At 43.9% G+C, this 576,716-nt stretch overlaps 4 protein-coding genes and 1 pseudogene across 17 annotated transcripts; 2 read left to right on the forward strand and 3 right to left on the reverse strand.

The window, feature by feature from the left end:
- Positions 1 to 19,800: 19,800 nt before the first annotated feature.
- ARID1B (AT-rich interaction domain 1B) lies at positions 19,801 to 470,640 on the forward strand. 9 transcript variants are annotated; one of them, XM_047858467.1, is made up of 22 exons: positions 19,801 to 21,636; positions 72,467 to 72,661; positions 156,535 to 156,684; positions 186,934 to 187,044; positions 290,524 to 290,565; positions 341,866 to 342,109; positions 376,933 to 377,022; positions 397,019 to 397,198; positions 411,550 to 411,877; positions 413,640 to 413,768; positions 429,019 to 429,164; positions 436,649 to 436,758; positions 437,492 to 437,650; positions 443,303 to 443,512; positions 446,292 to 446,496; positions 451,976 to 452,114; positions 452,365 to 452,537; positions 458,659 to 458,806; positions 461,244 to 461,340; positions 462,804 to 463,587; positions 465,823 to 465,953; positions 468,120 to 470,640. In XM_047858467.1, exons 1-22 carry the CDS (start codon positions 19,801 to 19,803, stop codon positions 469,854 to 469,856), a joined length of 7,344 nt encoding a protein of 2,447 aa, XP_047714423.1. In that variant the 3' UTR covers positions 469,857 to 470,640. The 9 variants fall into 9 exon arrangements, with proteins under 9 accessions (XP_047714423.1, XP_047714425.1, XP_047714429.1 ...); XM_047858469.1 differs by having other exon boundaries at positions 436,667 to 436,758; XM_047858473.1 differs by lacking the exon at positions 437,492 to 437,650.
- On the reverse strand, positions 108,895 to 109,461 carry LOC125165481 (60S ribosomal protein L21-like; annotated as a pseudogene).
- Positions 336,811 to 337,172, forward strand: LOC125165482 (MICOS complex subunit MIC10-like). Its single transcript, XM_047858478.1, has one exon. It carries the CDS (start codon positions 336,811 to 336,813, stop codon positions 337,081 to 337,083), a length of 273 nt encoding a protein of 90 aa, XP_047714434.1. The 3' UTR covers positions 337,084 to 337,172.
- Positions 470,641 to 544,962: 74,322 nt separating the features above from the next.
- TMEM242 (transmembrane protein 242) lies at positions 544,963 to 575,113 on the reverse strand. 5 transcript variants are annotated; one of them, XM_047858961.1, is made up of 4 exons: positions 574,995 to 575,086; positions 568,733 to 568,870; positions 550,083 to 550,177; positions 544,963 to 546,084 (listed from the first exon to the last, which is right to left on the reverse strand). In XM_047858961.1, the coding sequence occupies exons 1-4, from the start codon at positions 575,080 to 575,082 to the stop codon at positions 545,986 to 545,988; spliced, it is 420 nt and encodes a 139-aa protein (XP_047714917.1). In that variant the 5' UTR covers positions 575,083 to 575,086; the 3' UTR covers positions 544,963 to 545,985. The 5 variants fall into 5 exon arrangements, with proteins under 5 accessions (XP_047714917.1, XP_047714916.1, XP_047714918.1 ...); XM_047858960.1 differs by lacking the exon at positions 550,083 to 550,177 and adding an exon at positions 573,713 to 573,813 and having other exon boundaries at positions 544,977 to 546,084; positions 574,995 to 575,113; XM_047858962.1 differs by lacking the exons at positions 544,963 to 546,084; positions 550,083 to 550,177 and adding exons at positions 557,467 to 558,474; positions 573,713 to 573,813 and having other exon boundaries at positions 574,995 to 575,113.
- Positions 551,537 to 568,810, reverse strand: LOC125165733 (L-lactate dehydrogenase A-like 6A). 2 transcript variants are annotated; one of them, XM_047858958.1, is made up of 2 exons: positions 568,733 to 568,810; positions 551,537 to 553,202 (listed from the first exon to the last, which is right to left on the reverse strand). In XM_047858958.1, the coding sequence occupies exon 2, from the start codon at positions 553,139 to 553,141 to the stop codon at positions 551,996 to 551,998; it is 1,146 nt and encodes a 381-aa protein (XP_047714914.1). In that variant the 5' UTR covers positions 553,142 to 553,202; positions 568,733 to 568,810; the 3' UTR covers positions 551,537 to 551,995. The 2 variants fall into 2 exon arrangements, with proteins under 2 accessions (XP_047714914.1, XP_047714915.1); XM_047858959.1 differs by lacking the exon at positions 568,733 to 568,810 and adding an exon at positions 561,033 to 563,415 and having other exon boundaries at positions 551,537 to 553,150.
- Positions 575,114 to 576,716: the final 1,603 nt, after the last annotated feature.

The raw sequence follows: 576,716 nt of genomic DNA on the forward strand, positions 1-576,716 counted from the left end.
GAGCCTGACGCGGGGCTCGAACTCGCGAACTGTGAGATCATGACCTGAGCCGAAGTCAGACACTTAACCGACTCAGCCACCCAGGCGCCCCTACTATAAAATAATGTTAATTTTGAAATGAAAAGTGGGTTGTGGTATCATATTACCATACAGTTCAAAAATAATTTTACTCTTAACTATGTTAACCAGGTGGAGAGGTCACACAAAGCTCTAAAATTATTTTAGGGGTGCCTGAGTAGCCCAGTTGATTGGGCATCCAACTTTGGCTTGGGTCATGATCTCACCATTCATGGGTTTGAGCCCTGCATCAGGCTCTGTGCTGACAGCTCAGAGCCTGGAGCCTGCTTTAGATTCTGTCTCCCTCTCTCTCTGCCCCTCTCCTGCTCATGCTCTTTCTCTATCTGTCAAAAGTGAATAAATGTTAAAAAAATTTTTTTTAATTATTTTACATTTGACTTTAGCATGCATTACAATAAAACATCACCAATTCAGATTAAATGAGGAAAATGAATCTAAATTAGTCTAAAGCTTGAATATTTTTAAAATGATTTTATTTGTAACTAAACTCTACATTCAGCATGGGGCTTGAACTCACAACCCCGAGATCAAGAGTCACATGTTCTCCTGACTGAGTCAGCCAGGTGCCCCTAACGCTAGAATATTTTTAATGCTGTTTTATTTCTTCGAGTAAATGCAATAAATGGAACAACAGATGGTGTCAAGAAAGGTCCTGTGTTCTATAATAAATAAATACTAGTTATTTTATGCTTCTGAATAGGAAGATATTTCCCACTCCTGTCTCTACTCCTCAATCCTTGTATTTAATAGTTACTATTAAGTTCAGGTATCCTTGAGATTGTTGGACTGATAATTTTTTAAATGTCTACGTTTCAATTTCCTAATGATATTTATGTATGTCTGTTTCTGGGTATAACTGGGGGTGTGGGATGTGTCTTGGGGCGTGAGGGTGCGTATGTGTATTTGAGGGAGACTGGTGGGGGCGTGATGTGTCTGTGTCTGATGCTTTTTGGTTCTTTTTTACTCTTTCACTGAATACATTTACTTTTAATCTCGTTCCTATTCAAATGATAATTAATTTTAAATTATTGAGGCTTAAATAATGTTTTTCTCTAAATGATTTGCCAATACGAACGTACTGAAATCTTTTTAATTTGAGGGTTTTTAAAAATCTAAATTATTCTCCACAAATGTCACATAAAAAATCACCCAGTATATTATCTGAACATTTTCCTCATGGCCCCTTCTTTCTTCAGAAAGCCTTTCCAGTAAATTTTATTGAAGCAAATTCTGGGGATGCCTGGCTGGCTCAGTTGGTAGAGCATACGACTCTTGATCTCGGGGTTGTGGGTTCGAGCCACGTTGGGTGTAGAGATTACTTAACAATAAAACCTTTTATTAAACAATAAAAATAAAAATAAAAATAACTCTGCATAGAAGATTGCCAGTGGAACAAAACGCGGAAGACAATTTCTCCAAATGGACTTTCAATGGAATATAAACATCTTTTATAAATGTTACAAATTTCTAAAGATGTTAGAAATGTTTTTTTCAACGTTTATTTATTTTTTGGGGGACAGAGAGAGACAGAGCATGAACGGGGGAGGGGCAGAGAGAGAGGGAGACACAGAATCGGAAACAGGCTCCAGGTTCTGAGCCATCAGCCCAGAGCCCGACGCGGGGCTCGAACTCACGGACCACGAGATCGTGACCTGGCTGAAGTCAGACGCTCAACCGACTGCGCCACCCAGGCGCCCCAAAAGACGTTAGAAATGTTTTTTAAGGGGCTCCTGGGTGGCTCAGCTGCTTAAGCGTCCGACTCTAGATTTCAGCTCAGCTCATGATCTCACAATCTGTGCTGACAGTGCAGAGCCTCCTTGGAATCCTCACTCCCCCCCCCCCCCGCCCCCACCCCTACCCCTCTTGCGCTCTCTCTCAAAATAAATAACTTAAAAAAAATTTTTTTTAAAAGAGAAATGTTTTTAAAGTTTTACTTATAAAATGAAAGAACGAAAGAAATGGAGAAAAAAAAAAGAACCTAATAAAGTCTAACCAAATACAAATAATGTTGTGTTTGTTTTTTTTTTTATAAGCCTGGCATTTCCCCTTCCAAATTATTGGTAGTCCTGTGCTGGGAGAAGGAAAGAAATGGCTCCGTCGTTATGGCTTAGGTATGCATGGAAGGGCTAACTGCAGCAAACTAGAACAGCCCGGTGGTGTCCAGCCCTGGAATTTGACCCATCTGTTGAGTTGGGCAGAAGCTACAGAACCCAATTCAGCCTGGGAAACCAGGAGAGGTGCAGCACATCTGGTTCCACACAGGCTCTGGAGAGCATGGCCACCGGTCACGGGCCCTCCCTGACACGTGGACCAGCTAGAGACTTTGGATTTTTACAGTCACTCTAGTACTGCTGGTGGGTGCGAGGTGCTAGGTGTCGGGGGTGTTCAGTAAGAAGGGAGCTCACGTTTGGCAACCCAGACAGGCAGGCAACATGAAATACCAGTGGATACCAAGGCCAGAGCAGTCAGCCAAGAGTTGTGGGACCAGACCCCAGGGCCAAGCGAGGGTGAAGGATAAAACTGAGCACATCGGAGCCCCCAACTCAGAAGGATAGACTAATAGGCGGGATTCAGTGGCCAAGACCCAATCCCAGGAAAACAAGACGAGCATGTGGTGGGCAAAATGCCGACTGATCTCAGCTCCAAGGCCCAACATCGACCTGGAGGACCAGCAGCAAGGGGGAATTGATGGCCGGTCTAAAGCACCGGGCTGTAGCTCTTCGAATCTACCGTACCCACCTACCCCACCCCCGTGAGCTGATGACTGGTCCTTGAGCCAGAGGGAGCCATGCCCGATGAGGAAGATGAATGCAATTTTTTCAGCTTTAGCTTTACTTATTTTTCTTTAGGTTGTTTTTGTTTTTGTTTTTCGTGACAGAGAGTGACAGAGGGAGCATGTGTGAGCAGGGGAGGGGGAGAGAGAAGGAGAGAGAGAATCCCAAACAGGCTCCTTGCTGTCAGCGCAGAGCCCAACACGGGGCTCCATCTCACAAACCATGAGATCGTGACCTGAGCCAAGATCAAGAGTCAGACACTTAATAAGTAGGAGCCACCCAAATGCCCCTACTTATTTTTGGAGGTACATTTTTGATTCAAAAATCAAAACCATATGGACAGGTATACACAGGAATTCTTGTTTCCACGTCATCTCCATTCTTCTTCTTCTGCCCCCTACGGATGACCACCCCCTACAGACAGGTATCCTTTCAGTGTTTGTTTTCACAAATAGAAACAACTACGTATACATATTCTTACTTGGTTGCTCTAACCCTGCTTGTTATACAGAAGAAAGCACACAAAAGAAAGTATACACACACCCATATATAGTTTTCTTAACTTCACAATATGTCTTGTAGATTTCTCTACCCCAAAAGATGGAAATCATTGCCCTTTTTTTTTTAATTTTTTAAAAAATCTTTATTTATTTTTGAGAGACAGAGAGAGACAGAGTGAGAGCAGGGGAGGAACAGAGAGAGAGGGAGACACAGAATCCGAAGCAGGCTCCAGGCTCCGAGCTGTCAGCACAGAGCCCAACATGGGGCTCGAACCCACGAACCGTGAGATCATGACCTGAGCTGAAGTTGGACGCTTAACCGAATGAGCCACCCAGGCACCCCTCGTTGTCCTCTTTTATGGCCGCATGGTACTCTGCTGTGTGGATGCACCGAGTTACTTCGCACAAAGGCCCTATTAGTGCTGAACATTTGGGTTGTTTCTAATAGTTTGCTCTTGGAAACTATGTCACAAGGCCTGATCCTGGACAGATGTGGCCTGTACTTTTACAAGGCATCGATAGCATAGACGCTGAGGAGTGTGGTGGCTGGTCAAAGGGTAAGTTCACTGATGATTTTGTTCATTATCATCAAATCTTTCCAAAAAAACTTCCATTTTTTGCGAACACTAGCGAATATCTGAGAATTCCTGTTCCCCCTCAGCCTCACCAGCAGAGCACGTTGTCAGACTTTTCGATTGTTATCAAGCTGGCAGGGAGGTTATAATTTTGAAGTCGAATGAAAGGTGAATTGTACGTGGTAATGCTTTATTATTTGGAATGTTCCTTCTTCCTTCCTTGTTTTTTCCGTTAAACACCATAGGTCCAAATGTTTCGTGTTTAGTTATATAGGCTTATATATAATATATAAGTTATGTATTCCAAAACCTTAGTTTTGGATTCCAAAACCTGGATCATTCTGGATATAATGGATCCCACTGGCCAGGGTAGGTAAGATGAAGAATTTGGAATCCTGACTGACATCCAGGCTCCAGAGCCCCCTCCAGATTCTGCACACCAACGTGTGCCGGGCTCCGCCTGACATCAGGTCGACCTCCTGGCCTTGACTCAACATCTCCGTGCCCACTCCCTGCCCTCCATTATTACCTGAGGCACGTGGGATGCCACGGAAAGAACTTGAAGGACTTGCATGAAGTACAGCCAGTGGACTAAGAAAAGGAGTAGTCGTGACGCTGTTACCCAGAGGCCCCAGCCAGAGTGCCTCAGGTCGGTGGGAGCGGCTCGGTTGTTTTCAGTAAGTTTTGTTTTCATCAAGTGTTGATAGAGAGGGACACATCTTTTTCATGGGTACTCGGGTCATGAAAAATGGCTTTGAGTAAGCCACTGGAGAAGCGTGAAGTGTTTCTGTGAACACAGAGGACATTCTTGGTGCTCACGACTGTAAGAGATGACAGCACTGTCCTGGGTGCCCGGGACTCCCGTCTCTGTGCTGGAGAGTGTTCCTCTTCCCTGCAAGGTTCCTGCTGCTCAACTTTTAGCTGCTTTCACCGTAGAATTTTCAAATGGAGGTTGCCAGAAGCCAAAGGGACACATTTCTGAGAAGATGAAATGTATCTATTCCAAAATTTTTAACTTTAAAACTTTTCAAAACAAAGACATTAAATTAGATGCTGACAGAATCATACAAGAGTATTACCGCGCACCACGTAATAGTTAGCAACTTGTTCTTGAGTGAAAAAAAATTGAGAGGTTAAAGCAAAGTATCTGGAAAATACATCTCAACTCAGCTATGGTTAGCCTAGTTTTGTGTCAGTCATGCTAATTTTTTTGTTTGTTTGTAGTACAAAGGAATAGTGAGTAACTGTATCTTAATAATCTCAAGTTCTTTGAAAGTCTAGTAAGAAAGATTTTGCAACAGTATATTAAAAATTTTTTTTTAATGTTTATTCATTTTTGAGAGACAGAGACAGAGCATGAGTGGGGGAGGGGCAGAGAGGGGGAGACCCAGAATCCCAAGCAGGCTCCAGGCTCCGAGCTGTCAGCACAGAGCCCGATGTGGGGCTCGAACTCACGAACCGTGAGATCATGACCTGAGCCTGAGTTGGACGCTTAACCGACTGAAACGCTCAACAGTATATTTTTGTTATAGCATCTTTATTTATTTATTTTTTTTTAAATTTTTTTTCAACGTTTTTTATTTATTTTTGGGACAGAGAGAGACAGAGCATGAACGGGGGAGGGGCAGAGAGAGAGGGAGACACAGAATCGGAAACAGGCTCCAGGCTCCGAGCCATCAGCCCAGAGCCTGACGCGGGGCTCAAGCTCACCGACCGCAAGATCATGACCTGGCTGAAGTCGGACGCTTAACCGACTGCGCCACCCAGGCGCCCCATCATCTTTAAAAAGATATAAGGCTAGGGGCGCCTGGGTGCCTCAGCTGGTTGAGCGTCCGACTTCGGCTCAGGTCATGATCCTGCGGTTCGTGTGTTCGAGCCCCGCATGGGGCTCTGTGCTGACAGCTGGGAGCCTGGAGCCTGCTTCAGATTCTGGGTCTCCCTTTCTCTTTGCCCCTCCCCTGCTTGAGCTCTGTCTCTCAAAAATAAATAAATATTGAAAAAAAAATTTAAAAATCCGAAGTCTGTAGGATGGCCACAAAATCTTTTTTCATGCTAGTTTACGATCATATGTATATTCCTCTCCAAAAAAATAATATTTTCCCCCATGCCATTCCAGACATCCCAACACCGATAGCTGAAAATCACTGAAGCATCCATGATGGCTGTGGCCAGGTCTCTGAGTCTTGTTATCGGAGCGGAGGACTTTTGTAACATCTGGAGACAAAATTCCCCATTTGTTAAGTAGGGACCCTGAGGAGGTCATGCTGAGGGGATGGTGTCTTGGCGCCAAGAGCAGCATGTTGCTGCTCTGTCTCGTTACAGGAGGGAGGCTGTCTCACTTCCTCATTTCTGTACGAACCATCACGAAGGGCATTCAGATGAGCAGAGTGGCTCATCTCAGTGGTTCTCTCAGGCGACCTTCTGAAATTGCTGCCTGTGTCCTACCATGAAAAGGATTCTGCTTGATTTCCTCGGAATACTAAGGATACTTCCTTGATTACTCATGCACAGGGACCTTGTGGCAGTTCAGGGAGCGTCAGCAAAGCTCGGATGTATCAGTCTTCTTGGGGAAGGGGATGTTGCCCTATTGTCACTCTGACTGGTGGCAGAGGTCATTCATTCATTCGAGGATCGCTAATGCAGGACCAGGTCTTAGGTCATGCCCTGGATATGCGAAACCGTGGGGTGCCCTCCTGGAGCACTCAGTCTAGGCGTGCAGACGTGAAGGTTCACAAATATTTACAACCTGACAAGGGCTGAAGATGTGAGGTCCACGAGTCGGTTTCATAGCCCAGAGGTGACTATTCCAGGGTGTATTCCAGTACCAAAACTCGGGTCAGGAAGGCTTCGCAAAGGGAGTGACATCGAGCTGCAGTTTGAAAGACCGTAGCTTTTGACGAAGTAGCGGGGGAAAAGCACAGAAAGTAGCAAGTGCAAAGGCAGAGAGGAAGGAGACAGCCTGGTGGGGCGGGTTATTAAAAAAGGAGGGCCAGGGGCGCCTGGGTGGCGCAGTCGGTTAAGCGTCCGACTTCAGCCAGGTCACGATCTCGCAGGTCTGTGAGTTCGAGCCCCGCGTCAGGCTCTGGGCTGATGGCTCAGAGCCTGGAGCCTGTTTCCGATTCTGTGTCTCCCTCTCTCTCTGCCCCTTGCCCGTTCATGCTCTGTCTCTCTCTGTCCCAAAAATAAATAAACGTTGAAAAAAAAATTTAAAAAAAAAAAAAAAAAAGAAAAGAAAAGGAGGGCCAGACGCTGGAGGAGATGGCTCAGCGTTGAAGGCATGGTCACACAAAGGCACAGCGCGGGGGACCAGCGAAAGTGGGTCAGGGCAGAGAGGACACCTTTGTGACCAGGCAGGGCTGTCCCTAGGGTCACCATGATGAGCTGGCTGGCCACAAGAAATGGGCCCCGAAGAAGAGCAGGACCATCCTGGGTGGGGGGTGGGGGGTGGGAGGTGGCTGTTGGTGAGGAGGGAGAAAAACTGGTGAAGGAAAAAGAACATGGAGGAGCTTTGGGCTAGGATGGTCTTAGGGCAGAGGAAGAGAGAGCTCATTTTGAGACCTGAAGAGCCAGCAGAGTAGCCACCAACTAAGTGGTTCACTTGTCTCCTTTTGTAGAGAAGGAAGTTGAAGTCTCTGCCCGCATGTGCTGCTTGGGGGGGGTCAAAGACTCTGTCATGTGTCCGTGAAACTCCCATCCCGCCCCACACCCCTGAGGGCCTTTCATTCCTGCTTGGTACTCAGAAGAGTTTAGATGATCTACATAGGCCTCTCACCCTGGCTTTAATAAATAGGTGTAGAATCAAAATCACAGAACACCATGCTTCAGATTTCTTGGTGAAATTATTTCCAAAAGACTGAAGCGGAGGAAAGCCAAGAAAAAAAACTCATGGGTTTTCCTAGAAGAAAAAAGGTCATCAGAGATCATAGGTGAACTTTTCCAGTGGCCAGGTGACATTAGAAATCAGAACATAGGGGCGCCTGGGTGGCTCGGTCGGTGAAGCGTCCGACTTCGGCTCAGGTCATGATCTCACGGTTTGTGAGTTCCAGCCCCACGTCGGGCTCCGTGCTGACAGCTTGGAGCCTGCTTCGGATTCTGTGTCTTCCCCTCTCTCTGCCCCTCCCCAAGTCATGCGATGCCTCTCTCTCAAAAATAAAATAGATGTTTTTAAAACATTAAAAAAAAAAAAGAAATGAGAATATGGCAGGAATTATGAAATACAGTGGAGGCAGGTGGATCAAGTGTCCAGGGGGTTTGTCCATAGAAAGTCAGCGAGGAAGACTGTTCTCAAGAGTTAACCTTGAACCTAAAATTTTTATGAATTTTCCTTCCATGAATTATCTCATGTTAGTAAGATGGTCTAGCCTAGTTAATGATAAATGTGTCAGAGGATGAATTATAATTTGCAACATTGTTTTTTCCAGACCCAGTGAAGTTTCTAGTAACAGTGTGTCTGGCTCTCTCTAGAAGTTTCCCTACTGTTCTCATCCCTCTTTCCCTTCTGCCACAGTTTCTTTCTTCTTTGTCTTCTCCTCCCCTGCAACCACCCTGGATGGTTGGTTCTCTACCCTGCCTATCCCCCATTCCTTGTTGTTGCAACCAAAGGTTCCCATGGGCCCCACCTGCTGGAGGCCAGCAGCCCCCTTCACTTCTCCCCTCCCTCCAGCCTTAGTACCAACATTCTTCTTAGCCGGTGGAGAGGTTCGCTGTGCTTCCTTACCACCTCCAAAGTAAAAATGCTTCGCGCCATCCACTGCCCTATCTAGCCACAGAATCATGGAATGACTGGGCTGAAAAAGCACCCCCAGCCTGCATGCCCCTCCCCCTTCCGCTCCCCCTCCCAGTCCCCGGCTAGCTTCATCTACCAAAGATCAACTGTAACAGGTTAGCAATGACAAATCCCGGGGTTCCAGCATTTAGGAAGCGGGTTGAGGACCCACAGGCCTGAACTGTCAGGATAGAAAGACAACCTCTTCAACGTGTAGGTGTGTTTTCCTTTCCACACTTTCAGCCGGGGAATAGGTGGGGCTGTTTATGAGTGCAGTGAACAGAATTTATCCCCAGCATCGCAGTGCCCCTATCCACTGCATTCCATCGGGCTTCATTGCATCCTCTCTGGTCCTGCAGCCTCTTTCTCCTCTTCTGCATCCAAGCAGACCTTCAGGAATGGATCCGACATATATTCATAATAAGGTGTGAGTGACTGATAAAAGCTTAAGGTATTACTCAGTAGAAGCACGTTGGTATTTTGATAGGGCTCAGAGCCTTTAAAGAAAGGAACAAATCCATCCGTCTTTAATGGAGAAATTTTAATTAGGTAGCAGGAGAAATGTTTGGGATTGAGTGGAGTATACATGGTTTTCCTGAAATCACATGACAGATGTTTATTCTACTTAGAAATTAAATGCACACCCGTGCACACCCCCGCCCACACCCTACTTATCTATTTAATTCCAGGCAATATGTTAAATACTTTACATATATGTGTTTTTCATTTAATTTTTACTCCAACCACCCCTTCCCCCCCCCCCAAATAGGCAAGGTATTCAGTGTTTCATGTACATTCTGCTACCCAAAAAGTTAAGTAAATTGCCCAAACTTGCACAGCCCATAAACGTGGAACTGGGATGTGAATCCAACTTCTTTCTACAGATCGGGAAGCCGCCAGAGGTAACACTCTTCATGTGGTGGGAAGCAGTTTTCTTGCTTGCCTCCTGGGCTGCTTACTTAAGGAACATACAGAGCTTTAAAAACCTCTTAAGTCATCTTAAAAAGTCCTCTTAATTGTCTGTGTTTTTTCTCTGAACTTCCCAGTTTGTGTATGTCATTCTCGTAACGATGTGCCCCAAATGAAGCATCCTGGCCTGGTCTATTTTCATTTTTCAGCCTATGCAGGATATAAAAAATGAACAGCATATGGTGAAAAGTTAATGAGATTAAAAAAGAAGTTCCCTTAAAATAATCCATGGGCTTTTCTACATGTGTTCTTGGTCTCGTTTCAAACACCACAGGAGTTAAGGGGCACCCGGGTGGCTCAGGCGGTTAAGCGTGCCATTCTTGGTTTCGGCTCAGGTTATGTCTCAATTTCAGGAGTTCAAGCCCCACGTCTGGCTCTGTGCTGACAGCATGGAGCCTGCTTGGGATTCTCTCTCTCTGACCCTTTCCTGCTCACGTGCGGTCTCTGTCTCTCTCGATATAAATAAATAAACTTAAAAAAACACAGAAGTTTTACTATGCTTTAAAAGTGGGGGGGAATATTTGCCTTGTTTCTTTTTTAAAATTTTTTAAATGTTTATTTTGTGTGTGTGTGTGTGTGTGTGACAGAGAGAGAGAGAGAGAGAGAGAGAGAGAGAGAGGGGGAGGAGTAGAGAAAGAGGGAGACACAGAATCTGAAGCAGGCTCCAGGATGCGGGGCTCCAACACACTAAACGTGAGATCATGACCTGAGCCGAAGTCGGACGCTTAACCAACTGAGCCAGCCGAGGGCCCCTATTTGCACTGTTTCTGTTGAGGTCAGTGGGCAACCAATCTCGTAGAATCGGCACGAATAATCACGTTGTTTATAAACAAGTGCCATGCTAACCTAGTACAGACTGAGACTTAACTGTGATGGGGTTGAGCATTAAACGTATTCAAAGCCACCCTCTCCAGTTACAGATCTCATGCTCACACGACACTCCTTTAGCCTGCGAACATAATGAGGTCTTACCTGGAGAGGAGGGTGGGAAATCAGTTTCTCAGAGTGGTAGCTCTCTGAATAGAGGTAACAACCTATAGCAACATACGAGGTTGAGCTGACCTTTTAAGAAAAATTTCTTAACACCTTTGAAGCAAATAAAAAACAAGTTAGGAGCCCTGTCGTTATTGTATCTATTTATATTAAAGTTTATTTATTTATTTTGAGAGAGACAGTGAGGAGGGGACGGCGGGGGGGGGGAGGTGGCGTTGGTGGCAGAGAGAATCCCAAGAGGCCACACGATGTCGGCACAGAGCCCCACGCAGGTGGAGAGACATAAGGGGCTTAATAAAATAAAGAATAACGTCACACCCTTCCCTTGTGCCAGGCGCTGTGCTCAGGGCTTTGCAGGGATTATTTGATTTAACCCTCAGAATCCCGGTGAAGTAGATACTATTGGTTTCTCTGTTTTCTTGGACAAAATCAAGGCTCCTGTGGTTTACTGACCTCTGGAAGTGTTGTGAGAATGATATGAGAAATCATGTGCACTATATCAGCTTTAGATTTTGTTTCTTACTAACAAACAAAGAAGAAGAAGAAAGAGGAAAAACCCAAACCAAGCAAAAAATATCAGTTTTTTGAACAAGATAGAAATTTGTTTTTTCCCACTCATAAACCAGGTCTGCAGGCAGGTAGTAACTGAGCCAGGGCCTTGGTGCCCCTTAAGCACATCGACACGCTTATCTCCAAGGGATCTGGGAAATGTAGACTCTTTTTTTTTTTTTTTTTTTTAATAGGTGGTCATGTGCCCAGTTAAAAATTGGGGCTTCAACTTTTAAGGGGAACCAGAACCAATGTTGGGTTAGGTAACTTGCTTCTCTGCCATATATATGTGAAGTTTGGGGCACAGGATAGACCCCATAAATGTTCAGTAATAATAGCTATAAAACTCAAAGCAGCCTAGGGACACCTGCGTGGCTCAGTTGGCTAAGCATCTGACCAGTTCACATCACGATCTTGCAGTGAGTTCAAGCCCCCCATTGGGCTCTGCATTGGTGGTGGTAAGCCTGATTGGGACTATCTCCCTTTCTCTCTCTCTCTGCCTCTTCCCCACTTGCATTTTCTCTCTCTCTCCCTCCCTCAAAATAAATAAACTTAAAAAAAAAAAACCCTCAAAGCAACCTAGAAATGGCCTGGTTTGTTGATTTAAATACAACTATTTCTGCCTGAAGTTTTCCCTTTTCTAGATCGATGCCCTGTCTCTAGACAGGGGTGTGAGTGAGCAGGGAAGGCATACTAGGTGTTCCAAACGCTGCCCTGACCCCAGGGCTTGCCTCTTCTTTTCTCCTCCGGATATGCGAGGTGGTTTGCCCCAAGGTTGGCGGCTGTCGAAAGGTGGCAGAAAGCCAAATCACAAAGCAAGGATGGTGCCTGGGCCATGGCATTTCCTAAATTAGAATTCTCCTTTCTTCCTATGTCCCCTTTCAGAGACTACAAATGCCAGCCCTGGCCTTTGGCAAATGGGGAGGGATCAGGAGAGCCACACTGCATAATTCCAGGGGACAAGCAGTCATACTGCAGAGAGGCATCCTTTAAATCAATGACACCGAGCGTGGTACCCCCCTGATGCTGTGCAAACAGGGGGCCCGGGGAAGGGGGGCTGATGTCTTGACTCACTTCGTTCATTTGTTTCAGAGTTTTCCATGGATCATCTCGATCTCACAAATTCCTAGATATGAGAGAAGGCTCTGAGGTCACAAGATGTTTGCCCAGGATGGATCTGAGGAGCTTCTTAAAACCTCTCAGCTGTCTTTAGGTCTGAGAGTCTATGACGAGCAAAGTAGTAGGGGGCCGGGGAACCAGTATAGACAAAGCTTGGTAGGATAGATGGACAGGTGGGGTGGACTGGATGGTGGGGACTCGAGCTGGAGTTTCCAGCCGCTTCATACATTGGGCCAGGAAGGGGTGGGGGAGGAAAAATAAGTGAGAGGTAAGGCCTGATCATCCATTGCTTCATGTGCGTATATCTCGTCCATTACCGAGTCTTCTCATGCCATCTTCTCAGCATCTGCCCCATGGAGGGCCCCTGCAAACATGCACCAGGCTTCGTGTAAATTGGAAAAAGACATCCATCCTCCAGTGGGCTCAGTCCCGTGCCAGGGCTCAATGAGCAGTAAGTAAGGCTCTGGCTGGATCGCAGCCCCCACTCATCTCCCTGGCTGGTTGCCCTTGAGCAGTGAACAATCCACACATTCTTAAGTGCGGGACTCTTCGGGGTCAGTTCACTTATCTCCATCCCCATGATGCCTCTTGCCCCCATCCAACTTTACCAACTCTCCTCACTTGGATGATGCTTCATCATAACAGATAATCCAGGGAGCCATTTACAGTCTCTGACTTAGCCTCTAGTGTTGTCAGCAAGTAAGGGTATGCATTTGGTCCCAGAGATACAGTGACTAGATGAAAAGATTTTCAGCATATTGTTTTTTTTTTTTCAACGTTTTTTATTTATTTTTGGGATAGAGAGAGACAGAGCATGAATGGGGGAGGGGCAGAGAGAGAGGGAGACACAGAATCGGAAACAGGCTCCAGGCTCCGAGCCATCAGCCCAGAGCCTGACACGGGGCTCGAACTCCCGGATCGAGAGATCGTGACCTGGCTGAAGTCGGACGCTTAACCGACTGCGCCACCCAGGCGCCCCAAGCATATTGTTTTTAAACTTGTGATCTATTACAGACCACACATCTCTAGGGCACTATGAATTAATTAAAAAGAAGTCCTAGACTTCTTCTAAGTGTGAAAAGCACACCTAGATTGCATTGTATTTTTGAGGCTGAACATATTACATTAAAGAAAAAAATGTAAGCATTGAGGCACCTGGGTGGCTCAGTCCGTTAGGCATCCAACTTTGGCTCAGGTCATGATCTCACGGTTCGGGAACTCGAGCCCTGTATCAGGCTCTCTGTTGTCGGCACAGAGTCTGCTTCGGATCCTCTGACCCACCCCCCACCCCCATCTGTCCTTCCCCGACTCGTTCTCTCTCCAAAAAAATAAACTTAAAAAAAGTGTAAACATTAATATAAACTAAGTTTTAATGGTCCTCTTAGTATTTCTTGGTACCATAATTCAGTGGGAGCCTCCATAACTGAAGGTGGTCAAGTCTCCCTGGCCTGTGAGATGAGCCTGGACCCCCGGGACAGTCCCCCGTTCTACCTCCCATCTGCTCTGGCTCCAGCTCTATCCCAGCAGCCAGTGGGCTGTGTGACAGACAACCCAGATGCGATCGTGTCAGCCCCCTGCTTACAAGCTGCAGCTAGGTAGCATTGCTCTTGGAATATAAGCCCTGATGGAATTGGCTCCTGGAACCAGCCTGGAGGCTCCCACCTCTGCTCCCACCTCTGGCAGGCCTGCCCCACTCTCCCCTCCACCCCACTGGCCTCCTGCTGTCTGGGAGGCCCTTTCCCTTCTCTGGGTGATTTCTCCCACTTTGCAGCTCTCAGCCCAAGCCACCCTCCCCTGCCGATGTCAGTTTCTTCATTTATTGCCCTCCCAGAACCCTGTATTCTTCCTTCAGAGCATGTTGTCTCTGCACAATTATACATTCATTAGTGTGATCATCGGATTGTCTGGCAGGTGCACTCCCAGTGGTAAATCCCGCCTTCCTGTCCCCGCACCCTACCCCATTACCACGGCTGCAGAGTCTAGCACTGGGCCTGTGCAGAGTAGTCAGTCGGCGGTTATTTGCTGAATGAATGGGGCTGAGCCAAGAGGCCACCTTCCCAGCTGCTCCTTGTGGGCTATGCTTTGGGAGGGAAAACTTTTAACACACACACGGTCCTTGCGAAAGCAGGTCACCAGCACCAGAGAGAAGGGGCAGTTTGAGAAGAGACATCTGAGGGTCAGAGAAGATGCCAGGGTTAGCCCACTGCGTTTTAAGGCCTATATAGTGACATACCACAATGTGGAAATTTCCTTAAAGTTAGGTAGAGGGGGAAAAAAAGATTTATGTTTAACAACTTGGATGCTTTTAGAGGGATGCATTGACAAGCAAATTTGTCAAAGAAATTTTCATTTTGTGTAAAAAAGTAGATCACCGAATCCTGTCCCTTACCAGAACAATCAGGCAACTGTCAACAATTTACCTTTAAAGGTGCCCACCGAGTCTCTTGATGGATTAGGGAAAAAGCAATTGAATTTAAGCAGGGCGAAATAGAAATCACACATGCACGACAGTAATAAATTTGGAATTTATTGTACGTGAGGAGTAGTTTCATTTTAGAAGTTTATGTGTACTTTGAAGTAATTAATCACATACAATGAAGACCCAGAAGGCCCTCAGATAAGTCACTAAAATCTTTCCAGAAAATTGAAGTGATTACCCCTCCAAATGACTTACCTTTGTATTCTTGATTATTATACATGACCTCAAGTATATTTACTTCCCAGTTTTTACTTAGGAGGAACTAGAGTGGCGTTATCTGTAGTGCCTTTATCCACACAGCAGATTATCAGTGATAGAAGTCATATACATGATTATATGCCATGATATAATCATAGAAGGAGAGAATATTGAAATGCGCTGGTAAGTGCCCAATAAGATTTTGATGACGGTAACATGAATGAGGACAATACTGGGCATAAAAATGAAAGAAATGCCACCAAACACACACTTGTTAAAGAAAAGTTACAGAAAATTTCTAAAGTAGGCTACAGTGAAAAATGTTTGTGACACACCATTCAAAATGTGGATAATCAAGTAAAAGATAAAAAGTACAATGTTCTAAAATGTAATCAGGTGTTTCTTCCTAGATTTCAGTGATGTTACTATGTTTCTAGGGATCCCGGCAGCGGGGGGGGGGGGGGGGGGGGGTGGGGGGGGGTGGGGAGGGGAATCGTAGGCGCCCAATGGTAAATTTGACTTAAGGTTCTGGAAGTCTAGCCCCAACAGTGGCGGGTTCCCAGCGTCAGGTCCGAGCTGTGCCTGATTGACGATTAGGGTGAGGGGCTTTGGCTGATGGCCGCCAGCAAGCACAGCTGCAGGGAAGGCTGTTGGGTGGGGAAGTCTGAGCTTGCTTCCTTATTGGCCGAATCCTGTATGACGTTTCAGGGCATGTTTTAAGGTAATTGTTTATCTCCCCTATTGAGGACAGAACCAAGATAATGTTTCTCTTTTTAGTCTCAAAGCAAGCTTCAGATACATTTGTTGGATAAATAAGTGTAGTTTATCCCCACCCGGGTTTATTATCCATGCGATAATACTCTAAGTACAATACTGCTCCTGTTTGTCAGGGTCCCCAGATTTCTTTAAATTATTTTTGCCTAGACTTTTTCAAATCCTACCTAGTTGGTTGCCTCCTAAACTTACGGACCACTGTTAATTTGCATAGTTGTTTCAAATGCTATATCCCATATCTTGCATTTACTCAAGTTATTCATTGCTAACGTCTAAATCAGAGAAGTGAAAAGGACAATTGTTTAGTGCTTTTTAAAGTCCCTGCCCAAGATCAGTAGGGAAATCCCATTAGCTCCATTCATCGCATTTCTCATAAATCTAAAAGGAAAGCAAGTATCCAAAGCCTTATTCTTTAATAGTTCTTATTTGTAAAACCTTGACAGGGCTTTATTCTAAATTGCTTCCAAATTACATAAAGAATGCTGAGAAATATGATGGTTAGTGAATCGTGATAGTTTCAGTTATTGAATAAATAACCAGAATGGTAAAAGGGGACTAATCTGAAAGCAAACAGAATGATGGGCTGCGATGAGGCAAAAAGAACAGAGCTGTGGCATTCTTCAACTACCATCTGGCTCAATCCTCTTTAAGTGGGCAAATTGAAGAGTCTTTTATTCAGCGCCTAAAACTTATTCAAAAGGAGCAATATTTTCATAGAGTAAAAACAAAAACCAAAAAACCACCCCACCCCCAACAACAACAACAAAAAACCCCAAACTTTTTTGTAGCGCCAAAGGAATGTTTAAAAAAAAAAAACGATGGGTAATCTTCTGGCTCAACAGGAGGGCACAGGGCGACCTGTGGGTGGGAAGTTCATTGCAGGTACACTGTGGCCACCCGGCAGCTTTCGGGCCGTCACCCCTGGAGCCTTCTGTGGTTCGAGTAACTTATTAAAGTTGTCACTATTGTTTGAAATTGGGCAAGAGGTGTACCAAAATCAGGACTCCATTAGGAAAAATGTACCTGGTGATTTCTAGTACCTTTTTTTCACCAAAAGGAAACAATAATGTGGGGGTGCCATACGGGGTGATTGAGGCAAGTGGTATGATGGGTTACCATCTATAGTTTCAATTGTGCGTTTGTGAAATGTGAACCTGTTTCATCGCTTCCTTACAGACCCCTGACAATTGCTGTTTTGTCTCTTAAGTCATGGATTTTTAAATGAAACTCTAAGAGGCTTTTGTTTTGTTTTCTTGACAAGGTGGGTTTCAAAACTAGAAGTTGAATGGATTAGGAGCCCACCATCATCTTCAGCAAGAATGCTTTAAAAAGGTATTTTAGCATTCTCTGTGGTTTAAAAGACAAAACCAAGTCCTTCTGGCTTTGTGTTGTGCTTCTCTTACAGACTGCAGTGCCTTCTGTCTGCTTCAGGGTGTGGCATCTGCCGTCGGGGAGGAGAAACTGGCATGTGTCGCCTTTTATAGCAGGCTGATTTCATTGTGCTGGGGCCTCTATTTCATAGACTCTTGGTTGCAATCTTCTAGTTGGCTTGCTGAAACAAATAGAATTAAAAGAGATCTTGAATTACATACCATACATTATTATTATTATTATTATTTTTTTTTAGTTCCATGATTTTTCTATATGAAAAAATATTTTAGGAAAAGGGCCAGAGCTGAACTTGGTGACTCATTTTCCCTTTTAGGATTAGTTGTGAAAATAAGCCACAAAACATAGTTACGCTTGTTGACATGGACTTTGACATATTTTATCAGTTTGAAAAATGCACTTTTATGATTACATGTATGTATTTAGTTTGAGTCTCAATGTCTAAGGGCATAAATATGTACTTGATTGTAGAATATATGTATATATGCACACAAAACAGACATACTATTTATATTTGTACATGAAAAACTTTAAAAATTCAGCTTTTGTGGTGTATTGTGTATATTTAGTATGTATTTGAATATATAAAGGGAGAAAATCCAGGAGAAAATGTCAAAAAGGCCCACTAACAAAGATGTAGTATTCTCTTGGCAAAAACTGATGAATGATTTGGCATGAATTCATCTTACAGTTCTGTTATTCTCTCTTACACACAATGATATAACCCCTGTTTTCCAGTTGTTTGCATAGAATTGCAATTTGTTGTTTGTACACTCTATAATGACCTTGGGTGTGCACCTGATTCCCCCCCCATTAGTCACCAGTTTTTCCCACCTATCCTTTTCTACTTAGTCATTAACATATTTGCACTTGCTCAAGCAAATAAAAGTAACTACTGCAGTTGAAATAAACTAAAATAATCTTTGTAAAAAGCTGAAGAATGAAATGATTTTAGAAAGCTATGTTCTACCAAAATCATATACACTATTGCAGCTAGTGTGACCTCTTCAAAGTTCCACTCTCAAATGCTTTCTCTCCATGAAAACGAGGTCCACACTAGTATAAGGGAGGCATGGCTTCAGTTAAGAAGACCTGCCTGAAGATATTCAAAAGGTTACTAAGTGATAAATTAACAAAAATGAAAACATTTAAAACATCATAAAGGGATAAGAGTATTTAAAAAAAAATGAAGTCTGAAACACTTCTGTTCTAGGATTAGGTCTGGCCAACTCATATTTATTAAATATATGTTAATTAATTAAATATATGATCTTATATTTATTAAATGTAATATGCATTTATTTCAGTTTTGTTTCACATTGCTTAGAAATATATTGAAGGTTAACTGTGCACCTTAACCTCTGAAATATGATGAGAGACGTCATATAGATTTATGAAGATACGAGCTAAACTTGAGCTGTCACTATTATGGCACCAATAGTTAAATTTCCATGTGCACGTTGGAGCATAACACACCAGTGTACCTATTTGAAGACTTTCCCTTTAGAGAGAGGACACCCAAGTGCATTACAAGAAAAATGCCCCTTTGGGAATACTTTGAGTTTTCACTGATAAGCCTACATGCATATATATATACACATACATATATATATGTCTGTCTGTATATATATATATATATATATAGTGCCTTAAAAAATAGTTATATAAACATTATCTTCGGGGCAGGTGCAGTCAGTCTCAGCACTTATTGAGTACTTGCTGTGTACAGGGCACAGCGCTCCTTGAATGCGGCCAACCTTCCCTTAAACTCTTCCCTAATTTCGCAGCTTGAAGAAGTTGGTGGGAATTACGCTGATGGCCCCAAATCAAGGCAGCGAGGCTAACGTTCTGAAAAATTACATAACTCCTGGGAGAGGCAGTGCTTTTGCACAGATTGCACAAGTATTTTCCTGCTCCGTCGGCTCCTCCAAACCTTGGAGGCCAACAGACAACTTTGTTCCCCAGCCCTTCTCCCTCTTTTGTCTGCTCGTCAGACTCGTTTTCCACCTTTGTATCGTTCCTTTTAGACGTGAAAACAAACACGCGAACGGCCGGTTGGCAAGGAGACGAGGCACGAGGGGAAAGTGCAGCCTCGCGTCGCCCCACGCCGCCGCGCTCCGGGCGCCTGCGGAGCCGGCCCGAGCCCCGGGCCCGGGGCCGCCGGGTGCCCGCGAGGCTGCGCCCCGGCGGGCGGGCGAGCAGCGGCGGCGGCGGGCGCAGGGACCGGCGGGCGGCGGCGGCCCGCGCAGAGTCCAGTCCGCGTTTTGCGAGTGCACACGAGTAATCAGAGAGAAGTGGATAATAGTTGCTCGGGCTCGCTCGGCTCCCTCTCATGCCGTGCTGGGCCCGATAGGCTCAGTCAGTCGTGTATTTACCCATATCCGGGTTAGAGAGGAAAAGAGAAAAGTTTCATTTAAACCTGAACTAAAAACTTTCACCATGAAATCACACAGCGGGAACAGGCCCAGACCGTAAGGCGTGACTCCCGGTTCGGCTCCGGCGGGGCCTGTGGAGGGGGAGGGGGCTCGCTCGATTCCCGTCGGGGCGTGTGGATGCGCACAGGAGGGGCCGCTGACTAAAAAGTGGGTTTTATTGTCTCCCCCCGCCCCCCGCCCGGCCTCGCCACGCCGCGGCGATCATGGCCGCGCGGGCAGCAGCGGCGGCGGCGGCGGCGGCGCGGGCGCGGGCGGGCAGCGGCGAGCGGCGGGCGCCCCCCGGGCCGCGGCCGGCGCCCGGGGCCCGGGACCTGGAGGCGGGGGCGCGCGGCGCGGCGGCGGCGGCACCGGGACCCATGCTGGGGGGCGGCGGCGACGGCGGCGGCCTGAATAATGTGCACCACCACCCCCTGCACCCCCGTCACGAACTGAACATGGCCCATAACGCGAGCACGGCGGCCGCCGCCGCCAGCACTAACAGCGCCAAGAGCGGCGGCTCCGAGGCGGCTCTCAAGGAGGGTGGAAGCGCCGCCGCGCTGTCCTCCTCCTCCTCCGCGGCGGCGGCGGCGGCGGCGGCGGCGTCCTCCTCTTCCTCCTCGTCGGGCCCGGGCTCGGCCATGGAGACGGGGCTGCTCCCCAACCACAAACTGAAAACCGTTGGCGAAGCCCCCGCCGCACCGCCCCACCAGCAGCACCACCACCACCACCATGCCCACCACCACCACCACCATGCCCACCACCTCCACCACCACCACCACGCACTACAGCAGCAGCTAAACCAGTTCCAGCAGCAGCAGCAGCAGCAGCAGCAACAGCAACAGCAGCAGCAGCAGCAGCAGCAGCAACATCCCATTTCCAACAACAGCCTCGGCGGCGCGGGCGGCGGCGCCGCTCAGCCCGGTCCCGACATGGAGCAGCCGCAACATGGAGGCGCCAAGGACAGTGCCGCGGGCAGCCAGGCCGACCCCCCGGGCCAGCCTCTGCTGAGCAAGCCGGGCGACGAGGACGACGCACCGCCCAAGATGGGGGAGCCGGCGGGCGGCCGGTTCGAGCACCCTGGCCTGGGCGCCCTGGGCGCGCAGCAGCCGCCGGTCGCCGTGCCCGGGGGCGGCGGCGGCGGTGGCGGCGGCGGCGGCGGCCCGGCGGCCGTCTCGGAGTTTAATAATTACTATGGCAGCGCTGCCCCTGCTAGCGGCGGCCCCGGCGGCCGCACTGGGCCTTGCTTTGATCAACATGGCGGACAACAAAGCCCCGGGATGGGGATGATGCACTCCGCCTCAGCCGCCGCCGGAGCCCCCAACAGCATGGACCCCCTGCAGAACTCCCACGAAGGGTACCCCAACAGCCAGTACAACCATTATCCGGGCTACAGCCGGCCCAGCGCGGGCGGCGGCGGCGGCGGCGGCGGCGGCGGTGGAGGAGGAGGAGGAGGAGGAGGAGGAGGAGGAGGCGGCGGCAGCGGAGGAGGAGGAGGAGGAGGAGGAGCAGGAGCGGGAGCTGTGGCGGCGGCGGCCGCGGCGGCGGCGGCAGCAGCAGGAGGCGGCGGCGGCGGCTATGGGGGCTCGTCCTCGGGGTACGGGGTGCTGAGCTCCCCCCGGCAGCAGGGCGGCGGCATGATGATGGGCCCCGGGGGCGGCGGGGCCGCGAGCCTCAGCAAGGCGGCCGCCGGCGCGGCGGCGGGGGGCTTCCAGCGCTTCGCCGGGCAGAACCAGCACCCGTCGGGGGCCACCCCGACCCTCAACCAGCTGCTCACCTCGCCCAGCCCCATGATGAGGAGCTACGGCGGCAGCTACCCCGACTACAGCAGCCCCAGCGCGCCGCCGCCGCCGCCGCCGTCGCAGCCCCAGTCCCAGGCGGCGGCGGCGGCGGCGGCGGCGGGGGCGGCGGCGGGCGGCCAGCAGGCGGCCGCGGGCATGGGCTTGGGCAAGGACATGGGCGCCCAGTACGCCGCTGCCAGCCCGGCCTGGGCGGCCGCGCAACAAAGGAGCCACCCGGCGATGAGCCCCGGCACCCCCGGCCCGACCATGGGCAGATCCCAGGTAACCCCCGCGCCGGCCGGGCCTGCTTCCGCCGCGGCGGCCTCGCCGCGCGCCTCGAGCCCTAGTTTCTTTCTCTCCGCGTACTTTTTCTGCGTCTTCTGCCGGGGGGGAGGCGGGGGCGAGGCGCCCAAAGCCATTTTAACTCGCGGCTGCCTCCCTCGGAGGCTGGGGAGCGCGCGGCGCCCGACTGCGCGGCCCGGGCCCCGGGGGCCTGGGGGAAGAGGGTCTCGCCGAGGGCCGGGACGCGCGCTGCGATGGCCGGCCGCCGAGCACCCCCGCCTCGCCACCCCACCCCGGGCGCGGAGCCGCGCGTCCGGAGCCGGGGACCGCGCGGCGAGGCAGCGGCGTGGGCGCCGGGGACGGCTCGGGCGGCTTTTGTAACAAAATAGGCGCTCCCGGCCGGTACGGTGCGGGGAGGAATATTGACCCCGTCTTCTCGTTTAGCGCCAACAATAAGCTTTAACTGGGAAAAGAATGAGGAACTTTGTCCTACCTCCAGCCACACCGCGTTCCCTCTTAGCCTGCAAGGTGAAGGCAGGAAAAATGGGTTAGCTTTGTGGCAAACCCAGTGTGTTTTTCGTAGTTCTGCCCGGCCATTCAGAGATACTCGATGCGAGCTTTGAGTTTGGATGTTTCGTAGCAAAAAGAATGCCCCAATTTACAACGACGTGGAGGTAAAATATTCTAAAATAAATCGATTCCTTCCTGAGAATAGCCAGGAAATCCATTATTTGGCTTATAGGCTGCTGGAAAGGAGTCACCTTCAACAGATAGGCTACGTTAAAGGGACACATCCCGGTTAAGTTGAACTTATTTTGATCATGGAACAGGCATACATTTTATTCAGCAAGTCCAGGAAAATAGCAGGCCAGTGAAAATTGATCTTTTTGGATCAGATTTATTTGGATTTTCTTTAATTTGCTGTCCCCCAAGTCCTACGGCGTTATTAGGAAGTGTCCTGCACTCTTGCTGTTTCTTGCTCGTAGGCTGAGCCTAAAGACTGACTTGATCTCCTTTGCAAGGTTTGGAATTTGAATTGTGGAGGTAAACTGGCTGTAATAGTCTCCAGACAGCTGCCTCTGAGTTGACATCTAATCTGCCATCTGATTGGCTCCCCTCTCACCATTGGGCATTTAGCACTGCTGATGTAAATAGAAGTGCTGAGCAGTACAGTCACAAAAATTCTTGCCACAAATAATAACTGAGCTCTATTACAAGCAGATGTAAGGTTGAATATTATTTAAAGCTTAAGTTATTATGAATCATAGTTATTAATAAGAGGATTAAATCCTGAAAACATTATGCTGGTGTCCAGTATTGGGCATTTACAAAAATCAGATCTTTGACAGTCTTAATGTGGACACTGCATATATCACGGACTTGAATTGTAGTATGAAGATGTGGCAATTGACATGTAATGAAGCCAAAAATTTTAGCAATTTCTGGATTTGCAAAGCGTTTATTGAAGTGCCCTTTCCAGATTAAACTGTGGGGGGAAAAATGTGAATTGTCAGCACACGTAGTTTAGTGTAAAATTAAAAATGATAACTTAACATTTCAAGATCCTGATATGCAGCGGTCTCTTTTAGGGATATTGAGTTAGCTTTATAACAAGATTAAAGCTGTATTTCTAGTAATTTATGTTGTAACGGTGCTGATCATTTAAAATGTGGATAAGGAGTTTCAATTGAATTGACATAAGCATGAAGTGAGGAAACTATAATTTTGTACACAAGAATTAATCAAAGGGGAAACATGGATAATCTTGTGAAATACTGAAAATTATTTCATTATTTTCTTCTTGATTATTTTGTTGGGTTCGGTGGTGTGACCCTTATTTGAAGTGCTTACACATGTATTAGGGAAACTATCTCATGCAAGCTGTTCTGGGTGTGTTTCTTCCAAATAATCTTTCTTTTGTAGACATCTTAAATGCTGTGAAAGTTTTTAAAATCCTCATTTGTTAGGAAGGAATAACAGCGGTTGTAATCTACTTAGCTTATTTATTTTAGGAAGGCGTATTTTAATAACAGTCATATCTTAGGGGAGAGATTCGTCAGAGTGAACACAGGACTGAATTTAACAGATAATCCTGTGAATCCCTGGCCGAGGACATTAGTGTCCACTGGCTTTCAAATCTTTGGTTACTGGAGTTTAACTTTTAATGAGAATGTATTTTCCTGCTCTTGATAGAAAATTTGTGATTATCAATTTTCATTTTTGATGCACACAAGTGAAAACACAGAGGAGGCTCGTGTAACTAAACCCACGTAATTAATTTTAAAAAGATTTGCTTTGTCAGCTTGCTTTTAAAGGGATAGTTTAAAATTCCCATCTTGGTAAACTAGAACGGAGAGATGATAGAGGCAGATGTAGGTCCTTGTTACTTTAAAGTATTATTTCTTAATGGTACCAATCATTTTAAGTATTTTGTTTTCTTGGAATGAGAGTGAATCCATTATGTCCTCGGTGTGACCCTTGGGAATAGCTTTTTTATTTTTGAGGGGCAAGGAAACTGCTGGGCATATGACCTAGATTCACAGATTTCTCTTAGGTACTTTGCCGTATAATGTGTGGAATGTGTCTTTTTTATGTATTTTCTTTTTGGGAAGCTAGTATTTATTTAGTATTTGTTGTGATCATTATATTAAGGCATAGTTATTTGTCCAAAATATTGAATCACTATGCCACTATAGGCCATAAAGTACTATTAAATCACGTTGTTAAATGATGAAATTTTCTTGTGGCTTTAGCACATTTAGTTTCATTTTTGATTTTAGGAATTGTTTATATTGGGCAGCAAATGTTTTTATAATTGGGAACAAAATATGTCTGTATATTGTATTGGGAAGGTCTTTTTAAAAAGTGAAATAAGCCATTTTATGATACAGTTTGTTGCTGGGTTTTTTTGTGAGATAAAGTATTTCGATAGAGCAGTTCAAAAGGAGTACTGAGGTCTGCTCCTGTAAGTAATATTGTATAATGTCCACATCTGTGCCAAATTCCATTAATGCTATTTTCACTTCAGTTTAACAGAATATAACACAACGTAATAAAAAGAGCCTTATTTATCATTCAAAGAAGTGACTAGCTGGCTTACAAAGCAGGAAGTTACAGACTGGTTCCTGATGACCTTAAAATTTGTATAAGATACATTATAGCATAACATCGTTCCCCACTTCCCCTCCCAGTGATGTTTTACCCTATCTGATGTTTTAAACCTTGTAAAGAAATTGTTGTGCCCTGAATTAATATATTTGCTGAGATATGGCTGGCTGGCTGGCTGCTGTGTCGTCAGAGAATGTGGAATTGGCAGCTGTGGTTCATAGAAAAGGCCTAGCATTTAAAAAACCAAAACAAAATACATAGAAAATATTTACAGTTTTCTGTTTTCCTAGGTTACCTGGGAGGAAAGGGTGCGTGGTTTAAAATTGTTTTCTTTGGATATCCTGATTTCTGTGTGCTTAGTTTTGACCATTTTATTTTGATGATAACTACTCTTTAAGGCAGCTGTCACTTAAATTTACGTTTATATTAGCATAAAATTGATAAGTATGTTCTAGGGAGCATCGTATTCTTGTCTTGGCTCTGTAATGAGAAGCCTTAACTCCCCTTTTTACTTTGGTTGTGCTTTTTATCTGTATTTCGGGATCAATCTTTGGCAGGGCTTTTTCTGCTTGTTCCATTTTCCCCGGCATCATATTGTGTCAGAATATCACAAGCGTGTTGTAGAGATGGAAATAATCCACGTCACTCTTAGACACTTAAACTAATGTACCTTCCCTCTAAATATCATGTTATTCCATTAGAATTGAGAGAATAACATCTTCATGCTGGTGTAAAAATAGTGTTAATTCTGGTTTGAGGACCAATTTTGAAAATGTAAGACAGTGTAGAGGAAGGCTCATAAATTCATTTGGTAGTTTTATTAGACACACGTTTTAAAGAAAACAGGTGTAAGAGAATGGGGTTGAGTTTTCAGTTCTATTTCTTATTAATGGACTTTGTTACTTTATATTTTGGGGCAGAGTACATCTAAAAAAAAAATGGCTTCTGATGTAATAGGAACTTACTTACTTCCATAGGATAAATACCTATATGACAGGCAAACTGAAAAGATGATCATTTCACTTATTTAACTCTTGTTCTCTCCTAGGATGAGAGTGGTTCGATTTAAAATTTGTTGGGGTCTCTGAAATTTTGCTACTTATCTTGAAGACTGATTTGGACATGTAAATTTTGGATGTATTGCACTGGGGACTGACTATATTAGGTTTTTGCCCCGCGTCCTAAATTTAGAGGTTTTTCTCACTATGCTAGACTGACACTGCTCAGTTAATGGATCTGTGTACTTTGATCCATCATTGAGGAAAAGGAACTAATAACTCACTTGTGTCACTTTCATTTTGGCCTGTGTGTAGTTTTGGAAGTTTTGAAGCTTATATTTACATTTGAAAGAACTGTCATGTATCACTTAAACCAACAGATTTATGGAGGCTCAAAAGGAATGTTAATAAAACTCAAATTCCTTTAATTTTTTTCTTGCAATAATTAGATTTTCAGAGTGGATGTTACAAAATTTTTATGACATTTTATAATGCTGTTTATGCTTACGGGCCACTTGCACATCCTAGGCCTTTTTAGAAACAGATACTTGTTGGTCACAGGGTTTTTCTGAGGTGCCCTTTCTTCATCAGGATATTTGTGCAGATTCTCTGTGGATATGTGAAGGAGCACACCTGGCTGTGTATGTGTATGGGAGGCTGAGGGTTCTCTATTTGACTTCTCTGTGTGTGTGTGTGTGTGTGTGTGTGTGTGTGTGTGTGTAGGGAGGGGGAGAAGTACCGGGCACAACTGCTTACCCACTGAGGATGCGCATATCACAGATGTACAACTATCAAACGATACTGCTTTTACAGTTCGGAGGCTATTTATACAAGATTAAGTGGCTCTTTTTGGTTTAATTGGATGATTGAATGATAACTTTGATCTAAAAACTTGGTGTACGTTGGTGACTTTTTCCCCTGAGAATTTTGGTGAAGAGAAAATGATAGAGGTAGCGGTACCCAGGTGTCATTAAGTACACGCTTATTTTGCCTTACGCTAACACTGGAATGAATGGAGTTGTTGCTACATGCATACTGTGGTTTTAACTTAACAATTCACACTAATTGAGTGAGCGAGTGGATTTATCAAACTAAAATGTGTGGCTCCGCAGTAAGTTTTCAGCAAACATGTTCTATTTTCAAAGGCTTTAAGTTGGAATAATTCTGAGAAAACTATTTCCTTAGATTTACGTGTTTGAATAGGATCCAATAGACAGTTTTCAAAAGCCCACTTCTGAATGGATCAGTGCCAAGAATACTAGAAGGCCACTGAGTTTGACAGATGAACTAATGATGAAATTAATTTGTTTCTTGGATGATGCTTATTGGTAGGAAAGAGACCAGAGCTCTAAGATCTTCAGCATATCCGGTTTACCAGTGGACACTCTTATTTTAGGTAGGTGGCAGTAGAATCTGGAACAGATCTGTCATAGCAAGACCGACCTTTTGAATTGAAGTAGATTTGGCCTCTGCTCACCATCTTTTGTAGGATGCACTTCTCAGGGTCTCATTTGGGCCTTGATGAAAGATGAAACTTGAGACTCAGACAGGTCGTTACTTACTAGGTGACTCTGGAAGGGAAGCCATATTTGATGAAAACCGGAAGAAAATCCTGGACCACGCTTTGAAAACTATGGGTTGCTAAAAAAAATTATATCTGTGTATTTTTTTATTGCGGTAAAATAACACAGAACATAAAATTTACCGTTTTACTCATTTTTAGGTGTGCAGTTCAGTGACATTAAGTACGTTCACATTGTTGTGGACCACCATCTGATTTCCAGAACTTTTTGTCTTCCCAAACAGAAATAAAAAAGTACATTTTTTCCTTCCCTTCCTTCATGTCAGACTTTCAAATGGTTAGTTATAATGTGTATTATAAGGAAAATAATCTTTTCATGGCCATTAATCTTGCTGCTTTGTAGTTGATTAGTAAATCCTTCCTCACATGTTCCCTAGCAGTGCTCAAGGGGTGTGTGTGTGTGTGTGTGTGTGCGCGTGCGCGCGTGTGTGTATGTGTGTGTTCGTTCCACTACTTCTGCCCAGCTCTGACTTTGGGGTGATCTTCCCAGGTTTTGTCTGTTCCGAAGTGTGTAAGTGTGTCCTATGTGGGTTCGTTGTTTCATTGTCAGGTCATTAAAAGTTTAAAAGCAGCTTTTTGAAGCCTTTCTGTTGAAAGGTTTGGGATACTTTGTTGAGAGAAGCCTCGTACTTGGTTAGATGATAGGATGTGGAAACGAACTGTTAGCATGATCATTTTTCCCTTTACTTCTCTTATCTTTTGCATGTTTAGCTTCTTTTTTAAATTACTTGTTATATCCTTCTATCGGTCAAAGTCATTTACAATGGTCATTTTTTTTCCAGTTGTGTTTTAGGTTTTGGGCCATCCCAGTCCCCCCCGCCCCTAGCCTGAGCAAACAGCCAGTCCGTGTGATGCTGGGTCTTTTTTCATAGTGTTCTGTGCCCCCAAGTTTGTGCTTCCCCCCTTATGTTTTTAATTTGTAGTCCTTTGTAAAGCTGCAGAAATTCTTTGTATGTGGAAAAATTCCTAAATTAAGATGATTGGTCTTTTAATTAAATTTAGAGGCAGCTGCAAAGGGTTGCTTCTTGAATCCTGGTTAGTCTTCAGAAGAGGCTTTTTTGTGTGTAAAATTTGGAATTGTATTTTCGCTGCCATTGATGCTGATATGTAGTCGCATCTTTAGCCGATCAGTTGTGTATATTAACCATGGATTCCACAGAGGACACAGAGAGTGAACTGTGATTTAAGAGTGTGTGCTTGGAAGCAATAATGATTTTTTAAGGTGTAAACACTTAGCATTTGTGCATGCTGTGACGTGTGTGGTGGACAAGTATCTACTCCAGATGATCGGTTGGCAAATATTTATTAAGCACCCATTTTCCTAATCAGCCCAGTGCCGGACGGTAGCTAGGGTCTGGGGATGGCTGTTGCTTCTGTGTGCAGTTCAGAGAGACAGCGTGCCAAGCCTCTCCCCACTGAACCTGGGCATGGCATTTTTGGCATCGTTGACTTAGAACTGGCTCATTTAAACAGAATGCAAATAGCAACCATGTGGGTCAGCAGTCTGTTGGCCAGCTTTTTTTGGGTGGGGGAGTGGATTTTGGCAAAACAAATAATTGTAGATTGTTGTGATATAGTTGATGTGAGCTAGTGACTCTTTTCCATTTCTACCAATCAATTACTGGCTTTGTGCCGGAACAAAATAAAGATCCCGCTACAAAGAATAATAACTAAGAGAAGGAAAATATAATCAGTTCGAAATTTATATAGAATGGTCCTTTTTCTTTTTCTCAGTTTTCTACATTACATAGGCTCTTGGAAAAAAGTTAAAACAGTCTGCTCAGATTTAGGAAGATACTTGGATTGCTGGAGTATTTTTGGTAACTGTTTAGATAATGTATGCTGGCTGAGGAGTAAATTCAGCTACTGCTTCTGGGTCCTGAAATAAACCTTTCAGAAAGCGAGGCATTGATGATTAGTGGAGGCTGTTCCAGAATTCTTAGTATCTCCTGTTTCTTTTTGTGATGAGCATCTTAGAAGTTAAACCACTCACCGCGCTTCATAACCTTATTTTGAAATGACTGGTAATTTTAAAATTTGTCTAGAGTTTGGCAACTAATTTATGAAAACTTAAGAAGCAAATTTGAAGTTTCCGTGACCATATATATATATATCAAGCTGTAACCCCATTCTAATATCCTTTAAATTTTCTGCTTTCAGCTCATATTTTTTTATAATAAATTCACTTTACCCAATGAATTATAAATGACCTTGGAAATAGAAACGTAAAACATTGCTACTGCTGAGCAAGAGTCTGTCTGAAGAAGCAGACATATTTCTAAGGGAACTGGTATGTTTGTTGTATATTAGTTTATTTCTGTCATTATGAGGATTTATGAGAGAATGCGAATATATTACGAGGCATCCTGATGTAATGGAAAGATCTTGGGCTTGGAGTTGGTCAGACTTTGATTCATTTGTAGGCTTGAGTGCCCATTTTCTCTGAGATATGGCAGAGGCTCAGTTTCCTGATCTGGAATGTTGGCTGCTGGGCGGGGCCGCCGCTGAGGTCATCTCTGTAAATCGGTGGCATTGTTCCGTGGTGTCTCTTTTCTTCCCACCTGCCTTCCCACTGTGTAGTGAGCCCTGAGTTCTTGTTCTCTGCCTGGCCCTGATGCGGTTCAGGGGTGTGGTCGCAGATAAGCCCCTGCCTCCATCAATTAGGTGACCCCAGTCCCTCCCAGCTGCAAAATTCTGTGCTGCTCTGAATTTTAAAAAATATGGTGCCTAATCAGCAATGCACCACTGAACATCTTATTAAACTATACTGGGTCCCAGACATGTTCAGTGAATATAAACTGAGGTCTATGCAAATATACAGATTTTGTGAATACCATGGCAATTTCCCTCACAAAATGTAGTTTTGTACTCATTGGGACTCTTGTGAACAATTGGATGAATTGGTTTTGGTTGATCAATAGAACTGTGATGGATGGCGTCATTGGATCTCAGGTGCTGCCTCACGGTATTCCGTCGTTAATGTTAATTAGTAGATTCTGAGAATTGTTCCTATCTTCTAGGTCTTTGTCCTTTCCACTTTCATGATCTATGAAATTGACTAGCTTTTTTTAGGGGAAGTGTTTTCTGCAAAGGAACAAAGTTTCAAAAAATTAAAACTAGGCTTTTTTGCAATTCTGAATGGTGGACTTTGGTCTCTGATTCATGCTTAAGTAACTTACTTCTGTATCTGTTTCAATTTTACTGACTCTGTGGTTCACATTTGGTCCTTAGCAAGATTATCATTTACTCTGTGTATCACCAAGGGTGGTGCTGCTCTCAAATAGTCAAAGTAGGGAATGTCAAAGCTGAGAATGAATGCCAAGGGCCTGCCTCGGATATGTAGAGAGGAATGGTTTCTCTCTTTCTTTTCTTTCTTTTCTTTCTTTCTTTCTTTCTTTCTTTCTTTCTTTCTTTCTGTTAATGCTGAGATTTATAAAAGTATCAGGGACAAACTTTAATTCTATTATGAACAAATCTTACTGAGCACCACTTGGTGCTTAAGATACAAAGAGTAAATATAACGTATAATCCATAATTTTCCCTGGTGAATTGTCATGGACTCCTGGTGTTTTACAAAGTGGAAATTAAAATGAATGGCTACATTATTCTTCTGCAGAAAGACTATATCCCTCAAAGTGCATCATCTAAGAACTATTTGAATAGTTGATAATGTATCCAAACTGAAAATTTCCTGATGCGTGTATTATACATTTCCAACATCCGTTGCAAGAAAATCTGTTCAGTTACTGCTTCAAGGTTTTATGTGGAGGGTCAGCATACTTGGAGTTTGTTCTTAGGTGCTGTGATATTGATGAGAAACTGATCTTAATTTGGGTTTTTGTTTGGGCATCATAAGGTGAATTTTCAGCTAAAGAGATGACTTTATAGTGTCATTAGCATGAAGGATTTAGAATTCAGTTCATTTACCTTCACCGTATTGAACAATCTCCTGTGTGTCGTCAGGGCTTTGGGACTAGAGATTTGTGTCATCATAGCAAGAGCCAGGGTATCGGGCAGATGTTTGTGGACGACCTGGTATGTGTGCCTGTACTGTACTGGATGGTGGACCTTGGTAAAATGACAACGCAGGGCCTAAGGGCCAGTAACCGTGCTACACAATACAGTGTAAATAGTTTGGTGGGAGAAGTCTTGATGTTGGTGTCTCATCTCACACAGACTGGACTGGGGTCGGGGTAGGGGTAAGAAGGCGCTGCGCTAAATAAGGTCTAATAAGCTGAGAGCTGGTCAGTTAGAAGTTACATTAGTGAAGAGGCTTGGGAATGGAAGCAGGACGGGCAAGGGCAAGAGCCAAAGGTGTGCAGGTTAGAGAACCTGCAAGATTGGACATTCACCACCTGTGTGACCTTGGGCTAGCCTCTTTACTCCCTGGCGTTTGAAGTTCCCTCTGGTCTAAGGAGATGGGAAGGAAGACTTAACCCATGGAATTGTTTTAAGAAGGACACTTGATAAAGTTCTGGTACACTGCCTGGCAAGGAAGGGGATGCTTTCAAAAAGTAACAAAGGATTGTATTTTCTCATGGATAAGGAATTAAAATGAGTTAGCTGTGGTTCGGTATTAGTTAATTTGACAAGTTAATTTAACAGCCTATTAGTCTTTCCTCTCGGAACAAGTAGGTTAGCATTTGAAGCCTATTTCGAATCCAGACAGTTCTTTTTTTATTGCCTCATGTGTCTGTCCCTTGCCATGTGTTTGGGAAGAGTGAGTGCTGGGGCAGTCGATCACATTTCCAAAATGTCTGCTGTAGTTTTCCAGTCTTTTCTTACAGTCCTGGTTTTTTAACTGGTAAGGAAAAATAAATTCAGAAGATCGATAATTGGAGCATTTAATTTCACCATCATCAACAAATATTTAGTGGCCTTGGCGTCGGGACACTGTACCAGATGAAAAGATATCCGGGGAATATTGAAAAATTGTTAAACATCGTGGTGTTCGTTGGTTAGCGTAGAAGAACACGCGTAGGGTATCCTTAGGTTATAAAGTGAATATTGGTGATTAAAATAAAGAAGACGGTTTGTGGAATGTTTTCATCTTACTTCCTATCCCATGTAATTAGAATATGGATTGAATAACTCAGGCCTCATAAGCAGTGTAAATTTTGAATGGAAGGAAATTGGTGGTAGGCAGACAGCTTGCAGATTGGTGAGATGGATCTTTTGCTTTTAATTAATTTTCTCCATGTGCGAAAGAAACAGTTTATTATTGTTAACTGTTGAAAAGTTTAAAAAATTATAGTTCCATTTGTTATGATTTTGCTGGGTTTGAAAGTCTTCCCTTTCCCGACTGTTGGTGCCAGCTCCCTTTCAGTTTCATTTGGCTGAGTAGAGAGAACACTCCAGAAGGTGCCATGCTACAGCAGGCAGAGGCGTGCCTTGTGAAGGTCTTGGTTTCTCCCCTGCTGTCCATTATGTGGGGCGAGACTTTGTTTTTCCTCCTCCATTGAGACATTTGTCAGAAGTATGAACACTTTAAAACAGTAATGGTTTACTTTTATTCAGCAATTAATTAGTGAAGATAGGACGTGAAAAGCAATTTTGTGTTTTGTCTTTTATTGTGCATTAAGTTCCTGTAGTTTTCCGTATTGCTGTATTATTAATGAGGAGGGAGAGAAGAATGGAGGGAGAAGGTGAATTTTATTTAAGACAGTTATATTCGGGTAACTCAAAGGAATGTGCTTTTTTAGTCTAACTACCCTTTCCTGGTGTTTCATGGTTCTTTGAAAAACTAATGTAAAGACATTGTAATCAGCTCTTAAGATTATTTGCGCCAACTGGTTGTTAATATGTGGACGTTTTATTCTTGGTGCGTCTAGAAACTTCATATGAATGTATTTTATGAAGAGGAAGGTGTACTAGCATGGCTAAACTGGGGAGGCGGAAATCTGGGTTTGATTTGCACGCGTGGTATTTTTTAGGGACGCGCAAAGTTTCACACATGAAATAAACTAGGTAGTGTGTGCGGCATCACATGATCAAAATATTTTTCCCCTTACCGCTGCCAGAAGCTATCTATTGCTTTTCAACAATCTTACTTGTTGGGCATCATGCCAAGATGTTTAAGACAACCCCTTACGTGAGCTGTTCCATTCTTAACCTCTTTGACTGAAGTGCCGTGACCTTCACATATGTAGATTAGCCATGTGCTCTGTGAATTGAAACTTGCTGCCTCAGGAAGAAAGGGTTTTTCTTTTTATTCCACTGGGAATTTGACAGCCATTCATCCCTGACCTGGGCAGAGGTAATGCAAGGAAATTGGATTCAAATGGAACGCGGACAGATAACACAGGGAGGCAGACAAGCTTTCTACCTTGTCGAGGATGAAAATATCCCGCGGTATAGATAATGTGCTGATGCGAAGGATCTGAAAAGCAACAGATACAGAGGGAGATAGATAAATGTAGGCACTTTGGAACAGTGGCCTTTAAAAAAGGAAATTGCCATTATGGGCCTTTCTAATTAGTTTTGACTCTACTCTTTCTCTTCCTTTCTAACCTAAGTTTTTGAAGTCTTTTTCGAATTTGTAAAAATTTCTAAACCCTACTTGAGAATTAAATAATACTAATATCGGGGGCGAGCGTGGGCTTAAATATGTTGAAGCTAGATGAGTCTTTCAAAAGTGGAAGTCGTTAGAAAGTTGGAGAGATGAATGTGTCACCTGTATCTAGAAGAATCGGCATGTTTCTTTGTCTCTACGCTCTAAAATTTTGAAATGATACTTAAAGAGATAGTTTTACTCACGTGAGAGTTCTTACTGAGTTTCGTCATGATTAATAAAAATAATGAACAAAAATAACCAAAGAATTTTTGTATTTTCATTAGACAACCAGTTTTAAAGAATGTTCACCTTTGCTTTGTTAGTAAACATACTTGAAATTAAAGTAAAATTCAGTATCAGTAATAGTCCTGACACTTGATTAGGTTGATATGACAGAGGATTGCGAAGGAAAGTTCTCATTATAAGAATAATGGGTCTGAAGTGGTACTCCAACTGGTTTCTTAGCAAAAGGAGGGGATGATTAGGGCAGTCTGAAATTTATGAGTGCTTTGGTATGGCTTTCAGAGCCGAGCCTTCCCTGGGTACGTTAGGGCTTGTGAAATACTATGGGTCAGAGGCTCGCTTGCTGGCTCTGGGGGAGGTGTTGTTGACATCCAGCCCGTTCTATGGGGTGCAGAAAAGGACGTCTGCATGGGTAATGTGCTTACTGGATACAGTGGACGAAGAGGAACACACAGTTATCCCTTGACCTGAAGAAGACTGGTTTCTTTCCATACGAGGACTATTGAGAAAAACAGCGACACGTATCTGGTCGTGATCCTGCAGAGCACGGGGTCTTCCGTGGACTTCTGCTAACATGCAGGCACGAGAGCGATGGTCCACAGATGGCAGGACTCGGGGCTTAACCAGCTTGTTTCTGTGCAGCTGCGAAGATGGTGCAGCGGGGACGATGAATGCCAGGCTGGGGTCGTGGGGGGGGGGCGCGGGGGGCCCCACTGAGAACACAGAAACCGTGGGGACAGGTGCCGAGTGACCCTCCCAGGAGAGCGGGCGCCTGGGTGTGGACGGGACGAGCAGAAAAGATGGTAGTGAATCAGCAGCCACTCCTTGAGGGGTTTTTCTTGTTTCCTTGTAAACAGTGGCCTGTATGAGACTTTTAGGTGCGGACACGGGAAATCTGTCTGTCCTTCTAGTCAGGTGTCATTGGTAAAACTATTACAAACACACTGCTTTCTGTTCTTCTCAAAGAAATGCAGGTTCAGAGAAAAAGTTTTAGAAGAGCCCTGGGTAATAGTGATACAAGAAAGCAGCAACAGTAATAATAGCTCCTGTTACTGAATACTTACCTGTGTAAGTATACTTACACACATTGCACATGTTGATTGTAGACTTTTCAACAGTCTTGCAAGGCAGCCTCCCCATTTGTGAACAAGTAAACTCGTAGAATTAAGAAATTTGTTCAGTCTCCAGGGATGTCCGGTGCTACAGCCTGTATATTCTCTCCACTAAAGGAGTGGTTCTGAAACCTGGCTGTGCATCCGAATCCCCCAGGGAGGCAGACAGGCGTCTAAGTTCTTCCTCCAGCAGTTCTGGTGTTCTCGGGTTGTGGAATGGCCCGCATGCCCACCCTTCTCTTCCCGCAGAGGTTATTGATGGAATTTATTTATTGGTAGAATTTAAGTAGACTTTTTTTTTTATTGTTGTTAAGACTTGTGGCATTACATTCTTATAATTGAGCTTTGAATGTATTTTGGCCCCGTAGTCCTACCGGGCAAAGAGAAGAAAGAATGTGTGCTTCAAGGCTGTGAAGGTGGCTATTGGATTTTTTTCTGATAATATTACTGGACATTAATGTACATCCGACTGTGAGAAGAAACTCTATGCTAGGATCTGGGTCATTGCTATGAGTTATCAAGGGAGGCTATGATATAGTCTGTTGATGTTTAAAGAGGAGCACAGGTTCTGTTGTGAGTTATTTACACGTGGCTGTGACTGAAGTTTCTGGGGTGGGGAGGCCATGGACCAGCCTCTAGAACAGTTTTGGGTGGGAGAATGGATGAATGGACTGGACAGCGTCTCAGGGTCACAAGTTAGGCGTGTTTATGAGGCCAGAGATCTTAAATCCAAGAATGTATGAAGGGAGAATGACTATGGGAATGACCATGGAGGGCAGGTGACAGTCAGGGACCAGAAGATTGGAGAGAAGGGAGAATACAGGCAGCTGGAAAAGAGAACTTTAGAGTGAAAAACCAACACACAAATTTAATGCCCTGAGTGAACTACTTCGTGGTGAAATTTGCAGGACCCCCCCCCCCCCCACCAAATTGGCAATCTTAAAATAATCAAGATGCTGATGCATAGTTACGAGAACAAACATAAGGCAGAAAAATCCTCCCAGTTCTTTCGTGAGGTCATTTCATGCCATGCAGTCCTGAGTATTTATGTCTTTGCTGTTGCCACATGGCCATTCTGGAACCAGAGTCCGTGATATTGGGAGAATAGTAAAAGCACTCTATCAATGGACCCAGTCGAATCCCTGTTTCCTTTGTTACTTACTGGCGAACTTCTAGGCTGGCCAGGCCAAAGGGTATTGAGATGTGTCCTGAGACTCTTTCAGTCTTTCTCTCCCTAATTATGTCTAATAGGATGATATAATACTGGGAAGTTTCCCCTGTACGTCCCCAACTATTCCTCTCTTTTGAAACTTGTCAAAAAAAATTAAATCTCACAGCTTTAAAGAAAATGAGTTTGGCCCATAACCTTGTCTTAGACAGTGGTGGAAGTGACATTCCATTTAACCAGTACTCTGCTCAAACATCTGCGCAGGGGGAGAGACCACGGGACTGGCTGTGTTCAGGTTTCCTGGGTCTTCAGCTCGTGTTTTCCTCACCTCCCGATTGCTGCTCAATTTGAGGTTGAGAATATTCTTGAATGACGTGCCTCCAAAGTGCTCTTTTTAGCTTAAAATGAAATGAAGGCTTTCCTGTCTCTTGTTCCCTATTTTCTAATAACATGTGATTTTGTTTCATTATTTGCAGTAATATATGGCTACTAGAGTAATCATGGATGCACAGTGTCTGAAGTTAATGCTGAGGACACCTAAGCCATCTCAAGCAAATGAATTAACGGTCTGTCTTTAAGAACCCGCAGGAAGAAAGCAACCCAAACAAACTGGTAACCTGTGTTTTATTTAGGCCGTTGCTGTTTGTCACTGGCATGTGCTTTTCTCGGAGACCGGACCTTTCATTTTGTTCGGCTCTTCCAGCTTATGCAGGGAATGAGCATCTTCAGTGTGTTGGTCACGTTTCAGTCTCATTTGTTACGATGAGAGATACCTGTCTTTTGCCTAGAAAGCGAACACGTGTCTGCCTGCGTTCGAACTTTCGGGACATGCCTGTAGTGATGTATCATGCGTCCAGTGCTGCGGTTTCCATCAGTGCAATCTTAGCGTTCTGAAACAGCTGAGACAGCCCTAAGAAAATAGCTGTCACAAGGCTCCCGAACCCGACTCCGCCAGACAAGAATAAAGCCATTCCCTCCCTCCCTTTTCAGGCATAGATGATAGTTATTTGGTTCTCCATGGTGACTTCCTTTTTTGCCACATTATCAGTACAGAGTGGAGGAGTTAGGCGAGCAGCTGTGGGCAGCAGGTTAGAAGTGGGGGGCACGTGGAAGCAGGCGCAGGAGATGTGGCAAGTTCTGCCGACCGCAGGGAGGAAACCAGCCGTGCTAGCTTGTCCCTGGTGACCTTCCCAGGGAATCAGGTGAGAAGCAGGGCAAGCCTCACACACCTGGCTGTCTTTGAGAGCCTTGGACACCCGTCCGGTAGGGAAAACACTGAGTGAAAAACCATTTGGGGGGGGGCCCCCGAGGCATTTTGAGGGATATCTTCCATACCCCAAAAAACCTTGGGAAAGCAGAACGGGGAGCCGGGGTCGAGGGTCGGTGGGAGACTTCTGAGTCGACGGCCAGATACTGTGCTACTTCGTGTACATTCTTGACTCACTCGAGAAATAGCTCTTGGGGTCTAGTCTGTTCACCTGCTGTGTGGCAGGTCGTGCTCTAGGTGCTGGGGCCACGGCAGTGAATAAAACGCAGGCCCTGCTTTCATAAGGCTCACCTTCCGGTGAAATTTAATCCTAGAGATTGCAGAAGCACCTGTCCGCATGCGGGTGGCGGCCTTTAGAGTGGGAACGAATAGCAGCACAGGGGGATTCAAGAGAATTGAACACTTTCAAAAACTGCTTATTGATTAATGAGGCAATATTAGGAATATGTCACAAAAACCAACTCGCGAAGGAACTGTCAGGGTTCTATTTCCGTAGTCCCAGAGATGCTCAGCGCGCACCTCTCGTGTCAGAGGACAGCGAGGAAACGTAGCATTTTTACTGGCAGTGAGTGGTTGAAATGGCAGACGGCAGCCCAGCACCACCTTCGTTTCCTCCAGGCCGGGGCAGGAGTGGTGTAAACACAGAGCGCTCGATCTGACTCCCTAGAGAGAAGTCAGATGGTATTGTAACTCTTTGAAGGCGTCCACTTCAGAATCATCCTGTGTGTTTAGTGAGCAGGCGCGGTTTTGGTCATGTTGGGTTTGAGATGTGTTCCAAAGAGCTGACTGGACATGCCCCTAGACAGACAGTGCGGGAGGGTGACTTGGGCCCAGTATATCCATGTGGGCTTTCAGCGCGGTGTGCTGCTGAAATGGGGTTCACCGGATTGCCCGGGGGAGCGTGGGTGCGGAGAAGAGACGGGTGCTGAAGGGGTTTAGGGAGCGCTGACATTGAAGGAGTGGAAAGGGAGGCAGCCAGAGAGCCAGAAAAGGAGACGGAAAGCATGGGGAGAGCTCCACAGAAGCCATGGAGGAACGAGGGTTTTGGAGAGAAGACATGCAAAGCTGTGGCGGGCTCTGAGGAATGGTCGGGTTAAGAGTAGGTAGCCAACGTCTTGCCATTTGGTCACGGAAGACCTTTGGGAGAATAGTCAGGAGGAGCTGAGCTGCAACAGGCTGCACGGCGAATAGGAAGTGAGAAAGAAGCTTCCAGACAGCAGGAGGAGGAGTGGGGTGTTTCTTTGTTTTTGTTTTTAAATTTTTTTTTTAATGTTTATTTATTTTTGAGAGAGAGGGAGAGACAGAGCGTGAGCAGGGGAGGGGCAGAGAGAGAGGGAGACACAGAATCCGAAGCAGGCTCCAGGCTCTGAGCTGTCAGCACAGAGCCCCATGCGGGGCTTGAACCCACAAACTGTGAGATCATGACCTGAGTCGAAGTTGGATGCTTAAGGCACTGAGCCACCCACGTGCGCCTAGAGTCACATTTTATAAAGCTTGTTTAGAAATGTTTCCAGAAAATAAAAATAAGTTTTGTAATATATCAATATATTTTGGGTGCTTTTGATACCTTTAGTCAACTGGATTGTAAACATGAAGTAGTGAGTCAGCTGGTCTCATAAAGACATCTGTGCGTGTCTGGAGAGACTTCTTGAAGCAGAGATGATTGCATTTGGGGAATTACCTTTGGTTATTGCCACTTCTGTGCCAGTAATCTTAGGCTAAGCTAGTGGTCAGTAGGAGTACAAGTTATTGTTACACATTTTTTTTTTTTCAACGTTTATTTATTTTTGGGACAGAGAGAGATAGAGCATGTATGGGGGAGGGGCAGAGAGAGAGGGAGACACAGAATCGGAAACAGGCTCCAGGCTCTGAGCCATCAGCCCAGAGCCCGACGCGGGGCTCGAACTCACGGACCGCGAGATCGTGACCTGGCTGAAGTCGGACGCTTAAACGACTGCGCCACCCAGGCGCCCCTGTTGTTACACATTTTTGCATTATCCTCTCGGAAAACTTCGGTTTGGGAGCTGGTATTCAGAATTAGCCACTAAAAGTTCTGAAACTGTTTGCTCTGTGTGTAAGGTATTCTTTGGTGGTCAACTTGTTAGACATGTATGTATGAAACCCTTTTTTCTTTTTAAAAATTTTTTCATTTTTCATTTTTTTAAATTTAAATCCAAGTTAGTTAACACGTAGTGTAATAATGATTTCAGGAATAGAATTTAGTGATTCATCACTTACATACAACACCCAGGGCTCATCCCACCAAGTGCCTTCCTTAATACCCATCAGCCATTTAGCCCATCCCCCCATCCAACACCCCACCAGCAACCCTCAGTTTGTTTTCTGTGTTTAAGAGTCTCTTATGGTTTGTCTCCCTCTCTGTTTTTATATTTTTGTTTCTGTTCCCTTATGTTCATCTGTTTTGTATCTTAAATTCCACAGATGAGTGAAATCATAGATTTGTCTCTCTGACTTATTTTGCTGAGCATAATACATTCTAGTTCTATCCACGTTGTTGCATATGGCAAGATTTCATTCTTTTTTGATCTCCAAGTAATATTCCATCCATTTTGTGTGTGTGTGTGTGTGTGTGTGTGTGTGTGTGTGTGTGTATATGTGTATGTGTGTATGTGTGTGTGTCCATTTATCTGTCGATGGACACTTGGGCTCTTTCCATACTTTGGCTATTGTCGGTAGCACTTCTGTAAACATTGGGGTGCATGTGCCCCTTTGAATCAGCGCTCCTGTATCCTTTGGATAAATACCTGGTAGTGCATTTGCTGGGTCACAGGATAGTTCTCTTTGTAATTTTTAAAGGAACCTCCATACTGTTTTCCAGAGTGACTGCACCAGTTTGCATTCCCACCAACAGTGCAAAAGGGTTCCTCCTTCTCCGCTTCCTTGCCAAAATCTGTTGTCGCCCGAATTGTTCATGTTAGCCATTCTGACAGGTGTGAGGTGGTATCTCACTGTGGTTTTGATTTGTATTTCCCTGATGAGGAGGGATGTGGAGCATTTTTTCCTGTGTCATGAAACCATTCTTTAATGACAACTTGCTACATGTACCTCGAAGGAAAATCACCTGTTTTTCCACTGTACTGAAATACTAAGTTCTTAGTAATGAGAAGTTTTGAATAATTTATTGAACAGTTACTAGGTGTCAAGCAGCGCTAAGAGCCATGTAACATTACCTGTGAAGTAGGTACTGTGATTATACCCATTTTACAGAGGAGTGAATGAAGGCACAGCCTCGATAAGCCCGAGCGACATAGCTAGGAAGTGGCATAGACTGTGTGTGCACCCAGGCGTTCTGACTCCCCTGCCATCTCAGATATTACGCTGTATTTCCTCTCAACAGTGCCCGGTGTGAGTGGAGTTAGATGAGTGGTCTGCCTTCCCTTTGTGGAAGCTGTCATTGTAATAATGTTGTGTTTTGTTTTTTCTTGCTTGCTTCCATTCACATCATTTGATGTTCTGTGAGGACATTGGAAACGTTGCTGAAGAAAGATGTCCCCTTCCCGTGGCCGGGTTATCATTTGGTTAAGACACGGAAGATAGAGTCTTCCAAGAAGCCACACAGTGTGTGTATACCCGTCAGCCTCCGGTGAGCGGGAGGAAGCGTCCTTTCCTTCTCCTGTCTGTCCTAGGAGATGTGGCCCTAAGGCGAGCACCGGGACTCCCCTTCTCCTCAGGACGCACGTCTCTGTTACACGTGTCCCTTCTGCCCCACCTGTTAGGAAGCCGATTTGAATGAGATGCATTTCTTTTTCGATGGGAACGTGAAGGGGATCTTTGTAGTACTTTCGGTTTACTTTTTATTACTGTTCCACTTTCCTAAAGGGGAAGCTCAGCATCCTGATACATAACGTGACCGAAGAATGTTTTCCCAGCAGAAAGCTTTTTTAGCGTTAAATGACCCTCTGCCCCCGCTCTAGCCAGTGTGGTAGCCGTTCGCCACATGTGGCTAGTTCAGATGAATTGCAGTTAGATAAAATGAAAGATGCACTCGGGCCGTGTACTGGCCACATGTTAAGTGCCCGAAAGCACACATGCGGCCCAGGGTGGAACTTTCCACGGCTCAGAAAGCGTTAGTGGGCAGTGCTGCTCTCGGCACTGGGCGCATCGTGTGGTTTTTAGCACGACCGAGACAGGATTACTGGGCGCTGCCCTCAGCGAGCGCACAGCGGGAGCTGCTGGCGAGTTCGGGTGGCCGCACACAGGCCACGACCTCGATCTGGAAAGTAGTCCGCGTTATCCACAGTGCAGAGGTGTGCCGTACCGATCCCAAATGAAAAGTGCACGGCCAAAGCCAGTAACGGCCTGTCGCGAGAAAGGATTTCTCTCTCCGCTTTGGAGTGTTCTGTCCAGGCTCTTCTGCAGTTGTCACCTGAGGACTGTAGGAGCGGAGGGGGCAGCCGTGTGGCCGGCTGGTTTTCGTAGGTGGGAACCGAGCATGTGGAAGGCTGTCTTCCTTGCTTTTGTCTCATGTCCACCGGAAACGATCGCCAGACTGGGTAGTGGGGGCTTTTTTGTTTTTGTTTTTGTTTGTCCTTCTGAAACATTTGAAGGCAAGTCCTGGATTGCTGTCTGTGCCACAGTTTGAACTTTAACCAGTGGCTTGGTAGTTGGAATAGGTTATGCATTTTGCCGTGGAAAAAAATCGAACTGCTTTCTGAAGGTTGACTAAAATGTTTTAACTCTTCCTAGCAAATGAGGCGTGAAAGAAATTGTCAAAAGGATGGAGACAAAATTATTGCAGCACTGAATGTTTAACTGGCTGGTGATGCTCTACCGAAGGTGTGAGCCGAGCAGATAAATGTGTAAACGGCACCTTTCTCCTTTTCTCCTACCCGATTTTTCACAGCTTGTCTTCACCGGAGGACCTAAATCCATGTCAGAAAAATCGCAGCCCTTCTGAAAGTGTTAGATTATAGTGTCGCTATGAGGAATAATTAAGAAGTACTATAGGCAATGGATTAGGAGAAATAAACTTCCTGTTTGCAAACATCTTACTGCACATCATCATTAGATGAAGCAAAAATAAATTTTTAGTGTTTCTGGAAGCTTGATTATGTGTAAAGTATGTCAGTGGTTCTTTATGCCCACACACTTCTCTGTTCATTTGCTGTGCATCGTTCTACTCAGAGTAATAACCTTTTTAGGATTTAGGACTTCAGGGTTTAGTTGTTTGAATGATAATGGCTTGAACTGAAAGATAATGAAGTGTTTAAATCATGGGCTTTTTACTTCTGAAATAGCAAATGTTGATTGAAGGACCAGCTAGAGATGTACGAGGTGGCACTTTGTATTTTGGGCGACTCCTCCTTCACTTTCATTTTGAGGCTTCTCTTTAGGTTCTTAGCATTTAAGATACAGCAAATAGAAGGTTATTGCTCTCCCAGCCCACTGGGGCTTTTAATTTCAAGCATAGATCATAGAATGGGCAAAAAAGATGTTCCGTAGAGAGTGTGAGGGGAGAAGTATTGAATAAATAGAGAGAAGGATGATGCATGGGCCTTGGTTTTCTGTGGCTAAGTAGAAGTTATTTTTTACATTTGTGAGTATTTTTAGCATCTTACAAGCAAAGGGCTATATGAATACATGTGTATGTGTGTTTATGAGTATGTGTCTCCTGTATATGTGCGTGTACGTATTTAATACAAGGGCAAGTATGGAAAACAGAGAGAAGCATCATCCTGGCCCACTGATGCAGCTGGTAGTACCTTTGCATCTCTCTTTCTCCTTGTTACTTCCAATGGGTATATATGTGATTAGGCCCACTTCTTTCATCCTTATTTTACTTACTACTGTAGTGATAGGTGTATGCACGTAGTACAGTAAATTGATTACACAGCTTCCAAGCAACCATGTATTTTATTGGACTGACGCCAGTATGCAGAGATGATTGAGGGTGTGTGTGTGTGTGTGTGTGTGTGTGTGTGTGTGTGTGTGTGTGAGGTTTTTGTACATTTATTTAAGCCTTTCAATGAAGATTTAAGAGCCAGCATTTTATTTATGGAATGCAGACTACATTTGTAAATTTATGCAATAGAAATGCATGTATATTTCCTGTGAGTTTTCACATATAGAGAGGTAATGGGTCTTGCAAAGATTGTAGTAGATGCCACTTGCCTTTTTAAGAGGGAACCTAAGTATTTTCCTTTCCCCTTCTTTCGATTGGCTCTGATCTTAGAGCCATCTGTCCTGTGTCTGTCTTCCAGCATCTGTTATCTTCATTCCTCTGTGTGCATCTCTGACTCAGACTTACCTAGACTTTGCTTTTGTTTTTGCATTTCTTCATGATTCCCTGCCCCCCCCCCTCAAATGAATTCTCCTTTTCTTTTCATGGTGTAGTTTTTGCTTCCTTTTGTCTTTTTATTCCTTTTCTTTTTCTTGATCCAGTTCTTTCTGTCCCTCCTCAGCTGCTCACATACAACGGATCAGTTTAAGCTTCAGCCTCCACATCCTGCCCTTCGTGGGCCATTCAGACACATTTTTTCTTGCGTGTCTTCATTACCTTTTGCCAGTATGTTTCAAAAATTTGGACTTCATGTCCCTGTTTTTTTCTCTTCCTAAAACTGTAAATTTTAAAGATGAAGCAGGATTACTAATTGCCGGTATTTGTAAAGAGACACGAAATCAGAGCAGGAGTTTAACAAATGCAAACATCTTGCTAAAGTTCTGTCCTTTCCTCATTGACCTTTGCCTGTTTCACTAATACTTGCTGATCATAAGTATGTATTTGTTTGCTTATATTGCTTAGGCTGGAAGAAACCTCCCGCAGCTTACCCTGAGTCTAGATGCTTATTCTGGAATCTGGTCTTGGCTCCTTGGATTTGAATTGTAAGGCAAATTTAGCATAAACACTTAACTTTCACCTGCCTCTTGCTGGGCAGTATGCTAAGTGAGGGAAAGAGTAGACAGAATAATCCAGTGAGTAAGCTAGTCCGTTTGAATCCCCACCTCTGCCACTTACTATTTGTGAGGTGGCAATAATTAAAGTAACGAAGTGCCAGGTTGTTTTGGGGATTAAATGAGAGAGTACACATAAAGCCCATAGAAAGTGTTTTCTAAGTGTTGACTGCTCTCTTAGCATTACCGTTATTGAGGAGACAAGGTTTCCACTTTATTCAAACACAGGTAGGTGTTGGTTTGCCTAGAGGAATACTCTGCTCTTAGAGCTCCTACTAGAAAAAAATGTTTTTTTCATTCAGAGACCAACTTCGCTTTTATTTTCTTCCTTTTCCGCATGTGGATGGAAGAAAAAAATAGGAAGAGTTACGTACAAACTTTGAGACCTTGTGATGTGCTTGTTTTCCAGTGAGAAGGCTCATTTCTAATTTATATTATGGTCACTTTGCCTCTGTCACGTTCTCTAAATTAGGTTTAATGCTGGGCCCGAATATCTTAACCACAAACCTTGTTGAGTTTCTACGTCCTTACCAGTAGAATGGGGATTAAGTGGACTGTCATGAGGATATACTGCCTAGGTCTTCAATAAATGTTAAACTTACGTACAGTGCAGCTAAACAGACCTTGAAAGCATTAAAAAAAAAAAAAGGGCATATTGTTTTCTTTTTTTTTTTTTTCTTTTTTTTTTTCAATGTTTATTTATTTTTGGGACAGAGAGAGACAGAGCATGAACGGGGGAGGGGCAGAGAGAGAGGGAGACACAGAATCGGAAGCAGGCTCCAGGCTCTGAGCCATCAGCCCAGAGCCCGACGCGGGGCTCGAACTCACGGACCGCGAGATCGTGACCTGGCTGAAGTCGGACGCTTAACCGACTGCACCACCCAGGCGCCCCGGGCATATTGTTTTCAAAAAGTGCTTTTAGTTTCTGAAGTTGGGACCCTGTGCCTTAATGTGTCAGTCAGCCAGTTGAAGAACGGGTTCTGGCTTTGACTTTCATAATGTCATCTGCGCTGGCTTGTGGGTGTCCCTGCTCTCTGTTCTTCTAAGAGCACATTTTACAGAAAAATACATTTCACAGGCTTTTTTTGCAACCAGAGTTTAAATGTGGATCATTTGATTTTACTTAGTAATAATAACTTTGCAGATCATTTCATAATTTCCGAAGTGCCTTTCTTACCTGGTTCTCTCCATCTTGCGAGATTTGGTTAATGTCCTGGTTTCGTACCTGCAGAAGCTGAAGCATGGTTCCTCGGTGAAGGGCGCAGCTTGAAATCAAACTGGGTTTTGTTCTCCAAGTCTGAGCGTTTGCACGGCACACCGTCTCTCCGGTGTGTTACGGTAATTCTTCAATTTACAGACATTTTAATTTAAGCATTCAGGTCAGGGATTGGCAGAGTTTTCCTATGAAGGGCCAGGTAGTCAGTGTTTTATGCTTCATGGCCATTGTCTTAGTTTCAGGATCTGGACGCTGCTGGTGTGGCATGATAGGAGCCATGGGTGGTGTGTGAAGAAAGGGGGAGGCGGTGTGTGCCCAGAACACCACGGATGTCAACATTTGAATTTCATGTAATTTTTGTATGTTGTGAAATACCTGCTTCTTTTGATTTTTGCCCTCGACTGTTTAAAAATGTAAAGAGCATTCTTAGCACACTGGTCCTCCAGAAACAGGTGGTGGACTGGATTTGGCCTGTAGGCCGTAGTGGGCCTCCCTCCGGTGTAGATCTTGGTACGGGCGGCATGGACCTTTTTTGTTTCAGGTTCTATCTACATCGTCCACTGTCCCCCCAGTTGGTCGTCTTTATTTACACAGCTCTGTCCTCTGGGATCTTGGTCAAGCAGCAGCCCTTAGCCAGCACAGAGCTGGGAGGATTTCGGCCTTTTAAACGAGGCTGGGGTCCTCATCCCTTGGGAGTGAATGGATCACCCAAGGTTGGCAACCCCATTAGCAAGAGCATGCGCTCATGAAAGCAGGCCTCTGATTCTCTGGTCAGTAGTCTATCTTGTTTGAACTGTTTCTGGCTATGATTTCATTGTGTTTTTTCATATTCCGGGCACTCTATTTAGTTTCCTTATTCCCTTCCCCCCCCCCCCCCCCCAGTTTTGAGTTTTATTCTGAAAAAATTTTTTTTAAATTACAGAAGTGTAGTACATGAATATGTTCTATAAAAAAATGCAAACACTGGCCAAAACATGTATATTGAATATTTAAATTTCTTTTACTGCTTCCACTTCCCAAAAGTATATACTCTTATGTTAAATGCATTTTTTCTAACCTACTTTTCCTTTATTTATTTATTCTTTAACTTTTTTTTTTTTTTTAACATTTATTTATTTTTGAGACAGAGAGAGACAGAGCATGAACGGGGGACGGTCAGAGAGAGAGGCAGACACTGAATCCAAAGCAGGCTCCAGGCTTTGAGCTGTCAGCACAGAGCCCGACGTGGGGCTCGAACTCATGAACTATGAGATCATGACCCGAGCCAAAGTTGGACGCTCAACCGACTGAGCCACCCAGGCGCCCCATAACCTACTTTTCCTTTAAAAATAGTGCATATGGCGCGCCTGGGTGGCTTAGTCGGTTAAGCATCCGACTTTGGCTCAGGTCATGATCTCGTGGTCTGTGAGTTCGAGCCCTGCGTCGGGCTCTATGCTGACAGCTCAGAACCTGGAGCCTGCTTCAGATTCTGTCTCCCTCTCTCTGCCTCTCTCCTGCTCACACACTCTCTCTCTCTCTCTCTCTCTCTCTCTCTCAAAAATAAGCAAAAAAATTTAAAAAAATACACTGCATATGAACACATAAAACTACATAAACGTAAATAATCCATGTATAAGATCATATTATATACATTCAATTGGCCCTTTTACCCCACTGAAGCCTCTTTTGGACATACCCCATTGGTCCTGCTTTTTAACTTGGGGTAATTTTGTGTATGTGGTGGCAGAGACGTTCTCTTATTATTGTCTAAGGAGTCACTGAACAATTGAAAAAACCTCGCATTGTCATTTCTACGGTGCTCTGCTGAATCGTTTTTGGAATGTCATTGTCTTCTGAGGCAGTTGGCCAAGAGTTTGCCTGGAAGGATCATGAGCCCTGCATCACCCCTTTTTCTGACCCCAACAGATACAGTCCTGTGCCTTTTGTGTCCTTGTTTACCTGTGTGCTGTTCATAAAGTTTCTTAAAAGGAGTGTGATATAAAAAGGCTGCCTCTTTGCCAAGATGTGTTACCTTCGAAGCTTTAACCCTGTTGTATCCCAAAGCGGAAGCAGAGGGAGACATTTCAAAGTAATTGAATTCAGTAATTGAAATTTCAGAAGTAACTGAGAGAAGATGAGAGCATTTCTTATTTGGAAGGCGTCTGCTGGATTTTTTTCCTGAAGTTATTTCCATTGTATGTAGTTAGTGTCAGAAATAAGAATGAAGAGAACAGAAAGGAGAACATGCAGTGGGATAATGTAGATTTTTAAATACTTCAAAATTCTCTGGGGCGCCTGGGTGGCTCAGTCGGTTGAGCGTCCGACTTCGGCTCAGGTCACGATCTCGCGGTTCGTGGGTTCGAGCCCCGCGTCGGGCTCTGTGCTGACAGCTCGGAGCCTGGAGCCTGCTTCTGATTCTGTGTCTCGCTCTCTATCTCTCGCAGTCTGTCTCTCTCTCTCTCTCTCAAAAATAAATAAAGAATAAAAAAAAATTAAATACTTCAGAATTCTCATTTATTTTTAGGTATATTACTAAATAGATATCCTTGTCAGAGGGAGGCCATAACTTTGTAATTAAAATCTCTGAGAAAAATGGAACCTTCATCGTGTCTTTTGGCAGTCTGTCATGTGGTGGTCTTGTGAGTGTGGACTCTAGCCAAAATTGACCTTGAACCAGAATGGCCCTGGTGCTGAAGTCAATCATTGTAGTTCTCTTATAGTCCCCATGGTGCAGATTTTCTTAGAGTCATTACCTTTTTCCCTTTCATTCTCTTTTATACTTGTGTTTCTTTTTCAGTTCAGCCGAAAATTAAAAAAAAAAAAAACCCAACTGCTTTAGGTACATGAAGTCTTCATAAACAACTTTTTCTAATCTCTGCAAATATGGAAATTGACAATAAAAACATCTGTTTTGTTTGTAAGAAGGCATTATTCATTAGTTGGACAAATTCTTTATTTGCTGATCTGGTTTTAAAATATAAATGATTGTCCTGCCCTCTTTTGCTCCTGTTTTTGTTTGATGAAAGGAAAGAAACTTAAAAAAAAAACCCCCACACATTTAGAGACACAGAAATCTTTGATTAAAAACAGTTAAGTCGGTGCCTGGGTGGCTCAGTCGGTTAAGCCTCTGACTTCGACTCAGGTGATGATCTCGTGGTGAGTGAGTTGGAGCGCCCCCCACCCCCTCCATTAGGCTCTGCATGGTCAGTGCTTGGGATTCTCTCTCTCTCTCTCTCTCTCTCTCTCTCTCTCTGCCCCTCCCCTGCTTGAGTGCTCTCTCCCTCCCTCCCTCTCTCTCTCTCTCTCTCTCTCTCTCAAAATAACTAAACTTCAAAAAAAATGTTTTGAAAAAAAAAAAGGGGTTAAGGATTTTTGTTTCATCGACTTTGGGGAGAAATCTCTCAGAGTTGTCCATAGGAGTTTTGTTTCATCTGTGTGACTCTAAAATTAATCAGAGTCACATGGCTGAGCAAATCTCTGAAATACTACTTTCTGGAGATTTTTATTGATTGTGTCTGATTTATTCAAGTGATATGCTGTTACTCTATTAAAAGTAAAACACCAGTAACCTAATCTAGTAAAGCGTTACCTGTCTTATTTTTGGCCTCCTTTACACCTCTTATTCTGCGTATCAAGTTTGCCCCTTGAAGGCTCAGTGTGTTTTGGCTGTGGACTGAACAGTGTCATGCCACGCGTGACCTCCTGATGTGAAGAAATGAGCACATGAGACCCACTGTGAGCCTCTGGTCTCTCTTTGCTTCATGTGCTTCGCGAAGGACATGGTTGTTTTACACCCAGGGTGTTATGGTGGGGTATTGGCATTTTAGCGATCCAGAAAACAACTGTGTAAATTTGGCTGCCTCTCTTTTTCAAAAGAAACGTTATAGTTTTAATTTTGAAATCTAGATGAAACGTAATCCCTGGAGTGCCCTTGCACTGTTGCAGTATCATCTTTTCATACGCTACCTGATTTAGTTGGAAACAAATTAGTAACTACGCATGCTTAAAGGAAGCAATTTAATAAACAGGATTTTAGAGAAACCTAATCAGAATTGTAAAATGATACTAGCGAATCAATTGCATTATACAGAATTACTAGGTTAGATGTAGCCTCTAGATAAGTGTGAACAAATCTGAGGCTTCTGCGCCACCATTGCGAAGAGCATTTCCAGATTTGCTTTTCTCACTAAAAAAAAATGGGGAAGGAAACTCCCTTCTCCCTGAAGTTCACTGGCTCATTCACCAGTGATTAGAAAACAGCCCTTTCCCAGCGCTTGGGCCGAAGCCAACCAGAGGAGGAGAGCTGGCTGCAGCTGGGGACATGGTCTCTCAACTGAGGTTCGGCTCGCTGGGCAAGGCCAGCTGTTTGGCGATGGGCGTGTGGTCGGGTGGCATGGAAAAGGCGACGAGACACAGCCCCACACTTGGGGGCTTAAGTGGTCTTCTGGGAGCCCCGTGTGGCCGGCAGCTGAGGAATGGGACTCAGGAGCGCGCCGAGGACCCCGCGTGACCCTGGCCCCATCTCCCAGGCCTCTGGCTGCCCTTCACGTGTGAGGCAGAGGCCCTGGGAAGCCAACAGCTTTCATTGTAAATCACTTTTATCCCACGTGAGCGTACATGCGCTGTTAAACAGTGGCCATGAGTTTTAGTCACTGATTTCACTTCACAATTTTGTACACGTTTTCTTACATTGGTACCATTACTAGTAACTTCTTTCCTTTTTTTTGAGCCCAACTTTAGGTTGGCCTTATGAGCTGACGTTTACTGCCGTATTTATTCGGGGCACATGTATTGTGCGGAAGATGCTAGCCTGCTAGCAAGCAGCATACCGTCTTACGGGGAGGGAATCGAGGCCTAGGGAAGTCGAGAAGTCGCCTCATTTCAGGTCCTCTGGCTGGCGGACTACAGTTGGGACTCCTACTCCTGTGTGTGCGATGACGCGAAGGGTGTTTTCTTTGATCTGTGTGCACTATCTTGCCGTTTAACTTGGCCTGTGCCTTTGAGGAGACAAACAGAAAATTGCTACCAGACTGCCTAAATAATATAATAAGAGTTTTCTTCAAAGGTCTCCGAGGCCACAGAAGAGACGGGTTTTATTCTGCCTGGGCTTTTCAAGACCAACTTGACAGGGAAGGTGATCCTTGAAGGATTAGGGGCGCCTAGGTGGCTCAGTTGGTTAAGCATCCGACTTTGGCTCGGGTCATGATTTCACAGTTTGTGAGTTCGAGCCCCGCATCGGGCTCTGTGCTGATGGCTCAGAGCCTGGAGCCTGCTTCGGATTCTGTGTCTCCCCCTCTTTCTGCCCCTCCCCCACTCGTGCTCTGTGTCTCTCTCTCTTAAAAATAAACAAACAGTTTTTTAAAAACAATGAAGGGTAAGTAGGACTTTGGTCAGAGGTGGGAAAAACGAGAGCTCCCAGTAACTTCTGGGACCGTACGTTGTAAGGTTTCCTGTCAGGGAAGATAGCAGAGCACCAACACCAGTGTTTTTGAGCCGTAGCGGCTCCTGTGGGCGTGAGGAGGAGCCATGTGGGAAGTATTTTTCCTAAGCTGTGAAATAGTTTTTGTTTGTTTGCTTTTGCTGCATAACAACTTGAGTGGCTTATAAACCACACACATTATCTCAAGAGTTTCTGTGGGTCAGGAGTCCACGCATGACTTGCTGGATGCTTTCTGTTCAGGGCATCAGGAGGCTGTGACTAAGGAATCGGCAGGCTGCATTCTCAGCTGGAGGCTTGACCGGGGAAGGTGCCCTCAGACTGTTGGCAGAATTCACTTCCGTGTGGCTATAGCTTCATAGCGGCTTGCTTCTTCAGTGCCACCAACAGAGAGAGAGAGTCTCTGCTGTTGGGAGTCTCTAACTTCTAGAGAGGCTGGACTCAAGAGCCCACATAATTATGTCAGGCCCATCTGGGATATTCTGTTTTCATGAACTCAAAGTCAACTGACTCGGAGTCTCAATTACATTTGTAAAATCCCCTCACCTTCACTATGTTTTCTGGGTCGGGTGCAAGTCACTGTTCTTGCCCAGACGTGTGAGGGGATTGCACAAAGGTGTGGACACCAGGAGGCAGGACTCCAGGGAGCCCTCTTAGAACTCAGGTTGCATGTTATAAATCAGTAAAAATAAAAGTGGTGCATCTTAGTCTGCTCAGGATGTTGTAATAAAATACTGTAGACTGGGGTGGCTTTAACAACAGAAACGTGTTTCTTGCAATTTGGGAGTTCTGACAGGGTTCTAGCAAGGTAGGTTTCATTCTGAGGTCTCTTCCCTTGGCTTGCACACCTTGCTGTGTGCTCACATGACCTCTTCTTGTGTGTGTGTTGGCGGGGGTGGGGGGGGTGGGGGGGGGAAGAATGTGAATGCCCTGGTTACTCATCTTATTATAAGGACATCAGTCTTGTGAGATGAGGGCCCTTACCCTATGACCTCATTTAACCTTTATTACCTGCGTATGGGTCCTGTCTCCAAATACACTCATGCTGGGGATTAGGGCTTCAACATACAGATTTTGGGGGGACACAGTTCAGGTTTACAGTTTGTTCATATCACCGGTTATTTATTTACTTTTAATTTTTTTAAGGTTATTTATTTTCAGAGAGACAGAGATAGTATGAGCAGGGGAGGAGCAGAGAGAGAGGGAGAAAGTGAGAACACCAAGAAGGCTCCTTACTGCCAGCACAGAGCCTGATGTGGGGCTTGAACTCATGAACCGTGAGATCATGACCTGAGCCGAAATCAAAAATCGGACTCTTAACCGACTGAGCCACCCAGGCACCCTCCATATCATGGGTTATTATTATTCTTTTAATGTATGTTTATTTTTGAGAGAGAGAGAGAGAGGGAGAGAGAGAGAATGAGTGTGGGAGGGGCATACAGAGAAGGAGACACAGAATCTGAAGCAGGCTCCAGGCAGGCACTGAGCTGCCAGCACAGAGCCCAACATGGGGCTCGAATTCATGAACCGCGAGATCACGACCTGAGCCGAGGTCGGTCGCTTAACTGACTGAGCCACCCAGGCACCCCCATATCACGGGTTATTAATTGGAGTGGCTTGGAGCAGGGCCTAATGGCTGTTAGAGACTTCTCCAAAGAGCACCAGCCAGACTTGGGGAAATCCTGATTCCATTCTGTTGTAGTGTGACTTTGGGCAGGTTCCCTAAACCTAGGAGATGATTTCCTTCAACTAAAAATAGTGGTGTGTAATATTAAGTACTTTGCAGCATTTTTGTTAGAATTCGTCTCATGCCATTTGTAAAGCACCTAGCATAGGGCTTGGCTCGCAGTAGGCACTCATTAAATGGTGGCTGTTATTATATTTGTGTCTTGATATTTCTGTATATCTTCTTCATCTCTTAGTTTACCCCTTAAATGACATAAATTCCTCATTAATCCTTGCGTTTCTTGCAGCTAGAAGTTATTACCCACCCTTAGCTGAGCACTCACGGGACTTTATTTTCTCTGTCCTGTGGTGTTTACAAGCTTATTTATACCTTGTATTATTTACATACATCTCTTATTTTCTCTGTTATAGTGTACATTCCTTAAAATCAAGGGCCATCTTATACATTTAGTATCTTTCATGGTGCTTTGCACCTTGATATTTGTTCAGTTTATTATTAAAAATATTTTTAAAAATTAAAAATTTTTTGGGGCGCCTGGGTGGCGCAGTCGGTTAAGCGTCCGACTTCAGCCAGGTCACGATCTCGCGGTCCGGGAGTTCGAGCCCCGCGTCGGGCTCTGGGCTGATGGCTCAGAGCCTGGAGCCTGTTTCCGATTCTGTGTCTCCCTCTCTCTGCCCCCTCCCCCGTTCATGCTCTGTCTCTCTCTGTCCCAAAAATAAATAAACGTTGAAAAAAAAAATTTAAAAAAAAAATTAAAAATTTTTTTTAGACGTTTATTTTTTAGAGAGAGAGAGAGAGAGAGACAGAGACAGAGACAGAGACAGAACACAAGCAGGGAAGGGGCAGAGAGAGAGAGGGAGACACAGAATCCGAAGCAGGCTCCAGGCTCTGAGCTGTCAGCACTGAGCTTGATATGGTGGCTCGAACCCAGAAACTACGAGATCATGACCTGAGCCGAAGTCAGACGCTTAACCGACTGAGCCACCCAAACGTCCTTGAATCTTTGTTTCTTAACCTTTTCTAATTCATCCCTCCTTTTGATAAACATAAATTTTTTCATACCTCTTCCCCAGCTTTCAGATATATTATCCCAAAAGACTAAGTCCCCTACTTCCTCACCTCCCTTGAGATGACAGAAGCTAGATTTTGTCTTTAAAACCTCAACAATTGATATTATTTTATCAAGCTGTTTTTAACATGGTATGTTGTAAAAATGATACTTCCTTCCCCCTTTTCCCCAAATAGAAAATTATAACCCAGAATATACATTTTCAACTGCACCGTCATGCCTGCCCCCATTCCTGTTTCTATAGCATTCATCCATTTTCACCTCTTAGAATCCAGATGCTCTGAGCCGTTTCTGCCATAGCGTAGAATCCTGTCCTAGGTGGTGGTGATGCAGGCATTCAGTGTTCATGTAAAATCTTCACTCCCTTTGCACCTGGAGAAGAGATTTCTGTGCCTTCCTTTTTCGGTTCTTTTGTAACGAAAGGTGTTAAATTGATATGCATTTGAATTAGTGAACTCTCTTTGCTGAAACAATTGTGTGTGTAGCTTAAGAAGTGGTCTTAAGCATCTATTATGCTTTTATAAAGCCTTTTTCCACCCCCCAGAACTTAAAGCTCTTTGCAGACATTACCTTATCAACACTTAGCACATCCCTGTGAGCCAAGTGAAAATTAGAGACCATTGCTCTTACTCTGCAGGGGAGTAAAATGTAGTTGAGAGGTCCAGGAGGGGGCTTGCCCTTGTAAGCCGCAGGTGTTTGGGCTGGGGAGACTTGGCCTTTCTGTTCTCTAACCGTGAATTTGTCATGTTAGCCTGCATCGTGGGAGCGGAGGAGTGGGTACAATGTCCCAGTTAGCTCTCTTTACCAAGCCAGCAAACAAACACCTTTGGTCACAGGATAACAGAGCAAATTTATGAAGTGATCTTTCTTTTTAAAGGAAATTTGTGGCTGAACCTATGAATCAAAATTCAGCGTACTGAAAAGAAGGTGAATTACGTCTGGTCTCCCGAGGAGGCCTCTTTTAAATTCAAAGTGACCCCTTTAAAGAGGCCTTACTTGGAATTGGGTTGCATTGCACGGGGATTGTTTTAAATGAGCCCCCTCTGTACTATGAAAGTGATTTTGCACATTTGAAAGTATCTGAAAACAACTTGGCTTTGTGCAGTCTACCTTGACTTTTTGGTATGTTGAGATGGTGGAAATGCAACTGGAGGCTGGGAGGAGGCAAGATTTTAGGGGCTTTTGCAGAATTGGGTGTCCTTTCTGAAAAGGCAAATTCATGGTAAAGAGAAATTGAATCTTTGGCTGGCTTGATGCTTTTGCAGGTTAGTTTGAAAATACGATATTGGTAATGTGATCTTACGTTTAATGATATTCAATAACTTTAAAAAAGTTCCCTCTTTCCTCCCCGTTCTGTACTCGTCTTACCCTTTTCTTTTCCATGAAAAGTAATTTTTAGTCTAATTTTTATTAATTGATTGTGGTGACCGATTTTTAGGTGAAGACCCATCAATTACCAATAGACTGGTAAATAGTGAGCGATAAACTATAAAAAGTGTGTGTATCTAACAGTAATAGACATCGATGTTTCGGGAAGCCTGAGTGAGTGTGCGCTTCTCCGTGATTTGGACTTCCTTAAAATGGATGGATATTTGTCGTAAGCTAAGATTTCTGGTCAAGCTTTTTATTTTTTTATTTTTGTTTTATTTTTTTTTAATTTTTTTAAGCTTTTTATTTTTATTTATTTTTAAAATTTTTTTTATTAGAAAGTGTAGGAAAGGCAGAGTGTTTGTATACCAAGATACATATTTTGTAACACAGGTTAGAATTTACCTCTTGGGTGCTTTTACATTCTAGTTGTTATTTTCCGGTATAAAAATCTTCTATGCCTCAAACCCTAGATTTGTACAGTAGTTAATTTAGCAGATAGGTATTGGTAGAGAGCGTAATTACCATGAGACACTTTCAGGTTTCTCCCAGGCTGAAGGGGGTAATGTGACTTCTTTGGTTTTCCTCCTTTATCCCTTTCTCCCCTCCCCCATTTTTAAAATAGCAGTGCTTTTCATAGTCAGAATTTCATGTTGTGACACCCTACTCAGAAGTTATGACAGCAGGGTAATGACAGCAACTGCCTCCAGAGAATCAATCAGGCAATTAATTTTGTAAATGAAATGCTGATTATACAAAGCTTCACATGAGAGGCCCAGTGATTAAAATCAATTTAACAAATTGTTTCAGGTGGGACTTGATTAATAATTTGCCATAAATGCTGAGGATGTATGACCAGCATACCTTGTTGTTACTCCTGCTATCCAGCTATATATAAAAATACCTTGTTGTCACTCTTACTACCCAGCTCTCTGTAAAAATCCACAGGTAAGCTAAGCACTTTGTCATCCTGTGACACGAACGGGGATAGAAGCCATATGCACACACACACACACACACACACACACACACACACACACTAACTCACATATTTACTCTTTGTGTGTTTGTCTACCTAGATAGACCTAGCTAACAATGAAAATGGAATGCATTATTGCCATTCTGGTTTATGTTTTTCTGTGTTCTACTTAAAAACCAAAAACTTGCCCAGACAGGTTTGGGTACGACCAAGTTTAACAGGTCTTTTTTTCTATGTAGGATGTTCTAGACTTTTATTATGCTAACATATATTCTGAATCTTAAAGAGTGGCATCTGCTTTATAGACATTTTCCATTCTTTTTTTTATAATAGTCATGAAACTTTATGCTCCTAACAACATAGCTTCAAAGTATATAAAGAAAAACTGATTTAAAAAAAAATAGGAAAAAATAGCAAACCCACAATCAAAGTAGATTTTATATACCTCTATCAGGAATGAACAGAATAGGGGCGCCTGGCTGGCTCAGTTGGTAGAGTGTGCGACTCTTGATCTCGGGGTTCTGAGTTTGAGCCCCAGGCTGGGCGTAGAGACTACTTTGTCCCCACGAGGCTGCTGTGTCCCTGGAGGTGTAGGGTCCTGGGTCAGACCCATCTCTGATTCCCCATTCTTAATTACAGGAACAGCTATATAAACATAGTTTGGGAAATGGTGTTGTAAGAATATTAGAAATAGTAACATTCAAGGCTGGAAATAAAAAATGCCAATACGTGGGGCATTATAATCTGAATCCTGGAGAAGTCATACTTGGACTAGGAGACACAGCTGGATGTCCTTCTCACGTTCATACACTAAGCATTCGTTAAGTGCCTGTTAGAAGCCAGACTTGAGATCCGGTGTCATAGTGTTCATTATTTAGAGCTGACGCGTCTAGAAGGCGGTCCAGTATTATTTAGGAGAAGGTGGCCCAGGGAGGGAAGGGTTAAGGTGCACTTGAGTTTCTTTAGTTTTGATTTTTTATTAATGAAGTAACAGGAACAGTGATTGTTCACTGTGTATGAGAAGGTGGGGGCTATGAGGAGAGTTAGGATGAGGAAGACCCCATCTCTGCCCCTAAGGTGCTTGCTGACGAGAGGCTTGCTGACGAGAGAGCATAGTTACAAGTGGTTGTGATAGCCGTTTAGTATCTGTTAAATGAGATAGTGGCAGCATATGGTGGGAGCCCTGAGAATGCAGAATACCTTATCTGGTAGTACTTTTTGGGGTTAGAAAGGGTTTCTAAAGTTTACAGCTGCCATAGGCGTGTGGGGTGCAAGGGCATTCTAGAAAAGGGTGTGCCTTAGTGCATTGGCACAGAGGTGTGTAGAGGGGCTTCATTGTTGAATGAAGGTTCATTGAAGGTTCAGTGTAGGTTCGTTGTTGAAGACTTGGCAGACGGCAGGTGTGGCACCCTAAGGTGAGCCTTGATTCTTTGGGTGTTGAACTTCTGGGTTTTGAGTTCTTTAGACCTCTTTATAGCCCTTTCCCTGCCTTTTTGACTTGTAGAGCAGTTTATTGATAAGATTTCTAGTCAATGAATGAGGCAGAAAGGAGAAATATGTCTAACTGTCCACATTCCTTTTGATTCTCACCATGACAGTTGGAAGTTCTGGCAGGGAGGAGGGATGATTCTAGGATTACAGAATGCTAGAATGGAAGGGGCTGTAAGGGCTCATCTTGCAATCCCTCACTTCACGTGAGGAGTTGTAAGGCTCACAGGGGTGGAATTGCCCAGGAGTAACAAGCTCTCACGCTTAATTGAGCAGTTAGTATGCGCCAGGCACTGTGTTTTGGGTCTGCTGTGTTCTTTCATACTTAAAAGCGTACTACGAGGTGGCTGTATTATGCTAACTTCTCAGAGGAGGAAGCTTAAGTGCAGAGAATTTGGACAATTTGCCTGAGATCACACAGTAAATGGGGACCTGCCATGCAGGCCAGGCAGCCTTAGTTCCAGACTCTGTATTTGACCCCACTCTGCTGTACCAAAGAAGGCCTGATGGCTGGAGAGCTAGAGAGTTAGGCTCCACCTAGCACAGCAAGCACTTCAACCGTTAATTAGGTGGCGGTCTCTGAACCCTCTCCTTCCTCCAACGGAAGCTTTGTCAACCACAGTTTGGGGATAGTTCACTTTTTGTATTTGTACTGAGATTTAAAAAACTGGCAATGTTTTCATTTGGATAGTTGCTTTCCTTATTTTAAACGAGACAATTTGATGGGGGGGGGGGGGGTGGCCCTGCCCTGCCCTGCCCCGCCCCGCCCTGCCCTGCCCTAGGAGGCACTGCTAGAGGACCAGGTCTGTTTACATCCTTTGAGCGGGGAGCAGGGTCCCATGGGGAAGGTGGGGTCTTATGAAAGCACATTTTGAAAGTTACAGAAACAAATAAGGGAGGTTTTCTGGTTAAAGATGGTACATTTACATCTTTAAAGCTGGTTGGAGATCTTTTAAAAAGCATAGTAAGAAACCTGAGGAAGGAGAAAAGCCTTTATTACATCTTGAAGGTTGAGGCTGCTAACTTGGAAATGTAATTTGTGGGGAAGGGTCTCTAGCAGAGCAGGATTTTAACCTGGAAGGTCTTTCTTTCTTTTTTTTTTTTTAAATTGTGTGTGTGTGCGTGTGTGTGTGTGTGTAAGCTTCCTAGGATCATTTTTTTTTTTTTTAAAACCTCCCTTTTTTAGGGGCGCCTGGGCGGCTCAGTTGGTTAAGCCTCCGACTTTAGCTCAGGTCATGATCTCGCGGTTTGTGAGTTCGAGCCCTGCGTCGGGCTCTGTGCTGATAGCTCAGAGCCTGGAGCCTGCTTCGGATTCTGTGTGTCCCTCTCTCTCTGACCCTCCCCTGTTCATGCTCTGTCTCTCTCTGTCTCAAAAATAAATAAACATTAAAAAATTTAAAAAAAACCCAAAACCCTCCTTTTTTTAAAAAAAACCATTATTATTATTTTTTTAGTAATCGCTGCACCCCACGTGGGGCTTGAACGTAACTACCGCAAGATCAAGAGGTGAGTGCTTTTCCGACTGAGCCAGCCAGGCGCTCCTTCCTAGGATTATTTTTTAACAAGTATTTAAAATATATAGTCAGGGGGCTCAGTTGGTTAAGCATTTGACTCTTGATCTCAGCTCAGGTTTTAATCTTGGGGTTGTGAGTTTGGCCCTGTGTTGCTCTCTGTGCTGGGCATGAAGCCTACTTAAAAAAAAGTTAAAATCTGTGTTTTGCCAGTTTTAGTACATTTAGGGAAAGTATTGCAGCCCCATACTCCTCCCCAGTTATATCTCACCACGTACCCTTTTATTCTGTGTGCACGCTTCTGGTGTTTTGACTCTTTTGGTTCTCTATGTTTCTTTCCCCCAACTTTCCTCCTCACAGGGCCCCCTCCCCAGTGGTGCCAGAGGCCCCGGTGACACTGTGTGGTCATTGAGGGCCCTACTTGTAGATAAAAGATACAGTGATTATTCTGGTTTTCGGTTTCTTTTTGCCCCCTTCTTTTAGCTTTATTCTGAAATAATTTCAAATTTACAGGACAGTCTCAAGAATAGTGCAGACAGGTCCCGGATACTTTTTACTTTGATACATCCGTTTTGAACATTTTGCTACATTTACTTTTACCCACCCACCGATCTACCTACAATGTATTTTCTCAGGAGCTTTTGAGAGTAGGTTGCATGTGTCTGCCCCTTTACTCCTTTATAGTGCCAGTGATTTTCCTGGAGTGCATTTCCTGGGAGGAGGTGGTTCTTTTACATACCCCAGGGCCGTTAGCACCTTTGGGATATTTAACTTGGGTGCAGTACTTGAACTACGGTCCCTATTCTGATTTTGTCCGCTGTCCAAATAGCATCTCTATAGCAATCTTCTTCCCTTCAGTGTGGGATCCTGCCTAGGAATTATTATATATGCATTTAATTGCCCTTTTTCAGTGTATACTAAACAAGGGTCATTTATACGTGGAGTTTTTTTTTTTTTTTTTTTTTTTTTTTGATAAATCCAGTACGGGACTGTAAATGTATTTTTTCCTTATGGTTTTTTTTTTAAGTTTATTTATTTTGAGAGAGAGAGAGAGAGAGAGAGAGAGCGCGCGCATCAGCGTGAGTGGGGATGGGCCAGAAGGAGAGGGAAAGAAGGAATCCCAAGCAGGAGCTGGAAGCGGGGCCCGATCCCACAAACCATGAGATCATGACCTGAGCTGAAATCAAGAGTCGGATGCTCGACTGACTGACCCTTCCCCAGGTGCCCTTCTTTATGATTTTCTTCAAAACATTTTCTTTGGTTTACTTTATTGTAAGAATACAGCGTATATATGTAGAACATACAATACATATACGAATACATGTTAATAGACTAAGGTATTGGCAAGGCCTCTGGTCCACGGTAGGCTAATAGTAGTTAAGTTTTTGGAGAGTCCAAAGTTACATGTGGATTTTTGACTCTGTGTGGGGTCAGTGCCCAAACTCCGATGATGTACAGGGGTCAACTGTGTATTAGTCATATTAACTTTTTTTTTCTTTGAACAGTCACATTACACTACAACCAGTATATGCTTTCACTTAATCATGGCTCTGATAAAGTGGGTCTTTTGTGGGGTCGTGCCTCCGGAAAGCATGTTTACACGGGGGGGCTGGCGGTCTGTGTAGGCAGGCACTCTTTGTCTAGAGATTGGTAAGTCAGTTGTTAACCTTCAAATATGTCTATTGGTATTTTCTTTAATGCAATTTTGAAGTCGTTAATTTTAAAACGTTCATGAAATAGTTTCAAAGAGGCAAGATGGCAACCACGGCGATTGCTGGGGAAACCAGGAACTTCTCGGTCTGTGTTTAGGTGCTGCCCTGGCATGTCTTTGGAATTATTTGTGGATGCAAATCACACGCCAGACATCTTTAGAACGGTTGTCTTTTTGAGGGAGGTATTATCTTCACTCGAAAGATGGGAAAACTGTGGCTTAGAGCCCTGGAAGAATTTACCCGACATTTCGTGGCCAGTCAGCAGCAGGAGAGGATTATGAACCCAGGTCTACCCAATGTCAAACGTTATGCTTTTCCCGTTGTGGTAGACACAGCATGTTAGTTTCTGCTTGTTTGCAGAATCTGATAATTGGTAGTGGCTCCCTGCAGCTGTGCAGGGTGGAAGATTCTGAGGCTTACTGGACTTCGGGAGAATGAATACTAGGATTGATTAGCAGTGTTTCTCTCGCCTGCACATTAGTGGAGGGGTGGAGGGTATCCGTGCCTCTTGGTGATTATTCTGATGTTACACTTCCACCTAATAATGATGATAATAAAATCTATCCCTATTAAAAGCCTGTTTTGTGCCAAGGACTTAACTATAGGATCTCCAGTTCTGTAACTCTACAGTGAGAGTGGCAGTGTTCTTGGTGTTTAGATGTGTTAACTGAGATGCAGAGAGGTGAAGTGTGACTTTCTTCAGCATTACACAGCTAAAAGTGATGAAGTCAAAATTTAACATACTCTTACAAAAGCTTCCTTTCTTGATTTAAATCTGTATTTATATGGGAAATATACTGTATGATTTTTCTTTCTTAAATAAGCCTGCTACTAAGTTGTCAGTTGTGACACAATGAATATGAATGATAGTGCATACTTAGAGATGTAAATTTTAGAAATTGTCAAAGCCATGGTAATAGCTGTACAGTTTTTTTTTTTTTTGGGTGCTGAGAATAACAAATCTGCAGGAAAATAGAAATATATACCGTTACTATTTTGATATTCCCTTTAGATCTAATCTAATTTTGAAATAAAAAATACATATATATATGTGTGTGTGTGTATGTATGTATATATACACATATATATTTATACACACATATACATACATACTTGGGTTCATACAATTATTACATTTGCTAAATTAAATTTAAAAGTATGGTGCAGACAGTAATTTACTCACTGAATTGACTTAAGAAGTTGCTGAGCTTGGGGGATTAGGCAAATAATAGGTTTTCCCAGGTTATAAAAATCTGCCCCAAAGTGGGGAACGAAAGCAGTCTTATTTTCTGGACTTGATTCTGTGGAATCTAGATGATCGCTCTAAATGGGTTTAATATTTTTCTTCTCACTTCATCATTCCTGTTCCTGTGGGACAGTCTAGCTGGGGAGACAGACATGTATCAAATAGTCACTCAAATAGATGTTCTTGCAGGCTTTCCTGAGGGCCATGAAGGAAAAGCACTGTGTTTTCTGAGGGGAGTCCTGCCTCACTCTGGTGTTCAGGGAGGGTTTCTCTGAAGACAGGACAGTAGGGCCGAGTTCTCCAGGAGCATAGAGCTCCTTCGTGGAGGGGACAGTACAGTCAAAGGCCCAGTGGTGGGAAAGTAGGTGGTTTTTTAGAGCCCCATGGAGGCCAGTCTGGTCGGAGGGGGCGATTCCCTTTGGCAGCAGTGATGGGTCCAGCTGTGGTGGGACTTGGTGAGGGATGTCTATGGTGGGACAGGAAGGAGTCAGGATGCATCCTGGGATCCTAACCAGTACATCTGAATGGGGAGTGTCTTTCCCTGAGATCAGAAACGGGTGGGGAGGGTACTAGGCATCCGGGCAGGAATGTTGGGTGGCAGTTGGGTGTAGAGCTCTGGGGCTCAGGGAATCAGCCAAGGGAGACACGTTTGGGGGACACAGACATGAAGAAGTAATGGAAGCTGTGGCTTTATCTGAACTTGTGAAAAGTGAAGCTTTGTGTGCAATGATGCTTGATTCTTTACCTCTTGTACTATTGACCATCAAGAAGCCTTCACTCCAGTTAGAGTCCTATTTAACTGGTGATGCGGTGTTGAGAAAGTCATTGCTTCTGTGCAACACATGTTAACTATGCCAGGCATTGTGCTCAGTGCTAGGTATACAAAGATGAATAAAACAAAATTTTTCCCTTTAATTAACAGTGTGCTGGGAGACAAAAAAATAAATAAATTACTGAGTGATTTCACTCTGACTTCCATTTGCTAATTTGTTAAGAGGAAGAGAAAGAAGATTTAGGAAGCTATTGCTATGTGATAAATCCTGTGGTACTTCATTTAATCCCCCAGCAACACAAGAGGTGAACATGACCTACTGTTAGACGGGAACCTAAGTTACACAGCTAGTAAGTTGTATAGGTAGGACTCACACACCAGGTCTGTCGGACTCTAAACTCCCTGCCATTCCCTTATACCTTTTTTGTCTAGAATTCTAAGGGTTTTGTTTTTTTTTTTTAAACCATGGACTGTTTATTTTATATGAAAAAGATGGAGGGATTTGAAACAGGGAAGAGGTGGTCACTCAAGGCAGGTGTTTGTGCTTGCATAGTAAGCACTGTAAGTGAATCAGCAGAGTTCTGTGCATCATTGCAAAGGATTTTCCTAAGGTTTATAATGAGGACCTTCCTCTAAGAATGCTGATGCCTGGCTTTATGTCAGTCTTTAAAAATGGCACTGGTGGTTAGCTGAAGGCTCTGTCTGCTTCCTTGACCTCTTCAATAATTTTGTCAGTGACAGTGGCAAAGACATGGAAATAGCATGCTGATTTAATTGGTGGTTGATGTCAAGATAGGAAATACAGTTAATATGTTAGACGTCAGGCTGGAATGGTGACCAGAAATAAGCAAAATGAAAATAAGCAGAGATACAGACAAACTTGTACCACTAGAGTCAACTAACCAACTTTATAATAGAAGAGGGGAGAAGTGAGGTTTCATTACATCTGATGGGATGGATCATGAGTGTGATGGGGGAGCCCCCGGGTGGCTCAGTCGGTTAAACATCGGACTCTTGGGGCGCCTGGGTGGCGCAGTCGGTTAAGCGTCCGACTTCAGCCAGGTCACGATCTCGCGGTCCGTGAGTTCGAGCCCCGCGTCGGGCTCTGGGCTGATGGCTCAGAGCCTGGAGCCAGTTTCCGATTCTGTGTCTCCCTCTCTCTCTGCCCCTCCCCCATTCATGCTCTGTCTCTCTCTGTCCCAAAAATAAATAAACGTTGAAAAAAAAAAAAAACTTTAAAAAAAAAAAAAAACACATCGGACTCTTGATTTCGATCAGGTCACGATCTTGCATTCATGAGATCGAGCCCCAAGTTGGGTTCCATGCTGGAATTGGAGCCTGCTTAAGATTCTCTCTCTCCCTCTCTCTTTCTGTCCCTCCCCCCTGCCCCCACCCCCCGTCTCTCAAAAAAATTAAAAAAAAAATTTAAAAAAAAAAAAAAAGGTGTGATGGGGCCGCCAAACAAGCACAGAGATCCAAATCCACATTAGTACCAGGATAGGCTCTGGGAAAAAGGAGCAAGTCCCTTTTGTATTAAGGGGACCAAGGTTTGGCATATTTTGCTCAGAAAAAGGAAATAGATATAGCTGTCTTCAAATATTCTGCAAAAGGATCTAAGTAAAACCAATGGATGTAAATCACAAGGAACAGATTTTTGTTATAGAGAAGAAAGGAATTAATAACATTCATGGTTTTAGACACTTAGGGGGGTTCATACATACATCACCTATGAACCAATGAGGTTCTTTTCTGTTCTCAGATGCTTTATTTCATTGCTGAATCCTTTATCCAGAGTATCTTAAGAATTGTGATCAAGTGATCGTGTATTAAAGTACTTTGGAAGTGCATGGTAGATGTTGGTCATTATTTGATAATGGAGGTCAGGAGGATCTTTGGATAGGTTTTTCGAGGATATTTCATTGACCTCTGACATTATAGGCTATATTTGGGATAGACATACATCATAGATGCATTTTTTAAAGTATCCCTAAGTTAAGATTCAGCTTCTTCTGCATGGTACTTTTTTTTGAATGTTACTTTTTATTGGTAGTTTATGGAGTTACTTTATATATATGTAACAGCATATTAATATTTTATGGCTAATCTTAATTCTGGAAAGTGAAAATCCAGTGGTATTTTAAATGTAGGATATAATTAGGAAGAAATATTGTGTCTTCTGCTCCTGTCCTGTGTAATGATAATGTATATGTGACAAACTTCTTTATTTAAAATTACACATCAAAACATGTTTCTTTCAGATAAAAACTGCACAAATAAAAATTTCCTACAGTCCTATTTTTACAATTTTTTCCCTTCATCCCCTTACCCTCTCTCTTCTTTCAAGTTTCACTCTGTGGTTCCACACATATGTATGTTCTATGTAACTTGCCTGAAGGAAACTCAAACCAAAAATACTGACCGTGGTTGTCTCTCCAAGTCCGTATATGAATATTTTGGTGCGTCCCTGCCCCTCTTCCCACATTGCAGATGGCATCATGGTTAGAGGGCACCATGGTTCTTGGAGCCAACAACAAAACAGCCTCTTCTTTTTCTTTTTTAGTCTATTTACTTGTTTTGAGAGAGACAGAGAGATAGAACGAGTGACCAGGAGAGGGGCAGAGAGGGGGGGAGAGAGAGAATCCCAAGCAGGTTCCACACTGTCAGCACAGAGCCTGATGCGGGACTTGAACCCTTGAACTATGGGATCATGACCTGAGCCAAAATCAAATTAGATGGCTAACTGCCGGAGCCAACCAGGCACCCCACAACAGCCTTTTCTGCCATGACTAATGTCTTAGAATTCCACTTCTTGGTCCTTCCCTTACCATTGTAGAACATAGCAAACATTCCTGTATCGACAAGGAGAACTTCCAGTGTGTCGATACTCAGATTCGAAGTTCTGGGTTTTGGTTCAGGTCCTCATACACGTTATTGTCCTGTCATTATTAGTATAAGTAAAAGCACAATGGTGTTAGATGCTGGGGTGCATTTTCCCCTGCTTCAGTCTCATGGCCTATGTGGATGCATGCTGCAGAGGAGGGGACTGTGGGCCTGAGTCAGGACGCTTCTCTCCTGGTCTCCGCTCTGCACGAGTTCCACAACCCCGGGCAGGTCCCCACAACTCCCGGCCCCGATGATGTCATCTGGGATGGAGAGTTTTCTGGGCGGTGGGATTCTGTGGTGGTGGTGGCAGTGGAAACTGAGGGTCTTGGGGTTTTCTGGCCTGAGGAGGAATATGTACATAAATAGGTACATTTATGAGATGAAGGAAAGTCTTTAGTGCCTGGCTCCTCTGTGTTTGATTTAAACTGATGTTAATGCCATTAGAAGAGCTTGAGCAAGAATGTTGCACCGTAAATCATCATTGGCTTCTTACATGTCTTCTGCTTATGTGTACAGAATCAAGGTAGAAATTGGCCAGGGAGTTTGTTGCACTTTATTTTCGAGAACGTTTTACTTTATGCCATCAGCCTTCATTCCGTGGAGTTCCTGAGTCAGCACAATCTAGGTCATTTGTGCGGTGTGCTAAGTGAGACACACATACAGAGCTGCGGAGCATGGGCATTGCCATTCTAGACTACTTGGGAGGTAAGAAGGAACACCTGAGGAATGAAAAACTCGTACACAAGTTCCATAACAGCACGAGGCAACTCAGAAGTCTGTTACCAGCGGCGTAGGAGAGATTTCGGGGTCCGTCCCATAGACAGTGTTTCTGGGGTGTGGTGAAGGGGGACGCTCTGCTGTCCTTGAACCAGGACTTGAGTGAGCCTGGGGCTACACAGAGAGGAGAGCAGGGGCACCCCCCGAATGAGGACCAGCAGCCGTTCCCTGCTGGTGAGTGCCGTGAATGGGAGTGTGGGTGCCGGGACGGGGGAGGGCGAATGCGGATCAGCTGTGTCTCCCACCCACCCCCGCCCTGTGGCAAACCGTAGTCATGTTTGCAGCACGCCTGGGGGGAAAAAAGCATTTTAGAGTTATATTTAGACATTATCACAGAAAAGTAAACATAGATTGCTTCATGATATGACAGCCACTACTTACAGGTCACTGTGGCTGGCTCTGATCCTTATCAGCCGAGTTTTCACATGGCTGTAATTCATGCACATCTCTCTCAAACACTTGACATTGTTTCATATGTCCTTTTCCGTGTCTCTGTTCCGCGGTGCTCATTTGTTGTGGCTCGTTCCCACATCCTAGGATCGTCGTTCGAGTTTTCTTCTTCGGACAGTTGGTGTAAGTGGTTCTGAGAACTGTTACTGGTCTTTCACGTTAATTGTGAGCTCGGTTTTATTTCTTCCATTTAGTGAGTAGAAGACCAAGCAATAAGCAACATATATATTCAGGGTTCTACAGTGGTGGTAATTGGCGGGGGGGGGGGGGGGGGGGATAAGGGTGAGGGTCTGCTCGGCAGCTAAGCCCACCCTCTCTTCCCTGGACCTTGCTGTGTCCCGTCAGTATGAGGAGTCTTGTCTCTGGGACGGATTTGGATAAGTAGCACCCGGCCCCACTTGAGAGAGAGTATTAGAGTTGGAGCAAGACACAGTGTTGAAAGCTTTTGGTTAAAGCTTATTGTCATATGATCTCTCAGAGTAGTGGTAAGAAACCTGTTAGTGGGTACGAAACCTACCAGTACAAACACTCATTTACTCCAATTGGGTTTCATTTTATAGGTAATGGGATGTTACTTCGAAGTTTTCTTAAGTTGCTGGTAATTTAGAACATTTTCCCAAATAATGGTTGAAACGGGAAGAGTTTCTTTCTCTAAGCTGTTACTTAATCCAGATACATAGATACAATTGTAGATCAAAAAAACGCGGATAGTTCTTTCGGTGGGTTTTGCAGTGCCTTTCTTCAATTTGTGAAATATTATATTCAGAAAGAAACTACTAATAAACCATCTCCTTAACTGGATATCCAGTAGTAAACAAATTACATAGATATCTTTATTGTAAGTACATATGTAGGAGTACTCTGGAAGGGGGTAGTGAAGGAGTAAGAGTAAAAAGCACCAAGTGTATCTAAAGTATCCCAAAGGTATAGAAGTGAGTTGTTCTTTAACTTGGGTAATCTTTAAAAGGGTAGTTGGATTCTCAGGCCGGCCTCTGCAAACCTCTGTAACCTAGAATACAGCCCAACTGTGCCACCTGGATTGTCTAGAATTTATATCAACTATAGATTTAAAAACTATACACTGTACTCTTGTGTAGTCGTCCTAGGAATGGAGAACCTTCTGAGGATTTTGGAGGGTGTAGGTAGTTGTGACGGCTTCCCAGAAGATTTAGGAGAGTGTGTGCACGTGCGTGCATGTATGGTAAATATACATACGTATATTTACAAAAACTTATTTGAACAAAGGAGGGGTTATGAGAAAGTCTTATCAAGAAACAAAATTGCATGAGATGTTGAGTTACCAAACCTACACTAGTTGTGTTGAGCTCTTTGAAAGTGGGCAGTACTTACCATAGGCTTCAAAGCTCTTGTCTTAATTTACGGAATCGAAGTTCAGGAACCAGCAGTTGTGGAATGGTATCTGGAGAGGGAAAACCCGTTTGGAGTAACATATTTAGAAAAGTATTTGAGGACTTTTTAAATGTGGACGATGTCTCTGATACAGCAGATGTCTTATATGAGAAATGAAAATACTGATACTCCGGAATAGATCATCTCAAGTGTAGATGATAAAAATGTAAAATTGTTTTGGGTTAGAACTGAATGTGAGAAGTGACCTGGCCTTTATGTTTTTTTGGAAAAGACTTAGATTTGATTTGGTCTTTGGTTTCTTTAAGGAGATAGTAGTAAAAAGCAGGGGTTGAAATATCCCGTTATTTATTTAATGTTAAAAATAGCAAGAATACACAGCAGGATGAATTTGGGGTGTGGATGTGTACTTAACACAAGGCCATAAGGCGAGAAGGTTAAAATTAAATAATTTGCACTGTATAAGTATCTGTTTTCATATCTGAAGTCTCACTGAAAGGTATTAGATGCATTTTGAGAGGTACAGATAATGTGTGTATTTCATGCTTTAGATTTTCAGAAATCTCAGGGTTAAGCTAACATTTTTGACATGGGTGCAAATTAACTGAATTTTAAGCAGGACTGTGAGAGTTTATGGCAGTGATGAGATAGATATTACGAAACAGTTTTAGTCACTGATAAGATGCATTTCCTGCACTGTTATCTGTAGCATTAAAATACAGACATTCCAATCATTTTTCCATTTTAAATTTCTGCTTTAATTAAGCCAGTTTGGGTCGTGCACTATTTAAAGTGAAATAAGTAGACCTTTCCTCTGCCCTGGCTAATCCAGATTGAATGTGGAGATAGGGCTGCCTCAGGGCCCCGTATTAGAAATTTAGCCTGAAATCTGATTTACTCAGCCTCTCTGTTGGCCATTCATTCGCTGTGCGGATTCTGAAATCACCAGCTCAGCCTTGATTTTCACACTTCCATAGAAAGTTTTATTTTATCTTTTCAAAGAAAGTGTGGGAAAGAATTACATTTTGCTTTTTTTAGGCACCCGTTTTAATTTACATGATTCTGGGAAAACTTAATTCTCAATACTCGATTTTAGTTTTGTTACAGTGTGTCAACATACATGTTTGTGTGTTGAATTGTGAAGTCAGCACAGGTGGTGTAACATCAGTGTATTGTTTGAGAAACTTCTGTCATCGCAAGTACAAAATTTCCTTGACGGGTGAGAGTAACACATTTACAAGCCCATGAAATTGTGAATTTCGAGCCGAACTGTTTGGCCTCCCCACGTTTTCGTTCAGGTGAGATCAGTTCCTGGCAGATTCCTACGAATCCCTCAGACCTGAGCTTCCCTACAGGAAGGCTTTGTGACAGCCCATCACAGACCCGCTGAGGATCCGCTGCACGGTCCACTTAGGGTGTCCACTGGGGGCATTGCAGTCTCTATTCAGCCCGCCTGCTTCAGTGGTGCTTCAGTGGATCGCTCATTTCCCCCAGGACAGCTCCTGATGCGTGTGCATTTTCTCCGGGGCCTGGCCCGCTGCACACAGCAGACGTGCAGGAAGGAGGGGAAAGATTGCTTGCGGCCTTGGGCTGGGGTGCGGGTGGGAGGGAAGACCGGCTGTCACGGAGCTTCCCCAGCTTGGGTTTTGGGTCTGTGCTCCCGGCTCACCTCTCTCACCTCCCATTCCTGGCTTAGTTCCTTGTCTTTTGGTTACTGCCCTCACCTCTGTGATGAGGCTGCCCTGGCCAGACTCGGCAGTTACCTTCGAGTCGTCGGGTACAGAGCAGGGTTTTGCCCTCACCTGTTGGACACCTGGGCTGCATTTGGCATGCCTGTCGTGTTTCGAGGCACGACTCCCTTCTTTTCCATGACACCATACTCTAGAGCCTGTATTTTCCGACTGTTCTTTTGGCTTCTTTGTGGGCTCCTTCTTTCCCTTAAATGGTGATATTCTCTAGAATTTTGTCCTCTATGCATTGTTCTTTTGTCCATCTACTCTCCCTAGATAAAGTTCTTGAGGTTTTATATGCTTCCTGTTGATTAACTCATCCAGTAGTCACTGAACATTTTGCTGTGTGCCAGGTGTACTGTTTGACTTACATCCTGGAGATACAGTGGTGAAACAGTGGAGAAACAGAAAAATCACCACCTTTCCAGGAGCATATATCCTCTATATGCTGACTTTCCCCCATTTGTTATTGTAGCTCAGCCCTTACTCCCCAAGCTACAAATGTATTGTGTCCCTTCCTTCTGGATGTTTTCCACTGGATTTCCTGTAGGAAGCTCAGATTTCATACGTAGCATACTGAAGGCTCCCTCTGGCATGGGGGAGACGGTTGATCTGCCTGTGCCTCCACACGTTCCATCTCAGTTGGTGTCTTATCATCTATTAAGCCACCCTGGACTCCTGTCTTCTCCCGTCACTCACTCAGTCTCCAAGTGGTGCCGCATCCCCATCCTGTCACTGGAATCCGGGCTCGCTTTCTCCCACCACTGCTAGCTACCAGTTTAGGACCTCAGCTCGCCTGCCCGCTGCGGCAGCCCACCCTGGTTCCAGCCAGTTGCCTGAGAGCAGTCCTTCCGAAAGCTGGATCCGATTATCATTCTCTCTGTTGAAAGCACCCGGTGGTTCATCCCCCGGATGCAGTCCGAAGCTGACTTGTAAGTCTCACCCTCGTACTGGCTTCCGCCTGCTTCAGCTTCTTTGCAAATTCCTGCTTCATCTGGATCTGAACTGCTTATGTTTCCTTGTCCACACCAGGAAGCTCGGCTCCATTGAGCCTGTGGTTTCTGCTGCGGCTTCTGCCTTATGGCACTCTACGCCCTGTCCCTCCCCACCTTGAGCCTGGCACTTCTTCATTCATTTATTCTGCTAATCTTTGAGCCTTCTGGAGAGTTTTCATATATATTACAGAGTCTGGCATGCAGTAGGAATCAATATATGGTTTTGGAAGGAAGGAAGGAAGGAAGGAAGGAAGGAAGGAAGGAAGGAAGGCAGGCAGGCAGGCAGGCAGGAAGGCAGGCCGCCGGCAGGCGAGAAGGATCGTTGGATGAATGCTGCAGGCCTTTTTAGCCCCTTGGGGAGGGACTTCCCCCACCACTGCATTGCTCCTTTGAAGCACCCAGGGCAAGAAAGCCCCAGCTGAGGCTCTAGTTCTGGCTCTGCTGAATGGCCTTGGCCCTGAGGCTCATGGGCTGACTCACTAAACCAAAAATAAAACTTAGAGTCTAGTTTTGAACTAGTTATGTTTGGTTAAGATACTGACATAGGAAAGGTGGCTTGTGACTCATAGTCTGGGAGCCTATTCATGCACACTAGTAGTCTTTGAAACTTTTTACCCTAGACATTCTGTATTATCTAAAATCTACCCTTTCACTTTCTCACGAGCACTCAGATGCGTTAATGTTTGATCAGGAGTTCCAGACTCAGGTCCAAAACAAAGTCGTTGTTCTAAGAATACTTTGAAGTCAGAAAGCCTTGCGAACCACTCACTATACTTAAAGCTAACAGGAGTTGGGTGAGATTAACTGATCATGCTCATTCCTATATGTATAGCAGGATTTTAGATGTAAATGTTTTCTTTCTTCAGACTCTTTCCTTCTCTGGTTTACATCGGATCCCTCTTAATTGTTAAAATCTCCCTAAAAGTAAAAAAAAAAAAAAAAAAATGTCTTGTAGCCATCTAGGTATTTTTCTTAAATGTTCTTCTGGGTTTTTATTTGCCAGGTTATTATTACTTTTTCTTAATGCAATAATTGACCTACAGCATATTCATCTCAGGTGTTACATACAACATAATGATATGATACTTGTGTGTATTGTATGTTTTTAATATTTTCAAAAGTAAGGATAGTTGTGTTTTTAACATATATGTGAGTGTAACACAGTTTCTGCCTTTGTAATAAATCATGACTTAAATCTGTGTCTGTTTCTTTCTTCATAGGGCAGCCCAATGGATCCTATGGTGATGAAGAGGCCGCAGTTATACGGGATGGGCAGTAACCCTCATTCTCAGCCTCAGCAGAGCAGCCCTTACCCCGGAGGCTCCTACGGTCCCCCAGGGCCACAGCGCTATCCAATCAGCATCCAGGGTCGGACCCCAGGGGCCATGGGAGGAATGCAGTACCCACAGCAGCAGGTTTGTGCTGGTTTTTACCCCACCCCTCTCCGAATGGGTGACCCTCTTGTCTTTGTCTTTTACCGACTACCTAAGATTGGTACTGAGAGAGTTAGGGGGCATTTCACTGATTTTCTGCTCTCTTTTAATTATCATCGTTTCTTCAAGTAATCATGGGTGCAGTTTCCTTTTTTTTTTTCAAGAAGGAAAAGTGAGCTGCTTAGAACAAAGTGGACAGAACATCTGTTTGGTAGAGGGCTGTTACTGTGTTATTGGCTGTATTGGAAAGATAGGCAGTGTCATCATTTTGCAGCAAATTATATAGATCTACCCCCTGTCGTGAACTTGGCTTTCTAACATTTCTGATGGCAGACTGGCAGATTCTGAACTGTGAATAGATTTTTAAAGGTGACATTTTAACTTAAAGAATAAATAACCATGAAAATGGCATCATCTTTGAGAAAAGTTTTGGATTCACCCAAAAAGTTATTTTGCATTTATTCAATAACATATGAATTTCATATAAGAGGATTTGGTATATATCTGTTTTCTTAGCCTTTGATGGGTTTTGTGTTTTTGCTTAAAACAAAAAAGACTTCCTTCCTTTTATCGACTCAGTATTTTTCTCTAGAATCAAATAGTTGGAGTTACCTTAAATACCCATCTACTTTCCAGCAGTAGTAAACCTATAGTCTCTTGGATACTGAGAGTGTATCCTTGTAATGTTGGCCTGAGGAAGCATGATATTAGGAAAAGACTAAATTCAGACTCGTTAGGGTGTTTAATTACTAGAAACCCCAGAGAGCCTTATTTATAAATTCCCACACCGTGTCTTTAATGGGGGGGGGGGGGTGTTGGGGTGGGGGGGGTGCATTAGGAGGATCCATGTGCGTTTTACTGAATTCCCACACCGTGCCTTTAATCGGGGATGGCGGGGGGGGGGGGGGGTGCATTGGGTGAACCCGTGTGCATTTTACCGCCTCCAGGTAGGTGACTCCACAGTGTTGCCAGTAGCCTCTTCCAGGGTTTCATACACTTCCTCTCTGCAGATCCTTCCCTGTGTTTAACCAAAAATGATCTGTGGGGGAAAAAAATTGGCTCAGGCTTCTGCTCTCTGTAAAGTGGATGTGGAGAACGATACACTTTTACGTGCTCCAGAGCTGTGTCCGTTAAGTTGCATGTGAGCCTTTTCCTTTATAGACTGAATATTGTTTTTCCTTTTCATCTTTGCCCCTCCTTCAGTGATATTTTTATTTTACAGTGGTTAGAGGGCAGCTTAGAAGTAGCTCAGCCTTTGAGTCCTAGCTGTTGGTTCCTTAAACAGCCTTTGTTACTGTCACTAGTTCGTCCTGTCCTTTATTAAATTGGCTGCCCGGAATTCTCTCCGTCACTTGCACACTTAATTGCTCTGTTAATTTTTTTCAACATGACTTCTTTCTTCCAGCAATATTTTGCTGCCTGGAGTAAAACATCTTCAGCTGAGGTTGCTAATGGTAAGGGGGAAATAATTTGTACATGATTGAAAAGTAAGATGTGATTTTCTCTTCCTTCTTCAAATTTTAACCTAATTTGCCTTCAGTTGAAGGCAAGAAGGCCCAGGCAGCTAGCTGCCAAAAATCCTAATTCTCCTTTGTAGATGACTTCACGTGGGGGCTGATAGTTCTGTAGGAAAACTCTGGCCACGGGCAGGAGTAGAGGCAGAAGGGAAGAAGTGACCGACCTGGCGGGAAGAAGTGGATACTAACCACTCCTTGTTTTTCTGCATTCTCTTTTTTAAAAAAAAAATTTAAGTTTATTTATTCTCTCTGAGAGAGAGAGAGCGCAAGTTGGGGAGGGGCAGAGAGAGAGAGAGAGGGAGAATCCCAAGCAGGCTCTGCACATCAGCACAAAGCCCGATGTGGGGCTTGAACTCACGAACCATGGGATCATGACCAGACCTTAACCGACTGAGCCACCCAGGCTCTTCTTTCTACCGTATTTTCCTCATGTCAGATTGGAAAGTCATTTCGAAAGGCGGTGTTCATGGCAAGCTCCTGGATGCTCCTTTATCTTTTTCTCTGAATGAGTTCAAGTCTTATCACAGGCTTTCGACATTGGCACGGTTTGCAGTCCCAAAGTGGAAATCCCAACAAATGGAAAGGGTTTGTAAAGAAGGATTACCTACGATTTTTTTTTTTTTCGTTATTTTCTAACCCCACATGTGTAAGGCTACAAGTAGAGGACATATGCTAATACATAGAGTGACTTTACTTTTGTCAGCTTTTTGGGGTTTTTTAAATCCCCGTGGCTTTTACCTAGATTTGAAATAGAGGAACTCTTGGGTTTATTTGAAGGGACAAGTTGATGAAGATAACTCACCGAGTATTTCAGCAAATTTTTAATTAAGATTTTAGATTAGGTATTTTTACTGCAGACCAGAAGAAACATCTAATTCTGATTAAGGACAGATCTTCCTGATAATGAAAGGAAAGTAGTGTATCTGGTAGGAAACTGACTGCCCTGACTGTAGAATGTCAAACTTCCATATTGAGTTCATCATCATCAAAGGTTCTAAGAAATCTGTACTGTTTTTTCACCCTTTCGTTTAGTGATAATATAGCCTTGAAATATAGTATCTTGTTTTGATAACTGGAAGGCTAAAAATAGCTATGAATGCATTTTTGAATGTGTGTAACATTTTCAAGGAGACACAGCTTTTTAATACCAAGTTCAAGCGATCAGGTGTAGGCTAATTAATAGCTTTGAAGTGGAAAAAAAGAGTTAAGGTATTGGCTAAAGGTTATTAGAGCACATTTATTTTGTTAGGTTTAGCCTGTGTTCTTTGGTGAGGAATTCTCATTGAGTTGCATTGTTTGTGAATTTTGGATAATTACAATTTGTCCATGGACAAGGTCCTGGCACAGTGATTGGCTGCTGGTGCTGTTTTCTCCTAGTATTAATGTAATTGGCTCAGCGTTTTTGTAGTCATGGCTGCTCATGTTTTTCAGGGAAAAAGTTGAAAGATAATGATGACATTGAGTTTTTATTGAGTGGACATCACCACCTAGGCATGACTTTGCTTTGGAGAGCCTCCAAAGCTTTCTGTGTTTGGTTTGTGAACCTCTAATGAGCTGAATCCAGTTCATTTAATATTGCTCGTATATTTCTGCAAAGGATTAAAATGCAGGAATTCAAGTTTGTAAATTGAGTTGCCCACTTACCAGCTGAGTGGTAAGTTGTCTTTGGCTCAGGGGTCACAGTGTGATTCCTGGCTAGCATTCCACTCCTGTGATAGGAATTTTAAATGAGAATTCTGTTAGAAAGAACGGCCATGCTTGTATGAAACTGAACATGGGTGGTATCAGTGCTTGCTTTTTGTTTCTGAGATTAAGGAGGTACTGGCCACTGAGTGTTTGATTTTAGTGTTAACCTGCTGATTCTTGATTTGTATGGTGAGAATTTTATTTTTGAAATATACTCACGACGAGGTCTTTGAGCATGATATGATAATAGTACATCATTTTGGTATTTATTAACTGGAAATAGATTTGTGGTCTTTCACGTGCTGATTCTCCCACATCATCAGGCAAATACATAGCTAAACAGATTAGTTTTGCACAGTGCCCTAAAAACTAGTCTGTTTGAGTTTTTATTGAGCTGAGAGGGGAAATGAATTTTCTATGCCTCTGTGGAGAATGTTCTGCCTCTAGGCTCCTGGAATTCAAACCTGGAGATGGTTAACAGAAGTATACCGGTTGATTTCATCTAACGCAGAGGAAGTATAATCTTTAAGGTTACTAGAATCTGATGCTGAGTTTTTCAGATGTTGTAAAAAACTTAGATACCAAGGTACCCTTTGCCGGATCAGGGATGTGGGTGAGCAAATGTTTTGTTTTACTTCTCTTGTCCTTTGTGATCATAAATGTATACATAGGTCTGTGCCAACTTGGTTTAAAAAAGATTTTCGTATAAAAGAAATAGCACCCAGGAAAAATAGGCCACAGAAGTGCGGGTATATTTATTTATGTCAAGCACATTTCACTTACGGCATGTAGTCTGAGATTTTTCCTGAGTTATCAAAGGTTAGTGGGTTGATATTTTAACTCTCCTTATCTTGTTGCAGAAGTTTGTATAATCTAATGCCGGTTGGCATTATAAAACCAGGAAAAGGGAAAGAGGGCAAAGTGAGAGATTTATGTTTATGAGTGCTTTTATAATGGAAAACGACAACTTTTTTAGTTTTAAAAACACATCTGTGTTGCGAAAACCTTTACAACAATAAGAACATGGAATTGTTTTGAAAGATATTCTGGCAAAATTAAATAGAGATTAGTGATCCATCTGATCTTACCACTTTAAATCTAAATAAAAACCTAATTAAAATTGAGTTTCTTTTGAAAAAGGTGTTAGAAATCAATAGGTATTCTCATTTGTGTCTTCAGTTTATCTTCTGCAGTCCTTGGATGTCTATTTTGCTGTGTGTTTTTTGAGTAAAATATTTATTTCAGAACATAAGCATTTTATTTGGTACCATCTTAACAGCCAAAACACTTCTTCCAATGCAAATGTTTATTTTGGCAGCAGATGTTTCTAAAAGGAGACAAACATTACAATTGTTTGGCTAAAATAAATGTTTTCTTTGGGGTTATTGAGGCAGCCAAGCAAGTTCTAGGATTCCCACCTGTGTTACTTTATATTGTTGGTATCTTCTGGTAAAAAAGATTTACTTTTAAAAATACAGTTAAAATTATGTTTTGAGGGGTGCTTGGGTGGCTCAGTCTGTTGAGCATCTGACTCTTGATTTCAGCTCAGGTCATGGTCTCGTGGTTTGTGAGTTTGAGCCCCCTATCGGGCTCTGCGCTGACTGCGTGGAGCCTGCTTGAGACTCTCTCTTCGTCTCTCTCTGCCTCTACCCTGCTTAGGTACGCATTCCTCACCCCCCACCTCCTTTCTCTTTCTATCAATAAATAAACTTAAAAAATTTTTTTTAAAATTATGTTTGGTTCCGGTTTGAACAATGTCTCTAAAAAGTTGGGATTAATGGGGTGGGGAGGCTTGGTTAAAGATGTAACAATTCTGGAGTTTTTTTTGACATGAAATGTTTGCTTGGACTCAGTCTCTGAATCCTAAATGTGAATCCAGTGACCAGGGCTTAATTTTGGGTTTGCCTAAAAAGAGCTGAGAGTTCCTATTTTTAAGGAGCATAATGGGGTGTGATAGGATAAGAAAGGAAGGCTTGACTTAACATAATGGAGAAGAATGGGTCCTAGTGGCTGTTTTACCCTTAATTTTTTGATAGTTTGCACTCACTGAAAGACACCCCCACCTGCACCTGTGTGTGCACGGGCTTGCTTGCACACACATAGAACAGAACATCTGTGTGACAGTGGGACCTTAGTGCAACGAAATGTATCTGCGTATGCATATTCAGTATATTAAACATGTATTTTATGTGCACACAGATATACGTACGTATATGAGCAAACAGGTGCGTAAAGTGAAGGTAAACGTTTTGGCCAGTAAAACAGTGAATGCAGAGAGATCCCTTTCACAGTGCTGTTTACAGCATTTGTGAATAGCGTGTTCTGTGCTAAAAGACTTGGAGCCTAGCTGCACCTGCTCGTACACCTGAAACGTGTGGAGTCCTTTCAGCAGCTTGCAGATTTGTATCAATAATGGCCTTTTGTTGGCCACATTCTGTCTTGATTTCCTCAGTTCTTCATCAGTGAACATGAAGGTATTTAAGGTTTACCGACAAAATACATTCACACCTCCTATTTCTGCTTCCAAGTAGATAGCAGATGCTACTATCTTTGATGCCAAAGTTCCGTGTAGATGGATGTTTGTACCAAGAGGATATTTTTGAAAAGATTTGTAGGTACGGTAATTTTTATTTGCTCCTTAAAATGTAAAAGTCTGGAATACGTAACTGGTTCTATTTACTTTTTATATTGTACTTGAATTTAAGCATATTTTGAAGCATTCAGTGTGACATTCTTAGAGGAGGAGGATTAGAAGAGATCACATTTCAAGTTAAATCGAAATTTTAGGATTCTTAGCCTTTTTCCCTAAAAATGAGCAAAGACCAGCTTTTATACTTGAATGTGTGATGAAAAAATGAGATGATTTATTTTAGTTAGGATAGCTACTTTTATATTAGAAAGTCTATGCTGATATATTTTTTTTATCTGAACATTCACATTGTGCTAGATATTCTAAAGATTATATGTGGTGTATTGTGCCTGTTCTCTGCTTGTAGCCTATACTGTTTTCTCACTCACATCTGAATTCTAGGTATTTTACATTCATGGACTTTCAACTAAAATATCTCTTAAGCTTCTCTGTTACGTTTTCATTTTTGAGATGTGAATTTTAAGCATATGTTTAGGTAACATTAGAATTGCTCGAGTATATTTTAAATAAATTTGGTTTATTTGTTTTTTTACCAAAGAAACATTGAATGTGATGTTTATGTTAAAATTGTCTTTTAAGTTTTATGTATTTAAGTAATCTCCACACCTGACTTGGGGCTCGAACTTCTGACTCTGAGGTCAAGAGTCACCTGCTCCTTCGACTGAGCCAGCCAGGTGCCCTGATATTTATGTTAAAATTTAAACAATTCAAATAAAGTTAACGGTTGATACCAGTAAAGTCAACCAATCACATTACTTCAGTGCTCCTTGAGACACAAGCAGCCACGGAAGTCGCTAATTACAATGACTAAGTGGCATAAGTGGCATATTTTAGGCCAGTAGTTCTCAAGCTTTGCTGAATGTTAGAGTCTCGGAGGGTCCTTTAAAAACAGCAGGTTTGGGGGCCCCTAGGTGGCTCAATTTGGCATCTGACTCTTGATTTTGCCTCAAGTCATGATCTCACAGTTTATGGGATTGTGCCCCACGTCGGGCGCCTTGCTGAGCATGGAACCTACTTAGGATTCTCCCTCTGTGTCTGCCCCTTCCCTGCTTGTGCACACACACACACACTCACTCAAAATACATAAATGTTTAAAAAACAAAACAAAACAACTCCAGGCTTGGATGCTTATATCAAAGACTTCCAAGTGTTAAGGCCTCCCTCTTTTTTTGAGTGTGCCACACGTGCTTCCTTGTGCAGCTGGCATTAACAGGTGTCAGAGATAGACCAGTAAGTAAGGGCCCCAGAGCAGGTTTGGGGCCAGCGGCATTGCCCTGCTTTGGGCGCTTATTCTCGGGCCCTGCCCAGTGAGTCGGGAGTTGACCACTACCGTAAAGGGATGAAATGTGCCCAGATTCAGGAGTTGGGACAGTGTAGTCCTTTCTGATTAATGCTTAATCTGTGTGTGGTATCGGGAAAACCCGGACCTGGCTGTGCCCATCCACCAAATGAGGGAGTTTGACCGCAAGATCTCCCAGCTTGGATACTCCTTTTAAAATAATAGTAGATTAATGTCTTTTCATTTTAGTTTTGGATTTTAGGGTCTTGTCATTTCCAGTACAGTCTTCTGAAATTTATGGGTTGATGCTTGATGGGTTGTATTAATATAACTACTAACCCTCTTTAAAATTCTTTCTAAAGAGGAAAGAGCTGTTTGTTCCTCAGAGGTTAGCAGATTGTTGCAATCAGTGCAATAAGGTATTTTCTTTAAATTTTCTTTGCAAAGTGAAAATTTTCTCTGATAACCTCTCCCTCCTGGATACTAGTTGTGTACTAGGTATGTAGAATGTTGTCTGTCCTGTGTAACGTAGAAAATCATAAGATTGAGTTGCTAACTTTATTTGGGCTCACAAAAGGAAGCAGAGAGAGACCCAGTAATTACTTATTTAATACATTATTACTTTCTAAGTAGTTCTGAAAATAAGCATATACTGGATACAATTAGGATAAACTGTGTACAGTGAATTCAGAATAGAAATAAGAACTTTTCACATATTCTGTTCTGTTGCTTTCACCCTTGTCTAAATCCCATGAAGAGCGATTTAGGTGTCTATATTTTTCTACCTTAAAACGTGTTTTTTCCAAGGGTAAAAGAAGTTTTTTCTTTCATGTTAGGTAAAAGTTCAATTTTTAAAATTAAAAAAAATTTTTTTTTTAATGTACATTTATTTTTGAGAGAGAGAGACTGAGGGTGAGCAGGGCAGGGGAGGGCAGGCTCCAGGCTCTGAGCTGTCAGCACAGAGCTTGATGCAGGGCTTGAACTCAAAAGCTGTGAGATCATGACCTGAGCCAAAGTTGGACGCTTAACTGACTGAGCCACCCAGGCACCCCTAAATTTTTTTAATGTTTATTTATTTTTGAGAGAGAGAGACAGAGCATGAGTGTGGGAGGGGCAGAGAGGGGTAGACACAGAATCTAAAACAAAGCAGGCCCCAAGCTCTGAGCTGTCAGCACAGAGCCCGACTTGGGGCTGGAACTCATGAACTGCAAGAACACGATCTGAGCCGAAGTCTGACGCTCAACAGACTGAGCCACCCAGCTGCACCTATATGTTCATATCTTTATGGTAAAAAGTTTTTTATGACAGTCTGGTTTTTTTTGTAGGCAGTAAATTTATGAAGATCATTTGCCCATTTCATTTTGGAAAATAACTTTGAAACTTAAGTCTGTAGTTGTGAATGAAATCGCTTCTCTCAGAGTGGCTGTGCGGATGCCTCCCAATGCTGGGGAGCTGACTCGGTCCAGGTTTCGCAGCCTCAGGAGGGACTCCCCATGTGGGATCAGGTGTTAGGAATTTCCTGGAAATTCTGGAGCTGAGACCTGCGTGTGGTCAGAGTGTATGTATAAGGCGAATATCCCTGCCCTGCTAACATAGCCCCAGACCAAAACTTAGCAACTGTCTGTGACAGCAGGAGTTATGCAGCTTCCCATTTCCTGTGAAGAAGTGTGTTTAACTGAGAAAATGGACTGTATTCCAAAGAAGTCACCAAATTAGTCTCTCTTTATTGGTATTGAATCGTTAAGAGCATACTTTTTTTTTTTTTCCTTTTTAATAACTACCAAACACACCAGTGGAATTGGCCCTTCAGGGTTAGTCAAAGGCAAGGATCCAGGTCAATTTCTATAAAACATCAAACACTCAGGAACAAAGAGTGGGCCTAATATATATAGCAAAAACTGAAAGTATTGAATTAAGATGCAAAAAGACCATTGCTGAGATCATTGAATTTCACTTGTGGATTTCACTTCATGGATTCCACTTCATGGACTGAGATTTCACTTCACTTCTCCAGACTGAGAAAAACCAGCTTTCCCAGGTAGTTGTAGATGGGCCCACAGAGGGCTACGAAGAAATGTCTGATGGGAAGGGAACTCCAATCTGAGATGAACCACAGAAAAGACAGCCAAGCGGGGACAGTTTCCTAATATGGCACATAAGGATTATGTGTCCCTTTATAATTGATGTCATCGTTATCATTATTTGCAGGGAAAGTTGGGGAAGAGGAAAGTGTCAGAATAATTGTTGGCCGATGGGCCGTATGACCTCAGAATACTTCTTTAAACAAGTCAGCCAAAAAAGGAGACTTCCTTTCATTTAACTAGTCTATTACCTTGAAATTTCTAAGATTTTTGTGATCGCCCAATAATCTAGATATTTTATGCATTTTACGTCCTCACAGGTTTTCCTCAGTGTTTTGGGCTTCTGGAGAAGGAAAATCTTCTCTATTTCCTACTTGTGGGTCCTATGTCCTTAATCAGAGGTCTTGGAGATGAGAAGATTTTATTCCCAGGTAGTTGGCCAAAGTTTGATACCTGGGAGGGGGAAAAGTTCCTTTCAAGTCCACTGGGCTGCCAGGGAGAGCTCTCTTCCTTCTCGTTGGTTTCTCTGGCTGAGTTCTTCCCTATTCTTCCTTGGTAGTTTCAAAACTAAAGGGTAGAAAGAGTGATAACCTGGTGATATCATTGGCCCTAAGTCTTCATGTGTCAAGGCAAGCTTGGAGCAATCCCCCGGAGGGCAGTTCGGCGATTTACCACATGTACGCGCGAAGTCATGAGAGCCGTAAAGTACGGAACAGAGAGTGAGGCACAGGGTTCCGGGAAGGACTCCAGTTCTCACCAGAAATTGGCATTAAGCAACATGCCGTGTGCTGACTTCGACACCAGAGTCAGCTGTGGTTGGTGTGCCTGAAAGAATTTAAGTCATCTGACTGCATGGGAAGCTACGAACCTGAGTTCTGAATTCTCAGTTGGGGGAGGCAGAGTGTTTTGGATACCCAGTCTTTGTAGAGAACGCAGAGTTACTCCTGAAGGAGTTTGTCTTGTGTAAAAATTTCCCTCCTCAGTCCTCCTGCTCCAGTAAATGGCAGCTCCATCCTTCCGCTTGCCCAGGTCAGCACCTCCTCTTTCTCACAACCTTTCAGTCTGCTCGAGAGTCCCGTTGCTTCTTCCTTTACAATATATCGGAAACAGCATACTTCTCACCACCTCAGTGGCTACCACCCTGGGCTTAAGCCTCACCATCTCCCACGTGAACTCCTGGCTTCTGCTGCCCCACAGTCTGTTCTTAGCAGAGCAACCAGAATGATCCTTTTATTTTTTTTATTTTTATTATTATTAGTTTTTAAGTCGAGAGAGAGAGGGAGACACAGAAATCTGAAGCAGGCTCCAGCCTGCTCCAGACGGTCCAGAGCCCAATGCGGGGCTCGAACTCGCGAACTGTGAGGTCACGACCCAAGCTGGAGTTGGACGCTTAACCGACTGAGCCCCCCGGGCGCCCCCAGGATGGTGTGAGGCAAGCTGTGACACGGCTCCTGTGACTCCTCACTTCCCTCAGAGTCCCCGAGGCTCCCCCTAGGCCTACCCCTTCCTCTGTGCCTTTTGTATTTCCTCTTCCTTCTGCCTCGAAGGCTCTTGGCCGGGTCTTTGTAGGGCTTGCCTTCTTACTTCTCTTAAGTTTCTGCTCAAATGTTTATTTGACTTGCTCAGACTTACTTGAGTAAAACTGCACACTCCTCCCGTCCCTTGCCCCGTCTTACTTCCTTCGTGTCACTTACCACCTGAGGCGCGTCGTTGGCGTGCTACGGTTCCAGTTAGGACATAAGCTGTAGACAGCAGGGACTTGGTTTAGCCCTGCCGTGGCCCCTCGTCTGCAGCAGTCCACGGCACCGCACAGCAAGCGAAGGCGAGAATTTGCAGACCTGTAGACTCCAGCCAGGGAAAGCTGGGAGGCCCGACACTGAAAGGTCTCCTCCATGGCTTGCTTTGTTTCCGGCTGAACTCTTAGTGCCCAGCTCCGTGCTGACAGTACTGGGCCGTGCTTGTGGCCCTGCCGTTACGTCGCGAGGAATCTCCGGTACCCGAGAAGTCGGTGCAGCACAGTGGTTCTCTGAGGTTGCCTACTTCAGTGTGTGTGGTGTTGGGGGCCCGTAGTCCTCGCGCTGGTACTAACCCCACTGGGCAAATTGGAGACAGCTGCTCCTTTACGTCATGGCTGGTATCGTTCTTCTGAATTCTCTTGTGTGGAGTGTAATACTTAGTAGCAGGGGGAGGCGAGCAAAGATTTCCAGATCGCAGCCGAATCGGATTTGGCGTAAGTGTGATAACAGGCTCAAATCTTGGTCCTGACACTGGTCATTTGACAGTGCTTATGGAGGAAAAGCCCCTAAATAGTTAGGATGCCGTTTATGGAAAACAGACATTTTTCCCGCAGGGATTTACTGCTGGAGGAAAAGAATTCCTTCCCCGTGGAGGCAGAGCTGTGCCATGAATGGTGGGAATGCGGAGGCTGCCAGGGGGGCATCCGTCGCGGGGGAGCAGTTTACATCCAAGCTTGTACTGGAATTGTATAAAAACCAGTGATTTATGGGGAAAAGACTTTTAATGTGATGCTGCAGTTCTCCATAAGTGTCACTGGTCAGTTGAACCCGCTACTCTTGACAGACATTGTTTTCACGTGCTTGATGGAGTCAGAGCACTTCTGTAAAGCTCAGCTTTTAGAAAAGGTATGTTACACAAAAATAAATTCAAAAAGGATGAGAGACCTCAATGTGAGACAGGAAGCCATCAAAATCCTAGAGGACACCACAGGCAGCAACCTCTTTGACCTCGGCCGGAGCAACTTCTTATTAGACACGTCGCCGGAGGCAAGGGAGACCAAAGCAAACATGAACTATTGGGACCTCATCAAGATAAAAAGCTTCTGCACAGCAAAGGAAACAATCAACAAAACCAAAAGGCAGCCTACGGAATGGGAGAAGATACTTACAAATGACATAACTGATAAAGGGTTAGTGTCCAAAATGTGTAAAGAACCTGTCAAACTCTCAACACCCAAAAACCAAATATTCCAGTTAAGATATGGGCAGAAGACATGACTAGATATTTTTCCAAGGAAGACATACAGATGGCTAACAGGCACGTGAAAAGTTGCTCAACATCACTCATCATCAGGGAAATACAAATCAAAACCATGATGAGATACGACCTCACACCTGTCAGAATGGCTAACATTAACAACCCAGGAAACAACAGATGTTGGCGAGGATATGGAGAAAGGGGAACCCTTTTGCGCTGCTGGTGGGAATGCAAACATCCACTCTGGAAAACGTTTTGGAAGTTCCTCAAAAAATTACAAATAGAACTACCCTACGATCTAGCAATTGCACTATAAGGTATTTACCCAAAGGATACAAAAATACAGATTCTAAGGGGTACCTGCACCCTGATGTTTATAGCAGAATTATCGACAATAGCCAAACTATGGAAAGAGCTCAAATGTTCATCAACTCATGAATGGATAAAGAAGATGTGGTGTGTGTGTGTGTGTGTGTGTGTGTGTGTGTGTGTGTGTGTGTGTGTAATGGAATATTACTCAGCTGTCAAAAAGAATGAAATCTTGCCATTTGCAACTAAGTAAAATAAGTCAGTCAAGAGAAAGACAAATACTTTATGACTTTTCTCATATGTGGAATTTAAGAAACACAGCAGATGAACATACGGGAAGGGGGGAAAAGAAATAGGGGAAACAAACCGTAAGAGACTCTTTTTTTTTTTTTTTTAATTTTTTTTTTCAACGTTTATTTATTTTTGGGACAGAGAGAGACAGAGCATGAACGGGGGAGGGGCAGAGAGAGAGGGAGACACAGAATCGGAAACAGGCTCCAGGCTCTGAGCCATCAGCCCAGAGCCCGACGCGGGGCTCAAACTCACGGACCGCGAGATCGTGACCTGGCTGAAGTCGGACGCTCAACCGACTGTGCCACCCAGGCGCCCCAAGAGACTCTTAACTATGAAGAACAAACGGAGGGTTGATAGAGGGATCTGGGAGCAGGGGATGGGCTAAATGGGTGATTTAGGAGTGTTAAGGAGGGCACTTGTGATGAGCACTGGGTGTTGTATGTAAGTGATGAATCATTAAATTTTACTCCTGAAACCATTATTACACTATATGTTAACTAACTAGAATTTAAATAAAGATTTCAAAAGAAAAAGACAAAGGAAAGGTGTGGTATAGACCAAGATTTGGAACTGTTGCCTTACGCCTGCCTACATTGCACTGTTGCTTGTTTGCAGAAGCAAGAGGTTATGACCACCCCTAGAATGAAAGTTACACCTACCAGTGAAGAAACGTAATTTAGATTGAATTTTTAAAAATTATCCCTGTGTGCTTTATTTCAGTTGACGATGTAGGATAAATAATTCACTCTTAAGGAAGTACAGGGATTTAGTGCCTCAGTATAGATACGGTCTCATTGTCCCCTTCCTCCTCATCATGATCATCATTATCTTCCTAGGCTCGGTTTTCTATTTGTAACATACGAGAGATTGTCACCAGATGCCGAAAATACCAGTGGTCGCCATGCCTGGTGATCACACTAGGTACATTTACGTGGATGCTCTCATGTGATCCTTGCCATGTTTGTTTATCTCCGCTTCATGAATAATAATAAGGGGTAACGTTCATTAAGGGCTTACTCTGTGTCAGGCACTGTTTTACTGCTTTAAGTGGATTAACATAGTCCTCATGATGGCCTCCTGGGGCAGGTGTTATAATCTTCAGTTTATAGATGAGGAAACTGAGGCAGGGAGGTTAATTAGGTTGTTCGAATTTATGTGCTCACTCAGTGGCAAAGTGAGAATTTCAGATCCTTGACATTTTGGGGCCACGCTAGCATAAATTTTATGATTCTGGCAAAACTGGAATGCTTTGCATCACTGAGACTAGAATTCATTTGGATTTTTGAATAGTAAGATTGACTGTAGTGAAGGTAGCCTAATTTTGACATTGAACATTAGTTTTATGGAAAGTCCTTTGTGACTTTTACCAAGTTGAAAATGGAATGTTACCTACTATGTCTATCACACACAGAGTCAGGAAGTTTTTTATTTTTTAATTTTTTGAAGTAGGCTTCATGCCCAGTGCAGAGCCCAGTGCTGGGCTTGGACTCAACCATCATGAGATCAAGACCTGAGCTGACATCAAAAGTCAGATGCTTAACCAACTGAGCCACCCACATGCCCCAGGGATTTTCTTTATTGAGGTGAAATTCACATAGCAGAAAGTTAACCATTTTAACGTGTTCAGTTCAGTGGCATTTACTATATTTCACAGAATTGTGCAATCACCATTTTTATCTAGTTCGACAACATCATCTTCACCCCCACGTGACGCTCTGGTCCCTGTTAAACACTCATTTCCTGTTTCCTCCTCCTCTAACCTCTGCCAATCACTAGTTTGCTTTGCGTCTCTATGTATTTACCTATTTTGGATATTTCATATAAACTGAATCCTATAATATGTGACCTCCTGTGTCTAGCTTCTCTTACTTCCTCTCTGTGGTAGCATATGTCAGTGCTTCATTCCTTTTTACGACTGTACGTTATTCCATTGTATGGATATAGCGTATTTTATTTCTCCATCTGTTGATGGACATGTGGATTTCCACTCGTGAGCTACTGTGAATGGTGCTATTTTCCTTTCTTTTTTTAAAGTTTATTTATTTTGAGAGACAGAGTGAGAACGAGAGAGCACAACCAGGGGAGGGGCAGAGAGAAGGAGGCAGAATCCCAAGCAGGCTCTGCACCATCAGCGCAGAGCCTGACGCGGGGCTCAGAGCCACCAACTGTGAGACTGTGACCTGAGATCAGGAGTCGGACGCTTAACCCACCGAGCAACCCAGGTGCCCCTGAATAGTGCTACTTCCCACATTTGTGTACAAGTATGTATTTGAATACCTTTTTTAACTGCTTTTGGGTGCGTACCTAGAAGTAGAATCGCTAAGTTGTGTGGTAATTCTATGTTTAACTCTTTAAGGAACTGCCGAGTGTAGAGGCTGTACCATCTTACGATAGAATAATAGGATTTTAACATTGGTCTGGTGTTGATTGGGACCGTCCTGAGTGCCCGGGCATCTGACCAAACAAACGCTTCGCGTATATCACCTCGTAGCATCCTTACCAAAGCTGTCAGGTAGGTAGCTGCTTGGCCAGTGTGGAGACGCAGTGCGTGGGTAGCTTGCTTGAGGTCATAGTGCAGCCTTAAAGACCATCGAGCCCAGGGCTTTTCGGCGGATGCCGCATGTTCCGCTGATGTTACACAAGATCATTTGGGATGGCACGGAGACACAGTACTAGGGAGCACTGAATCATCTAGGAGAAAAGTTATTTTCTTACACATGTTGTCTTTCTTAGGAATGGAAGTCTGCTCTAATTCCATTCTAGCTCTTCACAGCCCCTCCTACCATCTTTGCATTTTCTGAAGATCAGGCCTCAGTCCAGGAGCCTCGGGCGGGCATCAGCATCCAGTTAGAATGTAATCGTATCGAGTTGTGTTCAGAGCATGCATTTTGTGGTTATCTTCTATTTGTGGCAGGTAATACGGGTTTTCTATTTATGGTAGTAAATTGAAAGTTTTCTTTAAAGTGAAATGATTTGCATTAAAAAGGTGATTCCCTTCAAAGAAAAACAGCTCATATTGTACGTGGGGTTTACTCCCTTCCACTTTAACCCAGCACACATGCACTGAGCGTGTCCTGTGTGTTCTATATCGTACACGCGCTGGGGAATGTAAAAATGGTGGTAACCAGGTCTTTGCCCCCAGGATGCTTCGCACGGAAAGAAGTTGAGCCGTATGTAGTGAGTTCGAGTATCCGTGCGCGTTCAGGTATCCATGCCTGGTGCTGTGGCATCACAGAGCTGGGCCGTGGGGGGGGGGGGGGGGTGGGGGAGTCGGAGGGATGGGGGGGCGGGGCAGGCACTCCCCTGGGTGGAGCTAGGAAGGGAGAGAGTGTTAGACTATATGTCTGGATACAGACTGATTCTAATTATACCAGCTCCCTAATGAATTTTGAAAGTTGATATTTTGGGTTCAGATTAAAATGATCATCTCCTGCATCCATTTGGCTTGCTGTTATTTTTGTTTTATTGAATTAAGAGAATATTATTAAGGTCTTCAGTGGCTTGTTCACCTAATTGTCATGAGACATTTGTTGATATCTGTAGAGGAGCTCCGAGTGCACTCACGGAAGGACACGGATGCAGGTCTTTAGCAGGCCGTGTGCCGAGTGCTGTAGTTCAGATTTGGAGATCATGCACCTTGTGCTGGGCACATCTGAAGCTGCATGGAATGGGTGACCTAAGACCTTGATTTTCGAGTAGGAGTTTGCTGGGTTTGGGAGAGGAATGTGGGGGGTGCTTTTCAGTTCGAATAGGGTTTAAAGGGGTCTTTGTGAATGTGACAGAATTTTTTACATTTTAAGTTTGCACAAGCGGAGGATCTAACTTTTCTTCTTCTGGTGCCTTCAATTTTTCCTTTCATCTTTGCCCATATTAGTGCTTTGATGGATCTGTTCAGAAAGCAACAGGGTTCCTGTTTGAAGACTGACTGGATCTTGTTTGATTTCTTTTTTTTTTTTTAAGCCATACTTAGGCTTCCAGAATGGAGACAATTACTAATCTATTCATGTATCAAGAGGGAGCAGAAATGTGACGTGTGTATAAACCTTGTTTTAATAAGTAGGCCTTTTAAAAATGGCCGGGGCGCCTGGGTGGCTCAGTCGGTTGAGCGTCCGACTCAGGCTCAGGTTGTGATCTCACAGCTTCTGAGTTCAAGCCCCGTGTCGGACTCTGTGCTGACAGCTTGGAGCCTGGAGCCCGCTTCGGATTCTGTGCCTTCCTCTCTCTCTGTCCCGACCCACTCGCGTTCTGTCTCTGTCCCTCTCAAAAATAAATAAACATTAAAAAAAAAGTAAAAATAAAAATGGCCTACGATTCTGTTAATGTTATTTTCTTTTACCTCAGAGGTTATGCAAAACTGTGCCTGCATCATACAATTACAACGCCTCTGTGGCAGGCAAGTTTATACCCGTTGGATCTTATTGTCCGTGGTGCTCATGAATTCTGCTTAGAGAAATAGGAACCTGCCGAAACTCCAGAGTAATATTTAGACAGTACAGTCAATACTGGGAACATTTATTCTAGTGTGTTTAACTAGGGTGAATGATGATATGGAAATATATAAAGAAGCTAAGTTCTGAATAAAATCTTAAACATTGTGTATTTTTCCCCTTAACTGAGCTTACTAGTTGACTTTTACATTTCAGTCTCCGACCTCTGCTTTTATGAACAGGAATGCAAAAAAATGCACCTTTCCTCGGTTTTTCTGAAAATTGCCAGTTTTATTTGTTATTATTGGCCCTGATAACTTAGGGCATCTTTCTTTTCTTGTAATACAAAGTTTCATACATTTACTGTACATCTTTTCATATTAAGAAGGAAAAGGTAATAGAATGCTTGTTCATTTCTGTCAATCAGATCTATATAATTCACTATAATGAATAAGATTTTTATTCCTTTATCAAGTTTTTTCCCTTCTGTTATTTTTTTAAAAGTGTTGAGAGAGTGTGAGCAGGGGAGGGGCAGAGAGAGAGAGAGGGAGAGAGAGAATTCTAAGCAGCCTGATGCAGGGCTCAATCTCATGATTGTGAGATCACGACCTGGGCCGGTATAAAGAGTCAGACATTCAGCCGACTGAGTCACCCACGCGCCCCTCCATTATTTTTTTGAAGCATTTTTACTTATTACATTGTTCTTACATTAATGGCAAGATGTAAGACTTGCATTATATGATTATTAAAAATTAGTCACTTGGAAGTCCAGAGCCACACATGACTCGAGTCAAATGATTTCTTTTAAAGGTAAAGACATGGGGCGCCAGGGTGGCTCAGTCAGTTCAGCGCTGACTCTGTGTCACCATCTTAGGGTTTGTGAGTTCGAGCTCTGCGTTGTGCTCAGTGCTGGCAGTGTGGAGCCTGCTTGAGATTCTCTTTCTCTCCCTCGCTCTCTGCCCCTCCCCAACTTGGGCTGTCTGTCTCTCAAAATAAATAAATAAAGCTTTAAGGAAAAAAAAAAAAGAAATCCTTAAAAAAAAAAAGGGGTAAAGAGGGTGAGGGACGGCTTGTTTTATGTTGATTACCTTATCCTAATTCTAATATGAGAAAGGAAGATGATAAATCCTAGTGGCCCTAGTGGCTCACCTGCCACTTGGAAAACTGAATTTGACTTACATTTTGATTGTTTTGTTAAACATGCCTCCTTTAAACACCCCTACAGACTGTGGTTGTAATATCCAGCGGATGAATTATAATGATTATATTAGAAAGGACATCATTGAGGCTCCTGGGTGGCTCAGTGGCTTAAGCGTCCGACTTCGGCTCAGGTCATGATCTCACAGTTTGTGGGTTCGAGCCCCGCATCGGGCTCTGTGCTGACAGCTTAGAGCCTGGAGCCTGCTTCAGATTCTGTGTCTCCCTCTCTCTACCCCTTCCCTGCTCATGCTCTGTCTCTCTCTGTCTCTCAAAAATGAATAAGCGTTAAAAATTGTTTTTTAAAAAGAAAGGACATCATTGTCAGCATTAGCAAGTTATCCCTTGTTGGCATTGCTCTTATATTTGCTTGCTTTGGTTTTTGTGCCTGGACCATAGGTTCAGCCTGATTGGGTGTGGAATGCAGCAGCTGAACAAAACAGTTTCTTAGAAGTGAATTGTTATCTGCTCTGAAGGATTTGTCCTCTTTCTATTTAAAAAAGAGGATATACTGTAAGAAGTAATATCACATGGTGTTTAACGTTAGTTGAACATTTAGCCACAGATGACCCATGTTAAGGAAGGTCTGTGGTATGTCCCTCATAAAGGACATGCCATTGAGAGGCTCACAGTCTAGTGGAGGAAACACATTGAAAAGTTCTTTTAAAAGTTTCCTTAATAACATGTATACCCAGTTTAAAAAATAGTATTACAACGTTTCTTGTGAAAAACATCAGTTCCCATTCCATCACTCCTTGCCCACGACTTCTAGTCCCTGGAGGCTTCCATTTTCAACTCTTAATGGTTTTTTCTGGTATTTAAGCCCATATTTCTAAATGACATGATTATGTTGCTATTTTTCCATTTTTCATATTTAGACTGTATCTATTAACTCCACTATGTAAAAGTTAACTCTTTGATACTGCCCTGCCTTATAATTCATTTCCCTCTCTCATCTCATTATATCTTAAGTGAAAGTTAAAGCAACATTCACTGTTTACGTTAATAGGACTATATAACTGTCTGTATTTGAGACATGAACTGTTAATATATTTTCTTAATATGCAACTTTTGGTTATCCGGGAGTTGATAATTGCCTCATTGTTTTACTTTTAAAAATGTATATATCAACAATTTTTCTTTATCCTCTGATAGAACTATATAGTTTCTCTCAGTAAGGTGGAACCCAACACTTAATCAATTTGAGTGAATGTTTTTCATGTTTATGGATGGATGCTCATCATCTTTTGAATAGCCTTTCTGGTTTGGTGAAATGCTTACATTTAAAAGGTCTGCTCCCACAATTCAGAATTCAGAACTCAAATCCTTAGCCTCTCTTGCAGCTAGGAAGCAGTCAGATGACTTAAATTCTTTCATTCAGACTGATCAGAGCAGATTTTGATCCGGAATGAAACATGTTGCTTGTTTCAAATTTCTGTGGTATGGCAGTAGTAGTTGAGTCCCTGGTCATAACTGGAATCCCTCTGACTTGTTCTCTATTCTGTACGTCATTACTCTCATGACTTGCTTGCGTACATGAGTAAAACTTCCTTGAACCATCATTCTTGGAATTACTTTGGTCTCAAACTCAACTTTCTGAATCCATGTCTTCTGTCTTTATGGTTGTTTTGTTTGTTTGTTTGTTTTTGTTTCTTTGTTTGTTTATTTGTTTTCTTGGTTTTTTGTTTGTTTTTTTTGGTGGTACACATTCTCCAGTAGCTTTTTAGGAGGGTGCAGGAGAGGTAAGTCTTCCTGGATATCAGAAAGGTGCTGTTTCTACCATCACACTTGATTGGTGGTTTTGACTGAGTATAGAATTCTAGATTGAAAATAATTTTCCCTCAAAAGCTATTGTTCTGTCATCCTGTAAGCTTCCAGTATTTCTGTTAAGTCCAGTAAATCATCCTTCATATGTCATCTATTTTTTTCATGTCTGGTGACTTTAGAAACTTTTTATTTTTCTGATTTCTAAAATATATTTAAAAAAAATTTTTTTAATGTTTTTATTTTTAAATTTTTTTTTTTTCAACGTTTATTTATTTTTGGGACAGAGAGAGACAGAGCATGAACGGGGGAGGGGCAGAGAGAGAGGGAGACACAGAATCGGAAACAGGCTCCAGGCTCTGAGCCATCAGCCCAGAGCCTGACGCGGGGCTCGAACTCACGGACCGCGAGATCATGACCTGGCTGAAGTCGGACACTTAACCGACTGCGCCACCCAGGCGCCCCTAAATGTTTTTATTTTTGAAGGAGAGAGAGAGCGCGAGCGTGAGCATGAGCGGGGGAGGAGCAGAGAGAGAGGGAGACACAGAATTCGAAGCAGTCTTTAGGCTCTGAGCTGTCTGCACAGAGCCTGATGTGGGGCTCGAACTCATGAACTGTGAGCCGAAGTCAGACGCTTAACTGACTGAGCCACCCAGGCACCCTCTCATTTCTAAAATATTGACAAGTCTTGGAGTTGGTATTTTTCTGTTAATCTTGCTGGACCCATCCAGTGTGAAACTCGATTTCGGAAATTTTTTGGTAATTTCCTTATTTTGATTTCTCTGCTCTTACTATTTGGAAATCTTAGTAGTTGGATGATAGAAATCCTGGATTAATCCTTTATTTTTTTACACCATTTCCTTTGTCCTGTTTCATGTGTTTTGTTTTAATTGGTAATTTGTTCTAATTGGTAATTCCTGGTAGATAGTCTAAATTTGTTTTCCAGCTGTTCTGGTGAATCTTTTATTTCTGTTTTCTTAGTCTCACTTTCTGTGAACTTGTTTTTTGTTCACTAAATTTTCTTTTTTTTTTTTATTAAAAAAAATTTTTTTTTTTAACGTTTATTTATTTTTGAGACAGAGACAGAGCATGAGCGGGGGAGGGGCAGAGAGAGGGAGACACAGAATCTGAAACAGGCTCCAGGCTCTAAGCTGTCAGCACAGAGCCCGACTCGGGGCTCGAACTCACGGACCGTGAGATCATGACCTGAGCCGAAGCCGGCTGCTCAACCGACTGAGCCACCCAGGCGCCCCTAAATTTTCTTTTTTTATATCATCTTATTCTTATTTCATGAATGCAATAGTTTATTTCACTGAAGATCATTTTAGGATCTTTGGTTTTGAAGACTTGCTTTGTAGTTTCCTTTGAGACTTAGTCTTCACTCTCTTTCCTGTTGGATGTTCTTGAAATGTTTGGTGATCATTGGCTTTCTGTTCATATGTCACTGTTAGATGCAGAACAACAGAAAGCTAAGAACCGGCAGAAAGCTTTGTGCACTTGAACAGGTGTGTCCACTGGTGGCCCTAGATGATGGGTGGCGGGGATCAAGCCATGTTGTTTGAGGACCTTCATTCAGTGTTCTCTCTCTTGTTATTCCTCGTCCCCCCCCCCCCCCCCCCCGCCCAATCCAGAGAGGAAATCAGGACATCTGGAGTTGAGTGTGTGTGTGTGTGTGTGTGTGTGTGTGTTATACATACACACTTCCATTTAATCCTTTCTTTTGCACGGACTCCTGTCTGTTGCCAACCTCTCCAGATGGTAATCCTCTTGACTTCTGACAGGATTGGGGTGAAGATTAGGAAGGAGGGTGCCCTGAACTACTCATTACAGACATTTCACCCAGCCTGCTGCCACCCTCTGATTCGTGAGTCATTGGGGTTCTGAGTTTTAATTAGCTTGCTTCTTGTCCTCTCACCTAGAACAAATTAAAATTTTAATTATCACTTGTCTATCTGCTTTTCTCCTTCCAAAATTTTTTTGACCTCTTATCTGCTATCATCTGAAGTTTTCCTTTTCCTTGTGGGTTTTTGTTTTAATGGGGTTCTGGGAGGGAGTAGAGATGAACGTATTTAGTCTGACATGTTTACTAGAACTTTCTACAAAGACATTTTTAATCAGTTTTTTTCTTACCAACCTGTTGTCCACTTACGAGGTTCTCACAGCATGTGCTCCCGGGTAGTGTGCTAGGACTTTTCAGTGGCACAAGGCATTTGTACACTAAGAATAAACCTATGAATAAATGAATTGAACAGCTCAACTGGAGTGTCCTCTCCTTGGCTGGGAGCCTGGCCTGAGGAGGCTGTGTGAGGCGGGGGTGGTGGCCTTTGTTTAGATGAGCCGGAAAAGCCTCATGGAACTCAGGAAGTGCTGCTCAGGGGAAAATGATCTCCCCAGCTGTGTTTAGGACAGAGCGAAGGGGAGGTCGGAAGTAGGAAAGCCAGTCAGGCTCTCTTACCATCCAGAGGAGAAATCAGTGCCCCTGTCTGGATAAAAATTCCCTAGCGAAGGGGAACTAAGAGGAGGGTCTAGTGGAAAGAGATAATATGAAGGGGAAAAACATTTGGAGGTGAATTAATTGTACGTGAGAGCAGACATTTAAAAAAAAATTTTTTTTAAACATTTATTTATTTTTGAGACAGAGAGAGACAGAGCATGAACAGGGGAGGGTCAGAGAGAGAGGGAGACACAGAATCTGAAACAGGCTCCAGGCTCTGAACTGTCAGCACAGAGCTTGACGCGGGGCTCGAACCCACGGACCGCAAGATCGTGACCTGAGCCGAAGTTGGACGCTTAACCGACTGAGCCACCCAGGCACCCCTGAGAGCAGACATTTTAATGACACTTAGGTCAAGATGATTCTGGTGTTTTACATTTTAAGGACACACCGAATGTAGTGGATACATTCTGTAATAAAATTATTAAAGCAAGTCTACAAGTAGGTAACATTTTTCTGGTTGCCCTTTGCTTAATTTAGGGGTAAAAAGGGACAAATCAAGTAAAACACTTTAAGCTTATGTTAGTAAGAAAAATTTCTGACCGTAGACCTGGGTTTAGAAAAATTGTATGCGCTCCCTGCCCCATTTTCCGAATGCGGAGAGCAGCGCATGCTCCCTGGGAGCCCCCTCAGGATCCGGAAAGTCCAAGGGCAAGTCTAACGGCAAGTGCTACGGTTAAGTCCAACAGAGAAGCAGCGGCGCCCGAAGCCCCACCTGCCTGCCTCCACCTGTCCTGTCAAATGTCCTGACGATTCCCTTTTCAAAACTGATCATAAGAATCATGACAAAGACTTTGGAGAACCTTCAGTACTCCTAGAAAGTGGAAATGGCGTTCATTTAAGGCAGGAGACTTTACTCTCATGTCTGTGTTACGTGTAATTTTTAACAATAAGGGGTGAAAGTAAAAGTGCTTTCTGATTAATATTTCGCTACCCAGAAAATGACATCAAGCGTAGTAGTGCGACCCTCGAGCACTTAAGCGTTCAGCTGCGATCTTGCTGTATTGGAGTGTTTAACTGAGGGAATAGCTTCCTGGTATCTGTGTGTGTGGCCCAGTGCCAAGACCAGTGTGAAGCTAAGAGCAACAACAGCAAACTGTTGGAGTAATTATAACAAAAGTCAAGTGCGTAAGTCTTATGTGTCAGGAATAAAAAGTAAGAGTCCAATTTATTTGGCCAGTGTTTTGTGCTCACGTTGCTGTTTATGTCGTGATACATATGGTCTTTCAAAGCGATCCTGCGCTCTCGCTATCAAGTATCTGCCCGCTTCTATCAGCGTCCACAAATGTTACCGTTTTTATGTCTCCATCACTATTAAAACACCGATTGGTAATTAAGATACCTCAGGAAGGGATCTCACGTGTAGTCCACCATCCTGGCCAGAGGTTGTTTTTCTTCCCTGGGCATTCTGGTGCCCTGGTGTTGGCCTCCTCCTCCTCAAGCCCCCTTCAGTTAAAAATACCCGGTGTGTGGTCTTGCCAGCTGGCCAGAGGCCAGGATTTTTATAGCCTCGTCTGGCCTGGGAATGGAGCTTAGCACCAGGGGGAGGTGCAGGAGTGGCCCGGGGTGGGGTGGGGGGGGGGGTGGTAGGGTCTTCTCTGGCTTGGGAGGCCCTGCCCCCATCGTGTCTTAGCTCTGTCCTCATAGACAAAATAGAAGAGTAATCTGATGCCAACCGCCTCTCTGATATCTTTGGGTAACGTGTTTGTTAAACCAACTAAGGAGATAACTTGAAATACATTTTCCCGTTATTTTTAAAGCCTGTTGTACCATCTGCTAGGGAGAAACTTCACTGCCTGAGCACATATACTTTAACTAATTAATTGAGCACCAGCTTCCTAGAGAAACATGTTTATTAAATGTCAACAAATTTGGGACATTGAGTCTTCATTTCTGGTCTTCTGTGTCCAGTGGCATTTTTCCTAAATTATGTCCAGAATTTCCTTGGGGTTATGCGTGCTATTTTTTATTCAAATTGTTGCGTAGCTTCTTCTGAAGGTTTCATTTGTTTTTATAGTTCTTCCCGAACAGTACCTAGAAAATAATTTTAATCTCCTTTTCTCTCTACTGTCTTTCCTGGATACTATTTCGTACTCTAAAACCGTAGGGTTGGGGAGTCTGGATGGCTCAGTCAGTTAAGCGTCTGACTTCAGCTCGGGTCATGATCTCGAGGTTTGTGGGTTCGAGCCCCACATCGGGCTGTGTGCTGACAGCCCTGAGCCTGGAGCCTGCTTTGTTTGGATTCTGTGTCTCCCTCTCTCTCAGCCCCTCTCCTACTCATTCTCTCTCTCTCTCTCTCTCTCTCTCTCTCTCTCTCTCTCTCTCTCTCAAAAATAAATAAACTTTGAAAAAAACCCCGTAGGGTTAAAGTAATAAATGTCATTGACACATTGCTTTGTTTTGTTATTAAACACTGGTAAGGAATTTGGTGAACTGAGGAATAATGTTATAGAATTTTCATTAAAAATAATTTTCAGGGGCATCTGGGTGGCTCGGTTGGGCTGTGGACTTCGGTTCAGGTCATGATCTCACGGTCCGGTCCGTGAGTTTGAGCCCCGTGTCCGGCTCTGGGCTGACAGCTTGGGGCCTGGAGCCTGCTTCAGATTCTGTGTCTCCCTCGCTCTCTGCCCCTCTCCTGATCGCGCTCTCTCTCTCTCTCTCTCACTCAAAAATAAACAAACATTAAAAAAAATAAAATAAAAAAATAAAAAAAACCAATTTTCAGGTCATACCCTTCAGTCAGTCATAATGTGTGATCTTGTGCGAAGACTTAAAAATATTAAATAGCAGAATGTTAACTTATAGAAGCTTCTGTATATACGCAGTTCCGAAGAGTCAAAATTTAAACACTGCTTTGTGTGAACTCTTAACTGTCTTTGTATGTTTTTCTGACCTGAGGAGCAGACAGTCACATTAATTTTTTCCTTCCTCTCTTATTACTTGATGGAAGGGGAAAGAGAAGAAAAAGACAAATATCTGTGTGGGTTAGGGAGGGGAGGTGTTCCGTTTTGTTTTGTTTTGTTAAAGCCTTTAAGGAGCGTGTAGATGGTAAGCCAATTGTAACAGTTCCTGTGGACCCCGAGGAAGGCAGGGAAGCCGTGTCATTGGCCCTGACACTGATGATTGAAGGACAATTGCTGGCTTTCTCTGGCGAATTAAAAATGCAAGAGGGCACCTTTTTGACACCGGGTTTGCTGAAACGTCACTGCTGTCCTTTTTGTGACACTCCTGTGGCTGTTTCTGGCCAAAGTGTCACAACTCGAAGTATCCTTGCACGGCTGTCTTTGAGCAGGTGGTGCTGGACCAGTTCTAGCACACAGCTCCTCAACACAGGGCTGCCGATCCCCGGGAGAGAACGTTTTACCTACGTGCATCAAAGATGGTGTGCAGGGAAGGACCTGTGCCAGTCTATGTGCCAGTCTGCATGCCGCACTGTGCGTAACTACCGCCCTCCCACTTCGAAGCCTCACTTTTTCTGAAAATAGAGAAGGTGGGGACACAGTGCTGGGAAATCTTGAGGGTGCCAGAGAAGTTTATGGTTAGATTGGAGATCCTCTGTTGCTGGCCAGTATGAACTTCCGTATTGTTATCGTGGCAGCTCGGGTGATCCCGGACCCTAGCATTCTTACTCAGGACGGAATTCTCAAGAGAAACCGCGTACGTAGTTTTCTCTCGGAGGAACTGTCTCTGACACGTAAGTGGCTTTTGTAAATTCATATCGTGGATTCCTTAGTTTGTAGGCCGGGAAATCCGTAGAAACAATCCCGTTTTTAATGTCTTTTATATTCGTAACTTCAAGGGGGTTAGGAGGCTGAACGAGCAGGGACCGCTTCCAAATCTTGTTGCACGTGGTGTTTTTTAATAAATTAGGTGCACACAACTACAAGTGTTTCTGCTGTGTTTCCAGGAAACTGCTGAACGTCACATTTTGGGGGGAAGGAGGGGAATAAGTTCTATTCTCTCTCCACCCCCCCCCCCCATCATAAAGTACTACTTGTCAGAGATTAAACACTTTCTGGAAATGCTTAATGCAGAAATTATAAAAGGCTAAAAATTCTCTGAAACCTCTCTTCAGAGATAGTGAGTCTTCTGTATGTACTTCTAAATAAAGTTTTAAAACGGTATAATGTTACACATATTCTCCTTTAACTTGCTTTCCGCACTTAATGTATCTCAGACGTGTTCTTTTGTGTTTGCGCTGTCCCTATCTAGAGAATGTCGCGCCGTATTCCTTTGTGTGGCTATATCGTCATTTATTTAACCAGATTTCCGACTGAGGGATATTTGGGCTGATGCCAGTATTTTACTGTGACATATGATGTTGCAAAGAGTGCTCTCTTACCGTGAATCCTTGTGAAAGTATTTCTTCAAGATAAATTTCCTAGAAGTGAAAGGGGAGGGTCAGCGGGTCAGGGTTTATTTTCCTGTAACAGGAGGAAGACATTCAAAACCCCAGAACTCAACTTTGCCTGGTTTTCTGCTTTTTAAAAAGTATCCTTTTACTGTATTAGCAAATATAAGACTCTAGGTATACTGCAGTTTGGAGGGGTAGGGGGAGAATCTTTCAGGATTTGTTTTTGTTTGGCAATGGATGTTTGCGTCATTTGACTTTCTCATTTGGTTTCTAATCTGCAGTTGAAAAGCTTTACCTGAAATAGGTTTTAAAATTTAAAACTTTTGCTTGTATTTTATAATAGCTGATTAATAAATGGAGAAATATGGTCTGTTTAGTGTGAACATTAGTTCCTTCCGTATGGTGATCTGTACTGTACCCTATAATGTTAGGAAACTTCTTTGAATTCTTTGCTTTTGAGTTCTTTTTGATGTTGTAGTCCAACAATAGCTAAATTAAAGTCTAGAAAGTGGACAGTGCCCATTGGTCAGTAATCTGGTGAACACTATTCTGTGTAAAGGGCTCCACAAAGTATGACTGAGTTTCTGACCCTAGGTCGTTGGGGATTTGATTGGCATTCTAAGCCGTAAGTGCCTGCAAGTGTGCAAAATCATATGAGGTAGAGTAGGGTGAACGGAAGAACTGTTAACAATCCCTCACCCTAAACGTAAAGTCTAGTCGTTTTTAATAATCACAGAGTACCTTCTCGTAATTAGTACAGTTCCGCAATTACATATTTAACACCAGAACTTAAAGTATTTTTTTCTTCCTGAAAGTTAAAGCTATACCTAATATTTCAGAATTTCTGCTGAGTAAAAACTGTTCGTTTTTTAAGTTTATGTCTTTGAGAGAGAGAGAGAGAGGCAGGGAGAGAGAATCCCAAGCAGGCTCCACACTTTTCAGCACCGAGTCCAGCGTGGAGCTTGATCCCCTGAACTGTGAGATCATGACCTGAGCCAAGATCAAAAGTCAGATGTTTAACCAACTGAGCCACCCAGGCGCCCCAAGTAGAAAGAATTGCATACTCACTGTTATTCATTTAAGGCACGTGTCTGTCCAGTAACTGGTTCTGCTGTGGTCATTACAACTGTTCTGTGGTTTTTTTGTTTTGTTCCGTTTTATTTTTTGTTTGTTTGGTGTTTTTTTTTTTTTTTTTTTTTTTTTTTTTTGTAAGTGGTCTGGAGCTCAGAGGGCATATTTGAAAGAACGCCACTGACCTGGTTGAAGATGCTAAACTTATCCCTTCTTTAAAGCCACGTTGAATTAAAAAATGGAAAAAAGGAAAATCGGCTTAATTTTTTTTTTTTTTTCCTGACAGGAGAAATGATTGGTGTTTTCTGTAAAGTATCCAGATAATGTAACAAGTATAGACATAAAAACCCCTCCATAATCCTTCTACCCAGATATTAAAAACTGGCTAACAGGGTTTTGTATGAATCTCTAGAACTTTGCATACACGTTCAACAAATTTTTATTAACAGCCCAGGGCACTGTTTAGCACACATTCTGTGTGGGTATGTTATTTTTACCATGTTGCAATGCACGAGCTCTGGTTCCTTGAGTGTTCCTATTACATACGGAAAGAATCAGATACTTGGCTTCTCTGTGTATACCAGAGCCCCCTCCAGCAGCAGGGACTGTTCCTCGGTCTTCAGAAGCCTGGAATGGGGACCCAGAACTTCTGACTTTGAAGAGGAAACATACACCCTCTTTGTTCTCCAAACACCATCCGACCATTAAGGGTTCGGCTCGTTCCTTGTTATTTTGCAGCTTCTGTTTTCTGGTTTGCTTTTGACGTTCCCATATTTAATTGTATACTTAAGAAGTAAAAATAAAGAGTGTATTTTTTAAAGAAGAGTGTTCTTTGGAAAGGATTTTTTTCTCTCTTTGCGACAGTGGATTAGACTTCTGAAGGCTGTGGGTCTAGGTTATTGCAGGGTTTGCTTTCTGTAAGCTGGAACTGTCCAACTGTTATGCTATTTCCGACCTGGCCTGTCTTTCCCTTTCAGGCTCCAGAGATAATTTATAGCTGTAGGGTGTCAGGAGTGGGTTTGAATTGGACCTGTACAATGTAACATGGAATTTTGCAAAGATTGTTAGTTGAGATTACTACTTCATTCGCATGACTAAGTGCAGTAAACTTCTTACCCAGTTAATTTATTTGAATATTTATCGATTGAGTCCTTCATGTAGAATACTGAAATATGCCCAGCACATGTTCAGAGCTGATTTGTCTTTTCAGAAAATCTGAGGCTTAAATGTAGTTAGCTAAATGACTTTAGCCAGATTGGCAGGAAATGCTTCTTCTCTAGGTATTACAGAGGCGTTGTTACCTCGAATTGTTACATTTAAGTTGGGTTAGTCTAGAAAAGAGACACTTCCAGTGTAAATACTTGCTATTTACATATTTTCTTCCAAATTGGAGGAAGTTCTGTTTCTACTCTTTATCTCGGCATTAGCATGGGGGGACTTTGAGAATGTTTCCTTTGTTCAATTTGCAGTAGCCTTCATATATTTAGTTTGTTTCTTCTTTTTTTAATGTTTATTTATATTTGAGAGAGAGAGAGAGCAAGCGAGTGAGCACGCAAGTGGTGGAGTGGCAGAGAGAGAGGGAGACCCAGAATCCGAAGCAGGATCTGGGCTCCGAGCTGTCGGCACAGAGCCCGACGTGGGGCTCAAACCCACGAACTGCGAGATCATGACCTGTGCCGAAGTCAGATGCTTAACCAACTGAGCCACCCAGGCACCTCACATTTAGTTTGTTTCTGTGTTTAAGTCTCTCTTCACTTAAAAAATTTAGGAGCCAGTGATTGGACTTCATTGATACAATGTTTTTATTAAAATTAGACCCCTAAGCCTATGGTTCTTTTCTAGCTAGAAGGATGTCATTTTTTTCTCTCTGAACCAAACATTGTACCATTAGCAGTTGTTTTTCCAAAACTGACCACAAGGAAACATGTCAAGACTAAATCAGAATTACGCAGAAGGTTAAACTGTGATTTAATTATAACAATTGACTCTCTGGCTCTATTAATAGCTAATGACTTATATTTTCCTCTGCCTGTGAGCCATGCTTTACTGTGTTTTAGAGCTTTCAGATATAATCATTAGTGTTCCCAGAGACAAGACTTTCCTGGAGACTAGATTCTCGCTTTTCATTTATAGTTTAGTTTTTATACTCCCTGTTTCTTCCTCCCCCACATAATTGGGAGAACAGAGGAAGAGAGGGTTACCAAACAGATTTAGGCTTGAAAACTGAAACGTTCCTTATGCCTTTCTGAGCTTGCTGTAAAATGCAGGAGGGTCTTGTTACAATGCCCATAGGAGGGGTAATGCCTAGAAACATTTAATGTTACTTTGAGGGATGTGCTGTATGCATCATTTGCACATAGGCAATCTGTTTGACTGATGGAGTAAGCAGGACCGTGGCATAGGGTGGTACTTTATAATCTTCTAGAGCTCGAGGACTGGATTAGAGATTAGAACTTCAGAATTCCAGGTTTAGATCCTAACACATTGGAATTATAGCGCTTCAATCAGCCTGTATCCTAATGTGTTGTGAGACTAGATCAAAGTCTATATGAGAGTGATTTGAAATACTTTGATATATTCTTTAAGACGGTCTTGACGCTTTTTTCAGAGTCCCAACATCGTCCTAAGGATGACTTTTCTTTCCACTCAGGGCATGATAATGAGTCCTAATGGTGGATCCCAAAGTTGGTCATTCTGGGGCCTGCTGTTCCTTTCCAAGGAGGCCTTGGTTTTACCTTCAGGTCACCCTGTGGGTTGGGATAGGGTGCAGCTGGAGCCTGTTGGAAACTGCTGCTTTCTTCTTCCACGGAGGCATTTTGTGGTAGGACAAAGGTCTGATTTCTTTTGACTTGCTGGGACAGTTGCTCTTGTCTTATCTTGTGTCACCCTCATGACACAGGCACTTCTTGTTTGCTTTTGAGCTCTCAAGCTCTGTCTTAACCTGAGAGATGGTTCCTCCTTCTGTGAGATGAGTTTGATATTTATTATTGCCTGCCTCCATAGGTTTTTATGAGGGTTAAATGAGGTGATAGTTGTAAAGAATTTACCAGTAGAACTCACTGGAAACCACCCCCTCCCCCACACACACATTTGTGTGTGTGTGTGTGTGTGTGTGTGTGTGTGTGTGTGTGTGTGTGTGAAAATGTTATTATGAATGTTTTCACAAAACATACGGTTCTTCAGCGAGTTGTGAATTATGGCATTAACAGTTTACTTTGTGAACCAGAGCTAGTTAGCTAACTAGTACCCCCTTTCCCAGTTTTCTTTTCTTTTCTTTTCTTTCCTTTTCTTTTCTTTTCTTTTCTTCTCTTCTCTTCTCTTTTCTTTTCTTTTCTTTTCTCTCCTTTCTTTTCTTTCGTTAACAATTGAACACAATTGCCATGATGAGCTAGAATGAACTTGAAATGGCTATTTTCTTTGGGCTTGAGTGAGTGTTAATTTTTATTTGTGGATTTTCTATGGAAATCCTTACCACCCATACCTGAGGCAGTTTAGAGGCACTTTGTGGGGGGGGGGCATTGGGAGGCAGGGGTTAGGGACGATGGGAGTAGCAGACCCTGCTGAAGTTTTGAGTGGTTCATTTTTTCAGGCTTATTAAGTAGCCTCTTCAGACCCAAGGCAGACGGTGTGGGTAGATCTCAGAATTGACAGAATTGTTTCAGGACTGAGGAAATCTAGACTATTCTATTCCCTGTGCTTTGGATCTTACTGATGTAAATGACTGAGGACTCAACTCCCCTCTCCACCCTCCAAATGATCCCGTTAACGTAGAATTGGTTCAGACTCTGGAAGTCAACTAACACGATGCCATCTAGTTGTTGTGTTTGAGTGTGTTGGACGCAGATGAAACAGTGAAAGATTTGGGAAGGTTTTATGATATTGAGAGTTCATTTCTTTTGCGAAAATGTCACAGCACATTAACTGCCATAATTACCACAAATAATTAAAACAAAAACAGGATCATCAGAATAAATTAACAAAACGTGTTTGGTGGTAACATTGGCTTTTGTTTCTTTCATTGCTTTGTCCTGTTCACTTCCAGTTAGCTACTAGACCCTTTTTTTGGTCATTTTGTGCCATTTGACAAGGCTTTTATTGATAAACTGCTAGCTCAGGGCTGTTGGGAGTGGGATAGGTGCTTCTCCTATGGAATGGAACATGTGTGAAAGGTAAAATCAAGCTATGATAACGTTTTCAGGGTCAGCTCACTTTAACATGGAGGGATAAATGAACATGGGTCAGGGAGATTAAAGAATAATATCTAGTTTTGGAAAGAATAATACCTAAATTATTATTCAGAATTAGCAGTAAGCTTTCAGGAAGTGTGGATGGCACTTTAAAAAGTTAATAAGCAAATTGCTCTTTCATTTTCAAAAGCTGGGAATTTAAGCCTGAATTGACATTGCGAGTGAACTTCGGCTACAAAAATATTGCTATATACAAGTGCATACAGGTTTCCATTCTGTAGAATACAAGCTGTTTCATTTGTGGAACACGTATGTTAAAAGAGAAGCGTGTGATTACGGTAAACAGTACACAGACCTGTTTCTTTTGTGCGTTTCACGTGTTGTCCTGGTTTAACTGGTATTTATTTCACCAATGAGTAGTTGCTTGGTTAAACTGTATGGTTATTTTTATTTTTAGTTCTCTGTTTTGACAAAATATCACCTATTGTAGGCAGTGTTTCTGATAAAAGTTGTAAAATAGTCATTTTATAATTCCTGTTAAGGTGAAATGTTAATAATCAAGTCAAGCACTAAGTTAGCTATATGAGTATTGGTTAAAACCATGAAACCTTAAGTTCATCAAAAGAGTCTATCCTTTCAAATGGAGCCCTAAATCTGATATGTGAGTGTGCATGAGTGTATTTATCTGTTTGAAATCCGACAGTTGGAAATGGGAATATATAATCCATTGATTTATATCTGAGCAGTTGGCTTTGGAATATAGGAACCAGCTGGCTACTCTCTCTTGGATCCTTAGAGATGCTATGATATTTTTATAAACAAGACAATTTGTGAAAATAATATGAAAATAAAGACTACAATGGTTTTCTTACCAGATTTATAGGGAAAAAATTTGGTTATATAATCTGTGTTCATGTATTGTGATTGTAACTGTGGCCATGTAAACTGATTATAGATAGTGAGTAAGATAGTGGGTCTGGGGTCTTTCTGGAGCTTAGTCTCTTTGCTGGCTTATTATGAGGATTAATCGTGTTCATATGTATTGACGTCCTAGAACAGTGCCCGGCACAGAGCAAACACTCAGCTTATGTTGCTTAATGTTAACCTAAATGAATTTATTGCAGATTCCACATGGAAAGATGTGTGTATGCTTACACAAGTACATTCAGCTATGTGAATGTGTAGAACACATCGTATATGTGTATATGATGATCATATGATCTATACTTTTCAGGATGCACTAAATGACGGTATAAACACAACACCCCACTGTGTGCCACATGCCTGTTTTAGTATTTTGCATATATTAACTCATTCAACCTCACAGCGGTTCCTTGAGGTATATACTGCTATCTCATTATATACAGATGATGAAACTAAGGCACAGAGAGATTAAGTAACATTGCCCAGTACTCGCAGTGAATAAGGTGGAATTGAATTCAATTAGTGCTGCTTCAGACTCTTGGCCACTTTGTCAAGCCATCTCCCCAGCATTACACGTTGGGTCCTGTTCTTAAGACGATGCTCCTGGTTGGCTTTCTTATAGCCATATATATAGCCCATTTATTGCATTGTAGGTGTGTGTATATGTGTATATTCTCATGATGTCAAGCAAATGATGTCAGCTTTTAAAATGCTTAGATCGGGGCGCCTGGGTGGCGCAGTCGGTTGAGCGTCCGACTTCAGCCAGGTCACGATCTCGCGGTCCGTGAGTTCGAGCCCCACGTCGGGCTCTGGGCTGATGGCTCAGAGCCTGGAGCCTGTTTCCGATTCTGTGTCTCCCTCTCTCTTTGCCCCTCCCCCGTTCATGCTCTGTCTGTCTCTGTCCCAAAAATAAATAAACGTTGAAAAAAAAAAATTTTAAAATGCTTAGATCTAGGGACCCCTATTGCTTAAAAAAAACTCATTGGTTTGCTTCATAAAATGTGTCAGTCGTATTTTGTTGAAACTATAGCATAAAATGTAAGGGGAAGAAACTTGGGGGGGGGGATTAGAAAAAATGATTGATGCAGTTATCTAAACTGAATAGCCAAGAGATAGAAATTTGGGGTCTCTGACTTCTAATTTACTCCAAAGTTGTAATGGCCCAGAAAAGCCAATGGTTGAATCTGTGGGAGTCCTGCGGAGGGCCACTGTGATGGAGGGAAACTTCTGTTTCCTGCCCTGGGCTTGCTTGAAGTATTAGAACAACTAGAAGGTCGCCTTAGTAAGATTAGTGCCATTTGCTAAGGGCTTTTACATCTGTAATCTCACTTGAACCTCGTCACAGGCCTGCTGCATAGTGCCGGAGGTATTCCCGTTTTCCCGATGAGGAGGTTGAGGTGTAGGTTAAGTAGCATTCCCAAGGTTATACAGTTTCGAAGTGTCAAAAGCTGAACCTGGGTTTTCTGACCACAAACCCAGCTGCTCTCTTTCCATCCCCCACGATTTCAGGAGTGTTTAGAACCCTAGTCTCCTCCCCATGTAGAGGCAGTATGTAACTCCTGGGAAGCTTAAATGCCAGGCATAAGCCACTTGAAATTAAAGGACAGGTGGCCCAGTGGGTAGAAGCAGAGGCCCTGGTGTGGCCTTGGCCTGGGTCCAAACTTCTGGTGTGGGGGTTCCGCCAGGCCCTCCTGCTCACGAGCGTTGTTACTTGTTTGCCTCCCTAGGCTGTCGTGCGAAGGAGGGCTTTTTTCCTGAACTTTCTCTTTGAACTGGAAATTCAAGGTGGAGCTATAGTTGGGAGAGGGGCCCTAACAAAGGTGCTGGTCACCTGTTCTGGAACTGCTTTCATTTTCTTTCTTAGTGTGGTTTGAAGAGAAGAAGAGGCAGAGAGCTTTCTGTCCCTTAACCAGTACAGGAGTCAGTCTTGCATTTGTAATGAAAATGAGTTAAAAATGTGTAATTTATTTCTTTTCTGTTGTCCTTTAAACTTTTGGCCTTAAACCTGATGTGCCATCATGCTGGAGAGCAGTACTGGTATTGATGCCAATGGCATTGTCACCCATTGCCTTGGTTTTTGGCCATGACGAGACTGAGAGCAGGGAAGAGTGAGTATGCCTTGTTTAGTGACTTATATAATATTTAGATTTGACTTTCGGGTGCCCCCCCCCCCCCCACCTTAAACATTCCAGTATTTACTGGCATACTATAGTGCAAATGTGAAAAGGAAACTGTTAAAAATTTATTTTGTAATTTATACACCAGCATTTTTTATATGGAACTGTGCGTATGGCAGCTTTTCCGTTTGTGTGAACCGATTCTAAAGCTTTTCTAGATTAAAAACTGTAGGTTGCAAAACATGTGGGTCGTCCCCCCCCCCCCCCCCCCCCCCGCCCCCCTTCCCCTTTGCAGTTACTTCTTTATCACTGAGTTGTCCTTCCAAGCCTGGTCTAAATGTGCTTGAAAATTACCATCTGCTCCCTGCAGTTTGGAGAGGGCACGGCAAGACTAAGGTGGAAAGCTGTCACTTCGAATATTTTCATTCAAACTTTCACACCCTTCTTGTCTAGTTACATAACTGCATACAGCAGGACTGGTTTCAGCCATTTGGTCTTATCCTAATTTTTAAAGGGGGGGGCATAGGAAGAGATTGTTTAATTTTAAGAGCTGGGGCACAATACTGCTGCAAATTTGAGAATCTGATAAACCGTGAAAGCATTCAGCATTTAACCTTCCTGCTCATTAAGTCTCTAGCCACGTCTATGGCATAAGTGAGATGAATGAATAAAAACACTCATACTTATGGATACATTTTCTTATGCAGAATTTGCTTTTTTACAAGTTTTTAATGCTATATTCACAAATTTCATTTTCTGAAGTTGGTATAGCATAGATTTAATGATTTCATAGTTCTTTATAATCTTATTTGATGTTCAAAATTTGTTATAGATCATATCGGAAGGATTTTGGATTGCTTGTGTAATTTATATTTTTTTCTGTCTTTTTTTTTTAACAGTCTTGAAGTCTTTTATTTTTTTACATTTATCATGCCATGAATTCATAGGGAATGGGTTCCAACAGCTCAGGCTCCTTTCCAGTGGTTCTCACAAAGTGTGCTTCTCTGGGTGGGGCAGGCTGGCGCTTCGGTTGAACCCAAGTACCTTTCTCCTTGGCTTCCTTCTTTTCTGATCACTTTCCTTCACACGCTTCAGGAAGCTATCTCAGCTCTTGGAGTGCTTAATGTGCTCAACACGTACATTAGTTCTCTTAGCAAGAATCTTGCCCTTCACTTGTTTGTTTACGACAATGCCAATAGCATGATGGGTAACACTGTAGACTCTTCCGGTTTTGCCACGGTGACATTTGTGGGGCATTCCTTTTTGAACAGTGCCCATTCCCTTGATGTCCACAATATCACCTTTCTTGTAGATTCGCATGTATGTTGCCAAAGGAACAACTCCATGTTTTCTAAAAGGCCCAGAGAACATATAGCGAGTACCTCTCCTCTTTCCCTTTGTGTTGGTCATTTTGGCAAATTACTGGAAGATGGCGGTTCCGGCCGAAAGGAAGCGTAATTTATATTTTTAATGTCCCTCCTTTTTTAATCTCAAAAATTGATCTATTTTGGTTTTGATTGGAATGAACAGCCACAGTAGGATTTGGAGATGAAACATGACGGAAGCCTGTTAGTGTAAACTGCCCATAATGTCTAATAGGAACAAGAAGACCATTAGAAAATGGGACTTATGCCAATAAAAAGGTAGTAAGATAAAATGATAGTCTTCCTGTAGTCCACGGCTGTAAATTTTGATTTTCCTGCAAGTTTATTATCTACCGTCCATCCCAAGCCGAAGACCATGGTTTCTACCCTTTTATTTACTTGGGGATGACTGTAAGAGAAGTAAAGAATTTCAGTCTTCAGTTGGAAAAATTCTGGTTCTGACTTCCATTTAATGGAGTATTCAGTAATTCCCGCAAAAGATGGTTAGTTAACTTGTCAGTGATTGATTTTTTGAGGAACAGCATTCTCTGCTTTTCATAATTAAAACAGTGGGCTGAAAGCAGATATTTTCCCTTTCTCTCTCTCTTTGGTATTTCCTAGCCTGTGATAATCTGTCTCTTCAGAAAAAAGCGTTGTCTGTCTGAGCGCCCTGTCTGTGCCAGGGTATTTGCCTGTGGTTCAGCCACATTTTATAATTTCTCTAATGTCACAAAAACTTGCTTTGGAAAAAAGACGTATGTTCTAGGCCTCTGAGAACAAATGGAGAGCCAGAGAGCAGCTGTGTCAATAATCTTACATGGTGTGGTCATGAGTGTGATAGAGGTTTATATATAGAAGAGCGGGGGGGATATAGGGATTTTATGGAGGCCGAAGTGGGTAGGCCTGACAGGAAGGTAGGTCACATTTAAACTGACTTTTAGTGAGAGAATAATAGGAGTGTGTGTCTGCGTGCGCGCGAGTGTATCATACTCTTTTTTTTTTTTTAAAGTTTATTTATGTATTTGATATATAGAGAGAATGAGCAGGAGAGGAGCAGAGAGAGGGGGGGAGAGAGAGAAAATCGCGAGCAGGCTCCGCACTGTCAGCGTGGAGCCCGTGTGGGGCTCGAACTCCCGAACCCTTGAGGTCATGACCTGAACTGAAATCAAGTGTCGGACGCTTCACCGACCGAGCCACCCAGACACCCCTGTGTGGGTCACACTCTCCACAGTGGAAACAGTATATCTGGTGTTTTATGATCCGACACTTATATGCTGTGTTGAAGAGCAGTGTGATTCTCCTAGGGCTAAAGACGTTGGAGAAGGTGATACAAGTTTGGATTGGGAAGGAAGAGGAGAGAAAGATGGTGAATGGGAATGGTCTTATGTACCATTCTAAGGAATTTGAACTTCACCCTATCTAAATAGGAGCTCTTTGTGGGGCACCTGGGTGTCTCAGCCTGTTGAGCGTCCAGCTCTTGATTTCGGCTCGGGTCGTGATCCTGGGGTCGTGGGATCCAGCCCTGCGTCGGGCTCCACACTGAGCATGGAGCCTGCTTGAGATTCTCTCTCCCTGCCCCTCTCTGCTGCATGCGCGCTCTCTCTCTTGCTCCCTGTCTCAATTTAAAATAAATAGCAGCACTTTCTGTTATTGTGGGAAGTTTTAAGCTGGGAAGGAATGAGGAGATCTGTATGTCAGGAGACCCGTAAGTCAGAGGGTGTGGAAGGTGGAAGAAGGGGGAATGATAAGTGCGACCCTACTAGAGCTGGAGGGGTAGCGCTTGGCCCAGGGTGCGTTTAATAGGTTGAATACACGGATCTTAGTTACCAGTATCAGGCAAGGCAAGGGAGGGCCTTGGGGCACCTGGTGAGATGTCGCTACAGAGATGCAGGAATCCAGGAGGGGCAGCAGATCTGAGAGGAGGTAGTGACTTTGGTTTTATGGTGGGAGCCTGCAGGAAGCGGAAGTGGTCAATGGGCAGGTGGAAAGAGGGTCAGGGGAGTTGTGGATGCTGAGAGAGAAATGTGAGGTTCCGTTCTGGGGTTGCTGTGTGGCTCAGTGGTTCTAGTCGTGGCATCTCTTCAGAATCCATTGGGAAACTTTAACATAAATTGTACATGGTGAGCCCATCCCCAGCAGGTTTATTTTACTTTGTCTTGGGTGGGTCCTTGACCCTGTGTAACCTGGGGTTGAGAATCACGATGGTGGGTTTATAGTAGAAGCCCCAGGAAAGGATGTGCATTGCCTAAGGAGAATAAAAGAGGAGGGACGAACCTGGTTACCCAGGTACTTAAGGGGTGAATGGCAAAACAGGAGATAGTGAGCAAGCCTGGTAAAGAAGGCAGAGCAATGGGACGAACACCGGAGAGTTGTGCCGTGAGAGAGATGGGGGTGGGGCCGGTACAGAGGAGTGTAGATGGCCAGCGACGTCCAGTGCCGTGGAAGGGTCAAGAAGAAAGAAGGATTAAGAAGTGGCCAGAGATTTTTTTGGTTTTTTTGGCTGTGATTTGATAGAGCTAAATCACAGTGGTTTGAGGAGTGAACGAAGAAAGGCAGGGAGGCGGTGAATGTAGACTGTTCGTTGAGCTGCACGTCTTGTCCCGTGAGGTCCTGGTTGCTTCTGCGTTGTCGAATGCCTGCTCTGTGCCCACCTGGGTGCTGGGGCCCAGCAGTTTCAGTTTTGACTAAGCGACTTCCTTACCCCGGGAGGTTTATGGTCTTGTGAGGAGGCAGGTGAAGAGGGGACGACTTAGTTCAAGATGATGAGTTGAGTTTCATAAGATGAATAAGTCACTTAAAAGGTGGGCCTTGTGTCTCAAAAGGTGGGCCTTGTGTCTCAGGTGGAAAGGGTAGCACCAGGGGGCAGGGTCGGGGGGCCAGGCAGTCTTGCTTGTTAGAGGGACCTGCCCTGAGTTGCATGCGAGTAGCTCACTTGAGGTGATACTGGAAGATGGGCTTGGGTCCCAGAGAACTCCGAATGCCAAGCTGGGAGGCCTGACTTGATCCTGTAAGCAATATGGAGCCTTTCGAGTTCAAGGGGGGAGGAGGGGTGAACCTTGAAATTAGCATTTTAGGTAGATCATTTTCTGCCCACTGCCTGATGAGGAAGAAGGACAGAAATGGAGAGAACCTGGAGATGGGGAACAACCTGTTCCGAGCAGAGTAAAGTAGGACCCCGGTGGATTTGTATGGTAGGGACAATAAGGGGTGAGACTGAATATTTGTGTCCCCACAAAATTCATATGTTGGATCCTAAACCCCAGTGCGGTGGTATTAGGAGGAGGGGTCTTGGGGTGTGGTCCTGAGGACACAGCCCTCGAGAATGGGATTAGTGTTCTGTAGAGCTGCCCGGAGAGCTCCCTGGCCCCTTCTACCATGCGAGGACACCGTGAGAAGGTGGCTGCCTTTGCACCAGACACTGACTCTGCCGGTGACTTGATTTTGGACTTTCCAGCCTCCCAAACTGTGAGAAATAAATTTCTGTTGTTTATAAGCCACTGGATTTATGAGAATTCTGTTATAGTCTGAAGGGGCCAAGACAGGTTGCTGTAAATCTGTGTAGAAGGGAGACCGGGCGGGAGGCACAGAGGCTGATCGTATTGGGGTAAGAAGGTGCAGGGTGCTAGGGGACGAGTGTCGGATGACTCCACATTCCCGCTTGGGTCGGAAGAGAAGAGTTTGGCTCCAAGCCAAGAAGAGCCTGAATACAAAAGGAGAGGCAAATTCTGTGGGTGATGGTGATGACTGATGATGGATTTGAGTTTGGAAATACTGAGTTTGACTTGGTTGCAGTTAGTTGTGTATCAGAGGATAGTGGAGAGAGTATTTTGTATCCTTTAAGAATCTTAAAGAAACGTATCCGCTCCGTTCTCCTAAACCTCCCTGTGAGATAGATCCAGGGTAGTCGTTTTCTTTATTTTACAGATGGGGGAGCTGAAGCAACTAAAATACTAAGTGACTGACCAAAAGCGTGAACAGCAAATGGAACGTAGGTTAACGAATACCCACCCCAGTTCTGTATTCGTGTAGTGTGGACAGTTCTGTGTGCATATAGTAATTGCCAAAAATGTGTTTTCAGTTGTTGAATGGATGACAAGTGAACTGTCGTGACCTCCGTGATGCTGCACACGGCTCCTGGGCGTTTTGGTTGGGCACGGCACCTCTCTGAGCCTCCGGTTCTTCATCTGCAAAATTGGGTGCGTGGGGCCTGCAGAAGGGAGAAGGAAGAGACCCTTCCTGGTTTGAACATTCCGTGTTTCTAGACTTTCAGTGCCATCATCTTGAGATTGTTCTCTAAAGTAACTAAAAAATAACGTGCAACCCCTAACAGATGATTTATCTTCTACCCTTTTTTTCTTCAAGTAGAGAATGGAAAAATTATGTCTGTAGAACACAGTGAGCTAGAAATGGCTTGTGAGAACTAGTTCTGTATTTTCTTAAAATTAATCTTCTCCCTCATAGCAAAGCCTCATGTACTTAAAGTAATTGAATGGGCTGCAGGGTATACTGGGAATTGTAGTTTTCCACTTCTTTGTGTTCTGAAGATTAATAATCTTGCAACCCTCTGAGGGAGATAAGGAGAGGACGCTCTCTGACAAATTGTTATCTTGTCTTTCAGAAGTGTGCTTTGAGCAGTGAATATACCCTCAATGCCTCCCTTGGGCTTTTAGCTCGATTCTAAGTAATGGTAATATATAAAGTATGGCTTTAAAATTTTTTTTTGGCTTATGATACTGTACTTTTCTAGTGGTGTCTTTAATCTTTTCTTTTGGCCTAGTTTTAAGAAAGTTTTTATTTGTATCAAGGTTACAGATGTAAATGGTTTACGAAGACCGTGGTTTTACAAGATCTACTGTAGAAAAGCAGTAGTCCCCGCCCTCCTTCCCCCATTTCACTTCCCCAGAGGCAACCACTTGGAACTCTTTCAGTTAGCGGATTTTTCGAGGATGCCTCCATATTTTTCAATAACGCTTACTTGTGTTGCTGCCTTCAGTTTCTCACTCTGTCCTCATCATAAGCATGGATCCTTCATGCCCGCTCGTTCTCCCTGTGTAGCTTTTTCGCGACTTTGGTTTTTTGCTCACTGTTGTATTGACATTATTGAGACTGGGGAAACTTATTCAGAAATGAGCCATATAGTAAACTTTTCTCCTTTCCTGCTCAGCTCTTTGTTTTTCTCGGAGTTCAGAGTTGGTTTTTGCTTACTTTTCTACATGTACTTACCACTCACTCCACTTAGGATTTTTAATTAGTTACAACCGCCCGCCTTTTGTTGTAAGATGTTCAGTTCCAACAGGTACGTTATCAGTTTCATCTTGTAGAGGCGTCTCTGGTGGGTTCTCTGGCTGGCTGGGCCCTCCCTGGGTTACCTCTGTGTCAAGTGCACACTTCCGGGATCTCCCCTTACTTACTTTCATCTTGGAATTTCCTTCCACCTCTCTTCCTGTGTTGCATCTCTGGTTTCCTGGATTCTGTGTGTTTCTTCTTTTGGTGCAGCCCATCCTCCAGTAGCTTTCTCAGGAATGTTGTGGGGAAGTAAAATGTTCAGATCTTGCATGTCTGAAGATGTCTTCATTTTACCCTCATACGTGACTTACCGCTTGACTGGGAATAGGGGTTTGGAAATGATTTTCCTTTAGAATTTGGAAGCAGGTGCTTGACTGTCATTTAGCCCCTGGTGTTGCCGTGAGGAGACCTGAAGCTGTTCGTCTTGCTTCCTGGTTCTTTGCGTGGGGCCTTTCTAGATGCTGCCTGTCCACACTCCCTGACCGATGTAGCACCTCCTTTTCCCCAGTGTCCTTCAGTTTCACCTAGATCCCTTTTTACCCACTGTCCTGTGTACTCTTTCAGCCTTGGGGTCATGTCTTGAATTACTTCTTTTATCTCCCTTACTCCTTGATTTTCCCTCTTCTCTCATTCTAGGACTTTTGTCACCTGATACTGGACTTACCAGACTTTCTACTATTTTGTATGTCATTGTCTTTTTATTCCCGGTTCTGGAAGGGTTCCTTGTGCTATTGCATTTTTAATTTGCAAGGCTCTTTCTAGGCCTCTCCGAGCCCCTCCCCCACCCCTGCCCTCCTTCCTCCCTGCTTCTCCTCCCTCTTTTTTCCTTTTCTTGGTTCTTTTTTATTTTGTTTTAATAGAATCCTATTCTTGTTTCACGATTATTTTTTATATTATGGAGACGTTAATGATTGTAGTGTGTTTTGCATCATTTCATTGCCTTCTAATTTGCCTCCCTCCCCCGCAGCCTCCCGGTTTATTTTGGTCTCTGTTTTCCTGTTGAAGGCTTTCCTCAGCTACCAATGATTCTTGCTTGTCCAAATGCCATAGGAGGGCTTGCTGACCATAAGATCTACTGGCGAGGTACCTGGGTGGGCTGTTGAGGGGAATTTAGGACGCCCCCACTCCTATTCCAGTATATATTTAGAGTTTTCCTGTTGGACTGGCCTCAGATTGACCATGGGAAGAGGGCAGTTGGTAGGGTTGTATGAAGGTATCTCCGTATTCAGTAGATATTGATCAACCACAGCACTCCTATAGCAGTGGTTCTGCAGAACCGCTGTGTTTCCCCTCCTCTGGGAATGAATCTCTGGGTTTCTGCCAGGTTGAGGGAGATGCTGAGCTTAGTGGGAGAGACACCCCACCCCCACCTCCCCAGCAACCCACTCTGGGCCCAGAGGTATCTGGTACCACCGATTTCCGAGCCTTTCGAAGATTCTCCCTCATCAACTGTGTTGGCTGAGTTAGTTCCTAATTGTCCATCTGTTTCTTGCATCCAAAATTTTGTTGCTGTTGTTGTTCCTGTTCTTGTGGGAAGCAAACAAACAAACAAAATGAATGAAAAGGCAAACCGTACTGTCATTTTTGTTTGGGGGAGGGAATGATAACTAGATGTAAGTGTTGAATCTGCGATGTTTATCCAGTGTCTTTCTAGGGTATAAATAGTACATTTACATTTGTGGGTCTGACCTGTGTGTGCTACTTTATAAATTCCTTTGTAATTTATGTGACTATGTACTTAACTGTGAGTTACAGTCTGTCCAATACATAAACAGAATTGTCACAGACATTAAAATGTAATTAACAGCTCAAGAACTGTCTACACTCTGTGATCTCTTTTGAGTGGCTTATACTGTTCACAAGTTGAAAACGTGGTTGATTTTGCAAGCATCATGGAAATTATTTCATTTAAATGTGCCTTAGTGCATCTTATTTTCTGTGTAGACATCTGAAAATGACTTGTGACCACAGTCTTTCCCTGTACATGAATACCCTGTGCAGCATGGCTTAGTGCAGTGCTGACTTGTTAAAATGGTATTTGTTTCAGAAATTTTATTTCCCGTTGAAGACATGTATGTATACATGTCAGTGTGGGTGCGTGCACATGCGAATAATCCGTCATGTCACTCCTGCCGTGTCTTCCGTGCTTCAAGGGTATGGCATGCTCTCGGCCTGGGAGTGGGAGCGTGTCAGGCCGCATTCTCAGCCAGCAGGCCCCCCCACACTGTCCTGAAAATGCTCTCAGCCACCTTGCGATGACATGGTCCGCGGCTTGCACGCTAGAGTCTTCTGGGGCCTCTCTGCCCCTTATTACACCCTCTGATGGACAGCTTTGATCTCTGATGACCAACAGAAGGTGTACAAATGACATTTCTGGACCTACTAAAGAGGAACAAAGGAGATTATCTTGCTGGATATTAAAATACAAGTTTGATGGTAGTGTGAGGCGCCTTCGTGGAAAAATTTGTGGACGTCCAGTTAGAGCCTGGTGGAAGTCCTTGGCCACGCCAGCAAGCTCTGGTGTCCTGGGGGCTTGGCCAGCAGATGCAGGAAAGCCAGCTGGAAGCAAAGAGCTGCAGAGGCCTCACTGCTTGAGGGGACCGGAAGAGTATGGAAGACTGTTTGCTGGCCTCCTTTTCCATGGGCATAGCTGCTAAGAACAGAAGTTTCCCCACCTCGATGGTGTAAGAGGTATGAACAAACCGCTTCCTGGGGAAAGCTGATGTAGCGATTTTATGGGAATATTTGGGTCTTCAACCGAATGTGCTAAAGAGCTCCTGGATGGTGTCATTATCAGAAATACTTTTATATACTGGGGCACCTGGGTGGCGCCTGACTCTTGATCTCAGCTCAGATCTTTTAAAACAAAAATTTTTTTTTTTTTAACATTCATTCATTTTTTGAGAGAGAAAGAGCACAAGCAGGGGAAGGGCAGAGAGAGGGGGAAGACACAGAATCTGAAGCAGGCTCCAGGCTCTGAGCTGTCAGCACGGAGCCCGATGCGGGGCTTGAACTCATTAAACGCGAGATCCTGACCTGAGCCGAAGTCAGACACTCAACCGACTGAGCCACCCAGGCGCCCCTCAGCTCAGATCTTAATCTCGGGATTGTGGGTTCAAGCCCGTGTTAGGCTCCGCTCCGGGTGTGAAGCCTATTTAAAAAAAAAAATAAGTACAATATAGTATAATATAATGTAATATAATGTAATATAATATAATATGAATATTATATTATATAATATATATAATTTTTTTCACTTTGGTTATATGTGAAAAGTATCTGAACATATTATTTTGAAGTTTTAAAATAATGCTTTGGAATACTTTTATTTTTTTCATTTAGGCTTTCTAAATGTCTGTCTTTACAGATTAAGAATAAGAATGAGAATCTACTTGCAATGTGACTTTTTAAAAATAGTATTTCATTTCAGAAGTGGAGCAGCAGGTCTCGAACTGTTCTCTTCACACGCCCTCCCCTTAAATCTCACTCCGCGCATTTGGGTGCAAAATACAAGTGCTCTATGGACAAAATAATCTTTCATAAAAAGACAGATGGAAAACCCCCCACAGACGTTTGTTTCAGGAATTAACTGAACATTCGGGATGGGTTGCTGTGCTGTTAGTGATCGGGTCTTCTTCGTCTTCTTCACTTTATCTTCGCGCTCCTGCTGCACTTGCCACTCCTCCCGGCGCTCTGTACACATTCCCGCCCTTCCTGCGGGTCCGTCCATGCTGAGCAGCCGCTTCATCCTGCATCTCTGAGGCAGGAAACTCGTAGCAAGCTGCCAGATGAATGCTTGTGTCAGTGCCGAACCAGGAATGGATATCTGATTTGTTCCTTTGGATCAGTCTTCCTCATGGCCCTTACTATTTGTTGGGTGGTTCGGAGAAAGTGTAACTTTTTTTTTTTTAATGTTTATTTATATTTGAGAGAGAAAGAGAGAGGGACAGAGCATGGGTAGGGGAGGGGCAGGGAGAGAGAGAGAGAGAGAGAGAGAGAGAGAGAGAGAGAGAGAAAGAGAAAGAGAGAAAGATGCATAGAATCCGAAGCAGGCTCCAGACTCCGAGCTGTCAGCACAGAGCCCCACATGGGGCTGGAACCCACGAACCGTGAGATCATGACCTGAGCTGAAGTCAGACAGTTAAGTGACTGAGCCACCCAGGTGCCCTCAGTGTAACTTTTCAAAAAATGAGCTCAGTTACTTCTAATCTTCCTTCCTAGAGAAAATGGTGTTTCTTTAGTTTTTGTGACTGACGGACTTAGATGCCCCATCGTTATCATTGCAACATTACAATAAATATTAATGATCTAAACAAAATATGGTGAAGAACTGACCTTAGAAAATAAAAATTCTGAAAGCCTTTCAGACCAAACACAACCAAATAACATATTCAGTATTCAAACACAAAACTGTTCAGGACAGTAGATGATGCTACTTAGAAACAGGATTTAGAAGGGGTTTTTTGGGGCGCCTGGGTGGCGCAGTCGGTTGAGCGTCCGACTTCAGCCAGGTCACGATCTCGCGGTCCGGGAGTTCGAGCCCCGCGTCAGGCTCTGGGCTGATGGCTCAGAGCCTGGAGCCTGTTTCCGATTCTGTGTCTCCCTCTCTCTCTGCCCCTCCCCCCATTCATGCTCTGTCTCTCTCTGTCCCAAAAAAAATAAAATAAACGTTGAAAAAAAAAAAAAATTAGAAGGGGTTTTTTAATTGTCCCTTTTTAAATATGGTATTTTTTATCAATGTGAAATTGAAAGATTTTGAAGAGGAATTCATCAAAATTATTACAAAACAGAAGAGGTGACAGACTAGTGAAGAATAGTGGTTATTGGGGTATCTGATTTTAAGTGATTGAAGAAAGAAAAGAGGCACTGGATGGTTTATAAAACTTTTCTGATTAAAAAAATGAATTTAGTTTTTCTCTTCAGTGCATTAAATCTGTCTTATCAGTTGAATCTTTCTATTTAATTTTAATAGGTGTACTGTATATATGTTTTTCAAAAAGAATTTGAAAATCTGGAAATCTGTATTCAAATTTGTGTCAGAAGTGGCTAAATTCTCAGACTGAGTAATTCTAGCTGTTTTTCCTAATGGTAATTCTTACAAAGAGACTAAACAAAAACTTTCTGTATCTCTCTCAGATCATTTTTTTTTTTTAATAGTTCATTCATCTTCCACTGGCTCAGCATCTGGCTGTAAAAAGTGAATAATAGTATTTATTTGATAGAAATTCATTTTACATTTTTGGATGAAAAGTATCATTTGAAGATAAACATTGAAGATTACAACCATCTTATAAATATTGACTAAATTTATGTTCAAATTAATGAATTTTTAAGCTGCTAGTCTGCATAAATTTGATTTATCTGAAAATAGAACTAAAGAAGAAGAGTGTCAGTGATGTATATTAATTACTCTGAGGGGTTGGGACAGATAAAGACTTCATCTTATGCTGTTTTTTTTTGGTCACGCCGATTTAGTAGGCTTACAGGCATGTGTGTGGAAGCCACCAAGAGTTAATATGCGTGTCAGGTAACAGTGAAGGAATGGATTTGTCCAAAGTGAGCTGTAAAGTGAATTTCCTTACATCAGATTTCATGTGCCCATTGAGATTCCTTAAAGAAGTAAGAAATACTAAATAAAGTGATGCGTTCCTATGGGGGGAAATTGGTTTTGAAAACCAGTAGTGAAATCACACTCAACTTCAGACATCTGTTGAAGATGCCTATTTAAATATCTTTTCCAATAATGTTTTAATACTCATAGTAACAAGACAGAGTAGTTGATAATTACAGATATTACTGATTGCCCTGGTGAATGTTCCCTACCATCAGGGAGCGAGGGGAGTCGGACAGGGGGAGGGCAGCCAGTCCGGATGTTGTCTGCCTTTTCCAGGACCGTCTTCACCCTGAGGACTGCTTGGGTCAGACTCTGCTTCTGTCGTCATTCCTACTTGTCCTTTTCATTCCAGAGGGTCCCAGCTCTGTAACACCCTGGATCACGGGGTCTTTGAAGAAGTTGGAAAGCCAGTGGCTGAAATACCCACTCCCTAGCCTCTCCTTGTTAATGGACATGATCATGCTGCATTCTGTTGGGTGACAGTGGGAGAGGCCGGAGAGAGCTCCCTGTTTCACTGGGAATTTCCATCAGTCTCCCTTCTTTCTCCCAGCTAGATGCATATATGGTAGGGTAGCAAGTCCCAGTTCTGAGGCCCAGTCCTGGCTTGTGCTAAGCGATGGGACTCTGGCAGGGAGCTCCAGCCTACATTCTGATGGCTGTTTATAGCTAGACCCTGCCTGACCCTGAGTACAGTGCATCCCGCCTGGTGCCCGAGGCCAAGGACACGTGGAAGTGTCCTAACTTCAGGGCTCAGGATAACATGGAGCAGATCTATTTGCCATCTAACAGATTCACTAGGTTGGTTTCATTCATTGTCCTTTACACATCTGTAGTTTCAAAAGCATCTTTTGCTTTGGTGGCTATGTATTGAGGACCTTGCTTTGAAGTAGGTCCCGTCAGAGACTGAGTCTGTGTGGTAGCTTAGAACTACTGGTGGAAAAACGTGGATTCTGGATTTTGCTGGGAGAATAAAAATACGTTAAGCAGTACTTGAAATGGTAGTGTATATCCCCGTACATAGGAAAAAGAACCGCTAGGTATATTGTATTTGAACGTTACGTGTATGTTTAAAGTTCCAAAAAATTGTATGACATTGGACTCTAGACCTATAGCTAATATTTTGTTAAACCTATCTGTAACAGTATTTAGCGATGAGTCTGTATTCAAAAATTCTCTAATAACATCTAACAGACAACAGTCATCATGTCTGAACCAATTTCATATTTGTGATTTTCATTCTTGTTCTGTGATTCTAGAATTTTTGGATTTCCTAGTATTATGCTTGAGGGGGCTTTAGTGTGTATCTCAGTAAGCTTTGTAACTAGAATTGAAGGGTTTTTTTTCTCCCTTGTCATTAATATGGAAAAGGAAAGACTACCCATTGATGGCGATATACAAACAAGTTAGAAACTATGACGACTTTCACAGTTTCTTCTTTATCGCACAGCCTGTGTTCCTTATGTGTACCCATATGAACTACAGTCTGTGGGATAGAAAAGTCAAACTTCTGGAGAGCAGGGCTTATTCATGTCTTGTGTGCAGGCACCTCGCTGGCCTAGTTCCTGACAAGTAGGGGGTGCTAAATAATTTGTTAAATGAAGGTAGTAACAGAACATTGAGGGAAGCCCACTGAATGGTCTTGTTGACTTATGCAACGGACAGTGGAAAAAAGGTCTTTGATAGAATGAAGATCTTTCCTCTAGATGCTCTCACTTGCTCATAGTCTTTGGGACTGTGTGACTGCAGGGACAGCCTGCATGTCCTTGTTGCGCCGCCTCTGTGACATGGTTACGGGAGCATCACCATGCAGGTGTAGTGTTGTGTATGTATGTATGTCCTGTGTCCTAGAATGCTAGTACCTTCCAGGGCCAGTTGGTACTTGGTTCATTAGGAGTTACAGAAGCTGTTACTTCTTTTTTTATTTCTTTAAAAAAAAATTTTTTTTTAACGTTTATTTATTTTTGAGACAGAGAGAGACAGAGCGTGAGTGGGGGAGGGTCAGAGAGAGAGAGGGAGACACAGAATCTGAAACAGGCTCCAGGCTCTGTACTGTCAGCACAGAGCCCGACGCGGGGCTCGAACTCACGGACCATGAGATCATGACCTGAGCCGAATTCAGATGTTTAACTGACTGAGCCACCAGGCACCCCTTCTTTTTTTCTTTCTTGAGGAACAACAATGTGCTTTTTTTCTGATGGCTTATTGGTGTTAGAATGGCTTATGTATACTTGAACACTTAAGTTTTTGCTTTCTGTTTTTCTCCATGTTCTTAGATTCAAAAAATAATAAATATATGCTTATATAATGTGGCATGAAGACAAACGATATATGACCTTGAAGTACCGTATGACAGGGAGGGTGGAGTAGAGTCTATGCTGAGTAGAATAGACGTGGATATAAGCATCAGCTGCTTCTTAAGGTGAGTGATCTTGAGGAAGCTGCTTAACCAGTCTATATTACAATTTCCTCCTTATTAAAAGATAGCTGTAATTACTAAATGAGATCTCGTGTGTGGAAGCAGGTAGCCTAGGACCTGGCATTAAATGCTTAGTAAAGGCTCTTTCCCCTCATTTCATCCTTTCTTGGAATCCTGGCTGATCTCATTAGCCCATCAGTTCCTTGTCTGTCTTGTTTTAGGACTTGATAAACATTTATCGATAGTTTCCATTCAGCAAGACAGAGCCTTCTAGGGACAGGTTAAGGGGGAGGTAGGCATTTCGGAAATAATAACACCACACAAACTTCTCTCCCCAGCTGCTCCTGCCACGCTGTTGATGTTCCACAAACCTGCTGGTGTGGTTATCCTTACACTTTCTGTTTTTTGGCTCCTTGTTTTTCTACAAGCTCTTTCTTGCCTAGAGCTCCCAGGCATCTACCCATCCATATGGTACAATGGCCAGCCTCCTCCTTCCGGGACTCTCCCTTTCTCCTTCCACCACTCTTTGCATCACTGTATGCTCAGCTCCAGTGAGGCAGTGATCACACTGGACAGTTAATGATTTTTCCCCCCTCTCTCTGTAGTACATTATTACTCCCCCCCCCAAGTTTATTGAGGAATAATTGACAAATATAATTGCATATATTTAAAGTGTTCCATGTAGTGGTTTGGTATACACACACACACACATTGTGGAATGATTCCCAAAATCAAGATAATTCACACATCCATCACCTCATCTGGTTAACTCGTGTGTGTGTGTGTGTGAGTGTGTGTTTGTGGTGAGAATGATTAAGATCTACTCTTAGCGGGGCGCCTGGGTGGCGCAGTCGGTTAAGCGTCCGACTTCAGCCAGGTCACGATCTCACGGTCCGTGAGTTCGAGCCCCGCGTCGGGCTCTGGGCTGATGGCTCGGAGCCTGGAGCCTGTTTCCGATTCTGTGTCTCCCTCTCTCTCTGCCCCTCCCCCATTCATGCTCTGTCTCTCTCTGTCCCAAAAATAAATAAAAACGTTGAAGATCTACTCTTAGCAACGTTCAACTGTACTATATTGTATTATTAAGTATAGTCACCATGCTGTACATTAGATGCTCAGAACTACTACTTATAACTGAAAATTTACACCCTTGGTACGTTTCCTCCTTCCCCAGCCTCTGGTAATCACCATTCTATTCTCTGTTTCTATGAAATTGGCTTTTCTTTGTTCTTTTTCTTTAGATATCACATATAAGTGACACTCTACAGTTTTTATCTTACTCTGTCTTGGCCTGTTTCACTTCCACATTAATTCATGTTGTTGTGAATTGCAGGATTTTTTTTTAATGGCTGAATAATATTCCATTGTATGTGTATCATTTTCTGTATCCATTCATCCATCAATGGATATTTAGGCTGTTGCCATATCTTGGTCATTGTGAATAAAGCTATAGTAAACACGGGGGGTGCAGGTATGCCTTTCACATCCTGCTTTCGTTTCCTCTGGATATATACCCAGGAGTGGGATTGCAGGATCATAATGGTAGTTCTATTTTTAATTTTTTGAGGAACTGCCACACTGTTTTCCACAGTGGCTGTACCAATTTACATTCCCACCAACAGCGCACAGGGGTTCCCTTTTCTTCACATCCTTGCCAATGCTGTTATTTCCTATCTTTCTGATAATGACCATTCTAACAGGTGTAGAGTGATGTCTCATTGTGGTTTTGGTTTGCATTTCCCTGATTCTTAGTAATGTTGAGCACTTTTTCATTTATCTGTTGGCCATTTTTATGTCTTTGGAAAAATGTCTATTCAGGTCCTTTGCCCATTTTTTATTGGATTATTTGGGGGTTTTTTTGCTATTGAGTTGTAGGAGTTCTTTATATATTTTGGATATTAACCCCTTATCAGATACACGGTTTGCAAATGTTTTCTCCCACTGTGTAGGTTGCCTTTTCAATTTATTATTTCCGTTGCTGAGCAGATGTAGTCCCACCTGTTTACTTTTGCTTTGTTGCCTTTGCTTTTGGTCTCTTATCTAAGAAATAATTGCCAAGACCAATGCCAACGGGCCTTTTCCCTGTATTTTCTTCTAGGAGTTTCATGGGATCAAGTCTTAACATATAAGTCTTCAATCTTTCTCTAGTTAATTTTTGTGCATGGTGTGTATGTGTTCACTTTTATTCTTTTGCCTGTGGATATTCAGTTTCCCCAACACCATTTACTGATGAGGCTATCTTCTCCCCATTGTGTGTTCTTGATGCCCTTGTCAAAAATTGAGGGTGTGTGCGTACATTTATTTCAGGGCTGTGTATTAGGTTCTGTTGGTCTGTGTGCCTGTTTTTATTCCAGTTACCATTGTGTTTTGATTACTGTAGCTTTGTACTATAGTTTGAAATCAGGAAGTGTGATGCCCCAGCTTTGTTCTTCTTTCTCAAGGTTGGTTTGACTAGTTCTGGCCTTTTTTGGTTTCGTGCAGATTTTAGGATAGATTTTTCTATTTCTCTGAAAAATGCCATTGGAATTTTCTTCACCTGTTGGTCTCTGAGTGAATTGGCAGCCAGGGATCATGGATTTTCAAATCTTTGTTCCTGACACCCCATGCAATGCCTGACACATAGGACGCCCCTAGGGAACATGTGTTGAATAAATGGGACCTGGGCACAAATTTTGGTATCCATGTAAGACCAACCTATAGGTTTAACAGTTGGAAAATTCTGAGTTAGGCCACTTGTGTAGAATTTCCTGTCACTCTGATTGCACAGTAATTCAGTTTAAGTTACAGATACATTTTGTAAGTAAGTAGTTTTTTGTTTTTTGTTTTTTTAATTTTTAAATGTTTATTTATTTATCTAGAGAGAGAGAGACAGAGAGACAGAGTGTGAGTTGAGGAGGAGCAGAGAGAGAGGGAGACACAGAATTCTAAGCAGACTCCAGTCTCCCAGCTGTCAGCACAGAGCCCAACGCGGGGCTCTAACTCATGAACCGCAAGATCATGACCTGAACCTAAGTCTGAGGCCTAACTGACTGAGCCACCCAGGTGCCCCTGTAGTTTCTTTTTTCTTAGAAAACATCCTTCTAGTGAAGCAGTGATCATACTCTGAGTAGAGGACAACTCATACTAATGTATTTTTCTTACTGTAACCTTAAAAAAAATTTAGACAAGAATATTTTTGTGAACTCTGGTATAAAAATTAGAGACTGATCGTTTTTAAAGGGAGAAGGAGTGATTTGTGAGAGAAGTGAAAATATGAATATATGTCCGTGAAGACCCACAGCAGTACATTTGCTGTCTGCAAACTGTGTGCCATTTTCCGCTGCCTCGCAAAGAGTTTCTCAGGCCTCCTCAGAAACAGCGACTCTTCCATCTGCTCTCCTGTCTCTCCTCCCAAAGCTGTGGTGTCCTCAGCCTCATGGGGCCATGCCAAAGAGTCATGTTTGAGGTTGCCTTGGTTTCAGTATTGGTTAACTTCTCGGGTTTAGTTTATTTTAGGGTAGGAGCCCCGGCTTCAGGTGTACCAGATTTCCCGTCTGACGTGTTTATTAGGCGTGTGATGTGGCTAGTACTCACCTGCCCGGCTGTGGGCGCCTCATCTATGAAGTGAGAGGATGATGTCCTCTACCTTACCAGGTTGGCAGGGGAGTGAAACACCACGGCACAAGGCCTAGTGTATAGGTCTAGTGCCCGTCGTATAGTAGACCTGAGGACTGGAATGCCACCTCCCCCTCCCGTCTCTGGATAGATGATTCTCCGAGGCCTTGGGTACCATTTTCATTGCCTTCTCTTCTTGCACAGGACCTCTCTATGCTGGCCTGCCCCTCCCCTCCTTCTGTCCTTGTCTCTTGTTCCTCCCCTTAGACAAAATCTGTCTTCTTAAATATATCCTGCATTTTTTGTGCTGCTGTTTTTGATTTGAAAGTCCTGTTCTCCTTACTTACATATCTCTGTCTGCCGGGGTCTCTCCTCAAAGCTCAACTCCATTTCCTTCATGGAGCTTGTCTGTGTCTCCAGAATGTGCCTAAAGTGTATTTCATCTCGGTCACAGTGTGTTGGGTAATTTGAGTACTGGTCCTTTGATCCTTGAGGGTCCTTGAGAGCAGGAGCCATATCTTGACTTCATTGTTGTGTCATCCAGCAGAGTAGCCTGCCGTAGTAACTGATCAGTTAAAGATTTGACTTTAGTTGGCATATAATATCTCCTTTTTTACCTGCTAAAATTTACAGTGTACTTTGAAAGATCGTCTTTAACTTGCCACTTTGAGTACAGCCATACTTTGTTTTATCTCACTTTGCTTTATGGCACTTCACAGATATTGTATTTTTTTTTTTTTTTAACAAATTAAAGGTTTGTGGCAACCCTGTGATTAACAAGTTTGTCGGTGCCGTTTTTTTCCGACAGCATTTGCTCACTGCACGTCTCTGCCTCATTTTGCTAAATCTTGCAGATTTCAAACTTTTTCATTATTAGTATCATCATTTGTTAAGGTGACCTATGATCAGTGATCACAGCTCACCGAATGCCCAGTTGATGATTAGCATTTTTTTTAACAATGAAGAATTTGTAAATTAAGGTGCGTACGTTGGTTTTTAGACCTACCGCTGTTGCGCACTTACTAGACTGTGTAAGTGTGAACGTAACTTTAATGTGCACGGCGACACCGTAGGGTTCATTTGACCTTGCTTTCGTGCAGTCTTCGCTTTATTGTACTAATAGGGAACCACAGCACAGTGTCTCTGACGTGTGCCTGTATACAGCTCAAGAGTGGTACCTAGATGAACATTTGAGACTGATAACCACTTATTCATTGTTCCCTCATTCCTTCATTAAATTGACCTTAAGTGCCATTGTATCGTAGTGTGTGATATAGCAGAAAACCCATTAGTTAGAAGTAAAGAATTCTTCAGTCTCATAGGAAATGATTGTATGGACTAGAAGATCAGATTTCAGAGCTTTACAAATTGTTGAGAACCATAAGCTTTCTTCATATCTGTGTTCATCTTTCAATTCAGTTAGTGAAATCTGTATTTTATTCTCTAGGAAAGTATAGAGTCATTTGCCATTTATTTAAATTAATTGCATTTATAGTACTCCGTGGTGAAAGTTGAGTGAGGTGAAAAAGAGATGTAAGGCAAGGTGAATTATATTCTGGAATAATGTTTTTGTTATTTTCATTCCATACTTTGCATTTCGGCGTGAGAATAATAGAACCTTGAAATTACTATAGTCTTTCTCCTGCCAGCTCACCCTCACAAAGTAAAGATGCCAGACTCGGCCCAAATTGAAAAGTATCATGTTTTTGCCAGTGTGCTATTGTTGAAAATGAATTCTTTAGGGGAAAAAAGTCACAAAGAAAGCTGTACTTATGGAGAATGTTTTCTTTGTTTTCTTTTTCTTAATAGAAGGATGGCTTACTGCCATGTTTTGTTGTTGTTTAATATTATAGAGGTTTTATTGCGGCTCTGTTGGTGATTACAAGAGTGCTGCATTTTGGCTACAAACGTAGTAAATGTGATGAAAATCCCCTATGTTGTACATTGTCTGAATAACATGTTTATGTAACACGGCTAAATACTTCTGTTGGAAGAATTGCTTTCTTGAAAGGAGGTTGGAAGTTCCTTCTCGATTTTTAGTGTTACTGGAGTATATACTGTTGAATATTCCAAATTACATGGGTATTTTAAAAACATCCTTAAAAATTTTTATTTGCGCACACAATCATTTTTGAAGTCAGAGTTCTGAAAAGATTGAGAATTGTATCTCTGGATAGTACTGTTGATTTTCTTGTAACCTACTGGCCAGTGAACGGAGTTATTTAAAGAAATGTGTCCAGGGTCTGTATTTTTTTTAGAGTAGATCACACTCATGTCACATGCACAGACTAGTCCATTTGTATTTCTGTTTATAAAATGATATTGTGGTTATGTATGTCCTGACCCTGAACCCATGGCCGTGGTAGCCTCATCTCTTTCCGGCCTGTGGACTCATGTTGAGTCCTGGCTTCCCCTTGTGATCTTGGCCTAGCTCTTGTCTTCTAGACCCTGTCATGTCTAGCTGTCTCCTGTAGCCTCTGCTGTTCCGTGTTGGTCCAATGATTCTGCCCAGTGCTATAGCTTATTCAGTTTGAGATTCCAGTTTCTAATTGTTAGAGGGGCCTCTCCACCTGTGTGTGTCTCTCGCAGCTCAGTTCTGAGTATCTCACTGGCTTCTTCTTCTTCTTTTTTCTTTTTTTGTTTTAAATTTTTTTTATGCTTATTTATTATTGAGAAACAGAGACAGAACACGAGCAGGGGGTGGGGAAGAGAGAAGGGGAGACACAGAATCCGAAGCCAGCTCCAGGCTCTGAGCTGTCAGTGCAGAGCCTGATATGGGGCTTGAACTCACAAACCACGAGATCATGACCTGAGCCGCAGTCGGACGCTTAACCAACTGAGCCACCCAGGCGCCCTTATCTCATTGGCTTCTTACCGGGGTCCGTCACTAGCCCCATAAAGTCCTGGCACTGCCCAGTCACTGGAGTCAGCCACCTGCAAACCCTGCCTGGTGATCCCCGCACTGCCCACATCCCGCTAATGGCTAATCCCTGCAGATTTTTTCAGACCTCTTCTGTCTCCCCCTGTCCCCCCAGCTCCACACCCCCTTCTCTGTAAGTTGAGTTCTTTGCCATCACTGGTGTGGGCAGTTGTTTTAGCTTTCCAAACAGTGACTTTGTCTCTTTCCTGCTTCTAGATCATTATTATTTTGAGGTCCACGGACCCCAGATTGTTCATAGATGGACTGCAGGAAGCTGTGAACCATTGGGAGCTAAATATTAAAATTTTCTGTATGTGGGTGGGTGCATTTTTCTGGCCATGATGTTTGCAAAGCATCTATGAATCTCAGGTGGTTGAGAACCAGGTTTTGTTTAGTTCTTCCTTCATACGGAGTCATCACAGTAATCTTGCTCAGATGTACATCTGATGTGTTAGTCTCCTGCTTGCATTTCTTTAGTGAATTCCTGTTAACAGTAAAATCCAAACTTGTCAACCTGGTGGCATGGCCCTTATGATCTGATGCCTGTCTTGCTTTGCAGTCTTAGCTCCTACTGGCCCCTTGCCCTAGACTTTGGATCAGTTTCCTGAAATACCTGCATTTGGAGATTACACCATGTATGGTTTCATCCGTGCTTTGTTACACCCTTCCCTCCGTCAGAGAGGATCTGTACCTTCTTCCCCTTCTCTCCTTGCTTCTCATGTCTCTCTCTCTGTGAGATCTCCCTTGTCCACTGGCCCCACTTTAGTGATACTTCTCTGTGTTGAAATTCCTGGTTGGTATTTCGAGGTGTCTACTTCTGAACTTGTGATCTTCACTTAACACATTAGAACTGCCTGTCCCTGGAGTACCTGGGTGGCTCAGTCAGTTAAGCGTCTGACTTGAGCTCAGGTCATGATCTCATAGCTCGTGGGTTCTAGCCCCACGTCGGGCTCTGTGCTGACAGCTCAGATCCTGGAGCCTGCTTTGGAGTCTGTGTCTCCTTCCCTCTCTGACCCTCCCTAGCTCATTCTCCTTCATTCTCTCTCTCTCTCAAAACAAAGAGGAACTGTCTGTCCCTCAAGTCTCATTGCCAGTTACCTGTGGGCCTTCTCACGTAACTGTATTAATTCTTGACTTTTGATTAGTTGCCTCTTCAAATATTTTGAAGAGCTTGGTTCTTTTCTTGCTCCTGCCCTATGGTCTTGATCAAGCAACTGCCCTTCGTCATTTGTATCATGACAGCTAGGTATCACGTTCTGCCTTCTGTTTTTGCTGTGCAGTGCTACTCATTTGGAAGTGCTCATGTGGTCTCTCTATTTATCTTTCCTACCATTTCAGAAACGGCTTGTATCAGCCAGCATCCTTAGTTATACGCAGTGAACACCGAGCCTGGCCATTCCAAGCAGGAAAGGAAGTGTAGACTGGTTACTGGGAAGCCTACAGAATCTCCAGGAAGGCTGAAGAACTTTGCCAGCAGGAAGGGCGGGCACAAGGGAGACTGATGCTAAAACTAGGACACAAGGACAGAAGTATCCACTGTCACTTAGCATGATGCCTAACATCATGACCCACAGTTTGTCCATCATTGCCCCTACTGGTGTCCTGGTGACACTTGTGACACACAGTCTGAAATTGTGTGCTGCTGGGTGTACTGCCAGGAAGAATGCTTCCTGACCTTGTTTCATTGTGTTACCGGCTGAGTTAAAGATCAGGGCATGTGCATCTGATTGGCCGATCCTGGGTCACGTGCCAATACCCAGCTGCCGGGGAGTTTGGGAAAGTAAGTGTGTACTTTCTTCGGCCTCTCTTTTGGGAGGCTGAGTCAGCCTCTACAATTCCGCCACCAGTTGCAATGTGGTTTTCTCCCCACTTGCCACCAAGTAATTCTCAGACACCACCTACCTGGAGAAAGCATCAGATCCCACAGGTTAAGGGCTCAGTCCTGCAAGTCAGGTCTCCCACCCCGACTTCAGGTGATACTGTCTCTTTGTCACCTGTGCTCCTGATAGACTGGTTATAGATCCAGAGGTTCCAGTGACTCCCTGCTTGAGCTTAATTAACTTCTAGAGCGGCTCACAGAACTCAGAGAAGCATTTTTACTTGCTATACTTCTGGTTGATAGTAAAATAGTGGAACTTAGGAGCAGCCAGATGGAAGAGACGCACAGGGCAAGGTGCGTAGGAAGGGTCGTGGAGCCGCCGTGCCCTCCGAACACAGCGCTCTTCCTGAATGTCCACGTGTTCACCAACCTGGAAGTTCGCTGGAACCCATCCTCTGGGTTATTATGTAGGTATGATGGATAAATCAGTGGCCGTGGGTGATTGATTTCATCTCCACTCCCTGGGGTGATTGATTTCATCCTCCACCCGCTCCCCTCCCTTCCCGGGAAGTCAGGGGGTGGGCCCTCTAGTCACGTGGTGGTTCTCCTGGCAACCAGTCCCCACCCTCAGATGAGTTTTGTCTGCCGCCTCATTAACGTAACAAAAGGCGCCTTTTATGGCTCTCATCACTTAGGAAATTTCCAAGAGTTTTAGGAGCTTGGTGCCAGAAATGGGAATAAAGACCAAATATGTATTTCTTATTACAAAACACCATATCACGTCCTCCTGTCAGACCCGTGAGGTGAGAAATTGTCCACCATGTCTTCCACGTGAAGAGCGCGCATGGCCCGGGCAGTCGAGGGGACAAGCAGGTGGTCACCACACTGCAGCTCTGCCACGTGGATTGGCTAGGCTTTAGGAAGTTGGGTTTTTTTTTTTTTTTAATGTTTATTTATTTTTGAGAGAGCGAGAGAGACAGAGCGTGAGTGGGGGAGGGGCAGAGAGAGCGAGAACGGGAGAGAAACACACAGAATCCGAAGCAGGCTCTGAGCTTGTCCGCACAGAGCCTGACCCGCTGGGCTGGAACCCACAGACCTTGAGATCATGACCTGAGCCGAAGTCGGAAGCTTAACTGACTGAGCCGCCCAGGCGCCCCAGGAAGTTTTTATTATGAGACCAGTGTTATTACTTACATAGTAGTTGATCATTTAGCAAGTTTTCACATCGGCATCTCATTCAGTGAGACGCAGGGAGGATTTTAATGCCATTTTTTAAGGAGGGAGTTAGGGAAACTGGTGGGCAAAGAGGCAGTGCAGTCTAGCATAGGACACGGAACTGGTAAGGGTGGAACTGGAGCTTGCCCCCTTGCTTCTGGCCCCAGGGCCCATGCGGGCTGTTCGTGTTGTACTGGCCTGCAAGACACTGTGCCCAGGTGCGCGGCCGTGAGGGCTCAGAGCGCTGTGGCCACAAAATATACACTCACACGCAGCCTCTTCCAAGTTCAGAGCTGTGCGCTAGCCTCTCTGGTTCTGCGAGGCCTAATTTGGCATTTTGTATTCTCGTTCGGTCCTCTTGTGTTGTTTAGTGTTGTAACATCTCTCTGGTTGACTGAAGCCATATGTCATTCAAATGGAACCTGTACTTTGGCATTGGCCTGACGGTCACTCAGCTGTGTCGTACAGCAATAAAAATTATGAAAACTGTATCTGTTCATTAGGCCACTGGAGTTGACAGGCGCTTTTGCGGCCGTGCCCCACAACTTTGCACTCCGGCGAATGGGAATGCAGTAGATTAAGCCTTGGTAGTGTTTCCCTCTGTGAATTAATTGTATGTTGTTTCACAGTTTGCGTACTGTGAGCGGAGCCACACGGACGAGCACTTTAAAAGATTATGACAATAGGGAATGTGTCTGGGGAATGAACTGTCTCAAAACAAGTGGTATAAGAGGTGTTCTGGATTTTTTTTTTCCATGTCACATTAAAACTTCTGCAAACTCTTAAGAATTTTAAGGGTGTGAAGTAGTTTTTCTGTCATAGGGACAGAGAGTTTCTATCTTACTATTTTTATAAACTATCACATAGTTCTTATTGTGAATTAAGATAAACGTGAAGGAGGCATGCATATACACGCAGAGTGGTGTGTGAGTGCGTGTGTGAAGCTCAGCGTCCCTGTGTTTCAGAGTAGTGAGCTCTCACATCTCACTGGAAAACTGAGAGTCAACTCTTCCATAATGGTAGGAGGAAAAGAAAGCAAAAAACAGCAGGAGCAAAAATCTCACACTCTGTCTGTAGCAGCAGATGGCACACTGTCACCGGAGGAGGAGACCCCTTCCACGTTAGATTTTGTTTTATTTTATTTTATTACTTTTAAGTACACTTCACGCCCAACGTGGGGCTCGAACTCATGACTCCTACATCAGGAGTCATATGCTCTCTACTGACTGAGCCAGCCAGGCACCCTGGGTTAAAAGATTTTAGAAGTCCCTTCTGCAGGAGGTGTAGGGCTGGGGAGAGCCTGGATGCCCCGGATGGTGCATTGAACTGGGAGGTGGGGGTTCAAATGTCCTGGAGAGGACAGGGCTGGGAGTTACGAGAGACACAGAAGGAGATGTGTTTTGAGGGAAGGGAGACATCAGAGTGAAGAGTGACCCTGTTACAAGTAGAGAGTCAGAGGGAAAGAGGAGAAAGAGAGTCCTAGGGGGAATGTGGTAGAATTGTGTGAGAGACAGGCTCACTCCAGAGTATTTTGTAAGGTAGTTGATAAGTTGGTGTAGTGTTTGAAGTGTCAAACATGATGCTTTATATCGGTTAAGAAATTTGCATAATGATTTAAAAGGGTAAGAAAGTGTTAAGTGTCTCTTTGAAAAGCGTACTGTGTATTTGTACAAGAAAAAAAATTGATGGATTTTGGTGGATGGTAGTCATTAACGTTTATTATTTTAGAAAATACTTGATAATTTTGTATAACAGACAAATTTTACATTGACAACAGTTTGTGTGTCATTTTCTCCTATTTCTAATGTAGAGAAAAGGGCTAAAGAGGGGTTTGGGAGCTGTACTGTCTTGAGGCTTGATGGGGGTTAGAAGGGATTTAAAATGCCTGTTGTCTCTGTGGCCACAGTGTCACCCTGGATTGCCTTGAGCCTGCAGGACTTTGCACGGCTCTGCCAGGCGACTTGTGACTTGGCCTGAGTCAGCTGCCCCCCAGCCAGCCCACCCCACCTGTGGGGTCTGGAACAGCCTCTCTGTGGTCCTTGCTTCTCCCCTCAGCAGGCTGATGTCTGTTATTTCACCAGGACAGCCTTCCCATTGCTTACCTGGACCCAGACTGAGGTCTAGTATGTGCTATTTGAAAGTTTGGATACACCAGATTTGAAATTCCGACATAGTGCACCAGAAGAAATCGGAAGAAATTGGATAATTTCAGTACTAAGTTTTGTTTTTCAAAGAAGCACATATGTGTGCACACATATGCACACACACACACACACGCGTGTGTGCCTAATATACAAACTGTCACCCGCAACATAGTCAGGTTCTTAATGCCTGCACGTGTGGTGTATTGTCTTCTGTTCTGCGTCGCTCCCTTTTAGGGAGTCTGAGGTCTGACTGCCTGGGTTCTGTCCCTCAATCCTTGAGGTTCTTTTGTCACCATTGTTGGAATTTAGTCTCAGTGGTACACATTGGGGTATGTTGATTAAAGAAGAGAAATTATGGCAATAATTCTAAACGGTAGGTATTCCTTAAGAATTACTGCATGGTTTTGGAATGCAATACTTGATTTCAGAGCGCAGAAAACTTACTTCCGTCCAATTATGACATATTTGGGTTAATAGGAAGAAGATACATTCCTCTCTGGCACTGTAAGGAGACATCCTGAAGGTGTGTGTGGTAAGGGGGAAAGCCCTAATGGACCGAAAGTTTTTCCCTGGACAATCCACAGTGGACATTTAAGGATTCATCATAACTCATTAACTTGGGGTGGTAACTCATATGTTTGTGTTTTAAAATAAAAAATGTACTAATTTATTACAGAGTCAGCTCTTCATACAGCCAGTATGTTTTTTTTAAGCATCTGCTGTATGCATAGCGTGGCCTTGGGAATTAATCAAAATTCTTCCCTATCATTACCTCATACTGTACCGAGCTATTTATTCCTCTGTCCTTAATGTGTTCCTGTCTTCCCCAACTGGGTTTCTGTTACTCAACAGAGATTCCTCGTCTTCTTTTTTCTGCCAGTTGAAAGTTGAGTCCTCCCTCCAGGCCTAGGTCTGGTCTGAACGGCATTTCCTAGTGTTCTAGCCCTAGTATCCCCAGCTTTTCCAGTGGAAATTGCCTGCTCCCTTCTCTGCCTTCCTGCTCTATTACTGCTCAGAATCTCCCTGTTGGGGCGCCTGGGTGGCTTGGTCTCAAGGTTAAGTAAGCATCTGACTTCGGCTCAGGCCATGATCTCGTGGTTCGTGGGTTCGAGCCCCGCGTTGGGCTCTGTGCCCACAGCTTGGAGCCCGGAGCCTGCTTTGGATTCTGTGTCTCCCTCTCTCTCTGCCCCTGCCCTGCTCACAGTCTGTCTCTTTCTCTCTCTTTCTCTCTCTCAAAAATAAACACAAATTAAAAAAGAAAATTAAGAATCTCCCTGCTTATTCTGAGTTGTAAACATGTATCATGTCTCTCTGCTTGCAGGCTGCTTTTTTGCAGGGGTTTTGTCGTCTTCCTGTTTGTATCTTCTATGGGGCCTAGGACGATGCTGTTGACACTTTTATTGCTTATAAAATACTGGATCGATACGTGTGATACAATGGACAATATAGAGAAGTTTGAAATGCATTTGGGACAACAAAGCATAGATACAGCGCTGTCTGCAAGGAGCCGTGCTGTTGCTTCGTCCTTCAGTGCCGTGGTCTGGCTGGATCAGAAGCCCAGAAATCTAGCGCTGATCCTGCCGCCAGTCAGCCACATGCTCTTAGACATTTTAAGGTTCTTCTCTGGGAAAGGAGACTAATTCTTACCCGTTACCCATTTCAACAGTATTCATGGATCCTCTTGAATGAAATCTTCTATGTGAAAGCAGTTTTAAAAGTTTAAAAGCATTGGGTAAATATGATGTATTTGTGTTGTCGTAAATACCGTCAGTGAAAAAACATTTTTCTGAGAGAGAGCAAGCTGAGTGGGGGCGGGGGAGAGAGAGAGAGAGAGAGAGAGAGAGAGAGAGAGAGAGAGAGAGAGAGAATATCCCAGGCAGGCTCCAGGCCCAGCATGGAGCCCGACTCAGGGCTTGATCTCACAACCGACTGTGAGGTCACGATCTGAGCCGATATCGAGAGTCGGTCGGTTAACCGACTGAGCCACCCAGGCGCCCTTCGATGAAGAAATTTTATGAGGTGTGTCTCCTAGTTACTACAGTCAGTTGTTTTGGAGAGAAGAGTCCGGGCTGATTTGTGCTCTGGGGGCTGTCACACTGAGGCCCCAGGGTAGGGCACAAAGTCAGGCTACCATAAAGGAATACGAGGGGAACCTGAGCAGAGGGGAGAGTTCAGCAGCTTAATTTCTGTATTTTCTAAGGGTGTAAACTCAATTAGCAGAACTGCCTTTAGTTTTTCCTGTCCCCTTGTGTTGTTGGTCAGGGAGCGTGTGACAGGAGCCTCGGGCTCTCCGTCCCTGCAGCAGCTTACCCAGCGCCCCTCTGCCTGCTTCATTCTTTCTCCTAAGTGTTAATGTGTGCACTGTTTTTATTCTTAGTCGCATTATTGCAAGTTTCAGGTAGTAGTTGTAATAATTTTTTGCCAAGTATTTCTCCCAGAGAGAGGATTAGCCTGAATATTAATACAAACCTGGCAAAGAGCTCACTGTTAGGGAACTTGAGAATTACCCCAGGGACATGGTGATCAGGATTCCACCCTGAGGGTCCCCCATGCCCACCCCCCCCCCACCCCTGGGTAAACAGATGACCTTATTCCCGGGCTGCTTTACTTCTTCTGTGACCTATGTAGAAAGCCGAAAGAAGGCCCAGCCCTTCCTCCTTCATTCTATTTTATTTTAAAATTTACTCCCATCTTGTCTGCCTTGCTTTGCCTCCTCTGGAACTCAGTTCATTCCATAGTCTCAAATTCATTTCTTTTCCTTGCCTGTAAGTTTGATGCACACCGTCTCTGACGCTTGCTCCTTGCTCCACGGCATGACCTCATTCTCCTGATTCTCCACTCAGAAGCGTTACCTGGCTGACCCCAGCTTTGACTGTGGTCTTCACTCTTGCTTTGATTCCTGATCGCTTCCAGGAGTTACTGTCTCCCTTCCGTCTGAGTCACCCTGCTCTGTGGCCGTTGGCCGGCTCTCCGGCTCGCCAGTTGTGTCCTGTTGAACTGCTCTAGCCGTTTACCCTGTGCACACCAGCGGTGGTCTGTGTCTGTCCAGCAGTGGCGTGGTATGTCAGCAGCAGCTGTAGGTCTGGGGACAGGAAATGCAGGGGCCAGTATTTGTGGACGCAGATTTCTTGCAGTATCACTTGCAACGGTTTTCCCAGAGATTTTCTGAAAATATCATCCTCAAAAGCAGTCTTTTTTAAAGCTGCTCATTGTGATCCATTTATGGGAACAGGAAAACAATGTATTAGGCTGCAACTAGAAATTTTTTTTTTTAAGGGGAAGAATTGGAATATAAGCAGTAGAAGACATGAATGTATCACGTGTAGTAAGGGTAGCATATATATCCATGGTTGTGATATCAAACATATTTCCCCTTTTGAGTTGGACTTACAACATTTGAAATCCATTGTTCTGGTTAACCTTCGATATTTTAAAGCTCCTTTGGTTCCCCAACCCCTTCTCCTTTAATGGAGATTTAAGAAAATGTTTTATTTATTTGTTTGTTTGTGGTTGGGATTAAGTAGAATTGGAATAGGGTTTATTTGCGGGGCAACCCAAAGGAAAGTCACACTTGCAGTGAAGTGGTTTACTTGTTGCACAGCAGGTGTCCTACATTCCGTCAGGGCATGGCCACCCTAGAAGCTCGGGATCTAAGGCTCCAGAAGGAGCCTACAACAAGAGTAGCCAGCTGGATGGAGATTCCTCTGTAGATGGGGAGTTCTCTGTAGGGGCATTAGCACCTGTAAAGGTGGGGCACCCCAACCCCAGCAGTTGATTTGTCCTGGACGAATGAGGTGATCACAGGCTGCTAAGGTGATAGCGGGGATTTCTGGGTTGATTAGGCTACCGCAGGTACAGGGAGCGGAGTATACTGGAAAGAGGTCCTGAGTTTCAGGAACCACCAAATGACCAGATAGTAGAGTTGCTGATTGTTTTCTATGGCAGTAAGAAATAACTATGTTTTAAGTGATTGTGAGTGATTATTGAACATAGCATCTCTGCTTAGAAAATATGACCATTCTTCACTAATTCCACACACCTTACCTCGAATCAGAGAGAGTCTGACCTTGGCGTTGCCTCGTCTTACTGTCTTCCGTAGGTCCCATAAGTAACATTCTTGAAAGGCGATGGAATACATCAAATGAATAGTTGGATTCCCCCACATTGTATCTATGGTGCATCTTTTAAATTTAAAGATTTATTAAGGTGAAATTGTGGTGGGACACTGTTTAAAGCCTAGCCTTTTCCTCCTAACGGTAATGGAAGAAAGATTTTTCTTAATTAAAATAAAGTGGAATTAGAATATGGTTTAATTTTAGGAGTAATAAGGAATTTTTTGGCCCAGTTATCCTTATTTGTCATTGGACTGGAGGGCTATGTCTTTTTTTTTTTTTTCAACGTTTATTTATTTTTGGGACAGAGAGAGACAGAGCATGAATGGGGGAGGGGCAGAGAGAGAGGGAGACACAGAATCGGAACCAGGCTCCAGGCTCTGAGCCATCAGCCCAGAGCCTGACGCGGGGCTCGAACTCCCGGACCGCGAGATCGTGACCTGGCTGAAGTCGGACGCTTAACCGACTGCGCCACCCAGGCGCCCCAGGAGGGCTATGTCTTAAGATAATTATTTTATACCCCTTAATGTTTTAGTCAAACAGTTAAATGGCTTCTGTGTTTCCCTAAAGTCTACTGATTTACCTGCAGAGGTGCTTAGAATGGACAGTCTGGGATTGTGTCTGTGTTGAGATATAGTTTTGAGGGAGATAATTATGATTTTATGATTATTTATTGATTTTCAGAATGAACAGGTGAGACTAATTTTAATGATCTGTTAATATACACAGAGGAGGTAGTAGAAAGAAGCAAAACATTTAATTTGTTGAAAATTCTATATTGAGTAAATCCTCCTCCATCCGCCCACAGGTGTCTTTCTGTTAATGATTTTAAAATGTCAACATCCTCTTTTTTTATTTTTATTTTTATTTTTATTTTCATTTTCATTTTTATTTTTATTTTCATTTTATTTTTTTATTTTTTTTGTGACCAGTCTTTGGAGAATATTTGGCACATGTTGTTCTAGCTGATGAAATAAAAAAAATTGCAGATCTTCTTTCTCAAGGGAAATAATTATATTATTTTCTTTTTATATAAACATTTGCTTTGAAATGTATTTATGTTTCAAGAGTTTTGGTATTTTTATCCAAAGCATCATTTCCTCCTACCGCCTCAACGTCAGAATGGAACTCCTCTTTAAACTATTACCCAACATCACAGGGTTGTCACGTAAGTTATGTTTATGTGCTAAATGACTCAAAAAGAAGAGCCCCTGCCCCCTCCCCACTTTGTCTTGAGTGCATGCTGTCTGTGTTGGTAGAAATTTTATATCCCAGTACCTTCTGAATTCATCTAAACCACCCAGATTTTTTAAAATTCAGTTTTTAAAACTTAAAATTGTGCATTTCTCATTTGTGGCCATTGCCCTTTTACTTACCTGTCTCTTTTTTCCACGACCTCTTCCCGTTTGTATGTTCTTTGGGTACCCTGGTACTCCTGTCTGTTCACACTACCTTCTTCAAGAATAGAGCGAGGTCTCCCAAATGTCCTGTGCTCGTCCTGTTCGAGCCCGAGTGACCGTTTACAGCTTGTCCTCCCTATTTCACTTGCATGTTATTCCCCAGTCTGCTGTTCCATGATTGAGGGTCATGGGAGAGTGACACGAGCATGGAGGGTGGCAGTGGCTGGGTGGGCGCGGGGAGAGAGAGTTGAGTTCTGTTTGTTACTCCATTTAGGTGAAATTGTGCAGGTTTCCTAACCCTTGATCTAGCTTCTTGACCTAGCTTCGTTGACCTTGACCTGGGAGAGGGTTGAACCAGTGACGTCTGAAATCTCTATCCGTTCTGATAGTGCATGATAAAGTAATTCACAATAAAATGTCATTAGGCTTAGCCTTCTGAGAATGGGGGAACGCACGTGTATTTTTAGTTTAAAACAATAGCTTATTGGTCCAGATATGTGTGCTGTGTGTTGGATATGTTTTCGAGCATCTTCCGCTCCCTTCTCTCCCCACCCCCAGCTCAGACTATGATCCAGTGAATAAAATGCATGAAGTCAGTTTTTCAGCCACTGATGTGCATACTGTTTCCTTTAGTCTCACCTTTGTCTATGGGGTTCAGGGAAAAAAAATCACTGCTTTATGAGAGAGGGTCGGTTAGTAGTAGAGAAACATCTTCTAATGCAAAAAGACTCTTCTATTGGGGCACCTGGGTGGCTCAGTTGGTAACACATCCAACTCTTGATTTCATCTCAGGTCATGATCTCACAGTTTCGTGAGTTCAAGCCCCACCTCGGGCTCTGTGCCGACCCTGCAGAGCCTGCTTGGGATTCTCTGTCTCTCTCTCTCCCTCTCCCTCTCCCTCTCCCTCTCCCTCTCCCTCTCCCTCTCCCTCCCTCCCCCTCCCGTGCTCAACTTCTGTCTCTCTCAAAATTAATTAATAAACTTAATAATAAAAAAAAGAGAGTCCTTTATAAACTCACTCCTCTTTATTTGTTATGGGTTCATTCTGAAAGTTGGGACCAAAAGTGAAATGACTGAGGGGCGCCTGGGTGACTCAGTCTAGGTTAAGCGTCCGACTCTTGGTTTTGGCTGAGATCGTGCTTTCACGGTTTGTGAGTTTGAGCCCTGTGTCAGGCTCTATGCAGAGAGCACAGAGCCTGCTTGGGATTCTCTCTCTTCCTCTCTCTCTGGCCCTCTGCTACTCTCTCTCTGTCTCTGTCTAAATAAATAAAGTTAAAAAAAATAAAACGACCGGCTAGTTCTGCTCATTGGGAGCCTGTTCTGTCCCTGGGAAGCACAGGACAAAGCCTACAACCTCGCTACCCTCTGAGTCAGTGTCAGTGCCTCCACTCCGGGAGGATGCCAGTGATGGTCCCCACACTCCTTCTTCCCTTGGGACTTCCTATTCTTAGATTCTGCAGCCTACTGAATTCTCAGAGTCTCAGAGGAAGACTTTAATAGCCAGATTTGGGTCTTGGCCATGGTATGTAGGGAAGGCTGACCCTTTTGCATTACCAGTGCTGTTATTTTTCTCCATTCATACATTTTTCACCATATGTGTCATTTGAAGTTTGGGATAGATAGATTAATGAGTACATGTTTCTCCCTTAAAAAAAAAAATCTCATGGAACAGTTAGACTGTATGTTTTTTTAAATATTTTTTTTAACATTTATTTTTGAGAGACAGAGAGAGAGCATGAGTGTATGGGGGGGGGGGGGGGGAAGAGAGACAGAGGGAGACACAGAACCCGAAGCAGGCCTCAGGCTCTGAGCTGTCAGCACAGAGCCCGATGCGGGGCTCAAACCCATGGACTGTGAGATCATGACCTGAGCCGAAGTCGGACGCTCAACCGACTGAGCCACCCAGACGCCCCTAGACTGTATATTTAAAAAAAAAATTTTTTTTAATGTTTATTTATTTTTGAGAGAGAAAGAGCACACTAGAGCGAGCGGGGGAGGGGCAGAGAAAGAGGGAGACATAGAACCTGAAGCAGGCTCCAGGCTCTGAGCTGTCAGCATAGAGCCCGATGCAGGGCTCGAACTCACGAGCTGTGAGATCATGATCTGAGCCAAAGGCAGACACTTAACCGACTGAACCACCCGGGCACCCCTAGATTGTATATTTTTAAAGGATCATGTTTTAATACAATATAGTTTTTAAAATTCTTTTTTTTTTGGGCAGGATAGAAAAACAGATATAGAAAGGCTATAGAAGCAGCTAGCACCCTAGTGCTAGTTAGTAACAGTATAATCACATAGCATTCCACTCATCTTTCATTTAAAGCAGAAATTCGGTGGGGGGCGCTTGGGTGGCTCAGTCGGTTGAGCGTCCGACTTCGGCTCGGGTCATGATCTCGTGGTCTGTGAGTTCGAGCCCCGCGTCGGGCTCTGTGCTGACAGCTCAGAGCCTGGAGCCTGCTTCGGATTCTGTGTCTCCCTCTCTCTCTGGCCCTCCCCCGTTCATGCTCTGTCTCTCTCTGTCTCAAAAGTAAATAAACGTTAAAAAAAAAAACAAATTAGGAAAAACTTAAAAGTTGTATTAAAAAAAAACAGCGCGCGCGCACACACACACACACACACACACACACACACACACACCCCAAGTCATTTATACGCATGGTGTGAAATCTCCAAGCTAGAAAGAGTCTGCAGTGCACAGTTTTCTCCTCCTGTCCCTCCACCGTTGACTTCTCCTCCACAGAAGATACCAGTTACTTGTCTCTCCGTTGGCTGTTTGAACATTCCAGTCGTGCTTTGGTGAAGGCCTGTTGTCCCTGTTTCCCCCTCTCCGTGGTTCTCTCGCGCAGACCGGTCTTCACAATCTGGCATTCTCTGCACATGTTCCAGCCATGCGGTTCCAAAGTTGACATTGCAGCCTCGGCAAAGGTCATCTCTTTAAAATTCTCTGAAATTCCCCTTTGGCACATCCGTGTTGGCAGCTGGGTTTATATAGGAAAGTGGTAAAGCTCTTGGCTCCTCTTTTTGTGCTTTACAAAAATAGAAATCTCTGGCCAGCAGGGCAGCTGGGCAAGCAGCTCCTTGGTCAGTTCCCATCAGCTGCCCTCGCTGAGTGTTTTCCCCCTTACCTGCTGGCGGTGGCGACCTCACCCGGACACGGGGCCCGAGTGGGTGGGTTTTAAAAACATGAGCAGACTGTAGCCCGACACATATTTTAAAGTCTTATTAGAAAACCCTGCTGTTCTGACATGTGTGAGAGGTACCGTTGTACTGTTTTGACTTCTGATCCTGTCATCGTCTTGTATTTTTGAACGACTCGAAGATGATATTCACTGATCCAAAACTACCTGTTGCCTTTTGGGCAGTAGTATAACAAGAAAGATGGAAACTCCGAATGGCTTTCCAGTGAGGTGAATTCCTTACGAACTAAATGACATAACGCGCCTGTTTTCTTGGGAACGTGCTGCTCTCTTGGATGGAGACGATGGACTCCCTGTGAGGCAGCACAAGCCTTTTTCTTTTCAAGTAGCTTTTTCTAGGAAAATGTTGCTTCTCTTAGCCGAATTGACCTATTTATGACTATAGATTGCCTTCAGAGACCTTCACTGCTTTCTGTGTGCACCGTGGCCTCCCCAGAAGTAGAGCTGTGTGCTAGTCACCCCAGCATATTTCCAGTTGTGATTCTCTAATTTAAAAATGACTGCATATGTTGGGTGTGGAAAAGACGTATTTTTGATTTTGTGTTAAATGCAAACTCTGGAAACCTTGATGTCGCAGGCTTCCGTGTTAGAAACGAGCATTGTCCTTTTATTGTTAATTTTTTTGCTGCTTGTATTATTGAAATAAGATATGTAGACTCCTAGATGGATTTTTCTCCCCTGTGATAGTTTATGGAAGATTTTAGATCACTTGTTTTTGTGCGTTGCTTCTGTTTTCTTCAAGAAGAGATGTTGTGTAGTATGTCTTTTGCTCTTAGCACACCCTTCCTTTCCCTCCCCCAATACCAAGTTTATGTACGTTGGATATATGCTATCTTTTTCAGCCCAAAGTTTTGGAATGAGATTTATCATGTTGTGCATTACACGCAGACTTTTTCTCTGAAGCTGCAATTTTTTTCCCGTTATGCTTGTTTTATCAAAAAGCATACTGTAGCCTTTATAGATCTGTGATATCGAATGCCCTCGATGGATCCTTGGGAAGAAAGTGTTTTAAAGTGCATAATTAGGGTACTTGAGCATAAAACTACAATTATACACTTGTGTGTTAATTTTGTGTACAGTAAGACTTTAGTTCAACACTGGTTGTAAATGAGAGAGGAAGCATTTTACTGCCAGTGAATGCCTGCATTTTATGAATACTTAAAATCTCCTCTAATTGGCTGACCTGGAAGAAAAGGTGAAAACATCTGTAGTTAGGAGGTAGAGGAGAGAATACAAAATGTGTAAAAAAAAAAAAAAAAAAAAAGTAACCAGAAAAGTAATCTTAACTCTTGTGTGAGCCATACTCACTGTGCCTTTGGAAGCATTCATGCTATTTTAGTTGCTATTCCACAATAAAGACTAGCTGACTTACAAGCATTTTGATGAGCCAGCGAAATTAATCAAGGGACAGAGTGGGAGAGATAGTTGACAAGGAATCTTTGATCTGATAGAATAAAGGCTTCGGCTTGCACTGGTCGACCACACGTTTGTTACTCAGATTCTGCGTGCAAGCATTAGGGGGCACTCCTTGAAGCTCGGAGTTAATTTTATGAAAAAGGATGTACCACTTTATGAAATGGATAATAATGTTCCAGAAGTAGTTACCCTCAAGAGGTAGCATGGGCTAGAAATATAAATTAATTTAAGAAGGGTATAAATAAATTCATGGATAATAGAATGATAATGATTATAAAGCGGAAATAAAGGCTGTTCAGGACATATCCCTGACTTTTGGAAATTGAGGTCATGAGAGGCACTACCATTTAGTTCCCACAGCCATACAGAATATTCACTCTGCAGAACATTGTCTGACCTAGTATTCGCTGAAGCTGTGATTTGCTAAATATAGAGCAGTTAGACTTAGAATTAAGCAGTGAAATTTTGTAGGCAATTGATAATTGTAAAAAAGTCTAAGGGAGGTTGTATGTATATTATTTTCACTGTGCTTATGTTTATAACCTTAATATTGTATGTGCACCTGTCAAGAGGTTTTAGAAAACACATTTTTCATGTAAAAAGACTTCTACACTGGCGACCAATGAGAACTTTCCAGCTTTGTGACATGAATCAAAAAGCAATTTGTTCTCCACTGTAGAGAACAAACTAAACTGATGGTTACCTGAGGGGAGTTGGGGGTGGTGGTGAGTGAAATAGGGGAGGGGATTAAGAGGATACTTGTGATGAACACTGAGAATGTATAGAATTGTTGACTCACTGTACTGTGCATGTGAAACTAATACTGTGTATTAACTTCACTGGAATTAAAATACAAGAAAAAAAGAAAATGTGGAAAACCCAAAAAGCTCAGAATAGAAAGTGAAAAATCACCATATTCTATTCATCCAAAGAAATCCGCTGTTAGTAATTGTCACAAGTTTCGGGTCACTGTTGACAAATAATGCTACATATCGATCAGCTTGAAAGTCTCAGTAGTTTATAACAACAGATGTTTATTTTTCCCTCATGGGTCTATGGGTTCGTTGGGCCGATTTTGAGGTGGACTCCGCTGGGTCCAGGCAAGACATCTGGGTTGGGTTCCCTGCATGCGATTTATTTTGGGTTCCCAGATGGGACCGAAGAGCTGCAGGGTGCTAAAATTTTCCAGTGAGATGATATGATGGGATAGATGCTGGGCTGGGGAACAGTGGGTGGGGCTGTAGATGAAATAGCATTGGTCTAAGTTGGTAATTGCTTAAACTGTGGGTTTTAATACTGTTCTTTCCACTCTTGGATGTGTTTAAAATTTTATATAGTGAGTTAAATTGGTGAAAAAAAAAGTATCTTTTGATAGTTTAAAAATAAGCTAAAGGAGAGGGTTAAATCAGCCTAGATAATGTTGGTTATTTTTCAGGCCATAAAACAGCAGTGTTTGCGGCCTGGAAGTTATCTGTTAGGAACAAGGGCATAGACAAAAACGGAAGTGTGCTCCATAGCAACGTGAACTGTGTAACTGGCTTGTTTGTGTGGTTGGTCATCAAGCCTGTTCTGGTGTTTAAGACACTGCTTGACCCCTGAATGCTTTGCCAACTCCTTCTTCAAATCTGGGTACTCTTTTTTTTTTTTCTTAAGGGAAGCTGGACACAATTTGAAGGAACTTAGCTTGAGTGTACTATGCATACAGTAAGCACTCAGTACACATTCGTTGATTGTTTCTTGTTTTTCAAGCATGAAGGAGTAATTTCAGGAAATTGTGGAGGTATGTTGTTTCGTCTCTTTTTCTTAAGACAAGCCTAAGAACAAGATTTATTTTTTCTTTTTAAAATAAAGTAAGAAAAAAAAGGGACCTAAATTGTTTAGAAGTCTCAATTGGGGACTTAGCTTAAGGGATTGTAGATTATGGGGCAGTGGTAGAATCTTGACCTTGTAAACTTTATTTATTACCTTCTAGCACATTCTTTTTGACTGGACATGTTGACATAATAAAATTTCCTCATGCAATTGGTTCAACCACACATCGGCTTAACATCTGAATTCCTTGCTGTAGGGAATTTTCAGTCTGACTCTTATGCATGAAAAACAGTGTTTGATCTTTCTGTGAAATCAGAAGCCGGCAGAATTTGCCACAGTAATGACTAAAAAATGTAACTGTCGTGCACTTATGATTTGTCCTGTACCTTTTCCCTTCCCATTTTGTAGAATTTACCTGGAGGGTCTCAAGCCTATGATGGAAAACAAACAAAAATTAAGGAGCTTTCTGCTGTTAAAGGCAAATTGTTATAAGACACTCTTCTGATAACTCTTAAATAGACCACAATAAATAATCCCAAATCAATTAATTGCATTTTGTTCTAGATTTGTGAAAAACACGGAGTTTGTTTAAGAAATGGTAGATAACATTTTGGCATTTATTCCTTTAAGCTACAAATTCTTTACTCAGAAAACCACACACACACACACAGATTTTTCATATTACAGGATAGCATTTTGTTACATATACTATTTTGTATCCTGCTATCCCTTAAATCCCACCTTAATAATCATTCTTGCTATTAAATACATATTATCTCCAGTGAGGTTCATTAATAAGCTGATATGTTCTGGGTACCTGGGCGGTTCAGTTGGTTAAGCATTGACTTCAGCTCAGGTCATGATCTAATGGCTCATGGGTTCCAGCCCCGTGTCGGGCCTGGAGCCTGCTTTGGATTGTGTGTCTCCCTCTCTCTCTGCCCCTTCCCTGCTCATGTTCTCTCTCTCTCTCTCTCTCTCTCTCTCTCTCTCTCTCTCTCTCTCTCTTTCTCTTTAGCAAAAATAAAAAAACATTAAAAAAAATTATGGGGCGCCTGGGTGGCTCGGTTGAGCGTCCGAGTTTGGCTCAGGTCATGGTCTCGCAGTTTGTGAGTTCGAGCCCCGCGTTGGGCTCTGGGCTGACAGCTCGGAGCCTGGAGCCTGCTTCGGATTCTATGTCTCCCCCTCTCTGCCCCTCCCCTTCTTTCTCTCTCTCTCTCTCTCTCTCTCTGTCTCTGTCTCTCTCTCTTTCTCTCAAAAATAAAAACAAACATTTAAAAAAATTTTAAAAAATCGGCTATGTTCTTGAATCCTGCCCCCACCCCAACCAATCCCTGTTGATGGACATTTAGACATTTAGGCTATTTACATATTTTCAGTGGCAATGCTATCATGGGGGTGCAGTGAGCTTGCTACACATATCTTTGCATACTTGTTTCACATTTTTTCTCAAGGTATATTCTTTTTTTTAAAAAAATTTTTTTTTTCAACGTTTATTTTATTTTTGGGACAGAGAGAGACAGAGCATGAACGGGGGAGGGGCAGAGAGAGAGGGAGACACAGAATCGGAAACAGGCTCCAGGCTCTGAGCCATCAGCCCAGAGCCTGACTCGGGGCTCGAACTCACGGACTCGAACTCGAACTCACGGACCGTGAGATCGTGACCTGGCTGAAGTCGGACGCTTAACCGACTGCGCCACCCAGGCGCCCCTCTCAAGGTATATTCTTAAAAGTAGAATTGTTTCTGTACATATTGTAACTTGCCCTAGATGTTTGAATTTACATACGCACCATGATTATTTCAGTATACCTAATTGCTGTGTACTATTTTGGATTACATAAAGTGAAAATATGAAAACTCCTTGTTAAGTATCTAGGAACGGTCATTGTCAAGTAGGAAATTTACATGTAGGCATAAATAAGGCAGTGATGGTTTAACATAAATATGCTATAAAACATGTGAAGTCAAAACTTTAGACACATTAGTTGTTAAGTATGTATACATGTTCTGCTAGTGGTTTTTAAAGGTATAACTTAACATACACTAAAATGCTTAGATCTTAAGTGTACCATTTGATGAATTTTGACACATAGGTACATCCATTAAACTACCAACCCAGTTAAGATGCAGAATATTTTTGTCACTCCCACAAATTCCTTCATGCCTGATTTTAGCCATTCTCCATATTTCACAACCAATGTTAAGATCTATTCTATTACCATATATTAAGTTTGTGTGATTTTGAATTTCACATAAACAGGTAATACTGTGTTTTGAATGTGTCTATACTTAATATAGTTCTGGAGGGAACTGTAGATACCAAACCAGACTATACTTTTTAGAACAAAAGGATCTGAGGCTGATGTGAAAATTATATTAAGAACAGTAGGTCTTTTCAAAAGAATGAAGTTAGACCCTTAACTTACACTATGTACAAAAAATTAACTCAAAATGGATTCACAGACCTAAACATAAGAGCTAAAATCTATAGAACCCTTTTTTTCCCCCTTAAAGTTTATTTATTTATTTTGAGAAACAGAGAATCCCAAGCAGGCCCTGTGCTGTCAGCACAGAGCCCGACATGAGGTTCCATCTCATGAACCGTGAGATCCTGACCTGAGCCGAAATCAGGAGTTGGATGCCTGACTAAGCCACCCAGGTGCCCCAGAATCTGTAGAACTCTTAGAAGAGGGGTGCCTAGGCTGGCTTAGTCGGTGGAGTGTGTGACTCTTGATCTTGGGATTTTGGGTTCAAGCCCCATGTTGGACGCATAGAGATTACATATATATATATATATATATACTTATATATATACACACACACACACACACACACATACACATACACACACACATATATATATACATATATACACACACATATACATACGTACTTATATACAAACATAAACACACATTTAGGTAATATACATATGTAATATACACCTATATACATATGTAAAAGTATATACATATATAAAAGTATATACATTTATATAAATATATACATATATATATTTAAGAAATAAAATTCTTAGAAGAAAACATAGGGGAAAGCTTCATGACATTAGATATAGCAGTAATTTCTTGAATGTGAAGCCAATGCACAGGCAACAAAGGAAAAGATAGGTAAATTGGACTACATCAAAATTAAAAACTTTGTGCACCAAAAGACACTAATCAAGAGAATGGGGGCACCTGGGTGGCTCAGTCAGTAAAGGGTCTGACTTCGGCTCAGGTCATGATCTCAACAGTTCGTGAGTTTGAGCCCTGCATCTAGCTCTGCTCTGGCAGTGTGGAGCCTGGACCAGAGATTCTCTCTCTTTCTCTCCCTCTCTCTCTACCCCTCTCCCACTTGCGTGTGTGCCCTCTTTCTTTCTCCTTCTCTCTTTCAAAATAAACTTAAAAAAAGACAATGCAAAGGCAACTAATACAATGGAATATTTGCAAATCCTATCCAAAATATTTAATGCACTCCTACAATTCAACAACAGAAAACAATCCAATTAATAAATGGACAAAGGAGATAAATACATTTTTCCAAGTAAGATAAACAAATGGCCGGTAAGCATGTAGAAGGTGCTCAACACCACTGATCATTAGGGAAATGAAAGTCAGACACACAAGGAGTATGATACCACTTCATACCCAGTAGGATGGCTATTACAAAACAAACAAACAAGCAGAAAACAGCAAGTGCTGTCAAGGATGTGGAGAAATTGGAACACTTGTGCACTGCTGGTGGGAATATAAAATGGTACAGCCACCGTGAAAACAGTATGGCGGTTCCTCACAGAATTAAGCATAGAACTACCATGTGATCCAGCAATTCCACTACTGGGTGTTTATCCGTAAATACTTGAACAGATGTTCGTGTGTCCTTTTTCATGGTAGCATTGCTTGTAATGACCCCAAAATAGAAACAACCCAAGGGTCCATGATGGATGACTAGATAAGATGATTTCCCTATATTAACGTGTCTGTGATAAATTTAGGACGATGTAAAGTATTTCTTTTGATCTTAAATTGTTTCCCTCTAAAAGGAAGGACAAAACTGATAATGTAAATAGATTCAGATAATCCAGAGGTGACAGATCTGTAATAGAAACCAAGTGTATTTTAGTAACATAACTTCCTAATCAAGGAGGATTATAATATCTGTTCCCAATGTTTTTGTAAGCTGTTGTGGAGATAGAACATTGGACGGGACGATTGTGTAGCCCAAGGCAGAAAGCTCTTACATTTATATGTCGGTGGTGTGTGATTTATAGTATGTGTTTTATATACCTATTCCAGAAGGTTCAGTCAACAAATACTCATTGAGCTCTTACTGCGGGCCAGGCCTTGTGAGTGCAGTGATGAACTAAACTGCCAAGACCCCATTTTCTATGGGATTTACATTCCAGTGGGTGTGATAATATGCTTGTAGTCAGGTACATTTGAGAAATCCCAGATTTAAAGGTGGATGTGTTTCCTAACTTCTTTAATATACTTAACACACCTTTTAATATACTTGTACGTTATGTTTTATATTTTTATGTTTACTTCTCAAATGTTTTCGATTATAGGATTCATTTCTGTGAATTAACTTGCCAGATTAGTGCCCCTTGTAGGTGCCATTAGGTTTCGCTGGCGTAAAGTCCTTCCTGTCAGGGATTTATCAATCTTCAGGAAAGGTAGGAGACCCTCGTGAAGTCTTTGGCTTCATCTTGCCCCTTGTGAAAGGCAAGAGATTAGGGGACCTGACTTAGCAGTCAGGGATGGGTCTCTGGAGCAAAGATCTAGCTGGGCCTCTTTAAATAAAGCAGCTGACCAAGGCATTTTCCTCTCCAGCCCCTTCATGGGGCCTGGCTCCTGCTTTGTGTGGATGCTGGGGTGACGTCTATGCCTCTGCCTTTTTGGGGGAGGGGAGATGTGGGATGGAGGGAGGTGAGCTCTTTATTTCAGAATTTTAAATTATGAAACAATTTACGCATACAGAAAAGTACGGAAACAAATATAACGGACAGTTGTGTAACTACACCAAAATGGTTGGGTGTTAACATTTTGCCACATCTCCATATCTCCGTCTTTTTATAAAGGAAAAAAGGCAGGACTGAGCGCCATCCCATCTCTTCCCCTCTCCCCCTCCAGAGAGTGTCATCTGTTCCCTTTTCAATGCATGGTTTTCAGTGAATACTTTAACTATATATATATATATATATATATATATATATATATATGTATATATATATATAATATAACTATATATATATATAAACCCCCAAACAGTATTTTTTGTGTGTATTAAAAATTCAGACAAATGCTATTATGTTGCATTCTTTTGTTGCTTTTTAAAAAAATTCAGCATTATATTGTTTAGATTTGAGCCATTTTGATCTGTGGGCCTTACTACATCCTTTTTTTTCTTTTTTTTGTAATTGTATAGAATTCCATTGTATGGCTATAGCAAAATATGTTTTCTTTCCATTTATCTACTTGTCAGAGTTCGATTGTGTCCTCTTTCTGGCTTTGTAAATACTATTGCATCGAGTATCCTTCTTGGGACACCTGTGAGTGTTTTCGTATGCATATATTTATAAGGGGAATTGCTGGATTATGGGGTCAGTGCACCTTTAAACTTGGTGAGGAAACTGTTTCCTAAAACTTCTTTAGGACGCAAACTGGAGAGAAGATAAACCTTGATTATTTCTTCAATTTTGAAATATGAGCAAAGGGTTCAGGATAAGGTATAGTGAAAAACGGGGCCCAGAATTTCTGTACATCTAACATGATACAGAGATGTGAAAGTTGATACTCCCATTTTTTATCAGAGTGGTTTCCTAAAATAAATACTTAAAGTAAGTGGATCATTTTTAGCTATACTTTTTCCCTCTTCAGTAATATAGGAAAGTATTCATATCTCTTTGAAAATTGGAATAAATTTTTTATTATGTGTGCTCATGCTCCGCGTAAGATCTTCTTTATTTAGAAATGAGTGAAATAAATTCTTGTTTTTAAAAAACAGAAAAGCTCTGCTCTCAGGCATTTTCTGGAGATTTCCATTTGGTTTAGCTTAGTGATATTTTTATTCAAACTGTGATAAAGGTCCAGAGCGTTGGCTGGGTATATAATGGCCTAGAGGGTAAGCGGTTAATAGCCGAGCACTGTGCCGCTGTTAGCGTGAAGTTCACTGGTCTGCCTGTTAGATGAAGCTGAACGTAGGCGTCTCAAAGAGTTGGGTGGTACAAGTGATTTCAGTTTTATAAGATGTTCCTTCGTTAATTTAATTCTTTATATACTAACTTGATTCAGGAATCCACTGAACAACATCCATTCATTCAGCAAACATTTATTGACTGGCAGGCCCTCTCCCGAGAGACATTCCATGAATGTGGGAGCTTAATGTCTAGTGATGAGGACAAACAGTAAACACAACACCCAATTAAGGGGTTTACTGACTCAGTCAGACCATCTCTGCCGTGTGAAATGGAGTTGGAACTGGCATGAGAAAGATGGTTGGGGCTGTGCTTGTGTAGTTAGGCTGGTCCGGGGAGGGTGGATCTGAGCTACAAGTGCTTCGTGACCCCAGCTCCCGGCACTTGGTCCCTGGTCCTCAGTGAAGTCTTGGTTGCATTTCCCTTGCACCCAACATTCTGGGGATGTCACTTCTCCTGAAGGTGTTTGAGAACCAAGACGTACCCGAGAAGACCCTCAGCAGCCAAAATGGATTTTACAGGATTTGAGGCGGTAACGGCTCCCACGCTCCCCTCATGGACGAGTCCCCTGGGCCTTCGTGTTTTTAACCAGTGCCACGGGCTCCTCAGTCCTCAGCAGATTCTGTTGAGGATGGAGGTCAGTGGTGAGCGATGGCCGGGTGCCTGGGTGGCACGTAAGGCAGGCGGCAGAGCGAGACCATAGTTACCCAGTGGGGTTTGTGCAGACGGCTTTCGGCAGGAGGCTCTGGGGCCTTTAGTGTATCCTGGCTCAACCTGCTGATTTATGTTTTATGATGGTGATTGTTTGGCTTAAGATTTTAGAAAAGTATATGATAGATCTTTGAAAGCCATGCCTCTGAATTGATTAAAGTAAGAGCAGTGTTGATGATTAAAGAACGTAGACTTTAGTTCTAGACAACTGAGGCGTTAGATTTAGAAATTGAGTTTTGAAAGAAAAACTTAGGAAATACTTAATATTTTAGAGAGAGCACTGCAACTTGTAGTTTGTTGTTTTTTTTTTTAATTTTTTTTTTTCAACGTTTATTTATTTTTGGGACAGAGAGGGACAGAGCATGAACGGGCAAGGGGCAGAGAGAGACAGGGAGACACAGAATCGGAAACAGGCTCCAGGCTCTGAGCCATCAGCCCAGAGCCCGACGCGGGGCTCGAACTCACGGACCGCGAGATCGTGACCTGGCTGAAGTCGGACGCTTAACCGACTGCGCCACCCAGGTGCCCCATGCAACTTGTAGTTTAAGAAGTAATGGCATCTGTGTAGAATTCCAGGTAGGATTATTATATTGCTGGTTATAATAGGAACATGAGTTAATAGAGAAAATAGGCCCTATCTTGTAGATAGGGGTGTGAGACAGATACGGTTATGTGACTGACCATGTTCACACAAGTGAGGCACAGTAGGACTCAGATTTGGACTTGACACGTTTCTAACCCAAAGACTCTTCAGCTAAACAGAGTTCAGTGATCTCCGCTTCAACGTGGCTGAAATGGAAGGACAGGGGATGGGGTTCAGTTGATGGGCACCAGGACCCAGGTCTCACTGACAGGCTGATTGTCCCGTGTTATCAATCACCTCACCCCCGGCTCTCAGAGGCGGAGCTGCCTGTTAGGTCAGTACCAGGTGAATTAGGCCCATGTATCTAAAAGGAGAGCAACTAGGTTTAATGGTGGAAGACCGCTGTAAAATTTCCCAAGCAGAAGTTTTTGATGGTTTCTCCTCCGAAGTTGGCCGTGTTCTGCGGACTGCGGCCGTGGCTCCGTTGAACGTTTGCTTGTAGTCCCAGCAGCCTACCTGGGCTCCCCTGCACCCTGACTTGCCCCCCGCCGCCTTTGGAGAGCTCGAATAGACCGTGAGGGTCTAACACGTATATGGCTGCTCCAGTGTTAGTCGCTGCCTACAACACACTCTGTTGTTGTCCTTCTTAGAAAGTAGAGCCCCGCTCCCCAAACGGCACATTCATACTGTGTGTAAGGGTTTCTGTAAACCAGAAAGTCAACATATTAAAGTGCAATTCCCAGGGGAGTCGCCGGCTGTGTTGATTGAGCTTTACAGTAGTTTTAACACTGGCAAAAGTGTTATCCTAACTGCTTCAAATCAAACTGCAAAGATGCTTGTGTGAAATCTAGTATTAGATATCAAATCAACATATGGGTGCTGAACGGAAGGATATGTGTTGTGGTAGTATACGATATTCTAGCATGTGGAGTTGTATTTTATGGAAATTCTTTGGCTTGGCTTATGGCAGGGACATACATTCATTATGAGATATCAAGCTGTAAAATAAATAAAAGCAAAGAATTCAACTGTGCAGTTAAATGGTTTTCAGCACAAACTTGTCTGCTCTACTTTGTGCTCTACTAACGTAGGGTCTGCGTGATGAGGCATTTGTGAGCCATTGTGGCCAAACGTTCGTGATTGTTGTCGACAGGCCTTGACGATAATCTAGATCAGGTCAGAAAGAAAATGAACTTTAGCTTTTGGCATTTTTCTCCTTTTTCTTCATTGTATGTCTTAACAAATTACCGTGCTAATTGGTGTTAGAGGCAAAGCGTTGAATATTTTTCTCCCTTTACCATTCCTTCTTTTTCCTCATTTGGTATTTTATAGCGATTGCGTTTAAAAAAATTTTTTTTTTTCAACGTTTATTTATTTTTGGGACAGAGAGAGACAGAGCATGAATGGGGGAGGGGCAGAGAGAGAGGGAGACACAGAATCAGAAACAGGCTCCAGGCTCTGAGCCATCAGCCCAGAGCCCGACGCGGGGCTCGAACTCCCGGACCGCGAGATCGTGACCTGGCTGAAGTCGGACGCTTAACCTACTGCGCCACCCAGGCGCCCCGCGATTGCGTTTTTAAATGTGTGTCTGGAACAGATCACTGAATCCTTGAGTATGTGGGCTCATGGGCTTCTCGTTCTGGGGGTTTTCAGGTGGACCATGTTGTTATTAAGAGTGCCTTGGTCATCCTCGTCTCTGGAGTGCTTTTTGCTATCCTGGTCCCGTTTTCCTTTTCCTCTGTTGTTCTCTCTTCCAATTAGAGGGGAAAAATAAGGTAATAGAGATTTCATTTGAAAAAAAATTTAAAAGTATCATCCGTGGTGTATTACATGAGCAAAGATTATAAGGATGTTTAGGTTCGTGCAAATTAGAGATGGGGGAGGGAAGACTCATCTAGAACCTTTTTGCCTGTGTCTTTGGCGTTTGCAGGGTAGTGCACTCTGCTTTACACCATTACGTGTTTCATCAAGTAGGAAAATACTATCTTACTATTAGATATGAATCCTTCCCTCAAGAACTCATGTTGTTGGTTATATTGTGTTACATGCATAGTACTGTCTTTTAAAAGGGTTTTATTTGATTGTAAAGTGATGTAGTTTCTTTTTAGCAAGAACAGTAAATAGAATTGCTGATGTAACTGGTGTAGTATCTGCTGCTATGCAGTTGGGGCTTTTTGACCTTCGTTGAAACAAAAATACGCCCTATACAGGTACCCAAGCCTCAAGCATCCTACAAAATAGTAGTAAGTGCGCTCGGACTGTTGGAGTTCATTTTCATTTTGAGCTTGGCACGAGAATGGATTAACATAATGCTCTTTTGACTTTCTTAGAGGCTAATTGTTTTTTTTTCTTAACATAACAGCATTTGATTAGTTTCACGTGTACAGTCTACACCTCGCCAACTCAGTAGAGGCCGACGTGTTTTAATGTCAGTATTAGGAAATGCCCCCCCCCCCCCGCTGGATTTTTATGAGGTTATCAATATTTGATATCTGTTGAAATATTATTTTTTTAAACAAATTTTCTTTTTACTTCGTTGATAATATGTGTCCAGAAGACAGTATGGCGATTTATGTAATGGAGGGAAGATTAAAAATACTGAATTCAATTGCTTAGCCGAGAGCCCCCGCACGTTGATGAATCGAAACCGTATTTGACCGCCCTGGATTGCACATTTTGACTCTTCTCGCTTGTGTTTTGCTCGTCTTGTCGACAGATGCCGCCTCAGTATGGACAGCAAGGCGTGAGTGGTTACTGCCAGCAGGGCCAGCAGCCTTACTACAACCAGCAGCCGCAGCCCCCGCACCTCACCCCGCAGGCGCAGTATCTGCCGCCCCAGCCCCAGCAGCGGTACCAGCCCCAGCAGGTGAGCGCAGCCGCTGGGCCCCGCCCCCGGCCCGGCCCTCCAGGTCTGTGTCCCAAGGCCAGACTGGGCTCTGACGCGTCTTCCCGTCCCGCCTGAAAGAGTCTGTTTACAGTGGTGGGGGGGGGGGGGGGAGGGGGGGATGTAATATTGAGAAAATGCCGAAGTACATCAGATCTGAACTGCTCGTTTGTTTACGGATGGATGTTCGAAATTGTAGAGTGGGAAGAATACACTTACTCGGAAAAAATGGTTTTATCGACCATTTCATCTTGCTAGTTGGCACCTACGTGGTATTCCCATGTTGAGCTTTTTGGGGGTTTTTGTTTTAATGGTAAGTGCTACTCTATCAAACACCGTTGCCTGTGCAACTCTTCTTAAGCTACCTCATGAACTGATAATTGCTTCAAAATACTAGAGGGAATCATGTACTTTAAGGATATTGAGCAGTGTGTAGTTTAAATTAGCCTCATTAAATACTCTTTTATGTTATCGGGCTGTGTATTTCAGCTCCCGTGATCGGTAGAAAAATCGTACATATGCACGTGGTGAAATGATTCAGTCTCCTCTTGTTTTTTAGAGGTTGACACGGAGTGATAGGAAAGGGCTCTGTGAGCTCGGGACTCTTACTCTGAATCCAGATACACGTTTAATAGCACTTCCAGTGATACGCGTCAAAATGTAACTTTCCATTTCATATTTTCCTTCTTTCTCTTTTCATGGGGTGGAGAGGGAAGGCAGTGACATTGATGATTCAGTTTTCAAAGTGCTTGCACATGTTGAAGAGATCGTTGATGCTAAACAGGGTGAAAAAAAATATATGAAGTTTGGGGTGCCTGGGTGGCTCAGTCGTTAAGCGGCCAACTCTTGGTTTCGGCTCAGGTCATGATCTCACGCTTTGTGATGTTGGGCCCCCGAGTTTGGCTCTGCGCTGACAGCACGGAGCCTGTGTGGGATTCTCTGTCTCTCCCCCTTCCCCTCTCGTGCTTTCATGTTCTCTCTTTCTCTAAAAATAAAATAAAGTTAAAAAAATAAATATGTGAAGCTTAATTTAATTTATTTTTATTTTTTTAAGTTTATTTTGTTTATTTTGAGAGAGAGCACGTGTTGCATGTGCTCAGGGGAGGGGCAGAGAGAGGGTGAGAGAGAATCCCAAGCAGGCTCTGCGTCAGCCAGCGAGGGACTGGAACTCACGAACCTTGAGATCATAACCTAAGCCTAAGTCAAGAGTCAGATGCTTAATTGACTGAGCCACCCATGCGCCCTTGAAGCTTAATTTTAATTCAGCTGATTTCGTAAGTATTTTCTTGGGTTCTTTGGAATCTTTTCCCCTGTGACTTCTATTTAAGAGTTTTAAAGAGTTTATGACTTTAAACATGTTAAAACAGCAGAGATTGAAATCCTGTAGAATCTTGTGGGGTTTTTTTGTAAATGTTTTCAAAATTCTGAAACTAGATGAAGGAATTTATGGAGGTAGGAATGTATATTTCAGTTATATGGTCTAGTCTTGTAGTAAGATGTGGGAGAATTAAACAATCTTCCAATATCGTTTTTTTAAGTGAGAGAAACTAGTGTCTGAGTTTATGATATAGAAAGTTCTAGGCTTTTTCAAGGGCTTTCAGCACCTGATTGAACTTCTTGGTAGACACAGGACGTTTTCTCATGCCATCAAAATTTAAGAAGGACTGAATAGAGAGATTACGTTAGTATTTTACTTTGGTGTGCTAAAATAAATCTCTGATTGTAAAACCAATCTGATTAAGGATTCTGAGCGCCTGGCATTTCCTTGGAGACCAAGCTCAAATTTACTTCCTTTATGAAGCATTCACTGATGTCTTCTATCACGTGGCAGTTAGTTATTTAATAGCCTTCACATTTAAATATTTAAAGCATACTGCAGGTGAAATCTTATTTTAATGAATACTATTTTAATGTGCTTGGTTTAGGACTATTTTATGCTTTGCTACTACCATTATTTTATTGATTTGAGTGTGGCAGATTATATGGTAGGAAATACTATATGTAGAACCATGGCTGTCTAATGTAATTATTGTCATTCCTGTATGTTCTGAGAGAGACAAACATTTTTTGAACTCTATGAGAAAGGTTTTCTTGTTTTCATATTCCCCACCTGTAGAATGTTTTTTAACTTTCGGTAAGTTCATTATGGGACAAAGAGGTGGAGATCAGAGACATTTATGTGGCTGAATCAGAGGGTCTTGTTTGACAGGAAGAACTTCGGTATTTAGGGAGTTAGACGTTCAGATAGATTTGGGAAGTTTGCCTAGGAAATTAGAGTTAGCATTTTGGATATGGTTAGCACCTCCCAAAACAACGTAACAATAACCAACAGGATATTTTCAAAATCAAGCTGAATTTTACTAAGAATTTGTAATTCTGAATTCACATACATTTAAAAACCACAGGAAGCTCAACTGTATTTAATGTAGTGAGCCAGTATTTCCTAACAGACAAAACATTCTTTTCTGTACACTTTCTTGTTTCCAAACAGCGTAACGTGGTCTATTGATTTTTATATTAGGGAATCAGTCAGCAAATAATACTTTGTGTCTTTTGTTAATAGGATTGATACAAAAAGTGATTTTCGGGTTCCACGAAGACACCTCACTCTGTGTCTTTAACATTTGTCAACGTGTTATGTTTGGAATAATCAATACATTCGTATATTTCAAAAAGTATGAGGAAAGGATACAGATAAGCTTCCCAGCACAGTCCTCCTGAGTAGTTCAGCCCCACCTCACCCTTTGCCAGATAACCACGTGAGTAGGTTATCTTGCATCTTTCTGGAGTATGTTTATACAGAAGAGCAAGATACCATATTTTAGTATTAAATTATTAAATGTTTGTTTAGTTTTGAGATAGAGAGAGGACATGTGTGTGTGCAAGCAGAGGAGGTACAGAAAGAGAGGGAGGGAGAGAGAGAATCCCAGGCAGGCTCCGTGCTGTCAGCACAGAGCCCGACACGATCCACAAACCACAGGATCGTGACCAAAACCCAGAGTCAGATGCTTAACTGACTGAACCACCCAGGTGCCAAGATTCCATATTTAAATTTTTACTCCACTTTCCCACAAATGGTGGCATACTGTAACATGCACACTTTTCTGTTCTTTGTTGTCCTCCTCTCCCACCCACTTAAGGGTAGTTTCTGTCGAACTTGCCAAAGGAGCACGTTAAAGTAACCCTTCATTCTTTTTCATAGCTTCCTTTCATTTTATGGACACACCGCGATATATTTAACCAGTTCCCTTTTGATGGTCATTTAGATTAGTTCAAATTATTTGCACTTCAAACGAGACTGCCAAGATAAACTTTGTATATGTATCATTTTGTAAATGTGCGAGTCTGTCTGTAGGATAAATTCCCGGAAGTGGGACTAGTGTGTCAATGGGTGTATGCAGTTACAGTTTTGGTAAATATTGCCAGATCGTTCCTTTGAGGGGTCGTACCAATGTATACTCACACTATGAGTGTGTGAGAGTACCGGTTTCCCTACACTCGTGCCAGTAGCATGGTTTTTACTCAGCTTCTGGATTTTTGCCAGTCTGATAATGTAATTTTAATTTGCATTTATCTTGTTTTGAGTTCTGTTGAATGTTTTATATACTTAAAAGCATTTGCATTTCTTTTTTTTTTATTGTGAATTCACACCTTTTTATCTTGAATTTTTCTATTCAATTGTTGGTCTTTTAAAAGTTGATTTAATAAAAACCTATATATATTAGGAAGACTGGATCTTTGCCTGTGATATGAGTTACCAACCACCCTCCCTCACCTTGTCATTCATCTTTTGACGTTAATTATGGTTTATTTGTTTGTTTGATCTTGCAGAGGGGCTTTTTAAATTTTAAAAGGTATGTATGTAGTCAAAATTATCACTCTTTTAAGATCTCTGGATTTTTTTTTTTTTTAAGTGTGAGTTTGAGCCTTCCACACTCCAGAGTTTACAAAGGAACTCTCCCATGTTATTTTGGGAGTATTTTCATGGATTCGGTTTTACATTTCACTTACCCTAATCCAGCTTAACTGGGTTTTTTTTGTTTTTTGTTTTTGCCAGATCTTTAAGTGCCTTCTCTTGTGTAAGCTATTGTGTTAGGGCTCTACAGAGAAACAGAATGTGTGTGTGTGTGTGTGTGTGTGTGTGTGTGTGTGTACATATTCACATATCCTATTTGGTTAGGATAAAGAGATTTGTTGTAAGGAATTGGCTTATACAATTATGGAAGCTGGCAAGTCCAGAACCTGCATTGTGAGCCAGCAGGTGGAGATTCAGGAGAGCTGATGGTGGTGATGAAGTCTGAAGGCAGTCTGCTGGACTGCAGTTCCAAGTAATTCCTGGAATTACTTGGAGAGGTTGGTCTTTTTGCTCTATTCATGCTTCAACTGATGGCCTACCCACCTTACCCAAAGTCACTGATTTAAATGTTAATTTCATCCAAGAGCACTTTCCAAGTTGACCCATAGAATTAACCATTACAGTTACCTTTCCCCAATTGATTGGAGATGCCCCTTTTATTATTTGCTTGGATTCCCATAGGTATAATGTTTGGGGTTATTCTGGGGTTTTTGTTCTTTTTCATGGGTCCCTTTTTAAAAAAAGTTTATTTATTTATTTTTGGAGAAAGAGAGTGAGAGAGTGCACACATGGGGACGGACAGAGAGAAAGGGAGAGAGAGAGAGAATCCCAAGCAGGCTCTGTGCCATCAGCGCAGAGCCCGATGTGAGGCTTGAACTAACGAACCATGAGATCAATCATGACCTGAGCTGAGATTAAGAGTTGGAGACTTAATAGACTGAGCCACCTAGGTGCCCCTCTTTGGTCCTTCTGTTAATGTACTCCAGTTCTTCATTGTTTTTAGGTGTTTTTAATTTCCTTTAGAACATTCTTTCAAAAAGAACAGTCGTACTTTTTTGTTAGAATTAGTTGTCTATATTTTATATTTTTGTTGCCACTGTAAATTGTGTCCTTTTCAAAATTCATCTTCTCACTGTTATCAGTGTATATAAATCTAGTGCAGTTTATATGTTAAATTTTTTTTTTGTTTAGCAGCTCTTTAAATTCTTGTTAATTCTAACAACATGTAGGTTCTCTCAGGTTTTCTTAATTTTTAAAACAAAGCTGCTTTTTTTTTTAAAAGAAATCACCCCATTCTCCCTTGTCTTATCTTTTTGCAGACTAGCTTCCCCAAAGCATTGTTGGAGAGGGCTATCCATTCTTGTATTCTCTGAGACTTAAAAGAAGGCTTTCAGCATTTATCATTAAGTATAATGTTTGTTTACTTGTTTATTTAATTTAGTGACTGCCCACTACTAGGTAGCGAAGTACCTTTCTTTTTCTAGTTTGCGAAGGGATTTTATCATGAATGAATGCCAAAATTTATCTTATGTGTTATTTTAATAACTATTGAGATGAACACTTTGTTTTTCTCCTGTAATCTATCGTTGGGGGTATGTTATGTGTGTTTTTGTTTTAAAGTATTAAACCAAACATGCTTTCTGGAATCATCCCAGCTACATGATGTATTAATCTTTTTATACATCACTGAGCTCAGTTTGTGGATCTCTCTTTAGGTTTCTTGACAGTGTTCGTGAATGAGATTGACTTGTAATTATCCTTGTAAGGTTTTGGTGTCTGTATTAGGGAGTTTTATAAAATGAATTGGAGACTAGTCCCTTTGTAAATCTCCTGGAGGAGTTTATGTTAAAGTTTGGAATTATCTGTTTTTGAATGGTAGAAGTTATCTGTAAAACCATAAAGGAATGTATACCTCTTGATTATTAGCTTTTGTCCCTTTCCTGACTTTTGACTTTTGATCTTATTTCCTTTGTGAATATAGGTGTATTCACGTAATCAATTTCTTCTTGAGTCAGCTTTCTGCCTTTATATATACATAGATTATATTTATATGTGTGTATATACGTATACACAACACTTTGTATATCCCTACATATTAGGAATTTATTTCATCCAGTTTTTCAAATTTATTAAGAAGGTTGTTCATATAATAGTCACCATTAATTTTTATGACATTCAGAGTTAAAGGCATTTAATCCATAACATTTTCCTTTTTTTATATTCTTTTCTTTCAAGTTTACTTATCTTGTGTGTGTGAAGAGAGAGCATGTGCATGCATAGGAGAGGCAGAGAGAGAGAGAGAGAGAGAGAGAGAGAGAGAGGATATGAATATCCCAAGCAGGCTTCCTGTTGTCAGCGCAAAGCCTGACATGGGGTTCAATAGGAGATCACGACCGGAGCCGAAATCAAGAGTCCAATGCTTCACGGACTGAGTCACCCAGGCGCCCTGTCCTGCTTTACATTTTACCGATGTTTATTTTGCTGTTCTTTCTTCAAGCAAGTGAATGCTTAGCTTATTCAAAACATGTTTGTCTGATGAAGCAAAATAGAAGACCAAAAAATTTCTTCTTAAGTATTGCTTTGGCTGAATGTCTCCAATTTTGATGTGCATTATTTTTGTTTTCTTTTGGTTCTAAGAATTTTCTTATTTCCCTTCATTTTTTGTTTTTTGGAAGACAGTTTTATCGAGTCCCTGGGTTTATATTCTGTTCCCTAGGAAAGAACGATGTATGTTTTTGCCAGTTGCCTGTGGACGCGAGTCATCTGGAACCACATTTTGAGTTTTACTGTACAAAAATTCTTACTGGGCTGATGAACAGAATGATACAGTGGGGGTCTATGTGCCACCGTAATTCCTCGCACTTACTAGCCTAGTCATGTTCAGATATCCCCAGTTGTTGTCAGAATGCCTTTATAGTATTTTGGGTTTGTTTTTTTTTTTCCCCCAAGCAGAATTCAGAAAGACATGTAATCCATTGATTTGGTCCTTAAGTCTTTTTATCTGGAACGGTTTCTTCTTCCCCATCCCCATTAGAGCCTTTGGCACGTTGGAAAACTGAGTCAACTGCCTTGTGAAATGGCTTGGCCTGGGGTTTTCTCTTGCTGCGGCTTAATGTGTTCACCTAGCCCCTCTAATCCTGTAAGGTCAACGATTTTTTGTGCGTGTGGTTGTGGTAAATCATGTCCCCAAAATGTAGGGCATTGTTTCTGTTCAAATGAGGGGTGTACGACCCTCTCTGTGAGTAAGGAAGCCTCCGAGTGGTTCTAGCCCTGCTTGTCCAATGAGCGAGACCAGCCTTCGCCTTTACACCCGGGTCAGATTCCTTACTGACAAAATTTGTGAGCATAGAACATGCCGGTGGCTTTTTAGGTCACCAAGTTTCAGGCAGTTTGTTACCCATCATTACTGACTAACGTGGTTTGAGTACCTCATAGGTGATGCGGTGAGTGTATTACATCAGGATAAACATCAATGTTTTGTCGTCCCACAGTAGTGGTGTTCAGATTGATCAGTGGGTTCAGGTGGTGATGGCCTTTGGGACCACTTTACATAGAATTATCTTCTTGAGGTTTTTGCAGACCACACCATTAAGTGTTAATTTTGACCAGAAACCCTGATGAAGGTTAGCCTGTGGTTGCTAATTCTCAGTGGAGCCATTTTTAAATTCCTCCTACCTCTGAGTATCAAGTTCAAGACAGGTATTTTTCTGTTCTCTTTAGTGGGTTTTCATATTCTCCAATAATGGGCATAGCCCCTCTTAGTCCCTGACTTATTTGAGATGTACGGTCTCATATTTTACACCCTTTTGGCAGGCCGTAGACTTTTCCTTTTCTCTGTTCCCTGTATAGTCCAGAAATGGAAAGTTAAAATCTATAGCAAGCCAGCTTCTACTGTACCGCTCTTACTTTCTGTGTTCTTGGTTTACTTTCTGTTTGTTTTTGGTTTTAATCGCATTCATGCCAAGTCTGTGATCCGTTTAAAAGGCATTTTTTTTAGTATTTTAGATATTTAAATCAATAGACATTTAGAATATCTAATCTGCCATATGGCTGGAACTGGTTCTCTTCCATTTTTCTAGTTCTTTTTTGGATATCCTTAACACAGTTTGAAATGATAATAAGCATGTAATATAGTAGTTTATAACATACAGAGAGTACATTCCCATTTTGTAATGAAATTTTTCTAACGTCTCCTTTATTCTTTGGAAATTTCATAGTTAATATGTTAGCTACATAAAATTTGTAGATAATACGTTACCTACACAAAATTTGAAGCAAGGCAGAATGATGTACTAACTATGTGAATAAACTATCATATTAATTAAATGCTTAGGCATGATTACACATAGGCACTTACATGTGTCTGTGGGGTCACTGAACTTGGCAGCTACGAGAATGTTGCATTAGCAGCTCTGATGTCTTTTTTTTTAATATATATATAATTTTTTTTTTTTTTGAGAGAGAGAGCAAGCATGTCAGTGAGCACAAGTGGAGGAGGGGCAGAGGGAGAGAGAGAGAATTTAAGCAGGCTCCACTCTCAGTGTGGAGCCCGACAAAGGGCTTGATCTCATGACCCTGAGATCATGTCCTAAGCTGAAATCAAGAGTCCGATTGTGACCACCAGGCGTCCTGGCAGCTCCAGTATCTTCATCAGGGTTGTCAGCAGTGATTCATCTTTTAAGATGGCGAGCAACTCTTGGTCAAAATCTGAACAAAACAAAGTATAATCTTCCCTTAATATATAGAGTAGTTTTAGTCTTGGAAATTTCAGTATGTAATAAAATTATTATTTTTTAATGATTATTTATTTTAGAGAGAGAGCGTGTGTGTGTGCACGCTAAGTTGGCGGGGGGGCAGAGAGAGGGGCACAGAGAATCCCAGGTAGGCTCCACGTTGTCAACACAGAGCCCAACGCAGGGCTCGAACCCACGAACTGTGAGATCATGACCTGAGCTGAAATTGAAGTCAGATGTTTAACCGCCGGAGCCACGCCAGTGCCCTGTAATAAAATTATTTTAAGAATAGTTTGTTTTTATATGCAAAATGGAGTTCAGTTTTAAGCTCCAACAAATAATTAGCTTTTTGTGTGATTTTGTTTAAATCTAGATGAAAGGCGGACTTTTGAAAGTAGTGTGGAACATCTTGTCATGTTGTAGGATAACCTCACATTCCTGCCCTCCACCCACTACATTTCACTGGAGTTTCTTAAACTTGTGACAACTGTCTTGAAATCTTGTCAACACATATAACTCCAATGCTTCCTAATTTTTTCTGAAATAAAATTCATATGTAATATGAGGTGCCTCTTAATAAAATCTCAGACATCAGTCTGATGTCCCAAATGTAATGGGAAGGGTGGAGAGTAGTTCATAGTAAACTACTGTGTTTCCTAAGTAAACACACAGACATGTCCATGTGAGCAGACTTGTCAGAGACAGTCAGAGGCCAGCACCTGTGTGTGTAGTAACCGTCCGTGAACTCTGCTGAGCAAATGAGGCCTTACAGGTACATTGCATGGACAACTCGAAATCATGAGCAGGGTTCAAATCCATGAGATTTATTACCACACAACAGCAATTATATAAAATGAAAGTATAGAACATTTTAGTAACATGTTCACAGAGCTGTTTGATAAAAAGGGAAGTTACCGCCAAGTGAGGCAACGTATCCTAAACTTGAAAATGAAGTACACATACACAGTGCAAATCAGTAAGAATGCTATCTATGCCGTTGAAGCTTTTCTTTTGACCCTATGTGTATCTTTTAAATGATCTACAGTAAACCTGTAATGTGTATAATATTTTAAAATATTGCGTAAAAGATGCTACATTAATGACAAAACAAAAGGAATTACCAGTTTCAGCCGTGGAGCAGATTAGATATTCTGAGTGTCTCTAGGGTGGCTCAGCTTGGTGAGACACACAGTCAGTGGCTCTTTCGTTTTCACTGTTTCCCACAGCTCTCGTGCCATCCTCCTTGCCCAGCAAAAATTCCAAGTCTGTCACCGTCCTTACTCTTCTGTGTCTACTCTTAATTACATTATGCCGTCCCCTCCCTTCCCGGTCTTACAAACCTGCTTAAGCAACCCTGGTGAAACCCATCTCCTTGCCTCCTCCAGGGGCATGGGGTAGGGAAGGACACAGGGAAGACTCTTACTGCTTTAAGTTCATGACTGCTGATGTCAGCTAACACGTGTCCTGTATCTCCACTTGCCCCAGGGCTGTTGCACGTTCCCCTCGGTCTTCGGCTCTCCGCGTTTTGAGCTGGTGATGTTGTTTCCTTCTTCGTTGAAGAAATACAAGCAATCAGGAGAACTTAATGTACCAACCAACCTGTGTCTGCACATACCCTGTGCCTTCTGGTGTATTCTGCTTGAAATCTCACGTTCTGTGTGCATAGCTTTCCCATGTCCCTTCTCTAACACCACCATCACTTTCCCTTTCGGTCACTCCCATCAGAATTCAACCATGCCATGCACGCGTTCAGCCTTGCGTGGTTGAACACCTATAATAGGAGTGACCAAAAAAACCCACCTTTCTTGACCCGAACCAGTAACAGTTCTCTCTTCAGTCACCGTTGCCATTTACTGCTTATTCTTTGAATTGACTCCGGACAGGCTTTTATTTTGACCACTCTGCTGACACAGCTCTTTTCAAAGCTGCCCATGTTTTTACCTGTTGTGCAGTCCAGCCGGCAATTGTCTTGCTTCCCGATGTCACCTGTCAGGAGCATTTGATGCAGGTGATGGCATTTTCCTTCTTGGAGCACCTTTCTTGCTTGTTTCCTGGAATGCCACTCTCTCCTGCCTTTCCTTTTACCTTGCTGGCCACTCTGTGCTCTCCTTTGCTGGCTTTTCTTTGTCTCCCTGACCTTCAAATGTTGGCCTGTTGTCAGGGCTCAGTGTTGGAGCCTCTTCTCTTTTGTCTTTACACACCTTACCTGTGCCATCTCATTTAGCCTTCTGGCTTTGGAGTGCCGTCCAGAGGCTATGATTTTTAAATCTATTTCTGCAACTTGGACCTCTCTCCTCCATTCTGTAACTGTGTGCCCAGCTCCTACTTGGCATCTCCAAATGAATGTCTTCTGAAACTCTGAAACAGGCTTCTGAAACTCGTATATCCAAAGCAATACTCAGGACTCTTATTTCTTCCTCCACAAACCTGCTCTTCTGTATTTTCCCTCTATCTCAGATTTTCTGTAACACTTTGGACAGAAACTTTGAACTCCTTAATCTCTTTCTTTCTTTCTTTCATTCTTTCTTGTTAAGATTTTTTTTAATGTTTATTTATTTTGAGAGCGAGAGACAGAGCATGAGTGGAGGAGGGGGCAGAGCGAGAGGGAGACACAGACTACAAAGCAGGCTCTAGGCTCTGAGTTGTCAGCACAGAGCCCCATGTGGGGCTCGAACTCACAAGACGTAAGATCATGACCTGAGCCGAAGTCAGATGCATAACCAACTGAGCCCCCTGGGCGCCTCATAATTTCTTTCTTTCAAACCCATTCTACCTCCAAAACAGAGTCAGTATCTAAGTAGTTCTCACTGGTTTTATTGCTACCATATTGGGCCGAGGCATCATGATGTCTTTACTTGAAGTGTTCCAGTAGCTCCTAACTGGTCCCCACCTTCTAGTGCCCTTATTCACTATAGAATACAGCAGCCAGATAGATGCTTTATGGTGCCTGGTGCCACCGGGTTGTGCACCCTCCCCGTCCCCTCCTGGCCATCTTGCTGCGCTCATCTCGAGGCATTTTTACTTATTGTTCACTCTGTCTGGAAGGCTCTTCTTCCAGATGGCCACAGGGCTTTTCCTTGGAAGTCTTCCAAGGAAGACTTACTTCTTCCAGGCCTTTGCTCATCAGATGATAGCTCATCAGGCAAGCCTCCTTCCCTGACCACTGTGTGTACAACAAAGCAACCCTCTTTCTCCTTTTCACTTGACCATGCTTTCCTTTTCTCCATGGCCCCGATCACTATGTGGCATATTACATATTTCCCCTGTTTTCTTCTGTGGTTCCCCCATTAGAATATAAGCCTTATGAGGGAAAGGACTTTGTTTTGTCCTCACCGTGTCCCCAGTACTGAGCACAAAGTAGAAACACAGGATTTACATGTTGACCTAATCATTCAGTTTATTTGCTTATTTTTTGAGAGAGAGAGAAAGAGATGGAGAGAGAGAAAGAGAGCGAGCATGAGCTGGGGAAGGGCAGAGAGAGAGAGAGAGAGAGAGAGAGAGAGAGAGGGAGGGAGGGAGGGAGAGGGAGACACAGAATCTGAAGCAGGCTCCAGGCTCTGAGCTGTCAGCACAGAGCCCGATGCGGGACTCCAACCCACGAGCTGTGAGATCACAACCTGAGCGAGCCAAAGTCAGATGTCCAACCGATTGAGCCACTCAGGCATCCTTTGACTTAATTGTTCAAAAATACATACTTTTTTAAATTTACTAGTACATAGTAAGTGGACTTTACAGTGTTGAAGAAGATAAACATTTACTGCCAAGTATTTAGACCTGGAAAATTCTTTTGATATTGCAGACAGTGCTTTATTGGACATTTTTATACTTGATTCCATTATGCCCTGTGTGTGCATGTATGTGTGTGCCCACATGCATATATTTTTACCTCCTGTAAACTTCCCCAGTGGTATTTCTGGGTAAAAGAACATTTTAAAGACATGGTGTTTTACCAGATTCCTCTCCAGAAGTTTTTAAGAAATGATATCCCCAGCCAGCTCACTTATATACATTTTAATATTTATTATTCCAATAATACTTACATTATTTTTAGTAAGGATTCTACATAGTTGTTTTTTGAGCCCCAGCAGTGTTAAAGAGACTTCACAGAATTTTGAACTAGATATAGAACCTGCCTGATGTGTTATTGTGGTCATAGACTGAATAGATAATAGAAATTTGATTGCATCAACAAGAAGTACACAGCTGGACATGTATAATTTTTTGATTTACCTTCAACTCAGAGGCTCCTAAATTATCCCAGATTCTTATTGTTTGCTTCCATTACCATTTGTTTCTTTTTCTCTGCTCATTTTAGGGGGGCAGAACTAGAACTACAATGTAAGAACAGGCCTGCTTGATTCTTCCTGTCATAGACTGAGGGAATAACTAGTGAACAGTGAAGTGGACTCTTCATTTGGCAAACTTTGTATTTACTCAACCCTCTGACATTCCCTTCTCTTTTTAAAAAATTTTTTTAATGTTTATTATTTTGGAGAGAGAGACAGAATGTGAGTGGGGGAGGGGCAGAGAGAGAGGGAGACACAGAATCTGATGCAGGCTCCAGGCTCCAAGCTGTCAGCACAGAGCCTAACGAGGGGCTCGAATCCAAGAACTGTGAGATCATGACCTGAGCCAAAGTCGGATGCTCAATCAACTGAGCCGCCCAGGGCGTCCCTCTGACATTTCCTTCTTAAAGGTATTCATTTTTAAGGCTTTTTTTTTTTTTTTTAAAGAGTTGCTATTTGACGAAGTTGCTTCCATTTTAAAGTGTTTTTGCATCCTTGCTTACTTCCTCAAACTGCTTTAGCTAAGATCTGATATTGTTGTATAGGAGGGAGAACCTCCTTTAATGCCAAAAGTTTTTACTTTTTGTTTTGTTTTGTTTTAAAGTTTCCACTTGCCTTCCATTTCATCAATCTCGGGTCATGAAGTATTATGTCCCGGTTTATTTCCTGGTTCGCTGTCCCCTCCTGGCAAACTCTCATCACCTTTCTTTCTCCTCCTTGTACCTGTAGACTCATAATCTTTTCCTTTTTATCTCGAATTCCTCTTCCTCCCCACTCCAGTGTCGAGAGATGCTAGAGAAGAAAGCGGTCCTGCTGTCTCTTGTGGCACCGGCTTCTCGGGGGCCTTTCACCCAGTGGCTCCTACTGGATGCACCTGTTAGGTGTCAGAGGCAGTGTTCCAAGAATCCGGTAACCTGCAGGGAGCCTCGTGGTGCAGAAACCAGCCTGACTGTCCACCCCCTTTCCTTGGACAGTGGTCTTCTGTTGATTCAGCTCCATCCCTAGGACTGTGACGTTTGGCAGCCAGAACCTTTTCTCTATTTTCGTGGCTCTGAACTACAATGTTGTTTTCATAGCCAGAACAATCTTTTCTTTCCTTAGAGAAGATTTGTAGGAAGTAACTCCATTCAGATAAGTTCCAGTTTATTTAAAGAGAATGTATCAGGATGAATCTTTTTGAAAACCCAAGTATAAAGCAGTGAGAGAATTTCGCACTTTGCCTTTTTAGGTATAGTTTTTCTTCTAGCTGATAGAGCTGTCTGACTCCTGAAAAATACTGAGTATTAGGAATGCATACAAGGTACAACTTTATCTTTTTAATTTTTTTCCCTTTTCTACCTCTGGTTTATTGGGAAAATTGAAGAAGACAAAAAGTAGAACATAAACCATTTACCGAAGGCCTCTGTGACCGAGAATGTTTTATATGTTGGGAATTCAGCGGTTAATCACGTATCTCATCTGAGGGAGCTGCTGGTTTAAGGAAGGGTCGGGTCGGCATGGCCAGAAAATGACAGTACGGTGGGAGACGTGCGTTTTCAAGCTGTGACTGGATGCTGGTAAAAGGTGTCTCAGAGGAAGTTTTGAAGGATGAGTAAGAGTTTGCTGGTGAGAGAAGAGATGATCTTGGGGCAGGACCAACTCTTTGTTAGTGAGAAGAGAGGTAACATCCAACCATGAATGGAACTGAATTAGCCTGGAAGTCTGGTTAAAATAGTCAAGGTCGTTTAGAAGGAACGTGTTAATTGTGCCTGGAACTGGTGACTTAGGCCGCTTTTCCTCACTGATTAAAAATGAAATAAAAGGTGGGGGGGCGCCTGGGTGGCTCAGTCGGTTAAGCGACCGACTTTGGCTCAGGTCATGATCTCGCAGTTTGTGAGTTTGAGCCCCGCGTCGGGCTCCATGCTGACAGCTCAGAGCCTGGAGCCTGCTTCCGATTCTGTGTCTCCCCCTCTCTCTACCCCTCCCCTGCTCATGCTCTTTGTCTCTTGGTCTCTCAATAATAAATAAACATTAAAAAAAATTTTTTTAATGAAATAAAAGGTTATTCAATAATTTCTTTAAACAGAAAATAGTACAAACTGAGCAGTTAACTTTTAACACTGGATTACCAAATATCGAACCACGTGGAACTCTAAGTCTACTTTGGTACTAGCATTTCAATTGTATTTTCTAAAATACCGCTTTATTTAGACATCTTCACGGTCAGCAGTTTTCAAAAGGAGTTACGGTAAACTTGAAAGTATTTGGCAAATGGGCATCATTTTGAAAAGAAGATAGCATTTAAGCATGAGTGTAAAATAGTTTAGAATTAATAACTTGCCACTCAAGTCACTTTTTAAAAGGAGTTCCGAGGTTTCATTACGAATAGTGGCAGTGATCCATTGTGGCAAAAATATCTCTTTATTATTATTGTTATTTAATTATTTAACCTATGTTTCTTCCTACTTCTGTGACACAATGTTAATTTATAAGCTGCTCCTTTTTCAGCTTTTGGGGGGAAATTGCTCGTACGAGCCCTGTGTCAAGTCGCTCTAGTGCTCACCTCATTTGTGGGATTTTGTTACGAAAAAGCAAAGAGAAGGACATCTATAGTTTGTCGCCATTAATTGCCTAGCATTTAGATAGATATTAGCACAGGAGTCTATTAATTAACTTGATAGTAAAAACTATTGGAATGTAGGTTGATACAAATTATTCTGTTTTAAAGGAGAATACTAGTGCAGCCTTGGGTTATGTTTGAATTTTGAATCTCCTCCTTTGGTCTTGCTTACCCTCTCTGCAGTTGTCTTAGGCTTTGAACCATTGCTAGGGGGGATTTCCTTTTAAGTTTAAAGAGCTCGTGAGCACCTAAGGAGAAAACTTTTAAGTTGCTTTGAGGTCTGAGCAAGGCCCAGTCCTAGACTGATTTCTTTTTTTTAAATTTTTTTTATTTTTTATGTTTATTTATTTCTGAGACAGAGACAGAGCATGAGTGGGGGAGGGGCAGAGAGAGAGGGACACAGAATCGGAAGCAGGCTCCAGGCTCCGGGCTGTCAGCACAGAGCTTGATGCGGGGCTTGAACTCATGAACCGTGAGATCATGACCTGAGCCGAAGTCGGATGCTTAACCAACAGCCACCCAGGTGGCCCTAAAAATATTTTTAAAATATTTTTTTCTTTCAGTTACCAGAATCAAAGGAAAATAAAACTGGGACATTAGGGATTATATAGTAGTAACAGTATTTTTTAAAAAGATGTTTATTTATTTTGAGAGAGAAAGAGAGCGGCAGAGAGAGAATCCCTTGCTGTTGGCGTGGAGCCCAAAGCGAGGCTCCATCTCATGAACCGCAAGATCGTGACCTGAGCTTGAGCCACCCAGGTGCCCCAATAATAACAATATTTTTAATACTCACCTTACCTTAGAAAGGTGATGGAAGGTTCCTCCTGAGAAGAACAACCCAGAAAGCAGTTGGCTTGGAGTGTGGGGGTAGCCTGGTCCCGGTTTCAGGCTCGTTCATATGCTGTCAGGCATCTCCTTACCAGACCATGGGGCATGTTTAGAAATGTGCGGAAGATCGAATCAGATGGCCGTGACCGTCTGCAGTACTGAGAGAAGAGGAAAATACTACGTCACTTAAGAGACACTGTATTAAAAGCTGAAGAAAAACTTCAACCACATTAAGAGCAGGATTTAGTCTAAATATCAGGTAATTCCATGCCCTTTCCTGTGTTTCTAACTCATGAACTTTCCAAGTTCCTTTCCTCCCCTTCCTTTCTTTTCCTTCTGTCCTTATCTCCATCAGTTCCTCTAATAGACACGGAGTTACGGGATTGAACTAGATGTCCTGGCCCTTGGCTGCACTGGGGACGTGGTCTCTGGTTCTCTGCCCCAGTCACGCGTTCTCAGCTGGTGGAGGAGGAAGCCTGTCCCTTCATAGACTGGGACATTGTGTAGACCTCTCACATGCACCTGCGTGAGGCCCTTCCCCTTTCTGTCTGATACCCCTCCTCTGTCGGGAGTCAGGGATGAGGTTGAGGATAGAAAAGGATGTGCAACTAAAGTGTTGTCAAGGCTCATTCTATTTTTTACACAGTCATCTTTCCTTGAATTTAATTCTGACGTGAGGGAGACTGGGGAATTTTTCTTTCTTGGGTCTTTTCTATTCTTTCTTTTTCTTTTCTTTTCTTCTTCTTCTTTTTTTTTTTTTTTGGCTACTCTCAGCTGCCTTTTTGTCTATCAGTGCCCATTTCAGTTTGTTAAAGTACAGAGAATAAACTACAACATAACTTATATATGGCATTAAAGTTCTTCCTTCATTAATTTCTTTGATTTAACAAATCTTAGAGTAATAGGCTCTCTGTATATTGTGTTCCAGAAGATGAGTATCTGCAGATGTTTGAAATGATAGGGTTACTTTTACAATTTACTACGGTGGGCAACAACCGCCTTTGTACAGCCACGGTTTTCTACAGTGAAAAACAGGGGATTATCTGCATCAGAATCAACTGGTGGGGCACCTGGGTGGCTCATTCGGTTGAGTGTCTGACTTCGGCTCAGGTCAGGATCTCACAGTTTGTGGGTTCAAGCCCCACACTGGGCTGTTGCTGTCAGCGCACAGCCCACTTCGATCCTCTGTCCCCCCCACTCTCTCTCTGCCCCTCCCCTGCTCTCACGCTCTTGCTCGCTCGCTCTCAAAAATAAGTAAACATTAAAAAAAGTCACCTGGTGTATTGCTCAGTTCTCTCTTTAAAACTGTTCTCGGGGTGCGTGGGTGGGTCAGTTGATTAAGTGTCCGACTTCAGCTCGGGTCACGATCTCAGTTCGTGGGTTCCAGCCCCACGTCGGGCTCTGTGCTGACAGCTCAGAGCCCGGAGCCTGCTTCAGATTCTGTGTCTCCCTCTCTCTCTGCCCCTCCCCTACTTGCGCTCTCTTTTGCTCAATAATGAATAAACATTTTAAAGAACCTGTTGTCTTTGGGGAACCTAGGAATCTGCATTTAACGTTATAGCCTATTCTGATGCATCCTAATGTTTGAGCACCATTGGAGAGCAGAAATACCAGCCACTGCTTTCCAATCTTTTATTTTTGCATGGCCCACGGATATTATTTCATTTTTTATTAACAACCCTGAGAGATCATATAGCAAGCAAGTTTTCCCTGAATGTGGTAGGGCTTGGGTTTGATCTCAATTTGACTTTAATCTAAGGGCTCACTATCTCCTTTACTACTGTTGATATATAATAGAGCTACATTTTGCTCCCCAGGTAGGCTGATATTCATGCCTTAAGGCCATAGGTGTGGGGCATTCCATTTGTTAACCCAGTGTTTTTCAAGTGCATTGTGCATTGGAATGCCCTGGAAGGCTTGTTAAAACACAGGTTGTTGAACCCTACTACCAGAGTTTCTGCTTCTTCAGTCTGGAGTGTGGCCTCATAATTTTCATTTCTGACAAGTTCCCACATGATGCTTCTGTTGCTACTGACCCAGGGACTGTCCTCGGAGAACAACTGTGTAAACTCAGTAGTTCAGAGTTGTTCGGGAATAGTCCCCGGGCCCAGCACATTCAGAGGGTCCTCCCTCTCTTTACTGGGACCCAAGGATTCTCCAGCTCTGTGGTTAATATCCTGCACAGCAGGGGACTCCAAGACCCTGGCCCCCACCATTTTACCACTTGGCAAGTATTTGGAATATCATCTTTGCTTTAGAGCAGTGGTTCTCAACCTTAGCTTCCTCTATAGAAAGGCAGTGGGAGGATTATCCTCAGAATGTCCTTGGGAATTCGAGGTGTTTGTTTTATTTTATTTTTTTAAGATTTTATTTATTTAAGTAATCTCCATGCCCAACATGGGGCTTGAACTTAAAACTCTTGAGATCAGGGGCGCCTGGGTGGCGCAGTCGGTTAAGCGTCCGACTTCAGCCAGGTCACTATCTCATGGTCCGTGAGTTCGAGCCCCGCGTCGGGCTCTGGGCTGATGGCTCAGAGCCTGGAGCCTGCTTCCGATTCTGTGTCTCCCTCTCTCTCTGCCCCTCCCCCGTTCATGCTCTGTCTCTCTCTGTCTCAAAAATAAATAAAACGTTAAAAAAAATGAAAAAAAAAAACAAAAACAAAAAACTCTTGAGATCAAGAGTCATGTGCTCTTCCAACAGAGCCAGCTGGGTGCCCCAAGGTTTGCTTTAATGTAAATGGCTTAAGAAATAAATTTTGCTTTAATAAATTTTACTATAATTTCAATGTAATTGATGGTAATCCTAAATTTCTGCTGTTTTCTTTTTCCTCTTTTTTTCAAAAAAGAAATTTAGTTGACTCTTTAAAGGTAAAATTTTTCCTATAGTCACTAACAATACTTACCTGGAATATATATTTTTAAAATTATCAGGGAACCTCTGAAAAATTCAGATGATTTTGTTATTTCTTAGAGAAGGAGCATATGAATTCTGTTTACTTTTCATTGAAGATTAGTAAAGGTGATAGGAAGGGGACTCTACAAATGACAACTGGAATGGGGGAAGAGAATTAAGTTCATAGACCAAATGAATGATCCATTTTACTTCTTTTTAAAGGTTATTAAAGTAATACATGCTCATGGTAAAAAAAATTCAACAGAATCCTTTTTGCTTCTTGAGTTTTCAAAGTGTTACCGGTACAATGCAAAACAACAGCCACAAAGTCCTCTAGAGCTGACTCTTGTTGTCTTTTGTTATGTTTTTTCTGTTACTTTTTCTTTTTTTTTTAATATGTATTTATTTATTTTTGAGGGAGAGAGATACGGAGGGGCAGAGAGAGAAGCCCAAGCGGGCTCTGCGTGGTCAGCACAGAGCCTGACACAGGGTTCCAACCATGAGATCATGACCTGAGCTGAAGTCAGGAGTCGGATGCTTAGTTGACTGAGCCACCCAGGCACCCCACTTTTTGTTTGTTTTCTAGCCTTCTTTCTTTTTTGCCCTTTGGTAGTTTTAGCTTTTAGTCCAAAGGCATTTCAGGGAGAACTTTTTAAAAGTGATTCCCTGTACAGCTTTAGGGATGAGCTGGCAAGACAGGCATGAGGCAGGATCTTTCTGGCACCTTCCTTTGCTCTTTGGCGAAAACAAACTCTACCTGTTTATACAGCATATGGGTTTCATAAATTCTGTTTCAGCAGGTTGTGATCATGCCGTTTGCGTCCCTCATGCTATTCCTTTAATTAAAGCCTGTGTCTGACAATGCAAGGTGTCCCGATCAGAGAACTTTTTAGACTAGAGGCAACCTAAGGTTTATTGCATATACAATTTGGACACAAACTGTATTTGGGAATTTTTAGTAATTAGGCTTTTATTTCAGTTAACTTAGATAAAGATTGTAGCTACTCTGGTTTTAAATCTTTATGAAATTATGTTCTCATTACTGGCGAGTCCCATTTTTGATATTATTATCCCTCTTAGTTTTTTAGGCTTTAGCTTTTTGGAGGGTCCTTGAGAATCTGGTGAAAGCTAGGGATCCTCTTCCCAGAAAAATACATACACCACACAAAATCCGTCTTAGGGGAGTTTTCAAATCCCTTTCCCTCCAGCTTGATAACTCGGGCCCTAAATGTGAGTTGCAGCCCCGAATGTCCAGGTCTCTGGCTCGTGTGCCTGGAGCGGTCAGCTCTCTGGCCCAGGGAGGAAGGGGTTTGGGATTTGGCAGTAGGAGTCAGCGGTCAGAGAGGATGTGAGGCCCGTGCCAACTCTGCTTCTTTCCAAAGTGGATGGTGACCTTTTTGAGCTGCTCCTGTGGTCACAGTAATAGGACCATTCCTGACAGCAGGATAGGTAAGGGCTGGATAGACTCATGTTCTACCTATTTTCCAACCATCAAGGCATGGTAAACCAGCTCTTGTTAATGACACAGCAAAATTTTCCACCAAGGATACTGCTAGGTGATGGCATAATACTCTAAAACCCACAATGTAGCAATTTCTTAATTATCAAGCTTTAATGAAAATACTACATTGTCTTTAGTCAACAGTTCTTACTTTGCAAGCTAATTTGGGCAGTGCATTAAAGATGGAGATTCCTGAACCCCAGCCTCAGGTTGAGAACTAGCAGCTATGGGGTGGCGTCCAGAAAATAGCCCTTGTGGGAGGAGCAGGGTGGGAGTGCAGTTAAATGTGAGGACTCTGGGGAAGGAATATGTTGGTTCCCAACCCACTTCTACCGCTTGCTAACTGATTGACCGTAGGCATGTTCCTCAAGCTCTGTGCCTCAGTTTCTTCCTCTCTAAAATAGTACTTCTTTCATGAGGTTTATGTCAGACGGAAAGACCCTTTTTTTTCGATGAATGAAGCACTTAGTGTCTGGCAAATAGTAAATCTCGAATAATTGTTACTGCTGTTGTCCTCATCACCATCAGTGCGATTGTCACAAAGTAAAGCCCCCGCGGTTCCATGAAAACTTTGCTTCTCCTTCTTCAGTGTGGTTTTAAAGAATATAAATAACAATGGCTAACGTTTATTGAGCCTTAAATGTACCAGGCACAGTGCTAATTGCTTAAAGGTAGCCTCTCCTTTAATTGTTAATACAGCTCTTGGAGGTAAGTCCTCGTGTCTTGGTTTTGTGGATAAGGAAGGTAATTCTTTAGGTAATAAGTTAAAGAGCTCGAGTTCTCTTTTAATCCTTGCGCGCGCGTGTGTGTGTGTGTGTGTGTGTGTGTAACAAAAAGCATGACTGGACGTTCACTGTGTCTCCTTTGGCTTTGTGATTTTTTAAAATATATTAGTCTATTAAAAATCTTAATTATTTTAGTCCGTAGCTGTTGAGTATCTTCCTATTTCTCTTTGGTATTTTAGGAAATGCCATTTTAGCCACATTCCCCTTTGCATTCTGGGTCCCCTGTTAGTTTAGAAAGAAGTTCTGGCGAAAACCGAGAGAAGGCCAGAAGTTCTCCCAAAGTCTTACATGCCAGAGGACATGGCCTCCAGGATTCCGGCTTAAGTAGAGTAGGGAGGCAGCTGCTCTTATTGGCCATGTTCCCTCTGTTCTCCAGTCCATTCAGAGCTCCCCTTTCCTGCAAGCCCAGGGGCTACCCCAGCCTCAGGTACACGGGGGTCTTGTGCCAGGCGGCGTCCTCCTCAACAGCAGGCTACAACGGTGGTGTTGATGCTGCTGTCAGTGATGATGAGACACATCAGTAAGAAAATATAAAGTCGCTTGTATAGGCCTGTCCTTTTCCCAGAATGGTTTAAAGTTTCGGAAATAGTTATGCCTTTGAATTGGTAGAAAACGCGCAGCATTCTGAATCTAGCCGGATCTATACTCAATCAGTGTGTGTGGCACATTCCAGGTTATGTGGCTTTACTTACCTGAAGTTGAGAATCTGCCTACGGAATCAGTAGCAGTCAAAAACCATGTGAGCTTTGGTCATGTGATTTTTAAATCTGCTATCAAAGATTTTTGGAGCAAGGGTTAAAGGTCGATGCAGGGGAAAGTACTGGTATGGACTTAAGAGAATTAACGTGACTTACCAGTATCCTAAACAGATACCAATTGTCACGGGTGTGAAACGTCCTCTCAGCCCTTAGTCCCAGAGCACTGCACAGCTCGTGTACATGAGCCCGGTGTCAAGGGCACGTTGTACCCTTAGCCTTCCCAGGTTAGCTCAATCCAATATTGATGTTTCTAGAATGGGAAACTGAACCGAAAAATTTGTTCAGGGTCACACAGCTAGTGAATAGTCTAGAAGTTGGAATTTGATCTTGGGTTTCTTTGACTTGAAGGTTCATGATCTTTGGAGGGGTTTGTGGCTGGAAAAGTCGTGTTGGAGGCTGGACCAAAATAAGGGTCAGAGTGTCAGTTTGGGGCCAGGGGTGCAGCTGGAGCTGAGATCAGGACAGCTTGATCAAGGGATGAAACTGAGAAAGGCTCACCAAGTCAGCAATCTGGGCAGGTTTGACCTTGGAGAGCTAGGGAAGACGAAACTGGTGAGGTTAATTTGGTTAAGATTATGGAGGGATTAAAAGATAGCTAAGGGTTAGGATTAAGTGGTACAGCAAACAGGTTAAAATGGAGGGGGGTTAAGAAAGAGTAAATGATCTATGTTTGATGGGTTTTCTTGGGAGAAGTTCTTGTAGTCTTGAAGGTGGATGCCCCACAGATGGTCTTTAATGCCATTCACTCTATTTTCATTTAAATGGAAAATATAAACATAAACAGGAGTAGACAGGAGCACTGTGCACCCATTGCTCAGGTTTTAAGAGTTGTACGTCCAGTCTCTTTGTACCTGTACTCTCTTCCCTCACCTCCCAACCCCCACCCTCAGTGTTATTTTGAAGTAAGTCCCAGATAGTGTGTTGTTTAATCTGTAAATATTTCAGTATGTATCTCTGAAAGATAAAGGCCTTTAAAAAGGAAACATCAACATAATACAGTTATCACATTTAAAATGCAAATTTTCATACCAATTATCCAGTTTTCCTGTAGCCTCACAAATGGAATAAAGGTTTAATTTACGTTGTAGGATAGTTTGAATAAAGATCTAAGGTCCAGTCTTAGAGTTGGTTGATATAGTCTCATCTCTAGGATTTTCCTCCGTCTCCATCTCTCTTCCCCTCTCTCCTTGTAACTATTGCAACTCATTTGTTGAAGAAAGTAGGTCATATGTCTAGTAGAGGTTCCTACAGTTTGAGATTTGCTGATTGATTCGCTATGGTTTAGCATGTTCTTTGGTCCTTTTTATTTCCTATAAATTGGTGGTTAGATAGGCTTTATCAAACTCATTATCATTTTTTTTTTTTGGCAAGAATATTTCATTACTGGTTTGTTCATTAAGGAAGTATAGAATGTCTTGATTTTTCTTTCTTTTTTGATGGCACCACTGATGCTTACCATAGTTTTTTTCCTCTCTCTCTCTCAATTGTTATTATTATTGTTTTTACTGCATTCAAGACTGCCAGTGACAAACAACAAAATGTGTTTTGTAGCACATTCTACCAGGCAGTGTAGCTGTTACCATGATAAATATTCTTGGGCATGAGCCCAAGTTTTGTTCGGTTTTAGGTATTTGTCCTCCTAGATTTATTTTTGTATTGCTGTGTCTAATTCTAAGCGTAAGCTTGTCAGAGCCGTTCAGTCAATCATTCATTCACCAGCCCCTTCCTGAGTACCTGTCTGCACGTGGCACTGGGAACCCAGGAGGAAGTAAGAGGGCAGTTCACGAGATACACAAACAAATGGTTAAAATGAAGCATTGTAAATTCTTCAGGAGGAGTACATCTGAAGAGGGTCGTTGTTTGGGGGCATGCTGGAGTTCATTTTTAGCAGGCTCTTGAGGACAGCCAGATGCTTTGCAGATCCAGAAAGAAAGGCACCCCTCCGGGACCAGGACGGACTGAAGAGCTGCACGTGCAGACACGTGGCATCCTGAGAGCTCGGGAACAGTCGAGGGGGTGAGGGGGTGAGGTGCGGGCTTGCCGGGGGAAGACCCAGCTGAAGCTGGGTGCCAGCTGGAGGGTGTTTGCCGAACTCTCCTGTGCCAGACCAAAGACCGCGGGCTTCGTTCTGTAGGCACTGAGGCCTTTTCCAAGCAATAGGGTGCCACGAGCATTTGAATTTTAGCCAAGTCAGTTCTGGTGGCGTAGTCGGCCACAGGCCATCATATAAAGCGGCTCAAGTACAGGGCCTGGCAGTCGGTGGGGGAAGACTAAGACTGTGGCCTTGACAGTGACTCGATGGGTCTGAAGCTTTCGGATAGTGAAAGATATGAAAAGGTATGTGGGATGGCTCTGAGAAGTCCCCTGTAGATGGGGCGGTGACCGGACAGAGGACCATCAGGTTGGAGGACGAAGAGGAGAGTCCTTTCCCGACGTGATGTGTGGAAGGGACTTTACCCTCAAGTAGAGATATTCATAGTGCAGTTAAAATATGTGGGACTTGAAGTAGAGGAATTGTCACCCCAAGGGATCAGCGTGGAGTAGCTGGGGTAAAGATCCGAGCGACGCCAGTTTTCGGAGGGGCCGAACTGGCCGAGGAGCTTTACGCGAACATAATGCGAGAAGGCGGCATGGGTCTCTTTCTGTCTTTCCTGTCGACCTGTGGACTTTATTCCATGGTCATGGTAGAGAGAATAAGTAGTCTTAGATTCAAATTTGCGGAAGTTTTAAATTTTAATATTTATTCACAGTATTGTAATTGAGTATTTTGGAAGTATCCCACATATAAAATTTGCAAGGTTCATAATTTTTGAAAGGGGAGTTTAGGAGAATATATGGAATACCTTAAAAAAGTTAAAATTATATTAAATACTTAGTATGTGATAGCGTGTGAGGTTTCCAGTGGCCTCCGGAGGACGCTTAGGAAAGAAATGATTTGTCCATGACATGGAGACACTATCCAGTGCTTAGATGTTAGCTGTGCAAGTCACTTAAGGTTTTGTTTCCTCCTGGTAAAAACAAGATGGTGGAAGGGACTATCTCGGGGGTTTATTGTAAAGGTGGGCAGCACACAGAACCTGTCACAGAGCCCTGCCTGCAAATGTCAGCTGTCTTTGTACTTCCTTCAGCGTGTTCCTGGGTTGGCGGAGGGGGTGATCGTGAACACCCATTATGAAGTGGGTGTTTTATAGCCTTATATTGCTTTCTTTTGGGAAAGGATATGTTAAATTTTTTTACCTATACGCTAAAACTTAGGGAGGTCAATGGCATGCTAAGTTTCTTGATCCGAGTCGTGATTTCGTGTGACTGGTAACCCTGTGTGGCCATCAGACGTGCACCCTGTGGAGGAGCCCCAGTCCTTCTTCCCTCCCATGACAGTGTCTTATATGCCATTTCTTTTCCCCGTTAGCAGTTGGAATTGATGGTGGCAGTTCCAAAAGCAGGGAGAAAAAAGGAGCAGGAAACTTATTCTGACCTAGATGTTGCAGGACGTTACGATACCATTCAAATCCTGTCATCTCACTCTGGATTATTGCAGTAGTAGTAAGTGGCCATCTTTGTTCTTGGTAACACACCTGGACTTCATGCGATTATTGGAGAAATCTTCCTTAAGTCTCCCAAAGTCACCATGGTTTCTAGACCGGTTTCCACTGGCTCCTGGCCTCATCCTCCCCCACCCTGTATACCATTTGTCGGTGTGTGTAGGACCCTTCACCCCGTCTACTTCTCCATCTTCCTTTGGTTTCTATTCTACATGCTCTTGGGTTTTTGTTCTCCTTTGTGTTACTGTCTCCCAGTCCTCCTACCACTCCCCCTGCCCCTGCTCTCCTGCTTTTTATAATGGCTTTAGGCATATCGAGAGTTAAGATCAACATTTTTAGTGAAGCTTCATTCTGTTCCAAAACGATGGCCTTGAATGTAGACCGAGAGTCCCTTTGTTAAGAGCACTTTGTTAGATTCTGTCAAAAATTTAAAGGTACCAACCGTCTGGCAGAAATGCTCCTCGTGCAGATTTATGCCACAGAAATACTTCACACGAAGATGAACGCACATGGATTTTATCATTGTGTTGTATGAGGTGGGGAAAGATTGGGAGCAACCTAACTGTCCATCGGTAGGGGACTGCTTAAATAAGTCACAGTTCTGACAAATAATGCGGTACTCTGTAGCAGGACACAAAGAATAGACATTTAGGTGCAGATATGGAATGAGCTGTATGGTCTATTGTTAAGGGACCAAAAACATGCTGTGTATAGGAGAAACAAAGGAGAAAGGATTTAAGTTCACATTTACACTTGGTAATGCATTGAGTGGTTGTGGAAGGATAACCTTGTGGAGGGCATCCTGTGGAGGAGACAGTCATTCTTTTCATTGTTTATCACCTTGTATCTTTTGAACTCATACCATGGGAATATTTTCCCTTTTTTATTTTTTTAAAGAGTCCTTGACATTTTATTCTACATTTTCTTTCAAGTCTTGTGTTGCCATTAGTACTTAATTCATTTCATCATAAAAGAAGACAGGAGCACTTGGGCTCTTGGCCTCTACGGGACACCCACGTGATAGTTGTGATCTTATCCTTCCTTACAATGTAAGTGGGACACGAGTGTTTTGTACCTGCTCGTGCTTCACACTGTAAGATGTTAAGTACCCAGCAAAAGGAGTGTTGTCTCCTGGGCATTCAGCAGACGCCTACCACGTCTGTTAAATACCTAGGTGAACACTTGTGGAACAGATGCGTGCGTGCCCCTACCCGCAAGCTCTTTTCACAAACCTTTGTTGTTTCCTGAGTCAGTCTCCTTTTTACCTTCGACTCTTTGACTCATAACATAAAGAGGGTTAAAACCAGAATCCATCAATGGGTAAAAGTTTGTGGGTGTGACGAAGAAAAATAATATTGATAAAGAACTCTGAAAGGGTAAACCACATTCCGCACATGTGGTTCTTTTGCATTGCAGAATTATTAGAGTGAGATAACTCTTTTAAATGGCCATGGCCTTGCATATGCACGGCAGATGAATGCAGAATAATATGTGTGTAAACTAGCGTGCACGGGTTCAGATTTGTAAATAACCAGAGATGGCAGTGATGTGTTAAAAATGTGGGGCGCCTGGGTGGCTCAGTCGGTTAAGTGTCCGACTTCTGCCCAGGTCATGATCTCACAGTCTGTGGGTTCGAGCCCCGCATCTAGTTCTGTGCTGACAGCTCAGAGCTTGGAGCCTCCTTTGGATTCTGTGTCTCCCTCTCTCTCTGCCCCTCCCCTGCTCGTGCTCTAGTCTCTCTCTCTCAAAAAAAGTAAACATTAAAAAAAGTTTTTTTAAATGTAAGGTTGTATCTTGTCATTTGTTTATAAAATGTAATGCTGAATACATTATTTCCTGATACTGACATTGCCCTCTTATATTGTCTATTAAATTACTCATTACTACTACTCTTCTTGAGGTGAAAATAAGTACATACTAGAAAATAAATATAGCTCTGAAGGGGAAAAAGCTCAGGTTTGTTATGGAATATAGCCTTTCTATCTTTATTAAAGCTGCCAAATGTAGACTTTATAGTCCCAGGCTGATTTATATACAGATGATGATTGTTTTAGGTTAAACCTTGGTACCTTTTCTGGATGTTTCCTCAGTTAAATTAATCCTTATGTTTCAACACAAATTGAGGCAGAACAAGTTCCCATTTCAGCCATTCTCACTAAATTTTGTTTCAGTTTTATTTCCAACTGAATTTAATAATTGAAAGCCTCTTGTGGTTAGGAATAGTGTTTGAGACTTTGGTGGGATCTAATTATTTTGAACTTTTAAAGCCTTAAAAAGTGAAATGCAAGGCCATAGTAAAATTTTCTGATAGCTTTCCTAGTCTATTAGTTCAGTGCTGCTTATTTTAGAGGGGACAGTATCGAAATTGAAATGTGTATTCATTACCGCTGTAATGGTCTCTTTCAACTCTTTTAAAAATCAGTTCATTTAGCTACAAAGAGAAAATAAAAAAAATTTAAAAGGCTAATAAGCATAGGGCATGTGAGCCTGTTCCTGTTTCTTAACTGAAGTTTACTAAAAAAAAAGAAAAAAGTGTCTGAGCACTGCCCATAAAGTGTGTGTGCGCACACGCGTGTATTTGAGGAACTGGGGGGGGGGGGTCTGCTCATTTGTTTGCCCATTGTGAGGCTGTCCAGCACCTTTGTGGGGTTTTTTGTAACAGGGTGAAGGCCCTGAATGGAGGCCTTGTGCCCCACTTGATTTGAAATCCTTGCTGTTCATCTAAAGGCGCCTGCAGGGCACCCAGTGGGATGTCTGTGTGACAAGTGGAGGTCTGGGGTCCGGAAGAGCCGGTGCTGGGGGCAGGGGGGTGGGCAGCGAGAGCGGTAATAATCTTTCAGCCTTGGCTTTTGTCCCCCACAGCCCAATTGTTCCCCTCTGCTGGCAGCCAGATTGAAGAGACCCTTTTGGGTGTCCTGGATGGCATGTGCTCACTGAGGCCTCACCTCACTGTTACCAGATTAAAACCTGGACAACTGGGATTTAACTCTCTTACAAAAGCATAGTACTGACTGGGCATAATGCATTCCTTTTAGAGGTTAGATATTTTGATTAATTGTGTGTGTGTGCGCGTGTGCGTGTGTGTGTGTGCGTGTGTGTGTGTGTGTGTGTGTGTGTGTAGATTTATTTAAAGGACAGAAGGGTTGCTTGGGCAATGCTGTATTGTAGGCATGCTCTTACCACAGAGCCTGTTTAAAACCAGTGCTTGGCTACTTAAATCTGGTTTGTACAGTTTGTATACTTTGTAGTACTAGCTATTGGTCCAAAGTTTCTTGGCTTAAGAAACCATGTAATTTTAAGCGTATACTGTGTGAGAAAGGGGTGGGGCAGCAGAAGCTTTTTATAGGGTTTCAACTAATAAACATTAATTTTTAAAGTAGTATTTTGAGGATTTAACAGGAGAAGTAGAAGTTGTATGTAATGTTTCTTTAATACGAACACTGACAGGGAAAGGGAGAGAATTTTACTTTTAAGTGGTATTTTCCATTCTTTTTTCCCTGTCCCATCAGAAACTGGTTTTTCAGCTTTCAGCGCCAATTAAGACATGCTGTAATAAGTATTTCTCATTCTGTGCTGCTGTTTGCCTTGGGGTGCAAATGGTGGTAGGATGTTTAGTAGCTGAGTAGACATAGTTAAACAGCTCGAGATTGGGTGTACAGTGAGTTTGGTGTGGCGTGGTATTTGGTTTCTACAATAGTATTTCAGTAGAACACTGAAACCATGCTGAATACCTCCTGGAAAAGTGTTCAACAGGATGCCAGAAAGGCCATGTTAATGATAAGTTTCTCAGACCTCAGCAGGTTTTCTGGGTGTGTTTTGTTTCCCTACTGCTGTTTTATTCTTGATGGTGCTTCTCTGGAAACTATGCCACGTGAACATATGGAATTCTGTACATGAGCGTTTATTGGTTTTGTAGAAACCCCAGGATACCGTGAGCTTAATAATGGTGTTGTTTTGTGGGTTATTGAGAGGACGTACTAAAAGTCCGTTGATAATAAAGTGTTCATTAATTATATTAACATTTTCAAGGTAACGCTAAAGGCAGCTCAGCTCAAATCAGAATTAAACAATAACACGAACTTTTGGTTTGCTCTGGTTTAAAGAGAGTTTGGTCGTAGCTTACCTCCTTCTCCATCTTTTACTGACTGTTACCTTCCTGCAAAACTCAAATATGGCGTATGGTCATGATAAATTTAGTTGTGTGTGTATATATACATATATGTATACACACACGTATATGTATCATAGGTGTATATAATGTTTTTTGCTCTTGACGATTCACTGCTTTGTCATTTGCTTTTACTTTTGATAAAGTTACATGATAGCTAGAACATATTTCTGTGTCTGCTTAAATGTAATGTAAATTGATAGTTTGCGATAAGCCTTTGCTTCATTTTGGTTACAACTTCATTGAGATATTTATGAAGTGCTTTATATTTGTGTTTGTTTAGGACATGTCTCAGGAAGGCTATGGAACTAGGTCTCAACCTCCTTTGGCTCCTGGAAAACCTAACCACGAAGACTTGAACTTAATACAACAAGAAAGACCATCAAGTTTACCAGTAAGACATTAATGTGCTGATTTAGAAATGTAATGAGTTAAAGATTTTTAAAAAGACCTGTTACTTTTGCTTGTTCTACTTTATATTAAGACTCAGGGGAGAACTTTCTAGATGTCAGATGTATTTGTGGTTTATTAATTTTTTTAGGGCTTTATTCTGGATAGGTCTCTTTCATCTGGAAGTATCTCTGGGTCCATTTGCAAGGTTTATTACTCAGCTGATGGGTTTTGTGGCAGAAAGGTGTTTCTCTTGTACAGTTGTGCTTTGCCTAGCCTGTTGCTTTCTGTAGTGATACAGAACAGAGGTGTCTGTACAAGAGTTAAACGTGAAGAAATTCCCACTTGGCAAATGATCACAGATGATGAACGAGATAAAGCATCCAGTGGTAGCATCCCAGCTTCTGGGGCTAGATGTAATGAGAAATCACCCAATCCTTTTCTACCCAAAAGAAAGCATTTTAGTTTAAATTTGGAAAAGGCAGACTTTATTTCCACCAGCAAATACAGTATGGGGATGGAGATATATATTGATTAGGGTAGTGGCCAGATTATAGGGAATCGTTGATGCCTGTAAAGAACTTGTTTTTTTGTTTTGTTTTGTTTTGTTTTGTTTTTAATGGACGATAGCCTAATTCAAATGAGGTTTTCCTTATAAACTAAAAGAGTACATCTGTGCAAATCAGTTTTTATATTTCTTTTTTATTAAAATATTTTGATTTGAAGAATTATTATTGCTTCATTTTTGTTAAGTTTCATTTAAGATGGGAGTTCAGGCTAGCCAGGATTTTAATTTGAATTTCCAATGTTTTACATTAAGTAATATTATATTACTTGTAAGCGTTCGAGGACTAGCATTTGTAATCAGCGTTCTACATGACATTTGCCATGCATGCTCTACCCGTCTTTAAGTCATGTGCAGCCTTAGAGAAGAAGGTAAGTGCTGGCCACAGGGTGTAGAGTATCTCTGAAGCCGATGAACATGTTTTTGACGTAATGTCTTAGCTTTTACATCCGTGATGGGAGGTGGGTGAAATCGGTTGTGGTCATCTTCTAGTCGACGCCGGGGTGCTCACTGTCTAGTTACTAGGTTTTCGAAAGAAGGAGAGGTGATGGGTTCTGTGTCTTGCGTTGTAAGCTTTTCTTCTTTAGCGGACGCCTGAGCTTGGTGAGCATGTACGCGTGTGTACGCATGCAGGGGAGCAGCGCTGACAAACGTAATGTTTGCTGGATATTTGGAAATTAGCTTGCGGTTTTCGGAAATTTCAGTGGACTCACGGGAAGCAGATGGACAACGAATTCCACTTTTTTCCCTCCCCCAGCTTTTTATTGTTTTTAGAGAAGCCCAGCTTCGTAGGGGTGCCCCTGGCTGGTGATGTGATGTGTGCTGTGCTGCAGGTTGGAAAGGCTGCTATAAATCGATACAGATTTTTTTTACGTAGTTAGAAGAACAGTTGGTGGCGTGCTGCTTTCTTTGTATCCACTGGAACTTCGGAGTCGTTCACTAGGCTCTGCTGCTTTTTGTGGCTCTGCACGGAAAGGGGGTGTCAACGCTCAGCTGGCTCTGCAGCACCGTTAGGGAGGGAATGAAATGCCGAAGTCCCAGAAAACCCGATGGAAGAGTCGCGCTTTGGGACGGTGCTTTTTAAGCTGAGTGTTGAAAAGGGGGCTGACAGCATTTCGGGAAGTGAACCGATCTGTTCATCAATAGTTCCAAGTTTTTCTGAATTGTTCTATTTGAATACTTTTAATGACTTGCTTTCTTCCTCCATCTTTTCCGTGTCTAATTTGTAAGAGGATTTACAGTTAGTTGTTTATGACACAAATTTTCTTACGTGCTAACAAAAAGAGAGAGAGAGAGAGAGAGAGAGAGAGAGAAAGAAATGCCCCGTTTGGTATTTTCTTTCAGTTTTTGTAACTAACTCACAGGTAAATAAGATGCTGATTGATGCAATAACATTTCACTAAGCTTTTTTTTAGAGAACAAACTTTCCTGGTTTTGTGGCGAGTATATGGAAGTGTCAGTTACTGAATGAAGGACAAACCATAGATCAGCTGGTGTACCTAGCCACCACCCTCCCGCACCTGCTGCCAACCTGTCAAAACGAAAATTGGCTCTATTTAAATGGATTTTAGCATGCCACTTTTCTTTTAACAGGCATCGTTTGTGTAGAAAGTTTGTGTACAGGCTTGACTAACGCGTGTTTAGCTATGTTATACACAATTAAGGTCATCACAGTTTGGGGGCAAGATTTGTTGGTATTCTCCATGGCTCTAATATCATGTATTTTTAGTATTACCTCTTTTAAGTAGTTTAGTTCTCCCACTTGGCTAAGTTGATACTGTAGGTACCATGAAACTATATTGTGATTATATCTGAATTTGCTGTTGGGTAATTTGTAGATTTATGCTGCATTTTTGATTCATGTGTCAGTGATACAAATCTTGTCTTTTAAAGGCAACCCATCGTATGTGTAACCTGTAGCTTATAATTTGGAACTAAGTTGTGGGTCTTCCCTTTACATTTTAAAAAATGTGGTATAGGATTCTACCGTATGATTGTTCAGTCTTCGATTATTATATATGTGACTATTAAGAAGGAACTTCTCCAGTAGTCCTTTCTTAATCTTTCTGATTATATTGGGATAGATTTTGTAATATTTTCTGTACGTGTGATCTTTTCTTTAGCATGTTTGTTATGCAGTTCAGTTTCCAATATGAGAAACCAAGGTATTTCCAGTATCCTTATGCTAGATCTGTAATTTGATATCTCAGTAAGTTGTCCTCCCACCGTTGTTTGAACTGGTATCTGTCTGTATTTGCATGTCATTAAATTCTTGGTGATCTTCAGGAGCTAACGCAGTTATGTTTTCCAGCTGACTTAGATCCTGAGATCATCCACGGTAAAGCAAATACCTCATAAATTAATACTTGTCCTCTTGTTGTCTTGGGGCCATGACCAGTGATATTTACTTATCACTTAATTCCCTCAGCCCTAAGCTCAGAACAAATCTTTCTTAATAATGTCCACTCACTGCTCTCCCTCTTAATCAACAGCTTTCCCCATTGAGTTGCATTAGCTTCCATACCTTGATATTACCATTATTAACAATTCTTAGCATCTAGTAGATATTAAAAGTAGCTTGCAGAACTCTCTCTCCTTGGAATATTATCACTTAAAATTTGAGCACATTGGGTAGTTTTTCCACCTCTAATATTGATATGAAAGGAAGCCAGCATTTAAGCAGAATACACAGTGGAAGGCCAGAAAAATGCTACAACTTACTAACGCTTTATTTTATAAACATTGAGTAGATCTCAATGTCTATTTTAAGATAACCCCTCCAAATATTATTTAATACACTTTTTTTTGTTGTCTTTTGTTACATTTTCATTGCTTGTGCCATTTACTGTTTATCTTTTTATTACACTTATTTTTATAGCTGTCTTGGCTCCCCTGTTAGAATAGGATCTTTTCAGAGTATTTATGATGTTTATTCAGTAGTATTTTCCTAATAAGATTTTAGGTAAAAACTTCCAACCACGTTCTTCCTCCAGTTTCAGAATTTTGTTTTCATTGCTTAAGGGATTTTTTCCAAGGTATCAAATTGATATCAGTAGAGCCTATGTTCTCTGATGCTCCTGAGACTAAAGAATTATAATGAGGTATCTGTATTAGCAGGGTGGGTTTTTCCTTAAAACTGTTTTATTATAAAATGACATTTGACTTGAACCTGGTAGCCTTAAGCTTCTAGAGAAGAAGTGGGCACTTTTGGATAACTGAGCTAAAAATAGTGTGAAAACATTCTTTTCTTAGTAATACAGGTTTTTTAATTGTAAAAATAAATAAATTGATGGGAATGATAATAATTTCAGTAAGTGCGGCACAGATATGTTGTTAATAAAATGTGTATAAACATGGATACAGGGAAGTAAACAAACAAAAGGTTTGATTTTCTCCTTCCAAGTAAACAGCGTTTTCTCCTCCAGGGATCTGAAGAGCTGTCCTTCTCCTTAGGTTGGCAGTCATGATCTGGTTTCTTCTTCGCAGAGGCCTCCCACCAGTTTGTGTTTCAGATAGTAGGCCCATTATTCGGTTTGCCTCAGATGCAGAATAAGATCAGCCCCATTCTAACAGACTTTGAGAAGGCCCATCAGGTCATTAAAAATCTCCTTCTGACCCTTTCTTCTTTAAATAGGAAATATCTAAAGAGGTCGACCTAAAAAGGGATTTTTGTATCTTTCAGAGTTCAGTAAAAAACCCTAAGTGTCGCGTGGAACATTGCTTATGGCACCTTTGTTGAAGCTTGCAATTAGAAGGGAATATCGAGGTTTAGATAAAACATATGTCTTTTGGCCCTTTGTGAAAGGAAGGAGGTAGTAAATGCCGGTTTTTCTTTGAAATGGAGGGTGTTAAACAGGATATTGGAAGCCTGAAAGGGGATGGTTGGAAAACTGTTATTACCAAGAATATTCTTTGGGGGTTAGGTATTAGCAACAGAGCCTACAATGATCTGCCTTCCCTGGAAAAGAATACTCTGTGTGTGTTTGTTTTTTAAATCTTTAATGGCACTTACGTTGGATAGTGGTAAAAGGTCGTGTACTTTGGCAGCATATATGAATATTGATGATATGTTAATAGGGACATTTTAAGTGTTGTAGATTTGATAACACAGTTCCTGTGAACAATCGGAAACTGTTAGAAAAAGCTAGGTGAAGCGTTTTTTAACTGGGTTTTGCTTTTCACTAAGTTTTCAACCCAATTGAAAACACAAATTGTTAAAGTGTTCTTAACCTGTTGGGTGGCAGGTTTTTGCAAAAGTTGAAATCTACCAGGTTAGAATTAGATGTTTGGCTGCTGAATGAACTCTTCCCAAACTTTTTTTACTTGTATCTTGAACTCGATTTAAATGGGTTTCAGTAAAAGGTTAAGAGTATAGCTGCCTTCCGTTGATTGATCCTTCTCAAATCATTCTGAACATTTAAAAAATTGTAAGTTGTTGTCACTTTATTTCAGTATTGAAGCACTGATAATTCCTGTGTGTAGCTGGTGACATCAGCTGTTTGTGAGTGTTTCTAAATGTTAGTAGAGTCCGTGGAGTTGGGGAGTTAGGGAAGAGGTGATAGGTGAGCAGTCATGGAAGGGAGCAGGAATTTCTGTGATGGATGGAGCCTTGTCAGGTAGAGTATCTGAAGATACCCCTTCATCAGTGGCATAGTTTCCAAACTGAAGGTACAGACACATTTTGATGTCTTGGCAAAGTTTTAAGTGGAACACACAATAGTTGGAATTCTTACGTAGGATTTACCATCTTCTCAAATGTAATTTTAGTAACTGGTCTATTCCATATGGAGACCTTAATTCTTTTTGGATTAAGGTTGAGAGAAACACGTGAAGACCTTACTTGAAAGTTCGAATTTAGGAAAAGTGGTAGTGACTTTGACAAACGTTATTTTCCAACATGGCTCATTTCTTTAAGATGTGATGTTCTATAATTTTATCCCTTAGACTACATTTGTGATATTGGCAGTCATTTTGAAAATAGAGGATAATACTTGAACAAGGCAAGAAGTAGTAGGAAGCGGGAAAGTAGGTTTCTCCTTCTTTCAAAACAATCTTCCACTTAAATGTTTGTTCTGTAAATGAATACCCAATAAAACCTCACCAGTTTGGATTTCTTCCAGGTAAAAGCAGGTTAAATATATGGAAAGTTTGAATAAATTAATATTTAAAAAGAACTAGAGTTTGCTTTTAAATAACTGAAGTGTTTGTGTGCAAAGTGTTTCTAAATTGAGATCTTCAGCCCTGTTGAAATAAGTGGATAATTCTAAATTTATTATAGCTGAGATATTTGCTTAGTGGCAATATGTTATTTTAAAAGATTTGTTTAACTTTTAAAAACACTGTAAGCATACCCCCTGCAAACTTGTTCACATAACATTCTAAAGGTTTCCATTTAAAGTATGGGGGAAATGAATTTCAACCCATTTTATGGGACTGTCAGTTCTAAAAAAATTAATGAAAGAGTACTATAAAAAATAGACACTGGACAAAATTGGAGATGAAGAGAGACTGAAACATAACTGATTTGCAGGATATTGGTTTTGATAATAGAAAGATAACTATGATCTATAGTTGATAAATGAGGCTCATTAAGTAAGGGATGAAAAATGCAGATGTTCCTGGCTGATAGAAAAGTCAGCATACAGGATTTGCCCTAACAAATTGGCGACAGGAAGGTTTTGAGCCAGCTTGCTGCTCTTCAGATGACCTGGGGGAGGCTGTGAAGCCTTCTCTGTGGCCCCACAGGCTGGGCGCATGCAACTCCCAGGTGTGTCCACAAAGAGCCACCGAACCACACCTGGACACATGAGCCTCTCCGACAGATGAGCTGTCTCTGTGCACAAGGGGAAGAGCAGTCGTGTTTGTCTTCAGTATAAAGCACAGAAAAACGGCGTGTGGGAAATTCTTGCATGGGGGCTTGGGTAGGACAGGTGGTCAAGCCAAGCCGCACAACAACTTCGGGTTTTAATTTTAGTTTTTATGCCAGGACTGACATGCAAAGGTACCTTTTCTCATTCGAGCCTGCCGAAGGCAGGTGTGTTGAACTAGAAAGCCTCCTTCCTCCTTTCTTCAGGGTGCTGGTACCCAGAGGGGTCAGTGGGCTTCCCCCAGTTCTGCAGCCATGGCCAGCGTAAGGGGTTGAATGCGTTTTACTTTGTGCTAGCCAAGTTAGGTGGGAAATAGATTTTAATTTACAAATTTCCTCTTTGTAGGTAACTGAAGGCATACATGTAGGTTATATAATAAGAGCTCTATAACCAGCAGGAGCTCATAGTAGCGTTTGTGGACTGGTTAATTGCTTTTATTTTTCTTTTCGAATGGAAGTAACTATTTTTGATATTAACCATCAGCTTGGGAGAGGAAATAAATACATGTAGAGAGCAAAATTTTTTATTCTTCCCTCACAATGTAGGGTTTTAGAAGTGTCTCTCTCTTCCTCATCTTTTTCTTTTGCCTTCTTTCTCTAAATCGTTGTAAAATAACTGAATGGTCTTGTTTTCTTTTGTTTGGGTCAAGAAATTTTAGCTGAAAATTGTTACTGTGTGAAAGAAGATTATTGACTCAACAAGCCTTCAATTTTCCGTGAATAACACTCCCACCCCCTAGCTTCAGGAACACGCCGTGCATGCATTCTATTTTAAAATACAGACTGTAATTTAAAACAGGCAGTTTGATGCCCCACTGAACTTTGTTTAAGCCTGGAATAAAAGAGGGGGAAAAAAAAGCTTTAAGCTACAAAAAAGTGACTAAGCTTTCTCGACCACTTTTCTTCATAATGCATTCTATTTAAGAAAAAAAAAAAAGCTGTCAGGTACTATTGTTGTCTCCTTCTACAGGACCTAAATTTTATCCAATGTTAAATTGTGGTGTGTGTGCCTTTTCACTTTATTTCATTATCAAGCTATCGTTTGAATTTTTTAAGTGTTCAGAGCAGTGGTCCTGTGCAGTGGAATCTGCGTGCATACATTTGTGCATTTTGTCCCTGTTCAGTGCATGTGAGAACATTAATTCAAAAATTAAATATATAATTTTTAGCATTCAGTTATTGATAGCTAATTTCCTAGAGTTCTCAGATTTATATAGCACCTGATTATTAGACCAGAAAGATAGTAAATAATATTATGGCTAAATATTTAGATCAGATTATTATAAAAATGATTAGCTGGGAGTCGTTTAAATCATTTGCCCTTTTTTTTCCCTCCCAGAAACAAAATGAGCAGCTTATGATGACTTATATGGTAGGAATGATGACTTTATTTTGATAAAGTAATATATTTTGGCCTGGATACCTGTTCTAATGATGATGGTGAATGGCAAACAGGACTAAATCTTTGTCAAAGTTCTGGCTCGCGTATGCCCTTCAGTAATGACGTCTCCAGCAATGGTTTCCCTCCCATTTTTGGGTACAATTTGCTTTTTTTTTTTTTTTAATGTTTATTCATTTTTTGAGAGAGAGAGACAGACAGACAGACAGAGCTTGAGTGGGGGAGGGGCAGAGAGAGAGAGGGAGACATAGAATCTGAAGCAGGCTCCAGGCTCTTGAGCTGTCAGCGCAGATCCCAACGCGGGGCTCGAACTCAGGAACCATGAGATTGTGACCCAGCCAAAGCTGGACACTTAACCAACTGAGCCACCCCGGCGCCCTGGGTGCCATTTGCTTTTGAACATACTTAGGGATTTGGAGTTGCATGATTGAGTCCATAGCTTTATTATGCAGGTTATGGGAGAGCCACAGGTCTTCTTGTGGAGTCTGTCTCTAACTTCTCCGAGATTGCAGAGGGCTCCCTCTCCCTGCTGTGGGATCAGTTTGGTACTTTGACATATTTGAGTGTAGGGAAGTTTTGGGAGAAGGAGAAAGGTTTATCTTGAAAAGTTGAGAAGTACATATACTGGGTATCTTTATGACCACCTGGTATAAAGTGAGAGGTAGGAAAAAGAAACAAAAAGGAAGCCGCAGGACAATGAAATCTTATCTTTGTAATGCAAAGTCTAATGCCTTTCCCCACTGGATCAATGGGAATCCAGTGGAGACCATTGTCTGAACCAAAACAATCAGCAGTTGGTTTTAATTTCATGCTGGTGTAAGGACGACCCTGATGGCCTGTATCTGAGGACTCCAGTCACTTCTGACACTCAGGTTTACATCTGTGTACTAAAAAGTAACTGAGTAAGCACCCTGTGCTTTTTAAACTGAGATTTATCACTAATGGAAATATTAGCAACCCAGGGACATGAAAACCACCATTTGTTCTTGATGAACCCAAGTCAGTTTAATCAAAAATGTCCCCTGCATTTTGTGCCCCTCCCCCCTTCCTTCCCTCCTTCCCTCCCTCCTTCCCTCCCAGTCTCCCTCCTTCTCTCTGGAGCTCCCTGGTTTGATCTGGGTAGAGTGGTATGTCACAAGTCTTCCTTTTACTTCATATTTTATTACTATCTTTGTCAAAGCAGAGTGGGGTCCCCTGAGACAATAGTACATAAGCTGTGTCTGATCTACAGGTAAATGTCTTCTCTTAAAGTCCAGAATGAGCGAGCACAGCAGTATCCTGCTCCCATCTTAGACTTGTATCCTGATACTGATAATTTTTTTTTCAAAAATTTCTCATGTAAGGTAGGGATCTTTCATCAGTTTTTATTTTCACCATGGGTGTGGGTGGTTGAGAAGTACAGTGATTTAGTTAACACCTTCTAATGACCCCAAAAGTATGTGATTGGTCTGTTGTAATTATCTGTATCTGGAGAAAATTTGGCTTCAAAATAATAATAATTATGTATAACAATTTATTGAGCACCATTTTTAAAAGTCTGGGTTTACATAAATAAAACTTTCAGTTAACTAACACTGGAAACTGCTAGTAAAAGAATAGCTATGCCCAGAGTCAGGGGTCTTAGTGAATATCGTAGGCGTGAGTTACATGTGAGTTACATGAACTTTAAAGACATGCCCTTCTTGACATGTATTTTGTCTTCTCAAAGCCAGATCCCACCCCATCTTCTATTTTTGAAAGTCTGGTACTTTCAGGTTACCTAGACAAGTGAATTGTTCCCTGCCTTTTATTTATGCAAAGCCTTTATTTTCAAAATGCCTTCATTACCACTGGAGGCAGGGAGACAACTTAAGAGGTTAGTGTATTATCTCGCTAATGAGGTTGAGTCAGATTATTAAAAAGTGATGGCAGTGAGAATGCAGAGGAGAAAATTGTTGAAATAAAGGGAGGGATGAATGATAGATGCTTTTAAGGTTTTTAAGCTGAGTGGCCAGGAGATGACAAACACAGGGGTGACGTGGTGGTGGGAGTTGGTTTAGGGAGAAAAGAATAACCCAGAGATTTTATGAATAAATCTGCCGGAATTCTAAAACTCCTAAAAGAAAACATTTCATCTTTGTTACCAAAAACCTTATTTTTTGTATAGGTCTTTTATATAAGAGTTAAAATGTCATAAATAGATTCTGATGTTGAAAGAATGGTAGTGGTGGCTATAACTGTACATTTCACTAAAATTCTCAGAGATGATTTGAAGAGTATTGGAGCAGAGTTTGTGTAAACAACTCAGCAGATTGTACCAGAGCGTTGCTAGCTCTAACATGGAGTAAGACAGAGTGCCATCTCAAAAATAGATGAAACTATATATAATTCAGTTAGGACTCATGGCTGGTCCCACTGCCTTTGTTTTTAGGAGAATCCAGTAAGTTTATATCCTAATATGCTCCTTGGGTGGGGGCAGGTGACTTTATTTGGCTTTGTTTGGCTTACTTTGGAATGATTTAGACTTTGGTTGCATTTCATTCTGGAGGGGGGCATCCCTTAGTTTCATGTATCTCGTTATGATTTCTCCTCTTCTGAAACTTATTTTGAGTATGTGCATTTATGAGTCTACTATACAAATTTCACGTTTTTACTTGTTTGTTTGTTTTTCTTTTTTGAGGCTATGCGACTGTGCGAGGGGGCGGGGGAACCTGGTTTTTCACATGCTATTTTTGAAAGCTGTTCTTTTTTATTGTGTAGTAGCGGTTACTCCTTTGAATACCTTGAGTTTCTGTGATACATTTAAATCCCAGCAGAGGAAATAGGGCCTTAGGGAGATTACCATGAACTCTGAGCAGATTTCTCTTGGTGTTTTAAAATTAAACCCCTCCCTCCCTTTTTTTCTCCCAGTGTTTAAAGCGCTGTCATTTCACTTCCTGCATAAAGAGCAAAGGTTTAATATTAATAAGTTATTAAAATGTGTGTAGTTTTACGTATTTTGCTTCAGAGTTTTTTAAAGCTCTACTTCCCAGATGTGAAAATAAAGACTCCACAATGGCAGGAAACGGGACTCAAAGTCCCGGCAATGGTGGAGTCCCAGTGAACCCATAGTTCATCCCTTTACAGCAGCTTTCTGCGTGCACCTGTCCTAGAACACACCTGAGTGCCCTTCAACTTCAGTTTTCAAACCTAAGACCTTCTCTCTTTTGAAACACTGTTTTGCCAATTTAGATTAAAATTATGAGTGTCCTTGAATAAATACGAATATGTTCAGATTTTCCCAAGTGGTTTTGCTTTTTTGTAGTTACTCTATTTGTCTTTCCTCAGCTAGTGTGCCTAAATGTTGACATCCTCGGTTAATGCAGAAGGTTTCACTTTACCCAGAAAAACTCAATTACGTTTAACAGTCATTTATTGATTGCCTCCTGTGTTTAAGATTTTATGTTAGGTGTAGGAATAACATAAAAATAAAATTTGGATTAGCTTATTAGTGTTCTTTCCTGTAACACACTCAGCAATAAGAAATCCACAAGAAAACAGACCTATATTCAGAATGCCTGTTATTGAAAAGACTATCTTCTCTTTTTATCTTCAGAGAACCATCTATAAAATCTGCAAAATTCATACTTTTAGCAAGTGTAATATCACAGAGATGTTTTGCCATTGTGGAAGTTTGGGATATTTGAAAAGGTAAGAGCACTGACAGCTATATCAAAATGAAGTTAGCCTTTTCTGCAAGGGTGGCATTTAGTCCCATATTAGAAATGCTTGTTATTTTAGGGGAAGAACATTACTGCCACACACTTTTGTCAACATTTGGTGTGGTAAAGTAATGATTCTGCTGGCTTTCTTGAGGGATTTCATGAGGGATCTTATTATTTCTTCTACTTTTCTCCCCTGACTTAACGTTCATTTTTCTGACTTAATTTCTACTTTTATAGGGATGAAAACAAGATATTAAAGTTCTGGCCACCTTTGATGTAATTGTGGCCCTTTCTGCGGGTATCCGATTTTAAAAAGTGTATCTAAATAGGCACATTATGGTTCACAAAGCACATTCACGCGTATGCTCAGTGTAGTTTTATTGCCTAGACGCTTCACCTTTACCCCTGTGGATTACATGCGATAGAACGTATATAAAACTTCTTGTGTGGTACTTGCCTTATGTGTCAGCACTCGTAAACGTCACTTTCTTACATTTGTTTGCCCCTCCTCTTTTGAAACTTACTTAGCTGTCCGTGCCTGATAGGGTTGCCAGTCTACCAGACTTTCCCGAGATTCAGTATTCCCTTCCTCCGGATGAGGAAACCCGGAACAGAGACTTGGTAGAGTCCCGGTGATTGTGGCAGCTGACTGTTGACTAAAACTTTATCTCCTTGACTCCTCGCCCGTTAGACTCCGTTATTGGACCTCCCCGTATGTGGACCTCTTCGGATAGAGTGTGTTGGTGTGAATACCACTGGGATTCTTCCGCATTCGTTTGGATTCTGTGTTGTTCATTTTTATTTACCACATAACAGAAGAACGTGTATATGTGAAAACTACATTAAATACGTTGTAATTGAAAACAATGCTAAGGGGCTCTCCCAGCATTATGGTTAGAGTCGTGTAGGTAACTAAATGGCTTTTCCTTGCTCTTTCCAACTTGTGATATTATCAGGGAGTGGTAGAATCACCTAAAAGAAGATAAAGAAAAGAAAAGGCGTGAGAAAAGGCATGGATAGAAATCTACTCTGGTTTTAGTGAAGTTGGCCTTAGATAGACTCCTTAGATTTTGCAAAAGGTTTTCGGGTTTCTGAGGCAGATAACCATAGGAACCCTAGTGGTTGTCCAGGAATCACCAGCTGTGACTGATAAACACACCTTTAGTGGGAGACTGAAGGTGGGGAATTAGGTAAAACAACTTAAGATATCCTCCTAAGTCAAATGTGTTTCCCTCCCTCTCTATCCCTAATACACATACAGAGAGGAAAGGAGGGGGATCAAGGGGGCATAAATAATTTTATTAATATAGAAAACACACCTTTTGGAATTCTCTGCCTTTTTTCATCCCAGTTGATTAGATGGCATTCAGTAAGTATGTCGTTTTGAGTCAGGTGGTGTTTTGCAAGGGGAACATCCTGGAAGTATCTTACTTTGGATTTTTAGTCCTGCTCTTTGAGACCATGGTATTTATTGATGTTTAAATTTTTTTTCAATGTTTTTATTTACTTTTGAAGGAGAGAGAGACAGAGCATGAGCGGGGGAGGAGCAGAGAGAGAGGGAGACATAGAATTTGAAGCAGGCTCCAGGCTCTAAGCCGTCAGCACAGAGCCTGATGTGGGGCCCGAACCCACGAACTGTGAGATCATGCCCTGAGCCGAAGTCGGGCCCTCAACCGACCTAGCCACCCAGGCACCCCTATTGATGTTTAAACTGTGCATCCCTTGGGATGCCTCAGGCGGCTCAGTCAGTGAAGCCTCCAGCTTTAGCTCAGGTCATGATCTCCCCAGTCAGAGTTCAAGCCCCGCGTCAGGCTCTGTGCTGACAGCTCAGAGCCTGGAGCCTGTTTCGGCTTCTGTGTCTCCCTCTCTCTCTCTGCCCCTCCCCTGCTTGTGCTGTTTTCCTCTCTCTCTCTCTCTCTCTCAAAAATAAGTCAACATTAACAAAAATTAAAAAAAATAAATTGTACATCCCAAATAGGGAACGTTTGCCGATGCTTATTTAATAAATCCAATATATTTAGCCAGCAGTAGTAGCTAGTGAAAAGGTACCTGGACAAATTGTAGAGGAAAGGAGTATTACTTTATAGTGATAAATAGGTCAATATATTTTACTTTTCCCAACATATTTTATGAACTATCTTACCATATCCCTTGTGTGTGATACTCACCATCACCAATTTTACTTTTGAATATATTCATAAACCCAGTTTCTCATCAATACGACAAAATTATATGAAGTTTAATATAATTCATTTTTTAGCCTATCTGAAGCTTTTATACTGTGGTATTCTAATATAAAAAGTATGACCCAGGGGCACCTGGGTGGCTCAGTCGGTTAAGCGGCCGACTTCGGCTCGGGTCATGATCTCGCGGTCCGTGAGTTCGAGCCCCACGTCGGGCTCTGTGCTGACAGCTCAGAGCCTGGAGCCTGTTTCGGATTCTGTGTCTCCCTCTCTCTGACCCTCCCCTGTTCATGCTCTGTCTCTCCCTGTCTCAAAAATAAATAAAACGTTAAAAAAAAAATTAAAAAAAAAAAAAGTATGACCCAGACACTATATAACTTAACGATTGAAATTTAAGACTATAGATTTCTTCATCTACAAAAGTGTTTAAAAACACCTTGGAAGACTCTGTCAAAAATAAGTACACGTAAAAAAAAATTTCTCTCTCTCTCTTTCTCTCTCTCAAAAATAAATAAACATTTAAAAAAAAAGAAAAAAGGAGGGGTGCCTGGGTGGCTCAGTTGGTTAAGCGTCCGGCTTCGGCTCAGGTCGTGATCTCGCCCTTTGTGAGTTTGAGCCCCGCGTTCGGACTGTGTCCTGACATGACAGCTCGGAGCCTGGCGCCCGCTTCGGACTCTGTGTCTCCCTCTCTCTCTCTCTGCCCTTCCCCTCCTCACATACTTGTCTCTCTCAAAAATAAATGAACAGTAAAAAAAATGAAAAAAAGCAGCTTGGAAGAGGTATTCTTCTAACATGTGTCCCTATGAATGTGTAAATAAATTTGTTTATTTTTAAATAAACCAATGGCCACTTTTAACTGAAAGAGTCCTGTTGTGACAGAACATTTTCATTTCCTATGATGTTTTTACATAGAATTTATAACCCATGTGTTTCTAAATAGGAATTGAGCTGACCTGCACTAAAGCATTTCTATAAACTGAGGCTAGTCAAAGTGGAATACAAATTTAAAAAAATGGTTAAAAATGGAGAAGTAAACAAACCATGATAATACAGTTACCACGAATCACTATTAAATTTAAGGCTGTGGGGTGCCTGGCTGGCTCAGTCCATGGAGCCTGTGACTCTTGATCTCAGGGTTGTGAGTTCGAGCCCCACATTGAGTGTAGAAATCACTTAAAAATAAAACCTTAAAAAAAATAAATTTAAGGCTGCATTCCTGACTAGGTAGAAGGGGGAAAAAGTAAGGTTGCGTGATTATTAACATAAACCGAAGGCATCATTTCTTGAAGTGGAATATCACCTTTATACTTTTGTAAGATAGTAAAATCTTTTATTTTGTGAAAGGAAATAGTCTGTAAAGGAACACAAATATTCCTGTGAAAATAGTGAATAACGATGCCAAAATACGGGTTTTCTATTTTTTTTTATAGCGTTAAGTTTTTCATTTTATTTGGGATAATTGTCTAGAACTTAAGTTTGGCATCTTGTTACATAAATAAGTGAACGAATGATTGGCTGTTTCTTCTATAACTTGCTTAACTGTCACAATTACAAATCCAGCAATTCTGTCCAAAGGAGTAGCTTACTGAACCCATTTTCATTTCAGAGTTTTTTTGAAGACAATAATTTTGTAAGCATAAAATATGTAGCAGGATGAAAAGTCTTTTAATAAATAAGTACTTCAGTTGTGAAGTAAACTTTCTTTGTTTTGACGCATAGGTGACAATTTGTAAGTTGGCATTTTTCTGTTGTATGTCTTTATGGGAGAAGATTGTTCATCTCTGAGTTACAAGATTTGGGCTCACGATTAATTGGTTATTCTGGCGAGGGTCTAAATTTTACCATGCAAACATTCCACTAGTGACTTAATAGTTATAACCGTTGCAATATTTATCTTCTGGCAAAGCTTTGGGATTTTTTTTTTTTTTTTGTACGTGTTGACCTGAGTACATCATAAAATTGGAGATGTGTTCCTCAGGACAAAAAGGTGAATCCATAAACTGTCTAGCTCCTTCAGAGTTTTAGTGGAAGGGGTGTGATGCTCGTGTGATTCCTCCACTTCTCCCCCCTAGGACTGGGCCTGGAAGAATCTTTGGTCCAACCATGTGTCGGTTGCTATGCTTTATACTTCAGAAGGAATGGACATGGACAGCAAGCAAGCCAGTGACCCACCCAGTAGGGGACAAGGATCTTGACTCCAGTCTTGATTTGAATCCACAACTATCTTTGGCTCTTGGCCATTCGTCAATCTTTAGGGGGAAGGAGAACAGGGGTCTGTTGGTTGTTAGAAAGGGGCAGCTGTATCGTGCTCCTGTTATTGTGAAGGAATTAGATTTTTTTTGAGACCCCAACCATGTGACAGAACTCAACAAGAAGATAATTTAACATCCTTTTATTCTTAAAAAATAGTAACAATATATATAGGAAAACTACCTCTGTTCATTTGTAGGCCAGTCTTGTTGTTTATAACTCCCTTTAAGTGAAAAAGCTCAAGTATGGTCAACTCCTCCTTATGGAGACTTCAGGAACGTTAATTCTCTCGTATTTCATTACCTCTAGGAAAATTACCTGCTCAAGATTTTGGGCTCCCACTTTTAAAAATTGTACAGCTACAAAATCATGAAATAGCACTGTCAGTGTCCGCTTTATTTATTTATGTGTTTATTTTTTTAAAGACACAAAAAACCCCTGTAAATTGGAAAATTGTTTCCCTTCAGAGGGCTTAAAAAATATCTTGAGTTTGTTGGGATTAGATTGGGTGGCAGTCAGGGTAGCTGCTCTTGTGTAGCTGAAGTGCACAAATCGATTTTGCTCCCTTAGCTGCCTGCTTGTGCCTAAAACAATTTTTGACAAATGCCAGAGTTTCACAAATGTAGGAGTCGCAGTTATAGAGGTGGTTTTGCGAGTCCCTTGGAACAGCCATGCACATCTTCAGTCACTCTTAATTTGAATGAGAAAGGGGATGGGAGAAGCTATTTTTATTTTCTCCTGGGAGCAAGAGAAAAGGAGGCGGAACTCTGTACCATGTAATTTTAAAAGAGAAAAAAATCAGAGTCCATTGAGATCCTTTCTTGTTTACTTTTTGTTTTACTCTTGCTGTCTCCCAGTGTGTTTGACTAATATAAGTCTTCCCCCAGGAATATGAGAATATGTGGTACAGTCCGCCTCATAACCTTCCTGGATATTTTTATAATTTATCATCAGCTGACACCGCCTGGGTAGAATATTCTTACCACTCCCTCTGGCTGCTGGAAGTCTGAAATTACATCTTTGTCTTTGAAGTCAGGCATACTGTTAGCGTTGCTATGGTGACAGGGTGGGTAATGGCGTCCGCAGACTGGAGATTGGTATTTAGCGTTCAGACACTGCTGTACACAAGGCCCTGATTTTTAGAGTGGTTACTGGACTATTCCCTTTGAGTAAATGTTTAAAAACTACACTTTTACATGGTCTTACTAGATTAATAGTCATGGTTTATTTCATTTTAACTGCAAGGATAAAAGCATTATTCCATTAAATGGGTAGCTTTTTTTCTCTCTTGGTTTATGCATTATTAACACAGGCTTTCCTGTTTTGCTTGTAACATTTTATAGGCTTTTTCAAACATGCAGTCAGATTTGCTCGGTCGCTCTTTTAGTTTTTGGTCTTAACCCATTATCTGCTTGGTCTTGCGTGATTTCAGAGGAGACAAAGTTCTAAGGAACTAAGCTTTTAAAATATTAAAAATGAAGAGAGAGAGAGAGAGAACACGCACGTGTGTGTGTGTGTGTGTGTGTGTGTGTGTGTGTGTGTGTGTTACTCTGTATATGGCATTGTTGATTGACCAGTCTTTGCCCATGAATTGCAGCAGTAACTTTCTTTTTAAATGGTTTTGTTTCAGGTTTCTCTCTAGCCCCTCTCCTGTACTATACCCTCACAAAGGAGGTCAAAGGAAAGATTGTGTATGGTTTGGGGAACTGCAGGACATTTTGAAAAGGTTTTAGTTAATGTAACTTTTAAAGTAATAGTCTCCCAAGTCTGTCTGGTCTGAGACCAGTTACTTATATTACATATGATTTGTTGATTCTTAATTATTTTGTCATTAGAATAATGGTGGCTCTTAAAAGTTCACATAGTATATGCTTCTAAAATATCTTTTTGAATGCCTCAGCATTTGGAGCTTACCACGTCATAAGATAATTTATTTCTGGTAATTTAAATTGTTAGGAAATTCTTGAATTTGGGTTTGCTTCTGTCCTTTTGAACCACATGAGAGAAATCTAAATCCCTTGTCTCAGTCATGGCTGTTCACATATTTGAAGGTAGTTTTCATTTTACCTGGGTTTTCACTAGGCTAATTAGTTCCTTTATTTTCCGCCTTGTGTGGCTTCAAGTCTGTCACCCTTCTCTGAATTCTTTGGTAAACTTCGTTTTCTGTAAGTGCCTCCAAATAGGAATCCACAGCCAGGCTGAATACTCCAAAAGTATGGCTGGTGTGGAGCCAGCCTGCCACCAGCTTTGTCCTGGACTGTCATGAGGCTGGGGGCTGGCTTTCTTAGCGGCCACATCCCGCTCTGGCCCTGGGATGGGAAGTGCTTGTACTTGAACCTAAGTACAGCCTTCGCGTTTACCCTTACCGAGTCCTGTCTTAGCTGCTTTGGGCCATTGGTCAAGCCTGCTAAGATGTATTTAGATCCTGAATCTAGTATCTGTTGTATTTAATATAATTTCTACGTTTGTGTCATGTGTAAATTTCTCTCTCACTACAACACAATATAAAAAATAAAATAGACTGAATGCAGAACTTTTTGACATTTTGGTTGTTGCCATTCACCCAGGAATAATAAATCTAGAACGTCTGTGTGTTCTAGGCCATACCTTACATATCCATAACACCGTCCTAAGAAGACTTAGAAGCTGGGTGGGAATCCAGAACATTTGGGACTATAGTCCTGTTATACATACAAAGGCTCTGTAATATTGAAAGTTACATATAATTTGTTAATGAGTTAATTTTGTCTTCATCAAACCTGTCTTCTGCATGATAGAAGAAAGTTGACTTTGTAAGCCAGGTCTGTTGCCACATCAAGTGACACATGCTGGCTTCTTCCCTGTAACCGGGAGGAATAGGCAAGATAGACATCAAGAGAAGGTAGAAGAGCCTGTGTCCGTCCCCAGAGGGGCCCTAGAAACAGAGCCTGAATGTCATGGGGCCACGGCAGATCATACTTCCCCCTGGTCTTGGGATCTTTGAAATGAAGGCGTCCCATTTGAGGGGCCTAAAATTTCAGTGAATGAGACTGTTGGTCACATGAGCCCATGGCTTATCCCTTCAGGATGGTTAGTGCAGACAGAAGGTAGTGTGTGTCTGGGGGCGGGGGGTGGGGTCTCCTTTATTTCTGCCTTATTTCTCTGTATTCATCCACGTATCTGACACATGCCCCCGCTTTCCTTTGCATTACAAACCATCCAGGACTGAGGGGGCACTGGATACTAGGGAAGTTAAATGGGTGTAGTCTTTTCTAGGGACAGGCTAGTTCCCCCAGGGGGAAGACGTGCACTGAGTGCCTGGTATCCGGGAAGAGAGCAGGCCACCTGCTTCTGCAGAACGTGGTGGCTTTGCCTCCTTGCCCACCACTGCCTGCCGGGGAGGAGGGAAGGGTGAGCCTAGTGAGTCATTCAGACAAAAAGACATCCTTTTTTGACTGGGTCCCAGGTCTTTTCATGTAGGCAAGGAGAGTAGGCACGCAGGTTTTGCTACAATAAGCTCCTCCTTCCCCCCCTCCCCCGACCTTGCTCCCACCCCTACATCTCTGTCTGCAGAATCCAGGGCTCCGTTTCTGGGCATAGGTACTTGGGAGACGGGGCACTTACAGATTAAGAATTTGACAATGAGTTTTAGAGATTGGAAAAAGAATGCTTTAGAGCAGTGTGGTTCGTGGAGTGACAGGTGGGAAAGACTCCTCTAGAGACTCTCTCTAGGGACAGTATTCCTTTCCTTCCTCATTTGTAGGCCCTGTATGACTGATGGCCATGTAAGCTTCTGCAGTTGGCAGCAGTTTTGGCTTGAATTGGGGTGAGGGATGGGCATGCTCTCACTCGACTGAAACTCTTAATGAGTTTCAGTGACTTCTGCATCTCCCCACAAAAAGACAAATACATGAGTGAATTTGGCTGCTGAATCTTGCCCTGTTGATTCTATATCTGTGTCATTTAATATGTTAGCCACTTGCCATATGTTGCTATATAGCACTTGAAATATGACTAGTGTAAGGAACTGAATATTGAATTTGAATTAAGTTTAAAATAGCCACATGAGGCTAATGGCTTCCATTTTGGACAGTGCATTTGTAGCTTATGGATCCCATGTAGGCTTGTTTTTACTACAGAGTGAATTTTGGTAGAATAACAGTGTGCTCGTTCACATTCAGGCTTTCAGTGCATTCTGAACTAGCATTTAAACCTAATCCATTCATACGTGTGTACAGGAGATGGCAGGCACAAAAATAATTTAGGTGTAGAGTTTATCTTTTACGGGCTTTTGGCGCATAGATTGAAAAGCAAGATTTCAGGAGTGAGGGTAATTGCACCTTCAGTGGATGATTGCTGTGTGCTCGAGTGCTGTTTCAAAAGTTAGAAAGCTGAAGTACTTCCCTGTCTCTCTACTTACCTGTTTATCTGTGCTTTCAATTATCTCTATTTACTGGAAATAGTGATTACAGGGGTGGTTACCTTAAGGATGTCTTCTGGATACACCCATCTCCCTTCCACGTGCATGCCAATATCAAGGTCAGGTTCTGCCGTGAGGTCCAAGCCCCTGGGCCCAGACTGTAGGTCAGTCAGCAGTGTGACCCACGGGGAGCAGAGCGTATCTCGTGGAGCTCCGGATTCTGCTCCCCTGTGCCGCTGCGCATGGTTAAGCTGCCGCCTTTGGATGTGAAGCGTAAAGTGTCGTAAGGTCTGTGGTTTGGCATCTTTCTCAGAACTCAGGTATCACATCTGAGAAGCAGCCTGGGGTTCAGCCGATGGTGTTGAAAATAGTTTCCCGTGAATGTGTCCAGATGATGTCTGCTGATATTTAGGATGTTTTTCCTTCTGTCTAATTGTAAAGGGCATCAGGACGTGTGTTCTCTTACAAGCCTCAGATAGTTTCATGTTTACAGCCTGAGCATAGGTGGCAATTTCAGGGCAGCGTAGGAACTTTCCAACTCTGACTCTTTTTAGGGCTGAAGTCCTCATTTGCCAGGTGAGGAGGGGTCTCGGTGATGGAGCGTGAGGATGGAGGGGTCCCCTGGTATGGAGTCCGTCCTGCTGCCCCCCATGTCCCCATGTCTCCCAGACAACTAGATTTCTGTGTTGCGTCAGGGGATTTGTATGTGGCCCTGCCTTCCCCTTAGATTTAAGAGTGGTGGCCACTTCTCTATTTTAGTGCTCTGCGTGTTTAGAATTTTCGTAAGGACTATATTTTACACTTAATGTAGTTGGTAGTTTGAATAATGTGTTTCAGGATTTTTTTTTTTTTAAGTGAAAGTCGCTTTTTAAAAATAAATGTATTTTAGAGAAAACATGAGCAGGGGAGAGGGGGCAGAGGAAGAGAGAGAGAGAGTCTTAAGCAGCCTCCACGTTCAGCATGGAGCCTGACACAGGGCCGGAGCCCGACACGGGGCTTGATCCCACGACCCTGGGATCATGACCTGAGCTGAAATCAAGAGTCGGATGTTCTACCGACTGGGCCACCCAGGCACCCCGACGTCCCAGGATTTCTGATTCCTTTGTCACCCCCTTCAAAACTCAGCTTTTGCTTGTTGTCTGCATTCACGTCCCTGAACACTGCACTTAACAGCTGAGGTAAGAGGTACAGCTCGTGTGTGAGATCTGTTTCCTGATAGCAAACGGTTAAAGACCGACTCTTTTTTCAGGGTCATTATCCCACACCTAGGAACATCTTTGAGATTTTAAACCCCACCCCACGGCACTTAAAGAGGAGGAAAAACACCAGGAATGAGTAATAATGATTTTCTCGATATTTGTTTGATCCGATGGCAGTAACGTACACTTCAGCATCAAAAGTAGACGGATGGGCTGTTGTCGCCTGCTGCTCCTGCTTATTCAGTCTATAAACCTAATTTGTCTTATTTATGATGGGAGAAGGGGAATATATGAATTCATCTTACTAAGCAGTTCTTGAGTTCGTGTAGGGTGCTGTTATGACGGATACATTCTTGGTTTGAGGAAAGAGGAAGAAATACAGAATCCCTGAGATTATGAAGCGCTTTTCAGCAAATATATTTTGTCGCGGTATGTATTTACCCATCTTGTTGGGGGATATTTAAATACTCTCCAAAGGTCTAAAGTATTTCTTTTGAATAATAATTGTTTTTAATTCAAGTCTGGATTTCTCTTTCTTCTTTTGGGAAACAATAGTCCTCCCTCCCTGTCCCTCTTTTGGGAAAAGTCAGTAATCTGGGTAATTTCTATTAAAAAAGCCCTATTAAAACCGAGGAGTGATTGTAGTCCACTTAATGAAGCAAAGCACAAAAGATGATGAGGACAGGAGTGAGAGAGAGGTAGTTCACTAATGAAGCCACTTACTTTTAAAAGGTAAGGAAAAATAAAGCAGCCCTCTTCCCTTGCTTCCAACCTGGTTGTTATCTGGAATTTTCAGTTAAGTAGAATCGTTAACTCCTTATATGTGCTTCAGACTAAACACAAAACCCCAAAGACTATTTAATTATCACACTTTTGTTAATAAGATTATGGGACTTGTATAGAAAAGATACTGTGCAAAATGGAGTTCTCTCTTGCGTTGGTGAAAATACTTGGTTTGTGTTCTGTTTAACGGTTGGCTCTAATATTCTGCTTTTTAGTCAATGAAGGGTAAAAGCAAGAAAACGAGCATCATTTCGTGCTCTTGGAAAGGTCTTGCCTAATTTGAATTGTTTGTTGTTACAGCGTGTAGGGTTTTGTTCTTAAAACCTCTCAAAAAGATGGATGTAATGTCTTATTTTTCAGGATATTTTCAATAAAATTTTAGCAGTTTACTAAAGTTTTACGAGAAGTCTTTAGAAGAAGAGTGTAACAGTTGCCGAGTTGAGTCGACTCCGTTCCTTCTTTTGAAATATATTCTCTGTTTAAAAAATACAAATTCACCGCCCTCACCCCCACCCCTGGTAAATAAATAAATAATATTTAAAGCTTTAGATTTCTCCCACTAGAGTTTTCTTTGTGTATGGTTTAGTGGGTGATGTCTGCAGGAGCAGTGTTAAAAGTGGGAAGTGATTTAACACACCTTTGAGGCATTTGGCCATAAAGATTTTGTTTCTGCTGAGAAAGCACCTACCTATGAACTTGCTGTGGGGGGGGGGGGGTGGGGGGAGTGGGCTGGGGGTGGCGTGAGCACCAGTCTCCGCTCTGCTCCCAGTAGCTCTTTGTTCGGTCACTTTGGGTTGTTCTCAGATCAGGACGGGAAGAGTCTACTTTCCGAATGAGTGAAGTCCAAGTGACTTTCCTGCCCCCCTCCCCCCATGCCCTTCATCAGTCCATTTCTGGCAGTTGTCAGGTTTGCACATCATGTGTCTTTCTCTGGTTTGCTCTGTGGCCGCCCAAGTTCACTGCTTACATTTTCATTCAGGATTGTCTTTGAAGATTGTCCACGTCTTGATTTAAGTGAGAACATTATGTTCATCCCAAACTGCTTTTGTGATTTTTTTTAAAAGCAGTATTTCATTTTCCTTTACAATCCCTAAATCTCTTTGCTTAAAAAATTAAAAAAAAAGGACATTTCTGTTTTCTGATGGGGAATTGGGCTTTGTACATGTGTGATGTGGCATCTGTTTGCATGACAGATGTCCTTTATTGACTCATAGTAAGTTCCCCTGTGTATTAATATAATGGAATTATTGTTCTTAAAATAATTTATCCTAATTTATAGTAAACTAAAATTATATTTTCATTTTGTAATTATATTAGTGCAACCAGTAAGAAATAATGTGCATAAACTTTGTTTTATTGACAAAGTATTGCCCTTAAATGTACTATTTTTGTTTATGAGCAAATGTATTTCGTTTATATGGGTTTGGGTGTGCTTTCCTTCAAGCTTGTTTCCATAGTGCAGCTATTTACTATGGCCTGAAAAATTAAAGCAACAATTTCACTTCTCGTCTCTGCATTTATTACAGGGCAGTTGTCAAATGGGGGTGAAACTAAATTATGCTCTCAGAAGGGGAAAAAAAAAATTAGCCTGGTAAACTAGAATAGAATTTGGATTTCCCAAAGTTACAGGGTTTTAGACTCATAGGCTCACAACAGTTTCCTGTATTTTTTAAGGCTTGAATTTATAGAGGGGATTTTGTCCAGTGAAGAAGCAGAATTATTCCCTAAACACTGTATGAAACCAAGCGCCGGGGTAGAGAGCAGAGCTCACGGGATTTACCTGGGTAGTTCAGGGGGCCACTTTGAAAAACACCATTGCATAATGGGCAGCCTTTTGTTGTTGTTGAAAAGGAACAAATAATTGTAAAATGGAATGTTGGTTTCTGAATTTGAAGTTTTATATGTTCTTGAGGAAAAGGAAAGAAATCACTCCTAGAAAACAGAGACAGAAAGAAACTCCAAACTTCTCAGCTCTTGCCAAGACCTCTCTTGCTCCATACTAAGAGGTCGGAGCCCCTTGTGCTTGAAACGGGCAGAATGTGCGTGCTCTGTGGCCCAGTGCCTGCTGTGTGGGGCTCCTGAGTAGAAACCAAGTACTAAGGTAGTTTTTACATTCAATCAACTGTCTGTCACTGTCACATTCCAAGCCAAAAACTACATTGAAAAATGTGGTGCTGTTCATACAACCTAAGGGGCGTATATTGGAGAGTGGAATGGAAGAAATCACTGGCGAGGACCTTGGGGGGGCGTGGGGGGGCGAAATGCTGACTTAAACAGAATTGTGACCTTGGCCCTTCCGTGTGTTCTCAGAGCTGAGGTGACTTCCTGTGCATGGCATTGGGCCCTGCCTTCCGCTGCTTGCTGGCTGATGCCCATGGGCAATTACTGCCCCTCAGAGCCTGTGCCCACGTGTGGCTCGCCCTGGGTGACGGGGCGTGGAGCTGTCCCATCGGCACACGCGCCTTGCCCTGCACCTGCTCTTGGTCCATATCTCAGGGTGACCACTTAAATGACCTCTTGATAGAAGCCTGGTGGTGATCGGCAGCGTTACTGGGAATACCTGAAATTCGGGACGAAGGGCAAGATCATGCATAACTTTTGTCTCCTGTTGAACGTGAAGTTGATACATGGGTCGTATTTGCTGGGGTTTCTTGAACTGGAAATACATGGGCCCACGAGGCTAAGGAACAACTCTGTCTGATCTTATAGGAGTGAGATTGTGTTTTCTGAGGAATGTATTTCTGAAAAGAAAAATATCCCATACTAAAGTAAGAAATACCATGTGGTGGGAGCAGCCTGCCAGTTCTTCCTTCTTATAAAAATACGTCAACTCCACTATGCCGCTCACCCTGTTTTTACTAGAAAGGATGGATATACTGATTTATTTCATAGATAATTTTGTATGTAATGTATATAGTTTCACATACACCTACATTCTTTAAAAATACTCTAAAAGGGTAAATGACATTCAGTAAATTCAGATTTCCTTTTTTGCCTTGTCTTTAAGCAGTTATTTTAAAATTTCAAAATAAAATGAGAGTGAAATGCATCTCAGCGCTTCTCAGTTTTGTTTTTTAGTTTTTAGTTTTAGAAAGGTTTACAGAAATGCGTACCTATGTCCATTGCTTTAGAAGCATTATGTAGTGGGGCACCTGGGTGGCTCAGTCGGTTAAGTGTCTGACTTATCCTGACGGTTCAGGTCATGATCTCACAGTCTGTGAGTTCAAGCCCTGCATCAGGTTCTGTGCCGACAGCTCGGAGCCTGGAGCCTGTTTCAGATTCTGTGTCTCCCTCTCTCTACCTCCCCCCTACTTGCACTCTGCCTCTCTCTCTCTCAAAAATGAAATAAAAACATAAAAAAAATTTAAAAAAAAAGAAGCATTATGCAGTTACCATAACTTATTTGGCCAGGTTCTGGTTTTTTAGTGGCTTTACTTGATTGAACTGTGTTGTATTCTTGCATCAGGTAAGGAATGTAGAGTTAGACTGGAAAGAAAAGAAAGAGACTTAGTGCTTCTTGTTCTCTGTTTAGAGAGAGCTTCACTGGTTATTATAACCACACAGGTAATATGTTTTCATTATGAAGTTGAGTTATTATTTTTTGTATCTTAGATTTTCCTTCTCCATATATTCATAGATAATTCATTTCTTTTAGAAAATCAGAGTCCTATCTCTGTACTGTTTTATAATCTGCTTAGAAAACTTAATGTAATTTCTTGTCAGAGATCGTTGTATACCGTCATTTTAACTGATTGCATGGATCCATATGGAATGAGCCTGTTTAAGAAAGTATTAAGCCTCAATATACCGTGCAATTGAGTATTGTGGTTTTGAGTTGTCTTCTCTGTTATAATGAGCTTTGGGGTTCAAAATGATACTGAGACCAAAAACAAAACAAAACAAAACACCTCTTCGTATTTACTAAGAACGATCAAATGCTACTTTAAGTCAGAACCATAGAAGAGTTTGTTTTATAAACAAACAAAACTCCTCAACACAAACTTTTCCTCTTGGTGTATTTATGTAAGATTCTCCCTGTTTACAGAAATTGCATTATGTTTATTTTGAAAATGGAAATTTTTTTTTAAATTTTTTTTTCCACGTTTTTAATTTATTTTTGGGACAGAGAGAGACAGAGCATGAACGGGGGAGGGGCAGAGAGAGAGGGAGACACAGAATCTGAAGCAGGCTCCAGGCTCCGAGCCATCAGCCCAGAGCCTGACGCGGGGCTCGAACTCACAGACCGCGAGATCGTGACCTGGCTGAAGTCGGACGCTTAACTGACTGCGCCACCCAGGCGCCCCTAAAATGGAAATTTTTAATGTGCTGATGAGGTAGCGGTCTGAGAGGGGTGACAGATTATCTATAGAGTGAACTAGGCGTGACATAAATCTGGGTTCTGAAACAGTTTTCCTTGTGTTTCTTTAGAATAAATCCATGCTTGCCAAGTATGGAGAGAAGCTCCTTCAGAACGCTTGAATGAGAGACCCTTGCACACCACTCTTTTGTTTCAGTGTCTGAATCTCTGTCACTCTTGGAAGCAGTCACTAAGATTCTGCATTTTGACTCTCACGGTGATGGGGAGTGCTGTCCTCAGCAGCTCTTCTCCTCCAAACCAAAAAAAAAAAAAAAAAAAAAAAAAAAAAAAACCCAAAAAACAAAAACAAAAAGCCTGGCCTTGTCATAGACTCAGATGTATGCCTTATTAACTCATCTTGTGACCTTTAGCTCTTGAGGACTGTGAGCTGTCACAGCTCTCTGTGACATCAGTAGTATGTGACTTGAATGGATATACTGCATGTGCTGAATCAGCTTTTTTTCATTCCCTTCCACATGAAAAAAGCAGGTGCTACGTCTCATTTTGAGAATTTATTGCTATCTGTTGGTGACGCTTTAGAGACCACTCTGCTTATTTGACTAATAGCCAAATGGAAGCTAATAGTCTGTTTTGGCCATTGAAGCCTAAAAATCCCCCTAGTTTCTTCCCTGGCCAAAAACAAAATAAAATAGAATAAAAATAAAATCTCTTCGTGTTGCTGTGTTGGGACTACACACAGGCAAATAGGGAAGGGAAAATTAGGATAGGATTATTTGAGAGAGTTGTGGTTTTAAATTCTTTTATGGTAGCATAGTGTTATGTGTATATCCTGGTCATAGGAAGTTGTGTATATGTGTTTGTGTGTGTGTGTGTAAAATTGTAAATTTGGAGTTACTGATTTTGGGGGGAAAAAAAGCTCCTTTTTAAACAGCTTAACCTCAATTGAAGTATAGATTCTGTTACCTGAAAAGGTTTCTTTTTCATGAATATTTTAGGAAAATTTACTGAAGTTGTATTCATATCTTTTGTATGTGGTCTGTGAAGGTTTTGTTTTAGATATTTGGGGAGAATGATCCTTTGGTTATTTTTATTTTAGTTTGTAGGAAATGAAAAATATCTGAACAGTCCAAATAACGTAGATGAGGTGTTAAATAAATTGTAATAAGCACCAGAGGACATAGAATGTGTTAATCTTAAAGCTGCATGATGATTTTTGTGTTGTGAAAGGTTAGCTTTTCAGTTGCAAGACTTAATTACTTTTCAAATGAATATTTCATAAGTTGTTTTTTCATTGAATATACATCTACGTACGTACTAGAGTCCCTGTGCGGGAGACATCGGTTGGCAGCGGTTTTGAAACTCAGCTGTCTCCCTCCTGCCCTACCTTTGCATCAGGTAGTGTAATCGAGAGTTTCTCATTTTTAAAATGTTGTTTAAAGGTCCGAAGTAATAACACAATCCAGCAGTGTTTTCCCTGCCATTACTTGGTTGATTCTTTTCTTGCACGTGATGGCACAGTTTATTTCTCAATCTTATCCAGGCTTGCCCCTGTTAAGAGTGTGAGGCTGGTGTTTTCCACCTTCACGGAGATACTCTGTCCCTCTAGGTGAGGCTTGTTTTTCTGCAGTAGCTACCTTTCTTGCTCAGTCTTCCTTCTTTGTATCTTAACAGTTTGGAAAGGGTGTGTCGTTTAAGAAAAATTACTGTTGATTATTCTCTGGCTGTTTTGCCCAGCATAGCAGGGGTTAATGGGATAAATGAAATTTGCTCTTCAATTCATGAATATGTATTAATCATGGTTGAACGCTTAGAATAAACTTTTATTAAGTTTAAAATAAAAACTGAGTTTCAATTTAGGGGAAAAGTTATTGTAATACAAATATATAGATAACTTCTAATAGCCTCTTTTTCCAACTGTTTTATATCAGGTAAAGTTAAAAAATTTTGGAGCCTAAGTTAGAGGTATAGTTTGCTAATTCTCTTTGGAGGGAGTTTGTAAACAGTAAAATTATTTTTTGTTAGCTTGGTTATCCAAACGTCATAATTAAATATACATTTCGAGTATTGCGTATCATGCAAAAATGCAGTAATCTTGACTAAGTTCTGAAACTTTCCAGATTATGTACTTTTTTGTGTCTTTAAGATACAGGTGAGATATGCTTTTTTTGTTTTAATTACTGGGTTGTATCCTTTGAATATTAACATGCTTTGCTTTTTTTTTTTTCCTGCTTTGTTTTTATTTTGTTTACTGTCGTGGTACAAGCAGAACTGGATGATACCTAGCCTCAACACAGGTGCCACGACTTAAAGTATCTCTAAGATATTTACGATATGCTGCCCATTTTCTTTCCGGTAAATGGGATGAATCTCCGTGTGTTTGTACTGTTAATTTATCATTCAACAAGACAGACCTTCAGCCAAACAAATGGTAGTTAACCATTTCTTGCTTAACTTGAAAGTCACATTTAGACTTTAGAGTGGGCAAACACTGCTTTACGGGTATATTGCTGTTCATAGCATACCAAGAGTTTAAAAGAAGAGAGGCAACCCGCAAAATGGACTCTTAACTGTAGAGAACATGCTGACGGTTGCTGGTGGGAGAGGTGGGCAGGGGTGGGTGGATGGGGTGAATGGGTGATGGGGATTAAGGAGGGCACTTGCGATGAGCACCTGGTGTCGAGTGATATTAAATGCTACACCTACTATTACACTGTTGGTTAACTGGAATTTAAGTAAGACCTTGAAACCTAAAGCAAAACAAAACAAAACAAAAAGTGGCATATTTGAAAATCTTGTTCATCTTCTTATTTTGATGGTGAAAATGCTTAGAAAGAGTGGTTTCCATTTGGGGAAAAAGTTATCACAATATAACACTGATAACTTTTAATAGCCTCTTTTTCTAGCTCTTTTAATATCTTAGTCTGTTTCCTTTTCTCTGTCTTTACTATTTGCTAGTGTTGATAATATTGTCTTTTTAATTGCCTTGATTAGAGGCTTCATCTCAACCATCATTAGAGAGATACAAACCTAGTCTTTTGAGGGACTTTGAAAGGGTCGCAGCATTCTGTTTTTCAAAATATACCTTTATTTGAACATGTGAAGATATGTTACTGAATACAAATTAGATTTATACATGCATATGTACACACACATATATGCTCTTCAGATAAGAATATTCACAGTACTAAGACAAGAATCACTATAGGAAATGTCATTAAATAGGTATGAAAAAGTCATGAAGATAAATCAGCTGTCAGCCATCAGGTTAATGATTAATTAGGAAATGAGATTTTTTTTTCCTCCTGGTGCTTCCCTCTTTTGACTGATTTGCACTGCTCGGAATGATGAGTAAGAAAGAGAAATAGAGGGAGAAGAGAGAAAATGTGTGTATATCTGTCCATAAAATTTGTTTCAGTGCTTTAAAAATATAGTAATACGAATTTACTTTATTATGTCATTTGAAATAGAAATTTCCAATCCGCTCTTATGAGTTAAAGCGTATGTCCTATTCATTATTGTTAGTGCAGTAAAAATGTAAGCTTTAGACTTTTTAGTGTATTTAGTATTGTTTGAATTGATCAGTGAGCTGAAATGATCCTGTCTTACAACATCAACTTACAACTATATTTGAAATATAAATACTGTATGAATGTGATTGGGGGGAGGGTCTTGTGGCTATTTTGGCAGTGGGGGAAATAAGATTCATGAAGAACTGTGATTTATCCCATAGGAAGCTCAGTTTCATAATTTATTTTTCTTTTCAGTTAAGTCAATCTTTGTAGTAGATGTATGCAAAGTTCAGAATCATGTTGAGTTTCGGGCACTGAACTTGTTTCCTGTTCTTTATGTCCTGGGAAAGGACCGTCCCTGTTTTCACCTTTGGTCACAAAGACCTTTCCCGGTCCCTGTCTGTTCCCAGTCGCTGGGACAGACAGAGTGCAGGAGACTGGTATGCCACAAGGCCGTGCTTTCGCATGTTGTTAGCCAGACAGCGTCTTGTCTGGATGTTACTCATTACCTGGAAACGAGTTGTTTGTTTATTTATTTATTTATTTATTTATTTATTTATTTATTTATTTTTTACAAGATTTTAGTTTCAGGTAATCTCTACATCCAACAGGGGCACAAACCCATGACCACGACCAAGAGTCATATGCTCTATGGACTGATCCAGTCGGGTACCCCTGGAAATGATTATTTTAAGCCACTGTTCCTGGTAATGCTACTTGGTAGCCAGTATTTTAGTTTTAGTACTAAGTGTAAGTTGGCGTGAGCAGTTGAATATTTTGCTCATTTTGCCCTCATTTACAAAAATGAGGGCAAACCTGAGAATTTTTTTTTTTTAAGTAAGCTCTCCACCCAATGTGGGTCTTGAACTCAAGACTCTGAGATCAGGAGTCGCATGCTCTACCCACTGAGCCAGCCAGGTGCTCCAAAGTGGGAAATTGTGAGTGAGCACATTAGTGCTGAGAAATAATGTCTGAAAAATGTAATACAAAGATGTGAAACATTTGGAGAAGATGAACGTAGAAACTCTTTGTCTTAGCTGATTATTCACTGTCCCTTACTAAGAAAATAAATCCTCATTGGAGTTTATGTTTTAGGAGGCAGAGTGCAAATTAAGCCTTCTCCTCCTCCATCATTCTCATCCACATCCTCATGTCTCGTGCGGAACCGTTTTGTGATTAGCTTTTGCTCTTTGGTTTTCTGCGTGTTTTTAGAAATACCCTCTGTGAATGGAGGGCTACCTATGATCTCAACATTCTTAACACTTCCCGTGTTGTCAGGTAGAGTTGTAAGAATGGGGTTGGTTGGATCTGAGTTTGGATCTCTGCACCAGCACTTCTGGCTTGTGACCTGAGCGGTTCGGTCGATGCATCTTTTCACCTGCTTGTTTTGCTGAAAACAGGAGTAAAAATTCCTACTTTATGGGTTATTGCCGGGATTGCTTGAGATCATGCACACTGCGCAGCATCCTAGTGAGGGGTAGCTCGTTCTTGTTGTGCCCGGTTGTTCTGGCTTGCGGCTCTGTGCCGGCCGCTTGGAGTGAGGGGATGGGAGCATCTTGGGACCGCATCTCTTACCATGTGTGAGGAGAGTCCGCACACCTGGAGAGCGGGCCCTCAGCGTGAAGCTGGTGACCTTCGCTCTAGGGGAAGCACTGCTGTAAAGAATAGTCAGCTTCCGGCATCACTGAATCTGTTTATAGGCTGGGAAATGTAATTTCAGTTTAGTATCTTTCCGGAAAATGGACGTCAGGTTCCAAACAACTTGACTTTAGAGATGAACTTGATTAATATAAGTTAATTGTAAATTATTTAAAGAATGGATGGTGAGTGAAATCATACCCCACTATTAATATCTCAGTTGGTTTTATTTGTGTGTTTGTGTGTTAACCGAATTATCCAGAAGATATTTAATATGAATGCAACTCTCTGTTTAGAATAAGTTTGTCGGTCTTGGCTAAAATCACATCCCTTTCCAGCCCAAGAGTGGGTGGTGTTGGAACTATACTGTAGACTGTCCCCGTGAGTGCTGGTACATGTTTTAAGATAACCACCTGGAGAAAGGAATGTAGTCTGAATGAGCTTGGTTTAAGCTGCTGAATTCACATGGTGGGCATGGTGACTTTCCTGCATTTATTGAAAAGAGGTGTCAGGAAGAAAAATGTAAGGCCTCATAAATAATACAATTACTTTATATATAGTAGTTACCCAAAAGCCACGTTGATGAACCCTATTCAGCTTTACTCCACTGACACTAGTTTTATAACTATTAGTCTGTCTTTAGATGCGTGACTTAACGTATGTGAGCTTTATGTGGCCGGGGGAACTTACTCTCTGGAACATTTATTGGAATAGGAGTTTGAAAGCATACTTCAGAGTTATATCCTTGTTTTCTAAAGAAAAGACAATATCCGATAAGTTAGAAGGCTCAGTAATTTCAATTTCGTTTTCTTCTGTCTTGCTCATTTTTTTTTCCGTAATTCCTTTCTTTGTAGACTGGTATCAGACAAACCAATTCTACGTTAAAGCAATTCAAACTTTGTGAAGAAAATTAATGTTTGCCTTCTCGGTGTCGATTAGCAAACTACACAGAATGCAGACATTCTATAGAATTTTGTATTTAATTACTAGGAATAAAAGCTTTAAGTTTTTAGAACATTACTTTTGGTTTAAAAAATGTCTTACATTTTATTCTATAACACATGAAATACACTTTACTATTTCAATCAAGATTGCTTGGTAAGTCTGCTAAGATATTTTAAGTTTTGGAATATTAACAGTATGTTCTAAACTATTTTAATCATATTTCATTAATAGTGCCAAATTTTGGGGATTAGTCACCAACATTAGCTTCCTTGATGGATTTTGCTTTTGTCCCCGTGTCGTGTGACATAGTTATGTCTTGCTTAAGCTGATTGGTTCTCTCTCAGCCTTGTTTTGACCACCGGCTTGCCTACTTCAGAAACTCTAGTGGAATAAAATAATTTTGCCCCCATTTGTATTTTGTGTGAAGGTGTAGATCTCTAATTTTCTCTGGGTCTTGAGGTTTCACTCTGCTGCTGGTTTCCTTAGACAGTGGAGCTCTGATGCTTGTCATACATATAAATGACAGAGTTTACTGACGTATTAGCATCTGTCTTCACACATGCTTAAATTCACTGTTGATGAACTTTAGGAATTTATTTCTTTTTTTTTAATTTAAACAATTTTTGATGGGGTCGGGGAGGGGAGGGAGGGAGGGAGGGAGGGAGAGAGAGAGAGAGAGAGAGAGAGAGAAAGAAAGAATCTTAAGTGCCCCACACCCAGTGTGGAGCCCCACGAGGAGCTCAGTCTCACTACCATGAGATCATGACCTGAGTCAAAATCAAAAGATGCTTAACCAACTGAGCCACCCAGTACCCCTAGATATTTATTTCTAATTAAGAGTAATCATCAGAGAATAAGAACTGAAAGTTGTTGGAATTTTTGAGCTTCAGAATTAAATAGACCCAAATTCAAACATTTCTGTTTCTGCTTTTTTACTTTGTCATCTTGGAAAAATTACGACTTCTTAGGATTTGCTATGTCATCAAATACACACACACACACACACACACACACACACACATATATGTATATATATATGCACACACATATATATTATAGTATATATCTGTAGTACTATATATAGTGTATATGTATATCTGTATCTATATCTATATCTAGTACTATAGATGATTACATGAGCTAATTAATGCAGAGAGCTAATTCATGCCTTACCATAGTCATTTTTTTCCCATGTCATTTAGCTTCAAGTTCCTTATCTTTAAAATGGAGAAATGGAGATAATAAAAAAATAATAAAATAAAATGGGGATAATAATGTATCAGCACGACGTAACAGAGTTGTTGAGAGAACTGTGTCAGTGTCTACGTGTGTTTGTATGTGTGTATCCAGAGGAAATTTCTGAATGAGATACATCAAATAGGAGACCGTGGATGAGCTTGGGAATATGTTAGTTTTCTGTTGCTATGTAATAAATTATAACTAACATAGAGGCTTAAAACAGTCCTCATTTATTATTTCATGGAGCCCGAGGGTCAGAATCTAAGCACAGCATAGCTGAGTCTTCTGCTCTGCATCTCCTAAGATTGATGACAGGTGGCAGTTGAGGCTGGGACCTCATATGAGGCCTGGGACTCATCCGGTTGTTGGCAGAGTTTATTTCCTTGCAGCCCTAGAACTCCTGTCAGCTTATTCTTCAAGGCCAGCTGGAGAGAGTCTCTCTGACCCTTTATTTATTTATTTGTTTATTTAATGTTTGTTTATTTTTTTTTTTAATTTTTTTTTCAACGTTTTTTATTTATTTTTGGGACAGAGAGAGACAGAGCATGAACGGGGGAGGGGCAGAGAGAGAGGGAGACACAGCATCGGAAACAGGCTCCAGGCTCTGAGCCATCAGCCCAGAGCCTGACGCGGGGCTCGAACTCACGGACCGCGAGATCGTGACCTGAGCTGAAGTCGGCCGCTTAACCGACTGCGCCACCCAGGCGCCCCTAATGTTTGTTTATTTTTGAGAGAGAGAGAGAGTGTGAGTGGGGAAGGAGCAGAGAGAGTGAGAGAGAGAGAGAGAGAGAGACAGGATCTGACGTAGACTCTGTGCTGACAGCAGAGAGCCCGATGCAGGGCTGGAAGCCACAAATGAGGAGATTATCACCTGAGTTGAAGTTGGATGCTCAACGGACCAAGCCACCCAGGCGCTTCTCTCTGGCAGGCACTCTCTAAGTAGGCCTCCACTGATTAGATCAGGCCCACCCAGGATAATCATACTTTTGATTAACTCAAAGTAAGCCAGTTAGGGACCTTTGTTTTATCTGCAAAGTCCCTGACCTTAGCCACATAATGTAACTTAATCATGAATGTAATATCCCAACATATTCACAGGCCCTCTCTGCATCATGGGGAGAGGATTGCACAGGATATGCACACCACAAGCTGGGAATCTTGGGTGTCATCTTAGAATTCTACCCAGAGTGGGCTTGGGTTAGGAAAGATTTACATTCCTTGGTTCATATAGTTCTGAAGTTTAAAATTGTTTTAATAGTACCTAAAACGCCTAAAACAATCCTCTTTATTTACTTGATGGGAAAGTTTCTCTCAAATTCCTAAATGAAAATTGTAAGATTGAAATTCTAGAAGGAATGTTAGCTTAGTATCTGTGTAGTTGACAACAGCAGTTCTCAAATGTTTGTTAAAACACTTATGGTGTCTCGGGGACTGACAATCAGAAATAAGAAGTAAATGGGCTAGGCTGGTAGCTTTATTTTGTAGATGGTGGGACAAAGGGTGGGGGTGGCCAGAGGGCCAGGGGAGCCCAGGGTCTGCTCAGTGTTACAGCACCAGTGAGTGAGGGAGGGCTACCCACTTCACGTGGTGCCCTCATGTTTGCCTCTGAGTATAAAATTGTGCAAGTCTACTTTATTAAGAATATTTATTTTGATGATATCATGTAACCTTGATGAAGAATTTTTCCTTAGCTTCCAGTGGAAGATTAACATTATTAATGTTATTAACATTAACATAAACTTGGGCAGCACATTTTGAAATCAGAACTCTAAATGGACATGCTTCTCTTACCCGTTAGTGTTTATTAAAATAGGAGGCTGTCTTTGTTTTGCCTTTCCTGTTGGACACTCACTCTCTCCTTGGATTCAGGTGACTTCTTGAACTACAGAGTCAAGTCACATTCAGTTGGCTCTCAGCCCAAGGAGCCTATAGAAATTAGGAATGGAATTGGTTACAATTCAGAGATGCTTCTCTTAAAGACAGATGCGCTTCCAACAATGTAGCCACCAAAAAGGTTAGCCTAGGAATTCTGGTAAAAAATTCCATTAAAAGGGGCGCCTGGGTGGCTCAGGTGTTTGAGCATCTGACTTCGGCTCAGGTCACGATTTCGTGATTGATGAGTTCGAGCCCCGCATCGGGCTCTGTGTGGACAGCTCAGAGCTTGGAGCCTGCTTCAGTTTCTGTGTCCCCCTCTCTCTGCTCCTCCCCTGCTCATGCTCTGTTTCTCTCTCAAAAATAAATAAATATAAAAAAAAAATTCCATTGAAAAAAAAGGCACTTGAAACTTTCAGGATTTTAAAAAATATTTTGGTTCTTTTAAAGAGACTAAATAGAAAACCATAGAAATAAGTGATACTTTATTTCACTGGCATCCATTACAATTGCATGTTGTAACAGTCTCCCATTCTCTTTTGCAAGTAGAAAAGTTCAGTCTCCCTTGATGCTGTGCAGGGTAGTAGCCAGCTGGTCCCTGTGGCTCTGAGCTCTGGAAGTGGGGTAGTGTGACTGAGGAGCTGAAGTTTACATTTTACCTAATTTTGATGGATTTAAATTTAAGTAGCTACATGTGGTTGGTGGCAGTCTTACTGGACAGCACAGAATATAGACCCTTCTCTTGACCCATCAGGGGCTTTTGAACAGTGCTGGGAAAAGTAAATGTAGTTTGTAAGTTAATGTAATAAAGAGCCAACTAAATGTGCTTTAATATCCTTTCTGGTTCTCAAATTCTGTGCTTTATTGTTTCCTATAAATTATTTTAAAATGAATTTTAATAGGATATGTAAGTTTATTAGTGAATAAGTTGCTCATCTAACTGCATATGTATTTTTATTTTTATGCAGGGAAACCAATTTTTTTATGGTTGATTTAAAAGGAACTCCGTTTTTTAAGCATTGCAAAATTCCCATATTAAATAGAAGCTAGAGGCACATGAAATTAATAAAGAATGTTCCATTTAGTTTACATTTTTTTAATGTTTATTTTTTTGTGAGAGAGAGAGAGAAAGAGTGAGTTGGGGAAGGCAGAGAGAGAGGGAGCCACAGAATCTGAAGCAGGCTCCAGGCTCTGAGCTGTCACTACAGAGCCCAATGCGGGGCTTGAACCCACGAACAGTGAGGTCATGACCTGAGCCGAAGTTGGATACTTAACCGACTGAGCCACCCAGGTGCCCCATTTAGTTCACATTTTTAACTCTTCAGAATCATTCTACTTGTTTGTCTTGAATGAATGCCCCCCCCCAGTCCATTTATTTTTGGTTCAGTTTGATTTACTAGTTTATATCAGTAGTTAAAACATGATATTTTATTTATTTGTTTTTAAGGTTTATTTATTTTGAGAGAGAGAGAGAGAGAGAGAGCGCGCAGGAGTGGGAGAGGGGCAGAGAGAGAGGGAGAGAGGGAATCAATCCCGTGTGTAGAGTGCAGAGCCCCACATGGGGGCTCAGGCTCACGAAGCATGAGATCTTGACCTGAGCTGAAAATCAAGAGTGGCACGCAGAACAGATTGAGCCACTCAGGTGCCCCCATCGTATCTATTTTCAGATTTCCATAGCCACTTAGTGACGTATTTTACCCTTATTACATATAGAAAAGCAGAGGGAATATGTATTTGTGGTTATGATGAAAAGCGTGATGTAGTCTCTGTCTTTTTGTTGTTTTTCCAACCCCCGGGTTTCTTCACTGTCCTGGTTAGTTCTTTTTTGACCAGAACAGAGATTCTGTCTGTATCTCAAAAGTTTTTCCTCATGGAACATTTTTCTACAACATTTTGCTGGGCTAATTTAGATGTGATTTCCCAAAGGGCGCCTGACTTGAGAAAATTATTTTATCCATTCAGGGTTTGACAATGCCCAGGGTTTTAGAAGAACAAAAAGCCCAGAACATGGGGAGGAGTGAAGTAAAACGTGCAGCGGAGTTCTGAGTTTTGAGCTTTTACTGTGGATATATTCTAGTGACATCTGTGTACGTTTTATTTTCTAATCTGAATAAAGATGTGCAGTCTAAATCAGTTCAGATTGACGACAGTTCGGGATTTTAAATCCTGTCAACTCTTCTGGGAGTTTTAGCCTTATAAACCTTGTAATAACAAAGCCATATGAGTTCTAGAATCATTACTCATACTTCTCAGTTTCTCACAAGGGAAGCATTATTGACTCTTTTTTTGCAGCATACTACATTTTAAAGCACACTGAGTTACGGTTATCAAAGAGTTTTCTAGTAAATAATCTTGTTTGGTTACTGTACATGAAAAGCTAATTGTGTGGAGGTGGAGAGGAAAGTGTTGTAATTGTGCTGAAGACCAGAAAGGATAAATGTTAGATCGTTCTTCAGAAACCTCACAACGCTGAACAAAAAACAACCCCAAATACTTTTTTCTGCCATCTTCTTCACACAAGACATAACGTTACTATGTCAGTGAAATTCACGTGGTTAAAAAGCCAAGTGAAAGCACATAGAAAAATCTCTTTGAGCTTACCCTCTGTTAGATACTGGCCAGTATGTTTTATTTTATTTTATTTTTATTTTTATTAAAAAAAAATTTTTTTAACGTTTATTTATTTTTGAGACAGAGAGAGACAGAGCATGAACAGGGGAGGGGCAGAGACAGAGGGAGACACAGAATCCAAAGCAGGCTCTAGGCTCTGAGCGGTCAGCACAGAGCCCGACGCGGGGCTCAAACTCATGGACCGCAAGATCATGAACTGAGCCGAACTCAGACGCTTAACCTACTGAGCCACCCAGGCGCCCCAGGGTCTTGGCCAGTATGTTTTAACTGAGAGAGTGACGTCCCCTGGAACAGTGGCATTTTTTAGTGGCATTTATTAGTATTGGTTGTTGTGTTGTTTTAGGGTTTCAGATCCACATTTCTCCCTTATCACAGCCTGCCTTCAGCTTCCTCTTCTCCCCTCTGGGCCTCTTTGCTATTGTCACGGGTTTAGTTACCCGCTGTACATTTGATTTATCTACCACTTGATGGACATTTGGGTTGTTTCACCTTTTGGTTATTATGACCAGTTCTGCCAGGAATTGTCATTTGTTAGTCTTTCTGTAGACCTATGTTTCCATTTCTTGGTATTTTTTGTTTTGTTTTTTAAGGTTTTATTTTTAAGTAATCTCCACACCCAGCATGGGGCTCGAACTCACAACTCTGAGGTCAAGGGTTGCACACTCCACCCACCGAGCCCAGCCAGGCACCCAATTCGTTTCTTTTGAGTAGTCACCTACTAGTGGAATTTTGCTAGGACATGTGGTACATTTCTTTCTAACAGTTTAAGGACCTGCCGGTTGATTTCCAAAGTGGCTGCACCATTTTACTTTCCTGCCAGAGGTGTTCCTCTCTGCTTCCTCACATCTTCCCGTGTCTTCTGTCCCTTTGTTGTCGCCACCCTTATGGATGTGACTGGGGTTTCAGTTTGCATTTCCCTAAAAGCGGATGACAGGGAGCTGGCTTTCATGTGTACATCGCCCGTTTGTATACCTTCTTGGGTGAGAAGTCCATTCAGATCTTCCGCTCAGTTTAAAATTGGGCGGTTCTGTCTTCTAACTGAATTTTAAGAGTTGTTTTTATATCCTGGATACACGTCTTTGGCAGATATTTTCTCACAGTTTGTGGCTTATCTTTTCCCTTTCTTTACGGTGTCTTCCGAAAGAAACAAAAAATTCTTTAATTTTGAAGTTCGGTTTACCATTTTTTAAATCACTTGGGCTCTTTAATGTGAAATGTATGATAACTTCATTTTTTAAAGATGTTTTCGGTGAATGTACAACTTTAGTTTGACAGTATTTTTCTTTCAGTGCTTTTTAAAGATACTGCTCCACTGTCTTCTGGTTTTCAGTGTTTCTGACAAGAAGTCATTCTTATCTCATTGTTCTTTCTGTAATAGTGGTTTTTTTCTGGTTCCTCTTAAGATTTTCTCTATCATTGGTTTTAGGCAATTTAATTACAGTATGACTGTAGTCATCTGTATGGCTGTAGTTTTCTCTGTGTGGCTTTTGCTTGGAGTTTGTTGGCCACTTTGGATCTGTGGATTTATAGTTCATCGGATTTGGAAAATTTTCAGCCTTTGCTTCTTCACATATTTTTTCTGCCCCTCCACCCCTCTCCCCTCTTGCAGCATTTGAGTCCATATTATTCGATCTCCTGATGGCTTGTTTCTCTGTGGTTTTTTTCCTTTTCCTTTTTTTTTTTTTATGTTTATTTTATTTTTGAGAGAGAGAGGGCACCAGCAGGGGTGGGGCAGAGAGAGAGGGAGACAGGCTCTGAAGTGGGCCCTGCACTGACAGCAGAGCCCAACACGGGGCTCGAACTCACGAAGCTCAAGATCACGACCTGAGCCGAAGTCGGAAGCTTAACCAGCTGAGCCACCCAGGCGCCCTTCTTTGTTTGTTCTCTCTGTGTCATGTCTTCAATTTTAGATTTCTAGTCTTCTGTATTGTTTTAATCTACCATTAAATACATCCAATGTATTTTTGGCATCAGACATTGTAATTTTCATCTCTAGAAGTTCAGTTTGATTATTTCACATAGTTTTCATGTCCATATCTCTACCTAAGATGTACATTTTTGTCGACCTTTTTAAACAGTTGGAATACATTTATAACTGCCCAAATATTCTACCATTTCCATCATCTTTGTCATTTTTATGTGTATTTCAGTTGTTTTTGTTTGTTTTTTTTTTTCCTTTTGTTTTGGGTCACTATTCCTGCTTCTTTTCATTTCTGGTAATTTTCAATTAGGTGCCAGACATTGTAAGCTTTCCCTTGTTGAGTGTTGGGTGTGCGTACATGCATATTTGTATAAACATCCATGAGCTCTGATGCTGGACCAAGTTATGTTACTTGGAAACAGCCTGATCCTTTTGGGCCTTACTTTTAAGCTTTGGTTGTGGGACCCAAGCATTGGTTAGCATTAGTTTTTGTTCCACTTTTGAGGCACATTCCTTCCAAGTGTTACATGCAGTTTTCCCCCTCTGACTGGTTTGAATAGCAGATCTTCTGTGTGAGCTCTGAGAATTATTCCTTCCAGTTCTTTTGTTCTTTCTCCATCTTTAGATTGTTCTTTCACTCACTTGGGGTGAACATTACTCTGCCCAGTGCCCGAGGGGAGACCGCTAGTATCCCGAGCCCTTACTGTGAAGCTTTCTTCTTATCCTTCCCTGAGAACACCACCCTCTTAGCCTCTGTGGACCCCCAGCTCCATTTCCTCAACTTAGGGACAGATGTCCAGACTCTGCCTGCTTTTCTTCACCTGGCACAGTGGCCTGGAAACTCACTCTAGGTAGTAGACTCTGCAGGCACAGGGTTCCCCTTGTTTTTGTCTCTCAGGGACCACTGTCCTTTTTGCCTGGTGTTCAGGGTCTTGAAATTGTGGCGTTACGTGCTTTGTCCACGTTTTCTTGTTTTTTGTTTTTTGTTTGTTTTGTTTTGTTTTGAGCGGAAAGTAAATGCAGTACCCGTGAAAGAAATGAACTTGCAACAATAGGCTCGATAGGGATCTAGGGATCAAGATAGGGAAAATACAGATTTCTTCACAGCTGGTGTTTCTTCCATAAATTTTACTGCCTTTGAGTTTTACTGTATAAACATTTCCTAGACATCATTTTAGGGTAGTCTTTAAATAAAGTAACATGGAAGTCCCAGTATATGGTATAGAATCCATCTCAACACCCAGGAAAACACTTTGTTTTCCTGCGATAAAAATTGTTAGAAACTGTTGTGTGTCGTCATGAAAAAGGGATTTTCGCTGTGCTGTTTTGTTATGTGGACCTTTACTTAAAATCCTACTTAATGCCATGATAGGGGCCTCTTCATTAGTAGAATTCAAAACAGAACGTAATTTTTGGGCTTTGTTAGTCTAAAAGAGAACCATTTCCTTTCCCGAATCACAAGTTCTACCTTCCAGTAGGATATATTTAAATGTGATATATTACTTTCTCTAGCTACATATTTTCTTGGGCTTCCTTGTAATAGAATCAAACTGTTATTCTGTTTGTTCCACATTTCTCCCCGTTTTCCCTCCAGATGGCAGCTGACTCAAGTGTACGTGGTAGTACATTTACATTTTTTAGGTTACAAGCAAGATACTCTTTTTTAATGCTGTTGAATTGCTTAATGAATGAAAGAAGATTTAAATGTCTTCAGTGCTTAAATCTCAGTTTGTAAAGCAAGTGATCCTGAAGGTACTGGTGGTGTTGATGTTACCTGATTATTACTTAAGAGTTTTGCTTTTCTGTTTTGTAGTTCTGTTTCCATATTTGTCTGCTTTACAGAGTCATGTGAAAATTCTCAGCTGACGGGAACCCCAACTTTGCAAAGACAATTCTATCTTGTTATCACATTGCAATAAAAGACCTATCTACAGTAACTGCTGAAATGCCGATTTGGAAACTTTGATGCTTTCTGGGTCAGGTTCCCTCGAATCCTGTTCCCGTTATCCAGAATGTGCTGTGAGGCACACTGACCCTGCTGTAAACTCTCCGTATCCTGCCACGGGTAGAAACGACGTACCCCAGTGACAGGTGTGGGAGGTGGGGAGGACAGGGTGGTCACTTTCTTTGCTGCTGAGGGTATTGGAAATTGCTACTTGCTCCACCTGAATTTCAGCTTGGCAACGAACGGTCCAGGAGCATTAGCGATTTGCATGAAGTACAAACATGGATTATTTTTAGTCGGTTGGTTCTTCCTTTTAAACGTTGATTGCAGTGTGGCCTTTGTTTTCTACCACCTCGGTTAAAAAAGGGTCTAAAGAAAATGCCTGTAAAAGTTGAGTATTTCTCATCAAACCCTCGTCAGAATTTCTTACCATGCTCAGATCCATAATTATGGCATTGTTGTAATTGGATCAGTATATCTGGAAGAGAATTACTGAGATTCTTTGCCAGGGAGGGTGCTGGTTATTATCGGAGATGCGGCGAAGAAATTCACGGCGCTTTCCCCTGAGGAGGAGGAGTCTGGTTGAGGGGTAAAGGTCCTCCATGAAACGGTGCCATGTGACAGATTCTGTGCTGTCAGCCGAGGCCCCATAGGCGACCCAGTGAGCATTGGAGGCAAGGGAAGGCCTTCCGGACGCTAGAGACGCCAACGCCAGACGCGGGGCCAGCAGGTGGAGAAGGGGCGGTGGCTTTCAGTGTACCAGGAGCTGAGGTTTTCGCTTGAGACAACAATGAGCACTCATGATAGAGAGGAATGGTTGGTTGATGCTTTTAGAGAAAACCTCTTTCATTGGTTTAGGGAGGATCTCAAAATTTAAATCGTTTTCATTCCCTGGAAGGAACAACTTCATGGTAAATCTATTCAGTATTTATTTCGATACTTCTATTTCAGTGTAGATCTCTGTCATCCTGGCAGTTGAGTGAAACCACTGTTGTGTTTGCTCAGTTAATGACCTAGCAGAAACCTGAAAGGTTCTAACGGGCGTCGTCCCTTGTTAATCCTGTGTGTGACGCCAGTGCTGTCCTGACTGTTGGAGAGCGCCATTAGTCTCTAAGATCGGCCACAGATTCATATTAGCGGGGCCTGGACAGGGCAGGTGGTTTGTTTTCTGAGGGGCGGTGTAAAGTGAGGAATGGAGGTAATTAATGGCCAGTTAATTGAAACCAAGCAATGAAGAGTCCCTGCCCTTCTTCATGCCAAGTATAGAGAATCAAGCATTAGGAAACAAAAATGAGGTATAGGCACCATATATGTCCCTCTCTCCTAGGATAAATTGTAACCCAGGTAGTCTAAGGTTTCAAAAACAGACCAAATCTAGAAATGTGTAACTATAGGTGATGTCGCAAAATCAAGTGAAAAGTTCTTGTAATATCTGTATTTCTTTTAAGAATGTATAGGTACGTTTATATAATCACCAATATATACTATCTTCTGAATTCTTCAATTTGGAATTATTTAATGACTTGAGAAGATGAGGACGATAGCTGTTGTAAACCGTCTCATTCCTGCTCTTCCCCATTCTCCATGGGTAAACATATTTAACTTTCTGTTAAGACCAGATTACTGTTTTCACTATTACTTCTTTTTAAGTATTGTTCACTACTAAGATAAGTATTGTACTATACAATAATTATATTTCCTTTCTTAGATAACTTTTAGTTTTGCCTGGAGTTCAAGTTTGCCTCATTTTTTTCTCGTGGTTTTGTTTTATTGTTTTTACTATCTATCTATCTTAGGTCTTTCTAGGGTTGTACCCTCCAGCAGCAAAGCTATAACATAGTTTTTCATACTTTCACACCTGCCAGATAATTTTCTTCAATTGTACTTTTTTTCCTAAGAGACATATTTTCTGGATTTTTCAGAGCCTCTTACCCCCATTTGGAGTGATTGTTACCTTAGATGTATATAGCTATCTCCTGGAATGCTCATTCATTATTTTTCTGGCTCTTTGCATTATACATATGGATATTCTGTTTTCTTTTTTAAATTAAAAAAAATTTTTTAACATTTTACTTATTTTTGAGACAGAGAGAGACAGAGCATGAGCAGGGGAGGGTCAGAGAGAGAGGGAGACACAGAATCCGAAACAAGCTCCAGGCTCTGAGCTGTCAGCCCAGAGCCTGACGCGGGGCTTGAACTCACGGACCACGACATCATGACCTGAACCAAAGTTGGATGCCCAACCGACTGAGCCACCCAGGCACCCCAGATGTTTTTTTCATTTTTGAGAGACAGAGATAGAGTGGGAGTGGGGGAGAGGCGGTGGGGGGGTGTGGGGTGGGAAACAGAATCCGAAGCAGGCTCCCAGCTCTGGGCTGTCAGCACAGAGCCCAACACAGGGCTCAAACCCATGAACTGTGAGATCATGACGTGAGCTGAAGTCGGATGGATGCTCAACCGACAGCACCGACGCACCCCTGTTTTTTAATTACTTGTCATTTGATTGTGGACATCCTTCAGTAGCATCATGAGAAAGTGTGCTTGGGATGTAAATTTTTTCGACCTTACAGTTTTAAAAATAGCTTTACTATAGCCTCACATTTAAATAGTTTGATGAGACTAGACAGAGTTATCTAGGATGGAAATCATTTTCTCTAAGAGTTAAAAAATAAATGAAACCTAACTTCTAATATTCCTGCATTTAAATGCTTCATGTAGCTGTTGAGAAATAAGATATCATTTTGATGAGTGGCCCTTCTATTCTATGTGACCTGCTCCCCCTTATTCCCTGGGAGCTATAAGGATTTTCACCCATGTTCTAAAATAATACCATGTGTTTCTGTGGGTCTTCTTCTGTTCATCATTCTGGGCACTAAGTTTGTACTGTTCTTAATTTCTGGGCAATTATCTTGTAATATTTATTTGATAATTCCTTTCTTTCCATTTATTTTTTTTTCTTAATATTTATTTTTCAGAGAGAGAGAGAGAGCAAGCAGGGGTGGGGCAGAGAGAGAAGGGGCCAGAGGATCCGAAGTAGAGTCTGTGCTGACAGCAGCAAGCCGGTCATGGGGCTCGAACTCAGGAGCCATGAGATCATGACCTGAGCCAAAGTTGGACGCTTAACCAGCTGAGCCTCCTAGTTAGTTGCCCATCCCTTTATCCTAATCTCAAAACTCCTGTCAGTTGGATTTGGATATGGGATTGATTCTTTTCTGTCCTCCACTAATTTTTCCATTCCTTTATTGTTTTCCAAGAGGTAACTTGGGCTTTACCTTCCAACCTCTTATTATTTTATTTTTCTCTTCATTTTTTATTTCAAAGTGGGCCTTTTTGGTACCTTGTTCCTTTTTTTTATAACATTCTTTATTTCATGGATGTAACGCCTTTTTTTCCTGCTCTGAAAGTGTTAGTTAACATTTTCTTTCCTATTTCTTGCATTATCTCAGTTTCTTGCATTATCTGTTTCTTCTAAATTACTCTTTTTACCTTTTGTAATCTCTCTTATGCCAGAAGCACTTCTTGTTCCTCAGAAGTGTTCAAAGGGTAAAACACTGCAGTGCTGATTGGAAGCTCTCCTTATGAGCTGGGCTTGTGGACTGGTAGGCACCTCCTTAGGGTCATCATATTTCCAGCCAGCTTTCTCACTGGGGACTTCCTGGGGTCCCTATCTGAAAGTCTTTTCTCTAGGGGTGCCTGAGTGGCTCAGTCAGTTGAGCATCCGTCCGGCCCTTGACTTGGGGTCAGGTCATGATCTCACAGTTCGTGAGTTTGAGCCCCAGGTCGGGCTCTGTGCTGACAGTGAGGAGACTGCTTGGGATTCTCTGTCTCTCTCTGTCTCTCTGTCTCTGTCTCAAAATAAATAAATAAATAAACAAACAAACAAAAACAAAGTAAAAAAAAAAAAAAGAACAGAAAAGAAAAGAAAAGCGAATCTTTTCTCTAGAGTAGTTTATTTTTTCCAGAGAAAGTGCCTGTAGTCTTCTGCTTGCAGAATTGGCGGGTGGTGTTTAATTCTGGCTGCTGAGGTAGTGGAACTGAATTAAAGAAGGAGGCTTAAGAAGTCAGTGTTCAGTACTTACTCTCATGGCGTGTTGCCACCACACGCCCTCCCCACCCTGTGAGCCCTGAGCACTTGAGTTAATTCTGTCGATTTGTCTAGTGATCCCAATTCTTGAGCTTTCCAGGCTATCTTGGTTTGTTCCTTACTGATACCCTATTTCCTATGCCCCTCAGACATTTAGCATAAGCTTTTCTTGTCTCGCTAAGTGTTTGTCATCCGCCATGGGCTTTGCCATCTGCATACATTGTTAGTAATATTGTTTCTGTAACAAACCGCTTAAAACTTCATTTAATTAAAACACTTATTTTATGAGCTCTGCCATTTCTTGTAGGTCAGGAATTGGGGAGGGGTGAGGTTTTGCTAGGCATTTCTCACATGGTTGCAGACAAGACACAGGCTGGAGTTGGGAGGAGGGCTCAGGGCAGCTGGGGATTAGTCGGTCATCTCTTCATGTATCAGGGCAGAAGCTTAGAGACAGGAAAAGGGATAGCATGGTTGTACCTCGAAAGTAGTGTGACCAACCCTCGGAAGTAGGAGTAAGTCATGATAGGCACTATCAGCTTGAGAGTCATTGAAACAAATTCTCTTTCCAACTTCCCCAGGTCTTTTCAAATTTCTCCTTAATTCTCTTTTCAAAATAGAATTCTCAGATCCTTTCTTTTGTTCCACGGTGCTCTTTTAAGGTACTTGAACATCACTCTGTAAGAAAAAACATGCTGGGTGAATGGGAAATGCTCCAAAGTGGTTATTTTCCAAATTGGGGTTTGGATCTCCTTGGACCTGTTAGGTGTGTACTTGCTTTTTAGGAAATTTTTTTGGGGTGGGGCGTGTACTGGAATGACTCCCATGTTACCGGGAAACAAGAGTCGAGTGAGGAGAAGCACCTCCCTTGTGAGTGCTCGGGGGGGGGGGAAGTGGCGGGGCGTGAATGGGTGGGTGGTGCAGGTAGAGGCAGTTGTGGTGAGGCTTCACTGTAGAACTAGAAGGAAATCAGAAAATTTAGCTCAGGCTAAACTGAGTGTATTTCAGGAAGAGACTGGTTTTTTTGTGACTGAAGACTTTTCATTTTCAATAATGGGAGGTTATTATTAAACATTGCTCTGTATTTAAAGTTCTTCTGGAAAGAAATATTCTGTATATTTTAAACATTTTGAAAAATTTTCAGACTGTGGCTCATAAGAGCAGCCCATAGCATATGTTTTATTGATAGTCCTTGAAGAAAAGAGAAGCAAAGAGCAGTGAGAATACGGTGTTGTGGTTTTGTAAAAATTACCCAGATGATTTGAAATGGAGAATACTTGTTGGATTGTCTTATTTCTAAATTGAGTGGAATACCATACCTGCTCGGATAAACTTAATTGGCAAAGTCTTATTTATAGTGTTTGTTTATAGAGTGTAAAGGAAGGGTTTTACGTTCAGAGAAAATGCTCATGTTTGAAAAGACTATATATGAATCTGCAAGAAGTGAAAGAAACCTTTAAACTCGAATTGCAAGGCTGTCTGCTTGTATTTAATTGACACATGTTTAAACATTGGTTGTAATGGATCATTTGCCACTTAACAGACACTCACGTCCTCAGTTAACTCATGTGTTTATATTAACATTGGCTCTTTACTTTTTGTTAATTTACTTCAGTGTTCAGCTTCCTATACCTTAAAAATTTTCCTTTTTCTAGCTGTACAAAACTACCATGTCTTGAGTTGCTCTTCTTCTATTATTAAAACTTTTACACACATATTGTGTTTAATTGCATTTACTTTTTGTAGCCTGAACACATGAACCATATTGATAATAAAAGTTAAACGTCTGCACATTGTTGCAAAACTTCATTCTGCAAGAGAACTCATACTCAAACGTCATGATAGTGTCCAAATCATCGCAGAAATGTGATCGTGTCCTCCCCTTTCGCTTTGGATCAGCCAGTGGGAACTGATAACACTTACTAAAGCAAAGCCAAAACAGAACGTTTCTGACTTTGATTTTGAGATGAGCTGTCCCATTGCACTGAGTAATTTTCTGATATTAGTATTCTTACCTCCTATGATTTTTTTCTGTCAGTTTTTATCATTTTCTGCCAAATTTCCTTTACTAGGAAGCCTTTGTCTTTGATCTAGTCAAGACTCACACTGGTAGGGAAGAGACCAAGGGGGGCTTTCTTGCCCTTACTTTCAGAGTTACACAATTTTCATTTGAATGACGCATCTACCCTAGGAGGTCATGGATTTAGGGTGGGTTTTATCAGTCACCCTGACCCTCCTCTCACCCCCTTACCTAGTTGTGTTTGTAACACCTCTATGGGGTGGTACTGCAGTGTTTTAAATATTTATTTATTTTTGAGAGACAGAGACAGAGCACAAGTGGGGGAGGGGCAGAGACAGAATGAGACACAGAATCCAAGCAGGTTCCAGGCTCTGAGCTGTCAGCACAGAGCCCGACGCAGGGCTCGAACTCACAAACCCTGAGATCATGACTTGAGCCAAAGTTGGACTCTTAACCGACTGAGCCACCCAGGTGCCCCTGCAATCAACTTTTTTCTAAAGGCCAGAGCTACCATTTTCGAAGGGAACAACTCGGCATAACAGTAGAAAAAATGATGATACATGATTAAAACACTGGCTTCCATTCCACAGAGAAAATTACAGCTAATATTTTTATCTATTTCCTCCTTGCCCACTCTAGAAAAGTCTGATCTGTGGAAAATTCAGATTCGTAGAACATGTACTGGGCTGAAGGTAGAGGGATTACTGCCCCAAGCTTTAGCTGTACATCCACTCGTTACAGCCTGGGGACCTGGGAGTGAGAAGGGAGCTTGAGGGAATAGAGTAAAAAACTAACCAGTAACGTCTCAACTACTGTGAATTGTCAGGCCAGTGACTTAATTTGCACGTGCCCAGATTGTGGGGTACCTCACAGGTACCTCTGTTGCACTGAGGACCTCACATCTTGTACTACCTTTGTCCATTCCCGTAGGGCGCTTGTGATGTGCACGCTGTTTGCTCTGCACTCCGCTTATCTTGGGGTTCTCTGGCAATAGCCGTGATGGGGAGGGAGGGGAGGAATGGCCAGAGCACCCGTGGCGTCTCCCTGGGTGTCTCCCGGCCACTCGTTCCCTAGTTTAAATGGGGGCAGCACGTTGTCTTATCTCCACCAAAAGTGAGTGGTTGCATCAGTGAGTAGCCAGGGACTACTAGAGAAGCTTTCTCATCCTCCACTGGGGTGGTTTCATCCCGGGTGTGTCCCCATGCATTTGCAAGCTTAGTGCCTTGTTAATTGCTGCATCCCCGTCACTGGGTTGTCTTTGTTTCTGTAGAACGCCGCCGAAGAGTGCTGTACTCATTTTTAACACACTTCATCTGAGCCATCTAATAGTGAGATGGAGTTTCACTGCTTTATTTCTATGCATTTGGAGCTGGCGTTATCCTTGAGTGACCAGTTCCAGAGCTATAACCCGAGACACCGTGGCCATTTTTAACGACAGGTAGACGTGTACATTATTATACATTCTTACAGTCAGAGAAGTATATCACAGAGGTGGGGAGAATGTCTCTTTTGCTTATGTATATTCTGTTCCAGTAGCTTGGCCCCATGGTCACATAAGGACCGTGTTGTCACAGTAATCTGACATACCTCCGCTGGCTTTTACTGTCCCCTCTCCCTGTCTCCTTTCTCCTATTAGGACATGGAGACCTCTGATTGTGGCAGTGTTGCCCAATTCTTTTAGCTCCCTTTTGGATTTCGCTTCTTGGCCATTGGCTATCATACTTGATCATCATTACTCCTGTCTCTCAGCCCTTACCTGTCTATCCCATTCATTCTGCAAAACCCGTCCCAACTAGGTCAGCACTGCTGTGGGCACAATTGTACAATTATGGCCATTGGTGTTTCTGCTACAGAGACTCATCCTGCATTCAAGGTGAAGTAAAGATTATGTCTTTTTATGGTTATGAAGATCCCAAGCAAGAGAAAAGATAATGATGTATTTTGACAGTCACAAGATCTAATGCATGTTAATCTTTGGTGGTTGGAACTTGGGAAGCTATCCTGCTGTACTGCACAGAGCCAGGGCATAAATTGAAGAGATTTTTTTTTATTTTTAATGTTTATTTATTTTTGAGAGAGAGAGAGACAGAGACAGAGTGTGAGCAGGGGAGGGGCAGAGAGAGAGGGACACACAGAACCGGAAGCAGGCTCCAGGCTCTGAGCCGTCTGTACACAGCCCGACGTGGGGCTTGAACTCACGAACTGTGAGATCGTAACCTGAACCAAAGTCGGACGCTTAACTCACTGAGCCACCCAGGCACCCCAAATTGAAGAGATTTTCGAGTTTTACTCATAACATACTGCCATTTAGTAAGGACTCTGAGGTCACATATTTGGGTTTTAAACACAGTTGGCCCTCTTGATAGCTGTGTGAGACTACGGCCAATTTACTTAACATCTCCTAACCTCCGTTTCCCCATCTGTAAAATGGAGGTGTTAATTAACCACGTCACGGGGCTGCTCTGAGGAGTCAGGGAGGTGGTGTTTGCCATTCACTTATCACGGCACACGCAGAAAAACGCTCAGTCGAGAAGGGTGGTGGTCGTAGCTGTAAAGTAGGAGTGTTGGTGTTTTTATTTCCCATGTGATGGAGACTTGCTGCCTTGTGGGGGAGTGATAAGAAATAGTGATCTAATATTTCATCAGAGACACCTGAGCATGTAGTTCATTCCTTTGGTAGAATTCTTGTCCGTTAATTTGATCTTTGACTTTATAGCGAGTAGTTTAAAATTTCTCGTACAGAAACTATTGAACTCTGAATCAGTCACCGCTCGAGCAACTGCTGTCTTACGAGGCGCTGAGCTTACTGTCTTGGGAGCAGAGACATGAGCAGGATGCGGCCTTGGTGCTTTGAGAACTTCGAGGCCACTGGATCGTAGAGTCAGTGGGCTGGATAGAGAGCAGATTTCCTTAACTTCCTGTTTTATTTTATGCTTTTGCTCTCACTAACCATAATTGCATATCATAAATGGCTTTTCATGGCTAATCATATTTCAAAGCCATGATGATTAATAATTATAACTATAATGGTAACAACAACTAACACTGATTGAGGGTTTACTTATGAGCCAGGCACTTTTGTGTGAGCGTTTTATGTGTATTAACTCATTGCATTTTCGCAGCGTTCCTGTGAGGACTGTCATTAGCCCTATTCTGTCTGTAGGCTCTGAGGAGCAGTAGCTTGGTCACACTCGCACAGATGGCACTGATGGCAGGGACGGACTCCGAGCCCTGGCGGTGTGGCCCCCAGAACCTACGCCGCTGACCTGTCATGATACTCGTTAGAAAATGGGGACTCATAGGGGCGCCTGGGTGGCTCAGTCGGGTAAGCGTCCCACTTCGGCTCAGGTCATGATCTCGCGGTTCGTGGGTTCAAGCCTTGCGTCCAGCTCAGAGCCTGGAGCCTGTTTCAGATTCTGTGTCTCCCTCTCTTTCTGTTCCTCCCCTGCTCACGCTCTGTCTCTGTCTCTGTCTCTGTCTCTTTCAAAAATAAAGACTAAAAAAAATTTTTTTAAAGAAAATGGGGAGCCGTCTGTACAGTCATCTGGCATTGCCCGTGATAGCACACACACCAGTTTAGAAGTAAGAAATGTTTCGGGGGCAAGGTTCATGCATATATATATGCATATATATATATATATATATATTATATATATTATAATATATATGCATATATATATTATATGCATATATATATATATATATATATTATAATACCCCCCTTGAATTTCCAGAATTTCAAGAGCATTTTCATGAATATGTTGTCAGGATACTGACTTTTAATTTATTTTGATGAAGAATAATTGTAACTTACGTTTTCATACACATAAACAGTAATTGTTCTAAATGTCCAGATTTCCGCCCCCCCCCCTTAATGTTTTTGGTACCTCAAAGGTTCTGTTGGAACCAGACATCCAGTATTTGTAAACTGCTCTTATTTTCTACCTTAATTTGCTTCTCAAACACATTTGTTCAAGTATAGATTTTTAAATTCTTAATATTGAAAACTGTCCAAAGGTGCATAACAAAGTTGTAATCCTAATTTAATAACAAATCAGTAGTTTAAAACAACAAAGTTACAAAGTTCTCTCTCCTGTTGTGAATAGTAACCTTGAGCATAGATGCTTAATTTTAACTTTCATTCCACAATAGAAATATTTCCTGTATATATAGTATATATACTATATGTAATAATGTGTATAACATATGATAATAACAACCTTGCAAGATACCACATAAATGGAAATTGCACTAAGCTTACATTTTAGTTTTTGGGTTTCTGATTTCTGCTGTGAAAAGTTTGAATAGTTTCAGATGTGTGGGCACACCCGTGCAAGTGTGTTTGTGTAGTCGTGTGTGTGTGTGCGTGCCCACGTGCGTGTGCGAGCGCGCCTTCATTCGGGAAAGCTCTTTGGTAGGATGGCACTTGCTGTTGCTTCTTTCCAAGTTCATAGGCTCAAGGAGAAAAAACAGACAAAAGGAAAGTGTTATATATGTTATATATTAACATCTCACCATGATTTCAGTGTCCCTTCCAACTTGTTCATAACCATAATAACAAATGAAAAGCCAATTACTTTTGTGTTATTTTCATAAACTTTGATTAGAGAAGGTCATTAGTTTGTTTTCAGTGATTCTCCAGCTTTGTTCCAAATATGTGTTTTTGATTCTGGCGTCTGTGTCTGTGAGTCCCCTGTGTGTTTTCCTTATTGGAAAAGGAGTCCAGTGAGCGGAAGGACAGAAGACCGGCACCAGGGTCTTGCCTTCTGGAGTGCGGGAGGTCTTCAGAATGGGATCCCGTCTGTGGGACCTGTTCAATGATAAGACCTGCAGCGGCGGCCGTGGCCTCCAGACCACGCGTGGCCTGGTACTCCTCAGAGGCCACGGGACCTCGGACATTCGGCCCCGCTGTGGAGGAGCCTGTGCCCGCGGGCCCCCAGGCACCAGGGGGGATGCAGTGCCACAGACGTTAGCAGTCAGGTGGGGGACCTTAGTGAGCCACCAGCCATAAGGATTGTGGAGGGCAGGGACAAAGTGGCAGCCTTAAGGTGGCTAAATTTATGTTTGGGATTAAAAAAAATTAAGCAGGATTCAGAAAAGAGTATTCATTGAATTCAAAGACCTTATTCATAGGTCTGAAATCAAATGCCTTGTACAGAGGGTCGAATCTTTACCCTTTAAGGTTAGCCATTTGAGGTCACAGGTGGTGTTATAAGATCTACTCAGTGGTAGGTATTCGAATTGTAACAAAAGATAGGGGCAGGTTTCTTTTTTATCCACAGGTTTTTAGCAGAATTACTTTTAGATACAGTGTGGTGATTCTGGCACAGAAACATTCCCTATTTTGGGAGATGTTTGTCTTCATTTATATAAATTTGCCGATAGACATGTTGCTTGGATATAACGTATTTTAGACATATATTCTTCAGAGTGGCCACGATAACGTCCTATATCGAAAGACAGTGCCAAACTTAGTACAGCCATCTCAACTTTAAAAATTTTCTGAATGCAGTAGAAATAATATTTATTCCATCGACAAGCATAGGTGGGAGCCATTGCTTTCTTATAAAGGCTGGAAACAATTGTCTTTTTTCCCCCTTAAATAATCACTGACTTTCAAATTTCTGTTGATAAACACATGAACAATATATTCTAAAATTTTTAAAATCAAATGCAAATTCCTCAAGAGCTCTCTTTATAAAATATGTCCTGTATCAAATATTTACTGAATAGCTAATATAATTGTTGATATTTATTCAAATTATAAAATCAATATTTATCGAATGTCCTAGGCTGACAAAAGGCCACTGTACCATGACAACAGGGATTATGTAGGAACATGAAGTTTACCTGGTGTATAGAAATTAAGATGCACATTCTCACTTTGGGTCTGTTTTTTTTTTTTTTTCCCATGGATTTCTGTGTTTGCTTTTTCCAAAGTATTATTTGAGAATATTTGACACAGCGACAGTGGAAGTAGTGAGTTATTCAAATTATTTTTTTTCCTTCATGAGTCAATTGACTTAAAGGGATTCATCTGCCCTTTTGTTTATAGAAATGTCAATATGGAACTCTGTTCATCATATATGTTCGTCCACATTCCCTTTTACGAACAGATCTGACTGTATACAGAGGGGTCAGGTTGTCTTCACGCAGAATCCTCCAGTGGGTTTTAAACCTATGATGTCAGCAAAACATATGATATTAGAGGTTTAGATTCCAAAGAATGCCATTTGCTTGTTTGCAGATCTGCACAGAAGAGTTGCTGAGGTACCTTGGTTGCTTTACTCCCTGCAAAGGAGGAAATCATATTTAACAAACAATGCATTTCCCAAGTAAAAACCCCATCCCCATACTTGGATAATCAAAAGCAGCTTTTTGTTTATGTGTTTTGTTGTATTTGAAAAAGTGATGAAGGGGGCGCCTGGGTGGCGCAGTCGGTTAAGCGTCCGACTTCAGCCAGGTCATGATCTCGCGGTCCGCGAGTTCGAGCCCCGCGTCAGGCTCTGGGCTAATGGCTCGGAGCCTGGAGCCTGTTTCCGATTCTGTGTCTCCCTCTCTCTCTCTGCCCCTCCCCCGTTCATGCTCTGTCTCTCTCTGTCCCAAAAATAAATAAACGTTGAAAAAAAAAATTAAAAAAAAAAAAAAGAAAAAAGTGATGAAGGCCACATGCCCAGGATTTGTAACAGCTCTTAATCATTGTTACCTGCCTTGCACCACCTGTGCTCTATCTGGGATCCTCAGACCAGGATGTCAGACTTCAGTGCAGTTTGGTAACCTGCCCAAGACCACACAGCTAGTGGGAGGCAGAAGGCTGCTTCAGGCCAGGGCTGCCTGGATTTGCTCACCGTTTCCTCTTGTAACAACAAGATTTTGTCCTCTCCCCTCTGTGTCCCAGAGTTTCCTCTCTTTCTCTGTAGTGCTTGCAGACGTTCTTTCCCCCTAAGCCCCAAACCCCCTCCTTGCCCGGCTGTGTCTGGGTGAACCGGGGGCGGAGAAATCCGGGCAGAAGGGCTTTGCACGGAGCCCTCCCTGCGACACCCCTCTGCTGGGTAGGATCGTGAGCAGGCGAGGCTGCTGAACTCCTCAGTGGACCCCCTCGCCCCAGAGAACCCCAGGACCGGAGGAGGTGGGCTGTGCCCTGTTCGAGCAGGCTTAGTGGCCCCAGGGGTGCCTTTGACTAATGGGGTGGTAGGAAGCCCCCGTGTCTCCCTACCCACTGTGTCACCCTCCCTGAGGGTGAGCTCAGATGGTTTACAGACAAGTCCCTGCAGAACTCCTTTTATTTGCCTTTCTCCCTTACTTTCTTCCCCAAAAGAATGCTGATTGCCCCTAAGGTACATAAAGGGCCAAGAAAAAAGAAGAAGTTGTAAATTGCTAACCTGTCCCCTATGTTACAAATTGACCTGTACCGTGTGCTGACTTGGGAACCAGTTGACGAGATGCGTTATGGCCAGAGATTGTCAGAAACGAGTAGCAGACTGCTAGGAACTCTTCCCAATGGGCTACCCCACGAGGATTAAGCACATGTTGGTGAGTAACACATGGTGGTATAGTGTGCCATGTCTGCTTTGTGGTAAGCCCAGGGCGCTGTGCTAGGGACCGAACAACTTGGGACTTGGTCCTCCAACCTGCCAATTAACTAATCGTTCTGAGCGTCAGTTTTCACTTCTGCGGCTATTACAAAGTTCTTGTGAAGATGTGCTCAGTGACAGGGCAGCGGAGGATTACATTATTGTAAATGCTCTACTAGCTACTATTAAGCTGTCACCAGATTCATTAGAGAATCTGCCTGCAACCTGGGAATGTGTTACTGTGTCACTGATGTAGAAGTAAGGTTGCCAGACAAAATATAGGGCACCCAGTGAAATTTGAATTTCAGATAAGCAGTGAATAATTTTGGGGGGTAAGTATGTCCCATATATTGCACGGGACACATTACACAGAATATATTACTAAATCTGGCAACCCTGTTTGGAAGGATCCGCTTTGGCAACGAGTAGAGGCCTCTCCCCCCGTAAGTTGCTGAAAACCTCAGGACCCCACATCAGTTGGAACTCTTCATTCTTAGCTCTTCAAAAGCCAGGACTGTGGGGCGCCTGGGTGGCTCAGTCGGTTGAGCGTCCGACTTCGGCTCAGGTCACGATCTCACGGTCCGTGAGTTCGAGCCCCGCGTCGGGCTCTGTGCTGACAGCTCAGAGCCTGGAGCCTGCTTCGGATTCTGTGTCTCCCTCTCTCTCTGACCCTCCTCCGTTCATGCCCTGTCTCTCTCTGTCTCAAAAAATAAAATAAACGTTAAAAAATAAATACATAAATAAACAAAAGTTGGGACTAAATCCTTTATCCCCGCATCAAATTCAAGGACTGTGTGAATATCTTCTACCCAGACGTCCTAATTGTTTTTGATTTTGTTCAGAAGCTTGGATGACAATGAGGAGGAGTGTGAGCCACAGTCTGGATGCCATCAAGTGTTCCCTGTGAGTGCAACAGAACACCCATCAGGATAATCTCTGCGGGGCCGAGCTCTGTCCTGGGTGTGAATTTCTGCCCCTGCATTGACAGGGTCTAGATGAGACTCTCGGGTGAGAGTCCCCAGAAGGGGCTGGTGTTCTCAGATTTCCTGAGAGCCTCAGAAAGGGAACCTTACAAGCCCCTCACCCATAGCCCCCCACCACCACGGTAAAATGAACGAGGGCCGAACTTAAGGAGCCAAAGCCTGAAGCCTCGCTGTGAGAGCTGACCTAATGAATGGTTCACTGCTGGGTCTCAGTTTGTTCTCTGTAAAATGGGGATAATATCTGCCCTCAAAGGATTGATTGAGGAATCAGAAGTAAATAATAAATCAAAATATAATATTAAAACTGTTTTGTAAATTGTGCTGTGTTTAGAGATAGAAGGTATTAAGGCTGAGTGTTAGGCTGCATGTTGGGTTCTTGGGAAGTTTTATCAAAGAGATTTATTTTTTTCTAGCAGTTGTGAATTTTAAGCCTTATCCGTGCTGCACATTGAACTAGATTTTCGCTGCGTGATTGTTAATAAATTTTGTGAATTGGAATTGTAATTTCACAATGGCATTAGTGTCCAAATCAAATCAGCCTCCTCATTGATTGTTTCTATTTTTAATCTACACTTGTGCCTAAAGTGACCATATTATAGATAACCCTGATAATTTATTACAATAACTTAAAAACCACAGTGAAAATAGGACATATGATGTTGGGAGGGGGAAAAACATGTAATTAATAGACATTAACTTAATTGCAGACGGTTAAGTCAACCCAGTAGACATGATTATTAGTGTTACGTAACACAGATAAATTTTCAATAATCTCACTGTCCAGGGAATTACTTTTGACCGTTGTTTTCACGAACACATGTGAATCGTTGTAGTCCCTGGGAAACAGCAAGATAGGTGTAAAATTGATGTTCTCAAAAGTTGTCATTGACCATGCACATTACACTAGTCATTTGTATAAACATGATTTTTCCCCTCTTTGACAAAATTTAGGGGTTGAATACAAGGAGCACCTCAAAACCCTGGAAATTTATCTTTGTACTACAGATGCCTCTCATGTTCTAAGAAGCCTACAGTCTGTTACAACGCTTTATTTCCTATTCTGTATTGCAATTAGACATTTGACGTGCCTTCCACTTGAAGACCAAGATACAATTCTCTATCGTGGTCACCAGTTTTTACCCTTGCGTAGCGTTTTCTAGTTTTCAGGATGTTTTTCCTTACTTTCTTATGAAATATTTACAATTACCAAGAGGTAAACACGGCAGGCTTTTTCTATATAAGACATAACAGATGTAGGAAATTCTTACTTCTAAAGTTCAGATGGCAGTTGTACAGCTGAGATTTAAACACATGTATTTTCACTTCTTTTTTACAGTTATTTCTGTTGTACCACGCTGCTCTCTGCAAGAATCTCCCTCCCCCCTCCATGATTCCTAGAACTTAACATTTAGGTTTACATAAAGTGATGCATTTTAATATCTAAGCATTTTTGATTGAAAATTGATATGAAGGGAGGCTGGGTGGCTTAGTCGGTTAAGCGTCCAACTCTTGATCTCAGCTCAGGTCTTGATCTCAAGGTTGAGTTCAAGCCCCATGTTGAGCTAAAAAAAGAAAATTGATAGGAAGTTATTTGACTCCAAGTATAGTACTATTCCTAAATGTATTAGAAGCCTCAAAGTATGCAACATAAATGCTAAGCATAAAGATATCATTATGCCAGGAAATCATTTATCTGAAAATGTGAACACTGGCAATGTTTTCATAAATTTTAGTATAATGGGTGTGAATAAATTGATACGAGAAAATATTTGGGGGTATATTCCTACTTTTTTCCCTTTAATGCTTAAAGCAACCCTGTCACTCTGTAGAGTGTCACTTGGGTAATCCTGTTGGTCACAGAACACTAGAGAGTGGATTATAGGTCCGTGCAGTGTGGTAATTCTTCAGACTTTGCTTGTGGGTGGGTGTAGACAGAAAACAGCTTTGAGTATGCTTGTGATGTGACGGGGTTTACCTGGATCCAACCTGCTCTCTGTTCACTCCCTCTCCTGATGGCTTTTTCTTTTGCAAGACGTTGAGAAAAGTTAAGGAAGTGGAGGGAGGATGGGAATGATGGGGTGCCAAGCCGGCCAGACCCCAGAGTCCATGCTTCACCCCGGATGCCACCTCACCCTGACAATAGTCGTGAGGAAAGCAACATTGCACTTGGGAGTTTGGTGCATTTAACAGTGGCCAGGTGAAAAATCAACCAGTGTGTTTCCTGTCTCTGGTCCTCTGTGATAAAATAGTACCTCCAAGTTGTAGTTACTCTGCCTGAAAAGGAGGAAGCATTTCAACTGTCGTGGAAATATGGCTCTTCAGGAAAGACTGCCGTGCAATCTTAGCTAGCTCGAGTGGTGGGAGAATATGTCCCAAGTTATTCGGCAGAGCTGTGGGAAGAAATCGGGGGTGGGAGAAGGACAAATTTTGCTGTGTCCTCTCTTCAGCAGTCCTATGAGCCTCGTGTGGCAGGGCCGCGGAGTTTCTGGGCCAGTAACTTCACAGACAGCAGGCCATGAAAGCAGTGCAAGGGGCCCAAAAGCATGCACTTGTGTGCAAACCAAAGGCATGGTGAACCCTGGGCTCACACGTACTGTGTGCTGTTCACATGTAGGAAGCCGTAATGATTAGGACGTTAGGACTGCGTTTAAAAGCTTCATCGTCTCCATCTATCCTTGGGATATGGTAGTTAAGAGCAGGAAATTTGGGGGCGCCTGGGTGGCTCAGTCAGTTGAGCGTCCGACTTCAGCTCAGGTCATGATCTCACACTCTGTGAGTTCGAGCCCTGCGTCAGGCTCTGTGCTGACAACTTGGAGCCTGCTTCTGATTCTGTGTCTCCCTCTCTCTCTGCCCCTCCTCTGTTCATGCTCTGTCTCTCTCTGTCTCAAAGATAAATAAAAACATTTAAAAAAAATAAAAAAAAGAACAGGAAATTTGGAGTCAGGTAAAGCCCAGCCATGCAACCAACTAGTTATATGACATTGGAGAGGATTCTTGATTTTTCTAAGTGATAATTTACTCCTCTCTGAAACACAGGTGACCAGGTGTGTGTTTAACAGTGCCTCCGTAAAAGTCCGAGGAGCCCATGTCAGAGCCTGGCATACGGGAGCCCAGTAGTTTTGTTACCTGTTGTTCTCCACGTTACTGTTGCCTCGGTCAGCAAATACTAGAGTTGTTCTCCTGTGGGGGGCGGGGGGCGGGGGGAAGGTTCAGGACACTGTCATTCTGTCTTTCATTCCTGCCATTGGCTTCATGCTGATTCTGGAATTGAAGAGCCAAAGGAACCCGCATACACTGGGATATTTGGCTGTGATGTTGGGGTGCTGGCGTGCTTGTGTTTTCCGGGTTTGTGAGCAGATGAGGACCCCCGGGGCGCATCAGAGGCCTGTCTCTTCAGCAGATGTTGAGGACCTGCTTTCAAGCATGGCTCCAGGAACACGGTCATGAAAAGACGGGCACAGCGGCTGCTCTCAGAGGACTTGTGCTCTGGGGGAAGAAGATGGTTCGCTCAACAAAGGAGAAAATGTCAGAAAGTGATGATTGCCATGGATGGGATTAGATACAGCTGTATGAGAGTGAGCGAGCAGGTGGCCAGTTGATGCTGTATGTTCAGGAAGGATCTCTCTGAGGAAATAAGCCTTGAAACTGAGCATCCAAAGATCCAAGGGGCCACATTCCAGGAGAGGGAGTGGCTAAGGAAGATGCCCCAACACTGGAGTACGTGGGGTGTCAAGAGCCAGGTCTTGGGGGGGCCTGGGGGGAGAGAGAGAGAGAGAGAGAGAGAGAGAGAGAGAGAGAGAGAGAGAGAAGGGGGGGAGGGGGAGAGGGAAGAGAGAAGAGAAGAGAGAAGGAAGAGAAGAGGTGGGTGGGGGAGGGGGAGAGGGAGAGATTGAGAGAGAAGGGGGGAGGGGAGAGGGAGAGAAGAGAAGAGAAGGGGAGAGGAGAGGAGAGAGAGAGAGAGAGAGAGAGAGAGAGAGAGAGCGCGCGCGAGAGCGAGAGCGAGAGCCGGAATCTTGTTCTTCAGCTAGTTTTTCTAGAGTGAGTCGCAGTGTGGGGAGTTTCTGTGTTATGTTTCTGAATAGGACTCCAGAAAAATCATTGTGAACCAGATGGAAATGTTGGGCTGCTTTGCCTCTGGGAACTTTTCGTAATTATCAAACGGAGATCTGTTTTGTATCTGTCTGTAATGGGGTTATGAGGATCCTCAAAGTATATGAAAAAGACTCTGCGTACTGTGAACCAGAGACACACTGAAAATGCTATTCAGTGTTATGTTTTTGAGTAATAAGATAATGTTCGATTTTTTTTTGCTGCTAGTTTTGCTTTTGTATATTATTATTTGCTTGCTATTTATGCATTCTGTGTAGCCGAGGAGTGATGTTCTTATGTTTTCCCACCATTGTAAGGCCTATTTTGGAGGGGTGGTTTCTCCAGCAATTATGATGGATTTACACTCTTTCCAAGCACCTATTTCTAATAAGGCATGCCCAGGTCAGGAACGACTGCTATGGGACCATTTCATAGCATTTTAAGTAATGAAGAACACATTTTTATAGCTCTCTTTATGGTCCTTCAGAACTTGATACACATTTAATCTCTAAGGCTATTTTCTTAATGCCATACAATAAGGAAATGGAGGGTGGGGGTTAAAAAACTTGGCTGAGCACTTACTAACTCCAGGTTCTTTTTTAAAGGTCTCATTGGAAAACCCAGCAAAACAGGTGGTTTTCTCTTTTTTACAGGTGAAGAAACTGCTGGTCAGAGGCTAAGGGCCCCTTACATAGTCCAGGGTAGCAGAGGCAGAATTTGGATCAGAGCTCAGGGTCCCTCCCGGTCTACGCGGATAAATGATAGATGCTCTGGGTTTCATCTGAACCATTTTAAACCAACTGCAGATGAAGGTTCTGGATTGTTTTGCACATGTTATCCAAGGTTTCCTATTCCTCCCTGGAAACAAGAAGTCATCTGTAGTGGGGACAGCAGCCTAAGAACTCACTGTGAGAACCAGCCACTGCATGATCCCTGTTTTAAGGTTTTGAAGGCTCAGGAAGAAGGTTACTGAAGTTTGTATTCTTGAGTATTTAACAATTTAATAATCTTGAATGTTAAACAAAGCCAGGAAGCCTTATCTGATATTTTATGCAGTACTGCATCTAAACTATTTGAGTTTTGGGGGCACTTGGGTGGCTCAGTTGGTTGAGTGTCTGACTCTTGATTTTGGTTCAAGTCATGATCCGAGGGTCGTGGGATCAAGCTCTGCATCACGCTCCTCACTGAGCAGTGGACCCTACTTAAGATTGACTCTCTCTCTCTCTCTCTCTCTCTCTCTCTTTCTCCTGCCTCTTCCCTGCTCAATCGTGCTCTCTCTCTCTCTCTCAAAACAAAACAAACCCCAGAAGTATATTTGAGTTCTTATTTAGGTATACACACACACACACACACACACACACGCACACGCACACACACACACACACGGAGAGCAGAGGTATTTGTGTCCTGGGTTTATGAGCCCATGCAGTGCCAGCTGTGAGCAGGGCACTCTCTCTGTCTATCCTTGTCCAGTTGACCCATTACATTAGCTCTTCTGTTCTCACGGGGTGGAGCCTGAGAAAGGTGGTGATGACCAGGGGAGAGGAGTCCTGGCTCCCCAGGTCCCTCAGGAATTCTCCTGGGGGAGGGGGGTGGATTTTTTTGACAGTCTGTCAAGCAGGCTTTACCAGCCGAAGGCAAGCGTCTATCTCTTTGACTATGAGGATGGGGAGGGCGTCTCCACGTCTCTACGTATTTGTGGGGCATTCGCGTGAATGAAAACATGTGCACAGAGCCCCCACGCCGCCAGGCCAGGCTGTTGGCTTGCCTGTCTGTTTCAGAGCGCTTTGTAAATTATGAAGCACTCTGAAATGCTAGCTTTCATTTAGTAACTCCAACTCAGAAAAGTTCCGCTTTAGTTTCTTGATGGCCGAGGCAGAATGAGAAATAGATTTTATAACTGTGACATGCTTAATACCTTGAGGTACATGTTTAACTTGGAAGGGCTAAACATGTGACTTTTTGAAATTTTAGCATTTTATGTTCATTTTGCGTTTTTATACCTTCAGTTTTGAAAAGAACTTCAGCCAAAGGCATCTCTGTTTTTTTGTTCCTTCTACTTATTTTTTTATGTCTAGAGGCCCTTCCTTTAGGCTTAGATTCTAAAAACCCCCTACTAATCTCTAGGAAAGCTAAAAAATCCCATGTGTAATATTTATAGTACAAAGTTGGCTCTTCGAATACACAAACGTGCTCTGCATTTGTAGGAAGGACACAGATGTGACTCAATCCACCGCATTGCCGTCGAACCAGAAGCATTTGCTAGTTCTTAAGATCTTCTCATTCTGGATACTTTTCATGATTGGCTTACGTTTGTCTTTTGGAAGTGCCTTGAGAAACATGAAACGAATGGTTAGGATTGTGAAATAGTGCTGGAGGTTTTAATGTGGCCCGAATGAGCTCTTTCCCTGGACGTTTCATCCAGCCGCTTCAGTTGCTCGTTTGCCGCACGTTGAGAAGCCCCACTGATGAACAGGAAACAGACCTGCCCTCAAGTTACTGTGTAATTTAGTGGGTGAGAACATTTTGCAGGGAAAATACAAATTGGTCAAACGTTGCATTGGGAATAAATATGGGATTACATGAAAGAGAGTATAAATCTTGAGTCCGAGAAGGCATCTAAGGAAGGTGAGACCCGAGGATAAGCAGCCAGGTGGCAGGATGCGAAGAGGACTCGAGGCAGAGGGAAGAGCAGAGACCAGAGACAGGAACTCGGGATAATCCAGGAAGCGCAGGTCAGACAGCATCCTCTGGGGAAGGAAGTGGGTGTGGAACCCTAGAATAGGTATAAAGGTTGGGGAGATAAGCTAGGGCAACCTCAACAAGGGGCTTTTAAATTTTTTTTAATTTAATTTTTTAAAATTTACATCCAAATTAGCCTATAGTGCAAGAGTGATTTCAGGAGTAGCTTCCTTATTGCCCCTTACCCATTTAGTCCATCCCCCCTCCCACACCCCCTCCAGTAACCCTCTGTTTGTTCTCCATATTTAAGAATCTCTTCTGTTTTGTCCCCCTCCCTGTTTTGATATTATTTTTGTTTCCCTTCCCTCATGTTCATCTGTTTTGTCTCTTAAAGTCCTCATATGAGTGAAGTCATATAATTTTTGTCTTTCTCTGACTAATTTCACTTAGCGTAATACCCTCCAGGTCCATCCACGTAGTTGCAAATGGCAAGATTTCATTCTTTTTGATTGCTGAGTAATACTCCATTGTATATATATCCCACATCTTCTTTATCCATTCATCCATCGATGGACATTTGGGCTCTTTCCATACTTTGGCTATTGTTGATAGTGCTGCTATAAACATGGGGGTGCCTGTGTCCCCTCGAAACAGCACACCTGTATCCCATGGATAAATGCCTAGTAGTGCAATTGCTGGGTCGTAGGGTAGTTCTATTTTCAGTTTTTTTTGAGGAACCTCCACACTGTTTTCCAGAGTGGCTGCACCAGCTTGCATTACCAGCTTTTAAATTTTTGTGAAGAGTTTAGCCTTGATCTTTAGATCAATGGTAAACCACTGATGAGAGATTTTATTTTACTCTGCTATATGACCTGCATACACTTGAATTCCAGAAAGATCTTCCCGACTGCAATGTGCAGAATGGATTGGAGGAGACAGTCTTGGCGGGACTTCTGGGTATGGCCATCATGTCCATGCAGGTTTTGTAGTGTTGCAGTTTATTTTATTTATTTTTATTTTTATTATTTATTTATTTATTTAATGGTATTTATTTATTTATTTTTGGCGGTGTTGCAGTTTAGTGAGCATTGCATTAACGTTCCTCCAGTTCATAGTGCACAACCCGGACAACGTTACATGATGGCTCTGCCAGAGGAGAAGTTGGAGGAAGTCAAAATTGAGACTCTAGCGGTCTAGACTCTAGCAGCTGTGGGGTTGGAGAAAAACAAAGTCCAAATGGTTGAGGAAGAAGAGCCACAGGCGTTAGGATGGGCTGGCTGTAAAGGTGAAGGAGGGGGAGGAGTTCAGAAGGTAACTAGCCTTCAGACTTGGCCAGTTGAGAGGATAAGGGGACATGGGAAAAGGCGCAAGTCCATTTATTGTCCCTCCCCCTTTTGACAAAGGAATGGAGTATCCTGTGGTAAAGTGAAAGTGGCAGCTAAATGAAGTCGCCTTATGGCTTCTCCTTCGACTCGACTCTGCCTGTCACCAGGACCACATCTAGCGAAGGGATATTGATTAACATTAGGGCACATCGTATGATGTTTTCCATGGAAATGTCTCAAATTTTGGAAACTGAGTGTATACCAAAAAACAGCTTGAACTCTAAATTGCCTCAAAAGTTATATGTTTGCTAAAAAAAAAAAAAAAAAAAAAGTTATATGTTTGCTAAGTGTTCAGCCGATGTAATCATTATACGGCTCCTCACGTGTCAGGTGAAGCCATTGTGTGTCTCCTGTGAACAAGTATTAGACACAGAGATCTAAGTCCCAAAATACCATCATTTTGCTTGCTTTTATGAAGTGTAATTTCTTGACAATAAAGGGTCAAAGGAACACTGATGACAAGTAAGGAGATTATATGTTTATGTCATCTCAGACTTTGAAACTTGAAAAGATAAGTTGTAATTTAAAAGATAAAATGGTCTCTTTTATAAGCCCACAGAAAAATGCTACTTACCTTAAATTTAGAAATGTATTCAGCTGTGGAATACACGGAGCCTTGTTAGAGGGGTTCTGTATGGTTGAGTACGGAGTGGTCTTTGAGAAAGCACACCCGTTGTACTACGTTGTTTTACTAATTTTGTTAATCTTCAGCGGCCACTAGAAAGAATCTAATTGTTTCTCAGAGTAGGAGAGAAATATCTGTAGTACAGTAAAATCTATCCTTACCTATGTTTTCTGTATGTTTAAAGAATTCATTGGCATTTCTGACACAAAAGATCCATTTTCACAAAAACAGCAATTGAGAAACACTTGATTCACAAGGAGGTCCATTTATGAGTTTCCAGGAACAATCAATAATTAGTTAACTTAAGCTTTCACTGAAGATGAAATCCCAACACCCTATATTTTATGAGCAGATGAAATTTTTTTAAAGTTTATTCATCTTGAGAGAGCGAGAGAGCGAGAGAGAGCACACACACAAGCAGGGAAGGGGTAGAGAGACAGAGGGAGAAAATCCCACGCTGTCAGCACGGGAGCCCGACATGGGGCTCAGTCTCACAAACCCGTGAGATCAGGACCTGAGCCAAAATCAAGAGTCTGATGCTTAAAGGGCTGAGCTACCCAGGCGCCCCACAGATGAATTTAACATAATGTATGTTAAGTTAATAAACTAACAAAATAACTTGAGATCTTTTAAAAACGCCTTTTTAAAATATGGCCTGCCTTTCAACTTTCTTTCCAAATTCTCTCTCCTCTGCTACCTCCTAATCTCAGAACTGAGCTCTGGGCTTGTTGTACATTACCAGTTTTAACTTTGCTTTTTATGCCTTGGAAGTGTGCGCAAAAGCCTTGCTGTTATTTTAAGAGGCTTGCTTATTAAAGTGCTTCCCCTCTAGTCTTCTCCATCCTGTCTTTCCTCCCTTTTGCTTCTGTTCTCCCTGCCCCTTCTGCCTCACCCCTTTCCTCCCCACTCCCGCCTTGCCCTCTCTTTTCCCCTTTAAGAGATCCAAGCTGGGGCACCCGAGTGACTCAATCAGTTAAGTGTCTGACTCTTGATTTTGGCTCATTCTTGAGTTCGAGCCACGAGTTGGGCTCCGCTCTGACAAGCTAGAGCCTGCTTGGGAGTCTCTCTTCCTCTCCCTCTGCCCCTCCCCTGCTTGCTCTGGGACACGCTTCTGTGCTCTCAGAAAACAAAAACAAAAACAAAAACAAAACAAACAAACAAAAACCTTAAAAGAAAAAAAGATCCAAATAAAACTAAATCCTTTGCCTTTGGTATTTTAGAGCACTTACTAGTTCAAAAAAGATTCTTACTGCAGAGACCTCCTTTACAGGCCATTGGGAACCATCTCTGGGTCCTGTCACTGATACCAGTTTTACACTATCAGTTTGCTAATGATGCTGTTCTGGCAGAACCTCCGTGTACGGCACATCAGTTTATGAAGATAAATGCTGGTGGAGACAGTCACTTGATGTGATGCGGCTGATGTGGAGTATTGTCTAATATTCCCTCCTCCGCCCACCCCCAGAATTAAAATTGCCATTCTGAAGAGAAAAAAACGTAAAGAATTGTAGCAGAAGGTCACATTATTTTATTAAAATATTATTGTAGTTAGAGATATTATGTAATTGGAAAGTAGTGCAAATTTCAGTTCTGATCAAGCAGCCGTCCTTTGGATGTGCTTAGGAGAATAACTAAGCTAAGTTACCAATAAATACACTCTTAAAAATTTCGGTTATTGTTAGGAAACATCTCCAATTTTTTTAACATTGGAAAGATATCAACAAAAAGTGTGTAATGAGAATGAAAAATACCTTACCACGTTCAGAATACTCAGGGTAACAGGTAATATTTTTAAGACACAAACGAGTGGCCTGTGCTTTTACCTCTTCCGTGGAGAGGCTTTTAACACAGAGCTGCCATTTCTAGACTGAATGTTTTTATTTCAGAATGGAACACAGACTTGATCCATAAGACAGTCTGCTTACCAGAAGTGAGTGGGGTTTTTTTTAAGTCTTTTTTTATATTTAAATCCTAAATTATTATTGCATTAAAAGAAACGTTATCACTTATCTAAAGAACGGCACTGTGAATTCAGGGGCATGTGTATGTACAACTTACACGGATGCACCAGAGAAATGGTCCTGTCCTTTAGCCTTGTGGTCCCTCTTGTGAGAATCTGTCCTGAAGAAATAATGCAGAATGTTGGGCGCAGGGAGTGCCCCGTGCATAAAGACACGTTTCCTGCTATCCTATTTAGACTAGTGAAAAATGGGAAACAATCTAAAGAGCTCATAGAAGGGGACTTAATTTCATGAATTGCACACACTCCCTCGAATGGAAATCTTATGTGATTAAAGATAATGGTTATTAAAACTTTGAAGAAGTTGGAAAATGTACTTTGGTTTCAAGTTTGAGGCTACAGTAACTTCCCCCAGTTTTCTAAATCTCTGTAGTTGCCCTTATATTACCACTTTCATAATGAAGAAAAAATAATTTCAAAGTATGTTGTTTCTGCTCTTAGATTGTTTTTTAAATATAAATATTGGAGTTTGCTGCCAGACTGCAGCCAACAATTTTAGGGACCCCAAAGCTTGACTTTTCCTTTAAACACATTAATGGTTTCGGTATATTCTGAAAGTGTGCTTAATTTAAAATGTGCCATTTAGTTTCTGTTTAGATTGGTTTTAGAATGAAATGTATATATTTAATTCTAGAGAGGAGCCCCGGAGTTTGGAGTATAAAATAAGAAAGAGAATTTTAAGAAATGAGTAAAAGGGTTATTTTAGAAAGAGAATTACAAAGAAGAATTTCTGGAACATCAATATATCAGAAGTTCCAAGGGACCTTTTGCAGCAATAGTTAAAGGAGGACCCAAGTTGAGAAGTTTTTAAACGTTTAAACCTCGCAAAGAACTCATCTAAACATTTCAATTTGGGAAATAAGTGTTATTAACAAGAGACGCGTTGGTTTCATTTCTTTGCTTCCTCCCTCCCTTCCCCATTTCCTTTCCCACTCACTTTCCTACTCTTTCTTTTTTTATTGTGGTAAAATACACATAACAGAAAATTGACCGGTTTCACCATTTAAAAGTGTTCTGCGGCGTTCTGTGTGTTCCATTGTCCTGCAGCCGTCACCGCCATCCATCTCCGTAGCTGTTTTCATTTGTCTGAACTGAGTAGGGTACGATTCAAGCCAGTCGCCCCCATCCCCCTGCCCCTGCCCCTGCCCCTGGCAGCCATGTCGTATCTTGTAGCCGCAGGTACCTTTATCCATACTATCTCTCCTTTCTTTTTAACCGAGGTGCTAGAAAGGATACCCAGATTCGTTCACTCATCCCACAGTTACTGCCTCTCTGCTGTGCTCGGAGGCTCCAGTGTGGCATACCAATATGAAAAGCAAAGAACCTGTTTAATTTGCAAACTACTTAGTATAAACAAGTCCAGCCCTACACAGGTAGCCACAGTAAGGGATGATAAGCGTTGTTTACAAGGGCAAAATAAAGAATTGTGGTACTTGAGGTACAGGAGTCACCGTCTGGACTAGTGTAGGCGACAGGGAGAAAGTAGCATCCCCTCACCCTGGTGAGATTTGTAGGCCTCAGGAAGATGCCACAGCCCCTGTGTCTCGGTGGGTGGGGGTGGGTGTCACATTTTATTAAGTTTTTGTGGTGGTTATGTGCTTGCTTGCTGTCGTTTGATTTTGTCTTCTGGGTTTTTGGTTTTGGTTTTTTGGTAGCAGTTGATAGGTTGCGCTTAGTCCTCCCTTACACATCTGGTAATAATAAATGCCTTGCTGGCCCTGGGCTGTGGTACAGTTGAGTGGTTGAGGAACATAGCAAATACCCGTGAATCTAGGAGAGTAATCTGGCCTGTTGACTGCTTCAGAGGTTAAAAAGCCTTTGGGCAAACCTGGATTTATAACTTGATCTATTCAACTTAACTGAGAGAAACTTTTCCCGATACAGACACCTAGTGCCCGGGCTAGTGGTTTTGATGACTACATTCCCTGTCCTCAGCTGTAAGGATTTTAGGCAACCATGTTCCTTTTGAGCTGGGTGGGAGATTGAGAGGCCTTTCCCAGCATGGCTCACTTAGCAGTGTTGATGCCCGTTGCTCTGTGTCCTGCCAGCCTCTCCAAGATGGCAACCACTGTGTGTGTCAATCACTGTTCGTTCTTCCAGTGGCTTGCCTAAGGTCTCCCAGTTTGTAAATGGGTGAGGGGCGGGGCAGGGTGGTGGGGGGAGGGGTACTGGGAGCTGACAGGGTTCAGTTTGACTTAGGTACCTCTGTTCCTCCTGAATACTCTTCACACTGCCTCCCATATTAAGATGTTTGGGCTTCCTTTGTTGGGTTTAAGAATAGTTGAGTTGTAGTCTGTCTTGAAGGTCAGTAATTCACTGACTAGTATCCCAATGAGATACAGTTTATTTAGCTTTTAGCCTGATAGGTGAATGCCAGCCACGCTTTTGTACTTTGCCTTGGAGTTAATCTTTGTGCAGGGTTGGTGGGCAGAAAGACCTGCCTGCCATTGAACTCAAGGGGCCATTACGTGCAGAAGCAGTGAGTGGTGTTCACGAGCGTTGGATGTTTACAGGAAACCGTGCAGGATTTCGTTGGAAAACCTCGTGGTTCTGTGAAGACTAGAGGGTACGGCAGGGGGCGTAAGATGCAGGTAAAGGAATAGGTCAGACAGGCGGTGGGGTGCCACTGGGCCTTAGAACAGGTAACACGCGCTGTTACCGAGGCCTGTTAGGTATTAGGACTTCTTGTAATGGAAGCAGAATGGGTGATGAGGGGCAAGGAGGCCAGTCAGGAAAAAGATGGAATAGCTAAAAAATTGGCCCTAAACTAGGCGTGGAATATGGAAAGTGGGTCTCTCTTGGTGAAAGGACTAATTAGAGACCATCATTTCTGGCGTGTTCTATCTGTATAGCTTCATTCAGCAAGTTTTTATTGTATGTCACTACCTTAGATACGGAAGCTTTATCTGATCAGCACCAAAAATCTCACAGACGTCATTGTTGTTTGCAATGAGGTCCAGTGCTCATCACTTCAGACATGTCATTGTTGACTTGCTACCGATATTAATATTAGTTAACATACTTTTCTAAGTGCCTCACGTGCAGTAATTTGTTAGTCCCTCACAGCAGCCCTATGATATAGTTCTTTCTATTGCACCAGTTTGCAGAGGGGTAACCCTTCACTCAGTCCCTGTGGTGTCAGAATTTGAACACAGGCCATCAGCCTACATGGCCTGTGTTTTGGTCCACATCTTGAGCAGAGAATATGATGTAATATGGCCAACCTGTTGATCATAGTTCTACAAAAGATTGTGAGAGGCTATTCTCTGATCATTTATGAGGCAGTCTTTTAGGAATTCTAATCCCTTCTCATATCAAGGATGTTCCCGAATGCCAAAATCCCAGAATAAGAATTTTTTTAAATCTTTTTTAAAGTTTATTTATTTTGAGAGAGAGTGTGAGCGAGCAGGGAAGGGGCCGAGAGAGAGAGAGAGAGAGAGAGAGAGAGAGATTGAGAATCCCAAGCAGACTCCTCACTGCCAGCACAGAGCCCAGTGTGAGGCTCAAACTCACAAACTGTGAGATCATGACCTGAGCTGAAACCAAGAGTTGGGTGCTTAACCGACTGAGCTACCCAGGTGCCGCTCGGAATAAGCATTTCTAAAATGAAGTATAGTGAAATGTTTGGACCTACAGTTATTACATGCACACTGCTAATTCACTGGTTTTAACTCAGAGATTTTCAGTCTCTCTCCCTCCCTCTCTGTCCCCCACCCTCCATCTTCAGGTAACTTTTAATAGACACAGCCATTCTTGGGGCGCCTGGGTGGCTCAGTCGGTTAAGCGTCTGACTTCGGCTCGGGTCATGATCTCGCGGTCTGTGAATTTGAGCCCCGCATCCAGCTCAGAGCCTGAAGCCTGTTTCAGATTCTGTGTCTCCCTCTCTCTCTGACCCTCCCCCATTCATGCTCTGTCTCTCTCTGTCTCAAAAATAAATAAACGTTTAAAAAAAATTAAGAAATAGACGCAGCCATTCCTTACTATCGATCAGTGTAGATTCTAGACTGCTGTCTAGTTCTGTAAACATTCACGAGCTCATTGCCGGTAAAAATAACCGTATCCTAATGCCGCAAGGTTTCCTATCAGTTTAGGCGAAACATCTTGTGTAAATTTATCTAAATGGAGGTTGTGCGTGTTTGGAAGTGAAAAATCTTTTCCCAAGAGTGGTTACCTTTTCACTATAAGGAAGTAGATGTGACCTCTTTTGTTTGTCACTGTGAAATTGCTACTTCATTCTTTTTGCTTGTGTGGGAAATTTGTAGATTATGATAAGTGAAACCACCCACCTAGAGAATGTAATGGTTTAACGTTTTAAGAAAGAAAAAGAAGAAAGAGCATGTGCATGTTTAATTACACCTATTTAGCAACAGCCTGGAGATCCAAAGGCCAGAATATCTCTCAGAGTGTCCTTCTTACCCCTCCCCACCATGATGTGTGTTGTCGGTTTTTAAAACTATTGCTTGGTGGGAGAGGTAGGGAATGGACAAAAGTGAACAGGGAAACCATTCTCAATTTCATTTTTTTTAACTTTTTCATTTCCTTTTGTTTTTAGTGCAGGTACAATAAACTGTCGGTGCCTTAACAAGAATTTTTGTATTCTTCTCATTGAGTACGTGGAGTATTGACATTTAAAGAATTGGAAAAATGAACATAATTGTAAGATCGTTAGGTTGATAATTTGAGCATTTTCCAATTCCTTTGAGCTCTCATGGTGGAAAAAGTATTGTAGTTCTATCATAAACTCCCTTCCATGCAAATTCTCTACCTCTAGTCAGTAGAGACAAGAAGAAGTTATGTAGTAGTTGTGATTTGATTAGTTAAAATGAACTAAGTGGAAAACTGGAAAAGGAAGCTTAATAGGTGTGAAGTGTTGTATTAGTTTATGCTGTGTATGAGGTAGTATAAAATGAAAAGAATATAAATATGCTTTGAAATCTTTGAGGAAAGAACTCTCTGTCGTCACAGAGTTGTTTTTTATGAACTATGGTCCGTCCATGAAAAACCATATCTCAATAGACATAGTCGTCCACAGTTAAATTGTAGATGTGTTGTTATTTATTTTTGTGAGATGTTAATATGGATGTTATCGGAGGATTCGTCTTCTATTATAAGTGAACTTAAATGCCTAAGTACCATAACATTTATTATCATTATCTTTCTAGGAATCCACAGATCTAGGAATCATAGTGCATTCCAAGTTTAAATCAGAAATTTATGTCTACACTTTATCTTAACTGTAAACTATAAAAGACAAATCTTGAAAACAGCCAGAGAAAAGGAGCATGTCACCTGTTAAAAAATGGTGAGAATCTTAACAAATTTCTGTAGTACGGTAGAATCCAGAAGAAGTAGGAAAAATATCGACAGGGTGCAAATGTAGCACAATTATTTTAAGTACTATTCAAGCATTATGATAAAATGGAAACAGCTGAGAGAGTTGATCCCTGCAAGATCTCTGCTTTTCCTCTAGAGGAACTTCTGTAGGATGTAATTCAAGGGAAAGAAAAATTATCCTGGAAGGAATGCCTGAGATGGAGGACAGGATAGTAAGCAGGTGGAAGGCACAAACATAGGTAAAGCCCAACAAACACGGTATAAAAATTGTGTCTATGGGGCGCCTGGATGGCTCAGTCAGTTGAGCGTCCAACTTTGGCTCAGGTCAGGATCTCGCAGTTCAGGAGTTCGAGCCCCATATGGGGCTCGGTGCTGACAGCTCAGAACCTGGAGCCTGCTTCAGATTCTGTGTCTGTCTCCCTCTTTCCCTCCCTCCCTTTCTCAATCTCTCTCTCTCTCTCTCTCTCTCTCTCTCTCTCTCTGCCCCTCCCCCACTCATGTTCTGTCTCCCTCAAAAATAAATAAAACCATTAAAAAAATTTTTTTAATTGTGTCTAAGCAGTGGAATTAAAAAAGTAAAAGAACCACAATGTTGTTCAGTAAGAGAATGTGAGCCTGAAAGAGGGGGTGGCAGCTAAAGTCCTTTCACTGTCCCAAAAGGGAGATTTTTGTTGAGTTAAATATGTATGGTAAAATTTAAGGGAAATCACTGAAAGAATAAAAGAGCAAAAAGAAATTATAAACCAGAAAACAAGAGGCGGAAAGACAATAGGGTCCAACTGGTCCGACAGTGACCTTAAAAAAAACAAAACAAAAATAAATTGTTCTCAATGAGAGCATCTCAGGGTTTTTTAAAAACTCATTAGACTTATTCCTGATTATGAAAGTCTATGAACAATGCAGTCAAGTTTCTAACCTTAAGTAGCTCACATTCTCTTCATTTGTTTACAGTATTGATCAGCTTAGGAAACCGTTATATCAGAGCTCACTCCAAATTCACAGAGGCTGAAGTTACTGAGGCTTTCCTGCTCTCTGTGAGATTTATGACTCCTGAAAGGATTACTGACATTGACGGGATTTGTAGGTGCTTGTATTATGAAATGGGATGGGTATTTAGATGAAAACAGGAACACAAGTAGCTTACATAGCATGGTAGTGTTTAGTAACAGGTGTCACTGCAGATGCGGCTTATGTTTTTTTGTTTGCTTAATCTCTCTGTTCTTGACTTTGAATATTTAATAATCATTCTCATTTATGGGGCACTAGGCTGGGCATTTTGCTGGTTGTTTTACTTATTTATTATTTATAGCCCTCACAGCAACTCTGCAGACAAAGGTATTATTTTGCGCATTTCACACCCTGGAAACCACGTGTCGCAGGAGGCTACGGTGTCCGGGGCTCCGCAGCTGGCCGGTGGCAGAGGGGGGTCCACAGCAGCGCTCGCTTCGCTTCTACACTTAGGTTTCCCCTCAGCTCTTCAAGTATTCTTTATGAAAAGACCAGTAATACTTTCTTTTTGCTGCTTTTTGTTCATCAGAGAGGCGGTTCCTTTGTCAAACAGTGCAGTAGGGGAGGACTGCCTGGAGAGATGGTTAGAGCACACGCATGGGTGCTTATGGTGAAGCCGGATGCCCAGAGCCTGTATTTCACGGCACAAACTCTTCTGGCAGCCGAAGAGTCTGAGAGCTCTGCTCCAGAGCTGGGGAGGCCCTGGCTGGCGGAACCGATGGCAGTTAGGTTCCCCTGCAGTAGAGAAACGTGACCCAGGTATCTTTCAGTTACCGGCACTCGTATTCAGATTCGAAGCATCTGTGAGATGCACTCTCACCTCTGTGTATAGAAAGAAAAGAACCTTGAAGCTGTAGCCTCAGTGCCCGCGTGGGCTGCTGCTGATTGGTCCCCCATCCGAGGCACGAAAACATTGGGGATTTATTTGAGGGAGGATGCTGTTCGGGAGGAAACTGGTCCTCAGAGAGGTGGAATTCAGGGTTGGGGGGAGGCGGTGGCATCTAGAAATTCCTATTATCCAAATCTGCTAACTCTGAGGATAGTGCGGTGTAAGATCCCCAGAGCCTCAAGAGGCTCTTGGTTGACCTCGGAGCTGGTCCCACACTCAGAATGAACTACTTTCTGTACCCAGAGGTTTCTCTTCGTTGCTTTGCATAACAAGTACAAAGCTTTGATTTTGTAAAAGCTCCCAGTCATCATAGGTCTGGTGATACCACATGGGTATGAAAAAATGAATGTAAAATATCTCATTAATATATTGTTTATATTGATTACATGTTGAAAAGATATTATGTATCTATTGATTCAAACAAAATTTATTATTAAAGTTAATTAAAAGATTCTTCTTAATATGGTTACTAGAAATTTTTAAATTATTTACGTGGAACATGTTTGTGGCTTATATTTCTGTTGAATTGTGCAGATCAAGAACATTCCCCAGCCACGTTTCTTTACCCTTGGCAGTGATTTTCAGCCTTAGTTGAGAAACTGGCAGGACCTGGGAGCTTTTAAACTCCTCATACCCAGCTCACATTCCAGATCAGTTATAGCAGAATATCTGGAAATGAGATCCAGACATCCGTAAAGTACATCGTATGACTTTTTAAGGCTTCTGTAAATCTAGGACCACCCCCCTTTAGCTCTTTTAGTTAAATTCATTAATTGAACAACCCTTGCTATTCTTCTCATATTTAACCTATTTTTCTTGTGTTACAGTTTAACCTCACTTCTTCTTGTTGGAGTATTCTATAGAGTTGATGTGTTTGGAAGAGATAAAGAATTTAATTCTAAGACATGAAAGCTGAGAGAGATGAGGGTTTCAAATTATTCTGCATAAAGTAGGTTACAGGGGAAAAGGTCACAAGAGCTGACTGGGCTGGGCTGGAAAGTGGCTAGTTAATTTAGTTTAGAGCTGGCCTCCAGTAACTGTGTCCAGAGGTAAAAGCTTTCAAGAAAGTGGGGGATTCTGTGTTGAGAGGAGGTGTGTACCAGCACCATCTAGGTAGGGCTTGTCCTGGTCATCGGCTGGCGGGGACGTCTTGATTCCCGGAGAGAGTTGGGACAGGCATTTGTGGGAATACTGGAGTGGCAGGGGAAAGCAGATGATGTGGGCTCCAGTCTTAGCAGACAAGTGGAGTAGAAAGTGGGAACAAAGTCTCTTCGCTTGAGACTACACCTAGGGATGTGGGCTCTGCTGTGGTCGATGGAAAGATACATTGAAGGCTGGTGAAGGGCACCCTGTATGGACAGGCTGCTGATGCACGACTGGCCATGGTGGTCATTGGTTGGCTCTAATCTAAAGATTCCTCAGGTTGTAGCTAGTTCTCGACAGATGTAGAGACAGGACATCATTGGAATGGGTACCGTATAGTACAGAGAGCACTGACCTAGGGTCAGGGGATGTGAGTTTTAGTCGGATTTTCTCAAATAACTGTTTGTGGCCTTAGACAACTCATCTAACCTACTGAGCTTCCATTTTTCCTCATCTACGAAATAAGAAGTGTTGTCTTAATGTCCAGTACCATTCCTTCCATGTCTATGAATATCGCTGTAGAATACCAGCAAGAACAACAAGTGTGCCTAAGTAATATGTACAGTGGAAAACCTTAAAAGTCTGTGTTTTTAAATGGGGTGTGAAGTTGTTGAGCTGCTCTTCTCACTGCTCTAACATTGCCTGACGCACACTGTAATCTCCAAGGGGCGACCCCCAAGCTCGATCTTAGTTTAAGCCATTTGTCTTCTGAGATGATCCCAGGAGCTAGCAACAGGGTGCCCTAATGTTTCGAGCCTGTAACGTTCTGAAGGATACTGACTCAGCATTTCTCATTTTATAGAGAGCGTGATGGCAAGAAGAGAGTTCAGTATCAGAACTGCTGTCCCCTGAATGTTCGGGGGTCTCAGTCGAGCCCCATGATACAAATAAATGTCAGGAGCACTGTACTGCTTTACAGCTACTCCGTCTGGTTGGTCAGAAGGCATTTATTTGCCAGATTATGTAACTGTTGCTGAAGATAGGATCTGTCATGAGCTGAGAATTTCAGTGTGTTTTTTGCTCTGAGTCTGGTGTCCAACGCTCATATTAAACACATACCAAGGTTTGGTTGAGAGTGTACTGAAGGTTGATGGGTGCTTGCACACAATCTCATGAACTTATTTTTTTTCTATACTGACTAGAAACTGATCACACTGTAGTCAAAGGAGATGTCAGCACAAAGGGAATTCCGCGACGTCCCTGGACAGAATAGAAGTGACAAGCGAAAATCAATGAAAGGAGCCAGCCACACGGGTATATGCATTACACAGGCCAGCACTGTAGGAATCTTATACTCACTGCCTGGCTTGAGATCAGTGCTTTGACTTTGTATATTGCTAACGCACACACAAAACCTTTGTTCGTCATATTTTTGGTGATGGTATTGAATATTTTTTGGATATTTCTGTTTGTTTTGGATGGCTCAGCATGTAACCTGTTTTCTTTTTGGGGAGGGGGTAGTCCACCCCTTTGCCCCCCAAAGATGAGACTTGGGGAAAAACAACTTTCTGGAATCCAAAGCCGTAGAGATTGGTTGATGAATAGGCACATGACTGAGATGCCAGCAGATATTTGATGGAGGCTTCTGGGAAAGTATCTTCATTATACTCCTGTTTTCATGGAAATTAGATAGGCCTATAAACTCCACAGCTACTGCTGCCATTTTGTAACTACAAGGAATGCAAATTTAGGCTTAAGCAGACACCACACTAGAAGGCAAGAGAAGTTTGGAAGAAAGTAGGTCTTGGGTGACATTGCTGAGCCACTAGCTTCAGACACTATGCCTCTAGGCACAGAGAACTTGAGCAGAGAGGGCAAAGGGTTATCTGTAGGTAGCAAGCCACTCCAAAACTTAGTGGCTTGAAAGAATGGTCATTTATTTTGGTGAGATGCAGCACGGGTAATATAACCCTTCTTTGCGTGGTATCGACTGGGCTGGAGGCGTCACCTCCAAGATGCACTTAGATGACTAGCAAGCTGGTGCTGGCTGTCAGCTGGGGGCTTTGATTTCTCGCCATGGTGCTGCCTTAATGTTCATGTTAGCTCATACTCGGGCTTCCTTGTGTTATGAAGGCTTCCATCCGAAAGGAATTATTACAAAAGACAGGAAGTGGAAGCTGCTAATTTCTTAAGACCTAGTCTTGGATCCTGAAACAATGTTACCTCTACGCTAATCTATTGGTCAAATTGGTTACAGCACCTGCCCAAATCAGAAGGGAGGGGAAATAAATCCCACCCATCAGCAGAAATGACAAAGTGTTTGTGGCCATCTGTATAACAAGGATATATAGGATATAGTCTTTTTATCATAGGGAAATCAGGCTTAAAGGGTAAACAGACATGAAGTAGTTAAGGGCTCCGTTAAAGATAGATAGTGTTATGGAATGAATGGCTTTCCCCAAACCTCATGTGTTTGAGCCCTGACCCCTGACGTGACTGTATTTGGAGATAGGCTCTTTAGGGAGGTAACTGAAATTAAGTGAGGCCATAAAGATGGGGTTCTAACTGGATAGGGCATGCATCTTTATAAGAGAAGAGAACACCAGAGATCTGTTTCTTAGCACGAGCGCAGAGAAGAGGACGTGTGAGGACAGAGGGAGAAGGCAGCCATCTACAAGCTAGGAAGAGAGAATTTAAAGATCTAGAAGCTCTTGAGGGAGCACGTGGCTAAGGATTGGCCAGCCCTAAGCTCTTGCTTGAGAAAACCATATGGAAGTCGGGAGTCTAGCACATACGGGAAAGCATTGTGTGCCAATTATTAGAAGGGCTGAGGGTGACATTCTGAGCAAATTATTTCTTTTTACTCATCTCACTTGTTTCTTCTTTTGCAATCCTGGGTCCTCCACAACCAACTCTGAACTAATCTAATATTCTTTCATGAAATTCCCTCCCAGGCAGGATAAGTTAGCTAAATTCAGTTTCTAGTCTTTCTAAGAACTCTGATGCTATAGTTCATAAATTAGCTACCCTGTGACTTGTAAACTAAGGGGAGGTATGCTCTGAGTCACTGGTAACTTGGATCCTATGAGATTAAGTGACGTAACAGATGGTCTTTCTAAACTTACCAAGGATTAAGACTTATTTGTAATTACGTCGCCATGGGAGTAAACTTTTTTTTTTTTCATTACACCTGTATACCTACTAGGCTTTATCAATGTAAAAACTTCACATGAAAATTTCTGGATTTCTGATGGTTACTCTGTGCAATACGGTGTGGGGGCAATGTTATCAACTCCATTGAATTAAATAGCACTTTGATAGAAGGATGATCATCTGAACTCTAAATTTGAAAAGAGTCGTTTTTACTTAAATATAAACCTTAGATAGCATCACAAGTGGGATAGGTAAGTTTCCTTTGTAAACTGAAGCCTGATACACATTTTATTTATTCAACGGTTTATCGATTACCTCCTGTACACTAAATACTGTGCTATTACACCAGGATAAGAAGGTGAATAGCCAAGCATGTCCTTCTCTGCCTTCTAGGAACTTGCAGGCTACCGTAGAAAACAAAGAGTCAGAACATTAAAATTCAGTATTTTGAGGAGTTGGCTAACCTGAGGTATCAGATTGGGAAAGAGGAGGTAACATTAATTACCACATGCATCTTTAATATCCAGCATATTTCACACAGTGCTTGACACACAGTAGGTACTTAGAAAACATTTGTGGAATGAAGTTTGAGCTGTACGATGAAGAACGAAGGGTTGACAAGAACCTAAATTAAAAAATAATTTTTTTTAACGTTTTACTTACTTTTGAGAGACAGACAGAGACTGAGCTCAAGCAGGAGAGGGGCAGAGAGAGGGAGACACAGAAATTGAAGCAGGCTCCAGGCTCCGAGCTGTCAGCACAGAGCCCATCGCGGGGCTGGAACTCGTAACCGTGAGATCATGACCTGAGCCGAAGTCGGACGCTTAACCGCCCAAGCCACCCAGGCGCCCCACAAGAGCCTAAGTTAAAGTAGAAATGCTGGAGATACAGAGAAAGACAGCGGTATGGTTTCTGATTGGAACAGTATCAGGAGGCGTGGATGCATTCCAAAGTTTCGAGCTCAGGCAGACGGATGGTTTGTCATTAACTGACACAGAAGTTGGTCTGAGATCAGGGGAATGAAAGTTATTTTAGGTTTTGACTTGTTGAGTTCAAGGTTTTTGAGGGAATGTCATTATGAGATTGTTCAGTATGCATTCAGAGAAATCTGGTCAGTTCTGGAGCTCAAGTAGAGGGAATGAAGGTAAAAATTTAGAATTCATGGAAATATTGGACATCCGAAGCCATGGGAGTGAGTGGGATTGCTCAAGAAAAGTGTTAAGAACGTCCATGATAGCTCCACGAAGAAAGTAATGTTAAACTGATGTTTCTGGAGCTGAGGAGATTTATTTCAGAGGCAACCACTCGGTAGGACCAAGCCCCTCAACAGCCTGTTTGTCTGGAAGCAGGGAGGTGTCCTGTTTACAGTTTCGCTAGTAGCGACTCTCACCCGGCATCTGCTGTCATTCTGTCTTCCCTTCGCTGCTTTCGTCGCTGCCCTAAGAGCACAGTTGTAGGAAGGGGCTCTATTGTCGTTGTGCCTGTCACCGCATTCGTCCTGCCCAATCACTACATACCGCCCGCCCTCCTCAGAAAGAAAGGCAAAGTTCCAGTGGGACTGCTGCTTCTTCCCTGCCTCTGAGATAGCAAAAATTATCTCCGAATGATCAGGGCCTCTTGCTATAGCTCTAAGGGACTGTCACCAGAGACTTCTCACAAATGCTAACAATTGCCCGTGTGGCCCAGGGAAGGGTCTATAGAAATGGTTCTTGCACTTCTGTCTCTCAGAAGACGTTTGACTAATTCGTGTGCTTCAGCAGTTGGCTGCAACCTTTTGCATTATGAGAACCATTACAGTGTTAGTCTTCGTAGATCTTTAAATGCTTTGTACTTTACTTTAGTATCAATAATCACTGATACCCTTTATGCAGTGATATCTTTATTTTTTTTTTAACTTTATTTTTGAGAGAGAGACAGAGTGAGCATGGAGGGGCAGAGAGAGAGGGAGAGAAAGTAGGTGAAGCAGGCTCCGTGCTGTCAGCACAGAGCCCGATGCGGGGCTCGAACTCACAAACCAGGATGAAATCGTGACCTGAGCCGAAACCAAGAGTCGGACATTTAACCGACCGAGCCACTCAGGCGCCCCTACGCAATGATATCTTTAATTTAAAAGTCCTCCTCAGTATAAATGTGAACTACATCACCCAGTCTCCACCTAGGGTATCTTGAGCTGTCTGACAAGGCTGTCGAGCACCTGAACTGTGCTTAGTCCGAATTTGACATGTTTTGCAACTATAAAACACACGCTGGATTTTGAAGACACAGCATGAAAAGAGTAAAACATCGCATTGATTTTTATATTAAGTACATGTTGAAATGATAATATTTTGGGTATATCAGGTCTGAGAAAATATATTGTTAAATTCACAATTTCTCTTTTGCTTTTCTTAATGTAGCTCCTAGAAAATTTTAAATTACATATGTGGTTGCATTATGTTTCCGACAGCATTGCTGTAGACTAAGCTACAGCAAATACAACCCCGTCCTCCCCACATAGCCCAGATGAGTTGCCCCTGCTTGTGGATTTGTTCCTGATTGATTGCTCTTGTTTCTAATGTCACTGCCCAGTGCTGAAGCTTAGGGGCTGGCAACAGTTCTGGTGAGTTTTAAAGCCATCTTTGTTGGTTACAGAGAATTTTGCAAAGGGCAGTTGGAGAAATAATTCACATTTGGTGAGCTACTCAAAAGTAATTTTTTTTTTAATGTTTATTTGAGAGAGGAAAAAAAACCCACATGAGCGGGGGAGGGGCAGAGAGAGAAAAGGGGACAGAGAATCTGAAGCAGGCGCAGTGCTGACAGCAGAGAGCCCGATGCGGGGCTCAAACCCACAAAACCTGAGATCATGACCTGAGCCGAAGTCGGATGCTTAACCAACAGAGCCAGCCAGGCACCCCCCAAAAGCAATTCTTGAAAACAGTAAAATATCTATGGGGGACCATGGCAAGATGTTCTTTGTTTGGTTTGGCTATAATTTCCCAAAAAATGACTATTGGATTTTATAAAATACATTTTTACTTCTACCTTGTTCCAAAATGGATTTCAAGCAGCCAATTTAATAAAGTAATTAATTGGTCAGCACCTTTTTAGGAATCCACCAATAGAAAGATGGTATCTGTTATTTTAGGAAATGAGCTTGTCAAAATTCCAGTAAAATAAAATTCACGTTCCTCTAGATGATTGCTTTTTCTCCTTTCTTTGGTCTCTCTCCTGAGACCAGACCTCATTCATCTGAAAACAAAGCTGTATCAGTCTGACCAGGACAATCTGTGAGTAAAGAGGCTCTCACATTTAGAATGCTGTACCTTCTCAGATTGTGCTTTGAAGTTAAAAGTGAACAGAGCCCCGGCTTTGTGCGGTACAAATGTCTAGAGCCTCAACGTCTTCTAACATGGAAACCTACCATTTTAGGAAAAAAATATTCAAAAATAAGTTGTAAATTTAAATAATAACTGCTCACCTCCTTTTGGTGATGATAAAGAAAATTCTCCACTTCCTGGAGATATTTATTCAAATGATTCCCTATACATATTTAATGGTTCCCTATATACATATGAGAAAATGATTCCCTATGTACATATGAGAAAGAGATTCAGGTCTCTGCTTTATTCCTACTTATTAATCTGAAGGCTTGTATTGCTGGAGTGTGAAGAGTGTTGGATTTCCAGCGTTTCTCTTTTTAAATTTCTACAATTTAATACTTATTATGTGAAGCACACTTTCTAGGGGTTTATGTGTGGGATAATACACATGAATACACAATGGATGGACCTTGCCTTCACTGATCTAAGAAGAAACTAGATGTGTATATGGTTACCTATAAAATGATTATATCAATACAGTACTGTACAAAGTGCAGTAAATTCTATTGAAGGGAGGTGATCAAGAAAGTCTTGTTGGAAGAAGCATGGCGATTTCAGAAGGGCAAAATTATAGGGAAAGTGAAGGGCTCAATGTGAATAAGACCTGGGGAAAAAAAAAAAAAGTCGGTTCAGCACAAGTTGCCAAAGAGGGTGATTGAAGTGATGAGTGCAGGGAGGTGAAACCCCAAGGCAGATTAGAAACCTAGTCCCCAGGGCCCTTTACCCCTGGGGCCCTTTACCCCAAGGTAGGGAGTGTGCACCCGGTTCTCTTGATATTCTGAAGGAGTTTGAGCAGAGTACTCAAATCTGTGCTGAAGACAGAGACAAGCACTTTGAAAGATAACGGGTGGGAGAGAGCCAGATGTCAGGGAAGCCAGTTTCACAGAATTCTAGGTTTTAAAAGAGCTAAGGCAGTGGTAACAGGAATAAAGGCTAGAATGGATCTGAAAAACCGGATTTGGTGAGTGATTGGATGATGACGAAAGCAAACCTCAAAAAAAATTTTTTTAAGTTTATTTATTTATTTTGAGAGGGTGGGGGGAGGGAGAAGCAGAGAGAGAATGCCAAGGAGGGTCTGTACCATCAGCACAGAGCCCTACGTGGGGCTCAATCCCATGCACCCTGGGATCATGACCTGAGCCGAAATCAAGAGTCGGATGCTCAACTGACTGAGCCACCCAGGGGCCCGGAAAGCGACCTTTTAGTCATTGCTGTTTAACTCTCTTAACAACCACCTGCTGTCATTACCATCCTCGCTTCATCCCTGAGGAACCTGAGGCACGGGGATGTAAGAAACTTGTCCGAGAATACAGAGCCGTTGCTTGGAGGAGCTAAATTCAGTGCCAGGTAGTCTTGCCTGCTACAGGCTCTCAATTTCTGTTTTCTCCCTGGATATGGAGGAAAAGCGGTTCCGAAGTCCTGACATTTCTAGCCTAGTTGGCTATTGCTTCCATCAAAGGAAAGAGGAACTTTGTCCTTTACATCTCAGTGTGCTCACTGCAGGTTCTGTGTGCGGGTTTATGCTCATCTCATTCTGTATGCTTTTCTATGAAAAGTTCAGGCATCCACTCCAAGGAACTCAACTGTCCTCCTCTCCTTGCCTGGGACTCCACGTTCCGTAGTCTTCAGTACAGGTTCCCCAACCTGGACTTCCTCCTGCCAGCATGGGTATGCCACGAGCATGTCAAAGTAAACAGCCCCAGATGGAACTTACTACTTGCTAGTTGATGACATAACCGTGCCGTTCTGCAGCCCGAGTTGAAAAGTGGCGTCTCCTCTTGACTACTCTCACATACAGCCATTATCTTACTTGAACTGGAACCATCTCAAAATCTCATTAGGTCCCGTAAGTGATTTCCCCCCCCCTGCCTTTTTCTCCTGATGTGAATGCACACATGCATACACACCTACCAACCAAGCAACTGGCATAATTTGGAGGACTACAGAGCAGCAAAAGACCAGAAAATAGCTGCAAGAGGGACGGGAGGGAGAAGAAAGTACGTAATTTCAGGAAAGAGGGGACAGTGCATATACAACACATTTGCTCGTAAATAACTATTTGAGGTTTTAAAAAGCTTTGGAATAAAATTGAAAACTGTTCAGCAAACTATACTGTTACCAAATTAGTAATATTCAGGAAATAAATTGGATGAATCTAAACAAATTTTGAACTTTTCATCACTGACGAATTGACCTAACACGGACGTGAGTAGTTCTCTCTGATCTTGCTTTTTAACCTTCTAAGTAGTATCGTTTTATATACATTTACTCTTTCATAGCCTCGTACTAGTGCAGCAGTTCATAAGAGAGACAATTTAAAAAATAAAGGGTACAGGGGCAAACCTTTTTATTGAGAAATTGTTGTAGGAACATGTAGTAAATTGGTACCTAAAAAATAAGATGTTTAAGATAAAGGTGATAGGCATCTTTTTGTATCAACCCAGACTTTAAAATTTGAATAAGGGTTTGTAAATGCTTGGATTCTTAGTGTATGTGCCACCGTGTTTTTCTGTTACTGATATCGTTGGTACTATAAATAGTAGGTGGGGTTGAATGAGAAATGGTATCATACAAACAACAGTGAAGCCTAATTTTAGCCACTTCTTACTCAACTGGAGATTCAAAGTATGACCCAGTAGTGATTTAAAACTTTTAACAATTTCACAATTTCCCTAAAATTGTTTTTGTCTAATTTTTTTTTTTTAAGTTTTCCTCAAACTGTTAGCTTCTTCCACATAACTTTTGTTGATAACTCAAGAAATTATTTTCTGGGCGCCTGGGTGGTGCAGTCCGTTAAGCAGGGGACTCTCCGGTCATGATCTCGCTCGCTGAGTCGGAGCCCCAGGTGGGGCTCCTCAGTGACAGCACTGAGCCTGTTTAGGATTCTTTCTTTTCCCCTCTCTCTCTCTGCCCCTCCCCCTGCTAGCTCTGCCTCTCTCTCTCTCTCTCAAAAGAAATAAACATTAAAAAATTTATTTTCTCAAATTAGTGTATGTGCATTTACACCGTATGTGCCTTCTTTTAGGGAATGACTTGATTCCTTTATTTTCTCCAAAAAGAAATACTCCGTTTCTCCAAAATGGCATGTGTGGCTATAAATTATATATAACCTTAATGGGTGACAGAATGTTGCTTGTTTGTTGACTTTGGTCATTAAATTAGGTACTTTTTGGAAAACCAAAACTTTAAATGTCTGCCCCCCCAAGACATGCGAACCAGGATCTTTCAGCAGCAGCCAACCTCTGGCTAGTGCTGGGCTTAGTCCCTTCCCTGCATGGCGGCCCCTGGCCTGAGCCCGGTTCTTCTCCCATGACTGTCCTGGGCTCAGGCTCTAGCTTGCTCTCCTACTTCTCTTGCCTTCCCGGTCCGCCTGTTCAGCTTCTCATAGTTTATTAATTACCATCCTCATAGTTGATCTATTTTTATTTGTTGCCACAGACTGGCTTTGTAGAGTAGCGAATGTCTGAAGGACAGAGGACCCCTTTGTAGCCACCAGCCCTAAAATTACTTTTTCTTTTTCTATCCTAATACCACCTTAGCCCCCCATACGTTAAAAAGTGTTCCGCATCTGCTTCTTTCCAAGCTGTGTCCAACAGACTGCACATCCAGGGATTTGATGAGGCACTCAATCAGGAAGAGACAGATGGTTAGGAAGAGAGTATAAAGAAACCTGAAAGGTGAGGGGGAGGGGGGCGGACGCATCAAGCGAGTTCGGAAATTCCCGGTGCCTTGAACCCCGGGAATCAGGAAGGAGCTGCTGCCCCGCGCCTCCTCGGTGGAAAAGCGGCCCGGGCGGCGCGGGGCGAGGTTGTGCAACAAAGCTCTGGCGAGGCGAGCTCCCAGCAGGCACCGCTCCGCGCCGCCCTCCGCCCGCGCTCCAGGTTTCCCGGCAGGCAGCCCTCGCCCCGCCCCCGGCCCCGGCCCCGGCCCGGTTCCTCCCCTTCTCCCTCCCCCGCACGTAGGCTGGCGGCAGGGGGCGGGGTGCCGTGGGGGTGGGGGGGGGTCTCCCAGCTCGTCGGGCCAGCCGGCCCTCGCGTCCGGAGCCACTGCCGCGCGCCTGGGCCCCCGTGGCCATTTTCCCGCAACTGCAAGGCTCCTGGGCCCTTTCTCTCCGGCCTTTGGTGGCGGGCGGGGAGGAGCGCGGGCAGCCGACTGGGCTGCCTTCTGCAAGCCAGAAAACGGGCACCTAGGCAGGCGGTGCCAAATGTACTGTCAAACGTGGTTTTGTAAAGTTTCTGCTGACACAGCCTAACGTTTAAATGAAACACCCCGGCTGGATTGACGAAGGCAAAGAACGTCTTTCCTGTGCCCTTTCTGGCCACGGTTCTATCCCACATTGCTTCCTCTGCCCCCTAACCTCCCGTTTGGCTTGCCAAAATCTGCGTGTTTTTATTTCCCTACTTCCTTTAGCGCATCGCTCTTTTCAGTCCTCTTCCCCTGCCCCCAAAGAAATACCACCACCCAACTTCCAGGGCCGGATGAAGCTGCAACTCTTTTTGCGCAATTACAACAAGTGTCTGGTGGTGGAAAAGCACAGAAAGAGCTGGGCAGGAAGGACGCTGGGTCGGAGCAGAGCCCAGGCCTCTAAGCCTTGGGTGGGGCCCTTGCTTGTGGGCGAGGGGCGGGGCCGTAGAGCCCGGGCGAGGCCAGGCAAGCAGGGGAGGGGTGGGAGCTCAGAGGCCAGGCCACCAAACGGAGTGTGTCACGTGCCAGCTGGTGGGGGGCGGGCCCTGCGGGTGGGGGCGGTGTCGGAGCGGAGCCCAGGCCGAAAACACAGGGTGGGACCCGCGCCTCTAGGCGGGGGGCGGGGCTCGCTGGTCCGGGCGAGGCCCGAGTTCAGAACCCAGTTGACAAAAACAGGGCGGGGTCAGCGAGTGAGAGGCGGAGTTGGAGGGCAGGGGTGGGGTCAGCTCAAAGCCCAGGCTTCAAATTCGGAGCCGGGCGCCACTGGAGAGCGAAGGGTGGGGCCGGCGGGCAGGTGGAGCCTGAGGCTGAGGCCAAGGCCAAGGCCGAGGCCTAGGCCTGCTAGAACTCCGCTGGGCCGGAGGTTCGGGATCACAGGCTGCCAGGAGCCAGGCCGACCAAGGCTGGGGCTGCTTAGACAGGCACGTGTGTAATAATCTGGAGCCAAGTACATGCTCATCAGCCTTCTTTGGTGGGAAAACCTGCTCACAGCACTGCCTCTCTGCTTTTCAGCCTTTCTGTGTCCTGAACACTCAGGGATCATTCATTGGTTATTCTCATTGAAGTTTCAAGTGGAATGTTACAATCTAGATACCTTTGACGACATTCTCAGCTATGCTAGATGATACATAAAACTGCAGTAGATTAATTAAAACGTGTGTAATCTGACTAGTAGTAATCCATTATGACCACTTAGTTTGTAAACTTCTTTTATTCCACTCAGTGGAGTATATAATTCCTAAGGTCTGTTTACTCTGTTGATAGCACTTACAAAAGTAGCTTACTACTTGGTAGTGGGGTTCTGCTTATTCTAGATCACACTCAAAATAACTGAAAATTAATGAAAGGGAGCTTCCTTTAACATGGGATCCAGAGGCTAGTGAGGGAGCTCTCATGCCGCACTACTCCTGATCAACTGCAGACCCGATGAGAAGAAACGTACCTGGCAAAGCCATCCTGCTTTGGCTACTACTACTTCACTATCCTGGTTTGAGGAAGAAGGATTTTCTCCTCCCACAGCAACAGCTCAGCCAATGAGAGACTGTTCCTAGCTCAGTGAAAAGCCCTATATACTTCCAACAGTTTCCTGCATTAGTTTTGTTTATAACAGCCCTCCCAGCTTCCTTCCTGCTTTCCTTTGTAAAAGAATGTTCCTCTCCTTTGTTCTTGGGACTTGGCTGTGGTTTTGCCATAGCTTGCTTGTCCTGAGTTGCAATTCTCTGCTATTCCAGTTAATTTTTGCTGTAAAATAACTGGCAAGTTTTGTTTATTTATTTTGTAATTTTTCTGAATGTTTATTTTTGAGAGAGAGAGAGACAGAGTATGAGCAGGGATGGGGCAGAGAGAGAGAGAGGGAGACAGAGAACTGGAAGCAGGCTCCAGGCTCTGAGCTGTCAGCACAGAGCCCAACGCGGGGCTCAAACTTACGACCTGTGAGATCATGACCTGAGCCGAAGTCCGACGCTCAACCGACTGAGCCACCCAAGCGCCCCTGGCAAGTTTTATTTTTAAGACTAACACAACTTAATTTTGGAACTCTTGAATTTTAGGTTGATGATTTATTATAAGAATATAATTCTGAGTTATATTCTTCCTCTACATCAATATTGATAAACTAAGAAATAAGTCAGAAGAGTATAAGAGAAATGGCTTTGAATAGTTCTGAATATTAATGTTCTTCTATTTGCCTTTGTGTCTTATAAAGTTATAATGTTTATAGTACAGATGGGTAAGCAGAGTATTTTCACCTATGGATGCAAACAAGATTTAATTCAAAAATAGATTGTATCAGGGACATTTCTAACTTTGATCGAGTTGGCGCTCACTTATGACACATGCCAGTTCTGTTTTAAGTTACATTAAATCCAAAATTATTTGAGTGTTTTGTTAAAAAGAGGTGAGTCACATACAAGGATATACTATTGTAATCCCCAGTCACCCTCACATTATAGGAAGTGGGAAGAGCAAATGTAATGTTATGGGACACCCTGATTGGTACCCACCAATAAATAGGCTAAGAATAACAGCTCTTTTTAGGTTTTGAGCTACAATCTTGTGTAATAGTGGTTAAATTGATTTAGGTCTGTGAGTTTGGAGTTGACAACTTTTACCTTCTTAGTTTTGTGAGTATTGAATTAATGGAAAGGCTTAAGTTTTTGTATATCTCAGAGATGCTATGTGTAATTGGAAAAAGAAAACAGGGCAAACTCTTTCACATAATAAGCTGGTGGAATTTGAAAACAGTGCAGTTAACCTGAATCGAAAACAATTTCACCTGTCATCCTCCCATGTATTAATTCATTCTACAGTTAATCGGCACCCTCTTACACACACATTTCATTGGTGAAAATGCATCTGAAATTATAGGTACATCAAGCTTTGCTTAGGAGTTATGTTTCTAATGTTACCTGGAATGTCTTGGATTTTAAAAATCCTAACCCAAGTAAATGTTAGCACAAAAGACATACTTAATTTGGATAGTCATTTATACCCATTCTCCCCAAGAGCAGTTTCTGTTTGCTCTAGGCATCCTGTTTACAGCAAAATTCTAAAGCTTTTCCCACCTACTATCCTGGTGAGTATGAGATTCCTGTACCCACACTCCCCAGGGCTCTCAAAGAGACTCTTGAAAGTAAATAATTTAAGTGAGATTTCAAGCAAATGTCTGATTGGACTGATTTTGCATTCAGATTGTAGGTAGAGCTAAAATACACACATGCAAACATGCCCATGCATGCTTATACACACGTGTTAACAGGAGTTATCTCAGAGGTTATTACTTTTGACTTTCACCCGTTTCCTCTTTTTCTAAATAGTGAATGTGTATTAACCATAATTGGTAACAACTCTCTCATTTAAAAAAAAGTAAAAGATGGCATTGAACTCACATTTCATTTGAGTAGTTTTATTTGCCTGAACTTGAGGGTTCAGTTGTCACGGAAGTTGAGAGCTTCTTCCTGGAGGAAACATTTGTTTTACAGCATTTTATTTAAGCAGTACTTTGCCGTGTGGACCCTTGTTTCTGTAGCCCTTCCACGGTGGACACAGTGATGAGGCAGTTTAACCAACTGTTTCAACACTTGACATAACTTTCAGCCCAGCACTGTTAGTATTCCTGTTAATGAAAAGATTTGAGTAAGGATCTTTCTGTTCTTAGGCTTTTGAATTATTGGTAGCTGGGATTTTCCATGTCTAGACCAGGGTTTGTCAACCTTGGTACTATTGACATTTGGGGCCTGATCATTCATGGTTGTAAAGAGGCTATTCTGTGCATTGTAGTATCTTTTTTTAAGTTTATTTATTTACTTGGAGAGAGACAGTGTGAGTGGGGGAGGGGCAGCAAGGGAGAGAGAGAATCCCAAGCAGGCTTTGTGCTATCAGCACAGAGCCCCAAGCGGAGTTTGAATTCTGGAACTGTGACATCACCACCTGAGCCGGAATCAAGAGTCAGACACTCAACCAACTAAGCCACTGGGCGCATTGTACCCTGTGCATTGTAGAATTTTTACCCACTAGACAGCTGGAGTAACCCCTCCGCTCCCCCAACCCCAGTTGTGATGGCCAAAAACGTCTCTGGATATTGTGAAATGTCCCCTAGATTGGGGCATGAAGGGGCACCCAAAATTGTTTCTGGTTGAGAACCTTTGGCCTGGACAAAACTTGATTGGAAATCTTTGGCCAAAATTGTTCATAAACTTTTGATAAAACAAGACACAGATGAATGAAATGTGACAAGTGAAACAAGTAGCTAGTTTCTTTTCAAGTTTGGTGTGCATTGTTTATTTCGAAAGCCTCATTAAAAAGAAAAGCAGTAAAGAATTTGTATGAACAAAACTCAGTCTCTTTAATAAAAAATAGTAAAAGGACCTACGGAGAACAGACATTTCAAACATTAAAAATCAAGCTTTTCTACCTTGAGGACATATTTCAAGCTTTTGGTACTTTTTTAAGTAGAAAGAAACTTCACGGTAGAAGTTCAGTAACTGAATTTTCTCCTACGTCTTCTAGACTTATTGGGGCTGACTTACCAACTATAAATATGTAGTCCTTTAAGAGTTTTCCAAGATCTGAATTTTAAAAATTGAACTTCAAGATCTCTGAGCTAAGACTGAAAGGATTGTTATGAAGAGGGAAGTATCGTGCTTCACATCTGAAGGTCGTGCAATGTTTTCTTGTCTGAACTTGGACATACGTTAGCTGTAGTGTTGGCTGTGGCTTTGACTCAAAGCTTACATAATATTTTCATGTCTGAACCTGTACATACTACTTTAGCTTTCGTGTTGACTGTAGTTTTGATTTTAAGTTAATTAGCTGGTTTTCATGTGGGAGTTCAAATTATAAGCGATTGTAGTAAATAACCAAATACTTTTATTAGGCACATGATTCCTTTCTAGCTTCAAAAAACAACCTGTAGTTGTTTCTACCTGATTAAAAAATTTCAAATACCTCAAACTCCTCCCCTGCCCCCCGCACACACACACCCTGAAGAAGAATCTGGCAATTCTGAAATTAGGCAGGAATCTGTAGACATTATCAACTGAAAATTTCAATTCTGTGACCTAAAACACTTTACCAAAGCAGAGCAAAACAAACAAAGTATACTGTGCGGTGAAAATTAAAGGCATTTTGAGGATGAGAAACTATGGAATATTACTTTAGTTCTTGCCTGTTTGGAAACGTAACATCTTCTGAGTACCGTGAATACCTACAATGTGAAATGCAAAACAAGATAATACGTAAGAATAGGATTCTCATAGGATCTGTGAGCAGCTGAATAGGACATTTTTGTTACCCTAAAAAGTTTCCTTTTTCCCTTTTTACTCGGGCCCTTTCTCCTTCTTACCCAACAACTCCAGGCAATCATTGGTGTGTTTTCTTTCCCTTTAGATTTGCCCTTCCTAAGATGCTCCAGAAATGAAAGTATACAGTAGGTAACCTTTTGAATCTAACGTCTTTTACTTAGCATAGCATATTTGAGATTCATTCATGTTCAGTTAATTTCTTTTTTGTTGGTGAATAGTTTTCCATTATGTGGATATGTTCCGTAGTTTTGTTTATCCATTCACTGATTGATAGACACCTGGATTGCTTGCACTTTTTGACAATTATGAATAAATCCTCAACAGATATTCTCATACAGGCTTTCATGTGAACATGTTTCCATTTCTCTTGGGTAAAGACCTAGAAGTGGGATTTCCGGATCACGTGGCAACATTACTTTTACCTTATCAGAAATTGCCAAACTCTTTTCCAAAGTGGCCCTATTATTTTGCCGCAATTAGATGATTTTTGGGAGTCAGTTCTCATAGCTGAATCCCATGTTTCTACACAAATTACTTTTTTTTTTTTTTTTTTTTTTTTTTGCCATAAAACACTGCTATCTACGGTACAATCAAAGGATTCTTCCTCAGTAATTTATTCTTCAGGGGAGCATTGCAATCATATGACTAGTATTTTAGAAGGTGACTTTACTGTGTCATGTCAAGACATGCATCTTGATGGGAGGTCGTTACAGATGAGCGTCACAAGTGTGCCACGCTTCCTCTTCAGGCCAGTCTTGCCTCCACAGCTGTGCCCATTCAGGTTTCTGTGGCCGCTTCCAGTCCGACCTTAGTCCCTCGTGTCCTCAGACACCAGGTCTCAAGTGAGCAGATGAGTGTTTGTAATTATCTCCCTGACTTTTCTTCTCTTCTAAAGTGTCCATCTCCTGAATTATCAATATTTTCTGAGTGTCGAAGACTCTAGATTCTTTAGAGAGGAGTCCTTTAGGTTTTTTCTCAAAGATTAATATCGAACCAGTTTGAACTCAAAAAAAAGCACTCCCGTGAACTCCGTGGCAAAACTTTTTCACACAACCAGTACCAATTTTTTGAAGGCTTCCTCTTTTTCTCGTGCAATTTTTTTTTTTTTAGAAGATGTATTTCTTATGGAGAGAGGAAGAGGGGGCTGAGTCCAATAGCGGTATGCTGACAGTTACTTGCCTTGAAAACTTCAGCTCTTTTTTTCTTCGTTTGCCTCTTCCAGAACTTCCAGCACTAGCCTCAGTTTTCTTCACAGACTTAGGCTCTTGGCTTGAAAGTTTTGTTAATGTTGCCCTTGGCAGATAAGACTGTCTTAAACTGCTCCTGCTCGGGAACAAAGGAGGTGACATGATTGGGGGGGTGGGGGGTGCCAGTTTAGGTTAGCTTTTTTGGTCGAATACCACTTAACGGGAACTGTGAAAAGAATTGAAAAGTGGCTGGCTTCCCTAGAGACTTCTTTCTTAGTTTTGCAGTCGCTAATTTACCTAATTACATCTGTAGGTTCTTCAAAATATGTCCCATCTAAAACAAGAATAAGTTGTAAGGTAAAAGGTAAAAAAAAAAAAAAATTAAGTTAAAGGTAAAGGTAAAAAAAAATTGAGTTAAATTTAAGTATAACTAACCTTATGTTCTTTTTTGTTTCTTTTACTGAGTTGTCTTTCTGTTCCAGCTTGATAATCAAGAGGGCCCTAACGATTTAATTTAAATTTTGAAAGGCCTTAAAGATGCATGGCAATAAAAGTGTGATTTTAAGCCCTATTCCAGTATTTTAAAAACCAACGTGTATTTTGGTAGAAGTATTTTAGGATAAAAAAGAAGTTTCTTACACCTGTCATTTTTCTTACACGCAGACCTTGGTGACTGAGTTGGGGTGGGGGGGGGGGGGAGGTGGCAGGGACGTGTGGACAGGGGGAGAGGGCAGCAGAAAAAAGAAACCAGTGACCCATAATCAAATTAATAATGTACAAACAGCTATTTGGGGGCAGTCATGGAAATTTAATTTGTTGATCTAAAAATATTTTTGTTTTTAAAACACCTTTTCATTCTGATCTGATCCCTTTAAGTCCTCTTTGTTGCACCCCTTCCCCTTAGACACGCTGACACTTGCACGTGGCCTTTCCTGTGGGTCCCCACAGCCTGTCCTCAGGACCTCTTCCACGTACTGATTTTATAACAACTTTCAACTTGCTTTTCTGAGATGATCTTAACAGTGGGTAGGACTGAGATAGGGGGTCACCTATGGCCAAATACTACGTTCGCCAAATTCCCAATTTTATTACCTTAGTAGGTTTATCTGGTTGTTTTCAAAATATAAAATTTTCCTCTTTATGAAAGGTAAATAAAATTAGAAAAAAAGAATTTGTGTTTTTGGCTTGTGGTTTGAGAGCACTTGAATGCATCAAATTGTATTATAGTATAAGTACAGTATAGTAAATTTGATAAATTTTTTGTATCAATTTATATATGAATGAGTATATACCTGGGTAAACAGGGAAGTGTTGCTTAAAATGGCATTGAATGTGACAGTTCACAATGAATGTGATACAATGGGAGACGAGATAATAGTACTATCTCAGTTTTTATAAAGTTTAGATAAACTACCACTTGTTCAAAAGTTCTTAACATCTGAACTGCCTGGACACCTGTAGCTTTTGTATTTTCCTTCATCAAACCTCCTAGAAGTTATGAACAAATATAGGAAATCTTACTAAGAAGTAGATGTTAACTTGAAGTATACAGATAAGGCAAGCACATAGAAATGATAACTTAATGAATAGTTAACATTTTACTGTACATGTATTTTCTACTTTAATAAAATATGATTTACAGAGAGATCCAAAGGTGAATATGAAAGCACTGCTTTTATTAAAAGTATGATCATTTTCAAAAGTTTTGTGTACAAATGTGCATTATTTGTATACATGCGTGTTGTATTAGGAAAGCCAGATGAAGTCTTGAATACATACCTATGCATTGATTAAGATGTTCATGACTCCATAGCCCGCATTTCTTGATAAACACTGGCAGTATAGAATTGATTAGCTTTATACACGTGATGTTTTTAGGTATAGCTTTCCGAGTGCCCCCAAATCTACAAATATATTGGTCATATGACTGATGTTACACTTGCACTCTGTGTGAAAGAGTCCTCTCTGGAGTAGGGGTAGTGCTGTGACCAGTGAAACCTGCCAAGTGCCAGTATCCGTCAGTAGAATTGACACCTGGCGGTCTTCTTCACAGTATGACCTGCACTGTGGGTAGAACATTCTTAACCGTCTGCTGTGATTGTGGTCAACCAGCCTAAATGCAAAGCCAAAATTTACTTTTAAAAATTAATCTTGGAAAGTTTGTGAACTGTATGCATTCCTTGTAAAATATTTACTATCGTCATTTCTTAGCCCAGTACAATTCTAAGAGAATCATTATGTTTTAAGTCACGAATAGGGAGAAAAGAGGCTTATCTTTGAGCAACAGCCTTCATTGCCATCAATTTTAAAAAACGGATTTTTGAAAGGAATTTAAAATTTTCTTTCGGCTGGAGAGACAAATGCATCAAAGAAATGCATATGTATCATCATCAAATATAGTAAAACTGGGTATTTAAAATATTTTTAAAAATTTATTTATAAGAGAGAGAGCACAAGCAGGGGAGGAGCAGAGAGAGAGGGAGACACAGAATCCAAAGCGGGCTCCAGGCTCTGAGCCGTCAGCACAGACCCCAGTGCGGGGTTCAAACCCACGGACTGCGAGATCATGACCTGAGCCGAAGTCAGACGCTCAACTTACTGAGCCACCCAGGTGCCCCAGTGTTGTTACAGTTTTTTTAAAAAAAAATAAATGCTTAAATATTTTTTTAAGTTTATTTATATATTTTGGGAGACAGAAAACAGGAGCAGGGGAGGGGCAGAGAGAGGGAGAGAGAGAGAATCCTAAGCAGGCTCCACACTATCGGTGCAGAGCCAGACACGGGGGCTCGAACTCGTGAAGCTGTGGGATCATGACCTGAGCTGAAATCAAGAGTCAGACACTGACCAGATAGAGCCACCCAGGCGCCCCCTTGTGGCGTTCTAGTTTTCAAACCATTCATGTTTATTTACTGGGGAAAAGAAACAGCAGTACTTCTTGAGCTTCTACTCTGTGCCAGGCACTCTCTAGGTAGGAAACATACAGCGGTGAATGAGACAGGACGTCCCTGCTTTTGTGACGTTTACATTAGTAAAGGGATGGGCAATCAAATTTCAGGTGGTAACGCAGGAGAGGAAGAGAGGCTATCTAAGGATGTGACCTTTGAACCAAAGTGGGAGTGTTATGCCGGGGACCAGAGATGGGAAGATCTGATACGGAGTGTTCCAGAAGGAGGGAGCAGCAAGTACAGAGGCCCTGATGTAAGAAACGGTCATTCTTAGGAACAGAAAGGCAGCTGGTGTCGCTGAAACATTGTGCCTGGAGGGACAGAGGTGGGATTGGAGCTCAGTGAGACAAAGCCGGAGCCCTACTGCTCAGCTGCTCGTGGACCACAGGAAAGAATTCAGAGCAAATTTTATGGTCTTGGACAGTTTCAAATTGGGAGCTACATAGATACGTAACAGCTCTCAGAATTGCCTTTACTGTCGTAGCGTTCTTGCCGGGAACTCTGCCAGCAGATGTAGGACACCTAGAGCTCCGTGGTGTAGAGTCCTACAGTGCGCTAGGTAGCTTTTCCTGTGCAACAGACCAACCCCTAACTCAGTGCTTGGAAAGGCCCCCATTTATTTAGCTCACTATCCTACAGTTTGACAAATTGGTCTGAGCCTGAATTGTCCTGGTTTCTGCTGAGCTCGCTCTCCCTTCTTAAGTCAGCTCCTGATCAGCTAAGTGGCTCTGCTCCTTGGAGATGACTGGCTCTTGGCTAGGATGATGTGGTAACAGAACCATTGTGTCCTCCAACAAACTAGTCTGAGCTTGTTCTCATGGTAGCTGGTTGACTTTCAAGAGAGTGATTATAAGTATGCTTTGCCTTTTGAGTCTTAGACTTGGAAGTGGTACAGTATGATTCTGTAGCCACGTTCTGTCGATCCAAGCAAATCACATGCCCAGCCCCGCTTAAAGGAGTGGAGAAATCGATCCCACCTTTCGGTGGAAGGGCCTGTAAAGTCACATTGCATAGTGGTGGCTATTTGTACACACTCTGTTCCACACTCAAGGTCTTTTTCTCTCTGAGCCATTCATGAGTTTGTGATTGCTTTGCAAATCTTAAGTGAAGGTATCCTCACTCAGCGAACCTAATTAGAAAGAGGAGTGTGACCATAATGGTGACAACTTTGGTTTAAGTTTAATAGCCTAGGATACGAAGACACAGCTAACACCCCAGTAGAGAAGATAATGTGAGCATAGCACTTGTAGTCAAAAGCATAATTATATCCAATCCATTGTTTGTCTTGAGATCGTATTACGCTATATTGGGTATAACAGAAATGTTCTTTGGCTGCCCAGATGAAATTTAGCATCGCTATTAATATTTACTGGTTCCCTAACCAGAGATAGGTTTTTAGTTAATTTTGAATACATTCGGAGAATGGTGCTTCTGCTCAGCAGCACTGAGCGGTAGAAGGCGTCATTGTGCGTTCTCTTACCAGCTAACCAAACACTGAGCGGTTTCAGCAAGCCGTGTCCTTGAGCTGTCATGTGGCCTGCACATGCTAATAAGGAGAATGAGGAGAATTAATAAGAGGAGAAGGCTGGCAAGGTTTTGCGTGGTTTTTTTTAAGTGTTCGTTTTTTTCAATGGATTACAAAAAGGTAAGATAATAGTGAAAGTAAAAGTAGGAATAACAAGCAATAATAATAAAGAAAGAAAAAGACAAAAACACCTTCTTTGCTTGCCAAAATAAAAACTTTGCAACCCAGTGTTAGCTGCTATGTATCTGTGAATGTGACGGACAGAGGCGGGCGGAGGGAGGGGCTTGTCCCGTACTTGCAATGGTCATCAGTCTGGGGACATGGTTTTGGAGGGCAGTTTATTTGTTAATGTCTGCTTCTCCTTAATGGTACATTGCTCTTTCTGGCCCAACCGAAGCAGGCACACCATTCTAGGCAAACATTATTTTTTTCAAGAGCATCTGAATTCTTAATGAATTACTTGTGGACAGATACTGTGACTGCAAATTCGATCACGTTCTTGTTGATTATTACCATTCTCCTCCCCTCAACTCCCATCTCCCTTTAGGTTGAATACCTCACAGGTAATTTTGCTCTTCCCATCCCTACCTGGAACCAGAGGCAAAATTTATATCATTTTAGTGTTTAATTATGGTAAAGATATGGTATCTCTGATCACTAGAGAACATAATGGATTATTCTGCACCATAGTTATTCAAATGGAAAATTAAAACTGAGTCACCTCTTCCCCTTGTTATTTCAAAATAAATTATAGATGGATCAAATATTTAAATATAAAAAATGAAAGTCAAACATATTAAAAGAAAACATGAATGAATATGTAAAAAAATCCTGGGGTGGGGAAGACCTTTTCCAGCATGGGCACACATTCTAGAAAGCATGAAGAAAACAAATGGATAGACTTGGATATTTATAATGTCAAATTTCTGTTTTTAATCCTACTTTTAAAATTTAACATGTTATAAGTGTTCTCTTATGTTATAAAATACTTCATGAAAAGTGAGTTTTTTATGAGCATGCAACGGTCTGTCATATGAAATACCACACTTCATTTAACCACCATCCCATATTTTTGTACATTTTCCCCTAATTTCTCATTTTTTTTCAAATAATGGCATAGTACACATACTTTATAAACATTTGGTCACACATGAGACCATAAAGATAGGTTCTCTAGCAAATAAATTATGACATTTACTTACATTTCTGTGATTATTATGGACATTGGACAGTTTTTATGTTATGGGCTTATTCTGTTAACTACTTTTAATTAAACAAGGAACACATGCACGTGGCAAAAAGAATTCTTAACGTTGTAAGACAAACTACAGCAAAAAATGAGTTCTCTCCCTTGAGGTAATCACTGATGTGTTTCTTACATATCCAGAAGGGGTCTAAGTGAATCAAGTGTATAACCCACCCCACTTTAAAAAAAAAAAATACAGATGTTAGCATACTGTGCACACGGTTCTGGTTCTTTTCACTTAATGTCTAATATCATAGAGATCTTACCTGCACACATAGATGTACCTCCTTTTTAATAGCAGTATAGCATTCCATTGCTTGGCAGTGTGATAATTTCAGCTTTTTACTGTTGCAAACAACTCAAATAAACCATTTGGTAAATATTTTTGCACTTGAGTATCAGAACTATTGGTTTAACACTTAATCACATGCATACACATTTTGATGGATACTGTTAAAATGCACTTTATTCCAACATATGTTCTCATAATCAGTGCAAGGCTATGATGTGATTTCCCACACCTTTGTCAGTATTGTAATTAACCAACCTTTTTAATCTTGGTAATCTTTAGTGAGAAAAATGGAATAACGTTAGGAGTTTGGATTTACATCCTTGTGATTATGAATAAGATTCTTTATATACAATTAACAAAGCATCACTGTCTCTTCTTTTTGTGACAGCGTGATCCTGACTTTAGGGAAAAAAGTTTTTATTAAAACGGGACATACGTTTTGCATAGTTTTATTTTAATGGAAACACTGCTGGATTTTTTTATTCTCTGCTTTAGAGGTGAAAGTAGAAGGGACTTCAGAAGTGGTTCAAGAAAGAAGTTGCAACCTGTTTCACTTCCGAATTCATAAATTCACGTTTTCCTGATTTTCTTGATTGAATGACTGGAAACTCAAGTGGTTTGTTTTAATTTTGGTGGAGGTAGGGGGCGCCTGGGTGGCTCAGTCGGTTGAGAGTCCGGCTTTGGCTCAGGTCATGATCTCGAGGTCTGTGAGTTCGAGCCCCGCGTCAGGCTCTGTACTGATGGCTCAGAGCCTGGAGCCTGTTTCAGATTCTGTGTCTCCCTGTCTCTCTGACCCTCCCCCGCTCATGCTGTGTCTCTCTCTGTCTCAAAAATAAATAAACGTTAAAAAAAAATTTAATTTTGGTGGAGGGTAGGGTTCAGTAGGCTACTCAGGGGAGAGAGAAGCCACTGGAAGGTTTTTTTGTGCAGAGTGCTGCAGAGGCATCGCCCTGCTGCCGGTTTCCTGGTGATTTTCAAAGTTTCCTACGGACGGAACCGTTTTAGCCACTGGTGTTAAAAAGAGTTGATTGTAGCATCATTGCAAATAGCATGATTTACTGGAAAGGGCCTTGTCTGGGACTTAGGAAGCCTCTGCTCTGCTAGCTCGCTCCCAGCCTGTCACACCTGGGAGCTCCGGACCCCCTGACAAGTTCTGTGCCCTGGGATGCCAGCTGTGCTTCTCAGCAGGGTCCTCTGTCTTTGCACTTGTTACAGCGTCTGTGCAGAGAAGGAGAACATTGGGGGAATATGTCCTAATTTTACAGTGGGCAAAACCTGTGACCTTTCTTCTGGGCGGTTTTTATAATACTGCCAGTTTAAATTCCCCTCGCCCGGCCCAGACTGAAGTTTAAAAAGAGAAGTGACACCACGGATAATTCCATTTGGTCCTTTCTGTATATGAATTTAGTTTTTAAATGAATGTTTCAATACGTTTCGTTCAGGCATTAAGACCAGAGTAAAATTCGTCCCTTTTTCTCTTTTACAGTAGCACGAAGCACCATGCCTTGCATGCAGCAAATATCCAGAAAGTCTTTGTTAAAGAGTCAGGTGGATGTAAACTGTCAGCACTCTCTCTTCCCAGTACATGATTAAGTCTTTCCACTGAGATGTACTAATTTTTTCTAGTTGTACATTCCTGTTTTAACCTCAAATTGCGACTACTTTATAGCCACATTAAATTTGGTGATAAAGGCTGGTTAGTAATTAAAATCCCATCAGATAAACACAGATCTACTTCTAGTATATGTATAGGAATTATAGGTGTTTGAGGCTTGTGAAATATAAAATACTTATTTTCTGTTTTGAAAAGATTTAAACTGACAAAAGGATAAAAGTCAGCAGGTCTCTGCTGAAAGTGAAGTTTAATGACTACTACCTGAAAATTGTTTGTAAAGGTTGAAATACTCCCTTACTCCCACTAGAGGGGGATTCCTTCCAACTTAGGTAAAAATGCTCTTAGATCCAACAGGAAAACCTTTGTATGACATTGATCTTTCTCTTTTATTAAATGGAAGTTAATTTCATGGCTTTTAAATCAGCTGTTTTTGTGTTGGTATTGAAATATAAAGCCTCTCAGAAACAGAAACAAAATATAAAGGAAAATCTAAAGTACGGCTCAGGAGAGCTGGAGTGCATACGTATTTAAACCACAGTGCTTTTGAATAAAACAAAATACACTTTTTGAGTCGGTTTAATTAAATTGGTCAATACTTAGGAATTGCGAACCTCTTCAGCCCTCCTGGAGATAGAATCTGGGGTGGAGGAGGGGGCTGACCTTTTGAGATCCACCTCCTGGCTCCATACTCCCAAGTTCTGTCTGTGTCTCTGTCTCCCAACAGAGCGCTACCAACAGAGCGGGCTGTTCCTAAATTCCACTTGAGAGCTTTGCTTTGCTGATATCTCAAGTTGTCAAATACATTGAAGCCATAGCTTTAAATAGATTTCTATTTGCTATTGAATTTTCTTGCTACTTTGGCTTTTTATAATATGTTAAGCAAATGCAGAACTCACTTGGGGATTTTTTTTTTTTTTTGTAGATTTAAACTTCTAATACGTTTTGAAAGTAATTGTATGTATATTAAAATATCACATCGAGGGTGACTATACCTAACGTTAATGTATGCAGCTATGATCTATGTATATAATTTAAGAGCAAATGTCATATAATAGCCTTTACAGTAGTTAAGATTCAGCAAATGCATTATTTGTCCTTTGCCTTTAACAAAAGTCTTCACTGTTGATTAGAAGTTTTAATGTAAAAATATTTGAGGTTAGTCATCTCCTGTTGTGAAAGACAGGACTTAGGAAATTCAAACATACGTAAATTGCCAGTAAATTGCCAATAGCCGTTGCTCCCCCCTGCCCCCCATGCCCTTAAACAAAGTCTATAATAAGATCTTGCTTCTAAATCTAACAATCAGCTTTGGAAATCAGAGCGTAAACAGACATGCTGTCAGTGAGTCTTATAATGATTTTGTACTATAGTTGATCCAACATTTCACATTTGGTATCGGCAACATATGGTTTTCGTCGAAATGAGTCTGGTCACCTTCTCACTTCGTCACCGTGTGTTTCTCTTGCTTTGTGCCCCCCTCCCCCCAATCTCTGTCAGGTGCCAGGTGGTGGGAGAGCGTCACTTTCAGCGAAGCAGTTGGAGAATACAATTTGTTCCTCATTTCTTTTTCGACCCCCCTACTGGATGACAATCTTCTTGAAGTGGTCTTCCTCTCTTTCCTTGCCCTCGAGGGACGAATCCAATTTTGTTTGATACAAGAGCCATTGGATAGCCCTGTGTGCCTTCCACTTCAACACCTACCACAAAGGCCTGATTTTAAAGGGTTTAGAACTCACAGCCAACCTGCCAGTCTGGTGCCACCGCTCCCTGCCCCCCCCCCCCCCACTGTCTCCCGAAGACACGTAAAAACATTCGTATCGCCTTCCTTCCTTGCTCTTTTCCATCATATTTTGGTACTTTGTAGTAGTCGAAGTTAAAAGCTTTACACACCAGACTGAATAATTATGTTTAAAAAACAGTAATTATCAATACACGTCTTGTTCCATGCGGCTTTTTAAATTCATGTTAATGAGCTCTGTCTTCTCATGCACAAGACTGACAGGCAATTTTGAAGTTTTGCCATCATTTCCCAACTTGTTGCTTAGACCCGGCCTGCCTTTTCCCGAGTATTGCTCTCGGCAGCCTTGCTCTGCAGCATTCCACAGACTCAGGACTGCCCACTCCGCTGTGAGCAGAGCAAGAAATCACTAGCAGCCTCACAAGCATGGTGAGATTGCACTACGAAGCATAACTTTCCCCTCACTGTCCATAAGAGATCAAAAAGTATATGCAACATCTTGTGATCGAACTGGGAAAGGTGATTCTCCTAACTTCCCCAGATCATTTTGAGAAACTCCTACCACCACGTCAACACGATGGCAAACAGATTAATAGGAGCTCACCCTGTTACAAAACTGGAGCCCAGGGCAGTGACCTGGATTTCGACCCATCCAACTCTTGAAGAGAATCCCAGACCCGTCTTTCTTGACTCCGGGCGTACATTGAACCCCAGTTTTCTCCAAACTCTTGGTTCCAGGCCACGCCCGTGCTCTGGTGTCTGGCTAGACTCAAAGAACGTTTTTCAGAGTGCCTAAATTATGTTTTCCTTATGATTTCAGGTTGAAGTCTTGACCTCGGAGGATACCGCCTTTGGACTCAAGGTGTGTAGTCTGACGTAGCTCACTGTATAGGTCCCGTCAGCTCCCCTACGCGCATAGGAAGGCTGAACGGATAGGACTTGCTTTTATTATCAAATGCGGAGTTTCTAAACTCTCCCACAGTTTAAGAGTTGCCCTCACTTGTGATTACGATTAGACTGTGGTAGTATTTTCTTTACCTTCTTTCTTTGTGGTCTACAGTATAAGAAATAGTACAGGAAACCACGTGTTTCCATTAGTAGCAGTTGACTTTGAAGTTTGAATTCGCCATGGAACAGGATTTACTGAATGGCCCCCAGGTTGGGAGTGCAACCACCACGACCGAAGGTTCTCTGAGTACTGTTTTGGTTTACCACTCTACTTTCATTAATCCATTTATTCATTTTCCCTGCTTCAAATAGTTACTGAACCCCTGTGTTCCAGTCGAAATTAAATCCCCGTTCCTGCCCTTAAGTGGCTCACAGTCAGTTGGTAGGCTTAGGCCTATAAACAGATCAGTTGTCCTGCGGTGTCCTTGTCTCCCTGCTAGAAGTGTTGGGGGGTGGGGTTTGTTGCGGGAGTGGGCGAGGCCGAGTGGGAAGGCATTCTAGGAGTCTGAGCCCTTGAGAGTGGATTATATTTATAGGCAAAGGAGGAGGACAAGAGAAACGAGAACTATTTTCAGGTCAGGACAACCATGAAAAAAACCAGAGGGAACTGAAAGTAGTTAAATTCTGCCTGGGTGGCAAGATCGGAGGTTGAAGAGGTTAAAGATTTGAATTTTATCCTATAGAAAATGCAAAGCTATTAAAAGATTTCAAGCCAAGGAGTGGTTAGATTTGCAATTTAGATGAATTTGGCCACTTTGTGGAGGATGGACTTGCCAGAGACCAGTGAAGGGCAGTTGAGTGGACCAGGTGAAAGACTGTGTGGACTGAGCTAGCCTAGGGAAAGAGTAAAGCTAATCCTTCAGTCTCGGGGACTGGTGATCCTTGGGATATGCAGGGTGAGGAAGGCAGAGGAGCTGAGAATAAGGTAAAGAAAGAGGTGGTGTGTAACAGTGAGAGGGCAGACACAGGAGGGGCGGAAGAATTATAGTCTTCCAGGCCTGTAGTGTTTTCTCAGGTTGACTTGCATTTTGGACGTGTATTTGCTAGGAATTCCTTTTTTTTTTTTTTTAATTTGTTTTTTAACGTTCATTTATTTTTTTGAGACAGAGACAGAGCATGAGCGGGGGAGGGTCAGAGAGAGAGGGAGACACAGAATCCGAAACAGGCTCCAGGCTCTGAGCTGTCAGCACAGAGCCCGACGCGGGGCTCGAACTCACAGACTGCGAGATCACAACCTGAGCCAGAGGCGGACGCTTAACCGACTGAGCCGCCCAGGAGCCCCTCCTTTTTTTTTTTTTTTTTTTTTTTAATTTGTTAGTAATTCTTAAACCATATAAATAAATCGGCAAGAGGCATTATTAGGGGAGTCTGACTTCATTTTCACATAGAGATACAGAAGTACACCATCAATTACTTTGGAAGTTGGAAGTTTAGGAGAATAGTTGGTGGAAAATTTAGAGCAAAGAGAATGGGTAACTACTCTTACCTGACTCCTGTATGTGCTACATCTTTGGCTTAAAACTAAAAATTAGTTACTTGTATTTTTTCCAAATTTTTCTCTACTTAACATTCTGGATGCTTGGCATTTTATTAGTACAGTTTAATAGTTGGGCTGCAGTTGTTGGCGGATGACGTTGTAACACTGCCAAAATCACGGCCGTTCTGAGGTTATAAGCTGAGCGAGGTTTATGTCATAAATGAATACAAATTAAAAGTGAAAAGATAAGTTAAGACTTTATAAATATTTAAATATTCGGTAAACTGACTCAAGTTTACCTCAACGTGTTTTTTCTAGCTCTGTATCTGCCAAAAATTACTAAAGAAAAATTTAATTATCAAGAGAGCCAATTCAGTGCTATTTGCAGTATGTAACATATCGTCATCGTTTGAATTTTTCATTTTTTCTTTAATGCCCAGCGTGCACGGCAGAATATTCATTGCATGTTTAATAAACCTGTAGGGTCAGTTCTTGTGAACTCATCTCCATAACCCTTCATCCTCACTGTGTAGGCGGCGGTACTGTGGGACGGTTTTACACCAGCAGCTCACCCGGTCTGCCCCGCTGTGTAAGGCTTTGCGTTTGTTTTCTGGCGAAACTAGCAGCTTGCTTTTGTAGTCTTAATTCAATTTGTAGAAACCATAGTTGGAAATTGTTCCCCGGTAATTCAGTGATTTTTCAAAGAATTCGAAGCTTTTCACTTTTGCATGTCTGTACCAAAAAGTGTTTATCCGTCTAACTAAAATATGAGAAATTTGATTTTTTTTTTTAACCACTTCATTATCTGCCAGTCAGCAAATACATTTTTATCTTGTTTCTTAAAATGTCTCGGTGTTCAGTATTGGTCAAGTTTCTGAACACTTATTCACAATTGGCCTTTTTTTCCTGTTTTTATGCACTGGGAAAAATAACTCCGATATCTGACTCCCTGCTAGTACATTGTTGGCATCATCTTGGCAAATGAGTAGGATGCCAGAATGTGTGTCTACCCCCATGGAGGTCTCTGATCCTTTTGGTGCTGCTCTTTAATAAGAACCTTTGCTCTTTCTTTACCTCTTTTTTTTTTTTTTAAGTTTATTTATTTTTGAGAGAGAGAGAGAGAACCAGCGTAGCAGGGGTAGAGAGAGAGAGAGGGACAGAGGATACGAAGCAGGCTCCACCCTGACACCCTGACGACAGAGAGAGCCTCGTGCGGGGCTTGAACCCACGAATTGCGAGATCAGGACCTGAGCTGGAGTTGGGCGCTTAACCGAGCCACCCAGGCACCCTGTTTTTTGTTTTTGTCTCGCCACTATCTTTTTGATCACTCCTTGGATGCTTCTCCTTCTTCTAAGTCCAGCTGAAACCTGCAAGCTTCATATTTACTTAACGATTGAAGCCTGCATTTGTCAGTCTCACGGGAAAATAACTTAAACACGCTGGGACCCAGCAGTACAAGCAGCCTATTTTTGGGTGTGATTGTTCCTGCCGCCCAGGAAAACCAACTTTGCATTCATTTCAAACTATCATGACTGTTGGTGCTGTTTTGAGATTAATTTTTTCCAAGCTAATCTAAGGAGAGAGAGCTGTGCTGTTCCTTACACTTCTCAAATCTTAATTTCTCAAATCCTGATTCGTCATTCTATTAGGCTTATCTCAGTCAAAAGTAACTTAGAATTTGAAATGCTAATAACTATATCTCAGTATACACTTCAGCTGTTTTCCAGTGGTTCTAATTTTTTCCTCTGAATTAAGGCAACTTTGATTTTCTGGAGTTTGTTGCTATGTTTAATTAATTTAAAATCCTGTGCACTTATAAAAACAATTGCAGTGAATAGAAGAGGTGCCTCAGAATAAAAAAATGAGAAAATGTATTAGGAAAGGAAAGTTCTACAAACCGTAGACCACTGATCTTGACTTTGGTTCTGATCAAGACTTGAACATATTAAGAAATGTATAATTCTGTAGAATAATAAATCAGGAGTTGCAGGCACAAGCCAACACGGGTTAGTTCTTTTTTACAAGATAAGCGTGCCTTCTGTGTCGTCAATGGACTAAGTAAAGCTGTTAGTAATAATGAGATGATAAATCAGCTAAGGAAATATATATAAAATTATACTATTAAACATAGAAAAGGCTAAAAATTTGCTGCTGATGAGTTCTACAGAGAAATTTATGGCAGAGAAGTAAAAAAGGGGAGTGAGTAAAATATTCCTGGGTCATTAAAAAGATTAAAAAGGGAGACTAGATAATCATAACTTTTCCATGAATTTCTTAAGAGATCTTCTCAAAATCTAAATAAATGACTTTAAAATTTCACAGTCATGAATATCTCTCGCCTTCTCGTTTGTTGTGGACAGCTAAGTCAAGAATCCTAAAGAAGCAAGATTGTTATTTAATCCACTCCCTGTGGGTTAGGGACTGTTGTTATTCTCAGTATTGGGGGAGGAAATAGAAATTGACACGGATAATGAATACCAGAAGTGGGATTGGAAGCTGGGAGATCAGCCCCAAGGCCCGTCCTCTTCCTTGAATGTCCTAAGAACCAGTGAGGTCTCTGCTCCCCTACCTGCCTCCTCGCTGCCCCTCTCCTCTCATCTGTCCCCACCTCTGTCCCCACACTGCCCCTCTTGCTAAGGTCCCCATCGGTCCTCTCGCTTTATTTGCCTGTTTGTGGCAGCTGCCTCAGTTGGCCTCTTCTTCCTTCTTTGGCCCTCTTCCTGTGGTTTCCCCAGTGGCGCTCTGCTGACCCTCCTCCTGTGAGCGGGGCTGCGGTTTCTCTTCTTTCTCCTCCTCCACAGCCGCACGCGTCGCACTCCGCCAGACTTCTGTCCTTGGTTCTCCTCCTTGGAATGTGTAGTGACCACCTCTCCATCCTGCTCCAGGGCTGCTGCCTAAACATCCCGTGGAGTGAGTGGATATGCAGAAAGCCAAGACAGAGATTTAAAAATACCTCCCTTGTTCGGTACAACTTTTCCTGGGGTCAATTCTCAGAGCTTACTTGTTTGGCTATAATAGCATTTGGTTACCAAAATCATGTTTAGCTTTGTTTAACTTTTACTTCCGAAAGGTGGGTGGACAGAAGTGCATAGTATACATTATCAGTTCATGTGGTTTACAGTTCTAAAGAGGCATCAGAGTGCCACAAATCCAAAAATCCGTGGATACACCCCGTTGGCTGGCATGTTCTTTGGAAAAAAAACAAAGCCTGCCTTTAGTGCCCTTTTTTTCCTAGTTTTCGATAGAAACTCTGACCAAAAAAACAGGTATGGGGGAGGTAATTTTAAAACGAATGGTAAGGAAAGTCCAGGGGGAGCACATGTGTTCTGTAACAGAATGGGAAGAAGAAAAATGTAGACTGTAGGTCATCAGAGGAGCGCACCAGTGGCAGAGCCCTCCACTCTGGGTACCCTTCAAGCTGCCACTGTTCTGGGGAGAAGCACGCCGACCTGTTCCCTCCGCCCCCACCTTTTAAACCAAACCCTAAGAGAGGTGTAGACAACTCAGGAAGGCCTTTTCTCCAAAACCCTGTTACAGGACCCGTTCTTCATTTCGTCTCCTCCTTTCTGCATTTTCCCTCTGTCTTTTCCTGGAGCTCTATTGTGCTAGAGTCCCAATATTTTATCCCAGCTGGAGATCCTCCAGATCCTCTGGTCTAGCCTTCCTCCATGTTAGAGATGGGGAGTCAACGGCCAAAGGACCTCTTGTTCCCAGGGTCCTAGCTCAGTACTGGTGAAGGTGAGAGAGAGTAGAATGAAGGACTTCAGTAATCTCGTAATTTTTCCTAACACTTAAATAAAAATTTTTAGTATTTCCTCTTCATACTTAGTATTCCTCACCTTTTAATCCTAGTTTGGCAATATTTTTTTAGTATTTGTTTTAGGCACCTAAAATGTATTACCACTCTAGAGAAAAGTCTACAAGCTTAAAATACCTACAAATCAGATTTAAAAATAAATACTAAATTTGTTTGTTTGCTCTGGTATATTACTTTTTATCCATCTGTTGATTGGTTAAACAGCTTAGAGAAAAAAGACATCAAAGTTCAAACTAGTCTACTAACCCCCAATAACAGAGCCTCATAACTGTATTGAGCTCTTAACTTCCTTCCCTTTGAACCTAACCTTACACCTTGCCTTCCCTTCAAATGAAATCCTGTCCTCATGTTGCATTTCAAATTTCTCCTACCTTCCAGTCTCAGTTCACACCCTTCCTCCTCTGTGATGTCTTCCCTCAGTATTGCAGCCTTCTGAGCTCTCAGGCTTGGAGCTTACACAGCGCTCACTGCCTTTGTAGTTTGCCCTTGAACAACACGGGCTTGAATTGTGTGGGTCCACTTAACACGCGATTCTTTTCCACAAATACAGTGCTGTAAATGTATTTATGGAAATGCTATGGTTTTCTTAATAGGATATTCTTTTCTCTAGCTTACTTCATTGTAAGAATACAATATATAATACACCTACAAAATACGTGTTAATCGACAGTGTGTTTTTGGTAAGGCTTCCGGTCAACAGTAGCCTCTTTAGTAGTTAAGTTTTTGGGGAGTCAGAAGTTATACACAGATTTTTGAGTGTGTAGTTCTAACCCCCGTGTTATTCCAGGGGCAACTGTATTTGGAATTTCTCTTTTGCCAACTTGGTTTTGATCTGTATGTGGGAAACAGCGTGGTATGGCCTGGCCCAGATCCATTATGTGGCATTTTTTTTCCAGCAAGATTGCAAGCTTAAGAGACTTCATTTTGCTCATCTTCTTATATCCATATTGACTTGCACTTGGCTCACGGTACATAGGTGTTGCTGATTATTTAGAGCTCTATTGATGGTTTAACAGTTGTGATTGTTAAGAGCAGAAAACCTGTGATGTTAAATTAATATTACTACTGCCTTTTTTCTGTTCTGAGGTTTTCTCTCTGATTCTCCCATTATCTGGGTTAATGTATTAGCTTGTCATTTCATATTGTAGAGCCCAACTGAAAGCAGATTTCGTTCATGGCCAGTGTTTGTTGAGGCTGTTGAGTGGTTCTGGTTGACACTGAAAACCAGTGGGTTCCAATGTATCTCACTATTAACTTAAATATATGTGTTAATCCAAGTTTTGTGGTTAGGTTCACTGATTCCATTCAAACAAATACCTGTGGCTTATACGTGTTATGTGCGGGGACTGCCATAGTAACAATAAACCCCTGCTTCCGTGGACCTTACATTCTTGACACAATTTTGGGAACCATCTTATGCTGGGAAGAAATTCTAGAAAAGAAGCAAGTTTATTCTCCTTTTGGATACAATTGTCTGCTACCCTGTAGTACCATTGCTTTAATTGAGTGTATTTGTTGTATTCCAAAAGCTGGAGTAGAATTCCAGTGTGACTTATAAAACTTACAAATAACAAAGGGATTCGTCATCTCCAAAAATAATTTCAAATGAAATAAATGTGAAACTTATTTGTGTTTTTAAAACTAAGGTACTTTTAATTATGGAAGATTGTATAGCTGGGGGAGCATATCGGGAGTGACTTCAGTCACTTTTGGACTTATTCCTGTATTTTGACATCTCACCATGATGAAAATCATCTATATTTACCTCCTTTCCTTCTTCATATAAAAGTAAAATGTTAAATAATGCAATTTGTCATAACTATTTGTTATAATGGCTAAGGAGGAATTAGAATAAACCACTGGTAGCCTATCTCAGAATGTGCTCCTTTGGGTAAATAACCAAAGACATGACCTTGGAGAAAAGTGGGAGGATGTTCACCTGAGTTTGCTTTCTTTTCTGACTGGTTCATCTCACAGGTCTGCAGCTTGATCAGGTCTCATTACTTATTTGCTCATCTGGAACTACGCTGTCTGGTTTGGTAGTTACTAGCCATGTGTAGTTATTTAAATTTAGATTAATTAAAATTAAATTAAAAATGCATTTCTTTAGTTGCACTGGCCACATTGCAATAGCTGTGTGTTTTGTTAATGGCTACCATATTGGCACAGTGCGTATGTAGAATATTTCCATCTTTGAAGAAAGTTCATTGGCTGGAGCCAACAAAACTTCCATGTATTCATATGAACAAGACATTTTAACGGAACACATTTTACAATAAGAATAACCAGTTTTTAATTGATAAACCCCCAAGGATTAGAGCACATAAGTAGAAAACAGAAGCAATTTGATGTCTTAGTAAAGTAACATAGACGGGGATGTTCTGTTCAGTTAAAATAATGATAATGATGATGATGATGATAATAATAATAATAATAATAATAATAATAATAGTGTTGGTATGTCCCGCTGGATTTTTCACATAGAAATCTTTTAAACAGGATTATGAAATAAGGCATTCTTTTGGTGACTCTTGCAATGGGCCATTCATTGATATGCTCGGGGTTATGTCTGGGGGCTATTAATATAGTATTCTAGATATAGAATGTTTAGCTTCACATAATAAGAGATTGTCATCTGTTAAAATGTCCTTCCTTTTATTAATGTCACCACCTGAAAGCTGCATTAATCTTCTGTTTAAAAACACATCTAGTTTTTCCTTGTAAAGCTACAGTGACTCAGGTTTTTCTTAGTCGTTTGCATCTCCATACCAGGGTATATGTTTTCTAGTGAATTTACTTGGCTAACTAGCTTCTGTGGGTGTGACTGTAACTCAGGTAAAAATCTATTGAAGGTGAACAGTGTCATTGAGATGAAACCAGCAGAGATTTACTTTTTGAGGTTTATAATCTTCTTAACTCATATTACTTTTCAGCAGATAAAGGATTTGTTTTTTTAACTTCAATTTTTTTATTTATTGAAAATCTACCAGAAATATTTAGAGAAGTAGAGGGCCAAGTTTATTCTTTACTGCGTCAGTCATTGAATCTGAATCAAAATGATAGAATATATGTTGATGAAGCAAGAGAATTTCCTGTGTCTCCGTGAGAGAAAAGACTGGAGAAGGAAAAAAAAACCCATAGCGGTTCTCAAGTCGTGATTTGGGAATCCATGTTGAGTTGCTTGCTCCCTTCTTTTGTTAGAGAATTTCCCAGCCTCTCCTTCTGCCATCTGCTGGTGGTTCATACACTTACATGTTTGATTTTAAAAACAAATCTGCTTTATTCTTATTTAAGAAAGATTTGGGGGAAAACGTTCCATTTATATTCACCTCTACTATTTTGGTGTCGTTTTGCTTGTCATGTTTAATTATCTTTGTAAAGGCTGTTTTAGCTTCTTTTTCAACTCTGCCTCTAGAGGAACGCATGAATATAAAATTGAGAAAAGACTGAAGGCCAAAGCGTATGCCATTAACAAATAGAGAGTCACAGGTCTTCCTGGTTACAGGAATTCAGGGCCGTAAGGGCTTATTTGAGAGTTGTTGAGGTCTTCCCTGATTTCTGAATTTGGATTAAGTACGAAAGAGCATTTCTGTCCTGCTTTTTTTGTAATTAAGATTCCTTAACTGGAAGTGAGCAGACCTATGTTCTATGTGAAGTCTTAGTAACAGGTTGGAAAATTGATTACTTGATCAGGTTGTTTTCAGCCCTGAAAACAATACGAGGTCTCCTTGTATTCACGAAGTCAGACCTTCAACTCTGTCCTCATTTGTTATTCTTCTGTTTCTCCCCTCTACTGTTTACAGCCTAAGCTGTTCCCATCATCTTGGGAAAAACATCAGTATTTTTTGTCTACAAACAAATCCTTCCAGGAAATAAAACTAGGCAAAGGTTTTTTTTTGTTTGTTTTGTTTTGTTTGTTTGTTTTTAAGAGAAAGTATAGGAATTTTATTTCCTGTCACCTTTAATCTCCTCTTCTAATCTTCAGAGCCGCCTTGACTAATTCTAGAACCTTAGATTCCTGGGTCAGTTATTGGTTCATCATTTCTGCAAAGAGGAAAAGTAACCCCAAATATTAATCTCAATTTTTGTCCATAGGGAACAAGGCCGAGGAAGGTAAAGTGACGTATTTTAGGGCCTGTTTAGTGGCAAAGTAGAACAGAAATCTAAGTTTCTGCCTCGCAGGCAAGTGCCCTTTATACAGAATTACAGCAATACTGGGATTCGTCCTTCCAGTACTGGAACTGGATATGAGATTGAATGTTACAGGAATGTCATTTTTACAGCTCAAAAAGAGTCTAATGTTGGCTATTTCATATGGTTCAATTCAGTGTACTAAGGCTCTCCCATATCATTTTAGATCTATATTCAACAATAAAAACACTATTTTTCTTTAAAAGCTGTTTATCCCAATTGGAATGTGTATGTGCACACTGTCTGAAGTATTAGGTGATCACAAGATGTTTGTAGAGTTCAATCGGCATCAAAGTACCCACTAAGCCACATAAGTGTGAAGTTTCCATAATATGCTTTGACATTAGATAAAAAATAAAATACTGTATCATGACCCAGTGTGTTCTTAGTGTGGTAGGACTTCCATCTCTTCTAGACCAAATACTCTGTCAGGTGATGGCAGAGGGCAGACTTGTTAGGTGGATCTCCTGACTGCGTGGCATGGGTCGCCAGATCGAGTAAGTACGTTTGCGCAGAAACGTTCACTCTGATGGTGGTGAATATAGGAAGATGAGCGAAGGGGAGCATAATGCAATACAATTCGTACCTACTTTTGTAAGACTTACTTTGGTGTTTGTGTGTTTTTGGTTTTTTAAAGATGTTAGAAATTAAACATGGCCCTGGGTACTGTGGATTTCGAAAGTGACCTGCTTAAGGCAGGAAGGGGTTAGGCTTGAAAGAAAGCTTATTTACTTATATATTCTGGAGTTTGATTGACTCCATTTTTCTCTGGGGACATTATTTTGGCACTATTTTTTGAGAACTTAATTTTCAAGTAATAATAAAAATGCATTTATTCTCCTCATCCCCACCCTCAAACACCTGTTCATTTGGGACGTGCACAAATAATTAGAGGCGCGTTTCTGGGCTTGCCTATAAAATTCCTTAGCATCGAGTTACTGTGACGATATTGATAATCATCAAGCTGCTTATGATGTTGTTGGGAAGAAACAAAGAAATTATTCCAGGGGAAATGAGAGATGCTTTTGATTGCGTGTGTTTTAAGGTTCTCTCCGATGCCAAATTTTAAAGCCAGTTTTGTTTCTTCAGATGGTGAACACCCTCCTCCTCCCCTCTTCCTGCCTTAAATCTGGCTTTTACCCAAGGCATGTCAATTTTTGCAAGTCAGTTGAGAATGTCAAAGTGACTGGTGTTGAAAGAGCCAATATGTTGGGAGATGCTCAAAGCCAAGTAGAACATTTATGTGAATTAAAGAATATATTAGGAGATGATTTTCAAAAATCAGATTGGGGGGGGGAAACCTGTTGAATTAATACTTGCATACCAGATGTATCACTGATAAATACGTGTAACAGATACTCCCCAATAAGCACTAAAATTACCATTTTACAACTGAAGTAATGTATCCTGTGGGTACATTTGCAAAGATACGCCAACAAAAATACATGCAGAGCTCTTGAAGTAATAATGCAAATAAAACATTTCATATTATAATTTTAAAATAACACGACTGGAAAGCAAGAAAAAGTCTGGGAGACTATTTGTTGTGTCTCAATTCTGCTTTTACTCTGGTCTTTTGACAGTTGGCTTTTGGATACTGGATAATTGTTTTAGTGCCTGTATATGTGTTGAAGGACCGGATTGTCTGACGGAGTCGAGGCTGGAAGTCTCATAAATTCTCGATACTCAAAGTAATAAGTATATCTTGTTTGTTTCGTAGCAAGAGCGGCTCCTTCTCCTACTTTGCTCAATTCTTGTGTCGTGGTTACTCCTGAATCACTGAGCAGGGAGTTTCGCCATGTGTAACGTATCCATTCGTGCACAGCCAGAGCACCCGTGCAGCGCGCAGTGGTTGTGTGCCCTGTGTGTGTGTGTGCGTGCCCCGGCACCAAGCCTTGCTGCCAGTATTCAGTGGCCACTTTGCGCAGTGAGTCTGCTCCACTGGTGACGCTGGCCTCTGGCTGATGTGTCAAGCAGGGGGCGGGGGGAATACCTTCTCTCCAGACCAGAGCACACCTCAAGGGTGGTTTCCTTTGGTCTTATGTGGCCTTGTGGAAAGACGTGAGGAATGTGAGAAAGCAAAAAAGAGTAGAGGGAGCCATAGGACTCATGCACCCTGTGATTGAGACAGAGTAAATTAAATCCTGCAGAAAATTTCATTTTCTTCTAGCTACGCATGGCACTTTAAAGCCCTTAATTGGCTGCTTCCTAAGGAGCCACATACGTTTTTATAAGAAATTCCTCTTAACCTCCCTCCACTCTTCCCAAATTAAATTTTCATTTCAGAATGACTTTTTTGTATCTCATTGAGGAGGGGAGGAGATGAAGAATGAAAGCGAATGAATACATATTATTTAAAATGAGAATTGGATATAGGCCTAAATTGCATATTGCACATTAAATATCAGAGGAAAATTAATAAACTTACAAAAGTATCCTAAAAATATATTCAATATTTTCCCAACATTTCTCGGAATTAAAAAAAAAGTATTTATTGTCTCTTACATTTGTAATTCTAAATTTCTCACGTTATAGTCTTATTTTTGTCTCACTTAATTTCTGGTCCCTTATAAATATGTAAGCTTATTTTTTTTCAATCGTCTTAATGTGTTAAATTATAGTTAATATCATAATTTTTAGAAAATTATATGCTATCGTAGTATAAGGATAACAATAGATGTTCAATTAAAAATTCTTTCCTGTGATAAATGACTAATTTATAAAGAAGCTGGGGAATCCTGATTTTTTTAGAGATGGAAAATACCTTCACCATGGAGACATTTGAAGGGCTTCAGTTTTGACAATAAATGAGTAATCTCTATGAAAAATTTAAGATTCTGTTTTATCTTCATTTGAGCCCCAAATGGAACGTCTAATGACATCATATTCCTGACATGACTTTGTTTACTGATGGACAGAAATTGCCATTATGTGCTATTTAACAGTATGTGCAAACATCTAGAATCACAAGTATTAAGCACATGCATGTGCAAGATGTAAACGGTCCCCACTTGTGTACATGTATGTACACATTCTTTCCTTTTACGTGGGACCTATGGAGAAGTTGACCTCCCCAAAGGAGAAGTTTGAAAGGGAAGGAAATGGAGATCTGCCAGGCTTGTTGGCTAGAGTCATGGACAAGAGCAAGGCCTGTCTGAACTGCCACTCAGTTTTTATTCTGCGAGTTTGCAGGGTTGGTGATTAGAGTGGCTTTCGCCCAATTATGCTGTGATTATTCTGCTGCACTGTAATTGACTGGGGAGATATGCTAATACCTGTCATTTGGGATGATAAAAGATGAGCGGGGGACGCAATGCATTATTTAGCTGGCTGTGTGATAGATGAGGGATGCGCAGAGTGCTTTAATTGCTGAGAAGAGAGGTTAAGCTGAACGAACGGATGAATTAGAAATGAGTTTTTTTATGGCTTGTGGAAAAGTGAAATAAAGGAAAATGTGCCTTAGACTAAAGCGGCAGATAGAAATGAGCACAGCGAAACCAGATCCAGGCAGCTTGCGTTATCAATTTAAATATTAACAAAAAAAAATGTGGTTTAGAGTTCAGTAAATAATAATCGGAAGGAGAGTATACAATAGATTCTCCTATTAAGCAAAAGAAGAATTGCAAAGGAATTGTTTTTATTTGAGATGGCAGTATTTGTGATTTGTAACCTCTCAACTTCATACTGTGTTTTAGATTATGCTAAGATGTAATACGCAACAATTCTGAATTTCATGCTTTGTATCTTCTGACTGTTCGCTTGGAGGTATCTAGATTTCTTGTGCCTGTGTATCTTTCAGTAAATTCAGGCAGAGGAAGTCAAGGAAAAAATGAATATTTATAACACTAGGAGAATGTAATAATATAAATAGTGAGAGAGTGTACAACTAATTCTCGAGGGGCAGGATCTAAGGCAGTCAGTGGTACAGTCTTCATATGCTACGCATTTAGGTATTGGTATTTCTAGGGGAAAATGTAAGGAAAGAGTGGTATTTTCCCTTTCATATGGTTTCCTTTTGTCACACCCATATATAATCTTATGTCTGCTTTTCACAAAAGTACTTAAAAGTACTCCGTCGTAATCTGCTCGGTTATTTATTTGATTTGGCCTTTGTGTTTCACTTTATTTTAGTTTTGTGCATTTAATAGATAATTATTTTGAATATGTAGTCAGAAGAGCAGTTTGCAGAAACAGACTGTTACAAACTGAAGGTTGAGGCCTTGCACACATTGTCGGCTTTCAAGCACATCATACTTTACCGGATAATGATGTAGGAAAGCGTCGTCCCCAACTGTGCTGTTTTGTCTTGTAGATAAAGCAATGGAAATACAGGTTGAATAGCAGAAGTTGTCTTTTTTGTAAAATGAAGGAAGTGACCCTCATATATTGTAGAATTATCTCCAGACAGTCCGGCTTCTCAGAGCCTGTGTGACTCCTCCAGCGTAGCAGAATTTATCAGGGAACGGTTTTCAACCGGGTTATTGAGTGGTAATGGATCTGTCTAGAACAAAGCATGCCTGTTGGAATGGATGTCAACTGTAGACAGATGCTACTCTCTGCTACTCGAATAAGTTTTGTTGGAGCTGAGCACTTCCCTCCAATATAATTGGCACCTCTTTTGCACTTTCCTCCCAAAACAAAGTGGAGTTTCCTTGTGGCTGTTTTTAATCACTGTCCTTCTTGGAATGCCCGAGTAGACTGTTGTAGCTCCCTTATGCTCTCAGATAGATATGATCTAAAAGGGTGCTTCTGTAGAGCATCCTGGAAGGCACAGTAGGAGTTATAAAGGAAAAGATGCAGTTGGTCTCAAAGAACTTGAAATTAAACGGACAAAGGTAGGGCAAATACAGCAACCTGTAAGCAAACAGCAGTACCTAACAAGAGTTTTTACAAACGTCAGTTACACCGATCTGAACTGTCACGTGTCAGTTAATATCCCATTAAGCTAACCCCGTAATGGAAGATGGTGGCAGCACTACAGAGACATGGTGTCTTGAATTTTTTTCTCATCAATAGTATAAAAAGAGTAGTCTACAAACCTCTTTGATTTTGTACATATTTTCTCTTTTTTAATTTTTTTTAAACATCTATTCATTTGCGAGAGACAGAGAGAAACAGAGTGTGAGTGGAGAAGGGGCAGAGAGAGGGAGACACAGACTCTGAAGCAGGCTCCAGGCTCTGAGCTGTCAGCACAGAGCCCGACGCGGGGCTCGAACTCACGAACTGCGAGATCATGACCTGAGCGGGATTTGGACGCTTAACTGACTGAGCCACCCAGGCGCCCCAGTGCATCTTTTTTTCTTAATATGAGTAGCTTATTATTTTTCCTTCCTGGTAGGCATTTATTCAGTCCTGAGACATTGTGCCTAGATCTTGGCTATAAGGATCATCACTTGAATGTAAAAATGGTTCTTTCTTTCAGGTCCTTAGTTTGAAAGGTTGGCTTTGTTTAATATGATCTGAAAGAAAATCATGTTTGTGGCTTTTTGTTGTTTCCTTGACGTACCTGTCTTGCTGTAGATATGATGTGCGATAGTGTGAAGTCATCCTGTTGTACAGTTGGATGCCTGAGAACTATGACGTCACCATTCCTTACCTTGGATGAAGTTCTTCCCCTTGGAAATGCCTTAAAACTGAGGGTTATAATAAGAGGCAGCAGATAACTTTTTTTTAATGTTTATTTATTTTTGAGAGAGAGAGAGAGAGAGCACGCGAGTGAGAGAACACAAGTTGGGAGGGGCAGAGAGGGAGACACAGAACCCGAAGCAGGTTCCAGGCTCTGACCTGTCAGCACAGAGCCCTTTGTGGAACTCGAATTCCCGAACCTTGAGATCATGACCTGAGCTGAAGTCCAACACTCAACCGACTGAGCCACCCAGGAGCCCTAGAACTAACTTCTTAAATCTCCTTAGCCTCTTTATAATATCCCTACCGGCCAGTTGAAGGTTTTTTTTTTTTTTTCTTTTTTTTTAATGGTGATGAATTAATCACATTTTTCAAATAATGTGGTTATATTATTTTAAAATAAAATTTTAAATACGATTATAGAATTATTGCCAAAGGGGACATGGGAAACAGTGTGATCCTTCTCCCTCATGTCCAGGGTAGGAAGTGAGGCTCACGAGAAGACAGCTGTTCCGAATCTGGGGCTGTTTCCTTCTGCCCCCGGGAGGTGGTTCTTATTCAGTGAGCAGGGCCCTGTGGAAGGTGGTTGTGCACCTGACCTGGACGAGGGCCGAGAAGCCCAGTGGAAGCCTGCTTACTGGCTGTCCCTAGTACAAGTGTGAGCGCTCAAGTTGATTCAAACAGAAATCATTAAAAAAAGACATACACGTTACACATTGTATTTCAGCACAGAACACGGAAATGTGCTGCATGTGTCCCGCCTCTGTGTCTGTCCTTTACAGCAGTCTCAGCCCTACCTAATTCTGCAGCGCTGTTTGAGCCACTCATTCGTCTTCAGCAGAGTCGGGGTTTTTCCCCTTTTCACACTGGCTCGTCGCTTGCTTCCATATTTTATTCAGGTTTATAACCGAGGGAACGCGTAGCATAAACGTGCCGAGGAGGAAGAACAGCCAACTCTCGGGAGACAGTACCTCAGCTGGCAGGAGCGGAGAAGTAGAAGGGTTTTCTAGGGAGTGGCCTCCTGCACGCAGCCTTGAGCAGGTGTCCGGAAGGACGGAGGGCTTCCGGGGGGCAGGGGCCACCGGGCAGTTGCTTCAGACGAAGGTCGCGGTTTCCACTGTGTGCACCTGCAGGCATGCTCCCTTGCTTTCCCTTTGCTGTCTTCTTTCAGAACTAGTTCGTTTTCCTAAGAAATCCCAAGTAATGACTTTTCCTTTTGCATCAAGCCAGGGCCTCAATATTGTGCCATTGGAAAAGATACGGGTCATTAATCAGTTACTAGAGAATAATGATTAGTTTACCTATCTCATTTTGTGGTTTTGATTTTCTTGTTGCCAGTAAGGCACTGCTTTTTTTGTGTGTGTTTGTCACGTAAATTAACCCATAGAACTTGCACGGAGTACCCTTGGGAATAACTGCTTGCAATTTTTGCTTTAAAAAGAAAATGTAAATATAAATAGTTAAATTTCAAGCCCTTACTACTCACTGTAGTATCTTTTCGCAAACTTTTCTTCCTTAAATTCAATTGTAACACTCTCAATAAAGATAGAAAAGTAACTTTTAAAAAAGGAAAATTTAAAAATTCGTACAGGGGCCTTCTGGTTAGATTTGAAAGGAAAGGAAAGTGGCTAATATATTAAATTTCTACTGTTGGGTAACAAATTACTACAGATTTGGCAACTTGGAACCACACCCATTAATTACCTCACAGTTTCCATGAGTTAGCACTTAGGTACTGGGTCTTCTGTTCAGGGTCTCACAAGATGGAGAATGGAGTTACTTGTTGGGGTTTTGGTTTCGTCTGAGGTTCTGGCCCTCTTCCAGGCTCATTGGTTGTTGACAGAATTCACTTCCTTGTGGCTGCAGTTCTGAGGTCCCAACTTTCCTGCTGGATATCAGCCATGAGCCACACCCTGTCATGGGGCCCTCTCCATAACGCTGTGCTGGCAGGAGAGTTGCTTCACATCTCTCCCACCCGTCTTAAGGGATCACCTGATTAGGTGAGACCCACCCAGGTTAATCTCCTTTTAGTAATTCCGAGTCGGCTGCTTAGGGACGGTATTTACAGCTGCAGAATCCCTTTGGCCCCATAGTGAGGCATAATCCCGGAAGTATTGGCCGGTATTTGGTTTTACTTACACTCCAGGGAGGGAACGGAGCAGGGTATGTGCAGCAGCAGCTGGGCATCTTGGGGATCATCTTAGAATTCTGCCTCCCACAGTTAGTGATTCACATTTGCTGTCAGATTTCAGGGATGAAAACCTTTTCTCTCCATGTACTCAAAAGTTCCCTTAACTCAAATTTTTACAAAGTGCAGTTCTGGAAAAATGAAAGTGGCATATAATAGGACATATTTGAGTGACAACATTGAAAATAAGTGATAAGCACCTTTAACAGAGCTATCCATCATAGCAGCAGTTTTATTTCTTGTGTTGTTAGCTCCCGAGGCTTTGCTCCAGAGCAAGAGAAGTAATCTCTACCTGTAGGCTCTGACTGTGCAGTTGATGTACTTCTGGGGAAGGTGGAGAACAGTCTGCATTTCTGTTCCCAGTGCTTCTGTTGAAAGGTTTTGATGATCTCAATTTCTACTTCCAGTAGAAATGTTTGGTCATGATCTCGGGAATCTTCACAGGCACGCCAATTACAGAACGTGAAGTCTGGTGATACTGGTTAGTTTTATAGACTTGAGATGCTAAGAAAAAACATTTTCTCTTAATATTTTACAGAGTCACCATTTTGACATTCAGATTTGACTAATCATTTTTGGAGTATATAAGGAGAAATTTTGGCTTATGAAATTCAGTTTGGTTTTAATTTTTAAAGAATTAGATATTTATCTACGCAATCCATACAAATTCTATGGATTAGGCCCAGATAAAATATAATGAATAAAAAACCCAAACTATCTTTTGTCTTTTTAAAAAATCAATCTTCTCTTTTTACAATTATGTACCGACATAAAGATATTTTGAATGTCTTTGCTAATACCTGAGTCCTTTCAGAATTACTTCAGAGGAAAAGTAGTAGGTTTTAAATAGGATTTTTACATACTTCATTTGAATTCTTTTGGTGGAGGAATTCTATTGGCCAAAAGTCTAAGCGGTCAGATGTGAAGCAGATCTAATGATTCGCCTTTAAAGTTAACCTGGATTTTGAAAATGTGACAAATACTTTAGTTTAAAAAAGTGATAACTATAGAGGCACCTGGGTGGCTCAGTCCAGTAAGCGTCCGACTCTTGATTTGGTCTCAAGTCATGACCTCGGTGCAGAGCCTGCTTGGGATTCTCTCTCCTTCCGTCTCTGCCCCTCCCCGACTTGTGCTCTCTCTGTCTCAAATAAATAAGTACATTTTTTTAAAAAAAGTCATAACTATATACTGCACTTAAATCTAGACTCGTTTAGAAGGATTAATTTTAGATCAAGTTGATGTTACCAACAGTCTACTACAGAACTAGAATGGGATTATTTCCTTTTTTTTTTAATATTCAGTTTTGAGAGAGAGACTGTGTGTGTGTGCATGCATGTGAATGGGGGAGGGGCAGAGGAAGAGGGAGACAGAATCTGAAGCAGGCTCCAGACTCCGAGCTGTCGGCCCAGAGCCCAGTGTGGGGTTCGAACTCATGAACTGCGAGATCATGGCCTGAGCTGGAATCAAGAGTCAGAGGCTTAACTGACTGAGCCACCCAGGCGCCCCAAGAATGGGATGATTTTCCAATATGACAGAGGAATTACTAATGTTGCCTTGAAAAGTACTAATTAATTTTGTTTCTTTTGCAGACCTTTATAAGTTTTAATGTAGTATTTTATGGATTCGTACTTTGGGGGAGTATGTGTGACTATAAGATGAACGAACTGTAAAAAAATTTTTTTTAATGTTTTCATTTATTTTTGAAGTAGAGAGAGAGACAGAGCACGAACCAGGGGAGGAGCAGAGAGAGACGGAGACACAGAATTCGAAGCAGGCTCCAGGCTCTAAGATGTCAGCACAGAGCCCGATGCGGGGCTCAGACTCACAAACTGTGAGATCATGACCTGAGCCGAAGTCGGACGCTCAACCGACTGAGCCACCCAGGCGCCCCTAAGATGAACAAACTGTATAGCATTTAAGAAAAGCAGCGACATAGTATGATAAGACAAATACCTACTTATATAGGAGCTCAAGTAGCAAAGCCACTGTTCCATCTGACCCCCTGGCTTCCTCTACCCCAGCACCTTCCCCTTGCCTCTGATAGGGTTAGGAAGTTCAGGTACGCTTCAACACCTACCTGAACGACACCAGGCTTTTCTCCAAAGTCTTTTTTTGCAACTGTTTCTCAAACTCCTTTATGCTGGTCCCTGGGCTTGGTTATTTATTTCCTGCCATTCTGAAGGCCACCCGTTTTTGAAGGCATGGTGTTTAACAGGAGCAGGCCTTGTATTGGCCTCTAGCTGTTGAGCAGAATCTTACCCATTCACCCTGCACCAGGTAGTCAGGAAACGAGCATGAGTGCATCATGGTTTCAACTCTCGTTGAGTGTGTAGCGCAGTTAGAGAAAAGGAGCCGTGAAGCACATGACAGGTGCTGAATGGTCATGATGCAGGCAGGCTCCGTCAGGGGAGAAGTGTAATGTGATCTGGGGTGATGTGGCTTTGAATGGCGTCTGACTTGGTCGCATTGGAGAGTAGCATCACAGACAGGCAGGAAGGTAGGGATGAATTTGGCTGGAGCTAATGTGTTTAGGTTGGAGGGCCTTGAAACACCTTGCCTGGACACAAACGAAGGTGCTACAGCTTGGATGTGGGTTTTTGTTTAAAAAAAGAGATTCATTTGTCAACAGTTGTCTCTTGGCATAAGAAAGACTGGATTTGGAGAGGATATATTGATCAGTTGAGTGTCTTAATCCATTTAGAATGGAATGAGAAAAATGTGAAAGTGCCTAGAAAATAGGAAATTGTTGGATAAATTAAAGTTTTCGTTATCATTTGGAGCAGTTTGTTGTGTAATAGGCTTATGTGGTATCGGGAATAAAAGCAACTGGCAAAATTACTCCATTAGTTAGAAAATGTTTTAGATAAAATAATCAGCCAAACTAAGTCATAGCATTTTCAAGGGACAATTTAAAACTCACACGTTTTGGGGTGCCTGGGTGGCGCAGTCGGTTAAGCGTCCGACTTCAGCCAGGTCACGATCTCGCGGTCCGTGAGTTTGAGCCCCGCGTCAGGCTCTGGGCTAATGGCTCAGAGCCTGGAGCCTGTTTCCGATTCTGTGTCTCCCTCTCTCTCGGCCCCTCCCCCGTTCATGCTCTGTCTCTCTCTGTCCCAAAAATAAATAAACGTTGAAAAAAAAAAAAAATTAAAAAAAAAAAAAAAAACCTCACACGTTTGTTTTTTGCTCTCCTGCCTGGATCCTTCATTGTGTAATGAATTTGTTTGTAAGTATTCGTTAGTATACTGTAAAATTTGAGGTTTATTGAAGATGCGGTTTGGCTAATTTAATGGAAATTGGTCACTTGGTAAGTGAAAGAGGTTTATTCTTGTATTTGACAAAAAGTTTTCCGAGATCAGAGTGCTGACAGATTCTGAGACTAGTCCGTTCACCCCTTATTAATCACTTTCATTGGGCTGGGCCTGTGGAAAGCCTGGGAGATACCGATTAGGACCATCCAAGTGACCTGACTTCCTCGCACCTCGACTCTGCCGCGTGGCTGGACCTGGTGGCCTCGAAGACCCCTTCCCGGCCTGGAGACATTTTGTAGAGAGCAAGCAACCTTTTTGGGGATTAGTGATTCTTCTGTCGCCTACGTGTTTGAGAATTCTCAGAGTGCTTTGCGGGAGCTTAAATGAGATATGGTGCGTTTGGTTTTAGGGAGAACAATGAGGGGAGAAATTTATTTCAGTGCTTGTTGCTTAATCAACATCTACATGCCACTTCACATCAGTGTCTGTCCTTTCCAAGTGAATTAGGTCTGGTGGGCAGCACGTCAAGAGGACGTGTATTGTTCCTGGCAGGGCACTTGAATTTCTAATTACCAGATTCCTGACTTAATTGCAATTACCTGGACACCCAGGCAGAGTGAATTTTTGGAAAAGAATGTAATTAGTGAAACAGGAACTTTGCTGCCAACTCCTTGTCTAGATACTAACACTGAACAGAACATTGATAAGTTCACATCTGTAAAGACAACCCATCAGTTGATAAAAACAGTCCTTAAAGTTAATTATGTATCGTACATCTCAGCTTTAGATTCAGGAATATGTGATGTTAAAGCAGAGAACGTGGGCTTTTTGCTCCATAGTCATGTAGAGTATGCATGCATATCGTATGTCTTTTAAGATTCTTTAATTACCTGGAGTAAAAAGAATTATTTGCCACATACTGTCTTTCCGTATGAACATGTGCACCGCACCCTTGGTTTGATAAATGTACAATCCCAAGGTCTGTGGTCGTGGGAAGAAAAAGGTCATTTCCCATATTCAGTTGCTTCAGTAGTGATTTTTCTTTCTTTTTTTTTTTAAACATTTATTTATTTTTGAGAGAGAGACAGCGAGAGAGCGCATGAGTGGGGGAGGGGCAGAGAGAGAGGGAGACAAAGAATCCAAAGCAGGCTTCAGGCTCCGAGCTGTCGGCACAGAGCCCGATGTGGGGCTTGAACCCACGAACCGCGAGATCATGACCTGAGCCCAAGTCGGACGCTCCGCTGACTGAGCCACCCAGGCGCCCCAAATAGTAATTTTTCTTAAACACTACTTTTCATTAAAAACAAATTCACACACAACCAAAAAGTTTCAACCTGGTTATAAATACAGGGCCAAACTTAACTTTCAAAGCATTTTAATATCCTTAGGGCGCAATCTGAAATACGTATTTTTCTATTTCTCTCATTTTCTCATCACATCCAGTGTCCCTAGCACATATTCACAATCCTGAGATGGTAATAAATATCTACTTAGAGCTTATTTTACAAATTTTGATTCAGTCCTTAACCCCCTGCTAATTTGCGCTTCTCAGCTGCGCTGAGCTCTGTCCTTCCTTTCCATCTCAACAAATCCCTTGTCCACACCAAGGTTAATTTTGTCCATCTATGGTTAGTTAACTCATAAATGATCTTTTACAGCTTCTTCCCCGTGGAGCCGCTGGTCTTTTTCATTTTCAGCCTTCTTAAAAAATGTTCCCCAGCCCCACTCTGAGGAAGCCTCCAGACAGCAGAGGGGTAGGCTTTGTCTCCTCCTTGAAGCTCTTCACTCAGGCTCTCCCCCAACGGAGATCATCTCATTTATTCTGACCATCGTTCAATTTCTTCTAATTCTTTTAACAGTATTAAGAACATCTCCTACTTGTGTATCTTTCTACATACATGTTATCATATTTTTATTTTATGATGGTAACTTGAGAGCATAGACTCTGGTGCCTGGCTGCATTCGAATTGATGCTGTTAACTGTTTGAATAATGAGTAATAGTAACATTTCAAATGAGAACGAGAAGAGCCAACACCTACCAGTTATGAAGACGGACTGGGACCTCGCACATCTACGTGCTGTTTGTTTGTTGCTGCCGCCACTGTATTACTTGAGCCCCGTATCCACCCTGCCCGGTAGCTATGGCGGTATCGTCCCCAATTCATAGAGAGAAACACACAAGTACCAAGGGGATAAATCACCTGCTTGGCATCTCAGAACTGGTGGTAGACCTGGGCATTGAACTCAGGTATTTTAACTCCTACTTACTATGTTTTTCCATTCATCTGTCTGAGGGTTTCCAGATTCAGGGGGGAAAACAATCAGATCACCCAGTTAAGTTTGAATTTCAAAGAAACAGTGAATAAAATTTTAGTATAAGTACATCCCAAGGATTGCATGGCACGTACTTAATGCCAGCAGATTTGTTTATCTGAAATACACATTTAACTAGGTTCCTGTATCTTATCTGATAACTCTAATCCATCCATGCAGAGTGTCTCCTCTGTGCCAATCTTTTTTTTTTTTTTTACATTTATTTATTTTTGATAGACAGCACAGGTGGAAGGGCAGAGAGAGAAGGAGACACAGAATCCAAAGCAGGCTCCAGGCTCCGAGCCGTCAGCACAGGGCCCGACGCGGGGCTCGAACTCACAGACTGTGAGATCATGACCTGAGCCAAAGTCGGACGCTCAACCGACTGAGCCACCCAGGCCCCCCTACTCTGTGCCAATCTTTAAATAGTAGTCCAAAAATTAAAGATAGCTGATTAAACCGTCTGCGCTTTTTTACAACGTATAAAACCCCTTTTTGTTTTTCAGACAACCCAATTAAGGACCATTAAAGTGAAGTGTCTGTGCTAGAGACTTCCCAAGCTCATAACATATTGTAGGTGGAAAAATATTTTTATGAGAGAGACACCATAGTAAATTTTTCCAGCAGCTAATAAACACTGAGTTTGCAGTGGCAAAAGTGAGACGGTAAATATGAAAGGGGCTAAAGATAGCCCATGTGTCCTGTCACTTCTGGGAGATATCCAAATGTTTGACAGAGCAGTCACGATAAGCTGGATCTCTTTTTTCCAAATACATCACTACAACCTGCAGTTCTTCCACTCTCTGTTGCTGTTGTTTTCCTCCATTCCTGTTTTTCTGTCTGTTAATTGTCGTAAGCTGCTGGAGACATGAGTTTGGTTTTAAAGCTCTCTCTGGTATATTCACAGAAAGGACCTGAAGGGTCCATGAGGAACTGATAACAGTGGTCTGATCAGGACTCTCTCTCATCTTACTGTTTTCTGTGATGGTCATTGTGTTGTGGTTTTTTATTTTTTTAATTTTTTTAAAGTTCATATATTTTGGGGCATCTGGGTGGCTCAGTTGGTTGAGTGTCCAACTTCGGCTCAGGTCATGATCTCATGGCTCGTGAGTTCGAGCGCCACGTCGGGCTCTGTGCTGACAGCTCGGAGCCTGGAGCCTGCTTTGGATTCTGTGTCTCCCTCTCTCTCTGCCCCTAACCCACTCGTGCTCTGTCTTTCTCTCAAAAATAAATAAACATTTTTAAAAAATTAAAAAAAAATCATAACCACATAAAGTTCATTTATTTATTTTGAGAGAGAGTGAGCGCAAGTCAGGTAGGGGCGGGCGTGGGGGTGGGGAGAGAATCCCAAGTAGCCGGATGTGGGGCTCGAACTCCTGAGCCGTGAGATGATGACCCAAGCTGAAATCAAGAGTAGGATGTTAACCTACTGAGCCACCCAGGTGCCCCTGTTCGTTGTTTTATACAAAGCATCTGCTAATCTGATAATGTTTCAAAGCAATAAGCTTCATTTCAGAATGAGGATGAATGGGTCCAGTTGGACCATCCTCATTCTGGGGTTTAAAGAATATAGAGAGTGTTTCATATGGCGGCTCGTCCTTTTCTTCACAAAATATTTTTGAACCTTAACAATAACAACACGTGGCCCGGGACAGAAGATCGCCCGGTCCAGGAATGAGCCCTCAATCATCTCTTCAGTTCCAGAATGGAATATTGGGTAAGGATGGAGAATGGGATCTACTTAGCCAAGCATTTCTCCTGTGCTTTGTCTTTTAAAACAACATTACGTTAAGAGGCAGGTGGTATAACTCCCTTTTACAAACGAAGGGCCAGGCTCAGAGGTCAGGTAGCTGGTACTAGAGGACACGTGGCCAGTAACAAAAAGCCAGTGCTTCTTCCACTCTGCCAAGATCCTTCTCATCGGGGCCATTTTGTTCTCTGTGAGAGATTTTCTTTTAGATGGTTGTGCTATTTCATTAGTGATCAGTCTGGACAAAGTGAGTTTAATTCTGCATTGCTGTGAGAATTGAGTCTATGATAGAACAGTATATTAATTTATGAGAAATTAGTGACTTAACAAAATGTGTATAAACTGTAAAACTCTTAGTAAATGTACCTCTCATAAGCCAGAGTTCCCAGTTGTGTTTGTAATGGTTGTTTGTGTATGAAATTAATGCCAGTGGGGAGACCTAATAATCTCTTCCTTATAGAACTTCCCAGTGGCTGGGACGCCGGGGGTGCTCAGTCAGTTGAGCGTCCGACTTCGGCTCAGGTCATGATCTCATGGCTCATGAGTTCAAGCCCCCTGTGAGGCTCACTGCTGTCAGCACAGAGCCCGCTTTCGATCCTCTGCCTCCCTCTCTCTCTGCCCCTCCCCCACTGGCACTCTCTCTGTCTTTCTCTCAAAAAAAAAAAAAAAGTTAAAAAAAAAAAAAGAAGAAGAACTTACAAATGGCCTACATACCACGAAGGAGAATTTTAGTTCTTCCTGATTCACCACAGGGTGACTATACTTGTCCGGGGTTTGAGTCTCTATTCTGTGAGGTTCGGACAGCAATTTTGCCAGGAAGATACCAAGAGATGGATGGGCCGTCTCTGTGGAAAAGACTCACTGACCACCCTGATTGACAAGGCAGTGGTCTTCTGGTGGCAGACCAACCCAGGAACGGGTCGCTTTGGGAGTATGGCATATGTGGGATAGTTCAGTGATTTGAAGGTTTCGCAGTCTTGGGCTGGGATAACCAGACACCTTCGTTTCCACAGCCCGCGTCCCATGCTGGTTTTTCCAGGCGTTAGCATTATGCCGTCACCTGAGATGTTCATTTTTTCCTTCTGCCATTGTTAGTTTTGTCTGGTAGAACCTCTGTGATTCTTTTTCTTTGCTTCTAATGCCGATCAGCCCCTCGTTTGAGTAAATTTTTCTGGCGATAGATCAGTACAACTGGTCTGATTATAGAGAGGCATTGCTAGCCTGGGAGTCGACCGTGCTCTCTAAGGTAATTTTACATACACCTACTGGGCAGCAGTAATTGTTTTCCATGAATTTGTAAATGGTGAGAATCTAGAGCCCATTTCTCCAGAAAGCTCGCTTAGCTGCGTCCATGTGTAATACCAGGGAGCAAAAGCAAACATTGAGAAGCTTTCTTCTGTTTTTCTAATGACGTAGACACTTTCTTCGTAGCATTTCTTTTGTGTTTTGAATATAGCGTTGCTCACAGAGAAGACTTTTATTTGTTTTAATTTTCATTCTTCCAGACCTTCTCATTCATGAGTACTTGTAACCCAATCCAGAGTTTAGTCAAGTGGGAAATGTACATTGCTGGCTGGATTCACAGAAAAGGCTTCCAAAGGCTTCCTCAGATGCTGTTTGCCTGAAGAGTCCCGCTGCCCCAGCCTCCTAACTACGAAGTCTGAGTGAAAGGCCGCGTGGAGGGGGGACCCGGCATCACCGAATCCCGCCTCCCGCCTCCCGCCTGTAAGGCCTCATCTTTCACAGCAGCTGTCTTTCTGCTCTCCCCTCTCCTCTTCCACCCTGAGCTCTCCCTTTCCCTCCCTCTCTTCCCTTTTTTTTTTCTTTTGGTGTCTTCTCCCTTCACTCCTTTTCTGTGCAAATAAACAGTAGAGGGAATTACATACCTTTTGTTCTTTTGTTAAGAACTGAATTTAATTCTAAACAAATGACTCCACCTTCAAGTTCACATAGAGCTTGCGCACCAACTTGAATCTATATTCTACTGTGGCATTTTGTTTAAACTAAGAAAGACATCATTATTTGCAAGTAGTTTTAGTTACGAATGTGAGAGGAGTAAAGTCGTGCTTCAGCACAAAGATCACTAGAGCATCAGGTTCTCCTATTCGGGGAGGAGTCACCTCTCTGAGTCCCCATCTAACCCATCATAACCATGGTATTCAAAGTCCTGAGGAATAGAAGTTAAAAGAAATTCAGGTTAATGACAACTTAAAGGTGAATCTGTGAGACAAATGGAAAATGCTCTCCAGTACAATGCGACTAAAGATAATGAAGTTGTCCCTTTACTAGGACCTAAAACCAGTACTACTTGGGCTTTGGATATTATTGGTTCTGTACTCTGGTCGGGGTAGATCACTCTATATGTGTCTGCCTGTGACTTTGTCAGAATGAATGGTGACAATCTTGTGGTTTATGCTTCCTTTTATTTTAATTCCGAAACCATCTCTAATTGATGAAATGTGCCTTTATGGTACAGTTATTTTCAAATACATCAAGCACTGCTTTTGTCGACCCTTGGCTTCACGGGCATGTTGGTCTTTGACCCAGAACTGGTAAATGAACCCTGCAGGGAAATCATTAGAGAATTGGAACAATTGTGGTAGCGGGATCAGGGGTCAAACCATTACCTACCCATAGGAACTTCCGTTTCAATTGGACTCTTGCTTTTCTGAAAGCAGGTCATATATTCAGGGAGACTACTGAAGGAAGAGTGGAGCACGTGTTAGTGCTAATCTCTCAGGATGACAGAAGGCCGTAAGGATCCCAGAGATGTCTGGTTTGTTTTCCTTCATTTCCTTTTTTCTCCCATGTCGTGACAAATGACTGTGGGGTTATTGTGTAGAAGTCAGTTTCCTTCAATATAAGTGTTGTGGAAGTGTCCCGTAAGTATAAGGGAAGTGCGTGAATTATAAATGTGCCGCTTAGTACATTTCCTCCGGCAAGCGCACCTGTGTCATCAGTTCCCAGTTCAGAAAGCACTACCTGGACCTTGGAAGCCTTCTCACGCCGTCTTTGCATCATTACTCCGTCCATCCACTCCTCAACCCCCACCAAGGGGAACCACCGTCCTGAGTAAAAGTCAGTGATATGTCAGAGTCAGTAGGTACTACCAGTAAGCCATTCTTTATTTGGGCTTTCTGCAGGAAACCATCTTCTTAAAAATGTTAAAAAGTTTTGTGCAGAGAAAACACAAACCTTATTCGAGGAGTTTATATCAGCTTCAATTTTCACCGCCATGTAGCTATTAAAAGAAACTTTAGGGGCGCCTGGGTGGCGCAGTCGGTTGAGCGTCCGACTTCAGCCAGGTCACGATCTCGCGGTCCGTGAGTTCGAGCCCCGCGTCAGGCTCTGGGCTGATGGCTCAGAGCCTGGAGCCTGTTTCCGATTCTGTGTCTCCCTCTCTCTCTGCCCCTCCCCCGTTCATGCTCTGTCTCTCTCTGTCCCAAAAATAAATAAAAAACGTTGAAAAAAAAAATTAAAAAAAAAAAAAAAAGAAACTTTAGAAATGAGGAATGTCACAGAAGAGAGTGTTCTTTTCCTTTGCATTGGGAATCAGTTACTCAGAAGTTACCTTTTAAGACTTACAGAAATGAAGGGAAGTTAGAGTTCAGTTCTTTTCCATTGTGTTTATAGTAGTGCTTCTTATATAATTACTATTTTTTTTTAAGATTGAGTTATGTTTGAGAGAGAGAAAGAGAACACAAGCGGGGGAGGGGCAGAGAGCGAGGGGGACCGAGGAGCCAAAGCTGGCTCCAAGCTGACAGCAGTGAGCCTGATGCAGGGCTCAAACTCACGAACCCTGGGATCGTGACCTAAGCCAAAGTCAGACACTCAACCGACTGAGCCACCCAGGTGCCCCTAATTACTGTTTTCTGAGGAGGGTATGTAATCTCAAAATTTTAAATTTGTCCTGACAAATAATGCATGTTAGTTTTTTTTTTTTTAATTTATTTATTTATTTTGAGAGAGAGAGAGTGTGTGTGCACGCACGAGCAGGCGAGGGTCAGAGAGGGAGAGAGAGAATCCCAATTAGGGTCCATGCTGTCAGCACAGAGCCCGACTCGGGGCTCCATCTCATGAACTGTGAGTTCGTGACCTGAGCCAAAATCAGGAGTCAGATACTTAACTGACTGGGCCAACCAGGCGCCCCAATGCATGGTAGTTTTAAAATATCTTCCATTAGATATTTAAATGAAGGAATTCTTAATTCTAGTGACATTTTTGGGCCAAAACACTATGCTGCTTGCATGATATTATCATGGTCTTTAACAGGTAGCTTATATCTGGAATCAGGATTATGTTTTTGTCCAAAGAATAGATCACATTTAGTCCTCTTGTCGGAACACTGGTGGTGGTGGTGGTGGTGTTTTGCTACTTTCTGTTCCAGAGGAAGATGTGGAAGCTAATTGCAGTGGGGAAGATTTTCAGTTTTCATCAAAGCCAAACTAAGAATTTTTTTGCGAGGAGAGGAAGAAGATTCACTTGGATTGTTAAATGATTTTCATTCCAGAAAAAGAGTGAACCTTCTGGAAATACTGAGAGAGTACCGTTATTTCTTTTACTCTGGCTTTTTTCTTGCCTTTTCCTTTGTTTGGCATGGGAATAGAAACAAGGAGGAGAAAAAACGTGGGTCAGAGTAGTGGATATACCAGGCTTTAAATTCCGAGTACCACTGGCATCAATCAGCCTGCCCACCTCACCCTCTGAACCTTTTTCCTATACTTTTTATTTATAAAATGTGGTTGGTTGACCCTACCTAATAAGACTGCTGTCAGGAGTAAATGACAAAATCATTTGAGTAAAAAGATAAAATAATAGTAGCTGTCATCTATTATCCTCTCACTATTTGCCAAGCACTATTCCCAGGGCTTTCTTCTATATCAAAATAAACATCAGTTTAACAATACCTGTACCAGTTTGTCAGTGGAGAAATTCAGGCCCCAGAGAGTCTAAGTAATGTGTCTAAGGCTGAGCGGCTAGTAATTAGCAGAAGAAAGGAGTGAACGAAGTTCGGACCACAAAGGCCACGCTTCTAATCCTGGCTGTCACCAGCTCCCCATTTCCTAGGTAAATAGTGGCCCTCCGTGGTGCCAGGAGGGGGTCACTATGACCGTGCAGCTCATACTCCCTGCTGGCAGGAACAGATGGGGTTGAAACTCTGCGTAAGGTGCCCTTAGCCAAGAAAGGGTGCAGTTTTCTACAGAAAAGCACCGTGGTTCTGTGGGGCTGTGTCTACCCAGAAGGCCACATTTCTTCTGCTTCTTACAAAGGTGCTTGCTGGCCTAAATACAGGTGTAGAATTCTCCACACTATTTAGCTTAGGAGTGAAAGGTTAAAATCTTTAATGATATTTGTCACATCTGCCAAAAGTTCTGTCTACTTTCCTGGCTGCATTTCCCACGTGCAGTCATTGATCCTTTCATTCATCAGAAACCGTTTTAACTTGTGCATATTATATGGCGCTCATATTCTTCTGTCTTGTCTTAACTGTCTCCCATTTTCTTTGTCTCTCCTTATTCCGAAGCTTTTCCTTCCTGCCTTTGTGTCCTGCTCTGGACCATTGTGTATTCCACACGACCAGCTCTTCCATAGGCACAGTTAATTCCTCTGTTCACCGGAATTTAAATTCAGGTTGGGCTGTATCCCATATGTTTAAGACCTAAAACAATTACAGATACTTCAGAACTCAGAACTCTATGAAATAAACTATTTATCATATCAGATTGCACGAGGGAGCCATTGCAGGTTGAGAACTGGGCTAGGTCACAGATGGTATATTTCATGGGTTATGATTTCACAAAACAGTCTGTCTTCACAATTTGCTTCTCTTATATTTCCCTCTTGTGACTCCTGTGGGTCGTCATCGGACAGAATGAAAAAATCCGACGCTTTATCAGTTTAAGTGGTAAAATACATTTACCTTGTTTGCTGTTTGGATTCCCTCTGAATCTAATCATGAATTCCTTTGCTGTGTTGGAGGTGGGCGTTCTGCCCAGATCGGGTCACAAGGTAAGCGGATGTGGATTCCGTCTGTGGCTGTGGGAGTCGGCTGTCCTCTGGTGTGCCACGTTAGGGTCTCTTGTTTATGGGCCTGTGCATGACAGCTGTTGTGACTCACCCACGAGGAGATGGCGTGAACACGTTTATAAGTTCAGGAAATAGAACTAGAGAACACATTGTGTGAGACACAGCAAAGGCTAGAAATTAGAAAATAAAAGGTCCGCTTTAAATCACCAAAAGATCTGTTCAGCTGTATCCTGCTAGTACACAAACTGGGACGTCTCAGCCACGTGGTTTTTGCGTGTTCTTCCTTTTATCCCTTACAAAGACATATTCTTATTTACTAAATGAAATGAGACTTTGAGAGAGTCACGTACCTACAGCGTGAAATAGTAACTGTTAGAAAATGTGCTTAAGTAGGTATAGGGTGCTCTCGTGACCAGCGCACGAGCATGCGCACATTCCCTCTCTGTCCCTCTCCCCCCCACCCCTGCTTCTACTCCCCACCTCTTCCTCTCCCTCCCTTCCTCCCACCTCCCTTCCGCTCCCCTTCTTCCTCCCTCTTCTCTTTCTCTCTCTCATTTACTCATTCTCTCTCTGTCCTTTCAGCTTCTTGGGCTAGCCTGTCAATGTCAGTGGTAATGTTGTTGATAAACATACCTAGAAAACTGCGTGCTAATGTAGTCTTTGTCTATAGAACCTGGGCATAGTTTTGATGTAAATAACTTAGCCTCTCTTTGGACCTCAGTTTCACATTCTAAAAACAAAGGACTGGAGTAAGTGTTTATGTGGCTTTTGTTTTAGTTCTGAAAACGCTGTATGATTCCTAACAGTTCCCCTAAGTGCTTCTCTTCCGACGGAGTCAAACTTTACTTTCCCCATGTTGTTACACACACACACACATACACATACATATATAAACAAAAATACTGCTATATTTAGATATAATTGATTTATAACATATTCGTCTCAGGTATATAGCGTAGTAATTCAATGTTTTTACATATTTTGAAATGATCACAATAAATCTAGTATCCATCAGTGTACATTGTTACAAAATTATATTTCTTGTACCAAAAACTTTAGATTTACTCTCTTAGCAACTTTGAAATATATAGTACAGCACTATTGACCATAGTATATAATGTAGTCACCGTGTTGTACATTACATCTCAATGACTTATTTTATTGCTCTCCCTGTGTTTTAATACTTCTAGCATGTTTCTACCTGAAATAATGTGTGTGAGCCCCATTAACATCTGCTAAACAACTCTAAGAATTGATGAAGTATAGTTTGGTTACTGCTAGCGTGGATTTGCTGTCGGAGACTAAAAATAGTCTAAACATTTTATTTTTGATATGTTACTCATGATCTACGTATATCAGGTTTAGGAACCTTGTGTTCATTAATTATTCCTGTTGACAGAATATTCAGTAGTAAGTTCCTGAGGATATTTATGGCCTAACATTGTCAACCTTGGACTGCCTAATTATAAAGCTGCTAGCCAAAAAACTGTGATATGGCGTTTGCATATTTAACTGCATGGAGATTTAACTCCATGGATTTCTTGTACAGGCTACAGTCCATGCACTTACTTACCGCTTCAGATATGCTCTCTAGAAAAACCTACTTCTCCCCAGCAATGTAAAAGGAGGCCTGTCTGGGTCTCTTACCATTCTTGGATATTTAGACTCCCTTCTTTTCAGCCTTTAGTCATGTTCCTTGTGCCGGTAATGTTAGGTTATTCAAGGGCAGTCCTGTTTGAATGCTGAGCATATAGACCAATTGCCAGTATCTAAAGCAAACATGGAGAATTTTCTCTGGGAAGAATTCAACATCAGCTTGACACTCATAATCGTGAGTGGTGGGTAATGAGAGGCTGCAAGCCAGTGAAAAGTAATTCTGCAAACATACCTTTCTTTGTAACCCATCAGCACTTAATAGCCCAGCTTCCGTGACCAAGTAACCACACAACACGGTATTCCAGCATCCTGGCCTATGAGAGCAACATTGTTCTCTTGCTGACTTTAATCGTTCTCTTAAAGGAGATGATGTGGAACCCTCAGGTTAATTTTTCAACTTTACAGTTACGTTAAAAAGACGCACAAATTATAAAACTGAGAATCATCTGTGAGACAAAATGTTCACTTTCTTGACAGAGGATGCCAAGTAGGTCAGTAGGTACCTCAGTTGTTACTGCGTGCATATCAAGCTTACCTTGCTGTACTCGATAGGAAAGACTGGAAGGAAATATGGCAAAATGTTAGAATTCGGTTAGCTCTGTGTAGTGCTACTGAGGATTTTAATTTTGTTTTGTTTTCTGATGAAACGGTTTCTCGTCTGTTTTTAAGAATAATGAGCTGTATTACTAATTTTGTCTCTCTTTTTTAATAGAAAGTAGATGACACTATAAAATATATTTTTCTTGTTGAGGAAGAAGATATTTTTGTGTTGAGTTATTAGTAAATGGAATCAAATTTATCAGCTCATTTCTCCTTTGAATTAATATCTGTGTTGGGATAATTGGAAGTTTGTTGTTCTCTGATCTTGGATTACAAGGACAAAAATTGGGAAAGAATTGATGATTGCATCTTAGTTTTTAAATATTACAGAACTAAATCTATTCTGTCACGAGGAATTGCTGAGAGCTCAAAGACGTAGGTTTGGTTCGTGTAAAAGGTAACATCTACCTCTTTAAAGACCAAGCAGTACGCTCCTGTTTTGTTTTGTTTTTTAATTGCAAAAAATCAGCATCCCATCCTATCGTTAATAGACTCGCCCCTCCTTTTTTTGTTACTAGGTACAAACTTCAGCAAAATAAAGTTAACACTAAATGTCACTTCATAATTGCAGTAATGATCACACAGCTGTGCTTTCCTCAGTTTATAACACATGTCAGCATCAGTTTAGGGGCTGAGCTTCATTTCCTGCCCAGATAGCATCCTGCAGACTGTTTTTGTGGTGGGAACGCAGAGCATCCTGTTGGTCACTGCTGGGGTGCTGAGGCCAGGAATCGAGGTACCCCAGCTCTCGGAAATGCAGGCTGAGCTCTGCCGTTCACCGTGACTCGGTCCTTTATTTATTGACCTGCTTGCGGATTTTCTTACTTACTTCTCAGTTATTTTTGTTTGCTAGATTAAGAACCATTTTATTTATGAGTTTGTGAATTTTCAAGGAAGAACTCTTACACTTAAATGAACCTGTAAGAAGCCCACAGAAAAGCAAGTGCCTGCAGCGCTAATAATGAGAACTGACAAGGCAGTCCTGCTGGGTTTATTTATGACCTTCTGCCTTTGTTAGCTCTTGTGAGAAATTCCTCTCTAACCATAACAATATTGTTGGAGTTTGGCACTGTACAGAGAAATCCTACCGAGCCCCGAGGCCCACAAACTGGCACTCATTCAGCTCATAACAGATTGCTGGGCTTGTTGGAGTTGTGCATTTTCCTTCATTCCTCTTTTATTTAATTCATCAGTAGTCTTCACCAGTTTTTATATACACGGCTTTAAAAAGAAAATATATATATATGCATATATATATATTGCTTTTATTCTCAGAGCCCAAATCCCCTTTTTCCGTAATACAGTGTCATACCTGCTTAAGTGCTAAGGAAAATTCGGAAGAAGACAGGGTCCTGGAAGGCAAGAAGAGACAGGTCTGTTCTGTACAAGGACAAATCACGGGACGTCACGTCACATGCTCCACACTGACGGACTGTTATGGCGCTCCTACCAATCTCATGTGGTTACTCGCTCTCAGAGTTAAAGTGAACTCAGTAGAACAAATATACCTCAGGTTATTATTTTATAATACTCTGCTTATTATTTCTACTCCTTTTGGGTACTTTAAGAACCCGTTTATTCCAGCTTGTTTGCTTTCTTCTACAATTTCCAAGTGAAATAGGAAATTTAAAAGCATCAATTCACAGAGAGAATTGTGTTAAAAATTGTAATTTTCTTTGCAAGTAAAGAAAATCGATAATGTTGAACTTGTACCTCTTAAAATGAGATCCTTGACAGGAGTTTTCTGTATGGAGTTATTTAGACCATAGGAGATACACAAAACCTGAAGCAGTATTATTCAGTATTTCTAATAATTGGCCCTGTTTTCTTCGGTGTTGCCAACAATGACAAAATAGCTATTCATATTCTATTTAAAGTATTGATAGACACATGACTTCTATTTCTTCCGAGAATCTGCAGGTTCAAGATGGCACTTTTGGGGGCAATAAGCTGTGGAGGACCCACTTAACTAGAAGTACCAGTGTCTGCATTTGCCGTGTTGATCCCTTTGAGGGAGTGGGTTGTTAGGCCAGGCCACGCTATTGAAATCAGTATCGAGAGTTTTGCTTTATTCTACTTACCTCTTATCTGATTTTTAGTTTTCCTCAGCCATCTTACTCATGTACAAACAGACTTGCTAATGGAAACCGTGAGGAAAATTGTATTAAAGATCTTAGCCTGGAGGCGCGTGGGGGGCTCAGTCGCTTAAGCCGTCTGACTCTTGATTTTGGGTCAGGTCATGATCTCACAGTTCGTGAGGTGGAGCCCCACATAAGACCCCACGCTTTCTCTGTGCTACTTGGGATTCTCTCTCTCTCTCTCTCTCTCTCTCTCTCTCTCTCTGCCCCTCCCCCTGCCTTGTGCACATGCTCTCTTTCTCAAAATAAATAAACTTAAAAAAAATCACAGCCTGGTAAAATGTGAAAACTATGCATATGAGCATAACTTATTTGTCCGTCTTTGTCTTTTATTTTCTTACCGTATACGTGTGCATTGTTTTCACATCTATTCTGAAAATACTAATATGATTTCATGCTACTATGATTCAACTGCTACCCGTTTTTTGAATGGGCTTTTTTTTCAAAAATTCTTTTTTCATGTTTATTTTTGAGAAAGAGAGAGTGAGAGAGCACAAATGGGGGAGGGGCAGAGAGAGAGGGAGACACAGAAGCTGAAGCAGGCTCCAGGCTCCGCGAGCTGTCAGCACAGAGTCCGACATGGGGCTTGAACCCACGAACCGTGAGATCATGACCTCAGCCGAAGTCGGGCCTTTAACCAACTGAGCCACCCAGGTGCCCCTTAACGGATATTTTTTAAAGTCATTTGTCGTTTGCCTTAGAGTGGGTACAAATTAATACTCTGTTCGTGAAATTGCGCTATGGCTACGTGTTAAAGACTGTTCAAATCTCCAGGGTCCCCTTTTGTTTTGTTACTTTTGCAAAGAAGCTCCAGCCCTTATTAAAATGCTATCTGAGGACACCTGGGTATCTCAGTCAGTTAAGTGCCTGAGTCTTGGTTTCAGCTCAGGTCATGATCTCATGGTTCTTGAGTTCAAGCCCCGCATCTGGCTCTGCAGGACAGCATGGAGCCTGCTCGGGATTCTCTCTCCCTTTCTCTCTGCCCCTCCCCCGCTCATGTGCTCACATGTGTACTCTCTCTCTCTGTCAAAAATAAACTTGAAAAGAAAGTAAAATTATGCCTGCTCAAGTACAAAGAAGAAATAAAAAATTCTCTCAAATCTAATCCCTTAAAATAACCACTGTTCACATTTTAATACCTCTTAGGTGTTAAAAAAGGCACAGGTATATTTTATATGTACATATAAATGCATATATATTCATATAATATTTTATATATTTTACATCAACTAGGTCATGTTTTCTGCTGTTAACCTGATTTTCACTCAATCTTTTCAATAAAAATTACATTTTTAATGTATATTTTGAATAAATATTACATATTTTTACATTTGAAAGAGAGAACACACACACGGTGGGGAGCAGAGGCAGAGGGGAAAGAGAGAGAGAGAGACAGACAGACAGGGACACAGGGACAAGGCATCGTAAGTGGGCTCCATGCCCCGCACAGAGCTGGATGCAGGATTCGATGTCACAACCCCGAGATCATGACCTGGGCCAAAATCAAGAGTCAGACCCTCAACCAACTGAGCCACCCAGGTGACCCAAATAATTATTGTATATTTAAATAACCCACTACTAAGTTGACATTTAGGTGGCTTCTCACTTTTTTGCCACTTTAACATCTAGCTTTCTATCTTTGTTGTTATTCTTTGTTTTAAATGTATTTCTACACTATGTGTTATAATAAAGATCGTGGTGGCTAATATTTATTAAATAGATTCTCTGTTAAGCTAAATTCTCTCCACATCTTTGGGACAGAGATGCACTTTGTAGCGCAGAGATGTTAATTCACTTGCCTGGTTTATACCACTAGGAAGTGATAGAGGGAAGATTTGAACCGAGGCTTTTTACCGCTGGGGCTGATTACCTTTGCCATTCCCTCCTTGTTGTGCAGTGTTTGTCATTGGTAACACTGCATTTTAAAGTGCCAAAAGCTATTTACTTAATAGAATATTGATTGTTAACATAACTATTTGCCTGACACATAATTATCTGGTAAATATTTGTTAAAGAATGGAAGGATGCATTCATGCCACTATTTACTCATCCTATTTTATAAGTGAGATGATATTCTAGAAGTCATTTGCAAATTCTTTATGCTGTATTCAAAATGTAATTTCAGTTACAAAGAGTGTTAACAAACAAACCGTGTGTCTGAAATGCGTGTATGTTTATATGTGTATGTAGGCATTTATATACAAAGCAACTGTTTATTGAGCACATGCTTAATAGTTCTTGTTCATAATTATATCTAATCCTCACTATATAGCATAAGTGATAGTTTCCCTATATTTTGGATGGTGAATCTGAGGCTCATTGAGGTTAAGTAACTTGCCCAAGATTGGGTGAAGAAATTACAGATCCCGGACTTGATTTCAAACTGCTCTTACTCCAGAATTCGTGATTTTTACCTCTCCATTATTACTGTAAACCCACGTTCCAGTAAATATTTAGTGAGCACTTTACCTGGTGCCATGCTTGGTGCTGTGGTACTTTATGTACAGCAACTCATTTAACTCTCTCATCAACACTGTGAGGTCATTACTTTTACTGTCCCCTACTAAGTACAGATGAGGGGTGGAGGCTTGTGGGGCTCTGTCATTGCCCACGTCCTTGGAATTTGCAAAAGAGGAGCTGGGTTGGGGTCAGCTGTGTGGTTCTAGAGCCCAGATTCTTTGTAACCACCATGGCCTGCATCCGAAAAGATCACTGTTTGCTACAATACAAAGGTTTAAAAAAAAAAAAAAAAACAGCTAACATCTAATGGATGCTTTTAAAAAGCAAGTTTCATTAGAGGAGAGGAATATGATGCAGAAGAAGACTTTCTGACCCTTGCTAGGGATTTACAGATTGATGACTGGAGTTTTAAGTCCAATTTTATTTCAAAACTTATAATTTACTGGGATAAAAGAAGAATTAGGCAATGTGATAGGCTTGCAAGTCTGCTTACTGAGGTCCCTTCTCTGTTCAGAGGTTTTAGAAGGCAAAGGGAGTGTGAATTTTATCCTTTCACCATTCAGAATCCTATATCTGAATTTGTTTATGTTGTCTTTGAGACTGCTTATAGCGGACTACGGTGCCCATCAGAGAAACTCTTCATTCTCCTAGTGGGCCCTGAAATGTGTTCCAGATGACAAGGTAATTAATTGTAAGTGTGAGGCTCAGTAACACCATTGCACGGCACATCAGTGGCTCTGTTGACAGGTAGTGTGTTTGAGTGTGAAACATGCTGGCCTTCCAGACCTAATTTGGGCCCTTACTGATGATGATATTATTATTATTACTATTATTATTATAATAATCCTCATCACCCTCATCATTATTGGTATTTACAGGTTTCTGTCTGAAACCCTGAATAGGTTTATGACCACCTCTTCTTGAGAAGGAGTTTTTTAAGTTATAAAATGGTTACATGCTCTTAGGAAAAATTACGATGTAAAATTGCACTTGAGTGCTAGCCCTGGAGGTGTTAAGTGACTGGCTGCCCCCTACATAGACAGAAAATGACTCATTTTGGAAACCTCTTATCTAAGTGAATCTTAGATAACGTAAAATAAGAAAAACTCATGTTTTTAAGTTTGACTTTCGGGGGATGTACTGAATATGTCATATTTCATTTTAAAATATAAAAATAGTCTTCACAAAACATTTCCATCTGTAATGTAGTCAGGCTAATCATGTAAAAAATTTTCTGGATTCTCTACTTTTTTCCTAAAGAACTCAGAAGTCTTAAAAATAATTTCTGTGAAAATATAAAAATTTCAGCTTTCTTTTATATTGAAGCCATTAAACTATTTCTTTCTATTTTTAATGAGATAATTTTAATCTGTCTTTAAATACTGAAGAAATGGAGTAACTTGTTTGTAGATATTTTTGATTATTATTAGAAGAGGAGATAGTCATTCAAAGAAAGAAATTGGAATTTAAGCTGCTGTGGCCTTAGTATTTATTGCATCGTTAATTCTATTTTTAAAAAAATTTGTTTAATGTTTACTTTTGAGAGAGAGACTGCATGAGTGGGGTAGGGGCGGAGAGAGAGAGGGAGACACAGAATCTGCAGCAGGCTCCAGGCTCCGAGCTGTCAGCACAGAGCCCGACGCAGGGCCCGAACTCACGGACCGTGAGATCATGACCTGAGCCGAAGTCCGATTCTTAACCAACCGAGCCACCGAGCCCCACGTTAATTCTATTTTTAACTTCTCCTTCAGAACATGAGTAATTTGAGTGCTGTGTCTAATACATAACTTAGTACCAGGAAATCATCTTCTCTTTTGAACGTGATGCCCTTCACAGTTCCTTCTCGTTTGCTCTGTTCGTTACATTGATCCATTGGCAAAATAAACATGATGATCCCCACTTTACAGGTAAACAGAGGATTAGGTTGCCTTGCCCACAACCCATCCTTCACGCCACCCAGCTTCAGAAGCCTCTTACATCCAGCGCCTTTCTACTGCGGCACGGCGGTCTCTCCATGCTAACATTTTGTTATTGACAGAAGCGTGGTAAAGAGAGTGCCCTGTCCTACTCATTAAAGCGCTTATGAATGAGTGACCCAGCAGGGCCACCTGCAGAATGAAAGGACTACCTCCTCCGTGCAGGATTTCCCTTCTCTTTTGGCTGCTCCTGTTTGGGTTTGTTTTCAAACCCAGTTCCCACCTCTTAGTGGATGTGGTTGTAGGACCTGCAGGGCCCTTGTCACTACCCACTGCGATCGGGAAAGTGGGGGACGACTGCCCTCCCTCCTCTTCTTCACCCTTTCAGCCCTTCCCCGCCACCTCCCTGCTCCCTCGCACTTACCCCTTACACACAGCTCGGGCTCTCTATCCCACGGCCTGTCCCTCTGGTTCACGATCATTACAGCTCACACCTAACTCAGACTGTACCGCACCCATCCTTTCAACTTACTATTTCTCATTTAATTCTCGCAGCAACTGTCTTCGGCAGGTACTGACATTTCCCCCAGTTTCCAGATGAGCGAGGCAAAGCGCAGAAAGGTTAAATATGTCGCCCGGTCACATAATAAGCGGCAAAGCCAGGGTGTGAATCTATGTGGTCTTACTCCTAGAGCTTCCACCGTGGAACATGCTGACCTCTGATTAAAACCCAGCCTCAGAAGCCGTGCGGTAGACAGACGCGGCTTGGCATCACCGGGGAAGCCGCTGTGCAGCTCGCACGTTCTGGTGTCGGTGGCACAGAGCGGCTCACCGAGATGTGAGCGGATGGCTCTTGGAGGGAAGTAGGGCCTCCCCGCGCGAGCCGTGCGGAGGTTCGTTTCAGGCTAGACCAGGCTGCTCGGGCTTTAGGTGCCATCCGTGGTGTCCCGTGTCGGCTGTCGTGAGGGGAGGGAGGACCATGACATGATTCTTCCCTGTCTCTTTTCTCTCCCCGTTTCCCTGCTGACCCAGCAGTGCCAATGGCCAGTTCTCATGGGCTCCTCCGGTCTGCGCATTGCGCTGCTGTCCCGGACTTTGTGCATTTCCACTACTGTGCTGATGGGTCACTTCTCTGTTGCCTCCTCTCCTGTATTGATGATGTGTCACTGCTTTGGGTTTGGGGGGTTGTTTTCTATCGACATTGTTTTGTGAGAGTCATACGAATATTTTTAACTGTAGCTCATTCAGTTTCACCGCTGTAGAGTGTCTCATTTTCTGAATACATCTCTATTTTATATTGCTGGAAAATTAGACTGTCTCCAACTTTTGTTGTTAGGGTCCTGAAACAGTTTTTCGGCGCCTGGATGTGTCTCCTTATGTACCTGTGCCAGAGAGCACACTTAGGCATGGACTTCCTGGGTCGTAAGATAAAACGCACCTTCAGCTTTACAGTGTGATTACAGATTTTTGCCCAAAGTGATCATACTAATTTATACTCCCACTAGCCATGTCTGGAAAAGCATAAAGTGCATATTTTCTCTCTCCAGTGTTTTTAAATTATGAAACCTCCGTTGGAAGTGTTACTTCATTTATTGTTGTTAAGAGTATCAACCGATCATCTTATAAAGGAACTTTGGCTACACCAAAAGGCACATAAGAGAATTAACTTCTTGACCATGTAAAAATTAATGGAGACAGGGCAGCCTTTCCTTACATAAGAATTCCAAATAATAAATGTAGAAGGAACAAAGGAAATAGAAAAGCAACATTAGGGCACCAGAGTTGTGCTGCAGGCAAGGCCCACTGATAAATGCCAACTAAAATTGTGGGCAAAACTAAAGGAGAAACCGTATACTTGCATTGCTTCAAATATATCCCCCCCAAATATTTACTTACTCTGTTTGCTTTTAACCTACACCCACAAATTCTTTGATGTTCATCCAGGAAGTGGAGCATAATTTCCCTCCTTTGGGTGTGGGCTGGACTTAGTGACTCCCTTCTCATGAATGGGATACAGAAAGGGAAAAAGTCACTTGACTGTGGAGAAACTTGGGAGACACCACCTTAACCACGTGATGACAGTACCATCAGCTCTCCTAAGTCGTGTTTCTATCACACCCCGATACGATGCCTTGTAAAGGACCCTCCACGTCTGTGCTATTCTTTCCCCAAATCTATAACCTCAGCATAGTCCCGGGAAAACACCAAACACAAATTGAAGGATAAATGTGCCACGGTTACATAAAACGTTAACTTGAGGGAGCCTGGGTGAAGGGTGCGTAAGAACACTCACTAAGTACTCTTTGCCGCTTTGTATAAGTCTAAAGTCATTTCAAAATAAAATTTTTTTAAAAATCCAGTGAAGGATTAGAACAAGCATGTATGTTCATATGGTTCATGTGAATAGGGAAATGTCAAAATAACTAAGTTTTAGTACTGTTGTAGAAGTAAAACTTCCCTCTATTCCGTGTAGACTCAGTACAATTTGTGTGTTTCTGGTTTTTTTTTTTAAGTTGCTAATTTATTTGCGGTTCCTATAGGTCTTACTGTTTTAAAGTATTTCATTGCTGTATCCTGAAGAAATAAATGTCTCCTGAGGGTTCGTGCCTTTTTGTTTTTAAGTTTTATTTTCAGAATTTCTACGTGCTAAGCATTACACTTCTAAGATAAACAGTAGTTTTTCACCATGAGAGACGCAAAAAGGTGGTGTTGATTGCTTTTCTGTTATAAAGATTTATGACACGCTTTCAGCAATAAAAACTGGTATCAGTAGAAAAACTCTAAATCTTACATATTTACAGATCTTGTTAGTTTGTCAATTTGCTTTCAAAGCACATGGGTCATTCATACCTTAGAGTTTCATACCTGACGTTGATATTTGTAAAACACAAGCCCATAAACCCATATCCCTCTTCCTGCGTGTAACAAGCTGATCCTTCCCCCTTTATAACTGCGCGTCTCAGGAGTCGTCACCAACGGTTTGGGGGTGGGGTATATAAAGAACATAATCCGTTAAAGCCAAGTGTTCCTCATAATTAGTTTTTATTCACTGCTGTGCTATTTTAAGGGTGAGGTGTATATATTTCAGCTCACTTACCCATTCAGTGATTCTTACATATAACTGAAATGAGCAGGGTGGCTGCAGTCCGGAAAACATGTCACCGTTTAACCTGGACTGTAGTTATTGAGGTCCTTGCTGTTGTTCCTTTGTGTGTTCAATTTTATGTAACGCTAAAATACATAGCTCTTTATAAAATGTTTTACAGATTTATTCTGAAGCGGTACCTATAATTGTAACCGTGTTCTTAAGGCATTCTTCGTTCCTAAACACTTGAAAACATGATTGTTTTCCTTTAAAGTGTTTAACATTTCTTTCTTCTCGGCATTCCTCTGCATTCCTTTTCCTTCTCTGGTGACATTAGAAGCATCTCGGAGCCGTCCGTCGGCTCCCTGGCTCCTAAGAATGGAAGCCCACGTGGCCTGCTGTGGGCAGAGAGAGGCGGTTCACGGCCGCGCCCACCCCTCTCGCCCAGTCTCTTTCCTGGCTTCCCAGTGAGCTTCCCCTCACCGCTCCTGGAAGAGGCATCCGGCCCACAGCTCTTGCCTTTGCACATTGTTCTGTCTGCCTCCAGGCTCCTGCACACCACTCGTCCAGGGGGCTCGCCTTGGCTCCTGGTGTGGACCTACCGCAGACCGCAGCCCCCGGGCCTGCGTGCACCGGCTGAGGACGCACTGTTGTGTCTTCCACACCGCTTACGAATCCGCCCCTCCATCACAGAATTTCTTCCTTAAGAATTTATCTGGCTAGCTGTTTGTCTCTCTTCATTGACACTCTGCGAAAGTGGGCATTTGAGTGTGCAGGATCAACAGTGCAGGCCAACTTAAATATAAAATGTCATTCACATGTTTTTCCACCTCCTTTTCCATCACCTCTCTCCCCCGCCCACAGCTTCACCGGCAAACCTTAGAGAGGGCATGCCTGCCTGAGGGTTGACACGCAGTGCAGAGACCTCTCCCCAAATTATTCATTGTTCTCACTTTATTATGTAGTTGTAACCTCACAGGTGGTCTGTCATTTCTATTAATAAGTGCATTCTTTTTCATTTTTTTAACGTTTTTATTTATTTTTGAGACAGAGACAGAGCATGAATGGGGGAGGGTCAGAGAGAGAGGGAGACACAGAATCTGAAACAGGCTCCAGGCTCTGAGCAGTCAGCACAGAGCCTGATGCGGGGCTCGAAGTCACGGACCGCGAGATCATGACCTGAGCCGAAGTCGGACGCTCAACCGACTGAGCCACCCAGGCGCCCCCAATAAGTGCATTCTTTAAGATGCCGTTGCTCTTAGAATAATAACGGACCAGCAACTGTTCACACATGAGTGTTTTTTAATGTTTTCAGCACTGGCTTGGGCTTCGACTCGAGGTTAGGAAGGGTCTGGAGGCTCTTGGCTATGTTGGACAATGAAATCAGTTAAGAAACATTTGCGTAGGAACAATAGATTGGAGCTAATAAGATGCTATAGTTTCGTCATATAAGAAAATATACACAATGTCTCTGGTACATAGAAGGTGCTGAATCAATGGTAGTAAGAGTTGTTGCTAAAAAATCATCATTATTATGTTCATTATCATTATCACTTGTGAGCACAGTCCTAGGAGTGTAACCAAGCAGGGTAATGTTATTTCCAAGTGAAAGTTAATCCCAAATTCCATACAATGTAAAAAAACAAAAACAAAAACAAAAACAAAACCTATAAGTAAATTTTCTTACCAAATAATTTTTAAGTTCAGGACTGCCCATACTGTTGTAAAGGGTCTGTTTGTTGTTCTTCCTACCCTACATGACATCTTGAGACTGTTGTTAATAGTGGAAGAACAGAGAATCTCCCTGGGCAGAGTTCAAAAACTGAGAATAATTTAGGATCCCCCTGAGGCTCGTGCAATGGAAAAAAATTCCCTTACATGATGCATATTTCATACTTATATTGTTTACCACGTCTAAATTTAGAACACAGCACATTTCATATCAGGAGTTCTAACCCAAGGACCTTTGAGGCCAGCTTCTATTTTAGGTGCTGATTTTTCAAAATCAACGGAAATACAACCATTTTAACAACTTTTGCTTATGATAGTGTGCGTGACTCTGAATCCTGCTTCTGTAAAGTATCGGTTTAGTTGATTATCCTACAAATGTCCCTTTGAAATGAGAGTTACCCATAATGGAATCTTGGCTGGAGAAAAAGAAAAAGAAAGTGGTTCTCATTACAATGAATTTTGACTCATGAATTTTCTTTGCATTTATCCTTGGCTTTGGCTAAGGGTTTGTCATTTGTGGCGCTTGTGACTATGTTTAAATTAACATCAAACTTTTTTTTCCAGTTGGCCTCATACATCTTAAGGCTACATGTTATATATATTGTCACATATAATGAAGAGATAAATATTTATTATTTGGACATGTTTAAATAGAAAGTGATATATATAACTTGGAAAGAAGATGCTTTTAGAGCCTAAAAATTAGTGCTTTGGAGGATTTTTTTTTTTCACGGATTCTGTCTTACTGTGCCTTTGCATTTTTTTATTCGTTTAGACAGGAAGCCTAAGCTTTTAACTCATTTGCTGTCTAGACAAACGAAAACAACAGGGACTTGGGTGGGCTGCATGGAGAAGAAACCTACCAATATCATAGAGATTAAACAGAGTCACTGTGAGGTTTTTCCTTTGTGTATATATGGCAGTCAAATTACTGACTCAATTCTAATATCAGTTTCAAGGTGTGTTTGTATCACATGTCCAAAATGATACTTCTAAAATAAGGTTGGAAGGTACGAAGCGATTTTACAGTGTGCCAAGTATCAGTTTCTAAAGAGCTAAGCATCTGATGAGGCTGGGGGTGGTTAGCCTCAGGGATGTTAATTGGAAACAGAGGGCTGAGAATTCGTTGCTAAATCTTAATAGCGAAGTCAGTAGTTTTCACTAGAGCATTTATGGTAAATATTTAGAAAGATTTGCATGTGCTGGCTTACTCTATATGGTCTTTGCAGCTGTATTTTACCATAGAGCATATAAATTCAGCGACAGTCACCAGTGACCAGTCAAACCCTTCCTCTCTTTAGCACCACACTTGGCACAAGGAGTCACTGCTCTTAAGAAAGTTAGGGTCCAGTTAGAGAAAAAGAAAAAATGCGTGTCTGAATTTTATACTTAAAATTCTAAAAAGGAGAAGAGACACTATTCCTGCTTTTGAAGATAATGGAGAGACTTTTTAAAAAGACCATTGAACTGGCATTTTAACCTGTGCGTCAAACCCATGGGAAGTCACAGTGAGAAATCATTAACTGTATCCTATTAAAATCCTTAAACAAGAGACCTGAACTAGTCTCATTGATTGAAATATCTTCTCTGTTTCTAATTCAGTGTTTATCCTCGTGCTCTCTTGGGGCACTTCTGAGCAAGAGAAGACCAAATGTGTGTCTGTTCTGCAGTTCTCTATCAGAGACTGATCTAATACTATCAACTAATTGTATTGAGGGCCACAGCTTAGAGTATGTTGGAGTCGATTTGCTTTTGTAAAAACCCACTTATTTAATTAAACAAGGGAGTAAGATTTTCTAACTTATTCCCAGGTCTTGGAAGAGACGGTAAGATATCCCCAGCATTACCTGAATTTATCCTTTAGGAAGCTAACTTACTAGATACATTGAATACCATCAAAACCAAAGATGCCTCTGGATGTAGTAAGTCATAATAAATGAAAAATATTTTTAGGGAGCTGGGGGTGGGGAACATGTCGGACTCCGAGCTCGGCAGGAAGTGGGACCAGTGCATGGCGGATGCGGTCGTGAAGATAGGTGTCGGTTTTGGATTAAGACTGGTTTTCTCACTTACCTTCTTTAAAAGAAGAATGTGGCCATTAGTCTTTGGTTCTGGCACGGAATTGGGAATGGCCGACTCCAACTGTCAGCATGATTTCCAGGCTCCGTATCTTCTACACGGAAAATATGTCCAAGAGCAGGAGCAGTGACTTCCACCTGAGAACATCCCAGTGGGAGGAAAAGAGAAATCATGTCTATTCCTCCGGAATACTGAAGTGCCCTGGAGTCAGCTGACATTCTTCTGTAGCAATGTCATCAGTAATGCTTTCAACTCCAGCACACTGGTTTATGTATTTGAAACCAAGTCTGTTTCTTGTTTTGCATTTTCTCTCTGGAAATTGCAAGGAGGTGGTCTTAAAAGAAGTAAATTAAAAGTAGGCAGCCCCCCAGTAAATTAAAAGTAGGGAGGATCATCTATAATATGCAGACATGAGAGAATTTGTATGTCTGTTACGTGTATGTGTAGATCTCTAAAAATTCTTCCTATGCTCCTCCTTCGTGGCATGTTCCCATACACACCCCTCTGTCACTGCCCTTCCCCACCCTGTCCCATCGTATTGAATCGGGGACATATCTGCGCTCTGTGTTAAGTCATAAGTGTGTCTCTTGTCAGAGTCTGCTAGCATTGTTATTGCTCCCCGGTGGCACTTCCTGCTCCGTGCAGTGAAATCTCCTGTACCTGTCGCTCGGATCAGAATGAAAATTTTACATGGGCGGAGAGACGATGGTTACGGAGGCAAAGCCTTTGCAGGGAACTTCCATTTAAATTAAGTTTTAAAGTAAAACAAGCTTTTCTTTTCTAAGGCACTGATTTTCAAAAAATAATTTAACCATTGGCGGCAGAGGTTACATTATTTTGGGGGCGCTGGAAAGTATTCAGTATTCTGAGTGATGTCACATACTGAAAACCCAACTCGAGAGCTAGGTTTTGCCAACTCCGCTTGTCCTGGCAGAATACCGAATTTACTGTGTATGAGCCCATGCAGTCATTGCCTCACCCATCACGCCACACAGCAAAGATGCAGAGGGAATGCTGTGGGGCAGGGGGACTCTAGCCCCTTAAAAGAGTCCTCTCTGCAATTACCTTACCTGCCAGCCTTCCAGCAAGATAAATGGAAGCACTGTAGCTTGAAGGTGCCTTGGTCCGAATGAGATGCAGTAAGGTCTCTCTGTTCTTTACAGGCATCATAGATCTGATAGTACTTATAAAAGAAGAATAGAGTTGGTGCCCTGCTGACTAAATTGTCCTCTAGAGGAGTATTAGTTACAGAGCTTCTTTGTTAACTAGGCTGAATGTTTAAACCACTGTTGAACTTCTTTTATTAACATGTTTTAAGATAGCTATACATATGGATACCCTGAGTGTCTGCAGGGCGGGAATATTTCTCTATAATTTACATATAAAAGTTACGTGTATGTATAATAGTAATACAGAAATTATATCTTTTTATTACTCTTCTGTTGCACTGAGGTCTAGTCAGCACTGAAATTCTGATGATATGTTGAACACTAAGAAAGCCACCGTTTTTATATTTTTCTCTTGGTATTTCCTTGATCAGCTTGTTGGATAACAGAAATGTTTTTCATGCTTTTGCAGCTTGAATGAAGCTTTCTTAACACCCATCCGTGTCACCTGTTCGGCCGTAACTTGGAATTTTAAGGGAGGACAGGGAAGGAATTTACAGGTCGCGCAGAGAATGTTACAGATTTCCAAGTAACAATTTGTTTGTTTGGGTTTCTTATGAAGAAAGATTTGCATAAGAGTATTTAACTTCAGATGATGATGTTTAAAAAAAATTGAATCTATGTCAAAGCCTTTTCTATGTTTAAACCCATAAGTAGTATAATAAAAGATAATAGTTTTATCTCTAGTTATCTATTAAAAATTTGTTTTTCCTGCAACGAAGCATGAAAAGCCCACTTCTCCCCCCTCCCCGACTGTTTCTTGCCCGACGGACCCCTTGTTTATTGACGATGGATACTTGTTAGGTGTTAGAGAGTGCGTGCACACAGAGCCCGCCAGCCATCGTCACGGGGGCTTCCCAGCTTCCTCCACTCCTACAAAGAGAACGTGGCTCTGTCTGGCTCCCATTCTGTATTTTCCGGGTGGATATAGATGTGGAGTCGGTCCCTGTTCTTGGCGAAGCTCCTAGGATTCCTGACATACAGGGTGTCACCACGTGGTTCGACTGAGGCCTGGCGCTCTCTCATTTCCCCCAAGGAAGAGGCAAAGGCAGTAGACCCCGTACTAGAAATACTTCAGCTCTGAGTCAGGGGTTAGCAGACTTTTTCTGGAAGGGCCCGACAGTAGATATTTGGGGCTTTGCAGGCCACGGGGTCTCCATCAGAGTCTCCATCCTAGCCCCGAAGTGGCCATGGTCGGTACCTAGAGGGATGGCGGTGACAGCGTTCGATAAAACGTTAACAGATACTGAAATTCGAATTTCAAGTATTTTTCACGTATCACATAGTATTACGCTTGATTTTTTTTTTTTCCTCTCATTTAACAACATTTGGTTTGCGGGCAGAGCGAAAACAGGCAGCGTCCAGGTGGAGCGCCCAGGCCAGAGCTGACAACACCTGCTTTGACGAGCCCCGCCCGTGTGTCCCTTTGCAGTTCTGTGAATTGGTTACATCCGGTCAGGAGGGGGCTGCGTTGGGAGCAAGTTCTTAAACCCCAACCCCTCTTCCACTCCCCGCACCCATCCTCACTCTGAGCGTGTGCCATGAGGAGTCCACAGAGAGCCGGGGGTGGGGGGAGGGACGGCTGGAACTGGCCCTGTTTGCTCTCTCAGCAGATCGACATGAGTGCACGAGTACACTTCTAATTTCGGTCTTGTTTCTCGAGAGTCAGAGAAGTGCCTTGATTTCCGAAGGGTGAATACTTTCTACGTTGTATACAGCATGTCCCTTGCTTAATAAACTTTCTCTCTTTCTGACCCTGCTTCGCAAAAGTTGCGCTCAGTTCCGAAAGTCTGCATGGAACTGTTGTTGAACCCGGTAATCCAGTTAAATACAGTGTTTTACCAGCTGAATATGTGCAAAATCATGCAACTTGTGGGCCCTGAGTAGAAACGTTTATAGATTTTATCCTCTGAATTTTGAAAATACGATTCAGTTTTCCTCATTTTATTTTGGAGATTCGATGATACTTTCTCCAGTGGTGATATGTTCAATCTACCCTGATACTGTTATATTTGTTATTATGTTTGTTACTCTAAACCTAGATGCGATTCTTAGATGTTACTCTCCTTAGCATAAGAAATTTTTGTTTTTCTGTACCATTCATTTTTGTGAGGTTTTTGTAGCTATTTGAGAATGTTATTTTTTAATTGTTGGCACTTTCGCTGTTAAGAAAGAGAAGCTCGTTATATGATTTAACAATGGTTAACAGAGAAACTTTCCAGGAGACTGGGATCCTCATCCTGAGTTTGCTTTGTGACATTTGGGGGTACCCTGAAGACCCATAACCAGCTATGCTTTACCTGGTCCCTTTGGTATTTCTTGGTCTAGACTCAGTCTACCTCCACCAGTTTTCAAAGCCTTAGTTTTAGAAGTCCCACTACGGGGCGCCTGGGTGGCGCATTCGGTTAAGTGTCCGACTTCAGCCAGGTCACGATCTCGCGGTCCGTGGGTTCAAGCCCCGCGTCGGGCTCTGGGCTGATGGCTCAGAGCCTGGAGCCTGTTTCCGATTCTGTGTCTCCCTCTCTCTTTGCTCTTCCCCTGTTCATGCTCTGTCTCTCTCTGTCCCAAAAATAAATAAACGTTGAAAAAAAATTAAAAAAAAAAAAAAAAGAAGTCCCACTAGTAGTAAGCAGTGAGATAAGCTGAATGAGTAGAGGGTATAAATTGAAATTAAATATGCGTTGTAGACAATAACAGAACCTGGCATTTCTGATCCCATTCTGCAGCATTTAGCCCTAGATTATCAAGGCAAATAATTTTATACTGCAGCCCAGCCTTTAGAACTCAGCCCGCTGTAGCTCTGGGCCCCACCTGGATCTCCAGACTCTCAGCGACCTGGGAGTGCCTGCTGGTGGGTGACCCATTCTGGACCCTGGCACCACAGCAGTGAGGAAGGCCGAACTCCAGTCTCTTCCTTTCATTCTGACCAGGTTGCAGAAGACTCCTCTCTCAACTCTCTTCTTCCTCTTGAGTGGATGGTTCTGTCCTCAGTGCTGTAACCTTCGACAGTAACTAACTGAGCTGCAGTGTCTGTGTCTGTCAAATGGTGATGTTAATAACTGCCTTACAGGGTGTTAGGAACAAATCAGAGTTGGCATTAAAAATTGTTTGTTTAGCTTAAAGTTGTTATAAAAAGTAAGGTATAACATGAGGACCCATTTCTGCCAACATAACCTCAAAGGGATTTAGTTTCACAGGATCCTACAAAAGTATACACATAACTATTTTATCATAATGGCACTTACAGTTACTTAAGATGTAAGCATTTCTTACCACAAGGTTTGATTAAAATTCTGCTGTTCCATTAGAACGTAATCGTTTGAAATTCACATAGTCCTTCAACGTTGACTCCAAATAGAAGGATCCGGAGCTATAGTTTTCAGTTTATGGAAATCATCATTTCTTTCAGATGGTAAAGTCGCCATCAGAAGTGCTGTTTCCTGTAACTCTTGGAACAGGTTTGGGGGACAAGTGCTGGCAGCTTAAAGGAAAGCTGTCAGGCGGTTTTATGGAAGAGAGGTGTACAGCTTTCTTCACTCTTTAGGGCTGGGCCAGATCTTAGGGTTCAACTCATGAGAGACCTCCTGAAAGTCTTCTAAGAACGAGTGGCCATGCTCTGAATTTGGGGTATTATCTAGAAAAACTTTGTCTCCGAAAGGGGCATTGTTGCAATTTTGAAATACTTTTTTGGTCAGGCATGGATCCAAGAGTGTTACTTTATAAACCTATTGGTGTTTCTTTCTCAGGACCTGTCTGGCTCCATTGATGACCTCCCCACGGGAACGGAAGCCACTCTGAGCTCAGCAGTCAGTGCGTCTGGATCCACGAGCAGCCAAGGGGATCAGAGCAACCCTGCTCAGTCGCCTTTCTCTCCACACGCATCCCCCCATCTCTCCAGCATCCCCGGGGGCCCGTCGCCTTCTCCTGTCGGCTCTCCCGTGGGAAGCAACCAGTCGCGATCTGGCCCAATTTCTCCCGCAAGTATTCCAGGTATTCATTTCTTAATCTTTATTCTTCCACTCGGTGGTAAAGACAGACCTAGTGTTCATAAATGGCAACATACATTCCATGGTTTGTTTTACTATTCAAAAACGTGGTGATGAAACCACATGGTAATGGAACCATGTGTTAGAAGCATAACTTTGAGAGCCCCGATTCCCAAAGATATTCAACTAATGAATAAACAATAAACACTCAGTTGCTAAAATCGCCCGCTAGTTTGATGTTTTTGGTTTGGACATTGACCTTAACGCCAGAAATTTATTTATTCTCAGTATCTGTTTTGTAATGATTCTATGCATAAGATTCTCTGTTGATGAGTGCCACTGAGGTAAGATTGTGGACAAGTATCGGCCTCAGTTTTTATGGTTCTATTTAATTTATTCCATGGCAGTCAGCTTCTAACGTGTAGTGTGTATCCCTGCCAGTGTTTTCCTGGGCCAGCACACATTCCCGTCCTCATCACTGATGGAGACTCGCCTCCTGGTTTTGACGTAAGGAGTTCACGTGCCAGTGAACTCAGCAGCCACACTTCGTCTCTGTCTTTTACCCCCTTTATTGTGTACGTGGGGGTGTTTGTCTGTCTTTCTGTTGCATCATACTCCTCCAGCTTTCTTCTGTCAACATCATCCCTTTCTTTTATCAGCAAATTACTAAATGTAATTTATTTCCACGTAGCTTTTGCTAACATGATCTAGGTGGCTGCCGGAAAGTGCCTTTTACTAATGTATTAGAACGAATATTAAATTGTGGATAAATCTTCCGATAGTTTATTCTGTTCTCTTGAAAGCATGGGTGGTAGTTTTACCCCTTCTTACATTTTACTGCTTTTGTATTTAAAAAATGCTTATTATGGGATGTTTTATATATAAATGTATATGTATGTTTATATTTATATAGATATCTATATCTATATAGATAGATATCTAATAAATCTATATATAAACATATGTATATATAGATATAGATAAACATATATATCTATATATAGAGAGAGAGATAGATAAACATATATATATGTATATATGTGAACACATACAACATGCCAATGATGAGACATAGCTATCAAATGAATACTCGTGAACCCACCGTCCTGTTTAAGAATTGGAGTATTACCAGTTTTGCTGTGTCTACCTGTGTGTTCCTTTCTCATCTTTAGTCCCGTCCCTCTTCCCTGCCTCAAATACTCTGTGAACAGTTTTTTTTAATTGTTCTTTTTGGGTGTTTTGTTTTGTTTTGTTTTGTGGAAGAATTTTATTATAAAAATTCATAGAAGATATTAGTTTTATTGAGTTTTGAGATTTATAGAAATGTATGTAGAGTGACTATATAATTTATCAACCAAGCTGAGACACTTTTGGGGGCATGGAAGTGTTGCTATTAATAATTAGGGGACAGTAGGCATAAACTAGGAAGATTCTTGTCAAAACAGAAAATGTGGTTATCCATTCATGCCGTAAATGGTCTCCCACAATTTGCTTTTTTGACTAAATGTTCTGTTTCTAAGGTTCATCCATATTTTAGATACAGCTATAATATAGCACATTTTGATTTAGGCATTCTGATGTTAACCTTTCTTTCAGAAATATGTTTGTCCTTACAGAGATTGTAATTAAACCTGGATTTACCCACCTTCAACATTTTTAAAGCTCCGAATACTTTATATTCCAGAACTCCTTAGGCAGTTTTTGGTATTGAGATGATTTTTGAAGCATCAACTACCTAAACATTAGGAAGTCATATGTAAAGTATTGTACTTGTTGAGCAAGAACTCCTTTCGAAAATTGGATCAAAAGGACTTTTCTTAGTAATAGTAACTTCAATGAAAACTCCTCACAGGGATAAAGATATTGTAGCTTTTTATTTAAAATTCCTGACATGGGTAATTCACAATCTGGTGATTTTCACACATATGTTTATCATTCCAGTGGGGATTTTGAAACTCCTTTTTCACTGTTTGGATTTTGATGTGGTGTAGAACACATGCCCAACAAAAGGGCTCACTTTGGACACATGGTACCACATACTGTGGAGGAGGTAGCTCGGCAGGTGAACTGGCTTCAGAGTCTGGTGCTTAGCTCTGTGTTGTGCAGCATAGAGTTGGTCAGCGGATTACGCTTCTGATGAGCCCCGAGCCCCATCTCAAATGAGGCCTGTTGTTTGTAGTCGCTGCGGGTAAGGACCCGAATAGGAATCTGTCTGCCAGCTTCTTGGGAAAGTAAGTCTGTAGTAGAATGCTTTCAGGTTTCTTGGAAACGTTGTTGAAAGCACACAGCGTGTTTTTAAGCTTGGGTCCGAAATGCTAACCGCCCAGGGCCTACGTTTTCATTTCACCATACTAGTCCAGATCAGCTCCTTGCATCCCTGTGGCACAGGGAAAAAATGACACAGCGGAAGTTCCACTTTTGGTGGGGACGAACGCCCTTCAAGTAGATCCGTAACCATGTTTGCTGAGTGTGAAGGTACCGAGTAATGGGACTGTGCAAAACATGGCAGAGAGAACGTTTCTTTAAGGTTCGTGTTATTCTAAGAGGAGTGACCTTCTGGAAAAGCTGGTCGGCAGTTTCGACACCTGGTCACTTTTCTCCTGGGTGGAACCACAACACTGCAACTGGATGGGCTTTCATATAATTAGCTGATCTCACCTCGTTTTATCGCCACCTACTAGTTTTATAACCTCGGACAGGCCTCTGAGCCTCTCTGTGCCTCAGTTTCTGCATTTGTAAAGATAATAACCACACCTCCTAGGGTTCCTGTAAAGATTAAATGTTGATGCACATAAAGGAGACACGTGGTAAACACTCAGTGCGTGTTCCCTGTCGCTGTGGTTCTGGTTATCGTTAACCGAGACCCGGAGGCTTGCCCTGTGCTGTCCAGAGCAGCACTGGGGGTTTTGGCAAGTCTTCTGATTGGGAATCCAGTGGTGTTCTTGTGCATTTCCGAAGACATGAATGCCAAGTTTCCAGTGACGACTTGCTGTGCTTACTGAGGTCACTCAGTAGGACCTGCTCAGAGCCAGCCATGAAAATAATGTATTTTTACAAAGTTGATATGTTTCTTCTAACTTGGGGGAAAAAAAGATGGTAGGTTAGTGGTTGATCTTCTTGGGGATCAGGTCTGAGAAAGTCCAGAGGAGGGGGAACAAGCATCTGCACCCTTGCTTCACTTAGATCACAGGCAAATTGGTGATTGTGTGGTACGATGAGCAGGCAGTCTAACGTAGAATTTAACAACGGATGCAGTTTAAAATCCGGGGTGATTCCTCATACTTTTTGTATGTATTGAGACCACATCAACTAACTGACCAGTACCACCCTCTCAGTGGCATTAGCCATGGCTGCCACATGCAGTTGAGCAGGTTCCTCACTGGACAAGGACATGGGCCAGAGGGGTGAATGGGAGTGAAATTCAGGCTGTTCTGTGGGAAGGGGCACCCTTTTTTAATTCATGCAGAGGACTCACACATTTGTCCACATGCTGGCCCTGTACCTCCTGGTGGCCATCCTCCATGGCTTGAGTCCAGATGCTACCTGTTTCTCCACTCTGTTCCCAAAGCTGAGCCTAGGGACATTACAACATCCGTTTTTGAGAGATGCTCATCGTAAATCTTATGTGTTGTTATTTTAAGGGGATTTGTTAGAAATCATGCATATTCTTGTTGAAAAAGAATTTGGTCTTCTCTTTCCCTCCACCTAGCCTATATGCCCTTGTTTTTTTCCTTTTTTTTTTTTTTTATGTATTTGTGTAAACTTGTCATAGGTAATAAAACCACATTTTAGGGATGGTCATAACGTTGCTTGTTCTTTTGTTTTAAATTTAACCAAATGCAAAGACACTTTTCCCTTAGAGAACAATCAGGCCCATTTAGTAATCTCACCTTCTCTTTCCCATCCTTAGTCCTTATGTTTAAATTTTGTTAATCCACGTTAGATCCTAAGATAATGTACAGTCTCCCGCCCTTGGCCTCTGAGTCTGTACTGGTGAAGTAAAACCACCAGGTAGTGATCACATGGTTTCCCACCCAGGGCAGGATACTCAGACTGCTGCTTTGGGAACATCTGTTTGGAATTTCCCCATTTTTATTTTTTCTGTCTGTAGTCTTGTGCTTTCTTTTCTCCCCCTTCCTCTCATTCCCAGCACTAACTTGTTTTTTCTGACCTCACTTCTCTCCCATCACCTCCTACTCGACTTGCTACTGCCTCTCCCTGTGTCAGATTGACTCTTTCAATCATTGTCTCTCCAGCAAGTCATTGTTCAAATGCACAGCTGTCGTGTGGCTGATAGCCTAGATGCTGTAAAGCCAGAATGTTGTGGGGGCTTCTTCCTAGTGCTGCTTCCCAGGGTTTGTTGAAAAAAGAGCAGTCATTTTTCTCCATCTCTGTCCTGGAGAATGAAATTGACAGCTAATGAGGACTATCACAGAGGTAGATAAACAAAAGCCCAGTAAAGCATCCCGAATGGCTGAATCTGTTTCTTGCCTGTTAAACCGTTTCTCCACCCACTGCAAATTTGCCCTCCTATCATGCTGCCTCACGAACATTGTGAGTGTCATGGGAACAACTACTGTGATACATTCTGGCACCACATCGGCCCTGGCACATCCCTAACTCAGTGGGGCTTTTCCTTCCTGCGTTCTTTTGAAAAGCAGGATGGAGATTTTTCGTGGTAAGTAGCCACATGGATTCTCCCTTTGTTTGCACATAACTCCAGCACTGCAGCAATCTATGGTTAGAAGTTAAAGAATTTCAGCCCTGGTTGTTTAATCTAAATGAGCATTTGAGGACCCAAATGTATACGTTACTGCATCCCCCTGTGCCATGATAAATTTTCTTGGTTTTTGCTGATTGTTTTCATTTCTCTCTCCTCTTTACGTTGATGTATTTATACTTAGAGACGGAAATGAAATATCTTCATCTTTCTAATTGGCAGTGTGCATGTATATACACATTTAAATCGGGCAAATCTAACATCGGGTGCAGTTGATTCTGCGAGGTCTGATATTAGGCATCTGGTTTCCCTTCTAATAAATGATCCCATCCCACTGTACTTTGGCTGCTTACTGGCTTACATCCGAGAGTTGTTTGCCTCGATTTTAGGGAAATAAACTCTTGGATCTTGAATGTATCGTGCGGGTCTTACACTGGGCCTCGTTCGTCCTAGCACGCAGTGAGGCTGACACAGCACAGCATCAGAAAGCATTGCCGTTGCCAGAATATTTCGTGGATGTTAATTTCACTCGTCTTGCCTCCAGAGCCAACCATTCCAGTTTACTAACAAAGCAAAAATGTAAATAAGCCCAACTTTTTTTATTTTTATTTTATTGGCTAAAGGCTTTTGTCAGCTTTTTCCTCCGTGGGCTGTAAGCAGCCACAGTGTTTAAATATTAAGAAGGGTGAGCGTACAGCGGGGAATGGTGATAGGCAGGCAGAAATTAACACTTCACAGCCTGAGAAACATTTTTGTTTACAAAAACTTTAACTGTTCAGACTGCGAGGAGCAGTTCATCGGTTGCGTTAACAAAGACCTAAGGATGGTAACTGTAAATCTCCGAGTAGATTTCCCTCGTCTCTTTTTTTTTTTTTTAAGAACTGGCATCTGTGCCAAGAGTCCAATTTTAAGTCCCTTTCATCTGACAGGAGAAGGGCTACAGATTAGAACAGCCTGGGACCAAAGATACACAACTAGGTTTTCATGTTAGTGTCCTGATGAATACATGTTTGTTTTCGTGGCCGTTCCTTCTGGCTTAGTCGTAGGTATCTATTTTAAGACTAATCAAAGATCCTATCTTCCTGGCCATCACAGGCAGAGAGAAAATAGAGTTGCATCAGATATGAAAGTAGAACTCTCCATTTTTCAGTTTTATGTGCCTTGCTGTTTGAAGTCTCACCTCCCACATCGCCCCTCTCCAGCTCCACTGCTGGCCGAAGGAGACTGGGCGGCCCTGGGTCAGGGTGGTTTAAGAGCTGAGAGACGGTGAGGGAGGAGGGCGAGGTGGAGAGGAGTCTTTCATTAATCTTTCAAGAGCTGTCCTCATCACTCCCATCTTTTGCTATCCGTGCCTCCCTCCTCTGGAAGCCCTCCTTTCCCTGCCTCTGCAGTGGGCTGGAGCCTTCCCCAGGGCGCACGTCTGCAGGCAGCCTCCAGGACTGAGTGGCTTCCGGGGAGCCCCCCTGGACGCAGAGCGCCTGGCCGTCTGTGCCCCTTTACCTGTGCAGACTCAGACCTGGCAGATGACTTTCGTTGCGCCCTGTGAAAAGGACCACAGGTTTTAAGAGCCTGTAGAATGGATTTGCCAGAGATCGCCCCTCCACTCTCGTAAAGCACCAGTTACCTTATAGTTAAGCCTGATTCTCTGAAGCGTTATCATGTCAGTTCCTGGATGCTGAGTGATGCATCCCGCCTACCAGCTGGTCATCATGAATTTGCACCCCTCGGGAAAATCTGAGAGATGCTAAAAGAATGAACTCCCAAAAGGGTAGCACGTATCTGATTAACTATGGAAAATGTAAACTCTTTGGGCAGCACCGTGGTATATTCAGAGCTCTCCTGTGGAAGTGCTCACCTGGTTCTCCCCTCCGCTTAGCAAGTGAGAGCTGAGATTTCCGTGGGAGCCGATAGAGCCGCACAGACAAACAAGAAGATATTCTGGTCAAAAAACTCATTTTCTTGCTTAATCTGACATTCAGACAAGCAGATTCTGGAAGGATGCTATAATGGGAAAGAGAAAAATGAATTGCATTTAGGAGTTAGTCATAGGCTGGAGTGAACAGGAAGGATTTTAGTGAGAGGAAATGATAGTTCCTGGTCTAATTTGTCAAGATTAGTACCTATAAAATGAACACCGGAGGGTGCAAGCCAGTATCTCTCGCTTTTTTAATCCATTCCTGTCAGATTTTTAGAACTCTAAGGGCTGAAGCCTAACGCATCCTAAATAAATAAATTTTCCACTCTTCAGTTTATCTTTGCTTAAAACTCAGGGTAAAATTATGAGTTTATTTCACTCTGTGTAAGTGGTTCTAAACCGGTTTCCTGTCATGATCACATCAGTAGCGTCTCTGAAATGGCACTGCACGTAATGACACATTTTTTACTTGAAAGTCTGCACAGTCACCCTACCTGGTAATCTTATTTTAAAACATCTATCAAGTGTTCCTTTTTGGCTTCTCTCGAAGTAGAAATCCTGCAACAGCTTGTTGCAAGGAAAATGCATGCTGCTTATTGGCAAGCTGAGCAGGAAGAAAAAAAAAATTCTTAAACACAAAATGCCATTGATATATCCGTGTTTTTAATCTGTGGCAGCCTGGAAAACATCAATTCAGCAGTTCTACAAACCGTGGAGAACTTCAGCCAGTATTTTTTTCCCCCTTACAAAGTAAACTATTTGTATGTTACACAAAACAGTAATTTCAGATCCATTCCAAATGATGCTTAGCAACACTTAAGAAAGCAACTATATATTTTGTCTTTGTGAGAGATGTGATTGCATCTCCGTGTGCCGTAGTTCTTAGATACGAGAGCCTCCCCCTTTAGGGTACTAATTTAAAATTCCGACCAGGAGCCTGGTTATGGAGACTCAGCACTTTGGTCATGGATATGTTCCTGCTGTTTCTCGAGGGCAGGTCCCCCACTGCTGACCTGTGGCCAGACCCTTGCGTTTAAAGCAGGTGCCCCAGGGCTCTGAGCTACCCTTTGCTTAGGAGACCCCTCCGGACCCAAGTCAGGTATGTTGATAATTGGGGAGTGAGTATTTCTTCTTTTTGTCAAAAGCAGAAATGTTTTCAGTTCTTCCTTTCCACTGGATTTCCAACTAAACCTTTTCCACTTCTTCCTTCACATTCAGAAAGAAGAGAACATTAACACACATCAAAATATGCATTCCCAGTCGGTTTTGGCTCCCCCTCTCAGTTAAAATTAAGTTACGCAGTTCAGTTTAAACTCTCCTCTCATTTTCCATTCCCTTTCTTCGGTCTTCTGTGTCTGAACATATAGGGAAGGCCATGTCACCAGGGTAGTGTTTTGGTGTCGTTCTCGCTCTGTCAGGTTAGCAGCGGCTAATGTGTTTCCCTGGCTGATCCAGCCGTCCACGCCCACTTTTCCATTATTTTTTTACACTGTTCACTGTAGGAGCACTTCATTCGCCTTGTTTACTGTTTGATTTCATTTCTCCAGCTGAGTAGACTGTCACCCCCTCTAAACTTGTGCTTAACTGAGTAATGCTGCTTCTTGAATCAGCAGAGTGCTGCTGCAGTTGAAATGCTATTGGCATTGACCTGCTGTGTTTTCTGTCCTCCGTGGGAGGCGAGGAATTGGAATGGAGGGGTACCAAAGCTTTGGGGAACTAATTTTAGCCCGGAAGTAAAAGTCTCCCAAATCATCTGACTTCTCATTTAGGAAAGTGGTGATAAAATGAGTGGTCCTTAGAGTCAAGATGTCCCTAAAGCTGACTTCACAAACTTGTGGTCTGTGTTTCTGTATTTTCTAAAGGGAATAAATACCAGTTGTGAAGTGAACAAGCGGGTGTTACGGCTATTTCCCTGTCTTCTGATAGCCCTGGAGCCAGGATTATTATGATGTGTTGATTGATTATAGCCGTTAAGTCTCTTACTAATCAGTTTCATCACTTACTCTCAACTCACACACTTGCACCTTTGATTTCTCTTCCATAACAGGGTGATACGGGTTGTCATTGACTAATGAAGAACAGAATTGGTTTCGGCATGAGACAAACGGAATGCCGACACCAATCCTAAAATGCATTAATCTTTAATAATTCACATCTGCATGTTTATAAATGATATAACCAGGGATTGTTAATGTTGATGTTCTCCCTTCCAAACAGAAAGTGACATAGGAGTTTGTACTTGCAAACTACACTAAATGCATATAGCTGAATGCCAAGAATGTGACCTTGCTGAGGATGCCAAATGTATTAATTCACTGGATGGTTTTTTTGAAAAGTAGCATGTTGTACTTTTGCCGTTGGATAAATCAGGTAATGTCCTGAGAGAGGCCAACGGGCCCAACTGCTCCTTTTCCTTCCGCCCTTGTTTATCATTCTCTTTTCATTCATTGATTCGGCCAAGTTCCGAATACATCTTATGCTGCAGGTGTGTTTCTGGGAACTGGGGACAATGCACTGAACATAAATGACAAAGGACCCTGTCCTCATGAAACTTAAATCCTAGCAGGAAAGATGGGAAATGTAGTTTATTACCAGGTATGGTTAGGGGAAAAAAATCAGGTTGCTTCTTTCAGACAGCAGTGATTGGGATAGGTGTCTCTTAGAAATTAATATTCGAACAAGGGACTCAGTGAACAAAGGCAAAAGCGTTCACTCAGTGAATATCTGGGAGACAGGGACCCCCGCAGAGAGCCAGCAAGCACACGGGCCCTGGATCAGTACTGCGTTTGGTGTGCTGGGCAAGGAAGTCATTGGGGCTGGAGCACAGTAAGGAGGGGGAGATGGGGACAGCGTGGGTAGGCAGTTAGATCAGAGGGTAACCAAGGGCCAGCTTACATGGGGCTTTGTAAGTTACGATCGGGATTTAAGAACTTATTTTAAGTATAATCGGAAGCCACTTGGCAGGAAGAGAAGGCAGAGAATGGGTGATCCGATATATGCTTTTAAAGGATCATCCTGGTTGCTAAGTGGGCTACAGGGGTCAAGGTTGGAAGTGGGGAGACTGATTAGGAGGCTACTTCAGTAGCCTAGGGGAGGTTGGTCACGGCGGGATGTGTGAGTAGCAGAAATGGGGGCGGAAGAGTTTTGACCCCTAAGTTTGGTAAATGGTGGTTCTGTACACTGGAAGACAAAGAAAAGAGCAAGTTTTTGAAGAGGGAATCAAGAGTTTGGTTTTGAACTTGTTACATTTGAGATGCTTATTAGGCATCCAAAGGGAGATTTTGAATTGGCAGCTGGTTCTAAGAAGAATCTGGATTCCGAGCAGAGATCTAGGCTAGAGAAGTATGTTTGTGAGTCATCAGCATTCTCGACGAGATTACCTAAGGCACCTAGCCTGCATCATAATCACCTGGAGGGCTTGGGAGAGCAGGTGACTGGGCCTCATACCCAGTTTCTGACTCAGTAGGTTTGGGGTAGAGCTGGAGAATCTGCATTTCCAGCATGTTCCTAGTTGATGCTGAAACTGCTGGTCTGGGAACTGTTGACCTGGGAAACGAGCAAAAGTCAGTCGTTCCCAACCCTGGCTGCACAGAGCATCCTGGGAGAGGATGGGTGCGAGGCCCAGCCCCCAGAGGTGCCAAATTAGTGGGTCCAGCTGCAGTCCTCCACCAGCACTTTTTAAAAAGCTCTCCGGGTGATTATTTTGTATAGCCAAGGTTGAGAAATACTGAGAGAAGCATCCTGAGGACTGAACCCTAGGGCACTGAGACGTGTAGAGACTGTGAACAGGGAAGGCAACAATAGCCAGTGGTAAAAGTGGAAAACCAGGGAGAGCTGGGGTTCTGGAAGCCACCCAAGAAAGTGTTTCTAGAATATGGAGAGACCACTTCCCCTCCCTCCCAGTACAGCTTAGCACTTCTCTAGAAGTGTCCTGAGGGCATGTTTTAAAGGGAGCCAGGGTTCCCACTTACCATCATGTATGTATTAGAGGAATTTTATGGGTAAATACCTCATGTTTTTAGGGCAGCATGTTGCCGTCTTTTGACCTTGCTATAAATAGGTTGTGATTCAATTGAAATTATAATGTCACAGGAAGAAAATTCTTGGGATAAAATAATTGCTATATTCTTAGGTCTAACTCCCAATATTAACAGAACCCCTAGTTTCACAGTTGTTGCTTGAAGTCTGTTTCACACAAAATCCAAGAATCATGTCATTTAAATTCTACTTGAAAAAGGACGAAACCCTGTATTTTTTTGAGAGCTGAACCTCGGTGTATATACTCTTTTTTTTTTTTTATGTTGCATCTGTGCCTAATATTGGAAGTTGACAGCGGGAACTAGTTCAGTATTCCATGTGTTCATACCTACTGATTGTGACTTTATGTCAGCAGCTTGCTCCTAGAGCTGAATTCCTTTTGCCCGGAGTATCCATCCCGCCCCTCGCTAGCCTGGAAAACTACTTATTCTGGACGATCCAAGTCCAGCGTCCTTCCCTTTGCAAAGGCCTACGGCTCCCTCCGTGCCAAGGAGAGTCCACCTGTCTCTCGGTGGTTCTCCAGCTGGCCCAGGGGCCTGTCGAGGGCAGTGAGCACTGCTTTTTTTTTTTTTTTAAATCCCTGGTGCCAAGCATAATGCCTGGCAAGTCAGAGCATACTCAGTAAATGCTGACCAAATTAAAGAGTTTACAGTTCGCTTAGAATAAGTAGGAACTCAAGAAAAGAAAGTTGTAAAGTTGATTACTTCTATGACCTGTCCTCCTGTGGGCTGGGAGCCATCTTTCTACCTTTGTATTTCACAGTTCACGGGATCATTCTATTTCCCTTTCTCCTGGAAGAGATTCCACTATGACAGATGATTTTACTTTCTTTTCCCTTAAAAATAAAACCTGAAATAGTAGTCGTAAGATTTGTCAGTCTAAACCAGACTTCTGCAGTATAGGCCCTGCCTGATTTTAATCCATAATACACAAAAATTGTGCCATACAAAAAATTGTAGCAGGGGCACCTGGGTGGCTCCGTGGTTTGAGCATCTGACTTCAGGTCAGGTCAAGATCTCATGGTTTGTGGGTTTGAGCCTGCACTGGGCTCTGTGCAGACAGCTTGGAGCCTGGAGCCTGCTTTGGATTCTGTGTCTCCTTCCGTCTCTGCCCCTCCCTTGCTCATGTTCTCTGTCTCTCTCTCTGTCTCTGTCTCTCTGTCTCTCTCAAAAATAAACATTAAAAAAGATTTTTTTTTGATCATATCATAATTCTGGAATTGTCCAATATCCAACTTTTTTCATTGTCTCATTATTTTAAATAAATTATCTCTTACTAATAACTAACCCTATTTTCAAAGACAATGGCCAATTAAGAACAGATTGGTTATGGGGAGTATTGTCATAATCCAGATGATATTCCCATCCCCCAACTAAGTGGCATCCGTGTTGGCTAGATAAACATGGGGTGGTGAGCAAGGGCTAGCAAGACTGGAATCTGGGCTTCAGCAACACATGAATCCTATGCTTGAGATATTTGAAAGTGACAAGTGGAAGATAAAAATGGCTGTTTGTGAAAAACATACATTTCAAAAGCATACTTGCCGATCACTGACTTAAAGTCTGAAATTAAAGAATTGATAAAAAACACACAGGCATATGGTCCAGAATGCCTTCCTTCCTGTCCGTGTTGCCTTAGTCTGTCTCCTGTGCTCTCAGAACGACTCCCATACCAGAGGCCCCGGTGACCTGGGCTCAGTCCCCCAGGCCCCTCTGCAGTCAGCTCTGAGAGTGTCACATTGCCCATGGCCAGGCCCTGTTCCAGACCCTGCTTTGGTCCTAAGTGGCCCCTGAGAGCACTGCTGTTCCTCTCCCCACGCAGCCGCCCCCGGTGCTGCTAACGGTTGGCTGCACCTCTTGGAACGTAGAGATTTCCATCAGAAGCTTTGGATTTCTTTAAGTTTTTCAGCATGATGCAATGCTTTAGCTTTCTGTCAATTTTAAACGTAGTTTTAGGGGCACCTGGGTGTCTGCAGTCGGTTGAGCGTCTGACTCTTGGTTTTGGCTCGGGTCATGATCTCAGTGTCATGGCATCAAGCCCTGCATTGGGCTCCATGCTGAGCGTGGAACCTGCTTGGGATTCTTTCTCTCTCCCCCTCCACCCACTCCCCGACTTGCTTGCTCACTCTCTGTCTCCCTCAAAAGAAAAAGAAGAAAAGAAAAGAAAAGAAAAGAAAAGAAAAGAAAAGAAAAGAAAAGAAAAGAAAAGAAAAGAAAAGTAGTTTTATACCAAGAATTTAGAAGGCTTAAGTTTTATCACAAAAATAAGCACTCATTATTTAGTGTAGTTACAGATATAATGAATTTTTAAAACCTTTAGAGAATAGTATTTTAGTACATAAGCTGACAATTCCATACCTTTTTTTTTCTAAGATTTTTTTTCATGGTTTTTTTTTTTTTTTTTTTTTTGAGAGAGAGAGAGAGAGAGAGAGCATGAGCAAGGGAGGGGCAGAGAGAGCAGGAGACAGAGAATCCCAAACAGGCTTCATGCTGTCAGCATACAGCCCGATGCAGGGCTCGATCTCACCAACCATGAGATCATGACCTAAGCCAAGACCAAGAGTCAGATGTTTAACCAACTGAGCCACCCAGGCACCCTAACAATTCCATTTCTAAATAGAAAATATGTAGAAACCATGTTGCCTGTAATACCAGTAATTTGGTCCGTTGGTCCCAGGTTTATATATACTGTGCTATTTTCCTCAAATTCTAATATCTAATTGCCAAAGTATCTATCTTTTCCTGTGTTATCATATATTCGAAAGCAGCATTTCTAGGCCTAGAAAACTGACCATGTGCACCGCCCTGGGTCTGCAAATCAAGGGAGTCCTCCCTGCGGGGCGTGTGAGCACTCCTTTGTGGATTTCTGGTGTGGATGCCGGGGGACTCCAGTGAGTAAGCATCAGCGTGTGGCACTTTTCACAGCTACTCATGTTTGCAGTTGAGAGTTGTCATGACATGTGGGGACCCAGAATGAGAAATCTGTGACAAGAGAGGATGGAGGCAAAGGAAACTTTTGTTAAAGGAAAGAAAGTGCCTTGGCGTTAAAAAGGCCTGTCTCTATCAGGCAGCACAGAGCAGCGATCAAGTGGAAAAAAGGGAGCAGGCAGGCGCCTCATCTAATCTTTCTCCTGGGGGCCCAGGTGGACAAATTGGCAGCCCTGTTCACAGCTTTTTTTTCCTCTCCCCTTTGTACCATAAGAACTGCTAATCGGATCCATGCTGCTGCAACTGTGGTTAGTTATTAACAGAATAAAAGCAGATTTCTTCAAAAGAACGGGTGGGGGAAACGACTGTACAAAATTGCAAGGTTGTTAGAATCTTAAATGCACAGCAGTCGATTTTTCCCTTATTCTGAATTATACGATGAATGCAAGTCTTTCATCTGTCACTATACCCATTTCTTCAGAAGGCAGCCAAATATTAAGCTTCTCAAACAAAAAAAGAATCTTAGAAAGAGGAAAAATATTGAGGAGGAATAAGAATGGGTAAGAGCGGGGGGAAATTAGGTTTTGTCTTTATTAATTGGTCCTAGTGAGAAGAGATATAAACTGCATGCTCGATCTGGTTTCCCCTCCCCCGCCTCTTACCTTACATCAAAGCAGGGATTCGAGCAAGCTTAGCTGGTAGCTGTTCTGCGTTCTGTGTCTGGAGATCATGCACGAGGCAAGTTCAGAACCCGCCACTTCCTTACACGCGACAGAGCGCTGTGGAGCCGCACCCCCTGGGGGGAGCTGTGTGCCACCCAAGTGCACGTAGGCTTCCCCCACCCCTAGGGGTTTCGCTCTGCACCCCAGAGACCTTCGGATTGGACGCCTGAGCTTTAAAGCTGTTGAGAAGAGTGTGTGTCTGTGAGAACACTGAGTATAGACAGGAATAGTCCAGATCAAGGATGGTTGTGTAGGAATTTCGGTGCATCTCTGGTATGCGGAAGAGAGACCTCATGACCTGTCCAAGGTGCCCAAAGGCGGAAGTGACTCCTGCTTTCAACCAGATCACATCTTTAGTCGTATTACCTATTTCCTTTTCATGTCGTCACACCGAAAGTTAACTTAACTTGATAAACTTTCCCTGAAGTTTTGTCTTCTGTTTACTGGCCTTCTTTCTTTTCTTTTTCCACGACCACAGTTTTAGTCACTTCGCCTGAGTAATTAATTGCGGGAGCAAAGACTGTCTGAGCTGAATGGCTCTGGGAGGAGTGTGGCCAGCCAGGTTGAGCCACGTTGCTCAGGCCCAGCAGCAGCTATAGGTCCACATTGAAAATCAAGCTGCCGTAAAACCAGAAGCCACCTTTCTCCCGCTCCTTCCGGGTCACTTGGGAATAGTCCAGACCAAGGACCTTTTTAAAAAATTAATTAATTAATTAATTAATTTTTAAATGTTTATTTTTGAGAGAGAGACCGAGTGTGAGCGGGGGAGGGGCAGAGAGAGGGAGACACAGAATCTGAAGCGGGCCCCAGGCTTCGAGCTGTCCGCACGGAGCCCGACACGGGGCTCAAACTCACAAACCACAAGATCATGACCTGAGCCGCAGTGGGACACTTTACCGACTGAGCCACCAAGGCGCCCCAGAATGTTCTGTCTTAAAGCTGAGAATCTCTGGTACATCGGTGTTTCAGGATTCTAGTTTATCTTTAACCAAAGCCTGTAGTGACCTGAAGAGTAAAGTCGAGAAATCTGTGTTGTCTGTGTTCTCTGAATTGTTGCACACCTGCAAGGGCCTTTTCAGTCCTTGTCTCAAGTTCTCTGTAAAAAAGCATCCACCCCAAAGGCCTGTAATGAGTTTCAGAAAATCAGACTATTAAACTGACTTCCATGTGAAAGACGTTACATAACTTTGGTATATTAATAAAAGAGAGCAACTGGAAAAATTCAGTTTGAATCCAGTGGGCTAGATAAAATATGTGTTACACCAAGTTGGTCTTTGTAATGAAAGCGAACAAACGAAACCCCAAAGCACTTGTGGTACAACCACTCTGAAGGCGTAGTTCTCACATAGAATGCACCATATTTGCTGGTCTTTTATTTGTCAGCTGCTGGGCCTCGGAGGCTCTCCTCTCCAGGACTCTAGCAGGGAGTTAGAAAGGAGGCTCTAAATCCTCAGACTGCAGTTGGGCCAATACTTGAAAAGCTGAATCCAGCAGGTGATTGACTGTTCAGTTAGAATGAAGATATGTGGTCCCTCTATGGCTTCTGTCCCATTTGGGGCATCTTGGGAATTTCCTCATTCCTTCAATGACTCAGAAGTACACAGGGCAGGTACACCTCCACTGTACTGACTTATCTGTATATTTGTATAGGACCTGATGGCACATCAATAGTTGGCATTATCTTGGGTAAAGATTTAGGGAAATCTAATTCTGCTTTGGAAGAACGTTTGAGCCATAGGACGTGGAAGGATTTGTCTTTCCAGATTCAGGCTGAGTCTTTAAAGTTGGGGGACCAGGGACACCTGAGTGGCTCAGTTGGTTAAGTGTCCGATTTCGGCCCAGGTCATGATCTCATGTTTCATGGGTTCGAGCCCCGTGAAGGGCTCTGTGCTGACCGCTCAGAGCCTGGAGCCTGCTTCGGATTCTGTGTCTCCCTGTCTCTCTGCCCCTCCCCTGCTCGTGCTCTCTCTCTCTCTCTCTCTCTCTCTCTCTCTCTCTCTCTCTACCTCCCTCTCTCTCTCAAAAATGAATAAAAACATTAAAAAATCAAAAAAATAGAGTTGGGGGACCAGACCGCTATGGTTGTATTTCCGCTGGAGGGTACAGCTAGGGGAGAGTGTTGTTACTTCATGTATTATACTGCTTTTATTTGAGGTGGATTTTGTTCACAATTAAGAATTGTGTTGGCAGTCTGTTCCCAGCTGCTCTCCCACCCTCCAAACCCCAATGCAGCACCTCCTGGAAAGAGCAGACCTATTTAAATCACCAAATAATATTAAGTACTATATGTCCACATTCAAACACTTCAGGTAAACTCTTAACTATAACCAGTAAGCTGGAAACTGAGCAGATTGTGTATTTGAAATGTCTGCTTTGGAGTATATTAAAGTTTCCATTCTTGAAGCAAATGAACTAGAAGACACTGACAAAAAGATAACCATGCTCAAAGTAATTTGTGGATTTTCTGACTCATTTAAATACATGCCTAAGACTAGGACATTCCAAGAATTTATGGATTATTGAAAACTCATTTTTCACCCACGTTATTACCATTAGGCATTATGCAGGTGTTCAAAGTTCACTAAAAAAAATAAAGTGACGAGTGAAACCTTGGCTGCTTGGATTGCAGAACTGCTCTGTGTTACCACACACTGGTTTGGACACCATCTTAGGTAAGATGTTCAAAGATTACCTCAGATGTGGAGTCCAACCATGCAACCCACCAGTGCCATCTCATAACAAAATCATATTTGTCATTTATCATGGCAGAAGAAAAGATCCTAACTGGTACTTCGTGCTTTAGAAAGTAAAGAAATAACTTCTGTGAATATAGCCCATAGTAAGAAGTTACAGCGCTCTGACCAGCAGGATCGGCCGAATGTAAGAAATATGTCTTCCAGAAGACCTATAAAGTCAGACTGTGGCAGGTAAAACCCATATTTTGCTCTAAAGATTTAAGAGAGAGCTGATTTCCATAACATGAAGAAAGTATGAGGATATATTAGAATAAAACATCCCAATATCTTAGTTTTGAATATAGCAGAATTGAATAATGCAGAGACGTGCAAGATGAAAGTCGATCTTGGTCATGACGTATTGCTAATTGGTAGCAATAATTTCTACAGCGTTTTTTTAACTTCCCACTAAAGTTAATGTTGCTTCCAAAAATTCCTGAAGAGTAGAAGAATAATAACTCAATTGCTAATTGCTAAAAACTATGAGATATATATTGATTTTGTAGCAGCATTTCGGGAAAGAACTTGATCATAGCAGAGGTATTCGTAAAGTGACCGGAAGTACTTATTTCTTCTCAAAATTCGATGGCAACCACAGTTTTAGCAATTCAATTCACATGAATTCACAGACCCTACTGGTTTTCTAACAATAAACCTTTCTGACCCTTGGTAATTTCAAGGAATTTATGAATAGGACCCAAGTCTTTGTTATCAAACACCCCATGATTCCCCACATACCCTAAGTGTCCTTATTGAGGAAGATTGGACAGCAAAATTGCCTGGGTTTCTATGGTGTTTCATGTTAATTTTAAGAAGCCAGTCTCCTTGGATTACTAACGAAGACATATCATGTAGGACATTGTCTTCTACGTAGTAAGTTCTCAGTGGGTTTTTATTTTTTACTTTATTGTTTACAGTCAAGTAAAACCATCTCCTATTTACTTAAGAACTTGTGAGGCAAACACGCATTCCAGATGTTATTCTCCCTTTATCCACTTTCGCCCAAAAGTCAGCTAATGAGGTAAAATTGGAAGGGGTGAATGAATTCCTGGCAAAATTGACATCAGGTTGTGTCTGTCATTCACACTCCAGTTTTGCCATGTTGATTAATTATATCACTGTTCCATCTTCGATCACTAAAACCTTTCTAGTTTTGTTGATTTTTAAAAAAAATTTTTTAGCTGCAAATGTATGAACGGAAGAAATGTTTTTTCTTTGCTCACTACAACTTTTGAAAAATGGAATTTCTGGGTATTTCTTTGCCTATTAGTATTTTATATTAAGATAGCACCGTATTACTTTTAGAAGGATGAATGATTTGTTTGCCAGAGGCTGTGGTACTTCAGTTAGCGTTTTTGTTCTTATTGAATTTCTGTAGTTGTGTGTTGTAGTAATTTAGGAAGGAATTAAGCCAGGAAGTTTTAGCCTTAATAAAGGATTAATGTGGAAATGCTATTCATCCCATGTTTATTCTCTGCTCCCCCAACACAACAGTGATTGAGTGTAACTTACATAATTGCATCTCATCAGTAGTTCTGATCTTTTTGTTTATTCTGATATGGCCAAAAAAGTTGGGGAAATAAAACTACAAATCATCACTTACCTAACAATTTACCTGCTAAGTGCACTTGCAATTTTAATCTTAGAACCTCGCTTGCATTAAGTACTGAGGAAGCCAGTGCTCCTACACTAGATCTGACTTTATAAGGACATAAACCAGATTCTCTTACTGACATTTATTTATGTAGTCCTCTTTGTTATATATGGGGAAGTACGTCAGGTTTATATGTCATTGCTATTGTTAATAAATACCGTTTGATGTTTATTGACTTATTGAGCAAGTGTGCCTGAAATGTTTCTTTTTTACTGATACTATCATTTAAACTAGGAATTAGCAAACTACCACCTTTGGGCCAAATCCAGCTCACCACCTGTCTTTGTAAATAAAGTTTTATTTATGCTATTTTGTTTATATATTGTCTTTGGTGCTTTTGCACTACAACAGCTGAGTTGAATAGTTGTGACAGAGAACATATGGCCTGCAAAGCCTGAAATATTTACTTTCTGGCAATTTACAGAAAAACTTTGTCTATCTCTGATCTAGAATAATAAGGTAGAGCTACATGATTATTGATAACTAAAGGTTTAATTAACTATTAACCTGGGTTTGTAGTAATCTGTCACACCTCTTTTTTTTTTAAGTTTTTTTTTATTTTGAGAGAGAGAGAGTGGGGGAGTAGCGAAGAGAGAGGGAGTGACAGAAATCCCAAGCAGGCTCTACGCTGTCAGCACAGAGCCCAATGTGGGGCTCGAACGCATGAACTGTGAGATCATGACCTGAGCCAAAACCAAGAGTCAGATGCTTAGCCACCTGAGCCACCCAGGTGCTCCTGTCACACCTTTATTTATTCAGTAAATATTTATTGAGTGCTTACTGTATGTGTGGTTCAGCAGACATAGGGAACAAAAGAGGCAATTCTCTATACCCATGGAACTTACATTTTAGTGAGACGAGAGAAACAGTAAACAAAGAAGTAAAACAAGAATTTAGGTGAGCGCTAGAACTCTGTCACCTGTAAGAAACATAGAATTTAGCACTTTTTGTACTGACTACCCCACCATCTTACTCTGTGCACTACACCAAGCTATGATATATTCGTGTTTCAGTCTAAACACTGTTAAGTTATACATTACTGGATGTGTGCTGATTTAGAAGACATATGCATATTAGCCTCTTTTCTCCTGATTCTGTGAAATCCCAGTGTTTTGTTACTAAAAGTGTTTAGTTTGATGGTTATCTGGGTCTAGTTCTTAAAAGCTCTTTTTAATTAGAAAAATTTCACTCAAAGCCTATTCTAGTGTAAAGATCCCAAGGAACATATTAGCAAACAAAACTCAACAGTACCATTAAGGAAATAATGCACCATGACTAAGTGAAATTTATTCCAGGAATTCAAGGTTGGTTTAATATTAACAATGGTTTTCATAATTATATACAGTGTAAATAAACTTGCAGAAAAGTATCTCCTTTAATAACATTCAATACCCAATCATAATAAAAATACTCAAGGAAATAGCAGTTGAGAGGTACTTTCTCAAACTGGTAAAATGTGTATGCTTTAATTTATAAACCAGTATCTTAGGTAGTGAGGAATCATTGGAGACATTTCCACTAAAATACAAGCAAGACAAGGATGAGCGTTGTCTCCACTACTACTCAGCAATGTTCTCAGAGATGTTGGCCAGCACAGTTAGACAAGAGAACCCGCAGGCATAAAAATGGTTACATAACAAAGAAAACTATCTCCATCTACAGATGATAAAATAGTAAGCCTGGAAGACCTCAGAGAATCAATGATAAATGAACTCAAACTATGGAAGGATTCAGTTTTGTAGCAAGATACAAAATTCACCTACAAAAAAACAATAGCCTGTTACTTGATGTGTCAACTATACTTCAATTTTATAAAACCAAGTCAGCTGGGAAGATGGCGGAGTAGGAGGACCCTAAGCTCACGTTACAACTAGATAACATTAATATCAGCATAAATGACCCAGGAAACAACCCAAAGACTGGCAGAATAGACTCCACAACTAAAGGCAGGGAAGAGGCCATATCGAAGAAGGTAGGAAGAGTGAAGATGCTGTCTGGGAGCAAAGTGGACCATGGTCTTCCTCAGTTTGGAGGGAGTCTGCAGCGTGGAGAAGAGCAGAATACAGACTTTCACACCGGGATGCTCACAAACACGGAGGACAGATCTTCATCATATTTGCCTTTGAAAAAGAGAAGGACCAAATTTTGTGAGTTCTGAAAAACAGAAGGACTTAAAGACCTGGAATTTTCGAAGTCAGCTAGCTTAGCTCTCGGAAAGCCCGGGGGCCATGAGGTAAGAGGAGACCCCACCTTTAAAGAGACAGCAAAACAAACAGCCCATGCAGGTACAGCACAGAACCAGCAGTTTGAAACTGGGAGCAAACAGGAGGCAGAGTGATTTGCTCATCTCAGAGTGTGGCCCAGAGTGACAAGGATAACAGGGAGATGGCTCCAGGAACAAAGGCGGTGTCACACACCATTTCACTCCCCTGCCCCCCAGCATAAACAGTGGCCACCTGCAGGAACCAGCCCAACACTAACACTTTCTACCTAATTTGCTGGCACCAAGCCCCACCATGCTTCCATGGATACACCCTTCCCAGTTATGCTCCCCTGAGTCCCCTAGCTGCAGGCCCCTCCCCCTAGAAGACCAGTGCAAGCTCTGCCAACAGCACATCTCCTGATCTGTGCTCTTTTACAGGACCTCAGTTCCAGCAAGGGCAGGTGTCATTTTACAGGCAGACCACCGCACACCTTGCTGCCCACAATTGGCGAAGATAGCCTCTGCAGACAACTGGATTGAAGGAAAAAGAGACCAAGTCTCAATAGCGGAACACACACAACAAACATAGGAGACACTCCCTGGAGTGCCAGACCCTGGGGAATAGGGGACACTTCACTGCAGGGTGCTACAGGACCTCTTCTTCATATGGCTGTTATTGGGAAGAATAAGAGAAGTAGCTAACTTTCCTAATACAGAAACAGACACAGAAAGTAAAAAAAAATGAAAAGACAGAGAAACCTCTCCCAAGTGAAAAATGGGACCAAAGCACAGCAAGACACTAAAGCAAAACAGATAGAAGTAATATGCCTGCTAGAGAATTTAAAGCAACTATCATAAAGATACTCACTGGACTGGACATAAAAGTGGAGGGCATCAGTGAGACCCTTAACACAAAGATAAAAAAGAACCCATTGAAATGAACACAATAAGTGAAATTTAAAATACACTTGATGAAATAAATAGCAGGCTAGATGAAGCAGATGAACGAATTAACGACCTGGAAGACAGAGTAATGGAAAGTACACTGAGTAAAGGAGAAGAAAGAAAATTACACAAATTGAGAATAGTCTTAGGCAACTCAATGACTCCAAGTGTAATAACATCTGCATTATAGGGATTTCAAGAAGAGAAAGATAAGGGGGCAGAAAATTTATTTGAAGAAATAATAGCTGAAAACTTTCCTAATCTAGGTAAGGAAATAGAGATCCAGATCCAGGAGGCAGAGATCCTCCCAAAAATCCATCCCAAAGAGGTCCACACCAAGACACATAGTAATTAAAATGGCAAAAAGCAGCAATAAAGGGGAAAAAAAAGCAACAAGAGAAAAGAAGGTGGTTCCATACAAAGGAAACCCCATCTGCAGATTTTTTAGCAGAAACACTGCAGTCCAGAAGGGAATGGCATGATATATTCAAAGTGCTGAAAGGGAAAAATCTGCAGCCACGAATGCTCAATCTATCAAGACTATCATTCAGAAAAAGAGAGATACAGAGTTTCTCAGACAAATGAAAACTAAAGGAGTTTATGACCACTAAACTAGGCCCTATTAAAGGTTACTATTTGAGTGGAAAGGAAGACCATAAGTATAAGAAAGTGAAAAACACAAAGGAAGTAAGAATAAGTGTTACTGTAAAAGTTAGTCAAGGGATTCATAAAAGAAAAGGAGGTAATATGACACCATACACCTAAAATTTGGGGGGGGGGGGAGTAAAGAATGAGTTCAAACTTAAGTAACCATCAATTTAATATAGATTGCTATATGTAGAAGATATTATTATATACAAACCTAATGTAACTACAAATCAAAAACCAGTAATAGATATGCAAAAACTAAAGACAAAAAATTCCAAGTATAGCAGCCTAGAAAGCCAACAAACCATGGAAGAGAGCAAGAGAAGAAAGGGTCAGAGAAAATCTATAGAAACAACCACAAGTAACAAAATGGCAATAAGTGTATATCTGTCAAAATTACTTTGAATATAATGGACTAAATGCTCCAAACAAAAGACAAAGGGTGACAGAGTGGATAAAAACAAAACCCATCTATATGTTGCCTATAAGAGACTCCTTTCAGACCAGAAAACACCTGCAAATTAAAAGTGAGGGGATGGAGAAACATTTGTCATGCCAATGAATGCCAAAAGAAAGCCAGTGTAGCAGTGCTTATATCAGACAAAACACACTTGAAAACAAAGACCGTAACAAGAGACAAAGAAGGATGTATATAATAATAAAGGGGACAGTTCAACAAGAGCATATAACAATTATAAACATTTTTGCACCCAACATGGAAGCACCCATATATGTAAAACAGTTAATAACAATCATAAAAGAAATAATCAGTCGTAATACAATAGTAGTAAGGGACTTTAATACCCCACTCACATAGACGGACACATCATCCAAACAGAAAATCAACAAGTAAATAGTGGTTATGAATGACACACTGGATCAGATGGATTTAATAGACGTATTCAGAACATTCCATCCTGAAACAGCAGAATACACATTGTTTATTCTTTTCAAGTACACACAGAACATTTTCCAGAATAAACCACATATTAGGCAACAAAACAAGTGTCAAAAATTTTTTTTTTAAACTCGAAGTCATACTGTATGTTTTCTGACCACAGCTCTATGAAACTAGAATTCAACCATAAGAAAAAATCTGGAAAGAGCACAAATACATGGAGTTTAAATAACATGCTATTAAACAATGGGTCAACCAAAAAATCAGAGAAGAAATAAAAAAAATATTACATGGAAGCAAATGAAAATGAAAACACAATGATAGAAAATCTTTGGGATGCAGCAAAAGAGGTTGTAAGAGGGAAACTTACAGCAACACAGGTCTACTTCAAAAAGCAAGAAAAATCTCAAACAACCTAACCTTACACCTTAAGAAGCCAGAAGGAAAAAAAAGAAAAAAGAAAAAAAGAGAATGAACAAAACCCAAACTGGAAAAAAATAAAACTGAGAACAGAACAATGAAACCAGGAGCTGTTTCTTTGAAAAGACCAACAAAATTATAAACCTGTAGCAAGACTCATTGGGGAAAAAAAAAGAGGACCCAAATAAACAAAATTACTAATGAAAGAGGAGAAATAAGAACCAACACCACAGAAATACAAACAATTGTAACAGAATATTATGAAAACCTATATGCCAACAATTTGGACAACTTAGAAGAAATGGATAAATTCCTAGAAACATATAAACTAACAAAACTAAAGCAGGAAGAAATAGAAAATTTGAACAGACCAATCACCGGCCATGAAACTGAATCAGTAATCAAAAAACCTCCCAACAAATGAAAGTCTAGAACCAGATGGCTTCACAGCTGAATTCTACCAAACATTTAAAGAAGAGTTAATACCCAGTCTTCTTAAGCTACTCCAAAAATACAAGGGGAAGGAAAACTTCCAGATTCATTCTATGAAGCCATTATCACCCTGATACCACACCCGGGTAAAGAACACCACAGCAAGGGGCGCCTGGGTGGCGCAGTTGGTTAAGCGTCCTACTTCAGCCAGGTCACGATCTCACGGTCCGTGAGTTTGAGCCCCGTGTCGGGCTCTGGGCTGATGGCTCAGAGCCTGGAGCCTGCTTCCGATTCTGTGTCTCCTTCTCTCTCTGCCCCTCCCCCATTCATGCTCTGTCTCTCTCTGTCTCAAAAATAAATAAAAATGTTAAAAAAAAATTAAAAAAAAAAAAGAACACCACAGCAAAAGAGACCTACAGACCAATACCTCTCATGAACATAGATGCAGAAATCCTCAACAAAATAATAGTAAAACAAACCCAACCCAACAATACATTTAAAAAATCACGCACCACAACCAACTGGGTTTAATACTTGCAAAACAATCGATGTGGTACATCACGTTGAACCATATGATCAGTTCAATAGAAGTAGTAAAAGCATGTAACAAAGTACAACATCCATTTTGATAAAAACTCTCAACAAAGTAGATTTCGAGTAGTAGTAAAGTCCTTATGAAAAACCCACAGGCAACATCATACTTAATGGGGAAAAACAGAGCTTTTCCCCTAAGATCAGGAACAAGACAAGGATGTCCACTCTCACCATTTTTATTCAGCATAACACTGGAATTCATAGCCACCACAATTAGACAACATAAAGAAATAAAAGGCCTGCAGAAGAAGTAAAACTTGTACTATTTGCAGATGACATGAGACTAGATATAGAAGACACTAAAGATTTCACCAAAGAACTGATAGATGAATATAAAATCTGTGTACAGAAGTCTGTTGCATTCTTATACACTAATAATAAAGCAGCAGAAAGTGAAACTAAGAAAACAATCCCATTTACAATCACACCAAAAACAATAAAAGATCTCGAAATAAACTTAACCAAAGTCGTGAAAGACCTGTACTCTGAAAATTATAAAACACTGATGAAGAAAATTAAGGACAATGCAAAGAAATAGAAAGACAGTCCATGCTCATGAGTTGGAGGAACAAGTATTGTTAAAATGTCTATAGTATCCAAAGCAATCTAAAACGTTAATGTAATCCCTATCAAAATACCAACAGCGGTTTTGACAGAACTAGAATAAATAATCCTAAAATTTGTATGGAACGACAGAAGACCTTGAATGGCCAAAGCAATTTTGAAAAAGAAAACAAAACTGGTAGTATCACAATTCTAAGTTTCAAGTTATATTACAAAGCAGTAGTAAGTAAGACAGTATGGTACTGGCGTAAAAATAGATACACAGATTAATGGAACAGAAGAGAAAACCCAGAGGGGCACCTTGGTGGCTCAGTCACTTAAGTGTTCAACTCTTGATTTTGGCTCAGGTCATGATCTCACGGTTCATGAGATCAAGCCCTGCATTGGTTTCTGTGCTGACAGTGCAGAGCCTGCTTTAGATTCTCTCCCTCCCTCTCTCTCTGCCTCCCCCCACCCCAAACCTCTCTCAAAATAAATAAATAAACTTAGAAAAAAATAAAATCTTGAAAAAAGAAAAAAAGAATAGAAAACCCAGAAATAAACCCATAATTACATGGTCGATTAATCTTTGACAAAGGAGGAATGAATATACAATGGGAAAAAAGTATTTTCAACAGATGGTGCTGGGAAAACTGGACAGCCCCATGCAAAAGAACGAAACTGGACCACTTTCTTACACCATACACAAAAATAAACTTAAAATGGATTAAAGGCATAAATGTAAGATCCAAAACCATAAGAATCCTTGAAGGGGGGCGCCTGGGTGGCTCATTCGGTTCAGCATCGACTTTGGCTTAGGTCGTGATCTCGTGGTTCATGAGTTTGAGCCCCACATTGGGCTTGCTGCTGTCAGCGCAGAGCCCGTTTCAGATCCTCTGTTCCCCTCTCTTTCTGCCCGTTCCCAACTCATGCTCATGCTCTGTCTCTCTCAAAAAATATTAAAAAAAAAAAACATTTTTTTAATCCTTGAAGAGAACACAAACAGTAATCTCTCTGACGTTGGCCATAGCAACATTTTTCTAGATGTGTCTCCTGAGACAAGGGAAATAAAGGCAAAAATAAACTGTTGGTGGGGCGCCTGGATGGCGCAGTCGGTTAAGCGTCCGACTTCAGCCAGGTCACGATCTCGCGGTCCGTGAGTTCGAGCCCCGCGTCGGGCTCTGGGCTGATGGCTCGGAGCCTGGAGCCTGTTTCCGATTCTGTGTCTCCCTCTCTCTCTGCCCCTCCCCCGTTCATGCTCTGTCTCTCTCTGTCCCAAAAATAAATAAACGTTGAAAAAAAAAAATTAAAAAAAAAAAATTAAATAAACTGTTGGGACTACATTAAAATAAAAACTTTCTGCACAGCAAAGGAAATAATCAACAAAACTAAAAGGCAACCTACTAAATGGGAGAAGATATTTGCAAATGATATCCAGTAAAGGGTTAGCATCCAGATATATAAAGAACTGGTACAACTCAATACCCAAAAACCAATCTAATTAAAAATGGGAAGAAGACATGAAAACACATTTCTCCCAAGAAGATATCCAGATGGCCAACAGACACATGAAAAGATGCTCAACATCATTCATCATCAGGGAAATGCAAATCAAAACTACAATGAGATATCATCTCACAGTTGTCAGAATGGCCAAAATTAAAAACACAGGAAATCACAGGTTGGCAAGGACTTGGAGAAACAGAAACTCTTGGGCACTGTTGATGGGAATGCAAACTAGTGTAGCCACTGTGGAAAACAATATGAAGGTTCCTCAAAAAATTAAAAATAGAACTACCTTAGGGGCGCCTGGGTGGCGCAGTCGGTTAAGCGTCCGACTTCAGCCAGGTCACGATCTCGCAGTCCGGGAGTTCGAGCCCCGCGTCAGGCTCTGGGCTGATGGCTCGGAGCCTGGAGCCTGCTTCCGATTCTGTGTCTCCCTCTCTCTCTGCCCCTCCCCCGTTCATGCTCTGTCTCTCTCTGTCCCAAAAATAAATAAAAACGTTGAAAAAAAAAATAGAACTACCTTAAATCAAGGAATCATACTACTGGGTATTTCCCCCCAAAATATAAAAACACTAGTTCAAAGGAGTATATGCACCCCTATGTTCATAGCAGCATTTTTTTTTTACAATAGCCAAAGTATGGAAGCAGCCCAAGTATCTATCAATAGATGAATGGATAAACGTGGTGTATATACATACGATGGAAATCTTATTTAACCATAAATAGCATGAAATCTTGCCATTTAGCACAACATGGATACAGGTAGAGAGTGTATGCAGAACGAAATAAGTCAGTCAGAGAAAGAGCCATGTGATCTCACTTATGTGGAATTGAAGAAACAAATGAGCAAAGGAAAAAAAAAAAAGGCAAACCAAGAAACAGACTCTTAACTATAAAGAAAAAACTGATGGTTAGCAGACGGGAGGTCGATAGAGGGACAGGGGAAATAGATGATGGAGATTAAAGAGTACCCTTATCATGATGGAAAAAATGAAATGAATGAAAAGAAAAAGCAATAGCCTTCCTCTACACAAGCAATAAGCAGTTGAAAGACATACCCCTGGAGAAAATCCCATGTGTCGTAGCAACAAAAAAGATTAAATGCTGAGGAATAAATTTAACATAAAATGTACAAAACATTTACTTATAAGAAACTAAAGAAGATATGAACAATGAAAGATGCCTTCTGTTCTTGAACAGGATGAACTCGATAGTCATCCGTTTTCCTTAAGTTAATTTATAATATCATTGTAATCCCGGTAAAACTATTAATAAGCTATTTTATGTAGACACATTGATACTAAAGCTCATATAGAAAAATAAATATGGTAGAAAACATTGAAAAAGAAAAATAGTTTGAGGAGTTAGGGAACTATAGGAGTAGATCTTAAAAGCTCTTAACACAAAAGATAAAATTTGATCTTTATCTCAGATCATACACAAAAATAAACTCGAGTAAATTAAGATGAGACCATCACAAAACCTGGGGTGAATTCCTCTTTAACCGCGGTGCAGAGAACAGCTTTCTAACTGGGACACAAAATCTAGAGGCAATAAAAATAAAGATCGATGAATTTGGCTCTTTACAAAAAAAAAGTTCCATTACAAAAGATACCATAAAATCCAAAGACGGTTGACAAAGTAGGAGAAAATATTCACAACTTATACCACAGAGAAAGAGCTAACATCCCTAATATATAAAGAATTCTTAATAATTTCAAGACAAGAGGCACCTGGATGGCTCAGTCAGTTGAGTGTCGGGTTCTTGATCTCAGCTCAGGTCATGATTTCACAGTCATGAGATCAAGCCCCAAGTTGGGCTCTGCGCTGACAGCATGGAGCCTGCTTGGGATTCTCTCTCTCCCTCTCTCTGTGCCCCTCTTCCACTTGTGCTTGTGCGCTCTCTCTCACTCAAAAATAAGCAATGTTAAAAAAATTTTTTTCAAGACAAAAGTACTAAAAATCCAGATTGAAAAACGTGGGAAACACATGAACAAGCAATTAACCAGAAGAGCTATAAAAATAGACCTCAAAATTAAAAAGTGGTCAAACTCACTCCGAATCAGGCATGTAAATTCAAAAATACCAGATACTGTTTCTCACATATAAGAGTGACAAACGTATTTTAAATGACCACATATTCTTGTAGGTTTTGGAGAGGCAGCCCCTTCAAACATTGCTGGTGAGAATGTAAATTGTTTCACAGCTTCATACAGGGAAATTTGCGTATTTTTTGCCCCATCAATCCCACTTCAAGGCATTTACCCTAACGATGGATCTCAAACAATACAAAAATACATATGCAAGAGATTGGAAATCATCTAAATGCCCATACACAGGAGAATGATTGAATATAAACTATGGAACATTCAGACAAAGGAGTACCATATACCTGTTTTTCAAGTGAAAGATGTTATAAACTTATAGGAAGTACTTTTCAGGACCTGCTGTTAAGTGAAAAGACAAAGTGCAAAAGAGACCTAGGATATGCTACCCTTCAAGTAAGGAGTAAAATAAGAGCATATACAGGTACCTTTTCATTTATGCAAAATATATATATAGCAAAGATAAACCAAAAACTAAAGAGATTTATTATAGGGGCAGCTGGGAAAGAAAGAGAAATGGGAATAGGGTAGCAGAGTTGGAGGGACTGCTTCAAGTATCTTTTTGTATAACTGTGACTTACAGAACCATTGACGTATTTCACATACCCCCCAAATACCAAAACAATTAAAGCCAATCAAGGTGTGAAGGGGATGCAAAATGGAATACAAGTCCTAACAAGTGGCTCTGTGTTTCTCACAGTGGTGTAGATTAGTAATTCTGAAATTACTTTGTGTATATGATAGAATTGAACAAATCAGTAAATTGATTTAGATAATGAGGACTGGGTTTCTTGCTGCTGTAGAAAGAAGTTATAATAAGGAAAGATGGAAGGCTAAGATATACCCGCCCAATTCTGGATTGGAATTGGAGGTATTTGCATAAACTCATGGTTACACACACAAATACCAAAATATAGACTTGCGTATACCATATGCGAATGGATTAGTGTACCTACATACAATTCCTACTTCAGTTCACTGAGACAGCCTGGAAGCAGTAACACCCCAGAAATAATGAGCAGACCTAGTACCCAGATCCTAGTCTGTGAACATTATCTTCCAATAAAAATTAGCAGCGCTCCGAGGAGAAGCAGTTGATTACAGGGCTGGGTCACGAAAAATGCAAAATGAGCCACAGTGTTTTTTGATTCCAAACACTAAGAATTTGAAGGAGCTTCTGATGGCCAAATCTGGAACAATTTGAGTGAAATAATGTCAATGTTGGATTTTAATCCATGGAATAAAATAAGTATCTATGAGTGTATTAGTTTTCTGTTGTTTCAACAAATCATCACACACTTAGCAGCTTAAAACAACACACATGTCACAGTTTCCATGGCCGGGCATCCAGGCACAGGCTAGTTACGTCCTCTGCTCAGGTTCTCACAAGGCTGCAAAGTATTTGATGATCCGTCTTCTCACCTGGAGCCTCAATGAGGAAGAATCTGCTTCCAAACTCATTCAGATGTTGGAGAAATTAATTTCCCCTGGTTATAAAAGTGAGGCTCTCAAGTTCTGGAGGCTGCCTGTCCTTGTCATGTGGCTCAGTTCACATCACGGAAGCTTTCTTCTTCAAGGCCATTGGAAGCAACTCTGCACAGAGAAGCCTAGGTCCTCTTTTAAAGTCATTTCTACACAACATCATCTTCTTCTGATTATCTCAAAGCCAGCCTATTAGGGACTTTAATGATATCTGCAAAACGCCTTTAACTTTGCCATGTAATGTAATTTTAGGAGTGATGTTTCATCACTTTTGTTGTATTCTTTGATTAGAGGCCAAGTCACAGGTTCTGCCCTCAATCAAGAGGTGGGGGTTATGCAAGCATGTGACTCACTAGAAGCTGTGGTGTGTCGTCCACAATGAGTTTATGTAGATAGAAATAAGTAGTCGTAGAAATATATAAACAAATGGGGAAGAGGAGATAGTTCTTCTTCATAATAGATTTCCATTAATAAATGTAGAAGAAAAGAGGGAAATAAAGAACCATCATTACAAACACTACCGTGATAAATGTTACAGCCAGGATTCTGTAATGGATGCTAAGTCAGTGCATGCAAGTTTGAGAAGACACAGGATTTGCATAGTCTCAAATGGCTTCCCTGCGATACTCATAACTACAGAGGGCAAAATAATAACTTTATATTGGAGGAATTTGGTAGACATCCAACTTTACCAAGTAATCAGGGTAAACAGCACCAGAAATGAAACATCGGTGTCATGAACAGCACTTTCCAAAGGCATCAAGGTCATAAAACATAAGGAAAGAAAATTGAAGTTCTTTTATAGGCTGAAGGAGACTGAGGAGAAATCACAACTAAATGCACTGTGAGATCCTAGAATAGAAGAAAGAAAAACAATGGTGAAATTCAAATAAGATCTTTAGTTAATAGAGTAGTACCAGTTAGGTGCCTCTTGGTAATTCTATTATGGTTATTTCTTGGTTATAACCATCTATGGTTATGGATAATTCTATTATGGTTATTTAAGATGTGAATACTAGAGGAGGTGGGCTAGGGGATATATAGGAGCTCAGTGTACTCATCTTGTAACTTTTCTTTAAGTGTAAAATTCATGAAAAGTTTGTTGGGGCGCCTGGGTGGCTTGGTCGGTTAAGCGTCTGACTTCGGCTCAGGTCATGATCTCGCGGTCCGTGAGTTTGAGCCCCGCGTCAGGCTCTGTGCTGACCGCTCAGAGCCTGGAACCTGTTTCAGATTCTGTGTCTCCCTCTCTCTCTGCCCCTCCCCTGTTCATGCTCTGTCTCTCTCTGTCTCAAAAATAAATAAACGTTAAATGTTTTAAAAAAAAAGAAAAAAGAAAAGTTTGTTAATAAAAATCACAATATAAACTTCTGGGAGTTTTAAGTTAGCAACAATAGAAATTCAGGTGACTTTATTGATGCTTCATTTTTGTTTTGTTGCACCAAGATTTTGCACAATATTGTACACATGGTCACTGGAGAATAAACACATAGCTATAAAGTGGTGGGATTTATCTTAACTCAGCGTAGTTTTTTCCAGTTGTAATGTTTTCTCCACTGTGCTTGTACCATTATAGACATAGACAAGAGGAAAGCAGGCCTTTCTTTAGAAACTCCGTTTCAATGTTAAAGCCTACTCATAAATTTTGTTCACTCTGCATGGCAATATTCTCTTAAAATAATTACCAAATTTTGTTTGAAAGGTTTTACTTACGAGAGCCATATGTGCTATAAAAATCTATAGTTTTGAGGGTGTTTACATAATTCATCTGGTTCAGAGAGCTCTGAATTGTCTTCTTCATATGAACCATGGACATTGTATTTCTCAAACATATTTTCAAGCATACTTTCTGATTCATCATCTGCCATGACTATGCTTCTACCTGTGCATGTGAAGGATGAAGTTCTTCCCAAGTAGCTATGAAACTGTTGGTGGAAAGATAAGGGGACAGAAGCACGTGGAGAATTTAAAGCCGTTGGCTCAAATCTGTCTTTACCACGAAAAGGCTCTTGTTTATTTCTTTAAAGAATGGATTTCATAATAAATTTTCTCATTGCCGTGAAGAGTTATCTGTCTTAGAATTGCACCAGACCGGCGGTAGCGCTGCTTGAAAGTATTTTTTGAATTCATGAGATGGGTTTCTTATAAAGCCTCTTTCATTCTTACTTGAAATATCGTACATGAGAGCAGTGCCTTGGGCGTGCATAGTGTCAGTAGCGGTGGCCTGTATTAACGTAGAATTACTGTTTGTTTTGCTGTCATGAGTCCATGAATTCAGTCTGTCCTACAGAAACAATCATTGTAATGTAAGCACTTACTGTCTTAGTGCAGCTGATTCCCCAGTGACATTTTAAAAAGTCAGGATTTGGCTGCAGCATGCTTTCAATTTCTAAATGGGCTGCACATTGGGGGCCTGAGGGTGTTTCATAGGAAACACATGACCCTGAGTGGACACAGCAACTTTTGTGTGTCTGCAGCGGAGTTGATGACCAGCGTTTACCCTTGAAATTGTTTTCATCCAGAATGTTGTCTTTTCTACTTTACGTTTAAGTATTTGGCACTAACTGAATAGATGCTGTACTGTGTGTGTGTAGGATTTTTATGCACTAGGTGTGGCTGTAACCTAAGAGTTTACTCCTAGGGGTTTCACAGCGCAAGGTTTCTCAATGTCCGTGAATTCGGGTCTTGGTTTTCATTTCATCTGAGAATGAGAATGGCATTTGAACCCAGGAGCACTCAGATATACATTCATAGGTTTTACATTCTTTTCTAAAAAGTGAGAAGCCTAAACTCCTGAAAACAATGTCAGGGTTTTTCTTGTAGTTATATTTTAACGACTATATGTACGTATTATCTAAATGGAAAATCACCTTCCTGCCTCTCTGGCTGTCACAGATACAACCATTATTAGAATTAGTAATGAGTGACAGTCCTGAGAGACCCTGGGGATCATGCTCTTTCTGGTCTGCAGTCAGGCTGCCTGGCCTAACAGAGATGCCATTGGTTAGAAATACGAGAGGGCGGATGTTCAGCGTCAAACGCCAGACTCTGCGGCATGACCTTCACCGGGTGAATTGGTGGTAATCTTCGATACGTTAATTTCCTTCTCTACTCCGTTGTGATTCTCTTAGCAATACACAAAACTGTAGAAAAGTAGGTCCCATGATGTCAAAGCAGTTAGCTTGACCTAGCATAATCATAGACTCTAGTACCTGAGGGTTATGTGGGGGAAATCTGTGTATGCCTGCATGTGTGTATTGTGTAGGTATGTATACCTGTATATTTCAGTCTTTCAGTTTATTCTAGCAAAGGGAGAAGTGAGAAGAGAAAATAGCAGGGTCTTCATGCCATGAGAGCTAGCACCTGGAAGAGTGTGTTAAATGCAACTGCCTTCTTTATTCGCTAACATTTTTAGTTGAAGTGTTTCTAAACCTCTGAACCAGAAAGTGAGTTGAGATCTCAAGTACCTCTGATGATTCTTAAATTTCAAAATCCTGTCTTCTTGCGCCTCACATGATTCATTGCCTCTCTTTAATTGATAAAAATAGTAAGTTTTTTTCCCTTTAATGCGTATTCTCAGATTAAGGACCATTAAATAACAAAGATTTATTAATATTTGCTATGGTAATGCAGGGATTAAGGGAGTAAAAGGCATGATTCCTGTCTCAAGGAGCTTCCATTATAGTTTGAAAAGACAAACTGAGCACCCATTAAATCAATGGAAGTCAAATAGATGTTAACTAGATGCTGTTGCTTTATTAGCAATAAAGATCAAAAGAGGTGCAGAATAATATTTTCTTCTTTAGTGCTAATGTATACTACATTCTATAGTAGTATGTTTTATGTTTTTGAATGAACGTCTCCTATGTTTATGTTAAATCTCTGATTAATTACAAAGATATTTTAAGAAATTGGTTGGTAGTTTTACTTCGAATAAATATTACCAACAAAAAATTGTTGGCCACTATGCATGCCTCACCACTTACAGACTAGTTTAAACTCAAGAGGCTGAGTTTAGTTCATGAGTCTTGGATTTCATGAAATGCATTAAGTAGGTATATGTCAGATTTTGACTACTAATGTATTTGTGAGGTTGGGAACTCATTCAGTAGGAAATTAAACTTCTCAAGAGATCGTCTGGTAAATATGATTATCCGTGTTTCTTCTCCGTTTTACCAGAAAAGGGCAAAATAGCACACTTTTTTGAGCCGTGTCTTTTTCTCTGCGGGGCCACACCTTTTGTGATCATTAAGATGAAATAAATGTACTTGTCTTGGTTTTGCGCAATTGCAGCATTAATGTAGAGGGCTCCCCGTCCCCACTCCCCTTCCTGTGTTTTGCAGGCAGTCAGATGCCTCCTCAGCCACCTGGGAGCCAGTCAGAATCCAGTTCCCATCCTGCCTTGAGCCAGTCACCAATGCCACAGGAAAGAGGTTAGTCTTCAGTTCATGTCTTACGTATCTTTGTGTTTGGAGTATATGAGGCTTATATGAATTTGGTCATCTGTGCGTTTCCTTATGAGTGATTTTTAAAGGATGTTCTGTTTCCTCCTCTGATGAACGAAATAACATACATGTAACAACAAAGAAGGATGCTTTCTTGCAGATTAGGTGACGTTTTACCCGGCACAGTTCAAGACCCAAAGGCTATCTATGTCCACACAGCATCGTGAAGCATAGTTTATACGTGACTCTCGCCTGACAGTTGATGTAGCTGTGTAAAGGGGACTGTTACTGATGCACTTTGGATATCGGTCCTGATGAAGTATAATGTTAGAGTGTGTGTCCGTTTAGCTGTTTTGATCAGTATTTGTCCCCTGATACTTCAACAGTAAAAATGTATACACCTGGTAAGACCTTATAGTATAAAATTGTAGGATCTTAGTACTAGAGCCAACCTGAGAGACTGTAGAGTCCGGTCACCTCAATTTACAAACAAAGAAACTGAGGACCCGAGAGGTTCCGTAGGAATTCCTCATTCTCAGAGGCTCATTAGTGCCGGAACCAGAAAAAAGACCACGGGCTTTTCCCAAAGCCCTGAACTTTTCAGGTTGTCCCCCATCCGCAAACTCTTTGACCTTTCGCTCACTTATGCATGCTGACCCCATCTACTATTGACTGGGTTGAGGCCTTTGGTCTTCGTGTGTGTATCTTCGCCTGCTTTCCCTCCTTCTGTAGTAAAGCTACTTTTGGTGGTGGTGATCTTAATCCAGATTAGTGTAGACCAGAGTCTACAAGCCCATTGCACCATCTGGCGCCCTGCCAGGTCCCTTCCACTGCCTGTGAGTCCAAGCTTGCCCATCTGGCCTGTGGAGCCGCCACTTTCCTTCTCTCCCCTCCTCCCTCACGCTCACCCGGAAGACAGAAGTTGCGAGCTTGGTAGCGGCTATTTAGAGGTTCCTGACCCCACATGTTTATCATTATTTCTATATGAGCTGTACAGATGATGATTTGCTTCTAATTGGAATTACAAGGTTTTAGTTACTTTACATGTTTAATAACTTAGCACCCCATTATTTAGAAAGTAATGCCTATGAAAAGATGGATTAGCCTTAGCTACACAGCATTTGTGTTGAAATGAATATTTAGTAGGAATAAAGTGAAATTTTTATTTTCTAATGTCTCGACATAGTTAACTTTATTGTAATTTAATGTATAACTAATACTTTAATTCCCTTATGAAGACACTACAGTCTACCTTAATAATGGAATAGTTAATGGTTTTCGAACTTTAGGGTGTATGAAAATTACCTGGGGAACTGCTTAAAACAGATAACCCGGCCACACCCCCAGACTGCTGATTTCGTAGGCTTGAGGGGGCCAACTCAGATCTGCCTTTTGGACAAATGCCCAGCTGTTGCCAGCGTTGCCGATCTGAAGACCGTACTTTGAGAACCACTGCCTTGTAATGATACTATGATATGTTTTAACAGTGAAGTGGTGTGTGCATTTGTTTCTCTAAACTTTCCACTGTAACTTCCTACAAACCAGTCCTATACCTCATATCCTTTTTCTGCATTAACGCCTCGTGTCTCTGGTCATCTGGAAGACCATTCAAAGTTCGTGGACAGCATACTAGCACCATGCAAGGGGGAATTCTCTCCAAACTCCTTTACTTGGCCTTGGGTTACATCTGTGTTGCATTGCCGAGTCAGGGAAATGGAGGGGGAAAAAGGATGAAAGAAATTACCCTGCACTGAAAACCTGCTCAGGCCAGACCCAGAGCCCAGATGAAGGTATTTGTTATTTCATTTAATCCTCACATAACCCCGTAACATCATTCCCACTGGGAGAATTCTGCTGCTTCAGCAAGCATTAGAGGGTAATTTGGAAGCCCTACAATCCCAACCTTTATTGCTAAGAACTAAAAGAGAAACCCTCCTAGATCCTCCACCAATATGTTCCCCACCCTCTTCCAACTGATATGTGTTTAAGACATTTGAAAATGTAGAGAAGCAAATGTGAACAACGATAGAATGAGGAAATGCAGCTAAATTAAACTTTTAACTTAAATACGTTGGCAAGCAAAATCTAGAATTTTCTTCTGGTGTCACTATATAAAAACCACTGTTTTAGGTATGTTTGTTATTTTTTCCTTCCTGATTATCTTCATTATATGCAGTGTGGTTTTGGTAACTGATAATGGATACATACAATCTGGGTTGTTATAATGACCATTTCCTTCAAATAGCAAATATAAATTTTATAGTTTGTATATTGTTATGAACACGTTCCCCAAACTTTCTCTGAAAGATGTTATGTGTGTCCCTGGTGTGCCTTCTGTTGGTTGGACAGCCCCCTAACCAGGAAACCCTTATATTTCCAAATGACTGATAAATGATCTTTTGCCATGCATGAGTTCAATTTCCTCCAAAACTGGATAGCAAGGATTGGTTTTTTAAGCCTCTGTTATTTGTTAAAATCTAGGAAGAAATGTTAGCTTTTAATGACATTTGGTCAGGTGTTTTAATGGCAAATGACAGTCATTGTAATGCTTTGATATAATAATATTTTCCTTGTCTGTTTTATCATCTTTGGGGGCGTGTACCAACAGTATATGCAGTGCAAAGTAGATCTGAGAAAACACTTGCTAGAAAATTACCCAGTGTTGATTCCCATGTACTGAAAAGTAATTTAACTTCATTTATACTTTTACAATTGATATATCCTCCCCTACCCCCATTCAGGGAAGTGATGAAAGAAGCAGAGAGGAGAAAAGTATTTTGGTGAGTTAGCGTCCTATTAAAAAATGTGTCCTCTCTGAGAACCCGTGGGCCTTGATAGAGACAAGAACATAGTGTCTATACTGCTGAGGACTAAAATAGCCAAGTTGAGCAATTCCTATTACACTTTTACTTTGTTTTATTAAGTTAAGATAAGAGAGTAAGATTCCAGTTACACACACCTTCTTTAATTTACCCACAGGAGATAGATTTTCTTTCATGCAAAGAATCTAGAAACATACTTGCCTGGAGACAATTGCACAAAACAGGAACTGCAGCCTGCTTCTATTTGGAGGTGTGGTTTTCTGGGTATTCCCCAGAGTCCTCATCATGAAGTCCTGACATTCTACCCTGGAGCCTGCCTCCCTCCAGGCTTGGGAGGCTGAACCCTTGCCCGGCCCTCATTCCTTCCTCCTCGGTCCTTCGATTCCTGTTCAGGAAGAACATTTATCAATATATATATATATATACTCTTGTTGAGGAAAATTTTGCTGACAACCTGAGGCTGTCCTGGGATCTGAATAACACTGGCGCCTGCAATTCGATGTCCTCTTCCCAAAGTTGGGTTCAGAGTCGGTATGCTGCCCGGAGGCCCAGCACGGTGGTCCCATGGCCCTATAGTGCCCTACCCCCACCTCCAGTTCCGTGCCCTCTGACCTGGGGCTGCTGGTGTTAAGTTTGTCTAAGGACAACAGTCACAAATCCATTTCCCCACATTATATGTAGGCAAACATGCCTGGGTTTCCACAGTTTTATATTTTCTATCTGTAAAAGGTGTATAGAAAACACCAAGAAAACACGGACATGGCCATTGTCAGGTACAAAAAGAAGGGAGACATTTTACATATTTATTGGCCTCTTTACTCTCCTGCGGTACTGTCTCCTGCACATTCTTAGCTGCTCTCTTCTACAGCACTTGGCTCAGCACTCTCCTGTTTGCACTCTGTGTGGTGCTAGAACTTCCCACTAACCGAATAAAGAAAATTAGTTCCAATTCTTTGGTCTTAACTTCTTCATTGTTGACAGAAGTTTAAAAGAAGAAAGGTCAAAACTTCAGTTTAGTATTCCGTAACACGTTTGCCGCTGGTTTTTATCTTAAATCTTCTCTCTGTAGTTCTCCTTTAACAACATACAGAATTGCTATTAAAGCACTTCACCCCCCACCCCCCAAAAAAAAGCAGTATAAATTATAGTACCTAAGGCATTGGAGGAAGAGTTCAGATGACACTAAAATACTAAAATAAATGTTACGAGAAAATTGTAGCTGACAAGTTTAGATTAGTTTCATCCTCATTGTATAATCTTTAACTTGTAGATCTTAAAATTTGAAAAGAGCAACAGGAAATCTTCATATGTTGCCCTGTTTTCCAAGAGGGCTTGGAGGGAATATCTACTCAGTCATCTGAGTAGATAAATAAGTATAATTATTATTAACATTAAAATGATTGCATTTTTAACCCCCGTAAAATGTTAAGCTTAATGAAACTAGCAAATGCCCTTCTAGTTATTGGATTAGCAATTAGGTGAAAACGTTTCAAGAAGGCTTATTTATTTGGACAGATGTAGAGAGGTCAGAATTAATTTTTTGAAAACCTTTTAATTGAATTCCCTTTTAATTTTCACAGTGGTGTCTAATTAAATATTCATGTTAATGCTGGTGGTTTTCTGAAGGTCTGCACCAGATCCGGGTTCTCCGAATCAACGTACATTATTTAACCCTTTTCATCTGGCGTGCCAGCAGGGACTTCCTCAGTGTAATCCCATAGTATTTGAATAATTAGAAGGTAGTAATGAGGATTTAATTAGTCCTTGCGATGTGCTGAAAGCAGAACCACTACATACTTTCCCTTTTGGACGCGAATTACAAGCAGAGTTGATGCTTCGGCAGGACTGTGATGTGCTAGCAAATGTATTCTGTCACTGGAGGCGGTTCTTTGGCACCGTCCTGTGACCATCAGATCTGCATGGAAGGTATCCTGGGTGAAATCTTCCAGAATTATTGAATAGCAGCGCCCCCGCACCCCGCCTTCTTTCTTGTCCACCCACACGACAACCTTCTCTCTCTCTCTCTCTCTCTCTCTCTCTCTCTCTCTCCCTCCCCCCCCCCCCCCCCCACTGATTAAGCAAAGTTGTCATCCGAATGTACCAGCTGACTGTACGTGATGGAGAATTGGCTCTTACTTTTACCAGCAACAGCAGATGAGAGCAGCTAGGCCAGATGCGGGTTCACCCCGCAGTTGCAGGACGAGGAGAAAATAGCAAAACTTTGCCGTTTTGGCCCCGCTTCTGGAATCACAAGATTCACAAAATTCCCCGCCTTTGGAGTCTGATATTCACAGTGATATTTGCCATTAGCTCCATTCTTATAAATAGAAGCATAAATATAAACAGTGCCATTATCTAGAGAAAGCGTGTAGCAAACAGGCGAGATTGGACATTTAGACGTTCTTGTGCGCCTACCCTGAAAAGGTGAATCACACCTTTTTACACACACAAAGGTGAATTTGTGTACTTCCGAAGTATGAAGTTTCAAACTTAACCTATTTTCTCTAGATTGAATAGAATATGTCTTCATTAGTCTCATATTTTTTCTTCTGTTATTAATCCCAAATGTTAATTGCCTTGTATAATTTTATTCTCACTGTTTCGTGATGTATTTTAGCTTCTTTTTAAAGTCCTAATAGAATCCCTCATCGAATTTCTAGGCACATTCTATTTGCTTAGGGCAAATCTTTCTTTTACTTTTAAATGCCAAGGGCAAAAAAAGAGATCTCTTAAAATAAATCGAGTGTCTTACTATAAATTAAACTGAGCTCTTGAGGGGCCAGGACTGAATCTTGTTCACACTCTGATTCCCTATGTCTGTGACAGAGCTTCATGTATAATAGATGTTTAACAAAGATCGAGCCGGACAGCAGAAAATAATTCAGCCGTCACACCAATTCCGAAGTTTCAAATTGTTTCAGAGCACAGAACAACCAAAGAACAAAATATAACATGTTCTTAAATTAAGAAAGCTTACCATATTAATAAGTCTTCTCTCAATTTTACCACTAAAGGTCATCTGCTACGGCGTAGGCTATTTCTCGGTCTTGAAACATAGTGGACATTTAGATCTTGCACCAGATTAAAGCTACCGCTTCTGCTCCCCCATCCTTCCTGGACGTATTTCTAGGACAGTCCAGACAGGACTTCAGGCCAAGCTGAAATCCTCACACCTGGAGTCTGGTGTGAAATGAGTTGCCCAGAAGCCACCCCCACCCTACCCCAACCAGTCTCTTTATACCTTAGGAGTATTTAGATGGAAATAAGTAAAAATTTTGAGAAGTTTTTAATGCTACTAGCTGATTTCATGGTGATATTTATATGGCAGGTAGTTTTCAAATTTTTTAATGGTTTTGAATATCTTAATTGATCCACCTTCTTAACTGTCAGGAACAGATTAACAAGTTAGCTCAAAAATGGAGACCACCAAGATACCTGTTAAGGAGTTGGAAATAGGATTGGAGATTTTTTTTTTCTGGTTTTGTGACTACAGAAACTATTTTGTTCCTCTTTCTATTGGATTCTCAGTTCTAAATATGACAGTAAATCTGCACATTCTGAAATGTTTCATAGGGTGGTGTTGGTAGTCAGAAAATGTTCTCTTACTCTACCTTTCCAATTACCCTTGTGTATAAAGGTGTTCTTACCATTTGTGAGCACGCTAAACATAAAATGATGCTGGCTTTCAACATGAGGTTATTAGCAAAAAGAGAAGAAAGTAGATCACTTTCCAGATGTATTGCTGTGTAAGTATAGCAGCTCAACGTGTTAAAGCATTAGTGATAACCTGCCCCCACCACCAGATGCAGTGAATTCAGACTCCGCTCTTAATTGAGGACCCTTTTTTTATAATCCGTGACAGACGAAAATAAAGTCAAATGGGAAGTCAGATACAAGAGAGAATATCTAGGAAGCTGTTTATAATTTCCTCAGCCTCAGAGCTCTGCCTCTGGGCTGAATTGTGGTCCAAACCAAAGCTTAGTCTAGTGCAGGAAATAACAACATAGGACTTGTATTAGGGTTATTGTTACATTGCTATAAGTCCGCTCTCCAGAGGTTTGTTCACCAAAAAACTGAGAAAACAAATATCACACATAATAAAAGTCTGTTATTATTGACTGAGGAATCAGTCTAAATTTTAGAATATTTTTAAAGATGCATAGTTTTGTCACTTTTGGTTTATGCAGTAATTTTTTTTGAATTGCCAAGTGAAGCTTGCTTTTAATAGTCAACCCTCATTTGTAATTGGCTCATTATTCTTCACGGGAAGTATCTGAGAATACCTGGATCTTAGGTAAATTCAACATTGTGTATTGCATGCACTTATTTATAGTAACGTGATTTCTCCTGTGCCTTAGGGGTCCGTACCTCGGGGAAAGACCCCTGTCTGCCTAGTTTCCCAAACCAGAAAGCTGGAAGGCATCCTTGATGGCTTTTTCTCTCCCATCTGGCCTGTGCTAGTCATCATGTTCCGTGAACTCTACACCTGCGGTGTTAGCCACGCATCCCCTTTTCTTGGTATCCACTGTCGTTAATGGGGTCCTGGCTACCCAGGAACTTTTAACTTCACCTTCACCAGCCTCGCAGATGTCTTTCCTGTCTCAGCTGTGTTCCCAGTCCCCTTTCCGTGCTGAATCCAGAATGGTCTTTCCAGGGGTCTGGTTAGATTAATCCTGCCCTTCATAAGAGCCCGAGATCCCCGCTTTGCCTCGGAGGGAGGCTGTGCTGAGGTGCGTGGTTATGGGGCCACTTACCCCGCACCAGCCTCCCTTTCTGGCCTTACCCCTCATCACCCCGCTGCCTCTCATCCCCAGCCAGCTGAGCCTCATTCAGGATCTTGATATAATCTCTTCTCATTGTCACTTTTGCCACTCACATCTGAACCCCAACCCCACCTCAACATGGGGCCCACTTGGCCGTCTTTACTGACCTATGAGGTCCTCCATAGCCTGGCAGCTGGTAGGTCTTTGAGGCCAGATTTGCTACGTGAACAAATGAATGAAGCATCACCTGTCACAGCGGCGTCCCCACAGCCAGGCACCCTCCTGGCGCAGCCTGGCCGTGCTCGGGACCCACTGCCAGGTCATCAGTGGAATCTCCCCAGCCAGAGCTCTGTGCCTGTGCAGACCGCGTGGCCTTGTTCCGTCTCCTCACTCCAGTGCTTACGTAGTATGTGCTTTTCCTCAGTTGAATCTTCAGGGAGTTTGGAACCGAAAAACCTGAGTTTGGATGCAGGGTTTACCACTAACTACTTTTGTGACCTGCGACAATTAATTAAATCTCTGCTTCCTCCTATGTGAAGCGAGGATCAGAGTGTCCTGTGGGTTTGTCGGGTGGATCACACGCAGCCTTGTATCTGAAGGTTATAAATTGCGAAGCCCTGTGCAAATACTACTAATAAGCATAAGCGTCAGGCACACATGACTCAGGGGAGACCTGGCCTGAAGTTGAAAGCCTTAAAAAGTGGCTCCTCTGCTCCTTCCAGCGCATAGTAACACACATAAAATTGTCTCTGCTCTCAGCCCCGAAGCGGACTTTTGCAGCTAACACCGGGAAGATTTGTGTAAGGAAAGGCCAGATATTTTGCCCCCACCTACCATCTGGGTAATCAGTCTGATGCTTCCCCGGACTCTCATTTGCCCGGTGATAGATGATGTTAGTAGGCGAGAGGGTTCTGTGGGGGCGGACGGGGAGAACTTAGATGCTCGAGTCTGTGCCTCTGAATATAGGGCGCTGCGGTGCAGGGAAGGCAGAGGGACCGACCCTGCCGGTTAACCTGAGAGCACAGCGGGGACAGCACCGGGGGGCCTGGGTTCCCACGTCGAACGGGTCATTAGTTTCTGTCTTCCTCAGAGCAGTTCACGTCGTGCCCAGGAGCGGGCAGGCGAATGAACACTGGAGATGTTAAAATGTAACAAGAATATTCTTTAAAATCTATTTTTCTCTCCAAATGGGGCTCCGACACCTATTTGCGATGAGCCATCGCCCTGTCTGCCTTTCTAGGCGGGAGACTCTCCGCTGAGGTGGTGCAGCGTGTGACCGTTATTTCACACATGTGGGGAAACATCTTTTATCGAACTGGCTTGAAGAAACGAGGCAGTTCTGTGAATTTTTAACAGATGCCAACGTGAAAACAAATTGTCCATGTGCCAGAGGAAAAACGTGCCTCGCTTTTTGGTGGCTCATGGACCTCGGTGTCCCGCTGGTGTCCTGACGGCGCTAGAGCTTTCTGCCAGCGAAAGAGGCGCCTCTGAGGAAGAAGTCGCGTTGTCGTGGAATTGGTTCCGTGCTCCCTTGCTGTCGCGCATTAGCCTGGACACGCTGGCTCTGCCTTCGCCGTTTTCCTCTTTCGTGGCTCGGGTGAGCCGTGGTTTGAGCTTTGTGTCTGACTCAGTTTCCCGGCAGGATTTAAAGTCTCTGACGCTCGGTGTCGCAGAATTTGTCGGGCTGCGTGAAGAGGAAAAGGACGGACTCTTGGAGGCTGAGGTCCGTGCTAAGGTGCCTCCCAATTTAATATCCTGAAATTTCCCATTTTTGCTTGACTGTTTCTTTGGCTTTGTTTCTGAATCAATTTTGTACGCTCTTCAGCTTAGGCGGGCGTTTTCGTCAGAAGGTACTTTAGCTCATCGGTGACCGTTTCCGAGTGGTGACGACCCACCGTGGCCTGTTTGGATTCATGGAGCTCTCTGCTCCAGCTCCCTCTGTATCATCTTCCCTACACGTGCCTTGTGGCCAGTTTATTTTTTAAATGGAATAGAGTTCCGTCCTACTTTTGGGAACTTTTGAAGTCCTTCTAGAGATAAGCTTTATCTCCGTCTTGCCCAACCAAGAGTTTTTCCTTACTCCTACCACATAATGGGGCGCCTGGGTGGCGCAGTCGGTTAAGTGTCCAACTTCAGCCAGGTCACGATCTCGCGGTCCGCGAGTTCGAGCCCCGCGTCGGGCTCTGGGCTGATGGCTCAGAGCCTGGAGCCTGCTTCCGATTCTGTGTCTCCCTCTCTCTCTGCCCCTCCCCCGTTCATGCTCTGTCTCTCTCTGTCCCAAAAATAAATAAACGTCGAAAAAAAAAAATTAAAAAAAAAAAAAAACAATATTCTGTGTTCATCTCATGTCCAATATGGAAAATGTGACTTGTTTAGAATGGTGGTGTGGATCAGTTTCTTTTCATTTTTTTGATACACAAAGGTTTAGATAGTCACGCTGGATCTTTCCTGTAAGACAGTTTCTTTTTTACAAATTAGACAATTCTATAACATGCTGTCTGTAAAACCAAGAAAAATATCCACTTAATAAACCACAGATAGTACAATGCTGAAGAAAAAAATTCGAAAGGTCCTGAAAACTCACTTAACCTAATAATAATACAAAGAAACATTTTAGAAATGCTAATTCTCTATTAGACCCATTTTCTAAGGTAGCATTGAGGGGATTTTTTTTTTTTTTAATGGAGAAGGGAAAAACAACTCTCTGGCTTCGTCTCTAATATTGGTCTCTATAATATAGAGACCAGCAGCATTTTTCCCTAGACTTAACATTACTTACGTTGCCATGTGGCAAGAATAGATTGTCTTGGAATTTTCCATTGATACTAATATAAATATAGAAGAATGGCCCTAAAGAAAACAATCCTTAACATGCAGACTAAGTGACTCCAGGTAAGATTCTGGCAACCCTACCTCCATTCCCATCTGTAGCTATTGGATACGTAGAATATGACATTCAAAAAATTACCAAATTGTAATTAGATACCTAAATTAATGCAAATGTGCCTTTGGAATAAACGCTCCATCTTACTAGGTGGTGGGAACGAGCCCGGCTAAGATCAGGCTTTTCTCACACGGGCTTCAGGGCTCTTTGATAGGCTCCCACCAGAAGAGCAAGTCGTACTCCCCCTGGCCAGAAGTCTTGGGTGCTCTTCCTTGTAAGTAGCAAGAGAATTGTCATCTTCTTTAACCACCCGCCCTCCCCCCCCCCCAAAACCTAATGGTTTGCACAGATGTTTATCAAGTTAGTCATTGGTCATAGGTGCTTCTAATCCAGTGGTAAACAAGTCAAGATCCTGGCCCTTTACCTTGAGAATCAATTCAGGCACTTGACAGGAATCTTGATATTTCAGTCCATTTCTCTGTATCTTTTCACCCATCTCTCCGTCTCCCTCCCTTCCTCCCTCCCTCTCTTTCTCTCTCTCTCTCCCTCTCTGTCTCTCTGTCTCTCTCTCTCTCTGTCTCTCTCTCTCTGTCTCTCTCGTTTAAAAGGCACACTCCAGGGAATCTGCCAGATCAGGAAGGATGTACGCTGAGTCTAATGGCACTCAGAGCTAATCAGTACTGTAGCTCTCTGTTGAGTGGCCTGAAACTGACAAGCGTAGCTTTTCTGAGCCAAATAACATGGCTGGCCAATTATTTCTGGAACTAGCTCTCTGGAAAAGGGCAATGCTTTCTGGATAGTCAACTGGGTGAGGAGAGCAACCCATCAGCTCTAACTGGCTTTGTTGGAGAAGGCATAGAGCAAGCAGGCCCAGCACAACAACACAGAGCTGTATGCTGCCTGGGGAGGGGCGTCAGGCTGTTTGCCGGGAGGCTCACAGGGTATGGCATTTGTCACCTCGGTGAATTAACCACGGTCCAGGGACTTGCAGCACTCTTTGGCTCCACCGTGATGAATGGTTTTTAGGGGAGCCTGGCAAAGGGAAGCTAGTTTGGAAACCTGGAGGCATTCAGACAGGAAATAAATTGTGGGTTGTATTAAAAATAATACGAATAATAATAACCATCACATTGTTGAGCCTCTGTGCTGTGTGAAGGCACTAGCTGCTTGCTACACAAAACATTGTCTCATCTCACCTTAGAGTGTAGGCTCACCTGTCATCCACACGTCTCAGAAATGGAAACTGAGGCTTAGCTTCTCACTAACTGCTGGCCTAAAGGCACCTAACCATATGTGGCAAGACCACAGTTTGACTTTGCAGTGACACTGGAGATGGAGAGAGTGGATGCATTTGTCAGGTTTTTAGGTGGGAGAAAACCAGGCTTTCTGCCTGTTGGGCTTTCAGCTGTCTGTAATTCCTTCCTGGGAGAGCTGACTTCCTTCCCCTGGAAACAATTCTTCAAATATACTATGAATTAAGGAGCCAGACCATAACATTTATTAAGCTCTTTCTTGTAAAGTAAAAGTAAACAGGGCTCTGAATGAAGATGTTTTCTTATTCATTAAAAAACATGTATTTGGTTCCGATTCTGTGCCAGGCACCTCGCGTGGTGCTGAGGAGACAGATGCGAAGAGAGTGTGTTTTAAAGCCGCAGTACATAGTCTGGGGGAGAAACAGGCACTCCAGCCAGTAGCAATGGCACCGTGGTAACCGCTCTACCTTGGCTGACATGAGTGGTGCTTTCTGGAAGGCCAAGGAATTCCATCAAAGATAGCAGGAGGCGGGGCCAGGAAGGACTAGAGTCTGTTACATGGAGGTGAATGGCCTTGTGGGCACGCTGTGAAAACAGCATATTCAGTAGAGGACACAGTCGAGCATCTTGTTTTCACACGGTGCCTCCCATTTAGTGAGTTTTTTTTTTTTAACTGAAATAAATGTTTTAAATATCAGAGTGCATTTCACATAAGAAGGGTAGAAATTTTGTGAAATGGTATGTGTGTGAACCTGCTTGTGAATATATAGACACATGTTCACATACACACATCGGATCATGATATAAAATGTATTTCTTGGGGCGCCTGGGTGGCCCAGTCAGTTGAGCGTCCGACTTCAGCTCAGGTCATGATCTTGCCATTTGTGAGTTCAAGCCCCGTGTCGGGCTCTGTGCTGACAGCTCAGAGCCTGGAGTCTGCTTCAGATTCTGTGTCTGCCTCTCTGCCCCTCCCCTGTTCACACTCTGTGTTCTCAATAATAAATAAATGTTAAAAATTTTTTTCAAAAAAAAGTATTTCTTAACTGTGGATTGTGGTTAAGAATGTTTTAATTCATGAATTAAACTTTGTAAGCTTCAGTGTCTCCATAGTTGTTTTGAAGTTTAAATGAGCTAATGAAGAACAAAGCTATTAGCACGTAATATATGTTCATTAAATGTCAACGGTTACTGACAGTGGACAGTGAATGGCACATCGTCTGGAACATGAGAGGTAGTCAATAAATATTTGTTAAGTGAATGAACATGCCAGGACTTGGCAGGTCTCAAGCAACCTGATGCCTACAGGGAGGAAAAGGTATCTGAATGATCAAAACCAAGTGGGGACACCGTGATGACCGTGTAGACGTGACGAGGCTGGAGAAATAGGTCAGGCCAAATTTGGAAAGACTCATGTGCTGACCTAATAAGTTTGGACTTCATTCTGTTAAGCAATCAAGAGTCGGGGTCTAGTTTCTGAACAAACACGATTGACAGATCCCTGAAGAAATGAGGAAGGATGGGATTCAGAGCATAAGAGAAGGTGCTGGCCTCGCGTATGAGTGAAAGATCTCTTTCTTCTGAAGGGAAGAAAACGCAGAAGGACACAGCGTGGACATGGGTGTTGATGGCCGAGGGGGCTGGACGTCGTGAGAGGTGGTGCTGCCCTTTCCTGTGTGCTGGTCACTTGCTGGCAGTTACGAGGTGGGCCAGGAAGGACTTCGAGCAAGGGGTAAAATGTTTAACCAGGGAAAAGGACTAACCGGGTGAAGGTGCCCCAGTGTCTGTAGGAGTCAGCTGAACGCAGGCACCGTGGCTTCGAAGGACGTATGTTGTGATGCCCGCTTTGCTGGTCACGCCTGTTTCTGTGTTGGGTGTCAGGTGGTCAGTCCTGCCCATCGTTGAGGCCTCCACCTGAATAGGACTTTTTCAAGGAAACTCTCCTGCTCCCCAGTCTGAACTGGGTCCTCCTCTTCTACCCTCATAGCACCTGGACTTCTCTTTTTCTTGGGTTCTTCATTTGCCCAGTCGTTTGTTGCATGTCTGTCTCCCACTAGCCTGTGAGCCTCACGGGGGCAGACTCTGTCTCCTCCTTGCCCGCACCCCAGCACCTTGCACGTGGCCGAGCACCTGCCCCAGTGGCTTTGGAAGCTCGCTTGATGATCGTTCCCTGCTGATAGGTTTTATTTGCTCCCCAACCAAATTTGAAGTTTTTTCCAGGACAGGGATCCCATCTTGTACTTTCTTTCAATGCTCTCTCACCCTTACCAGAGTAACATTGGAGCTCGCTGGGGGAAGGTTTGTGTAGCGCTGTTGCGGTTGAGGGGCCAGTGTGATCGCTGAGAACAGAGCTCACACGGTGAAGGAAGGGCTCGCGGCATCCCTGGAAAGAATAGTCATGCCTTCGTATAGCGTTTTTGGGGTGGTTTAGAGAGTGTGTGTGTGTGTGTGTGTGTGTGTGTGTGTGTGTGTTTCCTATTACACTGCATTTCTCTGAGAGTATAGCTTTTACTCTCTCTCTTTTGCTTGCTTTCTTTCTTTTCTTTCTTTCCCTTCCTTCCTTCCTTCCTTCCTTCCTTCCTTCCTTTCCCGAAAGGGCACCTCTGAGTTTTCATGTGAGAAGTATGTCCCTTTTCATTTGGAATGTGGTGGTACCAGTGTATGTGACTATATACACATGTGATGAAGGACTCAGAAAGACTAAATTCACTTATATAAACCTATGGGTATATTGTATGGATAAAATGTACAAGTTATATTTTCATGTGTAGTTTCTGTGATTTTTCAATAAGTAATTTATATAATGTAAATAATAATCTCATCCAGTACTTTTTTCTAAAGTTTGTGTTTCCCCACATTAGATACTTACCTGGGATATCCAATTCCATAGTATATCTAATAATAAAATATATTTTGATAATATATAGGAAATGCATTTTATCCTTTCCAAATTTCCTTTACTAGAAAGTTTGGTTTTCTAAATTCAGATGGCTTCTAACTAGAAAAACTTCACACCTTTTTTAAAAACCAGCTTTATTCTCTCAGCTGTCAGTTTTTCTATTCACAAACCACGTTGCAAGCTGCCGTTTTGTAATAACTTGCTAAAAGAAGCAAAAATACAATCAAATATGTCACCATAAATAGGTAGACAGTCCTTGGTTGGAATTTGATTTTTTGGAAACATTTTAACATTTCTTTCATCCAAAATAAAGGTTAAAATCAAAACAAAGCAAGAAATATCCCAAATAAACGTACATGGAAATTACAAACTTGATTAGATTTTTCCTAGAGGAAAAAAAAAAATGCTTTCAGCCAGAATTGAGAACCAGAACTAGAAGTATCCCCTGTAAGTCTTATGCTTCTCCTCCTCTGCAGTTAACAGGTGAGAAAACTGAGGCCAGAAAGGTTAAGTTAGTTGTCGTATTCTGCCCAGCAGACCTGAAAGGGCCAGGACTGCCACTAGCTCAGTGTCCTTGCTGCCTCGAATGCTGCCTGTCTTGATCCCCTTCTGTGGATGTGTGATAATAGCAACAGCTAATAATCACCGAGAGCCCACAATTCTGGGCACCCGTGGTAAGTTTTTCACACATATTATCTCATTTAATCCCCACAGCATCTCTATGCAGTGGACACAATTGAGGAAACAAATAGTAGACACACAGAGTTTCTATCTTTGGGATGAAAGGAAGAAATTCTTCGTTTTCAGCTAACTTTTGTCTTCAAATTTTTCATCAGTTTGTTTAGATGACGGTGATACTCAGTAGCCTTTTGAAAATACAGTTCTGTGCACAGTGGAAGCCTTTCCGGTAGGACTGCTGCGGGCATTTAATTGTGATTCTCTGTTATGGGTCACTTTGCCTGCCTCGTCACTGGCCTCCGGGCTTCTGTTCTAGCCTCTCTGCCCTGCAGCCCTTTCTTCATGCTGCAGGTTCTAGCACAGGCGCCTCTAGAAATGCAAGTCTGACGATCGTCTCGCTCTCCTGCTGAGACAGTCTGTGGTCTAATGTCAGCGGAGGCCCCCGTTTCCCCTGGATGGCGGGTGCAAGAGCTTCAGTGAGCCACACAACTGTTTCGTAATAGGAGCTGTATCCACAAGATGAAATACTCCATAGTCAGGACAGAGTGACTAACAGAAAGGTGGGCGAATGATATAAATAGTTCTAGAAAAGGAACTAAAAACAGCTATTAAACAAAATGTTCACCTTTCCTCACGGCAAGAGAAATACAGAATCAAACACAAATTATAAAACACCTCTGAAAGCATACATTAAAAACCATTTGCACTTGGCAAGGGGAACTCAGCGGTAAGAGATGGGGATACGGAACTCCCCCCCGCCACCTCTCATCAGTGGTTTTGCTTTGCCTGGGTCTCAGCTGCCTGCAGTCAGCCACACTCCAGAAGCGGATGGTCCTCCTTCTGATGACCAGAAGGTCGGTGGCAGCCTAACGCCATGTCACGACACGGGCGTCCTTCACCTCCCTTCGTCTCCTAGTGTAGGTACGGTGTCACCTGACATCATCCCAAGAAGGAGCAGCATGGGTGCCGTGTGGTATTTTGAGAGACAGGCCATGTTCACATAGGTTTTATTACAGTGTATTGTTAAAATTGTTCTATTTTATATTAGTTATTGCTGTTAATCTCTTACTGTGCCCAGTTTACAAATTAAACTTTATCATAGGTATGTTTGTATAGGAAAAAACATCGTATACATAGGATTTGGCACTATCCACAGTTTCAGGTGTCCCCTGGGGGGTCTGGGAACATAGGCCCGCAGGTCAAGGGAGACAACTGTATACCGTCTTAAACTTTCCTATCGTATCTGGAGTTTGTAAAGTTACGAAAGTACTGGAGTAACATAGATTCCACGCATTTAAATAAAAAACAAATGGGTAAAAACGAGCTTGTTCATTCTAGCTAGAAAGGACATCTGCGTATATGAGGTGTTCAGGAGTTAAAAGATATTTGTGGCACTTTATAAACCAGAAAAGTATCATCAGATCCCTTGTCTGTATCGCATTTCACAGTACAGAACATTTTCACACACTGTCCCAGTTGATCCTACAGCAGCCCCTTCTTCATTTTAAGATGAGACTTGGATAAATTAGGATTTGCTCAAGGTCACAAAGCTCGTTCGATCAGTATACGCTTGTAAATGTGTTTATTTACGTATCCGTCTCTCCTAGTAGAGTCTGAGCTAGTGACGCAAACCAGACCGTAGTCCCAGCCTCGTGTTCCCAGTTGAGTGCCATTAAATGACCACAGCTAAGAAGGGAGACACGCAAGTGATGTCACCTTCTTCTTCTGTCATCTTGGGGAACACGTGGAAAGAGAGGAGTCTCTCCGAAAACCTCAAATAAGATTTCAGGACGCTTTTGTAAGCGTTGCCATTGCAAATCATCCACAGAAAAAAATAGATTTCCAATTGTAATTTCTGTGGAAGGAGGTGGGTTCCATACCCCTAGGACCTCGTGTCTGCGTTGTGGAACTTGATGTCGTGACACGATCTGCTCGAACTTGTTTTCGTGTTCTCGTCTCTTGGAATCTTCTCGCAAACTTGATTTTCTGCAAAATGCCAGTGATGAGTGAGGGAATTCAAGTGGAATGTGGCATCTATATTTTTAAGGACTGAGTAAACAGTCAGAAATAAAGAAATAACTTGCCCGGGTAAGAATTCTTAGAACTCATTTGAACAAACCTTAAGCCTATTAAGTGTCCCAGAGGCAGCAATAACCTGAGGATGTACTATATTATCAGAGGTCCTAAATCCTTCAGCATGGACACTTTCATGGTTGAAGTGAAATTTAATGCCCCAGAAAAGGACCTGTGTTATTTTCTTGAACTAATGAAGAAGACAGCGGCCATTCTCTGAAAGAAAGAAAAACCCACACAATCTGTATGGAATTTAAACACATTTTTTATTAAACAGGACTCTATAAAACTCTCGAGAATTTTATAGTAAAGCTTAGATAAATATTTCATGAAACATCTTAAGATGCAATCATTTATAGTAATTTTAGTGCTCTGATTTCTGTTTGTTTTCAGATTTGAAAAAGCAAACATTTTCTATGATGATTTATATCTAGGAGCTGCCAGTTGAGCCCAATTTCATAAGACTTATCTTTATAAATAAATGGAATAGCTCTTCTTACTTTTATTCTGTCTCTTAAGATGAAGCAATGTTGAAAGATCTTTTTTTTTTTTTTCCTAGCTGAAATATAAACCATGACCTCGGTAAATGTCCTGCCTCATTTATCCCCCCAAGTTTATGCTGGTGTTGGATCGGGGCATCGTCTTCCCTCCAGCTGCCTCAGTAGACTCTCTCTAGAAGCTACTGTCCTGGGTTCTTCCCGTGCCTCCCCCCAACCCCCCACCCCACTCCCGCCTGCGCACTCTGCAGGAAACTAGAGCCTTCTCCTGACACATGAGACCTCTGACTAACCCAAGCTCCTGGGTTCCTGGAGCTGTTATTCAGACAGCCCTTTGTTAGTATGTTAGTTTGACGGTATTAGCTTTTTTTTAGATACATGTCTTGATTTGGGCTACTCTGTCTAAATGAGTCTTTCACAGTTCATTCTACATGCTTGTTTATATTTGCCCGAATTGCTGATGACTGGATGTACCTTGACGTTATGGTCCTGCATAATTTAAAGATGTATTTTCTTTTTTTTTTTTTTTTTCAATGTTTGTTTATTTTTGGGACAGAGAGAGACAGAGCATGAACGGGGGAGGGGCAGAGAGAGAGGGAGACACAGAATGGGAAACAGGCTCCAGGCTCTGAGCCATCAGCCCAGAGCCCGACTCGGGGCTCGAACTCACGGACCGCGAGATCGTGACCTGGCTGAAGTTGGACGCTTAACCGACTGCGCCACCCAGGCGCCCCTAAAGATGTATTTTCTTTATCCGTTTGGATAGCTACCTGCTAAGCACCTACTCTGTTGTGCTCTGCGCTCTGTTGGGCGCATGAGGAATTTAATAATCATCCATTCAATAAATAGTTCCCCACCATGTGCCAGACTCTGCTGGCACTTTGGATGCAGCACTGAGACAGACAGGATCCTTGCCCTCATGGAGCCGATTTTTAGCGGGGGGAGAGAGGCTAACTGAGTTGAAACTACGGGGAGACGATTGCAGGTTATGAGAAGTGCCGTGAAGAAACACGAGTGAGAAATGGCCAGGGTGGTTCCGCGTCAGGGTGGGCCGCCGGGGAAGAGCCCTGGAGAGGAGAAGGTATCGGCAGGTGGGAGAACATTCTCGGGAGCCATGCTTTGCAGCTGCCCGGAGCCATAGGAAATGGGGTTGGAGTGAGACCCGATCGCCTGACCACAGAGGAGCCCGCAGGCCATGGTCAGAGGTTTGCATTGGTTCCCGGGCTCACGGGAAAGCCTTGAGGGCTTTCATGCAGGAAAGATATGCTCTAATTTCTTTTTTTATTCCTGAGAGATGGTTCTGGCAGCTTTGTGAAAGTGAGGCGAAAGGAACAAAGCAGGGGTGGGTGGCGCAGAGGCTTGGAGATAAGTGTTGGGGGAGGGGGATAAGAGCGCTGGCCAAGCTTCTGGAGAAATGGAGGGGAGCGGAGGCAACAGGATGGGCGCACACCTAGGAAACGGGTGGGGGGCTGGCGCCTGGCGGGGACAGTGGGTGAGTGCCGTTGCCATTGGCAGGTTTACGGGAGGAAGTCAGGGTTCTGAAACAGCAGGATCCACTTCAGACCCGCCCGTTGTTCACAGCAGACCTGTAAGCGGTGGTCTGAAATCAGGGTTCAGGTCTGCAGCGCTTAGGAGTCAAGGTGAACAGTGGCTGCTCAGGAGACCAGGGGGGCAGAACAGTTCCGTGCAGAGGAGAGAAAGGTACTGGCCTGGCTTTGAGAAGAAGGGCAGGATGTTTGGGTGGCGGGAGACATGCATCCCGGAGATCAGCCTGGCAGGAATGGAAGGCTCTCAGGATAAGAGGGTCCTGGGTGTTCCTGTGGCTTTTGGTAGGGGCCTCATCTCCAAGAGAGGTTAAGCTTGCTCGCCCTTCCTCCCTCTTCTCCTTTCCCTAGTTCACGATCCACTGGGTTCCCGGGAACTCTAATGGGCGTTCCGAGTTAGGACTAGGGGAGACCCAGGGGACCCTTCCAGATCCCCCACTTTGGGTTTGAAATACCTTTAGATGTTTCTTTAGGGGAGTCTCACAGTGCCAGTCTTCTTCCTGTCCACCTTCCACACAATCCCATGTCCGTTTTGTCACCTACACTTACATATTTCCATTTATTTCCCACCTAGGTTTTATGGCAGGCACACAAAGAAACCCTCAGATGTCTCAATATGGACCTCAACAGACAGGACCATCCATGTCGCCTCATCCTTCTCCTGGAGGCCAGATGCATCCTGGAATCAGTAGCTTTCAGCAGAGTAACTCAAGTGGGACTTATGGTCCGCAGATGAGCCAGTATGGACCACAAGGTAAACGACGTTTCTCAAAAATGCATCGCAGTAGGCTGTAGCGGTTTTGTTAATATGTTAGTCCTTCGAGGTCTTCATATTATAAACATCTTGTAAGATCCCATTATTTGTTACCCGGCAGGTTGGTGAGGTTAATGCAAACCCATAGTCCTTCAGTTGCCCATCATGATGGGAAGAATAATTATAGCAAGTGTTCATTAAGCATTCATGCATCAGACACTGTGGTAAATGCTCTTAATATGTGTGTTATTAATGAAGGAGTAAATCTTAGTTTCTGTGATGTAGTTAGAAATGCTCGTTGAGAAATAGACACAGGCCTTGTCCTCAAAAAGTTTCTGATTTAAAACTTGGGTTTCATTATGTTGAATTCTGATTGTGCCCCCTTAACAATGTGCTCACTACTCAGAAGGATGTCGTCCCATTACACCTGCTCCCAGTTTGTCTCCAAAGTGCTGTATCTGATAAATAGTAGTTCTCATTTTTTCAGTCATTACTGGTCTTACTCTTAGAAGATAGAACAAAGCCTGAAATGGGCATGTCTTTCAAAAAGGAAGATAAGGGGGCACCCGGCTGGCTCAGTCCGTGGAGCGTGCAGCTCTTGATCTTGGGGTTGTGAGTTTAGCCCCACGTTGGGTGTAGAGATTACTTAAAAGTAAAGTCTTTTAAAAGGGGGGAGGGGAGATAAGACGAGTGGAAAAATAAATGAGACTATGCCAAGATGCACTGTTTACATCTGCCTTCCTGGAAATTGATGTATGTTTTTTCATGTACGTGTAGAATCCTTTTATCAAGGTTTTTAACCTGATACATATTTTTTCTAAGTCACTTTTGGCAATAAGGCATTTGAATTTAGCACCTTCTTTATGTTTTGTTTATTTAACTTAGACATTAATGGATAATTTAGAGAGAATGAGATAATCTGGCACAATTCCCAGAGTTTCCTCACTTCTGAAAATATCAGGAATTTTCCAAGTGGAGATGATGAATGCCCACTAGGAGGTTCTAGTAAAACAACAACAAAGTCAGGTCTCCTCCTGTTAAATAAAGTTTTATTTTCTGAAGACATTTATGTCTGTTTAGCAAACCATTGAGCTCTGTTGGGGTTCGTTGAGCCTCTCCAGCCATTGAGTGTGTGCCTAGCAAAGCTAGATGATTCTATGAGGCCGTAGCACCTTCTTGGCTTTTCACCTGGTGTTTCTCACCTGGTTTTTCTCAGAAAAACGCTTTCTTTCTGTTTATAGTATTTCACGGTTTGAAAATTGAGTTATCAACATACTATCTTATCTTGGAAGATCTCTTTCTGAAAGATGATAATATTCAGTATTCAATATTCCCAGTATAACATTGCTTCCTTGCCTTACATTGCTTTGTTATTTTACATTCCAACTATCTCTGTTGTTAGGGAAACTATGTTAGAACACCCAAAACAGGGGCGCCTGGCTGGCTCAGTCGGTTAAGCATCCGACTCTTGATTTCGGCTCAGGTCATGATCTCACAGTCCCGGGATCGAACCCCACATTGGGCTCAGCACAGATCCTGAAGCCTACTTGGGATTCTCTCTCTCCCTCTCTCTCTGCCCCTGTCCTGCTTGTTCTCTCTCTCTCTCTCAAAATAAATAAACTTAAAAAAAAAAAAACAAAACGTTTTATTTGGCCCCTTCCGGCCTTTGTCAATACATGCATGTAGTCAGACTTTGTGTTTTGCTTGATTCCCTTCACACCATATCATTAATGGTTTTCCAAGATCTTAATTTCAGTAGGCCCTAGGAGTTCAGGTCCCAGTTGACAGTAAGTCTGCCCTGTTCCCTGTCAGCCCCAGGAAGCTGCGGCACGAAGAAGTTTGTTGCTGACCTAAGGCAGGTCAGTGAGTCACCCGGTTGTGAGAGAGCACACCCGCTCACCAACTCCGCTCAGCGGGCGTCTTCAAGGCTTCCTTGGCTGTTGTGAAAAGAAGGAAACTTTAGTGAAAGTTAGAAAAGCAGTCTGTAAGTTGTGATATACACAGAAAATGTGGACTTGTGCTCAGCATGTAACTGGAGACAGGTCAGGCTTGTGCTCCCAGAATTGGGAGTGGCTAAAGGTCTGGGACTTGACCGCTAACACTCACAAGGGCTTCTTGTAATCTTGAAAATTGGTCTGTCTTCTCTTAAATAATTCCCTCTTGCAACCTCATCCTCTACTGTTCTCATAATAAGGGAAGATGGAACCTTGACTGTCTGAGGAGTCTTTTGTGAAGAGCTAAGAAAGTGTTTATGCTATTGGAGTTAATAGCAGGAAAGGCAATTTCTATAGAATGGATTTCTTCTCCGAGTAAAGCCCTCAGTTTTCCGGAATAATGGAACATTAAGATTCATAATTTAAGAACACTGAACCTGTGAGGGTTCTCATCCAAACTGCTGAGTGTCCTTGGAAAATTGCTTACTCTTTGGGAATTACCTTTCCTCTAGAAAATGAGAAAATTAGATCGTGTTACTTTAGAATTTGCTTCCAGTTCTAATAATCTACAAGAGTAAATCTTGCTTCTTGTCTGAAGCCTTTTATATCCATGCGGCCCACTGGACCCACCACATCACACTTCGGTTATATAGTCAAGAAGGGATTTATTTTCAGGCATAAATACTGAGTTCAGGTTGATATTAGAACCCATTTAGAATACGGAAGATCATTTCCATACTCAACACTTCTTCATTTTGAAAACAGGTGCCCTCAGATTTGTCCTCTCTGTCATTCCTTCTCCCGAGTGATAGCTTGCTCATGTCCACCCCGAGCTGTGCCTCCTCCTGGGTTCCTTGACTGGCTCCAAATGCCGTGTGCTGAAAATCAGTGTCCTGGGACTCTGCCTTCAGCTCCGAATTGTTTGCCTTTCCTTATTGTATTCTCCTTTCCCCAGCAAGCATTAAATGACAGGAAATTAGCGCTTGTAACACAATTACTCAATTCAGTAAGTGTCCTTACCTTTGCATTTCTCTCTTTGTTGATCTTTTTAAACTTGATCTTTTTAAACTGGACCCGAAATAAGTATTTTATTCTACCTTGTCTTAATTAGCTACTCAAATTAGTCATCAGACATTCAGCTTGCATTTTCATGCTACGTGTTTTAACATCTCTGAAAAGAATCACTTGTGTGTGAGCCACAGAGGCCATTATTTTCATCTTCTGTTTCTGTTCCTAACTGGATGAGTGTCTTCTCTGTTAGTTTTGTTTTGAAGAGACCTCAGAGGAAAATACCTTACGATCTTTTTTTAAGTCTTCTTACTGTCAGAAACGACTTCTGCAAAATTGTTATTTAGTGGTAGCAACCGACATCCATTACTGTGCCCTGGGTCCTGTTTGAAGTGTGTTCCATAGATTAACTCACTTCATCCTCACAGCATACTATGGGACGGGTACCATTTACCCCTGGACAGATGGAGAAACAGAGACAGCTTGACCAGGATACGCCACGGTCATGCCAGGATTCAAATTTGGGCAGACTCACCCATTTTCTTAATTAATGGGAAGCTCTCACATTGTCCCCATTCGCAAATGAGCAGGTTAAGTAATTGACCCACGATCTCACAGCTAGTAGGTGGCAGAGCCTGGGTTCAAACCAAGGGAGATTTCAGAGGCCACTTACATAGTCACTGGGGTGTTATTTCCCACGCCAGAGATGTACCCTCCTTGCTGGTTCATTCATTCAGAAAGCCACTGGGGAAACCAAAAGACAAACTACTTGCCTTCAAGGAACAAGGAGCATTTGGGGAATTCAGGCTTGGAAACACATCAAAGATACTAGAGATTAAGAAAAAAGTTTCTATGAAGTGAAGAAGGAAATTTTTTAGAAATGTATATTACTAAAGTCTGCATTATTACATATGCAAATGGAATGAGTCCAATCTAAATGTGTGAAAATGTCTAATTGCAGTGTATTTTATGAAATAGCACTTTTCTACCTTCAGGCAAGCACATATAATAACTACCCTTACGAGGTGTTTGCAAGTAGGGCCGTGAGACTTGCTTTAATAAATAGAATGGAATTATGTAATTGACACGTTAATTATTAATAAATGAATTGGGGGGAAAGATTGCTGAAACAAATTTCGCCTTCATGTTTCTTAAGAACAAAGACTGTCTTGGGGCGCCTGGGTGGCGCAGTCGGTTAAGCGTCCAACTTCAGCCAGGTCACGATCTCGCGGTCCGTGAGTTCGAGCCCCGCATCAGGCTCTGGGCTGATGGCTCAGAGCCTGGAGCCTGTTTCCGATTCTGTGTCTCCCTCTCTCTCTGCCCCTCCCCCATTCATGCTCTGTCTCTCTCTGTCCCAAAAATAAATAAATGTTGAAAAAAAAAAATTAAAAAAAAAAAATCTTTAAAAAAAAAAAAAAAAAGAACAAAGACTGTCTTGTTTTTGTGTTCTCTAAAACAGTGTTGGGGCACCTAGGTGGCTCAGTCGGTTAAGCGGCCGACTTCGGCTCAGGTCATGATCTCTCGGTCCTTGAGTTCGAGCCCCGCGTCGGGCTCTGTGCTGACGGCTCAGAGCCTGGAGCCTGTTTCAGATTCTGTGTCTCCCTCTCTCTGACCCTCCCCCATTCATGCTCTGTCTCTCTCTGTCTCAAAAATAAATAAACGTTAAAAAAAAAATTTTTTTTTAAATAAAACAGTGTCTGTCACACGGACTGTCCACAAATACTTTTTGCACATTTGTCACTGCGGGCAGTGGGGGTCTAGCCTTAATTTTGCTCTAAATAGCAGTATTTCCTTGGGCAACTAAATAATTCTGAGCTGAGATTCCCCTCAGTTATTCACTCACTTGTATGACAGGGTCTGCACCACCACATACAGCTTTTTCCCAGGTTTGTACCCTGAAGCAGGCCTGGGTTTATGCCTTAATTTGTATAGTGTGGGTCTTAGGAAGCAGGGAACTTTCAATCAGATGAGTCTGATGGGCCTTTTGTTTCTAAATTATTTGATAAAAGGTATTTATTCTGGGGCACCGGGGTGGCTCAGTTGGTTGAGTGTCCAACTTCGGCTCAGGTCATGATCTCCTGGTTCATGAGTTCAAGGCCCGCATCGGGCTCTGTGCTGACAGCTCGGAGCCTGGGGCCTGCTTCGGATTCTGTGTCTCCCTCTCTCTCTGCCCCTCCTCCGCTCATGCTCTGATCTCTGTCTCTTAAAAATAAATAAACATCAAAAAGAATTTTTTAAGGTATTTTCTCCAAAGAAGTTAAAGGGTTTTTTTTTTCTAAAATAGATGCCATTTGAAATATTCCTTCTCCTTTCATTAACATATGTTTCTCAATGAATTCAGAAAACTCCAAATCATACCTAATTGAAATGAATGCAGTTCCAAACTAGCAAATTACACATTGATCATCTTACAACTGTTTCAGCTGCAGAGGAAGAATACATGTTAGTAGGGAGCAGTCCACTCAGTACCTGTAGTAGCGACCTTAGTGTCACCGTGACCCAGGATGTCGGTCTCCACTCTTGCAAGTCCAGAATCGCAGTCTTATTATTGAATTAAGCTGAATTCAGCCTCTCTCCCACAGAGGTGAAATGTGTCTGCCACATGGGTTCACACGTCCCCCTGGACAGTGCTGCAGACTGACGACATCCTCTTCTCTGTCTTTCGGAAGGCTGGTCTCTGTGCAGATCCCTCCGTTTGGTTAACTCGGTTTCTTTTCCCCTGGAATCCGGTTGTGCTGCGTGTGACAAGTTTATTACCGTAACCTTATTTTATGGTTAAATCTGCAGTGCCCAGCACGTGTTCAGTTCCGTATTCCATATTGTTTTGTTGTGAAAGAAATATTCCAAATCTTCATCTCACCAAGACCGGGGAAGAAAACAGAAATTGAAGTAGGTCATTTATAGCAAAAGACCGTTAACGCCCTCTTCTTTCGATGCTCAAATTCAGCTTTCGCATTACAAGGTTTATGCATGAATTTTTCTCAACGGACTGATGATCGTCACAATTTTATCAAAACCTGGGAATTTAAACCACTTAAAATTTAAAAAAGGAAAAATTTAAAAAAGAAAAGAAAAACACAAAGCAGCTGTAATTTGGACTGGTGTGAAACTGTTTTACCTTGCCAATTAAAATCAACAGCACTCAGGAGTGCCGCGAGGCACTGCCCTTGCTGAGTAAGCTCGTCTCATCCCGGTGGGCTGGCCCTCCGCTACAGGTCCTGGTCACGACAGCCGTGGACAGCACTGTAGAGACACAGGATGTGCACATTCAGCTTTACTTTACATCTTAGCCTTTTCCCAGGGCTCACAGCTCTGCCCTTTTTTCAAACATCTGAAAAGAAATGGCCTTATTGAATCACAGGTGACAGATCGGAGTCCCTCAGCCATCAGGGGAAGCAGGTAAGCGCTCTCCCTCCAGGGGGCGCTGTTCGACGCTTGCGAGCCCAGGGCACAAGGACTCTGGAGCCCAGGGGAGGGCAGAGGTGCGTTTGCAATGTGTGACAGCGGTGACTCTGACACTTTTTCATTTCTTACCAGAGAGATTTCACTGTTTTATACTAAATTTGGCTACTGAGTTGAGGTCATACCTTTTTACATTTTTAATGTAAGTGCTTTTTCTTATACTCGGTTTGAGAAATAAATTTGAATATCTGTGCATCGTGAAAATAAAATTACACATATGATGCATACATAAAAAGATAATTTCACTGATTAAAAACCTATTAATATTGGAATAGTTTCTCTGTGTTCCTTGAAAGATTCTATTTATGGACTGTCCTTGTCCAACAGTAGTTAGTTATTATCATTTTTCCCCCACAGCAACCACGTAAGATAGCTGATCCTGTATTATACCCTTTTTACAGATGAGAAAACTGACCTTGGGAGTAACAAGTGGCTTTCTGAAGGTCACACGTTCACACGTTTCTGAAGGTCACACAGTTGTACCCGTACTATTTGAGGGCCTATGCCTTCTCCTTCACTCACTGCCCCGGAGCCCGATACTGGCATCTGACTGTGCCCGTATGTCTTCTGGGCCTGTGTGTGATGTCAGCCTCAGTGATCGTTGTTTCTCTGAGGATCCACTTTTCCTTGCTGAGAGGCCACCAACACATGCACAGCTCCTTTCCCGGGAGTGGCTCTCCTCAGTCGCCTTCCCACGGACACCTCCCTCACCACGCTGTATAAATAAATCTCCCTTTATCTCTCTTCATAGCACTTAGAGCCATACGACGTCTTCTAGGATTGCTCCTTTGCCTGTGTTGTGCCACCACAATGTAGGCTTTTTGCCTTCATTCGCTGCTGAATCCCCAGCCATTAGCACAGAGCTAGCACATAAGAGGCCCTTAGGAACTATTTAGGGGGCGCGCCTGGGTGGCTCAGTTGGTTAAGCGTCCGACTTCAGCTCGGGTCATGATCTCACAGTTCATGAGTTCGAGCCCCACGTCGGGCTTTGTGCTGACACCTCAGAGCCTGGAGCCTGCGTCACATTCTGTGTCTCCCTCTCTTTCTACCCCTCCCCCTCTAGTGCTCTGTCTCTCTCTCTCTCTCTCTTTATTATTATTTTTAATGTTTATTTTATTTTTGAGAGAGAGAGCGCCAGCAGGGAGGGGCAGAGAGAGAGGAAGACACAGAATCCAAAGCAGGCTCCAGGCTCTGAGCAGTCACCACGGAGCCCAACGTGAGGCTCGAACTCGTGGACCGCGAGATCATGATCTGAGGCAGTCAGACACTCAACCGACTGAGCCACCCAGGCGCCCCGTGTCTCTCTCTCTCTCTCTCTCTTAAAAATAAATAAACGTTAAAAATTTTTTTTAAAAATCAGTAAAAAAAAAAAATTACCTTTGGGAGGTGAAACGAAGGATCACCTTTGTTTCTCTCTCTGCTCTTGTACTCACTGTACTGAACTTGCATTATTGTATAATTAAATTTTTGAAGGGGTCCATTTTTGTAACATATGGAGAAAAAAACTACCAAAAGTGAAACTCTGAACCCACACTGTAAGGTAGTAGGCCTTTCCCCCTCTGTTCCGAGCTTTGTGCAATATGGTCACTTCTCTTACATGGTGAAGACTTGAAAATACATGCAGACTTAGGGAAAAAATATGGTACCCATACGTATCGATTCCGAAAACAAATTATTCATTCCCACCAGTGGTAGGATTTAATGCAACTGGGGGTAAGTCAGCTTTCATTTTGAACCTGCATTTGTGGTCTTCCTATCTACTCGGTCAGTTTTTCTCCAAGGTGGTGCCCAAAGAGCAGCATTGTGTGATCAGCCTGTGTAAAAAGGTGGGGTTGAAAGGTTTTTGAAATAGAACTTTTTTTTTTTTTAACACAGAAAGGATCTTATGAAATACGGTAACCAGCAAATAAGCATGTGAGAAATGCTCAAAATCATTCTATTTCTTAATGTCTATTTCTGAGAGAGAGAGAGAGAGAGCAGGGGAGGGGCAGAACAAGGAAGGGACAGAGGATCCGAAGCAGGCTCTGCGCTGACAGCAGAGAGCCCGATGCGGACCCTGAACTCGCAAACCATGAGATCATGACCTGAGCCGAAACCAAGAGTCAGATGCTTAACTGACTGAGCCACCCAGGCGCCCCGCTAATTTTTTTTTCGTTGGCGATATCAACAATGTAGAACAATTAGAACTCCTACATTTTGGGTTTTTTTTTTTGAACTTACACATTTTGTGGTAGGGTTTCTTCAAAAGCCCGACATGCACTTAGCCTTCAACCTGGCACTCTCTCATCCCTAGGGTTCTGCCAAGAGAAATGAAACCTATGTCCACACAAAGACCTGTGTGCAAATGTTAGCGGCTTTGTTCGTATCGCCAAAAACTGGAAACAACTCAAATGTCCACAGAATTGAATGCTCCTCAGCAACAAAAGGGAACAAGCCACTGATGTGTGCAATAATGTGGATGAATTTCAAAAGCGTGGTGCTTTGGGAAAGGAGCCAGACACAAAAAGACCACATGCTGTATGATTCTATATGACATCGTGGAGAAGGCAAAACTGGAGGAACAGAAATCAGATCAGTGGTTCCCACGAGGGGGAGGGAGAGAGAATGACCACAAAATGGCAGGGTTTTTTCGTCATGGTAGAAATAACCCACATCGTGGTGGTTATGGAACTACACAGGATTGTTATTGTACGTAAATTCTATCTCTAGACATGACCTAAAATCATATTATGTAGTAGATAGCTGCAAAAAGTAGCGAACGGTATTAACTAAACAACGAGGTAAATGCGTATTTAGCCTTCATTCACAAACATGTTTATCATAATACATCGCTAATTATCATTTTATTTTCTCCTGCTCGGGGTAAAGTGTCGATTCTGTGACTTGGGCACCATTGTATCCTCCACAGCATGGGGGAATAATGGAGAGCCTTGCCTGTAAAAGTTACCCATAAATAATTTGTTGAATGGTGAAACGGAGAAGCAAAACTTCATATGTGAGTGGAAACACTTAATAGTTCAATAAAAGCGCTAAGCTTGGAATATTGATTGTAAGTAGCAAATTTAAATATTCCAGCGTCAGGTACAGAATTATCTGCACTTCCCCTGAAATAATCATGGTGACTTGAATAGAGTCTAGCTCCCGCTTCCTCTCTCTGGTGCTTGACTATAACTCCCGGTAGGTTGAAATCTGAATTTATTTGGTGACCGATTTCCCAAAGCTGGTGTGCCAAGATGAACCCACTTGAAAACTGTGAGCTCTCGGACTTGGCTGCCAGACCCGTCCAGCTGAGGTGGGCTGGACCAGCATCTGCTGCCTTCATTGTGCTTAATGCTGGATCCATCTGTTTTCTGTCAAAGCCAGTGCCAACAAATTACTAATCTATTAGAGAAACATGGAAATAAGATTGCACTTCTCATTCCTGGCTTTTCCTCTCATATTTTGCTTGGCTTACGTGTTTGGTTTTTATTTATTTGGAGGAGAAAGATACGTTATCGAGTGGGCAAGGCGGGGGCATGAATCATTTTTTCACTCCTTCCACGCATTTTTGAAAGATTATGGGGACACGATCATCAATGATCAGTGGCTGTTGAGGGTGTTACGAGCGTCGATGATGATGGCGGTAGTAACAACTGTCGTTTATTAGGGGACTGCGTGCTCGGCGCGGTCCCCGTCCCTCCATACCTATTCCCCATTATTCTCGTTACTTTACAGATGGCAAAACTGATGTGCAGACAGGTTAAGTAACTTGTCCAAGGTCAGGCCGCCATTCAGACTCAAATTCTAGAGCCTGCGCTTTGTCCATCGCTGCCTCTTAAGCCATTTAAAGCCTTTAGAAAGCATTTTTATCCAGGCATGTGAGTTTAATGAGGAAAGTCTTTAGAGTTTCAAGGAGAAGAAAAGGGGACTTTGTATTTCTTCCACCAAGTAGAGGCCTCTATAATTAGAACATACTCCCTTGACGTGTGCTTTTGAGTGCCGATTCATGGAATCAACCCAACTGATTGAGGAAAATTAGATTGGGAGCCCGGTACTCAACGGGCCTTTCTAAGCACAAGTGCTTTTGCGTGCATGTCTGGGTGTGCCTGGTGGTTGTGGTCCAGCACGTCCACCGCCCGATGGCAGGACGCCGCCTGGCTGCTGAATTGAGCAAAGCCACGGAAACACAGCTCTTTTTCACACACGCCACGAATGAGATAGATGAGGTCGGGTCCGGGGTAACCGAACGTCGCCATCCTTTCTTTCCTTTGGGATCATTAAAGTACAGCTCCTGCCTGCCAGTTAAACCCCAAGTACAGGAACCCAGTGTGACGGAATTTCTCTGTTCCCCCCATAAGCAGAGTTCAACAAAATCAGGAACCTTCTTCTCTAATAAAACCGCACTGTGGGTATAGTCTGAGATAAGCATGTCTAAATGCTTGTTTTCTAAAACAAGATTAAAGTGTTATTTCATTTCCTTCGAAAGCAAAGGGTACATATGTTTTCACTGGGTAAGGTTTCTTACCAAATGAGTCACTTACCAAGTGTTGGGGGAGGGTGGGAACTGGTAATCGAATGAGTATGTGAATTAATTTCATTTGCATTCGAGCTGTGAATGAGTTGATTTATTTTTAATAAAAGCAAGAGCCAAAAAAGAGCCCTGTCTTCACTGATGTTATCGGGCTGTCTGGAAGTGAGGGCGTGTGAGGTCAGTGAGGGCGGGGAGGAGAAATCTTAATTCTGCCCCCAGAGACGCGTTCTGAGGACTGCGCTCTGAGAAGGCGTGGGAAGAGGCAGGACGGCAGCCTGCCCACCGCGCCGTGTCCCTCACAAGCCGGGGAGGCATAAGGTGCCCTTTCCACCAAGATGCTGTGACGGGAAGACAGACGGGGACCTTATGTGGGGTCCTGTGGGGTGGGAGACTCTGAAACAAGAACTTTTTATAAAGAACTTTGAAATTGATAAACAGTGAATGTTTTACCTTTTACTTGGAAACAGCATACGTTTGTTTCTGCAAAGGCAGAGTGTCGTCTTACGAGAAGGCAGTTTAAATTTGAGGAGCTGGCCATAAAAGACCCACCCGCATGTAACTCCGTGGTCCTGAAGTAATTTACATCAAACCTTTCCTGTTCCCTCTATTCTCTTTTGTTTTTCTCTCCATTTTCCAGTTCCTTCAACTGCTAGTGCCTTCCTCTGTTATTCCTCTTTAGGCTTTCTTTAGCCTTCCAGAGGACATCCGGGGTCAAAGAAATGCTGGCTTTAACAAGTCGCTTTCCGTGCTGGTGGAGCACTTCATTAGTTTGTCCCAAGATTGGTCTACAGCAGGGGCCAGCAGATTATGGCCCACTTTGGCCCACCACCTGTGTCTGTAAATAAAGTTTTATTGGAACACAGGCACTTCCATTTGTGGAGACAGCGCTTCTGGCCACGTCGGAGCCACAGAGGCAGTTGAGTTGAGACTGTCTTGCCCCATACTGTCTGAACTATTTACTGCCCAACCCTTTACAGAGAGTGTGGCGGCCCATGGTCCTTGTGAATGGTGGCTTCCGTACCATCTGCAATAAATAACACTCTTCACGACACCCAAATAAGAAAGCTCATGTGATGCACCTAACAGAGAGCAAGTACCCAGTCAGTGTTGAAAGTCCACGGATCTCTTGTGGATTTGTAGGTCATGCTGCTTTACATGTGTGGGCTTAAGAAAACCTGGTTTTCCTGTTGTGATGATACGTTACGTAAGTGTGGTTTTTCCTTAAGCGTCTGAGAGGATGCACGGCAGTGTGATGTGCCTGACTCTGAACTGCACACACAGACCACCTGAGTGCAAACCGTGGCTCCTCTGCCTGTCGGGCACATGACCTCGAGACAAGCTCCCCAACGTCCCGTGCCTCAGGTCCCTCATCTCTAAAATGAGCAGTGTAATAATAGGGGCCTCTTGGGCCTGATACAAGGATCAAGTGAGTTAATGCAAAGAATTTGGAACTGAGCTTAGCACGTAGTAAATATTAAGTATTTGCTTTTGATATTTTTACTAGTCAAATCCAGTTTCTGCTGGAAAACCTGGGGAAGTTCCTCCTTATCTTCCAAATAAACCCTACACTTGGCGGCCTGGAACACGAGACCATGTAGGTCTGACCTCTTCCCCCGGGGCCCCGTCACAGCCACACAGAGCTCCTCCGTGACTTATCTGGAGATCGTTTGCTCTCTGGCTGGCTGTGCCATGTGCACGCTGTCCTCTCTTTCGCCTTACTCGCCACTCAGGTATCTAACCCCTACCGTTTTGACTCTGTGTTTGCAATACTTTACATACTTTATGCCCTTGAACCCTAGCAACCACTCCTCAAGCAGACCATATTATAAGAGGTGATAATCTTTGCTTTGTGGAGAAGAGGATGGGAAAAGAAAGAGGTGAATGAGCTGAGGTCTGGTAGTTAGTATGTGTGGAGCCTTCACTCAGCACCAGTGCTCCCAGGTCCCAGGGCCTGCCCCCCACAGGTTCCTGAGGCCACAGCCCAGCAAAGAAATCTTCGCTGAACTACACTATCACGCTGACCCCCTCCCCCCTCAAGCAGACTTGCTCTCCATTCTCTTGCACTTTTAACAGTACATTATCTTTCTGGTTTTGCGTTCATACTTTTTCTTGTCTTATCACTGCTGCTACACCTCACACGCGCGCGCGCGCACACACACACACACACACACAGTGAGCAGCTTGAGTGTAGGAATTGAATTGTATTTAATTTTATATCCCCTGTGCCTAAAACAGTTATGTTATTTTGACAAGGAGGCTCTTCCAGAAAGCAGTAAGGATCAATTGAGAAACGCTTATCCATATTCCACAAATGCTTTTTACATTTGTTTCAATAATCATTTGTGGGAAAGCAGCATATCGTACTGGTTAATTACATGGGTCCTAGAACCTGTTTTTGCTGGAGCTTGAATCCTAACCTACTAGCTGTTGATTTTCTTCATTTGTAAATGGAATCATGGTCATTTATATATGTATTTCATACGGTTATTGGAGAAGCGAATGAAACCATTGATGTAAAGCACTTAACCCAGCATGTCAAACACAGTACGGTTCAGCAGTTACTCTCTGCAATTGTTATTATTGGAACGACATTACTTATGCCTTTAATGTATGTACACTCGGTCAAAGTAAAAGGTGTGGAAGGAGAGAGAAAACTTTTGAAATAATTGGGGTCCTTGAGGCTGCTGCTCTCCTTGCGAGCGCATGCGCCAGTGTGAATGGGGGCTCGGGGGGGTCTGTCTGCCCCCCCCGGATGCCACCACCCCTTCACCGCGTTGACTGTCTTGCTAGTACGTGCAACCATATTTCCGAGGACATGGCACCAAGCACAAGCGAGCTGCTTTATCTGATGCTCAAGGCGGAAACAAAACAAAACGAAAACCCTGCTCCCAACACCAGGGAAAAACTGGTTGCTTTGCTGGACCAAGGCTGAGTTTCCATGTGACCCCTCCTGTGGGGTTTTGGAGGATAATCTTGACCAGATGTGCATTTTGTCTTACATGCCGTCTTTCTGGCCCTTTGTCATGACTGCCGCATGCAGTAGTGGGGTAGTCATGCAGTCTCGGTGGTACGTTCCTAAGGACTAGGGGTTGAAATAATTCTCTGGGGTAAAACGTAGAAATGTGAATGTTGGGTGTATGGAAGCAACAACACTCACTGCTAGCATCCCTTGCCTGTGCATAGGTTGTTTTAATGACCAGCCTGATTGTCTCCTCCCTCTCTCAGTGGGCCTGTGTGGCTCTTTGCCTTGGAATGTGCCGAGATAGCTTATTTTGCCACAGCCAGCCTCATCGGTGCCAGCAGGGGAAGGGTTAATAAGGGTCATGGCTAATATTCTGTGTTGATCACACTGTTGGACAAGAAGGCTTTCTAGTGGCCGTCCTCACAAGTACAGATACTAAGTAAAAGGCTTCAATTTGTGTTTACTTTTTGTTTAGGTAACTACTCCAGACCCCCAACGTATAGTGGGGTGCCCAGTGCGAGCTACAGCGGCCCAGGGCCCGGCATGGGCATCAATGCCAACAACCAGATGCACGGACAAGGGCCAAGCCAGCCGTGTGGTGCTATGCCCCTGGGACGAATGCCATCAGCTGGGATGCAGAACAGGCCGTTTCCTGGAAATATGAGCAGCATGACCCCCAGCTCTCCCGGCATGTCCCAGCAGGGAGGGCCAGGAATGGGGCCACCGATGCCAACCGTGAACCGTAAGGCACAGGAGGCAGCTGCCGCAGTGATGCAGGCCGCTGCAAACTCGGCACAAAGCAGGTATGCCGTCGGGGCAGGTGGTCTGGGTGCGGACGTGTGAGCACGTGCTGAGCACAGAGCTACATCGTCACCCGGGTCACCCGGGGCGGGGGGGTGGGGGGGAGCAGTGGAGTGCGATTTTGCTTGGCCGTTCCTTTGGTGTTAATGTTTTCTGTACCGTAAAGTACAGACAGGTGAACGACAGAACACGTTCCGGGAGACATCGAGGAAGGAATCTGAGTTGTGGGAGGTTCTTTGAAATGACTGCGAGGAGTCCTTATAACCAGCCCAGAGCAGTGGCATATCGCATGGTTCCGTTTAGAACAGCTAGGTTTAGGCAGGAAAGTGTGAACCCTGAAGAACTAGGCTTTTAAGATCGAAAACACTGAAAAAGAACCACCTTCTTTTTTTCTTTTTTTTTTTTTTTACCCCACCATAAAAATCTTTATGAAATAGAAACCTCGTCTATGCACATATTTGTATCGTGTGTGTTTGTCTAAATGTATACGTGTGAGATTTATAGATGTCATCTTATATTTTATTTTTCTGGGCATACCTCTCTGTCCAAACCAAAATGTGGTTAATAAAGCAAAGATAATATTTCATAAAGTTTAAGTTGATAGAGCAAGGCTTTAGCCTCAATCACTTGTTTTTAATCTTGATTTCTAAAATGATTGAAGCAAATATTGAACCTATATAAAAATAACGTACTTAATTAAAAATTTATGACCCAAGTGACTAGTTTTAAAGGAAGCACTTATGAATATGTTTTAAATTACGTTTAACGTATGTTAAAATATGTTTTAAAACAAAGCACGTTGACAGCTATGTCTGAAGTTACGGTATCTTCAGAAGAAAAGATAGAGGAATCGGATTTTTGTCAAAGGGAAAGAAAAATGTGCGTGTGTGTACGTGTGTGTGTTTAAATGTGTCCTTTGTTACTTTTCCTCTGAAGCTGCTATTTGGGGAATGTTAGGGACCCCTTCAGTCTCCCTGTTTGCTCCAAATAAAAATAAATTTCCCTTGAGGAATCAAAAGGAAAATCAATCATCCTCTCTCTCTCTCATCCACATTATAATTACTTAAAATTTCCTGAACCCCAGATACTAACCCGAACCTCACAGACTTTAGGGAATGTTTTAATAAACCTGTCCGTGAAAACTGGTTTGCCTGGTCCAATTGAAGCTCTAATTTAGGGTTAATTGTCCATTGTTGCACCTCCTGAAGCACAAGTTATTTTCAAGTAGAAAGTACCTGACTGCGTTGGACGATGAGGCCTCGGATAGCGGCCCGGGGAGAAGATAACCACAGATATTAAGACATAATTGCTTGATAAAAAAGTCTTGCTATGCTCCCTTCCTGAATCAGTTTATATATCATTTTGTATAAATTAACGTATAAATCCACATCCATGCGTTTTCCTTTTCTGTTTCTGACCAGGAGGCAGTTCCAAAGCCCTGCCTTCACACACTGCCCGTTTTCAGCGAGGGCCCATGTATTTTTTGGCTTGTACCGAAGTCAAAGCTCCACTTCAGCAGCGTAAACTGAGATTACATCTGAGAATCTCACTTTTCTCTCTCCTCTGCCCTGTCCTTCACCCCGCCCCCCCCCCTTTTTAAGGAATGTTCTCCAGCTCCCCTCCCAGGCAGCTGCACGGTACAGAGTATTATGCCACATTCTGTAGCCCCCCCGCACCTATGTGTGGAGGTGACATGATGGACAGGGGGATTCGTACTTGTCTACAGAACAAATCCAAAGAAGTTGTTCTTCTGTTCTGCTTTAGGCCACCATACATTAGGTCGCCTGCTTATCCCAGCCAGTCTGGGGCTGGCGGACGCCCCATGTTTTCTTCCCAGCACCCCAACTATGGCAACTCTCAGGCTCCCATGATGCACCAGCCTGACCAGTACGGGTAGGTAGCAACATACCCTGACTTGCTGCGGGACCTGGGCATTTTTTTTTTTTTTTGAAACTGTTAATGAACGTGCCATCTGGCTGCGAAAGGAACACCCAGAACAAGAAAGTGAAAGACCTAAGAGGAGATCCATCCCAGAGGGGGTTGTCTTTTCGTTCCTTTTTGTTTGTTTCGGGGGTTTGGTTCGTTTTGTTCTGTTTTGTTCTTCACTCTTCTGAACGGTACTGTGGTAGTGCGGTGGGAGCGTGCATGCTGTCCCCCAGATCCTGTCTCTGCATGGCTTTTGGCATGGCTTGTTCCCTTCATGCCTGAGAGGGAAAGAAAAACTTGTATCTCCGTAAGAGTAATGAAGCCGCCCGCTCTGGCGTGATCTCCCCCATTGTCGTCCCTCTGTTGTCTGGGAACTTGTGTTGTGTAGCACCGTGATCATGACTGTGTTATTGTCATCTCTGCCACGACAGTGACCCGCTCCACACACGCACACACACCCCTGAATTCAGAGAGCAGCGGCCGCGTTTGACAAGAGACCCACTGCAGGAGACAGGACTTAGGTTATTAATAGGACTTAGGAGGGGATTCTTTCCAGCCTCCCTGAGCAGATTTCTATTCTTTCCTTCTCCCAAGGAGTTTTAGAATACTGAAGTCACCAGAAAAACGCAACCAAATAATCCAACGCAGAATTTTCTTTCAAAACATGGTGTTGCCATATTATTATCCATTTCGACACAGGAATTACATACAGCAACAAAAAGTAGCTTTCTTTTTTCCTACTGCAAAGCTATGTAGCAACAGGCTGTCACCATTTTTAGGTTCATAAGTGCTCTTAAAGCATATCGTTATTGAGCGATTTACTTAGCAGAAATATTATTATTGATACTGTTTTGCATGTTGCAATGGTAAGATTATCCTACGTAGACTGAATGCTGTTCAGCAGTTTCAGTAGAAACACACCACATTTTTGGTTCAAATAAAACAGAGAACAGTCAGCTGGCTTTGTTTAAAGACTAAACTTCTAGAACTATGCTTTTACTGCTTGTTATGAATACGTAACAGAGAGCCTGTCACTAGTTTTGTATTCGGTATACATTTATTTAGACAGCGAGAGCGAACGATAATTTTGCAGGCGAGAGTTCTAAATCCTGTAAACACGGTCCTAAATGTGGGCCAACAAATATAGAATTTTGTAAACATAATCCTAAAAATGAAATAACAAATATAATTAGGTAAGCAGACTTCTTTTGGGAAGATGTCTTTTCCTCTTTTTTCCCTTCTTGTGGTACCTTCAAGGTCACTTCGTGAGTCAGTAGGAAGATGACAGTAGGGGGAGAAAAGCATTCCTCATCAGCTGCTAATCCATAGGATCTGTCCTTTACCAACTCTGGAGTCCTATTTAGACCCACAAAGCTAGTTTGGCTGTGCCTTGCCAAGCCACATTAAGCAGCTGTGTAAAATGAATTTAAATGGCATGCATCAGAGTAAAATCTCTTCCACTGGGGCAGAAAATCAATGTTAGCTAACCAGCACGAGGAGATCAAATCTGCGTTTCAGCCAGCAGCATCCAGATAGCTTCCTTAGAAAACAACACCTCCTCTTTAATTAAAAATAAGAAAAAGATAGATGTTGGAGTTACTCTTTGTAAATCTTATAAAGCGCACTTGGCGAAGGCTCATCTCCGTGGCCCCATCCCTGTTAGCTCTGATTTTTGCCTTTCATGTCTACAGCATTCTTTCTAAAAAGGAAAGAAAAGAAAGTTTTATTTCTATTTTAAATCTTCCTTCCTTTTCACTTTGCAAGTACATATAACCTGTTGTGCCTTTTTTTTTTAAGCAGAAGCTTGAATGTGAGAAAACATGTAGAGTACATGTTTTAGCGCTGTGGGTTAAGAAATTTGGTTTTCAACATGCTTTTGCTTTACTTAACAGCTCGTGGCAGCGAACTCATGTTTTTGCTTCTGTTGTCGTTTTCGTCCCCCGTTGGTGGCTCTGTCGGGTGGAAGTCAGGTCGGCAGTTTGAAAAACCGGTTCACTAAATGTCAGTGTCTCTTTGGGGGAAGAAGTGGCTCCAGCCTTTCAGAAACACAGCATTCGCAGAGTTTGTTAAAATGACTTCTTTCCCAAGTCAGAATCCCTCAGGGCCCGGAGCTTCTGAAGGAACCTGAAAAAAGACAGATTAGCGACAAAAGTGTAGCGCGTGAGTGTGTGTGCACGCGTGTGCTATTAGAACCCCAAAGCTCTCCGTGAGAAATGACGGATTATGGCAGTTATGCTCCAGGCTTTCTCAGCTCGTTGCGTGTGAGACGGGACAGAGGAAAACACACAGGCGTGACTGATTGGAAGCCATCTTATTACTTTGTTTTTTAAGGGTAAAACCCACCTGCTGCACTGAGTAAGTGAAGAAACAGAGAGAATCGGGTTTTTTTCATTTGGACCTTTCGAGTGAAGGAATTCCTTTTGATTATCAGAGGATTTACGGTAGAATACGGTGACTCTTACTGCTCGTGTACTAGACCAGCTGAGTGATCTCATCTAATCATTTGGAATTAATAAGTTACACGTAATATTTTTGCAAGACGCCCTGCCCGCCATACACAGAGAGACTTTATTCAGAAAATGCATTGCTGTTTAGTTTTAAAGCATTTTTTTTTTCAAGTTTATTTATTTTGAGAGAGAGAGAGAGAGAGAGAGAGAGAGAGAGAGCGTGTGCACACGAGCAGGGGAGGGGCAAAGAGAGGGAGAGGGAGGGAGAATCCCAAGCTGACTCTGCACTGTCAGCACAGAGCCCGATGTGGGGTGTGAACTCACAGACCGTGAGATCATGACCTGAGCAGAAACCAAGAGCCAGTTGCTTAACTGACTGAGCCACCCAGGTGCCCCTAGTTTTAAAGCATTTCTAGTAGGTAGTATTCTTTTGAAGCCATGAGAGAGAGGTGGCAATATTCAGTGACCTTATGAAAAGCCTAGTTCAGGGACGGCAGGTGACTTTCCCCCTCAGTCTGGCTCTGTAGACCATGCTGGACAGACTTGAGACATTGTCTGTAGAGGGGAGCCAAAGTTGGCCAGAAGTTTAGGAGAGACTTTGGCCTGTTTCTTCCTAAAGAAGCATTACCACGAACCCCAGGCCACACACACACACACACACACACACACACACACACACACACACACACACACAAGAAAATCTCCCTCAGCCATGGATGTGTGTTTTGCATCCATTCATCCATTCCCAGTGGCACCTGCTAGTGTCCCAACAGCTGACTGCTCTGCCAAATACAGCCGATGTGTGGATTGGGATATATCAGAGTTATCCAGATTGTTTTCTTGGGAATGAGCTCCAAGGGAAATGCACGACTTCAGTGAACTTACAGAAGGCCTGACAAGCCCTAGACCTTTAGGCCCGGGTACAGTCTGGTTCCCTGAAGTCTGCCACCCCCAGCACCCCCCGTATATCAACTTGAATCGAGTCTTCGGTGACTTGAGATGACCAGCATCAGAGTTCTGGCACGGATCTTTATGATGGTATCTTCCTCAGAAGGGAAGTGTTCCGTTCTCCCTTCCCAGAGGATGTACTTTCGGTGACAGAGCAGTAGCATCTTGGAGCTAGAAGGGTTTGAGGTGTCATCAGGCCTCTGCCTCTTGATTTTGTGGTGGAGGAGACGAGTGTCTTCGAGTTACCGGCTCAGGAGCCTTTCGTCAGCTACAGGCCAGGCATCGGCTCTGTCTCCCGGTCTTAACCGCTCTTCCTTCATTTAGTGCTGTCTCAATAGATTTTTCCCTTTAAAAGGAAAACATCTTAATTTCGGTTCTCTGTCAGGTCTAAAGGCAATTGTACCGTTAGAAACCAGCGATCAGCCAGTGTCTTGGTGGAGATCCTACTTCTTACTTGAGGCCTGGACTTTGGCTCCCTGGCCCGCCCTGTGCTTCCCCTGATGGGCCACGTGTGTTTGGCACGTCCCCCTGGAGATCCACTGCGCAGCCTGAGTCCTTGCTTCTGCAACCACCCACCTTGTGGGATGCGGTGACAGCTTGCCTGATGGGTGGGTTTGAATCCCTGTCCTTTTCACCCTTCACCTGCCCCCCGAGAATGATTCCACATCTTGCGTTCTTGTGACTGGAGCGGAGCCGTTAGAGTAAGGATCCTGAGCCGGCCCTTTTATCCCACAGCGCATACACCTGCTGAGGCTGGTACAGGCGATGTGCGTCTTCCTTCTGCTGTCCCCGAAAGACACCCCCGTGGACTGACTGAACATCAGAAGGAGGAAAACTCTGAGACTTCTTAGTTTTAAGGGGAAAAAAGTATGAGCAAAAATGAGTCCGTTTGGAAAGTCTTCTGATTGTTGCCTGGAATGGCATCTTTCTTTTTTTCTTTTTTTTAATTTTTTTTTCAACGTTTTTATTTGTTTTTGGGACAGAGAGAGACAGAGCATGAACGGGGGAGGGGCAGAGAGAGAGGGAGACACAGAATCGGAAACAGGCTCCAGGCTCCGAGCCGTCAGCCCAGAGCCCGACGCGGGGCTCGAACTCACGGACCGCGAGATCGTGACCTGGCGGAAGTCGGACGCTTAACCGACTGCGCCACCCAGGCGCCCCTGGAATGGCATCTTTCTGCTCTCACAACCATGAATCTGGAGACCTACGTTTTAATACTTACATCGTACCAAATACTAGGGTGGCCAAAATCACTTTTGTTAGAATGTTTCTAGTAAAAGAGGAGTTTGGGAATTCTCACTGACATCATTTTTTAACCTTTGGCACCCATTCACTGCCACGAAACATTAGCCACAAGGTGGCTTGATCCGTAGTAGCACCTCACCTGTGTTGATGCTGAAGCGGCCGATTGTCTCGGAAGAGAGTTTGACCGGTGGTCTTCCTCTGCTTGGGACTAGCTGGCTCCGCTTACAAGCGACTGGATCAGTCTGTCCTCTTGGGTATACACAGGCTGCTGGTGTCTGTGTCTCATGTGCACCCCACATACACACACGTCTGCCGGCAGCTGTTCTTTAGGGAGGTGTATTTATAATTCATTTTCCCTGTTGCTGTTTGCCAGCAAGGCACTTTTTCTGTATTATTTTCCTTCAAGCCAGTATGACGCAATTCTGCTGATGGGCAGGGAGCCACCGATGTGGAAATACATTAATGGAGATAGTGCATTAAAATGTCAAAGGGAAGGAGCAAAAAACTTCTAAATGTGTCAAGCCCCAGTTACAGTGGGGTCCGTGAGCCTGAAGGGCTGTGAGTGATTTGTATTAACAAAGAATTTAGCCCCTTGGATTTTAGACTCTTAGCTTTTAGAATAATAGCTATGATTGGAAAAGTCACGTTATTGGAAGACAAAGAAAAGATTTCTGAGACTTAAGTAGAGTTTTTATTTCTGCAATTAAATGTAAGCCTTTGCATTATCATCCAAATACCGTGCTTAATTTTTAGCCCCCCCCCTTTCCCCTTCAAAATTTAGAATTGAGGATTATTATGTTGGTATTTTAAGATTACGATTTCAATCAAATCTTTCAGAGTTTCAGAACTATCACGGTAACTACAAAGTATATTTATTAGTCTTCAAATCAAAAATTAGTAAAGCACTACTTTTTAAAAGACCAAGAGAGTTTTTTTTTTCTTTTTTAAGTTGAATGAGATCCAAGGAATCAGAGTGTGAAATGTGCAGCAAACCTTTAATGGACTAGAGTCTGTGACGTTCCCTAAACAAGTGGTTATTACCAGGCAAGCGTTTTAACCACGTACGCACGCTCACCGCAGCCACAGGCAGGGGAGGGTCTGGAGCCTGCGTTTTTCATAGCCCCATGGGGACCCTGCTGTGGAACGCTGGCTGAGGGTTGACCTTTGGGATTCCTGCTACTGAAGAAAAGGGAGTGGAAAGTGTAGACTCAGATGCCTGTGTTTGAACCTGGTGGATACTGAATGAGGAGCACGCTGGACGGGAGCCTCGGTCACTGGATAGCGTTCCGAGGAACCAATGGTTGTGCGGGCCAGAAACCACAACTCGGGCTTTGGCAGTCTCTCGACTCATGGCAAAGGTGGTCTCCCCGAGTCCCTCTGACTGTCTGCTTTTTGTCCTCGTCTCAGACATCAGTGTGCTCCTCATATTCTGGAACATTCCCAGTTTCCCACCGTATCTAGACCTGCCTCCCTCATTCAGAGTATCTCCTATCCAGTCCCAGTCTGAACCCCTCCCAGCGGGGTGCGTCCTCACCATCTCAGGTGACCCACGATGACGCGTGCATTGGGTCGGGGCTCTTGTCATCGAGGTGAGCCTTGCATCGGTTGTCTGCTCCCTTGTCTGAGTCACCTGGCCTCACCTGGGGTCCTACTAGCACCTCTGCCCCACAGTTGACCAGCCCCCCAGGCCAGCTGGGAGGGTGGTCTCCAGAATCACCTTTATAGTCCACCCGTCCCCAGAGACGGTCAGCAACACAGCCCAGCCAGTCCGGGCTCTTCAGGGTTAAAGGGCAGGGTCCCTGGAGTCACACACATCACAGGTGGTAGCATTTAGCCACACGGCCGACACCAGAAGTGTCTGAAACCTCGTCGCCTCCACGGTGTTTGGGGCTGAGGGCAGCCGGAAGAGTTTAAAAGTGGTAAAGAGCATCTGGTCTGTGTCTTAGTCTGTCCCCGTCTGGGGTTTGGGAAGCATCCCGCGTGACCTGTGAAGACCATGGGCAAGGGACTGGGCTCTCTGGTCGCTCATGGAACCCCTTCGCTGGTGGCATGAAGGACGTGGGAGCACCTCCCAAAGGCCCTTCTTACTCTTGACCTTCATTCTTATTCCGAACTCCGCTTCCATTAAGAGAGTGAAAAAAAACAAACCAAACAAAAAACCCGCAGCTTCAGAACCTGAAGGCTTTGTCCCGTGCTTTACCAGTTAACTCTTGCTGGATGGCCTTTGAGTGTTTAATGCCAGGTAAGAGCTTGCCAGTTTCTGCCTTCCTATTTTTCAGGCTCTTCCTGCAACATTCTACCCTAATTCTGAACAGCGTTTGCCCAGGGCTACACTTAGCTGAGGAAATCTGTAAGAATTTTACGAAGATTTTTTTTTTTTTAAGTTAGAAAGGACCGTATTGATATATTTCCTGGCACCACAGCGCTGGACAAGAGTATTGTTTGTTGGAGGATTTTACAGACTCTTGCTGTGGCAAGGATATGAGATGGAGATCTTGGGACCTAGATTCTTTCTTTTTTTCAGTCAACAGACTGGTCCATTTAGGTACAAGAAGTCTGTGAATGCATGAGATCTGTGCGTTCTTAATGACCTCCTTCCTAAAACATCACTCGGCTTCGTTCTTGGGTAGTTGCTGCTTAGTCCTCGGCGTTTGTCAAGCTGATATGCGCCCTGTGTCTGAGGTGCTGGTAACTCTAAGGAGACCTTCCGTCGTCACTCTCTCTTGTACCTTGTGCCCAGGAAGGGGATGTCCTTGTATAAAGGGCAGGTACTCCCATCACTGAAAAGGAATAGCCCCCCTCACAAATTACTCACGATCATTTCTTAATGGTTTTATGATCCCAAGATAAACCTTTTTTTTTTTTTTTTTAAGTAAAGAACTTTGACTTAACACAGGGAAGAGCACTGTTTTCTTTCTGTGGGTGACATCAATGGCAACTAGTTTTTCCTTCAAGAGGTACAACAGAGGGCGCCCGGGGGGCTCAGTCGGTTGAGCGTCCGACTTCAGCTCAGGTCATGATCTCACGGTCTGTGGGTTTGAGTCCCGCATCGGGCTCTGTGCTGACAGCTAGGAGCCTAGAGCCTGCTTCAGATTCTGTGTCTCCCTCTCTCTCTCTCTGCCCCTTCCCCGTCCATGCTCTGTGTCTCAGAAATGAATAAATGTTAATAAATAAATAAATAAATAAATAAATAAATAAATAAATAAATAAAAAAAATAAGAGGTACAGTGGATGTCATTTTCACCAGACCAGGGGGCCTATGCTCTTTGCGTCCTTATCAGAAGCCAGTGGGAAGCTACGTGTACCAGAGCCTACAAAGCTCTGGGGTTTACCCCTCAGAGGGAAGAGACAGGTTTGGGGACCCACTCCTGCCCCCTGTGGCTTTTGTCTCCACCCTGCACCTGAGGCAGCCGGTGTGCTGGGGATCAACCGGGTCTAACACCAGAACGTCTGAGTGAAGCATCTTCAGAAGGGAGACCTGCCGTTCGTTTGCGTGCGATTGCCAGTAAACGGTTCTTAATAACGGAACAATGGGCTCAACAAACCAAAATCAACTTGGACATGCACAGAACCTTCTTCGTTATCAATTACCAAAATTCAAGCAGCCAGTTTCTGCATTTTCTTCACACCCTGACAAGGAAGTCCCTTGCTTCAAAACCCTTGAGCTCTACTTGTTCTCCTGTTTGCTTTGAGAAAGGAGGGGAAGATCAGTCCGCTGCTTTCAGAACAACTGAAACGGGTGACCTGCACTGAGGCAAAAAAGAAGCACTTAATCTTGAAATTGCACAACAGGTGCATTTTAGCAGGGATGCCAGGAGCAGAACTGATAACAGGTTGGAACCCTCTGAGAAGTCTGTGTGAAGTAGTTAACAAAAAGGGAAGAAATGTTTCTGATGTTCCAGCCTTTTAGGAAATCAGGGTGGAATATGCAGTATTCCTCGGTTCTTGGTGGAAATCATTTCGCCAGGATGCAGGGGTGAAAATACGGCTCTTTGAAGAAAGGTGAGGACGACCGGGAGGTCCTGTGGGCCGCCCACGTGATCTGGGCCGTGGCAAAGACATGCCGGGGAGAACTTGGACTCTGCGGAGTTAGCCACTAAATATATATCCACACAAAAGACCCTTCTCGAGAACAGCTCACAAAGTGACCACTACCCTTCCGTTGAAAGCGTCTTTTTCATGGAGCTCTTGAAAAGTAACTTTCCTTTTTGCCCGTTCTCAAAGGAAAAAATAAAACCTAAACGTATCAATTGCCAAAGGGTTTGGGGCGTTACTAATTTACAGCTGGAAAATGATCATGACTCTTAGCCTTGTGGCTGATGTCATACACACTTCAGCCTTCTTTAAGGGGACGGGCTGCCCCAGAAGAGATCACGTTCACGAGGGAGAATCTTAGACGAAAAGACTCAAGAAGGATTGGAAGAGAGCAGGGAGCAAAGATGAGTTCTAGGACCCTCCCTCTGCTTCCCAGACCTGAGCCTGCAGCTGCCCGCATGACATTTGCCTCTCGGGAACTCAGGGCCACATCAGCTGCCACGTGTCCAAAGCCAGAGCCCTGATCTCTCTGTGACTGCCCCGTTTGTCCATCCTCTTGTGTAAGCCAGACACCTCGGAGACCTCTCGGTGTGCCTCTTCTTTCCCCACAGCATCTAATTCATCACCAGGTCCCTCCCAGTTTACCTCCAAGGTACCGTTCAGCTCTGTATCTTACCTGGACTTTTACAGTAGCTCAGCCCCACAGCCGTTCCCCCCGCCTCCAGTGTGTCCTCCCTCCCACAGTCCAAGGACGGCATCTTCCGATCACACGTCTTCTTAACGAGTTGCTCCTGCTTAAAACCCCCGGTCTCTCTGTTTCTTCTAACAGACACAGCCCTACGGAACCAAAGCCCTGGGTGACGTGGCCCTTCCCTCCCTCCCCACTTTCATTCTCTGCTAGTCAGCCTGCTGTCCCCTGCTCCCAGACACCCGAAGGCCCTCTCCCCTCCCCTCCCCTTCCCCTCCATTCCCCTCCATTCCCCTCCCCTCCCCCCCTTCATTCCCCTCCACTCCCCTGTGTGGCTGTGTGTTTTTCCAGGCATCTACTGTTTCTAAGTCATTGATGCTTCTATCTGTTGTCTTTGGGTTAAGGATATACATGCCACCTCACCTCCCCAGGACTGATTCCCAGCCAGGGCGAGTGGCTTGTTGAAACTGTAGCGTTACTTTGCCCCCCGAGTTGCTGATGTGTGTGTCCTTGCAGGTGGGCTGATGCATTGGTCACACCACAAATGGGCTGGGGCTTGGACGGCTTTCTTTTCTGTCTTGATCATGTTGTTTGGGGGACATAGGCAGTGTTTCTCCCTCTTCAGATATTAGATTTAAACCAGTTTCAACCAAATTTGTCCTTCTTGGTGAGGCTTTGAGAAAGATACTGTGTAACTCAGGTTGAAAGCGTTCTGCCAGTGACTCTGGACATGGGTGTGAAAACAGTGTCTGTTGAGAACACATTTAAAATAGGGCATCCTGTGTAATGTTATGCATGCAGTTAGAGCTCTCTAAAAATAAACTCTGCTGGAACTGGGCTTTTCGAAGATGCGGGTTCCTGGGTCCGATCGCTATTGAGTTTAAGTGAAAGAGTGCCCCAAATTTCACTGTTAGCCTAATTAATTTTGTCAGTAAGCAATCTTTCTGGCTACATAAACTACACCTACACTGACAGTCCATACAGAGGAGGGCGTGTGTATGTGGCAGTCATATGCTTTCCAATTTTGAACATAACTCAGGAGTGATATTTTCAGTGGCTCAGTTAGAACCCTTGCACGGAGCTTCTCTCCAGGTGGCTTGCCCCTGGGACTGAAATGACATGGTTTCACTCGTGTGGTGCCTGTTTCCAGACTATTTCTTCTGTCTGTCCCGACCCTTCTCCAAAGAGCTGTATCGGGAATCCATTCATTTTCAAGATACACATTTCACACTTCCCCATCTGCCACTGTTGAGAAAAAATAGTGGTGATTGCTAAGACAGTATGGCCTAAATATTCTTTTAAAGCACCGAAACCATATACAGATCTTATTTTAAATTGTATTGTAGTTGACTTTAAAACAAGGTGTTTAGGAGTATGTGGTTACTCTTTATAGGATTTCATACTGGTATGTTTAACTGCTTTCTATCTTCTCAGTGAACCATTGGAAACGGTCACTTTAAAGTTGGTGTTTGCTTCTGGGTTTGTTTTTTTCTTCCCTAGAGCCAGCTCTTTGTTGGCAGATGAATGTGTAATGTTTGAGAAATTTCCAAAGTGAATAAAAGGAAAATCTATGATAATGTATATAATACGTAATAATATATATATATATTACTTGTGTCCGTGTGAAGACTGAGAAGCAGGAGTGAGGAGTGCTTTCGGGAAATGCCTCCGTAGGCTCCAGTTTTGAACTATCCTCATTATAATAACCTGGCCTTTGTCATAGGATGACAGATCTCAAACACTTCCATCCAGGCCCAACCAGAGACCCATCGATCTAAATAACGTTCCTCCAGTGATTGTGCGGGTCCCCGTGTTTGAATAACAGCGCCCCACCTCAGACTTTGACTTTGCAAAGGCATAAGGGAACAGGGCCTTGTCACAGAAGACCAGGCCTGGGTAAGCGGTGGCCCCTTTGGTCAGCCCTGATCTGGACGCACCGCCTCCCACTCAGTGCGGCCCAGGCGCTACGCCCAGTAGCTACGTTAGCAGCACAACAGCAACTAAACATTACTTTCAAAAGTTAGTCGAGTCCCCCCAACCCCCCGGGCCTTATTGGGCATTTATTGCCACAACTATCACAGGTTAGGAACGGGCCGCATCAGGGGACCGCGGTAATTTGGGAGGAAAACCACCTGAGCCTGTCGCCCCGTAATAGACAGCCCAGGAATTCACACACCCACAGGTCAAGGAAGGGCACTTTGCTCGTCCGGGCCCAGCTTACATCTTGGTAGGCTTTTACGTGGAAAATGTTTCCTTCGTTTCAGTTTGTAGTTTCGCCTGTTTTTGTTTTGTTGTTCTTGGTCCGTTTTGAAAAAGAGAATGTCTGGTGATTTACTTCTTGGCTCTCCTCATTCCATTTGGAGCATTGCAAACGGTGCCGTGGTCAGAAAGGGATTTAGAAGCCGGTGAGTGGTCCGAGTGACGGTAGTCAGCCCAACCAAATAAGCTTTTTGTCGCGAGCCCCCAGAAATCCTCTCATACTAGCAACACCGTGATAAGTTGGAGTGCTCGGCTTAGTCAGGCAGCCATGTTGTGTTTTCTTCCACAAAACAAAATTGTCTCAATTTCCAAAAAGTCAGCAGAAAGCTCTTTTTAGTATTAAGCTCATCTTGCTCGTTGAAAATTACCAATAATCCTGGCAGTAGTTTCCAAAGCAGTGATGAATTGGATTTCTTCTATGATGATGAAAGACCGGCTTTCTCCCCCATTTAGACAGGTGGCCAGATGCCGCGCTCATGGCCGCGCATGCCCTGCATTGCTGGGAAGACTCGCATCTTTGTCGGCCACTTCCCTACTCGGATCCGTAAGAGGCGTGCAGCACTCTGGATAAACTCGTTCCTAGAAGCAGGTGTCCCGGAAACCTGGGGAAAAGCACCATTTTTATTTGTCAGCATTCTATAACCCCAGATGAATACAGTAGACAGGAAGGTATACAGTGGGCTCTGTGTGCCTGTGTACTTTGCACTTGGAGAAAGAAATACAGGACACTGATCTGAAAGCAGGCCTGAGGAATTCTGTTTCTGACGCTTCCTAGCTGTGTGTCCTTAAGCAGGTGATTTAATCTCTCTGATCCCTATTTTCTTCCTTTGTATGTGAGCATAATTCCACCTACCTTCCTCCAGGTAATTTAAAAAGTTAAATGTATAAAATGCCTAGAAATTGTGCCTGGCACATTTATAATTACCTAGTAAAGTATGAACATTATTATTGTTATTGGTCCCTCCATGGCCACATGCAAACACTGAGGCCCAGAGACTGAAGGAGATTTGCTCCCAGATCCCAGTGACGGTGGAAGGTGTGACTGGTGGCAGAGTCAAGACCTGTGGCATTTTGACCAGACTTTTCAAACTGCAGGCATGATTTCATTGAGGACCATTATACACAGCAGCTGACATCCAACACACCGACCTCAAAATCCTTAATTTGTTTTGTTACTTTAAGGGTTTGTTTGTTTAACTTCTCCTGCACACCTTCATCATCTTATGGTGGCTGCAGATGGGCCGTGCAGACTTGGGAGAAATCCTAGATTAGGGTTACAAGGAGCCTCTGAGGTCATTACTTCATTTAACCACCTGCCTGGTGGGTTTCATATTCGGATTCTCTTTTGCACCTGAGTTATAAGCAGGTGTGCTTAAAGGACCATGTGTTTCATGCACATGTTAGTCACACCACATGTGAAACTGAATTTGGAAAAAGCCTGTTTACAATGGTAAAAATGTTCTCTCTCGGTTTATTTAACAAGTACTTTCTGCAGTAGCTGTCTGTTGCTCCTTTGCTCCTCTCAGAATTGCCTAGAAGACCCCAGGCATGGACATAAATTGTTGCCATACACAAAAGAAAAGTGCAGAGGGTTGTCAGAGGCAGAGTCTGGGGAAGGCAGAGCTCCCAGGTGGGGGAGACAGGGCAGCCTTCACAAAGGAGGCAGCCCCTGAAACGATCTTGATGGACGATGGACAGGTCACCATTGGCTGAGACTTGAAAGCTGTCTTCAGAAAACCCAACCTGTTCCTGAGTTAAGGATGCTCTTCAGGTGACTAACCTGCTAACAAATTGGGAGAGCAGTCCCAGCAGGTGCCACAGGGACATGAACGTGAAACTGTGTTTTGTTTGAATGAAAACACCCCAGAAGGGAACCTCAGCCGTCTGAGTTAATGCCGGCAATCTCCACGCTGATGTTAAGACCCGAACCGTACAGGAATATGTTTATGGCTGCCGGGCAATGTATTTATGAGTATTTGACGACCTGGAGGTTAATCAGAAGCCATTGGATGATCTCAGATACATTCTTAATGAACTGCAGTGGGTATTATCATCCTGATTCAGCAGTCTGTAGTATTCAAAGTGGCACTTGAGTGAGCTCAGAATTCAAGGCTGAAGTAACATTCCTTTCTCCCAGAGCCACACTCACACCGTTAGTCTCTCAGCCCACTAGAATGTTCTTTCCAAGCTATCATCGAGTGCCAGTTTAGAATAGTTTGTGTGATATTTAAAAGGAAGAAAAGCACTCAAACCTTTGATACTTTGAATTTTCAAGTGGACCATGTTTGAACTTTTTCTACAAGCCAGAAAGTTGAATCCGCTGAAGACTGCTACACAAAAAGATTGTATATTGTGTTTTTCTGAAAATGACTTAGGTTAAGCTTTGAAAGGATCTCTTTAAACATATTTTACCATTACACACAAAAAGCCATCAAATGACGACTTAATGGAGGTGCAGGGGCTTAAAAATCATAACTCACTTGGAGTAGATGAGCAAGTGTGGATTTTTACGCCTCTTACTAGTTTTACTCCCGAGAGAAAACACCAGTAAATGAAAGTTTGAAAAGTTTTCTCCAGGTGAACTGTTTACATAGGAGAAGCTTGGGTACACCAGTGGGTGGCGTCTTTCCCAGATTTTGCCACATCGCCATCACCTGTCTTGTCACCTTGTGGTTTCCCCGCGAGCATTAAACCAGCGTGCCATCCAAACCTCCCCTTCCCCAGGCCCGGGCCCAGCAGAGAAATACCCTTGCACCACAGTTGTCTCCTGCAGACGCAGAAATACCCTTGGCCTCTTGCAAGAGTGAGAAGTTTGTCTTTCATAGAGCGGACACACAAAACTAGTGAAACCAAGTCACCAAAACTTTAGGTTCGTGAGTCTGCGTCGCAGTCAGGGAGGGGTGACCCGGAGCCTTTTAGGGACACTTTCAGCCAGTCTAAGCTCCCTTCCTTCCTGTCGTAAGAAATCCTACAAAAAGAAGCGGGAGTCTGAGGTTTACTGTGTGATGTCAATATGGGGAAATGGGTGTGTTTTTAATAGTACCTAATTTCAGAACCTTGAATAATCAGGTTGAAGCGTTTAGAAATGCTTTCTCCTATATTCATTATATCAGAAAACTTAGGTCAAAGGAAAAAAAATTTAAGTAACATTCCCACACTGCCCATTTGATTTTCATCCCTTGACTCCTGGTTTTTGATACGAGGATACTAACTACTTAATGCCAATAAAGAGTCAAATCTTTTTTAAATGTTAGAAGTTAATTTTGCTTGCTTTTGTAATTCCTGTTCTTATTTCAAGTTCCCCCTTTCTTGCTTATATTCCTCTATAGAAATCATAACGTGGAACACTTGACGTGACTTAAAATGTATAATTTACTTGTGGAATCTATATTATTTGGAATTTTTACACAGTGTTTTAAGTCATTACTTAGCAAGAGTTCAGCCTCTCTGTCCAGGAAATCAATTATTTTAAGCAAACACGGAAAACAGCAGCCCCACCCCTTGCATATGTGCGTTATGAGAAATGACCCCCGGGATAGCGTGTTGCCCGCGTGCACGGTCAGTACATGTATACCTGTGCTCTCTCTTCACACAGGCAAGGCAGTTTCCCGGGCATGAACCAGAGTGGACTTATGGCTTCCAGCTCTCCCTACAGCCAGCCCGTCAACAACAGCTCTGGGCTCATGAACACCCAGGCACCCCCCTACAGCATGGCGCCCAATATGGTGAACAGCTCAACAGGTAACCGAGGCGGCTCTGTGCCCTGAGCGCTGCCCCCCCACCCCCAACCCTTTCCCTCTTTTCCTCTTAGGGCTGCACCGGTGAATGTGCAGAGACAACAGCAATGGAATCACTGGGTGAAAAGGGGGGAAAAGTCCACTTTTCTGCGCCTGGAAACTTGCTCAACCTATGTAACTGCTGTTAAGAGTTGAGGGTCACATTATGTTTTATGTGAATTCTTTTTCCGCGCTCTGTTTTTGCAACGTGTGGACGCATTCTTAAGTGTCGCTGGGGTTGCTTGCTCACTGCATACACTATGTTCTTTTTGTCTTTGGGTATCATTCAAAGCATTAAGAGATCCCAATGACAGAATGGATCCTCCATTCGGTAGTGACGGTGCTGAACACTTAAAAACCATATTTCAGGGGCAGAACAAGGGGGTTTGAAGTACTTTTTCACCTTGAAATGTATGTGTGGAAATAGTTGTTCCTTAAGTGCTATTTGCAGATTGTCTTCATTGAGGAATCGTATACAGTTTTGTTTAATGCGCTGTTTTAAAATTTGTGTCACGTTTAATTGTTTCAACCCACTTTGTGATGCCAACAACTGCGTTCTTACCAAATCCCATCTGATTGGTGCAGTAAGAGTACTCTCTCAGTTTGTGGAAGTGTTGAAAATGTCTAAACCTGGGCAAACCGTCTGTGTCCTTGGATTGCTTAGACCCTGAATCACCTCCTCAAGCCCCAACTACCCAGCAGTGAGCGCTACTCTCTACATGAGGAAACGCTGTGGATCGCAATTGACCTGTTCCTTTCTAGCACCGATTAGAGTGGTGACCACTGTTCGGGTAGCATTCTCTCCTTTGGTCAACACAGAGCTTTGTGTAGCCAGTCGTGTGTGTCCCGCACTGTTTCATGACGCATTCGAAAAGCACTGTGGAGTTAGAGGCTTGGCTTTCTCTTACGACCTTTTTTCATCTCCTCTGCCTCTTGCCACCTTGCTGACCTGTCCATCTTTGAAAGGCCACCCCAGGAGCTATTGTTTCTTTGTCCGGCCGAACAGACAGCTAGAGGCTGGGCTGGCATCCCGGCCAAGCTTCTGAGGGGTTGGCTTCTCAGGTCTAATTTAACAGGGCCATTCCCTGATTACGTCTCTTTAAAAGCATGCGGGAGAGGGGAAAAAAAGAGAAACTAGTGGAGAAAATGAAGGTTTTTAAATAAACAGAACAGCCCTTCCTGATACCGGTCATTCATCCCAGCGAGGGGGATGTTTTTACATTCGAGACGAAAAGGGGGAAGGCTCTTGAACAGTCTGTTAGCCAGAAGCTTCCCTTCCCTTCTCAGCACTGTCCCAGGTAACAGCGTATTTGGGTTATGACATTATGTGTTTTGTCTGGCTTGCTGAAATAAAATTACTTCAGAGCATTGAAACTACACAATAAATTTTCACCTACTATTAGCAATACTCATTTTCCCCCTTTTCCTTTGGCCCCGAGAGCCACAAAAATAACCAACCACAAACAGATGGCACGGTGCCCTGCCTAAGAAGATTTATGTGTTCCTAAGGAATAGCCAATTTAATGGAGATTCACAGAGAGGGTTTCTATTTATTATTATTATTATTATTCAGATAATTCAGAGGAAAACTGTTCGACAAAAGGCCGTTTATCCTCACACACTTTTGTATGGGCTAAGTAGTAGTTTTGTATCACATGGTATATTTGGAGATATTGAATTTTTAATAATTTAAGTATTTATCAAATTTTCCTCTACACATTTATGTGATTTTTTTTTTTTCCAGCTCGGTTCAGTCCAATGCAGCCTGATAGAAAGTAGTCATCTAGCACATCCAAGGAATAGGGATGATTTAGCCTCTACTGCGTATCTGTTGATAGGCACACGTCAGTCCGCTCTCACTGTGTTACAATCTCGGAGGGAAACGGGAACGACAGGGGAACCCAGAACGTTACCGAGTGGCTCCTGACGGGTTTTGGTCGGAAGGTGGGCTCTTGACTTTCCTAGAGTTGGGCCAAAAAAAGGCTGTGGTCAGCATCACATCACTCTACTTGGTCTGGGCTCGTGCATATCAGTTGCCGGTGATAACGGCAAAGCATTTCCTCTACCGAAGGACCCTTTCGGAGAAAGTGAAGATGACACCCACAGTGTCCAGGGCTGGGCGTGGGACTGGCCGAGCTTCCGTTAGCAGCTTATGCGGCAGACGTTCCGGCACCCTCTTTGCGGAGTTCGAGCCGTTGTGCTGTAGACAGTGTACAGGGCCAAAAACAGTCTCCCTGTGTAGTGACAAATTGTTACAGGCTTCAGTGAGCAAGTAATTATTCAAATGGAGTCAGTGTGAGTATGAATGTGACAACTATTTCTTCATTTTAAAATGCAGGGGAGGTGGGGTGGTAAGCAGTGGGGGGATTTGTTCCCTCTAAAGGAGCTTTTAAAAAAAAAACTATTCACATTAAAAGATTAGAATTATGTAATGCTATGGGCAAAATTATAAATCACGTATAGCCTTGTGAAATACACCCTTTTATATGATACTTGCGTTACTGGTTATATGATACTTGTGTCTCATTTTATAATATTCATTAGTCATATACTTGTCTTTGTATAAGCCATCATCTTAAAGAAGACATCTAAATTCCAGAAAATGTATCTACCATCTGTCGTTCTAAGCTTGCCTCCCTGGAAGTCGCTCTGCAGAATGTAGGACATTTCCATCAGTATAACCTACAGATAGCAGATGAACAGCCACACACTGCTGTTATCAGGCCTTCCTATTGTACAAGAGCCCCGGCAGATTCCAGATCTTCCTGCCCACCTAGCGCTGCTCAGTACCAAATGCGATATTCTGTTGCCTCTCTACCGGGATGGGGCACACTAGCTCCGTTAGCCCTCCCAAGGAAAAAGAGGCGAGCTCACTAGCACGGTATCGACAGCCTCTTTCAGCGTTCCCAAAAGTCAGGAACCACCTATCACCTGGAATGTTTGTTAAAACTACAGATTACGGCAGCCCAACCGGAATTTCTGAGGATGGTCCGGGAGTCTGGATTCCTAACAGACTCCGCAGGTGGTTTTCACATGTGCGTGCTAAAGCTTACGAGCCACCCATTTAGGGGTATTTTGCTCAGCAATCTCTCCGCTAAACTGCTGCCAGCTTTGTGTGGCATTGGCTGTTTACCAGATAATTTGCTGTTTTGAAATTTAAAAGAAAAATTACAAAACTCTGCCCGGAATATAAACCTACCAGATGGATAGGTGTTTTCTGTCTCGAGACGTTAGGGTCCTTCACTAAAGAAGTTTGGGGTATTTCACACCATTGCTGGCTGTCGGTTGTCTAAGTAGTTTATAAAGATCGTCGGGTTTTTTGTTCGCTTGCTTGCACGAAGTTAGTGACTTTAGGTGAATTGCTGTCCTCCCTCCCCACCCCACCCCCAAAGATGTAAAAGGTATATTAAATTATGAAAACCATATCTCTTCGAGGGGGGAGAAAATGCACCCCGGGATTATGCCAAGTACGTTGGTGGTTCTGGACTTCACATGCAGCTGGGGCTTTCTTGAGAGCATCGCTCTAGCTCACTGCAGACAGGAGCTGCTTTCCTTGAAGCAGTGCCGCGTAGCAAGCATACTTACTGGTTTTGCTCCGGTCGCGTGTTTCCTTGGGCTGGCTGGGATGGAGAGAGGCCGCAGATGGAAATGCTGGGGGTGTGCATCTCACATACACTGCCGCCGTGGAGGTACATCGGCATAGACGGGTGTCCGCAGATTTCCTCAAGGCCTCGCCGATCCAGTCAGAGAGAAGGGTTTCTCCTGAGCTTTTCTCACATCCTCTGTATGTGTTATGTTAACGGCGGTCTTTCTGTATTAGCCACGTGTGAAAATGGTCCTGAATATCTGCAGACGTACACACGCAGGTAGGCCCTTCAGTGCTTTCAGAAACAAGGAAAAAAATATTTTGTGGGGCATGGTGTATTGTTTACCATGAAAAGAACAAGCCGTGTGTGTGTTTCTGGTCCCATTTCCCCATCTTCTGGGAGTGATTTTGTCGCCTTGTAGGGAGACTAAGTGAAGGAAGCTGAGAGAGTAAGAATGAATGTTTGAGTTCAGTTTTGCTCACACCATATGTTCTTCGTGTTCCTTTTGAATATATTAAATCCAGGGTGGAATGACTGCCTCAGGACCTTGACCCGCACTTACTTTAAGAAATCATTCTAGCTCTTAAATTTCGGTGGTGAAGCCAGAGGCTAGTGCTCGAAATGTCTTTACGGTGCTCACACGGCTCTTCTGCGGTCACGGATCCTTTACTGCCCCTTTTTATGCCTGAACTTTCCATACTGGATTACTGATGTCAATGGGAGAAAGAACAGGGCCTTGATTTAACACATCCTTACAATAGTGGTGGTCTTTCTCTTCTGGGAAAGGAGAAAAAAATAGTGCCCCTGGAGTGTCATCGCCCTGGGAGGCGTATAGCTCTTTGCAGTGATTCATTGAGAATTCTGGTAAGAAGTCAAAAAGTAAGCATTTCAACAAAAGGAACAGTAAAAGCCACAGTAAGGAAAGACCTTATGATCCATTTACTAAAATAAAATTTGCAATGTAAGGCAGGAGGACTAAATAAAACTGTTACTCTAAACCCTCTCCTTATTTGTCTCTCAAGATAATAACACAATGTAACTTTTGACAGTTTTTACATTTGCATACCCTAAATGCCCATTTAAGAATATATAACAGAGAATGAAGAAATTTAGGGAATTTCAAACCAACAGATATGCTTAAATTCATCTAAGTCTGATTGTTATTTTTTTAATGTTCTTTTAAATATTTGTTTTTGAGAGAGAGAGCGTGTGTGCACGTGCACGGGGGTGGGGCAGAGAGAGAGAAAAGGAATCCCAAGCAGGCTCCCCGCTGTTAAGCACAGAGCCCGACGCAGGGCTTGATCCCACCAGCCAACCATGAGATCATGACCTGAGCCGAAATCAAGAGTCAGACGCTTAGGGCGCCTGGGCGGGTCTGTCAGTTAAGTGGTTAAGCATGCGACTCAGGTCATGGTCTCCCGGTCAGTGAGTTCGAGCCCCACATCGGGCTCTGTGCTGACAGCTCAGAGCCCAGAGCCTGCTTCGGATTCTGTGTCTCCCTCTGTCTCTGCCCCTCCCCCGCTTGCGCTCTGTCTCTCTCCCAAAAGCAAATAAACATTAAAAAAATACATTAAAAACAAAAAGAGTCGGACGCTTAGCTGACCGAGCCACCCAGGCACCCCGAGTCTGATTTTTAAATCAGTGTTAATTATTATCATTAATTATGATAATACATATCGTCCCACTTCTTTAGGCTTAAAAAAATGTTTTGTGTATGTTAACACATTTCATGCACGAAGAAGAATATTACTGTTTTCTGTCTTTCAACAGTAATATTTAGGCATAATTTATTACAAATACTAACAGAACTATCCGTTAGAACCTTTGAAGATACAGGCCTTAACTGGAGCCGCGTGTCCGTGACTTTGCCACCTCCCCAGGATGGTGTGGCTGTCGTTCCTTGGAACCCACTCTGAATAAGTAGCAAGGACGTGTGGACTTTCATAAAGAAGCTCCTCTTTCCGCACGCCTCCTGCTCTTCCATTCTGTTCTTCTAAAAAGAGTGTTTCTTAATGTACAGATTTACTAATTCCTACAGCGCTAGACCCCAGAGAGAAAACGGCACGAAAGCAGCCCACAGCTCGGAGCAAGGCGGTCTGGTGTAATCTCTCTCAGCTGCTTTTCTGAGGTTTCACACATTCACAAAAATAACAGCATTTTTAGCTGATCCCAATAGATTTTTCTCTGCAGCTGCATCCCTTGAAAAAGCTTTTTGTTCCAGTTCTTAAAGTCTAAGTATTGAAAGTAATTTGGAAAAAAAAAAAAAAAAAGGAAAGAAAGAAAGAAAGAAAAACATCCCAATTATGATTTGTGTGTGTGGTGATGACTTCAAGGGCTGACTGGCTGCAAATGGGCTCGGGAGCACAAGCCAGTGCGCCCGCGGAGAAGACGGGCGCTTCCCGGGGCATCCGTGGGCGCGCCACCGTGCTCACGGGCACGTGGTGGGGTCGGCTTTTTTGGCAGGACCTCTGGTCTCAACCTGCAGAGATGCTAACGATATTAGCAAATTAGCACCACAAAGCTTGCCAGCTAATTCGCCAGAGCCCTGCTCACTCTCTCTCTGCTGTAATTAAAACTAATTATTTTCTAAAACATAGTAATACATGAATATGTGCAATAATCATTTTGTAGTGGGCAATCTGTAGAGCCTTTTTTAACGCTTCTTTTTTTTTTTTTTTTTTTTTTTGGCACTTTATGCAACATGTGCACTGCCTTGGTTGAGCCAGCATTTTCGTTTGCAGAATGTAGAATGGGTCCTGTTCATAAAACCTCAGGTTTACTTTATTTTGAAATAGGAATGTTTTCTGGCTTTCACTCATTTACAAGGCTCATAATTCTCTCCACTCGCCCTTGTCTGTTTCCAACTCTCCTCACACATCTGTTTGTGTCGCACTCCCGGCCCAGTGTTGTGCAGATGGTTTTCACAGTGGGGTTCTGTAGAAATTCAGCTGTTATTCCCTGGACGTCTACACTGATTCCCTACTGTAGCCTTGTGCTTCCTTTAAAAAGAAATCTGAACCCGTATTTTTAGCTTGAAAATGTCTATCCGTATGGGTAATAAATGCGTCTAAATCAGTTGTTCCTCGGAGAACCTTTCAATCTAAAGCCTGGATGAACTTGGTAGAATTTCTGAGCCTAGAGATGGAGAGTGAGTTTTGCCAGGGAGCGTAGAGTTGACTCTTGGGCTGCTGGGCATTTGAGCTGCTGCTGGGGATTGATAAGTGCACGTACGGTCCCAGACTGAAAGAAAAGCAGCCCCACTGCAAACTAATTAGAAATCCTTTCCTTCGAAAAGAACTTTTGATTATTGTTTTTGAAGTCATTTGTTACGATTGTTTTCCATCGTTGCAGACCAGGCCACATGGAATAGATAAGATTTTCAAATGAAACCATATAAAATGTCAAATGAATTTGCCAACTATAGACTATGTAAACTTAGGAAATTAAGAAAGCACAACATCCTCTAGTCACCAGGTAGAAAATACACACATCCACTCTTTCCTTTCAACACCCGATGAGCAGTTGAAACATTGGACTTCTTTCCACTTGTCACCTACTCCGTTAAATAACGCTGTAATCATTTTGAGAAGATAACGTTGATACGAGTTGACTTTCCGTGGTGGGGTGTTGAATAAATGATTGCATTTGTGTTTTTTCTTTTTAAGTTAAAAAAGGACCACCAGAATATCGTGCTGTCTAGATGTCAGAAACGAGTGTGCTCTGAGTTACGATTTCTTTTTTCTTTTCTTCCTTCAAGGGAAATGCAAGTGCCCCACACATCACTCAGTAACTTGTGTTAGCAGGAGCCCAGCCTGACGAATCACATGTATAATCCTAAACTCTTTCTCCTGTTTTCGATTAGCATCTATGGGTCTTGCAGATATGATGTCTCCTGGCGAATCCAAATTGCCCCTGCCTCTCAAAGCAGACGGTAAAGAAGAAGGCACTCCACAGCCCGAGAGCAAGTCGAAGGTATTTCCTTTCTCCTCTGCACGCGGTGTGGGGTCTGCCTCGCTGAAGCTGCCATGTTGTTCTGTAGTCACGGTGTTGGCCTACACTTTCGTCGCCATTTTCTTCTCTTCTGCATGCCTCCATTTTGTGCACCACGTTTGTAGTTTTCTTTCCTTTCCCCACCCCCCCCCTTCATGGTGTGGATCTGAAAGTTACTAGTTCTTACGGCATTTAACTCCTGGCTGTGGGAGGGGGGAGGAGGGACGAGACCCACCTGAGAGAAACGCTTCGGGGGTGGGGAGAAGTAAGGGGCCTTGCCTGGTTTTGACACTTGCAGCCATTTTCTCTGCCTTCAGTTTATAGCTTCCTGTTTTGGCCGCCTCAGCAACAACAACATACTTAATATTTTGCTTTCCTGCCTTATTTGATAAATAAGGTGAACAGCTTTTTTTTTTTTTCCTTTCTTTCTTTCATAAGGGGTAACCCATGCTTAGCATTCCGTGTCAGCTTGAAGTAAGCATGGTGGCTTAGTGGCCTTCTCCGGCATCCGGCGAACTGACCGAATTCTACTAATTAAGAATGTTGTGCTAATACCTTTATACGTGTGTGTCTTTGTGTGTTTGTTCGTACATGTCTTTATATATATCCATTATGTATAAAAATCAGTCTGTTAAACTGGATGTGCTTTTTGTTATTTTAAATAAAGTTTGCCCTACCTTTGTCATTTTTTTTTTTTTTTATTCCTCTACCACAGGATAGCTACAGCTCTCAGGGTATATCTCAGCCCCCAACCCCCGGCAACCTGCCAGTCCCTTCCCCAATGTCCCCCAGCTCTGCTAGCATCTCCTCATTTCATGGAGATGAAAGCGATAGCATTAGCAGCCCAGGCTGGCCAAAGACTCCATCAAGCCCTGTAAGTGGCTCTGGTTTTTTGTGGTTTTCGTTTTTTTTTTTTGTTTTTGTTTTTGTTTTTTGGGGGTTTTTTGATAATTAAGTAATTCTACTTTAATGCTTGCTGATTGATTTGTTTTATAAGACTTTTTCTTCATAATTTATCCATGAAAGGGTTTGCTTTGTGATTGTAGCAGTAACAAAATGAGTAAAGTTTGTGCAAATCTGTAGAAGTTGATTTCTGGTAATGAAACCGCTGTTATAAAGAAGCACCTCGATATGAAGCATGTGATTGTGTTACCGGGTCCAAACTCCTTCACCCAGTGACTTTGTTCAAATGTCTGATCCGTTGTGCACTTACAGAAGATCTTTAAAACGAGTTACTTCTCCATTTACATGGAAACTAATAGCAGCCAAGGAGTAAATGACAAGTTTGGCCTTTGGCCTAAATCTTTCATGGGCTGTTGTATCTGAAACATCTTATTTCAAAACTGCCTACCTGAAAATAGAGATGTGACACTCTGGGCACGGGTTAACACAATATCAGCCCTACTTTGTTTCGTTCCACCTGTCAGAAATTAACAGCAAAGCTGTAGAAATGTTCCTGCAAGTGAATATTTGGAAGGCTACTTTTAGAATAATATTATGTACCTGCATTAGAATGAATGGAGATAGAAAAATTACATCCTGCACAAGACTGCTGATAATCTTGAAATTAAGTGTTGATTTCCTTGTGATATAGAGAAAACAAAAACGGTGATGTGCATATAAGGGAATTTTTTTAGTCTTAATGTTCTTCTGTCCATAGACCTCGGTCTTTATTTTCCTACTGAAGAAATTAATTCTGTGCCATTAAAAAAAAAAAAAAAAAAAGAATAAATGGCACTGTAGTAACCTTTATTTTACATTCATATAGGGAATCAAAAGATCTGTTTAAAAAAAAAAAGCCTTAACATGCAATTACTTGCCAAGAAGGCTTAATTAACACGCTAATTTTTGTTAAGACGACGTATTGAAGAGTACAGCTCAGGAAAAGCGAGTTGGAGGGAAGAAGTCTCTATGTGCAGAATCTGGCAATCTAGTCAAAACCCCAAAAGGAGGCTGCTATTAATTATCCATTCACTGGTTTAAACAGATAGAACTGAAGGTTTGAAGGGTTGGTGGTTCCAGTAAATGTTTGTAAAATTCATGTGGAGCTCTAGCATAACCAGCATTTTCCTTTTCAGAGGAAGAAAGGGCAATATTCGCTGTTACCTTCTCTGTAGACATGTTTTGCTTTTGCAGCAACGGAGATGAAATGAAAAATGCTCTCGGGCGGGTTTGCAGAACTAACGGGAAGGGGGAGGGCAACTCCCGCATCTTGATGGCTTTGTGTCATTGGCTTTGAGTCTCAGAAGGCAGCCCACGTTCCGGGGGTTTTCCCCACAATCTCCCCTGGTGTTGTGTTGTGTTTTGTCTTCATCACAAGAAGAGCATTTTTGAATCGGCATACTCTCAGGTTAGCAGGTAGAACTCAGATTAAAACTTTTCAAAAACATGTATTATGTTGGCTCGGAGGGAAACATTTTAGAGGCCGAAAATCATAACCGTTAAAACCTTAAGATAATAATCAAGAATAATAATTTGTGAAAAACAAAGACTACTGATAGATGACATTATATATTATACGTTTAAAATGCCACTTTACTGACTCTGGCTTATAAAGATGGAGTGAGATATTTATGATACTTTGACTAGTCAGGTGATCTCCATCCAATGAGTCCCAGAGGAAAGAAACTATTACCAAAACCGCGCTTTCCACTTAAATATAAGAAAAAAGCAAACTGAAGTGTTGACTTCATTTCCTGAGTATAATATAATTCGCCATAAGGTTGCATACTCCTTTTTTCTAAACATTCCCACGTCCGTTATCTCTTCCTGTACCATAACCATTGTATGTTTAAGAACGGGCACGCAAATGTCCAGCTCCGGGGGTAGAGAAGGACCGGGGAAGCCGTGGTCCCAGGTAGAAGGATTCAGATGACGGCTCTGTATGGAAAAAATGGCGCCTGTCTTGGCTGAGATGCTAATTTAAAGAAGGGAACCAAATGCAATCGGAAGGAATGACCAGAGAGTATCTGTGCTGTCAAATCACTGCTGATATATACGATTTAGGAATATTTAACTGTTCTTTCTGAGACACAACTTCAGTTTGCACTTAAAATTGCTCCTACCAGTGTCTCTAATAAAGCCTGTCTAATAGAAGGCCTGAAATGGACTGAATAATAAAGATGTTCAGTGCTTTGACAGTGTACTATGGACCAACATTGTTTTGTTACAGAACATTCTAAAATAAAAATAAACATTTGCACATACACAGATTACCAGGCATATGGTAAAGACTGCTGAAATGTAAATCTGCCTTGGAGATTTGAGGAAAAATGTACTTATAGACTTAATTAAAGTATATGCAAGGAAAACATTTGTGGCGCCATAATGTCTTACTGTAATTCTTCAGCAATCTCCGTTCCCTTCTCTTGCACCCATGACAGTTACGGGCACTAGAATACCATTTTTACAACACAGAAGCAATGTGAGGTGCTCCTAGTGACCTGGAAGAGGTAACCTGTCTTTCTGCAGGGCTGGTGTGTTTGCCCAGTGTCCGTGGCTAGAGCGTATGAGGACACCCATCCAAAGGTTGCATCGAAGCTGGTGTCTGTGAACAGAAAAAGTACATGTTGAGCCTAATCGACGATAAAGTATATACTCTTTTATTTCCTAGCACTTATGTTTCCCTTTATGTCCTTTTCCTCTGTTCGGACACCCAAAGACTAACTTTGATAACTGGCCAGTAAACAGACCTTGAGGCTGGGAGTAGAGATGGAATGTGGCAGTCATGGGCACAACCCCTCCTCAGCTTTCAGTCTTGTTGGATTGTGTCCACGGTCACTCAGCACCCCGGCCTCTGAAATCCTGTTACAGATCCCTCCAGTGTGCAGTCGCCGTTGGGGATTCAAAATCGGCCCGAACCCTGCCTCGTGGAACATAAAGTCTAGTCAGGAGAACGTAGGGCAGACAGATGATCCCACGCAAAACACGGGCTTTTTATAGGCCGTGTAACCAAGGGCCGCCAAGGACAAATAGAGCGGGAGACAGTGATTCAGATGAGGGAGCCTGTGTGCCTGGGAGGCCTCTTCCAGGAACTGACGCGTCACCTGAGGCCTGACCACTTCTCCTCCAGATGCATTTTCCTACATTATGGTGCCATGAAAATCCTTAAGTCTTTTTTGAAGATTTAAAGCTATGAAAAATAAAATGGTCCTATTAAAAACCACTGTCTTCATTAAGCTTTTCTAACTTTATGAGAACAAACTGAGACATACAAAAGTTAATTAAATTCAAGTTCATTTAACAAAGAAAGGTAAGGAAAGGTAAAATATGTATGGCCAAAGTAAGTACACTATTATTTGAGGCTTATCTCAGGTTAGGAGATACACTCTTTCACAAACGGGAACAGACATCTATCTGCATAGCCCCACTGCTCGGGGCCTGATGAACGGTCCTTCCGGACCCCTTCCCCAGTTTGGCATCAGAGAGGACCAGGCCAGAGATGGCCTGGATCTTAGATTCAGAACGCTGGTAGAGCCACTCAAGGTAATTTTAAATTGAAACGATCGCTTTTATTTCTCTTACCCTTAAATTGAATGTCAAACTTTTACCTCTCAATTTGTTACAAATAAAATGCAAGTGAGAGGGTTGGTGGGTTTTTTTTTTTTCTGTTTTGATTGATTTTAGGTGATAAAATCTCATTTTTTAAAAAGACAGTGGGCCCATTTGGTATTGTGCCCCAAAAGGGAAAAAAAACATTTTTAACTAGCATTTAGAAACTAACTACCCCCCCTTAGTGATGACAGAGCTTCTGGAATGTGTAAAATGTGGTAGGACAATTTCTTTTCCCAGTCAAATATTCCTTGGGTACATGAATATGGAAAAGAAAATTTAAAAACATATTATTTGAATATACAGTGTGTTCCAGATTCTGAGTATATATATGGAGATATATATATATATATATATATATATATATATATATATATGAATGTGTATATATTTTAAGCTCTAAAGTAATTTTTAAGTGACTTACTCTTGAGCCTCAGCATCAATGTAAGTTCTAAAAGATCACACTTTTTTTTAATCCCACCACCCTAAATTTTTTATTTACATCAACTGTATTCACCCATGTTTTATGTATTTGATGTAAAGGTTTTATGCCTCAATAATTCTGAATCCGAAGGCTTAAAATTTCAGCGGAAATAGCCTGGGAGAGGTGCCTTCAATTAGAGGAATGTTGTTATTTTCATTCTCAAGCATCCTCTCTGAGGTCCTGCTTTCACTGGGGATCATTTACTAACAAAGTAACATCAGACTTCAATGGCAGTCCTGTTATTTGACCCCCCAAATTTCAGCAATGTGTTTAAAACGGTTAAGCCAAATACAATGGAAAAGAGTTAAGAGGAAGTCCCATCTAAAATGAGGACTATCCATTGCAAATGATAAGCTGGTAAAGACACATGAGGAAGTAAATTACTGTTCCAAGGAAATCTTGATTGAGAATTTAGAAGTGAATTTTTCACAGCAGCCCTGGAACTGCAGATATTAAAGCACACAAGTTATTGTTACAGACATAAGAGGCATAAAAGAAAAATACACATTTGGGCTGTACCAAAAATGCTAGCTTCCCAGATCACATAATCCAGAAGGTGGGCTTCAGTTGTGCACAAACAGCAAATTTTGACATTTTACTATCACATAGAATTAGAAAACCGAAGATAAGAATTAGAGCTTCAGTACAAACCACACGAGCACATAAAACCCATGTGTATAAAAGTAAACACATACATGTATCCATAGATCTGCAGGGAATATGAAATAGCCCATGTGTTTGTGATTAAAGCATGGTTGCCTGAGAAATCTGTTAAAACAATTCCTACAAGAATATTTAAGAATATTTAGGAATATTTAACTGTTGCCTTGGCAGAGAAGTCCAAGAAACCTTACGTAGGGAAAGCTAGTCATCATGAGTAAATGCCAAAACTTTAGCTGGCTTAGTTAATAAAGCTTAGAAAAGGAGCAGAAACCACACCACCGGTCCCTATGAATTGTGACCTACCTTCTATATTTCAGCAAGTCCCAGATCTGTTCTCCATAAGATTTAGCATTTTAATGAAGACACACATTATTGATTCTTATTTTAACAAGGAAAAACAAGAGTCCGTTTAGTTTTTTGGGCTCTATAATATTACGTAAATGTGAAATTTTAAGTTCACTGCGATTCTTCTATGAACTCGCACCCTCTTATTTTTAAAAGTGACATGGGGCGTCCTTGGAAACTTGCCTTCTGGGATTCAACGCTTATATCAATCAAGTGAAAAAGGGTTTTGTTTTTTTGGTTTTTTTTAAGTATATAAAAGGGGGAGTTTGGGCCCTTTATTTAAAGTCAAAGTAAAGTCTTAATTAAGAAAATGTATAGTTTGTGCCTGAACTAGTAGCCTTCATTCCTGATTGTTGTGTGATAGCGGTAGTTTTTAAATTTCTTCTCTTCTTGTGTTTGGTAGCTCATTACTTTTTTCTCACCTTCTTCCCTTTCCCTCTGCCCACCCATTCCCCACTTCCAAATGCTCTTTCTGGGCGCTAGAAGTCCAGCTCATCCACCACCACTGGGGAAAAGATCACAAAGGTGTATGAGTTGGGGAATGAGCCGGAGAGAAAGCTGTGGGTCGACCGATACCTTACCTTCATGGAAGAGAGAGGCTCCCCCGTCTCCAGTCTGCCCGCGGTGGGCAAGAAGCCCTTGGACCTGTTCCGGCTCTACATCTGCGTCAAAGAGATCGGAGGTTTGGCACAGGTGAGCGTGCGAGTGAGTGAATGAGGAGACGTTGTGCGTAAGCTCCCAAAGGTTTCTTTGTACTTTTTTTTTCTTTTTTTTTTTTCTTTTTTTTTAAATAAAAAGCCAAGCCCGTGGGATTCATGTCTGTGTGCTGTGCGGGGAGAGCACTGGGGTGGGGCCCTGGGCCTGGCACCAACTTGTAGTGTGACCTTGGCAGGTCACTTTTACATGGACCTCCATTCTCATCTACAAAATGAGACGGTCGGGCTGGGTTTTTCTTTAGGTTCCCTGACAGCTCTAGAAATCTGTGGAATCTGCCAAGATTTCATAGTAAATGCTCCAGGAATGTTTTGCAAATGACCAAATTAATTGTCCAGATCAGTTCTAAATCCAAAGCAATTTATTAAGAAAACGAAGTCCTGTATCTCACAGCATGCCCACAGTGCCCGAGTGGGTAAGAGGGGCATTTCTGCACAGAACTGGGGCTGGGGTGCAGGAGGGGTGGCATCAGGGTGTGGAATTTCAGAAGGCACTCTTCAGGCTTGTGCGGTGCCTCCCCCGCCCCTGCCTGACTCTCTGAACCAGTGCTCCCCTAAACTTGGTACCCTGGGGGCCAAACTTTCCTCCCCCTGGTCCTGGCTCTGCTGTGGTCTGGAGTCTAGCACATGAGTGCATGTCCTGCGAGAGGAGCAGGGAAGGGGTCCCAGGTAAGTGCTCACTGCGTGCTGGGCACCATGCTTTCCGTTTGTTCTGGCATGGTCTTTCTGAATACCCGTTAAATGCAGGCGTCATCAGCCCCAAAGAGGAGAGGACACTGTAACAGAATGAAACACGGTTGGGTGGCCCAGGGACTCTCAGGGTGGCTGTAGGCCAGGTCTGTCAGATTCTAAGACACGTGCCCCCCCCCCCCCCATCTTCCTGTAGCTCTCAGGCTGGTTATCCGTTAGCATTACTTGGGGAGGGAAGAAGAATCACTTGGGGAGCTTTAAAAACCTGTCAGCACCTGGGCTCCCGCCCGGATCACTGAAAGGAGCTGCTCTGGGCCCAGGTGGTCCAGTACACAGTGTGGGACCCTGCACTCCGCCCCGGTGCCGCAGGGTCGCTAACCATTCGGGAGTGAGTCACCTAATCCACGGGTACCGCTGAGGGCCCGCCTTGCTCTCAGCGCCTCGCAGCTCTAGGGGAAGCAGGCCAGGCCTTTGTCCCTAGCCTTCCCGGAGGGGCCTCATCCCACCAGAGACCTTCCGTGGACGCCCGAAACCAACAGAGCGTGAGCCAAGGCTTTGCAGAGTCAGGTGGTAAGTCGTACATCGCAGACCAAGTGCATGAGTGGTGGTCAGTGGAGGGAGAGCTCAAGATACAAAACTCTCTCCTACACCTAGACCCCCTCACCTTTCCTCTCTGCACCTGCTCCCCCAACCTTTCCCCTCTACCCTAACCCCATGGCATAGATTTTTTAGAATCCTTAGGACACTATACAGTTGGGTTTCACCCTCACAGAAGCATAGAGCTTGTCCAGACCCCTTACTTTTCCTCCGTCGACAGCGTGAATTACCTACCGTGTTGGGTCTGTGGGTGAGGTTCATTGCCTGCCTGGCTAACAAGGGCTGCTTGAGCACAGCTGTGATGCACGATGGTGAGCCGCGTGGCCACGTTCCCTTCACCCCGTCTTGATTTCTACCTGGCCGCCCTGAGCTGCAGTCAGAGTGGGCACTGGCAGCCACACAGAGGTCGGTGCAGAGCCTTGCTTTTCAGGGCAGCCCAGGCAACACGCCTCTTATCCCTTCGGAAGCATTTCGCGAGCATTTTGTTTATCACACACCATTTAGTACTAAGTAAATGGACATAAAGAGCTTTGTGATAAAGTTTGAATCCAAAAATTGAACATTTCATTAAAAACCACTGTCGCCTTAACATTTAACCATGCTCCTTACTTAGCCCCAGGCGCGTCTAAAGGCAAAATATTCCCCAAATATTCGCAGGTCTGTGTGCTTCCTTCGGATGTCCAACCTTGCTTAACTGTCCCAAGTGGAAACCGAAAGTTAATGCCTAAAGGCCTTTTGTAGCATCCCAGGATTTCTCTCCTTTTTTCTCTTCACGTTGCGGCTCTATTCTCTGCAGCCTGAGTGTCAGTGGGAACCCTGCGTGGCCCTGCCCCTTCCCCAGCTCGCAGGTGTCCACCGCGTCGGCTCGCTCGTGGCTTCACAGAGCCACCCAGGGTGGATGGCTGGTGCTGGCTTTCCAGTGAGGGGCCCTCTGCCCAACACCCTAAGAAAGTCTCCCATGAGAGAAGAGATGCAGGCTAGAATTACAGGGAGCTCGGGCTGGTGGAAAGAAACACTGTTTTTCGTATCAGAGCTCAGCACTTAAATTGCAAAGTCGTTCTGTTACTGCTTTTTAAGTCTTTTTCGGGTGCCTTTTTTTTTTTTTTAAGATGAGAGGTGGGCTGGGGATGAGCGCGGGTGAGAGTGTACATTTGCTCAAAAAAATCGCGGGCTCTGAGCAGCAACGGCCTGGAATGGTGCGACGCATTAGAAGGCACACCAAGCAGAAGAATCGCAAGGAGCACTGCTTTTTATGTAGCTATCAGCAGGTCCCTTAATGGTTTTATAACTGTAAATGCTGTCTATGCACTACTGAGTGGGAGTAATGAGCATTCGTTAAGAGAGGCAAATGAAAAAAAAAAAAAAAAGTAAACCAAGACATTAAGTGCTTTTTTTTTTTTTTTGTCTCCTGGCTTTAAACAAGCCACTTTGCTGCAAACCAATGATCCTGCCTTTTTTTTTTTTTTTGCTAGGTTAATAAAAACAAGAAGTGGCGTGAGCTGGCAACCAACCTAAATGTTGGCACTTCAAGCAGTGCAGCGAGCTCCCTGAAAAAGCAGTATATCCAGTACCTGTTTGCCTTTGAGTGCAAGATTGAGCGCGGGGAGGAGCCCCCGCCGGAAGTCTTCAGCACCGCGGACACCAAGAAGCAGCCGAAGCTCCAGCCGCCCTCTCCTGGTAAGCGGGAGTACTACACTTGTCGCCGGGGAAAGGCGAGGCACCTGCACCCCCACCCCCACCCCCACCCCAGGGCGCTGGAGGCCACCCGCCACTCATGTTCTGAGAAGGCCACTTCACAGTAAAGCAAACAGAACGCGGGATCTCTGAGGACAAGGGGCGTTTTGTTGTGTTCTGTTTAATTGAACCCCCCCAGTCGGCAGTGCTTAAGGGAGGCGAGCATGCGGTTTGGGACGCTGCCCTCTGGGGCCAACATTTCCAAGGCTTTCTGTGGAATTCTAAGCTGTAGACCTTTATTCCTTATACAGGTATTTAAAAACATCCCGTCTAATTCTGTCAAAATAAGTATCCCCGGTAACCTTTTATTCCTTGTACAAGTATTTTTAAATATTCCATTTAACTCTGTCAAAATAAGTGTCCCCGGTAACCTGTGCTCATACTTTTGTGCTACTAGAAAATGCCACCCTATAGGTTTGACAGCCAGTTCCTACCAGCTCTGCCTGTGTCAGCGACACTCAGAGTTGTATGTTAGCAAAATGAAATTTGGACTTCTTTTTACTGTCCCCTGCTCAGCATGTTCTCACTTGTAGGGAATCTAGCAAACTGTCACGGTAAAGGTCCATGCAGCCCTATTTCTGAGACCGAATAGCCCATTAGCTCTGACCTAGAGGCCAGGAGTCTTAGGAATACTACCTAGGAATAACGCAGTTCACCTAAATCCTCATAAGCAAAACCAAGCGAATGCCTTCTCTCCTGTGTCTCCACTCAACTGTTCGAGACCCTGCCATTCTCTCAGCTCTCCTGCTAGCCTTAGTTCTACCTGTTAGCGTTTCAAATTACTGACTCATTATATTCTAATAAATACAGTATTCAAGATAGGAAGAAATTTACATCCTCCTGAGTTCTGGGTGGTGACCTCACTCAAGTCCGATCCAACCGTGTTCTTGTCTTTCTGGCCACATCCAAGCCCTGTGATGGGGTCAGCACTTAGCCGTGCTGTCCCACGTACAAGGTGAGGCTGGCCGTACCTGCCACTGTCCATCACACAGGATTGCCCTGGGATCAAATGCCAGTATTTCTTAGGCACTTAAAGTGTGCCAGGCACCTTTCTAAGTGCTTTTCCATTCAATCGCATCCCCCCTATGATGCACAGATACTGTCCCAAAGTCCATGAGAAAACTAAGGCACATAAAATCTTTACTAACTGGCCCCAGATCTCCTGCTAGTGAGTGCTATCCAGCCCTGGCATTATGCCTAGACCTACTGTATTCCTCTGTCCATATTTGAAATAGCATTGTAACAGGGAAGCCTTTTGCACACACAGGAAGGTGTCTGTGAGCCAAAGAAAGAAATTGTTTTCTTTTTAATTATTTCCTCTTGCTGCTTTCTGGATGCCAGTGCTAGTACCTAAGGTCACGAATCAAGGGATCTCACATCGCTACTTCCGTGGGCCAAAGCGCACTTGCAGGGAATACACCTCGATATATATTTAGATCTGACAGTTCTGAACACAACTAGAAATCCTCTCCGGCCCCACCCTTAAGGATTCGAAGCCTTTGCAGTTACGGTGTACCTTAAAAACTGTGAAATCTAATTTTAAAAGTCTCACAACATTACATTCCGTTCACAGAGTAAAACAAGCCGCCTGTGAACGGCTCTGAAACTATTTTTCCTAAATAAAAACTCAGTGGGGTGTAGGGACCAAAGTGGCGATGTCTGCAAAGATGTAAAGGTATATTTTATTTGCCGGGGAAAAGCTCGTGTCACTGAATGGGCAGCACTTCTGTATGGAGAATGGCTCTCCCAGCGTGACCAGCTTCAGTACAAGAAATCCCGCTGAGGCATAGACCCTTCAGAAAGTGTAGGGCCTCTTCTCTCAACAGTCAGCTCTTTCCTTTTTCCCTTTTTTTTTAAAACTACCGTTTTTGTGGCAACATTATCGTTTTAACTGCACAAAAGAGCTCGGGTTGCAGATGCACTTCTGATAGCTCATTCTTCTCGGTGGTCCACATGGTCCAAAGGCTTGTGAAACAGGAAGCAGGGGAAGGAGGGCGTCCTGAGCTGAGCCTCCCAGTCAGGGCGCGGCCCAGGCGGCCCCGTGCGGAACACACGGGGCCAGCCTGCCTCCTTACCTGTTCTGTGCGCCGCTCGAGACGCTCCGTTCAGCCAGACAGAAGGACACGCTTGTCAGTGGGGTCCTGACCGACATCAGCCCCATAACCAAAAAGCCACGCTCCTGCCTGGCATCCGTTAAGGAAAACGACTCTGAAACATTTTTATCGTCAAAGAAGGAAAACAAATAATAATAATTGTTCCCAACCGTTAGCCATGTTAGGGTTTCGTATACTACAAAATTTTGAAAACCTAATCTTCAGCCAGAATTCGTGTTCTTAGAAGTCCGTCTTTCCCATAAGAAGGTAATTGTAGCTTCTTTCTTACCAGCACGTCCAGGCAAACTAAACTAAAAGATTCCTGAGAAACATGCCAGATTGCTCTTCACAGGGCCACTCGGAAGCAACCCAAATCCCGGATCATTTGGTCCTGTTAGCATCGTGAGTCGTCCACCCGGCCCCCCTTTTTGAGGCGACGTGGCTGACGTGGCCTGAAATTCATTTCTGCCAGCCTCTGGGAGGTGTCACCCCTCAGCCCTTGGGGGCGCGCCACGATCCTCACTCGTGAGTGGCCGTGTGGCTTCTCACGCCCGAGACCCGTGTGGCTGTCTTCCAGTGACTAGAGCAAGTCCACGAGAGAAAGCTCCCGAATGAAAGCCGGGCAAGGCCTGGGGTATGGTTGCACCTCTGAGGCACCAGTGGGGATCTCGCTGTAACAAGCCCGTAAAAGTTTGTGGAGTTCTGCTGAACAGCTGCGGGAATCGGCCTCCCCAAGTGGCCCGCGCGGCCCGTAAGCTGGGTGGGGGGCCGGGGGGTGGGGGGAGCAAGGAAGCTCGCACATTCAGTTAGTGAGTCTGTAACCAAAAACCCATCCATCTTTGCTGGCAGGTGGCTGACTGCATTTCTATTATTAGCTGACAGGTGATGTCACAAAACCTGTCATGGATCCAGCTAGGGAATCCTCAGCGGAAGATAAATGAGAAAGGGGTTCAGGTTATAAACAAAGGTGCCCTCCGGGTGACCTCTAGTCGCTGTAGACCTGGGACATATCAGCTATTCTCCCTTCCCTCCTTCCCGCAACCCCAGCCAGAAGTAGGGCACCAGGTTCGTGCTGTGTAAATTATCTTCCCAGTTAGGAGTCTGGCTGTACAGTCTGAAGTGTGTGAATGTACTTAACCTTCCATAACCTTTCCATTGTTTACTTTCGAGTATACATTTGTAGCTTCTGGCAAAAGGTAGGGATATCCTAGAGAGTTGTGCCAGCCTCATCTATTAACGGAGCTTCAAGAGGTTGCATTCATTTTTTTTTTTTTTTTCCTGAAAGGAGCAGAAAAAACACTGGCAAGAGGGAAGAATTTTTCCATTTTTTTTTTATTAGCTATAAATGTGAATACTTGTAAATAAGGGTCATTCTGAAATCACAGCCTGTGAACCGTTTTTCCAAAGAAGCCGTATAGGCTTGCTGTGGAGTCTGTTGTGTGATTGAAGAAGCACGTTAATTTCGGGGCGCCCGGGTGACTCAGTCGGTTGATCGGCCGATTTCGGCTCAAGTCATGATCTACCAGCTCGTGGGTTCGAGCCCCACATCGGGCTCTGTGCTGACAGCTTGGAGCCTGCTTCAGATTCTGTGTTTTCCGCTCTCTCTGCCCCTCCCCCACTCATGCTCACTCTCTCTCTTCTCTAAAAAATAAATAAACAACAACAACAAAAGATTTAGAAAAACACCCAGAAGCACGTTGTTTCTCCTGCCAGCTCTGTGGGGCAGTCACGTCAGTAGGATTATCCTTACGTATTAATAGAAGACTGCTTTTTTCTTTTATTACCATCTACCTTTTTAATATGTATTTCCAGGGTTTCACCAAAGTTTGGTTTATAAGCATGCGTTCCTAAGCTTTTCTCTTGAGATATTGGCATGAAAAAGATTGTCTACTTTTAAAGTTAGTCCTCCTGGCATCTCTGGGAATTTCCCTGAGTCCCTCTGGACCCAGGCACCCTCTGGTCCCAGGCACCCACAGGACACCTCATACAGAAGGCAGGGCCCTGGCGGCCAGGGTCGGGATTCATCCCCCAGCCGGCCAGGCCCGGGCTGACCTGAGCTCATTGGAGACCTCTGTGTTCAGCCAAGGCTTTTTGAGTAGAAGTGCTGGGCTCGTTTCTATCTCTGACTCCTTCCCAGTGCACTCTGTCGTCTCCAGGGATTTGCGGAACCCCGTTTACTCTGCAGTCAAATGTGGCTGGTGGTGATTGTAGGGAGTCTTGGACAGCTTGTAAGAAAGGGACTATAGCTAATAACTTGTACAGTATCATCACTTACAAGCACTAGTAATTCTGCCATGTGTAATGGCTCTGAAAGCATTTATTATAAACCGCATGAGGGCAGGAATTTGTGTCTTTTTTGTCAGTTCTGGACACTGGCGTGCCAGGGGTAGAAATAAAGCTTGCAATATAGTAAGCGTGTTATTTATCCAGTTAAGTATTTGTTTCATTAATAGATGAAACCAATGTCTGTTGAGCATCTAACCTGCAGAGGCCTATGATAAAGCAAGAACCCTTAAAATACTAGGTTTTCCGATAAGATGAGTTGAAATTTTGAGAAGATCTGCTCAATTCTGAGTTCTGTTATTATAATGTAATTATAGTTAAAGCCGAATCTTGGGACTCTGATAATGACATTAAAGAACTCCAAAGAGCATGACTTCAGTTTTTGTAATAACAAATCTGATTCCATAGCTCTAAAAATGACTCTGTTAATGACAGAGCATAGACATATCCAGACATCGAGGAGGCATTGAAGTGACATAAGGCTCATTACTAATTTGTGTCATTGCATTTGAACTTAAACATTTCTCATTGCCTAAGACCTGGTACTCATTTTTCTAATTTTTTCCCCTAAAATAGCACAATAGTCCATCAAATTGGTGTACCAAATTTTTCATCCTGTTTTTTTTTCTTACTCTCAGACATTTAGATTATCTCCATTATAAACAACACTGAAATAAACATTTTTCTGCCTAAAGCCTTTTTTTATATTAGATTATTTTCTTTGAGATAAATACCCAGGAAAGCAATTACCCAGTCAAGAGGTATAAATATGTTTTATGGCTCACAAATGAAGTATGTTGCCAAATAGATTACTGAAAAAAAAAAAAAACGAAAACAAAAAAACCTTTTACTAATTTTCCCTATAAAGAATCTAAGAGCAACTAATTTTACTACATCGTTACCAGTAATGGATATTGTTACTATTTCTAATAAGATGGTGTCTTGTTTTCCTTCCTTTTTTTTTTTTTTTTTTTTAAATAAGTAGGGAGGATGAGCTTACTCGATAACCCCTAGTGTCTTCCTTACTTTCTTACTCCTCGTCCCAGCGAACTCAGGGTCCTTGCAAGGTCCTCAGACCCCCCAGTCAACCAGCAGCAACTCGATGGCAGACGTACAAGGCGACCTGAAGCCACCTACCCCAGCGTCTACCCCGCATGGACAGATGACCCCAATGCAAGGTGGAAGGTGTGTACGGTAGGAGATCTCCGCGAGCCCCACAACATCGCATTTATCGATCTCGTAATGTCCTGGAACAGACTGTAAAAGGGCTGTTATTGCCTCACGAGCTTCCAAGTGTCGACCAAGAAATTACATCCGTGTAATTTTTCGGATGGTTTTTACGTGAAAAACTTTCAAGTTAGGCGCGTTTCCCGATCGGGCATTTGGTGGCAACTCCTGATATTTCGTTGCGCTTTCCTTGTCCTCGTCTCTTCAGAAGCGGTACAGTCAGCGTGCACGACCCGTTCTCAGACGCCAGTGACTCATCGTTCCCAAAACGGAACTCCATGACCCCGAGCGCCCCGTACCAGCAGAGCATGAGCATGCCTGACGTGATGGGCAGGATGCCCTATGAACCCAACAAGGACCCCTTCGGTGGAATGAGAAAAGGTAAATGCGGAGGGAGCAGACTAGGCCCAGAGGGCATTTTCCTCTCTGCCACCACGCAGCCAACCCACTTACCCATTAGAGACGTGTCTGAGCCACAGCTCCCCAACCTACTAGATTTCTGGCCTCGGGAAAAGTACTCAGTAGCTCTGTGCCTCAGTTTCCTCATCTAGGAATTAGGACAATAACAAGACCGGCCTAAAGCATGTGACGAGGATTGAGTTCATGTACAAAAAGCCCACTGAAGAAATGACTGGCGCACGCAGTAGGCACGCGTGCTCCTTGCGCTCCCTCGCGCTGCACGCCTTGTTGTATACCATGGGCTGGGCAGGGGCTAGGTGCTAGGTAGTGTGATAAGTCAGACGTAGTTCCTCCCGGAGTTGACGGTGTCTTAGGGGGAACAAACAAAAAGTAAGCGAAACCACAAATACGTAATTAAATATGGTGGCTGATGGAAGGAAGGGCACCAAGTGCGGCGATGCGGGTTAAGGGTCATGGAAGGGAAGGACATATGAGAAGGGATGGTCAGGAGGGGAGGGCTTTGAGGAGATGTCGGTTATCTGCTGAGACCTGAGGAATGAGGAGTAGAGAAGTGCAGGGGAGGGGGAAGGCCCGAGGCAGGAGTGGGCTTGGCGTGTTTGAGGAGGTGGAAGGCATTTGGGGATAATGGGCAGGGGGCAGGCTGAGTGCACCGAAGCCATCAGGGCCACTGGGCCAGAACTTTCAGCCTCCCGGGCTTGGGGATGAGTCTGGGTTTGTACCCTCGCCGCAAGATGTTCTGTAGGAAGTGACGTGACTGGGTCTTTTGTTAAAAAACAAGTAACTGGGCATCTATGGAGAGTGTGTTGGCAGGACCACTGTGATGGTCCAGGGGAGAGATGACAGGGCGGAGTCAGATTCCAGCAGCCAAGAGAAAAGCAGAAGCACTCATCACACGTTCTGGACTTAGAAAAAACAGGCCGGGCTTGCTGGATTGACCGTAGGGGTCAAGGTGAGACCTTACTGAGAGGGTGACGACCTTACTACTTTGGAGATGCCCGCCTGGGAAGGGGCCCGCTGGTAGCGCTCACTGTTAGCGCCTGCACTGTGGACAGCTGCGGGAGGAACGAGGGAGGAGTCCCGTGTTGACTTGGGGATGTGCTAAGGCGGTAGGTGGTGGAATGTCTGTCTGGAGCTGGGCAGAGCGTTGGAGTTAGGAATCATTTCAGGGAACTCAGCAGAGGAGTGGGATGGAGCATCATGGGATGGATGGGATCACCAAGAATTGGGAGAGTTCTGACGGACGTTAGCAAACACCCAGCGTGGTTTTTCCCTTTATGCTCATCAATCCCCAGCGCTCACTTGGCTCTGAAAACGTAGCATCTAAGCCTCTGCCCTTTGAGCGCCTCCCGAGGCCCACACACTCCGAGCTCTTTGGCACCCTTCCAGGTGCAGGCGCGCTGTGAAATTGAGGCATGATAGTGAATATCATTGGAAGAAATACAGAAAAGGAGCAAATACTGTTTTCACGGAATTGCTTCTCGGATCCCTTAAACAGTAGTACCTCTATTTAGATGTTCGGGGTATGTGAATTTCTCGATATGTTATCCTTAGTCGAGAGAAACGTAAAGCCCAAAGCCTTGGTTTTCACAACTATTATGGATCAGTGAAAGGCAAAAATGAATCATTTCAAAATTTTAAGTATTTATTTTTTACTTTTTTTAACATCTTCAATTTTGAGAGACAGAGTGTGAGCAGGGGAGGGGCAGAGAGAGGGAGGCACAGAATCCGAAGCAGGCTCCAGGCTCTGAGCCGTCATCACAGAGCCTGATGTGGGCCTCGAACCCACAGACCGTGAGATTATGACCTGAGCCGAAGTCGGATGCTCAACTGACTGAGCCCCTCAGGTGCCCCATTTCAACATTTTAAGTATTAGGCATGTATCGTTTAACTACCAAATGAGATTATGTTTCATGTGTATTTCTTAATAACATTTCAGGTATGTTCCACAGAGTGAAATAATCTAATTTTTCGTTTCAAAAAGTTTCAGAGCTGTCTGTTCCAAGTGAATATTCTACAGAACATGCAATAAATCTGTAAGCTCAGAAACTCAAAAGCCTTGTAAACGTTGGAGGTGGTTATTTTTCTTAGTGGTATGAGATATTAGAAAGAACATTTTGTTCTTGCTGATGGTGGTTGTATCACATTTTTAGGCTCTGAAAATATGACAGTAACATGGGGAAAATAATTAGTAGTGTTTGGAATCTGGCTTCAAAAGCTATGTGAACCGTTTCCACTAGCCCCACCTGTATGCTATATTAGACGCTGAGAGTTGTATTTCTTTTGTTTCTGTGTGCCTACAGTTTTTCTTATTGTGAAAATAAATTGGGTGGAGGGGATGATTGTGGATTACCTTGTTAGGCACTAGCAAGCTGTATCATGTGTTTTCATCAACTGTGTAAGTGATATAGTGGCTGAGAGGGGACCCCCTTCCCGCATTTCCCCGGGACATTTCAGCTCACCTGCTACCTTACCATGCTGGTGTAGTTAGCACCAAATTAAAGCAGATAAACAGAAAACCCACAGGAAACAAATTTTTTTCTCGCCCTGTCCCTGTTACAATAAGTTTCGCATTCCTCAGTTCACATTATTCTGTCGGTGAACTGGTGGTGCTCCGATTTCTTATGTAATGGCCAACATTAGGGGAAAGCCCGCTTTTTGTTGCTGCCGCTGGCCTACAGCGTGGTGTAGGGCAGAGACCAGAACCTGTCCCAGCCTCAGTGGCCCTAAGCATCCTTGGCCCCACCCGCCCGCCCCCCACTTCTATAATTCATTACTGATTGAAGGATTGATTAATTGCTTATAAGTGAACAGTAAGTGAATATTTACATATTGTATATCTAAACAGTATATTTTGAATACCCGTTAATATCTTTATACATCATCCTTTTTCTTAATGCTCCAGTAGTGAACGTGTTGTTTCATCATGCTTTGCTCTTCTTAAACATGAAGCTGTGATTATTGACGTATAGCTGTTTTTTCACATGTGTAAGAGTGTGTCTGTGAAATAGATTCTTAAAAAATAACCGAGGGGCACCTGGGTGGCTCAGTCGGTTGAGCGACTGACTTCGACTCAGGTCGTGATCTCGTGGTCCGTGAGTTCAAGCCCCACGTCGGGCTCTGTGCTGGCAGCTCGGAGCCTGGAGCCTGCTTCGGGTGCTGTGTCTCCCCCCTCTCTGCAAAAAAATTTAAAAAAAAAAGAATAACCAAATCAAGGGATGTGAACTTTTTTTTTTTTTTTTTTTTTTTAGTTTACGGAGTATCTTTTACTCCATAACAAACTGCCACAAAAAGCGGTTTTAAACAACAGCACTTGGGTATGTCTCACAGTCCTCTGGTGGGCGGGATGGTTCTTCATTTCGAGTTGTCAGCCGGGACCCTGAGGCAGCCTCTGTCACCTGGAAGCCTGATTAGGGACTCTGCTGGAGCCTCGATCACTTGAATGGCCCGTGTCATCTGGAGGGTCTGTTGGGAACTCGTCTGAACCTGTCGGCTAGGGGGCCTCCCCCCTGGGCCGTCCCACGGAGCTTCTGGGGTGCCTCGTGGCGTGGTGGATGGGTCACAGACACTCCAAGTTAAAAGTTAAGTTAAAAGTTGCTTGTCAGTTTAATACTCTTCACATGAACGTGGAACAGTGTGTGGCCCTCACTCCCTTACCAAGAATGATCATTATCAGTCCTTTTAATAGTTGCCAGTCAGATGGGGGGGGGGGGGAGGAGTGGAGGGGACGGGAGGGCCTCATAGTTGTTTTGACTTGTATTTCTTTAATTACTAGTGAAACCAGACACCTTTTCATATATTGATGGGCCATTTGTTCTCTTTTTTTCTGAATGTCCATTTATGCATTTACCCATTTTTTAAAAACTCTGGTTGTCTTTTTCCTTACCTATTTCTAAAGAATTTTTCTTGTATCAAGGAATTAAGCTATTTAACTTTAATTATCCCCCTTAATGTTTGCCTGTCTCTGTTCTTCCATTTATAAAACGAAAAGTAACATCAAAACTCCTTCTACCACACGGGGACTTAAGGTGGAAGATACAGTGTGAGCTCACTTGCGAAGCACAGAGCCCCCCGCCCGTGTGAGACCCCATTATCTGCACCTCTGTTCTAGCAAATGCCATCAGCTCACAGACGTTTAATCAGCTTTTGCTTCGCGTCACATAAAAGTAACCTTCCTAGGATGAAGAAAGGTAGTAGCCCTGTATACCAATTAAGATTTGCATTAAAATGTTTAATTTGCCTACAGGCTAGTTTTGGGGCTTGACCCAATTTCCTTCAGGCTCTGAGCTGATGCTAATTTGCATATTTGACCTAATTGCCACTCTACGCCCTGATAGAAATACTGGTATTTCATCCATTCTTGAGTTATTCTTAATCCCCTAGTGGTTTTCCTTTTCCTGGTTTTGGAGTGAGTCTGCTGATAGGTATTCGTGCTAAGGATTTTTCTTTTTTCCCCCGTAAGGGAAGGGAACTACCTTTACCCATACGGCTGACCCTTGAACAACACAGGTTTACACAGAGTTTTTCAATAAATAGATGCATGGTACTAGAAATGTTTTTCTTTCCTTTTTTTTTTTTTTTTTAAGTTTATGTATTTTGAGAGAGAGAGAAAGAGAGCATGCTTTCAAGCCAGGGAGAGGGAGAGAGAATCCCAAGCAGGCTCCGAGTTGTTAGCACAGAGCCCAACACGGGGGTCGATCTCACAAACCAAGAGATCATGACCTGAGCTGAAATCAAGAGTCAGATACTTAACTGACTGAGCCAGCTAGGCGCCCCATAAATGTGTTTTCTCGTAAAATTTTCTTAACATTTTCTTTTCTTTTCTTTAGCTTTGTTTTAAGAATACAGTATATAGTACGTATAATGTACAAAATATGTGTTAATTGACTATGCACGTATCGGCAAGGCTTCTAGTCAACAGTGGCCTGTTAGTAGTTAATTTTAAGGGGGAGTCCAAGGGGCGCCTGGGTGGCGCAGTCGGTTAAGCGTCCGACTTCAGCCAGGTCACGATCTCGCGGTCCGGGAGTTCGAGCCCCGCATCGGGCTCTGGGCTGATGGCTCAGAGCCTGGAGCCTGTTTCCGATTCTGTGTCTCCCTCTCTCTCTGCCCCTCCCCCGTTCATGCTCTGTCTCTCTCTGTCCCAAAAATAAACGTTGAAAAAAAAAATAAAATAAGGGGGAGTCCAAAGTTGTACATGGATTTTCAACTTAGCGGGGGTGAGCACCTCTAATCCGCGCAAGAAGGGTCAACTGTATATGCATTTCTTTCTCACAACCACTGCATGAGGTGGTATTACCAACTTTACTTCATCGACAGGGAGTTGAACTCAGAAGTTTGATAACCTACCCAAGAAAGGGCCGATGTTCGCTCTCTACCTTACTTCATAACAAATTACCACAAACTCAGCAGCCTAAAACAACATCAGTTTACGGTCCCATGTTCCCGCGGGCTCTCAGCTCAGGGCCTTACATGGCAGACATCAGCATGTCAGCCAGGACTCAGGGCCCTCTTCCGAGCTCGTTGAGGTTGTTGGCAGATTTGGTTCCTCGAAGTCAAAGGACTGAGGTCTCATTGTCTTGTTGGCTGTCGTCTGCCTTCACAGTCCTAGAAGCTGCCACCTTTGTGAATATGTGGCCTTCTCCACTGCATGGTGGGAGCCTCCTCAAGGGCGGCAGGCGGGTGTCTCTGACTTCCAGACACAGATTGAAAGGGCACGCCTGGATAATCTCCCTTTTAGTTGACTGCCAGTCAGCTGATGAGTCACTTTAGTTACATCTGTGAAATCCCTTTGGCCATCGAATGTAATGTAATCACGGGAGCCATGTTCCCATCATATTCGTGGGTTCTACCGGTACTCCAGGTGGGGGCTCATTTCAGGCCCGTGCATGGGGTCAGGGATGGGGATCTTGGGGTCCTTCCTGAGTCCAGACCTTACACTCATTGGTTTGTATTGTTGTCGGCCATATTAAGACTGAGACATCTACATCTGCCATATTGAGGTTAACAGAAATGACTAGAAGGGCTGTCTGGGCCCCCTGGGGGTCGAAAATGCTTAATTTTATATCCGTGATTTAAAATGTTGCAGTGCCTGGGAGCAGTGAGCCCTTTATGACTCAAGGACAGATGCCCACTAGCAGTGTGCAGGACGTGTATAACCAGAGTCCCTCCGGAGCGCTATCCGGTCTGGGCATGGGGCGGCAGCAGTTTCCCTACGGAGCCGGCTACGACCGACGGTGAGTGTTTTCTAAGATGACACGGAGAGAGTGCTAGAAACTGCGCTCTCCTCACCCGTGCGTTTCCGAGCCCGGGGAGCCGACGACAGCACACAGTACCTGCTTTCCCGCTAAGCGTCGTGTGGGGTGGCTGCCTTCAGGATGGGGGAGGGGGACGCCTGAGAACCAGGTGGTCCTCTCAGCACCCGGATGCTCGGCCCCTGTCCCCGCACCGAGACCCCCACCTTCCAGCTGCCCCGAGTGGCTCCTCCTGTGAACGGCCACAAAGTCAGGCGTGTAGCATCGCCCGACCGCCTTCCCGCCTGCATTTCTTCCCTCGGGAAAGCCACCCAGGAAGCTCTCGAAAAAGTCTTCCAGGCCTTGTCTTCTCGGATGTTTCCATTCTTCCCTGCGAACGTGTGAAACGGAGAGAGACTACTCTGCTCCTTAAGAAACATCTCTGAGGAAAGCCACAGCAGTCTTTTTTCTTCAGGGTGGCCTCTGGACACTGAAATGTTGGGCTTCAGCGCTCATCCAGATTAGTTTTAGTTAGATGGAGGGAAAGTCATTGAAGTGTCTCTGAGAGGTCGCCGGAAACTGCTTCCTAAACTAGTGGCTTATGGGAGACTTCTTTTTGTGAAGCAGGCCCCTTACCTGTGCCCCTGACCTAAGTACTTACTACGAAAGCCCCTTCCCCTGGATGGGAGGTTCTTTACCTCACCGCCGCACAGGTGCTCAGAAACAAAGTCTTGAATGTAATATTTGTGATTTTGGAAGGAAATTGAGGCTCACTAGAGGACTCTGTTTGTAACTGTGGCCACAGGGGCATGGCTCGGGGTAGGGATGGCTGGTGTGGTGGTGTTCCTCACAGACTGCCCACCTGCTGGGCCGCGGGCAGTGGTGAAGTCTTGGGAAGGTTCCCTCCCCGCCCCCCGCCCCACCCCGTAACACAAACAGGAAGGAAGGAAGTTTGAAAATCACTGTTTTTACCAAATAATGTTTCTTTCTGGCACTTTCTGTGCACCTGGTTCTTGCGATTACATAGCCATCACAAGCTTAAAGTGATTTGGTACTTTCTAGTAGCGACTTAAGAACCTGGACTTCGGATTCTTACCCTGGCCATAAGTGTGGTGACTGTTTATTTGTGGTGTGTCCGTTAACCAGTTGACCATCATGCTTAGTGTGCTGGAGCAGGGATTTGACTTAGATCCGTTTTTGAGGATCCAAGAGAAACTCTTTTTTCCTTTTCCTTCCTTCCTTCCTTCTCTCCTTCCTACCTTCCAATGAGATTAGGAGAACAACTCTCTTGGAACATATATTCGTAAATGAACCCAGGCAGATGCGCTGTTCTGTTTCTTCTAGAATGCTTTCTAGAACTGGTTTAGGTCATCTGGCTGTACCACATTAGGGCTTATTTACCTTTGATAGATTTTCTAAAAAGTGTTACTTTGTTCAGCTTAAATTTTATCTATGTCAATTCTATTTCTTTCCTCAACTGTAAGCTTCCTTCTAGCTGTTAATGCCCTTTGCAAACACGTCTCCTATGTCTGTTTTACCCGTGATCTTCTAAAAATTCATTTATTTTCTTTCTTATTTTCATTCCTTGACCAGTTTAGGCATATATTCAATCCAAGTATTGTCTTTCTTACAGGATTCAATCGATACACTAAGTAAACCAGTTTCTCTCTTTAAACTTCAAATCTATTGCTCTTTTAAGCGTGCTACTTTTATGGTATTTATAGCTGCTCAGTGTAATGGCAGTTGAAAAATAAGTGTATTAGTCATTCCCATTTTAAGATTTAGAAATGTAAAAAAGATTTAAACGTAGGAGTACGTTTAAATCAACCCCATCACTCTTGTAAGTCCTCTCTGTTACTCTTTTCTGTGGCCTTGTAGGGTCATGGGACTTCAAAATTTTGAGTAGGTCTATTTTTACAATTATTAGCTAACTCAGTATCATTTTGGATGAAGCGCGAAGTACGCTTTTTAAGAGACTGAACACTTCCTATTCATAATGAGAAGATAAGTAGAGACAGTTTCCGTGGTTATACGTCTGTGTTGGCACTCCCAGAAATCCCGCTTTGATTCTTACGTTGCTTTTGTTATCTCCTGCTTTCATGAACACCTCACCTCACCATGTTGTGACACTCCTCGGGGCCGCGTCAGTGGGTGGGCGGAGGCTCCTCTCAAAGGCAGAGGGTGCCAGCCTGTCCTGCCGGGACTCCTCACACACCTACTAGCCAGGAGATTGGCAGCGTTCCCAAAACGGGTGTGCCCATCCCTTTGGCTAAAAGTTCAAGTGCTGTTTCTGCTTGGCGTGCCTCTGTTGGAAGGTGTTGTGCAGTGAGGGAGAGACCAGACCACTCGGGGGTGCAGAATTCCCAGCAGTGAACTGTTCATTTCTCTCTAGGCCTGAGGTCTTTTGAAAATGAAGTTCTCTTTGAATGGCTCATTCTAGGCACGAACCTTACGGGCAGCAGTACCCAGGCCAAGGCCCTCCCTCAGGACAGCCGCCATATGGAGGACACCAGCCCGGCCTGTATCCACAGCAGCCGGTGAGTTGGCGGGCAGGAATGCATCTCTGTGCTTTCTGTTTAAAACTCAAATTTGCGTTACTTCTGAGAAGTTTTAGGAAGTACAACAAAAAACAGTGGTATTTATTGAACAATCAGGATATATTTGCTCGTGCTAGAAAATATTGTTAGGATTTTAAAGTCAGCACATTTTAAAAAGCTCTTGATATATGGGATCCCGAAACAAATATAACATGTTGTAGGAAGCAAAGGACGTTCATCCTTGTAAATAACGCCCGGCCGGAGTAAAGGTTTTTTAAACGGGTGTCTGGTGTGTGTGTTGTCCTGTCAGATGCCTGAACTGAAATTTGTCGATGTTTTAAAGAAGGTGTGTAGAAGAAAAAAAACAACTTCAAATATTATATACCAGTATCAAAAGTTAAAAGTTAATTGGCTTTTTAAGAACAAGATCTTAAGGACCCCGTGTTTTGCTGACATGGGGGGGGGGGGGGGGCGGGTTACGCTGGCCTACGGGGCCATGGGTCTTCAATTGTGTAAGATAACCTTGCAGATGTCGCTACTGATGCAGAGAATTGCCCACCATGCTGTGGCCGTTCAGACACAGGACTTTGCTGTCTCGAAACAACTTTTCAGGTCTAAGACCTCTGGTAACATGGAAGGGGTTTTAAGCATTGAATTCTGCTGGAGCGTGTATGTACGTGACTTTTATTTTTACACCAGCTGGTCCTAAACAGCTTCTGGGTGAGGTGAAAGAACACGAACACATCCACATCTCTCTAGGTCAGGAGGTTCCCACCTGATGGGGTGCTGACACCCGGATGTCCCCAGGAGGGGAACCTAGTAACGTGGGCTGCACCGGGCCTGCTGTCAGAGGCTGGGACCAGCGGGGCTTGCGGGGGAGACTCTGACCTGCACAGCTGGAAGTCGGGGTGGGGGCCGTAGACCGTAGGGTGTCCGTGCAGGCCCGGTCTGAGGAGCCAGATGCCGTGGGGAGACATTGCTAACGCAAAGCTAGGCCTGAGCAATCTGTCCAGGGGCTTTCAGGCTGGCCTTCAGGAAGCTCAGTCCATCCTGGTGAGAGTTTTCCTCTTCCTGCCGAGGCACCTCCGTGTAGTCCCGAGCCCCTGTCTGGCGTCGCCTGTGTGGGAGTCTCCAAAGCCACGTCCTCCTATATTGCAGCCCTGAGAAATCCCAAAAGGGAGGAGAGATACCTACCAGGAAAAAGAGAGAGGAAGCTTTCTTTTCCCCACAGAAAATTCCAAGCACACGAAAACAAACTTTGGAAACCCTCTTCGGAGTCCATGATGTGGTATCCTAATCCGGAAATAGAGTGCCTAAATTGTTAGTCCTTAGTTGTCACAGGAGCTTCCCATACCCATTTTGAAATGAACATTCCACCAGGTAATAACTGTTTTGCATAATTTAAGTGTGTGATTATACCTGTAAAAGCACATCAGTGTGATTTGTCTTTATATGAATTTCAGAATTACAAACGCCATATGGACGGCATGTATGGGCCTCCGGCCAAACGCCACGAGGGAGACATGTACAACATGCAGTTCGGCAGCCAGCAGCAAGAGATGTATAACCAGTACGGAAGTTCCTACTCCGGACCGGACAGGAGGCCCATCCAGGGGCAGTATCCGTACCCCTACAACAGAGAGAGGGTGCAGGGCCCCGGGCAGATGCAGCCGCACGGGATCCCGCCTCCCATGATGGGCGGCCCCATGCAGTCGTCCTCCAGCGAAGGGCCTCAGCAGAGCATGTGGGCGACGCGCAATGATATGCCTTACCCCTACCAGAACCGGCAGGGCCCCGGGGGCCCGGCCCAGGCCCCGCCGTATCCAGGCATGAACCGCACGGATGATATGCTGGTACCTGAGCAAAGGATCAATCACGAGAGCCAGTGGCCTTCCCACGTCAGCCAACGTCAGCCTTATATGTCCTCTCCCGCCTCCATGCAGCCCATCACGCGCCCGCCTCAGTCATCCTACCAGACGCCTCCATCACTGCCAAACCACATCTCCAGAGCCCCCAGCCCCGCGTCCTTCCAGCGCTCCCTGGAGAGCCGCATGTCTCCCAGCAAGTCTCCCTTTCTGCCCTCTCTGAAGATGCAGAAGGTCCTGCCCACCGTCCCCACGGCCCAGGTCACGGGCCCGCCCCCCCAGCCACCCCCGATCCGAAGGGAGATCACCTTCCCTCCTGGCTCAGTCGAGGCATCGCAGCCAGTCTTGAAACAAAGGCGAAAGATTACCTCAAAAGATATCGGTAAGCGTTCCGGGCTCGGTCCGGAAATGAAGCCCAGTTGTGTTCTAGAATTTTCACGTTAGCTTAGATCTAGCTCCTGTTAATCTCAAAGGGATGAAGTTCTTAGGACGACAAGCTGCCAAGCGGTGGTTCTACGCAGGGGCAATACTTGGAAGCTGCTGATCCGAGTTCAGAAACAGTGCCCGAGAGGAGCGTGAATTGACATGGGATTTTTCCACAGGAGCATTATCTGTGCGCGAGAGTAGAGCCCCAAGTGAGAGACCAGGGGATCCTCAGCGACTACCGCGTTCTGAGCTTAAAGCTTTGACCTTAACCAGGCACTTAATCTCTGCAGTGTGAGCCTAACAGCCGAGAGGCTAATGAAATGCTGAGGTGGCCTGAGAAAATACGAGCCACTCTGTAATTTTGGTAACAACATACAGACCGTGAGCTTCCCCGGGAAAAAGTAGAAGCCTGCATGTGATACGTAGATAAATATATAGTATATACGGAATTTGATATGCTTTGATGTATAGAATTGATGGTAACCCGGTGCTGGTAGATATGGGCCCAGAAGCTATTTCAGTCGGGTGCAGATCGTGTTTATTCATTCTGTTGGGATGTTCTGAATGCTAATTAGAGATCTGGAACATCTAGGAGTACGTACAGTTTTTCTGCATTATTTTTGAAGTCCTTTTAATACGGCAAAGGAAATTATAGATCTTGGTCATACAAAAAAGTTCTCAAAAATCTCAAAATCACTTGACTTGAAATCATTTACTACAGGGACTAGAAAATCAAAGATATTAGAGATGTTTTCAACCATCAGAATTAAGGACCTGTACAGAGAGAGGGAGAGAGAAGTAAGGAGTTTTATACAGAGGGGTGCTGCAGACAAGGAGGAGATACAGACACCGAGCACCATTTTCTATATGGAAAGATATGCGTAAAAATATGCACATGTGTCTGTGTGTTTATGCGTGTGCACATAAATAAATGTATTTAAATTTTTATACATGTCTTTGCACATGTTAGATCAGTGTTTGTCTTCAGCCTGGGGAAAGTTATGTTCCTTATTTAAAGAAAAAAATTTTCTAATGTTTATTTATTTTTGAGAGAGAGAAAGAGAGAGAGACAGAGCGTGAATGGGGGAGGGCAGAGAGCGAGGGAGACACAGAATCCGAAGCGGGCTCCAGGCTCCGAGCCATCAGCACAGAGCCCTGTGCGGGGCTCAAATCCACAAACTGCAAGATCATGCCCTGAACCGAAGTGGGACGCTTAACTGGCTGAGCCACCCAGGCGCCCCTATGTTCCTTATTTCAAAAAGGAAGTTTGCCTTTTCTGTTAGAAAAGTTTTGTGTGCCTCGTAGAAAATAGGAAACGTAGATGAGATCAACCTAGAGGTGGAAACCCACGGCCCCCCCAGCACAGGAGATCACTGCTGATGTCTGGCATTGGCTGTGGCCCTGGTGACTTCTGACCGCACAGGCCTGCTCGCGCCATGCGCTTCCGCCCGCTTCCCGAGACAGAAATTTCAGACCTATCGCGGGCCTCTTCTCCCAGCCCCATCTTACGGCAGATCCTGCAAACGTCTTCTCTAACCCCTCTCTCTTCTTCGGTAACAGGAAGGGGGGAGAGAAAAGCGCAGTCGCTCTGTTTCCCATCCCCTGGCTCAGACCAAGCTGTTGAAAAATCTGAACCATCAAAGTGCTAATAATTGTCAGCAGCGTGTTCTGAGGGCAGGAGCTCGGATAGAAGAGGACAGCAAGGGAATATCAAGACTCTATATCTGAGAATGTGCTGCCGCATACTCACCAGCCTTCCAGAGATCTGCCAGAGGGGCCTCCCTGAGACATTTGGGAACGGAGCGGGCCAAAGAAGACAACCAGTTTTTTTGCTGTGACTCCATTACTAACACTCTGCTGCGTCATTACAGAGTCCGTTAGGGACTAAAGGAAATAAATCGGAGATGAGAAAGGGCCCTTGTGCTTATTAGCACTCCCACCTCTAGAAGCACTTTGGGCTCATGTGTAACCAGCGAGCCAAAGGATCTTAAACGACGGCAGTTTCTTAGTAAGCCGTCCCCTCCGCGTGAATTCTGGAAACGATCGCGTTTAACTGCGCCTCGGCACATTTGTTTGAAATCAGTACCTCACTCAACACCCCGCTTCTTTCTTCTGATTCTTTCGTTATTTTCTGTTCTTTCATGCACAGAGTTAATATTCACCTCATCCTTGTCCTTTCCCCTGGTTTTAGTTACTCCTGAGGCCTGGCGTGTGATGATGTCCCTCAAGTCCGGTCTTTTGGCCGAAAGTACATGGGCTCTGGACACCATTAACATTCTCCTGTACGATGACAGCACTGTCGCCACCTTCAGTCTCTCCCAGGTACGCCAGCGCCCGTCCAGCCAGGGGCCGGGGTAGAACAAGAAAGTTCAGGAGCTCATGCTAGAACGCATGCCCAGAGTGGTGGGCGCCCCGGGACGCAGGGCCGTCCTCGTGGCTGTTACACATGTAGAGCCGTCTGGGCGCTTAATCCGGGAATCATAATTCCTTCCAGGCTCCAGTATAATAAACACACGCATACGTGTGCTTCTCCTGAGAAAACAGTCCCCTGTGCACACGTGTGTGTGTATGTGTGTGTGCGGCATAGATAACAGTGAAAATAATTGTTGTTCAGAATGAATATCAGCAGGCGGGTGGGAGGTAATCCAGACACGAAGCCGGCGCTGAAGTCAGGCTGAGTATGCAAAAGAGCTTATAACGGGACATACTCTACTTTCCAGTGAGACATAATCCCTTCCTTTTAATTAAAAAGAAATGTTATAGAAAATGTACGAGAGAGAGAGAGAGAGAGAGAGAGGCAGAGAGAACAGCTTGGTGAACCCCCGTATACCCATCATTCAGCTGAGATAGTTGTGAACTTATGGCCAAACTTGTTTCTTGGTCTCCTTCCTTCCTTTCTGCCTCTGCCCACCTTATTCTGAAGGAGTCACTGAAAAGCCTACTAATCTTAGTAAGCTTAACGCTGTCCTTTGTTCAGTGCTAGACTTAAGGTGTGGCTTCCAGCATTAATTGCTAGAAGAGAGAAGGGGAGCAGAGGGTTAGGGGAAATGGCCCAACTAAGCTACAGACTTGTAGAGAAATATGTAGAAACAAAAACAAGAAAAGGTAATTCTCCTTACTGAGTACGCACAGTTCTCTGCTTTGGGGGGAGAAAACCAAAACATCTAATTACCTTGCTTCTGTCGAAATTAGACCAGAATCTTCCACTTGGTCTTTTCTTCTCACATTTCAGTCCTTCATGATAGCCCTGAAAGGCAATTTTTCACTTGACAGGAAGTGTATTAATAAGGTTATAAACGTCGCTTGAAGTCCACTGTAACAGAAAATATTTAAAAATGTCTACGCCTCCCTTAGAGTAATTGCCTTTCAGCCTTCTGTTGGGTGAACGACTGTTGATCACACATTTTAGTAACCAGAATTGCTTTGGTAACTTGCCCCTTCCCCTGCCCTGGGAAAAAAGTTCACTTTAAGTATGGTGTGGGCGGGGGGGAGATAAACGCCCAAACCTTCACTTGCAAAATTGTGTGCCTTCATCCCCTAAAAGTGAGTACTTTGTGGTTAGTACCTCAGTTTCCCCTTTCTCCTTAATAATTGTTTCAACCCCACTTTCAGGAAACTGACAGCAGGATATGAAAGTATGGTTGATTTCCAAAACACCTATCATTAAAGACTCCTGCCTTCCTTATTAATCCTTTATCATCCCTAAACGCGGTGGCGCGGGTGCTGGGGGCGGGGAGCTGGGGCAGTTGCTAATCATGGAGCGTGTTGATTTTCTTGATGCACACATTCGCTTAAAGGAAACAAAACTGGTTCTCATAGTTGCTTGTGTCTTTCAGTTAGAGTTGTGATAACTGAAATGTAAAATTGCATTCGATGAAACATTCTAATTCATTTATCAGGGACTAAATTGATTTGTTTTTAATTTTCTGTGTTTATGAGCTACTACATTGCTGAAATTATCTTCTCCCAAAGATATATGGAGAATGTAAATTAGAGTAACCTATGGCACCTGAGACAAAAATAACCATAAAATCCTAAGAATAATAACCATAAAAATCCAGGCAAGCGAGTCTCAGATAAATAGCAGAAGAGAACAGACTCACTTTGGGTGAATGAGTCTATAAAATCCACGTTCCCACTCTTCTAACATGGAGTGTGTTGTACCTAAATCAGAAGAAAAGATAAAGAGCACAAAGCAGTCCGTCACTGATACTATTAAAGGTAAGAAAATAACACGGAAGTTTCCATACTGATAGAGTAGGAAAGTAAGCAGCAAATAAAAAACATGCGGTTTCGTCAACAATGTAAAATTCAGGAGACGGTTCCCACCCATCTGTGGTTTCTCTTTCTTGGCCCAGACAAAAAGGAAATGAATCGTGTGAAAATCACCCTAAAAATGTATTGATAGTTATTAGGATTGTTACCCTTCTCAGTCCCCGTGTGAGGTTATGACATTGTCCCCGTTCTTGTTCTTGTCCTCCTCTCTAGCTGTCCGGATTTCTGGAACTTTTAGTAGAGTACTTTAGAAAATGCCTAATTGACATTTTTGGAATTCTTACGGAATATGAGGTGGGAGACCCCAGCCAAAAAGCACTTGATCACAATGCGGGGAAGAGAGCTGACGGCCAGTCCTTGGCCGACGAGTCTGGGAAAGAGGAGGAGGGCACCGAGTGTGTGGACGAGGAGGATGACGAGGAGGACGACGAGGAGGACGACGACGAGGAGGACGACGGGAAGACGGAGACCGAGGAGAAGAGCAGCTCGACTCTGGCCTCTCCCAACGCCACTGCGGATCCGAAGGAGAAGCCCAGGCAAGCTAGCAAGTTCGACAAGCTCCCGATAAAGATAGTCAAAAAGAACAACCTGTTTGTGGTCGACCGATCTGACAAGCTGGGTCGTGTTCAGGAGTTCAACAGCGGACTTCTGCACTGGCAGCTTGGTGGGGGGGACACCACCGAGCACATCCAGACTCACTTTGAGAGCAAGATGGAAATTCCTCCTCGCAGGCGTCCACCTCCCCCTCTGAGCTCCACCGGGAGGAAGAAAGAGCAGGAAGGAAAAGGCGATTCTGACGAGCAGCAAGAGAAGAGCATCATCGCGACCATCGATGATGTCCTCTGTGCTCGGCCGGGGGCGCTGCCCGAAGATGCAAACCCTGGTACCCAGACCGAGAGCGGGAAGTTTCCCTTTGGGATACATCAAGCCAAAAGTCACCGGAACATCAAGCTGCTGGAGGACGAGCCCAGGAGCCGAGACGAGACTCCTCTCTGCACCATCGCGCACTGGCAGGATTCCCTGGCCAAGCGCTGCATCTGTGTGTCGAATATTGTCCGTAGCTTGTCTTTTGTGCCTGGCAATGACGCCGAAATGTCCAAACATCCAGGCTTGGTGCTGATCCTGGGGAAGCTGATTCTCCTTCACCACGAGCATCCAGAGAGGAAGCGAGCGCCGCAGACCTACGAGAAAGAGGAAGACGAGGACAAAGGGGTGGCCTGCAGCAAAGACGAGTGGTGGTGGGACTGCCTGGAGGTCCTAAGGGACAACACGCTGGTCACGTTGGCCAACATTTCCGGGCAACTAGACTTGTCTGCGTACACAGAAAGCATCTGCCTGCCGATTCTGGACGGCTTGCTGCACTGGATGGTGTGCCCGTCGGCAGAGGCACAAGACCCCTTTCCAACCGTGGGACCCAACTCTGTCCTGTCGCCTCAGAGACTTGTGCTGGAGACCCTCTGCAAACTCAGTATCCAGGACAACAACGTGGACCTGATCTTGGCCACGCCTCCATTTAGTCGCCAGGAGAAATTCTACGCTACGTTAGTTAGGTACGTTGGGGATCGCAAAAACCCAGTCTGTCGAGAAATGTCCATGGCGCTCTTATCGAACCTTGCCCAAGGGGACGCGCTGGCAGCAAGGGCAATAGCTGTGCAGAAGGGAAGCATCGGAAACTTGATAAGCTTCCTAGAGGACGGGGTCACCATGGCCCAGTATCAGCAGAGCCAGCATAACCTCATGCACATGCAGCCGCCGCCTCTAGAACCACCTAGCGTGGACATGATGTGCAGGGCGGCCAAGGCTCTGCTGGCCATGGCCAGGGTGGACGAGAACCGCTCGGAATTCCTTCTGCACGAGGGTCGATTGCTGGATATCTCGATATCAGCCGTCCTGAACTCTCTGGTTGCGTCTGTCATCTGTGATGTACTGTTTCAGATTGGGCAGTTATGACATCAGTGAGAAGGCAGCATGTGTGAGTGAAAACTAGAGGCTCCCGTATAACTGGCTGTTTTCTGTTCTTGTTTATCCAGCGTAGGAAGAAGGAAAAGAAAATCTTTGCTCCTCTGCCCCATTCACTATTTACCAATTGGGAATTAAAGAAATAATTAATTCGAACAGTTATGAAATTAATATTTGCTGTCTGTGTGTATAAGTACATCCTTTTGGGGTTTTTTATTTTGTTTTTGTTTTTTTTTTTTTTTAACCAAAGTTGCTGTCTAGTGCATTCAAAGGTCACTTGTTGTTTTTCACAGATTTTCTTTTTAATGTTCTTTTCCATGTTGTATTGCATTTTTGGGGAAGCAAATTGACTTTAATGAAACAAATTGCGGCGAAAGATGCTAAGATGGGAAAATTTCACCACACTGAGGCAAAAAAGGTGAAACAGTGATCAACTTCCTAGGCATGTCATTCTTCAGATAATGGAAAAAACAAAACAAAACAAAACTGTATCCCATCACCCAAAGCTCTGTGCAATAGAAACTACTTCTAGAGATGTAGGAATAGGGGCTCAAGGAGGTGTGTCAGTCAGTAGTCAAACTATGAAATGATACTGGTTTCTCCACAGGAAAATGGTTCCATTAGGCTAGGAGCAAAAACAATGTCGTTTGAAGTTAAGAGTGAAAACACATACCTGACAACGATCAACGGAAATTGCTTCCTCACCACTACCGTCAGTCATGTCTGCCGTCTGTCGTTGGACCTTCCACGTGACAGTTCTTCACAATTCCTTTAATCATTTTTTAAATATTTTTTTTTTTTTTACTGCCTGTGGGCTGTGATGTATATAGAAGTTGTACATTAAACACACCCTCATTTTTTCTTTTCTCTTTTCTTTTTTTCTGTTTTTTTTTTTTTTAGTACAAAGTTTTTAGTTTCTTTTTCATGATGTGGTAACTACGAAGCGATGGTAGAGTTAAATAATTTTTTATTTTTATTTTATATATTTTTTCATTAGGGCCATATCTCCAAAAAAAGAAAAAAAAGAAAAAATACAAAAAACAAAAACAAACAAAAAAAAACAAACAAAAAAAAAGAGGGTAATGTACAAGTTTCTGTATGTATAAAGTCATGCTCTATTTCGGGAGAGCAGCTGATCACAATTTGCTTCATGAATCAAGGTGTGGAAATGGTTGCATATGGATTGATTTAGAAAATGGTTACCAGTACAGACAAAAAAGAAAAAAATACAACTAAAAGGAAGAAACACAACTTCAAAGATTTTTCAGTGACGAGAATCCACATTTGTATTTCAAGATAATGTAGTTTAAAAAAAAAAAAAAGAAAAAAACTTGATGTAAATTCCTCCTTTTCCTCTGGCTTAATGAATATCATTTATTCAGTATAAAATCTTTATATGTTCCACATGTTAAGAATAAATGTACATTAAATCTTGTTAAGCACTGTGATGGGTGTTCTTGAATACTGTTCTAGTTTCCTTACAGTGGTTTCATAGTAACCAAGTTATCCACAAGAAATAGGGGAAATACAGCCGCGGACTAACAGAGTCCCTGTCACGAAACCCTGAGGTCGGGAGGGACCTGTAGGGTTGACCTGCTTTAGAGGGGGGGGGGGGGGGGGGGCAACAGTTCGATTTTTCTCCAATTATTTAGCTAATGAGTCTTTGTTTGAAGCGATCGACGCGAACGACATTGAGGTCTGAGAATCTTCAGTATCTATGGGAGGTGGCTGCCGGCCCAGGAGCTCACTGGCCTGACAGCAGAACATTCTGCCTTTCACTAACCCCGTCTTGATTTTAATCAGAGTTCAGTCTAGTCCACGTTTCTTCTGTGTGCCTCAGAGGTATTTTGCATTTAGTTTACTCCACCGTGTATAATATTTATATTGTGCAATGTTAAAAAGAATATGTTATATTGTATGTGGTGTACATAGTGCAAAGTGATTATTTCTATTTCAGGGCATATTAATATTCTCATATTCCTTCCTACCTGGTGCACAGTAGCTTTTTAATACTGGTCACTTCTAATTTAAACCTTTTCTTCCCGGGTCCTTGACTGTTATCGCGTAACAATCGATCTCTTTGAAACTGCTGCAGAATCCAGCTGTTAGCGGACAGACACCCTCTGACTCTACCTCTTTACCACCCTCCCAGTCACGACACAGAAACCCCAAGTCCTTTCGCCAGACCCGTTGTCCGGGGTTGCACCTGGAAGAGTTAGACAAGAGCACGCAGCCACGACCAGCGTGTGAAACGTGACGCTAGTGTCACGAGAAACAGATTTTTCTGCGAGCAGTGTCCTCATCTGTCAGCCCCCACATTACTTAGTCACACAACCTTCGTACCTAACGAGGCAGCCAAATACATGTTGAATTAAAAGCCCATTTATAATTCTACCTTAAGTACATCTGCTTGCTGAGAACAGATTGTAGTGCTCTGAGCTTCAACTACCGAAGATTTGTAAGAGGGAACCGATAGGAGTCCAGTCGCTCCCTTACAGAGCACGAACACAAGGTGCGCAGAGACTCTGAAGCCATCCACCACCCCAATTTCTTTTGTCAACCGAAAGCGTAAAATCATTACAAAAGACTGTTGTTTTCACGGTTTGAGTTGTAATCAGTACCTAGAGTCTGACCATTGAGCAACACGTTTTTACATACCGATATGCAACGTAACCTCTAGAATAATCCAGGAAGACGTTAGCATCCTTTCTACATTCTCACCCCAGAATCAAGACTGCAGAAGCCCATGAAGAACTTACAACCTGCCTGAGATCATCCCGCCTACAAACTGAGTTATTGCTTTGTCCTAAAACTTAGTTGGTTTTTTTTTTTTCTATGAGGCTTTTCAGAAACTTACAGGATGCCCGTACTTTAAATGTGTACAAAAAAAAAAAAAAAAAAAGATAAAAATAAAGGTGCAAAGAAAGTTTAGTATTTTGGAATGGTGCTATAAAGTTGAATCTGTTGGTATTCGAGTGCATTTTTTTAATGTCACGTAAGAGATATTGGGTGGCACGTGCTCAGAAATGACTATTCAGATGTTTTGTTTGAGGTCGAGAATGACAGAGAATCCGTTTTTATTGGTGAAGGTGGCCTATTCAGAAACTAGCTACACTGCTTTTGCAAAGTGAGAATAGAGAATGGTTTTTTCAGGGGGGTGTGAGCAGTTGGCTGACCCAGCGTCAGCTGTTAAGTACCTTTCTCATGGAAAGAATATGGCCTTTGCCCTGAAATCCATCCATTTAAAAACTGTTGGAAATCTTTCATTTCCTGTCAAACCCCATGTACCGATTCCTATGATCTGTTCACCTGCAAGGAAGCAGAGAAGGTATTAAATGAGCCAAAAATGACAATCCAAACAACCCATCTTCTTCTTGCTGGGTTCACTTCTTTGTCTGGAGAGCCGGAGGCCCGGCCGCCCGACGGCCCCTGCCCTCCGCCCCTCCGTGGCACCGCAGAGAACTTCCTAGTCAGACGACCTTTCAAACATGCCTAGAAATCTTCTTGGTGATAGTCATAACCTACTAAGATGTCTCATTTTGCATTAATTCGGCAGAGATGTGTTGAGCACTCCCTGCCTCAGCCCTCGGCCCTGAGGAGTCCCTCGCGAATGAAGACTTGGGTCACGTTCTCGTCTTTCGGGTCAGACAGATTCCCGAGACAGTCTTCCAAATGTATTGTTTATGCACTGAGAACACTTAGCACGTTTTTGTTGACTACAAAATAAAGTAAGGCTCTATAGCACGTCAGTGTGTGGAGAAGAGCTCTGGACTGAAAAGCAAGGGGACTGAGTCGAGGCTCAGTGACAGCCTGACCTGCAGGTACTAGGACAGCATGGTCTCTGAGGCCCCTTCCGGCTCTAAAACGTGACTCGAGAGCCTCCGGTTCCTTTCCTGCTCACGCAGGAGGGCCTGTCTGGAGGGCACCAAACGATGGTAGCCTGGGACCGTGACACCAGGCTGCTTGATGGGCCCTGGGAAATTTAGGAATTGATTGAGACTGTACGAGAAGACCATATCAAGGCCTTTTTTTTTTAATGTTTTATTTTTGACAAGGACAGAGTGTGAGCAGGGGAGGGGCAGAGAGAGAGGGAGACACAGAATCCGAAGCAGGCTCCAGGCTGAGCTGTGAGCACAGAGCCGGACGTGGGGCTCGAACTCACAAACCGTGAGATCATGACCTGAGCCAAAGTCAGGTGCTTAACCAACTGAGCCACCCAGGCCCCCCTTAAGGCCTTTTTTTTTTTTAAGTTTATTTATTTTTAGAGAGAGAAGGAGAGAACACGAAGGGGGGAGGGGCAGAGAGAAGGAGAGAAAATCCCAAGCAGGCTCCATGCTGTCGGCACAGAGCCCAACGCGGGGATCCATCTCACGAACCGTGAGATCGTGACCTGAGCTGACGTCAAGTCAGACACGTAACCAACTGAGCCACTCAGACGCCCCTCGAGGCCTTTTTTGTTCTTAAGTCCCACGTACCCTCCCACGTGTCCATGCCTATCTTCCCATCGCCATGCCTCACGCTTCCGTCCCGTTTTCCAGTCCTGCTTTTGTTTGATGATGCTCCAAGTCCTCTAAAATGCCACAAATTACCAAGTTAATTCACGTTGGGATTTAAACCTATGAAACCCCGAGGGGAAGCTGGGGCAAGACCATCAAATGTGTTCTTCCTGAGTCTGACTTCAGGGACGTGAAGTTTTACCCCAGCTTTTTCAAAGCATATGCCAAGAAATAGAAGAGATCTCAAAACAAAAGCAAAAACATCCCGAAACTCCTTATGTGTTCTCTTCTTGGCCATCTGTAATCCATGTTATCATATTAAAGACTGAGAAACCCTGCAGAAAAGAAGCCTGTTTATCCCAAGCATGTTCTGACTTAATTAACCTTGAAACCTTTTTTTTCCCTCTAAACGTGCTGCACAGCTTTGGTAGACTGCACACGTTAGCAGAAGATACTGCCTTACTTCTAAACCTCCGTGTACCCTGCTTGTCCAGAGTGCATTATTCCTTGCACTGAAATTGAGATGCCCCCATTGGAGGCGATTTCATGAAATCTCTTGCCGTCTCTGTGACCTTGAGCAAGGTACTTAAATTCTTTGAGCCTCAGTTTCCCATATACCCGTACTATGGGAGTGATGCCCACCTCGGGATTGGTGAGGATAAAATGAGGCATTATATAAAGACCTGATATCCCGTGTGATCACTGTGTATGCACCCTGAACGTACACACACACACACACACACACACACACACACACACACACACCCTTCTTCCTTGGGTGGGTGCCCTAAAGCATGTGCGTGCAAGTTTAAAATCTCACCTAAGAGAGTATCTTCCCATTGTCACAACCAGCCACACAGTTTGCGTGACTATTGGTTGGGCTTTTTTAGTAAAATCCATAAAGGGTTAGTCCATTGACTGCCTGTGGCTAGTGCACAAGGTGATTGTGCTTGATTTCTCTAACGAAGGTCAGTTTTGGGAGTTGGACATCCAGAGGGGATGGAAGAACTAGGCTTTAACGTCGCAGGCCTCGGGGAGCCATGTCTGGACTACAGTCAGTCGTGCGGCAGACTTGCCCCTCCCCTGCCCTCCTAAAATAACACGGCGGCCAGGAACATTGTCCAGAGGTCAGCTCCGGCAGGTGGCTGACCGCAATGTTTTCCTTTGCTATTCCTTTTCATCTGGGGCACAGAGCAGAGAACTTTCCTGGAGAAAAGAACTCTAGTCTTCATGCTTAGCTGGAGCTGGGCCATGTTTCTGTGGGCTACCGAAAAGGAATTCAGGACGTTCCTCATTTCTGTGTGAGCGTAATGTAAGGTCAGGTAAATAAATGAACCTTGAGCTTTGATCTTCTGCATAAATTTGTTATGTTGATGGCCCAGGACCTGTATGTTCTACACACTGTAGATTTTTCCAGGGACTTAAAGAACCTAAGCTTGGATTCAGCCCCTTGAAGATATCCTTGTCCAAACAAAAGCAGTTTCTTCAGCAAAACCCGGCAGCATTTATAACACCGCTTCCTGGTAAGTGGTGATCATTTCACATTTGGATGTTTTCTTGGCGCTTGAAGGAATTTCATGGCTATTAGTTGTCTTTGCAGAAGTCTTGGTGTAGAGCATGATAACATCCATTCTCCAGAAACAGAAGCATAGGTTGACGCGCAAAGTAGCTGGAACCAAACTGAGATCTCCCCTTTCCAAGAACGGGTGCTTTGCCTGAGAAATGTTTTCAGCTCTGTGCAAACTCCAGAGGATCCAGGGACTTTTAAAACAGAAGCCGTGTTATGCATTGGCCACAGATTAGAGGGAGGGGGGTCTTTTGTAAAACCTCATCATCAAGGCATAATGTCATATGCTCCTCCATTGAAACGAACGTAAGTGCAAATTTAAAACAAAATCTGGAAAGTCTGGGCAGTGCTCTGTCATATGGCAGGTTCTTCCAAGAGTGTCTCCTTACTGCCGCCTTCATAATCCTTGGGAGCTTCATCTGTGTGTTTTGTGTCGAGATGCAGACGTAACTACCACCCACTCCAGCCCATGTTCCGGGTTTCTGTCCTCCGAGCCTTTCTTGGGCCTCCTTCCTCATCATACACCCAAGGCCGTGTGAATTCCTACGGGCAATTCATGATGACGTCCCTACTGGACACCAGATACTCTACCAAAGACTAAGATTCCCAGAAGATGTCAGGCAGATTTTTCTGCCCTTCTGGGCCTTCAAATATACTGCGAAATTTGCATTGGAACTTAAATTTCTTCCAAAAATCCCATTAGGCCCGCGGGCTTGCGTAGACGATCCTTGATGAGAAGTTGGGGTCAACCCAGCCCCCGCTAGCGTTTAAAATTGAATTCCTGGTCATCTAGGGAATTGGCCTGTCCAGTAGGAATTGGCATGACCTTTGACCCTGTTATCTTAGGTGTTCTTGGAAGCTTCACTGGCTTGGAGGATATTCTGCCTAACAGATGACTTCTTCGGTGCCCCTGTCAGACATTTTGGATTTTAATTTCGTAATAGTTTCTTAGCTTTCCTGTTTCCCTTTTCATTCACCCATTGTGACTTGGAAGACACCTGAGGAATGAAAAGTGAAAAGGGACATATGGGGAGGACACCAGTAGCATACGTTTGGAGGGTAGCTTTAAAGATGCTGGTCTAACACCAGGGGCTATTTGTTCCCATGGGAAAATGATATGATACCTTCTATGCACTGAAGAGGAATACGCTTTTAGCATGATAGAGAAAAAAATTACCCATAAGCGCAATGCTTGTTTTGTTGGTTCCGTGTATTTTTTACCAAATGGTGTGAACATATGGCCACTGCTTCTCTTGGCCATAAGATCTGAAGGGAGAAGACTCCTGATGGCAAGAAGCCATCGTGATTTATCGAGGCGAGTTTCCATTCCAAAGGGATCTTCAAGTGAAGGCCTCTCTCAGCCAACTTTTCATGTGCAGTCCCCTCTCCCCACGTTTAACATTTGATGTCTGCTTTGGTGGGTAACAGTAGATTGGGATGCATCTGGGGGAAAAAGTCAGGTTTTGTTAATTAGTGGAATTTTATCTTGGTGGGCCTTGTTTTCAAAAATTACATTTGATCCTAGTTTGGGGGCTCAGCGCACTGAGCAGTCAAATCTTGATATGAACTGGCACCTCTTCCCATCCACCCAGAATCTGTCTTCAAGGGCCGTCGTTAAATGGTGCGATTTGTAAGTGCCTGCAAATCGTTTTCACAGTCTCGTGCTCGTCTGGGGTATTGAACTTACATTTTTGGAGTTACATTTTGAAGCCTCCTGTCTGGCTTCTCTTACGGAGGTGGGGGTGAGAAGTCTGTTGGTTTCTGTTTTCTCAAAAGCACACGGGAAACAGGTGGAGCCCTGATGGGAGAGGCCTGCATTCCTGACTCACAGCTGATGAGCCACCACCGCCGTCCCCCCCCCCCCCCCCCCGCTTCCACTCACATCCAGGACAGCTTCGGACCCTCTCACCCCTGCAAGGGCACTAGGGTGGGCATGACCCAGCCTTTGAGGGGAGGAGAGTCCTGGTGTTCTCCCATGACCCCGTCTAGGCACCACAGCCCCTAGTTTGCACTCCTTTGTGCCTCGTGAGCAGAACAGAGTGGTCAAAGCCTGAGCGCAGTCTGCCATCCGGTAGGCGTTTAATAGACAGTGGCCGTCTCGCTTCCAAAACATACTGAGCATCATCCCGTGCGTAAACGGGGCTGCACACTGTCAGCAGGTAAGCACCAGTCTGACGCCTGTTACAGAGGCTACAGGAGAAGAACCCAGCCCATGTTGGAGGGGGCAATCTGGGAAGGCTTCCTGTAGGAGACTGCGTGAGGTGGAACGGAGCTAAGGAAAGAAGTCCTTCTTTCCCTGGCACAGTGCTCATCGTACAGAAGAGAGTTGTGAAAGCTCTCTGGGCATGCCGGGACCTAAAAGAAATCCAGGACGGTTCAGTTGCAGGTTTTGAAGTGGTCTGCAGGAGGGGGTGGGGAGAGGGTGCCCAGAGGAGGCTGGGAGTTGAGCAAGGACAAGTACACCAGAGCCCTGCGTCATCCCCGGGGGTGGCCGGCCTCAGTGGGTTACCGAAAGACCTGAGCGGTAATGAGATTCCCATTACAACTAGATGGGAATCTGAGGAGCGAAACCAGCGGGAAAACCATTAGGGCTTTGCAGTATCCAGGCAGGGGGTGCTGAGGGCCAAGCGAGAGCGGCAGCTGTCGGCCGAAGAGGGTGAGCAGCCTTCTAAACGGGACGGATCCTGGGGTGTTGGGGGCGTGAGGCCTAGGGACTGTGTGGACGGAGGGGCTGGGAGGGAACGGCCGATGGCGTGGGTCACCCTGGGTCCGCTTGCCGGCCGTTGAGGAGGCGATCTGAGGAAGGCACGTGTCCGGGGGACCAGCTGTAAGCCTCAGGTACACGACCTGGTCTCTAAACAAAGATGTGCCCCCCCCCCCCCCCCCCGCCCCGGGCTCCGGTGGGCTGCGGGCACAGAGGAATGAGGGTTGTTAGCAGCTCACCCTGGGGTAAGGAGACAGTCCCAGATCAGCCGGGCGGGCCCAAGGTTAAGTGCAAAGGTCTGTAAAAGCAGAAGAGGGGGGCAAAAGGGGGCTTGGTGGGGTGCCACAGAGGGTGGTCCAGGAGGTGCTGGGATGCTGGCCTTGAAGGTGGAGGAAGGGGCCGTGAGCCCTGGGGTGTGGGCGGCCCCCGGAATCTGGAAAAGGCCAGGACGCTATCCCCAGAGCCTTCAGAAAGGAGCACGGCCCTGCGACACCTGGATTTCAGCCCGGGAGGGAGACCGTTGTCCCCTCCCGGCCCATGGGACCGTCAGATGGTGCATCTGTGTTGTTTGAAGCCACTAAGTTTGAGGCACTTGGTTCCTACAGCTGCTAAGGGAGACGAGCTCAGGGGCTTTGGGGGTTTTTGGTGCTTGTGGGACACGCAGGCGCCGCTGGTTAGAGGCAGTGGAGCACAGGGCTCTGGGATCCGGGGCTGGAGTGCAGATCGGGGGTCTGCGAGGTGGCGGTTAGCAGGATCCCCGAGAGAAGGCCTGAGGGCTCGGCCAGCGTTCACAGCCAGAGCGTGGAAGGGGACGCCTCAGAGACCAGAGGGGGCAGGATCCAGAGGCCAAGGGGGCCAAGGGCGGGGAGGACCGAGCCTTTGTCCCCACTGGCAGTGGGCCTGTCAGGAGGAGACCGCATCCTGTCCAGCTTGGCGAGGAGGAGGTCAAGGGCGCGGAGTGGGCGGTCTCGCTGCAGGGGCGAGGTGAGCTTCAGCCCCTGCAGGCCTGCCACGAGAGACACCCCGCCCCCCAAGATGCCAGCCCCTCAGAAGAGACCTGAGGGCCACATCTCAGCTTGCGGGTCCTGAGCGCGCGTGCTCACCAGCGGTCCAGCGTGTTGTCTCTTGTCGTGCGGGCAGATGTCATTCTTTTGCTCCAAAAATCGGTGGACCAGGGAGACGACTCTGGCCAGTCTTCAGCCTCTTCACGTGGGAGTACCTCTCTGGTGGCACGTCTGTGTCTGCCTCCCGGGCAGTGACATGAGCTGCCGCGGATCCGCGAGCGTGGGGAGCTGGCGGGGGGCTTTGAGCGGGAGAGTGAGGAGGGCACGAGGGTCTCGAGGCGCCCTGGCTGCCGGGAGAAGAATGGGCTTCTGTCTGTCAGGAGTCCGACCCGCAGCCGGAAACCAGGCCTTAAACCACAGGCCTCCGCCACGTGCCTTGGGTCAGGGGGAGACCCCTAGAACTTGGGGCTCCGGGCCGATCCACCCCGGCGCCAGGCACCTCCCCCGGGGGATTCTGGAAGGAAGACTGCGTCCCCGGCTGCGTTGGCGGGCGGCCAGTCCTTCGCCCGATGGGCCCCCGAGGCGGGAATCCCGACGGGAGCGGGAAGACCTCACATCCCCTTCGGACTGTCTGCTTCCTCCTGAGGGCCCACGTTTCTCCAGAAGTCTCTTCTGGCCACCAGTGACTCAAGACCAGCCCTTCCAAGCTCTCAGAACGGCCCAAGGTGAGCGCCTAGGTCCGCGGTGCCCCTCACTTCCTCCACGTGCCACGGCCACCCCGGGGAGAGGGGGCTCGTGAGTGGCCTGTGGACAATCCACAAAGAGGCCAAGGCAGGGGGGCTGGGGGCCCGTCTGCACCAGGCCAGAAAGAACGCCACAGTCGTCACCCCCCACGGCCCAGCGGCCCCGGGGCCTGCCTCACCGAGACTTCGTACGAAGACGGACAAAACTGCCTGCCTTTTCCGAAGTCCCCCCCCCCCCCCCCCCGCCCCGATGCCCAAAGACGGCACTGGTGTGCGTGTGCCCGTTAAACCGGGGCCGGCTCAGCCCTCCCGTCTCCCGCCATCTCCTCTTTCCGACCAGCGACCAGCGAGGCCCTTTCCTGAACGCCCACCGCCTTCCCTTTCCCGTCGGGCCTCCCGACCCGCAGCTCCCAGCCTTTCCGTCCGTGGGCCCCGACCCCAGCTCGCCTCCCCTCGCCGGAGCTCTGCGGCTCGGATCCCGCATTCTGCTCGCTGCTCGGTGGCGAATTTCTGAGCCTGTCCTTCCGACCCCTCTCTCCAGTTCATCGTGTTCTTTATTTTCCTCCCTCTTCGTGGAAATCTTTCTTTTCATCTGTTTAATTTTGCGAACCACCTTCAGGTGAGCAGTTTTCTCGTCGGAACGTGTCTGCAGCGCTGATGGCTGCGTGGTCACGGATCGCTGCTCCTTAAAGGCCCCGCAGAATATTCTGTTCCTTCCACCCGCAGGTGGTGTGGGGGGGACTCTCTTTTAGTTTGAAAGTGTTTCGTTGTTTTTAACCCCCACAGCCCCTCCCGGCTCCCGTTCTTCCCTTTGCTGTTGACCTCTGGTCTTATTGCACCATTGTCATGGAATTCGTGTTGTATAATTTCCGGATTGGATCGTTTCTCTGGCTTCTCCTCTGCTCCATCATTTCTTTCCGGAATCCCTGTTGCACAGACACCCCCGGCGGCCGCTCTGTCTTCTTGCCTTTTTCTCCTCTCCCTCGTCATCCTTGGTGTCCCTCTTCACCCCTCCTTCTGAGTGCTCAGAGAATTTCTCAAGGTATGAGTTTGGCTCTCTGTACTGTCCTGCACACCGTTCACTGCTTCTGGAGAGCTAAGAAACAGGGTAGTGAATGTTTTGTTTCCAAAAACAATATTGTCAAAATTTCAGATGGTTCTCTTCACAGGCGCAATTTCCTCCCCAGACCCCAGCATCCCCCCAGCGCTGGGTGTGAGTCTGACTTGTCCCTCCCTCCCCAAGTGACCGGCTCAGGAGGCCCCCAGGTCCTTGCTCACAGACGACCTCAAGCCATCAGAGGCGTTTCAGTGATGGGAAACCCTATGGGGCCCCCGGGGCACTGGTCTCTTCTCCAGACGCCCCACGGCCCACTTACCAGCAGCCCTCGCGCTCAGGTGCCTGGGGCACGAGTCTGGCTCTAACAGTCCCGCGAGACCTTCCCTCCAGAGACCGTGGCCAACCAGTCCCAGCTTACCCAGACTCCTCCGTGTTAGCGACCCCATGTTCCAGGCCCCCCGGGGTGGTGGCTCACCTCACCCCTGAACCAAGGACACCTACTCGCCCTATTTCTGCCCCAAAATGGGGGCTGTCCCGTGCTGTCCCCTCACTAGGGAATTGGGCCCTCGTCCTCCACAAGAAGATCTAGTGGCAACTTTAAATGGCAGCTAGTTGCTCTTAAAAATGACCAAATCCTTCCCGCAGGGAAACCTCCCACTTCGTTCCCAGTCCTGCTCCCAGCTTGGGGTTGCCACAGCCCTGCTGGTGGCGTCAGGCCTGTGTACCTTGCCGGTCCTGTCTGCATCGCAACTCCGAAAGCGAAGCTACGTTTCCAGCTCATCGAGGCATTCTTCCTTTGTTTTCCATTTACCTGCTCTCGGTTACATGGACTTCTGTGTGCTCACAGGGCTTCAGGGTGTGGGCTCTTCGGGTCCAAAACGCACTCACGGTCCATTGCAGCCTCGCTTACACGATGTGGGTTATTCTCCTGTCTGTGGCTTCAAACCCTCCTTCAGACAGTGTCTTCTCTGGACGGGTTTTCAGACCTGGTCCAGGCGTTGCCCCTCACGGCTGGAGGGGAGGGCCTCCCCGAGGCCCTGGGCCCCGTTGCTCGCTCAGGGTGATGCTCCCTCCTGCTGCCAGAGCGCCCGGCCCTTTCCCTTCCCCAGTACGGAAGGAGAGGCAAGAACCGTGTGGGGTGTGCTCCAGCCGCACAGCAGAGCGGGCCACCTGTCCCCAGACCCGGGCCTGAGGGCAGGAGCTGGGACTGGTCCACGCAGGGCCCGGCAGGAGTGTGCGCTCCGACCCCAGGAAGATCAGGGTCCACCCGGAGGGAAACACGAACGTCCTCCAAGGAAATTGTTGTCAAAAGGAATAGAGTTAAGCGATTGAGGAAACACTGGTTCATAGTTATAAGTATGTCTTCTCATTCTCTTTTGCTCATTTATTATTTACTATTACAGGGGGTGGGGGCGGTGGGGGCGGGTAATATTTCTTGTTTCCTCAGTGGCACCGTGTGGCCGTCTGTTCTGTGGCCAGAACTAAGGACCCTCCTTCCGGTCCCTGGAAGTGAGCAGGATCCGTCTGCCTGGGAGGGATGGTTCTCGGGCCCGGACTGCGGACGCGGTGGCTACGATGGCCGGGCCCTGCTCAGAGTAGACGGAAGTACAGAAGGACCACCGGGGTCGGGGCGGGGAGACCCCAGGGGAGAGCCCCGTGGAGGGAAGAGTGACACGGTGCGGATGGTCCGGAGCGAGCCCACAGTGATAAACAGCTCCCGCTCAGACCCAAGCAGGCCCCACCGCCACGTGGAGGGGGGCTTGTGCAACCTCTGTGCCGGAGGTAAAGAGGCTCCGTGACTCGTGAGTCTTCGGTCACCGCAGCCAAGCTGGAGTGTCCACGTGACCCTCCTAGCCGTGAACCTGGAGCTCAGAAGTCCGCCCCGGCCCCAGAGGGAGTGATGCGTGAGGTCAGCGATGCGACACTTGGCCCTTAGATACTCTGCCCAGCCTGCCAAGTGTCCCCCAGCCCGTGTTGACTCTGAACTCTGTCCTCTGGGATCCTGCGGCTGTCACTGTCCACGTGGCTCATGTGGTTCAGCGGGTGGCAAGGGGACACCTGGCTACGAGGAGGGCCAGAAGGAATTCTCTCCCTGGGGGGTTTCCAGTAGCTCCCGGGCTTAGTAAGTTTCCTGAGGGCTTCGCTGGGAGGCAGAGCGGGTGCTGGGGCGGTTCAGGGGGTGCTCCTGGATGGGGTTCAAGACTCACGGTAGGTCAGACCATGTAGACGACAGAAAACAACGGGGTCCCCTGGCAGGGAGAAAGCGAGCTGTGTGGGGAAGGACACGGGCGGGGGTCCTCCAGAATGGAAGAACTGTCACAGTGAGTGAGGACACCATCCGAAGGGCGTGCGGGGACACACAGGTGTTGCGGTGTCATGCGAGGAGGGCGATGTTGTTTCTGACAAAGCAAAGCAAACGTGCAGGCAGTCATTGGAGCAAGTGACGAGCCTGTCACCGTGTTCCCTGACAGCTTTGCCAGCTTCTAATTTTCCTGCCCCTCCGATCACCTTTTGGGAGCAAGCCTGTCCTCCCGGCTGGGACTTTCCAGCCAGCAGAACCAAGTGAGGAAACGAGATCTCTGGTTTTCGGTGGGCCTCCCCAAGAGAAGCCGATGAAAGTGATGAGAAGTTTCTGGAGCCGCCTGGAGAAGAGCACGGCAGCCCTCAAGGATGAGGACGGAGGCGGGTGCTCATTGATGAGGAGCCGGGATGGGAGGGAAAGGCCCACAATTCCGGCAGGATGAGGCAGAAACAAGCCCTCCCTGCCACTTCCCTGCAGGGGGTGGAGCTGTGGCCCCCCGGGGGGCAGCCCACGGGGACAGGTGGCCCCGTGGGGTCCCGCATGCTCCCTGCCAGCCTGGGCAGCCCGGTCGCAGCCATCCAGGCCTCGCATCCCTGTGGTTCGGAGCCTCTGCCGGGCCTGGCGCCCGGAGCCGGGCTGCAGCCAGCAGGGCGAGGAGGGAGGGGGCAGCGCCCACTCTGCCCCTGCGTGGGAGGGGTGCATTCCCCTAATTCACAGAGCAGGGACGGATAAACCATACACATGAGATCAAAGCAAAGAGGAACCTGTTTTAGAGGCTGGGGAGAGAGCTCAGAGGAGAGGCCAAAGCCCTGAGCACTGGGGACATATGGCATTTGTCAATCAAACGCAGAGCAACCTTCAAAAAGCCATTAGAAGGCAGCCCCATGCCGTCTCGGCCATTTGTGCCGGCTGATGGCTCCCCTGTCCCGCAGGCCCTACAGACGCTCCGTTTCTGGGACTAATTAGCCTTCCAGAGGGCAATCAAGGGCCTCTGCTGGAACTTTCTTAGGAACTGAGCCGTTAGATGGCTTCAAAAGGACACCACTAGGAATGGGCAAAAGCAGCTCTCTTCCCGGCTGGGCCAGGCGGCTTCCTCTACCTGCGCGGCCTGGCAGCCCCGGTGAGGGGCCCCCGACGGGGCACGTCCCCGAGCCTGGACAGGCCATCGCCACCTCGCCAAGGCTCCCTCTCCCGCCGACCACACGCCTTTCCAAAGTTCACCCTTACTCTTCACCACGTCGTCCAACCCGGCGTTTGCATCAGTATCGTCAGAGCCCCGCGAGGGCAAGAGCTGGTGTGCTCTGCTCACTGCCAGACCTTCCGAGGCGGGGAGTCACCGGGCACCGGGCATCTCGTTAATGTGGCCAAGTACATACGTGAGTTTCATCCCAGCTGAACTGAGCCCGTGGGATTTCCTTCCAGGAACATACTTCTAACGGGGCAGATGTCTTTATTTTCTCTTGTTCGTAACGTGATGTAGATTGAGGGAGAATCTGGTCCCTGAATTTTCCTTCTGCAAATGTGTTCAGGGTGATCCGCATCCCCTTCCTAGGAATGGCGTCAGATGGGGTCAAATGGAAGTGCCGGCTTCTGCCGAGGCTCAGGCTGCCTGTCTGTACCCTTTCTGCCGCCTGTTTCCACCGACGGCCCAACCCCGTGCAGCCTTCTGGGGGGTCACCGTGACCTGCTCAGACAGAGGGGTGACGGTTCCCTGTCGCCTGGGCTTTATTCAGCTGCCTCCTCCCTGCCTCGTGCCCGGTGAGCCCGATGCCCGACCCTTGCTCCTGGCCCAGCGCTCCTGCCATTTGGGCAAAGCAGACTCGGGGGACGGCCCCCAGAACCAAAAGCTGGCCTGTCGGGGTCAGGAAGGGAGGGCAAGTCTTACCAGGCACCAGGATGAAACAAAGGGGTGCCGAGTCCTTCCCAGCCACCTCTCGCTGGTGGGAACGGAGGACGGGAACACTGGGAAAATGAAACTCCAGACAGTCCCAGGACCGAGAATGTGTGGAAACCCCGGGCCAGGTGCAGGCAGGCCTTCCACACCATTGTCTTGCCCTGTCTTGACCCTTCCACAGGTGTCCAGCAGGCACTGCGGGGCTCGGGGGCTGCCCAGCGGGACAGCTCTGGAGCTGCAGTTAGCAAGTCGTCTCGCAAATATGCATTCCCTTCCCTCCTCGCATCCTTCCTTCCATCATCCAAGCTCCCTTCTGTGTCCATTTCTTGAGAGTTGGAAAAGCGTCCCCTGTAGAAATGCTGAAAAGTACGGAAGCATAGAAATAAAAGTGAAAAATAAAAATTACCTGTAATTCTGGCATCCAGAAATATCTTTCATAAAGGGTTCAATTTTATAAGCAAATCTTAAAATGTGTTAGATCATGAGCCTTTTCGTGTCATTAATTTTTCTAAAATTTGAATCTTAGTGGCTGCCTAGGGCTCCATTTATTACACCAATCCCCTGTTGTTGGACATTTATGTCTTTTCCAAATTTTTACCATCATAAAAAATGCTGCAGTGAACATCCTAGAAGGTAAATCTTTGTGACTATCTCTAATTAATTCATTAAGATAAATTCCTAGGATAAATTCCTGTAAAAACAATGTGTCAAGTGGGATGACTATATTTAAAGCTATTTGGACACATCCCCCAGGGACACTCGAGGGAAGTCCCATCACTGAAAATCCCAGTGGAAGCTTACCAAAGGGTCCAGCCCCTTGAACCCAGCCCGCACTGAGTACCCACTGCCCCCCTCAAATTTGATAGGCAAAAAAGACATTGTTTTGTTTTCATTCCTTTGACCTCAAGATTGGACTTTTTAAAAATATGTTCTTGACTCATCTCTATTTGGCATTTTGGAAAATTTCTGTTTGTATCCTTTGTCCATGTTTTCCACCAGAATATTAATTTTTTACAAAAATTGAACCTGTAGGAGTTACATTCATAAGCTACAAAACCCTTGTGTCACTTTTTCCCCTTTTTCTCCCTTAGTTTGGTGTCTCCACCCTCAGTCTCTATCTGCAACGTGGGTTACTTGGACCAAACGACCTCTCGACCCCAAGGTCATTTCAAAACCCTCAGCCCTCTCTCTCTGTTGTAACCCCCTTTTCAGCCATGCCGGGGCTCCAAACTCATTAGTATGTCTCCTGGGACCTTGAGTTTGATTTGTCTGCCAAGGTGGACCTTCCACTTGAATAATCCAGGTAGGTCCCCTACATAGGCCCCGGGTGGGAGAGGAAGCCAGTTCCCCTGGCCCCAGGAAGGGGTCCCGGCTGGGGTCTCTGTGGCCGTTATGAGGGCCAACCCCCCCGCCCCCCACAATTGGTTGAAGAAGTAATAAGTCCACACAATGGACTCAGATGTAGATGCAAATTTTGTGACATGGGAGAATTTATTTTTAAATAAGAAGAGTAGATTCCAGAGCAATAAAAGCCCTTACAGACACAGACACACACACACACACACACACACACACACCGAGAACAAATGTGAATCGCCGGTCCCTGAGCAACTCCCCTCCATTTCCTGTCTCCCTTCAGATGTCGCCTCTAAACGCACTGCTCTGAGGCAGTTGCCCCTGAAGTCACGTCCCCGCTGCCAGCGTGTCATAGGCAGCTCTGGGTGGAACCTCATTACACCGTCTGCCGGGTCATGTCAGGCCTGTCGGCACTGGAAGGATGGTCTGCAGAGGCCTGGTTGCTGTACGTGGAATGGGGCTTCTTCAGGAAGAATTTTCTCCTGTTAGCCATTTTGTGGATCTCGGGGCCTGGGCTCAGAACTTCCTAAAACAGGGAGGGGTTCTCAAGGGCGTGGGGGCAGAATTCACTGCACTGCTGTTTTAAACTACATGCCAGGGCCAACAGAAAAACAGTCTGGGGCTCTGGGTGGCTCAGTGGGTTAAGCATCTGACTTCGGCTCAGGTTATGACCCCACGGCTCATGAGTTCAAACCCGGAGTCCGGCTTTGTGCTGACAGCTCAGAGCCTGGAGCCTGCTTCGGATTCTGTCTCCCTTGCTCCCTGCCCCTCCCCCACGCTCGCGCATGCTCTCTCTCTCTCTCTCTCTCTCTCTCTCTAAAACAAAACAAAACAAAACATGGTCTGGGAATTGAACACTTAACCTGCCCTAACACACTCACCAGCACACACACACCCCTGCACACGCGTGTGCGTGTGCACACTTCTCGAAGATTAAGGCCACCGATCTCAGGCCTGGGGAACGTTTGCTGGCCCCTCCAGGCTGGTGTTTTCCGAGGACACGAGAACAGCTGTTTTGTTGTGACAGGTGAAGTCCAGGCTGCAGCCACGGTGTCTGTAGCCAAAGAGAAAAAGCCGGACGCTCCCGCCGCGTGGTCGAGTGTCTGCCACGCCCAGAACTGCAGACGTGAACCGGCTGGAAGGAGTCGGCGCTGTGTTGTTTTCAGCTGAAGACGTGGGGGCCGAGCTCCTCGGTAACTACATCCGTCAGGGCTCACAAACGTGGGCCCGCCGAGGACCAGCCAGGCCGCCACCGGCTAGAGGCCACTCCTGGAGCCCGGGTCCTACCGCGGCAGCCTGGCCCTGGCTAACCGCCGGATGCGCCTCTTTAATGCGGGGCCGCGAGTCAGATGCTTCATATCAGCCTGGGGGTCATAGCAGACCCCTTCCTCCTTCGGGATGCCTCCATCCTCCTTCCGGATGCCAAGAGGCCGTCCCCCAAATTTCAGAGTGTGGGAGGAAGTAGATCCTTCTAGAGAGCTGCAGCATAGGCTGGGGGAGCAGGGAGGGCCAGGGGCTGTGGGGAAGGGCCCGGAGCAGGGGTATGGAAGGTGGAGCTGCTCCAGAATGACGACTCATCTTACAAACACACATTAGTATCAAGCTTCAGAACTGTCAGATCCCGGGGCTATTGGGATGGCTCTTTTTAAGAATTCCTTACATTTGGGGCACCTGGGTGGCTCAGTCGGTTAAGCGCCCCACTTCGTTGGGGTCATGATCTCCTGGCTCGTGGGTTCAAGCCCCGTGTCGGGTTCTGTGCTGACAGCTCAGACTCTGTCTCTCAAGTAAGTAAACATTTTTAAAAATTAAAAAAAAAAAAAAAAAAAAAGCCCAGTTTTCCAGTTTCTCATGTGGATAAATGGGGGTGCGGTGCTTCGGAATCAGGAAGGCCTCATGCAAATGAAACTACCCCCTGCCCCCCACCACTGCACCAGGACTCTGGGCCGTGAATGGGAACTCATACAGGTCTCGGATTAAATGAAGTCATGCTCGTGAGCTTCACCACTCAGGGCCCAGAAAGGCAGGAGCTCAGTAACTACTCACTCCTTTTGCCTGGAACCAGGAACAGGGAAACACCAGGGGGCCCGGTGGGGAGGTCAGGTCAACAGGGCTGGACGAGCACCCGCCAGGGCCCCCACCCCTCACCCCCGGCAGTGGACACACAGAGTGGAAGATCAGTTCCTGGGCTAGCAGGGGTGAATTCAATGAAGAGTAGGCAGTTAGTCACATAATTATTATCACGACAAAATATGATTAGAGACTGACAGGCAGAGTGATCTGGGAGGACAAGGAAGAAGTCAGTTGTTGATTATTTATATATTTATAGCATATATTTTACATGTTATATATTATATTATGATTCATAGATGATAGATGATGATAGATGATAGATGATAGATTATAGATAGATGTCTACTATGAACCAAGACCCATATTTACAGTAGGAATCAATCAACCTGATGCTGTAGACAGACAATGAACAAGAAGACAAATGAAAAAAAGTTACAAATCGAATATGTATTATAAAGGGAAAAATCTCAGTCAACATAACAGACTAACAGGAGGTTTCCCATGTTGGTGTATCAGAGAGGGCTTCTCTGAGGAGGTGACATAGGCAGGTCACCATGGGAAGAGATGGGGCAGGAGTCAGAGGGAGGAGCCCGCTGGGAGGGACCGCAGGAGCCCTAGGGAAGGTGCGAGAAGGCTGGGAGGAGGATGGGCAGGGTCTGGAAGGAGTCCGTCGGGGTTGACTGGACTGAAGAGAGCTTCTTGAAGGATGTGGCACTGGGGAAGGCGTCCAAAGACAGGGCAGGATTCCCAGAGGAGGGCAGAGCATGTGAGCAGGTAAGCAGATGAGGGGCCTGGATGAGGCGGCAGGGTGGGGGCACTGAGCAGGGCTTTACCTTCAGGGAACCTGCCTGGACCTCAGTGTGGCCACAGGGCAGGTGCGGTGGGTCTCCCCACCAGGGCATCCTGACGGTTCGTCCCTAGCTGTGTGGTGGTGGTCGTGCTGGGCTGGGGGACTGATGGGGATGGGCAGGGGAGAGTGGGGAGGGGAGCCTCCTGTGTCTGCTGTCCCTCGTGGCATTGCCCAGTGAGGCCCGGGGGATTAACTCCCTGTTCCTGGCGTCTCCCTTTTGTTCTCTCAGCCCCCCACAGCCTACTTAAAATCCCCTCTCTCTGGCACCTTTTGGACACCCCCTGCTTTGTGGGTGGACCCAGGCACGTGGCAGGAAGGCGGCTGTGAGGTGAGGGGGTGCCACGCAGGCCGGGACGTTCAGCCCGGGGACCTGACCTCAGCCCCTCGTCATTCAGGCTCATTCTCCTCATGGGACAGTCCACTCTGGAAAAGAGGTCCCAGGGTCGGCTCTCCAACTCGGTGAGGTCACCAAGGCCCCAGGCCCCCTCCACCCTCCCACCCCGCCGTGCTTAGAGGGTTGGCTTTTGTCCTCAGGCTGCAAGATGGCTGCCAAAGCCCAGGCTCTATGTCCTTTGCTTCATCCACAGCAAGAAGGAGAAGGTAAGGAAGAGGGTTCTCTGCCTTGTCTGCTTTTGTCAAGGAGGACCTTGTTTCCCAGCCAGCTCCGGCTTCACCGTCTGGAAAAGATTGGCCCACAGGGGCCTCCACTACCTGGCACACAGAGCCAGGGGACTCACTGGCCTGCCGTGGCTCCTGTGGCCTGCTCCCTCCTGTGCCTCTGCCTCACAGGGACTTGAGGGGCAAACGGGACCAAGTCTAAGATGGGCTCAGGTTTGCCCGTGTGTCTGACAAGGCCCTCGGTCATCAGTCATCAGGCTCGGCTCCCATCAGGCCCTAGCAGCGGGAGGCACCACAGGGCTGTGGCACTGGGGACTGTCCTCTCCCGGCGTCTGCCTCTGGGTGTGTGCCCCAGCACCCTAGAGTTTGTTCTGTGTGCCGGGAGATGCCGCCTCCTGAAGATCCAGCTCGGAGGCCCCCTGGCATGGATCTTGAGCCTGTCTTAGCTCCCCCATCCTCCACATCACAGCTACCAGCCTCCTGGTTTGCAGCTCCGCTTCTTCCCTCACGGCACATCTGCTGTGGCTGTCCAGGCAGCCGTCTGCACCCCGAGTCTTCGTTCGGCAACGTTGCACGTACTTAACTCTCCGGCTCTCCTTGAACATTCGTCCCTACAGCCCCTTTATTTCTGCCTCCCTGGGCCGGCTCGCCCATTTGTCTGGTCTCCATGGCGACAAGCACCTCTAATGGATACACAGTTCCCATGAGGTCATGCCCGCTGCCTCTTGTCACCTCCCCGCCTGCTCACACACAGCCTCTTCTGCCCCCAAATCACCAACGCATACCCATGGTCTAGTTTCACCTCCCAAGATTCATTTCCCCCTGTTTCTCTTGTTTTCTACCCAGTTTTACTTGGACCTGTGCCAACCCGCTCTGGAATCTGGTCTCTTGACAATGGGGATTGGGGATGGCCAGGGGTGTCGATCCCCTGCGTGGGTGCCATGGTCCAGCCAGGGACAGTGCTCTTTTGTGTACTGTCTGGAAGGGCATGGGCTGCAGTGTGGGCTTGTCTGGGTCGAAATCTCCACACGGCCACTTATTAGGTGTGTTCGGGAAGTAATTCCTGAGAGCCCACGGTGAGCCAGGCCCTGGGAATCCTACATTGTGGGACCATATAGTCTCTTTGTTCATGTAGCCTTTGGGCTGGTGGGAACGGGGTTGCCACATTTAGCAAGTAAATATACAGGATGCCCAGTTAGATTTGAATTTCAGATAAACAACAGGTTTTTTTAGTGTAAGTATCGGTATTTTTACCTGAAAATCAAATTTAACTGGGAATCCTATATTGCATCTGACAACCCTAAGTGGGAGAGAAAGAAAACAAATAATATGAGGATAACATAATTCCAGGACTCCAGTGGGTGCTGAGAAGAAAAAGCCAGTGATCTCAAGGGGCGTCTGAGTGGCTCAGTCGGTTGAGCGTCTGACTCCTGATTTCAGCTCAGGTCACGATCCCGTGGTTCATGAGTTTGAGCCCTGTTGTCAGCACAGAGGCTGCGTGAGATTCTCTCCCTCTCTTTCTGCCTTCCCCCGCTTTCTCTCTCTCTCTCAAAATAACTAAACTTAAAAAAAAAAAAAAAATCCAGTGCTCTCCAGAGCATCCCAAGGTGCCAAGTGGATGGTTAGGGATGGTCTCCTGGAGTCCTGGGGGGGTGGGAAGAAGCCTCCACATGCAAAGTCCACTGGTGAGCATTCCAGGCAGACAGAATAGCATGTGCAAAGGTGCTGAGGTAGGAGAGTTTGCCGTGGTCCTCAGCCAAACAGGCCGGTATGACTGGATGGAGGGACCAGGAAGCAGGAGTGTACAACTGGAACTGATGACATAATAGACCTGGCCACCATGAGTAGGTGCTCAACAAATCTTAGCTATTTTATATTGTTATTAATAATTATGATTTTAAAATTCAGCCAACTCTGAGTTCCAGACACGGTATGAAACACTCCTTCAGTCACTAAACTGCCATATCTATCCTAACTCTCTATAAAGAGGCCATTTTGGCATCTGTAGTGCTGAATACAGGCCAGCCAGGCATAAGACGTTTGCCTGGACATCTAACAATTATCTGAAAAGATTAAGATGCAGCATGTTGTCTGAAACTCCTGTTTTCCATCAGAAGACGTTAAAACATCAGCCAGGACCTCCCCACCCCCCAGTGTCAGTAGGAAAGTTGTGAAACGCACCTGTTGGTCAGCAGAGATGTTGGGCCTCCACTCACCCCTGATGCCGTACGTCTGCTGTGTGATTTGGCACATGTCACTCGACTTCTCTGAGCACTGGTTTGCTCCTTTGTAAAGCAGGGATAATAATTATAAGGGGTGCACGGTGCAGAGGGTCACCTGGAGGGTCCAGTGAAATAACGTCTAAGTGTCTGTCAGGCACTGAGGGCCGCATGGAGGAAGCATGGGCCGACGGCTGCCTCCGTCACAATCGTCTCAGTTACCACCTCCTTCACCAGAAGGATAAGGAAAGGGAGACCCGGGGTCCTGAGCAGTAAGAAACGTCATCTTCCTGCCTCATTTTCCTGTGCAGGTGGCTTTCAGCCTGCCAAGGGGAGGAAAGATGATCTGACAAAGTTGCTCACGAGGACTGAAGTCAGATTTAGTGCAGGGACACGTGTCAGGCTAAATGTCAGCGGACAGTGTTGAAGGGAGCCGCGCCTCATGCCTCACACGGGACCGTGACAGAGAGTGCGGGCCTTTTTTAGCAACTAAGCACAGGCTTGTGTCACAGTAGCCCAGCGATAGGGACGGGGTCTCTCTCCGGCAGAGCCTGCTCTCGGTGGGACGTGGTGCTCAGCGGCTGGGGGACCTCACGCGTTAACTCCATTGCCCATCAGCCACGTGAGTCTTGGCTTTCTCCTCGGCCACGAGGGGATGGCGGAAGAGCCGCCACGTCTCGGCGAGGTGGTGTGGGTGCAGGAGATGGCATATGGCTAACCTTCTTGGCACGGTGTGTGGAACACAGAAACCTTGAGCGGTAGCCCAGGGCAAGGCCAACACCACCTTCAAGGCCGTCTGCGTCACTGGGGCGGGGCCGGGCAGGATACCGGCATCACTGAGCACGTGAGTGTGAGTGCGTGTGTGCAGAGGGCCACAATCCCGCCCGCATATCTGAGCCACACTACAGCAGGTGCATGGACCCACCGAGCCCCGAGGCCCCGGATCCTTTCCTTCTGAGTCGCAGATGTTCGACAGCCCGCGTCAGCGACTCAGCCCTCAGTCTGGGCTCCGTATTGTAATTCTGTCTTCAGTCTGGCAGATCTTGGCGTGGACCACTGATCCCGCGGGCTGGAGGCTAGGCCTCTGGAAGGCCAGGCTGCAGGTGGTGGAGGGCATCCACTGGGAATTCGAGGTACAGCCACTTTACGGGGGAGGTGGGTGCACCGGGGAGGAGTGTAACCTTATAATTTTGCTGCCCCTCGAAAGAAAACTTTACATTTTAAATTAACAGCGTGTCCACTGCCAGTATTTGTGGTTACTACCTGTAACGTAAATCTCTTTTAGAGATGTGTGAGAACAGCATACATAATGAAATATCAACATGTAACTTGATTTAAAGTGGCTTTTCATTAATATAACAAATGAAGTGTACCAAAATTTGAAAGTATATTCCTTTGGGCCTAATTAAAACACTGAACAAAATACATGTATATGTATATTTTAAATGAAGACGTTCAGCAACCAGAATTAGCTACAGAAATTAATTCAACTTGAAAAGTGCACCGTGAGTACATTGTTATTATTAACGTAGCCAATCCTCTTTCCTGAGATATCTCAAATAATGGGCATCTGATTTAGTGCCTGAAAGGGGTGACAAGTGGGCTTTGCTTTAAAAATACCGTAGTATTTTTAATACACGGTGGCTTATCCCACGGGTGTTTTAACTGTGCTGCCTTTTGGTCGGAGGAGAATTTTCTGGGCACCTGTGATGGCGTCAGAGAGCTGGGATCTCCTCCGACTGAGGAGAGCTTCCTTGGCCCAACTTCTGTGCACAAAGGGCAGTGGCCTCTGTCTTGGGAGGCTGTGGCCAGAGCTCAGGAAGGAACAGGCTCTCTTTCAATGGGCAATAGCCCTGACAGGCACCCAAGCTGGCATCCAGGAATGGGTCCCTGCGGCTGGCCTGAAGACACACAGAAAGGACTAGAGACTAACCATGAGAAGGCAGGAGCCAGGGATGAAGGAGAGGCAGAAGCAGAAAAGCAATGTGGTTCCACCGCTGAACCAAGGGCAGGGAGTGAATGCATTTGCCATGACCCTCACCCCCTACTCTTCGGTGGCAGTAAACTAAAGGTGCACCGGAAACCCAGCAGAGGGGCCCCAGGCTCAAGGTGGGGCTCCAGGGGTTGGCACTCCAGGCTTGGGCAGCGAGTGGCTCCCTGCCGACAATTTTGGCCGGTGACAGAAGATACCCCAGAGGTTGGGGGACCGACAGAGAAACCTCCTTGCCCATGCACGTGACCCCTCAGCCATCTGGGACAGCGCCTTGTTTCTAGGGCTACGGAGCAGGACTTCTTTCCATGACCCTCTGGGACGTGGATGGGCCTTAGGCTTGGCAGGAAATCTCTCCAGGCCCAGCAAGGCCCCGAGGACCAGGAGATCCCATCTGGGGACCGGAGAAGTGTGTGTGTGTGTTAGCACACGTGTGTGAGGATGAAACTACAGAAAGATGGGCTTTCTCCAAACAGTGACCACATCTGTGCTGGCTGAGTGGCGACCTAGAACTCCAGTGGCGGGCGAGCCGTGTCACCCTTCTGTTCCTTTACGTCTACGTGGAGACATCGGTGGTTCCTGTCCTCCTAGGACTGAGGTGAGGATTGGATTAAATACTGCATACAAAGTATTATTCTTCAGAGCGCTAAGTACTTCATAATCGTTCATCACAATCCTGGCTTTTCTGTACGTTACTGGCGCATATTCCAGTCCCTGGGGGAGGGGAATGAAGCACCATAACAATAACTGATACTTGTACAGCAATATATAATTGACACATTACTTTTGTGTCCCTGATCTCTGTTAAACGTGCAATGACACAGGCCAGGCCCTGGGTTGTTCTTCCTCCCTTCCCGGAAGAAACAGGCTCTCAGGGTACAGACTTGCCCAGCACTACATAGCCCAGTGCTTCCAATCTGAGTATCTGTCTTGGAACCCTGGGGATGAGGGAGGAAGCCCCCCCTCATGGACTCCAGAGAAAGCTCCGTAGAACCTTCTAGAACTTCTCTGACTTCCCTTAACAGGCTGGGGAAGAAGAAACTAAGCCAGGTGGGGCAGGTGCAGACAGCAAGGCTCAGCCTGACCAGGACCATCTCCTGAAAACACTTCCATTTGGCCAACAACTGGCTTTAATTCCACAGTTGCCACACCTGATTCCAGGGGGGAGGGAGGACCCAAGCCCCCAGGTCAAACGTCTCCATTTCTAGGTGATTTGTTGGAAGATGGGTGGCTTCTACCAACAGCTCTTAAATATTAACATATCCCATTGGATGCATATTAACAGGCACATCGTAAAGATTTCCGGGTTCGTGGGACTTCGGAGATCTCTGGTTGTCATGCACGGCCTTCTGCATTTGAAGATGCTGTGTCGTTGCCCATGAGCACCAGCCCAGGTGAAAACAGGCCGGGCCGAGAAGAGGCCTTGCAGGGTGTGGTCAGCAGAGCTCATGCACCTGTCTGGCTGCTATTGCTTTATTCAACCAGCACACGTGTTCTCCACGAAGAGGCCCAGAGAGCTTCCCTCTCCTGCCTGGCAGTCATCCTGGCTCCCAGATCAGCAGCGCTCAGCAACACCCTGTACCTCCAGGAGCACCTTCTCCCAGGAGTCCAGGTCTCGGGGTGGGTGCTGATGGGAAGCGGGGGAAGCAATCGGGATGGGAATCTGCCTATCGGAGGAAGCTGTGAGGAGAAGCCGAGGTGGAAAAGGTTGACTGGGCCTCTTCTGTCCTGAAAGGCAGTGGCCTGATCCCAGCCTTCAAAGGCCGGGAGGGACACAGGCTTCCATTCCAGGAGGGGAGGTAGACTGTTCCAGTGCCTGCACAGAACCCCCCTGGGTAAGAGCTTCAGAAGCTCACTGCTCCCCAAGAAGTGACGGAGACCAAAGGTAGAAGTGGACTTCGAGAGCTCCTGGATGCGTTCAGCAACTGAAGACAGGAGGTTCTGAAGGGAAGAGGACTGGAAGTGATGTGTTGGCTTCTAAACGAAAGGCCAGGTGGCCCAGGTCCAGCAGGGGCCTCCAAACACTTGCTGGTTCCCGACAGTGGGGGGTCTTGCGGCCCTTTGCCTTAGCATTTGCTGGTTCCTTGCCTAGAACACCCTTCCTCTTGCTTTTGGCCTCTAAGATTCAGCCTTCATTGAATATCGTGTGGATTTGAGTGGTGTTTATTTATTTATTTTTTAATTTTTCTAAAATGTTTATTTATTTTTGAGAGACAGAGAACAAGCAGGGGAGGGGCAGAGAGAGGGAGACACAGAATCTGAAGCAGACTGCAGGCTCTGAGCTGTCAGTGCTGAGCCTGATGTGGGGCTGGAACTCACGAACCACTAGATCGTGACCTGAGCTTAACTCAGGGGCTTAACCGACTGAGCCACCCAGGCGCCTCTTGAGTGTATTTCAAGAAGAGGATTGGCAGGATGTGGATCAGGCTGAATTTGGTGTTGAGAGAGCAAGGAAGAGAAAGATGTCAACACAAGAAAAAAAATTTTTTTAATGTTCATAATTTATTTTTGAGAGAGAGAGAAAGGCAGAGAATCCCAAGCAGGCCCTAGGCTGTCAGCGCAGAACCTGATGCAGGGCTCGAACCGATGAACCGTGAGATCATGACCTGAGCCAAAATAAAGAGTGGAGGCCTAACCGACTGAGCCACCTAGGCATCCCAGGGCAAGTGTTTTCAATGTTGAAGTGCTTGGGGGGTGTAGCTTTTGCAAGTAGTGGGGACATTGGAAAGGAGAGTGAGTCCCTGAACAGGGAGATGCTCTCCTTCCTTTTCAACAGGGTGAACTTCCTGTCAGCAGTATAGCCATGGAAGACAGATGAAGTCACCAGCAAAGAACACTTCGAAGACTCAGGCCTGAGGTGGTAACGTGGAAGTCATTCAGGGTGCTGGTGGCAAGAACCGGGCTTAAGGGGAACACACTCAGGCTGGGGAAGGCAAACGCAGGCCAGGTTGGTGGGGGCAGCCCGCAGGAAGTGGGCATAGACCAGGCACCCTGGCCTCTAGCAATTTTAACATGGTCACATCAACTCGCTTTCTTTACTGCTCTGGAAGGTAACCCAAAGCTCCAGGATTCAAAATCTTATGCCACTGCTCAAATATAACAACAACAAAAAACATTCTTTAGCACTTGGAACTTGCTAGTTGATGGCTCTACCGAGAGCCCGGGCAGGAGTGGAGCTGGGACGTACAGGACCCTGCCAGATAGGAGGGTGGGGTGGGTGGCTCCCCCAGCCTTCAGTTACCAGAAGAAAATAGGATTCTGCCAAGAACTGAGGCTCCAGGCTACCGCCCTCCTCTGCCTTGGGCCGCAGTCCGCACACAGGCCCCCTGGACCGTCATTAACCCTGGAGTCCTGGCCGCCTTGAGTGGGGGTTACAGGCCGCTCCTGAGCAGGGCAGAAGGTGGCAGAGGGAGTAAAATGCCTCCTTCCAGGGGTATAAAAGCAGGCAGGGGCTTCCCATGACGGGGAGAGGAGGAGGGAGGTGGAGAGCCAGGAGGCCCTCCCCCCCCCCCCCTCCGGGGAGCTCTACAGGGGAAAAGAGGGACCCGGGAGAGGGGACGCTGGGCAAGGCCTCAAGTCGCTGCGGTGGGTGGTGTTGGGACGACAGACGCAGGCTGCCGCGGCCCCTCTCGCGGGTTTGGGGTCCGTAGGCCTCAGCCCCCCTTCGGGGTGGGGTAAGTGCTGCCCGGGCCCAGGCCGAGCAGGGCGGGTGCCCGCGGCCCAGGACGCGCGCCCAGGTCGCCTGCGGGTGAGGCGGAGGCAGAAGCAGGCTGTGGGCACACGGACTCGTCCCCTCGAGGGTGCCCTCCCTGGGGCCCACGCAGGACTCCGACCTCTGCCCGCGACAGCGTGGACGGGTTCGGCGGCCCTAAACCACCCAAACCTCCACCGGCCAGCGAAGCATTTGCTGCTCCCTCAGGCGACAAAAGACCCCCCCAGGCGCGCGGCTCCGGGTACAGCGCCCCCCAGAGCCAAGGCCCTGAGGCTGGCCGCGAGCGCCTCCGCGCCAAGGTCAACGACGGCCCGGCTGTCTGGCGCCTCCCTTTCCTCCTCCCGAGCGCTCAGCTCCATAGGGACTGGGCCGCAGGACCCACACCGTCTCCGATCCGGGTTCCCCACGGCTCGGGGAGCCCAGGCACCACCTGGGTACGTGTGCGTTGGGGATACTTCGGGTCACGCACAGATTCGGAGCCGCCCGGGACCAATCACTCAACCACTGGGCGAGCAGCAGGAAGAATGCGCGTTTCAAACCAGCACCGCCCACCCCTGCCGGCCCGACCTTGCTGCCCTGGCTGGACATTGGGCGGCGCTGGGTCCACAGGCTTGTGCCCTCTCCTTGGCGCTTTGGTACCCCCTGTGACAGTCACGTCCCAGCCCACCTGCTGGCGGGCGCCATGCCCTAGATCCACTTGGTGCAGGCTGAGTAATGATGCTCGGGGTGGAGGGGCACGCAGAGGTGTGAGAATTCCATGTCAGCCTGCGGTCCTAATTGGAAGTGGATGTTAAAGATGAGAAATTCAGTTTTGTAAAGTGAAATGTCATGGATTTAGAATCTCAAACCCACCCCTAGCCTTTGGTATTTGACTATCTTTATCCTTGGCAGTGTGTGATTTCCCATGTTTCAAAGAAAGAACTTTAAAGGTTCATAAAGCTCCAAAGATTTCAAATAGCTCTTTTAAAAGCACTTTGATGGTTTAAATGCAGACACATGCATTACATATCTCTTAAATTACACAGGGTTTTAAATCTAAGGGAAAATGTCTTAGGCAAGATGGATTAGAGTTTTGTCTTGTGCAGGTAGTTTTTTAAACAGTGTTGGTAACATTCAGGTTGGTAGGGGGAAGAAAAGAGAAAGGGGGCGTCGGGGAAGGATGCTCAGACTTCCCGCCACCTGGTCCCACTGAGGCTCTCAGAGCAGAGTGAAGACACATCCCTGGGGCCTTCATGTTCCTCCCAGGCCAAGGCAGGGACACGGCCATCCATACTCGGCTCCTGAAGGGCTGTGGATGAGCTCCTCCAGGGAGGCGCATGTGCCTCCTCATGCCTTCTCCACCCAGATCAGCGGTGAATGAATGAATGAATGAATGAATGAATGAGACAAAGAACAAATGGATGTAGCCATCATATCTCCATTCTTGCTACATTTGCAGCTTGCCCGTGGCCTAAAGTGATTGATCGTTTCAATCTTCCCAGGTCAGGCCTTCAAGAAACTACTAGCAACCAGAGGCCCTAACCCAGGAGGGAAGGCAGTTTGGCATATGGTGAGCTCAGTCTTTGGAGTCAGGCTGCACGGACTTGAATTCTTGCTCTGTCACTTATTATATGGGTTATCTCTTTAATCTTCAGTGTCCTCGCCTATTAAAATGAGATCACAGTGGTCCTTTCGTCACTTGGGTTGTTGTGAGGGTTAACCTAGATACGCGTAAAGCCTACAGCAAAGGGCTTGGCCCACAGGCGCCTTTAAGACTACATCGCGCCGGGTGATGGTGGTGATGGTGGTAATGGCACTACTCATGGCTATATACTAATGATGACGGCGGTGATGCCAGTCGTTCCGCAGGCTCTCTCACCCGCACAGCTATGGCAGCTGGTAGTCCTGCAGGATGGTAGGATTAGCGCTCCCCTCCTCCCAGGCCTGAGAGCTCCATCTGTTGATGAAGTGGATGGTGCAGAAAGGCAGACTCTCCCACCCTGCGTGGGCACAGGGAACTTTGCTGGGGTTTCTACAGCTGCCAAGGAGTCCTTGAACAGCCTTGGCCTTGGGCATGTGCAATGATGGAAGAAAAGATGAGAGTTCTTTGAACTATTTCCTAAAGCAATAAACTTGGCAATGCCATTTCCTTAGAACTGAGGGCTTTTGGAAGAGAACTTCCAGGGGTCCCAAGCCTTCCAGAGAGGCAAAAGTATTGGTGAGCAGGTCCTGTGGATGGACCCTGTCTATCCAGACAACTTCCCCTCTCCAGCACTCCCCTGAAGCCCTTTGCACAGAGAGAAAAGTCCCTTTGAGCACACCTCACCCCTCCCCAGGAGTCCTCGGTCACTCTTCCATACCCCTGACTTGATAAGATACCTGTTCTTATTTGGTTTGTGTACTTGCTCTAGATTTGTTCATGCATCTTGCTCCTGTGCCCCCCTTCCAGCTGGGATTATAAGGCTCTGGAGGGCAGGATCCCCGATTTGGTTCCTCAAAGGTCTCACAAAGCACTTAGTAGATACCAGAGGGGTGCCCCACATTCAGCATCCCCCCTGTGCCTAGCACCACGAATTACACATCCTGGGCATTGGCTAATGCCAATGAATAGACAGATACCTGGCGACAGAGGTGAGGGTGCATGTTACTTACGTTCTCAAGGCAAGCTCTGCTCTTGACCTTCCTGACTCAGGTGGCCCCAAACGCTGTGTGCTCGGTGCCATAGTTACATCTAGGTGGGACCATCAGAGGCCACCACGTGAGGTCCCTCTGGAGGTGAGCCACCCAGCCAGTCCAAACATATGTCTCATGTCGTGAACAGCCTAAGAGCTCCTGGAGAATTTGCCTCCTCTCGCTCATTAAGCAACTCTTTGTGATTTTTAAGCCATCGGTATTATTAGATTTTTAAAAACGAATTCCTCATCCAGGCAATTCTCATTCCAAACTCAGAAACGCTCCAAATCTCAAAACCCTCCCCATCAGAACGTGCGGTTAAAAGTGCTAACCCTTGATTTTACCAGGTGATCCATTGTGGGTTTGGGGCTGCCGGGGTGGGGACTGAGCTAGAAAATCCCAACAGACCGCCACCATCACCCTAATCTCTCTCCATTACAGAAACGGATGGCAAGACGGGGATTACTGTGCCTATAAATCAGTGTTGTGTTCTGGATAATCTAATACATTTTTCAAGTGTTGTTCTCGCCGTTTGGCATGCACGGAACTGCTCGGTTGGCACAAAGTTTGCAATCAATCTCTCCTGCCTGCTCCCCACGCGGCCTCGCCACCTCCTCGAACCTTCCTAATATTTTATACATAAACCGGTTTGGATTCACGGGGCATTCCAGCTAGTAAATGCTCTGAAGATTCATCTTTATGGACTAGCAGCCCAGCCTTGTAGCGTCTCAGCTTCTCAAGATGAAAAGGAATTTTATTTGGTGTGTTATGCCACGCGGGGAATGGCTGCTGGCGGGTTGCTAGGTTCTATTATTATCGTGTGTGTTCTTCTCCCGGGAGGATGAGGCAAGGCCTCACGGGTGGGGCCCTCAGAAAATTGACAATCCTTATTTCCCCGCTTCTTCCCAGACCCTCCCGACAGTGTGTCAGGGCCCCGAGAGGCTCCCCAGGGAACGGGGGTGGCGAGTTTTGAGCGATCCAAGTGCATGTCTCCGCTAGCCTGCATCCCTGCACTGGGGGAAGAGGGACGGGGGATCCACTAGATTAAGACAACTGTTGGAGGGAGGGGAACAGCCCCACCAAAGGGAAAGAAAATAGTGCAGTTTCATTTGCTTTAAAGCACAGCCTCGTAATAAATGTGCACAGCAAATGTGCTGAGCAAACACCTCGGCGTTCATCAATATGCGGGGCCTGTTTATTGCCTCATAAACTTGGAAGCAAGTGATATTGTCTCTTAAATCAATGGCTGTGTGGACAGCCTTGGCGCTCCAGGAGAACAGGACATCCAGGCCACGCGGCGCTTAAATTAATGGCTGGAGCAGTGACTGAAAGGTGCTTAGTCACTGCTGGGGGATTAGGAGCCATTTCCAAGGATGCAGAGCATCCTTAGTACGTATCTGTGCCAGGATGACAGGCCAGGGCACCTGGCATGCTGTGGGGGTCTCCTCACCCGTGAGCTGTGCTACAGAAGGCACAGAAGGGGGGGCCAATGCCCCAACCCTGGGGGAGGGGAGAGGGTCTGTTTGTCTGCCTCTCTAGACTGTGGGTCCTTGAGAGCTGGTCTGGGTCCCTCCATTCTGGACCCCCAGCACCTGCATCAGGCCCCAGCTGGAGTAAATACTGGAAGAGGGTGGGAGGGGAGGAAGGCAGGCAGCCAAGTTAAGAAAGGAGACCATGGGAAGCCTGCAATGAGGCTAAGTAGAGATGATGAATGGCCTTGCCACGCTGGGAGGCACCGCTTCCGAGGCAGGATGGGGACCAAGACACCTGCCACCGAAGGGGGCTTTCGTGTCTATGAAGCACTGGCCCAGTTGAGAGATGTTCATCGGGCCCTAATGAAGGGCCAGTGCAGGGGGCATCTTCAAGCAGAGCCAGACTCCCTGTGGTGCCCTGAATGGTGATACCCCAAAAGATAGATGTCCACGTCCTAATCTCTGGCCTCTTTGAATGTGATCTTATTTGGGGGAAAAAGGGTCTTTGCATATATAATTAAGGATCTTGAGAAGATTATCCTGAATTATCTGGGTGGGCCCTAAACCCAAAGACAGGTGTCCCTATGGGAGAGAGGCCGAGGTAGGTCTGAGACAAGACAGGAGATGAAGAACAGAGGAGACAGAGGCGGAGTGATGTGGGGACAAGCCACGGAACACCAGGGATTGTCAGCAGACACCATAAATTAGGAGAGGGATGAACAGATTCCTGTCCCCAGTCCCAAACCTTGATTTCAGACTTCTGGCCTCCAAACCATGAGAGAATACATTTCTGTTATTTTAAGCCACCATGGATATGGTAATTAGGGATAGCAGCCACAGAGGCGAAAGTGTGCCTCCTCCCCAAACTGGGGCTCAGAAAGGCACGTTGTCTTCCAGGCAGGTGCTCCTGCATTCTTGGGGACAACAGGTTCTGGCCAGGAGTGCCCGAACCCACGGGGACGGCCCGGCCTAGCAGAGTGCTGGAAAAACTCAGCGACCCTGCTTTCCTTCCTTGGTCTCAGCAAGTGCTCTTATAGCACCATCCAAAGCACAGGAGGCCTTTTGTGCCTGTATTTGTTAACCCATTCAGGTGCTCCAAGACTCCTGCCAGGTAAAAGTCTCAAAGCAGCAATCACCCCTGGAATTTTACTGAGGTCACAATGAGCCTTGGGGACATGGAACAGGAGCCTGTGATGCCAGGCATGTGGCTTGTACCTGGGCCGTATATGTTGCCTCGGGTGGTTTCCTTGTCTAGACCCCAGTCACTTTCAAGTTCCATGTTTATTCTCACCGCCACCCGAGGTAGTTGCATCTGGACTTTTCTCCTTGGTTTTCCCTTCATAGCCCCCCACCACTGACCCAATCCCTTTCACCTGGGAAGAGTGGGCAGCCTCTAAGCCCAAGAAAAGTCATAATTCAGTCATTTTGCAAGTTGGTGAATTAATTGATTGACGTGGTGGAAGTTTATAGGGAGGAAGTTCCCTTGGATAAATTAAAGAAGGTGCCATGGGCAAAAATCTGGTCTTCTCTCAAGAGCCTCCTATGACCTTGATAATTTTCAGTGTGGTTTAAACTGTCTACCTTAAAGGATCAGAAGTCCCAAAGCATTCACGCCCAAAGTCCTTCCTCTCACAAGGGGCTCACGGCAGACTGTTATGGGCTCCAGAATGACAATTTATTAATCTACAGTGAGAAACAGGCTCAACTATGTGACATTGCCAATATTCAAATGCTTTCGAACTACAGGAGTGGCAATTTCATATGATCCAACATTAATACCACCATGGGGATCTGAAATACTCAGATCTGTATGCCCACAATTGTCCCCTGCAGGCCCCCTATGTGGGAAGCCCAATTATAATCAAAGAGGTACTTGGTGAGCAATGAACCGGAGCAAGGATTCTGGGGCTCGATGGTGAGAAACAAAAAAGCAGGCCCTGGCAGCTGTCAGCTGGGAGCCGGCCTGGTACTCACAGCTAGGCCATGGTGTTCTTTTGTTGAACAAACACAATTTCACTGAACACCAACATCGAACAAGGTCACTCTGTGACCGGGATGGGGAGAGACAAAAACAAGGCCACTCCTGTAATCATGTCTGAACACAGACAAAAAAACCCAAGCATACTGTTTAAACCACAAAATGACCGCCTGTGCCTCCTTCCCACCTGGTGTGAATGACAGCCACTTTGCCAATTACAGCCCCAGCCTCACTCATTCATCCACCTCCTAGATAAAATTAGTGATGCCCAGTCCTACCCAATTTCAACGTTCTGATACCCCATCCAAAGCGACAGCCTCCAACATCACCTAGTGCGAGCTGAAATCCTATAAAATGGTCCCTCCACCACCTCCTTACCAAGATACCCCAAGATTCCCCATAGTGTGCAGTCTCCCTGGAGGCAACAAGTACCAAGAAACCCAACTTTGTTCAACTACCTGTGTGTTCCTGGCGTCTTTGGAGAGTGGGCATTGATCATGGCGTGAGATTTTGCCAACCAGACCTATCCAACTCTGCATCAAGGATAGGCCCACCACGACCACCACGACCACCATAATCACTTTGACCATTATTATGACCACCATCACCATCACCATAATCACTTTCACCATTACTATAGTCACCACCCCCATAATCACTACCACCATCATCACCACCCCAGTCACCACCACCACCCTGCTAAGTGATTGATATACATTTTATCATTTTATCCTTCTTCAACTCTGTAGGGTAATTATCTCCATTTTCCCAGGTAAAGCAATTGTGACTCAGAGAGACTCAAAGAGACTCAAGATCACACAGCTAGGAAATGGCAGAGCAGGGGTTTGAAACCCAGCCAGGGATACTCTACTGATTCTCACAATGCAGAATACTGCAGTGCTCAGCCCAGAGGTATCCTGTGACCTCCTCAGTCTCCCCTGTGCCCCCCAGCTCCTCCTCCTGAACTTGGGTATGAGCTGCCAGCAGCTGCTTTCGTCACTCTCCCTGTGCAATCCTAGCTGACCCCCATCTGACTAGCCCACTGTTACGTTTCTTTAAGGTGGTTGTGCACACGCTTTGCTGTGGTCTCTTCTCCTTTTCTAAGTAGGCTCCACGCCCAATGTGGGGCTTGAACTCACGACCCTGAGATCAAGAGTCAGATGCTCTACCAACTAAGCCACCCAGGCACCCCTGCTCTGGTCTCTTCTGTGTGGATTTCATAGTTTAACTTTTACAGGGAGATCCTATTTCCTTCTTATCCAAGCTCCTGAATCTATCTCCCTGTTGCCTCCATGTTGCAAACGCAGTGAACACATAAATTCTTTCCAGAGCCAAGAATAGAAACTAAGATTTATGAGTCCCCATCTATTACTGTAACCAGCAGGATCACTTACTCCCCATATCCTTTATTTCATGACCATATTTTTCTTCATAAATGGCACCTTTTTAAGATGTTACATAAAGAGGCCCAATTCAAAGTTTTAAATTCAAATTATTTGGGCTATCTGAGAACATACTAGGCATCTGAACTACGGATGGAAAATACCCTTTTTACATGCTTGAATAAGTCCAAAACAGCTTAAAGGATTTCTTCAATTTAAAAAAAAAATAATTCACTTCTGGACTGAGGAAAAAAATATGATAAATTTCTACACAAAGGCAATGCCTTGAGAGAGAAATAGCTTAGGTGGCTGTGAAAATCAAGGGCTTTGTAGGGAATGCAACCCAGTCTACAAGCAAAGCTTCCTCAGGCTCATCATGTAGATGTCAAGGGTGTTTTCCAGAGGACCGGGCTCAGGTGGATTTAGGGGCTATCTGAATTCTGAGATTTCTTCTTCAGATGTATGTGTTAGTTACAGAGGGGGGTTAAAGACCCACCCGGGACAAAGACTAGAAGCTGTAATTGGTCTTACCATACAGTGTTGTAAGTTCTTTTTGATGCTATTGAGTGTGAAACAGGGACTTCTTAGGACAAGAGGAGTCTCAACTTGGCACAATTCACAGGCCTTGCAGCAAACCCCCACACGCCACGGGGAATCCCCCCTTATCTTTCTGGTAAGGTGTTCTGTGGTCCAGAAGCAGCTTCCCAAAATCTGCAAAAGACCCTTCTCTTGCGCTGATGGCGGCCGGCTTACACAGCACCATGCGCAGAGCACTTCCCCGGGCCCAGCCATGAAACTGCAGCCCAGCGTTTGCTGTCTGCGGCCCTGGCGGGCCTGCCGTGGTACCGTGCCCCAGCCACGCTGCCCAGAGAGGGACCCTGCTCTCCAGGCTCTGGGGCCCCTCCGGGCTCACAGAGGGGTCACTCTGCCTGCAAACTACCACACAGCAAGGGACGCCATGCCTTTGCCTTTCTTGAGAAAAACCTTGAAACTATATTGGAGGCCTCCGGAATAGTGTGAGTACCCAGTGACTTTGCTTTCCTCAATGCATCATTTCTAAAAGAGAAAAAAGAATTGTAAAGACTCCACAGAAACTTGCCTCATCTACTTTGCTCCCAGACGACCCCCTCCCATGCAACAAAACACAAAAACAAACAAAACCCAACAACCCCATCTCCCTAAAGACCTTGGCAGCTGCCAGCAAAGGAGAACAGACATGCTGTCCATGGATGTCCAAGAGGTGACATTCTGTTGTTTTAGTTTTAATATCTCACAATGGTGATTGCAACCAGAAACAAGAGCATGCCAAGTCTCCCTGTCTTACCGCCTCCTGCTTGGCCCTTTGGTGCATGGGATTAGTGTCACCCCTGCTATGGGGTCCAGTACCCCCATAGAGTGGCAGATCGTCAGCAAGGATCTGCATTTTCTACAAACTGTCGGACCCTCCAAGCCCTGGGCTGGTGAGTGCAAGCGGGTCCCTCCACCCGGTGCACCCCGCACCTACCTGCACCCTGCAGCCTCTGGCTCCCCTTGCCCCCTAAGCACCACCCCTCCAGCCCAGCCCCTGCTGGCCTATAGCAGACTCATCCCAGCAGGCAGGAGGAGCCCTGGGGGGGGGGGGGCATCTGCTACCACCCCCCACCCCCACCCCTGCCCCAGGCTTAGGGGCTCCTCTCTGCAGGCACCAGCAGCACCCTTTGGACATCCGGCCATCCGGAGTGGCAGGGCCAAGACAACACAGCCGCAGCAGCATCAGAAATACATGGATTTTTGGTACAGCCACGAGCCCCATCCAATTAAAAATAATCACTGGCATGTTCCAAGTCTTTATTCCTGCCAAGTGAGTTGACTGCCGCTCGCACAGAACAATGCTGTTTGTCAAACGTGACCTCATTTTCAGAACTGATCAGAGAAGTTTTGAAGCACAACCTTCCCCCATTACTAGAAGGTTTAGAGGTTTTCCGGGGTGATCTTACTCCACAGTTAGGCCTCTTTCCTTGTCTGGGGACTGGAGCTGTGGGAGTTTAGGTTTTAAGTTCTCTATTTAGGGTTAGTGAAACAGGCCAAGCTGCTGAAGAGACAGGCAGGGGGAGAGAGAGAGATGGCATGTGTAATTCCTGCCTGGGAAGTATTTGGAAACTGCTGGTGGGGTGGGGGTGGGGGGCCGATGCTGTAGCCATTAGAAATTACAGAGCAGGGGTGCTTGGGTGGCTCAGTCGGTTCAGCATCTAACTCTTGGTTTCAGATCAGGGCATGATCTCACGGCTTTGTGGGTTCCAACCCTGCATCAGGCTCTGAACTGGCAGTGCGGAGCCTCCTTGGGATTCTCTCTCTCTCACCCTCTCTCTCTGCCCCCCCCCCCCACTTGCACTGTATCTGTCTCCCTCAAACTAAATACATAAACTTAAAAAAATAGGGGCACCTGGGTGGCTCAGTCAGTTAAATGTCCGACTTCTGCTCAGGTCATGATCCCACAGTCTGTGAGTTCAAGCCAGCATTGGGCTCTGTGCTGACAGCTCAGAGCCTGGAGCCTGCTTCAGATTTTCTCTCTCTCTCTCTCTCTCTCTCAAAAATAAACATTAAAAAAATTTAAAGTAAATAAAAATAAATATAGTACTTGTGTATAATTTGAAAAAATTTAAAAAAGAAATTACAGAGCAAACCATGAACACATATCTCTTACCATTACATAAAAGATGAAAGACAAAATAGGAGGGAAGTAAGTCAAGTACATGCCCCAAGAGGACCCATATATGTATATCCAAGAGACCAGTCCCTTGGTGGAAGCAGTAAATGGAAGGGAAAAGACAGGGACTGATATCAGACTAACCTGAGTTTCAATCCTGGCTCTGCCACTTAGGAGTTGTGTGACCTTAGGCAAGTTACTTAACTTCTCTGAAGGCCAGTTGAATCATCTCTAAAATCTGGCGATTCATACCTTCCTTCAGAAACTCAATGGCATTATCATTTATAAAACCTCTCTAGCAGGAGGTAAATACTACCACCTAGCCTAAGAGTAGGTGGGGGCGCCTGAGTGGCTCAGTTGGTTAAGCATCTGACCTCAACTCAGGTCATGATCTCCCAGTTCGTGAATTCAAGCCCCACATCAGGGTCTGAGCTGACAGCTTGGAGCCTGGAAACTGCTTCCGATTCTGTGTCTCCCTCTCTCTCTGTGCCCCTCCCCTGCTAGTGCTGTCTCTCTCTGTCTCTCAAAAATGAATAAATGTTAAAAAAGATTTTTTTAAAATAAGAGTAGGTAAATATTGGCAAATAGTACGTATTGATGAACAACTTTCTGCAACTTTTGGCAATCTTCCTAAGGTCTCCGTGCACAAGTCTGGAAGTTTATCAAGAGTCTGTAGTTAACTTTTTCCATTCTGGTTGAGGATAACAGAAAAAGAAATTATATAAAAAAGAAAGAAAGAAAGAAAGAAAGAAAGAAAGAAAGAGAAATACACTGAGAAATCCCACCTTTCTTCCTAGAGATATTCTTTATGTTTCCAAACTTTTCTAACATTTTTTACCCCAAATATCTGATACAGAGGTGCCAGATGGGAGGGGGTGGGGAGTAATCTGTATGTTGACCCAGGACACTGAGCTGTAGGTCCCTAACATCAAATTAACCATTATTTTGTCATATTGCACTCTTCCAAAATAACTTTTTCTAGAAAGTAACCCAATTATTTCGGACTTATATTTGCAATTCCATTGTTCTGCACCCTCACCAGAACTAGATATGGTCAGTCTTTTCAATTTAGCCATTCTTTTTGTTTTTTTGTTGTTTTTTGTTTTTTTGAGAGAGCGAGAATGAGAGTTCGAGTGAGTGTGAGTGGGGAAGAAGGAACAGGGAGAGAATCCCAAGCAGGCTCCACAGTCAGTGCAGAGCCTGACATGGGGCTTGATCCCTGGACCCTGGGATCAGCCCAACCGACTGAACCACCCAGGTGCCCCTAATTTAGCCATTTTAGTAGGTGTATAGTGGTATCTTATCAAGGTTTTCATTTATATTTCCCTAGTGATGAATTTTTTCAGCATCTTTCCTGTGTATCTTCTTTGGCATTTTCTGACAATTTGGTAAATTGTCTGTTCAGATCTTCTGTCTAGTTTTTAATTGTGTTGTTTATTTTCTTTGTTGTGGAGTTTTGAGAGTTAAAAAAAAATACAATCTGGGTATAAGTCCTTTATCAGATAGGTATTGTTCAAATATTTTCTCCCAGTCTTGGTGTGACTTTTTCATTCTATTTTCTTTTGAAGAGCAAAAGTTTTTCATCTTGACGAAATCGAATTTATCACCTTGATTCCCTCTTATGCGAGTCCTGCATTTGGTGTTGTAGCTAAGAAATCTTTGCCTAAACCAAAGTCACAAAACTTTTTCCTATGTTTTCCTCTACAAGTTTTACAGTGTTCTTCTACACGCATTGAGGTGTGTGGTCCATTTTAAGATAAACTTTGTATACGGTGTGAGGTTTGGATGGAAGTTCATGTTTTGCAGATGGATATCCAGGTGTCCCAGCATCATTTATTGAAAAGACCATCCTTTCCCCCCATTGAGATGCCTTTGCACCTTTGCTGAAAATCAACTGACCATCTATGTGTGGGTCTATTCTGGAGAGCATCTCAATTTTCACCATATAGTTCTGTATTGAAATTCTCAGCTGCCACGATGCCCAGACAGGATCCTCTCTCACTCCACGAGTGCTGCTCACTGGTGGGTCCCCACCACAGGCAGCACTGACGGCTCTTCTACAGCCTCGAAGCTTCTTGAGCCTCGCCCTAGTGGGGCTGGCTGCAGAAGCATGCACAGATCTCCCAGAGGTCGGGGAGGGGGGCCCACCACATTTTCCAAGAGTGCACACCCCCCTCTGGAACATAGTACTGGGTACCCAAGAGGCTCTGAAGCCCTGGCCAAGCTGGAGGACCCAGGGCTCCCCCACATCCTCTCACCCTTCACCCTAGCACACGACCTCCCCCCTCGTCTTCTCTTCATTCCAGTCAGGCCGGAGAACCTTCAAGAGAAATATTGATTAGAAGTCCTGTCTGCCTTACAAAAACACGGGAGGTTAACTCCTCCGGCAGAGCCCATCTTGGCCGCCTGTCTTCTTGCAGCTGCCTGGGGAGGGCTGTACTGAGAGAGAGGAACATCAGAGGAATCGCTCGCTTATTTCCCCAGCAGTTAGGAATTAGATGAAGTCATAACCAGGTCTACACTTGGCAGAGCACCTGGACACAATAGTATGTTTAATGAAATGATTAAATGTCTCTGCAGCAGAGCCCCATTTCATTTATGTAACTTTTATTGACCTGTAATGAAGGTCTGCCAAAATACTAGCACAGCATGGAGGGGCACAAGCGAGGCATCCACCAGCAGGCAGGGTCTAGACTGACCTTGTGGTCCCTCCTCCTTCCCCAAGCTGGAGAACTCCTGCCATTGTCCTCAGTCTTTCATCCACATCTCCTGTAGACAACTGAATGGGTACCCCGAACTGGAAAAAAAATCACAATAAAAATGTTACCCTTTTCAAAGTAAACTGGCCCTGGCCAGGCAGGAATGCAGAGGGCTGTGTCCTTAACTTTCCCACCTCTCTCAAGGAGGAGGCACTGCCTTCAGGACATTCAGGTGGCTGAAAACCATGTGGTGAGTATCCAGAGACATCCCTCAAGGTGGCCCACCAAAAAGAAATTCTTAAAAGGGTGAGTTTTAATGGTAAGATTCACTTGAGGAGCTCATCCATCCTATCCCTTCTGCAAGGTCCACAAAGCACCTTATCACATTAAGGGCTTTGAGAAGCCCTTCTGCAAATTCACCCAGAAATTTCCTAAACTTACGTTAAGAACACCTTTTTTTCCCCCCGCCAAACATCTGTTAACACCAGGGAACTTGGTTGAGAAATGATGTTCCCCCCCAAATGCCAGAAGATGTTCTGATAAAAAGTGTCTGTCGCTTTATTCTATTCAGCTTAGGATCAGTGAAGGGTGAAGACAATGAGGAATTTGGGGTTTCCCCGGGCTCCCTGCCTGCTTCTCTCTGGCACCCAGCTTGGGATGTGGGAAAGAAGCGATGACATCTTCCTGCCACACCGGTATGTGTGTGTTTGGGGAGCGGGGGAGGGGAGGGATTGAAGAATCCCCAGCCAGAGCTCTGCCACTGACTAGTTGATTAAGACTGCCTGAAACGCCTAGATCAGAAGAGTCCACCTCCCCAAAGTTAGCACGTATTGACCTCTGATGACACAGTCCGTTTCTAGCACATAGTTGTCTCTTCTTTCCTCTCGTGCTAGTTTGCCACAGATTTATTTTCTCCAAATATCACAACTGAATTAAAAACATTTTTTCTCCCCCCCCCCCCCAACACTTCTGTACCACATCCCTCCCCTTCTCCAAAGTCACCTCTGGGACTAGAGGGCCAGCTGCGGAAAACTCCCAATCTGTCTTTTAAGGGGTGTCAGCCACTTTTAAGTGGCTACCCCTCCTCAGCTTAGTGCCTCCGCCGCCACGAACGTGGAATTAGATTAAGCGCCGGCTGTCCCCCTGTCCCCGTGAAAAGCTCTCCGCACAGTCAGGCAGCGGAGAAACCACCGAGTCAGCAGCTCAGACTCCTCCCCCACTCCCGTCTCCCTCGGCTCGGGGCACTGGGTTGTCATCTGGAGCGAGTGCACTCATTCTAATTCTTTATGCCTTGTTATTCTGTCAATTTCTTAATCTATTTATGCTGACTTTATTTTTAGTGTGCCTATTGTGACAGCAAATCCTGAAATTGCCTTGGTTGTTTTCTGAAAATGGCCGTTACCAAACCATAATGCAGACCCCGACTAAAATAATGTGAGCCCCAGGCGGTTTCTGGCGCCCACAGCAGCTGTCTACTTTTAGAGCTGCATATCAATTCTCCCCTCGGAGAGGCTGGCCCGGGAGGCGGCTAGGAAAGCAACGTGGTGTCGTATTTAGATGAGCGTCTCTGGGTCTCGCTGAAAATGCTCGCTGCCTCCCCTTTTGGAGAATTTCTTCAAACATTAATAAATTCCCTCCCCTCTCCCTATCTTTTGTTGGCAAACTATAAAAAATGCAAATGATCCAGAAACCAATTAATTTTTAGAAGGTTGCAGCTGTTTTGCTGTATTCACAAGACATGGTGGGCACATTTAGGGTGTGTGTCTGCGAAAGCACACACATGTGGAAGGCATCCGACCGCTCATCACAGACGCATCAGATCTCCAGATATGAGCCATCATTCAGCCTCGTCAATGCCAACACATGCGTTTCAAAGCACATTCCACTCCCAGAGAATCAGGAGTTGCTAAGGGGCACACAGAGGCCAGAAGGCGGCCACAAGATGGATACCCAGTCACAATAATGCTTCACCTCCTGGGACCAAGGAAACGCTCTCTCTCTTCTGGTGCTTCTCCAAATGTCAAAATAGTATCCCTGGAGGAGAACGCCGTCAATATTCCTCTGCCTCCCGTTACATCACCCCATGGCGGCCACGGCCCACCTAGCAGCCACTGCCCATCTCTCGTCTCACTTTGCTGGGAGCGGTTGGATTTGGTTGAGGTAGAGAGATAGGGGTTCCATTTTGTCAACCTCCCAAGGCACCACCGTGCTTGATCTAAGCACAACACTGTGATCCCACGATGCTCGGAGACCGGGCATGTGACCCAGTTGTAGCCAACGAGACACAGGGCAAGCCTGCTGATGGGCTTTTGGAGGCTCCTGATGTCAAGCTACTCTGGCGAAGTCAAGTAAGGAATATGCCGTTGTGCACGTCTGCCGCCTTCCTGTCCCAAAGAACACTTCTGTGTGCTGATGTGATGGCCGTGGCTGGCTGGTGTCTCATGACCACGAGGTAGAAGGCCTAGGATGGTGGAGCGGAAGCCGTCCAGCACCTGTGCCCATCCTGGGCCAGCAGATCTCCAGACTCCTGGCCGTGTGAGATAATTACCTCTCTTCAATGCTCAGCTACTGTTTGTCAGGTGCTTTGTTACTTGTGGGCAAAAGCATTCCTGACTGATACAAGGCTCTCCGGGTCGGAAGAGACGTACGGCTATGTCATCTAGAATCACTGCCACGGGCTGCTTGGCTTCCTGCTCTGATACGTCCATGGGGTGATCTTCTAAATTGTGCTCCAACAAGCAAAGAAGAGAACCTGTGCTCTCCTGGAGCACCCGGGCTGCACCGGCACCTCTGCTGGGAAGTCTTCGTCCTGTGAGGAGAGAACCCACTCCCCTAGCGTTCTGGAGAGAGTGGCGCCGGAGAGAGAGGCATGGGCGCTGCTCCCACAAGCGATGCTGGGGCAGGGGCTGAGCCCCCCTGTGAAGAGCAGAGGGATGTCAGGCTTATTGAGCTATAATTCACATACCACACAACTCACCCCTTTAAATGCACAATTCAGGGTTTTTTTTAGTTTATTCATAGATGTGTGCACCCATCGCAAGCCAATTTTAGACCATTTTCATCATTTGCAAAGAAACCCTGTGCCCTTTAGCTATTGCTCCTCTGCTCACCAACCCCCTACCCTCCCCCCGCCCTGAGCAACTACTAATCTTTCTGTCTCTAGAGAGTCCCCTATTCTGGACATTTCATAAAACGGAATCACATAGTACATGGTCTTTGTGAATGGCTTCTTTCACTCAACGTAATGTTTTCAAGGTTCATCTACATTACAACATGTATTAGTACTTCATTTCTTTTTATGGCCAAAAAATATTCCATTGCGTAGATATTTGGCCTTGTTATTTTTTGGTAATTACATTCTATAACGTCATCACAATCATTGAATTAGCAAATACCGCACCATTGCTGCTAGGGGAAATACAGGGTTAGGTTTCCGAAAGCCACTGGTCAGAACATTTTCCTCAATCAACACACAACCTTGGGGCGCCTGGTGGCTCGGTCGGTTAAGCGTCCAACTTCGGCTCAGGTCATGATTTCACGGTTCGTGAGTTCAAGCCCCATGTCGGGCACTGTGCTGACAGCTCGGAGCCTTGAGCCTGCTTCAGATTCTGTGTCTCCCTCTTCTCTGTCCCTCCCACGATTTCTCTCTCTCTCTCTCTTACACACAAAAAAATAAATAAAAATTTAAAAATTTAAAAAAACCCACAACCTTGATGTACATGTATTTCTGCTTAAAGACACAGTATTTAATATATATTATTGGTTTGTTAACATTGAACCCACAGTCAACAGCACTATAACTCCTATCTGAATGAGTGGGGATGGGGATGGGGGAAGGAGAGCTGCCCGAAAGAACTCTTAGGATTAGACACACCTGTATCAACCCAAAATTGGCCCTAACTAGGATGACCAAGTGCCCTGGTCCTTGGAAACCCCTCAGGGTTTCCCAGGAGGTGGGACTTTCAGGGCTACAACCAGAGAGTCTGGGCAAACTGGGATGGTCGATTCACCCCACCTGCTTCCCTAGGTCTGTGCATCCACAGATTTGACTCCTACCCTTTGGAGTGACACAAAGATGATCCTCTCTTTCGTGAGAAGACCCTTCCATTGTTTGAAGACACGTCTTGTTTTCTCCCAAGTTTTCTCAGACTTGACATCCTTAGTTTCTTGGACCTTCTTCACACTGGGCAGAGTGACAGGGGTCACTGGCTGATGACAGAGTTCTCTTCTTCTGGCCTCATTGGCCAGACTGCACTTCCCACCCTCTCTTGAAGGTCGGTGTGGCCCTGGGATGAATGTGAGTGCAGGCCATGTGGTCATTTCCAGACCTGGCTTTCACAAACCTTCCCCTCACAGGCCCCACGTTCCTTCAGCACGAAGGGAGGCACCCACCCCACTGCTGGAGGAGGGCTGCTCCCCACTTAGAAGCATCACTTAGTGAGCAAGTAATAAGCTGTTGTGTTCCGTCTCTATGGCAAGCGCCTTATCTGCCACTGCGGTGAGCCTCACTTTGATTCGCATGCTTTCAAGCTCCTGCATTACCATCTCCCTCTCTGCACACGTTCCTGCCTGTCTGGACTCTTTTTACAGGGGGCACCCCAAATCTGTCCATGTGTGATCCGTCTGTCTAGGGCAAAGGTTGATGCTCTCCCTCTTCCGATCACCCATATCTAGGGGCACAGAGTGAAATTACATAAGCTTTTTTGGGAGGGGAGCCCACCCTGTGGCTGACCTCTGTTTAACTTGCTATCGAACATTTCCTCCCCATACCACTTCGAGACACTGGGGGCACAACGATCAGCTTAACCATTAAATTCACCCATCATCATGACTTAGTGAGATATTCTGGATGCTATTCTGCTCACTGGTGCATTTACTCCTCCTGTCCCCCAGTGCCCCACCCCCTGTTACAACCAGGGTAGCTGTAGTAACAACAGCCAATACCCAGATGGTAAATTCTAGATGCTTCATAAGTCCCAACTCTTAACACTCTTAACGATTCTTTTCTTTTTTTTAAATTGTTTTAATGTTTACTTATTACTGAGAGACAGACAGAGAGAGAGATAGAACATGAGCTTGGGAGGGGCAGAGACAGGAGGAGACACAGAATCGGAAGCAGGCTCCAGGCTCCGAGCTGTCAGCACAGAGCCCGACGCGGGGCTCGAACTCACAATCTGCGCGATCATGACCCAAGCTGAAGTCGGATACTTAACAGACTGAGCCACCCAGGCACCCCACCACTCAGCAATTCTAAAGGCAAAACTACTATGATCCCCATTATATAGCTGAGTAAACCGAGGCACAGAGAGGTTAAATAACCTGCCCCAGGACATTTACCTAGCAACAGAGTTGGCTTTCATTCACTCCAGCAATACAGTGTCAGCCCAGATTCTTAACTATTAGGTTAATATGTTTTCTATGCCCTGGTCGTGTCTGAATCCATGTGTTACACAAATACGGAACAAGAAAGTGCCAAGGGCACCGGGGACCCTCCCCTGGACAGCCCTTTGAACTAACACTCATCTGATTCTGGGACACATTTTAGGTTTAGCTGTTCAACTAGTTGCTCAGCCCTTGGATGAGGGCTCCATGTTGCCTCCAGCCTGTGTGTCCCCATTTTAGTCACAGGGATGTCATAGGAGATGGGGGTCTGTGCCCAGAAAAAAGGAGAATGGGCTCAGAGTTCTGCAAGTTTGAGGCCCTCCGGACACAGCCGCCCAGAATCCTTATGGACTCTCTGCCAAAGCTCAAGGGTATGACCTTGAAGATGCAGGAAATAAAACAGAAAGAGCTTGCCTTCCTGGGACCAGGGGTGTTGAAAGAGGCCAGACTCAGAACTATAAAGGCAGAACAGGAGCAGCCCTGAAAGCCTGGCCATTATTCTGTGTCAAACTGAAGAGAAGTATTGAGAATGCGTGCTTATAATCTAACAGTATAAGGTGAGGACTCAGATATGTATACCCTAGTAGGATTGTTCTTGCCCTCTAAATCGCTTAGTGATGGCATTCTATGCTGAGGACCAGCACAGCCAGATGGCACAGAGCGATCGCTTTCCAGCTTTATGCAAAGTAACTGGCTAAGCATTATACCAAAAAAGTATCATCCACAAGCTTGACCCTTGTCAAAGTTATTTTCTTATTACTCTATGGCTTGAGTGGTGGACAAAGATGAAAGGAAATTGAGAACTTGTTTCTCCAGTGGTGGCAGCAGAGGCTGCCAGTAGCAAGATGGCAGGCTGGTTACACAGTATGTCTTGGGTCCGCGGCCACACGCGGCTCACGTCGGTTCCCATGGGCAGTAAGGACTGCCTTCGGCAAGCAAAGGCTGAGGCTGGGATTGAAAGAGGTTCCAGAGCTGGAGGATCCGTGGTAAAGCTCTTCTGGAAGCTTCCTGTCCTTTCGGCTCGTTCCGACCTATCGAGCCACCAGCAAGGCAGCCACAGGCCTGGAGTCTGGCCGGAGGGACGAGGAACCTACTTCAGGGATGGGCAGGGAGTGGCTGAGTTTCTACCAGTTCAAGCACGGCCTTCAGTAACTGACAGGTTGCAAACAACTGCAATCCTGCTAAAGAGCCTGGAAATTCAGCCAATTCACTCTGCGTGTTCTATCCTGGGGTCTGTGAAGACGACAGCAGGGCTGGTCCCTTCTGAGGGTTGTGGAGGAAAGCCTGCTCCGGGCCTATCTCCTTGGCGAGGAAATGGCCCGGCTCCCGTTCACATCATGTTCTCCCTGTGTGTCTGTGTCCAAATTTCCCCTTTTTATAAGGACAGTGTCATTTTGGATTAGGGACCTTCCTACTGAACTCATTTCAATGCAATCACCTCTTTAAAGGGCCAGTCTCCAAATGTGGTCACATTCTGGGGGACAAGGGGTTAGGGCTTCGACATCTGAATTTTGGGGTGACACATAATTCAACCCCCAACACTCCTTCCCCCACCTCAAGTTTCTCTTACCATTTTCTTTCTCTCTTTTTTTTTTTTGCCTTCTTTACTTTAAAGCATTTGTTAGTACCCGCAGTCATTTCATTTATTTGTTTGGAAAGTATCTTTCCCACTTGAATGGAACATCCCTGAGCATTTTCTCCCCTGGGGACCTACCACGCTTGCGGACTATGTGAATCTGGCTTTCACCTGTGCCTCTTGGTGGCCCACTCCCCCTTCTGGTGACAGCGGCACTGTCCTCAGCTGCAGAAGGCTCCAGGAAACCCACAGGGGACAGAGAGGAGAGACTTAAACCTGCCCCAGAAGGCCTAGGAGGTGACAGAAGGATGACAGCCTTTCTTTCTCCTTGTTATCACCTCATTATTTTCCAGGTCTTGGCCTCCTTCCAGAAATAACAAGACGGAAAGTCCATCACACAGCTCATCTTAATTCACATTTCTCTGTGATGCCTCAGATTATTTATTTTCCATAATAATATCATTAAGTTTTTTTGAAGAGTTATCTTCTGTGTGGTAAACACAGGGGCAGGTAAATGCCGTTAGAGCCACGCAGGCCTGGGTCAGCTGCCGTGGAATTGGCCTGAGATGAAGAGGGGCTGCTACCTGGGTTGCAAGCCTGAGGCTTTCTGAAGCACCAAGGTCTCTCTAGAAGGAAGTTCTCCTTCGGTGGAGGAGTCAGGAGCTCAGGAGTGGCCCTGAGAAGCCAGGGTTCTAAGTAGTGCCTCACAAAATTACCATCACCACATCACCACCGCCACCACCGCCACCACCATCATCAGCGTCACCAAACCATCACCACCACCATGATCACCGTCGTCGTCACCGTCATCCTCACCACCATCGCCACCACCATCATCAGCGTCACCAAACCATCATCATCACGACTGCATTTACCAAGTGTCTACTCTCTACCAGGCCCTCTGTTAAGTGCTTGGCCCACAAGATCTTCTAAAAAGAGCACCCGAAGGCCAAAACACTTCTTGTGTCAAAGATGTGGTAAACCGATAGGAGTCATGAAAACATAGGCGCTCACCGAGCACAGAGGATCTTCACCACCGCACACGTAGCCAATAAACCAGAACCTCGTGCCACCTCATAAGCGTCTACAGGGGCAGCTGGGCAGCTCTGCTCACCTCGGTTGGCCTCGCGCAGCGTCCGCGCTTGGCCTGGAGTCCCTGTTCTAGGCTGGGCGTGGCTGGAAGCCTCAGCTTCTCCCGGCGGAGCTCAGGGATGACTCCACTCCACGTGTGTGCATTCTGGGCCCAGCTCAAGGGGCGGCAGCTGCTCCGAGGAAGCTTTTCCTCGTGGTGATGGCCAAAGTGCAAGACATCGATGGGAACAGACGCGTTCTCCCCAGAACCATCACGTGGGACTCTCGCCAGACGCCCGCTGGCCTAAGTGAGTCACGTGGGCAAGCCTAGAGCCAGTGGAGCAGGGGTGCCTAGCTCGTCGTCGTGTGTCACCGAGGACCTTGGTGGTTTGTGATGCTGTGTGACAACGACGCCTCACAGCCCCTTCCTTCCTCTTCCGTGCGGTGGAGGTGTCTCCCTCTCCTGCTCCTGGACGGTGAAGCCAGGTCAGGGTGAGGACATGGTGAAGAGCAGGGGCCAGCAGGGCGGGTGAGTCGGTGGACGGCAGAGGCCCCAGGCAGGGCCGTGGAGCAGCCCAGGTGCCACGAGACTGTCTAGTAAGGACTCGATTTCTGTTTCTGTCAGCTGCCAGCTTTGTGACCTCAGACAAGCCCGTCAACCTCTCTGAGCCCCAGTGACCGCGCCCGTATGTAAAATCAGGGTAATAATGGCCCAGAGGCGAGGCTAAGAATTAGCACGTGTAAGTCCCCAGTCTCTTCGCTGCTTCTGGGCGGCAGGGGGACTTGGGTGGAAGCGTAACGAGACGTGATTCTCACTAAAGAGCTGGTCACCAGAGAGGGTCAAGCAAAGAGCGTGCAAACGAGGAAGAGAGGAAAATGCCCCAGGCGAGCCGGGGCAAAACCAAAGCAGGACTTGACTCCGCAAAAGCCCGGGAGGTGTTTTCAGCATTTATAGAATCAGGGAGCAGCGAGGATGCTTCTGGCATCGGGCACAGAAAACGGTGCCACGTGTTATTTCACACCAGGCGGCTGAAGGTAGGGTGGCACCACCTTCGGCCCGTGGGGCTCCGGGTCCCCGTCGAGCTGGACATCCAGACACAGTCTCGAGAGGACGGGCGTCTCTCAGGGTGTCTCCCGAGCGAGCCAGCCAGTAACGTGGCCCACGCTGCACGCGGGGCCCACTTCCAACCAATCACCGTCAGGGAGCTCAGCTTGCTCTTGGGCTTGGGCCAATCAGGACGCCGCCCTGGCGCTGGGGCGTCTGTCGGGAAGGAAGGAATGGGCGGTGTTGCCAGGGCCGAGAGGCAGAGGAACACTTCCCAGGGGCCCGGAGCCGGAGGAGGTGTGGCTGCGGTTGTGTGGGCGCCGCGGCTGGGGCGCAGAGCACGCAGGGGGCTGCAGGCCCTGCCGCAAGTCATTCAGAAGGATCTAAAACCCACCGAGGCCTCCCAGTAACTGGAATCACGCGGAGCCCAGCACCGGGCGCAGGTGACACTGGGCTGCAGCGCTGGGTGGGGGGCGCGGGCCACGGGTCCCACCGATCGCTGCGGGGCAGGGGAAGCGGGGTTCCGCCAGCCCAGCCGACGGGTGGAAGGGTGGTCTTGGGACCTGCAACTTCCCACGACCGGCTGGCCAGTGGGGGCGTTCAGCGTTGGCACCCGGGAGATTGGGGAATTGTGTGCCTCCTACGCACCGCTTCTCGCGGTCAGCGTCGGAAAGCAAGTTCCCGCGGGAGGGCCGGGTTTCCTGGACACCGTCTTCCTGAGGCCTCAGGGGGAGTGGAGGTGTTGCACGAGCAGCCGCTGACCCCTGGGTCCAAGTCTAAGTTCCCAAAGCTGTGGGTGCAACTGGGTTTCCCAGCTTCCTGGGGGAGAGTTTTCAGGATGTGAGCAAAATCACAAAGGGGACTGTAGGTCCTAAGTATCCTGATCCCTGAGCTGTGGCTCTCTGACCCCAGCGGGCGTTTATTCCCAGGTAGGGGCAGAGGTTGGCAATGGAGAGGTTGGGCATCAGAGATGGGTGCGGAAAAAGGCAGATCTCAGACCTGGTGGTTCCGGCATCCCAGCTGGTGGGGAGACCTCGGGTGATTTGGTTCACCCATAAACTGGGTAGGACAGCCTCGGTGTGTGCCACCGCATAGCCACCCACCACAGGCGCCTGTAGGGACGTGCCAGTGCCCTGAAATGCTGGAGTCACCAGGTCTGCTCTGGGGCCTCTACTGCTCTCCCTGCACATCTGTCACCTTCAAAGGGCTTCTCCGGCACCTGAGCTCCCTTTCTCTCCAGCCGGGGCAGTCTTCATTAAGGCGCGTGGTGCTCTGACTCCTCAGCTCTTCTCTTCCCAATTTATGGTATACGGCACACACTTCTGACTGCATCCCGCCAGAGCCTCGTCTCTCAATTTCCAAATGTCCAACACTTGCTTTCCAGACAGCTGTCTCTGTGATGAGACTCAAGAACCAATTTTAATCTGAAAAGCCAAGAGCTTGACACTCTCCACCCTGTCCCCCTGTCTCTGGGCTCTTTCTATTTTCTGGGCAGGGTGTGCTGCTGAAGTCATCGGAAGAGGGAGGCAACTTGATACAACAGGGAAATGTGCATGAAAGAAACCTCAGTCAGTGACACCAAGGTTTATCCTGTCACAAGAATGTGACTCAATTGAGAACTTCTTTCTTTCTTTTTAAGTTTATTTATTCGAGAGGGAGAGAGAGAGGGGGCGCGCACCAGCACAAGTGGGGGAGGGGCAGAGAGAGAGAGAGAGAGAAAGAGAGAATCTCAAGCAAGCTCTGTGCTACCAGCGCAGAGCCCAATTTGGGCTCTCGGGAAACCACAAGATCATGACCTGAGCTGAAACCAAGACTCCGATGCTTAACTGACTAAGCCACCCAGGCGCTGGACAGTTTCTTTTTGATTTGAGACGATTGGCCAATCAGAGTTTGGGACAAAGTCGATAAGGAGTTTGTGTGGAGAGCAAGGAGAAGATAACTTGTCTGAGAGCCGACTGGTAGAGCCGAGTTCCAGTTGGGGGCTGATGCTTTCTGTGGGCCTTGAGGCAAGCCTTAGCCTCCCAAAGGCTCAATTTCACCACCTATAATACGGGGCTTGACCAGATGATTGTTTTGGTCTGTTCCAGCTCTGAAGTTCTGTGATGCTAGGATTCATGCCAAGAACAATTAAGGCCAGAAGCCAGATTTCTGATCTTGCTGAACTGACCACCTCTCCTTCTTTAAACTGAGTTTTCTTTTCAGTTTCTAAATCCAATTGTTTCTGTAACTGTTGGGCATTAGGTTGACAGTGGCCATCGGATGACAGCTGGACCCCCACGTAAACATTGGAGTGTGACAGGAAAAAGATCACGGGCTTTGGAGGCGCCTGGGTGCCTCAGTCCGTTAAGCGTCCAACTCTTGATTTCAGCTCAGGTCACGATCTCCCGGTTCAGGGGATCAAGCCCTATGTTGGGCTCCATGCTGACAGCGCAGAGCCAGTTTGAGATTCTCTTGCTCTCTTTCTCTCTCTCTCTCTCTCTCTCTGCCCCTCCCCTGCTCACACTGTCTCTGTCTCTCTCAAAATAAATAAATAAACTTAAAAAAAAAAAAAAAAGAAAAGTCATGGGCTTTGAAGTTAGACCAGCCCAGGATTTATGTTAGGAGGTGTTCAACTGGAAGTAATAACTACCTAACAGTGACTTCCAACCATAAAGACATTTTCCGCTTACTCAAGAAATCTGGAGGTGGGAGGTCCTGAGATTGGTTTGACAGGCCAGTGGCCACACATTCCAAGTTCCGTTTCCCATCTTCAGCGGGTTGGCTTTATCCTTGTCACCTCATGGATCTTAAAAGGCTGCCCCGGGCCACACACCTTACCTTCCTACAATATGCCGATAGACAGGGAGGAGAGGTGATAGACTCACAGGGTGTTTGTTCTTGAACTGCTCACCCCTTCCTAGCAGGGAGAGAGTGTTTTCCAGAAGCCCCTGCTCCCACACCTTTTTCTCTGGACTCGTTGCCCAGAACGGGTCCCGTGCTCCCTCCCATATCAACCACTGGCAAGGGCGCCAGGATTCCTGTGGCCCGCTAAGCCCAATCATAATGCTCACAAGATTTGCCACCTGGTTTTTTAAATTTGGGCTTCACTGGGGTAGTACCGGGGTGGCTCAGTCGGTTAAATGTCTGACTTCGACTCAGGTCATAATCTCACAGCTCATGAGTTTGAGCCCCGCATCAGGCTCTCTGCTGACAGCTCAGAGTCTGGAGCCTGCTTCGGATTCTGTGTCTCCCTCTCTCTCTCTCTCTCTCTCTGCCCTCTCCCGCTCGCGCTCTGCACTCTCTCTCTCTCGAAAATAAACATTAAAAAATAATAATAAAATTTGGGCTTCATTTAACTGCCTGTGTGATATTGAACAAATCACTCAGCTTCTCTGAGCCCCGTTTTCAGCAGCTGAAATAGAGGCAAAATCACACTAACTTCACAGGACGGTGGGAAGGACTGAGTCAGATGATGTGTGGGAAGTCTCCAGGGCATTTGACCGTCCCCTGCACGCCCCACGTGCTCAGGAAATGGTAACTCTTGCCCTCCCTAACATCACTTTGGATGACGGTCGGAGAGGGTAGCCTCGCTTAGCCCTCTCGTCCCCGTTTTCAATTTCCATAAACTCCATTTCCGTGACAAGACACGCAGGAGCTTGCCAAAGTCAACACGTCGTCGGGCTCCAGTGTTTCCCGCTGCGGCACCTCCTGTCCTCACGGGCTCGGTGCCGCTCTGTACACAGCGGTTTTGGACAGTGGCCACTGCACATTTTGTGTCTGGATTTCTTGTGGGGGAGATTGAGCATCTGGCAGGATGGCCCCTGACTGTGACCAGTCTCCAGCAAGCATTGTCGCTGGGCGTGAGCGGCGACGAGACTTCTGTGAGGAGGGAGAGAACGGGCGTCCGCGGGAGAGGTGCTGCTTCCCTGGGACAGGGTGCCCTTCAGTGCTCCCACGGGGTTGGCTAAGGGGCGCCTCAAATCACAAATCAAGCGGGGTTCTAGGGCTTCCGTCCCCTCCCCGCCTGCCGCCAATCCATCCGCTCTCTCTAAAGCCCACCCTCCTCCCACCACCTCTTCTCCTGTGGTCCCAGCAAGCCACTCCCTGGTCCCCTCCTGCCCCCCACCTGCCCTCACCTCCTCCGCACAGGCTCCTCCCAGCAGCCAGGCCGCGGTCCAAGGACGGGCACCATGTCAGATCTTGCCGCTGCTTGGGCCCTTCCTGTGGCCATTCCATTACGGGTGGAATAAAATCCAAGGCCTCATGGTCTGACCCTGCCCACCTCTCAACCCCTGTCCTCACTCAGGGCCAGCTTCAGGGCGACCCATCTGCAGCGCACAGGGCCCCAGGCTTGCTCCTGACTCTGCTGTCACTGCCTGGAAGTTCTTAATCACTTCTGAACAAGGGTCTGCATTTCCGTTCTGCATGGGGGCCCATGAATTACGGCCTGTCCTTACCTTCTTACCTGCCACACTCAGCTCCCCTTCTCTAGAACACCCAGGTGTCCTTGTCCTCCTTGGCGTTGGCTGTTTCACCAGCTCCTTGTGGGGTCACTGCCTTCTCGGCGAGCCAGCCTCAGAGAAGACCCCCACCCCACTCCCTGTTGCCCGCCTGTGCATTGCCCACCCAGCACCCACCCTCTCGCCACGCCCTCTTCCGGCGCCGGGGCATCAGGACCCTTCCGTGATGCTGGAGGCTCACCTTGTCCCTTGTACGCCAGAGGCCCCACAGGCACACGTTTTGTCACATGCATTATATGTGTTCCTCACAAGTGAGCATAACAAATGTCTGGTGCCAGAACTTGGGTTCTGTCTGTGGCTTGGAGGAAGTAACCAGGGAGTTCAAAAGTGTTGTTCACAGAAAGCGTTAACTGCTCTGTGACGTTGACTTGGGACAGGGGTCATCTGAAGGACAGAATGAGTACAACTGTCCCTTCGGTGGTACTGGCACTGCCTCGTGCATAGATGGGATTAATTGAATATCCTGAATGTTCAGTGGAGAGCTCTGATGTAATAAAATTAGGAACCGAAGTAAAGGACTGTGCCCAGGAGAAGAGCACCTTACACACACACACACACACACACACACACACGCATAAACATGCACACAGACACACACCTATGTGCACACACACCGCACACGAACGTGTATGGGCACACACACACATGCACATAGATACACATGCACACACACATACCCACACCACACACAAAGTCTAAGGCAGTGTCTCTCTTCTGAGCAGCGGGGAGGTCTCTGCCCGCAGCTGGGAGGTGGACTGAGTCCCAGATTCACAGGACCGAGGGGGCTGCCGGGGAGGTACGCACCCCTCCCCAGGAGTCCTGGGGTGCAGCCACCTCTGACCTCGGACCCAGCGGCATCAGGCCGAGAGGGGGCTGGGATGCAGAGGACCCAGGGATCCCCAGCCTGCGCCAGGTGGCCCGGGGAGCACCTTCAAGGGCCTGAGTAGCTCCAGTGCCCCAGCAGGTGTTTCAATCCCTTCTAGAGAAGATCTGGAGAGCATTTTAGGTTTGAAGGCTAAAAATTACTGTCTCTTCTGAAGAGACCCATCGCTGGCCTCAAATGGCTTGGCCCGAGGCTGCGACACGAGGCAGCTTGGCTCTTTGAAGTCGCCTGTGTCCTCAGGGGGCTGTGAGGCTCAGGGGAAAGACGCAGTGAAGTGTTCAGTGGGGGGCCCTGGCTCAAGGCAACGGGTCAGTCGGTGGCTTATCACTCAGTCCTCTTGTTCGTGAACAGAACACACCCGGGCTAGTTTAAGCTGAAAGGGAATTATTGGTTATTGGGGGATCCACAGAAAGCTCTGGGGAGATGGAGAAAGAGAGCAAGGCTGGTCTTCCAGGATCCATGCCTAAAATCGTCCCACACCTCAGGTGGCAGGAGCTCAGCCCCACGGCCATCTCAGCGGCCACCGCCCTGATGCCACCTCTGCCCTGGGAATGGGACCTGGCAGCGCTGGGCGGACTCTGCAGCCCCAGCCGACATCTTCACCCAAAAGTGGGCGTATTTGCCTCACCAGGGCGAGCAGGACAGGAGCCCCCCCGCTGAGCCTGTTCCCGCACATTCTTTACCTCTGAATCAAGGGCTTGCGTGGTCGTGGCTCATTGATGGGGCTGCGTCCTAGCTGCAAGGGAAGCTGGGGATCGAATCCTGGCTTCTCCAGAGAGAATTCCTCTCAGCCTGAAGATTTCCTCAAGTAAGGAAAGCTTAGAAGACAAAGCATCTACATATGAGACAGCTGTACACGATGCGGAGCATGGGCACCAAAATCAAAGGAAACTTCAAAAACTAGTCTTCACCTAGTTTTTGTCCAAGGTCTCTGTCCAAGGCCCGTTTGGCATCAGTCTTTGGGGCGGGGGCAACACGGTGTCCCATGACAAGACTGTGACAGGACTGGGGACAGATCGCTGGGCAGGTGGACAGCCTCTCCTGACCAGTGAGGTCTGGGGCCGGGGTCATACAAGACTAATGTCCCGGTTACCAGGCTTCTGCAGCTTCCAGCGGCTCCCGCTTTGAACCCCAGAGTTCTAGTGGTGCAATTTCTCCAACAGGCTGTTAGGCCAGGGCGCACCACCCAAGGGAAATAATAATAAAAATGATCATCGTCCTAATTTGCATTGTGCCCGGCGCTGAACCAAGCACTTTAAATCTCTGAACACTCACAGTAACCCCACAAGGTGCTTGATTACTATCCCCGCCCGACTGATGTGCAGAGAGGCCAAGAAAATCATGCAGCCGGTATGTGGAGGACTGGGATTCGAACCCAGGTCCTTACTCCTTAGCCACAAAATGTGCTGTTGGTGTACCAGCTGCGGACATGAATTCTCCAAGTCTCGCTCCCAACCTAGCCACATATACTACCGCACAGAGGCCACAGTGGGTCGTGTGAGTGATTCCCAAGGTCCAGTGTGACAACACACAGCGTGTAGGGGACATGGCTGTCCTCCACCAGGTAGGGATATCCCCTAAGGATTCCACGGTGTTCCTCCCACACAGGGGGACTTGGGAGTGGGGGAGGGGTCCTCACAGGCAAACTGAGGAAGAGGGTGAACCCTTCACGTCTCTGAGGACACGACAGCTCCTGCAAGAGCCGAATAGGGCCAGAAACCTGGTCTTTCCCAGCGGGAGGCCCACAGGCTGGACCTGCCAAGTGCGAGACCCCTATGGCCGGGGGTGGCAGGTGGGGCGTGGACAGGTGTCCAGAGGGGGGGCATGGCCCAGACTGCAGCTTCTTTAGACAGCATGCTGTGGACGATGGTCCTAGCTCAGCCTGAACCACCACTTGCCTGGTGAACTCGGTCAGCTTGGAGGGTAAAAGTACTCTAGACTTGTTTGTTGGTCTGTTTATTCGAGCGCTGACTTGTTTTTAGAAAAGAATCTGCAGTAGGATATAAGAAGGCAAAACATGAAATTTATATATATATATATATATATATATATATATATATATATATAAGGCCCAGGAGAGAGATTTAAAACCAAAATTAAGACAAGGATAAAGTCAGAATGCAAACATGCAAGCCATGGGGGTCGGCCTAAGGACCACGGTGGGTCTGCAGTGTGGTTTCGAGATTCTTCTTGGCCGGAGTGAAAAGAGACATCCAGTCAGCTCCCTGACTCACACGTTTTCCAGTCTCCCTGCTTCTGCCGGTGTCTTTCCAGGTCAGAAGTCCTGTTTTTAGTCTGTTCTCGCGGGGACCTTCCTCTTGCTCTCTCCCTCTCTGCCTCTGCCCTCATTTCCCTTGCCCTGCCCTGGGTTTATTTTCAGCCGCCTCTTCCTTCTGAAGCTGCAGGGGCTGCACAAAGGAGGCCAGGCTCCGGCCCTCCGGCTCCTCCCCTCCTTGGGGGAACAGGCCCACGTCAGCCCCGGCCTGCCCTCCCCGCGTGGCCCGCGTGGGCAGCCCGGTTTGGAAGCCAGCGAGGAAGGAGACCCGCACCCGGCAGCAGCCAGCGCGGGATGGAGTAGAGCTCCGGCTTCTCCTTCAGAGCTAAGGGACCACTCTGACCTCCCTCGTTACTCCTGGCTCGTTTATAATCAGCTTTTCCATTATCTTGCAGCGAAGCCCTCCCAGAATCACATTAATTGCCTATAACTACAGCTGGGTGGTTCATTTATTCTTTCTAATTTGGAAGATCCAAGTGGTTTAACCCCTATTTTTATTTTAAAAGCTTTAGGGGGTTTTGTAAACTTTGGAGGCCCTAAAGCCAACGTGGCAGACACATACACGCTCACGTAAGTCCAAGCGCACGTGCACCTTCACACGCCCCATGGCACGTACCACGCAGGACGGACCTTTCGGGTCAGGGGTCGGAGGAGGGTGATATGACCTGAGGCGTTGCTGTGTAGACAGCGCTAGTGCCATTATCACCCACACCGATGGCACCACCACCACCGCCTTCCCTGCCACCATCTCCACCTCCGCCCCACCCCCACTATCACCACCACCCCCATCACCACCCCACCGTCACCTTCACCACCGCTCGTCCAGGTGCCCGAAATCCCACCATTGCACCATTGCAGTCGGAGGGGAGCTCAAATGAGTGTGTGTGAGGCTGAGAGTGTGCGGGCACGCGCACAGGTACACGCACGCACGTGCGTGCCTCATCAGTCAAATAATGAACAAAGAAATGTGAAAAAAGGAAACTTCTGCCGACCCCTCTGCAACATTGTCAGAGCTCTTGTTTACATATTCATATCGTAACGGAACAGAGCGTAAGTTTCTCTTAAGCAGATCAGAAAACTGGAGTACGCGGAAGAGAAGTGGTTCTCAAGCTTTCTCATGCAGGGGAACACCCAGGGGGCTGGCTAGACTGCTGAGCCCCACCCCAGCGTCTCCCAGCCAGTAGATCCGGGGCGGGGCTTGATAGTTTGCGTTTTCGAACAGGTTCTCAGGTGCTGCTGGTTCCGGGCCACACTTGAGAATCAGCACAGTAGGTTAAAACACACCCAGACTCACACACGGGCACACACACCACAGACTCGTGCATCAACCCTTGCAGACTGGAGCAGCCCTTTTCGATGTAAAAATTCTTGTCAAAAGAAAGCTTGAAGAATGTAAAGAAATTAAAATGATGAGATAAAATCATACTAGCCAGCTGAGAAGAGTAGTGTTCTAATACCAGCCCAGAGATGTGAATTTGGGGCTTCCACAGAATATGCGAAGTTTTGAGGTTCAGGGAAACATAAGCCACCCTAAGTGGGGGATGGAACGGGGCTGGAGGCCAAACTTAAACAGGGACTGAGGGAGAGTTGGGCAGGGGGCTTGGTGAGGTGGAAGGCAGGGAGGGGTTCCTGCTGGAGGGAGGAGCGTAGATGAGAAGGTGATGGTCCAGGCGGTGGGGGGCAGGACCGCAGACCAGCACTGGCCGCCCTGAGGCCTCTAGCGGCCTGGAGATGCCTCCGGTCATTGCCAGGATTGAATGAGATTGCACCTGCTCCATTGCAATTCAAGGGAAAAACAGACCGGCTTGAAGTTGTATGTAAATATTTGTTCCTTTGTCCCAGACTTGAGCCTCATGTTTTCAAAAGGAATGGAAGAAAAGGTGTGTGTGTGTCGGGGGTGGGGGGCACGTGGGGTCGAAGCCCCACTCCACCCCCAGCTCCAGTTATCCCTGTCTTGTCTCTGGAATGCCCCTTCTGGCATGTTCTCCGTCTGAGTGGCTTTCCATTTCCAGAGTTTCTGCTAAAGGTGCAAATGTCCCTGGGGGACAGGGTGCCTTGAGCGGGTAAACGCCGGGAGGTGGCTTCCAGGCTGGCACCCTCCGGTTGCCCACACAGATCCGGCATGTTCGGGCTAACGCCTCTCACCTGGTGGCCCAGGAGTATATTTTACGCTGTTATTTCAACCCTCCCCACATCTAGGGAGCAGCCAGAAAATAACCGGTCTCAAAACAGACCGGGTTTGGAGACCTCAATATTCAGATGGAAAGAAACCTCATTTGAAGCCAATCCCAATTCTAGACACAAAATATGGGCTTGTTACCAAGAAGTATCGAAGCCCTCAACATTTCTTGAAACAAACCCTTCCTTGCCCTCAAATCACATCCGTGACATTAACCCAGGGCCCGCCGTATGGCTCAGAGGGCATCTGCCTCGGAGGGTTCCCTAACTCTGCTATGACTGGACTCCCCAGGGGAGCATTTGCAAATCTCAGTGCCCAGAACACACCCCAGTCCAGTTAATTCAGATCTCCTGAGGGGCGACCTGAGCATCTGCTTTTTTTTTTTCAGATGCTCCAGATGATTCTGACGGGCAGCCAAGTTTGAGAGCCAGTGGCTCTGTCTTGTTCAAGGCGAGAGAAACCTGGTGGGCTTCCTCCCCCCACCTGCTGGCTCTCCGGCTTCAGGGAAATTAACCTGGAGCCCACGAGGCTCAGCGCCCTCACCCGTGAGCTGGGCGAGTAACTCTTTCGTCACAGGGTTGTTGTGAGCAATGCAGAGAATGTGTGTGAACACGTCCAAGGCACAGGTAGCGCCTGGCAAAAGGGAGAGGCTATTATTTGTAATTTAAGAAACTGAGGCACAGGGGCGTCATGTACACCTGAGTCTGGGTCCGTGTCCCATCTGGAAGAGGAGATGGTTGCATTAGACGATGTTTTGGGCTCCTCTGAGCTCTAACACTCTGGGATTCTGCAAAGGGGATGAAATGGGTCCTGTCTCCCCTCCAACACCTGAGAAAACCATGGGAATCCACACGCAGTAAAACAAAATAGGCAAAACCGGGCACGCGGGCTACTGGACTATTCTCCTCCCCACCTCCCGGGTTGCTCTGGGACCTCATCTTGGCAGAGATCGGCCTTTCAACCTCTTGCCCTTCTGTGCCACCAGGTCATGTCCGGGGGCAAATGGACAGGGCCCAGGAGTGGCCAGTCAAGGCCACGGCCCCTCAGGCAGTGCTGCAGGCAGACCACGGCTGGGAGGCTCCTGGGCCCCAAGAGAGGGTGTTGACAAACATCTGGAGCAGGGGTCCTGGACCTTGGTACTGTTGACATTGGGGGTGGCTAATTATTTCTGGGGGCTGTCCGGTGCATGGAGGGGCGCCCAGCGGGAGCCCTGGCCTCTGTCCGCTAGATGCTAGGAGCAGTCCCCCCAACATCTCCGGGCATTGCCAAATGTCCCCGGGGGAGGGGGGCAGAGTCGCCTCCCCACACCCCCACACCACTGCTCTGGAGGCCCATCTTTCCTGCCCCACATGCAGCGAGGAAGAATGTTTTCCATGTGTCAGTACAGATTCATTTTGATTTGCTCTTTTTATTTATTTATTTATAAAAGAGATGTGTTCTTTTTTTTTTTTTAACGATTCATTTTTGAGAGAGACAGAGTGTGAGCAGGGTGGGGCAGAGAGAGAGAGAGAGAGAGAGAGAGAGAGAAGGCTCCAAGCTGTCAGCACAGAGCCCGATGTAGGGTCCACACCCTCCAACTGCGAGATCCTGACCTGAGCCGCAATCAGATGCTGAACGACTAAGCCACCCAGGTGCCCCTGTATTGCTCATATTTAAAGTCACAAGAGAAGGGGCGCCTGGATGGCTCCGCTGGTTAAGCATCTGACTTTGGCTCAGGCCATGATCTCAGGTCATCATCTCATGCTTCCTGAGTTCGAGCCTGAGTGGGGCTCTGGGCTGACAGCTGGAAGCCTGGAGCCCGGAGCCTACTTCAGATTCCAGGGCTCCCTCTCTCTGCCCCTCCCCCACACCCTCTGTCTCTCGCTCTCAAAAATGAATAAAACATTAAAAAAAAAAGTCACAAGAGAGAAGAACCACTCTACAAAGGGCAGACTTGTTTCAACTCAAAGGTGGGCAGGGAAGACGAGAGGAAAGGGACGGGAATGGGGTGCTCTCCCGAGTGCTGTTGAAAGGAATAAAATGGAGCCTTGGGAGCTGCGGCAGGGCGGAGCCCTCACAGCAGAGCTGACGGCGGGGGTGGGCGGTGCCGGCCTTGGGGACAGGGGCCCACGACGCTCCGCCGGCGGGGCCTGGGGACTCCTGGGTGCGTCTTCCGCCGCAGAGAGGGATGTTCCGTTTGCACTGATGAGTGGGTAAGCAGGTTACAGAGGTCAGAGACACGATGCCACCCCTATTTTGGAAAAATAATATGCATCTATGCCCACACCCACACCCACACCCAGCGCCAAGTGTGGCTGTGGATACACCGAGACGCTGATACGGTTACTGACAGAAGCCGGGACGCCAGGTGGCTTTTCTCCCTCGTTTGCTTATCTGTCCTTTTTCTACCGTGCACATTGCACTAGCTGGTAGGAAGGAAAAAAATCACGCGAAGGAAAGGCAAACACTTGGGCAAAGGCACGTGAAAACCCCAACTGCCAGAAACACGGCTGGGGAGTCACCAAGAGGCGGCAGGAGAGGCGGGCATAGCCCCCGCAGCCACGGCCCCTCTGCGGGCGCGGCCCGGGGGTCTAGAGACGGGAGAGCCCGGGAAGGGGCTCAGAGAGTGCCGGGCACAGGGCCGCGGGCGGCCCGGGGGAGCTGTCGGGGGTGGGAGGTGGACACAGACCCTGCACCCCTCCCGGGACCTCAGTCCAGGCCGCGGACACGCCCCCTTGCGGGGGCGACACGTGCGGCCCCGCGGCTGGGACCACGCCTCTGGGACGCGGGGGTCTGGAGGGCGCCGCGTGGGGGCCCGGGAGGCGGTCCAGGGGCCGGGGGCAGCAGAAGGACGGCCAGCGAGGCTTCGTTCCGGCCCACTCCGCGGAGGCGCTGGCGACGCTGGGGCACCCGGGTGGCGGCTCTGCCCCCTCGTCCCCGGCCGCGGGGAGCCTGCGCCGCGGCCTCCGGGCCCGGGGTCGCCAGCCGCCGCCCCTCCCCGCGCCCCCGGCGCCCCCGACGGCGCCGCACGGAAGGCCGCGCGCAGGAGCCGCGGGGCCCGGGCTCGGTCGCCCTCTGCTGGGCGAAGCGCGAAGGGCAGCCTCAGGTCCACCCTGCCTCCCCTGCTGCCGGAAGGCTGCCTGAGTCACTGAGAACTGCAGACACTGGGAAGACTGTGCGAGGGGGGGGGGGGGGGGGGGGCGGCCGTAGGGTGGAGGGGGGGAGCACTTCAAGGAGGTGGAGGCCGTGATTCTGGAGGGAGGCAATTGGGGCCCTTCTCCTTCCCCAATATACTGTAGGCAGTAATTTTTTATTCTCAAGAAAAAAAAGTGTAATCACTTCTAGTTAGAAGACTCATCAATGCTCACAGGGGAAAAAAAGCAAGCAGTACAGAAGAGTGTAAAGAATGGTTTACAGATCACCCAAACTCAGCACCTACTCAGCACCCACTGGTAACTGCATGTAAATAGATGCGTATTTACTTACGTAAATAGCTTGATGACACTTTTCACGTCAAGAATAATGCCACATAGCCAACCTTTCTGGAGCTGTGGCTTTTGCCAGCACTTTATAAAGTTGGTTCTGTGGATTCTTAAGAGGCCTATGCTTGCCTCACAATTTGGCCGGCAATTAGGACTTGACTCTGCAAGGGACAGGTGCTTTGCTCATGTGGCCCAGAAGATGAGGAAAGTGCCATCTCTGCCCATGGGCTTAGGTTAGCTCAATGGGGGGGCTGACCCTTGGCCAGGAGGCCGCAGAGAGAAGCAGGAGAGGCGACCAGGGCAAATGCCAGGATTATCACCAGAGGAACTAGCCTGTGACTGTGACACACACACACACACACACACACACACACACACACTTACTGCTTCTTTTGAACAACTTTCTATTCCATGCAATTTTATCATATTCTATGCTGTGCTAGTCAATTCCATTCCATTCCATTCCATTCCATTCCATTCCATTCCATTATTCCTTTCTATTACAGCTGCCAAATACTGATAGCATTGCATGGCAAATTATCTAATCTCACAGGCTAAGATTTAAAAAAACTAAAGTGTGTAACAAAGTCTCATCCTTCCCTTCCTCACTTTCCCCAGCCTTAGGTCAGAAGGTGCCTTTGTTCTGACCCAGGTAGCTCAGGGATCTCCCCTCAGTTAGAAACAGAACTCCCTTTGGACCTAATCACAGCCTTCATTTACCTCTGTGCAAGCCCTGTTCTACCTGCCAGGACATCCCTTCTTCCTTCGGTCCCTCTCTGGATGGCAGAAAGAAAAGAAATGTCATTTCTTTCTAGCACGTCTGTGCTAAAGTATGATTTCCTCAAGACTGTTCTTCTCCAACCAGAAATGACCTGATGCAACATTTTCCCGCCTCCACACCCCCCCCCCACTTCAGTCATCCCAGGCTAGCTGAGAATAATCCCCAAATTTTAAGCAATACTTGCTGAGATTTAGGTGAGGTGTTGCAAACAGCCACTGCTCAAAGTATTTACAAACTGCTTTCCCTTGAAAAATTTTTGGCGGTGAGTCCAGGATTATAGCAACCCAGGATCCTTTGCAGAAACAGAAATTTTAAAAACCTGTCGGTGCATAAAATGTTCTGTGTTGAATTTATTACAAACGCTGCATCAAGACTTCAGATAACTCCAGAAATAAGAAAGCTACAATGGGAAGATTTCAGCGGGATTTATTTTTATTTATAATTTATACTCTGTCAGCTCCTCAAAAGGATTTGAGGCAGCATCCAATGAAAGACGTGCGGTTCAACAAGGTTGCTAAAACTGGGAATAGAAAATTGAAAACTTCAAGCGGGAGGAGGAGGAAGCCAAGGTGATGGAATTACTGAGCTGAAGTGTAGCGAGCTCTCTGGTAGCCACAGCAAGGAGGGAAACACATGCTTGTGTATGTTTCATTATCTGAGTAAAGAAAATAAAGTCCCAAGCCGCGCGTTAGTTCTCCAAGGGACATCAGCGCATCTCCGGTACTGTTTACTTGGTGACAGTTACAAGGGCCTCGGAGCAAAGGGCCCGCAGGGTCCAGCGCTCACAGCTGGAGGCTGGAGGGGCGGGGACAAGCAGGACACGGTGCACAGGAGGGCCTGGGTTCTGGGTGGGGCACGGGCGTAGCGCGAGGCAACCAGACCCACCCGGAGCACCCTCCTGGGCCCATCTTCTCCCGAGAGGCCTGCCCTGCAGGTGTTCACAGCCCTGGGCCCTAGCGGGGTGCCGGGGGACACCTGGACTGCAGGCTGGGGGTCCACGCATGCGTGCAGGCAAGGCCCTTGCACTGCAGGGTGCAGCCAGGCTGTGGGAACAGATGGGGCCAGCTCCCCGGCCCCGCACTGTGGGCACCTGGGCGCCTCCGGGGAGCCTGAGAATTCTGCCTTTGAGACCGGTGTCCAGGCTGCTGTGAGGCTGTGTATGCCAAGCAAGGAGACTAAATGTATTTCACTTACCGACTCTTTAGTTTGACTTCTGCTTTGGAGGCTACCTGTGCCGAGGCACTGAGGCATGGGGCCCGGGAGGCCTGGGGAACACTGGCCTCTGTTGCCGCTCTGCCCCAGGGCCTGTGGCTGCACTCCTTGCGAGCGGAAATTGTCTTCCCCTCCCCTTCGCTGCGGTGGCCAGTGGAGAGGGGGCTTTGCAAGTCAGATGTGCAGTCGAGAGATGTGTGACCTTGGCAGGTTATTTCTCCTGGCTTGAGTCCCAGCCTGTGACCTTGGGGGAACAGTTCCGGTCCCTCCCAAGGCCCCAGTTTCCGGTCTCCTGGGGCGCTTGGGAGACTAAATGAGCTTATGTGCATGCACGGCTTCAGGACAGTTCCGAACATACAGTAAATGCCATGCAAGTGCCACGTTCTTCTTATTATTACTCGGATCAGTGGCTGTTCCTCCCAAGTGGGTCTCATCTGATTCCCCCTTCCTTGGATCAGTGGCAGTTCCTCCCAAGTGGGTCTCATCTGATTCCCCCTTCCTGTGGGACCCTGGAGTCCGGGGCTCAGCGGCCAGAAACAGGGGCGTCTGGTGACGGCAGGACCCGACCCCCCACCTTCCCTGAGCTGTGCTCTTTGCGGTTCAGACGCCTTACCTGAGAGAGGATATGGGCTGCCGCTCAGGTACAGCTCGGCCATGCGTTCTCTTCTCTCTTTTTTTTTTTTTTTTTTTTTTTGAAGATTTTTTTTTCAAAGTTTATTTATTTTTGGGACAGAGAGAGACAGAGCATGAACGGGGGAGGGGCAGAGAGAGAGGGAGACACAGAATCGGAAACAGGCTCCAGGCTCTGGGCCATCAGCCCAGAGCCCGACGCGGGGCTCGAACTCACGGACCGCGAGATCGTGACCTGGCTGAAGTCGGACGCTTAACCGACTGCGCCACCCAGGTGCCCCTCTTCTCTCTTTTAAAAAGAGCAAAGTTAGTGCCAATGAGACCTATTAACACGCAGTTCTCCACCCACACCTTGCCCGGCCCCAACCCCAGGGTTCAGCCGTGCCTCTGGTCGTTGGCGCCTCCTGCTGGCCGCTTGAGGCAGGTGCCTCACCAATGCTGGCCTCAGTCCGCTGCCAGTCCGTTCTCCAGTCACAATACCCTCTGCCTCCTGAAGGAAGGACTCTAATCATGGTTGTGTCCTCACCCAACCCCCACCACCCACTTAATAATTGTGCTTTAAGAAAGTGAACAAACAAACGAATGAATGAATGAATGAATGAAATGCCCATTTCCTAAGTCACAAGCTCAGACAACTCATAGACTTCCCATCGCTGCTTAGAGGCAAAACCCAAACTTACCCAGCAGCCTAGGACTTCGATAAACTGACTCACCTCCCTGCCTCACCATCCCAGCACCGCTGACCCAGCCTGGGCTCATGCCTCCTGCAAGCCTGCCTCTCCTGCCCTTTCCAGGGCGTTCCTTCCAACAAGGTCTGTGCAGAAGGACTCTCGTCCGCACTGTCCCTTCTTCCAACTAGCCCCATCTGGGCTAGTTGCCATTTACTGTGACCTTGTCTCTTTTCTCCGTTATGCTGTAAACAATTGGGGACCCAGACGGGTCAGCCACTTCCGAGCGCTCACTGCTCATTTCAGAATGACTCCCTGCGTGTGTCTGGGGGTCTGTGTCGTCTCTAACACGTCTGGTGTTTGTGTGCCTGGGGGAGGATCCTGCCACGCTGCCAGGGGGTGCAAATCAAAGGTGGCGGGTGTGTGTGTGTGTGTGTGTGTGTGCAGAGCCCGGGTGTGGAGGGCGGCAGCGGGTGAAGGCAGAATCAGGAGGGGGGAGCCACAGCTTTCGCAGGAGCTCGAGAAGGTGGTCTGTGGTAGCCAGTGAAGGGTTGGCCCAGACGCTCTCCTGTGACACTTCTTGTCCTCAGCACTATCATCAGGGACAGAGAGAGGGACACAGGTAGAGACAGAGACAGAGTGGGGCCCTGGTTCTCACCGTGGTGCCTGGACCAGCAGGTTGGCCTCCCCTGGGATTTGACCGAAATGCAAATTCTCGGGCCTCGCCTGGACCACTGGATTGGAGGCTGTGGGGTCACCTGTGTTTTCACAAGTGCTCCGAATGAGGTTTGAGAACCGTGAGTCCAGACAGGGTTAATGAAGGTGCGCAAAGCCCTCCTTTTCCCAATCCGAGTCTTTCCCTGCTCCTCCTTTCAAACAGTTTTTAATGTTTATTTATTTTCGAGAGACAGAGTGTGAGCAGGGCAGGGGCAGAGAGAGAGGGAGACACAGAATCCGAAGCAGGCTCCAGGCTCTGAGCTGTCAGCACAGAGCCCGACGCGGGGCTCGAACCCACAATCTGTGAGATCATGACCAGAGCCGAAGTCGGATGCTTAAGCCACTGAGCCACCCAGGAGCCCCTCCCTGCTCCCCCTGTAGCTGCCCAGCGGTCCCTGATCAGGGGCATGCCAGGGAGGAGCACAGACTGTCCCCTGATGGTGCCTGGCTCACCAGCAGGTGTGGCCTCTGGAGCCCAGGCCAGAGAGGGCTCCCACCTGCTAGGTGATCCGTGAAAGGTGGGGAAGATCTGCAAGCCCACGCTCTGGGAGGAGCCTGCGGGACGGGGTGAATGGGAGTGTGCTGCAGGAGGAGCCCGGGGGTGTTATTCAGTATCAGATCAAGTGCGCCCATAACACAGGCTGGGGCTCTCACGGGCTGGCTGCTTCGTTGGGCACATACATTTAATCCTCCCCATGACATGACGATGCGGGAGTTCTTCTTGTACCCATTTTAGAGATGGACACCCTGGGCCTCCATGGGTCATTTGCCCAAAGTCATCCCAGCTGTAAGCGGAGGGGCTGGGCTTGGGGTTAAGTTTGGGAGGGTGGAGGAGGGTTGGAGGAGGCTTCAAGAGTGGGCTCAGGCAGGGGAGGACCCAGGTGAAGGGACCCAGATCTCCTGTCATGCCAACCAGCAGCTCCAGGAAACCCCTTTCAGAGAGGACAGCCTGGCTATCTGGGTGCTGTGTGATTGTGAAGAATTTTTAAATGTTCATAATGGCATTTGCCATAAAAGTCTTTTAACAGCAGAGAAAACGCTTAGTGGCCTATCGCAGTACTGAATAAACTCTTAGTAACTCACTGTGAACAAGGACAAGGTTTGGGAAGTGACTCCCCAGGGCCGGGAAGGATGCTGCTAGCTGAGGAATGGGCACTGGGCACAGCTCACGGGCCACACGGGGGATCCCAGAATGCAAGCGTCCAAAGAGGCTTGCAAAACCACTCATCGACTGGCTTTTGTTCAGAAACAAAAGAAAGGCAAATTTGACCTGCCAATACGCTGCTCACCTGAGTCTCCTTTTGGAGAGCGAGGGCTGGGCTTGGGGTAGGATCCACCCAAGTGACCCCTGGAGAGAACGTGAACAGGTTTGCACAGGGGGTGGTGTAGGACACTTGGAGAAACATAAGAAGTCATCAAAAACCCAAGGATTGTGACACCACCCCCCCACACTGGCCTTGACCTTCTGCCGGTTAAGGGGTTGGTAAGACTTCCGGCAGGTTGGGGTAAGCGTTCCTCTGCTTATGAATGGGACCACACGCATGTCTTGCTTTCGCACGTGTTCATGGAGGAGGTGGAAGACAGAAGGAGGTGGAGAAAGTCCGGGTGGGCCAGAAGACGGGTCGGGAGGGAGGTGTGGCCTCACCTTCCGGCGACTGCGGAATAAAACAGAAGGGGAAATGGAGGGGACAGGGGCAGTCCCGGGCCACCCGCGTGCCCCTCATCAGGGCCAGCAATGCTCGTACCAAACCTTGTGTTTAGCAGGGGTTCACCCGAAGTTACCAAGGGGTTCCAGGAATGTTTTCTGGGGCAGACCAAACAGGCGCAGGCACTCGGCTACCCGTGTCCCGCCGCTGCACTTACCTCGGGAACTGATCACTCATCTTACGACTGGGGACACCTCTTTTGGGGGAAGGCGTTGGCCTTCTGGCCTGCCCTGTCGCTGACCGCCACTGAGTACGAACGCTGACCGGAGTGGGGTGATGTAGCTCTTGGGCCAGCGAACAGCTACCACGAGAGGGTGATTTTGAAGTTTGGAGCCACAGAGAATAGTCACTGCACCCGGTCAGGACGGCTCAGGGCCTGTTGAGACCCTCAGCCTGCCGCGTATTTGAGAGAGCAGGTTTTTAATTTTAGTTCTTAAAGCCCAGGCACGGAGTGTGGCATCACACGTTGATACAGGAAGGGATGATGTTAACCTGCCAGCCCGAACTTTTCTAATAACTCCCACGGCCTCCCGGCAGGCACAACCCAAGAAAACCAGCTGACCCGAGGGTTTGTCATGCTGGGTAATTAATGTGTGATGGCACTCAGCTCAGAATGATTTAGTGACTAGCGAAAAAGTAAGATGTAACGGGGAAGCTTACATCAAAGGGACAAATTGAGTAGATTAGGTAGAATTATTGGACTACTTTCTGGGGCATATTAGGTTCACAGGGGAGCGGATGGTGGGTTGGTTCCTGTCTCATTTCTTCGGTGAACAAGTCCATGCCCAGGTGACCCTGGCCACGGTGATTCTGTGTGGTCTTCCCACTCCTGGGTACTCTGAGTGAAACTTCAGCACCGGGTGTCTGGCTACGAAAGAAAACTCTCCACTCCAAGGTGAGGGAGGCCCCTTATTTCTAGATGCTGTTGCTAGAGAGTGAAGTTTCCAAAATGAAGTGAGAAGTGCCAGAGATGATTTTCTGAGATCTTTTGTTTTCAGAGGATGCTCCCCCATCCAGAGGTCTCTGGGGGCCTGACCAGGTTCTACAAAGCAAGATTGCCACCTTCTCCTCGCCAGACACAGGGTCATCCCGAGTAATACTTGTTCGTATGGCTCTTAATCTTATCTGTTTCTTATCTGCTCAGTACGTCAGAGTTGGTGAGTACATTAGGATCTTGCTTTATTTTTTAGTTAAAAAATTGTTTAATTTTTATTTCAGAGAGACAGTGTGAGTGGGGGAGATGGGAGAGAGAGGGAGAGAGAGGATCTTAAGCAGGTTCCACGCTCAGCATGGAGCCCGACATGGGTCCTGATCCCACGACCCTGGCACCATGACTTGAGCTGAAATCAAGAGCAGGATGTTCAACTGAGGCGCCCCAATTTTTAACTGTTGGACCATCTGGTCATAAGACGGAGTTAGAAACCCCTGCAAGGGCCCAGGACCTGCCTCAAAAACTAATTTTTCATCATCCTGATGGGATTTTTATTTTCTTGAGTTTTGGTGGCTGAGGTCAGTGTGGTCAGCATGGATGAGAAGGCAAATGTCAGCTTCGGCGGGAGCTGGAGGTGTGGTCTTTGACGCATGGACCCTCTTCCCAGTGAGGAAGTCCCTCCCTCCCCCCTCCTCTTTTCTTCCTTCCTCCTCTCTACCCCTTTCCCTTCCCTCCCCACCTCCTTCCGATGCACATAGTCCTGAACCTGAAGAGTCCACACAAGGAGGAGCGCCCGCTTCTGGGTCGGGGAGGCAGGTGTCAAGGTCTCATCTGACCTGTTTTCAACCTAGTCCTTTACTCTCTGCTCCTTTGGTAATATTTGGAATACCGAGAAGTTAAAGCAAATGGATTCCTGTGGAGAATATGGACTCCACCCCCAACTCATTGTTAGTAGACATATCAGAGATGTTGAATTTGGACAGTTCCCACGGGAACATCTTTGGCCGTGAGAGATATTTGGAAAGACACAGGGAAAACTGCTGTGCAAGAGGATTTGTTGAGTCAGAGCCCCATCTTGCAGGCTGAAGTGCCATCGACCTCCAACTCTGGAGAAGCCTGAATAAGGTCCAGGGGCCCTACGTCCATGCATTCTCGACTGCCGGGGTGGAGCCTCCCTCCTCACTTACTGTGGTGCATAAAAAAGTCTTGCTCTTAAACAAGGAGTTGGTAGGCTTGCTGTTGTACTGTTTCCACAGATACTTTACTACAATCATCTGTAATAAGCATCTATGAGGAAGGTCAGGGCTGGCCCACGAGCCAGCTCAGGGCAGAGGGTTTCCTCAATCACTCTCACCTTTTGCCAACAGGTCTTGTTTTAGCTTTGCATGAGATTTACTATGCTAGAATTTTCTTAGCTTTGTAACCTCTATCCCAACTAAAGGATCTCTAAGTAGCTGTGGCCACTGTGGACTGAAGGGAGCTGGAAGGACAGGTGAAGGTGGCAGTGGTCATGGTCCACCCTGGTGACCCTCCAAGTTTTCCAGGTGAGGATGTCTACCACTGGGGCTTTGCTCAGAGGGATTTGGCCCCTAGAATAGGGATGATTGGAGAAGACAACCGGTAGCAATAAAATAAAAATAAACACATTCTCATCACCCGGGTTGGCAGAGCAAAGGGACTCCACAGAGTTTGACACAACTCAGTAAGGACTTTCTGAGCAAATCCAAGCTTTCTTTTATACTCACTTCTGTCCACTTGTTCTTTTCAGACAGCGGGTCCACGCTTGCTGGAGACCCAAGTCCACGGTCAGTCACCTGGACGTGTCTGGTGGATATCATCTGTCAGGCTGCAGACCTGGGCCCCCAGGCTGAGCCCGAGACATCAGGCAGGGGCAGCGCGAAGATGAATTTTGCAGCGTTTTCAGACGAGCAGGTAGTAGGTGTTTCGTAAATGTGCTAAGCTTCTGCAGTCTGCCTGATTGAGCTTCTTAAGAAAGTCGGTGAAGAATGGCCTTTATCCTTCTGTCACTGAGAGCACTCAGATGATCTCTAGCCTGCTTTCACTATTGTTTTGTTTTCTTTTTTGAGTTAAGGGATCATGCCTCACCAATGTAAGAAATACAAATTAGGTTCTGAATCACTTCGCTACGACTTGGGCAGAAGAGTTGAACTCTGTGCGCTTCTTGGTGACTGCTATTCTCATTTTCTCCCAAACCGAGTTATCTTCCATCAGGCAAAATTTGCTAACGGTCTCACTCATTATCACAGATTAATGTCACTGCTTGCGAGAGATGCTTACTTTCCTCTTATATAAGCACAGCCTTTGATAATTAATTCTGATAACACCAATATAGAGACCTGAATACTTGACATATTATTCAATGACTCTTGGCAGAAAGGAAGACTATCTCACTCGAATGTGATAAAATACTATAAAAATCTGCATTTTACTACCTTTCGTAAGGAATTTAACCATTTGAGAAATAATTTTACATTTTACCTGGCTGATTTTAATTTATACTTAACTATTTGCTTTTTTTTTTTTTTTAAAGAAGATACATGAAAATAGGTGGCAATATACAACATTCTCCATGAACCAAACTTAGGAGAGATTAAATTTTGCCCCAAGTGAAATAGCTAAATTCAGTGGATTTTAATTACTTTTGTCCCTATGGGCTTCTTCTTTTTTTTTTTTTAATTTCTTATATTTTCCCCTTAGGTTGCATGATTAATTTGCAAGCTGAGTCCCATACTGTCCATGAAACTAAGCAGAACATAGGACAGGCGAGGTGATTAGATGCCACCTTTTGACTGAGCACTGAGAAAGGTTCTCGCCAACATCAGCCTGTGTCACTGCTATGGAACGAGGGTCACCTGCGGTCACGCCTCAGCTCTGCGGGGGCCCGGAGGTGGCTGACTCAAGCTCTGGATCATTAGAATCCCTGTTTCGTGTAGACATAGGCTGGTAGGCGTCATGTAAGGCAGTTCCCATTTTTTTCATTCTGGGGTTGTTTGGAAATCGTATTGTCTTGACTCTGAAAATAACAGCTGCCCATGGATACATTTTTACAGGGCAGCAATAACTTAGCAGAATACATTTTTTTCTCTCGAATGAATCCCGAGGCCTTGGAAGTCGCCCCTCCCTGCCCACTACATTTTCTCTACATTGCTTTCTCTAATAGCTCTTTCGGTGCTGAGATTCTAAACGTAAAGCTTACACTCAACCAGCGTAAGCAACGTTCTTATGGAAAGCCGCCTGAATGTTGGCTTACACGTGAAATGGAAATGGCTTGTGTTATCCATCCTTTAAAAAATTTCTAGTGCTCAGCCTCCATGAAATGGATTGCTTATGGGGAGATAATGTCTGTTCTATTCCTTTTTAAGTCTGTGAAAAATGTCATCCTGGTTAATAGGGTGATTAAAACTCTTTATGCTCCAGGAGATAAATGTGATTATGTTTGTCATACTCTACCCAAGATAAAGACAGCAAAGAAGGCAAACTTGAAATTCCATAACATTTCCTCTCTTCCATATCCAGGAACATTCAGAACTCAATACACAGATGGTACTTCACATAAAGAATAACATTATCTGTTAAACATTTTTCCTTTCCATTAACCAATTTAACAATATGCCTCTGGTATAAAAGGAATAGACAAATGACTAAATCTTCTGAAATCTGAGTTCTGACTGTAGAAAAATACCACGTCAGTCATATTGCTTGTTTTCCTTTTAACTTTCATCTTTTGTTACTTCACTTCTGCTTTTAAAATGCAACTGGGAGTCTGTCCCCATCAACCTTCCCTCTGTGGGTGATTCACGATCGTTCTTATGGGAGCCCCCTTGCCATCCCTCAAGGACAACAGACATATACGAAAAGGGTAAACAGAAGTCTGTATCCAAACATTCATGCCTTGAGGCCTCCCACAAGCCAGACCCTGTGGGAATGGGGCCCACCAAGCTCCTAGACACAGGCCATAATATCGACACAACCTGTTCCTTCATTTCGTTCAAAGACTAGAGATCTTTTCTTAGTTAAAAATGAAAGCCGAGTGAAAAGTTTTTGCTTCTCCATATACCCTGATAAATTCTGCAATCTCTTCCTTGTAGTCTTGAGATTTTTAACAGGTTACATATGAATCCCAGATGCTGCTTACACCTGTTTAATTAGTTAACAATATGGCAATTTTAACAGGGTAAGCTGGCCCAGAGAAAAATGTTACATTATGCACTTGACATTTCACTTAAAAATTTTCCTTAGAACTAAAAGGTTTCATTACAACAGAAAAAAACAATTAAATATGCTTTATTAAACCTGATTGCTAATTAGAGCCTATGTAATTATAAAGAAGTTGCACAACTGGTACCCAGCCATATTTTTCTGGGTATACTGACATATGAAAGTACTTTTCTTTTTTTTTTTTTTTAAGATTTCTTTTTTTTTATTTAAAAAAAATTTTTTTTCAATATATGAAATTTATTGTCAAATTGGTTTCCATACAACACCCAGTGCTCATCCCAAAAGGTGCCCTCCTCCATACCCATCACCCACCCTCCCCTCCCTCCCACCCCCCATCAACCCTCAGTTTGTTCTCAGTTTTTAACAGTCTCTTATGCTTTGGCTCTCTCCCACTCTAACCTCTTTTTTTTTTACTTTTCTTTAAAGAATGTTAATTTCAAATAAAAATAATTGCGTGCAGACATTTTTCTCTGTTTTCTCGAAGAGATCATGGAGGACAGGAAAGGGCTGGGTGTGCATAGAAGAATTTACCAGTAGTTTCATCAGGGAGGCAGTAATGACTACTTAAAATTGAGACTCAATACTCAGGTAACTTTCTGGTTCAAAATAATTTGTTAAGGTAGGTGATAATTGGACTCTTTTTACATTGACAATTGAGGTAAAACAACAGTCAATGTTGAGGGACACAGAACCAACTTCTCAAAAAAGTACATTTTATATCCATGGTATCGTATTATTTTAGCATGACTACTTTTTCAAGTTCTCATGATCTGTTACTGGCTTCTTATCTATGCACAAGAATTTCCAGAGCCTTGAGACGAGCTCATCAGCGACTAATTAGCAAGTGCAAAGCCAGGACAGCGAATTCAGGACAACAGAGCCACACCTGCTACCTGACAAACAGGGTTTACCTGTTAACCTGTTGCTCTGGAGTCGGCCTAATAGGAGTGAGCTTTCCAAGCCCTGACAATCACATACAGACAAGAAACGCTGTTGAAACTCATTTAATTAGACACATTGAGGTACTAGTGTGGTTAGGAGTCTGTCTATAAAGATTTTCCATCATATGTTATTATACATTTTTTTCAGGTACAAAACTTGGCTTCAGATGTTATAAACAGTCGTACTTCTCCTGGGATCTTCTCCACAGAGAGGTTATCCATATGATTATTTTTAAATGGTCTTCCCAATTTTGGGAAAACCTTAGGCACACGCATGCCCATGTGAATTTTAAAGTAAAGCGCACAGACTGGCGGCCTCCTCTGTGGACACTGAGCGCCACCTATCCCATGAATTCAGTCAACAATGCACATGTTCCTGATGATAAATCAATCGAGGCCCCTTTGCTTCTGTGGCATCTCTGAAGCCACCCTTTCCAAAATAATCGTTTTAGACTTCCCTCACCATGCTTATCTCATTTGGATTTCAATGCTTCCTCCCACTCAAGAGTCGATTCGGAGTTCTTGGGGATTGCTGGAAATATTGATTGCATTTTGCTTCGAAAGTCTTTCATCTAAAAGGAGGAAAAAAAATCAGTTATCAAAATTAAAAGAGCCAAGGCAATTAGAGACAGACTCTCTTGCTGCTGGGATGATACTTCATCGCTTGTGGGTACCATAAACAGTAAAGACTGTGCTCCAGCTACCTTGAGAGGAAATGAGATACACCTCCGTTCTTCTTCCCAGTGGTAATCTATTGAGCCTTAAATAACATAAAACACCACTCTGAATCTGGAAGGCAACGTAATCTAGACTGTCAACCCTCCATGATATCTATTTCCTACCAGAAGAATGCTATGTTTTGTTGGCTTTTTCATATATAAAGATGCAGCTGAGAATGGAAGTTGTGTTTGTCTTAAACACACCGAGGCCATTCGTAGAAGCATTTTGGAGCTAGAGGGAAGAAGTAGAGAGAAGAAACTTAGTAAGGGTTAATAAAGAATGCATCAGTGGACGGCAGATAAATTTGAATGTTCTCATATGCCAAATGGCATTGAAAGCTCTGTGTAGAGGTTTTACCAACAGAGGTTGACTTGGAACCCGAGGGTCACAGCAGGGGCTGGAAGATCTTTAATAGGAGCGTCAACCTGGGGCACCTGGCTCCCCCTGCGGAGCACACCGTCCTAAGGGAGGACGGATCATGTTTGCATTAGATAGTGCTGGCTACGTACTTTTGATTCACGGTTTTAACCTGTCTGGTCCTGTCATGAAGATACTTCAGCACTACTGTGCAGCATTACAGTATTCTCGGCCGTATCCTGACTGTATTTCTCAAAGATACAGATCTCTTCAATCAGCTGTGCGAAGCACCTCAGACTCATCGACAACACCAAGACATTTCTTGGAGTGGTTATGTTGGGAGTTGGCTAATATATTTTTCTTATATCGCTGCTTATTTATTTCACTTTATTTTGAAGCTGATTCCTTACTTTGTTTCTAAACTCAGCAAGTGCATCTTGCTCAGGACTTGTAAATTCCCAGGCATTCACTCCAGTCACCGCAGCACAGCCTCTGCCGCCAGATAGATCTGTCTCTACTGGGGAAAACTCCTGTCTCTAAGCCGTAGTTTCCACATGTGTAGGAGGGAGATAACTGCCTGTTTATAGGGTTGTGAGGATTAAGTGAGATAATACACGTAAAGCACAGCACCTAACACATGGCAGCACTCGATATATATTGGCCATTGTCATTATGGCATCACCAAAGTATGTGCTGGATTCCAAGAACAAAGTTCATACGGACATAAATAATATGGTAGGTTGGCTAAAAGCATTACTTTATAGTTCTGTATCATTTTGGTTCAACTATTTTGACATTGGGGGATACATATGGTTCTCCGTTATATGTAGTCTATAGGAGGTCCATGCCAACCATCTTTTAACGTTTGGGTCCCAGACACCAGTCCTCATTACACACACATCCATGGCATGGGTATCTCTCCCTAGCCCCGTCTTCCATGCAACTCTTTGGTTTGTACTGTGACGAATCCTTCATAACACGTTGTCACCTAGACACAGTACTGGGGAGGGATTGGAAATGTAGCTCCAAATAGCAGTTCTCAAATAGTGTCATCATTTTGGTTGCCATAATCACAGGGAACTTCTATCTGCACTGGAGGAGGGGGGCAGATTCTAAGTATCTAGAATGGCCACAAAAATAATTGTTGCTTTGTCCAAAATACCAATATATAGCCCCACTGAGGCATCTTTTGCATAGACTTTCTCAGTTTCAAGACGTCTCTGGCCAAGGTCTGCTTGTGCTGCCTCTTCTTTCCCTTCACCTTTATGGCTGAACATCTGTTACAACTAAATCCAATGACAAGAGTTTTCAAATGGAGTGTCAGAGAGCGAGGACATGAAGAGGATCATATGCCATTCTGCCTTCTCAGTGATGTGGAACATGGTCAGTTGCTGAGAAGAAGGTAGGAAACGCAGATGTGGTCTGGGTAGGAGCAAAGGGTGGCTGCTATTCAGCGGGGGGGGGGGGGGGGGTGTCATGTTGCCATTTTGTCTTCTTGGACTGATTTTTTTCTTTTCTTTCCTTATTTCCCAAGTATTGTATCATTCACCTGTCCCCAGAGTCATAAATGAGTTACTGACCCACTAGAAGAAATCGTGTCTGAAAAAGAGCCAAAGAAGGATAGACAGACTTTGAAGAGGGGTAAAAGAAAGGAGGCAGATGGGATAAAGAACACCATTCGGGCCTCTTTAATTTTACAGCTGTAGAAGAGGAAACCCAGAGTCTACACTGAAGTTATAAAGAGGGCCTCATGTTACTCTAAACAATGGGGTTCCACAAATTTTTAAGCTTGTACTATTTATGTATATGGATAGGACACGAAAACCTTCAGGATTTTTCCCCCTGTATTAATTTCTGATATGCAGTTCAGAGGTGTTGGTGTTATCAGTGATACGCTATCACGGGTCAACAGAACATTGTCCTGCTTAAAACTGTGCTTGAAAAAAGATTTAGGGGTTGAGTAAATTCAAGCAAATTTGATTATAAACCAATGAACTGAATTCCACAATAACAATGACAGCTATCGGCACAAACCATCCCCTACCCTGTACCCCACAAGTTCAGTGAGGACGGGACAATGTTGGGAACTAGAGATCCAGTAACTCAGTTTTACTCTGAAGCATTTTCCAAGCTCTGAGCTCTTACCTGCTGTCTTCCTTTTCCCTCTTTCCTCTGACTGGGGAGAATTTTTCCCTGGCTATGGGTCCCAGGGCTACGCCTCTAATCAGGGCCACTGCGTACTACACAACTCCAGGCGCTGCTCTCCACAAAGACTAAAACAGGAATGGCACCCCCCAAGGCAATGAGCCCACTGCGCAAGAACCTCATCCCTAAGTCCCACTGATTGTGTCCAACAGGGATGGGTTGTAATACCGTCAGAAAGTATTACTTTCTAAGGCAGCAAGCCTTGAATACGGTGTCGTGACAATTGGGAAAGGTATTACAAGTAATTTGTTACTAACATGGACATTCTGAAGACTGGGTATGATTGACTTTTTAGATGTTAGAATGGCTTCGAGATTATGTCTCTAATAATGTTGCTCTCACTCACACTGCAATAGTTGTTTGAAGGGCCATATAGCCGGTAAGCCAGGAGAGAAACATGGGATACGGCTGCACATTTACCATGCATGTTTTGGCAGGGAAAAAAACAACATGAAGGTTTTTGGTCTAAGGCGTCGGGTGCTGAAAAACTCCTCAAAAGCCCAAGAGATGTACCCAATTAGAGAAAACCCTTACCCTTAAGAATAGTATCTATTCTTAGAAAAATAAGCAGTTGTTGGAATTAAAAGCTCCAAGTTGTATAATGTCTTTGCCACTGACTAGCTCATTTGGCTTCAGCTGCCTCTTGCAGGACTCCGGTACTGGAGGTAGAACAATGAAAGTGTTACAGGACCGACAGTCATTTCGAAGAACCTGGAAATTCAGCTTCTTCATAACACAGAATAAGACAATAACTGTTACTTGAACAGGAATAATAATGGCTGCCGTATGAGATTACCTATGTGTCAGGCACTCTACCAAGCATCAGGCTACTATTTAGTCTTTACAATTCTTTGTGGCAGAAATGAGCACCGCCACTTTACATATGAGAAACCAGCAGTCAGAGAGGTTAACCCATCCATGGTGACATGCTTTCTAAGTACAACTGACTGAATGATGTCCAGGGCTCTTTCACCATAGCCACTCTGATTCTGTGACCTGGAAAGACTTGGTACCTCTATAACCTCTAATCGCATGCCAGCTTTAACTAAGAATGACTCTAAAAGCACATGTACCTCTTACAATGGCTACCATTTTATTTAGAATGGTATGGCAGATTATTATTAATGTTCACTGATAGCCAGTAGTCATGTACTTCCAGATATGGGGGGGGGGGTTATACTTCTCCACCCTCTTTAAGTTAGGTACCCACATGACTAGTTCTGACAAAAGGAATGTGCATCACTTCCAGGTAAGCATTTAATTGCAGGTGTTTCCAGGCCATTCTTACCTTTCCATAGAAATCATGGAAACCTGGGTTACGATGGCGGTGCCTTAAGATCAAAGCAATCTGAGGTACAAAGCCACCTGTGGAGGACGGCTCCCCTAGAGATTCAAGTAAACCCACAGTGGATTTAATGAGAGAAATAAACCCTGAGCCACACACTTGGAGACTGTTTTTCACTGTAGCAAACCCAGCCTACTCTGACTTGACATAGTAAAGAGAATTACAAAATAGACCTAAGGCGTGCTCTGATCCCCTTCAAAATTACATTAATCTTGGCTGAAACATGGCTGAATAAAAACTCAAGGGCTGGACAAAGGGGAAGAAGAACTCTGTGCAGTTAAGCTTAAAAAGCTCTTAGAATCGTCTGGAACCAAACCAACATTCTTCCCACTTTCAGAGCTCAGCACATCAATTAGTCCCATTACATGACACTGCTTCCTGGGTAGTCAGAACATTTCTAGATGTTTCCAATAAAATAGTATGGGAGCTCTGATCAGTATGGTAAAGGGTCATTTTTGGGGGTGGATTGCTGTCCTGTCTACCTGGTAAAATTCAACTAAGCAGGACCGGTTTTATTTAGAGAGGAGATGCTGGTACCTTTCCATTTTAATTAGCTTGGCTTATGTCCATATGGATCCTGAAATATGTTTGAACATACCATATTATTTATTTAATACTCAATTGCATCAAGAAGGCTAACACGAATTTGAAAATCGTTCTCATTTTCTACGTTATTAGTACATCATTTAGGTAGAGGTCAGACAAGCGTCTTCACTTTCTCCTAAACCCTCGCTGTATCACATGCAGAAAGTCTAGAATCTATAGTAAAGTCAATTGATTTAGGAATAAAAAGTGAATGTGTAACTTTCTGAGAAATACAATCCCTGAAGCACTCATTAAAACAGCCACTTTTTATGACAGTGATTAACAACAGGGCACAATACAAAAGCAAAAGCTTTGTTAATGTGAAGTAAACCGAGCGAGAGGGATGCCCTCAGAGCATCTCAGGGCCACTCTGCTGATGAGACCTGGCCTAACAAGAACAACTTGTAACACGCTTCCCGGTTTAATGTGCAAACAGGTCAGGTTCTCAGAGGCAGTTCTAAAATAATTTCAGAGGCTTTATTTTTAGCGGCGACAAAATTTAGGGATGTCTCTCTGACAAATAAATGACAGTAACGCTTGCCACCTCTGTCAGGTCTCTTTCTAAAAGCTCTTTTCTATCTTTTTACACTTCATACTTTATATTGCATTAAACGCTTTATAACTGCTACCACCCAGACCACTACTATTTTCCTATTTTAAACTAATGTTTCTGCTTCACTGCCGTCCATACACGAGCATGTGTGTACATGTGCACCCCCTTCTCCCAACACACTCGCAGCTCTCATTTTATAATGCCTTTTTTTAAGGCCCACCTGAAAGGTTGTCACAGGGACACGAAGGCAGCTGATGGCTCCTTTACAGTACTTCTGTCTGTATATTTATTTTTACATTGTAGAGAAAGTCACAACTTCTTAAAAACAGTATATAAATGAACACAGTAGGTGTAAGCCAGCCAGAATGAAAAAATTAACATGTACTTAATGAAAATTATTTCTGTAACACAATAAACAAACCTATATCCTTTATCCTTTTGGACCAAATAGCAACTCTCTCTCTGTCTATGGCAAGTACTGGCACATCAGTGGTACAAAAACACCTTTGATGCAGTCACTTAGGAATTGTGTGGGGGAAAAAAATCATCCTGACATCTGTATGCTAAATAAAAAAGCTGGGGAATAAACAGATGAGTCATTGTACTTCCTTTCCTATTTCCAACTTCTAGCAATTTCAAGTTTATTAAAAAATTTGACATATACAACCCCACACCTACTATCTCTTCAATAACTTCTGAAAGATAGTTTCAAACAACTTTAAAGCTCAAGCTCCTTCTGAATTTCCCACAGTGTTTCTGCACTCTTCTTCAGACGGGCCTGTTCTTCAGGGGTCAGCGTCACCTTTACAAGGTCTGCAATACCACTCTCTCCCAAGACACATGGAACACTGAGGAATACTTCTTTGTTTATCCCATACAGACCCTTAATTATGGTGGAAACTGGATGCACTCTTCTAAGATTCCTCAAAATGCTTTCCGTTAAATCAGCTACAGATAAGCCAATGGCCCAATTAGTATAACCTTTCATTTTAATAATCTCATAGGCACTGGCAATTACATCTTTGTGGACATTTTTCCACTTTTCGGGATCTTTATCAGTTCCTATATCTGAACTCAAATCCTTCAGAGGGACACCAGCGATGTTCACTCCACTCCACACAGGGACACTGGAATCTCCATGCTCTCCAAGGACCCACCCATGACAGCTTTCAGAGTGAATACCAAGCTTTTGCCCAATCAAGAAACGGAAACGGGCAGTGTCCAGATTACAACCACTTCCAATAACACGGTTTTGGGGAAATCCACTCAATTTCCAGGCCACGTAAGTTAATATATCTACTGGATTGGAAACAACAATCAGTTTGCAGCGAGGGCTATACTGGATAATATTGGAAATCATTAACTTAAAGATGGCCACGTTGCGCTGGACTAAATTAAGCCGCGTTTCTCCTTTTTCCTGGCGTGCACCTGCTGTGATGACCACAAGGTTGGAGTTTGCAGTGACAAGGTAATCTTTGCTGGAGGCAATAGTCGGCATTTTCACGAACGGACTGCCATGTTGCAGATCCATGGTCTCACCCTTCAGTTTGTCTTCATCAACATCCACAAGGGCAAGTTCATCGGTCAAGCCCTTTAACAGGATGCTGATAGCACAGGCCATGCCAACCGATCCGGTTCCTATAATGGAGACTTTGTTGTGATGAACGGCCTCCTCGGAGGTGAAATTCTTGATAAGCTCACACTTGATGGTCGCCATCCTGGACACGAGGGTGACGGGCCAGGCGACCGGAAGGGAGATGCCTGCCGGCTGGCGGGGACACAGCGCCCCCCTCGGGCACAGGAAATTCACTCTCGCAGCCTCCACTCTCAGGCCGGCCCGCAGGACTCCCACAGACCAGTTCATGGCTACTCACTCACGAGGTGGAGGCAGAGAAAGGAAGAAAACTGCAGACAAGGTCTGTGACCTGAGGGCACAGAGCAGCAGGTGACCGTTAGACACCTCCTGCACCTGCTACTGCGGCGGCTCGAGGCCTTGGTGGTTGGAAGCCCCCCCCCACCCCCACCCCCACCCCCACCCCGGTCCACTACTGCGACTGCGCACGGCCGTGGCAGTTGGATGGCACCGCGTCCCCCCCAACTACTTCGGCTGTGCGTGGCCGCGGCGTCGGAGGGCCCCGCAGCCCACTACCGCAGCTGTGCTAGTGGGCAGGCTCGCGTGGCATGTCAAGGGCCTCCAGAGTGGTACTTTGCATGTCTGCTCAGGCTGGGGTGGTAAAAAGGGTTCTCTGGCAAATTAATTCCGTAGATTGTTTTACACACATGAATTCTCTTCCATTTCTAACTTGTATAATGGGCCAACCCAGATCCCCGGGATTACGGATTTTCTATTTTTGCTACAGATGCCAAGTAGAAATAATTCCAGTAGGTACAGATAAAAATAGGGTTAGATTTTCTGAACTGTATCCCTGCCAGAAAGAATAAGGTACGTGTTGTCTGTCTCCAAACGGCTGCCTTCACCATTTTTCTGCGTCTACAGGAGAAGCGGGGCTCCTGTTTTAAGTTGTATCCAATTGGAGAATTTTCTATTTGGAGAGGTTCCACTGCCTTTGTACCAGTCACGACCATGATCCACAACTGGGGGGGGGGGCGGGGGGGGGGAGTCACAGCGCTGGCAAATAAGGGGAAGGGGCCGACTGTGAGCTAGTCCAACAGTAGAAACTCAAAGGGAGATGCCGTTACTACTTTCTCATGCCAAAGGAAACCGTGTGATTCACAGTCCTGATTAAAAATTTCTCAGGTAGAAAGGTGGGGATGTAGCCTTCTATTCAAATGAAGATCTATGTTAAAGGTCTTTAAACTGGCAAATTTTGACCAACGCACAGATCAGATTATTGATTAAAGCAGTAAAATAAATATCAGTATATCTTGCTTTCCACTGCATTTCTCTGGTCAGTCTTCTGAACTTCCTTTGAAGTTTCTAAGGAGATAGCAACTTTACATCTGATGAAATATAAATATATACCCTAATAAACCCAGTAAGCTACGAAAGTCAAATAAAAATAGTGGCACTTTCTCCCCACTTATAAAACAACTCTGACCATGTAATAATTCCTCAAAGTTCTCCTCTCCTTTTAAGAGCAATATGCTCTTGGGGCGCTCAGTCGGTTAAGCGTTCGACTTCGGCTCAGGTCAGAGCCTGGAGCCTGTTTCAGATTCTGTGTCTCCCTCTTTCTCGGCCCCTCCCCCACCCATGCTCTGTCTCTGTCTCTCAAAAATAAATGTTAAAAAAAAAAAAAAAAAAAGCAATATGCTCTTCCCTAATAGGGCTCTTGGCACACACAGCCGCCTCCCAGTCAGAAAAAAGATTTCGGTTTCAGAACACCAAATCTCCACAAAATGAATATTTTATATTCAGGACTTAGAAATCTATATTCTTTTGTCACCGCAGTGCAGTCCAGGAAGAGAGGAACAATGAGCAAAGCAGTTGGTGAGGGGTGGGCAAGTGTGGCAATTAGTGGGGTTCCTGCAACCCTGTTTCGGTGGGACTCAGCACTCTAGCAGGGACCAGACGTACTGTTTAGATGGCACAGGGTCACAAGCTCCATGATACACAAAGTGGTGACAGCATCACAAACATGAGTGCTCTCCACACTGGTAGTCAGTTTTATGGTAACCATTTGCCAAATTAACAACTGCAATTTTAAAAACAATCATCTTTATTTAATGGTGGCTAACATCACAGAGGGATCCTTTTAAAAGACCAACTTTTGATAGCTGCAGTTTCTTCTATCCCAGGCAGAATAGAAATATTTAAACCTGATGCCTGGTCCCACCTTCTTCCTATAATGATTCCTTTGACCAGTCAAGTCATTTTCCAAGATAAGTGTTCTTGAGGATGAAATTCAAGCACATAACAACTCTTAGCTAGATGACTTCTTTCTATAGTAATTTTCTTTCTAGAGTTTGAACCTCTTCAGAAATAAAATCTCTGACAGCTGCCTCTTCAGCTTTTCCCCTTAGCCACAACTAAATCAATTTTGAGAAAATAACACTCTCCAAAGTAAAAATACCTCAAACAAAGCAGCTTTTTATTTACAGTAAGTCTTGAGCTAAGAAGGGAAGAACTGAGAAAGACAAAGACATGTACATGACCTCCACAGCAGATTTAGGTCTACTCAAAGATGTGCGAAGTCAGATACAGCCAGACAACTCCCTAATGACCTGTCTGAGGTGGTTCCTTATTCCTTTCGAATGGAAAACCTAACTCAAATGATCTATTCAAAAGGCAGTATAATATTATTGCTGATGGGAGGAGGATGCTTGATTACATCACCGAGGAAGGAGGAAGCAGGAAATAAAAGATGACCAGCAAGTCTCTGGACCACAAATTGTTCCAACTAAGCCATTCTATTCCACCTGTCTGGACTCTCATCCCCAGCTCTCTGGCCCTTTTTCTATCTAGGAGTCTGGTCCAAATATTCCATCCCCCCCCCCCACCCCCCCCCCAGCAGAACTGACTTTTAAAAATCCTACGCCACCAGTGTCTTTTGCACCTTTCTCCATCATAGGATTTCTCACACACAATTAAGTGTAATTACATATGAATCTGTCACTCCAAAGGGATCACCTTTTATTTATAGCATATCACTATCCTCAAGAACACAGCTTGGTAAGCAAATTCAGTAAATATTCATGGTAGAAAAGGAGTAGAGGAGTGCCTGGCTGGCTCAGTCAATAGAGCGTACGACTCTTGATCTAAGGTTGTGAGTTCAAACCTACACTGGACATAGAGATTACTTTAAAAAAATAAAAATCTTGAAAAGAAAAAAAAGAATGAATATAGAGCCGAGTGAAGTAAGGCTAAAGGTGAGAGAAACAGAAAGGTATGGCTGGAGAATCCACCTAGTACCAGAGTTCTAAATGAAAGGTAAAATGTGTAGATGCCTGTTTGGGGTTTCTTAGCAAGGCTGATGTATAAATTTTAGACAAAGCTATGGATAGGCTAAAAGATTTCTTAACTGTTTCCAAAGCCAAAGCCAATACCTCCCTTTACCAAGTTAGAACACACAAAAAAATAAAAAATAAATAGTAATAATAAAAGAAAGAAATTCTACAGTGCTAGAAACACAGTAAAATAAATATGCAATGGCAGAAAGAATATTTTCATTCTTTAAACAAATATTTTGTTCTTTGGAAAGCTTTTAAAAAGTAACCACTGCATAAAACCCTTGATTTGAAAAAAAAGAAAAAAAGAAAAAAGAAAAAAAGAAGTTGCAATGAAAGAAGTGTTAATTAATATTATAAGCTGTAAACTCACCAGCAAGCAAGTAGAGCATTATATAAACACAATTATTTTAAAAGTCTTCTTTGTGATTTAAAAATCATAAAATGCAAATTGTAGTTTTAAAACAAATTAGTGGGCTATGATTCTATTGCTCATGTACTAAAATCTATACAACTCTGTAATCCTTGTGTGGGGGTGTTTAGAAATACCAGCACCTTATGTAGTTTCCTTTGTCAGCAATACGGGGAATGTTGGGGAGGGACAAAAGCAGGGCCACACAGCTTTGTCTCCTGATAGAACAAAGGTAGACTGTCACTGCAAAACAACATTGGGATCAACTTCCATTTATGGTATTCAAATATCATAACAGGGATTGGCAAATTCATCTAATAAAGAACCCAAATCTCACTTCTGTTCTTTAAAGACATCATCTAGGGTATATGGGTGCTTCAGTTGGTTGAGAGGCCAACTTTTGATTTCAGCTCAGGTCATGATTCCAGGGTTGTGGGATCAAGCCTCATGTTGGGCTCTACACTGAGGGTGGAGCCTGCTTGAGATATTCTCTCTCTCTCTCTCTCTTTCTGTCCCCTCCCCTGCTCATGCACCCTCATACATAAATACATACATACATACATACATACATGAAAATGGGGGTGCCTGGGTGGCTCAGTTGGTTAAGCATCTGACTTTGGCTCAGGTCATGATCTCATGGTTCATGGGTTTGACCCTTGCCTCAGGCTCTGTGTTGACAGCACGGAGCTTGCTTGGGATTCTCTTCCCACCCACCCCCCGCCCTTCCCCTGCTCCTGTTCTCTCTTTCTCAAAAATAAAACATTAAAAAAATAAAAATAAAGATAAAGATATCATCTACACACAATCTTTGATGCACTTAAAAGAGCTACATGTATTAATAATTCAAAAGGAAAAAAAGGAAATATTTTAATGTAGGACAAAACATGAAAACAAGGCAATTGAAATTCACTGGTATGTGTTTAAACATCCCAAATTGTAGCTAAAAACTGACAAAATTTAATTTTATGGCTATAGGCTCTAACTGAATAGGTGTGGTTTTATTAATTCACTCCAAGTATTCTCTGTGATTGGATTCATAAAAATAATACCACAGTCCTGGATAACAGTTCTATTCATAAAAAAAAAAAAAAAAAAAAAAAAACCAATATAAAGAATGTTTGTATATGGACGTTATCTTCAATTTAGGTACAAACTTAAATTTACCTAATGGTAGAAGTTACCTTTATAATTTCAAAACTGCCCAAATGGATGAACTCCCTGTTGTGAAGTTTAAAGATTAGTTTGCCTCAAGACTCCAATCAGGCAAAGACCAGAGCCAGCATCAGGAACAGTAGGAAGAGCGAGGGGTGCTCAGCGGGGAGATCAGCAGGGACAGGGCTCAGAGGCCAGGAAGAACAAGGCCTCTCAGCCCGGCTCGAGCTCTGGGCGTAACAGAGAGAAAGGGCCACTCTCAACCGCAGCACCAGTGACACGGGCACCAGATCGCTCTGCGGGGCCTGCCGGTGCAGCGCTGGGTGGGGAACCGCATCCCTGGCCTCCATCCACTAGCTGCCAGTAGCTCCCCCAGTTAGGACAACCAAAAATGTCTCCAGATACTGTCAAATATCTTTCTTCGGCAGGGAGGGGAAGACAAAACTGCCCCCATTAGGAACCGACGGGTTAAAGAAGTAGGGGCCAGATCACGGAGGGGCCAAACCATCTCAGGGAACGTGGATTTTATTCTCAAGGGAACAGCGAGCCACTGACATGGCAGAAACCGTGTGCCCTAGGGGGCACCCTCTGTGCTAGGCACTGTTACAGGTGCTGAGAATACAACAGTGAACGAATCAAATGAGGTCTCTATTCCCAAAATTGACATTCTTTTTGTGAGGACAGCTGAGACCAGAAAATGGTCAAGAGAACTTCCTTTCGCAATCGTGCTGTGAAGAGAAGAAAACAGGATGCTGTCAGAGACGAACTGAGTGGTGGGAGGAAAGAGGCTACTGTATTTCGGACCAGATGGTCTGGGGAAGCTTCTCTGAGGAGGTGAAAGAAATTTGGGCTGAAACTCTAAATGTCACGCCAGAGCGGCGGAGCGCAGGCCTGGGGAGGGAGGGTCCTGGCCCGGCCGGAGGAAGGGGCCCGAGGGGAGAGGCTGGTGTGGCGCAGCGCGTGGGGGCGGTGGCCGTGGCGGTGCCGGAGGAGCCGGGAGCCGGGGGCAGGGCGCGACGGCGACCTCTGCAGCGGGAGCCGCTGCAGGGTTTTTCAGAGGAGTGACGCGATCCGACTCAGACCTTCCGAGTATCCCCAGCTGCCAGCCGCTGCGCGGAGGAGACGTTCGGGGGAAGGGAAGGAGAGGCCGGGAAACTTCCAGGGCGCTGGGCAAAAGGCCAGGGGAGGTGGGGGCCACGAGAGGAGCCAGGCTGTGTCTCGCGGCACCGCTAACAAGCAGAACTGGCCCACGGATGAGACGAAGGGGATAAAGGGAAATGAGAGAACCCACGATGAGTCTCTGCCGGGGTTTGGCTGGAACAGCCGTCGGGGGGGTGGGGGGTGGAGAGGGAGTGGCCGAAGTGGGAAAGACAGACCGAGGGGGCGTCGGAGGCGCGGGAACCCCGAGTGGTTGGGCCACGGTCACGGACGTGCCTCTCGGACCCACGACCGGCGACGCACAACACGCAGCTGTGAGGCAAATCTGGCAACAGATTGCATGGTTGTTTGAAGATGCCGAGGACGAGGTGAGCGGAGCGAGGGACCGAGGACGGAAAGAGAACAGATGGGCCCAAGTGGGAAGCCACTGGATGCTCCCACGTTTCCGGGTCTGCCACGGAGGAGCCAGAACAGGAGACGTGCAAAGATATCTGGCCAGGGAGGTCGAAGGGGTCTCGGAAGCAAAGAGTGTTTTGCGGAGGACAGAATGCTCAGTTGTGTCAATGTCGCTGAGAGTCAACTAACAGAATGATAAAGACCTGGGTGTGGCAACAAGGAGGGCACTGGTGACCCTACCCAGCAGTTTCTCTCAGGACAGGAGAGAAAGGGGAGGAAGCACAGACGGTGACCATGGCAACTTTCAGAAATCTTTTCCTTCCCTTCTCTTCCTTCTTTCTTTCCTCTTTCCTTCCCTTCCGTCTTTCTTTCCTTCTTCCTTTCATTTTAGAGACAAAGCATGCACCTGAGCAGGGGAGAGGGGCAGAGGGAGACACAGAACCTTAAGTAGGCTCCACACTCAGTGCAGAGCCAAATGCCGGGCTCCATCCCACGACCCTGAGATCAGGACCTGAGCTGAAATCAAGAGCAGGTCGCTCAACTGACTGAGCCACCCAGGCGCCCTGCAAAAGATCTTTTGTATGAAGGGAAGCAGACGAATGGGCTGGTAGCTGGAGAAAGATGAGGAATGTCAGAGAGAATTTATAGAGGCGGGAGAAACGGGAACATGTCTGTACACGCTGCAGCAGAGGGGAAACCGACAGCTAAGGCTGAGGATAATTCCGGAAGCAAGATCCTCTGGCAGATGGTAGGGGTCAGCCCTTGGTAGCAGCATGGCCACCTTGTCCATGGTGACATGAACAAGGCAGAGTGAGTGGTACAGATGCAGGGAGAAGTTTGGGGAAGATGAAGGCCATGGCCTTCTTGCAAAGTGTGGAGAAAGGACTATTGAGAGGCCAGGCGGGAGGCGGGGTGAATGGAGATTAGTCGTGACCATCTTGAGGCAGGGAGACACCCCGACTACAGTGGCTGTGGGGGTGTGGGAGAAGCAAGGCTTGGTGACTGTTTAGATACAGGGGTGACAAAGAGTGTGGTCGTGAACAGAATCTAGCTTTTCTCTCTGGGCAGCTCTGTGGATGATGGTGCCATTCCCCTGAGTGATGCAGGAGGAGGGGATGGGGTGAGGATGGGGTGAGGGGTGGTGAATGACCATGCAGGTGGGGACACGTGTGATGCCTGCAGGGCATCCAGTCGAGTGGGTCCAGGAGCAAGGAGCTCAGGGGTCGACTCAAGATGCAGACCTGGCAACCTTCTGCACGTGGATGAAGCCACCAGAGTGGATGGAGCCTGCAAAGGAGAAAATTCAAGGGCAAAGCAAGGAACTAGCATCTAATGTGTAAAATAAGGCAGCAGCATTTCAGAAGTAGATGGGATAGTGGGAAACAAAAAGTAAGGGCCAAACTAGGATTGAGAAAAATTACAAAACGAATAAAGAACTATAGAAGCCCAGCATTCGTTTGCACAAGAGGCAAACTGATGTATCCGAGTCATCAAAAAATAGTGAAATTATGTTCAGCACAAGTTACATTGTGGAAAGATACACAGCACATTTAAAAAAAGATTTCTTCTCAAAATTGTTAGAAATATTTCAGTCAGAAAAGTTCTACTGGAGAGACCACTTCATTGTCTGATATACCGGTAAATGACTAATAATATATATAAATATACCAACATACACATATAAATTTTTTCACGGAGTCTTAGAGATTTCTAAGTGACCAAGAATAGGTACCTTTCGCAACAAAGGTAGACACATGCTATCAGGTCTTCACTCCACAATGCCTTATTTAGAGAGATCTGCTCACGTGAGTCCAATTTTCTGTGCTCAGTAGAAGAAATAAGGACAAAGAAAAGGAAAACCCAAGTGAAATCAAGGATACTTTTCCTCTGGTGGAGTAAGGCTGGGAACATTCCTGAGGTGATTAAGCCTGCTTTGTGTCAGGCTTTGGAACAAGAAGGCTTTCATGGCAGACCTGATCTTTTCTAGTAATGGTTGCACATTCCTATATTATAAAATGCTTGGGGCCCTGTTTTACTTATAAAAGGAAAACGTGGGTTTTTAGAAGAGGTATATTGGCAATATGCCAAAAAAAGCTGATTTTTTTTTTTCCACCCCCTTGGCTTAGGCAAAAAAAAAAACCCAAACAACCCAAAACCAAAAAAAGACACTAGCTGTTATCTCCCATTTTAAACTGAGCAAGTCCCTGTGATTCGGTCTCTCTGTCACCAAATTGCTCCTCCACATTACACTGAGTGCCTCTTACCACCGGATGCCAAGCCCATTAGAGCTGCAATGAATGGGAAATAAGGGTTACAGAGATGTTCTTGTCACCTCAGACCTAGATTTAAGTGATGCACAGTGCCACTTCCAATTAATTTGAAAATGATTCCAGGAATATATTCCTCAATGCTCATGCCATTTGAAGGCCCTGAGCTTGACAGACGGAACTATCTGTGCAAGATCATGATGACTCTGTGTTCTGGGTGTTCTAGTAAGTACTATCAGGAAGTTGACGTGAGGCTGGGTCAGCTGACATTATGGTAATCAGAATAAGGAAGTGAAGTCCGCTTCCTGGGGACAGAAGCTGGTAGCTCTGAAATTAGATTAGGCAAGGACGCAGAAGGGACATATTTCAGTCACCTTTCAGATTTTCCCTGCAGATTCCTCAGAAGTGGCTACCATTAAACAATTTGCCAAGAGACGGATTTGTTTTTAATCTTTGACCAAACCAATGAGAAGTACAAAGCACAGTCTATTTTCTTCTTAGATATCTTAGAAGTTAAAAACTTCTAAGCTTTTCCATAGTTTTATTGACATATGCAGTGCTAGCATTCACAATGTTGCTTCATTTGAAATGAGTAACTTAAAAACGGTGTAGGCATAAAAATATTTAATATAAGATATACCAGATGTTGAAATTAGCAAAAAGTCAAAAGAAAGAGATTTGACTGTAATTAGCAAAAGCCCTTAAAGCTGGTCACAAGGACATTAAGAAATGAGCCTAAATATTAACATAAAAAGTATACTTAGCAGCAGCTACAAAAAAGAGCTGGAGAAAATACATTTTATTAGAATGAATCCAATATTGTCCTAGAGGAAAGAGATATTACTTCCCTTAAAGAATCTTTCTTAGAATAGCAAAGTTGAATGCCAAATTTTAGAGAAATATTTAACATGTGTTTTATTTACATATTTTACTTTTTATTTTCAAGGAAAAGGAAGCCTGGCTCTTGAGAAAGAACCAACCTATTATCAGCAGATGAGGAAGCAACACTGGTGCTGGAGAGATATGTTAAAACTCCAATCACAGGTTATTTGCATAAAAGCCTTTATAGCGACAGGGACTTCAAAGAGATGCAGTAAAGAAAGAAAGAGATTATTTCCCGTCTATCAGATTGGCAAACATTTCAAAGTAATAGAAGCCACTAATGGCAAGGGTGCTAGGAAACCTGTATGCATTGTCAATATCTTCTAAATGTATAAACTGAGCACTTAGCAATAGATATCAAAGACATTTTAAAAATGCACTTGGATTTAACAATAACATCATCTGTGTTTAGGACAAATTTCCTGACCAAGAAAAGTACAAAAAGATGCATGCCTGCAGAGGTTCACTATGGTGTTTAAATAGTGAAAAATTACAATCTAAATGCTATTGGCAGGAGACTGATTAAGTAATTATAATATAATGGAGCACCATGTAGCCATTAAAAATGATGGAGATTTATAGACTCTACTGTGCAAAGATGTTCTTGTGGCTATTCAGTGAAAAAGGTTCCAGAATAGTACAGTAAAACAACATTTATATATAATTATATGAATATGTTTATAGAAAGTCTGAAGGGATGTTTTTATTTTGGTAAGTGATTACAACTCAGTGAGATTTCTGGTGAGTTTTGTTTCGTCTTTTGTACTTTTCTACAGTTTTTTTTTTTTACAATGAGTACATAATTTTACAAAAAAACAAAGCCGTCTTTATTTTAAGATAGGTCCTAAACATGTTTTTCTTTAAGCAATATAGGGACGCCTGGGTGGCTCAGTCGATTAAGTGACTTCGGGTCAGGTCATGATCTCACGGTTCATGAGTCCAAGCCCTGCATCAGGCTCTGTGCTGACAGTTCAGAGCCTGAAGCCTGCTTCTGATTCTGTGTCTCCCTCTCTCTCTGCCCCTCCCCCGCTTGCATTCTGTTTCTGTCTCTGAAAAATAAATAAATATTAAAAAAAATTTTAAATAAGTAATATATGTAAGGGGTGCTTAGGTGGCCCAGTCGGTTAAGCGTCTGACTTCAGCTCAGGTCATGATCTCGCAGTTCGTGAGTTCGAGCCCTGTGTCAGGCTCTGCGCTGATGAAGATGCAGAGTCTGCTTGGGATTCTCTTTCTTTCCAGTGTTCTCTGCCCCTCCCCCACTTGAGCTCACATACTCTTTCTCTCTCTCTCTCTCTTTCAAAATAAATAAATAAACTTAAAAAAATAAGCAATATATGTAAATAAAAACAGTATCCCATGGTAAAAAAAACAAACAAAACTAAAAGTTCCCTTTATTTACAAGTAAATTTTTAAATTTAAATTTCTGGACAATTTAAAGTATTTCACAATAACTAAAAATGTTTTCATTCATGGCTTTATTACTGTTGAGGTTTTAGCTCCTCTGAGGGCAACAAGTGTAAATTATCCCTAAATTCTAACTACACCAGGTATCATGAATATAGTAAATACAAGGCACAGTAAATGTTAGCAACGGTGATTCTGATCGGCACTCTAAGACAACTTCACCTCCAACAAATGTTGAACACGAGTCCATAGGCATAAAAAAAAGGCCTAACGCTCCCGGTCATATCAATTAGGAATTATTTATGCATCCAACATTTTTCCTTCCTTCCTTTTCCTTCTAAGGGGAGAAAAAAAAAAGGCAAAATGTCTAACCATAAGTATGCTCAACCTTTTCAGAAATCCTTTCAAGTATCAATACTTAAAAAGAAAAGGTAGAAAAGTTAAGTCTTTGTGCTTAAGTTAACATGTAAATAATTGTAAATGGCATGGTTTTTTCTTTTGATAACTGGAGAATTACTATTTGGTATCCCTAGAAATCCTTATTTACTCACTGACAAACTTTTATTTCAACTATTCTCTAAACCTAAAATATCTGCCCCTAATAAAAACAATCTAATCAGACCTCCACGGTGTGAACTTGGCCTGAACACGGCAGTCTCCCAGGATCGTTTGCGTAGCTGCATCAGGGGACCACAAACCCATGGTAAATGCTCATTCTTTTCACAATTAAGTTACTGTGATAAAATTAATGCTGCCTCAGTCATAATCAGATGATAAAATACTGTAATTTAAAGTAATTGATGAATTCATACTGAGCAATCGGGCCTTGCTTGCTGGCCCACAACACTGCTCGGCAGGCTGGAACTGGTGAGCTGATCCCAGGCGGAAGGTGAACTGATTCCTCCACGAAGGCAGGGAGGGTCCCCTCTCACATCCTGGGCACACTTACCCTGCTTCAGTACGCTGACAACAAGATAGGCTCCACTAGCTCTCCTTTATTTGAATCTCTAATTAAATGATACACCATCGTGCAAAATACAAATTCATATCCGATGTTTTGTACATGTTCTATGTGAAATGAAATTCCATAATAATTATGAATACACAAAGAGTAAATCCAAAATACTTCTAAGAAACTGAAGACCTTAGCTTCGAGCATTTCAACGTGTTCTCTTTTAGGCCAGCAGATGTAGCTGTGAATTAAAACAGGGAATGTAAACCGCTCTCCTTCAGCCATTAGATGGCACCCTTTTTTTTTTTTTTTTTAAACTGGGTTTATATTGGCAATTTAATACAGTCCAGGGTAGCTACCAACAATTATTTGACACTGGAATTGATTTTGATTTACCTGAATTTATCTAGAATGGTCATATCAACTATTTATTGAGTACACACACTTGGGCCATTTCTGTTCAGCATTTTCTGAGACTGTTTTTAGTCAGAGAAAGATGACATTTCCAAATGTGAGGCAGTAAATAGTGATAAAAGTTCCACACTGGACTCAGGGCAACCTCACAATTATCATCAAAACTCTCTAGATGCAGAACTGAAATATACATATTGCTTTCCACAAGCTTCAGAGTGGGTCATATAATAAGAATTTGCTTAGAGAGTCTTAAAAACTAAGTCTTCCATAATAACGGTCTACTGGGGAGTCCTGTCTTGGCACAGTGCCTGGATCAGGGTAGGCCCACAAATGTCTTTTGAATGAACAAATTAACAAACACTACTGCTATTAAAAGGTGTGCTCTTGAAAAGCTGTCAGTGAATCATTTTTCTGGGAGACTTCTCAGATGTGGAGATCAAACTGATATTCCTAATGAACTACAGGTAGGGAAAGAGTAGATTTATATTCCCACTTTTTAGTTAAAGACATGAATATATAAAAAGATTCCAAGTATCATTGTATTCAGTAGTGCCAATCAGAAAATAATTTTTCTTGCTCAACTATTTTATCTAGGCAATAATCCTCCTATTGGTGCCATAAAACAAAGAAGCTCACATTCTAGAAGCTAGAATAGCACCATAAAGCCCATAAAACCCAAGTTCTTGAGCATTTAACTTAACTTAAATAACTTAGTTTTGTTGGTCTATGGAAATTTGGATTGATTTATTATGACTCTTCTAATTTAAAGACTATTCATATTTTCAAATATCTTAAAACTTTATTACTCAGTTTATGACCTACATTACTAAGTTCTGGAAACATCACCAATCATTTCCATGAAGTCAATATAAAGTGCTAACAGACCATCATTTTTATAGAAACTAAAAGCTTAATTAAGTATTTCATGCCCCCAAGTAGATTTCATACATAGTTGAAGGGGTTTTGTGAACTCCTAGGCAGCTGTGCTTCATTTTTAGCATAAATTAATAAAAATAAAATCTAGCACTATTGTTTCAAAAGGGTTCTATTGTGAAAATACACATTTAAGAAACACAGAAAAGTAAAATAAAAATTCACCCCCACACCTATATTTCACCCACATTATTTCTTTTTAAAAAAATGTTTTTAATGTATATTTATTTTTGAGGGAGTGCAAGTTGAGAGGCAGAGAGAGATGGGGACAGGGGATGTGAAGCAGGCTCTGCACTGTCTTGGCAGACCCTGATGCGAAGCTCGAACTCACGAATAGTGAGGTCATGACCTGAGCCAAAGTCAGAGGCTTAACGGACCAAGCCACCCAGGCACCCCAAAAACTTCAAATTTCTGCCAGACGTATTTTCTCTCAGTTTTTTCCACTTGTTTTCAATAATTGCTCTCATATTATATATACATATGAATACTGCTTTACCATTATATCCTAAAGACTTTTCTACTGCAGATGAAGGCTAAAAGGAGGTCTTCCTTTTTATGAGAAAATGGCCGGTCCTATACCAGACTGATGTTAATTACAATGTTGGGAGATGAGACCCACAGTGAAGATACCCAGTAAAACCTGTCAAGTTACTAAGAATGTGTGGGTGTGGATCACATCATAATCAAAACCAAATTAACCACCTCCTTCCCCTCATCCCGGCCCCTTCCACCTACTCCTTGATTTCCTATCTTAGCTAAGGGAGGTAACATTGGGGGGAAAAAAAATCTAGGTTTTAAAGACTATCAGACTTGGATCCAAATCTTGACTCTGTCAATTATAAGCTGTGTGATCTTGGAAAAATGACTTAACCTCTCTGAGTCCCAATTTCCTCATTTATAAAATGGGGGATATTAATACCTTATAAGCTGTGTGATCTTGGAAAAATGGCTTAACCTGAGTCCCAATTTCCTCATTTATAAAATGGGGGATATTACTACCTGCTTCATAATTATTGTGAAGATTAAGTAATCTGCTAGGTCTAAAATGTCTGGCACAACATCTGCAATGGAAGAAGAGATTTTACATTGGTCAAAAGCAAAATTGAGGACACAACAAAAAACATCAAAAATCTTCAATCGTGGGGAGGTTGGTGGGGGCTAAATGGGTGATGGGCATTAAGGAGGGCACTTGTTCTGATGAGCACTGGGTGTTACATATAAGTGATGAATCGCTAAATTCCACTCCTGAAATCAATAGTACACTATATGTTAACTAACTTGAATTTAAATTAAATCTTAGAAAAAAAATCTTCAGTCACGGCTCTTCTCACTTTTCCAAGTAAACCTGACTTTATTGTCATAAACAGTTACTAGCCAGCAAAGTGACTTTAAAAATAAGTGTCAGACTAGGAGAAAAGCAACATCTATTCGTCAGAATACTCTGAGTGAAAAGTACAATAATGCTGATGTTTAGTTATGATTAAACCAAATGTGAAAAATATAGTAATGTTTTTAATAATAATAATACCTATCATTCCCCCTCCCTTGCAATTTCCCCCTCTACTGAATCACTCCCATCAGCACGCACACATGCTGTTAATTCTCCCAACTTAAAAAAACCCTCTCTTGATCTCAGGCCCCTTCTAGCTATGACCCCATTTCTTTCTTTCTCTTTATGGCAGAACTCAAGATGTGCTTATATGTACTGCCTCCGATCTCTCTCCTCCATTCTTTTCTGTACCACCCCACTGAAGTTTTACCCACCAAGGACTGCCACACTGCTCACGTGGCAAACTAACAGTCTCATCTCACATGACTTATCCCCAGTGTACACCTTCTTCACTCGTGTCCAAGTCACCATTCTCCCGGTTCTCCCTGCTTTTGCTCTTTGGTAGAGAGGTCTCCTTTGCTAATTTCCTCCATATTCCCTAGCGTCTACACCTTGGGAGTGCCCAAGAGCTCCTTCCTCCGACCTCTTTTCTCCCTGCGTTCACTGCCTTGGTGAACTCACCTGGTCTCCTGCCTTTAAATATCGAAGAGTCTCAAGTTTACATCTTCACCTCGTACCTCTCCTCTGTGTTCGAAACTTCTACACCTAACTGCTTGCTTGACTCTCCACTTAGCCATCTAATAGGCACGTCAAACTCACAGGCCGCGGACTGAGCTCCTGACATTATCCCCGAGCACCTGCTCCTCTCACACTGGTCCCCGTCCATCTTCCAGCTGCTCAGGCCAAAAGCCTTGGAGATCCTTGAAGTCATTTTTTTTCCCTCACCGCTCACATCCGATGTATAACAAATCCTTGCTGACTCTACTTTCAAAATATACCTAGAACTTCTTTTCGTCAACTCCACTGCTGCCACCCATTCCAAACCACCATTGATTCTCACCTGTCACAAAGAGCCTGGTCCACAGAACTTCCTACCAGTAGTTAAAAAAAAAAAGCCAATCATTCCTAATATATAGCTTTTTAGCTTGGGGTATAGGTTACACACACAGTTCTTGAAAATCAGGCAGATTTAGACCACAGAAAGTAGAATAAACATTCCAGATATCAATTATAGGATTGTAGTTACTTACACTGTGTACTCCTAAAGCTTTCCAGACTGCGAAGCTGATCACACCAACCCCACACCACGCATAAAGTGAGCCCCAACCCAAGGCTCGCAAGGCAAGGATAGACCCGCTCTCCGGTAAGGCAGCCGTGGCCATACTTCCCTGCGATGAAGACAGAAAGGAAAAAATCACCAGTTCAGAAAGAGTAATTATTTGGGGAGTGTTTGAAATTCTTGACTCTCTGAATTCTATCATAATATTGGGAAGCCGGACCAACCCAAGTTCAAATACCAGCTTTGCTACTTAATAACTGCAGGACTTAGGTCACAACTTCTCTGACAGATATTTGAATGTGCAAGGAATTACCAGGAGCTTTGCTAGATACTGAAGAGAAAAAAGTAAATAGAGTAACTTCTTTCTGATTAAAGATTTCAATCAATGGGGGGGAGGACACAGACTCATAAAATTATGATCTAAATGTAATGTGCAACAGTAGAACTATACATGGTCCCTGAGGAGGGCACCTAGTCTATTGCTGCAGTTAGAGGAAGTTTTAAGGAGGGGTTCCTGAAAGAGGTGAGCTAAATCTAAATCATTGCAAAGACTTTTAAATATATATGCAAAATACGGGCACACGGTAGAAATTCAGATTATGGCAGCTATTAATGAGAAATGAGAAAATAAACAATGACTCTCTTCTTGGGTTTCAAGGTATAATATTAAGGTAAAAATCTATAATCATAATAATAGAACAACTTTCAGACTATCAGCATACAAATGTGACTAGAGATGAGTAAGAATGCAACACACCTTCAAAAGGGAATAACCACCCCATCACTGAAGGCACTGATTGCTGGGTTTTTCCCCCCAAAACTTCTTTGCTATTTTTACTATAATTATTCCAGAAAAACCCTATAACATTCTGTCAAGATTCCTCCAAGTCCATTAGAATGTCATCAAACTGATTGGCTAATGCGATGAGATAGAAAATTTACGTTGTCTTCTTCTAGAAATGTATTTCCATTTACTCCAGACTTTCTTTTTTTTAATAATTTTCTTTATATTGCTCAACCTGTTGAATAAAGGATTTTAGCACAGGTGTTGTGACTGTGAATGTTACTGGTAGCACATGGAGACGCTTGGTTTATCTGGATCTCCATGCCTTGACCCAGTAGATACTCAATATTTGCTGACTTACCACTTTTTTGTAGATATGAGACCCAACCAGATTTTTCAAGAGATTTTTCTTTAGCCATTTTCTATGATAAAACAACTCTCTTATCCCTTTTCTCCTGACGCTATAGTTTCAGAGCGTTTTTCTGGATACTACACAGCTCATATAAATTCACTAACTTCTAATTGGCCTGAATTTTCATCCAGAAGCAGCACCATTAACCAAATATTATTAAACCAAGGTCAATTTAGGTGCCTAAATTTTATTTTAGAAAACTTAAAAGTTCCTTATTTCCCTGGGAAGGACAGAAATTATATATGTATTACATATGTACATGTATTTTTTTTTTTAAGCCACCTTAGCTTATACCTTTCTCTGTTGATTCAACAAAGGACAAAGAAAAATGCTCACTCATCACTTACTATTGCCTTTCAACTCCAAGTTTTCTAGCATGGGACTCAGCTAAGACAATGAAATTAAGACTTTAAAGAAATGATGATCATCCTCCTGAAATAAAAGCAGTGTAGGCAGTCCCCAACTAAAAGCTGATCATTTTCAAGTTCTGAGTTGCAATCTGAATCTGTATTATAAATAATAGCTAGATTCCGGGCAGAAGATTATTTAAATAAAAAGTGGCTACAAATAATTTCTTCTCCAAAAATAGTCAAAGATGGAGACATCGCCATGGTGAGCAAGCTGTTTAATCCATGTGTGCCACAGATTAATGGGGACAATACAGTAACAGTAACTCACAGGGTTGAGATGGGGGTTAAGTGAACCCAACCCTTACAGTAGCAGCTAGCACATGGCAAGCATCAAATGTTAGGTATTATTATCACTATCAGTGCCAGAGAAAACTGCCACGCAGGGACTCTGAAGTACACTGCCTGAGTGGTATCCTTAAATGTGTGCTTGCTCAGTGTAAATGTATTAACTGCTTCAGAACCTCTGAGCTCCTTTACAAACCTTTACCTCTCAGAGTCTGGATCAATGGTAATACTCTAATTCAAATGCTTCCCCAGAGGGGAGGTGGAGCTGTACACAACATATTTAACATCAAGGGCCAGTGGTTCTCAAACTTTCTGGTTTCAGGATCCATTTATGCTTGGATCCCAAAGATTTCTGATTATGTGGATTGTATCTATTAATATTTAATATATTAGAAATTAAAACTAAGAAATTCTTAAGTTTTATATATTACTTCATTTAAAAATAAAGCCAATATAGATTAATGTAAACCTATTTAATATAAACAACTATCTTACAAAAGAATTTAGTGCAAGTAGGCAATGTTTTACATTTTTCTTAAGCTTTTAGAAATCTGGCTTAATAAAAGACAGATGAATTTTCATAAATGCTTCTGTATTCAATCTGTTGCAATATGTTTTTCAAGTATCTGAATAAAATCCAGCCTTACAGAGGTATGTGGTTAGAAAAGGGACAAGTATTTTTTTTTAATGTTTGTTTGTTTGTTTTGAGCAGGGGAGGGGGAGAGAGAGAGAGAGAGAGAGAGAGAGAGAGAGTGAGAATATCCCAAGCAGGCTGCAGGCTGTCAGCTCAGAGCCTGACGCAGGGCTTGATCTCAGGAACTGTGAGATCATGACCTAAGCTGAGATCAAGACTCTGAGCCTTAACCGACTGAGCCACCCAGGTGCCCCAGGGATGAGTATTTTAATAGCCTTTCTTTTCTGATGCTACACCCAAACTTCACAGATAGTTGCACTTTGGAATCTGAAGTCACGCTGATGAATTTTTCTACTTTGCTACATTAAAATCCATTAGTCTATTCTGTACTTCAAATGGGCCTTTCATCCATGCATTATGATCGTTCAGAAAATATTGATTAACCAAGTTATGCAGATCTCCCCAATGTTGACACCTCTTATTAAATATTTAAAATTTCACATCATTAATATTACCACCAATCTCACCAGAAAAGCCTTTAAGTATTGAGCACCTATCAAGATCAGAATGGCAGATACAAGTTTCCTAAAATCTACTTTTCACTTGCAAGCTCGAAGTTTACCACTGGCAACAAACACCAACAATGCGTGCCTGAAGAGACACAGGCTCGTTTTGTTCATTTTGAAGGAAATGTCTGCCAAATACCCACTTCTGAGTAACTATAGTGTGTCAGTTGCTCTTTCAAACGAAAATGACATTACATGGGGAAAAAAAGCAGCTAGTTCAGCATGCAACTTAATCACACAATTGCTTTTCCTGGAGAAACACATCTTTCTTTGGTATAAAGCAGAAGTGCTTTACGCCTACCGCCCGTTCCTTCACATGGAATATTACAGAGGTACATTCAAGGGTTAAGATTTAATAAAATTAATAATTTTACTGCTTTAACAAGGGCAGTCTTATGCAATTATGGCTTTTTTTTTTTTTTAACTACAGGTGCATGGTAATGAAAGACACAGTGACTGCTAGTAGTTTGGAGCCACTGCCTTGATTACACCAAGGCACCAGCAGCTTTACCCCCGACTGCTTCCATACCATTAGTACAAATGTCTGAGTGTTATTATGAAAACAGTTTTGCTGTTACAGATCTCCCAAAGAGTTTCTATGGACCGCAGCTTGAGGTGGAAAGAGAACTCGACTGGTTTATGATTTTCACGTAACACTGCTCTTCAAGTTGTAATTATACAGTTAACTGTGTAAATACTTGTTTAATATCTGTCTCCTGCACCAGATGCTAGCTTCCTGAAGGGCAGATATTTTGCTCATCTCTGTATCTCCGGCTCCTAGCAAGCACAATGCCTGACACATAAAAGATCCCCAAGTTAACACTTGTTGAAGCAATAAAGTAATGGATAAATACACCATATGGGATGGAGAGGGCAGAGACAGGACAACACACGCCAACAAGTAACAACTCAACGTAAAGAAAAATCCTCACCAACTGGGGAAATGAGGTAGATACGTCCACATGAGTGATCACTCAATCTTGCTCATGGAGTAAGAATTTTCTGCCATAAGTAGGTTATGGTCATTCAACCAAAACTTATTGAGCACCTGTGTGTCAGGCCCTTTTCTGGGGAGCAAGGCTGCCGCAGTGCACACGCATGTGTGGTCTCTGGGTTCAAGAAGCTGACCTATGTTTTTCATTGATGACAAGACGCACTTTACTTCAACAATTTAACATTTTTGAAACAGAAATGCCTCTGGTGCCTGGCTGGCTCAGTCAGTAGAACATGTGAGTCTTGATCTTAGGGTCATGAGTTCAAGCCCCACGTTGGGTGTAAAGTTTACTTTAAAAAATAAAACGAAATGCCTCTGGCAATCAGTATTATGTCAAGAGTTGATAATGGCATTACTTTTTTTTTTTTTTTTAGTGGCACATAAAATACTGGAGCCTCTAACAACTCATAGGGAATTACCCAGATTTAGTCTTGTTCTGCTAAAATTTAAGAAAGCACATAATTAAATACATCTTTTTAAATGGAAATAGGGGTGCCTGGGTGGCTCAGTTGGTTAAGCCTTGGACTTCGGTTCAGGTCATGATCTCCTGATTTGTGAGTCTGAGCCCCACACCAGGCTCTGTGCTGACAGCTCGGAGCCTGGAGTTGGCTTCAGATTCTGTGTCTCCCTCTCTCTCTGCCCCTCCCCTGCTTGCTCTTGCTCTCTCAAAAATAAACATGAAAAAAACTTTAATGAAAATAAAGACGATTAATTTGTACACTTCTTGAATCTATAGGTGGACACAGGTTTACTTCTTAAAACAATATGAAAGGCCACCAACATTTTTTTCACTTCCCCTGTGCACACTGGCTACCAGCTATCTGTAAGCAGTAACACTGCTATTAATGGATTTCCTTGTCACAAACCTTATTGAACCATTCAGGGCTTTTCTTTTTAGCCAATGATAATGTTGTAACAAATCCGGCTACCATTCCTGCTGCAGCAACAGTACCAAGGAAAACTCCACCTGCCAAGAGTTTTGGGGGTAGGGCATGGAGGGTGAGAGGGATTAAAGGGAGGAAAAGAAAAAAAAACACCTTAAGTTAAGAGGACATACACAAATAAGTTTCAGACCTTTTTTTTTTTTTTTTAAGAGAGAGATTATGAACAGGTTCTGTGCTCAGTGTACCCAAGGAGGGGCTGGATCTCACTACCCTGGGATCACGACCTAAGCTGAAACCAAAAGTTGGTGGCTTAACCCACTGAGCCACCCAGGCACTCCTTTAAATTACATTTTAGAGGTGCCTGGGTGACTCAGTGGGTTTAGCCTGGGACCTGATTTTGGCTCAGGTCATGATCCCAAGGTCCTGGGATTAGGACCCACAATAGGCTCTGAATTAAGCCTGGAGCCTGCTTAAGATTCTCTCTCTCCTTCTGCCACTGTCCCCCGCTGGTGCACTCTCTCTTTAAAATAATTATAATAGGGGCGCCTGGGTGGCGCAGTCGGTTAAGCGTCCGACTTCAGCCAGGTCACGATCTCGCGGTCTGTGAGTTCGAGCCCCGCGTCGGACTCTGGGCTGATGGCTCGGAGCCTGGAGCCTGTTTCCGATTCTGTGTCTCCCTCTCTCTCTGCCCCTCACCCGTTCATGCTCTGTCTCTCTCTGTCCCAAAAATAAATAAACGTTGAAAAAAAAAAAAATAATTATAATAATTTTAAAAACTATAAAAAATAAATTACATTTTAAGTCCCTTCTGAAATTTGAGAAACGCTAACTAGGCAGCTCTTGCCAAACATAAACAATAGCAATGTGAAACCTCTGGTGCTTGCGGTCATCCTGAGGTATCCGTTTCCAAGTGGTGAGAATCGTCGCAGGGTCCCTTACCCTCTTCACCCGGAAGGTGCCATGAAGTTTTTCTCCGGGGGGGGGGGGGGGGGGGACGAGATAGTGGGAGTTCGAAAGGGGACGGCACGAGAGAAACTGCAGAGTGATGGGGGAAATGCAGCACACACGACATCTCGAGGGACCAGCCCCAAGCCCAGGGGAGATTCCAATGGGCACGACCCCTGATCTCCGTCCCCACCGGCTAAACTCAGCGGCAGCCCAAGGGAAGGTCTCCCAGGGCCGGGTGTGTGTGGAAATGGAGGCTTCGGCGCAGGCCCAGGGTGAGCTCGCCCGGGCACCAGCACCTCACCACACCACACCACACCTTTAATCAGGAAAAGCCGATCGTCTGTAGATTCCGGAGCCTCCAGACGAGAGGACGGCTGCCCAGCCCCAGCACCCGCCGCCTCCATGTTTCTAGGCCTCCGCAATTGCGTCCGACGCCAACTGAGTCCGGGTGGAAGCGAGAGTGAGGCGGAGGACAAAGGTTCCGCTACCTCCTCTCCCTGTGCGTTCTGAATACTGGTCCGGGGAATGGCGGCTCACCCCAAACCCTCTCTCTTCCCCCGCCGACGGGCGAGGACAACAAGGTGGCTGCCCGTGGTGACCCCACCCCAGCCCCGAGGGCGGCGTCCTCCCAGGCCGGCTCCAGGTTGGATCATTTGCCTGCTCCAAAGTGATGGTCGCTGCACTTGAATACGGTCTCTTTCAAACAGTGCTCGGCCCTGACTCTAGGAGGCAGTGAGCGGTCGCGCATTGAGCCAGGAGCCCAGTCCCAGCCAGGTTTGAGACCCTGGAGTTCAGTTTCCTGAGCAGCCTTACATTATGTCCAGGGATTTACCCACCCCTAATGTTTCACGATTCTAGAAAGCAGGTCTCCCGTCTTTTCTCTGTACTTTTCTGGGAAATTTCGTAACAGTCTTCACTTTAGGTGTAAGCGACAGGTTTTATCTCTGGAAGAGAGGCCGTCTCACAGGTCCGCTGCGATAGATCTCCTTCCCTGGTAGTTTGATTGATGGACCTACCAAGAGGAGTGGATGGCTATTGGGCTGAACTGCAGCGAGTGATACAACTGAGCGAGAACAGCTGAGGACAACCCTGAGGGGTTGCTAACACGGACTGCAAGGCTGCACTAGAGTCCTTCTTGCGGGGGAAACGCTGGTGCAGGCGACCCCCAGACGCGCCTAGTCTTGACAGTCTGGGAGGCTGGTGTGCCCACGGGGGTGGATTCTGTAAATGGTCCCTGAGAGGAAGAGGCTGGAAGTCATAAACAATCTTTTAAGCCTCTCAAACACAGACACATGACATCATCTTTCAAAATGAGACAATCTGTCCTTTGTTCAATGTGAACACACACACAAAAGCCATGAACTTCTTGAGGATGAGGATGGAGATTTTTATTCATTTTTATATTCTCTGGCTCTCAACCTATTATCTGGTCACACATCATAAATTTTGGGTGAATGAATAAATGAATGCATTAGTTAATTGCAATTAGTAGCTCAACCCTGGGCTCAGGTCCTCAATCCCTTCTCTGCCATGCGAACTTGGCTGAGTTATTGAGGCTCTCTGCCTCAGTTTCCTCATATGTAAAACCAAGGAACTGATAGTAGCTGCCTCACGGGTTGCTGTGAGAAGTAAAGGAAGCAACATAAAGAAGTTAGCACAGTGTCGGGCACAGATACTCAGTACGTGTTAGCTTTAGTTATGATACCTTTTAATTTCCAGTAACTGTTTTGCAGCATCGCCTATGGAAAATTTTAAGTTATAGATGCCCAGGGCCCACCACTGAAGATGATTGCTCTGAAGGTCCAGGCAGGGCAGTGTAAAAGCTCCACAGGGAGTTCAGATGATCAGTCAGGTTGAGGACTATTCTGTTTCTGGCTGAAACCACACAAAATTTATCTAAACTGTGTGTGCCTTGGAAGCAAAATGCCAGAGTCTGAAAGGGCCCTTTAAACTGGTAAATGCTGTACTAACTCGTTGAAGTTCTTTAGGACCCATTCTTTCTCCTTTCTCTTGTACAAAATGGTGATCATAGCAGCTA

This window comes from Prionailurus viverrinus, chromosome B2, assembly GCF_022837055.1.
Source record: "Prionailurus viverrinus isolate Anna chromosome B2, UM_Priviv_1.0, whole genome shotgun sequence".
NCBI classification, from domain to species: Eukaryota; Metazoa; Chordata; class Mammalia; order Carnivora; family Felidae; genus Prionailurus; species Prionailurus viverrinus.

Bases quoted from the DNA above. Each gene is read 5' to 3' on its own strand.
- LOC125165482 (XM_047858478.1), top strand. From the start codon at position 336,811: ATGAAAAATATTTTTAGGGAGCTGGGGGTGGGGAACATGTCGGACTCC.
- ARID1B (XM_047858467.1), top strand. From the start codon at position 19,801: ATGGCCGCGCGGGCAGCAGCGGCGGCGGCGGCGGCGGCGCGGGCGCGG. The intron at 72,662-156,534 runs GTTTGTGCTGGT...TCTTGTCGACAG, and splicing joins TGCAGTACCCACAGCAGCAG to ATGCCGCCTCAGTATGGACA. The intron at 429,165-436,648 runs GTAACCGAGGCG...GTTTTCGATTAG, and splicing joins TATGGTGAACAGCTCAACAG to CATCTATGGGTCTTGCAGAT.
- LOC125165733 (XM_047858958.1), bottom strand. From the start codon at position 553,141: ATGAACTGGTCTGTGGGAGTCCTGCGGGCCGGCCTGAGAGTGGAGGCT.
- TMEM242 (XM_047858960.1), bottom strand. From the start codon at position 575,082: ATGGAGGCGGCGGGTGCTGGGGCTGGGCAGCCGTCCTCTCGTCTGGAG. The intron at 568,871-573,712 runs GTTTGTGACAAG...TCTTCATCGCAG, and splicing joins GCCCTGAATGGTTCAATAAG to GGAAGTATGGCCACGGCTGC. The intron at 546,085-568,732 runs GTAAGTAACTAC...TCCTCCTTTTAG, and splicing joins AAGCTTTAGGAGTACACAGT to ATGAAAGACTTTCGAAGCAA.